This window comes from Rhinolophus sinicus, chromosome 8, assembly GCF_057876585.1.
Source record: "Rhinolophus sinicus isolate RSI-liver-muscle chromosome 8, RSI-T2T, whole genome shotgun sequence".
Lineage (NCBI taxonomy): Eukaryota > Metazoa > Chordata > Mammalia > Chiroptera > Rhinolophidae > Rhinolophus > Rhinolophus sinicus.
Window position 1 is genome coordinate 3,213,972 of NC_142508.1, and position 552,241 is coordinate 3,766,212.

The following is a 552,241-nucleotide window of genomic DNA, read 5'->3' on the forward strand; positions in this document are numbered from 1 at the left end:
ACCCTTTCACAGGAAACTGCTACACGTGAGTCCTGGAAGATGCTCTAGCAAATTCATCGAACGTGGGGCCAGGGTTGTGGGAACCTCTGACTCACAGCCGGTCGGTCAGAAGTGCTGGTGACAACCTGGCCTTGCAGCTGGCATCTGGCCGGTGGGGGGGAGGTCCTGTGGGACTGAGCCTTTAAGCCGGCGGGATCTGATGCTTTGTCAGGGACACACTGTCAGGGAGACACTGTGTGAACTGAGCTGAGGGGCAGGACACCCGCTCGTGTCTGAGACGCGCTCGGTGTGGGAACAGCTGCACGCATTTGGTGACGGAATCAAGTGTTGTGAGCAGAAAAGGAGCCCACAGGAGAGGTAGACTGGGCTTTCCTAACGCGGCTTGTTTCTCCTTATGGGATCGGACCGCGCTCCTCTTCTGCTGCCCGTTTGGGGAGGACTCACTTTTCCTGAAGTTTGAGGGCTGGTCGGACAGCTGGTCTAACTCCACAAAGCTCCCTTTTCTAACGCACGCGCGCACCGTCCTGCTACGACGTGCCTGGCTTTGCGTCCCTCCTCTTAGCCGAGCTTTACCTTTCTTTCTGTTCTCCTGTCCTGCTCAGTGTGTATTCCGTTCCCAGCAGTTGGTGCCCAGCCTGGGGCCCTGACACCTGGAGGTAAGTGAGCTTCGAGAGTCCTGAGGAGCTGGAGTGGGAGGTTCACACCACGTGTCCTGTCAAACCCTGTTGCCAATTTCGGGTCCTTACTCTTGGGTCAGCCCCCATCACCACACGCTCTGGTGTTGCTTCCTTCACTTTCTGCCGCACGTGTCAATCACACTGGTCTTAATGGCTGTTAGTTTCCCCGACCCACCCTGTCTTTGAGACTGGGAGGTCACTGTCACCTGGTTGCTCTGTAACTGGCACCCTTGGGTTCAGTCTGGCTGTCTGGTTGCCCAGCTTATACTGGGTACTGCCTGGGGCAAGATGAGACTGCTGCTGCTGCCGCCTCCTCTGCCACTTCCTCAGAACCAGGTCAGTCTTTTACTTTTTCCATTTTAATGGGTGTGAGGTGGTATGTGAAAGTGGTTTTCATTTGCATTTCCCTGATGACTGACATTGAACACCTTTTCAAATGCTGCACCATTTGTACATGTTTGGGTCTATTGAAGTGTTTCGTCCATTTTAAAAATTGGGTTGTCTTTTTATTGAATTTTAAGCACTGTTTATACACACTGGATACAAGTCTGTGACTTAACATTTGTTTTCATTTTCTCAATGATGTCTTGAGCAGAAGATTTTACTTTTGTTGAAGTTTAATTCATTCACCTTTTTTGACTAGTTTTTTTAATGAGTTAAGAAATCTTTGCCTAAAGTCATGGGGGTATTCTCCTTTGTTTTCCTGTTTAGATCTATGACCCATCTTGTTGAATAATTTTTGTATATGGTATAAGGTTTCACTTTTGTCTGTAGGGATATGAAGTTCTTCTAGCACCATTTGTTACAAAGATTGAGTTGTACTGGTTCCTCTGCTGAAAATCAATTGCATGTAATCTGTGTATATATATGTATGTGTATATATGGGGCGGTCTATTTCTGTTCCTCCAGTCTATTCATTATCCATAAGCCATTATCACAGTCTTATATTTGTGCAAGTTCTCCACTTTATTCTTTTCAGAATTATTTTGGCTACTCAGTTGTATGCATTTCCATGTAAATTTGAAAATAAGATGGTCAGGTACAAAAAGCCTACTGGGATTTTGGTGAAGGACAGCATTCAATCTGTAGATCAAATTGTGGATAATTAACATCCTAACAATATTGAGTTTCCTAATCCATGATATAATACAGCTCTCCATTTATTTAGGTTGTCTTTCCTTTCTCTCAGCAATGTTTTGTACTTTTCATTATTCATATTTTTGATGCTATTGTAAATTGCAATACCATTATTTTCCATTTTGAATTGTTTGTCGCTACTAAAGTACATTCAGTTTTGTATTGACCTGTATTTTGTGCTCCTGATAGTAAGGGGGTTGGTGGATCTAGAGATAGTTTTGAAAACTCACTGTGATTTTCTACATTATGGATCACAGTCTTCAGATAAAGCCAGTTTTACTTCTTCCTTTCCAATGCACATGCCTCTTATTTCTTTTGTGTGTTTTTTTTGCCAAATGCATTGGCTAAGGCCTTCACTACAAATGCTGAACGGAAATGGTAAGTACAGGCATCCTTGCCTCTTTTTGCTTATCTAGTCTCTTTTTTTCATGAGACTCATTTTTCTTAGATGGCCTTTATCAAGTTGATGAATTTTCCTTCCATTCCTAGTTTGCTGAGTTTTTACCATAAATGTGTGTTGAATTTTGTCAAATGTTTTTTTCTGCAAGATCGTAAGCTTTTTCTCCTGTGTTAACATCATAAACTATACATTGATTGATTCTGTAATGTTAAAGCAACTTTGCATTCCTGGGACCAAACCCACTTTTCTCACCAGGTATCGTCCTTTTTATATATTGCTGTGTTTGATTTGCTAATGTGTTTATAAGGCATCTTCTATATTCATGAAGAATATGGGTCTATAGTTTTCTGGTGTATTACTTTTAAAACTGCTCATAATATCAAAATTTCACAGTTTTCCAGAGAGGTTGTGTATTGGCATAGTTTTTCCCTCTAATGTTTGATAGAATTCACTAGTGTGCCTGGAGTTTTCTTTGTGGGAAGATTTTTAAAACTACAAATTCAATTTGTTTAACAGGTAGGGGGCCATTTAGGTTATCTAATTCTTCAGAGAAGTTGGGTTATTTGCTTCTTCCGAGGAATCTGTCCATTTTATTTACTGGCGTGAAGTTGGTCAGACTCCCTTATCCTTTTGGTAAAAACAGGATTTATTTTTTAGAGCGGTTTCAGGTTCACAGCAAAATTGAGTGCAAAGTGCAGAACGTACTCAAAGGTCCCCACCTTCAGTGTCCTGTGTTGCTGATGCACCTGTGACATCCTCATCCAAAGTCACATTCTACAGGTTTGACGAATGTATGATGACATCCGTGTGCCGTCATGACGTCACACACACCAGGTCCACTGCCCTAATTGTCCCGTCGGCTCTGCCTAGTTATCTCTGCCTCCCTCTGCCTCCGGCAACCACACTGATCTTTCACTGTCTCCTTGGTTTGGCCTTTTCTAGATTGTCATATAGTTGACATCAGACAGGCAGTAGATTTTGAGACTGGCTTCTTTCACCAATTAATATGCATTGACGTTTCCTCCATGTGTGTCTGTGGCTCAGGAGTTCACTTCCTTTGAACACTAATATTCAGCTTATCCCTCAGCTACTGAAGGACATCTTGATTGCTTCCAGGTTTTGGCAATTAGGAATAAAGCTGCTAGAAACAAGGTATTTGTGTGGGCATACGTTTTCAGCTCCTTTGGGTAAATACCAAGAAGCGTGATTGTTGGATCCTCTGGCAAGAGTATGCTAGTTTTGTGAGAAACCGCCAAACTGCCTTCCAACGTCGCTGTGGCATTGTGCACTCCCACCAGCAGTGACTGAGAGTTCCTGTGGCTGCTTACTCTTTTTAACATTTGTAGAACCTCTATTAAGGTTGCCACTCTTTTTACTGATGTTGGTAATTTGTGTCTTTTTAAAAAAAACAAAAACAAAAATTTGGTTTTATCGACATTCTTAATCCAGTTTTTTGGTTTCATTAAGTTTCTCTATTTTTGTTTTTCATTTGTTTCTGTTCTAACATTTAATATCTCTTCTGCTTCTTTGCTCTTCTATAACTTGCTTTTCTTTTTCTATTAAGATGGAAGCTAGGTCAGTGATTTCAAATTTTTAATCCTTTTCTAATATAGGTGCTTAGGACTATAAAGTTTCCAAGTACCAAGTTAGCTCACACCTATAACTTTGATATGCTATATTTTCTAAGTAGCCTTTTGATTTCTTCTTTGACCCACAGCGTATTGGGAAGTGTGTTACTGGTAGATTTTCCTTCCAGGTTCTTTCTGTTACTGATTTCTAATATAATTTTCATGAGTTGAATTTGTATAAATTATTGAGACTTGTTTAATACTCATAATCTACCTTGATAAATGTTTCATGTGTACCGGGAAAGAATGACTGTGTTCTTGTTGGGTGGAGTGGTCCATAAATGTTAATTATGTCACGATGGCTGACAGTATGGCTCATTTTCTGTAGCTCACTGATTTCGATTTTTCTGTCTACTTGTTTTATCTATTATTGAGAGGTGTGCTGAAATCTATTATAATTGTAGATAATGTCTACTGGCCTTTCTGATAGAACAGTCTGGGTGACATGGATTTTGAAGTTATTAGGTATATAAATGTTAGGAATTCTTTACTCTTGATGAATGGACCCCTTTATTGTTACAAAAACAACCTTTACCCCTGGTAACATTTTTTGCTCTGAAATCCCCTTTGACTAATAGTAATATAGCTACTTCAGATGTCTTTGAATCAGTGTTCAATATGCATCTATTTCCCATCTATTTTTAACTTGTGTCTTCATATTTAAAGTGAGGCAGCATATATAGTTGGATCTTAGCATTTTTATTCAGTCTAACAATCTCTGCCTTCTAACTGGGGCATTTAGGTTTAATCAAATTACATTTAATGTGATTACTGACTTTATTGGGTTTAAATCTACCATCTCGCTGCTTTTTGTTTTCTATTATGTACCGTCTGGTCTTTGAAGTTGAATGACTGCTTAAAAGTTTAGAATATAGATACAAGATGTTCTCCAACATGTTTCTAATCTGTTACTTAAACTGTTCTGTAGTTCAGGATAAAATAACTGAGAAAGTACCCTATAACACGAGACCGTCTCTGAGATGTAATAATGATAGGAAAAAACCCTCACTTTGTCTTTAGGCGTTTAGTATATACAGATGATTCCTAAATTTATCTCTCTGAGATGTGTTTTGAGATCTTGACCTCTATTTAACAACTCTCCCTGGATGTTTCACGGGCAGCTTTAACATCAAATATCCAAGTTCTTGTACCTTCAGCTTCAAACTCATATGATTCAAACTAAGAAGCTGACACTTCGCTCCGGGGCAGCAGCTGAATGTCTTACCGTGTGTCACATCCGGGGATCACATCTGTGGGACAGCTCAGACATGAGGCCCCAATACCAAAGAAAGGTGAATAATTAAAAGGATCCTTTATTTTAAACGAAGATAGTACCATAAATCATCCAAATAATTTAGAATAGTTAACTGCCTCTTAAATATGAGCTACATGATGCCTCCTGAAGTTAAAAGTAATCTGGATTCAATCAGTTTGTCTGTCTATGAAATCTTCTAAGAAAGGAAATCATAACAAGTTCCTGATCAGATACACGCCATTAGAGGATTAAAAAGCATAAATAAATTTGAATAGACCTAGCAATTTCCAGGGTTTTATCCTTCTGTATAAACCTGACTCTTTATATTAAAACTGTATTCTGGTCTCTTACCATAAGCAAGAAATTCCTTAACAGCAGCTCAGAAATGACCTTAATGTCTTGGTGAAACATACTTCTTCACCTCCTGAGGCTCAGTCGGTGCTCCACACTCGAGTACATCTGCTGCCTCGCGTCTGCTCATCTTCTCAGGCACCTGTCTCCACAGGACAAGCGTGATGAATCACTGTTCCAGCCTGGCATCCACCTTAACCTTCCAGATGCCACTGCTGGGAGGAGGAGCCATCACAGATCGCCATAGCAACGTAGCCTTTGTGACTCAATGGATCAGCCACTCTCAGGCACTGTCCAACTGACACCTGGTACAGCCGATTATTCTTCTGGAAAATAAAAATAAAAAGAGGTAGCAAGAAAAAAAATGCCACCAGTTGTGTGCTTCAACTTATAAAACACTTACTGTCAGAATATGGTAAAGAAGATATCGCAATCCCGAAGAGATGTGGAACATTTAAGACTCCTTACGGGATGCTACAAACTCACAACGACCTTCCCCACGGGAGAAATGGGTCCCCCTGCCAGGCCCCCTCACTCACGCCCATCATCAGGCAGCAAGCTTCTCACCCCAAAGGTCCACTGCTGGGACCCGCCGGATCCGTGGCACTTCATGAGCCGTGGGGGGTCTGAGGAGCGCGTTTCTGACATATCCAGGCAAAGCAGATTACTTAAAACCAACTCGTGCTCTTCGTTATAAATCCAGACCTAAGGAAGAAAGCAAAGATCATAACCCTAAGTCCCAGCCACAGCAATCACATCAGACAAAACTGTCATCATTTCCAGATGACATGATACAGAAAACCCGAAAGACTCCAAAAAGACTATTAGACTAAGTTACTTCAGTAAAGTTGTCAGATATAGAATTAATATACAGAAGTCTGTTGTTTCTACACACCAACAACAAATGAGCAGAAGGAAATTAAGAAAATCCCTTTTATAACTGCATCAAAAAGAATAAAATACATAGGAATAAATTTAACCAGAGGTGAAAGAACTGTACTCTGAAAACTATAAGACACTGAAGAAAGATACTGAACAAAATACAAATAAATGGAAAGCTATACCTTGCTCATGGGTTAGAAGGATTAATATTGTTAAAATACCCTTACCACCTAAAGTAATAAACTGATTCAGTACAATCCTTATTAAAAAATACCAATGGCCTTCTCAAAATTAGAACTAATCCTAAAACTGATACGGAACCACAAAAGACCACAAATAGCCAAAGAGATCTTAAGGTCTATACAATAAAGCTGTAATAAGCAAAACAGCATGGTACTGGCGTAACAACAGACACATAGATCAATGGAATAGAACACAGAGCGCAAATAAATCGTCAGTTATTCTGTCAATCTATGACGAAGAATATATAATGGGAAAAGGATAGTCTTTTCAATAAGAGCTGTTGGCAAAACTGGACAAATATGAGCCAAAAAATGAAACTGGACCACTTTCTTATATCACACACAAAAATAAACCCAAAATGGATTAAAGACTTAAATGTTAGACCTGAAACCGTAAAACTCCTAGAAGAAAACGGGCACTAAACTCTTTGACAGTGTCCTAAAGAGTATCTTTTTGGATATGTCTCCTTGAGTAAGGGAAACGAAGGAAAAAACAAATGAAACTAATCAAACTAAAAAGGTTTTGCACAACAAAACGAGAAGACAGCCTGCTGAATGGGAGAACATATTTGCAAATGATAACCTCCAACAAAGGGTCAATATCCAAAATATATAAAGAACTTAACATCCCCAAAAAGTCCAATTTAAAAATGGGCAGAGGACCGGAACAGACATTTCTGCAAAGTCAGGACATACAGACGACCAACAGACATATGAAAAGATGCTCAATGTCACTAATGATCAGGGAAATGCAAATTAAAATCACAGTGAGGTATCACCTCACACCGGTTAGAAAGGCTATCTCATCAACAAGACAAATAGTAACAAGTGTTGGGGAGAGTGTGGAGAAAAGGGAACCCTCACACACTGGTGGGAATGTAAATTGGTGCAGCCACTATGGAAAACAGTATGGAGGTTTCTTAAAAAATTAAAAATAGAACTACCATATGATCCAGCAATCTCACTTCTGGGTATTTATCCAAAGAAAACAAAAACACTCATACACGCACCCGTGTTCACTGTAGCATGTCTAGTAATAGTCAAGATATGGAAACAACCTAGATGTCCACCAAGAGAGGACTGGATAAAGATGATGTGTATACATACAATGGAATATTATTCAGCCATAAAAAAGTGACACCTTCCCATTTGCAAAAACATGGATGGACTTAGAGGGTATTATGCTCAGTGAAGTCAGAGAAAGACAGATACCATATGATCTCACTAATATGTGGAATCTAAAAAACAAATGAATAAACAGACCTCAGAAAATTGAAAAATAAAACAATGCATTTTTTGTTTGTTTAAAATGAGTATTATCAATTATATCTGAGGTTTGAAGGATAACTTAAAAAAATAGAGTCTGAGAAAAATATTTTTCATTCCAGTGTTTTCTTAATGTTGCCCCCAAATGTCAACAGAAAGTTTTTACACAATTAGCTCCATAACTTAAAATGATAAGACATCTTAAAATGTAAGATACACCTGAATCGCAGAAATGGCAGAACACACACAAGTAAATGGGCATCTCAGAATCAATGAAACAGGCTACTTTTGAGGTTAGTCGTTCTCAGACTGACGTCGGCTTCTGTGTTCTTAAAAAGTATTGAAGACTCCGAGAGGTTCTGTTTCTATGAACTATATCGATTGACATTTACCATAGTAGAAGTTAAAATTCAGAAATTTAAAACCTTTGGTTACTTAACAATAACAAACTCATTACTTATTAACATAAATAACATGCTTTGAACAAAAACAAAAAAATTTAGTGAAAACAGTGACACTGCTGTTATAGATACAGAGAACAGCTGACAGTTGCCAAGGTTGAGGGGGTGGGGGATCGGGAAAAGCAGCACTTCCTTTGCCATTTCTAACATTCACACAGCTTTCAATTCATTCTATGTAATTGGAAAGTACAAATAATGCTCTAAACAATGATCAGAGGTAGGAAAACTATATGGAGGAGACAAAAGTATAATAGTTGTGTTAGCTCTCTAAAATCATCCGTAAAAGAAAAGTCCGATTAAAACCTGGCTGTCCGCCCCTCCCCGTTCAGAGTTTTCTGCTAAGCTGAAATGATTGCTAGAACAGGAAGGGGTCATGCTCTAGGCTTATTTCTAGCCACTTACTATTAGGTTGGTACAAAAGTAATTGTGTTTTTTGCAATTATTTTTTAACCTTTTAAACGGTAATTACTTTTGCACCAGCCTAATAGTTGGCACTGTGAAAGAACCTTGAAGGATACCCTCTGGACTGCCCGTGAGCAGAGGTGTCACTCACCTGAGTAGGGTCACTGTAGTCACATGCCTTCAGCACCACGAGGCTTCCCTTCTGACTTGGGCGGCCCTGGGCCACCAGGCACTTGCCAGTCTGCAGGTGACAGAGCTGTAAAAGAGAACACTCGTGAAACCCATCATGCAAGACGGACCAGTGTCAGAACACCCTGAGGAATGCGGGGAAAGGTTTTGGATGAAATGTGACAATGTTATTCCAGAGGTAGAATTCCAGAGGTCATAAAAGGCAAGCATTTTTTATTACTAAATTTTAAATACCTAAGAGCATCACGTCAGATGTCAAGGTTATAAGCAATTTTAACAACATAGGCAGGCAGTGTTACATAGAAATTCTACCTAAAGATTCAAGTTTACTAAGCTACTATGGGGAAGGAAAAAAATCGAACTATCACATCTGCACTAAAGAACCTTAACATGAAATTGAAGCAGTAAGAACAATAGGTATAAAGCTAATGGCACATAATTAAATGTAGCATACATACTAAACGAGATAAATACAGATTGTAAATGCCACAGGAATTCTAAAAGTGAGATACATCAAAGCTTGAGTACCTAGTCTGAGTAAAAGGATTAGTGTAAGTAGTAGAGATTAGGTGTGCAAGGCAAAACTACTAGTGGTAAGGGATCAACTGTATGGAACACACGCCGGTAACTATAAGAGAAAACACCTAATAACATGTTCATGATTTTTTTAACCTTATAAGCTAGAACAGGAAGGGGTCATGCTCTAGGCTTAATTCTAGCCACTTACTATTAGGTTGGTGCAAAAGTAATTGTGGTTTTTGCAATTATTTTTTAACCTTTTAAACCGTAATTACTTTTGCACCAGCCTAATAGTTGGCACTGTGAAAGAACCTTGAGCACTGCCTTCTTTGTAACACACAAGAAAAGTGGGCAACAATTATAATGTCTACACTTAACTTTCAGAAATTCAGGAAAAAGGTATGATTTTCTGGCTAGGTCCCTAAAATTTTAAGTGTGATTATAAAACTGAAAATACTTTATCAGAAACTAAAGGGAGCAGCTACAGAAATGTGGCTGAGCAGTGGGTTTTCTGCTAAGCTGCAATGATTGCTCAGAACTTTGGATGTGAAATCTCACCTTACACCGGCACTTACACCCTGCCAGCTTTCACTTCCTGTCTGTGGTAGGGCCCCAGAGCTGAGGCCACACAGTACACGGCTGCCCTAATTTCTCCTTTTGTTTTCCTTATTGGACAGGTCTCTGCCAAATGAATTTTACACTTATACTGCCTTTATTTGTATATTCTTATTTGTATCTGTCCTCTCGGAAGGTAGCATATAACTAGCTCTCTTTTAACACTGGTAGGTAAAGGAACTGAATTAACATTAATAGCAAAGATACCACAATATTCATAAAAAGAATAGAATGGAAGGCAAGCTAAAGCCTATCATTGAATATTTTATCATTAAATATTCTGGTAAGTCTACATTATCATACAACTTTTAATGAAATACTTTGATGAGATTACTTCCTTACCCTTCCACGTTGAAGGACTTTGGGGCGTTTTGGCCCTCTATTGATAAAAATGGGTTGCTGGGGTTTGGCATTGGGCCCAGATATCTGCATCTCTGGGTAAATATTATCCAAATACCATTTAAATGATTTACAACCCAACTTCTTCCTCAATTCAACACGCTCACTGATATTTCCATAGCTTCTGGTCCTCAGGTCAGGTCGTAAGGAAAAATACTGCTCCTGAATTTAAAAAAGAAAATTGAAAAATAAGACAACGCGTTTTTTGTTTGTTTAAAATGAGTGTTATCAATTATATCTGAGGTCTGAAGGATAACTTAAAAAAATAGATTATGAGAAAAATATTTTTCATTCCAGTGTTTTCTTAATGTTGCCCCCAAATGTCAACAGAAAGTTTTTACACAATTAGCTCCATAACTTAAAATGATAAGACATCTTAAAATGTAAGATACACCTGAATCGCAGAAATGGCAGAACACACACAAGTAAATGGGCATCTCAGAATCAATGAAACAGGCTACTTTTGAGGTTAGTCGTTCTCAGACTGACGTCGGCTTCTGTGTTCTTAAAAAGTATTGAAGACTCCGAGAGGTTCTGTTTCTATGAGCTATATCGATTGACATTTACCATAGTAGAAGTTAAAATTCAGAAATTTAAAACCTTTGGTTACTTAAAAATAACAAACTCATTACTTATTAACATAAATAACATGCTTTGAACAAAAACAAAAAAATTTAGTGAAAACAGTGACACTGCTTTATGCAAATCTTTTCAATGTCTGGCTAAAAAGTTGGCTGAACTCTCATATCTGCAGTTAACCTGTTATTATGTTTTTAGGTTAAGTATTTTTTAAAAAGAGTTTGCGGAAATCTGTATTTTAAAATGAAAGGAATATTTTAGTAACTGTTTCAGATAATTATGGCTGTTCTTTTTTGATACTGCATTACAACTCAATAACTTTTAAAGGTTAGTTGCAATGTAGAACATGAAAGCATATCACTGAGCTTTTGTGGTGCTGGGCTATCTTGCTCTTTGAATGGATCTTTTACCCATACGAGATTTTTATAACTTCATGCATTAGACGTTGGGAAAATACTAGCCCACTGGGTTGTGAAGTTCCTCCTGATATTAACAAATTTCACTATAAATATCCAAAAAATTACATTCATACATATGACTACCAATCTCATTAGAAAAGTTTTTAAGCACCGGGAAGCTATCAAATTCATGGTTGAGGATATAAGTTTTCCAAAATTCTAATTTTCACCTGAAAGTTTGAATTTTATCATTTGCAACAACTACTACAAGTTGTTTTCCTTGAAGTGAAAGTTTCAGTTCATTTTTGAGAAAACGTTTGCCTGCTCCCCAACTATGAATCACCATGGTTTGTGAGTCGTTCATAAAGAGCCTTCTATGGAGGAGAGGGGCTCGAGTTCAGCTACAGCTGCGCAAATGGCTGTCCTGGAAACATCAGTCTTCAGCTTCCTGTGTGCTTGATAGGAATACTGACACAGAACACTGAGAGACAAGGTGAGATCTAATACAATTATTTTCACTACTTCGCCAATGCCATTCTTAGAGGAAACTGGCCTTCTTAAAGTTCTGAAAGAACTGGCAGTGAAGAATCCAATTTGGTGCCGATGCCTCGATTGCTGCTAAGGCGGCAGCCATTTGCACCATCAGTGTAATGTGACCATGGTGAAACGGCAAACGCTCTGTTGACCTGACTGCAAACAGCTTTCCCCGCCAGGCCTGAAAGCGTGCCCTGTGGACCCCTTTTTGAGAGCTGCTGTATTAGGCAGTGGTGAGGCGAAGATGCTTAGCATGGCGTTGGACCTCAGAGGAGCTCACAGTCCAGTGGAGGGAGGAGATAAACAGTTGTGCAGGAAAAGTGTGACAGTCCCGACTTTCACTGCCCAGACCCAGTCGCCCCATCCTCTTTATTCCTATAACACGAGGTATGTACTCTTCCACTTGCATTTACCTCAGAGTTAAAAATTACTGTGCACTCCCTCAGGCATCTTGGTAGCCCCCCAAACCTAACCCAGCCTGGTATATAGGACGTGCTCAATACCTGCTTGTTTAAAAAAATTAACTGTACAGAAATGTTCACAACAGCGTTTTTCATAATAGTCAAGAAGTGGAAACAACCCATATGTCCATCAAATCATCACTGGATAAATAAAACGAGATATTTTCACACAATGGAATATTACTTGACAGTAAAAACAAAGTACTGATACATGGTATATAATATGGATGAACCTGAAAACATCATTATAAATGAAAGATGGTCACAAAGGACCACATACTGTGAGATTCCATTTGTATAAAATGTCCAGAGTAGGCAAATCTATAAAGTGAGGAAGCAGATTACTAGTTGTCTACTAGACCTGGGAGAGGTAAGGGGCTGTGATGGCTGAAGGATGCAGTTTCTTTCTGGGGCTGATAAAATGTTCTAAAAATGGCTTGTAATATACCTCAATAAAGCTGTCACAAAGGAAGCATCATGGCAAGTTGCATTGAACAAAGAATACTTGTGCGAAGTCCGACAGCAGAGGCTGGGGTTCGGTCACAGTGGAGCCTGGTTCTGAAGTTACAGGAGAGGGGCCAGAGGGAATAAAGAAACTGAAGAGAAACGGAACCTCGTCTAAGGTTAGCTGTCTCACCTCTTACAGAGTGGTCATTGGAACATTAAAAGAAGAGTGAGAGCAAAAACTGAGTGAAACACTGGGTGAAGAGGAAAGAGAGGAAAGAAACCGAAGGAGATGGTTACCCAAGCAGAGATATGCAAGCGTGACAAGCAAGCAAAGCCATCCCTGAAGGAACGATGGACACCCGCTCCTCCCCCTGAGTGAGAAACGGAAGCTCACCTTATACTCATCCAGCCACACGTGTGCCAGCCGCAGGGAGTTGTGTGTCATGGTGTCCTGGCCCTCAGGAGAACCATAGGGTCGTCTTTTGCGAAAAATGTGTCCCACTCTAGAGCAAGGGATGATGAAGAGTCTGCCTCCACACATCCAGATCTGGTCAGGAGCGAAATAGGGATTAATAGTCGCCTCACCATGCTATGAAATCAGTGTATGAATTTTCATGAAATTATCCTTTATTAAACAGGTGTTGGTGAGACTTTGCAAGATGTTTTATTAGATATTGCTACTCAAATACACAGAGGGTTTATTTTTACAGATTATCTGTCTTTATGATTAAAAAGAAACTGAATTCTAAACAATATTCTTTTGCTACCATGTGTCCAGTCACACTTATCATACATCAGTTTTACCAGATCAAGAAACTTGAACTTCAAGACTTAGGGACAAGGAACGAGTATTAATTGTTCCTTTAATTTCATTTTTACAGACACTTTGTTATAAAATGTATACACACACTTTTTAAGAAAAATTTTATAAAATATACAGAATTACTCCAAGAGTCAAAAGACCGTAGCTCTGGTCTCAGTTTTCCCCTTGACTGTGAGTTACTTTATACAGTTAATTGTTGTGGGACTCGACCACCTTGTCTACAAAATAAAACTAAACTTCACTAGTCCTTTCAATTTTAAAATTCTTAAGATTATATAGGAAAAAACTGCCTTTGAAAAACACTGTCATCAATACATTTGTAAAAATACGAAATGACAGATGCACAAAGTATAGTGTTAGTGTCTGAACAGGGATTCTGCTGTCGAGACCAGGAGGTGTGTGTGTGGGGGGTGGATTCTGTCTGCTTTCTGCCTTTTCCAGAGACTGTCTTATCGTCGTCACGGCTCCCGGAGCCACACATCCCACCCAGGCTGTCATTCCAACCTTAGCAACTGCATACAGAGATTAGGAAAGTGAAATTCTTCCTCAGGTTGGAGGTACCTGTACATATAAAGGATTCAGTAAGCTACATATGCGGTGATGACAGAATTGATCATAGTATAAACTGGGCTACTTCTGAAAGTGAAATGGGGAACTATTCATAATTTCTCCAGGGGAAAAAGATAGTCTCAGGCAATAAGGGAAATCTGACCACCCCCAACTATATATAGGGGAAGAACAAAACTCTAGATTAAATAAATGTCTTCTGAATTTATACCCAACCATTAAGTACAACTATCCCTTTTGAATTCTCATAAAATAGAGGGCGCCAAAAAAAGCATACACACTATAAGAAAGGAAAAAACTATTAAAAGTGTAATACTCAGTATATCCCAATAACAAAAGATGAATACACGTCACGTGTATACATTTTTTTTGGCACACCCCAGTATATACAGGGCTTCGTATCCATCCATGTCATAGGTTATTATAAAGTAGCATTCATTAAGGACAATATCTTAATAAAGATAATCAAAGAGAATTTACAGAAAATACAGGATCATGGATGAAAATTATATTCCACTACACAAATAATTAAACATGCAAAAAAATAAAATTACCCGAAATGATATTTCTAAGTTTTCTCCTCCCCAGATATCCATGCCACTGTCATACTGCCCAAGTTCATTGAAATAGTTTCTATTCATGGCGAACAATCCTCCAGCCATTGTAGGTGACCTACAAAAGGAAAAAATTAGAGAGTCAATTCTGTACAAGTATCTGCAGTTTTGGTTTTTAAAAATTCTGTCCAGCTGTGGAACATTACTCATAAAAACTAGATTCACTATTATGAAACATACTTCATCTAATATCAGGGAATGAGCTGGGTCACAAAACTGCATTTTCTAGATATAGATACCTGGCAAACAAAGGCTACTTTTTTAAGTACCAAAAGTACTTTTATTATAACTATTGCTGACAGACATCTACCTGAAATGAATTAATCTTTTGACAGTTTCAAAGAGCCATTGGGATACAAACTGGACTTCAGAGCCTGCCAAGGTGAGACCAGTAGCGCTCAAATAGGTTGGTTCTGTCTCCAAGCAAGCATCTCGTTAACCTGTGGAAACCTTTTTAACTGTCACAACTGGGTGTGTGTGTTGGGTGTGCTACTGCATTTGACGGGTTGAGGCCAGGTGTGCTGCTAAATGAAGAATTTCTCAGGCCCCAGTGTCCACACTGCCCAGAAGGAGAAACCCTGTGTGTGTGAGTGAGAGCGTCTGAAGCTGACGGGCCCCGCACAGAGCCATGTCCAGCTCCCCAGCATCTCCCTTCCTGACAGTGGATTAGGTGGTCCAAGCTGCCTGCCACAAGTGAAACAAAATTCTCTCTGTAAGAAGAAAACATCATCCCAGGCATGAATATACGTCTAATTTTTCATACAGTGTCTGGGACTAAATGAAAATAAGCAAACAAGTAACCAAGAAGATAAATCGCATGAAAGAGAAACAATCTACAACAGAAACAGATGTGCAGAGATGTCAAATAATGGAGCTATCCAAGCAGAGACTTTAAAATAACTTCAGTATGTTCAAACATAAAAGACAAGGTTGAGAAGTTGGCAGATAATTACATACTATCAAAAATGCAACCAAATTTATGCATATCTGAAAAACACTCTGACAAAGACAGAAAGGAAACTGAAGCAGCCAATGAAAGAGATAAGCTTCAAGGAAACAAAAATAAGACTGATGCTAATTTCTCACCAGAAACAGAAGCCAGAAGGGTCCTGAAAGAATGTATCTGCCGATCTAGAACTGTGTATCGAGTGAAATTATTCAAAACAGTGGTGAAACAACATTTACAGAAAAAGACAGGAGAAGTCACCAAAAGGTCCAACCAAAAGAAATACTTAAGTGTGATCTTTAGTCAGAATAAACATAACTTCAAATGGAAGTCTGCAGATGCAAAAGAAAGAGTAACACTAAGAGGAAATGTGTGGGTAAACCTAAATGAGTAACGGTTACGTCTTGTGTGATTCAAACAGTGTACATACACTCACGTGTGTATTTCAGCACTGTAACTTGAGGGCCTAACAGGACTATGGATATCTGAGACACTAGCATTGTCTGCAGAAAGCACCAATTTATACTACATTTTGGTACGTTAAGGCTGTATGTTGTAGTCTCTCGGGTAACCCCCTAAAAGAACAGTGCATAAGGATGTATAACTTCTAATAATGGTGCGGCCCTGCTGGAACAGAATAATAATAAGTAGAAACTCAGGCCAAAGAAGGCAAAAGAAGAGAAAAAAATATATTAGGTTGGTGCAAACATAACTGCAGTTTCAAAGGTTAAAAATCATTGCAAAACTGCAGTTACTTTTGCCCCAACCTAATAGAACAGATAAAACAAACAGAAAGCAAATGGTACCACTGTAGTCAGTTTTTCATACTGGTTTCAAAACAAAACAAGTGCAACTTTGTGCTGCTTACAAAGGGACACATCTAAATTTAAGACCATAGGAAGACGGACAGCAAAGGGAGGAGAAGTTACATGTAATGCGAATACTGATCAAAATCAAGATGAGCAGCCATATTACTATCAGATCATAAAGCAGAAGTCTCACTATTCTGCAACTATAGCATAAAAGACAACTCATAACGATAAGAGGCTTCATTCACCAGAGATTTAAGAATTCTAAACTTTCGTGCATCTATTAACAGCCTCAAAATACCAGGGGTACCAAAAAAATGTACACATTTCAAGAGATGTTATCTATGTATTACTTTTCAAAGGTGAACTGAATTACATAGCAATGTGTCGCATGACATGCAACTCAAAAGATGGCATTAATCAAAGGAATGCTGGTGTCATTCATTGTATTACAATTTTAATAGTTTTTTCCTTTCTTAAAATGTATATACATTTTTTTGGCACCCTCTGTATATGAAGAAAATACATAAAGAACTACCAGGAAAAACAAATGTACAGCTGTAGTGGGAAACTATATACCATTTTCAGTAACTGACAGAAATACGAATAAAAATATGGAATATTTCAGTAACACAATAAATCTGACCAAACTGATACAGAATCCCATCTTTAACAAATGGAGAAAATACAAATTTTCCAGGCATGCAAGTATTTACAAAAATTAACCATATGCTATACTATAAAGCTCATCAATTTCCATAGAATTAAAATCATGTTTTCTGACCACAGTGTAATTAAGCCAGGAATAAATAGCTATAAAATCTCTATTTGTCAAGAAAATAATAAATGGATTGCTATGTAACCTGAGTCAGAAAAGAGATCACATTGAAAATATTTATAATAGAGACTATGGATGAGAACTGAAGTAATGCACACACCGTGACTCAGTAACCGTGCTACCTAGGAGGGATCCATCCTAAAAATCCTGATTGTAGAAAAAGCTCAGGTATCAATTGTTCTTCACAGCACCATGCAAACTAGCAGAGAACTGAAGGTAAAAATGACCGATGCGATACACGACCCTGCCTGCCTGCCTCAGCTACACATCTTTGAGGGATGGACAATTTCTTACTCATAAACCTTCCCGTAGGACTTGGCAGAGCGCACAAAATCCATAAGCACTCAAGAATTTTCATGGACAAGCAAGCCAACACTTCTGCTTTTTGCAAAGAAGGAATTATCGTTGAAACTTTTTTTCCCTACAGAAGTACTGGCGAGAATCTTTCAGATTCATGGGCGAAATCTTACTTTATTGGTGCAGTAGCTCCTTCCGGCCCTCCGAGCTCAGGAAGCGGCACGAGGTCCCATTTGAAGTGCAGCCCCCAGTTGAATCCCCCCCGCACCACCGGGGACGAGCTGTAGGCCAGCGTGTCCGCACTGATGATATCGATCACGGGGCACACGACCGTCCGCCGGTCCTCCCGGATGGCAGCCAGCAAGGGCTGCAGCCACATCACGTTCACCTCACAGTGGCTGTCCAGGAACACCAGCACTTCCCCTGCGGAGGAGGCAAGCAGCGGTGCTTTCAGGGCTCGTCGCCACCCCCTGCACACCTACGGCCCCAGCTGCTGGTGGAGCTGGGGCTTCATCTTTAGACGCTGGCTTCCCCCCTCCTTCCTCGCGAGCCCACAGGGAACGGAAGCAGTGAGCGACACCTGAGGCCCTTCTCAGTGTGCAGTCAGACGCACACTGAATTCAAGGCTTATGATTTTCCTTTACAATTCTACTCGAACAAAGACGTGCTGGCCGGGCCGTGCTGCGTTACAGAAGGCAGGGGGATAGAGAAAATCGTGGGTATTGGTGGGGAATGGCAATATCATGCCGCTTGAAACATTGAGCTGTTACAATATATTATTACAGAGAGTTTATTTTTTCAGGTAACAATCATTTCATTTTCCCCCCATTACGATCTGCGGATCCTTGTTCACATACTGAGCCAGTGTGCGGGAAGGCACTCCCAGGCTCAGCATGACCACGCAGCATCGTACTTCATTTAGTTAAAACTGGCTTTACGTGAAGAAAGTTAACACTTTTAGAGTGAAGAAAAGCTATGAAAACATCTCCTCCTTACTGGAACCATGACTGAAGTGACTTCACTTGAGAATAGACAGTGGACAAACCACTGTGCCCTGCTGTATGAAGTGACACCGGGGAGCTGCACGCTCTCCAGCCTCACAAGGTGCTGCACAGACACCGGGCCTGACCGCCTCCCCGGCAGCGCTGCAGGACGTGCCTGCCCGAGGTGTGTTTGCTGTCATTAACTGAGAGAGTGCAGCTGGGCCTTCAAATAAGTCACGTGAAATCAGCAGTGATGCATTTCCTGGTAAATTGTTAGAATAGTAGTAGTAACGCTATCTGATGATGAGCTTCTAGTTTGTCAACTGCTTAGAATAACCATGAAGTTACAAAAACCCTCATTTCCATTCATATTTATCAAGAGGAGTTAAAAAATGCAAGATAAAATCTTTATATTTATTTTGCTAACAAGGTTGGGGGAATTAAAAAGGAAAGGTGGAAAATGAAAGAAAAAGAAATGCATGCGCGGCAGTTGCGTGCTGAACCAAAGGAGCAGGAGCTGCACCATCACCATGACGACGGGCACACGCTTCCCTCTCTCCTGGAAGAACTGATGTGCCAGGGCAATAACCCAGAACTGCAGCCACGTTTCTGAGGCGCCAAGGAAAATACAGGCACGCTCTCAATGCTCTAACGCAGGGAAATGTATACTAAATTCAGAATTATTTCGATTACCATCACTGTAATAAAAATATCGACACACAACTGGCCACTGTCACTGCACCACACTCCATCCTGGCTGTCCAAAGAATTACCAAGGAGAATCTGAACTATCTGTAAAGTTTCTCAAGAGTTGGGCATATTGTTTGTATATGCTCCTCAATCGTAAGAGTGCTCTTCAATCACAATTCCTGGCTAAGGGACTTCCCCATTTCTGACTGGGAATAAAGTAATGGTTTAATTATTGGGCTGCGAGGGTGGCGGTTATATTTCATGTCATTATCTGACTGAACTGGCAGCTGTACCTAAATCAATTACCTTCCTGACTTTTTTTTGCCATATCCATGCATTACGTGCAGCATTGTATTTTTAAACAAATTCATTTAAATTTATTTTAAAAGGAAAATTTTTTTATAAAGATCATAAATGAAAATCAGGACCTCCAACTTTACATGGCGGTAACAATAAAAATTTGGTGGAATCAATATAATGTAACTGAAGACTAACCAGATATATTTTCAGAACATTCTGAATTTGATACCTGATTTTTCTTTTTAAAAGAGGAGATCAGTATAAGCTGGAAAGGTTTTAAAGATTTGGTAGTGCCAATGGGGACTTTCTCCTTGATGGAATCAGAAGGAGTAAGAGGAACTTTAAAGAGAATACCTTTACAGGTATGTAAGTGAATTTTTAATACTGTATCCATTTACCCAACTAAAACCACGATGCATGTCACCAGTGGTACACGTTCGTACATGAAGTATTTCTGGCATAATTCAAATCAGTTTGGGTACATATAGTTTAAATTCTGAATTTAAAAAATGACGGAAGTTCAGTTGCATTTTGGTTTTGACTCTTCCGCTCATGTGAGTGAATAATATAAACCTATGTGCGGGGAGCCATTAACAGGGGCCATGAGGACAACAGGCCAGTGAGGACTCCAGAGCTCACGTCTGTGGACTCTGCTTTGCAGCAGCAGGGCTGCAGCTGTGAAAAGGCCTTCCCCAAACCGAACAAGCCTCACATCTCTCCTGCTGGCCTGCCCGTTTCAAACACCACTTCCCACGACCTCCACAGAATCAGTACAGGCTCCAAGGACAGAGCCCTCAGCACTCAACACCTGCCCAGAAAACCCAGCGGGAAGTTCTACCTGTGGCGTGGGCTGCTCCAATCATTCTTCCTCGAATCAGTCCCTCCCGCTTTGTATTTCTTATTACTTTAATTTTTCCAGGGAGGAGTTTTTGGGCAAATTCATCTAGTTCTCCTTTCAAATCATCTGAAAATAAAGAGTCCCATAATTATTCACACCACGTGAGGCACATACAAAGGACATTTTATAGCTACTCTAAAGTTGTATCTGGCATTTGCAACAACAAATTATCAAGTAAATATTATAGAATCTTCTAGTGCTTTATTTTAAAAGAGGGCCGTAGGTTATCATGTGAGAGAAAAAAAGGCAAGAAATGAAGGGTAAGAGTTTGAATCTAGCCAGGAGGAAATCATTACCTTACAGACTGATTTGTATTTCAGTAGCAACAAGCATGATGCTTTGCATAAACAATGTTTGAAATGAACATCTTGAGTGAATGAATGTTCAGCTGGCTGCGTATAAATCAGACTTAAAACAAAGAAAATGGGATATAAATGTCTTTTGTTTCAAAGTAATTTATCAAGTGTTACTCCAGTTCAGAATAAGTGAGAAACAACTTCTGTTGCTCCTACCAAAAATATAATAGCAGCAGTAAGCATGTCCTTGTATTAGTTTAGCACCTTCCAAGGGCACTAAATATTTTTTATAAATTTTATCTCATTTACCTTTATGCTTCATAATAACTTCAAAGATCATATAAAAAGTAATTCAATAGTTAGTATATAAACCATTGTAAATTATCACGAATTTTCCCTTTTAGATAAAATATACACAAAGTGAAAACCAAAACCAAGTTGACCAAAAAACAAACAAAAAAACCCAGCACCATAAATTCTAGAATCTAGTATTTAGCCAAACTTTTGTTTGGCCCAGACTCAAATTCTTAATTTTTTTTTTTAACCATACATTGTTGAAATTATGTTTTCTATTAACGTTTCTAAATTTTCTCCTGTGACGTTTTAATATTTACCAGCATTTGAGGATTTTACTCCCACTGGTCCCAGTATATATTTCCTCACTTTGTATATTTAAGTACTGGTATAACAATGCTTTTGTTGATACAAGAGGTGCTAATAAACACCTGAGTCGTGGAAAAACATGACTGGCATACAATGCATCAGCGTATCTCTGCAGCTTACTGTAATGAAAAGAGCAGAGGGCTTGGAGCTATGTGGACCCGGCGTCTAATTTCAGCTCTAGCATTGAACAACTACGGAATCTTGAGCATATTACTATTTCCTCTGTGACATGGGGATACAACCTATCGCACGTGGTTGAGAAGAGCTGAATGAGGAGCACAGATAAAAAGCTCTCTGTTCCCACATGTGCACGTGAACTCACGCTTAGGACGTCTATGTCGAATTAAAGAAAGGTGTATAAAATATGTACCGAGTCACACAGATGGCATCCGAGAGCACCTAAAAGCTATCAGAATGTAATCCACTTTTAACTGGGGACAGGCCAGTGTTAACAGATTTACTAGATAAACATAAGCCAAGGAATTATGCCAAGTGAGAAAAGCTGATCTCAAAAGATCACATACTATATGATTCTGTGCCTATAACATTCCTGAAATGACAAAATCACAGAGAATAGGTTTGCCAGAGATTATGGATGGTGGGTGTGACTACAAAGGGGTAGGATGAGGGAGACCTTGGGGGTGATGGAGCAAGGTCTGTAAGCTGATTGCATAGGTGGCTACAGGAATCTACTCACACGACAGTGACACAGAACTGTACACATACTCTGTACCAAGTCCAGCCCCTGCTTTCATACTGTACTGTAATTGTGTAAGATGTAATTATGTAAACCAATGGAGAAAACTGGGTGAAGGGGTACATGGGACCTCTTTGTAACTTACTGTGAATCTGTAGTTATTTCGAAATAAGATTGTTATTTTAAAAGCTAATAAGCCAAGGGAAACATTTCCAGAGCCAAATGTGGGTAGCCCTGTGAACCCTTTGTAGTCTGTTCCATTTGTGAACAGATTACAAAGGTAATGCAGTTTCTTCAAAACGACTCTATGAGCGGTGGCCAGGCATTTGTTTGTGGCTGGCTCCTCTGCAGTTGCATGTGTCTGGGTCCCCTCACGCACTACGTGCTGAGCGGTCAGCTGTGCGGCTGCTGTCAGTACAAAGAACCTGACCCCTCACGGGCAGTTACACAGCCCTTACCGAAGTCACTGTCATCGTCCACGAGGAGGATTTCATGGAGCAGCCGGGCCGGCGTGCGGTCCAGGACACTCTGTACGGTGCGCTGCAGAGCGGATAGGGCTTCGTTGTAGAAACAAATAACCACACTAGCGACCGGCAGGTCCATCGGGTATGTCTTGTCTTTACATCTGTAAAGATGAACACAAGGAAAATTCCCACATTTTCAAAGGCTCAAATGTTTTAAGTTATTATTCACTAAACGTTAATTGCTACCTTGTTCAGCCTCTTCCTTACATTATAATTTTTTTAAAAAGCATTTAAGAAAACGATGTGGTTTCTTACTCAAGAGTTTTTTCAGGTCCACATTTTAAAAACTTGAATTTTTTTCTTTTTTGGTACATAGGTTACATAAAATCACTGCAAGTTTTTCAATGCAACCTTAGTATGCTGGCGTTCCCCTTCTCCTCATGAGGTTTCCAGAGGAAATAACAAATATAAAATTTGTATTTGAAAATGTTATTTTTTGCCCAATAATAGAAATTGATTGGAGTAAACTATCATATATAGATCAAGATGATGGAGGCGCTTCCACGCAACTACTAGGTGGCGTTACACAACAACAACACAAAACCACGGCTGTGAAGACTAAATGCAGACGTCCCTGTTCCCCTGCGTGGTAGACAGCGCCTTCCGAGGGGGGCCCGCCTACCCTCCAGCCAAACTGAACTGTTCTGGCCCCAATGACAAACCACCCAGCTTCATGCCTCGATCTGGTCCCTACTTCCCTGCATCACTGCTGAGTGCTCACCCTCTGTGAAGCCTTCCCTGGCCACTCTGGTTTGGGGGCCCCCACTTCACCCTCATTCTAATGCTACTACAATTACTTGTTTCCTTATTTACCTCCCCTGTTAGACTCTAAGCCCTGTGAACCCAGAAATGTCTTATTCTGTATTTCCAGGGCCTACTACACTGTCTCGCAAACGGAAGGTGCTCAAGAAAGTCTGTGAAATGACTGATGGACCAACCATATGAATGAAAAGCCTTTTGAAGAAACAAAAATAATGAAAACAAAAAAGTGAGAAGATGAGTAAAATTCTTCATTGATTTTAATCCTTTCCACCTTGAATCTAATAAACATTTAAAACAAACCTATGCTCAGAAGGCTATTTAATGTTATGCTGTTAGCACCTCCCTCCTTTCCCCCACAATTTTAAATTTTAAAAGACAGCAAACTCTAGAACTTTGTTCGTACCACCTCAGATCACATGGCTTCACGTGTAACAAGAGTGGAAATCGGCCCTAAGTTTTCTAGCATCCTGAATAATACACCTAACTGAAAGTGTCAGCGCCACCCTCATGACTTGCTATACGGGTATGAAAGCACCGTGTTACTAAAACTATTAGCAGAAAGCAATAAGGAGCGTACGCTGCGTTCCTTGTGTCGGGCACGTCTCTGTGGGAGCCCAAGCGGTTGCTAATAAGCATATTGAAGGCATGCTTCTGATACCCCAAGTCTCTCAACTCCTGATCACGTTCATTAAAAATCATACCTGCAAGAGAGTGAAGTTACAGTCAGTGCATTAAGTCTGCAAAGCATTACTGCAATTACTGTTATGATACTGTGATCTTCAGAAAAGCTGGACTTTAACCTCAACCACATAATTGCCATGTTTCTCAAATCCGGGCTGTCTCCATTTTCAAAAAAATAAACTCAAGTTAAAGCCAACCTTTTATCAGTTCAGCTGAAAAGGCAAGTGTACCTTAACTATAAATGACACCTTCTCATAGTCAGAATCTTAAGAATATTTTCAAGGGAAGAATTTACCTCTGACCAAGAAAAGACTTGATGAGGTTTTTTCCATAAAAGCAATAATTATAGAACCCATATAGACATCAACAGGTCCAAAGTACAGACAAGATTTTATATAAACCCACCCTCCAAAAAAGACTTGCTAAATCTTTCTATAATGTCATTGGTTCCAGACTAAATCTGCATCGCACCAAGGACATCCTGCACAGAGCTAATCGAATGCCTGCAACCTACACTCCTGGCTGTGGCATTCTGGCCGAAATCCCACCTTTACCTAGAACGATGTCCTTTTGCTTTCTCCCTCCCATGTCAAGCCCTTGGACTCTCCTGAAAGAATGATTCCCTTGCAACAGCACTTCCCAAAGTCTGGTCATGGAAAACTAATTCCACTGGATATTAATAAATGGTAAAAAGAAAAAAAATTTCATGGTCAAATAATTCAGGGAAACACTGGGTTTTAAAAGTAGAATCGGTTTTTGTTTGTTTTTTAATGGCAGGACACCTCTGATCCTTTACAGTGGTGACTTTCGTGGCTACCCAGGCGTGCGGGGATGGGCTCCGGAACACAGCGTTCCCCTCATTTACCTGAGCACACGACCGCATCCTCAGATCCACTCTGGGAAACACTACCTCTTCATCTGCATTCTCTCTGCTACTTGTAAAGCTGGACTACATCCTTTTTAAATTCTATTAGCATTTTACACGAGAATGGAAACTCCATGAGAACAGAGACTTTGGTTAGGTTTAAAACGAAATAAAACTGCTTGATACCCAGCACGTAGCAGCGCCTTGCACAAATCAGATTCTCAAAAAACACTCCTGGACTCAACAAGTTTCAAAAGAGGATTATCTGGTACTGAATACAGAAGAAATTATTTCTAATATAGACCTCTTGGTAAAAAATTATTCCATATTAAAAAATCATTTTATGTCCATCAACAGATGAATAGATAAGAAAATGTGATATATATATATATACACACACAATGGAATATCATTCAGCCATAATAAAGAAGGAAACCCTGCCATTTTTGACAACGTAGATGAATCTTGAGGGCATTATCCCAAGTGAAATCAGAGGAAGAAAATACTGTCACACTGTGTATGGAACAGATTTGTGGCTGCCAGAGGTGGGAAGGGGGATGGAGGCAAACTGGGTAAAATTCATCTAAAGGTACAGCTTTCCAGTTACACAAGAAAGTCTGGGATGTGATGTCCAGCCTGGCGACTAGTTAAGAGCACCGTATCATGCACGTGTATCTGAAAATTGCTGAGAGGAGATGTTAGGAGTTCTCACACACATATATGGAATCATATGCTGTACACCTAAAGCAATATAACGTTATGTCAATTATAGCAATACAATTGGGGGTTAAAAGATCACTTCAGCTTAGTTTTCTCCCTCCCCTGCACAAATAAAATTACAGCCAAATTTCAATTAATTAACATGCCAGAGGAGCTGTTTCAATTAATTTTATAATTAACTGTAGATTAAATCAGAACATCTACGTTTAATTTTAAATTTGTTGATCTTTCTAAAAAGTACTTTTGTATGGGTTCTTTTCCAATTGTTTAATGATAACACCCTATTCAGAAATATACTTTTAACTATTACTACCATACTAATTTATATGAATTCCTTCTAAACTTTTCTTTGTAAGAAATCTAGTGGGTTGTTTTTTTTTCTTTCATTTTTGGACTATGGTAAAATGTACAGACATAAAATTTACCATCCTTGGCACTCAGTACATTCGCCACGGTGTACAACCAGCCCGACTGCCCAGCTGCAGGGTACTGCCACCCAGAAGGAAACCTGTGCCCGTTCGTTCACGCGGTCACACCCCATTCCTCCCTCTTCCAGCCCCATAACCGTTAATCTGCTTTCTGTCTCTTTGAATTGGCCTATTCTGGACATTTTGTATGAAATGAATCACACAATATTTGACCTTTTGTGTCCTGCTTCCTTCACTTACATTGTTTTCAAGATTCACCCATGTTGTAGCATAGATCATAACTTCATTCCTTTTTATGCCTGAGCAATGTTCCATTGTACAGAGAGACCACATTTGATTTGTCCTTTCATACCAGTCGATGGACATTTGGGTTGTCTCCTCCTTTTGTCTATTGAGAATAATGCTGCTATGATAATGTGTATACAATTTTTTGTTTGAACACCTATTTGCAGTTCTTTTGGGTATATACCCAGGAGTGGGATTGCTAGGTCGAATGGTAAGTCTGTGTTTATTTACTGAGGAACCAAATGTTTCCACAGTGGCTGTACCATTTCACATTCATACCAGCAATGTATGAGCTTTCCAAGTTCTCCACATCCTCACCAATACCTGTTATTTTCCTTTTTAAAAAAATTATAACCACCCTATTGAGTGTAAAATGGCATCTCACTGGATTTGGTTTGCATTTCTGTAATGACTAATTATGTTGAACATCTTTTCATGTGTTTATTGGCTATCTTCTTTGGAGAAATGTTTATCAAATCCTTTTCCCATTTTTAAATTGGGCTATTTATTCGTGTTTTTATCGTTGAGTTGTAAGAGTTCTTTACATATTCTGGATAACGGACCTCTGTTGATATGGCTTGCCAACATTTTCTCCCATTCTGTGGGTTGTCTTTTTTCACTTTCTTGGTAGTGTTCTTTGATGTACAAAAGTTTTAAATTTATTTTTTCTTTTATTGCTTGTATTTTTAGTGTCATATCTAAGAAACCATTGTCAAATCATGAAGGTTTATCCCTGTGATTTCTTCTAAGGGTTTTATGATATTAACTCTTACATTTAGGTTTTTGGCCACTTTGAATTAATTTTTCTGTATGATCGGAGGGAAGGGTCCAACTTCATTCCTTTGCATGTGGGTATCTAGTTGTCCCAGCGCCATTTGCTGAATAGACTATTCTTTCCCATTAAATGATCTTGGCACCCTTTTTGAAAGTCAATTGAGCACAGAGGTCATAGGGCTTATTTCGGGACTGTCAGTCTATCCACTGATCTGTCCTTAGGCCAGTATCACACTGTTCTGATTCCTTGTAACTTGGCAGGAAGTCCCAACATCAGGAAGTGACTCCTTTTTGTTCTTTTCTAAGGTTGTTTTGGCTCTTCAGAGCCCCTTGCAATTTGTGGACCAAAAAAAGGGGGTTCTACAGAAAGTAACCTCACAGAGCGATCAGCTCATCAGTTCTAACTGGGCCGGTCACGGTGGGTCGTCACGTCCCAGGCATGTAACTTCTTTACTAAAAGGCTTATTTTTGCCTTAAGCAGCCCTTCCATTGGTTTTGTGCATCTAGGGTACACACCTTTGAAGTGCCCCCTTTCAGACCCCCAAGAGAGCACATAATCTTATTAACTATTCTGTAACCCATCCCCGAGTTGCTCCAGCCTTCGCTCCAGCCTTCACGTAATCTTTCTTACATTCCCTCCTTTCTAATTCATAAGAGGAACTGCCAGCTGTTACTCTCAGAAGTATTTTCTCCCTCTGTTGACATCTTGCCTCCGGGTGTCTTCCTCTTTTTGGCTCATATAAAGTTTTATAAAAATTCTCTACAGGTTTGGACATTTCTGATGTCAACAAATTCCGTATTAATTTTAGAATCAGCTTTTCCATCTTTTCAATAAAGGCCATGGGGATTTTGATAAAGTTTGCATTCAATCTGTGGATTGCTTTGGGTAGTACTCATATCTGAACAGTAGTTAGTATTCCAATCTATAAACCTAGGATGTTTTTCCATTTATTTAGGTCTACCTTTTATTTTTTTCAGCAGTGTTTTGTAGTTTTCAGTGTATAAATCTTGCACCTCCTTGGTTAAACTTATTCCTAAGTTTTTTTTGGGTTTTTTTGGCAGTATTGTAAATGGAACTGTTCTCTTAATTTTATTTCCAGACTATTCATTACTAGCGGTTTTTGTGTGTTGATCTTGTACCCTGCAACTTTGCTGAATTCATTTATTAGCTATAACAGGATTTTTGGGTATTTTTGTGTGTGTCTTTTAGAAAGAATTTAGTTGTTCAGTTAGGCAATATGAGTTTGTCACTTTTAGCTACAATTCTCTCACTACTTCTTTCGAAGGCAAATACAAAGTCCATTCAAAATGGTAAATCCAATATTCCTTCTTCATAAAAAAGTTTTCCCAAAATAACTGAATAAAAACTGGAAAATTTCCCATTAATGTTCTTAAAATGTCTCAATAGCTATTTGAAAAAGATTAGAAGGTGTACTTTATGAAAACTGAAGTATTAGCTTCTGTTCCTTATACTATAATTTTGCTTTTGACTTCATGCATTAGAAAACCATTAAGTCCTAGAAACTGATTTTATTTCTGTGAAGCGAGGATCAAATGAAAAAAAGTTTTAATATTTCCTTTATATTCTATGGATCTTTCAATCTCTCAAAATCTCTTACTATATGCTTTTACTTCCACATTACTTATTATTTGGTGTTTCCATGACAAGATCAAAGTTATTTTTTCTTAATTTTAAAGAAAACCAATGTGGACGAAAAAGGGGCCTCAGACTAAGCCTGACAAGCTCAGGAGAGGCCAGCATGGTGGGCCCTACAAACTCAGAGCCCTAAAGTAACCGCACAGGATGGTCTGAACACAAAAACTAAAAGCAGATCACGGCAGGTAGTCACGTCCTGGGCCTGTAGCTTCCTTGACAAAGGTCAGTCTATATCTTAAGTGAGCCTGAGCCTGTCATCTTTTTGCATCTGAGATAACATACCCTTGGAATGTCAGAGTCATCTCCTTTTCCAGACCCCCGAGGGCACACCCACTGCACCAGAGCAGGAGATCCCAGAACCCCTCATTGTTATCTTGTTCCCTGAATACCATCTCTTAAGTGTTGTAAATGTTAATTATTAACTGTCCTGTGCCCACCAATGTAAAAGAAGTATGTGTCTCTCCCTTTCACTTTTTATCTAGTCCCAGATTTTCCCCACTTTGTTTTCTCCTGCCCCCTTAATCTACACCAATGGATTTATGTCTCCTCCTTTGATTCTAATGTATAAAATAAGCTGTAAAACTGCCATTCTCTGGAGCATTTCCTCAATTTATTGTGATTTTGCATCCTGGCAATTGTGGTCATTTTGGCTCAAACAAACTCATAAAAATTCCCTACAGGTTTGGATGTTTTTTACGTGAATACCAAAATGGCTCACTTATCCCTTAAAGTTTGCTAAAACCAGTATCCTAGAATTGTAATATTCAAAGACACATACAGTAGATTCTTGTTACCAAATTGAACAGAATATAATTTCTGAAGAAAAAGTCCCCATTTTATAAACGCCTACATTTAGTAAACATATTCCAGCACCTCAATAATCTTATAAGTAGAAATATTAGCTATAAGTAATCTCAACTTATTTCTACACCCAGTGGTTTATGTTGTTTTAATTAACTGTGACTTTCAATATATGTTAGAGTCAAGTGCTCTTTCAACCATTTCTTTCTCTTATTAAACAATGACAGCAATTAAAATTTCCCCGATAGGTTCCACTGTCTTTCCAGCCACTTAGTTTTCATTGTTTTTCTACTCTGGACCTTAGTAGTTTCTCCCAAATCCTCATAAAATACTAAAGTCAGAATTGGACATACTACAACGTAACTCTCCACCGAGTCTGCAAAAATTACAAAGACCTCAGCTAAGTCATGAATGAAATAAATCAGTGGGGAAAAATGACACATTTCTAATCTCATGATTAGATTTAAAGAATAATTAAACGATTTAAAGAATAAAGTTAAACTTCCAATGATTAAATATCTTGACATGCTGCTAGCAAAACGTAAGTACACTTACCCAATTCAGAAGAGAATTTCAAGTTGCCTTTTTCTGTATCTTCGACATGATTATCTATCACATCATCAATTTTGTTTGCTTTGAACTGTAATTCTAATATTCGACTTGGACCTCGAGTGAAACGGGGATAGAATTTTTTGGGGAATGGTCCATGGGGCCCAGACCCCTTGATGGGCACATTCTTAAGCGGCTGAGTCACTTCACTGAAGTTGAAATAAACAAAAAGCAAAACTGTCCAGGTAGCAGATGTAAAAAGGCATCCATAACAAAAATATCGAACTGTGATGCTTCCCATTATAGACCTAGCATAGCTGAAGGGCCATTTTCAGTTTCCTGAAAGAGAAGGACAGATGTATCAGACACTTCAGGACACCTGGAAACCATCCACCAAGTTCACAGTCACTATTTCCCAAACCACCACGTTGCATCTATTTACTCAGGACCCCTCGATCTACTGTTAACAAGGATTAAGAAAGAAGACGTACGGATAGCACTGAATTAAAAATGAAAGGGTTCAATAATTAAAACCACCGGCCAAGGCGTTAGTGCTCAGAAAACCAATGGCAGCAAAACAGCTGACTTATTCATTTACCCATGTTAATGGATACTTCTTCACCTTTGTTCTGGATTGCTTTCAGTTTGGTAAATTTTTTCAGGTTCTAACTTTTAATGTGGAAAATACAAGTACTACATGTGTCATGCTGGTACACCTAAGGTCCCTTCCAATTGTAAAATTATAAGACTCTCTTAACCCAAGGATCTTAAAATATGTTATGAAAATAAGCAACTTAAAAAAATAGCTGCTTAAGGAATAGCAAACAGTACGAAGCAAAAAGACTTTATTGTGTAGATGCTGAATTCATTATTTATTCGCACAGATTAACTTTTCAGCAGTTGGTTTTGTTTGGATGTTTTAATTTCTTAAGCAGTTAAGAGCTGTTACTTTATTAAATAACAGGCATCTGATTGCTTTGCACTTTCTTCAGATTTAGGTGTTAACTTCTTGACCTGTCTGAAAACTGAGTGCCTTTGTTGCTTCTGAAGATGGTTGTGATTAATTATATAAATGACCTGATTTTGTACGTTTCTCCTGTTTTTATAGGTTCCTTAATTTAGTACAATGATTCACTACATAAAAAATATTCTCTAAAGAATCTCATAATATGGCTTGAGGAAAATAACAATATTTACCTGATAGGGCTATTGAGATTAATAGTGTAATACATTTTTCAGTCCAGAAACAAGGCCTCTTGCTATGGAGCGCTCGTGGAGAGGATGAGCCAGGGGTGTTCTGTGAAGAATCTGAACAGAGCTGCCCAGATCCTTCAGATGAGGTCAAGAGGAGACTCTAGCTTTCGTTTTGCCCTCATGTGCTGGGAGCCAAGACTGAACCTAAGATCATGCAGTGGCAAAAATGGAAAGTAATCTCCTGTTTTTTTTCAAGTCCTTTCTTTATTTGTGCAATTGGACAGTGAGAGCCTGCTGTTTTCTTGTACCTTTTCTTCTAATAAGTTTGGCTATTGTTCTACCTGGTTCTGTGACTGGTTTGAACTGAGGTATGTATGATCTCCTTACATACATAGCATTACGGTAGTGCTCGGCTCAAACAGGATAACAATACATTTGTTTAGAAATTGCCAGCATTTTGCAAGCATACCGATAGCTGTATTAGTGATTTTTTTTTCATTAATTTCAACAAATAGTTATTGTTTGCTATGTGCCAGGTTTTGTTAAAAGCTCAGAGGATACTGCAGGAAATAGAACAGACAGAAGCTCTTGCTCTGATGAAACTTACATTCTAGTAGTGGAAGATGGACGAGGAATAATACACGTAACGGATAAGGAATTACGTGGTATGTAAGAAGGGGTAAGCTGCACGCAGTGGGGAGCATGTGCTGGTGTTTGGTGGTTGAGGTGCAGTTTTAAATAGGGAAGTGTAGGTGGAGCCTTACTGAGAAGGTGCTATTTGAGCACAGACTCAGCAGAGTCTAGCTGGTATGAAAGTATTGTAGGCAGAGGAAAGAACCGATGCATAATTCCGAAGTAGGAGTACGAGTGACACATAAGTGACTAACAAGTAGTGATATGGCTCCTTGTCTTGTTCCTATTTTCCAAAAAATGATTTTCTCATTTTGCCATTGAGGATCATTTTTGCTGTTAAGATTTTTGAAGATGTTCTTTGTCAGGTTAAGGATTTCCTTATTCCTAGTTTGCTAAGAATCGTGTTGAATTTTAATAAATTCTTTATCTCTACTAATCAAAGTATATATTTCCCTTAATTTTTTTTAAGGTAGTGGATTATAGTAGTAGGTTTTCAAATATTGAACCAGTCTTGTATTCTTGAAGCAAATACAACTTGTTTGTGATGCATTTGTTTTTGTTTTTTTCCCTTTCCCCTTCTTCCACCCCGCCCCCCCCCCCCCCCCCAATCCGTTCAAGCCTCTGTTTCTCAGTCTAGTTGTGTAGGACACAGCTCCCTGGCCCATGCTGGTGTTATGAGCCTGAGGCAGTCGGTCGCCAGCCCGCAGCAGCCCAAGCCGATCTCCGGCTGCTCACGGCTGCCCAGCTCTAGGGAAAGTTGTTCACAGTCTTAGCTGTAGAGGGCACAGCTCACTGGCCCATGTGGGAATCGAACCGGCGACCTTGGAGTGTTAGGAGCACCGCGCTCCAACCCCCTGAGCCACTGGGCCAGCCCCATGATGTATTTGGTTTTTAAAATGCTGGTTTCAGTTTTAATGTTTTCTTTAAGATTTCTGTAATCTCTCTGAGCTTGTCTTTAATATTTCTTCCGTATGCTGTCCTTGTTTTGATATCAGGGTGATAATAGTCTCAGAAAGTGAAGAGAATGTTTCCTCTTTTTCTGTTCTTTGGAGGCAGTCATATAACCTAGAAATCATCTGTTCCTCAAATGGTTGATAGGACTCACTTGTAAAATCATCTAGAAAATGTTTTTGCAATGATTTAATATTCAAAAGGATTATAAAGCCATCCAGGTTTCCTGATTTTCTGATTAGTGTTGTGCATTCATATTCTAGGATTTTATCCATTTCACCTAAGTTTACGAACAATACTTTTATTATTAAGCTACATCTATATTTAGGCCCCCTTTTTCTTTTTCAGTATTATTTCTGCTTTCTTTTTCTTGATTAGTCTTACCCGTGCTTTGTTAATTTTACTGATCTTTTAAAGAACCAATTTTATGCTTTTGTTATTTTGTTTCATCTTCATTTTCTATTAATTCTGAGAAGTTGTTATTGTTTCCTTCTTTTGTTGGGTTTATTCAGTTATTTTTTTTCTAAATTCATAGTTTGTGGTTTGTATTTTCTAGTACTAGCATGCTAGGCTATAAATTTGGTGTTGGAGGTTTTGAAAAGTAGTTATTTTTGAATGTTATAGTGATCTGTAACTTCAATACAGAAGGCTGAAAGACTTTAAAAAGGAGGGTCAAAGCAAACTTTTAAAGTTAGTTAATATAAAACAACTAGTGAACAAATTCTTTCAATCATAAACTTGAATAGTTAAGCCAAAACTTCAGCAGTTAGATAGCACTGTAATATATTTTTCAAAAGGTAAATTACTGAAAGGCTAATAAGCTAAGTCCATGTGTTTTCAGTGAAATAAAGCAGTATGGTTTTATGCTTTCTTTAGTCTTGGTCTGGTAGTTGCTCAGGGACAGGTGCCTTGTAACCTGAGAGTCAGGGTTTTGCCAGGGAGGTTCAGAAGAAAAATGAGAGAGGTAGATTCAATGTGGTGATCAGAATGACAGACCACAGATCTAAGCCAGGCGAGGAGAAACTGAGGATGTGGATAAAAAAATATGGACGAGCCAGTGGATCAGAAGCCCTGGTGTGGCTGAGCAATCGCTAGTTATGTTACCAGAGAGAGTGCGCAGCAAAGACTGAATGCTGTAGCTGGAAAATGAGGTGCCAGCACTCAGACTGTGAAGCACAGTTAATGGTCGCAGAAGAATCCTATCCAGATACGTGCACTGGATCTATCCCAATAAATAATTTGCCTATAGTACACACATACCTCAAAACCAAAATTATTATTGCTACTGTTATTTCAAAAATGCTTTGAGGCACACTACTTAGGTCACAAAAATCTAGTATCTCATGTGATCTCACTCAATTAAAATTCCAACATCATTATCAGATTAGAGTGATGGGTATTTCTCAATAGCACAATAGTTTCAGCTAAGAAGACCCATTTTTAGATGCTTTCATGGTCATCTTCTATTAACAATGCAGTATACACCAGCTACAAAATTATGCTCCATAAAGTAGTTAAATTATGTAAAGTTCACCAAAACAGTGTTTGTTATGCAATGTCACTACAGAGACTTTAAATCATTCCCTTCCTTAATCTTCCAGTCATAGCCTATTAAATGTACTAAACAATCCAACATTTTTCTTCTGAAAATCATTCAATAACCCTAAAGAAAAGACTCATACTTAAAACACAGTAGGAGCTTTATATGCCAGATACCCTGCAAGGTGCTGGGGATTAGTATTTTAAGCTCTGCTATCATGCTAAAAAAAAAAATCAGAAAATACAGAGGAGCAAAAAGTTAAAAACTAAAAACCATCTGAAATCCCACCAATATTAATCTTTTACTATAAATTCTACTAGTTATGTTTAATCTCTCTGCATTAACTATAAAATGTTATGCTGCTATTGGCAATTATCAAAAAATAAATTTAGTAGACTGAGACACATTATAGATCATTTTCTGGTTAATTTTCTTATTCAGAACATTTTCTACAAAGAATATTTATTTCTTTAATAATCAAGGTAAAAACTTTCTTAGGAAAAAACTTCCTAATTTAAGAATATAAGAAATTTGGAGGATTAAATATGTTAAGGCTTTGAATAAAATATGAGGCCTTTTATTTTAATCTCAGAAGGGGATTTTAGCACATTAGAAGGAAATAATATTTTAATTCCATTAATTTGTGAAAAATTTAAGAATAAAATTTGAACACTGAACAACTATTCAACTAATGAGACAATTCTATTTAACTAAACAAGACAGCTTTCATTTTCCTTTAGTACAAAAGAGTTTTCATAATATTTGATTAAGTTTAAAATGTCTGTCTTTAAATGTTAAGTATTTACCTTTCAGTAGTTTCTGGCTATTTTCTCGTCAGTGCTCTCTGTTCCAAATTGTCAACCAGCACACATTTGTTAGCTTTTTCCATAAGACACATTCGGATTTCAACTCAGCTACAGTCATGTGAGTGCAAGTACTGATTTCCCATAATGTCCTTCATAAATACGCCTGTGAAATTACCAGGTGATGACAACACAAAAATACACACCATTCTTTCTCCTTCCTTATCTACCCTGTAAAACTAGAAAAAAACATGCCACCGACGTATTTCATAATTGCAAATAAGAGATTATTGAATTAGGAAAGGTTCAGAGCAAATTCCAGACATCATATGCTCCCTGGGAATAACCCTTTGACACACCTCTGCTATTTATGAATCTCCTCTCTGTAAGAAAAACCTAAGAACAGAAACACCTGTAGTGTCTATATTTTACATCTCAAATGCAGAGGTAAACTACGTGGTAATGTTGATGGGAGAAAGAAGCACATTTAATTAAACACTAAAGAAAAGGAAACTAAAAGGACAGACAACATGACAAAGCACCTAAAATAACCAAACTTTGGACACCTACTTGGTCAGAGAATATGGGCTGGTAGAGACTGACCATTATTCTTTAATACCCTCTCTGACCAACCGACCAGGTAGAAAGTTAAGACCTGGAGAAGCCAATGAAGAGAAAATGACCATGGTCCCATAAGAGCCTGCACAATAAACATTTACTTCATGGAATCATTACATTCAAGATATTTCTAACTATACATTCTACTATATATATTTAACCTGCTTTATTAAGATCTGTTATATTTTAATAATTTCTGACCCCATGTGTCCACTCAAGATTGCCAGGCATGCTCAGCAAATGCCCTGACTGCAGCTGTCTTTTTCTCAGTTCCAACAAAACAGCCCATATTGTGTCAACACAGGGGTCAAAAAATCAAATGTATTCAGAAGTCAAACAGATAAGTAAGGAAAGAGAGAGGACAAACAAGAGTGGTGGCATGTCCCCCACCGAAATAAGTTCAAATTCCAAAACTGCAAAAGCTGTTGACCAACCAGCCAGCCTCGACGGCAACTCCTGACAGACGTGCCTCAAAGCAACAGTACGTCACCACTTACAACCCAAAGCCATGAAAACTATTATCTCTTCTCTCCTTCTGCCCATAAAAGGGGGATTAAATCCGAAGTCCATCAGATGAGATGAAGTAAGTGAGTAAGAAAGAAGAAAGTGTTCTGAGCTACCCAAATAACTGAGCAACTGGAATGGCTTTAAGCACAGCCAGTAGGAACAAGCACCGGTATGTGACCCACCGTCAGCCTGGCCGTCTGCAGCCAGCGTGGTCCTAAGGCCCAAAGAAATACCGGCAGTGCTGCCTACTCTTAAACCATGGCTTCTGGGTATTTTGTTCTGCTAGTACGTCATGAGTTTCTCGGGGGCATACGGCGCTGACCAAGTAGCTTCCGTACATTAGTCAAGTATGCAAATTAAGACTAACAACAACAACAAAAGAACAAAATACTAGTCCAAGGTGTAAAACAGAGGGAAAGAACAGGGCTTATCTTTTTTCCTCTTGATTTCACAGAAAGTAAGTAACTTTATGGACACACAGCTAACCGGGGAGAAGCTGAGATCTGAATCCCAGTCATCTGAGGTCAGACCTAAGTCCTTAACCATTTCGTTCCATTACCTGGCAAGGAAGAGACCGATGACTTCCTGTTTGCCATTCTTTAAAAAATGAGAAGTCATCCAGTGATTTTTTTAAAAAACATAAATTTATGTTTCCCACAAGACTAAAGATATGAGAAATCGTCCCGTCAGGGTTCCCTGGAACGACCACATGTCCAGGTCTCCAGAATTATTACTCGCTCCCCCTTGAACTCTTAAAAGGGTGTTTGCACCCTAGGGGTATTGCCATTCCTGAGTAAGTCTTCCTTACCAATTGTCCAGGGGAGACGGAACAGGAAGTAAACGTGACCATGACTGAAGGGTGCTAGTGAGGAGGAACTGTCCCCTAAATGCCCGAAATTCCTGCCTTATAGAATCATTCCTGTAGATCTGGAAAAGCTATCTTATTATTTTTCCCTATGTCAATGGACTTCAATCCAAATAGGAGTTGTATTTTTTTTTCCATTCAAAATCTTTGGAACGCCAGCACATAAATTATATAAAGGTGACACACCACCATGTAATTCTTCATGGTAGGAAAACACTTAGCTGCAGAATACTGAAAATCACTCAAATTAAGAAAAAAGAGAGAGAGATGGAGGAGGGGGGAGGGAAGGATGGGAAGCAGGCAAGTGGGAAGGAAACAAGCAAATTCACGATAAGAAAAATGAACCACAGGCTATTATTTAGAAGTGGAAAACCTTTTAAAAAACCCTTTCCTGCTTAGGATCTATTATTTTGTGGCTCACTTTTCAAAATTCTCCGCCATTGTATCTTCACATATTCCTTCTACTGCTCCATTCTCCCTCTCTCCTTCTAGGATTCCAATCAAATATATGTCCTTTCTCAGTATAGCTTCTGTATTTCTTACACTCTTCAGTGCTTTCCATCCTTTTTCTCTCTCATAATCCATTCAGAGAAGTTCCTTCTGATCTTTCAGTTCATTACTTTCTAATCTGCTATTAATCAACTGAATACTTAATTTCTTTGTTACACTTTTTAGATCTACTATTTAGTTGGTTCTTTTTCACATCTGTCTCTTTATGTAACTTCCAGCTCCTTGTTGAAATGTTCAGCTTTTCTGTCCATGAACACAGTAAACATGATTTTATAGTCTGTCTACTTAAATGCCTGCTTCTATCATCTGTTATCTGTGTTGGTTCTTGTTCACGTTGTCTCCTGGCATGCGTGGTGACATGGATTGGATTGGATTTGAAAAATCATCTCAGGAATAACTTGAGTCTTAAGATGATGGTCTACTCCTCCGTTAGCTGCCTGGGGGCCAGGAATCAGAGATCACCTTAATGCAATCTCAGCATCTGAGATTTGCAAACTCCCCGAAATGATTCCGTGGGACTCTAGTTCAGGCAGAGGCCGGCGTACTCCCAGCATACTTGCATTCCAGGCTGCTGCCTTTTAAGATTCCAATATTAACCATGGTTGGTTCACCAAGATTCTCACCCAAGGCAACGCCTAGATTCCAGCTTCCGTTCCCCCACCCTGTGAGACTATCAGCCACACTGCTCAGCCACTCAGCTGCTTCACCAGAATAGCAAATACCCAGGGCAGGAGTGGCCCCCAGCAAGATGTTCACTTCTCCGGAGTTCTGTAATCTCCTAAATGTTAGCCCCAGAATTCTTTAGTATCTTGTATATTCTCATGCTTTTCAGGAGCATCAACTGGCCTGAACTAGGTTACTCAGGCTGCCAGTATCAGAGGCATAAGGCCAGGGTTAGGTTCTAAACTGTTGCTTTTGTATTTCAATGTCACCAGGCTAGGTATTGCCAAAAAGAGACAATCAGCAAACAATAATGTAACAGAATATAGGCCTTTTTCAGAAAACTTTAATAATGCAATTACCACCTCAAGAGGTGAAGAAAGCTGACAAACCTAATCGCTCTGAGAACTGGCGGATTTCTAGCCTAGCTCATCCTTTTCACTCAAGCTACAGGAAACCAACATCGCAGACGGTCGTGTAGACATCCTCTTGAGCCTCAGCACTTCCAACTGCCAGGACCTGCATCTCTGGCCTCTGGAGCCCATCTGCCCACATGGAGGGCATGCCCACAAGAATGGGGCAGTGTATACCTCCTTGAGACAGCCCACAACAACAGACTGGTAGAAATACCCTGCTCCCTCATACCCTCGCCCAGCCCCAGGGTAACTCTGACACCTGTATTCTACGCTGTCTCCCAGAGTTCCCCAGCAGGATTAAGCTTTAGTTGCCCACAGTGGAATCTGGCTTGAAAACATACCTTTTACTAGCTGACTTCCCTGCCTCTCTCACCTCCTCATTCCTCTACTGGTATGTTCTGGGCTTACCTCAAAAGTAAAAAACTTGGATTTGAATTTCTATTTCAGGATTTGCTTCTGGAGGAACCCAAACTAATAAAATCAGGTTTCAGCAGAAAAAAGACAACTTCACAAATTCTTACATGTACTAATTTCATATTTCTAAATTAAAAAATGTATTTTTTATTAGTTGCAAGTGTACAAAGCAATGTACTAGTTAGATATTTAAACCCCTCATAAAGTGATAACCCACCCCCAAGCTACTACCCCTCTGACATCTTATGTAGCTGTTACAATACCATCAACTCTCTTCCCTATGCTGAACTCCACATCCCATGACTACATATACCTATGTATTTAGTTATAGTTGACACAATATTACTCTACTTCAGCTTCAGGTGTACAGCACATTGGTCAGGCATCTACACTGTCTATGACGTGATCCCCCTGATAAGTCCAGTGCCCATCTGGCACCTTATGTGATCTTTACAACATTGTTGATTATATTCCCCATACTGTATTAGCTACCAATTTATATTTCTTAATGCCTTCACCTTTTTCACCTTGACCCCTACCCATTCCCATCTATCACCCTGACAAATCTAGTACCTATCTGGCACCATACCTAGTTATTACAATATTATTGACTATATTCCTATATTTCTTATACCCTACATCCCTATGACTACTGTATAACAACCAATTTGTTTTTCTTAATCCCTCCCCTTTCACCCATCATTAACCCCTTCCCATCTTAAAGAAATCCCTCTAAGAGTCCTTGAAATACTGGTTTGGTGGTGATAAAGTCCTTAAGTGTTTTCTTGGCTGAGAAGCTCCTTATCTGTCCTTCAATTCTAAATGACAGCCTTGCTGCGTACAGCAATCTTTGTAGTATGTCGTAGCTTTTCATCACTTGGAATATTTCCTGCCAATCCCTCTGCCTGCAAAGTTTCTGTTGAAAAATCAGTTGACAGTCTTATGGGGGCTCCTTTGTAGGTAACTAACTGCTTTTCTCTTGCTGCTTTTAAGATTCTTTGTCTTTAACCTTTGGCATTTTAATGATGATGTGTCTTGGTGTGGGCCTCTTTGGGTTCATCTTATTTGGGACTCTGTGCTTCCTGGGCTTGTATGTCCATTTCCTTCACCAAGTTAGGGAAGTTTTCTGTCATTATTTCTTCAAATAGGTTTTCAATTCCTTGCTCTGCCTCTTCTCCTTCTGATACCCCTATAATGTGAATGTTGGTATACTTGATATTGTCCCAGAGGCCGCTTAAACTCTCAATTTTTTGGATTCTTTTTTCTTTTTGCTGTTCTGGTTGGGTATTTTCTGCTACCTTATCTTCTACATCGCTGATTGGATCCTCTGCTTCATCTAATCTGTTGATTCCCTGTAATATGTTCTTCATTTCCATTATTGTATCCTTTATTTTTGACTGGTTCTTTTTCAGGGTTTCCATCTCCATTTTTATGCTTCCTATCTCTCTGTTGAAGTTCTCCCTGAGATCACTGAGCATTCTTATAACCAGTGTTTGGAACTCTGTGTCTGATAGATTGTTTATCTCTGTTTCGCTTTGTTCTTTTTCTGGAGCTTTGTCCTGTTGTTTCATTTGGGACATGTTTCTTTGTCCTCCCATTTTGGCTGCCTCCCTATGTTTGTTTTCATGTATTAGGTAGGGCTGCTATGTCTTCCGGTCTTAGTAGAGTGGGCTTATGTAGTAGGTGTGCTGTGGGGTTCAGTGGTGCAGCCATGTGCTCCAGGTGTGTCCCTTGTGTGGGCTGTGTGTGCCCTCCTGTTGTAGTTGAGCCTTGGTTGATAACTGCACATCAGTGGGAAGGACTGACCTTTGGGCTCACTGGTTGTGAGGACTGGCCTTGACTACAGTGGAAGGGTTGTTGTTCAGGGGCTGATCCTACAGAGCAGGATCTGCCTCAGCAGGGCTCAGGTGCCTGCCCAGTCTGCCACTTGGGTGTGTCATACTTGGAGGTGACTGGATGATGCTCCAGCTCATTTTGAAGTTGGCCACTGTGGGCTCCAGCCCCAGGACCACTTTGGAGGGGATCTGCTGTAGGTCTACTTCAGCTCGTGCCCCACCCAGGGCCACCTGGAAGGAGCCACAAAGAAATCCGCAGATGGTTGCCTTCCATTCTGTGCTTGGAAGCACTTTGAGAGGCCAAGCCACGAACCAAGGCCAGCTGCCACTAGTGCCGAGCTTAGGGCTCCTCAGTGACAAGTACAAGACACGCTCAAGCCAGTTGCTGCTTGTCTCGGTTCCACGAACCTTTGAGAGACCCTAGGAAGTCTGCAGCATGAGCTAAGGCAGGCAGTTTGTATGAAAAAGGCACTGGAAGCAGTTTGGGTGTGTGTGTGTAAGTTGGGTGGGACGAGGTCTCGAATAGCCAGGCATGGCAAACTAAGGTGGAGACTCAGACATGGCCCTGCCTGTGTCCATACGCTGGGAAGGGGGAGGGCTCAACAAAGAAACAGTGGCCTCTGCCAGCTCCTCCATCCAGGAGAAAGCCGCCTCTCCAGCCCCCGTGCCAAGCCAGACAACTCAGTTCCCCACCATATGTCCCTACTACGTCTCCATTGGTTGCCCCAGAGCTGGAGCTCAGAGTGAGCGATTCCATTGGTGGTAAGTCCGCGCGCAGTCCCTTTAAGAGGAGTGCCTCAGAGCACAGCCACCTCCATCTTATTCAGTCACAATCTCCGCTGATTTTCACAGCCAGAAATTATGGGGATTTCTCGTCCCAGCATTGGAACCCTGGGCTGGGGTGGGGCTGGGACCTCTCACTCCTCTGGGGGATGCGGGATACCCCCACAGCTGAAATATCCCTGCAGATCTTTAATGGTGACAGTGGGAGTGGGACCAGCCCCTTCCGCATCTCTGCCCTTCCTACCAGTCTGGACATGGCTTCTTGTTGAAGGGCGCATTCTTAGTTGAAGGGCTTCAGTTCAGCAAGATTTTAGGTGATTCTTAATAATGGTTGTTTTCTGGATTAGTTGTAATTTTGATGTGGTTGTGAGAGAAGGTAAACACACTGTTTACCTAGTGCACCATCGTGGTATGGTCCAAACACATGGTTTTTAAATATTTAGATACAGAAGTCAATATAAATCTCAGAACACAAACATATTACTGGCTCTGTTTATTGAGAGTGCCTAAAAGCAACGATGTGGTTTTTTAAATACCATGTTCCACTAGAAGGAACTAGAGCTCCTTGGAGGATTGGCTGATTCCAGGGTTGGAGCATCTTGCTGTGCAAATAAGTCTAAACAGGAAATTTCACAAAGATAGAGCTCTTATGGCTCTTGTTGACTATAAAGTACAAAATAACACCTACAAAAAGCTTTTCTGAAGAGTCGCACGATATTTTTATACTTGCAAGAAAAATATATTTCAAAGCGAAAAGCTTCTCTAAGGAAAGCCAAAGCTATCAGGAAATGTAACTTGAAATCATTATTAACAGGTAATTAAAATGAAATCTCAAATTTAGCCTACCTAATCAAATCTAGATGCAGTACGGGAGTCCTGCCATCTAGTTCACGCGAGATGGTAAAATCTAGGTCATAAAATCTAAGTTAAAAAAAGACTGGGACTTGCGCTCAGGATGGCAGAATAGGTAAACCCTGTGCCCACAACTACGCCAGAGTTACAACCAAATTACAGAACCACCACCCTTGAAGACCACCTGAGGGCGAGCTGAACAGAATTCCTATAAGTAAGCTTATAAAGAAGCCACATCGAGACTGGTAGGAGGGGCAGAGACATGAAATGGGCAGGTCCCACACCCACAGTGTGGCAATTCAGCATCGGGAGGGATAGCTCAGCTGCAGAGATCCCACCTGAGGAGCGAGGGGTCCCAGCCCCACTCTGGGCTCCCCAACCCAGGGCATCAGTGCCAGGGGGAGGAGTCCCCATAACATCTGGCTAGAAACCAACAGGGATTGTGTCAGAGAAAGACAAGGGGCTTCCAAATACTGAGGCGCTTCTCTTAAAAGGACTGCGCACACTCCCTCACAAACCCACTCGCTCTAAGCTCCAGTGAAGGGGCAGCAGCTTAAAAAGTACCAGGGACATACTGGGAGGACATAAATTGACTAACTTCAGGACAAGGGCTGGAGCAGCAGCAGTCAGAGCGACTTTCTAAAGGGACGAAGTGCTGCCAAGTGCCACCGTTTCCTTGAAGTTTTCTCCCACCCAGCCAACCTGGTGTACATGGGCACCAAATCTGAGCTGTCCATTAACCTAGCTCATACCATTCACTCCATCCAGGTGATTCCCTGACACCCCACCCCACCCAACTCTCCCACCTGGCTGCAGACTTTCCCCAAATCTCTTAAAGGTCCACTAACCCCAAAAAAGCAGTAGTCGACCTCAGTGTGCCCGGTAGATCTTGCTACGCAGCCCCATGACCCATACAAGTGGCAACCAGTCTCAACTGGCGTTGTAATTCCCATCAGGTGGCCCCAAATCTAGCATAAGCAGTGGCCAATCCTGGCCTGAATGTAGCTTCATCTAAGTGACCACATGCCTGGCACAAGTGGTGGCTGGCCTCAGCTCATATCGTGGTGCCCACCAAAGGGTCCCAAGCCCGGCATAAGTGGGAGCCAGGCTCAGTTCGCAGCATAGCCTCTCCCAAGTGCCTGTAAACCCAGCACAAGTAGCAACAAACTGCAAATCACTGTAGCACCTACCAACAGGCTCCAAACCCAGCACAAGAGGCAGCTGACCTTGGCTTGCACCAGAGCCCCCCTCAAGAGACTCCAGAAGCAACACATCCGGTGACCTGCTTCAGACCACACCAGAGCACCACCCAACCAGCTCCACAAACACCACACCTCAAGGGCAGACTCAGCTAGCACCAGAGCTCCACTAAAGTGACTCCTGCTCCATGTGGTCAGCCCCTGCACAAAAGCCCTCTCACAGTCAGTCAGCCTGATAAGGGATCAATCCAACAAGAGCATATAACTCTTGTAAACATGTATGCAGCCAACATCGGAGCACCTATGGACATAAAGGGAAAGACATACAGTAGTACTGGGGGACTGTAACATCCCATGGACATCAATGGATGGATCATCCAGACGGAACATCCATAAGGAAAGTGGCTTTAAATGACACATTAGAGCAGATGGATTTAATTGACATGTTTAGAGCATTGTACTCAAAAGCAACAGAATATATATGCTTTTCAATTGCATGTGGAACATTTTCCAGGGTAGACCACATGTTAGGACGCAAAACAAGTATCAGTAAATTTAAGATCAAAATGGTATCAAGCATCTTCTCTGATCACAACGGTATGAAACTAGAAATCAATTACAGGAATAAAACCAAAAACACAAACACATGGGAGCTAAAGAACTCGCTACTAAACAATGAATGGGTTAACAACAAGATCAAGGAATAAATCAAAATATACCTAGAGACAAATGAAAATGAAACAACCTAAAAATCTGTAGGACACAGCCAAAGTAGTTTTAAGAGAGAAATTCATAGCAATACAGGCCTACCTCAACAAACAAGAAAAATCTTAGACTATCTAACCTCACACCTACAAGAACTAGAAAAAGAACAAACAAAGCCCAAAGTGAATAGAAGAAAGGAAATTATAAAGGTCAGAGCGGAAATAAATGAAATAGTCTAAAAACACAATAGAAAAGATCAATGAAACCAAGAGCTGGTTCTTTGAAAAGATAAACAAAATTGACAAACTTTTAGCCGCACTCATCAAAAAAAGAGAAAAAGGGCCCAAATAAAATCAGAAATGAAAAAGAAGTGACAACTGACACCACAGAAATACAAAGGGTTATAAGAAAACACTACAAAGAATTATAGGCCAACAAACTGGACAACCTGGAAGAAATGAATAAATTCCTAGAAACATACAATCTTCCAAGATGGAATCAGGATGAAACAAAAAATCTGAACTGACCAATAACTACTAACAAAATCAAATCAATAATCAAAAAAATCCAACAAACAAAAGCCTTAGACCAAATGGCTTCACAGGTGAATTTCACCTAACAATTCAAGAAGAATATCGATCCTTATCAAATTATTCCAAAAAACTGAAGAGGTGAGAAGGTTCCCAAACTCATTTTTATGAGGCCATCATTACCCTGATACCAAAACCAAACAAAGACACTACAAAAAAATGTATAGGCCAATATCCCTGATGAACATAGATGCAAAAATCCTGAACAACATATTAGCAAACCAAATTCAGCAAAACAGTAAAAAGATCATATACTATGATCAAGTGGGATATATTCCTGGGATGCAAGGTTGGTTCAATATCCACAATTCAATTAACACGCTACACTACAGAAACAAAATGAAGGATAAAAATCACATGATTACATCAACAGATACAGAAAAAGCATTTGACAAAATCCAGCATCCTTTTATGATAAAAACTTCCAGCAACGTGGAGATAGAGGGTACAGACCTCAACATAATAAAGGCCACATACGACAAGCCCACAGCTAACATCATACTCAATGGTAAAAAGCTGAAAGTTTTAAGATCAGGAACAAGACAAGTATGTCCAGTTTCACCACTTTTATTCAACACAGTAATGGAAGCGCTAGTCACAGCAATCAGACAAGAAAAAGAAAGGAAAGGCATCCAAATTGGAAAGGAAGAAATAAAACTGTCATTATTTGCAGATGACATTATATAGAAAGAACCCTATTTGATAGTCACCAAACTGACAACATAGGCTGGAGAGCAAGTTCTCAAATCAACAGTTCTGTAGTTCCTTTCATGCATTTGAACTTAAACAGGGGACAAGGAAGATTATAGGAAGCTGGGAGAAAGGGGGCAGTGAGGATTGGATTACAGGATAGTTATGACTATTTGCTCCCTTGAGGGTGATTATGTCTTGGAAGGAGGGATCTGAAAAGAGGCATTTCAAAGGCATTTTAACCTAGAGGCACAGAAACAATGGGCGGGGCTGCTTAGGCCAAGATGATAAGCCTTGGAAGTTTATGACCTGATCACCCTGTGCGGTTACTTTCCATAGGACCCCCTTTCTTCCCCTTGTCCACACTTCGTAAGGTATGTAAATATCTAATCACTGTATTGTATGCCTGAAACTAATATAATAACGTATGTCAACTTTAACTGAAAAATAAGTTTTAAAAAGTTAAATTTAAAAAAAGAATAGAGGTGACTTCTGCTTAGAAGCCCACTCCCATCCTTACAACTAGAAAAGCTTGGGAAACTGAAAATTAGTGACACTTTTAGATCCACTGAAGAAGTGCAGTTACAGGGCGAACTGCCACGTAAAACCTGGAGACACACAGGTGAGATCTGCTTACCTGTAGCAAAAGCTGCTGGACCCACGAGAGTTAGAAACTCCAGGGATGCAGTCTTGGGAGAAGGGCGCACTGTGTGGGGTTCACCTCCAGGAACCCCACCAGGTCCTCAAGGTGAAGGTAAAGATCCCACAAAGATCCCCTGGTGACTCTGGCAGGGAGAAGAGTAGTCATTGTGAAACCTGCCCACAGCCTTCTCCATAACAATGGTTGGGGAAGGACACGCCTCCCACTCCTGCCCCTTCTGCCCTCCCAGTCTAACCTAGGGCGTAAAACAATAATCAACAAAGGTCAAGGCTTATAGGAAATAGGATGGGAAGTGCAGCTACGGAAGGGAATCGGTTGCAGGGGGAAACAGCTATACCACTTGTTCAGGACACAGGCTCACACTTAAGCAGAAGATTACAGAACTCTTACCCTCCCTCACGCTTTACCACCAACAGGGCTCCAAATACCATAAAGGTGGGTTATAGCTGAAAGAGCTGCAGGACACAGACTCTCTCTGGGGAAGAGTACTGTAATTAGAAAACCCCAAAGTCCAGTGGGAAGATAAAAACAAGGGCACCAGAAGAATGTGAAGTCTCTGGCACCTGAGGCTCCATTAAACATAGGCAAACCTCTATCAGTCCCAATTACCTGATACAACATGTCAGGCTTTCAATAACAACAACAAAATACAAAGCATAGCAAAAGGCAAGAGAAAATATAGTTCGAAAATACAGTCTGCAATCGTTAGAACCGGACTCAGATGACACTGGTTTAGGTATTTTCAGACAGGGATTTTTATAGCCATAATTAATATGTTAAGAGCTCTAATGGAAGAAGAGAAAACATGCAAGACCAGATTGATAATGTAAACACTGAGACGGAAACTTGAATTAAAAATGAATCAAAAGGAAGTGACGAAAATCAAGAACGCTGTAACAGCCGTGAAAACTGCCTTCCGCGGGCTCATCAGTAGACTGCACACAGCCGAAGAAGCAGTAAGCTTGAATACAGGTCAACAGACGTGTCCCAAACTGAAATGCAGAGAGCAAAAAGAATGGAAAAAAACAGAAGATCCAAGAATTATGGGACACTTTCAACAAGTATAACATGCACATTAATGTATTATCAGAAGAGAGAGAAAAGGAAGCAGAAGAAATACTTGAAGTAATAATGGCCATGAACTTTCCAAAATTAATGACAGACCCCAGGAAGCTGAGAGAACACCAAACAGATTAAATACCCTACAAAACCCTACCTAGGTATACCGTATTCAGAAAAATCAAAAGACAGACAAAATACTGAAAGAAACCACAGGGAGGGAAAAACACCTCATTTACAGAGAAAAAAAAGAAGAGTGAAATATTTAAAGTACGAAAGAAAAAAATCCACTACATTATAAGTGTATATCCATTGATACTATCCTGCAAAAGAGAAGGACAAATAAAGACTTCCTCAGACAAACAGAAATTGAGGAATTCATTGTCAGCTGACTGCCCTGCAAGGGGAGAAAAAAGACCATCAGAGAGGAAATAAATGAAATGACAATAAAAATCTTTTCTCTCTTATTTTCACTGATCTAAAAAAACAACTATTTAAGTAATAGAGTAACAATGTGTTGGATCGTAACATGCTGGTAAGTGGATGAGTAACAGTAATGTCACAAGGATGGGAAGGAGAAATTGGGGCTACTTTATTAGTAAGGTACCTGTACAACACGTCAAGCAACATACAGTTAAGGCAGACTCAGGTTAGTTTACAATGTATATTGAAAACTCCAGAGCTACCACCAAATTTTTTTAAAAAGGTATGTAATTGATAATGCTATGTGGTAGGCAGAAAAATGGTCCCCCAGGAATATCCACATCCTAATCCCAAGAATTAAGGGAGGAGGTGGAATTAGGGTCGCTAATCACCTGACCTTAAAACACAGAGATTATCCTAGACTATCTGGATGGGCCCAATGTAATCAGAGTCCTGAAATGTGGACGAGAAAGGCAGCAGAGAAGATCAAATGATGCAATGTGAAAGGAACTTGACCCACTATTGCTGGCTTTGAGGGTGGAGGAAGAGCGCCACGAGTAGGATTTTCCCCTAGAGCCTCCAGAAAGGCACACAGCCCTGCCAACATCCTGAGTTTAGCCCCTGACACCCATTTCAAACTTCTAACTTCTCTCCAGAACCCTAAGATAATAAATTATGTTGTTTCACAACACTAAGTTTGTGTTATTTTGTAACAGTATAGCAAACAAATAAATACTAAGAGAGGAGATAAAGTTGAATCATATAAAATGGCCAATTAAAAAGAAACAATGGAAAAAAGGAATGAATACAAAACAGTTACAAACATGGAAGATATTAATCCAACTATATCAATAATCACTTCAGATGTGAATGGTGTCAACACAACAAACAAAAGAGAGAGATTGTCACAGTGGACAGAACAACACAACATCCAACATGTAGACATATTTGTTATCTACAAGCAACTAACTTTAAATATAAAGACTAAGATACATTCAAAGTAAAGGGATCAAAAAGTATACCATGCTAACACTAACCAAAAGAAAGCTGGAATAATTATATTAATTTCAAACAAAGCAGACTTTGTCTGATAATCGGGGATAAAGAGGGTCATTAAGTGTTAAGAGGTAATTCTCCAAGAAAATGTAACAATGCTGAACACGTATGCACCTCAGGAGAAAGTATCAAAATACATGAAGCAAAAACTGTGAAAAATGAAAAAAGAGACAAATCGACTATTACAGCTGGAGACTTCAACGACACTGTTAGTAACTGATCGCTCAAGCACACAGAAAATCAATAAGGAAACATGACCTGAACAGTATTATCAATCAACTTGGTCTGATATTTATAGAAAACTCCATCCAACAACAGCTGAATATGTAATACATTCTTCTCTAGCCCACACTCACCTATGTGGACCACATTCTGGGCCACAAAAATACACTTTAATAGACTTAAAACATTAGAAATCATATAAAGTCTGTTCTTAGACATAATGAAATTAAACCAGAAATCAATAACAGAAAACTAAACAAAACAAAACCAAAAAAAAAAACACCCCTCAGATATCTAGAAATTAAAGTCTCAAGAGAAATTTATTTTGAACTAAATGAAAATGTAACATCGAAATGTGTGGGATGCAGCAAAAGCAGAACTTGAAGAGAAATGTACAGCATTAAGTGACTATATTAGAAAAGAAGAAAGACCTGAAACCAATAACCTAAGCTTCCACCTTAGGAAACCAGAGAAAGAAGAGCAATTTAGGGCTCAGGCTACCAGAAGGAAATGAATTCCACTCCTCGGTGCACACCCCAAAGAACAGACACTCACACACAAACATGTAAACTCATAGTCATAGCAGCATTATTCACAGCAGCCAAAAGGCAGAAACAACCGTGTCCATCAACAGATAAGTGATAAACAAATTGTGATACAGAGTATTATTCAGCCATAAAAAGACGTGAAGTCTCATATATGCTATAAGACGAGGGGACCTTGACCATGAAGTAAATGAGCCAGACACAAAAGGGCAAATAGTGTGTGATTCCACTTCCACGAGGAATCTAGACCAGGCAAATTCATAAAAGGGGAAGAGGAAACGGGGCGTTACTGCTGAATGGTTACAGTTTCTATTTGGGATGATGAAAAACTTGGAAATCATGGTGATGGTGACACAATACTATAAATTTACTTAACTGTACACTCAAAATGGTTAAAATGTATAAACTTCATGTGTATTTTATCACAATTTTTTGAAGTAAAAAAAAACAAAAAACCTCAAGTTGCAAGGAACAGCAAAAGAAAATGTCATGAGAAGATGTGAAAAGCGCGGACTCCTCTTCCATGACATTTAACATGAGACGCCCAATACGTTCATATTGAAGGCAGGTTTTCTGATTTCAATTTTTCTGAAAGCAGAGAAGATCTCAACATATGGTATTTCTAGGTAAAAGGGAAAACTTGAGTGGAATAAAAAAAAAAAAAAAAAGAAAGTCTAGCCTAAAACTGATTTGGGGAGGAGAGCGGCAGCACAGTATCTTGTCGGTGCACAGTAGTATGAAAAGCATATTCAAAGGTGTAATTTCGTTTTATATTTGGAAAACCAACCGTTTTCATAATACAGAGGTAAGCAGGAATGCTGAGCCAAATCTTTAATGATAGAAAACCAAAGTTAATCCATCCTGAGTACATTAATATTCCTCAAAGGGCGAAGTCTATCGGAATTGGAGGGTGGGGACTTGACATTCTTCTATTTATCCAAACAGCATCAATTTTAAGAATGTGGAAAATTATACAAGGCAGATAACCCAATTTCAACACGTATATTGCAAAAGAAACGAAAAGGGAAGCAAGAGACTCATCAACCAAATGCCATGTGTGGCTCTGGTTCAAGTCCTGATTGGCATAAACCAGCTGTTATTTAAAAAAAAAAAAAAATTTTTTTTTTTAATTTTTTTTTTTTAGACTCACAGGGAAATGTGACCACTGCCTGAACACTGTGGAAACTGAGGCTTGTGGGGGGGCATCACTCGGTCCTCTCTCGTTTTCATGTGTGAAGTTTCCCACCATCACGTCTGGGACCCGACAGCGATGGAGCCGCACGCGCGGCCCCGGCCCCGGCCCGACTCCCGCCCACTCCGCGCCGCCCGCAGCCCCCCGCCCGCCCGCAGCGAAGGGCTCCAGCCCCACCGGAAGTTCCTCGGGGCGGGCGCCCAGGTCTCCGGCGTCTCCTCGGTCAGCACCGCGGCCCGAAGCACCGAGATCGGGCGTCCAGACGCCGGGCCTGCTGCTCTGCCCCGCGGAGGCGCGGGCCGCCCGCCCGCCCGGCGCAGCCTCAGCCCCGGGGCCTCGCGCAGGGGCCGCGCGCGCCGCAGACGCTCGCCCGGGGCGCTGCGGGGAGGGGACGGTGGCCGCGCGGGGTCAGGCGCCGCGGGCCGCGCGCTACTCACCCGGACGCGGGCGAGGCGGGATCCCGGCCTTCCGGGACTCGGACTGCGGCATCTTCCCTCCCGCCACAGCCCCGGTCCGAGCCGCACCAGCTCCCGCGGCCCGAGCTGCCCGAGAGCCAGCGCGGCACGGGGAGCGGCGGCGGCCACGGGCGCCCAGGCCCCGGGGGGCTCGCCCACTGCCCGCGCCGCAGCGTCGGCCGGAGGCTGAGCGCCGCCGAGACCACGTGACGCCCCCCGCTCCCCCTCCCCTCCCCCGCGCGCCGCGGGTGACGTCACCGTGCGCAGGTGGCGCTGCGACCCCTCTGTGGTCCCATCGGTCTCCAGGCCTCCCGTGGGGGCCTGGCCCCTGGGGTCTGTCACGGGTGGCCTTCGGGTTTTCTCCTGTTATAAAAAGCCTCATGGAAGACAAATGTCCTGAAACATACGAAAAGATGTTCAACATCACTTAAGCTGTAAGAAACGTCGGTCAAAATGTACACGTGACGATAAACCTTTCAGAGAAGCTGTGCAGAAGCCTCCCGCGTAGGTGCTTGAGTGCAAAGTGTAGCCCTCCCGTGGAGCGACAGCGTGACGCCACGTCAGTGTCACCAGGCGGCTGCTAGACACGCTGTAGCTTAAACCGCACACCAGCCGGACCGACTGCATCTTACCGAGACCTCCAAGCTGCTCACACAACACAAAGGACACTGAAATGCCCTTTGCAGTGCAGCATTGTGCTTCAACGCAGGCTTTTTGAGGCTGGGCTGATTGCAAGGCTCGTTGAAGAGCTGTGCTAGTTTGTCCCTAGATACAGTCAGCCAGATGAAATACAGACCTGGAATCTGAATTTCAAACAAAATATAGTTTGCTATAAATATGTGCCATGGAAGTACGTATTGTTTATCCAAAATTGAAATTTAACAGGCGTCCTGTATTTTTCACTTGCTAAATCTTGCAACCCTCACCCCAAATTCTAACGTTAGTGTTCTCGTCTATGAAATGGGGATAACAATAGGATCTATTTCAGAAAGTTGTGTGGATGAAATGAGATAATCCGTGCAGAGTAGGTACCACGGGGTATGAAACAATGAGAGCTCAATAAGTGTAAATTCTTAATTCTTTCATACAGATGTGTCTTAGGGTAAATTCCTAGAAGTAGGCTTTCGTTACAGAGCTCCCAGGCTTAATTTTAAGCTTTGTGTGAGCATTTGATCATACCCAAAACGGTGTTTTATGACGAGCCTTGAGCATGTTAGCTAGCTCCAGAACACAAATCAGATTTTTAAACTTCCATATAAAAACAAAATACTGGCACCTACAAGCAACTATAGATTTCCTTCCAATCACACCGAATAGTTGGATGTTGATTCTGATTCGTTTTCTATCCCTGAATCAACTGAAACAATATCCAAGAGGAGAATGTTTAAACAACAAGCTACATCATTCCTAAGATTCATCCATGTGATCTACTACCTGAAACTAAATTATTACAAAACTGAGAGTTAATATTAGGCCCAGGGCTCTAAGGAAAAGAACGTTGCTTTTTCTTTCCACAAAGCTGATATTTACAACACCCTCCTTTATGCTTACACACACATAGATATACACATACACAGAGGGTGCCAAAAAAAAAATGCACACACATTTTAAGACAGGAAAACTGTATGAAAATTGTAATACTCAATATGTACCAATAACAAAAGATGAACGCAAGTCATGTTTGACTTCTGCAATTACAAGAGGTGATCAAAGTGGCTACCATCAGCATCCAGACACTTCTTATTAAGGCGAACTACTGCTTGAGCAACGTTGACTAAAGTGTCCACTTGTATACATTTTTTTGGCACCCCTGGTATACAAACGTAACTTATGTTCATCGTTTGTTATCGGCATATGTTGAGTATTACAATTTTAATACAGTTTTCCTTTCTTAAAATGTGTATACATTTTTGTGGCACTTTCTGTATATATATTCTCAAATTTCAAAACTATAAAAAGTTGTTACTTCAAGAAGATACTCTATGTTTATACTACTATAATTATTTTTTCCTTCTACCACAAAATTTCTATTTCGTATTTTACTCTGATTTTAATAGATCCACGGGTTTCTTATAATCAAGTTTTATTAATTTCTAGAAGCAACTAAGGTATAAATATGGGCCAAGAATATGTAATCATAATGTGGTGCTTATTTTGTGCAGCCAGACTGACCATTTCAAGGTGCAGTCAAGTTACTCTGGCCATCTGCAATACATGAGCACAGGTTTTTCCCATGTCTTTCTAGCAACAGACTTTATAGAGTATTTTGCTAAATACATAGGAATAAAGAGATCATAAACTGGTCTTTTTTTCTTTACATCGTATATGTTATCTCAAAGAATACAAGCTCCATGGAGGGAGGGACGTTTGCCTGCTCTGTCTGTTGCACTGCAACTCCTAGGAGGGTACCTGGCCCATGACCACTCACTTGTCGATGTAATGAGCGTAATAGATGAGTCAAGTTGTTTCTTGCTGTAAAAACTAGCTTATGTTTTCTCCAGCACAGACTATGTTTAGTGATCCTATCCTGAGTCTCCCCTACTCCTTTTTACTCCTTTCAGTGTGTTCTTTCACTCAGTTTCTCATTCCCTTTGTCTTTGTGAATTACATATATTTCACTTTCCCAGCCATCTGTACCCGGGTGAACACAAGAGCCATCCCTGTAACCCGAAAGACGTACTTAGACATCTGGGGGTGTGCTCACATGGGATAGGGATGGAATCTAGCTGCTGCTTCCCCGACCCCAGCTAAACAGTTCTCAAGTCAGAACACAGATTATCAATGAGGCACTAACGCAAGAAGTGTCAGGAGAGCTGTAGGCCAGAGTCATGGGAGGAGACAGACATGAAAAAGAGAAACTCAGAAGCAGGGAAGAGGGAATATCTCCAAGTGTCATAAAGGTGGACAGGGACAAATGGGGATTCTGGCCTGGTGAGCTGGACCAGGACATCCAGGCAAGTGGATTGGACATCAGAAGCTCAGGAACCCAGCCAAACAAGGTGTCAATGCCAGAATCTACACTGGCAGCAGGAAAGGAGTTCAGTACAGTTGAGTGGAAGTTGGTATGTACCAACCAAGGCTCTCTAAGAACGTCTTTCTGAGAAGACCAACGGGGCCAGGTCGCCTGTCGGGAGTAGGGATGGAGTTGGCAAAGGCTCCAAGAGTGGGGCAGCCCCTATGGTCTCCGAGGACCAAGTGAGTTTGGCAAACAATTGGAGATAATTGTATGCTGGAGTCTTCACTGTGTGACAGTGACATTTCTAATGTTCAAGGTCTTGCCACCCCAGAAATGTAGTGGCAAATGAGTAACAAAGGACTAAGAGCTATCATGAAAGGAGGAAAGAAAACGCACTCCTGTTGTAGACTACTTTGGTTGTATTTCTTAGTGCATTTCACAGAATTTCATGATGTTCCAAACTTGTACTTTTCTTTATGTTGAAGGAGCAGAGGACTTTTTAACCCTTTATAAATGAAGATGATTTGTTTTCCTTTCAGCTGCTGTTCTTAGAGTCCTCCAATTCTGGGAAGACAGTCTCCAAATACCACTGAAATGACTTGCAACCCAACTGTTTCCTTAATTCAACACGCTCACTAATGTTTCCATAGGGAATAGATCTCAGACGAGGTCTTCGTAAAAAAACCTGCTCCTAAATGGAAATAAAGAGTTTCATTACACCAAACAAATCTTAGCTAATAAAATCAGAACATAGATTAATAACATAGCAGTATACATTTTCATCATCTGAACTTAAAAAGAAAAACCCAGCCTTTCCGGTTTCCTCTGTATAGGGAGACACATCCGACCTGGGACTCACCGCGCACATATCCACAGCCTGTGCCGTGGTGGACCACAGCACAGGTGGTGTAGAGGGGAGGGAAAGGTTGGGCCCTGCCTCTCAGGAGCCCAAGAAGCACAGCCACCTATTTCAGTATATCCCTTCTCCTACTCTCTCAATGATACTCAAGGACAAAAACCTTCGCTCCCCCCGTCCCAGTCAGTACTTTCATGGTCTCAGAAATGGGGCATGCTGTGGTAGCTACGGACAAATTGATTCTGGAGGAAGACAGCCTGGGTTTAAATTCCGGCTCTGCTACTTATGAACTAGTATGTAACTTTGGACCTTACCCTCATGATGTTGTCAGGTCTGAACACTTTAATACATGTAAAGCCCTTGGGAGATGAAGGCTGGCACATAGTAGGTGGCATGTCAGTGTCAGCCATTATTGTCACTACACCCGGTTAGTCTTTCAGGTGCTCTGATGGAAGGAAGCCCCAAGTATGAGTATCTAATGGACTCAATCTGCCCCATATTAAAAGCGGTATTGTAAGTAGACCGATCCCTCCTTGAAAGCAGAACCCTTGTATTTTCGTGTGTGTATTCCTAGTGCCTAGCATCTACCGTGTTTCCCCCAAAATAAGACCTAGCTGGACAATCAGCTCTAATGCATCTTTTGGAGCAAAAAATTAATATAAGACCCGGTCTTATTTTACTAAAGACTGGGTATAATATAATATAATGTAACATATATAATATATATAATAGCGGGTGTTATATTATAGAATTGTATTAATTTTTGCTCCAAAAGATGCATTAGAGCTGATTGTCTGACGAGGTCTTATTTTCAGGGAAACGCGGTAGGTGGCTGCGTAGAAATTACTCACTAAGGGTTTCACTCACATTACCCAGATTACTAAAGAAATTGAGTATTACTCCTTTTGTAATGTAAAAAACATTTTTAAAGTATTCACTGAAGACCAGAACATGTGATATCACAGAGAGTCTTCCACATTCCACCCATGTATCTAAAAGGGGGTCTTGTTGGGGTTACTGTCCATAGTCGTTGTGCATGGATTCTGGATGGATAGCTTTGAAATTAAAATGGAACCACAACTGCGTGTTCTCTGTATATGCAGCCTTTTAGGTCCCAGTAATGGGCTTAAACCTTGAGGCAATGCACAAAGGAAGGGGCATGGCTTTGGTATAGAAATCTTGGACTGTTGGTAGAAAACAAGGAGTGGGGGTTCTTGCATGGTCCTCAAACTGCCAGCAGCCACATCACTTGGGAACTTAGGTGGAGGAGTGACTCTAAAGAGTTGCCCGTGGGCATGGGAGCTGGGAGAGAGGCATTTGCTTCAGAGGGGCAATCCTTGAGGGGGGGACAGGGGGAATAGATCCAGGAAGAAAAAAAAAGTCTACTGTGTTGGTTTATTTACTTCTGAGAAACTTGAGTTTCCCTAGAAATGAAAAGTATGGTGCAAGTGTAGCAGAGGGAACTTGTTGAAAATAGAGTCTGGAGATGGGTGGACAAGAAAATAGAGTCTGGAGATGGGTTGAACGGGTGCTACTAATTGAAGGAAAACAGAGGCAAGAACAAAAACTGCTATCTGGAAAGGCGGCAGAAGACTTCTGTAGAGGAGGCCCCCCTCTGTACGCCCTCTCAGCTTTCCAGACCAGAAACATGTGCTTTACCTTGTATTCACCCAGCCAAACATGCACCAGTCTGAGGTTGTTATATGTCACAGCTCTGGTAACTCCGGTTCGGTTTACGATGTGTTCCTTATTAATATGTCCAACTCGAGAGCAGGGCAATATGAAGAGTTGGCCTCCACACATCCAGATCTAAACATAAGAAAAACAGAAAACATTAATGTATGTTTGCTTGTAATCGGCAACTGTGAATTTTTTGAAAGAAATACAATAGCTAACATTTATTAAGTTTCTTATTTCATTCAATCCTCACAATAACCCTAAAATGTAGCTAATGTGATTGTCCCCATTTTACAGATGAAGAAACTAATACATAGACTGATGAAGAAGCTGGCCCAGTGACACAGAGCTGGTAAGTGGCGGAGCACAAGATTCAAACTCAGGAAATATGGTCCTATAGCTAACTCTGAATTCTAAGTGATTCTGCCTCTCTCATACATGACCAATTCTGGTGCTAATTATGTGTGAAGAGGGGCAAGATATTTTGTCTTAAAATATTCTCGAACAATATTCTGAGAGTCACATTTGCTGAAGCAATTAAGTATTGTTGGATGGAAGCAAGTCACGAGAAATTCTGCCCATAGCTGAATTAAATCATTCATCTTTTTTGTACTTAACACCCTTTCTAATACTTGTTTTTAAGGCTTTTTTATTACATAAAAGTAAAATATGACAACCGAAAAACTGCCTAATGTAGAAAAGCACACAGAAAAACATAAAAATTACGTTTCGTCCTACTACTTTATTAATGTTAATTCAGGTACATATGACGGGGAGAAAGGAAAGCAGACAGAGACCAGGGATGATTAAAAGTAAAACTGACCAGATTCACTGAGGGAGAGTGGAGACCAAGCAAGTATTCAGCAGGGGTGTCAGGGCTGGGCAGGTAAGTAATGGAGAGCACGTCATCCACCATAGAGGGAACATGGGAGGGGGAGGGGGCTAGAGGGAGTAGACATTAGGTCTGTTTTTGAAATGTTGGGTTTAGCATATCTATGGGACAGTCGAATGAAGGTAACCTGTAAGCAACTGGACGCACACAGAGCAGTGCATGTCACACATAATGAGAACTATGTGAATAAATGAAACACATTTTTAGCCTTGATATCTTAACTTCAATGCCACTTCAGTAGGGGAGCCATCTAAGACATGTCTTCCCCAAAGACAAGGCTAGTTTTCCCTTTTATACGGCCTCATAGTATTCCTTACTTCTCCTTCGTTACATTTATCAAAAATAAAATTAAACAAATAATCTCACCCTACCCCAATAGAATGGAAGCCTCATGGCATTAGACACCACTATTGCATTGTGTGCTGCTGTATTTTAACAACCGGCACAGTGCTTGTACATAATAGGCTCTGAATAAATAGTGCTGAATGAATGAGTGATTGAATGAATGTTTCTTCTTCTAAATGCCCAGCATGTGGCACAGCCTGATGCAGAAGGTGCTCCTTAAACGATGGCCACATTGCACCTAAGTAGAACTCTCAAGAGAGTCCTAAATTGAAACTTTAGATTTGGGTATTGTCACCATACAGGTAGGTGTCAGTTACAGCCATGGGAGTTGATGCAGGTCTGCTATGGAAAACACTAGTAAGGGTGTGGCACAGGCTCTGGCCCATCCAAACAGAGATGCTACCACAGGTCCTGGTGGCCCCGCCCTGCCAGGTGCTTTCCCTTTAGTTGCTGGGTCATGGGAATGCCCTGACACCTTGGAGAAGGCAGGGGCGGTTAGGCTGTAGGTGAGAGGTACTCAGTTGGCTCAGAGTAGAGCTTCTTCTTGCCACATAAGGAAATCTTGGACTATATTAACCACCACCATGGCTGTGAGCACATGGGGTGAGAAGAGAGGGTTGACAAGAAGAACAATCTTGGGAACACCCGTGTTTAAGAAATGTGCAGAAGAAGAAACTCCTGTGAAAGAAACTGAGTGCCACCAAGGGGAAGGAGAACCAGAAATGTCCTAAAAATCCAAGAAAACTTCTGGCAAGGGCTGTTTGCCAGTGACAAATGCTGCAGTAACCTCAAGTCTATGGAAGACCAAAAGCCACCCATTAAGGACATCAGTATGAAACTGGTGACAGTTCCCGGAATGATGTCACAGGATGCTGAAAGCCCCCAGGACGGTGATTTACGAAAATGAAGAGGAAATGAGACATGAAGACGTATACGTATATAGGTGTGTATACCATAATGATTTCTAGTTTCATCAGTGTTGTAGCAAGAATCTCAGGATGTAAGACTAAGGAGACAACTGAGCCCTCCTGCGTCCTCCCATTTGACAGACGGAGCAACTGAGACCTGAGATAGTCCGTATGTTTAGTGGCATCCAGGTCTCCTACCTCCTAATCCTGTGTTATTTCCACCACACTTCAAGAACCAAGACAATCAGCATAAGACAACAATTCCACAAATAGGTCAAGTTATTATATTAACTTGGATGCCATACATTAGAAATAACATTACGGTAAGAAAATCAGGTATTTTATTAAATGTTTTCAATTTTTGCAAGAAGCCCCATAAATCGTGTATTTCATGTGACACCAGAATGATACCAGATACTCATGTAGAAAAATGGCGTAATTGCCACTGCAGATTACGTGAGTTAAAGTTAGATTTCACTCCCTATGTACAAAGGTAACTATGTAAAAAAAAAAAAAAAAATCTGAATTACCCTTAGCGAAAGTTCCAAATTTTCCCCTCCCCAGAAGTTCATGTCTTTGTCATACTGTCCAAGCTCATTAAAATAATGCCGTTTCATAGCAAAAATTCCTCCAGCCATTGCAGGGGACCTAAAAAGGAAGGGCACATAAATATCAAATTGATTCCATAGATTCAGTCATTATGGATTTTTGCCAAAATTAAATTGAGTATCAGTGATAACACAGTTAAAAACTAGAGAACAACCATATTAACCAATACCAAAATTATCGTAACATTTAAGTAAGTCAAATTACTAAATTAAAAGCGTAACTATCTAAAAGTAGGCCATAACTTTTGCTTCTTATGTCAGCAATATACATCACGTCAAATGATGTCAGCAACATATATTAACTGTTGTCTTGGTCAGAGAGGAAATCGTCTTCAGGATGTGAGTTGCCCATGGGGATGACGATTGAATTGAGTAGTGATGTTTCGAGATCCCCCCTTTCTAAGGGCATTAAGTAACTTGTAATATTTCCTCCTGGGAAAACGAGCATGTTACAAAACATCTCTTTTTGTCCACCAGTAGCAGGGCCCAATAATACCAAACTAAATAGTCTGAAAACAATTCTATGTTCATTCATTCATTTGTTCCAAACAGTATCTATTAAGCATCTCTAATGTGTTAGGGATAAATTAGGAAGTAGGGACGCCAAGTGGAGGAGGTTGCAATGGTCCCAGAGAAAGATGATGGAATCTTGGATAAGGATATAGCAATGAAGGTGGTCGGATGTGGTCACGTTTTTTATATATGCTGAAGACAGAGCCTGCAGATTTGCTTACGGGTGGGCTGTGGGATACTGAAGGAAGAGAAGAGGCAAGGCTAACACCCACATTTTTGGCCTGGGTACCTGAAAGATGGAGTGTCCATGCACTGAGATAGGGACCGCTGTGGGCAGAGCAGGGCTCTGGTGGGAAGATTCGGTTCTGCACATATTTGAGATGTCTAGTCAGCATGGAGATGCCAGTAGGCAGGTGGAGAGCTGAGTCTGGCATCCTGAGAGAGGTCAGGGATGGAGACATAAATATGGGAGCCGTCGACAGAAGGAGGATGAGATTCACTCTGTGAGAACGGGAGATGGAGAAGAGGACCAATGGCTGAGACTTGGGCACTTCGATAGTAAGAGACCGGACAGAAGAGGCAGAATCAGCAAAGGATGGGAAGGAGCAACTGCTGAAGTAGGAGGAAGACCAGGAGACAGTGGTGGTCTGGAGGCCAAGGGAAGAGAGAGAGCAGCAGCAGCCAGCACTGCAGACGGACCGAGTGAGATGAGGACAGAGCTGTCCACTGGATTTTACAGTGGGAAGGCCATTAACAAGCTTGGCGGGAGGCAAAGCCTGATTAAAGTGAGTTGAAGAGACAAGAGTTAACAAAAGCAAAACTCAAGGACTTGCTAGGCTGCAGTGTTAGAAAAGTTACTCATGTGGTTTGTGAAACCAAGAAGTTAATACCCTGTTTCCCTGAAAATAAGACCCAGCTGGACAATCAGCTCTAATGCGTCTTTTGGAGCAAAAATTAATATAAGATTGGGTATAATATAATATAATATAATATAATATAATACAATACCAGCTCTTATATAAGACTGGGTCTTATATAATTAATATAATATAATATAATTATAATATAATATAATACTGGGTCTTATATTAATTTTTGCTCCAAAAGACGCATTACAGCTGACTGTCCGGCTAGTAAAAGAAGAGAAGGGAGCGCGGTGTCAAAAGTTGCCAGTAAATGTGGAAAGTGACCTGGAGGAAGTCCCTTCAGAAATAGCCTCATAAATGCAGTTAAAAGTCACAATATTTAAATTGTTCTCACATTGACACATACAGTTTCCAAAACGAATAATCTAAGAAAGTCACGTTCACCTCGACCTATAAAATTAAAGATGGAAGCCCTTGGATAAACATTTTATAAATGAATTTGGCAAAGACATCTACTTTTTCTGGACTATCCACAGTGTTGGCACTTCCACTGAGCAGCACACAACTTGCTCCTGAGAACCAAGTCCACATTCTAAAGACGAGCATGTGAGAGAACATAGAGGTGTGGAGAACTGGGGTGAGATGCTCATTTTCAATGGAAGAAACTCGGGACCTACCAAATTCTAGTGTTACAGACTTGTAGAAACAAGATAAATAACAATATGTCATTAAACCCAAGCACGTAAAGGAATAATCTCTGACAGCTTTCTTCCATACGCTATTTCCCCAAAACCAGAAGAAATCTCACCGGATGGGTCTAGTGGGGCCTTCTAGTCCTTCCACCTCATAAGGGAAAACAGTATCCCATTTAAATTGTAGATTCCAGTTGAAAGTACCTCTCACAAGAGGAGAGGGCTGGTATTCCAGGGTCCTGGAGTCAATGACATCTATCACAGGACACACCACCATTCTGTGGTCCTCCCGGATGGCAGCCAGCAAGGGCTCCAGCCACACTTTGTTCACTTCGCAGTGGCTGTCCAGGAACACGAGAACGTCCCCTGGGGAAGCAAGAACACGGATGAAATATCTGACAACCCAAATCAAAGTTCAACACAACTACTTTGTCAAGCATTTAACAACTATATGCTTGGCTCTCGAGATGCTTTCAGTCCCATTGGGGGAGACGAGAAACACATACTTTATTTTGTACCAAAAATGTGGGCCAGCGTGTGCTAAAAATGTTCAGAAAGAGTCAGTGAGCTGTGGTGTAGAGAGTGGGTTTAGGGAAGAGTCTAAAAAAGCAGGTGGAACTGAGTTAGCCTTCAATTAAAAAATATTTTAGCTTGCTTTGATCGATCAACTCAATTTAGCAAATATTTACTGTGAGGATCTCTTCTTTGGCACTGATTTTTGGTGCTCGGGATGTAAAGATGCATAATTATTTTTGCTTTTGAGTTCAAGCTTTAATGAGGGTCTCTTCTACTTAGAGAACATGGGGTGAAATGGCCTGGCCAAAATAAAGAGTATGTGTCTGGTACTGACCGGTGCTGGCTAGACTCCAGGAAAGGGGTCCTCTTGCACCCTGTGATAGGACCGTTCATTGGTGCAGTCTCTTTTTAGGACAAGTTAGCAGTACGAAGCAAAATTTTAAATACGAACTTCCCTTTTGCCCAGCAATTCCACTTTTAGCAATTTGTCCCATAGGCACAAGCATACATTTGCACAAAGATATATGTACAAGAATTGCCAGTGCAGCATTTTTTTTCTTTTTTAGGAACAGTAAAAAATAAAAATCAACTGAAAAATAGCTAAACAAATTATGGCAATCCATCCATGGACTCCCCATGGAATACCACACTATGATTAAAAACTAACCTGAGTGTTAAATACTGTCACCGGAAAAGTTCCGAAACATTAAAATTAAATTAAAAGAGTGAGTCTCAGGACAATATAGACAGTGTGATTCTGTATATTTAAAAATCCTTAAAGCTATGTACGCGTGTGCCTGTGTGTTGAATGCATAAAACCAGAGGTCTATAAAACACTGTGTTTTCATGCTGTGTCGGGGGCTTGTGTTGTGTTTGCGACAATGAACATGTATTGTCTGTGTCTCAATCAGTCAGGCCAATATAGAAAAAGACAATCTGATTTTGCTTTTATTTGGCTTTCTGCTCAATAAGGGATCCCTGCTAAGGACCTGAGTTTCTCACTGGATTGCAATAGGGCTTGATGAAATACCCTTGGACGTTACCCATCGCCTTTGGTTCCAGTGTAATATTCTGCCAACAACCTCTAACCTTCAGGTGCCAGGAAGCTTGATAGCTGGCCCCCTCGGGACTAGTCCCCCAGCAGTGTTGACCACTCAGGGCTCGTTCCAGGTAATGGCCCCTCCCCACGGCCAGGGCTGTCCTCATCCATGTCTGGTCCCCTTACCTGGACGTGGGACCTCTCTGCACCGCTCTGGGTGGCAGCCCAGGGAGTGTGTTGCTCAGAGCTCCGTTCCAGAGGACTTTCTGTGAGGAGCGGGTCTGACAGCTTCCAAATCTTTGGGATCTACTGCAGTGTTCACACCAAAGCCTTGTTCTCCCCAGGGGGCTCCCAGCCAATGAGTAAGCAGTGTGTGTGTGTGCTGTGGTGCAGGGCAGAGGGGAGCTAGAACTGGCACGTTGGGGCCCAATGCAGGATTCCTTGAACAGGTGATCTTTGCTTGGGGTTCCCCACTAGCCCGGCTGAGCCTCTGTGAAGCTCTTTCAACCCCAAAATCCTTCCTTCCCTCTCTCCCTTCCCAGCTGTCAGGCCAGAAGCTTCCGATCCACACTTCTCCCTCTCCCCTTTCTCCTTCACAGACATTTCTCTCTGTAACTTCTCATTCTGTCTTGAGCTCACAGGCCCTGACCTGACGCCCATCCTGGCTTGAGTCTCCTGTAGGATCAGCTGTACCCCCACCCCCCCATTAAGGTTTGCTTTCCTCACATCTTGACAAGCGTGGTTCCCACCAGCACCCCAGTGGGTTCCATGCGTGTACAACTCCATCTCAGAGTTTGTATCTGGGGGAGCTCAGCCTGTACCAGGGGGCTGACATTATGGCCCCTGCAAAAGAATATCTTCTATCTGAAATCACAAATTGACACTTTGAAGCAGACTACTTCCAGAGTCAGATTAAAGACCCATACAGCTGAAATACGTTTCCGCTCTGTTTACGCCAGTGCAGACAGGGAGGGTCTCCACGAGGATTATTTCTGCAGCAGCAGAAAGATCTCTGTGACCTAAACACTGGGTCGTGTCCCAAAAGCAATGTTCATACCTGAAGCACGAGATGCTCCAATCAGCCTCGCTCGAATCAGTCCCTCTCTCTTGTTGGTTCTGATTAATTTAATCTTTCCCCGAAAAATTTCTAGGTGATAGTCTAGTTTTTCTTTCAAATCATCTGGAAAAAAAAAAAATGACTCAACACTTGACAACTTATAAACTATAATTACAGAAATTTAAAAAGTTTATCACAATTTCAATTGATTCCTCAAAACCAGGCTAATCCACAGAAGTTCCAACTTTGAAAGAAACTTTTATCCCACGAAAGGGAGAGAAAGAAAAATGAACCTAACTAAATATTCTATGTTTCTAGTGAAATATTTCTATTTTAATAAGTCACTTAAAATTTTAGTAGAAAAAGCATTAAGCTCTGGCGCTTCGGAGCAATCGGACTTTCTTACTAAAAAGTGTGCTTCTAACTTGGTAGTAAACTCTTAGACAAGTTGTCAAACCCCTGAGTCTCTGTTTCCTCATCAGTGAGACAGGAGATCCACCGTACTCTTTGCCCTGCTGTAATGAGAGGAAGAAATGCATCACTGGGCACCCAGCCTGGTACCTAACAGCCACTCAATATTTGGAGGTTAATACAATGATGACAAAGGAGGCCGGGCTCGGGTCAGGTTGACACAGACGCCTCAGAGTCTAATTTCTTAAGTCCTAGGAATCTGGATCAGGAGGTGAAGGTCATGACGACCTTGGCAAAGGAGGGATCTCCTTCCTCGTCTTTAAAAAGAATGCCAGGGCTCCGGCTCAGAGGCACTTGCAGGACGGGCGCAGCAGCTCCGCTCAGAGGTCTGCAGACGCCTCTCTGACATCTAGGACACAGGAAATCGGGGAGCCAGCGTGAGGAGGAAGCAGACATTCTGGCAGCGGTAATCTCTGACATCAAGTGGAGTTGGCTTGTAGAAGGGTGGGTGGAGCAGGTCAGCTCTGGACATGCCTCTCATGTAACTCAGTGGGGAGAGATCCCTGGGGTCCCGTCCCCTGCTCCCCAAGCTGGGGGGTCCATTGGCAGTGCCTACTGGTGTCAGCTGGCAACGACAAGCTATAGCTGAAAAACTTCTCCGACAGCCCACACGAAATCATCGTACATTAATCGCAGGGACGTGTTCATCCTGAGCTCCATCAGAACACAGCACACCCCGTTGCCTGCATTTTCTGTGGCGAGGTTCTGCGAGAGTCAAAGACCAGGCTCCTTGGCGGGTGGTCACATCACCACAGACCAGGTGCGCGTGGACCAGGGAGGAGGAGGAGCAGTGTCCAGCCTGGCAGCACACCTCCGTCTCGGTCGTCAGCAGGGATTCCCCGGAAGAACGTATGAGCAGCTCGGCAGGCAGCTCTGAACTCACGGTTCTGGAAGGTTGCGGGAGGTGTCGTGTGGTCATCCTGGGACTGTGTCCCCAGGGCACGACCCCTGTCCTTCCGGGTCAGAAGGTAGAACTCCATAGTCTAGCAGGAGAACACACCCTGACCCCTGCTCATGGCTGTACAGGGGACATCTCGCCCGACATGTGGCCAGATGTGTTTGTCCCTGCTACTGATCAGATGAAGAATCTGACCACCTCTCCACATTCCGTCTCGTGCACAAGACTAGAAGTAAACAGCACTGTACCCCTCTGACATGGGTGGCTCCCATAGAAGTAATGTCATGTAGGATAGTGCCTGGCCAACGTGGGCAATTCCTAAATGCAGCTGACATCAGCTTGAGGTACATTCCACCCTTGAGTTGACGCATCTAGACTTTCTTCCCCTTTCTGTGCTTCCTACCATTTTTCCTCCCCTTTGCCGTTTCCACCCCTCAATGGGTCAGGCTCACGGTGGATGAGGTACACTTTCAGGTAGGATACCTACGCGATGTCTGATTGCACCCACGGGAAATGGACCTGCAGGAATCTGCAGACTCCAAACATCTTTTCACTAATCGAGGTCCTCTTGGCTTGCTTCAGGTTTGTAAATAAGTCGTAAAACATACCACTAATTTCAAATGCTAAGCATAGTTCATCAGATTTTGTGCTAATACCACAAATCTCTAAGCCAGTCAGCATGGAGAGATAAGTACTTAACTGCAGTTGGTCTGATTAGAATTGTTCCACGTGAAGTAACTGGGTCACGTCTTTTCCCTGCATTAAGCCTGTGATAGCCCCCCGTTTTCTCCAGATAAAACTTAAACAATGCCCTTCACAAGTGGTTGCCTTCTCCTATCTGGTTTTCTGCCCACGCCCTCCTCCACGACGCTATAATCATACAGAAACTACACAAAATACAGAGCTATTCCAAGCTCACCATGTTTTCTCTTGCCTCTGGGCCTTTGCAGTGCTATTTCCTCTGCCTGAAACACTTTTTTCTCCCTCTCCATTTAGGTAACTCCAACTCACCCTTCAGATCTCAGCTTAGATGTCACTTCTTCCTGAGCGTCATCGATCGTCTCTGAAGACCAGGTTGGTGCCCCTACATTTACCTCGTGGAAGCACTAACCACCCCATTAGCCCAGCACCATGCGATGGGGACCAGTCGTACGTCCCCACCTGTGTAGCACAATGCCTGCCTCCACGCCCCCCAACAACTGGTCTTCCTATAAAATAACTCACGCACCATGAGAGAGAGCACTGCCTTCTAAGGACATTAGACAGATGGTTCGTGTTCCATCTTACCAAATTCGCTCATGTCATCAACCAAAATAATTTCTTCAAGGATACGGTGTGGCGTGAGCATCATGACACTGGACACTGTTCGAAACAAGGCATTAAATTCCTCATTGTGGAAACAAATGATAATGCTGGCAGTCGGTAGTCTGGCTGGGTAATGTTTTTTACGACACCTGCAGGCATCAATAAGAGGGGGAAAAAAATGATTCATCTAAATGCCTGAGAGGTTTTGGGATCTGGTTTCAAACTATATTACAAAGCTATTGTCATCAAAACAGTATGGTATTGGCATAAAAACAGATACGTGGATCAATGAAACCGAAGAGAAAGCCCAGAAATAAACCTATGCCTATATGGTTAATTAATTTACCATAAAGGAGCCAAGAATATACAGTGGGGAGAGGACAGTCTCTTCTATAAAAGGCGTTGGGAAAACTGGACAGCCACATGCAAAAGAATAAAACTGGACCTTGAAGGCATTGTGCTAAGTGAAATAAATCAGATAGAAAAAGACAAATATGCATGACCTTATTTACATGTGGAATCGAAACAAAAACAAAAACAACTGCCCCCCCTTCCCCAGAAAAACCAAGCTTATATACACACAGAACAGATTGGTGGTTGTCATAGGCAGGAGGTGGGTGAAATGGATGAAAGGGGGTCCAGTTATAAGACAAAAAAGTCATGGGGATGTAATGTACAGCATGCTGACTAGTTAATAATACTGTGTGTATATTTGAAAGTTGCTAGGAGAGTAGAGTTTGAAAGTTCTCATCACAAGAAAAAAAATTTTTTGGTAACTATGTAACGTGGTAGATGTTAACTAGATTTGTTATGGTGATTATTTTACAATATATACTAATAGCAAAGCATTATCTTGTACACTCAAACTAATATAATGTTACATGCCCATTATATCTCAATACAAAAAAACTAGGAACATACATTTTATTCCTGGTATCTGGCACATGCCTCTCGTTGCCCAAACTTTTACTGATAACAACATTAAATCCATATTTCAAAAATCCATGAACAACTTCTAGGTCTGTATAGTTAAAATCCTTATCTGTAAGAAAAAATAATTAGAGTCATATAAGTTTTGGCTTACTACCACCTCTTTGATAAAGAGGTGATGTTTTTAACTGTACCTATTAAAACTTATTTCTGTGAAAAACAGAAAGCAATCTGAAACAAATACAGCAAACTGTATTTAAAAATTGTTAAATTTAGGTGGTGAATACAACAGGCCTATTTTATTATTTTCTGTATATAGTATGTAAAATACCCCATAATTTACAAATTGAATTGCTCTGACCCTTCCAAATATGCAATTTATGTCCTATTTTCCCCTTACAATGGCTAACGAAGAAAATCAAAATACTTACTTAATTTTAAAAGTGGCCTCTGTTCTTTAGTTTCATCTTTGTGGGGCCTTTGAACTCTCACATGTGATGTTGGTGTTTTCCTTGAGCCACGGCTAATGTGCTGTTGCAGTTTTTCATCAAGGAGAGCTGAGTTAACCTCCCGGGTTTGCTCCTGCCATTTGCTCACCTGATTATAGTGAAAACATAGAAATAACAGAGCGGTGCAGATCCCAAACGTCAAGGATCCACAGAAGAAACATTGAATTCCGACATTTCTCATCGTAAACCTAGCATTTTCGAGGGTCCATTTTTCAATTCCCTAAATCAGAACGGTTGAAGAGACATTCTGTTAGATACTTCAATGGCTTGTAGATTATCTACGTGGCTTCAAATTTAATTTTCAGGGATTTTTAAAAATAATTTTAATTTTTCAATTATAGTTAACATACAATATTATATTAGTTTCAGATGTACAACATAGTGACTAGACATTTATATGACGTATGAAATGATTACCCCAATATATCTGTTGTCCATCTAATTCCTTACGTGGTGATTCTAATATTATTCACTATATTCCCTATGCTATACTTGACATCCCCATGATAATTTTGTAACTACCAATTTGTACTTCTTAATCCCTTCCCCCCATTCACCCAGCCCCTCTCCCATCTGGCAACCATCAAAATGTTCTATTTCTGGGTTTATTTCTGTTTTGTTTGTCCGTTTATTTTGTTTTTTAGATTCCACATATAAGTGAGATCATATGGTATTTGTCTTTGTCTGTCTGACTTATTTCACTTAGCATAATACCCTCTAGTTGTTCCATCTATGTTGTTGCAAATGGCAAGATTTCATTCCTTTCTATGGCTGTGTCACATTCCATTGTATATATGGAGCACTTCTTTGTCCATTCATCTATTGATGGACACTTAGATCACCTCCACATCTTGGCTATTGCAAATAATATGGCAATGAACATACAGGTGCATATGTCTTTTTGACAATTTTCAGTTTTAAATACAGAATCGTTTTGATATCAGTGCTTAGCATATACTTTGATAAGATAAAGTTTTTTTCTATCATCAAAAACTCTAAAACCGATATTCGTAAGATTACCTAACATCAAAATACGTAACATGCTTATAAAACATACACTGTCATTTAAAGTCACTGGCCCATTAGTCCTGAGCATGTAGCTAAAGAAAATAATGTGAAAGAAGGTTTACTCATTCCTCATGCATACTCAATCCATCTTGGAGTGAGAGTACAGGTCTCTATTAAAATATCTTATTTGTCACCAATCAAAATTAAATATATATAAAAACATACACTATCGTAAGCTGGAAAGAAAGTGGGCAGTGAAAACGGTGCTTCCTCACTGGTGGGATTGGGAAATGGTACAACCATTCTGACGCTATCTAGTTCAGCTGAATTTATACATATACCCTGAAGAGATTCTTATGAACTATGCACAAGAATGTTTTTTGAAGTAATATTTCTAACAGAAACCAGATAGAACTTAAATTTCCCTCAACAGGAGAATCCATAAAGCAAGGCTATTCATTCAACAGTGGAAATGAACCAACTGGACCTACAGGTATTAATATTGTAACATCTGAAAAAACCAATGTTGCACAAAAAAAGAAAACAGGGTGTGATGCTACTTATATACATTTGGAAAACATGCAAAAGCACTGCAGTTGTTTATGGATACACCGTATGCAGCAAATGCTGGGAAAAAACCTGTGTGTGCAAATGTACACAAATTTCCGATAGTGATTCCTTCCAGGAGACGAGGGGGTTGGGGAGAAGAAAAAAGAGCGCCTACAGAGTTCCTAATGCTTATTTTTTAAAAAGCTGTGAAGCGAATGTGGCGAAACGATGAGTTTTGGTAAAGCTTGATGATGTGTACGCAGGGTTCCTATCTTTCTCTATATTTCCCTTATGTTGGAAATATTTCATAATTTATCAAAAAAGAAGAAAGCCTTGAGAGGCTTCCTTTCAAGATGATAGATGGAATACATGTGTCTCTCTCTTCTCCCTCCCGATTCAACCATGAATAAAACTAAAGCTAAAAGCCCGCATGGGGAAAAAAGTGGCAGAGGGAACATCGATGTATGTGATTTCAGCACACATTTGGAAGACAGACGCTGTTGGACGTGTGATAACGATTTGGGAGGACAGGAAGACGGAAGTCACAGCTCCAAGTGTGCGCTGAGAGGACTTGGAGAAACAAACGGGGGAGCAGACCCCAGAGAGCAGCTCAGGGCCGGGAGCTACAGGCATGTCAGGGGACTCATGCGGGAGCTTTGGGAAAGGCCCCAAATGGAGCTGTAGAAGCTTAGCCTCTGCGGAAGGAAGCTTGGGCTGACATCAAGGGGGCCCCTCAGTTGTGGAATGTTTGTGTCACACAGCCCTCTTTCTGCCTCACACATAGGATCCTGGCAGCGAGGTTGTTCTACCTGAGACAGGAGATGGAGAATTAGTCCAGGAGAAGAAGATCTCCAGATACTGAAATATGGGAGTGGCCAGCAGAACAGTGAATCCCATGTGTCACCTTGAAGACAGCGTACCTGCAGCCCAGATCAGACAAACATCCAGAGACACCTGGTTAGTGTGTCACTTTGCAATTATAGTGGAATGCTGTTATAGACTGAATGGTGTCCCCCAAATATCATACGTTGAAGTACTCACTCTCAGTGTGACTGTATTTGGAGATCGTCTTTAAAGAGGTGACAGTTTAAACAAGGTCAGATGGGTGGGCCCTAATCCAGTCTGACTAGTGTCCTTCTAGAAGACGTGAAGAGATCGCAGGGGAGCAGGCACAGAGGACAGGCTGTGTGAGGACACAGTGAAAAGGTGGCCATCTGCAAGCCAACGGGAGGTGGTGTTGGGAGTGAGACTCTAAAGTGAAAGTTGGGGGTGGCGTCACTGCCCAGCTGGCCGGTCCTGAGGACCCCAATGCTGGTGGAAAGGCAGGGTTCTGAAAGCCTCTGGCATGCTGTAGCAGTGTACGAGTTAAAGCATCACTGGTGGTGACCTGGGATGGAATACTGGTGGAAAGGAATGTTCTGGTTGGCGCATTTGAGAGAAGGGGCAGGGAGTAGTAATTATAAATACCATGGAATCAGATGGCTGTTGCTGGATGCTATGAAAGCATTTGAGAAAGGCAATGAAAGGCTGAGGGTGATTAGTCACTAATATAAGGTAAGATATCAGGCAGGGGGGCTCCTGAGCAGCATATGAAGGGACTGGTCCTATAACCAAAGGACAGAGAAGACTGAGAGTCCTGCCCAGTGCTTGGGGACAAGGGGGCAAGGCTGATGTCTCAACCCCAGCCAGTCTTCCATCCTGGGGAGGAGAGTCTGAGACTCAAGATGTGATGTCTGGGTGGGGACAAGTCCGAAACACTAGGTACACAGGGACCCTCCGGGCCTATGAAATGGCCCCCTCGTCCTGTCAGCAGCCAGCTCTCCACCTCTGCTTGAGGACAATGGAGACTCCTCTGCTTTGCAAGACAACAGATACACTCCCTCAAGGTGACCCCCTTCGAACTGGGGGAAATGGGCAGATGAAAACAGAATGTAGACGTTTTCACTTAAATGACCACCACATCTTCCTGTTAAAGGTCTAAATTTTGAGACGCTTTTGTTTTAACTTTCTCCAAAAACCAAAAGTAATTAGAAACTAGTTACAAGAGAATATGGGTGAGGGGAGGCAACCAAACTTAATATACAGAATACACACAGGAATTCATTTAACAGTATTATTATTATGAAAAATAAACCCATATTCTCTACAGGGATTCTACTATATTAAGAAAATGTGGGGGAAATGCTCCTTAAATGTGAACACTTATAAAAAATATACCCCCTAATTTTCTTATTTTATCAATATATGTCTTCTTATATGACATTTTTCTAAAGCAGAGTTCCCCAGTTCTCTGGAATAGGCACATCATCTACCACCTGCCCCCATATCCAGCCCCACTCCCCCACAAAACACAGAAAACCTCTCTTACCAAACGACAGATCTAGGAGCTTTGTGATTGACTTTTCAACTCTGTCTCCTCAGGAGGAAATCATGTTCAATTATTTTCTTCCCTAAAATATGCTGAATTCACAGGCTAGAAAAATACAGAATTCATGAAGCATTATTTCAATGATGATTTGTATCTATTGCCAATGAATGTCTCAATGAATTAAAAAAACAACAACCAAGCATTAATTTAAAAAATTCCTGTAAGGAAGAGAATGCTGCTAATAATTACTGAGACGCACGGGCATATGTGCATACACACGCACCCACTGAGAAACCAAAACCCTAAACTAACTCTGGATATAGTCATGGAGCTTGGTTAACAATGTGAGTCTTCAGAGGCAGGAAAACGTCACCATACTTTAGATGACACCACAAGTAATTGTTCTGTAAATTGTATTTGTAACCCCTCGGTTTTGTAGGACAATCTTAAAAAACGATCTCCATACAAGATCTATGACTTTCTGATACCATGAAGGGCTTGTTTCTACTTAACGTTTTTGGAGTAACTAATACGTTCACTTGGTATAAATTTTAAGAAGCACAAGGGGATATATAACGAAAACTGGCCCTGATTTTCAAGAACCAAAAAGCCATTATGCTGCTCAGTCCGCCTCCACATGTGGCATACATAACCCAGCCTAGCAGCCAGAACCCTTAAAAACAACCGGACCTTCTCCATCCTAATCGCCAGAGATTTAGGTTAATCCTCATTCAAGATTCAGTGATTTGACGTGCAGCTTCCACTGAGGCCAGAAGGAAGAGGCCTCCCCCATCGTGGTTCCCACTCCCAGCACCCTGAGCTCACCCTCCTACCACTCTGACAGTTGCACTGGCTGCTTGGTAGTCAGTGTATTTTCCCAGCCGAGTCACAGGCAGAGTTAGGCAGGAGTGCGCGCTGAATGATCTCAAAGATGGAATTTTTGTTCGGAGTGGCTGCCTTTATGGTGCCTGGATTCTGAGCAAACACTTGACTGTGCTGGGCTGCTCTGCCCCCATGGCAGTGCTCAAAACGCATCATCAGGGTGCCTCACAAAGCCCCGTGACATCACACAGGGTGGCCCAGCCGCAGAGGCCCCTGCCTGGATGCTCCAATCAGCAGCTGGAATTTGGCACTTCCAAAGTTCATAGTCCTTGGAGAAAGTCTTGGGGAATCCTCAGGCCCCAGCTGAGACACAGGAAAAGCCTCGTATTGGGTGAGTGGAAATCCTAGCCTTCCCTAGGCTAGGCCTCATGTTAGCGCCTTGAAATAAACTTAAGAAAAAGAAGAGGCTTTCAGCACACCACAGCTGGCTTCATGATGAGCCAAAGGGTTATTTGGCTCTTTTAATGTTTTGCTCTTTAATATATTACTCAACAGTTAGACATTAGCAGATGAGTTCAGCCAAATGCTTGTGAAATTTCCTCTTTCTTAACATGTTTGGGCAGAGTCGACCCCCTCACCCCCCCACCCCCCTGAGGAGGTTGGCTCAGTGCTTTGCCAGGGACCAGACGTTTGCTTCCAAGTGTGTGAGAGGCAAGGGGCGGGGCCTAGGGGCGGGCCTAGGGGCGGGCCTAGGGGCAGGGTGGGGCCTTTGATACCATTCCTGGGGCAGATAAGATGGGCAATAATGATCTCCCACATAACTCTGAGTCTCCTTTGGAAAGGCTCGAAGGGAAGGGCTTTCTTTGTCCTTTTAAAATATTAATATTAAAAAGAAAGCTTTTATTCATAATAGCCCTCCCCTGGAAACAACCCACAGGTCATCAACAGTAGAAGGGATGAATTGTGGTCATTTGTATAATTGCATGCAAAACAGCAGCACAGTGACAGAACCACAGCCACACGCAACAACCTGGAAGAATCTCACAGACAGAATATGGAGCGATGGAAGCCAGACACAGGGGGTTCTAGTTCTATGTCTACAAAGCTCAAGAGGACCCAAAATTAATCTACAGTGATAGGAGTCAGCAGGGAGGTTACCTTGAGGTGGGGTGGGGGGTGCTTGTTCCTGAGAGAGGCCAAGCGTGAGGCTTTCAGAATGGTCTAGATCGTCTCAATCTGGGCGAATTCACAAACATTCACCAGGCCATTATTCATTGCAGGTTTGTGCACGTCAGTGTATGTATGTATGTTTTGTCCTCAAAAACTAAAGGAGAAAGAAAAAAAGTGAGCAGCACAATATTTTGGACGAAAGGACATAGAAGACATGGGTGCTGCCCAGCAGTTGGTTGAGGGTTACCAGGGAGATAAAGTCATTCATGTGAGAAATTAGGGGGAGACGCAAGATCGAAAGCTATAGCCTGATGTCAAGGAAAGAACAGTAGACCCAGAGTCCAGGGGCACAGCTGCCAGAATCTATTCATAAGGGGAGAGGATACTGTCACAAAACAAAGCAAAAGGTATAAAACGAAGTCACAATGCAAGGCAGGTAGCTGGCAGGAGCTGAAGGGAGGAGGTGAGAAGGAGTAAGATAAAACCTGTGGGCAGCAGGGAAAGCGGAGAGAGTAAGGTGCACGTGAACCCATGCAGGTCAGTTCCGTGGAAAGTTCCTGGAACTTTTCCTGTGGCCAAAAGGAAATTAGGAGGCTGAAACAGTCCGTGCTTTCTCTCAAATTAGTAGGCGCAGTTCATCCTAGTCAATTCCAATTAAACAACTACAAAGAGGAACAAAGCAGCCTTAGGCTTTATTCTCAGGTTGAGAAGGAAAAGAAAAACACGGATGGGGAAGGCACAAAAGATTTGTGAAAACTTCAAACTGAGAGCCAGGAAGACCATGTTCTTTCTGGTCCTGTGTCTCCTGAGGGGAAAAAAGCGAATGCTTAAAACGAGGGGCAGAGATGCAGAAATAGGGAACGCAAATTAAAAGAAAACAGGCAACAAAAATATGAGTATACATTTGCCAATTACTGCAAGCCATGCTGAGCCTTTGGGAGGTGGTCAGGTCCTGGAGGGCAGGCCCCACTCTCGGCCACCTCTGTGTTTCATGATACTGTACCTGACATGCTAGGTGCTAGCAGACATTCACTAGATTAATTCCCCAATAATCATAACATTTAAGACACAACAAAGGAATTGGTGAGTAACGCCAAAATGTGACTATCTTTTTTTGGGGGGAAAGGAATTAAAAATGAATGAAGTGACCTTAGTCTCAGGTCTGTCTGGTTCCCTCCAACCAGCCCAACTGGACTCATTTATCCACAAACTCCATTCTGTCATTCTGTGCTCCAGGGAGAAAGACCTATAGGAAGACCTTTCCCGTATAACACACTGATCTCTAAGTTCCTCCATGTGTTATTGGTTAATCTTGCCGACCTGTGCTCTTCCTTATCTTAAAAACCCCTCAGAAGAATCCAGTCCCCCATCCACTCTGGTTCCGAACCATCCACACCATCCATTTAGGTCACTTCAGATCTGATCATGTCAGGTGGTCGTTTCCCCCCAATAACCGTGTAGTGAGATTTTCCCCATGGAAGTGGGCGGTCATCTTAGGAAACTCACTAGCAGGGTTTTCAATGGAGAGGTTCCCATTAGAAATTAATGACTTGCTGTCTTAAAATGTGGGGGATTATAGTGGGCCCAGGGCTGGGGGTGTGCGGTGGGTGAGGACGGAGAACCTCCCCTTGGCTAATATCTAAGGAGGACCATCTTATTTGACCAACAATATGCTGACTGCTTCTATTCTAAACCGGTGTTTTATTAGACTCAAGCTTAGTTACTCACAATAATAGTGATTTAATGAGAAATCGTCGATTTGGAGACTTTTGATGTTGGTAGCTTGCTTGCATGCCAAATACTAATCTTTTCAGGCAGCATATTCCCAATTGCTAAAAGGTGGAAGTAACCCACGGGCCCATCAATGGACGAGTGGGTAAGCAACATGTGGTGTCTGCACACAATGGAATTACTATTCAGCCCTGAAAAAGCAAAGGCATTCTGACACATCCTACAACATGGATGAATCCGGAAGACATTAGTCTAAGGAAAGTAAGCCAGTCACAAACAGGCAAATTCTATATGATGCCACTTACACGAGATATTTAGAGTAGGCAAAATCATAGAGAAAGAAAGGAGAATGGTGTTTGCCAGGGGCTGGGGCAGTGGGAGGGGAGAATGGGGAGTTATTGCTCAGTTTTGCAAGATGACAAACGAGAGTTCTGGAGATGGATGGAGGTGATGGTTGCCCAACATTATGAATGTACTTTATACCCCCTGAACTGTACACTTAAAAATGGTTAAGATGATATATTTTATGTTATGTGTATTTTATCATTTAAAACACTGGGGAGGGGGGGAAGCACATAAGGTGACTTATATCCTTTAACTCATGCTAAGGAAACGTCCCCCCTCATCCTCTGTTTCGACGTGCTTTTTAACAAGTGGTTTCACTTCCATACCCACACTTTTTGCTTCTTGTCAACTTCCTGTGCCGCGTTACTGTCACTTCTGGTTTCTTTGACTGCTCTGTCCTGGATGTCATCTTCTCTTTAAGTAAACAGTCACAACTCTAATACATAGCCTACATATTTTTGTCTTAGTAAAAACTGAAGCAAACAATCACCCTACCATGTTTTCCCTGAAAATAAGACCTAGCCGGACCATCAGCTCTAATGCGTCTTTTGGAGCAAAAATTAATATAAGACCCGGTCTTATATAATATAACATAACATAACACAACATAACATAACACCAGGTCTTTTATTAAATTTTGCTCCAAAAGACACATTAGAGCTGACTGGCCGGCTAGGTCTTATTTTCGGGGAAACACGGTAGCATTTTTCTCCTTTAAGTCAAGCAAATGTCCTGCATTCAATGTCAGGCTCTGTTGGTTTTCTGATGACTTAACTCCTTCTCTTTACTGAAAAATAAAAGGGGGGACGTTTTATTAGAAAATGTACAGAACCACGTGCCCAGAGGATTCGGTCAAATGTACACAGACGGCAGCGGGAGCAAATCGTACCTCCTCTGGGGGCTGAGCACAGGGCAGCTGGCGAATACGATTCCCTTTTCCTCCTCTTTTCTCCCGCCCGACACGCATTCCTGGTGTTCTTCTGTCTCCAGTCAGAGGCACACGCCGCCGTCTCTCGTTTCTGTGCTCTTCTGCACCCTTTCATCCACTGCACGCTATTCGGGTCAGCTATTCCACGTGGAGGACGAAGCAGGCTTAGGCTGCTGGGCTCATCACATGAGCACCGAATCCCAGGAACTGAAAGGAAAACTAACATGTGCCCTGAAAGCTAAAGTGTCCCAATGCCGTGCTGCTAACGGCGAAGTCTTTTTCTCTTAGGTCTCCAGACGTCTTGAATTTCCGTTTTTCTTACTCTCTTCCCACCTCCTGTTCCTTCATCCTTTTTCCTTGTCTATGCATTAGCGTGAACTGTGCTCTTTCGTAGGTACAGTGACTGGCACATCTTAACACGTGACATGGCTTATCCTTTTTTCTTCTTCTTCTCCCTCTCGGCCCTCAGCAGCCTGGGTAATCGGCTCTTGGGGCGGGGGTGTCTTCCATCCCCGTGTGTCCCGTGGTACGGGTCACAAAGGATGTCTCCAGCACAGCTCGGGGTCAGACAGGTGAGCCGGTGTCAAGGTCAATGCACTGCTTCTTGTCTCCGTGGCCTCAGGCAGACTCCTGCGCCTCTCGGATCCCTGTAAACGCCAATGCAGCGTCCTCAGAAGGTTTTGTTGTCTTTATTAAGCAAGAATTCATGCCAAGGTGTGTAGCCGGGTGCTGCCACCTGCCTGCCCCCTGGGAAGGCAGAAGACAGAGGAGTACTCAGAGCTTGGGGGGACAGTGGGATGCAAAGGAGTGCAGTCCTTTTTGTGAGCGATGAGGCCCACCAGCAATGTCGAAGACACCAAACCTAATATACAAGAAGGCAAGTCTGTAGAAGAATGTTCCGTGCAGCCTTGTTTGTTGTGAGGAAAATTCAAAACCACCTAAATGGCCCAGGATAAGAGGCGTGGGAAGTATTATTCTGTGTTCGTCCAGTCAACAGAATACGGAAGAGAAAAACGAATGAATCGGAGCTACAAGGATAAACTTCAACAGTGTAACATTGAGGGAGAAAAGCAGATCACACAAGAAGACATCCAGTGTCATTAACAGCTTCATAAAGTTTTAAAAAATGCAAAACGATAGTTTGTGTCGTACTGACACACATATACTTAGAGCAGTACAGAAATACGTACGGAAATAACAAACACAACTGCAGAATAATGGTTACCTTGGGGAGGGAGCGTGTGCAGAAAGGGAGAGCAGGTAGGGTCCCTCAACTGTTTTTTATTTTTTAAAGAGCTAAAGTAAATATGGGGCAAAATGTTAAGAGTTGATAAAGCTGGTGTGTGACCCTGCGCTTATTTTTATGTTATTCTCTGTTTACTTTTTATATTGTAATATTTCAAAATTAAAAACAATTAAAGGTCCTGTTCAACTCACAGGACTCACAGGAATCAATTCCTTATAATCTGTAAGATTCGTCATATCTATTAAAAACAATTGGTGTGATTTATTTCATAGATGGTCCACAAGAGGGAGATCTAGAACAATTCAGCCCCAGGTGCATAAACATATAGACTCCTAAAGACGAAGGGCACTTTGGGAAGCTTTGCAGGTGGCTCCTGTCTGCCCTCTATCAAAGGCAGGGCGTTTTCGACAGGTTCTGAAATCTGCAGAATGACCACTGATGGTAAAGAAGACACATCCCAGGATGCAGTGATAAACTGAACAGTGTTAAAAAAAAATGCCACCTGATGAATTGTTTGCAGAGTAAAGAACACATGGCAGCAAGAGGAACACAGATTAGTAGAGTGCAGGCAAACATGGGGATGCGAACAGTGTCCTCTGGAACCCTGGGCCAGGTGCTGGGGGTCTATTCCCCTGGAACAGCACAGAAAACCAGCAACGCCTGTTGTGTTTCCACGGAACACCAAGAAATACGGAAATAGCTCTTCCTATCACCGTAACCAGAAACAATCTAACTGGTGATAAGCATGGCTGTCTTATGGCTGCAATTTACCGCAGAAGCAGCCCCCCAAAGATTTAAACTTTGCACGCTTTTCATGAGCATCTCTGCGACTTTTTTTTTCTTCATTTTTTAAAATCAGGTGCCAAGGGAAATGGGTGAATGCTGGAAATGACATATTGTGCAATTTCAGTGATGCAGACATAATTCAGGTTTCTTATTATTGCTTTCACGTCGTCTTCACGGAAAAATATGCAAATTGCGAGGAAACCTCAGTTTGCTCAGTGACACAGTCAGCCATCGGACTTTACTTGCTGCCAACCTTTACTCACTTATTAGGGCGCCACTGCTTATTTCTCAGGAGCTCATGGAAAATAAGACAGCCCGTCCCTGCAGCAAGTCGCTGTCCTGATAAGTCAGGGAAGTGAAGCCTTATGGATGAAAATGGCTTTCAACAGCAAAAGGGAGTTTCTGCTTACTGATCATAAAATAACAGGACTCCACTATGATTTACCCCAACTCTTGTGTGTCGGGGGACAAGTCTGCATGTGAGGACTCAGGGAGAACCAGGAAAGGGGCTCTCATCAGACACCAAATCTGCCAGCACCTTGATCTTGGACTTGCAGCCCCCAGAACGGTGAGAAATAACTGTGTGTTGTTTATAAGCCATGCTGTCTATGGTTTCTGTTCTAGCATCCCGAATGGACTAAGGCAAGGTGAGCTTTACCTGTCACACTGCTTGAGTAGCCCTGGCTGAGTGGCGTCAGGCGTCCCAGGTCACCTTCTCTTTTGCCCAGACCTTCAGGACATGGAACAGTCAACCTCCATGGAGGGAGAATAGCTGTGTGAGGCAAAGGGACCAGTTAAACGGTGGAGACCCTCCACCCCACTCCCCTGCACAAGCAAAGCCAGCTGCATCTTCCCGGGGTCCTTCAGAGCACAATTGCCTCTCTCACCAGGAAGGGTCACCTTCCCAGGGGCTCAGAGCCTACAAGAAGCTCCAGAACACCAAGGCAAGGAAGCCTCCACACTGACGAGTGAAGGCACCACAGAGCTCAAAACACAAGAGGCTCTCACGGCAGTGGGTTCAGCCTGTCTTCTGCCTTTACTTTCCTGGCTGCCAGTTTAGTCTCAGCAGGTGGAGAATGAATGGAGAGTGACTCCTATCTGGTCGGGGTGCTGGTGATCAGATCGGTCTATCTTTCATGATTCGACAGCTCCCAAGATCTTTCCGTCAGAAGCATGTGTTCAAGAGATTAGCCTCAAAGGAGCTGTCAAGCCACCAGGAGTTTTGACAAAGCCAAGTAAGAGTCACTCCATATATGAAGCTCTTAGCCCGGGCTGAGTGCCTTGCTAAGCACTCTTAATAGATCACCACCACCACCACCACCACCCCCACACACACACTTAACAATGTTTAAAGTGTCTACTGCTATTTACAAACCATCCCAGCTCTCAGTGGCTTAAAACAACAGCCATTCAGTTAGCTGCATAACTCTGTGGGTTGGCTAGACTTGGGTATTCTGCTGCACGTGTCCACTGAGGCTGCAGCCATCCGGGGCTGGCCTGCCCTGGAGCGTCAGGATGGGGCCCTGGGGGACAGCGGGAAGACTGGGCTGAGCTGGGATGCTGGGGTGGCTGGGCCTGTCCCTCCTCTCCACGTAGCGTCTTCACATGGGTTTGCCAGTGAGCGGCCAGACTTCCACTCCGTGGGAGCCGGTAAAGGGTACATGAGACTCTGTATTTTTACTGCTTCCTAAGTGACTAGAATTATTTAAAAGTGAAAATATATCTTCTGTAGTTATTTTCTAATTGTGAACATTAATTCATGATTATAATACTCAGGACTTAGCTGGGGTCAAGCCACAGACACAAAGTCAAGTTGACTTATGCTAAGCAGGGGGTAATTACAAGGCAGTCGGGCTGCGTGTCAGGGATCTCGATACCAGGTCTTCGGACAGGGATAGAAATGAGGTCTGCAAGGACTTTGCGGTCCAGGGCTGTCTCCTGTCCTACTTCTCTCTTTAATCCCCATTCCTTTGCCCCCAGGACAGCATTCTGGAAACCGCATCTGGTCAGCCCAGCTGGTCTTTGTTCTCCGCTCCAGCCCAGTCATTTGAGTCGCTTGGTACAAACATAGGTATTGGGTCCCTCCTTGTGCTTAGACATGGTTCTCAGGGAAAACGAGGCATCATGATGGTTCGCAGATGCCCCCAAAGATGACTATGATAGAAAACGAGCAAAACACACGAGAACAACACCTAGCATGACCCACAAGCCCACAAACCAGTTGGCATCCACGACTTAGGCCATTTGAGATGGATCATGGCCATTTACAAGGGTGTGGGCAGGAAACGGGGGGATGGTGAGGAACCTTGGAGTTGATAACTGCAAGGTACGCACCTTTATTCCCTAGGTCTGAAGAGGTGCAGGGCAGCAGTTTCCGGAACCTGCAGGAACTGAGCTGTGGTGGTGGGGATCCAGCCAGGCAGAGGCCACCGGGCAGGCAGAGTGTTAGGGGGGCTCAGTCATGTCTCCTCTCTCCTCCCTCCATCCAATTGCCTTCCACTCTTGGAAGCCAACCAGAAGCCAGCGGTCAAGAGGCCCCCACAGGTCAGCCTCCAGGGCACAGGGCAGGTGCGGAAAGGTGGAGAGACAGTCTGCTCATCAGATAACCTCCGGCAGAATTTGGTTTATAAAACACATCACTGCTATCAGACCTCAGATTCAGTTTCGCAGGCGGCCTTCTTCATGGGGCATCATTGTCTTGTGGACATTCTTTTTCACACCTCCAGAAACATTATTGTAAACGTCTGACTGACGAACGGTCTAGTATCTGGCGGTGACAATGAGCTACCCTCTTATTCAGCATTGGAGTTGTTTTCAGTGCTTCACCCTGGCGCCCTTAGGTGCTTGGCAATGGGTCTGTTGCAGAAGCCCCTGCCTCCTTACCACTTTGCAGGGTGACGTTTGGCCTTCTGTCCACCTGCCTCCTAGACCGTGACCTCTGTGAGTTCCTTCCTCTCTGAAGGCCCAGCTCCTAACACAGAGCAGTTCTCTCTACAGAGCCGCTGGGCAAAGCAATGCAGGAATGACAAGCCAGCAAAATGAATCCCGCAGAACGTTGTGAATTCCTCCCATCTTTCTGAGTGCCCAGGATGCTGCTGAGGAATGTGCCAGTCCGTGCCATCCCAGCTTGGTGACGAGGCCGCCAGCTACACAGCAAAAGCCACACGGGCTTCAAAAGCCCACAGGTGGGTTTGACTGTTGCCTCCCATCTGTCCATTTCTAAGAGCAAGTCACACTATCTCTGCGTCTCAGGTCTCTCTTTGTAAAATGTGGACTCTAGGGTTTCTGATGGGGTTTTATGGAGTGTCTCTAATCCTTGCAAGCCTGTAAGTATTGACCTCTCTTTCTCAGTAGCCATTACTACCTGAGAATTTGTTAGGCAATTGCAGAGAAGTAGAAGGAAAGAGAGAAATGGGGGGAAAAAAAAAGTTATGCCAAGTTCTTGATCAAGGGAAGTCTAAGATTGCAATGGAAAAAAACCAAATGGACAGAGTCACCTGAAGGGACAGGGGAGTGGCACTGCGACTGAAGACTCCCCTTTGCCAACACAAACACGTTTGTCACTTTCACCTCTAATTTCTACAAATACTTTATTGTTCAACATTTAACAAATCCACCTCTTGGAAAAGCCTTGATTCACCTGAGGAAATCTTATCCAGTGAAATGTTTTTATATTGCAAGCTCAACGATCAAATAAAACGAGTGAAAATTTGCTCCCGGCTTAAAAGTTAATAGTTGGCAAGGCCTCAGGAAGTTTCAGCTGGGGAGCAAATTCTCACTGGTCTTCTTAGGACAATTACGGGATTATTGGGACCCCTGTTTCTGTTAACTATTTCCTTCTGTTAACATCTGACTCCTCCATTCCGACTCGCATTCCCACCTCAAATTGCATTTCGAACGTTTGGAGGGTTGGTCTATTTCCAGTTGGCTCTTCCTCCAAGTAAGCTGAGGTGCTTCCTGGCCCTTCCTGCCTGGCCAGCACACAACTCTACCTTTTGTCCCCCCAGTTCTGGGAGACTGCTGGCAGCTTTGCTGTGCCTCCTTGCAGCTGCTCTGCTTGGTTTCTGGGCCTCTTACACCAGGGTCATTAAGGTTTACAGGAGCCATGAAGCCTGGATGGCAGACCAGCGTGTCGGGCTCACCTCCCTATGGACGCCTTTCTCTGGGTTCTTGGCCCCTCAAGTCCTGGCAATGAGTGTTGGCTTTCTTTCCTTTGGCGGGGGTGGGGGACAGAAATCAAGTCCGGCATATTTTTCTCTTGCACGAATACAATTCCCAATAGATTTCTGCACGTTGCCGAGGCCTCCCGGTTCCTTTACCTTCTTAGCTCCACCCACTCACAGAACCAAACACTGCAGCACCTCTGAAACCTCATCCTCAAAGACGCCAAGCACCGCCTTTTATCCTCATAGCTCACTTGCTCTGTCCCCTCCACCCTCCCTCACAGCCCCCATAAGCTTACTTCCTGCCCCATCAAGCCTAGATTTCACTATAACACATCTCTCCTGAGCCACTGCTACCCGGGATTACATAGCACTCTGTTCCATTTTATTGAAGGTAGCAGGGTCTACAGCAAACATACACACGTAGATAGCAGCTGCTGGACCAGGAAACCTTGGATTCTATAAAAACGTGGTTTTTCTAAACGTCCTTCTGTTTTTCAAAGCACAGAGAAAATCTGCCTCTGCTTTCCTGCACGGGGAGGTTGCAAAACCAAATGAGACTCTGTGAACTGTCTCAGATACTTAGAACAACAGGATGTACTTTCGGTCCCAGCACAGTATCACCAAAGATGCCAGGATCACGAAAACCACTTTCTAGAACAGAACACTATGGCAACCATAATTTGATTTCAGCCGGAAGGCCGTGGGCACCTCATCAGCTGGTGAGTGCAGGGCATTCTTTTGTGTTGAGCAAGACGTGTGGCGGGTGACAGGGCCTCAGGGACGTCGGAAGGGCTTCAGAGTCCTGTACTCCGGCCATGCGCCTTCCGCTGTCCATGCTCAAATATTGGGATATGCACATTACACATCCCTCTTCCTCAACAACTCCTTTTTCTTTCTTTTTTTTTTGGTAAAAGTTTCCCTTTGTCCCTGCCTTTCATTTCACACGGCTGTTCTTCTCTCTGCCGCACCTCTGCACTTCTGATGTTGTCTCTTAAACTGGTCCCCTGCCTGCAATCTGCTCCTTCCGTGCATGCTGTCTGTTCCCCCCAGATTGATATTCCTCAGTGATGCTTGGCGTGCGCCTCCCCTGCTCCACAACGTTCCACAGCTTCCCATTACATAACGAGTAAAAACCCAAACTGCCTAGGGAGGAGCAGAATCGGGGAATCAGGTTGCCTTTCCTGCTTTCCCATTTCCTGTCTCTCCATCTTGGACACCTTCCTACCTTTACGCACCTGCTTTCTCTGTGTTGCCGTTTCTCCCCTCCTCTCAATGGCCCTTCCCAACCACACTTAGGTGATAAACAGTGCGATCGGAACTTCCAGACCCAACTAGTAATAACCACTTCTAGTCTCAGCTCTGAAAGCACCTAAATCCCTACTCTCCTTTGACAGGCAGGCAGGCACTGCCGTGTGTGTGTGTGTGTGTGTGTGTGTGTGTGTGTGTGTGTGTGTGTGTAAAGGCATACAGGGAGAAGCTTACATGAAGATGGAGGATTGGGGTGATGTGTCTACAAGCCAAAGGGTGCCAAAGACTGCCGGCAAAGCACCAGAGGCTGGGACGGAGAGGAAGGGTTCCCCTAGAGGTTTCAGAGGGAGCACAGCCCTGCTGACATGTTGATTTTGGATCTCTAGGCTTCACAACCATGAGATAATACATTTCTGTTTTAAGCCACTCAGTGGTACTTTGTTAGAGCAGCCTCAGGAAACAAGTACAGAGGAGTACAGGGGAGCACAAGTTAATGCATCGCCACTCCCCCCAGTCATGACTAAAAACCCAAAAATGACTAAGATACTAGTAACTGGTTAGAGGGAAACTTGATTTGGACTTTGAAGAAGAGGTGAAAATCAGGGAAATGGGTTTTCAGGCCAGAACAACAGGTGTGCTTTAGGGAGCAGAGGTAACGAGGCTGGGCAGCCAGGGAGGGGTCTCGAGTGCTGGAGGCCTTTACGTGGGTTTGGGAACTGGGAAAGCAAAGCAGGTTTTAAAGCTGGTAACTGCTATAGCAAGAGCAGTTTTTAAACAAAATGTAGTGGGGAAAACAATAAGGGCTCTGACATTAGAACCAGGTCCAAATGCTGGCTTCCCCACGCACTAGCTGTGTGACTTAAAGCAAATTAGTGAACCTCTCTGGGAATTAAGTTTTCTCAGGCCATAACAAAGAGATAGCTGGAGAATTCCGGGGGGATGTAAAGCAGTGGAAGCAGCCTCGTCTTTGGATCTCCCCAAATCCCCAAGGGAAAACAGACAGAGCAACTAGACAGAACAAACAAAAACCCATTCACAACATTTAGCAGGTAAAATCAGGTGTCAAAGCATCTCACAAACTCCAAAAGAGCAGGTGAGACAGACCACCACAGACACAAGAGCTGACCTGCCGGGTCTTAGCACCTGTGAGGGAGAACGCAGGGAAGTGACAAGCATCCAGCCTTAGGTAGAACCCGGCAGGCCAGTTTGTGGACAGTGGCTAAAACTAGGGGAGATGTCCCCATTTAAAGCGAGAGCAAACATGAGGGGCCTGCAGTAAAACCTCAAAGGACTGGATCAGTCCAACTTTATGAATTCTTGAAACTGGCCCCCCAAGTCTCCCTTTCCGGATAGGGCCCTCCATTAAGGAGAAACTGCCTGGAATAAAAATGAGATTGAGGAAAACAGGAATCACAGGAGAACACAGAACGTCCCGATAACTGCACCAAGCCAGTACATGTCATTAAGCAAGCTGCTACATGAAAACAACAGAAGGATCGACTATGTAAAAAAAAAAAAAAGAAAAGAAAGCTGTTAGAACCAAGCCTTCTTATAAAACTCCAGAAAAACTAACTTCAAATAAAAATTAACAGCAGAAAAATACCAAGATCAAATCGCACACAAAGCGACTGTTTAGAAAAAGAAGAAAAGGGTGAGACTATCATCCACACCAACAACGGACACACATACGCTGTGACTGTCATGGTGATGACCTTTCGGGAGCCTGGAGCAGACGCGGCTTTAAAAACAACTATGCAACCTCCTCACCTGCGACACAGCGGATGCCCACCTCCGGCGTTAGAATTCCTTAAAGGTTTGAGTCCTGTTCCCATTTTTACTCATTTGATTATGAAACGTTGTTTCCTCCCTGAGCCCTTTGGCTGAACACGGAGCCAATGTCCAGTCTTCCATCTTTGACCTAACAACCTGAGGTCCTGTCTTCAACCCTCCGTCCCTGTGACACTGGTCGGGTCAGGAGGCAATTCAGGACAGCAAAGATGAGCCAGGGACTGTTGACTGTTGGTGACAGTGCCACAAGGCAATCGAAAACTGGGAGGTGGGAGGCCAGAAGAAAACAAAGCACTGCGGGGGTTTCATTTTTACCATAATTAAACTCAAGTATAGCTTCAGGAGTCAACTCAGTTAAAAAGTCAAGTAGTTTAAAGACTTAAAAATTGGACAAAGACTTATTTAAAAACAAACAAAAAAAAGGTGTCTTCTCCCAACTTCCTCTAGAGAGGACCTGCTCGCAATTGTTTTTTAACTGATTCTTTGCCCATCTATCTCTGTGGGCTTTTCAAGGTGAAGAGCCCCTCCATTTTATAACTGATCCAGTTCACGACGTTTGATATTCAGTGACTGTTGAAAGAGAAAAGAATCTGGTGCCACCGCCTTTTAAAGTTCTAAATGTCCTATTAGCAAAGTCCTCAGTTGTCAGTTATCTAAATGATGGCCGTTTGTGACTCAAAGCTTTCATAGCAGGTTTCCTGGGAACAGATCTGAAATGTTCGAGGCAATTTCTGGGAAATGTGTATTTAAAATTCTTCCTGAAAATGTTGCCTTTCTGCAGACTTATAATACTGCCTGCTGTAGTATTGCCTCTGTGAGCCTGTCTTTGGAATACAGCACTATAGGTAAATGGGTTGGCATGCAGCATAGGGGCACAGACCCGTCCCCCCCACACATGTTCTGCATCCTCTGACACACGTTCCTCCCACTGCAGGTTCAGGCGCCTTCAAATGCACACCCTTCCAGGCGGCAGTGATGCTGCTCGCACAGAGCCAGGAATGCCTTTTCCAGCGGTCCTTTCCGCAGAGTAATTTCAATGGATGAGAAGAGTGTGAGTTCCCGCCAGGATGTCTGTGGTGTCTTCCTGGGACCCAAGGGTGTCTCGTGTCCTTTCTCTCCTTCCCAACCCATAACCCACCGTGGAAGGAACTAGAGAAGCAGCGTTAACCTGAGAAAGCAGTTTAATGATAGCAGCCCGTGTAACCTTCTCAACCACGTTATTAGATAGATTATACTCACATAATTGTCCGTGATTTAAATGTCATAGTCATCACCCATTACACGAGCATGTGGGGTTCCACTGTCCTGCATGTTTCCTCTGGTCCCACTGCGGCGCCTTTTATATTATTACACCATGTGACATGTAGAGTCTGCTAAAGAAATCTCCCCCTCATGACACATCCCCCCCACTCCAAAAAATTACCATTAACCGCTTTTCTCCTGTATTTATTCTTCTGGAGCAACTTTAAAAGTACACATTCTGATTTTTAAAAATCGTGTGTGTGTGTGGGGGGTGGTGGTGGTGACAGGACACAATTCTCCTCACTTTATATAGGACTTTGGGTGGGAATGGTGGTTTCACTGCATGAAGTCCTCCCTCCCCAAAATGTGACCCCCCCCCATTCATTCCAGTTTTCCTCAAGTCTCACACCGAGGTTTTGTCCTGTGTTTGATGGAGGAGCCGCACGTTAACGTTTGTGCGTCACATCTTTCTTCCCCTTTCGTTTTCCAGCGGGCTGGTGTTGGTACATAAGAAAAGTATTGCGTTCTGAGGGTTTTATTTTCCAACCTTTTTATAGAATTACCAGATCTGTGCCTTTTTCAGTCGATTTTAATTTGTTTCCTCGGTAGGTGATTATGTCAACAAGCAAATTCTTGTGTCCTTGTCAATACTTATCATTCTTGGTCCTCTCAGGATTTAATGCGACAACCTCTCTCGTATCAATGACTTCATTAGGTATTTTGTATTACGTGAAGGAAATGACATTTGAATACTGGTTTACGATGGGTAGTTTTCATACAGGGAAGAACTGACTTTTGTTCAGATGACGACGCTAGCCAGGCTTCGGGAACAGGTCACACTGAGCGAGTGGAGCATGGCACGCCGTGTGTCACAGATCTGGTATCAGCGCAGGAGGGGGACTGACGGCTCCCGGGAATTCCCCTTAGTTCAGGGAGACAACAGGACAGCGCATTTGAAGTGAGATTATTCCAGACAACCCAGGACTGGTCCAGGTGGCACTAATGGCATGCCCCCCATTTGCGGTGGGATCTGCCGTCGCTTCGGGGCTGCCCTAGTTGAAGGGACGGCATTTCCCAGGCTCCCTTCAGGGCTGACCCGGCCAACGGAGGTGCTGGAAGAGAAGTAGAGGGCTGGAGGAACGAGGAGACCAGAGTGTTTCACCCCTCTTTCTCTGTCTTCTGGGGTGTCCCTGGAACAAGCCGCACCACCTCCTTGGCTCCACCCCCCTGTACATCCTTCTCAGATGGCCAGGGGATAGTCAGATGGCCCTGGTTTGGGGGCTTTCGGTAGAACTACCCCAAACCACCTCTCCTCCTATTAGACCCTCAGCCCTCCCGGGTCCTGACTTAAACAGCTGCTGTGAACTCATTCGTCCTCTCCCAAGCTCCACAAACCCACGAGGTCGGCCTGGTGTGTGGGCCGGCTTTAGCTGTGCCTTTTTGTGGAGCATTTGGCCTAGGGAGTGGTGTCACGGGCCCTGGAGAGAGCCAATGGGTCGATCCTTGTGAAAGAAGACATGTTGATGAATATGGCGGTCCCTTAAATGCTTCCTTTCTCAGCAGCTTAACCACTATGTTGGAATCAAAGCCAAGTCCAGTTTTTCTCTGGCTATCCGTCCATTCTTCCGCAGTCCCTGACACTGCTTGAGTCTTGCAGGCCCCTCCTCTTCCTCTCCATTCAGCTGGAGGAAAATTACCCACTATTGTGGTTAAGAGGTTGGGTTTAAACCCAGTGCTGCCACCTACTGTGTGGCCTTGGGCAAGTTACTTAACCTCTCTGTGCCTTAGTTGTGTCATCTGTAAAATGGGATTAATAACAGCACCAACGCTTCCCAGGTTTAAATCTCTCCCTGACTCTTACTACCCACCAGATCAAATCGAGTTCCTTGGTAGGGAGCCCAGTTCCCCGTCTCCCCACCTCTGCTGTGTTTGGAGCACCTGCTGTTTCTGTGCTAGCCACTGTCACATTCGACCTCACGTCTCAGCACAGATTTGCAAGGCAGCATTGTGGTCGCTGTATACAGATGAGAAAAGGAAGGTTAGATGGTTAAGCAACTTGCCCGAAACATCCCCAGAGAACGGGAGAGCTGGGTCAGCCCCATGTCTGCAGGGCCTCCAGCTCCTTCCTCCCAACCTGCCCCTGACATCTCCTCATGCTTATTGCAGTTTCCAGAATGTTCCATGGTGATTCATCCCTAGTTTCTTGGCCTGTATGTTCTCCTCCCCAGGGCATTTAGAGCATTATAAGTCAATGCAGCAAAGACAAGGGGTGTGGATATAAGGCAGGAGGGGGAGTAGACAGGAAGCGGGGGAGTGATGGAGGGACTGGATCTAAGCTGCACTTGAGGGGTTTTTGAGCAGGGATGTAAATATGTCCCCTTCCTGAAGGGGGTGCTGTGGCTTTCCACTTGGGATCCTGACACCAAAACCTGGGGTTTCACCATTTCAGGCTCAGGTGGAAAAGTGTACACAGCATGTCTGCATCTCATAGACCTAAACTCAGCTTAACCTGAAACAGAGCTGTTGTCACAGTGATGCATCCTCACCGGGGTGCGACTGGAAATGGGGACAACGGCTCAATCACGGACCATCAATCGGCACATCTTTTGTTTCTTTCCCTAAAACGCTTTCCCTTCAAGCCAGGTGCATCCCTGAGAAAACGCAGGAGTCCAACCCTCCATGTAAATCACTATCTTCTTGACTGGGGACACAGGAAGAATTGGGAAGAATGTGCTACCAACGGTGGCTGATGACAAGGGCCTGACGATGTTCTGCAGCTCCCAGACAACCCGGCAGCCTGCACGCCTGCCCCACGGAGCTCCACTCCAAATCCCTGTTTCACACCCCAACTTCCTGCCTTGGGTCTCACTTCTCCAGGGTTTGTCCCTTACTCAGTGTGCTGAAGGAATAGTTGCCAAGGTTTCACAAGTCTTTGATTTATCCCAACTACAATAATAATTTGCTGTGAGCTTTCACGAGTGAGATGCATAGCCTTTGGGTGAGCGACGGCAAAGGATCACTGTTGTTTTGAGACTAGACCATGGGGCGGGGGGTAGAACTAGAAACCAGCTATCAGAAGACAGATGATCCAGTTTGGACCAGACTGACATTCAGGAGGTGGCACGAAGTGGGTGTTCTGGATATAACAGCAGGGTCCCCTGGATTTGCTGATGGGACTGGAATTGTGGATGAAGAAAGCAATCAAAGACAAGTCAGTTACTGGCTTGGGTAACAGGAAGGCTGGCAAGGCCGGGGGCGGGGGAGGACAGCGTGGGAGAAGCTTTGGGTGGGGGTGGAAGGGCAGGATTACAGTGTGGGGTGCGTTCAGCTTGAGACCTGAGCCTATGAGAGTTGTGAGGTCACACAGGTGTTTGGAGAGGCGAGTCTGGAGTTCATGGAAAGAGGTCCAGACCAGAGACATCATCTTGGGACTCCTTGGGCAACAGATGATTCTAAAGCCACAAGCCTGGATGAGTCCAGCGAGGGAGGGAGTGCACCCAGGGGAGAGAGGAGGCCCAGAACAGACCTCTGGGCCACCAACAGGAAGAGACCAGGAAGAACCAGCTATGGAGACTGAGAAAAACAGCCAGCAAGGGAGAAGGAGCCGCAGTGAGGAGGCAGCAAGGGAAGGCAGTGCTGCGGGGAAGGAGGAGAGAGCAGCTCATCAATCAATGTTGCTGGGAGGTGAGTCAGAGGGAGACTAGGGACCGGCCAGTGGTTCAGTGATGGCAGCGCAGCATTCCAGTGGAGGGCTGGCTCGAAGGCCAATGGGAAGAGGGTCTAGAGAGAAAAATCACAGGACAATGGAGAGACGGGAGGCCAGACGTTCTCTGCAGGACCTTGGCTGTTACGGGGAGTGGAGACGTGCGCAGCAGCCGGAGGGGCCGTGGGCTGGGGACTGGTGGGCGCTGTCCATCCCTGAAAGTGTCTTGGTCACGGCTGCACGTTAGACTCTCTGGGCAGCTTTAGGTGTCCGGGGAGCTGGGTAGAACTGCAGGCCAATGAAGTCTGAGTCTTTGGGGACAGGGCCCTGTTGTTTTTTTCTTTTTTAAAGCTCACCAGGGGATTCCAACATGCCACCAAGATTAAGAACCAATGCATAAGAGAAAGAAACACGATGGAGCAGGAAGGAGGGGGAATAATTGCCTGAGGAGAGGAGAGGGCTGGTACCTGGTGAAAAGAAGGGAGCATCTTTCAATGGCAGCATGCAGTTTCCATCTGTTAAGGGGCATGAGAGTAGTCTGTGGGTGTCACTGCTGGAAGGGGGCCGTGGCAGCGTGGGGCCTGGTGGAAGTTCCTTTCTGACTGTCCCTTTGTCGGAGAACTAGGACAAAAGGTTATCAGCTGGGACTGAGAGCAGGGGGCAATGTTGGAGGCTTAAGGAGGAGGGGAGAGTTTGAAATGGTCATCTAGGGGAGAAGACGAGAGGTTTCTGGAAGTCTCCTGTTGCCCAGAAACCTGAGGCTTGTGGGCAGTAAGTTAAAGTGAGACCACAGAGCCTGGCCTGGCCACCTTCTCCCTGCAGCTCCACGTTCTGGGCACTTGCTTTGGGGCCTGCAGACCTGGTTGAAGTCCTGGCTCTGCCACTTGTTGCTGTGTGACCTTGACCACATTATTTAATGTCCCCGAGTCACAATGTCTTTAGCTGTAAAATAATGACAATCTCTCCCTCCGAAGAACGTGATAACGGCTAGAGGTGGACTAGGAGCATCTTACATAACAGCTGTCCCACGTAATAAATGTTAGCTCCTGTTACGACTGCTGATTATTTAGGGCCTGTCTGTATTCTACTGAAAGAGCCTGTCTTTTCTCCTCTTCGTGCGCTGGAGTCTATGCTTTCTTCTTATGTCTTCCAGAGAACATGGTCCAACGTGCTGGCTACACGGAAATTACATGGTCAGTAAATGCCTTTGGCTGAATAATTAACTACTTCATGAGCATTTGTCTTGGTATAAGTTACACGATCCTCTAAACAAGACGAGGGCAAACGCAAGGTACAAAAATCAGCCTGTTGCACCCGTGCTTTCTCCTCTGCGTTCCTCCCCATCTTAAACACGCTGATTCTGATCTTTCTCCTGAAGGGACTTGGGTCCTTCGTTCCACAGGCCTCTCGGATTTGTGGGACATACAGTGAGGATAAAAATACTATTTGGAGAGGGCTTCACGTTTTACAAACTGTTGTCACATATATTTCCTCCTTCAAACTTCAGAAGAAAGGGCCAGGGGAGGTGGGTGCCCACTGTCCAGGTGAAGAAGCTGACTTCGGAAGGTGCAGCCATCAGCGTTGGGATGGGAGGGAGGGACTCGAACCCAGGACCTGATGAGAGGAGAGGCCGAGGCTATGCGTTTGCTCACAGAGGCCGTGGCTAGCCACACCCAGCCCTGGCCCTAGTTAAACAGTCTTCTCTGATCGGGTTTCAGACACAGCTCTGGTTGGAACAGTTCCAGGTAGAAAGTTTGCTCTACTGGGGTCTCATGCCTTCCTTCTTGGAACCCACTCCCCAAAACCCTGTCCCTCAGGAGTCCCCAGTCCAAAGCCCATCATGCCTTTCAAATTCCTGTTCTACCCTTTCCACCTGGTCCTTAACTCGCATCCCATTTGCAGGCCTCTAACTCATTCCCCTGTCATTCGATAATCTAAAAGTCACTCTAGGAAGATGCTTATAAAATCAATAACCCTAAATCCACATCTGTATCTCCTCAGCAAAGGCTTGGTGCAGATGTTATGTACATAAAACGGAAAGGGGATGTGTGCTGGCAGCTCCTGCCCCACCGTCACCCCCACAACACACGGGGAGGATGAATTCAGATGGGCTTCCGCCCACACGGCTGGGAAGTCGGCTCACTGCCAGCCCCGTGGGAAGCAGTCATGCTCTCCTGCCTGGCAGTCCTGGGGGACGGGCTGTTCTCCAAGGCCCCCCTCCATAGCCACGCACCTTCTGGTGGGTGACAGGCAGGCACGGCACCCACATTTCTCTTGGCAGGAAAGACAGAGCAAAGTGCGCAGCTGTTTCGTCTCTGGTTCCCAAAACACTTCCCAGGAGAAAGGTCAGAGCAGCGGATCGCAAACTGGGCACGTGCACATGGCCTACTCCCAGCTGCCCAAGCACAGCCTGGGGACGGAGTCCAGGAAAGTCCCTGGGTCATTGTGAAGCAAGTGCCTGAGGGCCACTCCGTGAGACACTCTGCTCCCTCTCCAAGGAGTGAGGCCCTTGGCTGCCCCTGACCCTGCGGAACTTCGGAACAGCGCTTCTAGGAAATTCGCTCTCTGCAGTGACTGTCACCTCTGAGTGCTGGCCAGATGGACACCAGAGGGCCACAGGGCATGTGCCCGGAAATTATGGACTCTGCGATTTTCCAGAAGAATTCTGGGGCGCCAACAGCACTGACCATGCCACTGCTGTGCCCTCTGCTTTTGGGACTGACGTGGCAGAAAAGAAAGGAACTAACGTATACTCAGCATGTCCCAGGCGATGGTGCTTACACACCCCCAGGCGTTCTTAGCCCCTTGTTTCTGAAGTGGTCGGCCAACTTGCTTGTAGAAACACCACCAGCAAGTGGCAGAGGCAGGCCTGACTCCACAGCCTGCACTTCTCTAAATACTCGAGGACAGAAACCCCCAGTAGCCATAAAAAATAAACAAATAAAACAAACTATATTAAAAGGGGGGAGGGAATCCTGCATGGGAAGAAAAGGCAAGATAAAATCAAAAGACAAACAGACTGGGAAGAAATACTTGCAACCCCCAGCACTGACAAGGGGCCCATTTTTTCAATATGTAAAGAGCGACCTATAAATAAACAGAGAAAGACCTACCATCCAATAGGAGAATGGGGCAAAAGCACAAATAGCTAATTCACAGAAAGGTAACTGTAAAGGAAATACAAACGCACAAAAAGGTATTTATTCTCATTCCTAACAAAGAAAATGCACAGCAAAAATCCCAGGAGACACTATTTTCACCTAACAGACTGGCGAGTATCCAAAAGCTACAAGATGTGCTGTGTTGCTGAGGCCCAGACAGACAGGCAGGTGCACACAGTGGGTGGGTGTGCACATCCATTGCCTCTGACAAGAACAAGTCACCTGTCTATTGAAGTGTTCAGGGACCCACACTTTGCTCCAGCAACTCCGTATCTAAGCATGAGTCCTTCAGAGCTCTGCGAAATGTGAGACGATGGAAGCAAGAGCACTCCAACGCTGGAAGCCTTAGCCTAAACTCTCAGCTTAAATTTTCATCCGCAGGGGACCTTATGTAGGTGTAAGTAACAAATCATAAATCATCATAAATTAGGTGATGTTTCCACAATGGAATACTATGCAGCCATTCCCAAGAACAAAGCAGCTCTCCAGACACAGATGAGCAACCTACAGCACACTTCCATTTGTGGGCATGTCCACTTGGGCGCCACCCTCCCTCTCCTGCATGAGGCTTTCACACCTTCTCTCTCTCTCAAACCTCCCCCACGTCTTCCTCCATCAGCTGGCTGCACTGCTTGCCAGTCAGGAGGAAAGAACCCCCAGGCTCCTGGCCTGAGTCTGCATGTATCTTCTCCCATCACAAGGGACTGTCCCACGTCCCATCTAAGGCCGGCCACTTTATTGCCCATCTCACCCTTCTTGCCTACAAGCAAGGGCTTGCTGCCTGGCATGCATAAGAGCAGAGGCAAATGACCACACAAAACGTACTGACCACCATGCAGAACTCTCCAGACTGGCTGAGAAATCGGTCTCTAATGGGGAGTGGTTAAAATGACACATTGCTCTAGCTGTATCAGTTCTTGTGAACCAATTACATCAGTTTCTTAAACCTGCAAAGATAAAGAAAAGACCTGGAACTAACGATCCAGTCCAGATGTAGACTCTCCTTGAAGCTCCACTCAAAACAGCTGCTCTCCTTGCAACCCAGTCATGAGTTAGGGACCAGCATGAGCCCCCGAGTCTCGGCCATTGCTCTGTAACAGCTGTGAGCCCCCACTCTCTCACATCTGCACTACACACAGGCACCTTTGGTTTCTCAGAGAAACGTCTGCATCCATCCCCGTAAGATGCTGGGAACCCCTTGCATCGTACGGGAAGATGTACTCTCAGGCTGGTCAAAGAACAATGAACTTTGTGATTACGCTTTATTTTTTCACCTAGAGGGTGAAAAATCTACAATGAGTGGGGATAGGAGAAAACAAGGCAAGGCCCTTTGCTCAATGGTGCTATTGGGAGTGTGTGTTGCAATGATTAAAAATGACCTTACACAAGTCCACGCACAGAGTTTTACTTGGAACGTTTGTCTCTCCCCATTCTCTCCCAAGACCTCATGCAACTCTTACTTAGAGTTATACTTAGGAACATTTTACAAAACACCTTTGACTCACATGGCACAAGGAGGGTTGTGAAAAGCCACCTGTCCTTGAGAGCCTCCCTGCTCGGCCAGAGTCCTTGAACTGTGAGCTGGGTGTGTGCACCAAACGGGTATTGATTGATTACACATCACGGACAGACCCTGGCAAGGTCGTGCATGGCTTTAACTCTGGGTGTGGCTGGGCCCTTCTGGGAGGGACACACCTTCCCCCGAGAGTCAGGATGGTAACTGTGCCTGTGCTATGGGGTTGGAGGTCAACAGGTCTAAGCCTGTACACATCTGAAAATCTAGGACCCGACCTGGCACTCTGCCCTCCAAACGCTGCCAGTTCCAAGGGGTCGTAAATATATTTCTTTCTGGCGTCTTGTTGAAAAGCCCTAACTGGCATTCTAGAGGCCAGGTCTGCACCTCAGCTACATGAACAAATGGTGACAACAACGCGATATGGTCATGCTCAGATCTGCGCTGTGCTATATGAACTCTGGGGCCAGTGTAATTACCAAAGTAATTTTATTTGCTTGGGAAATTATTACAATTAATTTGCGTTATTTAATTATGTCCCAAACAGATGGGGGAGTGAGAGGCCAGCAATCAGCCCTGAGCCGTAGTCAGGTAAGAGTGGCATTCTGACTCCCTGGGGTTAATTTGTACCAGCGTGGTCAGTGTAATCTTCCAGCATGGTCAGAGCTCACACACCAAGACCTTTAGCCCAAGTCTGCAGCCCCGGGAGCCCGGGTCCTCAACCCCGAGGGGAGGTAATGGCAGATCACTAGGACAAGAGTCACACGGGAAACTCCATCATGCAAAACCTAAGACTCTTCTCAACGAATGGGGTTTCCATGACTACTCCCCTTACTCAAGGAAGGAGTACATTGCTGGGCGGCCTATTCTTTTATTTAGCAAACAGACACCTCCCCAAAGCACAGCGCTGGGTGGTCACTCAGATCCTACTCGCTGAATCTGTCGTTCTTCGAAACTGCTGAGTGTGTGTTTAGGGCAGAGCTGGTCAAGACACTGTGCTGTCCTCTAGAAATGGAATGGGAACAGCAGGTCTGTCCCTTGGGAGATTATTGCCAGAGTCACTTTTAGCTTAATCCAAAGTACTTCTTGGATTCCGTGATCTGAGTGGCCTTACGGTTAACGGATGTTATGTGTGAGACACCGATACAGACGTCACAGGTCCCCCAGAAAATCAACAGGGACCTGGGAAAGGGTTGTCAAGAGCTGTGCTGTCTGTCCTAGGGCTGCCTCCATCCCTCCCTTACGATGGCTACGACTGGCTCCGTGTGCGCCAGGGAGCAAAAGCTATCAGAGGTTACCTAATCGGTGCCCGAGCTTAGAGGAAAATAAAAACTGGAATGTGACTCTTAGCTTTGGTTTTCACGATTAGATAACACTCCTTTTGCTTGGTGTCCAATGAGTTATCAAGCATTTACGGAGTCCTCAGTCCAGACTTTGTTGTTTCATTTTTCCAAGAGTTGCTTTTTGCACAGAATTGAATCGTTGGTTTCCTGACTACATAGACCACTGTTCTCCCCCAATTCTATGTCTAAAGCAGAGACCAAGGCAGCTAGGATGTTGAACAGTTTGTCCAAGGTCACCCTAAAGAAGTTTCCTAAATAGTAGTGTTAGCCTTGTGCAGGGCTCTTAAAACAGGAGGGGACCCCATTTTAAAATGTCTTTCCAGGAGGTACAGTAAATTAAGACCAATGGATATAAGTTAAATGGATACCACGAATTCTCTAACAGCTAGGTCTCAGTTTCCCCTATCAGCAAAATCTGTATACTAGTTCTCCTAAGGGATTTTCATAGAAATTAGGTAAGATAATACGAACTACCTAAACTGGCATCTCACTATTATCAGCCTAGATAAATGATGCCCCAAATGGAGACATCTTTCATATGCCCCCTTCCCCTGAGAAGCACCGTCCTACATCTTTTGCTTGCTTGCTTGTTTTTCATCTTCAATTCATCATGCAATTTTTTTCTTTTTTTGAGAAGGAAGTCACAGGTCAAGGCCATTATATCAACACTGTTGCTGGGGCTTTGCCTCATTTAGCTACTGACTGAAATAATCGCGTGGGCCGCAGGCAGAGGCGAAAATGAAGTTCAGAGGGATAGTTCGGGTTGGAAAATATATGATCCATTTATTAATCTTTCAGAAAGAAAAGAATGGCTGCTAAGCTTCTTCTGGCACCATCGATAACAAACACCCATACTTCAGAAATATTAACATGTGGAACCAAAAAAAAAAAAAAAAAGGCTCTCAAAATGCAGGCAATGTGGTAAAATGTGTTTTGATTCAGGATCCCCAGGCATTAAAATCTGCACTCCAACAAAACCAACTCAGAGAACAAATTAATTTTATTCATGGATGATTGGGCATATTTACACAAATCAACTGACAAAAGTACATAGTTACAACAATTGCTGAACACTGCCCATCACCCAGGACAGGCCTCGGGCAAAGCATTTATAATAGTACGGGAAATAGCACATTGCTTTCCAGGTTCTGAATTCATCCCCAGACCACCCTTCCTACCTCTCCACCTTTCCTTTCAAAACCAATTCTCAACAGGTGGAGTGGTTTGCAGGCCTTGATGAATTCCCATCGTGACAGGGATTAAACTTTTAAGTTACAGAGATGAATCTTGAATGACAGTTGGGGAGTCATCTTGAGTGGGGACGGGTGGGCTCCATGAGTCCTTTAAACCCCATGGCACAGGCTACAGGCCTGCCCTTTTCTTCTCCTAACCAGGGTTTCCAGCATTTCTGTGGAATAATGCAGCCTCCTGTCTCCCCCACGGAGCGGGGTAGAAAAAGGTCAAAGCGAGAAACTGCACAGCGGGGGCGCCGGGATGCCCATCTGGGTTTTGAACCCAGGTGTGGCCCCTCCAGAGCATCGACCTGCTGTCAAACAGGCAGAGTGGGCCAGGACCGGGAGAATTTCCCAGACTGGCTTCCTTCCGGTCTGAAGAGCAGGGTCGGAGAAGGAAGACAAACCCACCTGAAATCCACCGCTACGAACCACAGAACCACCCAGACTGGAGGGGATTTCACACAAGATGATGGAACCTGGGTTGGAACGGAAAGCTGGAAAGATGGCTGAAGCAACGGACGCTTTCTGGCTGGGTGGGAGGCACCAGCTAAGGGGTGTCCCTGAAGCGGGCTAACCCCCTGTCCTCTGAGAGCCCTCTGCGAACTATCTCCTCACCGCCCTGTCCCCCGCCCCCCCCCCCGCGTTCCCAAAGCGACCCGCGTCGCGTTCTCCGGGTGGCCACCCGCTTTAGTGAATAGGGGGCGCAGCAGGGTTGACGTCAGCATGGAGGGCTTTCGAGTGACTTTTGGGGCCACTGTCCTCGGAGCCCTACCCAGCACTCAACCTGCCTCCAGCCGGGGCCAAGGTCTCGCCCTCCTGGGGGACCACACCGTCACCCCGGAGAACTCTCCACGGGCCCTCGGCAACGTTGCCAGAAGGGCAAGGAGGTGGTTCTCTTGGACTGTGGCAGCACGGGGGGGGGGGGGGGACCTCGCCCGGTGTCGAGCCCTTTCCCTCACCCATGTCTTTCTGCGGAACCCCGCGTTCGCCGGGGCGCCGGCTTGCGGCACGGCTCCCGGACACTTACCGCGGATCCACTGCGCAACTCCCGGGGAACCTGGCAAGAGCCGGGCGGGCTGCGCTGGGCTGGGTGGGGTGGGGCGTGAACGCCGCGGTACCGCAGCGACCCCGACAGCTCCACGCGCGCATTCAGGCGGCTCCCCGCGGTTCTCGCGCAGCACGTGCGGCCCAATGCGCATCCCACAGAAAGCCGGCGCTTCCGCCGCAGCCGGGTCTGCGGAGCACGGGGCGCGTGGGTGTGGCTCAGGGGCTCAGGCATAAACAGAGACACCCGGGGGACGACACGGGTCAGAAAGACGCTCAGCGTGAGCCGTGCGCCGGGGCGGCCGCAGGGGAGGGGCACCCCCGCCCCCGGCACGCGACGGTGCGTGGGGGGGCGCACAGCGGCGCGCCGTGCACTTCCTGTTCGGTGCACGCCGCCCTCCACAGCGCTGCGCTCCCTGGGCCTGCGTTCGTGCCGGCCGGGCCCCGCTGTCTCTTCTGGTCCCCGGGACCGCGGCGCGGCTGGGGACGGAGCAGCGCCAGCCCCCTCTCCTCCCAGGGCCGCGCGAGCCGCGCCAGAACTTGTGCTCGCAGCCGAGCCACAGCCCAACTGCGAAGAGGGCTCGCGTTTGCGCCTCCTCTTTCCCTCCTTCCTCTCTCCCTCCCTCCCTCGCTCCCGCCCGGGAGGACGGCCCCAGTTCCAGGCTCGGGCTGGTTTATTCTGCGGCCGAGGATTACATTTATATACAAACTGTGTCAGTCTCGCCAGAGTTTCCACTTCGGCACGGGCACAGGAGGCTTGTTTTCCAAATCCCTGTTCCTAATTGCACCTGCCTTGCAGATTACCTCTGGGAATCTGGGGGAGGAGCCGAGTGGGTGGAAAATGTTGCTTCGCTTTGCATAAGGAAGAAAACTTTGTCACCCCGCTGGAGACCTCTGCCACGCGTAACCCGGAGAGAGACGCCAGAACCAGGACAGCCAGTGGCTTTGATTGGCATCTAATGAGCACTTAAGAGGAAGAGGACACCAGCTCAGCGCTCACGCCGACCGCCATCCCTCACCGGTGGCGGGCGGCGGCCCGAGCTACCTGCTCCGCCCTCCCTCCCCGCGGAAGTCCCCACGCGGTGTCTTCAAGGGGGAAGGACCGTACTAAGGAGCGCGCGGCTGGAGGCCGACGGCAGGGGCCGGGCTAGGAAGGAGAGGACAGTATTCCAGGAACGAGTTCCCCGGAATTAACTTCTGGTTAAAGTTATGGGAAGCGCAGCCATGGACACCAAAAAGAAGAAAGATGTTTCCAGCCCCGGCGGGAGCAGCGGCAAGAAAAACCCCAGCCAGAAGAGGCGATCGCTGCGCGTGCACATTCCGGTGAGTACCCGCACCACAGTGCCCCGCTCCCGGCCCTCGCGTGGCTGCGGACCCGGCGCGGAAGGGGTTAACGCGGGCCGGCCCGCGCGCGCCGTGCGTGTGCCGCAGGGCCGAGCTGGGCCGCGGAACCCATGCTCCATTTCTCTTCTCATGGGCTTGCAGCCCGGGGCGAGACCGTCCACGCTGGGGGCGTGGGGGAAGGGGCGAGAGACGAGTGGCGCGCGCTCCGGCCAGGCCCGGCTGGTGGCGGGCTGGGCGTAGCCCCGGGTCCCGCCTGGTGCGGGTGCGGGGGGCGGTGCATAGTGTTGTTTTGTTGAAAAAGGACGGTGTGGACTGCACTCCGGAGAGGTGGAGCCGCGCGCGGCCGCGGGGGACGGAGGGGAGGGGCAGTGGGTGGGGACAGCGGGCGGGGGGGGGGGGCGGCTGCGTAGCTGCGCCCTGAAATGGACTTCTTTCCTCCCCAATTTCCCTCAGGGTGTGTCTGGGCCCGGGACGGGGGTTCCTCTGCAGCCGTTCCCTTTTCCAGCCTTTCCCCCAGCACGTTTCAGGCTTTGGGGGGCTCGGGGATCCCTAATGTGTGCAGGGCTGCCGTGCACTTCAGACCCGGCCACGCGGGCAGCCCGGGCCGGACTTTGGCGACATCGATCGGTCTGCGGCTTGACTTTGTTCAGCTGGAAGGAAGGAGGGCGGGATCGTGCCCTCCCCTCACCTGCGATTTGCCTGCTCAGGCAGCCCGCGGCTACTTGTCCTTACCTGGCTGCAGCCTAAGCTAGGCTCCCCGCGGGGGTTCAGTGGTGGGACGTGCGGCATAGCCCTTATCTTCATCCAAAGGAAACCCCCAGCTGGGTCACACTCCTGGCCTCCACCAACCAAGTAAATGTTTGTCCAGACACACGCACACAGGCAGACATACATATGCGCGCGCGGACACACACACACACACACACACCACAGTAGAGGGCTTCTTGGAGAAAGTGATTTTGTTCTCTCTTCAAATGACCAGTTTTGGGCACAGGGTGGGAGTGCTCAGTGAGCTGCCTCTGACACCTCATTAAAGTAACCCTTCCTGACAGCGAAGGGCGGAGCTGGGGCGGGGCGGCTGGCCCCTCACTCTCACTGTGATCCGCAGGTTCCTTGGTGTTTATTGAACACAGCCCCTGCTTTCCCGTCCATGTGCACATAACACTTGGGTGAGGAAGGGTAGAGGCCAGGGGCAGCGACCCCAGACATCTAATGGGTACTTGGGAGCAGCCTGATGTTGGGGCACTGTGGGCAGCCCTCCCTGGCAGGGGAAAGCTCCTGGAGCAGGTGACTGGACCCCTGGCTGTTGTGTGGCCACCAATGTGGTGACCCAATATGCAGGAATAAGCAAGCATTCCTTTGAATAAGCGTTCTATGTGAAAATGATGTATTCCTGTTTACCTTGCTAATGGGAGACGTTTTAACCCCATTTGTAAATGAAAAGTTAGACATCAGTACTACAGACGTCCTGAAAGCAGAGATCACTTGAGTCAGCTGTGTAACTAGCCACACATTGTCGCCCGCTTATCAGAGGTCATTCTTCTTTATCTACTTTACAGGGATGTTAAAATCATTCACAGGAAAGCTGTTAAAAATTTCAAGTGTTTCTTGTAAATGTATGGCTATTACGTCTACATCAGAGCACCCAATCAGAGAGAGAAACGGACACTGTCCAGTGTGCAGGCCATATTATGTGGAGGCTGATGGTGACACCGGTCCCAAATGTGGTGTGGAGTGTGTGTGTGGGGTGCAGTCGAGGCGTGGTGCTGGTGGCAATGCAGGACAAAATCCAGACCCGGAAAAGGACTGAGCGTCCAGGCTGTGAATGTGGAAAAGCCACGATACAGTTGGGCTACTCGGCCCACCCTTCCTGCTGTGAGGATTTTGGCTGCTTTAGACAACCGCCTTGGGCACGATCCAGCCCTGATCCAAAGTACTGTCCACTCAGTTATTCCACAGCACGTGTGTAGCACTCTGCTTGATAATGAGATTCAGGGGTGAATGGCGGGGGTCTGTCTCCAGCCTCACAGGGCTTGCATTGCAGGTGGGACCAGGGGGTGTCTCCTCATGGAACAGCTAGTAATTACCTGTTGATCATTATGCTGTTAATAATCTAGCTGGGGAAACACGGCATTCAAATAAATGCTGGCAGGTGGCCCAAGGCCGTAAGATGACCAGTGCAAGCAGAAGGGAGATATGACTGACAGCACACTGACTGTTCAGAGATGTTAGTCCCAGAGATGGTAGGCAGGACAGACATGCGTGAGAAGTCAGGGGTGCTTCCCCCAAGGAGTCAGGGAATGGCTGACTGCTTCCAGGTACAGTGAAGAGCCCCTTCTTGTGGATGAAAGGATTTAAGAATGAGGGTAATCAGCAATCGATTGAGGCCAGATCACGGCACACCTTGAAGTGGGATTGCCAGATTTCGCAAATGAAAGTAGTAAATGCCCAGTTAGAGTTTTAGATAAACAATGAGTAGCTTTTTTAGTATATGAATGTCCCATGCGCCATTCGGCATAAACTTATACTAAGAAACTATCCGTTGTTACCTGAAATCCCAATTTACCTGCGTTACCTGCATCACGTGGCTGCCCTACCTGGAAGGCAGTTCCAGGGAGTGAGGACTTCCCCCCGCAGGCACTGAGAAGCTGTGGAGACGCTGCTGATGCCCTGCCTGGGATGCCCACCCAGAGTTCACTGCAACCTTGCTGGGCAGCTCCGCGCCACACCACAGCTTTTCCCTGTGTCTTTCTCACTCCTGAAGGGATCGTCCTGGATGGTGGCAGGCTGGGCTGGGAGTGTTGGAGTCGGGATTATGCCCTGAGGGGCAACCCTCAGCCAAGGAGGGATGCAGGCCGACAGTTGTGATGGACAGTTGTGCTGTGTGTTCCTCAGGACACGTCCGAGGGTCCCCGCAGGGTCCCACCCAGTTGTCCTCACTGGTGGTCCATTCATCAGCGTGCCCTTGCTGACTGGCTTCCTTGCCTCACTTCCCCATACTCCCTGGGTGAAACTCTTGAACCCGAGTCGTCGTCTTACTCTCTGTTTTAGGGGGAATCTAAACTAAGAAGTAATTAGAGGTGATGCAGACCACGGTTCATGAGACTCAGCCTGGCAGCCGTGTGCGAGGTGGTGTCGTGGAAAGAGGGGCTAGTATCAGGGAAAATGATGCAAATGCCCCGGGGAAAATGACATCAGGGTTCGAGGGGCTGCACTGCAGTGACGGTTAGAGGGTGGTGTGAGACATTAGAGGGAATGTCACTGGGTGAGCCGCGGTGTCTGGTGAATGGCAGGGAGAAGGGAACTGGGTTGATCTTACGGCTTTGAGGTGCTGGGTGTAAGAAGCCGATCCTTGGGGGAAATGATGACTCAGTCAGCCACGGTGGACTTGAGCTGAGAGCGGCAAATGGAAGGGAAATCAATCTGCTTCCTCATCTCCCAGCACCACGTCATCACTGGGGCCCAAGAGAGTGCCGTTTCCAAGGACATTTGGGATTCTAAGGAGTGGCTCCTGAAGGACTGTGGCGTGCTGTGGGTGGAGTCGTTTGGTGGTATCCAGGCGTCTCCTGGGGCCTGTAGTTTCCAAGCAGCTTGTCTCTTTACTGAACTGGATTGAATCCCTCTTGGATATGCTGGGCCTCAGTCCATACCCCTGGGTCTGGTGCATAAACAGAACCCTGGTCCCCGGGGTTGGGGGACATTTCTGCAAACCTCCAGCCCAGGCTCTGACGGCCTTTTACCATCTCGCCCGCCTCTGTGCCTGACGCACCAGAATGGAGGGCTCCGTCTCAGGGGACACCCTTGGGCCTATGGGTAATGGAGACCTAGTGTGGATGACGCTGGAATGACTAAAGTGGTTGTAAGTTGAATTCGATTGAAAGGAGAATGGCCCCTAAGCCTAACGGAGGATGTAGCCTTGGTTGATTTTAGCATCTTTCTTAGGGAGCTTGGATCCGCTTTCCGGGAAAACCCTTTGGGACCTTGCAGGGACAAAAGAAGGTGTGTGAGAGAGAAGAAAGACTGACAGCTAATTCCTTTTGGGGTTGTGCTGGGCCTTTAAAAGTAGCAAGGTGGGTGGGTGTAGGGTTTAGAGTCCCGGTGAGTTGGCCCCTTGCCTTGGCTCCCTGCTCTTAGCCTTCATTGCTAACGAAAAGCAGCAATAATAATGAGGTGGTGGGAATGGCTTTAGAAACTAACTCAGAAGCCCGCTATGCTTGGCGTCCTGCCAGGACTTTGCCAGGGAAGCTATTGCTGGGGACAAGCCTGTTCTTTTCTCCTTTTTTGTCCGAGAAAAATCGGCATCCCCGTTAATGCCGAAATCCATATATTTCAGACATACTTTAATTGATCACTATTGGCCGGCATGTCATGGATCTTTGGAACTGTTCACGAGCCAATGACAGAGCAGGTGGCCAAGGGGGAAGGGGGCGCTTCAGAGAAAAGGACCCACGCACGCAGTATGCTGTGGGGACACTGAGCCAGTGGCCCTGTGTTTTCTGCTGACAGTAAATATCACTGCATCTATCCCAGGGCCTCTTGGGCATACCTTCACAATCCTTGGAGACAAACTAAAAATAGAGCCAAGAGCAGCTGACTGGTCACAGAAGGTTGTGGGGACATGAGTTGGCTTGGGCAGGCCTGTCGCAAGTGATGCCGCTTTCCTGGGGTGTTTCCAGAGGGAAGCTTCAAGCTGCTTGAGGCCCTGCACCCTGCACATTGGTGATGGGCCTGCACCAGTAGCCTGTCCCCAACCAGATCCTCTAGCTCGGGCTGTGCTAAAGGAGACACCGCGGCTCACCCAGTGACATTCCCTCAACGTGTGTGGGAATGGGTCCTGCCCCCAGGGCTAGAGGACCGAGTGACCACACTGCTCACTGCCCATCACACCTGGACTGAAGCTGCTGGGAAGGGAAAGGGGGTGCCCTGTGGCACAGCAAGCGGTGTCAGTTTTGACCTTGTCCTTGACCTTGGTCATTTTTCCTACCTGGAGCAAGATTTGTTGAGTTAGGGTTTCGGGAAGTAGTTTTCAAAGTGTGGTTCCTAGACCCACTTAAGTCACTTCAACCAGTGTTTGTTTAATACATAAAATCCTAAGTCTCAGCTCAGACCTACTGAATCAGAATCTGAGACGTGGACCCCTGGTTCTGCATTTCTGATAAGTTCTCCAGGTGATTCTTAGGTCTGTAGGAGTTTAAAAACAATTGGTTTTCAACTTCCCTGGTGTTAATACTGATCCATTTCTTCTTCTTCATGAGTCAGTCTTCCTTCTTTCCTTCTTATCCACTCATCTGTCCGTCCACCTGTGTATGTACCTATCTATCCATCCATCCATCCATCCATCCATCCATCCATCCATCCATCCATCCATCACTGGTACTTTATCAGCTGTCTGTGAGAAGACATATCCTTGGCTACTGACTGTTGAACAAAGATAGGATATTTCTGGCTTCCAAATAAAGACAAACTCCCAGCTCTGCCCCCAGCCGGGGTACCTCGGTGTGGGCCAGCCTGTTAGGCCACCTGGCCTGTTTTCTGGTTCAGCCCCTCGGTGGCTTGTGCATCGTGGCTGCCCTGAGCAGAGTATGATATCAGGAACCTCAGGAGTCAGTGAAGGAGCCCCCACAACTGTCTTGTGGCTCCAGGGTTTATAAACGAAGCCTGGATGCCCCTCTGTGGCTCACGGAGTCTGCATATGACGACTGGAGAGTGGGCTTCCGGAAGCCTGGGCATTGCATGCTGGCTGGATGCCAGTTAAGCACAGTCCACCGCTGCATCTGTGGGGGGGATGGGAGGTAGAAAGGGGGTGTGAGGACAGAACCCTGCAGAATGTGCACGGAGCTGCATGGAGCAGCTCTGAATACAGCGTAGTGGCCTGATGATAAATGGATCATTCTTTCCCCAAAAGGACAGCGCTCATACGAGGTAACAGACAGAAGTAGCAGCAGCCCCATGTACTTTGCGGGGTCCGTCTTGCGTCTTCCCACACATCACAGCCTTGTTGGGGTCCCTTTGCTTTGCAAGTCTCTTTCCCTGCCTGCTTTCTTTAAGCTGCCTTCTTCCAGTGGCACCAAGGCCCACTACGTCCTGTTGCTCATCTCCACTCAGGGCCGCACTTCAGACGGATCTGACCGCTAGCTTGACTAAAGAAAGAACTCGGAAGCATTTCTTCCTTTGCCAGTGTCGTCTCACCTGCTCAGACCTCATTCACATCCCTTGCGACTCCCTGTGTACCCTCTTCAAACCACTCAGGCAAATAACCGTGCTCTTAAATGATGCTGTTGCTCGGCTGCTTATTTTCTTTCACTGCCCTGTTTTCCTGTTTTGATTTATTTGGCTCGGTGCCAGTGACGTCCTGTCCCTGGGCGTCATTTCACTGTGATGGGGGCTGTTCCACTTACTGAGCAGGCAGCTGGCACGCCAAAGAGCTGGGTTAGAATCTGGCCCACTTTTCCCCCATTCACCTCCATCCACCCACCCCCCACATCCCTTTGACCCAGAGCAGTGAACACTCACGAAACGCTAGTGTCTCCCCCTTTTTGCAAGATGGTGGACCAACGAGTCTTGATAACCCCATGACACTGAACCAAATGTCAAAATGTTGTCGATGTCTTCCAAGACGTGGAACAAAGGCCACTGAAGTAAGCAGCCGAGGTGAAACAGTCTCTGATTTGCTTGGTTAATTGACTGTGACCTTGCTGTGAGGTGGGCAGAGGAGCCCATGGGAGTTAGGCTGTGTCTCTGAGCTTAACCACAGGGAATTCTTAGTGAGACCCCACTGTGCCATGTGCGCAGCTAGGCCCCAGGGACTGGTCGACTACGAAGCGGCCCTGTTTCCCTTCCAGTGAGAGAGGGTGTCTTACGCACGGCCGGTTTAGGCCTGCGTTGGAATGCTTACTCCTAATCACACTCATCTCTTCCTCTGTGTACTTTGAAAATAATTTGATCTCCATCCTTTCCTTCCTGTTGACAGGAAGCCCTTCTCTGCCAACTCACGGCTTGTCACAGACCAATCAGATACTATCCAGGTTTTGGGGCTTCTGCCAGGCCCTCTGTGTTTTGATATACTCTGACCTGGCACGAAGTTGCTGATGAATGTACAACAGAGACCAATTTGCTCTTGGAAACCCCAGGAGTCCAGCCTTTTTTCCACAAGGCAGAGGCCAGGGCCCCGCTGTGGGGAACCCTGCAGCTCTGCCAGCCTGTGGGAGCACAGCGGGGACTCACCCTTCATGCACAGCCTGGCATGACCTGCCTGTGTGCTGGGGGTGCAGCAGGAGGCAGGATGCAACAGGGCCAGGCGGGAATTTTAGAAAGTGGGGTACCAGCTTCTCAGTTTATAAAGAAATGGAGAGCCGAATTGCTGAGGGCTGCGTTTGTACTCAGGCAAGCTTAGCGCTGGGACTAGGAAACCACTGGCTCATTTATGTCTGTTTCCCAGGCACTGTGCTAGGTGTTGGGGTTGCAGAGACGAACAGGGTTATGGCTTGAATTGTGTCCCCAAGAAGATATGCTGACGTCCGCACCTCTGGGAACTGTGACTGTGGCCTTATTTGGAAACCCAGTCTTTGCAGATGTAATTCACCCAGTTAAAATGGGGTTAGGCCGGGCTCCTAATCCATACGATTGGTGTCCTTCTAAGAAGAGGAAATTTGGACATAGAGACACAGAGGGAAGACCATGTGACATGGAGGCAGAGATTGGAGTGATGTAGCCAGCAGCCCAGGGGCAGCTGGGGCCACCAGAAGCTGGAGGAGGCAAGGAGGACCCTCCCCAGGAGGTTTCAGAGGAAGCATGGCCCCCCGACAGCTTGATTTGGGGCTCTGGCCTTCAGAACTGGGAGAGAACACATTTCTGTTGTTTTAAGCCCCCGATCCTGGTTATAGCAGCCCCAATGTCCCTGCCTTCAAGGCACAGTTTGGGCGGCAGTCAAAAACCTACCGGCTACACTGTACCCCATGAGGGTGGGCCACGGTCTACACAGCCAGCATGCTTTCCACTGCCCACAGCTGGAGTCTGTATTTCCCCAAGATCCAGGTCTTTCCATGTGTCCTTCCCGGCCCCCACCCCCACACTGCTCCTTCCTGCTGGAAATCCCAGTGTGGTGGGGCTGGGGGTGGGGGGGCTGTGAGAAAACCGAGTGTGTGGTGGCTGGGGTGGCAGCTCCAGGCCCCAGCCCTGCTCTGCTTGTGCAGAATGCCTCCTCCGGCCCCGCTCATGGCCCAGGGATGGAGAGGTGCAGGGAGGGAGTGGCCGCCCAGCTTAGTCACCTCCTCAGCTTCCCGAAGACTATGAGGCAGCTTCCGGGCAGCTGTGTGTCCGCTGGGCTAACAGAAAACCTCCACCTGGTTCCAGCCGGCCTCCCAGCCGTGGAAACATGCACTGGGCCGTGGGCTTGAGGCTGTCATCACCCCGGGGCCATTCATGTCTGCAGCATGTTGCGTAATAAGGACCCCAGAGAGCTTTCTTCGTCCTCAAAATTCAGACACTGCTCAATGGGTATTTTGTTCGCAGTGGCGTTGACTGACCAATATTATCATCTGATGCCACCTGGGACGGCACGGTTGTCGTCAGATTTAGCTAATGTTGATGGAGCACTTGCCATGGGCCAGGTCTACTTTTATATAAGCCATCTCCCTTTACCTCTAAAATAACTCTGTGAAATAGTATTGCCATCGTTATCAGCGTTGTTACCCTTACCATAGAGAAAGAAGTGTAAGCCATTTAGGGCCCAACCTGCCAAGAAAACTCTCTGTTGTGTCTTGAAACTTTTAATTGGGTTTTTGGTGGCTCCGCTCGGCTCTGCCCCAACTCCAGGCTTTTGATGCCCAAGGACTGGTCCAGGCAGCATGGGGGTGGGAGGCAGGACTGCTGGGGAGGCAGACACCACCCACATGATGGGCACACGGAAGACAAAATACCTGGCCTGGCAAGTTGCCGTCCCACGGTTTGCCCTTGGGATTGACCAGGTCTCCAGATTCTTGGTTCCTTTTTAGGTGAAGGTCATTGAAGGCTCGTCTTTACCCATCTTGTCTCAAAATTAAATAATCCGCCTTCTATAATTTCACAGATCTTACTCTCTAGTTCCTTGTCATTTCTTTTGTGTGTGTGTGTTTTGTTTTTGTTTTTTTTGTTTTTTGTGTGTGTGTGTGTGTGTGTGCTTTAAGTCACTGAATGTTAGAATAAACATTAAACCAGGAATCGGGAAATCCTGTGTTGGCTCTTCTGTCAATAACTGCAGGGCAGCTTCTTACTGAGTCAGTGAACATTTACTGAAAGCCTGTTGTGTGCCAGGCACTGTGCCAGGCACTGTGCAAGGCTCAGAGGGTATATCTGCGACCAAGATGGGCATGTGCTGGCCCTCACAAGGCTTAGTTAGCATCTACAGAGGGCCCTTGGGCACGACTCCATGTCAGTTCGCTTTTGGTGCTATTGAAGCACCCCAAACATAGTGACTTAAAACAATAAACACTTAGTGTTTCTGAAATACGTATAGAGAATAACTAATCTGTGATCATTAATATCATACACAATAATCAATATTTAATGACATTACTACAGAATTGTATATTAATATATAATAATACATTAATGTATAATCTATTAATATGTTACTCAAACATAATATGTGATATTATATTAAGATCTCAATAAGTTAGTATATGATTAATGTTACTTAATAATATGTAATTAATAACTATTTAATTATGTGATATATGGTAACATTTTATGTAATATAGTTTATACATATGTATATGTCTGTGTACATATACTGGGAGTGCCAAAAAAATGTATACAAGTGGACACTTTGGTCAACGTTGCTCAAACAGTAGTTTGCTGTAATCAGAAGTGTCTGGACGCTGATGGTAACCACTTTGAGCACCTCTTGTCATTGCAGAAGTCATTTGTGACTTGTATTCATCTTTTGTTATCAGTAGATACTGAGTATTACCGTGTTTCCCCAAAAAGAAGACCTAACCGGAAAATAAGCCGTAGCATGATTTTTCAGGATGACATCCCCTGAACATAAGCCCTAATGCGTCTTTTGGAGCAAAAATTAATATAAGACCCGGTCTTATTTGGGGGGAAGCATGGTATAATTTTAATACAGTTTTCCTTTCTTAAAATGTTTATACGGAACATGTTTTTTGGCACCCTCTGTATATATATGAGGATTGCAGTCTGAGGTCTCCATTTGACTCTAGTGCCATGACCGTGGAAATGGATTTCCCAAGGACAGGTGGGCTTTGCAGGGCTGTGAGTGAGGGCTAGTGAAGAAGTGTGCAGGGGAGCTGTGGGCCCTGGTCCTCCCAAGGTGGGCATTTGAGAGTGTCACCCAACCTCCCAGCTCATCACTGAAGATGAGTGAGTATCAGAGGAGCTGCTTTGCCCCTGGGGAGAGGCCAGTCTCAGGAGGACAGAGAGGTTACTTTTCTCTTCAGCACTCTTCTTTGCTTGTTAAAGTGTATTTTGAGATTTCTGAAATGACCTTGGGGCACAGGTAATAGAATATTCTCGGCTCAAAGACAGGGAAATGCTGGGCAGCGGTACCAGACTGATCTAAGGGAGGTAATCAGCCAAGTGGCTTCCCCGCCAGGTGCAGACGTGGCCCAGTGTGTGTGTGGTGGCCCCTGGGTGGAGGCTGTGCCCTGGACCACTTTATAATGAGGATGCCGCGTCCAGAGTTTCAGTGACTTGCCGAAAGTCACGTGACTGACCAGTGACAAAGCAGAGAGGAAAACTCAGGGTGGGAAGAGAGGAGGCCCTTTCTGGCAGCAGTGGCTGCAGGTGAGGGAAGGCTTGTGGAGCCACAACTCCGTCTGCCTGGCCTGCCATGGTTCTCTGATAGTTGTTCCTCGTGTCAGGTCAGGAAACAATTCCAAAGCAGTTCTATTTCTCACTAGCCCAAAAGCAAGTGCTGTGGGCAGCGGTGAGCAAGCTTCACGTCCTCTTGGCACAAACCTAGACTCCAGGCTAGCACCGTCTGTCTGTCCTCCATCCATCTTCCTCCTTCTCTAGGTGTGGCAACATCAGGCCCAAGCAGACTTTAGTAGGCTTGGCACACAGGCCTAGAATTTATAATAAAATATGACTTAAGTCAAATGCACATGTTTGGTTATATTCCTCGTGCAATGATGACCAAATGACCTTTGTTACCTTCATCTAAACAGTGATTCTTAGCCAATAATTCTGTGCCTGAAGTTTTGATCCTTCAAGGGTGGGGGGAGAAAGAAATCCGGATTGGCTGGACGGAGATGTTGGCCTCAGCTGACCCTCTGGAACATTCAAGAACCGGGATGGACTTTCAGAGGTATCCCAGATTGGGGCAAGGAAGCCAGACTTTCTTCTCCTTACTTAGATTGTATGCTGCTTTGAGGGTAAGCTGCATCTATACCTTCTTGTGTCCCAGCCCCAGGGAAACCACCTCCCACGTGGCCAACCCTAACTGAGGTTGGTGACAAGGTGACAAGAGCAGAAGCCAGACAACATAGTGGGAAAGAAAAGAACGTGGAGTCTTTGAGAATCCAAGGGCTTCGTTAACTCTGTGAACTAATTCTGAAAATCTGAGTGAATCGATTTTTTGCAAATCTTATGGGAGCCAAATATGGCAACGAGAAAACTTTCAGACTAACCATTGGGCCCATCGGAGGGCATTTTTAGAAATATTATTATTAGTTGTGTTTTTCCTTCATCTCTTACCTGGGAACGTTATTTGGGCGTTTCACTCAGGCTAATTGACTCATAAGAGCGTCATAAATATGGCAGGAGGCATTTTATTTTTTATTTCTATTTGGCAGGAGGTATTTGAGATGGCATGATAATCTAAGGGAACCAGTCTGGCACCTAGACTGCCGTAAAGGGCGGAGCACAGGGGGCTGATTGGCTCACGGCCAGGCGTCAGCCCCTAGGCCTCACCACCTTCCAACCAGAGGGGGCGGGAAGCACCCACACTGTCCTTTGGACTCGATTCTTAGGAACAGAATCAGTTGTGCCAGCTGGGAAAACGTGATGGTTTTCATCAGCGCTGTAGAAGGGTGGTGCGAGGTAGGGACGTGAGTTTGGGTGTCACAGACTAGGGTTGCAATTCTAGTGCCACCATTTGGTCTCATGTCCTCTTGGGCATTTTACTGATGCTTTCTGAGCCCCACTTTCCTCCCCTGTAAATGTGGGTCGTCATTCCACCTCACAGGGCTTGGGGAGAAGGAAATGAGATACGTGGGTAAAAAGCAAGAAGGTGGTCCTCTGGGAATGTTGGTTCCCTCTGCCCTGTAAGGGGCCTGTAGGGATGACTGCCCTAAAACTTGAAGGCCAAGTCTTGGGGTGGGGCTGCTGAGAGTTGGGGTGGTGGGTATGGAAACTGAACCTGGCAGGCTCCACCTGGAAGCAAACCACTGTACCTGCAGGGCTCCTGGAGTCATGCCTGCCGCCACAGGCCTCCCCCTGGAAGCCCTCCTGGCTGACTCCTGGACAGTTCAAACTACTTCCTTTAGTCTTGTGGGTGAAAATCCGGAGAAGGGCTGAGTGCTGCGGTGCCTTACCTCCACCTTTGTTTTCTGTCTTTAGAGAATCACATGTTCATCGGGGTAACCATTTCACATCCTCTCCTGAGGGAATGACTTGTCTAGGTCTTTACTATGGCATCTGTGTTCCCCATTGTGCATGCACAGCTCAGGACAGGCCTTTTGTCACTGGGTCCCAAGGTGGCTTTCTTCAGCCTGGGCTATTGTCACAAGGGGCAGGAAGCCGAGCACCGGCCTCTGTCTCCTCTATCCCATCCTTTCCTGGGGACAGGAAAGAAAGGTCAGAGCGGTGCTGAAGGTAAGGGAGCGGTAGTGTCGGCCCTGTACAGCTCCATCTAGGTGGCACGGTTCCTGGGATTCTCAAGTTTAGCCTTGAAGGGAAAGAAACAGGAATGGCAGCTAATTTAAAAAAGCGAATATTCACTGCGCCAGCAGTCCCTGAGAGTGTATGTGCATCAGCTTACTTGAGCCATGTAAGTCAATGCTAGTCTCATCCCCACTCTCCAGATGGGAAAATCTTTGCAGCAGAGGCCAGGCTCCAAGCCCCAGCCATCTAGCACCTAACCTCCCACACCGAACCACTGTGCCCTACAAGCCTGATGGACATGCGTGGAAGGGATGAGGGTGTCTACCTCCAACCGTTGTTCTGGGCTGATTACACATGCATACATCTGCAGTCTTCTTTTGGACCTCCAGCTGCTGATGGGTCCACCTTGGGCAAAGCTGCTCGGCGGCAGGTGGACCCCCAGTGACAAGCTCTGTGTCCTCAGTGGTCTGCAGCCGGCAAGAGCAGAAGGGTCCCAGCACAAAGAAATGACTTTTCCCTCTAAACCCTTGCATCGTCTTTTGTATGATGCTATACTTGCCCTGCCCTCTCGGCCCAGCCCAGGCCCCGACACACCTTCGCACCCACACTTCTAACCACTCTTCACCCCCAGCAAACATTCTTTGACGCCATGATCAGTCCTCAGGCTGGCTGAGAATTGGTGGTTCTTAGGGTTTTTTTCTCATGTTGCTTTCCAAAAATTGTCCCGGTTAGTGTCTTCGGATCTCTGAGCGAGTACCACCTTTTCTATAAAGCTGAAAGAAATAGACTGACACTTAAGACCCTTGGCTGCAAACCAGCAGTTTCTCCTGGCGTCCATTTTCCTGTTTCTTCAGCCTTCCTGCCTTGTATCTGTTCTCATCCTTTGTTTTGTCTCTTTGCAGCTAGATTTCACCGAGCTTGAAAAACCTGCCTTTTGACCCAGTTCTCTTCCCTGTGGTTGCCACCCCAGCCAAGAGGCACTGGCATGGCGAGTCTCTGTGGGGAGGGGACGCTGCCCCTGGTGCTGGCGGCAGTCTGCTGCTTTCTCGGACCATTGGGCCACCTGTGAATGAAATTGTGAAATATATGTTGACTGGGCACTGTGTCAGGTACTTGGCAACATGACAGCCTTTTTCACAGATTTTGTCATTTTAACTCTTCATCCACTTGGCCTGGTTCATATTATTGTCCCCCCTTTTTGCAGTTGGGGAAACTGAGACTCAGGTAGACCGAAAGACTTGCTCAAGGGGCAAGGCCAGCATTCGAAACAGGTGTGGTTGTCTCCAAATTCCACGCTCTTTCCCCTGCAAGATTCTTCTCATCCCCCCGCACCGCCATCCGAGTCCTAATGGGATGGTGTGGGAGGTCCACCGGCCTGCCCAGCTGTGAACATTGTGGGATGCGTGTGGCCTGTCACGCGTGTGTGCTCCCGAGGACCCTTGCTCGGATTACACCCTGTGAAGATTGTGACGAGGGGCTGGGGCTTTGGGGACCTGGGTTTCCTGCCTCTCGAATCTCTGAGACAAGCTCATAGACATCCCTGAACCTAAGCGGCTTCATTTGTAAGCGAGCAATGAGAATTCCTACCTGAGGGCTGGCATGAGAATTAAGTGGCATCACATAAAGTGCCTGGCATGTAGCAAACTCAAATGAGCTGTAATTATTAAAAGGCGTCATCTTCTCCCGTTGTTGGCTACCATGTTGGAGAAGCCCCAAGAGCAAGATGCGTGGCCGTGTGTGCCAGGGTGTGGGACTCATAGCTTTGGCCTCGTGCCGGACCCGCCCTGTTGGTTTTTCTCCTGCCTGTAATGTACTTTATCTTACTGCATTGCAGCGTCCTTTTGGTGGTGAAGACAGGGTGAACATAAGTCCATCTCAGCAAACAAATCCCCTTGGTCCGTGTGTCGGCCAGGGGCGTGGAGCTGGGCCCTGTTCCCGGTGCTTTTTCTTTCTCCCTCACTTTTTCTTCCTTTTCTCCTGTCCCCGTTTCCTGATGGCGCATCCTGCATGCACCTGACCTCTCTGCTGTCTCCTTAGGTGCACGTCCCACTTCCCACAGCGCAGTGTGTGGTGGTGGGTGTGGACGGTGAGGTGTGGACGGTGAGGTGTGGTCGGTGGGGTGTGGACAGTATAGAATGTACTGGGTTCAGTTTTTCTGGAATTTGCAATGTGAATTGAGCTCCTTGAAGGTTCATTTTTAATGTGATTTTAGGGAAGTAGATGACGGTGGCCTGGGGACAGGAGGGCTCTTCCTTATCACCCAAGTCGGGTACGACATGGTGATGTCACGGAATGAGAAGTGAACTGGGGTAAAAACACGTGGATTTTGGCTTTGGGTTTGCGGCGAGTTACCCAAGTGTCCTCAGGCAGGTCGCCGGGCCTGGCCTTGGGGCCCCGGTTCTGGGTCTGTGACATGAGGGAGGGCCTGAATTCTGGGTGGTTTGGGGCAGGAAGCGTCATGGTTTAGTGGGAAGAGCCTGGCCTGGGGTGAGAAGGACTTGGTCCGAATCATACTTATCCCTTCTCATCTCTGTGTCCTGTTTCCTCAGCAGTGAAAAGCAGTTGGTAACATTAGGTTAAACCATCTGCAATGGCCAGTATTTCCCTATTTTCTTAACCTAAAAAATGATAATTGTATGGAGTGTGTCCTAATTAATATCTGACCTATCCACGAAAAAAAATTGTTGAAATTCTCATACAAAGAAAATGTTTCTAGGAACCATTTTTAAACAGCGAAGTTTCAAAAATGCAAATTATTCTCTTGCTAGCCTGTGATTTTGAGTTTTTCCCCTCTTGCTGAAACCAAGTGTTTCTCTTCCGTTTTCTGGGCTCTGGCTGCCTCCCTCCAGCTGAAGCCGTTCTCTTCCTTTTTGTCAAGACGCAGAACCTGGGGAACAGTGCAGGTCACCCATGGGCCTTGTCACCATCGCCACCTACTTTTCAAAACTTGAAGAGATAAAGTTGTTACATCAGATGTAACATCTGCAAGGGATGCACGAAAAAGTACCCTGGGACTGAGTCCAGAGACACTTGGTTTACACATGGAGGCAGCCGCCCCCGCCCCGCAGGGTGAAATTAAATTTCATTCAGAGCTGGAACAGATGGTCCAGGAGCCCCTGCCTTCCTGAGGTGCCTGCCCAGAGCGGTTAGGCCTGTGTGGGGGACGCGGGTCCCTCTGCCCAGCTGATGGATGCTGAATGAAAAAGAGGAGGCGCCCGGCCGTGGCTTTCTCAGAAGGGGGTTCAAGGTCTGCGCCGTTTTTCTCTCATTCTGGCCTTTGCCACATGCAATACCATCCTCACCTGCTCCCCACGATTTCTGTGGGGTGTGGTCACTTCTAAGGTGCTGGCAGGACTGTGGGAGCCCCACAACTCTGATGCACCCCATGACTGGCGATGGGGTGCTTCCCATGTGCCCTTGGCGGGCACTGGGCTGGGCACGGGCAGTGCATCAGGAAAGGACTCTCCTGCTCTCCTGGGCTTACATTCTGGAGATTCCCCCCGCGGGGCCTCCGGTCCCCACCAGTGTCTCTTAGGAGCTTCAGGTCGGTCTGACCGGCTCCTCAGAGTCTGCAGGCTTCGAGCAGGTGCTTGTGTTAGGAGCGACCGACCACTCATCATGGAGCAATGTGGACTGGCAATTTGCTTTGAGGCGGGCACCCTTTGACACACGGGGGGGGGGGGGGGGGGTGAGAGGGGAAAGGGGAGGTGCAGGAGACAGATGAGTCCTGATCTCCTTTTTTTTGGTCTGGCCCCCCATGGGGCTCACTGTAGGGAGGCTCCTTTGAGCTGCCTCGCTGGCTGTGTCTGCCACCCCCTGCCCTCCAGCTGAGGGGAGTGGAGGTGAGCCCCTCACCTGGGCAGAGGCAGGGAGCAGCCGTAGCTTTCCTTAGTGTCGAGGCCCCTGGGGACACTGAGGGGTCCAATTTGTGAGTGAGTCTCAGAAGTATTGGGCTGGAAGGTGTACTCCGTTTACAGAAGCTAATAATACAGAGCAAGACATTTGGACGGGAGGGTGGAGAGGAATCTGCCAAAAGGAAGCCTCCAGCCCTTTTGTCCAGAAGCATTCACCCTGGTCCTCCCGGCACAGGGGCTTCCCAGGGCCACAGCCCCAGGAATGCACCGCGAGCTGTGTCCTTTAGGGCCCCACAGAATGTCAAGGGTTAATGGTTAATGGTTTGACAGTGATGATGAAACCAAAAGCCTATAATTTTTGCTGATCAGGGGAATACGGAAATTTCCATTTGTAGCAGACTCTGGAGAGAAACATAACATCAGAAAAGCAGCTTGCCCACAGTCGAGCTGTCGTGATGCCTGTTTCCGAGCCCGGGACAGAGGCGGCAGCAGCAGCTGTCATTGGCAGAGGCCACGACAGTGAAGGGGTTCCAGAAAAGGGGAAGCTGCCTGTCAAAAGCAGAAGCGACTTTCTGGCCAGAGGCCTCAGACTCTCAAACGGGGAGAACTTGTTTTTAGTTAAATGCCCACAGGCGTTATGACAGCAGGAAAACTCACTCCCGCTCCGGAAAGTTGTGGGTTTGGCCTTTCACTGGGAGAGGCACCAATTTATTGTCATAACCAAGCTGAACTCCGGCATCTGCTAAGTTTCTTTGCTTCGTGTACGTTTTTCGATAGTTCCCTATGAAGCCATTAAAAATTTGTTAGATGATAGTTGTCTTGGAGGGGAGGGTGTAAGTCACCAACCTGTTTCTCAGAGAAGAAAAAGCATTTAGCAGAATGCCTGGCTGTCATTGCTGGAGAGTCGTGGAGTTGTTCTGGTGCCCACCACACTTCTCAGGATGGAAGCAGGTGGAGGTCATGACCTTGGAGGCCTGAGATCACGTGGTGGCAGCTCACTGGGGAGTTCTGATCCACTGCTGTCAGACTCCGCTTCCAGTCACTGTCAGCAGCTGTGAGGGAGGGATCAGACCTCGTGCATCTTCCCTTTTCTCCTGGGCACCAAAGTGGACACTGAGTGAGACGCATGGACCCAAACCCGTCATCCCTCTGTGGCCTGCTGGCTGAGGGCCCAGCGAGTGGGCAGTGCCAGGGCAGAGGGGGCATTTTTCCTGGACACGGGATAGGGGAGGCTGGTGGGTGTGAAGGAGCTCGGAATATTTATGGGTCTGGGAATGTGACCACCCAAGTTCAAGTCCAGGCTCAGGGTACCTCCGCTGACTGTGAGCTTCGGCTGGCTTACCCGGCAAGGCTGACTGTGTCTCTGAGCCTCAGTTTCCCACCATTTTGGTTATTCTGAGTCTGAGCACAGGGCAAGTGACCTTTTTGCCTACTGTGTGTGTCTTCCCTTCTAAGAGGAAATAATTTCGTGTTCACCCATCCCTTACTTTGCAATTTTAATAAACAGGCACATTTGATCCCTTCTTCCAGGAGAAACTCCTGGAAGGGTACTTTCAATTAAACAAGAAACTCGCTAGACGGGGAACCTGGCTTGTCCTGCACGTGCCTGGTTTACACCGACTGTCCCGGGGTCACGCTTGGAAGTGCTGGCATGGGCTGTCTGTGGCACGGTTTCCAGTACTGCCTCCTGCCCACCTCATTCTCCGGTCATCGAGCTGCCAGCGTCCAGGCCCCTCCGTGTGTGTTGATGGGGTTCTGATCCTGCCCTCTGCCCTCCAGAGCCCATGCTCCTCTGCCAGGTCCCCTACAGCCCAGCAGTGCCGCTTTGTGCGACAGTTGCATGTCCTCTGGAAAGTGGTAAAGTGCTGGAAAGTGGCAGACTGGAACACTCTCAGCAATAGTAGGGGTGAGGGTTGAATCGTGTCCCCAAAAATAGGTCCAAGTCCTAACCCCCGGTACCGGTGAATGTGGCCTCCTTTGGGAATGGGGTCACTGCAGATGGAATTGGCTAAGATGAGGTCACCCTGGAACAGGATGGGCCCCTGGTCCAATATGACTGTGTCCTTATAAGAAGAGGAAAGACACCGACACACAGAGAGGAGAAGGCCGTGAGGATGGAGGCAGGGATGGGAATAAGGAAGCCACAAACCAAGGCTTGCCGGCACCACCAGAAGCCGGAAAAGGCGAGGGAGGGTCCTCCCCGGCAGGTTTCCGAGGGAGCTCGAGCTATTGCTGCCTTGATTTTGGACTTTGAGCCTCCAGCCGCCCCCCGTTTGTAGTCCTCTGTTACAGCCTGCGCGAAGCAAATACAGCAGGTTTTGTGTGTGTGGGGTTTTTTTTTTACCCTCCCTCCTTTGCTGTCCTGTCCCTCTAGACAGAGACAAATAGAGACAGGGAGAAACTCCCTGAGGCATGGAGAGGTGTAACTATGAGCTTCCCCACCAGTCTTCTGGCATCTGACAGCTCCAGGACTCTCGCAGGTGGGAGGGGCCAAGTGCAAGGAAATTGGTGGTTGTCAGCCCTGCCTGAGCGCTCAGTGTGGGAGAGCTCCCGCCAGCCAGAAACTTTCTCCAAAGGCGCTTCATCAGGAAATCCTTTTCCTGAGCAGCTTGCGTCTCTGGGTCTGAGAGCGTGCCAGGGCAGCGGCGGAGGGGGGAGACGGTGCCCGTGCTTGCCCCCCCCAACACAGTTATAACTCTCGTTTCCACAATGCTCATAAACAACTTCCTAAACAGTAATTAATTTTTATTCAGAGCTCCCCGCAGACGCCATGGGGAAGAGGCCCCGTGGAGCCGGAGGTCTGGGCCAGGACCTGCCTGGGCCAGCTCTGTGCCCCGCCAGCCCCACTCCCTTCCTTCCTCACCTCCCACAGGACGTGAAGATCCTGTGAAGATCAAACGAGATGACCTGTGCACACTGAATTGGCACTTACTCTTTACAGTTACTTATTATCCCTCGTGTCGTGTTCTCATTTCGAGATAGATCAAAAAACATAAGGTGTGTTTGTCCAAGGTTTCCTCTGGTTGGTCACTGCACAAAAGCTGCATTGCTCAGCCTCGTCTTGGCGGTTTGGCTCCGCAGCCCAGGATGGGGTGTACAGTGAATCCCACTCGGCGTGGTCTAGGGGCCGCCGGGCGGCAGGCAGACGGAGGGCAGCTGGTGACAGGTTAACAAACGGCTCTGGAGAGAAATGCATTCCTGGTGGCCTTGCTGTGGTGTGTATACGCCTCCCCAAGGCAATGTCACCTTATGTCACTCAGAGCTGGAAAAAGATGCTCTCAATCCACTTCAGAAGGCTTTGTGAGCCACAGATGCCAGCATCAGAGGGGGGCACCTCCTTTTCTCTTGACCTGGACCCCCAGAGGAAGGAAGCATCAAGCGTGGAAGAAAGAGCCATTTAAAAAGACTCCCTGTGGCCAGGCCGGAGGACGTGCTCTGCTGGGAGCCCGGAGGAGGCCAGTACTGGGCCATTTGTGTTGATCAGATTAGCTCATTGACCTGCATCCTCAGAGAATCAGTGAGGCCCCGGGACAGGGATGGAGGTGGGAAGGACCAGCCCCTCAACAGAATCTGGGGAAAGCACTGAGTGGCCACTGTCCCATGAAGATGTGCTTGGGAAAAGGAGCAGAGCTGACATTGGGAGGAGAAGTCACGTAAAGATGGACTTGGCCTGAGTCACATCTCTCCCCACATGCGCCCCCGCCCCAGCCAGGTAGCGACACCTGACCCTTGGCCGGAGGGAAGTTCCCAGCAGCTCAGGGCCTCCTTTGGAGGCTTTGCCAAGGAGGGATCTGTCTGCCAGTCCCAGCTTGGTCACACAGTAAAGCTGGTGTCTGGTGTGTGTGTGTGGGGGGGGTTGCTGCCGTGTGTCCAGCATGACACTAGATGTCCAGGGGCCCCAGCTCAGGGCCATCGTCTTCCTGCAAGGTCCTGGGAGTTTCACGGGGAGAGTCCATACCCATTGCAAGCCGCTTTCTTCCCTCGCAGGCATCCCCCTGCAGGCACGGGCTTTGCACATGGCAGCCCTCTCCCCAGCCTTTCACCCCCACGCCCACTTGGTGATTTTACTGAGAATGATTTAGCAAGCGTGTGGGGGCCAAGCTCTGGAAAAGTGTAAACATCTAAAATATGGTAGAACATGTTATTTATTAGGTGATTAGAAGAGTGGGATTCATACTTAACTACATGTACACACACATGTGGGCATACACGTGCACGGACATATACATACATGCATGTGTGCATCCGTACATGGGCTGACATGTCGTCTCTCTCTTGTGTCCTAAGTTCCTTGCCCCTCAGGGAAAGAGAAGCAGCATTGTGGGACAGATAGGGTAGTCATTCACACCTGCACAATTTTAATCCTAAATACTGCTTTTTAACCTGAATCTATTCATAAGGGAAACATCCGAAGCCTAGCAAAAATGGAAAACCAAGGTGGCTCACCATAAACTGTAGAAACAGATAGGTACCATTGGGTAAACTGTTTCCGCCTGGGAGCCACCCGAAACCACCTGTGACCTCGGGGCGGGCTTCTCTCCAGAGACCCCTGCTGGGGTGACAGCAGCATTCTTTGCTCTGGTGGCCGTGTGGAGGCTCCTGGGAGAATACGGCCCCAGAATGAAGGGAGAAGGGCCCTGAGCAACAGACCCCCAAGGAGCAGGGAGCTTGGGGGTCCTGCCGTTGGGGTGTTGGAGGCACTCTGACCTCTCAGGTGGGTCCTTTTCCCCAGCACAGTGTCTTCGCAAATACCCCGCCCCCCACCATGATGTCTGGTAACTTGGCCTCCGCCTTCCTCTGTAAGGAAGGGCGGGGAGGCGGGCAGAAATCTAAGTGTCCCTCGCTGCCTCAGCTTTTTTGTTTCAGTCTCTCTCCCCGGTAAACCTTGGTAACCCAACCTTCCAGGGTCTCCCAGACAGTCGGCCTTGACTGTCCCTTCCGGGGAGCAGCTGCCAGGTGGGCCCGTCAACCTTGTGCCTCAAACCTGAGCATCACCTGGGGGGCGGGGCCCCACCCCTGAGGTCTGGTCTGTCTGGTCTCAGTGGGTAAGAGAACCTGTTTTTCTGACAAGCTCCCAGGTGGATACAGATAGTGCTGGTCCAGGAGCCACACCTGAGAGCCACGGGTGAGGCGTGTAAGCAGCGGTGGAGGCCTTGCTTCTGATCGGTTCATTGGCCCGGAGCCCACTTTCTCCTGAGTAATTTATTCCCCTGAGAAGGAAAGGATTCGTGCCTGGTCACGGCGGGCACCCAATGAGAAAAGAACAGAAGGTTATAGAGGAGGGGAGGCCCATTGCACCCCTGCCAGGGCCGGGCGCTGGGGGGTGAGGAGCAGTGGTGCTGCCAGGAAGGAGAATTGTGGGGTGAGGGTGCAGTTATAGCCGGGACCCGTGGGAAGGGCGCGACGTCTCTCCCAGCTCCCACGCGAGAGAGGGCCGTTCGCTCACAGTCACGCTGCCCGCGTGCCAGCTGCCATCCCAAGGGCTTTCCTTTCCAACACACCCTGATACTCTGGCTCCCTGTGCTGCAGCGGAGCTCAGATGACTCACCCAAGGTCACATACCTCGCAAACACCGAGTTCCCCTGCCAGGCCTCAGGCCTAGGCTGTCGGGCCCAAGAGGAAAGAGAGGCGTAGTCAATCCAAAATTTCACGAAATGAGACCGATTCGTATGCCCAACAGATATGTATTGAGCATTTACCCTGTGTCAGGCACTGTTTTCGAGGCTGCAGCTATCAGTTAACAAACCACCAGAAATCCCCAGCTCCTGGAGCTCACTTTAGGCCATGACCTATAGTAGAAATAACAATAACGCCTTATACTTACTTACATGGTGTGTACTCTGTGCACTCTGTTCTATTCTGTCCTGTTTCATGTTTTAGCTGGTGGAGGGTTTGGCCCACTCTAAGTAATTGTGTGATCAGCTAACGGAGAGCGGCTGGCATCTGAAAGCCCCTGCTCTGAGCGCCTCTCCTAGGTGGAAGGGTCTTCTTACTCTGCATCTAATCCCTGCTGCCTAGTCAGTCCCCCCCTCCTCCAAACCACAGGTCCCCTCTGACTTCCTCTAACTTCACGGACCGATAGGTGCCCAGAGCAAGGGAGGTGTTAGGGACCAGATCACCTCGTCCAGTCTTCCCATTTTACAGAGGAGTGAGTAGAGGTCCCCGCTAGGCCAGGGGAGCGGTCTCTGAGGTGCTGCCTTCACTCCCAGACCTGCAGTTTTCCCTTGGCCCCGTCACACCCCTTCTCTTCTCCATCCTACTGAGTGTAAGACCCGTGCTTCCCAAAACCTTAGAAAAGATGCAGGGGAATGGAATGAAGGCTTTCTGTGCTGGAGACTTCCTTGATGTCCCTCTGCCTGCACCCTCTTCCCTCAAACCCGACCAAGAGTCAAGAGGTCCAGGAGGAGGCCTCAGAATCTGAATTCCAATCTAAAGTCTTTCCAGAGACTGCGTCTGTGGCCAGATGTGGGGTCAAGGCCACAGAAGAGTGGTCGTGTGGCTCAGGGCTGCCCCCTCCACTGTCTACTCTGGTGGCCCCTACGAGCCTCCTGAGGTCTGGGTCTCCTATCTCCTCCTCGGGGCCCCTGGCCCAGCTGTGAGGGTGTTGGAACCTTCAGTCATGAGTCATCAACCGATGGGAGACTGAAGAGGGTGAATTTCCATCTGCTCTAAACACAAGAGAGACTCGGCCTGGGTCCAGATGTTTGAATGGGGTCCAAGCCTTCCTGACCTTGAAGCGGCTGATCCCAGTGAATTTATTTTTGTGATCTTGTTTGGTCATAAGCAACCTCAAGCTCCAGCCTCCGCTTCCTTGGGAGGCCCCACCCCAGTGTGGACAGAGAGGGGCTGCGTGATCCCCTGGAAGAAGGGGGAGAAACCCACTCATTCTCTTTGGAAGCACACTAGCAACAAAGCACTTCAACTTTGCTCCAGAAAGTATTAATTTTTTGGCGACATCGTTTATTAAACTTTTGGGAAAACAACAAGAGGGCAACACATTTGAAAAACTTAGCAACGGCTATAGCCACGTGACAGCTCGGCCTTTTCAACGTCCTAGTCCCGAGGAACGATGGGCCCAGCAGCTCCTTTGCGAAGCCACAGAACTGGACTGAGGTGTCTGCCCCGTAGAAGCTCCGAACTTACAAAATGAAATCCAGGCCTGCCGCTGGCTTCCACTTGCGTTTATGTGTCCACTGGGTGACGTATGCCAGGTTCCAGACACGTGGCCCGTCAGTTCCGCCGGTGTATGCTGCATGTGTGTGTGTGGCTTGCATCAAAACTTGTAGGTAACCCAGGCGTTGCACACTTACCTTCGTGCTCACGAGCCTGTGCAGGTATGAAGGCATATATTCCTGTGCGTGCGTGTGGACGTGGAAGTGTTTGCACATCTGTATGTACGTTTTTTAATGCCTGGTGTATTGGCTCATAAACCTGCACAGAGGCACCCAGACTTGTAAATCGAGATGGGGCCCGTTCAGCAGCCCCCTCAAGCACTGGAGCTCGCAGGGAACGCCACAGTTTACCTGTTCTCTGTCCTGAAGACATGTTTCCACCTGAATTCTGAGGATCAAGGAGTCACTTAGGACGGCAGTTGCGTATGGAGTGCTGTCCGTGAGCTTTACGCAGTGTCTGAGTGCGGGGAGGCTGGGTTTTATCTCCGTTCCTCCCCCAGCCCACCCAGCATTCTCCACCACGTGGCATCACCCCACACACCCTAAACTCCGCCTCCCCTCCGGGTTAAGGGGCCACGCGTATGGCTCTGACCTGAAATCTCTAAATCGCACATGAGTTTGCATTTACTTGGTACTTTGAGGAGCCTGAAGCTCGGAGAGGGTGGGCGCCTGGCATCCACGGAGTGGGGGAAGCCAAGTCTTCCTCTTGAGCCGCCCCCCTTCTTCCCCAAGTTCTCCAGGAATCCTGGGGCCCAGAGCTGCAGCGAGCACCCCGCACAGCTCCTGTGCTGTGGCTTCCTGGGCCACATGCTGTCACTGGAGAAGGAGCCGTGCGGGGATCTCCATGGAGGTCCAGCCACTCCCTGTTGAGTGTGACAGCCTAGGGCTCAGCACCCTGGGTCCTGGACAGAGCTCCAGCCAGGCCTGCCGGTCACATGCATCGCCTTCGCTCCCCAAGGGTCACAAGGTTTGAGGCAGAGGGTGTTGTACACCCTGATTCCCTTGTTGAAGGGACGAATCGTGCAGGGGAAGCATTTGGTCAACCACAAAGCGGGGTGACATACAAGATGTGAGTAAGGTGCGTCCAAAGCTTTTGGAATTGCAAATCCTACTGTTCTTACCCGTAAGAGGCACTGAGGACGAGTTTGTGGAATGAGAAGTGAGCAGTGGCACATGTGTGAACCGTCGTCATTTTCTAGTTGAGGAAACTGAGGCCCAAAGAGCTGGTGGCAAGGGATGCGTGCACAGGGCAGCATACAGCACCTTGCCTGCAGAAGGTGTGCGAGTTCCAACCTGGTGACTTCGCCGAGCTACACTGCCTCTCAATCAAATGTTGTTTGATTTCTTCTTTGTATTTTCTTTTTTTCTGGTCAGTCCCTGTAATTGGCTCGTGCCTGGAAAAAGTCGCTCCATATTTTATTCTTGAAAGAAATGTTTTTCTAGGTAGATTTTGGTCCAGTGATCGCTGGGAAGTGCGTGCATGTGTGTGTGGGGGGTGCATTTAAGCACCACATGTCCCTCTCCTGGACGATTAGGAAATGACCTGGTGAATGTATCTGGCGGCTGGAAGTCTGCACACTTGGCACCAAAAGGACCCGCTCTTTTGCTTGGTGACCTTGTGTCCAATTAAGTCCACTGGGACGTGTCCAGGAAAACTGTTTGCCCAAGACCAGGGTGCCAGCTTCAGGTTGTTAGAGCAGAGTGGATAAGAGGACAGACGGAGGCCAGCGGGGCCGAGCCTGGCAGACCAGCTGTGTTGCCCAAGTCCAGGGAACACCAGGCCCTTTGCAGTCTAGGAAACGGTGCCCTTGGACTTGTGCAATGTTGTGGCCCCACTTACCCCAGCCCAGGATACCACAGGGATGGGAGTGGGCCTTCAGCCTTCCTCTTCTGAGCCTGTGTCTAGTGTGTCACCATTGTTGCTTCTAGAAATAGAGGAACTGCCTGGAGGGACAGGGGAGAAAAGAAGAAATTCAAGTTACAGGATTTTCTACTCCTCGTACCCCGTTGGCCCACCGGCATTCCCAGAGCCCCAGCCTTGGCTGCCACCCCGTTCTTCCTAATTTCCAGACTAGCCAGGCCCCCTTCGAGTGTCTCTCTTGTCCCATCTTAGCTTTGCCAGGAGAAGCTGGCGGTGAGCACCCAGAAGCACCGTGTTGGTTTTGTTGCAAGGGGGGTGGGGAACCAGGAGGTTTACCTGAGCCCCCAGCCCTGCTTCTTTAGCCAGAAAAGAATTCTCCCCTTTCAGGCCCATGCAGGGGAACCCTCCAAAGGCAGGAGGATGAAGGGAAGTTAGCTGTAAGTAGTGATTAATAGACCATTAGCACCTTCAAGGGAAATGACAAAGGTGTTAACGTGTTTGAAAGCTCACTGCCTGGGAGGTGAGCCTCCAGAACCTTCTGAAGTCCCTGCTTCCTCTACCCCCCAAACGTTAGGATCACCCCCTTTCCAGCACGGTTTCTACTCTTTAAAACAATATTTATTTAACTATTGCTACACGTTCATTCCACATGGCGTACTTCTGTATTACAGTTGGCCATTTCTGTTTCTCTTGTGAGGCCCTGTAAAATGCTTTGGGGGAAACTAGTAGGGTACAGGTGACCCGTGGATGTCGGGAGTGTTGTCTGTGTTCCGTTGGCCACTCTCCCCGATGAGCCGCCAGTTTTCGTCTGTTTGTTTCTTGCATGATTATATTTTCCTGCCCACTCCCCCTTTCCCACCCCATCACCCCTGAATTGGCCCCAGTATGGAATTGAAGTCCATTTCAAAATATTTGTGATATTGTTTGAGGAAGTTTAACTTTTTGCTTTATTAAAAAAGAGCAGTTAACCTCTCACCCTAAATTTAAGGGCTTTGCTTTCTCTCCTCATTGGTCGGGGTGGAGAGCTGTTGTCCCGACACAGGCGTTTGTACGCAGCCCCAGCTGCTGTGTCGCGATGTCATACTTATGTCGCACAGTATGTCTTTCTTACCAGCGTTCCTGCAATGATGAAGAGACGGTCCTGAGGGGGGAGGCCCAGGACAGGGCTGGGCTCAAAGCAGAGTAGTTTCAAGTGGACTCAACACAAGTGAGCTCTGGCTGTGCTCAGTGAACCTCCTTCGGGGCGTCCTAGCAAACGGGCTGAGCTGGTCTTTGAACATTAGGAATCTTGCAGTTTCCACCCCCAGGGAGGACCCAGCACCGACACATTCTGAGTTTCCCTGGGTCCTATGGGACCTTGTCACCAGATTACCCGCAGAAAGTTGGACACCTGCCTGGAGACGCCCTGATTGGTTCTCAGGCGAGGTCTGTGCACTCTTGGGGGGTCAGGGTCTGGGAAGATGGCTTGGGTGCCACCTGCCTGTGCACCGAAGGCAGCTCTCGGGGTCGTCACCATCCCTGGCCAGTGGGTGCAGCTGAGCCTGTCAGCCTGCGAGCAGGTCGCGTCTCATACTGGCCTTGGGGTGGGTGGTGAAGTGCAGGGGAGGGTGCACGCACACAAAGGGAAGGAGAAATCGTGCTGTAGGAAGAGTGCAAAGATGCCTGGCTGAGGAAGGAGCTCACGGCACAGGCAGCTGTCACTGACGTTCATTTTCACTGGCTGTCACTGGTATAAAACAGAAAACGTGGGGCCTGGGGTGTTGACAGCACAACATACCCTGGGTCCTGCTGGTCTCCAATCTAGACGCGTCTGCGGGCAGCTCAGCGAGCGTGGGTCCTAGAGCAATGCCCTTGGTTTTGCCTGCAGACGCCCATCTCAGGAAGTCCTGCCTGAGGTGGGACGGCTGCCCTGTGTGGGACAGACGGACGCCCCACCTCCATCCTTCCCAGCCTGCCTTCCTCCCCAGCATCACCCCACGGGTGGCTCTCTACCCCGCTGCCCATCACAGTTACCAGGAGTTTTGGACACAAGGCCCATCTGCGTCCTGACCCAGACTAGACACAGTGCATGCTGGGCTCTGGGCTCAGGACACTGGCTCCAAGGCGGGACCCTCAGGGGCTGCAGGCAGGAGGAGCCAGGGGCTTGTTACCAGCACTTTCTGTATCCCGGAGGGGCACCGGCTCCAGCCTGTACAGACCCAGACCCGAAACGCCACTCCGCCACTTAGGAACTCTGCGACTCGGCCCCTCATCTGCAGAATCGGGCAGGGCGTCTCCCTCAGAGCAGTTGGGGTGAGGGCACCGTGCTGTAGCTCAGGAGCTGGCAGAGCACATGCCCAGAGTGGCAGCCCCCTCTTTTTTTTAATAGTTCCATTCCTGTGAAGCCCAAAGACTTCGCACAGCCCCATGGCAAGAAGCATCTCTCTGCTGGTTCATTTCCAATGCACTTGCTTGCTTTCTGGGTGTCTGTCCGCATGACAACCTTCCCTTATCTGCCGAGTGGTCAGTCTACACATACTCCCAGACATGAGGTGTCTGCAGCATCTACTCCTGGCCGACCTCCAGCCTCTGGACAGAAACTGCCACATAATTATGAGGTATTGTAGCTGCTGCTTTTGTGGACTGACGGATCTGGAATTAAATTTATTTTAGCTTCCACTGCTGGAGTCAGGACAGCTTGATCTCTCTCAGGAAGTCTTCAAGTGCTGCTTTTAATATTTTAGACAAGCCTCTGGCTCTTTAGATTGGCTTCTGCTCTTAGAACTGGGTGTTACTGTATTAAGTGCCTCAGGAGGGGTGCAAGAGGGACAGAGAAGCAAAAGTAAGAAGCACTTTCGAAGGGCACTCTGTTGTGGGTTGAACTGTGTTTCCCTAAAAGATATGCTGATGTCCTGACCCCCAGCACCTGAACATGTGGCCAATTTGGAAAGAGGGTCTTTGCAGATGTAACTAGGTGAGATGGGGTCACACTGGAGTAGAGCGGGCCCCTGATCCCATGTGACTGTCTCCTTATCAAAAGGGGAAGTTTGGGGACAGACACGCCGCAAACGGGGAACGCCATGCGAGGATCAAGGCAGGGATGGGGTGATGCTTCTACAAGCCAAGGAACGCCTGTAACTATCACCAGTGTGTTCCCACATCCCCCCCAGCCTAAGCAACCATGAAATGACTCTCTCTATAGGTTTCCCTGTTCTGGACTTGCATATAAACGGAATTGTGTAATATGTGGGCTCTTGTGCCTGGCCTCTTTCACTTACCATAATGGTTTCAAGGTTCAGTACTTCGTTCCTTTGTTATGGCTGCACCGTATTCTGTTGTATGAATAGACCTCATTTAGTTTATCCATTCGTCAGTGAAAAGGTGGGTTGTTTCCACCGTTGGCTCTTAGGAGCAATGCTATTATCAAGAGTCACATACAAGTGTCGGTGCAGCCATATGTTTTCATTTCTCTTGGGTTTATACCCAGGAATGGAATTGCTGCCCCTGCGGTAACTCTGTGTTTAACTTTTGAGGAACTGCCACCCAGTTTTCCCAACGGGCTCACCAATCTACTCTCCACCGGCAGTGTGTGAGGGTTCCAGCTTCACAGCCTCTCCAGCGCTTGTTGTCTGTCTGTTCATGTTAGCCATCCCAGTGGGCGTGGGGTGGTATCGTATTGTGGTTTGGATTTGCGTTTCCCTGGTGATTAATGGTGTCCCCCATCTTTTCATTGCTTTTTAGCCATTTGTAAATCTTCCTCGAAGAAATATCTATTCATATTCTTTGCCTGTTTTTAAATTGGGTTCTGATTTCTGTTGGCTGACGAGGAATGAAGACGGCCTTTGGCTTAAACAGGACTTTTCATGGCTATAGTCTCTGACATGTGCAATGTTAGGAGAACATTCTGCTGAATGAGTGGGTGAGAGGATACAGTGGTTCAAAATCAGGAGGCAAAATGGCAGACAGTGGTATATTTGGGACGTGGTGACCCTGGTATGTATGTTTAAGTTCACTTTAACACTTTTGTTTTCACCTATCGTGAGGAACTTTTTCTTGATAAACACAAACCCCAGGTTCTCTTCTTAGTCAATCACATGGGTACATTTTCACCTCGTTAATGAAACAAAGAGAGGGGAAGGGGAAGGTCGGAGGGCGTTTCCTCAGTTACTGAAGAGCTGGAAAACGGAAAGAGGAAACAGGTGAAGTTAGTTAGTGGAGCTGGAAGTGAGGAATGAGAGAAGGAGGGTGTGGAAGGGCACGGGAGGCTGAGGCGTGTGGGATTTCAGGGGGCTGGGGGGGATGGGGGGCTGTGGAAGAGGTCCCTCTACCGAGTAGGGTGCCCAGCTGTCTGGGTTTGCCTGAGACGCAGGGGCTTCTTGGAGCGTGAGACTTTCTGTTTTGAACTGGGACAGTCCTGGGCACAGTGGGACGAGTTGGTCACCCAAACCACTGGCCAAGGAACTACTGGTTGGTTAGTTACTAACTGTTGTTTGGAGGCAGTTGGGGGCAGGAAAGGGGAGTGAAGGAGTCCTAGGGTGGGACAGGAAGTTTGGCTTGGCAGCCATTAGTGACATGGATTTGAAGCTCCAGGGTGTGTAATTCTGGGGGGACCTTGACCTCACCCATTTGTTCTAAGGAAGCATCCACGAGCAAGTGCCTAATTGAGAGGGTAGGACTTGAAAGAAGGCAGGGGATGCTGAGGAGAACCACAGAGCAAAACAGGGCAGGAAGCCCCTGCTAAGACAGCAGGCTTTCTTTTAGCCTTTTAGACGAACGTACCCGTCCCCCTAAACCAGGGCTGCCTTGAAGGGCAGAGACTTTGCCCTTCCTCTGTGTGCTCCTGTCACTTGTGTGCCTGGGACACGACACGTGTCCAGTATGTGTTTGTTGAATTAAATCCAGGCGAGAGGAAGCACATTAGGTGTCTGGTGGAGACGCTAAGGTTATGGGTATTTTCAGCAAGATCGTCATAACGTGATTTGAAGATATCACTGCGGATACCAGACACACACACTCAAAGTGTGGATTTGCTGAATAAAAGCAAAGCATCCTGTTGTATCTGGGTTCGGGACTCACTCTCAGGGACCTTTCAAGCCAAACGTGATTCAAATAGAGCAAATAAGCCGAGGAAACCGCTTGTTTGCCCACAGTAAGTTATCCTGAGCTAATGTAGGGATGGGGAGAAAGAGGGGTCAGGAAAACAGTGTGTATCAGCCAGACTGTCGGGGGGTAGCAGTGACCCCACATCTCAACAGTGAGCAATGACAGGTTTGTTTCTCTCTCAGTCTGTGTATCCGTCGTGCGCAGCTGTGACTGGGTCCATGTCCTGTTTGTTGGGGGACCCAGCCCTTATCTGAGTCCTAGCGGTCAGAGGGACCCTTTATGGGCTCTCAGGCCACACCAGAGCTCTTAAAGGTTCCCCTGGGAAAAGCAAGCCACGTGGCCAGGCCTGACGTGGGCGGGGGCTGCGTGGGAACGCCACCGGGAGGCCGTCACACCAGCTACCGTGCATGAGTGTCTCCGGGCTCCACTGTCAGCCATGCCTGTGACACCCTACAGGTGTCACACAGCTTGGTGGTAACACAGCAGCACAATCCAAGCACAGCTATCTCCTCTCAGAATTCCAGTTTCGGGAGACAGGCAGCATGACACATAGCAGGGAAAGCAAAGTAAAGCAAAAATGCAGTCTGAGTTGGGACCTTTGACCTCAGCCGGTTACGAAACGTCTAGCTAACAAGCTGTCCAAGTCATAGAATGTTACAGATAATTCTAGACCAAGGGTAGTTGACTCCCCTGCCCTTGGATAACCAAAATCCAACTGATTGCTTCTCCGTTGACTTTAAATCAAAACCGGATTCCTGCTTAAAGGGGACGCTCCAACTTCTGACTTCCCATTTCCCTTCTCAAAGGCACCTGCTGTTTTGACCCTAAAAATCCCACCATGAACAACCGAGGGACCCCTTAAGCGTGTCATGTTCTCTCTGTGCGGGCTTCCCCATCTTTACAGTGAGGTGCTGGAGGCACCCAGTGTTCTTAATTTGGGTACATTTCAGTCACCCCATTCTCAGCCTGAGAGTCTGACCAGTAGTTCTCGAGGGGAGTCTGTGTGTGTAAAAGGTTCTCGTGTTCCCCCAGGCCAGGAGCGGACTTAGCCATAGGATTTTCACTTGATCTGCCTTCCGGCTCCCACCCGCCGGGGTGGCTCTGGGCCCCTGTCTGGCTCCGCCGTGGTGAACCACAGGATCAGAGTGAAGGAAGCCCAACAAGCAGACGGAGGGTGTCATTTCTTCCCGTCTCCCTACCCGGCCTCGGATGATGCTCAGTGTGACGCTTCCGGGGAGATGAGGCACCTGCTAGTCCACATTCCGTCTCCTCCGTTTGCTTTCTGGTCCCCAATCACACACGGTCTGTCCCCAAACACAGAGGGGTCTGTGCCCAGCACAGCTCTTGGCACATGGGGCGTGCTCACAAAAGGAGAGCAAATTTACCATCGTGGTGCGTATTATAGAGCTTCCCAGTGGCTTGCCTCTTCTCCGGGCTGTCCCCCCCGGTCTTGCAGCCCCTTTGCATCTTTCACATGTCCTAGTCTCAGTCATTAATGACTAATCTCTGCCTCCTCGGCAGGGCCAAGCAGGTGTGGAGAGGCAGCGTTGGGTCCCCTCACACGGCAGTCCGTGGTTCGTTCAGCATGTGTATCAATTAGCAAGTGGATGGTACGCTGCTTGGTCACCAACTTATGGATGGTTGGTGGTCAGGCTCCCGGGCAGCTCACCGTGGCTCCTTCCTAGAGAGGGTGGCGGAGCAGACGTCTCTGGAAATGAGAATGTACTTAGGACCTGACTCCGAGTAGAGGGGCAGCGGAGAGTGAGGAAGGGACCGGAAGAATCTAATCAAAACCGTAGTTATTAGTGTGCTGATGATTTAATTTACGGAACCCAGCACTGGGCTCCCTTGTGTAAAATTCTTTTTCATCAAGTCCTAGGAAGGCTCAGCCCTATGGGGAGTTCAGTGGAAGGGCCCACCAGGACCCTACCTGCCTCAGTATCCCCAACACCATCTCTCTATTAAATGAAAGCTTTAATGAGTGGTAGCTAGTCTCCAAGGCGTGAGGAGAGGACTCACAATGACTAAAACCAGTGAGGCCAGGCAGGCCTGCGCGTGTGTTGTCACTGAGTCCTCTCAGGTCCCGTGAGGCTGTCATTGGTCCCTTTACAGATGGGAGGAGTCTGGGTGAGTCTGGGTGAGAGCTAGAGAGTGGGGAACAGGTTCAAAGTCTGGTCGGAAAACCAGTGGGTTCTCCGCCCCCCCTCCCCCACCCCCTCCGGGTAGTACTGACTCATGTTTAAATAACTACGTTATATTCAGGTAAGAAGGTAAAGAAAAAAGCCTACATGGTGAGTGATTCCATTTATAAGTAGTGTTGAGAATGGGCAAATCCACAGACGGAAAAATCAGTGCTTGCCCAGGGCTGGGGAGAACTCAGGGGAACAGGTAGTGGCTGCTCGTAGGTACAGGGTTTCTTCTGGGGGTGATGGAAACGTTCAGAAATCGATTATGGTGATGGTCACGCGTCTCTGTGAATGTATCGTGTGCTTTAAATGGGTGAGTTGTTTGGCACATGGAGTCTGTCTTAATACAGCTGTTAAAAAAACAAAAGGAAAAAAAAAGCAAGCCTGTTAGTTTCCCGGGTCTGCCGTAGCAAAGTACCACAAACGGGGTGGCTTAGAAGAACAGAAATTTATTGTCTCACAGGTTTGGGGTCAACAGTCTGAAACGGAGGTGCTGGCAGGGCTGTGCTCCCCTGACGAGCTGGGCTCTGTTCCAGGCCTCTCTCCTTGCCATGTAGACGCCGTCTTATCCTGTGCCTCTTCCCTCTGCGTGTCAGTGTCTTTGTCTAAATGTCCCCTTTTTACAAGGACGCCAGTCACTTTGGATTGGGGCCCAGCCTAATGACCTCTGCAAAGAGCCTGTCTCCCCATAAGGTCATATTCTGAGGTGGTGGGGGTTAGGGCTTCAACATGTCTTTTTCTTTGGTGGTGGTGGGGGGTGGTGGTGTATCATTCCACCCACAACAGCAAGGAAGAGTGTAATACACACTGAGAGACTTCTTTCAAAATTGTCAAAATGTTTCCTAAGTTTCAGTGTTTATTCCATTTTACTCAACATGTAATCCCGTGAAGTAACAAACCTGGATTGAGGAACCTTCCTGTTCGTCCTGAGTTTCACAGGGAATGTCCCGCGGTGTGGGGACAGGCCAGCCTGTGCTCTGTCCTGTGTAGCCAGCTGGGCCTGGGGCTCCCGCTGTCCTGACTGCCGAGCTCAGGGAACAATCTGTGCAGCCGCTGTGGACGTGGGCACGGGAGGGAGCGGTGGGGGCTGCAGACCCCTTGCTGTGAGGGGTCCTAGGGACGCCTAGGTGTGGCCAGTGATGGCCCCACTCTTAGTGGCAGCCCAGTTTCCCCAAGCTGATCAATTACTGGAGGGTTGTTTTTGTTGTTGTTTTATCTTTATTTTTTTTTAAATCAGAGTTGAGAATTTTTCTGTTGTGGATTCCTTGTTCCATCCGCCCCCGGCAGCCATTTGTGGGAAAGAAGGGAGCCTTCTCTCCCGGGCTGGGGTTCCCATCCTACCAGGCCACTGTCCAGTCCCCTCAGCGCCTTCAGAGCGCCACCCGCCTACCAGCACCTCAGCCTCACGGCACCTGGAGAAACAGGTCCTGTCCATCCTTTCCTCAGGATGCCCCGTCGCCCATTGCCCACTACCTGACAAACTCTGACCCAGCCTGCAGCCCTCACCAGCCAGCTCAGCGCCAAGTGCCCCGTGTCTCGAGCCCCCGGACGCCTGTCTGTCCAGCCATCACCAGATGTGCTGAAGCTTAGCGCCCGTTTCCACAGTGGGGTCACAGTTTCTCCAGGCGGCACCTGGCTCTCACTGGCTGGCGGCTTCCCCAGCAGGGCTCAGGAAACGGGGGTCAGGGGGTTGATGAAAGGAGGTGGCAGCATTACCCGCACCCTTTCGCCAGCCCTCGTGCCCCTCCTGATGTGCCTCACTCCTGCGCCAGGGGTTCCTTGGGCATCACAGTTCTGCTCCAACCCCAGACCTGCCCCAGAAGTGATGCAGGTCTGTGTTTCTAGAGTTTTTTTGTTGTTTACCTTCCTCCATTTCCTACCTTGCCTTAAGGTTCCGAATCTCTGTGGCTCTCTCCCATGGCAATTGTCATAGCATGAGATGCCCAAATGGGGCTCCTTTAACACCCGGGTCACACATCCTTAAAATGGACTGCATTACTTCTCAGGTAGTTGGTTCCCATCAGCTCCCAGCCCCAATCACCTCCGTAAAACTCAGAGCTGACACGCGGCATGCAGTGTGTGCCAGGTAGTGTCGTTCTATATAGTTAGCACATAGTGGTGTATCTGTGTGTGTCTGTGTGTGTACACACATACGTACTGGTTTAATCCTGACAGCAGCCCGGTGGGTGGGGTACATACAGTTATTATCAACCCCATTTTACAGATGAGGAAACCGAGGCATAGAGAGGTTCAATGACTTGCCCAAGGTCACGGCGCTAGGAAATGGCAAAGCTGAAATTTGAACCTGCAGAAAAGTAGCCGCAGTTTACAAGGACAAGTGAAGACCTTTCTCCTTCGCAGCAGCTCAGGGAGATGAAGCCAGTTTGTCTGAGAGAAGACATGCTTCGGGGCGTTGTTACAGCAGACAATCTGGAGGAAAAAATTGTTTTGTGCACCAGTGTGATTTGTGTTGATTTCAATTAAGTCAGGAAGACTGGTTCGTGTTAAGCCACAGCCTGGGCTTCTGCCACCTGGGCAGCCCAGAGCCTTCTGTTCAGCAGTGCCTTTGAGGCGGTTTTAGGTCACACATGTTTAGAACTGGAGCACCTGTGAGACGAGCCACGCTCAGCCCATCAGCGTTCGGCTGTGGGTGAGCCAAGCCTGGCTTGTGGCTTAAAGGGAAGATAGTTGTTGTGAGTCTTCTAGAGCCTTCTAGAGAGTTCCAGGGCCTTTGGAGGAGCAAGTACTAGGTAGGGAGCCTTGCAAAATGCGAGGACCCTCCAGTACCTCTTTTTCTTAACCTGCTCCTGCTTCTCCCTCAAGCTCTCAGCCTCAGCCTCATTCCTCTCATGACGCTCTTTTTCACAGCTTTCTTCCCAAGCATCCACTTCCTTCTGGAAGCTTGTATGGTGTCTGGTGTCTGGACCACACCGAGTGCTGCTCCCACCCTCAGTCTGCTTGTTCCTTGTCTCCATGACTTCCCTCCAGCCCAGGACTGAAGTCCACGAGATTGGGGGGATCTCTGGCTTCTGTTTCTCCAGTGCCCCATAGTTGGGGGTTCCGTGAATATTCGTCGTTAGGAGAGGGACCACCAAGAGCTGGAGCGAGAGCTGAGGTCGCCGCGGAGAGGGAGCTTTGTGTTAACGGGGCAGCCCGTCTTGTCTTTAACTACAAATGAAAAGGGAAATGGGGGCTTCCCAAGTGCCAAACTATTCCTACTGAAGGGGAGCTCACTGGCCCCCTACGTGATGGGCTCCTATTTCTCCGTCTGATGAGCTTTCTCCTGGGTTGGCCATTGAACTTGGATGAGACGTTCAGATAGAGACTGTACAGTGTTCAAAATAGCATGTGCTCCCCCAGAGCTACGAAGGGGGCCCAAAAAGTGAACAGGATGGAAGCTTGAGGACCCCATGGCAGTAGGTGCGGGAGAGTCTTTGTGACTGGCCATGCTGGGAGTGGGCTCAGAGAAGACCCTGAGAGGAGCCGCGGCCCATGGAGGCTTGGACAGGCAAGTGCCCACGGGTGTGTGTGTCTTACATACCCCATCAGTGCTCCTCTGTGTGCATCCTCGTTTGGGCTGAATGGCACATGTGTCCCCCTCTGTCCTCTGCTCGCTGCACTGTGCACAGCCTGGGGCCATGTGGACTAGCCCAGCTAGCTTTCCAGGAGGCAGGGGCTAAGCTCTTCCTCATCAGGTGCAGGAGTCAAAATCAAGGGCACCTGGCCCTCTCGGCACCCAGCTGTGTGGCCTTGGTCAGGTCACTACCCAGTTGAATTTCACTTGATTCAAGAGCTTACATGCGTATTAGCTTATTTGATAGGATGGTGATAACTCCGTGGGTGGGCCAGCGACATGCTGCAAACACAGAGGCAGCAACACGTGCCTGTACGGTCCGAGCACGTGGCACTTCTTTGGGTGGAGGACCCTGTTCCCCATTCAGGGAGCGTGAGGCCTAGGAGGAGTCTCCACATGAAGGTCGTAAGACCTGCCAGAGTCCAGAGCTGGGCTGTGAAAAATGGAGAAACTGTCACCCTTTGGGCGAGTTAGTTTGGTTTTGGTTCCCTGCCATTAAAACCAGGGCACGAGACCTCAGTGATTCCAAGTGTCTGTGCCATCTAGGAGTTCCGCCGGGATGGAGGTATCTGGTGAGTGGGTGGGTGGAAAGCGAATCTAAGTCAGTCTGGCTGTTCAGCATTTGTCTCGGTACTTTGGTAAATATTGGTGGCTTCCAGTGCTAGAGGTGGATGAGGCCACATACCCCCACCCCGCCACCCGCGTTGGTACTGGGTGATAGGCTACAATAAAAGGAAATCTTAGCCCAGAGTTTGCCAACCCCCTACGGACACTTTTAGGCAGCAGATACAACCTTGTAGCTCAGAGGAAGTCTCTCTGCTGCCCTCGGCAGTCACTCTGAGCAGATCGCAAAGGTCTTCTTGGGACGGGAGCGGCCATCCCCAGAGGAGAGTTCACCCGCAGGCCCTCTGAGGCAGAGGAGGCAGGACCGTAAGGCATCCCTCCTGGCCTCCAGGGCTGCAGTGTGTGGTGGGGGTGCTGCCGGGCTGGCCGACGCTGCAGCTGGTTTATTCAGGGGTGCTGCAGCCTGTGCCGTCCTCCCGGGTCAGCAATTCCCTTGAACACCACTCATCTGGCCAGTGAGAAGCAGCCCTCATACTTCCTGAGCTGACGCACAAGCCATCTGGTATCGATTCAGTAAGGGTGTTTGAGGTGCCAGGTAGCCTCTTCGGCAGTTCACTTCCCAACTGGGATCTTGGAGAAGCTACCAGAGTGCCCCAGTGTATTGGGTAGAGTCAGTGGGCACAGAAATGCCGGCCTGGAGCTATTTGTAGGAATGGGTTCCGAAGTCAAGTATCGCGGCATTGACATCCCCGTACATCTCAGATGCTGCTCCCAGTGGATGGCCAAGCCAGTGCCATGCCAACACCACGCCATGCCCCCTCTTCCAGGCTGCCCAGCTTCCAAGTGAAATATGAGTGCCACCAGGAGAGCCAGGAGCCGGGCACTGAGCCCAGGGGACACCTCTTGTTTCAGTGTCTCAGCAGTTGTGCTGGCCCAGCCACAGGACTGAGCACAGGGACGGCATCGCCACCTACAAAAGGAGGGAGGATAAAGGCTTCCCCGAGCAGCTGCTCTCCGTCCACAAGTTTGCACGTGGGCCTGTGGGTCCCTTTGCTGTTAGGGCTATGGCTGCATTCCTGCAGTGGCGCCTCGTCACAGGGACCCGCTTGGCACACAGCATTTGATTTTGGGGATTGTGGCTGAAGATGAGGTGGGATTTGGCTGAGGTTTTGTGCTGGATTCCTGGGACGCTAAGAAATGTAACCCAGGTCTGTGACACAGGAGCCAGCGGGTAGAGGCACTTCCTCTTCCTCTTGTGTGACACGTGCTTCTAGGCTCCTATGTCACTGACACAGCTGAGGTAAAGCTGGGTCTAGTTTGCGATTGTCCTGCCACATTTCCCGCGTCATTTGCAGTTCTTTGAAGTTACTGCTTTGGTTTGCTGTGATTCACTGACACCACGAGGCAGGGCTCCATCAGAGTATACCTGACGTGCACACGTGGTTGGCATCTGACCCTCCCCCACTGCTGCAGAGGCGGTCTTTGTGCAAAACCTTCATTTGCATTTCAGATTTGCTTTGGGGTGGACCCCTGAAAAGGGAACGACCAACTTCTAGAGTATGAACATAGTCCTCTAATTCTTATTTATGCAGGTTCTCAGTAAGCCTGTGCCACAGGAAAGCCAGAAGATACAAATAAGCAAAAGTAAATTAATTAAAGTGGATGGGGGCGTGACCCTGTTAGAACAGTGAGGAATGAAGAAGCCAGGCTTTGGAGGGAAGGTACCTGTGATTGGGCCTGGCATTGCCACGGCTGTAACCTCAGTGACTTAGCCTCTCTGAGCTACAATTTCCTTATTGACAAGATAGATAGTATTTTACCCATGTCCTTGTTGTGCAGGTTGAGATAGCCTATGGAAGTGCCCAGCACTAAAAACACACTCAGAAAATCAGTTCCAGGACAGAGGCAGGGTCATCACCTACAGATGCCACGGAAGCCTCCTGGGGGTGGAGAGGGACCCAGGAGAACTCTGGGTAATAGCTCTGTGCAGGTCTGAGAGGTTGGAAGGTTGGATGGCTGTAGGCAGGCTCTCAAGGACCTGGCATACTGCCCTGAAGAGCTTGAGTTTGTCCTGTAGGTAGCACGGAGCTAGTGTTTTGATTTTGCTTTGTCTTTTTCAGTCTTGTGAGGATGCTGAGAATAATGCTCAAAAAGCAGGGTTCAGGAAGGTTGACGAGCAGGGGGAGTCAGAGGGATGTGCCACAGACAGGAATGTTCCCGAGATCTGCAGGCTGGGCCAACAATGGTTCCGCCTTTACTGACGTCTTCGATCTGCTGGTGCTTCTCCTTCAAAAGAGGTGACCTCCCTTCTCCAAGGAGAGCCAGAAGAGGAAGCATAAACCTAGGGTGCAGTGGAGATTTTGGAAGCGAGAGTAAATGCAGGGGAAAACAGTAACCGTATTTGTGGTTGGGAGTTTGCAAGCTGAAGCAGAGTTGTTTGTGCTGCTAAGTCTCAAACTGGAGATGCAGGATTGCTGGCAGTCAGACCTGCAAAAAAGCCCCTCACACCCCATCCGTCATTTCCAGGTGCTAGTTTCCTAATGTAGCAAACCTTTGAACACTTTGGATGGTGGAGCCCATTTCCCTGGCATTTCCAGCTATTCCAAGCCAAACTACTTAGGAGTTTTTTTCTTCAGGCTTGTTTGTATGCTTTGGAATAAAGCACACAGATAATAAAGCAAGCCCAGCTAACCCAGCAAGGCTCCAGAAACAGCAGGACAAAATATTGTGATTGGCTCGGTCTCTTGGGAACACCTGTACCTGTGCCCGGGGACTGGCTGCAGGATGATGGCCTTCACTCATCACTTCATGACACCTTCTTTTTGCTAAACCACGAATTTATGCTAGTACTGCCCTCCAGTTCCAGAGTAATTCCACACATCCCAAGCGCATGCTTATTTTTGCCCAAATGTTTGCCCATCCGTTATCCCCACAACAGCCCTGGGAGATGTACAGAGCCAGTGTTTTCACTCAGATTCTTTTCTCAGAGGAGCACCTGACATTCAGAGAGATGACTGAACTGGGCTATTCTCACAGAATGTTTGTGTTCAGGCCTGAAAGGACCTGAAGGGACCTCAGGTGACACATTGCTCATTCTGTAGATGACAAAACAGTGTTCCAGCTTAAGGTGACTTTGTCAGGTAATCAGCTGTGTGGAGCCAGAGCTGGGACCAGACCTCACCCTGTGCCCAGAGAGATCTTGCCACCATGCCATGCCTCTGCTGTCTCTGCTCTCAGAATGGACCCTTGGATGAACAGTGACTGCCCCTTTCTGTGCTGGGCTGAACGTCACCTTAAGAAAGCCACAGAATCCCAACCCCATTCCAAGTGTCCCAAAGACCAGACTCTTCCTCAGTTGCCTCTTTTGTCCATGACCCTTGGTGGACAGCCATGTGACAACGTCCTTTCGTCACCTCCATGAAGCCTTCCCGCATGCTTCATCCACGTCGTCTTTTCTACCTTTCATGTCCATCACCCCAACCGGAACCACAAATTTTCCAGCCAAATCATCTCATAGTATCAAAGAATAGATTCTTTAGAGAATCTGCCTCTGCTTGAACACCTTCAGCAACGGGTCACTCGTTGTGTTTCAAAGCAACTCTTCCATTGCTGAAGAGTTGAAGTCATTAGTACATTTTCTGTCATAGTGACCAGTGCAGGGTTCTGAAAAGGGGACCCTCATTTTCTCCTAACGACCCAAATCGATTTTCCTCCCAACCAGCTTGCACACCCCTTAAGGCAGTGTGTTAAGGGCTGACCCAGGATTTGGGAAGACACACAGACACCTGAATGACTGTCATGGGGGAAAGTGTGTTATAGCACAAACCTGGAAGCAGGAGGCCAGCAGGCCCTGCAGGACCCCATGGGGCGACTCAGGCGGCACAGGAGCTGAGGAAGATTGGGGGCGGGCCTTTACAGAGGTTCCCTCAGGAAGGACCGGATGAGGCAAGGTGTGCAGGCTTAGGACCGGTGAGTCTGAGTCATATCCGTGGGCTCTGGGTGCAGGGACTGTCCCTAGTTGTCTGATACCTGCCTGGAGGTGGTTAGGGCAGGGGGATAGGAGTCCAGGTGTGAGAACTGATAGAGGAGGTGAGGGGGTGTGGGCTCTGGATTGGTTGGTCTGCATGTGAAAGGAGGGTCCCAGGTAAGCAGCAGTTTACTACTGAGAGGGACTAGCTGATCTGGGAGGGGCAGTCCCTCCAGGGTCGGCAAGACCCCCCTCCCATGTCAAAGCTTCAGAATTCCAGAAAATAAGACATGGTTCATACGGGGGGGGGGGGGGGGGCATGTTGCCTTCCGAATGTTTGCAGGTTGTCTGGTCAGGCTTGGGGGACCAGGGTTTCAGAACTAGGGTTTTAATGGGTATTTCACAAGCAAAGCCTCTTGGAAGGGCCTTAGCCATCATTGTCACCAGAGAGAACCCTGCTTTCTCTGCATGCCAAGGGTAGGGGTCCCCCAGGGAGTCCAGGTTTCTGAAGCCACCATGTTGTTTTCCTCCAAAGGTAGCTGGCCTTTGCCTGAAGGGACATGGGGACAGTAGAGCACAGGGCTGTGGTGGCCAGAGGACCTCGAGCCCAAGTTCCATCACCTGCTTCATCATCGGCCTCTGCTGCCTTCATTCGCCCTGCTGCCTGTCTTTTTAAAAGACCTGACTCAGCCCTCCCTCCTGCTCACTTGCTTGTGGAGTAAGGAGGTGCCTCCCGAGCAGCCCCAGACACAGGTCGTAATGACAGTTTGCTGCAGCCCGTCACTGAGGGGACCTGCTGGCGCGCTGCCTGTGTTTGGAGCAGCACAGCAGCTCTAGCCAACAAGACTGTCGCCTGCGCTGGCTCAGGCCAGCTCGTGCTGTCTGCCGTCCGCTTGTTGCACGGCTTTGGGGACTGGGAACTCACGGAGCCTGGTCTCCATCTGTTGCAGGCGTGCAGCGGCAGCAGCTCGGAGAGCAGCCAAACCCTAAAAGTCGCCCGGGCTGGAGGGACTGGGAAAGCCCTCCTCCCATGGGCCTTTGGAGAGAGGCAGCAGGATTTTGCAGAGCTGGGAGTGCTGTGTGTCTCCCTGTCACCAGCACATTGCAGCCCTGCACTTCTGATTAGCGCCCGGCCAGAGGAGGCCTCTAGGACCACCTGGGGCTGAGTAAGCAGACCTTCCAGAGCTCGATTTCTGAATGCGTGGTGATTGTACATTTGCGTGTGCCGCTTTTCCCGTGTTGATGCTTTGTCTCCTCTGTATGCAAGACGGATGCTGAATTGCTGTGTGGTTCTGCTGCGGGGGGGGGGGGGCTCTTATGAAATTAAACACCCCCAGGAGGAACTAAATGTTCTGTACCTTGAAGCCGTGTGTTTTCTCCTTACGTAACTTTTCTTGGTGATTTAAAGAGAGTAACTCGTGCGGGTGGTATGTATGTGTGTGGGCGTGTTCATCTCTGTTCCTGCTCTGAGTCTTATCCCTCCTCCCCCACCAGCTACTGGGTGAGGTGAGGGGAGCCCCCCCCTTTGAACCTTTCAATCCTGGCTTCAAGTTCCCTCGCTGAAATCTTAGTGGAGATGATATTCCCTGCCTTTGCTCTCCCTTTCCCTGAGTGATCATTTATTACATTTGTCCCACTTGGAAAAGATAGGGGGTGAGGGGGCAGGGGACCTTTGGGCACAGTTTGACCACATACACAAGGCGTCTGGTCTCCTGTGGGAGGGGTGTGAGCTCCAGAAAGCATACTTGTTGCTTTCTAACTTCTGGGGAATACATTGAACAAACAGAGGATAGGAGGAGAGGGAGAAAGGCAGAAAGGGAAGGAAGAGGAGATGGGAGATGCCTCACCCGTGACTGAGGCTTGTTTCTCTGGTGGGGAGCGAGGGGTGGAGGCTGAGACCCGAAGCTGGAACTGTGGGGGAGTCTGCACAGCAATAAGGGGCTTAGCTGCCGGCTGGACGACACAGCCCGCTCAGCCCCACCTCGGCTGACACGGTGCTTTGAGCAAGCCATTTAGTTTGGGGTTTTATTTTGGGGGGTGGGGGTTGCCCTATAATCCCTGTCCCTAAGCCGGGGCGGCACTAGTTACCCGTGAAGAGAACTGCATCTTCGAGTCTGTGATTGGTGGTATTTGCTTCCTGGTGATTGGGAAGGACCTGCAGTGGGGATGGGGGTGTTCTAACAGAAGAAGAAGGCTTGATGCTGTGTTTCTGACTTTCGATGGAAGTGGGCGGAAAAGAGAATGTTAGACAGTGCGAGACTCATGGGGCAGTAGAGAATCAAGCACTGGACGATGGCAGGTTTTCAGCGCCCAATGACAGGCGACAGGGTGCCCTGGAGCAGTTGGGAGAGGGCTGTATGGCGGGGTGGGGGTTCCGTAGGCACCTCCCTGGGCCTGGGGACAACAGGACACAGAATGGTGCTGCCAAGAGGCTTACGTCTGAGTGCAGGGGAAACCCCAGAACATAAATGAAGGAGCTTTTTAGGTGCTGATAGGTGTGAGTAGATAAGAGAAGAGAAAGAGCAGAAGGGAGGGCAGTGGAAGGCTCAGCCCACAAAGCTTCCTCAGAATGTGAGAAACAAACGCAGCGAGAGAGAACCAGTGCCCGTGGGCTCTGGACCTCGGGGCTAGGCTGTCTTCCAACTCAGAACAGCCCAGTTCGCTCACTGACCCAGAGAGGCGGTAACTCGGCCACTTAAGTCCAGGCCTGCTCACCGTTTCAGCTGTTTCCCCAGTTTGCACAGAAACTTCAGGAGGCTAGATAGATCAAAGGTCCCCAGGCTTTTGGTGTTTGTTTCTTTAAGCTGACGTTTGACCTTTGAGACAGGTGTAAACTTTTTATAGAAGAGGAAACTGAAGGTTAATAAGTTCATTCAGTGAACATGCTTGAAAATCTAGGATCTCCAAGACACTTCGTCTTGCTGTACCTGAAGTCCCAGGGCTGAGCTGGGAAGGGAAGCAGGTGCCCTGCAGGGCTGAGGAAGCAAGAAATGGCAGACGAAGGACGCATGGGTGGGCCTCATCCCAGGCCTTGGGCTGCTCCTCAGGGCTGGACTGCAGGTTAGGATGAAAACCAGCTCTTTATTGCGCAGACTTAATGCCTACGTGCCAGGCGCTGGCCATTCCAGGGGAGGGAGACGCTTGGTCTCAGCTCCATGAACTGATGGTCAGGACAGTCAGGGATCCCTGGCATTGGAAGTGATCATTTCGGGATCTCATTTCAGCTCAGCTGTGAGCCAGTGGAATCCTTCCTGGATTTCCCCAACCCTCTCACTCGCACCTTCAAACTACAGACCTTTGTCTTCCTGTCACGTATCCCTCACTCCCATACAATGCGCACACACACGCCAGCCTTGCTCTATCCTTGTCTTGCATCCCCTCAAACTCAGCCCGTGGGCTCGTGCAGGTCAATGCCTCTACCTTCAGTTTTCTGCGGTGTTTGTATTAGGTTGTGTTCAGTTAGTTCGTGCAGATGGATTCAATTGATAACTCCCTGTGGTCAGCCAGGGTTTCCATTTCTTAGAAGGATTCGTCTCCAAATCGCCTTTTAAACGGCTGTCAGCTGTTTATGTTTTGGTAAATATGTGTTGCCTATGTTTTAGGCACCAGGCTCCATGCTTGACATTTTCGTGGATGTTAATTATTTTAATTTCCTTGACACCCCTGGGAGCTCTGCCTTATTTTACACATGAGGAAATGGAGGCTCTGTGACCTTGAATCACTTACCAGGTTGCGTAGCCAGTAAATGGCAAACTAGGGTTCAGATCAGGCCCTCTGAGTCTGAGAGCCCCTCCCACTGCCCCATACGGGCAGGTGGGCAACAGCTGGTATTGAAAACTTACATCTTAGCTGACATCATGGCAAGGTGGCTTAGCAAGGATTTGAAGCCAGACCTACAAGCCAGTGGGTCCTCAAAGGCTCCGTGCGTCCCCAACCTTTCCCGCCCCAAGGTCTCCGTATCATCACACCAGGAGTGGACAGTGCATGCCCGTGAATTCTGCATGCTCTCCAGCAATCCTGTGGTCTGCCTGGAACAAACCTCGCCCAGGAGCATGACAGGCAACAGGGTTCTAGGCTCAGTTACTGATGAGAAGGCTGCGATCCAGTCACAGGCACCTGAAACCCAGGGAGCCAGCGACGTCCCCGCTTTAGCCCCAGAGCCCCTGGGCCCTGGGCTTGGGTATCAGACTTGGGTTTGAAGCTGTGTCCTACTCTTTACCAGCTGGGAACCCGGGCAAATTGTTTCATCTTTCTGAGCCTGATAGTTCGCCTAACGCTGGTAACAGTGAGGCCTCACAGCGCTGGTGTGAAGACCAGTTGACCAAGGGCCAGTTGCCAGCACAGAACAGATGATCAGTGAACAGCACCCGGCTTCAGGTGAGCGGTCAGTTGTGCAATGCCCCAGCTGAGCCCAGCAGGACACCTCTCAAAGCAGTGCCTGGACTTGACGTAGCTTCCGATAGAGTTCTCTAGGTCTTGTCACCTTGGTTATTCGTCAGGAAATCAAGGTAGGAGGGCTTTGGGTTCTGTTGGGTTCCTATAGTTCCCTTTCTGCTGCAGTCCGGCCAGTTTTTTATCTGTCCTGGGCGATGGTCAAGTTCGGTCGCCATCCCACCAGCCCATCCCATGTGGAAAGCCTATCTCTCCCTCCGTCAGTCGTCTGTTATCTCAGTGTGGTTCCCCTGCTGAGACCCTCTTGAAGAGTCACAGGAGCCTGTTTGTATTCTCCCCCTTGGATCAAAAATCCCTTTCTTGATTTCTTTTAGCATCCTTCACCCTAGGCAGGGAGAAAGTAGAAGAAAAACAAAGCCAGACTCGGGTTTTTGTTTTGATTTTACTTTGCAGGCAAGCTATGTGGTGGCATTTTATTGTTTAATGTCTGTTTTTAAGCGAGTCTGCCATCTGCCTAGTAATAATGGCTTCAGCTCGTTAGTCAGCCGTGAGTTAGAGCTTCACTGTACAGATTCAGTAAATAAGAGAACAGACACCGGTGAGGCAGTGGGAGGAGGCGAGCCAGCCCACCGTCTGCAGGCTGCGCCACAATTACCCCACTGCAGTGATGGGGGACTGGCACCTGGGTGGGGGTTCCAGACAGCCCCAGGGGGTAGAGCAGAGCGCCGTGGAGTTGGGGGTCAGCGTTCTCTCCCCGCCCGGTCCTTTTTTTCTTTTGGGTCCAGGGCTCCAGTGGTTTGGGAGTTCCTGGGACAGGCTCTCCCTGCTTCTTGGAGATAAAACCAGACATGGAATCAGGAGTGGGAGAGAAATGAGACAAAGCACTGGGCCTCAGAAAACATTGTCCGGCTTTTTCTTTTCTTGTAACCCATACAGCTCATGTTTTTTGACCTTCCACACAGACATTCTCCTTGATTTGCAAGCTGCCTCGGCTAAGTCACGTTTTCATGACGGGAAGTAAAATTGGGGTGTTCTGAGAGTTCCAAGGTGAAGGGTGACCTGGGACAGCCTGTGTTCGGGAAAAGGTCATGAGGAAACAGACGGCTGGTGATCCTGTCTTAGTGTGGGGCAGTGCCCAGCCCTCCAACAAGTGGGGCCAACCAGCAGAATCTTCCATGAACCATACTGGGTGTGGGGCTCCCTCTCTCAGGAAGGAAACACGATAACAGAACAGGAGGTGTGATGGCTGAACACCTAAGGCTCCTTTTAGATGAGAGTGACACTGACCCTGAGGTCGCCATAGCTCTGGGGATCGTTGAGGTCCAGCCTCTCTAGTGCTGTAGACCAACCACTGCCACCAGACGGTAAATCCTGCCCACCCGTGCTTCTTATCCAAGGGAGACGTGTGAAAACACTTCTAGGCATATTTTCCCCAATAACGATCCGAAGGGTAATTTTTTATACTGACCCCAAAATGAAGTTGACCCTCGTCTTTTCACTGCCGTTGCCAGCACTGGGTCTTCCCTCCCCGGCTGTGGGAGGAAGTAGGTGGTTCTGAAGGTGAGTTTTCTGGATGGCGAACCGAACCTCCCCCAGTAAGAGGACAGGACAGACCAGCCCTCAGGTGAGCGCTCCTGTTTCAGAGTCAGGAGTGAGCGGAGAGTCTGGTGTGTCCTTAGAGGGTGTCTGCGTTTTAGCCATGAGCAGGGGTGATCTGCTTTGAAATCGAGTTGACGAAGATGAGAGTACCAGACGCTGGGGCGGGGTGGGGGTGGCTGCACAGCCCCTACAGAGCCCCCCCAACACCAGGCGGGGCAGCAGCACTCCTTGTGAGGGAGGCTGGTGTGACTCCCATGGTACCACGGCTTCCTGGAGACTCTGCTGCTGCTCCTGGGCTGGGCTTCGGCGGGTGCAGGTCTGTGCTGGGATTCTTGTGTGGAACAGATTTTCCACTCAGATTTGCAGAGCCCTCTGGCCCCTGGTGGGATTTGTCCTTCATGTCAGGCCAAGACCCCAGCCAGGCATTTACCCAGAGCCGCCAGGCCTGGCTCGGAGCTGGCAGCAGGCATCTGTCACTACCCACTCACTCTGAGTCATCCGCACTTATCTGCTCCAATCACAGAGGCTTCCAACACAAGTCCAGGGGACACTTAGAAAGAAGGATGGGTCTTGGAGGAGGAGAGGAGGGACGTGCTCCGGTCAGGCCTGGGGGTGGGGTAAGGGGCTTTGAGCTGCCAGCTTGGGGGCCTGGGAACCCCTTTCTTCTAGGTCTCTTGGTATAGTGTCAGGACACCCTTTCAGGCTTTGCCAAACTCTTGGTAGCCTCACTAACAGCCATCTGGCCACTCTCCCCAGGATGTCTCCTCCTTCTGGCTGCCTGGAGAGAGGGCGCTGGGCCGTCTCAGCAGCAGCTTCACCCCGAGGGGAGGGCGGTGCTTTCTGAGGCCTGCAGAGCTGGGGGGAGGCCGGAGGCTCAACTCCTGCCGCTTTGTTTTCTCTCTTCACCTCCCCTCTTCCTTTCCAAAGCCCTGCTTGGTAGACGAGACCCACTCCCCCACTGTCTGAAGCGTGGGGAGGGGAGGCTTCAGCCAGTGGACCAGCGCCCCAAGTGTTTTGAGTGTGGCCCACCCCACCTGCACAGTCTCCTGAGATTTGTTAAAATGTACGGTTCTGGGTCCCATCCAGATACCTCTGTGTGGGAACCTCCTGGGTTCTGAGCAGCGTCTTATATGTGCTGAGGACCAGCTTTGCAGAAAAGAAGACTCTTAGAGTGGATTGAGTTGGACTCAACCTTTCCCCCTCCTGCTCGTTTATCTAAAAAGAAGATTCTAGACCTTCCTCCTCAAGGTTCAACTAGACACCAACTTTAGCAGTTCCCGCCCCACCCCCAAATCAGCTCTCCCTAATTGCATTCATGGAAAAAGATAAGGAAATCGTTGTGCAATGGCAGAAAAAAAAAAAAAAATCCAAAGAGTATTTTTTTTAATAATCCCAAATGCCTAGGTACTTTGGTTACCAGAGTCCTGACAGAGCTGCCAGCTGCCTTATCTGGAATGCTAACTGTCAAAAACTAGAGTGCTGTAGCCTGCACTTAGCAGTGAAACAAACCGACATCACCCAGTCTCTGACACTGGAGGTACTTCAGGGTCTCAGCCCCTGCGGCCGTGGCAGCGTCTGGAATGCTGCAGAGTAAGGATGTCGGGTTGACGGAAAACGAGATAAGCTGACTGCGGGTGACGTTCTTCACCACGTTTAAATAGCCGCTGTGTTCCTGGTGCTCAGTGACCCCTCCACTTCCTACTTGGCTGCGGGGAAAGGGTGGTTGGTTCATAGAGAGGTGGTGGAGGACTGTGGCCTCAGCCCACGAGTGCCACCGGGCATCCCCTCCCCACTCCGAGGGCCTTTCCTGCAGTCTAGGGTCCCCACTCGGGTGCTCCCCCAACTGTCCCTACCCAAGCACTTATCTGTCTGACCATCTCCACCCCATCAAAGTTCTCTGTTCTATCTCGTAGGCCTGCAGGGTCCTCTTCTGAGATGAACTCCTCCAGAGTAATGAGCTAGTCAGAGAAGGGGGTCAGGGTGATGAGTTCTCCCTCCTGGTGCCCCCGTATATATTGCCTTGACCCAAATAAAGGGCCTCGGGATGGGCAGTTTAAGTACCTAGGTAGGTTTGTGCCACCTCACACTGTTGGTGGTTGACCTTTCTGAGAAGTTGGGCTTTTGGTGTCCAACACATTTTCCTCCTGGATGTGTAGCAACTGTGCATCTAAACTGAGTTCTGGAGGGCGAAATGCTGGCCTTTTGGATCCCAGGTAGAGGAAGAAGGGACATCTGTGCCCTATCTGATAGGTGTAACAGGTGCTTTGGCACCAGGAGGATGATCGAAAGCAGACAGTTCTGCTAGAGAATAGAGTATAACTGTCACCACAGCACAGCTGGTTCCTGAAAATGCTACTTCCACTGTGTGAAAAAGAAGATTCAACGTTCCAGGATTAATAACACAAATGTCTGTAGATTGCTTGTTTTTCTTTTTTCTCCCCTGTGGTATGGGGATGGGTGGTGGTTGACTGGTCACTTTTGGGTCGACTTATTGACATGTAGTCTGCACACAACAAAATCAGCAATTTTAAGCATACGATTCGATGGGTTGTGATGAATGTACGCAGTCATGCGACCATCGCCACAACCATGAAATAGCCACGTCCGTCACCCCAAAGGCCCCTGCTGTCCCTTTGCCTGCTCCACCCCCATCTTGAGATTGAGGGTGGGTCTGTGTCTTACCTGTGACTCCCCCCCACAATTCCAGACACATGGTGGCCACTTAATAGATGTTTAAGTGAATAAATACATCAGTGGATCTAACATTTTTTTTAAAAAAAACCCCAAGACTTCTTCTGGTCCTTCCCATTCATCCTAAGTTTTAAAAGATTGTGTCACATGTCTTTGTCAATAAATAATTCCTGCAGGGTGTAGTCATTGCTGATGCCGGCCACAGACAGTCAGTTACCAGAGTTGACGGCATTCCAGCTAAAAGCCGAGACGCGCCGTCCTCCTCGCTGAGGCGGTCGCGGGCAAGTGTGCGGTTTCCTTCCCACTTTTCGAGAGACTGAAAACACTGTAAAAGCCTCCATTGCTACTTTTGCTACCTCCCACCTGAGCCCACAAATCCCCGGCCTGCATCATCCCCTGCTTTGTTGTTGTTGTTGTTTTGGTAATAAACAGTGAAGTCAGCCCTTGAGCCATTTAGGAGCTCACCGGGAGAACACCCCCAAAGGCTTTCTTAGTTCCAGGGACTTTTCTTTGTCCCTAATGCGTCACCAAAGATTCAGAGTCCCTTCACCCTGCCTTGCTGATGTGCTCTTTTGCCAAAAGTCTGACTGCGTGATCTATTGGTGAGGCTATGGGGGAACCAGACCCAGTCCTACGCCGCAATCAGGAGAGCAGTCTTTTCCCACTTTCTAACACGCAGGGATCTCTGTTACATCGTATAGTCTGATCCATTGCTTGCTTACCCTTCACGTATCCAGGAGATCTTTTCTTTTCTGCAGCATATTCTTCTGGGGCACTCTAGTTTCACCAGTCTCCCCGGTGGAAGTCACAGGCTGACTTCCACAGGCAGCGGGAACTTTGTGCATCCTTCCTATTTCTAGGAGACCTTCCCAGAAGTATAATGACTGCTCAAAGGGCAGTGCATTTGTGATTTCTGATGGCTATTTCCACGTGCCCTCCTTAGGACTGGACCTGTGGGGTGGACCTGTGGTGTGGGGTTTCTTCTTCATGGACACGCTGGGCTCCCAGACGAGTTTAGAACAGTCTTCGGGAAGTGTCTGCTCCCCACGGAAGTTCTGGGAGGTTAGAGTCCACGCACTGGGTACAAGGATCTGGTTGTGGCCCTGGGGCCCCATGTTTTACGAGTAGGGGGGTGTCCCCAGGACCTCATTGGTGCAAAGGGCAGAGATGTGGTCCAGAGGCTTCCAGGACACTGGTGGTGACTTGAGTGAAAATGAAAGGGCTGGAGTTGCCAAGAGACAGACAATCCCCATCTCCAGCTCTGGGAATGTCCGCCCAGGACCTGGCCCTGAATCTTCTGTGCTTTTTCACCAAGAAATAAGGATCCCAAACCACTCCAGCGGGGAGCAGGTGAGAAATGCTGAGGACACACTCAGGGAGATGTTTCTTCCTAGCCGCCTCCTGGCCCAAAGGGAGATCCGTGGCCCGGGGACACGTCCTGCACACGAGGTCATCTCAGTGACCAGGGCCTCCTAAGAGATGAGGGCCTTTAACGCAGTAGCATGTGAGAAGCAGACATTTGTTTTCCTTCCTTGAAAAACAAGCCCTGTGTTTTGTACCTGACTCCCTGCCGTGGCAGCAGCTGATATAGAAGTTTCTGCCGTTCTGGTTTTGGCTTCCCATCCAGCATTTTTCTTCTCTCCCCTCCTTATATAATGAGCCCCTCCGGAAAGGACTGGATTTTGTTGGCAGCTAAAAAACAAATAACAAAAAAACCTAGTAAATTCCTTGTTTGGATTCATTAGTGCGTGGTTTGTGGCCTTGGGTCCCCACCAGAAACGCAGGTACCCCGTACCCCCTCGATGTCCCGCGGAGCCTTAGGACTCGTCCACCCCCTCCCGACGTTCTGAGGCTGCCTGGTGACTGCAGCCAGTGCTCGCTTCCCTCTGGAGCGAGGCAGCTACAGCCCTCAATACAGGGTCCACACTGGCCGGCTGGGCCTGAGAGAAGGGCCTGGCTTCCCAGACCTTCCCGGTCCTCTCGCTGCTTAAACCAGGGAGCTTCTCTCTGCTCATTTATCTTCTCTGCGTGTGGGCCAGGCCTCAGCCGGATCCCCTCAGCTCAGGGCCCTGAGTCTGCGTGTGTGCAGTGCACCGCCCCCCCCCTGCGTTCTGGAAGGACCAGAGCCATGGACACAGGATGAAGTGACCACTCCAGCTTCCGTCCCCAGGTAGACCGATAACCCCAGACCTAGGGGAGCTTCGGGCAGGCCCCGCAGCTAGCTTGTGGGCTCCCAGTGCGTTTCTGTACCTGAGAACTCTGATTGTCCACATGGAGCTGCCCAGTATGTGCCTGACATGGCCGTCAGCAGGCCATGGATGGAAGGGGAAGTGGGCAGATGCCATCACCTGGACCCGCTGGTCTCCACGTACCTGCTGTGTTAGGCTTTGTCAGGCAGCTCCCAGAGCCTCTCTGCAGAGCGCCCGCCAGCCTTCACTTGGCAGGAGGACACAGGTTACTGTGGTGACCTCAGCGCATCTCACTCTAATGGCCATGATCACAGGCGTGGAGGGTTCCTTGGAAGTAACAGATTCACTCAGGCCAACGAATGACAGAGAAGGGTGGTTCCGCACAAGAACTTAGTCACTGGAGGAAGGATGGAGGTATAGATTCCAACAGAAGTTAAGTGAGAGGATGGCCTCAGGGAATGGTTGCGCCTGACATTTACTGTGTGCCTGGTAGAGCCAGACCTATGCCAGGGGCTCCCATCTGCTCTGTGACTTGGGAAGATAAAGTTGTTTTCATCTTATGTAATAGAAACATAGACTAGAAGGTCAAAATCAGCTGGAAAGAGCAGGGTGTGCTGGAAAGAGAACTTGGCGAGAAGTTGTATGACCAGGATTCGGTTCTGGCTGGGTCATGAGTCCACCACGTGGCTTTGAGCAACTCGCTGAAATCTCTCTGGACATCCATTGCCCCGCCTGGAAGAGAAGGGGACTGATTTGGAGGGTTTCTGAGCTCTTTTCCCACTGTAACGCCCTGTGGCTGCATTATTTCCCTGGGTTCAGGCGTCAGGAGTCCAGGGGGCCGGCAGCAGGCCTGGGCCAGTTGGGTAGAGGTGCTGACAGGTACAACTCTGAGGGGCCCTGGGTGGTGGTGACTCACACTGCTGTTCTGAGTCCAGCAGTGGCCCGGGGGCTGCTGAGGTTGGCAGGAGCAGCAGTGTCCACTGCTCAGAGGGCCAGAGGGGGGACAGATCGGATGAGATGACAGGGGAGGAGAGAAATGCCCACCTCCCGATGACAGTGAAGGGATGTGATTCTCTGTCTCTTCACTCTGGGCATATTTCTGGGCACAAAGTACAAAGAGAGGCCAGAGGGCTTCAGCCAGGACAGAGGAAAACAGATGGTGCTCATCATCGTCCACTCTGGTGACATGGGGAAGGACAAAGGGTCATCTCCTCTCGGAAATCTACTGGTCCTGCTTCAAAGCTCATCCAGTGCAGAATTGTTCAGGCTCTTTTGTTCAGAACGCAGTAAGGCATACATTTTATTCTGGATTCGTGCGTACGTATGCAAATAACTGAAACGAGTTTTACGGAACAGTGAGATGCCTCCTTATCTTATTCTAGTTGATATTTCGATGGTTCACGAAATCGATTTCATGATCCACTGATGGGTGGGGACTGTTAGACTGAAAACTGTGGCCAAATGCTTCTGGAACAGCCAGTCCACCCCGGATGAAAGTGAGAGTGAACGGACAAAAATAAAGCACTTCTCTTAACCGTGCGTGGTGCGGGAAGCCCTGGCTTTTTAAGTCCTCAGTGTTGCTGTTTCCTTTGATCTCCTTGTACTGTTCAGTCTATGACGTGCTGGCGTAGAGGGGGTGGGTGACACAGCAAGCTGGGATGGAAGACTCCTTGGGCACCTGTAGAATGTGTTTGGGAAGAATCTTTGGCTATGTGGTGTTATAAATACGGACATCTGATATTCTGAAATTCTGAGCTGGAAACCACTGCGGACTTTGGCTCCTGGGCCGAGTCCCAGAGCCACATGGGTAGGTGGTTAGGAGCAGAAGGAGGTCTCTGAGCTCTACTCTTGCACAAGACCCTCCTGCATAGAGGAGGGTGTGTCTCAGAGCCAACCAACAGCCCTGTGACCTTATACAAATGTTCCCGGGGTGCCAATTTTATTCCAATTTGCGGTGTTCCCTCCTGTAGTTTGTCTTCAAACATAGACCAAAACCCACTTGATTTTTTACCCCATGGTGCCAGAGCTGCCTGGGGAGCAGTAGGCAGGGCCGGTGGGGAGGCCAGCTCTCGGGGGCCTCAGGTCTGACCGAGGGCCATTGGGGTCCGTGGGACAGACCCACAGAGGGATCAGCACTAAGGCTACCACAGCGTCTATTGGTGGTTTGGAATGTTATTTGTGGGTAAAAGAAACCCTCTCCAGAAACCCAGAGCTGGTCTTTTCAGACCCTGTCTTAAGGTTCGTCTTAGTAAGAATCATATCAGAGCTAAAAACAGCCTTGGAACTTAATGGCTGTCCCTCTCCTAGGGGACAGCTCACTGGCTCCATCTGACCTTGACTGCAGAAGGCCTACAGGCCCAAGATGTCCCATTTGAACAGCATGCCCTTATCGTAGGATCTTGCTGTTCGCCACACTCTGAGCTGTCAGCAGTCATTTGCACGTGGGTACGAATGAGCTTATTAGCACCTTCTCCAGAATCAGCCTTGTTTAGGGGAAAGATAGATTGTCATTGGAGTCCTGCCCTGTGTCTGGGACTGCAGAGGATGAGTCACTCAGGTGGCTATGACAAGGTCCTTGCTATCAACTGACCGCTGGCGCATGGAGGGAGAAGGGCGCTTAGTTACAACACATGTGACCCGATGCCTGGCGGAAACGCACACAGCACTCAGCCGACAAGTGACATCAAAACGACTCCCTCCACTTCCCAGGTGAGGCTCAGAGAGAGGCGGCGATAATATGAGGGTCGGACTTCTCTCAACCTGCTGTTCTCCTTTATGCAAATCCTCTCCCGACAGGACAAATAGGCCTGTTAGGGCTGTTTCCTGTTTTTCACTAAACTCTGCCGGAATGGACAAGTGTGCGTCTTTGTCCTCTGTCCAGCTATGTCCTGTGGGGATTTCTCGCAGCTCTTGGCTCTGCTGTATGTACAGAGACCCCCTGCCGACTGAGTGGGCCCACTCACCTGCCCAGGACAGCCTCCCGGACTCTCACCCAAGGTCAACACGCACCAGCTGTGGGTGAGGAGGTCTGGGGTTCTGTGTCAGTCAGGGCTCTGCAGAGAAACAGAACCAAGAGGAGAGAGCGAGATATCTTATACGTACCCGTAATATACGTACCGTGTTTCCCCGAAAATCAGACCTGGCCAGACCATCAGCTCTAATGTGTCTTTTGGAGTAAAAATTAATAGAAGACCCAGTCTTGTTTTACTATAAGACCGGGTCTTATATAATATAATATAAGACCAAGCATAATGTAATATAAAATATATAATATAATAAATATAATATAATATAATACCGGGTCTTATATTAATTTTTGCTCCAAAAGATACATTAGAACTGATTGTCCAGCTACGTCTTATTTTCAGGGAAACACAGTACTTTAATGTTAATGTATAATATTAATATATGTTTGTTATATATTAATATACATATATATGTATGTATATCCTTAATATACATATATATGTTATGTATATCCAGTTATTACACATTAATGCATTAGGTATACATAATATATAATTAGTATATAAACATGTGTTAAACAGTACATCTGCATATTAAGGGGTTCGTTTTAAGGAGTTGGCTCATGCATTTGTGGGTGCTGTCAAGTCCTCCGTTGAGAGTGCAGGCCAGCTGGCGGAAACTCGGGCGGGACTAGATGCTAAGGTCTCAGGGCACAATTTCTTCTTTTGGAAACCTGCATTTCTGCTCTAAGGCCTTTCGCTGACTGGGCAAAACCCACCCACGTTATGGAGGGCAGTCTCCTCCACTTAACGTCAATGGTTGTATTTGCCAAGCTCATCTCCACATATCTTCACAGCAGCCTCTGGGTTCATGTTTGATTAAATCATTGGTGCTGTAGCCTGGCCAAGTTGACACATAATTTAACTGTCACAGACTCGATGATGGGACTTGGTCAGTGGCGCCCAAGGCTCCCTGGTCTGTAACACGTCCCTCCTCCCATCACCTGACTTGGGCCTAAATACCACCTGTGGAGATTCGGGTTCCTCTGGATTGAGGCAGCGGCCTGCAACCCAGGCCATACCTGGGAAGGGAGCTGGAAAGCTGCCTGTGAGCGTCCTACGGGGAGATGGCTGCGGCAGACCATGTGACTTGGCTCTCACTTGTGTCTCCTGGGGCCTCCTTCCTCGCTGACTGTGAGCTCACCCAGACCCCCTGTCACCTCCACCCACCTCAGCTCCGCCCACTCCCTTTTCCTGGAGGAACTTGGGCTGGAAGATGAGGAGCTGGGTGGATTGAAGTTCCTAATGCTTAGTGGTTAGCAGAGGCTGGACTTGACCTGGCCTGGGAACACTTGCCTTTCAGAGGTCACTTTGGGGGCCTGAGCGAGGAGGGGATTGAGAAAAGGCCCTGGGAATGTGGATTGGGGGCCCCCTGGCATCGCAGAGCACAGGTCCCTCCGCGTCCTCAGCTGTGCTCCGGGACCCAGTGGGGACCTTCCAAGGTTCCGTCTAGCTCTGGTCGAGCAGAGGCTGCCCACGAGGCAGGGACGACCCTGCTGCCTTTGCACAAGAAGATGTGGGGTCTCCAGGGGCAGTAGCATTTGGTCACCCCTCTCTGGAATTACTGTGTCCGTCCTGACTGTGCCTGCCTTTCAACTCAGGGACGGGATAAAACCGCTGTCTGATTCTAAGGAGGGGCAGGAAGTGTCTGCAGACAGAGCCTTTTCCAGCTTCATTTCAGGCCTCGTCAGGCTGGTGTCCTGGTGACGTCCTGTGCCGTGTCCTGGGCCAGTGCTGTGTGTGGATTCACACTGTGTGTCCTCTGATCTGGTTTGCACAGCTGCCACTCTGTGACGCGCTTGTCGCCTCACTTTACAGATTGAAAACCTGAGGCCAAACCGACTGGCCTCCCACAGAGAGCTGAGGGGAGAATTGAGGCCTCCTGACCACTCTATAGCCACTTGACTTTGAGAAGAGAGTTTAATGTCTATTGCTAGCAAGCTAGCGAAGCCCCTGGGTAAGGAACTGGGGACAGCGGTGGGGGGCAGGGTGCAGGGACGGGAGTCCTGAGCCACTTGTGTGAATCAGTCAGGGCCACCAAGGGGAGGGAAAGTGGCCGCAGGAGTGAAAAGCAGTGTTTTTTCTTGTCGTTTTTGCATCAGGAAGTCTCTCAGACTGCAGTCAGAAAGCACGATGTCCTCTGTGGAGAGGAAAGAATTCTGAAATTTCTCCGAGCGTGCTTAGGCTTTCCCTCATTTGGCCCCTTTCCCTCCTCTGTTGACGAGTTCCAGTGGTTCAGGATTTGTTCCTTCTTTTTTTCTGAGGCGGTTCTATAACGTGAATGTCTTTCAAAGGCTCCAGTTGACCATAGCTCGAGTCACCACCCCCACGGTGGTACCAGGAATTGCCCGTTTGGCGGTGGGGAGGTTTTGTGCAAAGCCAGTCCATCTGGAGACACCTCATGTGTGCTTCCCGCCCGGCGCACCGGCCAAGGCCCTCAGCCTGAAAGGCCAACTTCAAGCCACAATCCCAACAGGTCAGGTACAGACGAGATTCAATTATGTGAGCAGCTCCCCTGTATTAGCGACGGGAGTAGGAGAGTCAGGAAGATGAGCGGGCCACAGAGAACCCGAGTGACCCATGGGTCTGAGGACGCCACTCGCGGCTTTTCTAGAATCACGCCGAGCATCCTCTAGGACACACCTGGCATCTGTACTGAGGTCCCAGCTGCTTAAGATTGAGAGACCTTAGAAATCAGTGGAGAAGCTAGAAGGTTAGCACATAAGAAGCAGATCAAGACACACGTGAAGTAGAAAGCCAGAAGTGAAGCTGTGTTATCACCTCATCCACGAAGCAGCACGAGGGACACGCAGGGCACACCCTCCTCCCTCCATTGGTGTCGCTTGGAGAGCAGTGGAGAGGATTTGGTGGTTTGAGAGCAGAGAAGAAAGTTATTTTTATGACTAATCATAGAAGAGAAGATGCGTTTTATTCTCAACGGAGCAGCACTCCTTTAAAATGCCCCAGATCCCACTTGCTGTTTAGTTCAACAGATAAAAACAGAGGAAGTGTGAGCTAAAAGGCATCTTCTGAAATTACCTAGTTATACCCTCTCATTGGACAGATAAAAGACTGAATTCAGACGTGCCCAAGGTCCTCCAGGGCTGACCTTGGCACTCAGCCTCCTGGCTCCATCTCTGTGAACCGGTCGTTTGGTCCGTGCAGAGGGACGCGGTACTCATATATGTCTCGATGGGACCCTTGCTCCGCTGTCCCAGGTAGCTTCAGATGTCACTGGCACTTGGTGTGCTCAGGTCTGCTCGGTGGGAGTGGAGAATGAAAACCTTGCTAGAAGTGTTCCTTCCTTGGTAGGAAGCAAACTGCTGGTAATTCCACAGGAATGTTCAGTCTTGTGACCCTGACATTGAAACCCCCTGACGGGCCCTCAGGTGCAGACCATGGGCCCCTGACATTGGCAGCCTTTCTGTTTGTCCTGCATTTGTGCTTTCGTCAGGCCTCTTTCTGGGGTCTCCCAGCTGCATCAACAAAGGAGTTTTGTAAGAGCATCTGATCAGTATGCCCTGGGCTCTTCTCTCAGGGCTGAAACATGAGTAAAACAGGCCCTTCCTGCAAGAATTCACAACTCAGTTGAAAGCAGTATAAAATCTATTATCTTATGAAAAAATGTTGGGATAAATGGCAGGGGAGCGGGGAAGCTGTAAAGAAGACCCCAAACTATGCAAAATGTAGGTATGTCAGAATGTGGAGCGATCGCATTGGGTGGTAGGTACGGGACACTTCGTGTCTTCGAACCATCGGCGTCTGAATTACTTCTAATTAAGAAGTAGACGTTCAAGAGAAAGTTGTATCATCAGCTGCTTTGGGAGTGAATCACTGAACATACGCTAATCCTCACCCATCCTTCCTTCCTTCCCCCTCAGGCCCCACTGGGCCCAGGATACTCGTGTTTCATGGAAGAACCTGTATCTTCACAGCCTCTGAGACCGAGTTGGCTTTTGTTACTAGTACTGAGCCACTTCAAGGGGATGCAGGAGTTTAACAGAAAGACTCTGAGCTGGGAGTGGGTGCACCTGGGTTATAGGGCCTGTGTGCTCCTGTCTGGTGGTCTGGCCTTGGGCAAGTGGCTTAACCTCTCTGACCCTCAGTATCTTCGTCTATAGACTGGGATGATAGCACTTGTCTTTCCTACTTGTATGGGCTGTTCTAAGGATCAAATGCAGCAACAATTGGAAGATCTAAGAGGGATATACCAATGACAGATGAATGACACTTCTGCTGTTGATACCTAACTTTTTTTTTTTTTTGGTAGATTTTTGGCTTTTCCCTGGATTTCTGAAGAGGCGTAGGGATGGGGTGAAAGGAGCTACTTTTAGAGTCAGCTCCCATCACAGGAATTTTCTTGCACCTGGGCTTTTCTCTTGTCCTGATGCTTTCTGGACAGGTGACGTCACCTGCCCAAATGTTGAAATTTACTTTCCCCAGAGTGTCTGATACTCCTCTCCAGAGCATGTAGCCAAGCTCTAAAACACAGTGTGTGCAGCTGATGACAAGCCCGGAGTATAAAGCTGTCTTTTGGCAGAAACCACAGCTTAAACGTCTCTTGGCCCCTGAACATTGCCCAGTGACATACCCGCCCAACGCCCAGGAAAGGCCTGACTGGCTGGCCAATGGGACAGGGACCGGTGGGGGTGGGGCAAGGAGTGGAGAAAGTAGTGAGAGAGTGTGGACCTCTGATGGGAGTTGACAGTGTAGAAACCCCACACACAGGGCAAGTTCTCAGGCTGGGCCTTCTGGAATCTCAGCCAAGCTGAGGTCAGGTCCCAGCTTTTGTACCTGCTAATGGTTCTGTGGCCATCGTGGCAGTTAGAGATTTTTGCACATGGGCCTCCAAGGTGTACGCTATTTCCTGGTGAGCTCTGGGAGATTAGCATCATGGAATGTGAGGTGGGGGCAAGACGTCCAGCAAAGCCCACCATGCGTGACCGAGCAAGCACAGTGCCAGGGAGAGGACATACAACAGTGGTCAGATGATTTGTATACTTTCCTCAACTCACACTGGCTGAGCACAGCTGCTTGGGACCACCGCAGGCAGCCTGGGACAGGAGCGGGACCAGCGTCCTTGGCTCAGCTCTTTCCAGACTGTTGACATGAGTCACTTCACTGCCGAGGGCTCTGTCCGTGGCTAGAGCGTGATGGTTCTTGGGGCTGTTAGGAGAGGAACAAATGAGTATTTGTGAAAATGCTTTGGCGTGTGGAAACTGCTGTGCTGAATAAACATTCGAGGGTCATGATTAGAGACCACAAAGGAATGTTCTCGTTAAAATGGGAGATAAGCCCCACACCTGGTTGCTTCTCACTCCCAGTGAACTGCAGCTGTGTGGGGCCTGCTCGTTGGCTGGCCCGTCAGAGCAGGCTGTGCAGCCCCCCGACGCATGGGGCCCGGGTAAGAGGGTGCCTTCCTCGTCCAGGAGTTCATCCAAACAACGTTTGCACACCTGCTGCGTGCTGGGCAAATGTGAGGCCGAGAATAGCGAGATGAATAGCTTGCCCGATAAATGGAATACAGCCCTGTAATAAAGGCTCGTCTGAAGTACTGTGGGAACGCAGATAAGACAGGAGTTGATTCTGTCAGAGGTGGGGCCCAGCCAGAGATAATGTCTGAATCGGGCTTTGCGTGACACATAGGAGTTCACTCTGTGAACCAGGATTTGGGGGCTAGGGGAGGAGGGCAGGAAGAGCAACACAGCACAGAGGAAGGAAGGGGCTTGGAGCATTTGGAGAATGGCAGCCAGGGCCAATGATTCATCCCAGGCTCTGTGCTGGAGGCTGGCACTGTCCTAGAGGGGCTGTTCTGGGAGCTGGTGGAGTGACCTTGAACTGGGGTGTGTGGGCAATTAAGACGGCATTCCAGACAGTGTCCACAGACACAGTCGTGTTTGGGAAAACCACAAAGGGCCTGCCTTGGCTGTTGCTGAAAGAAGGAGACAGGGTGCAGAACACATGAGAAGTAAGGCAGCAGAGGTCCGAAAGTCCCTGGGGCCTGGATGGGAGCCTGCAAGGCCTGGCCGAAAGCTCCTGACAATGGTTCATCCCACCAGTCACTGGGGGACGCCCGTGGCTCTGCACCTGGGTTGTCGGCTGAATCACACCATAGACCATCACTCATGTCCCCATTGAGACCCAGGCTCCTCGGGAGATTCTAATGGGCAACCAGGCCTGAGATGGGAGACGTAAACCAATACAAGAGAAGCCGGGTCTGCAATCTTCACACGTGAGAACCAGCGCGGTCCAGGTGACCGGGTATACGAGCCATTGCTAAGGCTACAGCAGAGCCCCTGGGGCTTTCGGGGAGGGGCCGACATCGTGAGGCTCACAGTTTTAGGGATCACTCTTTAAGCAGAAGTTTGGAACTGGCTTGAAACAGGGAGGCTGAAAGGCCTGGCTGATAATTAGGTAACTTGAGAGAGAGCTGGGCGAAAGAGGGTGCAGATCTGGAACCCAGCAGAGGAGCAAGGAGGGTGGAAGGGGTTAAAAGGAAGGATTGGTGCACAGAAAACTACAAAATGTGGCTGGAAGAAATGAAAGAAGACGCAAATAAGTGGGATGACCTTCTGTGTGCCTGGATAATACTGTTACGAGGCCAGCACGACCCAAAGCGACCTACAGATTTAGTGCAATCTCTATCAACGTCCCAACAGCGGTTTTGTTGGTAGGTTTGTTTGTTTGATTTGCAGAAATAGAAAAACCCATCCTACAATTCATATGGGATCTCAAGAGACCTCAAGTCGCCAAAACAATCTTGGGGAAAAAAGAAGAGAAAATATACAAATGGCCAACAAGCACTTGAAAAGATGCTCCCCCTCCCTGATCATTAGGGAAATGCAAATCACCTCACACCCATTAGGACGGCTCCTATGAAAACAAACAGAAGAGGGGAAAAAAAGAAACAGAAAATAACAAGTGATGGTAAGGATGTAGAAAAACTGGAATCCTTGTGTACTGTTGGTGGGAATGTAACCTGATGTGGAAAACAGTATGGTACTTCCTCAAAAACATTAAAAATAGAATTACCGTATGATTAGCTATTCCACTGCTAGATATATACCCGCCGCCCCCAAAATGAAAGCAGACTCTCAAAGAGATATTTGTGCACCAATTATATTAGTTTACTGGAGTTGCCGTAACAGAGCACCGCAGACGGGGTAGGTAAACAGCAGAAATTAATTTTCTCACAATTGTGGAGGCTAGAAGGTGTCGGCAAGGCTGGCTTCTTCTGAGGCCACTCTCCTTGGCTTGTGGATGGCTGGCTGTCTTTACACGGTGTTTCCCGTGTGTGTCTTATCCTGATTCCCTCTTGTAACAATACAGTAAGGGCCTGTTGGATTGGGCCCTGCCCGTATGACCTCATTTTAACTTAATTACTTCTTTAAAGACACTGTGTGTAAATACAGTCAGATTCTGAGGTGCTGGGGCTTAGAACTTCAACCTATGAATTTGGGGGCGAAAGGGGGTACACAATTCAGCCCCTAACATCTGTGTTCATAACAACAAAAGTCACAAGCGCCACAAGGTGGAAGCAACCCAAGTGTCTCGACAGATGAATAGATAAACAAAACGTGGTCCATCCATACAATGGAATATTATTCAGCCCTAAAAAGGAAGGCAATTCTGACAGGCTGCAGCGTGGATGAACCTTGAAGCCATTGTGCTAAATGAAATAAGCAAGTAATAAAAAAGGACAAATTCTATGTGATGCTACTTAATACGAGGGCCCTCGAGGAGTGAGCGGCATAGAGACAAAGTAGAATGGGGGCTGCCAGGGGCTGGGGGACAGGGCGAAGGGGGAGTTAGAGTTTAATGGGGTCACAGTTTCAGTATGGGGAGACGAGACGAGCGCTGCAGGTGGACGGTGGGATGGCGGCACGACAACGTGAATGCATCCAGCACGACTGACCTGTACACTTAGCCATTTTAAAACAGCTAAGATGGTGATTTTTATGTTACGTGAATTTCACCACAATAAACAGCAAAAAGGTTACAAAGGAAAGGGGAAGGACATGGGCAGGTTCTCCCAGTGCAGGACGCCCAGGAGTGGTTTCTGTCTGGGTGTGGAGACTCTCACCAGGCAGGAAGGAGGACCCGGCTGAATGAAGGTCACGTGATGCCATCCTCACAGACAAGGCGGGTTGTGGCCAGCTCCACCCCGCCCGTGCCACTCCTCCAGCCACTGTGCCATCTGATCATTTTGTCCCCCCTGCAAGCCCAATGCTCCCCTGACGAGGTCCCGATATTTCTCCCAGGAAGACACACATCCATGGATACTTCCTCGAGTTTCCACGTCGTGTCTTGAGCTGCAGTCCTATCCACCAGCCACCCCCCAAAGATGGGCCTTTTCCCTCCACATCTGCCCCCCTTCCCCTTCCTGCACCTTCATCCAGGCCTCCCTTCCCCGGGTGACAGGAGGCAGTGGCTTCCTGGTCCAGGAGGGAACATGGGGAGTGGTTAGGACCCTAGGGGGAGTAGGTCATCCCCTCCTTCTACCAGTTTGCCATCTGTGTCCCTCCCTCTAGGTTGGTATTCTGGGATGACTCAGGCAGGGGGAGGTGACACAGGTAGAGCCATGTGCAGCCCCTGGGTGAGGCCGACGGGCACGTGAGGGCCGCTGTCATTGACCACAGGCTCTGTTTCCATCCTAGGACCTGAGTTCCTTTGCCATGCCTCTCCTGGATGGAGATCTGGAGAGCTCAGAAAAGCATTCTCGGAAGGTAAGGCCATCTATTTCACAGACCACCCGAGGGGGCACCAAGGCAGGACTCTCGCAGTGAGAGTCCAAGACACACTTCTGTCTGTGCTCCCACCTGCATTCCCACCTGCACATACACCTGTGCTCCCACCTGCGTTCCCACCTGCACATGCACCTGTGCTTCCACCTGCGTTCCCACCTGCACATGCACCTGTGCTTCCACCTACGTTCCCACCTGCACATACACCTGTGTTCCCACCTACATTCCCACCTGCACATACACCTGTGCTCCCACCTGCGTTCCCACCTGCACATACACCTGTGCTCCCACCTCAAGTTACATTGACATAAGGCTGCCTTTTTGATGGCAGTGAGGTGACTACCTACCAAGAGTAATTCCCAGACTGCCTTGGAAGGGTCCCCCTTTTCACCTGCCACGTTTTACCCCTTCATCTTAGCAATCCCATTCACAGTGTAGACCCCCTGTAAGGGGAGCGTGGTGTAGACTCTCCTGATCGCCAGCCCTTTCTGAAGATGTGATGATGGGAGGTGGGAGGTGCTGCTGGCCCCTGACATGCAGAGAAGCGGTGAGAACAGGAGGATAAGGCGGGATCCCTGCAAGAGTCCCTGACAGCCCTGAGGAAGAGGCGCAGCTGGGAGCAGAGCAGAACAGAGGCAGTGGAGGATGTGCCCGCTCTGCCCCAGGAGCCTCAGTGGATTTAAGCTATTCCTCCCTGACCTCATGGGGACCCTAACCTACGGTACGTCCCTCTTTCCATAGACCCAGCCTCAGCCTTTGCTCAGCAGCTCTCCCTCCTCCCCAAGCAGAACTCACCGTGCAATGCACAGAGGACGTCTGTGGGATCAGCCTTGCAAACACCTCCCAAACAGTGTTCTCCCCCTCTGCCCTCAAACTTGACATTGGCCCTGTTCCTGGTGGCTCCCCCTCCCAACTGTGTGTGCTGCTCTCAGCGTGAGGGTAAAGGCCATGGGCCCCGAGGTCTCACTCCAAAAGCGTTGTGGCTTTTGCTCTGCCTCCAGCCAGCACCTTCTCCTAGCTTCGGGCTTGGTGGCACTCCGTGAGTGAGGGTGAGAGGCGACAAGAATGGCCCACGCTAAACACAGCTGACCGTGCCATTTCCTGGTTTCCCCTCAAACAGGGCTCTTACCCCACACGTGGCATCTTGCCATGATTTGGCCTTGCCTCCCTGACCTTCCACAAATTCCAAGGACCTGTTAGGACCCAGGTTGATCACGTGTGTGAAGTACTTACTACGTGCCAGGAACTGTGCCCGCTGCATCACTCACAGTATATCCCGTCCTCCTCACAGCCCTGTGAGAGCCTGATGTCCCCATTGGATAGATGAGGACACTGAAGCTTAAGTCACTTGTCACAGTTCTAGAAACTGAGCCGCGATTCGAAGTCCCGTCTCTGTCTCCAGAATCCCTGCTTGTACCACCCTGCTGGTGGGTGACGTCCCCACCACCCCCATGCCATTTCCATAAGCACACACTGCTCACCCCTCGAGGACCGTCTCCTTGTTAATTATTCTCAGGATTCGGAAACGCGTCAGAAAGCCTGAGTCCCATAGATAGGTGGCTTAGTGGCTCCACTGAATAGAGACAGAGAATTGAAATGCTTTTCCTGTTAAATGGTTAGAAAAACAAAAACTTGAACTTCCCTGTCAGGAGGTGGGCTTGAGTTATGTGGCTGTCATAGCCAGGCGTCTGTGCCTCAGAAGCCCAGTCAGTGAAGGGCTCAGCATGAAACCTGCCCTGGCACCTCCCTGTGGCGACGTAGCGGGGGGCGTCTCAGGGAGAGGTGGACTTGTGTTTGAGAGTCACTGAAGGTGGCCACTGGACAAGGGCAGCACATCCTTTAAAGAACCTCATGCCCAGTTTGGGGGCGCCCTCTGGTGGTAGAAGTACTCAAAGGGATCCTGGGTCCATGCAGGCACCCCAAGTGGACAGAGGCCCGAGTGGGCAAGGCTGCCTTGGGGCGTGTGCCCTCACCTACTTCTCAGCACACCTGTGGCCACCAGGGTCTCTGCGTGCTAGACAATTCCCCACCAGGCCTCGTCCTTGCCCCGTCAGTCCTGTGGACAGGTCATGAATGAAGTGAGCCTCAGTCTTTCCGCCTTGTTCGCTTTCTTCCTGACCTCTGTGAGCAACCCAGGGTCATTCCAATGCTAGGGCAGCCTGGAGGTGAAAAACACACCCCTTCCCAGTGCCGGGGCCCCTTGGGACAGACCCAGGTCCATGTGTTCAGATCACAGAGATTTGTGTTTCCTCCTTTGAAGAGGGGCAGGGAACACTGACTGTCCAGGGGTGGTCAGACCTGGGGAAGGACAAGTGTGAGGTCTTGAGAAGTAGGAGCCAGGAGACAGACCCGCAGATAAGCTAAAGGGGGCGGCTGCGTCGTCTCGAGCCATGTCTGCTGCCCTCCCGTCCTCCCCTCCATTCTAGGAAGCTGTTTCTAGAGAGTTGGACGGAGGTCGATAGATGGGCCGTCCTTGGCTCAGGTGCTTTCCCCAGGCCACTGGTGGCCAACTTCTGTTTGTGGAAGAGCTTAGGGCTGTCTCTCAGGCAGGGTGCCGTGGAGGAGCAACTTGGTGACCTTGGGAGGGAGACACGACAGTGATACGTCCGGGAAGGGCCGAGGTCTGAGTGCCGGAGCTGAGTCACCTCACCCATTTGTCTGTCTCTTTGCAGGTGGACAGCCCCTTCGGCTCAGGCAGTCCCTCCAAAGGCTTCTTCTCCAGAGGCCCCCAGCACCGGCCCTCCAGCCCCGTGTCAGCCCCCGTGAGGCCTAAGACCAGCCCCGGGTCTCCCAAAACCGTGTTCCCATTCTCCTACCAGGAGTCCCCACCGCGCTCCCCTCGTCGCATGAGCTTCAGTGGGTTCTTCCGCTCTTCGTCCAAAGAGTCTTCCCCCAGCTCCAACCCGTCTACCTCGCCCGGAGGCATCCGGTTCTTCTCCCGCTCCAGAAAAAGTAAGACACTGATGCTATTGTTTCAGGTGGGTGCCGGGCAGCGGGGCGCGTTCCTATGGCCACGTGGCCACGGTACCACCCACAGGTGGCTGTGAGTTGCCTGGGGCTGAGCGCATGTGTCTGTGTCTGTCCCCGGGAACACATCTCTCTCCAGAGCAACGTTGGTTTTCACCTGTCAGGTTCTCCCTACGCTAATCCATCTGGCGTGGCCTGGCCCCGGGCATGAGCTGTAAACTCCTGATACTCAGAGTATGGCTTGAAAGGGCAGCCACGTGGGGCACTGGCCTCCAACCTTCCCTGAGAAAAAGTAGCAGCGTGAAGCCGAGGCTCATGCCCTGCCCAGGCCGGGTGCCCAGCTGTTGCTCTAGTCCGCTCGGTGGCCCCGGTGGCTGTGGGACGGTACTGGGGGGATTTGCGTGCACCTGTCTCTGGCAGATCGACTCTTTCTGTTCTGGGCCCCAGGCAGCTCGGGTTGATTAGCTAGAGAAACAGAGGAAGGAAATGTATATTTAAGTGAGTTCTTTGCGCTCACGAGTATTTGTGACCTAAGTATAAAATAGTCTCAGTTGAAGCCTGTGGATCGTAGTTGGAAATACATGCACACAAAGCCAACTGTAATGTGGGTGGCGTTCGTTTTCTCCTTTCCTGTGTGGTCGTGCGTCTCTCTACTCTTTCCGGTTCTTCCTGAGGATGTAGAAAGTTCTTATTCGGGACGGCGGTGATTTGGGAAACAGACTTGCACTTGGGGCGTCGGAGGCTTGTGGGGGAGGGTCTTGCTTTATTTCCAGGCAACAGGACGTGCAGGATACAGCAACATGTGACCTGCAAGGCCAGGCCACAGACGGCGCTTTCAGCGTCTGTGATTTACAAGGAAAGGGCGGGGGTATCTCTTCTTTTCTTTAGTTTTTTTTTGGGAGGTGCGGAGTAATCCCCCTAAAGTCACCCCCATCATGAGTGGACCTAAATGTAAATGCATAAATGTCGCATGACAAAGCGGTTTTTGTGGCTGACGTCACCCCGTGACATGGAGTTATGAACTACATACATGAAGCCTGATAGGGCAGGCGTGTCCTAGCACCGATGGGTTGATGCTCTAGGGGTCACCCCGCTTCCTCGACAGGGGTTCTGGAATTCTCAAATACTCTGTCATCTACTGTCTCTAGGAGGAGCAGACGTCAGGCGAGCCCTACGTCAGGGCGTCCTGTTTCTCCAGACACTGGCACCGTGTCTGCGTTGCCTACAACAGAAAACTAGGTTTGCTGGGGCTGCCATCACAAAATACCCCTCACTGGGGAGCTGAAACAACAGAAATGTATTCTCTATTCTCTCACGTTTGGAGGCTCGAAGTCCAAAATGAGGGTGTCAGGTGGGCTGTGCTCCCTCTGGCTGTAGAGAAGAATGTCCCACGCCTTCCTCTGAGCTGCTGGTGTTGCTGGGTGACCCTTGGCTAGTAGGTGCCCCACTCCAGCCTCCGCCTCTGCCTGTCGTCACATGGTGTTCTCCTTCGTGTGTCTGTGCGGGTGTCTGCCCTGCGTGTAAGCACCACAGCAGCGTTGGACAAAGGGCTCCCCCGACTCCAGCATGAGCGCATTTTAATGAATTACACTTGTGACGACCCTATTTCCAAATAAGGTCACATCCTGAGGTTCCTAAAAAGACCTGAATTCAGAGGAGACCCTTCTTCAACCCAGTGCCCAGGTTCTGTAGGAAAAGCCAAGATCTATGACTCACGTCGCTGGGGGGCGGCTGTCGGGTGGTCAGTCTGAGAAGACCAGGGTTATATCATCTGTAATGCACACTAACCACAGCACGACCCCGCGTTCCCTGTGCGCGTTGCCGGCTGGAAATCTCAGAACCACATTTGTATGAGGGGCATTATGGGACGCCATTCTAATCTTAGTTCGGAATCCAGTTTTGGACCCGGCCTCCACTTTCACATCCCTTTATTTTAAAACAAGGAAGACAGTTTTTGGTAAGGAACGGTCAGGACTCAGAAAGTCTGGCTCTGGGGGGCTTGGCAGCAAGCGTTGACGGATCTTCCCATGCGGTCCAGAGAGTTCCTCTTACCTAGTCTGCACTCCTCGTTATGGGATGTCTGATGAGCCCACCTAGGATCTCGGAACCAGTCACACGGGGGCGGGGCAGCAGAAGCTCACAGGACCTAGACAGGGAGTTCCCAGAGAAGAGACCCAGTTGGCAACTGGAACGTTTCACTCCTGCTGCCCAGCCTGTGTGCACACACACACCTCCCATTTTTACAGAGATGCCCTCATGGAACTCGGTCCAATCACCCGACGCACAATTGTAAGTGTACGTGGTGCTTCCCCAGTGGGACGCCACCCAGCGTCGTGACCAGGCATCACAACTAAGGATGTCTCTGTAATGGATTGTTTCCTGAGTGCTCGGTCTTAAGGAAATGACCCTTTCTCCTTGAGTTCTGCATCCTGTCTTTCTGTCCTATGACTTATAACCTACATGATGAAGCAGAATTCAAAAGTGGGACAAGCTCCCCCCCAGGGGGCAGTGATATATACTCAAGCTTGAGAAACACCGTTACTTATTATGAGGGGGAAAGGAAGAGGGGAGGTAGAAATTATAAGCACAATCATTTTCAAAGGGGAACCAAGAGCGGAAAAGGCGATAATTCAATCTTCAGGCATTCCGGGAACCAGGAAGGGAATACAGGTGGAAGATATACTTCCAGCAAATACCAAGGCTGGATGGTGTTCTTTGCCCAGGGAAGAGAACCAAAGTTTTGTTCTAGAAGGATCTTCTCTCTTGGAGGGCCTGCTTGTATGGAGTGTCTGTGGTCTCTCACTAATATTTACCTGTGGCCGACTGGTCCAGTGGCATGTTGATTCAAGCTGTGTCTTGGGAGTTGTGGGGTTTTCACCGTACCCCTTCCAGCCCCACTGTATAGTGGCAAGCCCATGTGCTTTGGTGATCAGGGTCAGTCACCCCAACCAAAACAATAACCCACTTTTGTGCTTCTTCCCCTAATATAATGGTCAGCACACTGTAGCCCGGGGACAAAATCTGGCCTGCCACCTGTTTCTGGAAATAAAGCTTCATTGAAACACAGTCACGTCCATTTGTTTCTTTTGCCTACGGCTGCTTTCACACAGTGACAAAGACCATAAAACCCAGAAAGTCCACCATGTTTACCTTGTCTAGTAAGTCAAGAAGGCTTAAGAGGCTATGTGGCAGTAGAAGCTTCCAGAACAGTGAATCTTTATCTTTCAAAGATTGTTTTCTTCAACGTGATTTAGAATGAGCTTGGCTTTGGAGATGAGGAAAGGAAACCACGTGTCCGTATGTTCATAAACTACAAATGATAAAATTAAGGTGTCTTAAAAGGCAGTAACATTCCACAGTCAGCAAGACAGGGCCTCAAGAAGGGTTTTGTTTCATGTTACTAAACTTTGCTCCCTGATCATTGATAACAATTATAATGCTATAAATATTATACCTGATAATGACACAGAATCATAAATGCCTGCCATGTGCATTCTAATGGCAGCAAATGTGATGATTATTTTCATCTTCATTAAAAACTCTCTGAAGCAGTATTTTCACTGTTTTCATCAAAGTGGAAACTGAGGCGCAGAGAGGATAAGTCATTGAGCAAAGACCACACAGCTAGTAAGTGGCAAAACCAAGATTTGAACCCAGGGTGTCTAACTCCCAAATCTGCTTTTAACCCAGATGGGAAGACCCCACTTTTAAGGAGTGAATTTTAGGAACAGAAAGCCAATGGCTGGACCACTGGCTGGCCTTTTAAGGGAAAACAAAATAGAGGTGGTTCCTTGTTCATTCCTGGAAAAACACACTGTCCCCCAATATTCCCCAATAAAAATTTTTAAAAAAGAAAAGATTCCATTTAAAAAAAGAATTATTTCAGGCACTGTCAGGTAGATTAGAAAAACATACAATTTCATTTAATCCTTGTAATAACTGCTATGGGTTGAATGGTGTCCCTTAAAAAAGCTGTGTTGAAGTCCTAACCCCTGGTGTCTCTGAATGTGCTCTGATCTGGAAATCAAGCCATTGCAGGTGTAGTTAGTTGACATCAAGTCACACCAGAATGGGGATGGGGAGGCCTGACTCCATGTGACTGGTGTTTCATAAGAAGATGGTAATGTAGACAGAATAGCACGAATGTCTACCTACACGTAGGAAGAACATCTGTCCTGTGCAAAGGACAATAATTGTAGGGATTGGAGTGACACGTCTCCAAGCCAAGGAATGCCAGGGCGGTGCCAGCAACCACCCCAAGATGGAAGAGGCCAGGAAGGACTCCCCTAAAGCGTTCAGAGGGAGCCGTGCCCTGCCAGGCTCAGCAAACCTCAGGTGTTTTCTGGCTTTATGGCCAAGTGACCACTAGGAGGCGTGATAGCCCCACATTCTGAGCTTCATGCCCCGGAAACAGAGACAGGACGCACTGTCCCTGCCAGGTTTTTCCAGCTTGGGATGTTTGACTTCAAATGCACCTCCCAAACAGAAGAAAGCTGGTGTCACAGAGCAGACATGTCAGCCTCCCACCTGACCAGACCTTTTAAAAGTCTTACACTGACTACATTTGTTCCCTATGCCAGGCACGGGGGGGGGGGGGGGGGGGGGGGGTACAGCAACGAACAAGTGCATCCCTGGCCTTGTGGGATTCCATTCTCAGGAGGGGAGATAGTGAGAAACATGTATCATGTTGACAAAAATGCTGTGTGGGACCAAGAAAAGTAAGGGTGAAGGGGCAGGGTCGGAAGGGTGCTTTCTGCAGGGTCACAGGAAAGTCCTCTCTGATGTGGAAGCATTTGAGCTTGGATGGGATGGAGCCAGGGAGTGGCCAGGCGCGGGTGAGGGGTGGCGCAGGTGTCCTGAGCAGGGCCACCTCTGAGCCTTCCAGCAGAGGTCAGGGATGTGGTGCGACCTTACAGGCCAGCGCAGGATTCCACATTTTGTTATTGAATGATCCTGGAAGCCATCAGACAGTGTTGCTGAGGGAATTAGTCTGGCTGCTGTGCAGCAAGAGATGGTAGTGGGGGGACCCACGGGGGCCACTGGAATGAACTGGTGACCAATTATGATGGTCTCCTGCCTCTTTTGAGACCTCCTCGTGCCCCACCGGTCCAGGAAGCCTTACCTGATGATACTGGCCTGGAACAATCTGCCCAGCTCTGAAATATCACTGTTATTTTAAGCAGCTGCACAGTCTGTGTTCCCTCAGGATATGCTTCCGTTGCCTCTGTCCTGTGGAAAATCGTGTGTGGAGGGTTGCAGGTGCCTGCCTCGTATTCCCCCAAGCTCTCCTAGGCCCTCCCAGCGCCAGTCAGAGCCCAGGCCTCTGCGAGTCGCCCTTCCTGGGAAGAGCCCCAGGGTCTGGGCCACGAGGGCACCTACACGTGCACGTGTGTCTGGTTGAAGGAGGAAAAGCTGCTGGAACTGGCAAGGAAAGGGCGGCCTCTCATCACCGTTGTGAAAGGGACAACGCTATGTTGAGGACCCTCGAGGACCTTGTCTGCTTCCTCTTGTGGCCTCCTGGCTCCAAGAGCTGCGGTGGCCTCATCCTTTCCCTCCCCCCTCAGGCCAAATCCAACTTTCAGGGAAGGTTCTGGCAAAGGTATTCAAGCTAAGGTGTATGGAGTAGAAGTCAAAGGCTACATACTTGGGGGGTAGTTGACACAGTTGGTGTATTACCGAGAAGGAGTTTCTAGCATCAAAACCAGATGCATTGGATACTTGTTGGAAGCTGTCATTGTCTGCTCAGAATCCCTTGGCCATGCGGCGATGGCTCTGAGGGGCTGAGACAGGGTGGCATTTTGCCAGCTGGCCCCCCACTGAGCAAGAACTAGCATCTTGTCCTATGCGGGCAGCAGTCCACACACTGAGTAACTGCCCCATGGGGCTGTGGGACATTATCTTTGTCCTATAAAAAAAAAAAAAAAAAAAAAAAGCGTTGAAAATTGCTGACCTGGACAGCCACCTACTCTGATTACCCTGAGGGCGACTCTAGGTCACAGCCATGGTATCTGTAGGACAGGCAGGAAGGAAAAGGTGACAACAGCCCCTGGGACCCAGGGAGTGTGAAGGACACGTCTGGCATGGGGGCGTTGAAAGGAGGCCGGCAGCTGACTGATCACAGCAGGGGTCTGCCACGATTTTGACTGCAGCCCCCAGGAAGAGATAGAGTTTCTGTCATAACCCAGCACGTACACACACATGGGCGGCTGAAAGCCGTTTCTCACAGAACAATATTTGCCCTGGCCAGTGCATTGTTTTCAGTTCTACTCCCGTGTGTTTTAAAAGTGTGCTTTATCTGACTCACTCAGTGGGTATCTTGGCGGGGGGGGGGGGGGGGGGATGTGATCGCACTTAGGGAAATACCACCCTACGTGGTCATGAATAGCAGGATGGGGTTTGGAATGGCTGGAAGTGAATCAGGCCGGGAGCTTTTAGAGCACAGAGAACCAGGGGTGGAAGGAAGTGCTGGGGTTTTGCCAGAGATGTGGGATGTACACGTTGGAACTATATCTATGTTGAAGACCAGCTCACAGCCATGACCCAGGTCACGTGGACTTTGCCCACACCAGTAAATTTCATTTTCTGTTCTTCTTTAAATTAAGATACTAAGCTTCCCTGTAGGTGGTGGCACTCCTGGCGTGAGCTAGCTGCACCTACGTTCTTCAAGCCCAGCTCCCTGTCTGTGGCTCTGAATCACAGGATGTCATGAGAGCCGTTTGAAATTCGAATGAGCTTTCCAGAGAAGTGGATTTAACTTGCAAAACTTCTGGTCCTTTCACCCCATCTCTCTGCATTGGATCGCAGACAGCTTCTTCCTTTCTCTCTCAGCCACTTGAGTTTATTTTTCAAATAAGAGTCTGTTTTCCCATAAAACGACAAATGGTTTGTACTGTGTGGAAGGATGAACTCGGGCTTTTAAGATGTTAATTTCAAGCTTCTGAGTCTTGGCTTCTCGTGCCAAGGGCGCCCCATTGCCAGCAACCTCCCTGCCTCAGCTTGCCCACAGCCAACCAACACAGGAGCTTGACAGCCTGGGAGCATCCGTAGGCCTGGTTGCTTAAATATAGAGTGAGGTCAGACTGCAGTGGTCTTAGTGTCCAGCATTTGGGTCTGGCACTCAAGGCTGATTACTCTGCTGACACCTTCCCCATCTTCTCTTCAGGAGCCCATCCATTTACCTTAGATGTCAGGGTCCTACCGGCAGGTTGGAACTGATGAAATTTAATACTACATGGTTATAAAGGTGAGGGAGTAACCGAGAAGCCAGCCAGAGGTTAGTGGCACACCCTCTGTCTCCCAGGGTGGGAGAGGTGAAGGGAGGAGGGCAGCATGGAGGGAAGGCACGCAGAGGTGACCTGTTAGAAGCTGAAAGTTGGTCTGTCTGGCAGGATCGGGAGACGGGCTGCAGCCACAGCCAGAGGTGCTGCCCAAGGCACCTCTGTCCCCTTCGGCTGGAAGCCAGCTGAGCAGGGGGCCTGGGCATCGTGGCTGCAAGGTCCACTCCCGTGGGCTGTGCAGAGCAGCTCCCAGGGGTCATCCCCGCTCCGGAACTTCCTACAAGTCTGCATTGCCCCTCAGCTTTGTCCTGGGCCCCGTCCTGTCTCCTTCCTTTCCTAGTCTCACGTATTGACCACGGGCCTCCCCTAACACCCATCCTGCATGCCAGTTTCCAGCGCAGAGCCTGCCACCCCGGGGAACCTGCAACAGCTCTGCTTCTGGACAGCCACAGGTGCTCCTCGTGTCAGGTCTCTGCTCCAGCGTCGGGGTGTCAGAGTGGCCTTCAGGAAGGGAGGGGGGGGGGGAGGGAGGGGCGTGGATGAAGAAATGAATGAATGACCGAGGCAGAATTGAGCCAGGCCTGAGGACTGGTTGGCACTAGTTAGGTGCTGGGAAGGGAGACTATGAGATGGAGAGAAGGCAGCACCCAGCTCTCCCTTCCTTGGGTTTCCTCGCAGGAATTTGTACCAGTGGGTCTGTCCCCACATGTTGCCAGAATCCAGATTTATGTGAGTTCTACCCTCTGCCTGGCTATATAAGACTTTCCCTGGCTTGCCCTTGCTCCGTGGCACCGTGCCGAGGCTGAGAGCATGCCTGGCCGTCCTCAGGCCCCACCTCAGCCACCCTGGCTCCGCGGAAGCCAGGGCCCTGGGCCCTGCACTCACCAGCTGCGGCTGGAGCTTTCTGGATCGGGGCAGCTGGTGAGGTCTGAACCAGCGAGCTGAGCAGACTTCAGAAAAACGTGACTCATCTTGCCTGCCCACAAAAAAAGGAAAAGTATGCATGGCATCCAAGTTTCCTGAAAAGTTCAGCCAACACACTGCGGAGCTATGTGGCCTGGCACCCAGTGTGGTCCCCTGGGAGAGCGCCCTCTGGTGGTTACCATGCGGATGTCCTTGAGAGGATCCAACTTGGGCGCCAGCCTGGGCTGGGATGCAAGGTTATTATTATAAGGAACAGTTATTATTCTTTGGGAAAAGCCAAGGAAGAATTTCCAGAAGAATCTCCCCTCCCTCGTGAATCACAGAGTTCTCTAGGCCTCGAAGGCCCTGCCTGGGTGGTGATTCTACCACAGGACACAGTGAAAGGAGATGCTGACTAATACTGCCTTTTTGCCCTGACCATTTTATTTCTTAATTCCTTTTAAAAAATAACTTTGTACTTTGACAATTTCAAACTTACAGAAAAGTTGCAAAAATAGAACAAAGAATTCTCATATACCTTCCATCCAGATTCCCCAGTGTTAATATTTTACCACGTTTTCGCCTCACCTCCCTTCTGCTCTCTCTCAGTACATACATATTTATTTCTGTGTTAATATGAAATCTAAACCATCAAGAATAAGTTGCAGATGTCATGTCCTTTTACCCCTAAATCCTTCAGTGTGTATTGCATAAAAGCAAGGACATTCTCCTAACTACAATTTAATTATCCAAGTCAGGAAATTAGCAGTAATCCAGTAGTGGGAGCTAAGCCTCCGACTTCATTCACATTTCAGAAATTGTGTCAATGACATCATTTCGCTGAAATTGACAGTCCCTGGTCATTCGTTGCCTGTGGTTGTCCTCTCGTCTCACTCTCTCTTAAGCCTAAACAGCCCTGTTTCTTTCATGACCTCAACGTTTTTTTCAAAACTCCACAGGCCAGCTATTGTGTAGCCTGACCTTCACTGTGGGTCAGCCTGACATTTCCTCCTGATGAGGTTTTTCCTCCTGTTTGCTGGTCAGGCAGGAGGGCCACACGCCTGGTGGCCTGGCGTCACAGTGGGGAGCACGTGATGTCACTCCGAGCCATTCCTGGTGAGACTGACTGATCGTTTGGTTAAGGGAGGTGTCTGCCCCGGTAAAGTTCTCCACTCTAAAAAAGCTACTACGTTTCTCTTGGTAAGCAACAGATATTTGGTGGGGACCAACTCTGGTATTATGTAATCACCCCCTTGTAATTTTAATAAAACAGATACACCATATATTATTTATGTACTGTGTGTATCTGTGATTTATATATCAATAGGGTACGTTCTCCCTCCCCAAGAGCCAATTTTTACCCCCCTCAGGGGCAATATCACACACACCCCCAATAATGCTGCCTTAAACAGGAAGGAATTTGAGGTGAGAGGTGTCAGTGAGTGTAATAAATCTGATTAGTGTAGAATAAGGCCAATCTGAATTAGTGAACAATCTGAGTTGTGGAATATCTTTTTTTATATTTTGTCAGTCTCAGGAAATGAACCAGTCCCACAAGTTAATTTTCTAGACATTTGAAACTTAAGCCAGTAAGCATCCAAACATGCATCTTTCTAAGGGTTAGATGCGTTTGACACTTTGTGGTTTTCTTATTCAAAAGATACTAAGTCTAATTTCAGTCTTTGTAGATGCTTTAGGACCCTAACTAGAGCCTAAAGCATCAGTGTATCCAGCCATCACTGAGCTATGAAGACCCAGTTCAGGAGTAAAGGACTCGGACACCCTCTGCCCGAGTCTTGTTACACTTCCGTCCCCTTCTGTGCCAGCTGCGTGCTCTGCAGCAGTCGTCGCCTTGCCTGAGTAGCACCCACCCTCTCCCCCCATTGCAATTGCTGCTAAGAAACCAGTGTTCTTTGTGTTTGTTTAAAAAGAGTGAATTATTAGTAGGAAAGTCCCTTGGCGCCTTACTCAAGAAATAAAATGCTTGGGCTTAAGTGTTTTGGCTGATGAGCAGGGTTTTGTCTGATAACTTCTGAGAGCAGGAACTGCCCGTATGTGTGTAGTGCTTCTAGTGAAGTCCCAGTGCCAGTCAGGCCAGACCGGAGCTGTCAGTCACAGCACTGTCCCATGGAGTTGTCAGTCACAGCACTGTCCCATGGAGTTGTCAGTCACAGCACTGTCCCATGGAGCTGTCAGTCACAGCACTGTCCCATGGAGCTGTCAGTCACAGCACTGTCCAATGCAGAGGCCCAGGCAGCCAGCCCCCCAGTCAGCCACCGGCATCTGTAACTACAGCCTCGCTGCGCTTTTCCCTAAGATGTCTTTGAGACACATGGGGTCTGGTCTGCTGTAATGCTCTGCAGCTTACAGGGTAATTTTGCTGTCTTATCTCATTTGATTTCCTTAAAACCCCCGTGAAATGGGCTCAAGCTGTGTTATGACTTCTTTTATGGGAGAAACATGGAAGAATAAAGTAAATGGTTCAAAATCGCATGCCCGGTCAGTGAACCCAAATTGCTTTAAGGTGCTACGCTTGACCTGAGTACTTTAAATGGGCCTGTTGGTCACTGTGTGTTATGCTGTATCTCACTATTTGGAAGAAACAGGTCAAGGTCAAACTGCAGCTCAGACCTCATATTCTAAACTCGTGGTTTCCAAATGAAGGCAGTGCAGGAGCAGCTGGGGTCCCCCCCGAGGAGCCCCGGGTTCTGGGAGATGGAAATGTGTTTGGTGGCTGGGAGGTGAGGGCCTGGGTAGAACGCACGCCTGGTTTCTACTGAGCCTGCAAGTTCCTGCGGTCCTCACCCTGACCAGGACTTTCGCACACCCCTGTGTCACTTGGGCCTTTCCAGGGCACAAGTTAGAGAGCAAGCGAGCGAGCGAAGCAGGAAATGCAGAGGCTTGGCCTCTGGAATCTTTGGCTTCTGGTGTTAGAAAGCCATTGCCCTGTGGCCCTTGAGTCCACAGCTCACCCTCGGGACCCCTGTGAAAGCTGTTAGGTCCTCGTCAACTGTCTTTGGCACCTTCAGAGCCATCGGCCTGGCATAGAGACCCCTCAATCCCAGGGGCTGCAGGGCCCAGAGGAAGGGATTAAGTGAGGCCCCACTGAGCCCTTCCTAGGGGCCTGTAGAGCCCCTTTCAAATGTTAAGCATATTTAGGGATTTCTGGGTGCTGCACTCCAGCCTGCTAAAAATAATTACTGCCATGGTCTTTCACTTTTTCTGAACTTTTCTGTATTTTTAAAATTAAGCTTTCCCTGTTGCCGCTGGGTTTAGGCGTCGCTGGTATGAGCTTGCAAGTTGAGGTGTTTTGTCTTTGCCAAAAAAAAATCACCCTCTTGTCACTCAAAGAATCTCTAAGCTCCAGCTCCCAGGGGAACCAGGAGGCTGTGCGTGACCATGAGTGTGTTGAGTGACGTGGAAGAGGGGTCATGGGCGCCTGAGTCACGGGGAGTGGGGGTGGCCCTCTAGAGAGCCTCACAAACAGCTCTAGGGACAGGATGAGGAAGGCCCCGAGGAGGTGACGCAGGATCTCACTCAGAGTCAAGTGCCATGGTGACCTTTAGAACTTTCCATGAAATATGACACAGGATTTTGCAACCGGCAGGAGAGCTCTAGCAAATATGTGCTAACCGGCCCAGCTCTGGGTACCTACTGCCCTCTTACACAACGGGCTTGGGTTTGCCCCACAGCCTTGCAGGCATCTGGGTGCTTTTCAGGTACTGTCACGTGACCCTCCAAGGTTTCACAGTCACTGTTCAGTTGACATGTCTTCACGTGCTTTGTCAGCATCCCAGCAGAGAAGAGGCGAGGCAGCATACCTGCCCCTGGGTGGGGATTGGAGGACCCAGGATCTAACCCCACCTCTACTACCGGCCTCCCTCCCAGGGGACATTGGGCAAGTCCTTTTGCTTCCCTGAACCGCTCTATTTTTATTTCTTTAATTGAAATCAATGGCTGGCCTCCCTACCTCTCAGCATGGTAGAGAAGGAGCAAGGAAAGTGCTTTGGGAAAACTCTGTAAACATGGGACAAATGGCAGGCGTTGCCAAGTCACGATGCCCTGCTCGCTGCTGCTGTCTCCAGGCCTTGTCCCCCTGCAGCCCCCCGACACGAGGGCGTGGTGGAGGGCATGTGTGGATGTGGGCTGAGAAGCACCCGTCTTCTGAATGAACAAAGTGCATTCAGTGAGGACAGTGGGTACTGAGTGTCAGCTACTCTCTCACCCAGGCCGTCGGCAACCCTGTCACGGAGACTGTTAGCAGCTGCACGTGACACGATACCCAAAGTGGCTTCAAGGGTAAGGAAGGTTCTAGGCCTTGTCCAAGCTCTACTTCAGTATAATTGGCAATCCAGAGGTAGCTGGGCCCCGGAGGTTGCTCTGGGGGGTGTTCCATGCAGGCGTCTGCCCGAGGAGGAAGCACTTGTCTTGTGACCTGCAGGGCCGATGAAAACCCCTCGCTCTCAGGGTCTCTGCTGCTTCAGGAATGTGTCTGGTGCAGGGTGACAAGCAGAAGAAGAGAACCAGCCGTGGTGTCTGCCACAGAGAGATGACAAATCCTGGTTGAGGCTGCAACTGGAAGCTGAGCCAAAACCGCTGTTTGCTGAATCAGGCCAATGCCACCATCTCTTCTCGGAATATTCTGTTACCATCTCAGTGACAGAGCAGTGACCCTGACCTATCTAGGTTCTTTCCTTCACTCTGCTTCAGTTGCAATATCCTTGTTCCCTTCTATGAAGGCACCAACTGTCCCCACTCAGCGAGTTCACAGAATATAGCGCCCAGGGCTGGGCAGCAGCAGTGGGTTCTTTCCCACTGAGAGGACGAGTGCTTTCCCACTGCTGGGCTCAGCTACCTGGACGTGTCCTCAGGGAGGTGAGCAGGTCAGCTTGGCACAGACGCCTCACTCGGCTGGTCTGTGTTTGCAAGATGAACTGTGATGGGAATGAAGCTTTCGAACATGGCTCTTCTATCTTTTGCCTTTAACTCCTCAGCCTGGAGATCAAAAGTTACGAGTGAGGATAGAGACAGAAACATTCCCAATCACTCCAGTCCCCCGTGGTCCTGACTTCCTGCAGGAGTCAACCTGGGACATTGCCCAGGCTCCTGCCTTACTGTTGGTGAATTTCTCTGTGTATGTGTATGACAGAGCATGTTACGATGGGAAGGTGGGCATTTTGGAATCAGATAAATGAGGGTCAAGTCCCTGTTCTCCCAACTTGTTAGCTGTGCCATTCTGCTCAAGCTAGTTCTCTGACCTTCAGTTACTCATCTGTAAGTGAACTGGTATTAACACCTGCCCCACAGCTTTGTGGGAAGGATGAAATAAATAATAATTGTGAGGTGCCCAGTGCTCCAACTGGCCTACGGTAGGCACTCCACAAATGCGAGTTATTTTACTAATTAAAACACAGTTCTTAGAAGACAAGAATGTCTTCAAATTGTTCCTGACGTTAATCCCCTCCATCCACTGGCCTGGACACTGGATGGAGGCTTAATAACTGCCTGGTGAGTGAATGACCGCATAACCATCAGGCATGCCTGTGGTGCTGCTTATTTCCCGCACGAATTTAAACGGGTGCACTTTTTTCAGTCACTGCACCCCGAAATGCCATCTCGTTCTGCAGACACTGTCGTCTAACATGAGACTATTACATTGGCTGAGATACACACTTTTCCTTCTCCTTCTAATGAAATACACCCCTTTTTCTTACTGGAATTCTTGTTTAGTGTTCCTTTCCTAAAAAAGTTCTGCTTTGTTGTATGTTATTTTTAAATCAAAACATTTCAATTCCCGTTAGGAGCTGAATTGATTTTTTTTTTTTTTTAATGTAAATATGAAATCCCAAAACTCTTCTACTTAGTCTTTTTCAGAGTTTTAATCACAGTAAATTTGGGTTATCATATTTAACAACAGAGATAATCCCAAGTATTTTGGGGACCCAACTGCCGGTGGGTTTTTCGACTTGTTTCAGGAGGTCGGCTCTTCCACAAGTGCTATGTCGGCTTGGCCTGGCCTCTCTCCTTTTCTCATTCTTGCATCCTTGCTACAAATATTCCATCACTGACTCTATCCATCTGTCCTAGCAGGAAAGAAAAAGGCACACTGAACAACCATTAGAAGTTGAGACTTTGAGAAGGAGACTGAGTCATAATATGCTCACCTCTCGTCTTGGTTCATAGAAAGGGACCCTGAAGCCCAGAGAGGGAAGTAACTTCCTCAAGGTCGCAAACCTAGTTAGCAGATCCCGTAACCTCCCTCTAGTCTAGGGAAGATATCAGGGGAGAAACATGGGAAACGTTTTTCCTATCTTGTGTTTTTAAAAGTTTGTTTCTTGGTAGCAAAACACATACAAATTAAAAGCTTTTTGTTTCGTTTTATTAGGTCAGGGGTTGGGCTTAGAATTCTAGTCCTAGTTCTGCCGTTAGCTACAGGACATTGGACAAGTCACACACCCCTCCCAAGCCTCAGTTTCCCCATCGGGACTGGAAGGGGATTGGATCAGACCCTCTCTAAAAGCTTTCTGAGCTGTCATGCTACAGTTCTTAGCAAGACCAGGGCTCCAATTGTATGTTTGCTGAAGACCCTTCCAGTGAACTCCAGAGCCTCTCCTTATAGGTGGTCTTGCTTCTTTCGTTGCGAAGACCCATGAGCTGAAGTCGACTCAGGGATTTCCAGCCAGACTTGTGGCTTCTCCACAAGAAGCAGCCGGAGCCTTCTGACCCCGTGAAGCTCTGGAACACATGAATCAAAATAGTTGTGTGATGTCATGTCATAATGGGAATGTGCTCTGGCCAATTGGTGCCAAGGATTGTCTGTACACCGTGGTTTCCTTTTACAGTCTTTTTAAAGAGACGTCCGCAGACCCGCACATGACAGGCAGGGCTGTGCTGCGTTCGCCTATTTAGTCTTCCCTCCTTTTCTAATTTTAAGGAGGAAAAAAACCCTGGGGTGTCCGAGCTCGCGGCTGACCTTAACTACATAAACAAACCCACGGCGAGGTTGTGCCTGCGCTTCCGGCAGCTCCTTGCGTACTTAAGGCAGCGGGCTGCCCCAGCTGCTGCAGCCAGAGCTCTCTGCAGTGGCACTGCCGCCCTGCCTGTGCTGGGGCTGCTGGCCCCAAGAGTGACCCGTCCTGCGTTAGCGCCAGGGCCCCGGTGAGGACGCTGCCGGGCTCCCCACAGCTGCCAGCTGATGCCACACCTCTCCTGGCTCCCTGCCACCTGGGGCTGACACGGGTTCTGCGGGGCCTGCCTGGTATGTTCACCTGTTGCTGCTTTTGTGGCCACGGGTACTGATGAAGCGCTTCGGGAGTCTCAGAGGGAAGAAGAAACACAAGGAGTCAGACCGGAGCACGGAGAGGCGCCAGTCTGAGCCCCATGGCCTTTTTGGTAGGACGCTGCCTTTTGCCCCGTTCTCAGAAACCCCGGGGCGTGGGTGGGTGTGCGTGGCTGGGTGTGCGTGGGTGTGCGGATTCCTGAGCCAGAGTGAGGCGCAGCCTCTTCCTTTTAACTGTGGGTGTGATGGTTAGGCCGTAGTTCGCGGACAGGTGGATGTGGTTCCTTGGCGCAGCTCCCGTGAGCTGCCCTGCATCCCTTTCCCAGGAGCCCACCTGGCCTAAGGAGGTTAGAGATCAGTGAGATTGTCTTTCATTGAGGCCAAACCAGCAACTTGGGGGAAAGTAAGAATGGGTGGGAACTGTTGTTTTCGGCTGTTAAAAATGAAATGTGTGGGCGTCAGGGAAGCTGGTGCTGGGGCGTCAGGGAGAAGGGATTCTGCCACCACCTCCGCTCGGTGGCTGAGCAATCGGGCAGATCAGCATTAGTGTGGGAGGGACCAGCACCTGCCTGAATTGTGTCCCCTGGGGGAGAAGCTCGCTTTGTGGTCTCCCTGGCTTCTGGGACTTTCCACAGCCTCTGCGCGTGAAGGGGGCCGGGAACCACGTGGCTGAAACGGTGATGAAGCATCTGTGATGGAGATGCTTCCCGTGACCTGTGGGTTTGGGGTAGGCGTCGCCCGTGTGGTTGGAGTTAGGCAGTTGGACTCTGAAGCAGCCTTAGCTTCTTGGGGCCTGGAGATCTGTCCATGCCAATGAGATGGTAGCCGACATTTTGTTAGAATCGGAGAAGCGGGTCGCACTGCTGGTACGACATGGGACATTCCTAAGTGCCCCATTGGGACAACAGGCTTGCTCAGCCCAGGGGTGGTCAAGACGGGGAGCGCAAGGGGTGCGTTCAGTTGTATCCCTTGAGAGGAATGCAACATGCTAAGTGGCGAAATCATAATAATAATAATGCCTAGTGTGTGTGTTGTAAGGAAATAGTAGGCCAAACACCTGAGCAGTACCTGAGAACTGGGATAGTCAGATAAGACAAAGTAAATAGGAAACATGCCCACATCTCTGGGACATGCGATCTAGCCGGTTACTTCCGGACGGCCCCTGGTGGCCCTCGTGTGACGGAAGGGTGCAGCAGCTGTGGGAGGCAGGCAGTTTTCGGTCTTGTGGAACTGGAGAGTACGTTTAATCGGACGCAAAGGTGAACTTCCATAGGAACATGGTATGAGGATTCCCAGACGTCCTGGCTTGATCCCCAGACACGGCTTAAAAAGAAGACTCTCACTTTCAATAATGAAGTAATCGACACGCATTTACTCTAGAATTAAATCTGACCCTGCTATTTAACTGAAAGTCGGGTTCTGCTAATGGGGACAGGCAGGCCCTTTATTAACAGCCTCACATCTGCCAGACAGTGGTTTCTCCCCTGGTGTTTTCAATCTGGCTGTCATCCTGTCTCCTGCACTTCTGAGATCAAAAATAATTATTGCATGTCGACCAAGTTTGGGAAGTGCTCACATGCAAACTCCTCCAGCTCTGGCCACAGGGTCAGAAAAAATCAGGGCTCCCTCCAGAACCTTCCTCTGGGATTTGGGAAGCACTCTGAGGCCACTCGAGGTGGCCAGAGCCCAGGTGTCCAGGTGTGTCCTGATTTTCCTGTTGTCGGAGGAACCAGGGACAAAGCCAGGGGGAGGTGCTGGCCCTCAGATAGTGCCAGGCATACATAGCGCCAAGTGACGGAAAGACAGTCAGAGAACGGTCGACCGAGCATTTCCTCTCAGCTCCCTGACTATCTAACCCTTACACACCTTTCAAGACCCAGTTTAACCATCCCTCCCCCTAAAACCATCCCAACCGCCTGTTGTGGGATCTCCTGTCTTCTCAGTGGCAGGGACCATGTCCCTGAAGGAGCACCCTCCCCCCCGCCCCCCCCGCCCCCCCCCCCCCCCCGCCCCCGTCATTCTAACCCCAGCGCTTGCAGCAGCATCACAGGCTCGTACTACAGAGTTGCTTATTATGGAAAGGATAGAAAATAAGCCACTCCAAGGTTATTCCTGCTTCTCTGGTAAGGGCTGCTTCAAAGTTTTTGTTTTTGTTTAATTCCTTTTTGGCCACTCCCTCTTCTTCCCATAGTTATTCCTGTAGCCAAAATAATTTTAGAGGACGCCTCTTTTTCCCCCTAAGAAAGTTTTCACAAGGGTCGTGGAAATGTCTGCCTCTCACTTTATCCTCCTTTTCCCCCCGAATCAAGCGTGCTTAGGCACTGGGCACGGGTTCCTTTGTTGCTTCTGTGGCTGGTTCACTCTTTTCCAGGAACCACTTGCTGTCCCCTGTGCTCCAGTGAGGCAGGGCCGTTCCTCAGGGGACAAGGTGCTCTTTGCTTTCTGCAGTTCCTCAGGTGACACATCTCTGTTACACACACACACACACACACACACACACACACACACACACACGCCTTTCCCCACAGCATCTTGACCAGACAGAACAACCAACCAAGAGAATCATGGCAGACAGATCAGCAACTCCTAAATCCCTTAGTGATTGCCTGTGGGTGGCATTTTCGTTTGGCAATCCGCAGCTCTCAGTGGAATTTTGAACACTTGACGCCTTGGGATAAAATACCCTGGAAAGTTCTGATTCATGAAATGCTCATCTTTGTCAGCTCGTTTATCACCTGCCCAGCTCCCTTGCAAAGCTGAGGAAGCTGTACCCCTTCGGTTCTCACGCTCTGTGAGACAGACAGTGACAATTTTGACTTAAGCCTTTTCTTTCAGGCCTGTTTGGTCAACAGAGAGCCAGACTATGAAAAAGAGCATGTGGCAATCCCAATAAAAACGCAAAAGGAAGATTAGGAGACGATTATGCTGATCAGATAAAAGGGAATCGACAGTAGCCGCTTTTCTGCCCTCTGCAGGGGGTAAGGAAGTAACTATTTGGAGTCTTAAGGGATCCTCTGAGGGCCAGCGCTCTACAAGAAGTCAAGGGGTGTGTCAGGAAGCTGCCACTCTGTCCCTGTGACACCGGGGACCGGAACCAATAACGAGTCTTGGCTTGACAAGCCTCCCCTTCCTGTCCGCCCTCCTCAGGATGAACGGATAACCGCTTGTGGAACAAACCTCCAGATACACTTGTCACCCCAGCACTGCCTGTGCCAGCTCTCCTGTGCCCTGTTAGTGCAGGCGGAGCCCTCAGCCGCCTGTGGCACTGGGGGAAGCTTTAATGGCTCTTTGCCTCAAGCCGTAGGCAGAGCTGGAAGGGGATCCATTCTGTCCCCCTCGGCTCCCCTTGTCACCTCATCGTCTTCTGCTGCTTCTGACAGCCCACCTGCCCGCCTGGCTCCTGGAATCCCGATGGGCGGGCGTTGCCTCGAAAGACCAATCCCAATATTCATTCAGTCACTCATTCAAATATATGCATTTAGCTTTTTGTAATGGAAATTTCCAAGCAGATAGAAAAGTAGGGAGACCGGGGCCCACCTTCAGTGCCCACCAATGCTATATGCAGGTCCTACCAGCGTCTGAGCATTTACTCTGTGCCAGCACTGGGGACATAGCAGTGGGCATGACACCAGTCCACCCTCCCCAGGCGCACATCCGGTGAGGCAGACAACCGAGGTGGTGTTTTATTGTGGGGAAATACACAGGACATAAGATGTACCATCTTAACCATGTTTAAGTGCACAGTTCAGTGGCACTAAGGACACTCCCACTTGAGTTGTGCTTAAGTGTGAGTGTACTTAGTGCCACCGCCCAGCTCCTGAGTTTCCCATCATCCTCAACTGAAGTTCTGCACCCATCAAACAGCAGCTCCTATTTTGTCCTCCCCCCGGCTCCTGGCACCCACCCTGCTACTTCCTGCCTCTGTGAAATCACTGCTCGATGTACCTCCGACGAGCAGAATCACACAGTAGTTGGCCTTTGTTTCTGGCTTGTTCCATAGTCATTTGCGATGTCAGCCGGCGGTGAACACTGTGGAGGGAGAGGAAGGATGAGGGGTCAATAGCTGCTAGGGCTTAAGTGACAGGAGGGAGTCGGCCGCACGGATACCCGAGGCCGGGTCCTTCCAGGCAGATGGAGGCCCAGGCCTGAGGAGGGAGACCTGTGGGGTGTTCCAGAAACGCAAGAGGCCCATGTGGCTGGACAGCAGGAGGCAGAGCAGAGCGCTTGGTCGGGGACGAGGTGGGAAGGGCGGTGCAGCGGCCAGTTTATTCACCATCTTGTAGGCAAGGGGGCTCTGGAGGTTGTGCCTGTGTGAGAGGAAGCCCCTGGGGTCTTGAGAAGAGCTCTGATGGCTCTGAGGGCCCCAGTGTGGTGAGGGAGGTGCTAGGACCAGGCTGGGGCCCCAGCAACCTGTCCGCAGGTCCGGTTGGGCACGCCCAGACCCGCCGGCCCTGGCTCCCCTCCTCTCTGCTGAGTTTGTGCTCACACGGGACATGCCGTGTCTCATTTGCAAGGATGGGGCTTTATTGGGGCCTTTCAGGCTCTAATAGTGGTGGAGGCGTTTGGGATTAGACGGGAGCACGTTCATACTGCGCTCCAAGGAGCAGCACGTGAGCTAGGAACGCTGGTTTTGGCTGGACGTCAAACAAGGCCTGGCTCACGTCCGTCTGTGCGTGCGCCCCCTGAGCTGTGCAGGAATTGCTCATCGTCCCTCTGCCCCGTGTTCCTCTGTGGAGCTGTCATCCAACACTGTGTGGCGGCCCCTGGACGGGGGCCCCTCATAGGCAGCAGGTGGGAGGCGTGGCTTGGGCAGGGCTTCCTGGGAACATCTTAGTTAAGCGCTTCTGAGTCAGACTCTCCTGAGGACTCCCTGGGTCCTCAGCAAGTCCGGCCGTCAGCACCCAACAGGCAGGCAGGAGGCAGAGCGAGCGGCTCAGGGCGTGCATTTCCTCAGCCAGTTTGCTCACTGCTCGGTGCCTCAGTTTCCCTCCTGTGCACTGACACCGCTAGGGTTGAGGTGGGGATGGAAGGACACAGTGGCAGCTCGGGCTGTCCCTCTGGGTATCCCTTTGCTTTTCTCCCCTCAGCAGAGCAGATTAGAAAAATTCTAGCAACAAAGATCGAGTGATGATGGAGACAGTCCGTGAAGTAGGTGCTCGTGCACGGAGCGCTCCTGGGCTGTGAGAGGTGAGGCTGCGTGCACGAAGCGTGGTTTCAGGCACTGCTTTCCTCTGGGGGACCCGGGTTCTAAGCAGAGATCCCTGACACTGGCCAGTGATTCCAGGACCTCGGATGTCTGAAGGTGTCACAAGACAATAGAACAAGATTGCAGAGCCTTGTGGGATGAATAGAGAAATCAGGGAGAAGGAAGATTCGGGAAAGGGGAGGGATTTAGACATAGTGACGCTGGACAGTAATGGAGCAGCCCCCCTGTGGCTCAGCGATGGGGCTCTGGGCTGGAAAGCCTGGCTGGGGTCCGACAGCTGCTGCGGCTCTGTCATCCGGACCCTCCCAGATGGGACTGGCCCAGGCTGGGTCCAAATGCCCAGGAGCCTCGGCACCCAAGAAAGCGTCCGGTGGTGGGCTTCCCGTTTCTAGACGAGATCAAGAACTTGCACGGTGAATTCTGTCCTCAAGTACAAATTTGTCTTTAATGACGGAGAAGAGAAAACACGCGCGGTCGGACAGAGCCGCTGGGAACATTCCTGTACGTTTGTATGCAGTGCTGTTGGACACGTGCTACGACTGCTGGTAGTGAGGTGCACGTGTGCGCAGCCTCGGGAGGTGTTTCGGCGTCAGCGTGTGTACGTACGTGCACATGTCTCACCTCCCGGGCTAGTCTGTCTTTCCCCCATGCTTCCTCACCCAGCACAACCAACATCCTCCTGGCCAGCGTCCACGGCAGCACAGATGCAGGTGTTTTTCCTCACCTGGTACTTGAGGTGAAGCATCAATCCCCAAGAAGGCAGTGAAGGGCAGTGCCCAGCGCCCCACGTCCTGATTCGCTCCCCCACGAGCTAGGGCTCAGCCCGTTAGCTGCACACCCTGCAGACAGGACAGCAGGCGGGGACCCCAGTGGATCAGGGAGGAGCTCCGGTCTCTGAGGCGGCATTCTTCCTGGGCTCAGCATTTGGGATTTATTTATGACTGGGAACTATAGCAGGACCTGGTTTGTAACCACCAGCTGTCACTATAGCAACGCCTCACTTACACCAGCCTCTACACTAAAAATAGATCTCACCTTCATCCCTGGGATAGAAAAAAAATCAAAGAAAATCAAAGTGGGGGAGGGCTCGGTCGCTTAGCTGCAAGACCCCAGATGGATTTCGAGGTACAGGCATATAGCTGCTCAGGGCCTTTATAACTGCTTGTCCCCCCTCCCCCGTCCCTGAGAACAGAAAGGGCTGAAAGGCTGGCGTGGGATGGCCAACCTGCCATGTGCATTCTCGGAGCCCTGGGCGTGCTGAAGTCTCCTGTAAACCTGGGCCGTCTTCTTTATCGTCTGCACCACAGAATTTAATAATTATAAACAGCCTTATTTCATTTGGGCTTTATTTAGTTTCTTAATCTTTCATCATAATTTCATCTATGAGATTGTAAATATTTTTCAAGGTCAAGGACTTCGTTAGCAGGGTGGTATGAGAACTCAAAATCCTGTCGTGTGAAAAGGAGCTGACAGAATTGGAGATGCCGCCTGGCGCAGACGGGGGTCAGTTTGCGGAGGGGCCGGAACCCCCTCCAAATACTTGAAGGGCTGGGCTGCCCCCCTGAAGCAAGAGTTCCTTTGTCCTCTCTCTACTAGGAAGACAGAGCTCAACTCCACTTGCCCCGTGAAAAATATATGTATTGATTTTTAATGCATTTTATCGCGTTTTTAAAATCATAAAGTAACATAGTGTTTCAAAATGTTTGAAAGCTGCAAACGGTCCCCCATAATCAGAAACACCCACAGCACCCTGATATCTTTGTGGACCTGTAAAGAGTACAGAGTTCTGCAGGTGGCCGTTTTGGGAAAGGGGGGCCCCGCGTGGGCAGGGCTGAGCCCAGTGCTACGTGAAGCTGGCTCCGCTGTATCCACTGAGGGGGGTGGGGGTCCTCCAAAGGTGGCTGTGAAGACAGTGTGCCCCCCTGAGCACCCTGCCCGCACACAGTAAGCGCTCAGCAAAGTTAGTTATCACAGCTGAGGGTGAGTTTTTAAACATCTGGGAGGTTTACTGAGCTGCTCTCTGAGGTCCTGGCTCTGCAATTCAGGCTCAAATAAAACATAGACATGAGTGAGAATGAGAAATAAGCTTGACACATGGAGTGGTCGGAGCCGGTGGTGCAGGAAGTCGCCGCTGTGCACGGGCCAAGGGCAGGCAAGGGGCCCTGCCGTCCTGGGGTTTGGACCTTCCGAGGGAGCCCCTCGCTGCTGCCCTGGGACCCTCACTGCCTGTGAGCCACACACAGCACCCGTTAGGGATACGCCCACTCCCTTTTTTTTTTTTTTTTTTTTTTTGGCATTTTTTTTATTGTGGTAAAATATATATAACACGAAATTGAGCATTTTAATTGTTTTTAAGTATACACTTCAGTGGCATTAAATACATTCACCTTGTTCTGCAAACATCCCCACCATCCATCTCCAGAACGTTCTCATCTTCCCCAAACTGAAAAGCTCCCCATTAAACAGTAACTCCCCATTCTCCCCGCCCCCAGCCCCCTGCACCCACCATTCTACTTTCTGTCTCTATGAATCTGACTATTCTAGTACGTCACGGAAGTGGAATCATGCAGCAGTTGTCCTTCTGTGACTGGCTTCTTTCACTTTGCGTATTGTCCTAGGGCTTCATCCATGTGGGCCATGAATTTCCTTCCTTGTTAAGATGGAACAGTATTCCGTTGTCTGTAGCTACCACCTGTTACCCACTGCTGTGTGTAATGAGAAGTGCAGAGAGCCTGGGGGCTTCCTCCTGTGATTGCCAGCGTGTCGAGCCCTGCGGGGGCAGCCTCAGTGAGCACCGGCCACCACGTCTGGTTTTCTAAAGGTACAAGCTTCAGTTGTCATCTGGCAGCATCCTCTTACCTCACCCCTCCCAGAGGCCTGTGTGCCTCTCAAACCCTATGCACATCAGCACTTCACAGCTCAGTGCGATTAGCCTGTCACAGAGCGTGACACTGGGAGTGGTGAGAACCAGGGACTCTGCCTGAGGAGATGTGCAGGGGGCTGGGTACTGACGTGGCCTGCAGAGGTGGCCTGGGGCACAGGGTCCTTAGAAAGGCCCCGACAGAGGGCCCCAGAAGCCCGGGAAGGAGCCTGGAGGACTAGAAGTCATACCTGGCGTTCCTCGCAGGTGAGTGAGGACCAGCCCTGCCTTCTGAGTGTTCTGGGCAGGTTGTCCTGGCCCCGGGGCTCCTAGAGGCACAGCCTGTGAGAGAGTCACCTCCTTTCTTGGGTATGATGGGTAGGGGAGCAGGGCAGGGCTGCCTCACTGTGGACATGCTCACTCCTCGGCTCGCCCGAGGTTTAAGTTGGACTCTAAAGCCCAGAAAGGGCCCTGACAGGTGGTTTGGCTGAAACGTGGGCCCAAAGATGGCCTGCACCCACTGGAGTTGAAACGCCAGGCCTGCCTTGGGACACTACAGAGGAAGGTGTGCAAAGGCTCTGGGAGATTGGAATGTGAGCAGATGATTGCGTCAGACCTTCTCAAGCCGTTCCCCACCCCCACCCCTGGGAGGGTCCAGAGGACACACTTTTCACAAGACCTTGACAAATAGTTGGGAAGGAAAGCCTCAGCCTTGTTGAAGAGCTCTGGGGTCAGTCTTCTCTGTAGGCAGAAATGGCAGTGGGGCTGCTGCCACCCAATTGGAAACCATAAATGTGACAGGAATAGTTGGACCCAAGTGACAGGGGCTGAGTGGCAAAACTGAATCACCAAGGACAAGACGGGCATGGTTCCCACAAGGGACCACAAGGGAGCCAAAGCAGCAGTGAGAATCGTCTGACCTGTGGCATTCGCTGGTTGGTCGTGGTGTTCCTAGAAGTGAACTAAATTCTTACTTGATCTGTCTACGCAGTCAAGTGCTAGGTCACGTGAACAAAAGTCTAACTCAGACCATAAATACAGAGTCCTGGCTCCTCAGTCAATTCCCAGACTGGAGCCAGCATACAGGCCCAGACCCCTTGACTGAAGGGGAGGCCAGGTCCCCTCAAAGAGGGACCCTGATCCACCACCAAAAATGTATACTGTTGGTCTTTCTCCCAGCACTCCCCAAAGGGACCTACCATCTTTACCAGGGTGACTGCTCAGGGGAAAAGGTAATAATTAGACTTCAGAGATTACTGGACACTGACTAAACTACCCTAGTCCCAGGAGACCCCGAGTGTGGCTGTGGACCGCCCGTCCCGGCAGGAGCTCAGGGAGGGAGAAAGCCAGTGACTCCAGTGCAGACCTTCCCCAGCTCCCCTTAGGGGAGGGCACCAGCCTCCAAGGTCTACCAGCCTCTCCCAGTTACAGTCCTCGGTTTCTTTCCTTCCGGGAAGGGAGGAGGAGAAGGGAGGGGTAGGGAGGGGTGGGGCTGATAGAGGCTCAGAAGTGGGGGGCCGGTTAACAGGATTCCAAGGCCTTGGGGAAGGGAGCGATGTCATTTAGTCAGAACGTGCAGCGCCTGCATCTGTGGTGTGTGTTAGCAGCACGTCCATGATGAGGCAGTGCCGGGTGACAGGCCATCCTGTGAGCGGGGGCTGGTGTTGAGCTGTCGGCTGACAAGGGAAGGCAGAAGAAGTCCCTGGCTGGCACAGAGCCCGAGAGCGTCAGGGGCACTGGCTCCGCGTGTCCCACCAGGACCTTGCTGGTTTCAGAACAGATGGATTCTGCCTCCCGCTCCCTGCCTTCCTTTATCAAAACAAAGTCTTCTTCCCACGGGGACAGATAAGTCCCAGGAGCAGCGGCTGCAGAGGGAGAAGGTACAAGGGAATAAGAGATCCTCTTCCCGGAGCAAGTTTGGATGCCAGGGGGAGGAGAGGAACCCAAGGGCAGTGAGTCCTTGTGTCAGGGGAGGAAACAATTAGCGGGGTGAGGCAGAGGGTGAAGGAGGAATTTCCAAACAGTCCTACCACCTTCGGAGCCCCACCCAGCCTTGGCCATTCAGGCCCCACAGGCTGTGCGGAGGGAGTGTGGGGGAAGCATTTCTCTTTGCTGGAAGGGGACTCACGCACAGGGCATTCAGGGGCCCCTTTGAGCCACATCCCCAGGGATGATAGATCCTAGAGCGGGAAGAAGTCTAAAAGACCCTCATCCCAGCCTCCTGCTTTCACGTAGGTGAACCACCAGGCACCTGTCTTACAAGCGAGGCCCCCGGGGCTCAGATTAAGTGATTTGCATTGCACCCGGTAGCTGACTGTGCTAGAAGTTCACAGATCAACTTCAATCCCTAGAATAATACTGTTTCGTGTAAAGACATATGCCGTTGAGTACGTAATCCATCTGCATGTTAAAACATTCGAAATGGACAAAGTGAGACATTCTTCCATCCTGGACCCCAGGCTCCCAGGTTTCTGCCCAGAAACAGCAGTTCCTCATATCCTTTCAAAGATATTCTACGTGTTCTCAAGCTTTTTGTTGCACAAATGGTAGCATAGCATGTGGATTCTTCTACAACTTGCTTTTTCATAATCCTCTTAACTGTTTATGCCGGCAATCATTCTTCACGGCTGTATAGTACTCCATTGCATAGAGACTCCATTAATTACTGAACCGGTCCTCTATTGATGGAGCCATTCTCAGTCTTTTGCTGTAAAAAAAAATGTTACATTGCAACCAGTATTGTACATACGTTTTGTGCTTATGAACAGATCTGTGATATAAACTCCTAGGAGTGAAAATGTCGGGCCAAAGCGTCCGTGCATTTCCATTTTGGTAGCCGTTGTCAAGTGCCGTGCATGCTGTCACCTGCAGGGCAGCTCAGCTCTCCCACAGCCTCACCACACACACCGTGGTCAGAGCTTTTCGATCTTTGTCAGTCGTGATGGTTTCAGAACTGAGCTGTGACAGCCTTGGCGCTGCAATAGGTGCGACAACGTGGGCGTGAGGATGTTAATGCATTGTCTGTGACTCTCAGGGGATCCCAGCACAGCCGACTCTCCCAGGCCTGTGGTAGCTCCTTAGGCGACTGGGACACATCCACACCGGTGGCCTCCCGGATCCACCCAGCATCCCCCACCAAGGAGGCGGGGCACAATCCTGACTTTCACTGCCAGCCCCACAGGCCAGAAGCACCTAGAGCTGACGTACCCCCGGGCCGCACCACCAGACAATGCTAAAAAGAGAGATGATGCGAGTTCTTAACCACAAAGGGAGGGGCGGTGGCGGCAGGCCCACTTCAGAGCCAGTGAAGAAGCACTAGAGCATTTGGAAATGGAGAGAAGTCAGCTTTGGACTCCGTGTTCCCATTCAGCCTGCCGTCAGTTAGAGTTCTTACTCGCAGGCCCAGAAATCCGTTCTAGCTGGTTTAAGTGGACAAAAGGAAAAAATGCATTAAAGGATATTGAGTAGCTCGCAGAATCCCCAGGATGCAAAGACCCAGGCTGGTGTTCCCGAGAAGCGCCCGAAGTCACTTCCAGAGCAAGGACAGTGGACTTCCAGACACCGAGACACCAGGGGAACTGCCACGGCCATGGGCTGAATTGTGGCTCCTCCAAAAAAATCATATGTTGGAGCCCTAACCTCCAATGTGACAGTCTCCGGCTTGTAGAGGATAATTGAGGTTATGTGAGGATATAAGGTGGGGACCTAGTCCAATGGTGGCCTTATAAAAAGAGGAAAGTGAGGACACAGAGAGTAGGCAGCCACGGGCAAGCCAGGAACAGAGCTGTCACCACAGCCTGACAGACCACGCTGTTACCTCGAGCTTGGCCTTCCCGGCCCCTAGAACTGTGGGAAAATAAATCTCCGTTGTTTAAGCCACCCCGTCTGTGGCAATTTGTTACGGCAGCCCAAACACACTGAGATAGTACCCACCTCTGGCTCTGGGGCGTCCTGCTTTGCATTCCTGTGTGTAGCAGAAGCTGAGTCTGGCCCAGGACTTCCGTGAGTCAGTCTGGGTCCCATGGCGGCATGCCGTCACTCCGGGGTGGCTGGGATAGACAGTCTGGAGGGGACGCCCCACATCAGAGCGAGTATCTCCTACTCTAGAGGCCGAGCGTAGGGAAGATGCAAAGATGCAGGTGGGCCAAAGGAGTGGCAGACGTTCTCCCACCAGAGGGACTGTGAATTCGAGCGAGGTCCTAGCAAGGTCCTCACCCACGGGGTGACACGTCCTTGGTGAGTCACCGAGTCTCAGGATGGACCATCAGCTTTGTAGGCTCAAAAACCCCACCTTTTCCAGCATAGCTAAAACAGATCACTTTCCCAATGATTTCGTCGAAACTACCCAGATCTAAAGTTTTCCCATCTAAGTGGCACAGATAATGGGCACATATGGGGACTGGCGTGTGTACACCAGCACCTCTTGGCTTAGCAGCACAGGGAGCCAGACCCACGGCTGCCGCGTAGTCGAGAGTGACCTGGGACGGGTTTGGAGCCTGGCCACCCTTCCTCTGGACCCTGTGGGAAAGCATTTGGAGCTTCCTGTTTTGTGCCCGTGGATGACCATCCTTCCTCTGTTCTCTTCTCTTGGAGTTTCTCCAAAAAGTTTCTGCTGACTAAATTAGAGTAAAATATTGTTTCTGCCTCCCCTGCAGGTGACCCAGGTCACCTTGAGTGGAGTTATCGGTGTTTCCCAAATTCTTTAGCCATAGAATCACAGTCTCTTGGAAACTCTCATTGACGGCTAATTATGTCTTCTTTGTATGTGATTTTCAAAACTTGATTTTATAAGGGCAACCTCTTTCCTTCTTTTGTTCCCCCCAATTCTTATGGGGCGCATTTCTGCTCTCTGCGCTACTACTGCCAACACTCGTTTCTCTGAAAAGTTACTGGAGCTAAAAGTGTGACAGCTGTCTCTTCCCCCAGTACTCTGTGTTTTAGAATCTTTTCCTTAGAGGAATTTAAGCCGTTAACTGAAATAATTTTATTAATCCGTATGCTTTGTGAAATGAGTCTCTAAGGAGCTCCATAAGCTTGATTCATATGTCTAAGCCTCAGTTTCCACATCAACAGAATGGGGAAACACATCCCCATCTGCCATTGTAAATGATTATTATGTGCAAGACCGGGTTGGGCTCCATGGGTGACAGACAGGGCAGCGAGGTTTGTGACTGGCGGGCTCTGGTGGTTTGAGCCCTGATCTCATGAGACCAGGATGCAGATTCAGTCCCCGTCTGGAGAATGTGGGCTCGCTCTGCCAGGCATCTGTCTCTTCAATGAGTGCCCAGGGCCATGAATGGGGACAGAATGACATGGCATTATCACCAGACAGCGGTCTCTCTTCGTTCCCTTGGCAGTGTACTCACACGTCATAGGAAGCGTCCCCACACCCATCTCCTTTGATCGGAGTTGGCTTAATAAAGGAGCAGGGAATCTCGGGCTTAGTGCCATATCTGATTCAGGGGGCTGATGTCAAGATGGTATCCACGTAAGAAACGTCCAAACCTGTAGAGAATGCTTGTAAGAGTTCATTTGAGCCAAACTGACTACAGTTGCCAGGCAGCAAGATCGCAAATGCTCCGGGAAATGACAGTTTTCAGTTTCTTTTATGCATTTGGAATTAAGGAAGGGACAGGAGGAAGATGACGTGGAGGGTGGAGAAAGCGAGGTGGGGATTGGAGGACAAGAGGATGGGTTCTCTCGAGGTTGATCACCCTTGATAAGGAGGGCTCTGAAAAGAGGCATTTCAAAGGCACGGTAACCTATAGATGCAGAGAAACTGGACAGGGCCGCTAAGGCCGAGATAAACCTTTTACTGAAGACTGTCTATGCCTGGGGCGTGACGACCTGCTCAGTTAGGATTTGATGACCCGATCCCTGGTGAGGTTACTTTCGGTTAGACTTCTCACAGTGCCCCTGTGAACTCCAGTGTGTGTGTTGTTTTGTTCTCTGTTGGTTCGTGGCCCTGAACAGAAGCACAGATGGCTCTACCTTCGCCCCGAGAGATGGCAGGGCTCCTGGGTTGGGATGGGGCGCTCCCCGTGGGAGCCCCCACAGAATCTCCGATTTGGTGTATGTTTTCCTTAGGGCTGGAAGCAGGAGGTGAATGATAGCATTGGGTGTTCAGTGAGCATGGACTGTGTCAGCACTTTTCTTGTTTATTCCTCACAAGAAGCCTATAATGGCTGTACGTGGAGGGAGGCGTCCACTGAGAAAGCAAAAGAAACTTGTTCAGGTTACCCAGCTAGTAAATGGCACGGCAGGGACCCACGCCTGGAGTCCTACCCCCACCGTTGACCCCACGCTTCACTGTCTGTGAGAATCGTCTGGGGGAATGTAGGGGAAACATGCAGATTCTTAGATGTTACCCCCCAAATGGTGATATTCTTGGCCTGAGGTGGGGTCCAGGACTTTGTGTTTTTAATGAGATTTGTACATGATGTAGGCGTGAGACAGGCACACACTGTCTTCATGAGTTGATTGAAGCTGCGTGATAGGAAAATGCAGGTTCATGATTCTGTTCTTTCACGTGTGTTCAAATGCTACCATACTGAAAAGGAAAGACAAAAGGCAGTACTGCGTCACGCACATGTATGAGGCCTGGCTCTGTCCTTTTAAAAACTGTTGGGTCACAGCCTGGCTTGCCATCAAGGGTGTATCCTAGAAATCCAGAATTGAAGACTAAAGTCAGCCTCGGAGGGGAGGGAACAGAGCAAAAATAATAAAATCTGCACTTCCCTCCACTCCCAGAGACAGATTGGGGCATTCAGATTTGAATGCGAGCATACCGGACTTCTGAGCTGTCAGGCTCAGAATTCTTTCTTCGCTGACCTCCTGCCCTTCTGGGATTTCGCCACTGCACCTTCCTTCTCCATGTCCAACAGGTTCTGTTATCCTGCTTCCATAGAATTATGCAGCCACAGAAAAGAGAAATCGGAAACTGCTTTGGCTCCAAAGGAAGGCTCACCTACCAGGGTGAACAGTGTTGGTAGAGGGAACAGAGAGAACACCCCAAACCAGCTTGCACCCCTCTCCTTCATGACCTGGCTATTTTCCCCAAGGACACAAAGGTGCCCCATAAATATGATCTGCTTTGGGTGCTGGGAGTCTGCTAATAATACCCTGTACCCCAGTGAGTGATGGAAAAACACGAATGTAAGCGCAGTGGGTTTGCGTGACTGGAGCATTGCTCCTCTCTGAATCAGCAGGCGACGTGTACATCTCCATGAAAGATAAAGATTCAGGTAGACAGGGAACATCACATCTTCTCTCAGCACACGTGGCCCCGGGGAACTGAGCCCTGAGTTGTGACCCACCATCGACTCCCTCTTTCAGTGGCAGGAGCGTAATTTTGCCCTACTCCCCTCCTGCAGCTGGCAGCCCAGGAACTGTCTCCTGGTGAGGCCAGGGTTGGTTCTGGGGGGGGGGGGGGGGGTCAGCTCGTCAGAGCCAAGAAGAGCAGCTTGTTTTGTCTTGTCAGTGGGGGACAGGGGTCCTCTGTGCCCCAGTGGACCAGAATAAGAGACCTTGCAGGGCTACCCCTGTGGCAGCCATTCACAGACTTGTGGGCCTGAGAGCAGTCATTACTAGGGAATGAGAAAAGAGGTCCCACTGTGGCCACCTCTCCCTGGGGCCAGCATACAGGAGGTCCAGACTCAGGCGTGCAAACCCCTCTTGTTCATTCACAGCAGAGCTGGCAGAGCGTTGGGGGACGTCTGGGGGTCACACCAGGCTGCCCAGTTCCTGTTATGCCGCGTGACAGGCAGGCTGCAGGAGGAAGGCTGAATCCCAGGTGGCTAGTCACACCCTGACACTGGGTCTTCCAGCTGCTTATCACCTGAGAGGCAGCCCAGCCACCAGGTAGGGGGGAACGTCACCCCAGGAGCAGCAGCAGGAAGTCTGGAGGCTGCTACCAGGCTTGAGTCCCTTCAGGGAAGGTGGGGCCAGCCAGTGTCACTCCACCAACAGCTGGCCTGCGTCCTGTGTTCACTGGGTCACTGCCGGGCTGAGGCGAGGAAGAGTCCTGGGGTCTAAGGATTTCCAGAATGTCGCAGAGTCCACAGACAGGCCAGCAGCTCTTGCAGCTGATGTTTTAATCTCCTCTTGGTCACCCTCGTAGGTGTCCTGCATTTCTATTTAATCATTTCTAGTGACAGGTAACCGATTTGCTCACTCATTCATTCAACAGAGATTGATTATATATCTGCAGGTCACTTACCTTTCCTGTGCCTCAGTTTCTTCATCTGTAAAATGGAGGTAATAACATCTGCCTCATCAGTTTTGAGGACTAAATAAGTAGACTTAAGGTGTTTAAATATATTAACCCATTGAATATTAAACGCAAGTGTTTTCTGAAGTGCATATCCTAACGTGCTCAGTAATTATGAACTGGGCAATTGCTGTTAAAGGCTTTCTTTCTAAAAGGCTTTCTGAAATGCGAAGCAGCCACCGAGTCCCCCACATACCCAGTGTCACATATCCTGGTCCCCGGCGCCCAGAATTGAGGGTAGCTGTTGGCAGCTCCCATCTGGGGCACTCGGTTTAACTGGTGTAGCCCAAGGCCACCTGGCTGTCCAGTGGCCACACCATGCTGTTGGGTTGTGTGGAGCTGAGTTGCCTGCACCGCTGAGGACGTCCCTTACGTGCCATTACAAGCCGTCCCTGTCCTGTACTTGGCCAGTTAACAATAGGTGCTAACACCATTCTTTGCCAGGTTCTCTGGGTAACACTGGTGTAGAAAGAGGGAAGCATATTCAGCGGGAGCAGTGATTTCTTTTTAACTGGGCACCAGTCAGAACTAACTCTGTGCTGAGGTAGCAGATGCTGCTGCTGAATGTGACCTCAGGGCACCGTGAGCCCCTGGCCGCGGTCCTTCACCCAGCTGACTCAGCACCTGAAAATCCATCATTACAGAGGCACTTTGTTACCGGAGAGGGTTACAGAATTCAAACAACGTTTATGCTCCTTAGAAGAGATTTATATTCTCTGTCCTCCCTTTCCTGGACTCTCCCCAGTGACAGGAAGGTCTCAGGTTGACAGCGGGGGAGGGACAGGCAACAGAATGCCTTACTGAACAGTGTTTGCTGAGGGCAAGCGCAGACGCCAGTAGTTCCTAGAATTCTGAGTTCATTAGTTAGGTTGCTCTGAGTCCAGGGAAAGAAGGAGGGAGGGAGGGAGGGAGGGAGGGAGGGAGGGAGGGAGGGAGGGAGGGAGGGTGAGAGGGAGGGAGGGAGGGAGGGAGGGAGGGAGGGAGGGAGGGAAGGAGGGAGGGAGGAAGAGATCACCATCATACTTTCCCCTCACAATATTGAACAATAGCTGGCTACATGGAGAGTTTGAGGAGAAAAACAACTTGAGCTTTGGAGCCAGACAGTCCTGGGTTCAAGTGTAGCTCAGCTGAGTGATCTTGGGTTTCTTCCTACTTGGGTTTCCCCACCTTCCAGTGGCAGCAATACCGGGCCCTGTGACAGAAGGTGGCTAGTGTCACCTCGCTGAGGTCCTTCCGGTACCTCGTCCCTGCTCGCCCTTACCCCACCCTTTTGGGGTTGGGTGAGAGTTTTCTGGTTAAATATTGACCTGTTTGCTGGGGGGCACTTCCTGTGCCTTGGGCCCAGGGCTGCCTTTAGCCCGCTGGCCGCTGGGGGCCGCAGGTCTGCAGGCTCGGCTGGCCCGTTCAGAGCCCTCTGTGGACCTGGCCCAGCTCCCCCGCAGGCTGCTGTTGAACTTGGCTCTTGATCAGGCACTCAGTGCTTTGTGTGTCCTGTGTTTGCCGAAGCGGGGGAGCGGGACCACTTCAGGGGCGCCCCCCCCCCGCCCCCGTTCCTCTCACGGAGCTGAATGGCTGAATTAGGTGGGGCATCAGAAGGTTTAGAGAACTGGGTCACGTTCTCAGCCCCCCCACCCAGAAGAGAGACTTCTGCTGCTGAAGAGAGCTTTTGGCCTTTCAATTTCCATTCCTCTCCGCCAGAGGCAACCAATTGATCCCCTGAGCTTGGGAGATGCTAGAGAAGCTGACACAGGGGCTAGAGGGCAGGAGTGCGTTTCTCGGAAGGTCCCTCAGTGGCTTCTGTGGCCACTGGTTAGTAGAGGGAGGGCCCCTTGGAAATAGAGCAGCAGCTCCTGGGCAGCACTGCCCCGCAGCTCCATGCTGGTGCCACCAAGGACGTGAGACCCCAGGTCTCCAGCCTATCTGTCGGATACGTACACGCAGCTGTTAGTTCTCCGGCCAGCAAACTGCCGTGTGGCCTGGACGAAGGCTTCTCCGGTTTGGGAAGCATCTGAGAGGGAGGCACTGGGTTTTAGTGACATGACCCAGTTGTTACCCAGGGATGTGAGCGTGTCCTCTGACCAGGTACTAATCGTCCTGGGGTTTAAGGAAGTGAGGCTGGAGCTCCCCCACGTGTCCTGTAGGCAGACACCTTGGGGGTTGTGTATCCAATGCCCTGTTCTCCCACTCGTTGGCCTGGCTAGCTGGCTCCCCCGGAGCCAAGGGGCCTGGAACTGCAGTGGCCTCAAGGTCAGGTTTGAGAAGTAGAAGCAATTGCCAGAATGCGTTCTACAGGCTGCCTGTACTTGGCATTTGCTTAAGCTGCTGTGACAAAGACCTGGAGAAGCCCCGCGGGTGGGCATCTTTCTTTTGGATGCGTTCCTTGAGAGAAAGTCAGGAAGCCTTCAGCTGGTGACAGGAAAGCATAGACGTGGCCTGTGGAAGTAGGTGGGTGGTGGTGGCACACACGCCAGCCTCCCGTGACCCCGTGGTTGGGGATCGTGGTGTCTTCCGAGGACTCACCTTTGCGGTGCATCATTGTCCCTTGTGGGGAGATGCTCTGAGCCTTTCAGGACCCTTGTTCCGTGACCTGGGGAGACCAGTGAAGGTGGACCCCTTGAGAATCGGACCAGTTAAGGGCAGGAGGAAGAGGAGGGAGCGTGACTTCCTGGCCCAGGGCTGTGAGCAGGTTCTCCAGCACCGTCCTTCTAACTAGTCATTACCACCTACAGGGAAAGCTTGATGTCACCTTTGGTGGTCCAGGCCCGAGGGGCAGGAGAGGCCGGCGCTTAGGAGGCTGGACTCTGACTTCCCAGGCAGCAGAATGTGCGCTGACCGTAATTAGCCTTCTTTTCATGCTGACTCAGCAGCATCACTGTGTCTGGCTGTGACTGAGCTGCTGCTGGCTTGGGTGTCCTGCAGGCAGCCTCCCTCCAGTGTCCCCTGGGCCCCTCCGCTTTCTGCTTCGCATACACGGTGGCTGGGACACCAGCTACAACAGGCCAAGTGGCATTCTACGGCAAGAGCCAGTGTGCCTGCCACACAGGCCCCAGGGACTCCAACCGGGCCACGTGCCTTGTGACAGCATAGCCCTGCCCTTGTAGCTGTGATTGCAAAAGGGAAGGTGGCCCAGGGTGCAGCTGCTGCAGTCATGGCGGAGTCACTTCCTGTCCCTGGTACCAGGCCATTGTTAGTGGTTTGTCGTGCTCTGTGGGCTGTGTCCCCAGGGGTGGCCAAAGAAGGCTTCGGCGTTGAGGTCCTACTTGGCTTGGAGAAATGGGGCCCTGACAGCACTTGGTGGGCTTGAAGCGCCTCTTACCAGGGGCTCCCCTTGCCCAACGCAAACCCCTTTGGGCTGGTTTCCCTGTGACGAGGATCTGCTGTGTAAGTAGTTGGTATCGAAGCCCTCACTCCGAGGAAGCACGCACCTGTTCCAGACCTGCCTTCGGGAGACAAGCCAGGGCCACGTGCGTTGTCCTTTCGTCTTGACCCTGATAAGCAGGTCTCAGAAGACTCAGGCTGCAGGCTCGAAACGCTCCCCGCAGCAGCTCTGACCTCGGGAGTTAGAGGGCACGGTCGTGAAGCTGGTGTGCGGGAGTGGCAAGGAAAGGGCAGTAGGTAAGGTGGGGTTGGCCAGAAGGGCCCCTTCGAGGCCAGCCCTGGTCCCCGAGGCTCCTGGAAGTGGCATGATGCCCCCTGCGGGGTGCGCTAGAAGAGGCAGGCCTGTGGCTCTTGCTTTAGTGGGATGGGGACCCCAGAGCCTGGCACTTCGACAGAGACAGAAATTCATTTGAATCTTTGATGGCATCTCTAGGAGACGCTTAGGTTGCTGAGCTTTTGGACAAATGGGATTGTTTTCTTTCTGGGTCCTGGTGAAAACCAACACACCTGACTCTCACATCCCCTTCCCTGAAAAGTCCCAGTTTCTTTCACTGTTCCCCATAGCTGCTCAGTTGGCCAAACATGGCCGTGTCCCATGTCCCCTTACATAAGAAAGCGAATCAGGAGCTGCCTGACGGGCACGTGGCTCCTGAGTCACGCTCCCTGATAAGCTAGAGGAGGCGTCATCACAGCTGCCCCCGGTCCCTGCTGCACGGGGGCACGGCCTCGCCGGAGGATGGCACGGCACGAACAAGCCACAACGCCGTCCTGCGTGTGTTCCTAGCGTCTTATCACACACCCGTGTGTGCACGCAGACACAGCCCTGAGGAGTGTCTGTTGCAGGCAGTTCAGCTGGGGCAGGAGCCACCCCTGCCAGTCCCCAAGGCCAGCTTTATGTGGTGGATGAACGTCAGTGGACAGATGCTGGCTCTGTGTTCAGCCTGCTGGGGTGACCCTCTGTGGGGCTCCCCGACCAACTTCCCCGCAGGATTCTTATTAACTTCCACCTCGTGTGTGTGTGTGTGTGTGTGTGTGTGTGTGTGTGTGTGTGTACCCGATTGAGCGAGGGGAACAAACAACGATCCTTCCTTTTCTTGGTGCTGTTCAAAAGGCAGTGGGCTTCGCTCTTATCAGCAGGAATGAAAGAGACTCGGCAGCCTCGGCCGACTGATACCAGAGGGGTTTCCAAAGCAGTGTGATAACAGAACATTTCATCATGTACTTCAGACATCAGCACCTCTGTCCAGGGCCCAGGGAGCCGGAAGCTCAGCCCGGCTGCATTTACATTGTATCAGAACATTGAGAAATTCTCATTAAGCTGCTGCTATCAAAAATGCGTTCAGCCTTTGGCTGGTCAAGTCAGTGGTGTGTCTTACGGTAGCTAGACTCTGACACACCAAAGGAACCTCCTTCAGCTCAGGGTTGGTCCGAGGGGTTCAAAACCTGGTCCATCACTTCCCAGCCTTCCTCCCATTGTGCTGTGTGTCCCTAAGCAGGGTAACCTCCCCCGCACCCTGTAGGAGTTCCATGAATCCTTCAATGCCCCCCAAAGGGGGCTCCTCAGGGGACTTACCTTCTGTTCCTTATCTGAGCACTGCTTACACAGATGCGCTCACTTGTGCAAATGCATGCACTCGTGATGTGTGCACTTTTCGCTATTATGTTCCAATATCACTACACTCTGAAAGACCCAAGCAGCAGGAAGATGTGGGAGCAGGGGAGCGATCCGACTTCACTGCGGCAATGATACGGACAGGAGAGGTGGGGAACCCACCGGGCCTCGGGCCAGAGCTGAGAGCGGAATTGCTGCCATCCAGGCGGGAGACCCTAGTGGGCAGGAAACACCATTTATCTGCCCACTGGTAGAGTAAGTAGGAAACACACTGGAAAGCCAGCGGAGTTCTGCAAACAGAATTTCTTGCTTGGAGCAACTGCAGTCTCTCTGCAGCGCGTTATTCACTATGGTGGAGAAGGGCCACTTTTCTTTTTCTCTTCTTTGCCTCTGGCACCCACTGCTGAGTAGGTCAGAGAATGGGCAGTAGTGTTTAAGCAACAGGCAATGTGAGAGGCTGGAAGGGAGTGTGCGTGGTGGTGTCTCTCTGCCGGGCGTGTGTGCTGGACTCTGGAGAGCTTGGCTACAGGGAGGAAATGGTCCAGGCAGAGCTGAGGGACAGAGCTGAGCACACGCTGGGAGGCAAAGGTGTGCCATTGACAGATCAGCGTCCACTTTGCTTTGTTCTGGTTCTCAGGCTGGAACCCCCAGCTTCTGACCTCTGGGCTCGGGCCCTCCATCCCCCCACCCCCATCCCACTCCCCCAGTCAATTCCTCTGTCCTAGAGGGCGTGCCCCTCCGTCCTTCCCATGATCGTTAATTCAGGGTATCGGTCTTATTATCCAGCAATTTGGTTATTTTCACTTGAGGTTCTTGGGATTCTGAATGCCTCATCTTGAGGAATAAATTATTAACCGGTGAGCGTTAAACTTCAGCATTGCGCTTGTCTATGCGCAAAGTGGCTGTGATGTGGAGACAAACGAGAGGTAAGTTAAATGAGGAGATGGGGACACACCTGGCAAGGCTGCGGGAGTGGGCTTGTTCTGTGGATCTGGTGTTCAGGGTCCGTGTAGACCTGCATGGCAGCCGTCTGCTGTTGGCATTTACGAAGGCTCTGGCCTAAATGTCAAGGTGACTTTTCCCATGTCAGTGGGGAGAGCCTTTTAATTTCCCTTTGACAATGAGGGTGGGTCTCCCTTTTAAAGGACAGGAGCTAGGGATACAAGGAGAATATGGAAGACGAAACCGGGCCAGCCCAACAAAAGCTGGCTTTTTCTGAAAATCGGACTGTTCATCTTTGCGTCTTTCTTATAAAGGCGCACGACCGCGCGCCAGTGTCCAGAACTTGGTGCAGAGACGGAAGTGTTCTCCATCTGTGCTGCTGCGTAGGCCAGCCACTAGCCACGCGTGGCTGTTGAGCCCAGAAATGTGGACCGTGCAACTGTAGTCTTTCTAGGGCTGCTGGAACAAAGCACCACAAACTGGGGAGCTTAAATGACAGAAATTTCTCTCTCGCAGTTCTGGACGCTGGAAGTGTAACAGTTAGGCGTCAGAAGGTTAGCTCCAACTGGAGGCTCTGCTGGAGAAGCTGCTCCACGCCTCTCTCCCCCTTCGCGTGGGCGCTGGCCGTCCGTGGCTTGTGGAAGCATCACTCTGATCTCTGCTTCCGTCCTCATGTGGCTTCCTCCCCTGTGTGTGTGGCTGTGTTCCCATGTCCTCTTCTTCTAAGGACACCAGTCATGTTGGATTAGGGTCCCCCGATGACTTCATTTGAATTCGATCACTTCTGTAAAAACCCTATTTCCAAATAAAGTCACATTCACAAGTTTTTTTTGGCCGGGGGTTAGGATTTCAACATATCCTTTTGAGGGGCACAGTTCAACCCATGAGAGCAAGGAGGGACTGAAGTTTTCATTTGATTTAATTTTAAATATAAATAGACACACGTGGCTAGTGACTGGCTCCTGTGGAGGGACAGTTTGAATAATTCAGCATCTCTGTTCAGAGCTCCACTTGGCCTAGTGACAGCTCCCAGCCGAGCCAGTGTCACCTGCTTGCCAGTGAGGCTTCTTCCCTGGGCACCAGCCCCGAAGGGCGTGGAGGGGCCCGTGGGGGCACGACTAACCCCTGAGAGATGAGGGAGAAAAGGGCTGGCACTCTGATGTGCGCTTTTACCGGCACTTTATGACTTAGTTGGCACAGCAAGGCTGTCTCTTAATTCTTTGTGGTCTGGTCTGCATGAAACTCCGGGACCTCCTGTGGGACGCCTCTGCAGAGTCCCAGGCTGTATGCGTTCTGCGGAGATGTTTGGTCTCTAAATGGGCAGGACACATGCTGAGAACTGGCTGGGCTGGGCGCAGAGCTAGACTGTTCCTGAATGGCAGGACCGGGCGTGGAGAGCGAGGGACTGGGCCTGGATGCAGGAGAAAGCCGCCCTCAGGCCTCTCCTCGGGGTGCAGGCCCAGCAGGATCGTCCCAGGCTCCCCACAGAACCCAAGCAGCTGGCTCTCAGAGTGTGGGTCCCAGACCAACTCATACTTGGGGACTTAGGAATGCAGCCGGCAAACCCCCATCTCTGAGAGTGGGGTCCAGAAGCCGGCGGTGACCTGGTTCTTGCTCAAGTTCTGAACTGCTGGTGTGGAGCCCAGCTCTCCCTCTTGTGTGTGAGGGTCACTGGAGGACCCCGTTCAAGGGCAGGTTCAGGTTCTATGGCTGGGAGCTGGGGGTCTGCGTGTCCAACAAGCTCCTGGGGATGCTATGCTGCTGCTCCCCCACCCACACTGCAAGTCACCAGGGTCTAAAACAAGCTCCACAAGGGCTGGGGCTCCCCTCTTCGGCTCTCGGCCTCCAGCACCCAGAACAGAGCCTCGCAGAGTGTGCTTCATTCACTCAACGTAACGTATTTGGGTGCCGTGGAGGGAGCTGCTGAAAGCCACCTCCTCTTCCCTTTGTGGGGGAGGGACACATTTTGCGATGACTTATACGATGACCTCTTTCCTACTAAATGTTAAGAAAAAAAGCCTCGCTGCTCAGAACTGCATTGCAAGATTTCAGTAGGACTATTCCATTAATCTTGGATGCGGCCAAACATTGGCAGGGATAGCCGTCTCCGACGGAGGCGTACTGTTCTTGCAGTCTGAGGGCACTGATCTGTGGTGCGTCCCTGTCCCCCTCCACACCCTCTTGCTTCCCTACCCTTGTGTCCCCCCATTTATCTAATTCTAATCAGTCTCAAAGGCCCGCTTCTGCCAAGAACCACCACACACACCCACACACACACACACACACACACACACACACACGAACACCCAGCCTCTGCTGTGTACCAGGCTCTTTATTTTATCTGACTTTCATTTATATATGAACATCTTTTGTTTTTCCAAATAGGACTTATGCAAACTTAATCATTGCTTCCTTGCATTGTGGCTTAATGAGCTCATAGATTTCCTTCTGTCTCCTCAGCCCGTCCCACTGGCCCTTGTCCCAAGCACAGGACCTCGGCTCCGGCCTTTTCATATCCCCCTGCAAACACTTCTCTGTGCAGTGGGTGCCCAGTAAATGCTTATCGTCCCGTTGGTTGATTACGTCAAAGCAAAAGGACTCTGGAAGGCCCTTTTGCCGTTTCTTCACCAAAAAAGAAACATGTGCGGTGGGAAGGGCCCCTCCTTATACCCGTCTCACCCGGGGTGAATCTGTGGCACCCCCAGCTTCTGGGTCTCCCGCAGTGGTAACCCCAGCTCCTCTTTCTCAGCAGGGGGCTGAGACCGGAACCGCAGGCACCCCCGCAGCCGGGTGGCACTTCCCCAGGTCTACTGGGACCCAGTCGGCAGCAGTCACTGGGGAGGAAGGCGGCCTTCTGGGGGATTTAGTCACCAGGCCAGACCCCTGCCCAGAAACACGAACGGCAGCCGTGAACCAGGCCATCATGCTAGCCGTTAACTTGGTTTTTCAGGCTCTCCTACTGAAACACGGGTTAGCTGTCACGGCTCTCAAGGGAAAATAACAGGGAGCCTGCCAGAGTCACCGCAGCTGATGGTCCACTTTGTTGTAACCCCCCCAGGCCGCTGTTCTCCCACGAGGCTATCTTCATGCCCTGGCCCTCCCCACCGGGTGCACCCCCCAAGTGCCTGGACCTGTCTGGGTCCCACTGACCCAGATGTGATGGACCATCTGCCCAACTGCCTGCCTCGGTCCAAGACTCTACGAGGGCAGGGCCCAGGTTTTCATTTCTCAGAGAATCTGCGGCAGGTGAGCCAAGGGAGGGGCTGAGCCTCCAGGTGGCAGCCCCGGCTCGACAGAGGCCTGGAATGAACAGAGCTGTGGCCAGAGCTCTGGGGCTCTCTCCCCTCCCGGGGGAGGACTGGCCAGCATGAGACAAGCGATGCTGCCTCCTCCGTCTTCACTTTCCGTCATGGCTGCCCCTTCCAATCTGTTCCTTCCAGCTGTGTCCATTGTTACTGGCCTTGAAAGGAGAGGGGAGGTTTTCCCAGCCCGCCCCTCAGCTGGATCTTGAACCATTTTTTGAAGCTTTGATGATGGGTGGGAGGTTGCACCTTTCGTAACTGTGGGCAGTGGTTTCCTCTTAGCCATCTGATATTTTGGCAGGAAAAAGAGGTGATTGCTTTAGGTCCCAGGAGAGATGATGACATTCAGAGCTGGGTGACGGCAGTGCAGAAGACCCCGATTTGTCCCCCAAAGCTCCCCACTTTCCCACCTCCCCCCAGTCACCAGAGAAGCCACTTATTACATGTACGATGAAGTCCTGGAGCATGGCTGAGGGACCCTGCACTCTCTCCAACACTGCAGGTCGGCCCCAGGTGGGCTGTGGTTTTCTCTGAAGCACCACTAGGCTTCTCTGAGCCACACTCTTAATGGTAAAGAAGGAAGGAGAGGGGGGAGGGGAGGGGAGGAGGAAAACAAGGTATTTGGGAGCTGAAATAGAAGGAAGGCCTGCGGAGCTCCTGGCAGCCCTGGCAGGGGCTGGGGAGGAGACCCTTGTCTGAGGTCGCCCCCTGGGAAACCCCAGCAGCCGGCCACCCCGGGCTCTTGTGCCAGCAGCCAGCCTACACGCTTAGGCCCCTGAAGAGCTGGAGTAGTAAGTACACAGAGTGGGGTCTACCTTTTCCGCCAGAGGAAACCCAGACTGTTCTCACTATATTGCGGGTCTGGCAGGCGCAGTGCCTGTGGTCTCCACCTGTCTACACGGCACCAATCCCCTGTGGGCGTAGGGTGTCCTGCACGCTGGGCTAAGGGCTAGGCCAGTGCCCAGCCTTACTGCTTCTGCCCAGATCCTCATGAAGAAATGCAGCTTTCAGCACGCTTTGGGCGCGAAGGTATCCCTGCTACCTGGGGGAGGTAGCTGCACACGTGTTCAAATTCGATCTGCCCATTTCACTGATGGCTACACGGAGGCTCAGCTTATACATGAGCAGCCCTGGTGGGCGATAGAACTAGGAGTTTGCTACTGAAGTCCTTGCAGAATAAGTTGAAAGAGGACAGGGGCTGTGCTTCCTCCAGTGTGTCCGCAGCCCCTGGCCCAGTGTCCAGTTGCGTGCCAGGCCTCAAGGAGCCCATAGTAAACATGGTGTGAGCAGATCCACAGAACGGCCTGTCACAGACACCTGCTGTGAAGGGCTTATCCTTTGGGAGCCCCTCAAAGTAATTCATGCCGTGGCACTTGCCTCCTCTTCCCAAAGGAGCTCATCGTTATTTTCTACAGTGGCTTTCTTGGGGGAAGGAAGGCTAAAGAGCACTAAAGGTAGAAGTGGCCGGCTTTGTGATTCTGTGGTCACATCGGAGGGAGCAGGTTAAGCCGAGACGCGGACGAACAGGTGACCGTTGCTTTAATTTACACAACACAGAGTCATCAGACTGTGCCTAGCTACAGGCTCTGTGCCCAGGGGACACACCCCCACCCGCCTTCCTCCAGTTATGTCACCGCCAGCAGTCTCACCAGGTGTCATGTAAATGTCACATTACCCTTGGCAGGGCTTCCCAGCACGTCGGAAACTTGGCTTCAGGAAGGCCAGGAATGTGTGACACCTCCCTGGGCTCCCTCAGCACAAGCCTGGTGACCCGCTCAGGGTCCCGTGACCGTGGCCCTGCATCCCACACACGCCCAGAGCCCGGAAGAAGGGACGGGAAGTGACACGGGGACCAAGAGGGGCAGTGTTCCCTGGAGCAGTGTGTGCAGTGAACACCTAACTGTCTGTTCTATTTTGCGTTTTCATCAGCAATGGGTGAGAATGCCTGTTGCTCACCAGCACTTAGCATTGTCAGTTTTTAAATATTTCCAGCTAGGCTGACAGGTGTGGAGCGGTGTCTCCTTGTAGTTTTAATTTGCATTTCCCCCACAATTAATATGTTGAGCATCTTCTAATGTGCTTGTTATTGGTACATCTTCTTAGGTGACATACCTGGTTCATCTTCTGCCTGGTTTTTTTGTTGCTGTTGAATTATTTTCTTGTAGTGGAGTTTTGAGAGTTGTTTGTATAGTCTGGATACACGTCCTTTAGCACGTATGTGTCGTGTAAATATTTTCTCCCTATCACTTGTCGCGTTTCATTTTCTTAACAGTATCTTTTGAAGACCTTACGTTTCAAGTTCTGATGAAATCTGGTTTCTCCGTTTGTTCTTTTACGGGTGGTGCTGTTTGGGTACTCTGTTCACCGAAGGACTGCCATGTATGCTCTGTGAATACCCACCGGTCAGGGAGGGTGTGCCAGGCACCGGGTGTGCTGGGCACCTGGCAGTGAGTGAGGCTCCACGACTTGTGCTCCGTGCAGAACGCAGGACACGTAAAGAACCATCTCCCACACACTGTAATTTTATAAGGTTGGCCTGTGCCGGGCGCATACGAAGCAGGAATCATTAATGCTAGAAACCAGCACCGGCTTCACGAAAGATGAATGTACGCAACGATCGGTGCTGAAGCTGTTGAGTGACTCAGAAGGAAAACAGGAAGGAAGCCGCTCCCTAAGCGCACTATGCCGATAGCATTTCTCAGACGTGGTTCTGGAAGCCCCATGAGGGGAGACCAGAGAGAACATTAAATTATGTGGAGGCAGAGGGCACCCACTGGGCACCACTGAGTCCGGGGCTCTGCCCATCTTCCTCCCTCTTTGGTGTCCCATGTTGGGGGACCGTGACTCGGACCAGCCATCAGCATGTGGCAGCGATGCTGAGGGCGTGGAGCCTTTCAAGGGAAAACAGTGTGTAGACACGGGAGCCTCCATGCCCTGCAAGACTGATCAAGCCGGTGAGGTCTTTGGGAGGCGGCTTTCCAAACCCCAACATCATGCTAACATCTCCCAGCCCATAATACAAGCCCTAACAATGGTGGTTCTTGTGGGTCAGATGCTGGAAGGCAAGGAATGCTTGACTCCCCAGAAAGATGCTCCTAGTTCCAGAAAAATTCAGCTATGAGGTGTCATCGTTGCTTACGGCCTGAACTCCCAGAACTGTTGTTGTGTTGTTGTTTAGGGCAGAGACAAGCCCTGGGTTGAGATTCTGGGTTGTTTTTCAAAGGACACAGTATGTGTTTCCAACATGAGACGCTTCGTCCCCCTCTGCTCTTCCTTCCTTCTCCCTCCTCCGTGGAGAGACTGCCCATTAATCACTGTGGGCAGATGCCCAGGAGGGCTCACAGGCCCTTTCTGTGGGAGGGCAGCGAGGAGAGCTGAGCTCTGGCCCCATACAAACCCGGCCTGGGAGGCTTCCCTGCCAGGCCTCCCGGGCACGTCACAAGCAGAGGGCCTGGCGGGTGGTGTCAGGTGATGTGTTGAGTCAACAGACCCACAGGACAGCCCTGGTTGGAGTCCCGTGGCAGCTGGCTGCAGCCGGCACCCCAGGAAGGGAATACCCGGGACCAGCTGCCAGCTGCCACCTGGCCTGCGGGGACCCAGCAGGAAGGTGAGCGCCTGGCAGGGCTCACACACCCACAACGGCCTCCCCAGCCCTGCCTCCTCCTCCTGCTTCCAGAGTAGAGGTTGGGACACTGTGCTCCCAGGTCCACATGCCATCATGCCTGGTCCAACCGTGTATCCTGACCTGTCAGCTGCACAACTGAAAATGACCCAGGATGCAGCTCGGGGAAGGGACAGTGGCTCAGAGCCTTTCCCGGGTCACCCACAGGCCCTGCTCACTTGTTCTGAGTCCAGAGCATGGAGGCGGGAGCATCTGGGAGCCCCTCCAGGGAAAGGCCCGACAGCCCAGCTCCCAAATGACTGGGGCATCGAGCCCTGTGGGAGGGGCCCACAGTCTGGGGGGGTGGCAGTCAGAGAACTATCTATCTCAAGTTTCTGAGGGATTCAAAGTAGCGCACAGCACAGGAAGTATAGAAAAAACTCAAGGTACAATTGCAGAGTTTAGGAAGCAGGAGCTTCCCTGTGCCGGGGCCTTAGTTTGGGGTGCCCAGGACATCCTCTTGACTTGGCCATCTCCTCCATTTCCCAGCCCGTTTTCAGGCCCCATGTTCTGCTATTGTGGGTCCCTCAGTGTGGACACAGGTACTGTCAGCCACCGACGCCATGGGAGTCCAGCCACCGTGCGGGAATAAGGACTATGACAATGTTTGGAGAACCCTTGGGACTCAGATTCTTCAAACCTGGCTTTGAGAGATTTAGAATTGCCCTGAGGTTATTTCTGAAAGGGGGGGGGGGGGGGGGAGAGAGAGAGAGAGAGAGAGAGAGAGAGAGAGAGAGAGAAAGTTGTTTGTGTGTCCACACTTCATTTATTAATTTTATCAGATTATGAAAGGGTCCTGGGACGCACAAGTATTTAAGGATCGCATACTTCCCGGTTCTAGGGAATTTCCCCAGTGACTTGAAGAATAAGCAGGCAGTGGATGACCAGGAATTCCAAGAGGGGCTGGGGACAGAGCCATGTCCCAGGCACAGAGAGAGGAGGCCTGTGTGGCTTCCGTGGTGGACCCCCCTGTAGTCCTATCTCAGCAGAATTAACCCCGCATGTCCCCTCCAACCAGATTTGCAATTACATCATAGCCTTCCCTGTGTGCACTAGACAGGCTGGCCTTGCAGGAACAATTTGCCTAAACAATGCTGTGTTCTAAACAGGCTTCTCAGAGAGATCAAGGTTAGACAGACTTGTCTGAACTTGCATAGAAGTCTCGTCCTGACCTTAGAGCACATCTGAGCAGTGCAGGGCTGTTGGGGCAGAGGAATCGTGCCCATAAATATTCTGGCCCCACCTGTGGGCAGTGCGATAAAGCCTTCCCCTGCCCACCAGGCACCTCAGAAACTGCATGCCTTCCTACTGAGTTAGCGTCCTTCCCTGTGTCCTCTCAGGAAGTGACAGTCACCACGCTGACCCAGGAAGGAACCTAAAGTCCGCTCAGTCCCTCCTCCTCCCCCAAATCCAGCATGTCTGAGTCGTGGCTTGCCGCTATGCCCTCTACCCTGTGCAGCCTGCAGCCAGCAGGCTGTGCCCTGCCTGGGGGTGGCAAGGAGCCTAGGACAGGCCACCCAGAGCCTGTGTGCAGTGGTGGGGGCCCCAGACAGCCCCACCCTCCCACCTCTGACTCCTGGCACTGGCTGTCCCCTGTGAGAATGTGTGCTCTCACATATACTCATGGTTGTGACGTCCAGTCTGACACCTCCCCGGGCACAGGGATATCACCCAACTGGGGGGGGGCTGAAGACCCAAGTCATTGCTGTGTGTGGCCCAAATTCTGCTCCAGCTGTTGCCTTTCGTCCTGACACGACTTCTCGGTCTGCGGTTCTTCCACTGTAAAATGAAGTCATAGGACATTTGTCCACTAGGGTCACTCACTGGCTATGATTCCTTGGTGGGGGCTATCCGGATTCTGCCACACTCAGAGCAGAACTCATCTGTATAGCACCAGACGATGCCTGTTGCTTTTGTGGTTCCACAAAGACCTTAATCAGGAACAACTGGTCTGTAGTGGTTTCCCCTTCACTGGAGAATCCATAACAAATTACTTTACAGAAACCATTTTACATGGGAAATGGATTATTCTAGAATCTCTCCCTCTTGCTGCAAGGCAACTAAAGGCTTTTTCTCTCCTCTCTTCCCCAAGGATTGCCTCTGAGCTCCTACATCAAAAGACACATATGCTCTTATTTTCTGCGCTAGTCAAGTATGTAGGGTCACATTGGGGGTCCATGAAGCAGAGCTCGGGCCTCCAAAGGAGCATGAAGAGGGCACAGCCCTCCCAAGGCCAGGGCCACCCCAGAGGGCCACCCCAGAGCCTGGCACCACACCGCTAGGGCTGATTCAAAGTGAGCCCCTGCGAAATTCCTACTTCCTTTCCCCCACCACTGTTTTGTTTTGTTTTCTTTTGCCAGTGTACCCGTGCAAGCATCAGTATGCTAGAGCCAACGGTTTAGTGATGAGACACAGAGGACCTTACTTTTTTTAAATGCCTTTTTTTCCTTGTAGAAGAATAAGAACCTTAGAAAGTGTCCTAAAAGAAGTTGGTATTTTTTCCCCGTTTCTTTCACCTCCCCCCCGCCCCCACTCCGGTTCAAGCCGTTGTTTCTCAGTCTAGTTGTGTAGGACACAGCTCCCTGGCCCATGCTGGTGTTACGAGCTTTGCGCTCCCCCGGCTGAGGCAGTCGGTTGGCTGCTCACAGCAGCTCATGGCAGCTCTCGCCGGCTGCGGGCCCCTCACACTGGCCACCGGTAGCCCACAGGTGCTCACAGCAGCCCAGCTCCAGGGAGAGCTGTTGTTCACAATCTTAGCTATAGAGGGCGCAGCTCATTGGCTCATGTGGGAATCGAACCAGCGACCTTGGTGCATTAGGAGCACGGCGCTCCAACCACCTGAGCTACCGGGCCAGCCCAAAGTTGGTATTTTTAAATAGAAATTTTCCCCCCACTGCATTGCCATAATGCTGTGACTGCAATAATACTTGGGACATTCTCTGACATATTTTGAATAGTTTCAATTATCAAAGATTATAAAGCAGACTGTTAAGAAGAGTCCATAAGCAAAACTTGCAGCCCCCAAGCCTTACTCCAAGTCAATACATGACTTGATAGTAAGCCCTGGGGTGGCCAGAGCTGACTAACGCCATCAGATTGTGACGCCATCCAGGCCGGTCCTGAGACGAGAGTCAAGAAACTACCACTGAGACGAGGGGCCCTGGTGGGTGCGTGGGGTTGAGAAGGACACCTGTTCGGTGTCTTTCAGGAGAAGGGCAGTTCTGGAGCATTTGGAACAAAATCTCCAAGCAGCCAGCGGCAAAGGAGCAGGGGCCCTGGAGAGAGCTGGCCAGTGACTGTGTGAACCCTTGGTATCCAGGGGCGAGGCGTAAAGCAGGGACGAGCAGAGGTTCAGAAGGCAGAGGGAAAGCTGAGAAAGAAAAGGGTAAAAATTAAAGCAGTGAATTCCCGTTGAGAAAAGGCCTCATCAGCGAAACAGCGTGTGCTGGACACCACCCAGCCCCCGGTGGGGTGGGTGCATCCACTGCTTTGTGTATTGCCCAGGGATTTCTGTCCCTTCCAGTGTCCCTTTGTGGCCTGGTTCCTTAGCAGCAGGGACCGTGCCTCTCCCTGGCTGTGAGCTTTTGTTTGATGTACCCTCCCTGTGCCACCATCCCCCTATGAGCCACGTCACCATGCTTCCGATGTCAGAAATGTCACAAGCCCCCTCCGGTCTGAGGGTCTGACGAGCAGTAGTTGTTTGACAACCTGCATATAAGCAAACCCCTCATCCGGTGTGAATTGAAACTTTGCTCTTCTCACTCGTGCCTCTTAGGAACATAACGGTCGGTAAGGATGTTTTTGACCATCTGCATGAAAAAGGCTGGTGCTGCCCCAAGGGTGGTGTGAAGGGGGGTGTGTATGTGCACAGCTCAGAGCCATCTGGTCTACCTGGTTTATTTTGCCACAGCAAGGGGTTGACTTGCTCAAGGGCCAGGGCTCGTGGGGTCAACCAGGCCTGGAACGGGGGCTTCTGCTTCCCAGCCCACCACTGTCGGTCGGCAGCCCCTGCTCACTTTCCTCCAGTGGCTCTGCTGACCTCTCTCCTACCCCTTCTCTCTAGACGCAGCTCATGCCAGCAGAGCCTGGCCCTGTGAAGTCACCACTCCGGGCTCCCTGGTGTCTGGAGCCACTTGCCCGGTGCCTTGTGTGGCTGCCAGGAGCTGGTTCTGTTCCCTCACTGAGTCTATTCACTTGTCCTGGCTGCTGCCCGGAGAGAATCAAAGGCATTGTCCTGCTCAGAGGCGGACAGCGGCCCTGAACAAAGTCCTTAAGAAGCAAGTGAGGGAGGGAAGGGCTTCTCAGAAGAACAAAACGAGAAACCTGCCCGTCTTGCAGGGTGACTGCTGCCCCGGCCCAGCCTCGTTGGGGCAGATCTGTTTCACGCTCTGAAGTTGAGGCTCAGTGCTTTCCCCCAGTGCCTCTGGGAGCTCCCCCATCCTGCCAGTGTCGGGACTCCCTCCCCTTCTTCGAGCACCTCCTGCCTGGTGTTACACGCACTAGACTCTCAATGTGTATTGCGTGGTATTGTCGGCGTGCGTAGGTTTGGGATTGGGGTTGGTTTTGTCCCGTTTTCCCTAACCAGACGGAAAGGTGGGACTTGTCTGATTCGCCATAACATGCTCCCCCTCAACGGCTGTGCTTGGCCCAGCAGCTGGCGATCAGACACAGTTTTCCTGAAAGATGGAACCTACAATTGAGAAATAAAGCGGCCTACTTAAAGTAATCGGGGATTGGGTCTGCAGCGCCCTGTTTTCCTCTTTATTTGTGGATTGTGACATCAATATTTTTAAAAAACAAGTTTAGGAATATCCTTCTTACCTGTCCCACTTTCCTTTCATGAGACAGTCCCTCTCCCCCACGCTGGTAAAATGGCATGAATGGGGGTAAAAGTCACTTCTCTGTTGATGATGTCTTTATCTTTCTCACTGACACGAGAAAGAAATGCCATTGGAGGAAGTCCACCCAAGGCCACCCCATCACAGGAAGTCCACAAAGCCCCAAGCCCATCTTGTCTTCCTGTACCCCTTTCCCTTCCAGACACCCCTTCAAGCATCTAGTGCTTTCCAAGCTTGCTTGTGAAGCCCCACTTTCTGGAAGAGCAGTTCACACACCCAGAGTGTGATTTGCAGTCTCTATGTCCCTTCTCTCTTGGCAATACCCCAGTTTAATCATAGCAGACGAGTTTAGGATTTGGAGCCCAGACACTGTGACGCCTGCCGTTTACTCACGAAAGGACCTGGGAGAAGTAACTTCTTCAGTCATGTTTCCTCACCTGTAAAGTGGGGTGATAAACTGCGCCCCCGCCCCTCCCCTTGCCGGGTGGCTTTGAGGAACAAATGCAGCAAGAGTGTGTAAAGCATTTTGCAAACAACAGACATTCTGCGGGGTGGAGAAAACGTGGTTACTGCAAGACTATCTCTCTTAAAGTTATTTCGGGTATCAGTGAAAAGAAGGGGCATATTTTTGGTTCTAGGAAAGTTCTTTCCCTAAACTACACACTCATTCGTAATCCACACGTCATATTACCTGTCCCCTTCCCCACAACGTTTCTTTACCCTTTTTTTGGTCCACAAGACTGTTCTCCCCGCAAGAATCACCACTCCTTACGGAAGAGAGAGAGAGGAGACAGGAAGGCAGGTGGAAAGATGGAAGTGTCTTTTGAACATGGAAAGATTTCGGAGAGAAGGAGCAGCATTGAGGGGGCTGGCGAATCATTCCACTCCGCTAGAAACCAATTGTTCCCACCCCCAGGTGAAGCCCACTTCATCTCCTCCGCGTCCCAGACACTTCGGCACGGTTCTGTCTAGGCCCGTACGTGCTCTTGCCCTCGATCGGGTTGGGTTAGGACAGTGGCAGCCACCCGATAAGCAAACGCTGCAGTCTCTGTGTTAAAGAAGCCTCTTAGATGGCAAGCTGCTTAGTCACAGTCTCTTTAATCATTTACATCTGAGAAATTGATGTTCTGTACCCAAAGAACTGGCGAGGGGTTCCACCAGTGATGGATGTCCGTTACACGACGGCAGCTGGGCTTCATCCAGCCTCGCTCAGACAGAGAGTGAGTGTGCATAGAGATGAGGGGAGAGGGGGCCCATGCTCTGTAGAAGACAGGGAGCCCAGGAAGACCAGGCCCTGCCCTCTGAGCGCTTCTCTTAGTGTAGTGGGCATGGGAGGGGACAGACCTCCCGGAGGTCCCACAGGAGGCAGGAGGCACTTACATACGGTGTTAGCCAGCCTCTTGGCGCAAAAGCAGAACAGTGGCAGAAAAGAGTAATTTTCTGAATAGACGCTGCGTTCACATGATTTAAAAGGTGAAACATAGAAAAGGGTCTATGATGAAAGTCTTCCTGGCCAGTTATTTGTTCCCATCATCAGATACAGCCAGTGTTTCCAGAGTCTTCCAGAGACACTCTAGACATATGCAGACGGGCAGAATATCTGTGTATGTATATTCGTTCCCCCTTTTTGGAAACTATAAATGGCACCCTTCTACACAGATGGCTCTGCAGTTGGCTTTTTTCGCTTCCCATGCTCTCTCGGAGACGAGGAGGATGGGCTCTGCCGCGTTCCGGAAGCGGCTCGGGGCTGTCTGTGCGGATGTGCCATGATTTATTTAACCTCTTCCTATTAACGAGCATCTGTGTCTCTAGTCTCTGCTTTTCCAAGCCCCATGCTAGTAATGAATGACCCCATACCCTGGCCGTTTAGCAATTACACAAATGCGTCTGCGGAACAAGTTCCCAGAAGCGGAATTGTTTGTGACGAATGTGTGCATTTGTAGTTTCGACAGTTATTGCCAGAATGCCTCTGCTAAAGGTCCAGGTTTCCTCTGGGCCTCTGAAAAGTCCTGCGTGGGCGTGGTTCGAGCCAGAAAGTCTGGGCTGGGGCTGGGAGTCCAGTCACAGGCAAGGGGGAGGGATGCTTTAGAGGTGCCCTGTGTGAGGACACGGGTGTTTTTCTCTGTTGACTGAGGGGTGCTGAGACCACGGGGGCCGGCCCTCCCTTCACATGAAGAACGGAGGCCCCCAGACGGGCTGTGCTGGAGGGGCTCTCACAGGTTGGTAGGATGTGGTTGGTGGTGCAAGCTTTTCAGCCTAAACGCCCCACCCCCATCTGCTCTGTTTTGCTCTTCTGTTAGGGCTCCAGCCTCGCCCCCAAAAGCAGGGCGGGCCCTCCAAAAAGCACGTAGGATGGGGCTCTGCCTCCAGTGGCCAGGGGACAGTTGGGAGCACAGACCCTAACATTTCCTGCTCGACTGTGATGCTGGGAGCTAGCCCATTCTCGGCCACACTGTGAGAAGCCAGGCTGCTGTGTCTGCTGAGGACTCTGTCACTGGAAGAACCAGTGAAGGACATGCCACCAGGCTGGGGGCCTGAGGCCAGGGAGATGTTCGGCTCCACAAACACAACAGCGTGGGCGCTGCTTCTCCAGGTCCCAGCAAAGCCCTTGGAAAGGCTGGCACAGCCCTCTGAGCCTTGGCCGGCGTTCTCATTCCTCGCCCTTCTGTGGGCATCTCTGGGGAACGTTGGTGCCACAACCTGGGAGCTTGGCCTGGGGAAGGGCTGGGACCTGTGCCAGGCAGCCCATTTGGCGTCCTGCCTGCCAGACTGCGCCGTCCACCCCTCAGGAGCTGCTAAGCCATCAGCTTTCCTCCTGCTTGGGCCTCACTCTCCTCCTTCCCCACTCCTGTCATCCCCAGCCCCACCTCAGGGCAGGCCTTGCTCTCGGGACCTTTGAGAGAAAACTATTTCCAAAATGTTTGGGGCCTGAGTGTAGAGCCTTCTGTCTCCTGCTTTCGCCTGGAGGCCGGCCTGGGGCTTGGGAGCATGGAGTCTCACTTGGCATGGATGGCTTCTTGGGAAAAGGGGTTCCCTGGGACATGACACTCCTTTGACTGGTTGCTTCCAGAATTCCCACCAGGAAAGACAAACCCTCACACTCTCTGGGCACAGGGAGGGAGAGAAGATTCGAGCTAAGCTTGAGCCTTACCCGTTCCTTGCTCCCTCCTCTCTCCTTACCTGTTGGCTGGCCAGGCGTTTACCAAGCACCTTCCCCTGGCCAGACAGCCCTGGGTGCTATGGGGACCCAGAGGGTGTGGGCAGGATCCCTGCCCCAGAGACGTGCGTACTTGACATTTACAGCATGTCTTCATAACACACGTTCAGGGGAAGGAGGGCTCACGTGGCTGGGAGAGTCAGGACATGGGCAACCGGCTGACCTGACAGCCGGCTGGGAGGCCACTGGGGGAAGTGAGGCTGGGAGCAGAAGAGGGACACACCTGTGCTCAGGGACAGAGGACAGGAGCCTGGAGCGGAGCACGGCGAGGGAGACCCAGGCTACGGCTGGTAGCTGAGCAGCCTTCGTCCAGGTCAGAGGCAGCGAGTAGGGGGCCTTGGCCACGGCCAGCAGCACGTCCGCTTTGACTTGAGTGATTGGTTTAAATACCAAATTTAAAGTGAAACCTTTGTTTACTTACCTGTAAGATGGGAAGACCAGACCAATCTCTAGAGCCTGTGTCTCTTGGAAAACAAATCAACATCAGGCCAAAGTGTTGTACTGTTAGTTTCCTAGAGCTGTGTAACAAAGTACCACACACTGGGTGGCATAAAACAGCAGTTTCATCTCTCACGGTTCTGGAGGCTGGAAGTTGGAAACCGAGGTGCCCCCAGGACCGTGCTCCCTCTGAGACTCTGGGTCGAACCCTTCCTGGGCTCTTCTGGCTTCTGCCCGATGCCGGCAGCGCGTGGCACTCCTGGGCGTGTAGGTGTATCACCCCCATCTCTGCCTCAACCGTCACACGCCTTCTCCCTGCGTGTGTCTGTCTCTGTATCTTCTCCTCACATTGGGTTAAGGACCCACCCAACTCCTCATCTTAACTTGATGCCTTCAAATAGGGTCTTCAAAGACCATATTTCCAAATAAGGTCATGTTCACAGGTCCTGGGGGTTAGGACGCTGACATATCTCTTTGGATGACAGAATCCCACCCAGAACAATGATCTTATGGTGTCTGCTGTTCGTGAGGACCGCCTGCCCGAACCACGCCTCCTGCATTGCACAGCCTCCCCATCTGCTTTCCCCTAGTTCCTGTCCATCTGAATCTTCACTTGGCAAGGTCCCTTCCCAGTCCCGTCCCCCACCCCCCACATTCATCTTCATAGTGAATTCTCACTACTGCAAACTCAGTGACAATATTTAGGGGGCAGATTTTTGATAGTAATAGCTTGTCTCGTCTGGTCCTTAATGTATATCGTCACATGACGTCTGCAGTGTTGACTTCCGTCTCTGTTCAGTGCTCAAGGAACTTTCCAACATCTTATCTCAAGTAGTATGGTTTCCGCTCCGTGTGCTCTCGGCACCATGCTTTATAGGGGAGGAAAGGGGACAAAACAGTATTCGACTAAATGGAGGAAAACAGTGTCCGGTGTGTGCATGTATAAGAAGTCTTCCGAGCCAGGCAACTTCTGAACTGTTCGTGCACCCCTACTCCCAGCGAGGGGACCCTGTCCAAGACTCAAGTTGGATGACGAGGGACTTTCTGGACACCGCTGATACTAAGGGGTTAGAAATAGGTTTCTAAAAGCTTGCCCCCCAATATTTAGGATTTAATAATTTGATTCTTGCCACTTGAGATCTGGGGCCCTGGGAAGTGGGGGAGTCTCGCTGTGCCTCCCTCCACCTCAGCCAGCCTTCTGACAGCACTCTGTGGTTTCCTTCTCAGCCTCGGGCCTCTCTTCCTCCCCGTCCACGCCCACCCAAGTGACCAAGCAGCACACATTTCCTCTCGAATCCTACAAGCAAGAGCCTGAGCGACTGGAAAATCGCATCTATGCATCGTCTTCCCCTCCAGACACAGGCCAGAGGTTCTGCCCATCCTCCTTCCCGAGTTCAGCCAGGCCTCTGTCTGCATCACCGACACACTATGCGCTCTTCAAAACCGTAAGTCTGGGCCTTGTTCTGTGGGCGGGCCGCCAGGCATCGGGAGGGAAGGCAGCGTCTGATTGTGTTCAGCTGCAGCTGAGGCTGTGCGCTCCTGACATGTTTGGTCTATTTTATCATAAATCATAGGCTGAGGGGAAAAAGTGGGGAGGGCCCAGTAAGCAAATGGAATCCCATGAAAAATGGTAACATCTGGAACATGACCTGAAAAAGGTTTCTGTTCCCTCAGCTGCTTTTTTAAAAAAATCGGTCATTGAAAGCTTTGTTTGAGTTCATCTTGAGTGAGATACTAAAGTAACAAGTCATAAGCAAAGCAAAAAAAAAATGTTTTTAAAAAACAGAAATATGAGTCTAGAGTTTTAAGATTTAATGTTTGACATCATTTGTATTGGGACGCGTTCTTGAAAAGGTGAGCCTGTCACAGTGGTGCTGGTGGTGAAGCAGGTGTCTGTACCTTTGTGAGAAGCAGGATAAGTGGGTATGGATGCAGGAAACTGGCTCAGCTGCAGACTGAAGCCCTCCACACTCACACACAGTGGGCCTGCGGGGGGAGGTCCTGCCCCTCGTTGCCTGCCGGGCTCAGGTTAGGTGTCGCAGAATATCAGCATGCTGTCCCAGCAAGGACAGAAGAACCACATCACCAAGGTCTGTCTCTGTGGATGTCACAGTTTTATTCAGTTACTGTATTCACTTCCTGGGGCTGTTGTAGCATAAACTAGGGGGCTTAAAACAACAGGATGCCATTGTCTCACAGCTCTGGAAGCTGGAAGTCTGAAATCAAGGTGTTGGCAGGGCTGTGCTCCCTCTGAAGTCTCCAGGGGAGGGTTCTTCCTTGCCTCTTCCGGCTTCTGGTGGCTCCAGACTTTACTTAGCTTGTGGCAGCATCGGTCACTTTGATCTCTGCCTCCATCGTCACACAGCTGTCTTCCCTCTGCGTCTGTTTGTGTCCAGATTTTCCTCTTCTTATAAGGACACCTGTTATAGTGGATTAGGGCCCAACCTAATCCAGTATGACCTCATCTTAACTTGACGTCTGCAAAGACTTCATTTCCAAAGAAAGTCACATTCACAGGTATCAGAGGTTAGGACTTCAACAGAGCTTTGTGAGGCTGGAGGACACAATCCAACCACATCAATTGTTATTTTGGGGAGAAAGAAGATGTGCTTGTCCTGAGAGAACATACTGTTACCATCGTCCTTGTTCATTCAATGGTTGTTTCATTGGACGAGCAGAGTATTGTTTTAAGTGCTGAGGGAGGAAATGCAAGCTATTGTTTCTGCCTTCCAGGGCTTATAGTCTTACTGGGAGTAGAAGGACACTCAGATAAAAGTTAAGTAAAACACAGAAAGTAAGTTGGAGGGAATAAGGCGTGAAACAAACAGTCCGAATCGTGCTTTGTGCTGAGGACGATGAAGTCTGTGCAGTGGCACCAAGTGAGCTGAGCCCGAGTACTGGTAGGGTTTAAATAAGGGGAGCGCCTTGGAGAAAAGAGCATTAGCCGTGGCTTGGGGTGGGCATGAGTGTGACACGTAGCACACAGAAGGAAGGGGTTGTGGTGTAGGAGCAGTGGTCTGGGGCCTGCCTCTGAGCAGGTGGGAGCCTGGCAGCCCAAGATGAGACAGACAGGAGGTAGAAGATCCCCAGGACGGATGACAAGTTCAGACAGTGGTACCGGGCTTGGTCCCCAGGAGCTCTGAGCCCAGGAGAGGGCCGTCCCTGTTCTTGGATGTGAGTGAGAGAAGATCTACAGAGGCTTCTGTTTTCCTGGCACTTGTCAAAGAGACTTGGCGATAGAGATAAGGGGACGGAAAAGAATCCCAGAAGAGAACAAGACCAACCAAAGACTATCAAAAGTAGGAAGTCACTACCTCCCTAGGGCTAGAGGGACAATGACTGGAGGTGGCGTTACCAGAGCCCATCAGATGGGAGGTGGCACTGCATGTGGGGGCGGGGAGGGGAGTGGGGAGATGCCCCACTCGCCAGAGGTGCCATTTGTGGCACAGAGATAGAGACCCTGGCACCTCCTTCTCACCCTGCCCTCCAGCGTTGTGTCTAACCTACCCAGAGGCCAGTGGGCTAGGAGATGGGGACAGACAGACCTGTGGAAGCAGGGAATGGGGTGACCAGGGGAGGGAGCAGAGAGGGAAATGACCAGCAGAGAGGATTGAATGATATGACAGATGTAAAAGCCTCTAATTAGTAGCTTGTTCTCATTGACTAGTGACAATCCATGGAAGAGCCCCTTTTAGGAAGCGACACTGATTAGAAGAGAATGCAGTTATTTTGGCTGTAGGTCTCTTGACACGATGGTGACAGACACAGGGTTTTTCCCGGCTGGCAGAGGTTTCGTGCTTGGTACAAGCCCAGAGCTTTCCCCTAATTAAATAGAAGGGAATCCAGAGTGCGCTGGGTCCCTCGTCTTTCCCCATGATTAGTTCTTAGCTGTTTCTACTTCACACAAGTATGAGGCCATCCAGGGTGTGTCCTCCCAGGCTTTCTAAGGTGGTTCTGGGGCCAGAGAGGCGTGAACTCGGCTGTATCTATACTCAGCAGTGGACACGTGTGCTGGTCAGAGAGCCTAACAGTGAGTGTGACAGTACCATGACATTTCAACAGTGATCCAGACGTCATGAGTGGTTACACAAGATGTGGCCATTCCATACAATGCACTATTATCCAGCCTGAAAAAGGAAGGAAATCCTGGCATAGGCAACAATACGGGTGAACTTTGAGGACATTATGCCAAGTGACATACCAGTCATAAAAGGAAAACACTGTATGATTCTACTTACGTGAGTTCCCCAGAATCGTCAGATGCACAGACAGAAAGTAGAATGGTGGTGCCCAGGGCTGGGTGGGGAGGAGAGGGGAGTTGTCGTTTAAGGAGGACAGTTTCAGTTTCGCAAGATTACAAAGTTCTGGAGATGGACGGTGGTGGTGATTGAAAAAAAAATCAACGCACTTCATATCCCTGAATTGTCCTCTTAAAAATGGTTAGAATGGTAACTTTTATGTATATGTTGCCACAATTTAAAACAATGATCCAGTCAAGACTACAATGTTTATATCAAGTGAGCTTCAGAGAATCAGGATGAGCCCCCCCCCCCCCCCAGCTCAACACTTACACTTTGAAACGATGTTTCCAGATTGGAAGACAATGTTGCCACCGGCTACCTGAGTTAAGCAGCCTGGCCTTAATCCCGTTTGTAAATTTTATCACCCAAGGCCTCGGGGCTGCCTTTCCCCTGCAGCGGTGGTTTGGCCCAGGCCTCTTCCGCTTTCAGCAGCCCTTGGTAGCCGGGCTGGTGGTAGTTTCAAGGTTATAGAAAGTGTGTTTCTTTATCGTTGGATTGTGTTGAATGTCTTTGGGCTTGCTGGACTTCATTAATTTGGCTACCAGCCATAGAATCTTCATGGAGGAATGGGAGTTGCTTAAAGATTTCTGCCAGCCTAAAATTAGCAATCATGTATCTCTGCTTTTTGGAATAAAAAGACTATTTTTGTAAGCATTGACCACAAAGATCACTTTTATAAAATTCGTTCCCATGAATTTTATTCTAAAATTGGAAAGGGGATGAGCGTGATTAATTAGACTTCGGTAGACAGCTCTCGTTTTATCATTTATTTACTCAGCAAATAGTTATTACGCAACTGATATGCCATAAACTGTGCTAGGAAAGGGTGACAGGGTGACAAATGTTAGTCACTGTCGTGATGCAGGGACATTTGTTCTATTCACATCTTGATTAACAACACATTATCCATGGGAGAGTTTTGATACATAGCTAATAACTAATTGGACAACAGTAGGAGCTTTTGGGGGGGAGGGGTATACAGACAGGCAAGTGAGCAATAGAGTGTGGTAGAGGCTGCGTCGTTATTATGGGAGGAAACACCCAGTCCAGTTGTGGTGAGTGGAAGAGCCAACCCCAGAGAAAGGACGCGCATGTTTTTTTCAGCAGCAGAGAGCAGTCATCAGCTTTGCATTTTAGGATGGCCCCTCTGGCCAGCTGTGGAAATTAGACTGGGTAGCACGGGAGCTCAGACGAGATGCAGCGTGAAATGGTCCAGGTCTGGTGGAAAGGCCTGGACTAGTGTTGAAACGTAAAGACTGCTTAAGAGGTGGCAGTGAAAGGACTGTGGAATGCAGTGCTTAGTCAGTTGAGGGCGAAAGAGAGAATCCAAACGTCTCCTCGGGAAACTGGGTGGGTGGTGGTCGTCTTTGCTGAGCTGGGGCTCAAAGGAGGAAGGGGAGCCGGCTTTGTATGTGCGCACACGTGCGTGTGAGCACGTCTGTGGTGGGGGGGGAACGATAAGGTGCCCGCGGGACATTCAAGGGGGGGTGCCCAAAGAGCAGTTGGCTATGTGCGTCTGGAGCTAGAAATTAACGTTTGAACACCACCAGAATAAAAATGGGAGTTAACGCCTGATAGTAGGTAAAATCCAATGTGTGGCAGGTGAGGAGGAGAAAGCCCGAAAAACGTGAACATTCAAGGGGCAAACAAAGCAAATGGGTTCCGAATTGCCAGGAACGTTAGGCAGAAAACCAGGCAAACACGGAAGCAAAACTAATGCGTCTCATTGTGTTTCACGCATTTGAGGGGAGCGATTGGTGCATGAAACGCAGCAGACCGGCCATGACATGTAAGACCTGAGGTCACTGATAGCTTTGGCAGGAATCCTTCCAGTGGCAGGTCAAGAGCAGAAACCATGTCACGTGTGCTGAATGAGGAAGAGGTAAAGACGTGGAGATCTCTAATGTAGATAACTTTTTCAAGAATCCTGACATTGAAGGGGAGGAAACTGGAAGAATGGAGGTGATGGTTTCTTCCCTTAAGTGGGAATGGATTTAAACACTAAAGGGGAAAGAGTTAGTAGGAAGGGAGCAGTTAAAGATGAAAGAGGAAAAGCAAGCATTCGGTTCTGGTCTTGCCAAGGCAATCGGTGAGTTTCGTTAGGAGATGGCAGCACACGATGGAGGTGTTTTTCTTGGACCGATGGAAGAACCGTCTTCCACTGGTTGAAACCTTGATGCAAAGGTATTAGAATGATCAATCATTTTCCAATTTCCCTTCCATAGGAGTCATGCCCGGGCTCTCCCTCATTTTTCTTCTAGGAATTTCACTCTTGGCCTGTGTCTTGGGTGAGGGTCCCTAGAAACAGAGCCTGAGATGGGGTTTTGGGTACCTGTTTGTTTATTCATATGGAGCGCTCTTGGGAGAAAGCTCTAAGGTGCAAGGGAAGGGAAGAAGCAAAGCGAGGAGGTGGTGTCGGGTGAGAGCCAGCCTCAGCCTGATGGCGGGGGACCTCTGGAGTGGCCCCTGCAGCAGGATTTGCCCCACCTGGGCTTTTGTACCCTCATCCCAGTGAGTTACGGGATGTCCCAGGATGAGAGAAAGGCACCTCCAGCTGGGGTGACACCTGTCACCCAAGGACACTTCTGTAAGAAATGTCAAGATTTGCGCCATCGTGTAGCAGCCCCTGTAAGCTTGGCGTCCCACAGCCAGCGACAGGGAGCCCGGCATCCGCTGTAGCCATCTCCTCTTCGTCTGCCTGGTTGCTTCCTGTATCTAGTGGGATTGGGGGTTGTATCCGCTTTTCCATTGCTGTATAACAACCCTCCCCAAAACTTCAGACAACAACCGTTTATTTAGCTCACAGTTCTGTGGGTCAGCAGTGTGGTTTGGGCATTCTTCTGCTCTTGGCTGTGTTTCCTCATCTGTGGTCACTTACCAGGTCACTTGGGGACTGGCGGGACCAGAGTGGCCTCGGCCGGAACGGCTAGTCACTGTTCCATGTGGTCTGTCCTCCTCCCGCAGGCTAGCCTGGATCAGTGCTGTGACGGTAACGGAGTTAAGAGACATGGAAATGTGTCTATACAAGGCCTCGCCTCAGAAGTGGCTCACTCTGCCTCCTCACGTCTGAAATAGACTCTATTTCCTGTCCCCTAGAATCTGGGGTGGGCTTATGTCTTGCTTTGGCCAACAGAATGAAGGGGAAGTGACAGTCACATTGCAGAGGGCAGGGATACAGGGAGAGGTGGAGTGTGGGGGCCAGTTTGGAAATCTACCCCGTGTCTTATCACTTGAATTCGACAGCTGGGTCTGCACTTGAACACACAACAGACTAGAGTCCAGAGGTTCATTTATCCATATTTAAGGAGTCTAATTTAGATGGCTAACTTCTCTGAGAGTAACTTCCGGTAGACTGTCGGAGTCTGTGTTCCCTGAGAAACAGACTCTTGGAAAGCTTAGTGGGCAGAATGTTTGAGGACATGCTCTTAGGATGTGCACCTGGGAGAGAAGGGAAGGCAATGGGCTGGGCAGAGGAAGAAGGAACGATGCAGTACTGTCTCAGCAAAGCAAAGTCCTCAGCGGTCCCACAGGGCGCAGTACGCCGGGGCACCTCCTCGGAGTTGTCCCAAGTCGGGGCAAAGGAGCCAGGCCTCTGGACCCTCGCACCAGCCAGTCGTTAGATGACCGCTGTCCTGGAGGTGGGTTGGCCTTGGGCAAAGCTACTTTCTTCGGCCAAGAGCAATCCTGGCTAATAGTTGAGGGTCGTAGCTGGCAGATGCCCAACAGCTGGGGGGACGTCCTTCATTCCTGAAAGGAGATCTGAGTAGTTCATCCCAACCTCTAAGACATGGACTTGTTCTCTGTTTGTTCAGTTTATGATACCAAAACTCTGACAGATGGCAATCAGGACTACCATATTTTTTCTTATGACACATTTAGTATGTAACTGCACTGAAGAAAAGGATTCAAGATGGTTGATTGGGGCTGAATGAAAAAGGTTTCATTAGGGCCAGGGGGAGAGGAACTAAGGCCCCCAGCCAACAGCCATCACCAGCTTCCCAGTCGTGAGAGTGGACCATCGAAGTGGATCATCCAGCCCCCGTCAAGCCTTCAGATGAGACTGCAGCCCCAGCCAACCCGTGATTGAGAGACCTGGTCAGAGATCCCACACCAGGACCACCCAGCTGAACTGCTCATGAATTCCTGACCCACAAAAACCATAAGACATAACATATTAGTCTGCTAGAGCTGCCATAACAAAATGCCACAAATTGGGAGGCTTAAACAACAGACATTTATTTTGCACAGTTCTGGAGGCCGGAAGTTAAAAATGAAGGTGTTGGCAGGTTTGGTTTGTCCTGAAGCCTCTCTCCGGGGCTGCAGGGGGTTGCCTTCTGGCTGTGTCCTCATGTGGTCTTTCCTCCAGGCACACATACCCCTGGTGTCTCTTCCTCCTCTTAGGAGGCCACCAATCCTGTTGGCTTAGGGTCCCACCCTTAAGATCTCATTTAATCTAAGTAACTTTTTTGAAGGTCCTGTCTCCAAATATAGTCACGTTAGGGGTTAGGACTTCAATATATGAATTTGGGAGGGGGACACAGTTCAGTCTGTGGCAGATTGTAACTTGTTATTGTCTTAAGCTACTAAATTTTGGGGTGATTTGTCATGTATCAAAAGACAACTAATACTTATTTCATCATGTATGTGGAGCGGTAACATAATTCATTCATGAACTTTGTGTTTTTTGGGTTTTTTTTAATAAAAAAAGAAGAAGGAAAAACTATCTTGCCACTGAATCTATTTCCAAGATCCCTAGTTTTCCTAATATGAATATTTGGAAGGAAATCATTAACCAGTCTTTCAAGACTATTCTTTGGAATAATTACCTCTTTTTAAAGATAGGAAAGCACTTTAAAAATCTAAAAATATTGCAGATCACTTGACATTAAGCAGCACTTAAAGATTTTTATATGCAGTGCTTTGTTTTTGTATTTCCTGTCTCACCATTTTAAATATCAAGTTACAACCTAATAAGGTCTTCATGTGAAAACTGTCTGCCCAGAAATGGCAAACTAATGGTCCCATAGGCTGTTACTCATAACAGATTTGATCTTTTAAAAATAGTTTGGGGGGAAAAAAATTCACACTGGGTCCAGGAGTCGGAGCTACAGGGAGAGGTGACTCATACTGGGCTTGGCTATCATGCGAGCCCAGCATAGACAAGTGTTGCTTGTGTGTTGAAGAGACAGGCAGAGAAGAACTATTCTCCTCGCTGTCAAAAAAAAGGTATTATAATTGGCATCCTTCCTGTGTTCCTGCCCTGTTGGAATCCTGACTCGACGAGCAGAAAGAAGGCAGAGCCCAAATCAGATGGACGTCCTTGGCTGGGAGCTTGGCCTGTTCTCTGAGCCTGGGTCTTTTGGATTCTTGTTTATTCTGTTCCGCAGGGTAGCTGAGCGCCAAGTAAAGGATGGGGGATCTTTTTGCTTCAAGATTTTTCTTAACCCGACAAATGCCCTGCCTCTGTCACCTCCCAGGGACTCAGGAGGGAAATCATTCGTGTCATAGTCGTTTTCTAAGACCCTGCCATTTGTCTGGCACTGTACTATTCACTGGGTACTCAGCTGAGATCATTTCTGCCCTCCAAGAGTCTCCCCGCAGGAGGTAAATCCTTTAAACTCAGGGACTCCTGGGTCACAATTTAACAGACAGGATCTGCTTCTAAAGATCCACAGATCCCAGGGCCATGTACTTGGCATTGCCGTGATCACAGGGTATAAACGTGGGCCCCAAAAATGTACATTTCCACTAGTGAGTTATTTTGCTGTCTTGGTTGAGAGAGCCATCCCTTCGGCCATCATGACAGCGGCCACTTTAAGATTCATCTTGGACTTTTCCACCTTAGAGGAGCAAGCCTGCCTTCCACCCTGGGAGAGGCAGGGGTTGAGATAGTGGTGTCACATGGCGTTGGATATTCACTGGAGCTGATCACGGGTAACCTACAATAGTTCCTCTACTAGGAGGCGGAAGGCGTGGCGGTTATCTTTTCCCCTCACTTGGGCTGGCAGTGTGAAAGATGTCACCTAAATATGTAACAAGCTAAACGTATCTCTGCTCCAGAAACTGATGACCGATTTCTGTAAACTAGGGGCAGAAGCCAGCTCGCAGAGGGTCACTGAGTGGGTGTGAGATAACAAAGGAAGGACAGAGACTGTGGACAGCTTTATCAAGAAGTTTGGTGTGAAGAGGAGACGTGAGTCAGGGCTGTGGCAGAGGCGAGACCCGGAGGGCATTTCTTTTAAAAGATGGATGCGACATGAGCACGTGAACATACTGCTGAAAGAACTTACAAGTTCCAGAACCATCGACCCCTCTCTCTCCACGCCTCTGCTTCAGGAACATAGTGTTCACCTCACAGGACTGGGGTGGGGATCAAATGAGATAATCTGTGTAAAGTTACCCAAAACTCCATAACTAGCAACACTAAAGTCAAGATTTGAACCAAGGAGATTGGGCTCCAAGTCCACGTCCATGGCATGATTTCCGACCACCTCTGGAGAAGGCCGAGCTTGTCAGCCTATCCATCACACTGACCCCGCATCTGAGCTCATGTCCCCGATTCAGGGGTTGGCACGCTCTGACCCATGGGCCAACGCTGGCCCACCATCTGTGTTTGAAATTCAAGTTTCATTAAGACACAGCCACATTTGTTCATGTATGCAGCGTCTGTGGCTGCTTTCCTGCTACATGCAGAGGTGAGTAGTTGCAACAGAGACTGTGTGGCCTGCAAAGCCTAAAATATTCACTGTGTAGCCTTTATTCAGAAAAAAAATTGCCAGCCCCTGACTCATCTGTGCCCGAGCTTCCCTTTACTGCCATCCAGTGAATTGATAGGGCATCCCATGCACAGTGGCAGAATGAGACTAGTCCCCAGAAAGGCAAGAGACGAGTAGTAGGGCTTTGTCCTACTGAAGACGTGGAGCTAGTTCCACGGGGCAAACAGAACAAGGGAAATCAGTCACCAGTCCTACCCACACGAGGCCCAGGAATCAGACTGGCCAAAAAGATGGCAAAGCAGTCCATAGTCCTGTAAAGTTAGGATTGGAGGGTTAGTATTCTCTGCACCCTCAGAGCATTCTAAAATGATACAATCTACTTTTGGACTGGATTGAGGACGTTAGGAGGAACATAAGATTAAGGTGGAAGGGCCCTTATTCTCCCCCATAACCCCACTGCGTAAGGAAGGGGTGCCAATTAGATGTAAGCTGTACCGAGAGTGTCACAAATATTTTATTGCCTGCCCTGGCAGTGGCACAGAGGAGTTGATCAGACTTGCATTTTAACAGAACGATCAGTCTAGTGACAAGCTAGCAGTTGGAATTTATGGGGGAAAGACGGAGCAAGAAGACTAGTAAAGAAAGTAAACATGAGTCCTTTGAGAGATGACAAAAGGCTGGACTAAGGCCACAGAAGTAGGGGTGCAGAGGAAGCAGTTCATTAGAAACGTATATAAAAGATAAAATAGACTGGCCTTGGTGATGCCCAGACACATGGCACATGGGAGGACGACTCCTCAGTTTGTGGCATGAAAGGATGGATGGCAGGGTCATTACATTAGGAAGGCGAAGCAGATCTGGGGATGAAAGACAAATCCCACTTGGGGCACACTTTCTTTGATTCCTTTGGGACATCGAATACAGACATCGGGGCTGGGTAGGTGAGCCTAAAGGGCAGAAGCACAGATTGGGAAAATGATTCTCTCTGTCCATTTGATTTAACATATATTCAATCAAAGAAATCAAGGCCCTGAGCACCTTTACCTATATAATTGTAGGTGCAGGGGAGAAAACAAACATGGTTTGATCTTAATAAGGAACAATTCTTTACCAATACAGTTGTGTGAAAATGCATTGGGGGCAGGGCAGGGGTGGTGAACATTAGATAGTGGAAAAATTACTGTACCTACTCATGCATTCTAGTCAGGCTTGTCTTGATTTGCATTTAGATGGGAATTCCTTCAGCTTGGAATCAGGATTGTCCCCTAACTCATTGCACTTAGAAAAGCATTAACTTTAGCTCATGAATTGTCATTGGTACAACAGTGACACAAAACATAACTCCAGTGTTAATAGCGTCCCCTTAAGGACCCAGTAGAAATTAGTTGTTGGAACTGTGGAAAAGTTTAGAACAAGCCTCCTCTGGTGTTTCCCTGAGTGCTGAGTACATCACCTGTTTGTGAGTAGCCACCCAAATTCTCCAGCAGTGCTTTGGGGAAACCTGTTTCAAGAGGTTGTATGGGGTGACACATTTTTTCCACTATTTTTGAGGCTTGGCATGGAACCCTAAATCGTCGTTATTTTGGGTCTTGAGTAAGAATAACATCTGGTCATCTTGAGCATGGTTAGAGAAGAGGTATATTTTATTCAGAAAAAGAGACTTGGAAGCAGGTGGTTCTGAGGAACTACACAGGAAATTCTGATGAGTTCTACGTCTCCGCCATTGATTCCCTCTTCACACTGTATCAAAAGCAGATTAAAAGCCCATTGCTTGTAATGTGTTCATTCACAAGTTGGTAAGGCTGCTCAGTTGCCATGATTTACTCTAATTAAGACAGTCCATTTACCTTCCTTGCATTTAATTTTTAAAAATTAGATACATCGGAGAAGTGTTTGGTGAGCTGTTCCAAAAATAGCATTTTTCTAAGATGAGAAAGTCCTGGAGATAGGTTGCATAGCAGTATGCGTGCATTTAACACTACCGACCTGTGCACGTAAAATGGTTAAGAAGGTACATTATGTTAGGTGTATTTGTACAACAATTACTTTTTTTTTTTAAATCCTCTGATTATAAAAAGAAAAACACAAAGAAAAAAAAATCCCCTGCAATTCTACCTCTTTGAGATAGTTTTGGTGTGGAGTTTTTGTTTGTTTGTTTTTTCTTTTATGCGTTTTTTTTTAATTACCTAGCCTTGGTCATGCCTTTATACACAGATCTAAAAATAGACTTATACCAAATGTAGACTCTGGTGAAACTGCTTAGCAACTTAGCTTTTCACTTAATATTATAATCAGGCCCCTGTCTTCAATGTATATAGTATGGTTGTTCAGAAAATGTCATTTTAGAAGTCTCACTTTCATAAAATTTGGTGGTCACACTTATTAACTATTACTTTATCCTGTTCAAGTTATAAAGCACGCTGCTGGGTCTAGTAAACGACAGATACATAGAGCCTGGAGAGCTGCTGTACCATACCCAAGCCGCCAGGTAGAGGTCATATTGCTATGTAGTACAATTTCAATAGATTTACTCATTAGTGATGAAGTTCTTTTAAGAAACTGAGTATAAGAGACTTCCCTATCTGGAGGCCATTAAGGGTTTTCGAGCTTTTGGCCTGCCCAAGACTCAGCTGCCACTTGGAGGAGGAAAAGAAAGCGTTTTCCCTTCTTCAGATCTGTCCTTGCTCTGGACTTGAACCTGGCCTTTCAGTTTTATGCTGTCTGGCAATTAAAGATGGGTTTGGGGGATCCCCGAATACCAATTTATATGTTTCCTACCCATATTTAATGATACTAAATTGGGATGTAATACCAGTGTGGTTTATTCTTTTCCAGGATGTAAAAATGAATTGCAGAAATTGCTTTCCATTAGCTATGTTTGATGTATTCTAACACAACTAGTGGAAAATCCATATTTAATTCATTCAGAGTTGTTCTTGGTATGCCCCCCTAAGAGGCTATATCTAGCGCTCCGTGCTGAAATGATCAAAGAAATTATCTTCAAAGTAGAGGCCTGGTCTTAGTGGCTCAAGACGCTGTGGCCCTTCTTGCTCTCAGGACACGTGTCCTTAGATGGGGCTCTGTTGTCACTCTGCCTGCCTACTTATTCAATCTTATACACGGGCAATTAAAGAAAAAGTCTATTTCCCACAAGGCGTAAACTGCAGACTGCGTTTAACTTATGCATTAGGTTTGCGCGCATCCAGCCCTTACTTGTCTATACCAGAAATAACCTCGATGGGATGATTTTAACACGCTGTTCCCGATGCTCAGTGATACTAGCTGTAGATTAGTTAAAATCATCTTACAACATGTCCCTCCATCGTGTATTTGGAATAATCCTGTCGTACAGTGTTTCTGCATGTGTTCTCAGCCCACCACTGAATCAGATCAGGCACATTTGGTGGCAGATAATTTATGGGAATGACATTTTCTGTCTTAAAATGATCTCCAATGGATTTGGAGCGTGCTTAGGACAACAGTAGGTGCTCTGAGGTCTGTGGGACAAATGCATCCACTGTTCTTTGAGTAGAATATAGTTCATTATTCTTTCTTTACAAAAAAAAAAAAAATCAAGCATTCAGCACGTCTGATTTCTTACAGCAAATGCAGGTTCTTTGACTTCCTGTCCTCACAGCATGATACAGTCTCTTCTGCCTGGTTTGCAGAGGATGAAATTAGGGGCTCAATTAAAACCCACTTGTTGATGTCTGTTATGGGCCGGGCAAACACAATTTCAATTAATTCTCATGGCTGCCCCGCACACAAGACATTGTTATCTCCGTTTTGCAGGTTAAGTAAGAATCAAGGTTTGGAAAAATGAAGTCATCTGCTTGAGACTTTGGTGGAGACATTGTTCATAATGGAGGCCGACCTTTGAAACCCACGTGCTTTTCATTTTGTCCAGCAGCGGCCCCCCAGTAAGAGCAGCTATCATTTATGGGCACCTGGCCTGAACAGAGGAAGGTGCCAGGCACACAGCACACCCGGGCACAAGGCTCGGAGACCGACGTGCTGAGCACACAGCCAGCACGTGGCAGAGCCGCACTCAGAACCAGGACTAACAAGGGGAGAAGGGCCTGACCTCTGAGGTCAGAATACGCCTTATTCCCAGGGGCACTATTTGCTTTCTTCATTTTTTATTTTTTTTTCTATGCTCTGGTCACATGTTGTGACTTTGAGATGAGTCTTCGAACTCTTAATGAAAAGAAGTTAATAGCTGATGACACCCTTTTGAGATTTTTACAAACTCTGCTTGGCTTTTGAATTCTATGCCGTTACTTGAATCAAAGTACCGATCCAGTACAATCGAGTCACCTTGCCATCCTCCATCAGGGAACAACAAAAGACAAACTGTGGCTTTATTCACATGTGCTGTCCAAGGCACTGACCTCTATACTCAGACCATAGAAATGGATCCATCCTGCTGAGTGACATTAGTCCAACATGTCTGGTTGGACTAAGCTACCTGCATATAAAATAAACGATGGTCTTTCCCGTTGTCATGAAGAATCGTTTGTATTGTCATCCTTTGTAAACTTTTAGTTATTCCCAGTGTTGTTGTTTTTTTGACTCATCAGACAACACAGTTATATTTCTGTATGGCCGTGATAAACCATGTGGGCTTAAGATGTTTTAAACTTCACCACAACAGTATAGCACTGCTGAGATGTCAGGTTTAGACCGCGTTTTCAGTTGTCACAGTTTATTCACTGATAAAATTGCCTAAGGAAACAGCACATCAGCAGAAAAATGAAATGGCCTGAGCATGTATTTCCTAATTCCTATAATTTGGGCAACTCTCCTCATTAAATATGGGAATAATTTCATTTTTAAGAGTGAATTCAGCAACGGCAATAACATATCCCGAACTTCTCTGACTTTCCTCCTCCCCCCTCACTTGTGTCAGTTTCCTGTCTCTGGCACTTTCTCAGCTGTCAGACAGAGGACAGTAAAAGTTTGGGAGAAAAAGGATACATGCTGCAGATGCTGCAATGAATTCCTTTTCTTTCACTCTAGATCTAGCTTCTAAACCCTAAAATTCTGTACCCCTACCGAGTTCCCTCAGTTTCAGTCATTTTTATGCCACGGTGTTCTCCTGGCCACTCCCACTGAGCCTGTGTCACCTCATTTGTGAAGAGCTTTCCACCTGAAAGCATATTCTTCTGACAAGGACCTGATCTCGGTTGGGGAAGGGAGGGGAGAGGAAAGGTCCTGAGTTGCTGGGGATCGTAGAGCTTTTAAAAACAGTCTTATAATTGATTATTTTTTAAAAAAACAAACTTTTAAAACACGATTTAGGACGGCTGTAGGGAAACAGTGCTAATCAAGTTGTGTTCTTTTTAGGAGAATTATAAAACAGTGTAGAATGCTAAGACTCAGCCATGATTTTTGAAGCCTAGGCAATAGAAAGGTGTTGGCAAAAGCCTTTGATAAATAGCACATAATTTCAAGAAGCTTTTGAATGATATTTACAGCCACACTGTGAGGCTCTTGAGATCCTGTCAACTTTATTGGCTTTCTTTTGCTTCCATAAAGACGTCATTGCTGTATTTAAAGACTTCTTTTGATGCTTCTGTTTCTAATTATGACTCTAGTTTCTTTTCTAGTCATTTCCTAATCCACTGAAATACCAAGTCCAATGCGATACTTCTCAGACTTTCTCACTTAAATTTTACATTCATTGTAAAGACATGTTAAATATTCTCCCTGATTCCAGGCTCTCCCGTATCCATCCCCCTTTTCCACTCGACACAGATGTTAAAATCTTTTTATATTGCCAAAAACGGTTTAAGGAAATTTACATGACTTCTTCTATCCCACAATATGAAATCTAACTCCATTCCTTTTGTTCCTGGTGGTCTCTACCAGTCTTTCTTTAACTTCTCCACAAGAACACTCCTCTTTCAGATTAAGGCCGTCTGTCAGCTGTGTCCGTTCCTTGATTTCTTCAAAATCTGCTTCATTCTCTCTCCTAAAGGAAGCCCTCCTCCCAGACGCTTCCTTAGCTTTGGAATACACTGTGCAGTTGCTATAGTTTTCGGGGTTTTTTTTGTTTTTAACTTAAACTACTTTGTCCTTGTTTATAGTGTTACATACGCAGAAATACAGTTTCCACAATTAGAATATAACCTTCACCTAATTAGAATACCACCTCCTGAGGGCAGGGCCGTATCTGATATAATACCCAAGCATCACTCAGGATGTTTTTGGCTTCAAAGTAACAAGAAACCTCCAGCTCAAACTGGCTCGAAGGATAAAGACATCTGTTGTCTCTTCTAACAGGTCCAGAGTAGGACAGGCCCCAGGCAAGGTGAGATACAGGCCTGCTCAGTGATGTCACTAAGGACCCAAGTTCTTTTTCTCTCTCTCAGTTGCTGGCTTAGACAGCAGATGGCATATCCATGCGGTGGAATACGACTCAGCAGTAAAAATGAGCAAACTGCTGTTATCCTCAGCGACATGAATGGATTTCAAAATCATTATGCTAAGTGAAATAATCCAGGTGCCAAAGAGTGTGTACTGTATGATTCCATGTATTTAAATTCTAGCAAGTATCTATAGTAACAAAAAATAGGTCACTGGTTGCTCAAGACCTTGGAGGTAAGGAGGGAATGAACCACAAAGGGACGCAAGGAAATTGTTGGGGTGATAAAATAGTTTTTGTATCTTGATTGTAGTGGTGGTTTCATGTTGACTCATCAAATGGTACGCTTAAAATGGATAGTTTATTGCAGGTGAATTATATCACAATAAAAAAAAAGAAACCCTAAAAAATCTTTCTTAAAAGATTTACATTCTGAGGTACCCAGGTCCTACATCTGCGTGTAGTTGGCTCTGTGTTCATCTTAATCCATCCTGATGAGCCACATAACACCACAGATAGTGACTGAAGGTCACAGAATTCCCCAGAAGGAAGGGCAGAAGACATGATGAAAGTGTTTGCAGGTCCCTTTAATTTCACCTTGACTATTGTATTTCCTTTTGATTGCTGCATGTAGAAGAAAACAGAACAAAAATGGAAGTAGGCTGTCTCAGTCATTTCTGTAACTTTTCATCAATGTCTGGCCAGAGTTTCCAGAAATAAAGACATAAAAAGTGCTGAAAAAATGATGAACCATGGTCTGTTCTGGGAAGAGTTAATGACTAGGCCAGATGTAGGGGGAAAGGGTAGAGAACAGTGAAGAAATACTTCCTTGTGACTTTACATCACTTTTGTGTTGCTTTATCATAGAAATATACCACATTTCAAAGTTTATGGCTTGATGCATTAAGAACTGAAATAATCTTACTGAGCAATGCTTTTTTTTAATTTGCAAAGTACTGTGGGACAATAAGAGTTGTCAACATGATAGAATGTATTTAGCTCCCAGTAAGTCATGTTAAACACAAACCTAATAATAAAATACTTTGAGTAACAGAAAACTAATTTTGATTAACTTGTGAAAGGCAAGAGAAATATCTGTTTCACACCCTGATTAATGAGCTCCACAGAACCAGAATTTGAAGAGACACAGACAAACCCTGGGTATACGTAGGGTTCCTAATTCCTATCTTTGATGTGAATTTCTAGTCATACTGGATTTACTGACCCACCTACCATGGTTCCTGGCACATAGCAGATATTAAACATTTGCTAAACGACTGTCCTCAAAACCTTTATATTGTCTGCTTTTTGGAAGTTGGATGGTAATTTAATAGAAAGCATCTAGACAAAAAGGACTTTTTCGGTTTAGTCTGTTTTCTTTGTCTCTTATTTAATAACACTTTCTCTGAAACGGGTTTTCAGCTGACTTGTTGAACTGTAGAAATTGCTTGCCACGCTGAAAAGTTGCTGTGGAATAAATGCTTTTTAAAGGAAATCATTTTTTAAAAAAGTTAGGAAGAAAATAACTTCATTTAAAGCATCTGAAATTGTTATTTAGAGAAGTTTCTAACATGAACAAAATCTTTTCCCCAAACATACCGATTAAAATTGATCAGAAGAATTAATGGTGATGGTGTTAAATAGCTTATATTTTTGAGTTTTTATCAAATTCCAACATCACTTTAAAATATCAGTTGTCACTTAACAGAAACTAAACATGAGGGGGGTCAGCAAGAGCTAGTCTAGCAAAGCTCTCTGCCAGTATTTGACGCAGAGTGTCAACGACCTCTAGGCCTCGGAGAGGGTCTGTTACAACAAAAATGTTGGCTGCCATTATTTCTTAGTCACTTTCTTTTTTCCTCATCACGTTAGGTCCAACGCGCAAGGGAACGTGAGTAGAATCATTTCCAAATAGGAATGAGGCCCAGGAGAAGCATGAATAAATAGAATGAAACCATCTCTGAACCCCTTTGTGCTATTCAATCAACTGTTTACCCACCATGTTTTTTCATTGATTTGCTAATAACAAACAGTTCATTTCACTCGAATATTTTTCGAATGTCTACTATGTGTCAGGTACAGGTAACAGCAAGATGACCAAACAGAGCCATTCTTCCCCTTCAAAGAGTTTATGGCACTTAGGGGAGACAGAAAAGTAAGGCCCACCCTGGGTTAAGTGCCTTATGGAAGTGTGGGGGTAAGAGAAGCAATGAATCAGTGAGAAGCAGTGAGAAGAGATCACATCAGGGAGGGCTTCCTGGTGAGGAGTGAACCTTCTTCGTAAGACTCATTCTTAAAGGAATGAGTAGGAACCAGCCAAGTGGCAGGGGAAATAGGGAGGCCAAAATGCTCAGCTCCCTTAGTGCAGTGAGCAGGAACAATGCATAAAGCTCAGCTGTAGGAGACACAGAGTGAATTGGCAAGAGAAGGTGAGGAAATAACATGAGCAGGCCCTTTGCTCAGAGCTGTGGCGTTAGCCCCATATGCCTGGGGCTCCTGAGAGCCACAGAATGGTTCTACACAGGAGTCACCAGGAGTCTTTTTCAAAGGGCACTGGCTGCAGGGGAGAGAATAGACTAAAAACGGGCGACACAGGAGGAATTGGAGCTGACCCAGCCACCAAGCAGGAGAGGGCAGCAGCCTCACTAAGGAGCCATAGTGGAGATGGAGACCGTGGGGTAACCTCAAAGGACGCTAAGGTGACAAAGTGGAAGGAGCTGTTTCAGACACGTGAGTTTGAATTGTCCGCAGAGAATTGAACTGGAGATGACCAGTAGAGAGTCTTGAGTTCAGGAGAGCGGTCAGCCTGAGCTTGATGCTTGGGAGTGGTCCTCACAGAGGTGGAGGTGAAAGCTGGTTAGAGAGCCTCACTGGTGGCACGTCCCCATCCTATCTTTTCCCCCCACACAGAGGATGCCTTTGCAGAGCAGAACCAGAGCTCAAAGAACATGGCAAGGGAGACCTCAAAGCTGCAGGTTTCCATCCACTAAATTATTCAGCAGCTTCTTGTCCGGTGTTTAAAGTTGATTTATTTCTTGCATTAGCTATTTAAGATTTAAAAAAAAAAAGACCAAGTGCACTCATATCTGACCTCAGTGCATAAGGGAAAGCTTTTTTGGCAGTCATTTTATGCTTAAGTTTTTAGGCTGAAGTTTTCCCTTCTGACAGTCATTCAAAATACTGCATTTTGCTGTACCAGGGCACAATTACATAAGACACACCTTAATAATTTCACATTTTTCACCAACCAAAAAGTCACCCTTGTAATGGCTCCATGTTTTTCAGGCATTCCCTCACTAACATTCAACTCAGAGCCTTCTGCTTTCCACCCCACACCCACCTCCACATCACGGTCCAGTGAGTCCAAGCTGGCTGCAGAAGCCGATGGCGTGCAGGCAGAAATATTATGAATCAGCACATGGCCTGGCTAGGAAAACCTGGCACCTCTCGGCCTTGAAATGCCAACTGAGTTCTCGCGAGAGAGGAGAGACTCTCCTAAATGCAGCCCCTTCTCTCTGTACACAGCACCTTGCCCTGGCTCTTCCCCCTCGCCTCTCTTCTGGCTTCCTCTCCTGCCTGAAATAACTGAAATTAAGTCAGGCATATAAGTCTGTTGAATCTAAAAAAATATCACCATGAAAGGGCAACTGATGACCACTAACTTGAAATTATTTGCATTAAGTAATCCATCACTCGTTTGGCCCTGTCAGCCTTCATGTACACACCTACAGAGCTTTGCAGGCCCTCCAATTCCTGACACTGACCGGGTGTGTCATAGAGAAGTTTCACCTTCCCTTTTCTACTGTCTCGTGACTGTGCTCCTTTCTAAGAAGATACGAGCTGCCCCACTAAATAAAAACAACCTGTGGAAATAAATTCAGCATCACAGTATATTATATAGAAACATTTTTATTTTTGTAGATTCTTGTACACCCGTTATCAAGTGAAATAAAACCTAAGAGACTCACATTAATTTGTTTCCATTTCTGTTCTCTACCAACTTCTACAGTAATAGGTACAGGACTTTTTAGTCTGAGGACCAGGTTTGCATTTGACAGCCTGCAGAAATACATACTCCCAATTGCTGCCCATTTCTGCCTCCCAAAAACAACTCATCAGGATTATAGGTGAACTTGGTGGTGGTGCACCGAATAAACAGTAATTAGGGATTTCTTTTTTAAAGTTTATTAAAGTTACTGCAAGAAATTAAAATGCAAACTTTTCAAAAATTAAGATGATTGACACTTCCACTGTGTACCACCACACTTTTCAAAAATTAAAGTTTAAAAAAGTAAACAGCATTTAATTTAAAAAATATAAAGAAACATACAGAATAAGGATATAAAGAAAGAAAATATTTCTGTACAACTGTACAGTGTGTTTGAGTTTTAAGCTAGGTGTTATTACAAGAGTCAAAAAGTTTCTAAAAATTCATTAAGTAAAAAAGTTACAGTAAACAAAGGTTAATTTATTATTAAAGAAAGAAAAATATTATTTTATAAATTTAATGTCGCCTAAGAGTACAGTGTTTATAAAGTCTACAGCAGTGTGCAGTCACGTCCTTGACCTTGACTTTCACTCCCCACTCACTCACTGACTCACCCAGAGCAACTTCCAGTCCTGCATCTCCATTCATGGTACGTGCCTTCCCCGGGTGTGCCACTTTTATCTTTTATACTGTATTTTTACTGTACATTTTCTATATTTAGATACACAAGTACTTACCATTGTGTTATAATTGCCTACAGTATTCAGCACCATAACGGGCTGTACAGGCTTGTCACTAGGAGCAATAGGCTATCCCATATAGCCCATATGCCCATGGGATCCTCGAACATAGATGCCTCTCCATTTATTCAGGTATGAAGTAGGCTACCATCTAGGTTTGAGTAAGTGCACTCTGTGATGTTTGCACAACGATGAAATCACCTGACAACATATTTCTCAGAACATCTCCCATCATCCAGCGACTCGTGACTGTAGTTTGTTTAACCACTCACCCGTTGAATGACATCAGTTATTTCCAGTTTCAGTTATTACAAATGAAGCTGCTGTGAACATTTGTATACAGGTTTTCCTGTAAACATAGTTTTCATTTCCTTGGGATAAATCCGCTAGAGTGCAAGTGAAGTGTCATATGGCACTTGCATGTTTAGTTTTATAAGAAACTGTCAAATTATTTTCTAGGGAGGTGGTACGATTTTGCATCCCCACAGCAATGCAGAAGTGATTGGTTTTTCTGCATCCTCACCAGCATTTGATGTTGTCACTGTTTTTATTTTGGCCATTCTAATAGGTGTGTAGTAATCACTTATCGTGGTTTTGTTTCCCTAATGACTAATGATGTTGAAAATCTTTACATGTGCTTATTTACCATCTGTATATTTTTCAGGGAAATGTCTCTTCATATCTTTTGCCCATGTTCTAACTGGATTCTCTTTTCCTACTGTTGAGTTTTGAGAGTTCTTTACGTAGTCCAGATACTACATAGTTGTTCACTGATTATGTGGTTTGCAATTAGCTTGTCTCTATAGCCTGTCTTTTCACCCTCTTAAGAGAGTCTGTCACAGAGCAAACATTTTAATTTTAATCAGGTCCAATGTATTAACTTTTCCTTTTATGAATCATGCTTTTGATGTCGAGTTTAACTCTTTGCCTAGCAATAGGTCCCAAAGATATTATCCTATTTTTTCCTAAAATTTTCATGTCTTACATTTTATTTTTAAATCCAACATGAGCTCATTTTTGTATAAGGTGTGAAGCTTAACGTTGAAGTTTATTTTTTGCTTACCAATGTCTAGTTGCTGCAGCACCATTGCTTTTGCACTATTATCAAACATCAGTTTGATACACACGTTCACGTGGGTCTATTTCCAGATTCTGTTTCCATTGATCAGTGTGTCTATCCCTCTGCCAAAGGGGGGTTAGTCTTGATTACTGTAGTTCTAGAGTAAGCTTTAATATTGAATAGAGTGATTCTTCCCACTTCATTCTTCTTTTTCAAGATTGCTTTAGCCTGTCCCTTTCCATATAAAATTTAGAATAAGCTTGTCTTGTCGACAAAGAAAAAAAAAAAAAATCTTGTCGGGATTTTGATAGGAATTGCGTTAAACCTTAAGATCAATCTGGGGTGAACTGATATCTTTACTGTATTGAGTCTTCCAATCCTCGAACATGGGATGCCTCTCCATTTATTCAGGTCTTCTTTCATTTCATCCACATTTTGTAATTTTCAGTGTACAAATCTTATATGTTTCCTTAAGTGTATACCTAAGTATTTAATTTTCTTTGCAGTGATTGTAAATAGTATCGTTTTTAATATTAGTTTCCACATGTTTGTTTGTTAGTATATAAAATGTGATTGATTTTTGTGTGTTGCCCTTTTATCCTATGACCTTGCTCAACTCACTAGTTCCAGTTATGGGGTTTTTTTGTTGTTGTTGATTTGTCTTTGGATTTCTTGGGACTTTGTATGCAGACAATCATGAAAATAGGGATGGTTTTGTTTCTTTCTTTGCAATTTGTATGCCTTTTCTTTTTCTTGCCTTATTGCAGTGGCTGGAACTTCCAGCACTGTGTGGATTAAGGATAGTATGAAAGCAGACATCCTTGTCTTGTTCCTGAACTCAGAGGGAAAGCATTCAGTCTTTTGCTGCTAAGCATGACAGAGCTATAGGGTGTTTTTTTGGTTTTTTTATTTTTTTTATCACCAATCCTATTACAAAATTAGTTTTGTCTTTTTTCCTCCACCTGTCCTCCCACACTCCACCCTTTTTTAAAGAGAAGCTTAAGTGTTAGGGATTGGCCCAACTGAGATGACAGAGCAAAAATAAAGTGCAAAGGAGATTTCAGTACTTCCTCCTCCAGGCTAGGCTTGTAAGAGTGACAAAACCAAGTTCCTTTCAAGGGGTTGGGGCCCCTTTACAGACCTAATCAGAGCTAGAGAGCTAATCTCATTATCAGGGCCCTTGCATTCGGCAGTGAGCGAGGGGCCCCCTGCAGAAGGGGTAGAAATTGGCTGTCACATAGGAGAGCCTCACGGAGTGGGGTGCCTGTGCCCTCTCCGGCTGCCAGCCTCACTGCCTGCCAACCTGAGTTGGCAATAGAAGAGTCTCAGATACCCAGATCCTGGGCGACAGAGTGGCCAGGGCCAGGTTTAGATTTGTGTGAGCTTCTGGCAGCGGCTCACCCAAAGAAGAGAATCGGCTGTGAAGAGAGGAAGTGAATAAGAAGAGTTCCATGGCTGGGTTGGCTGGGTAAAAACTGCCGGCCACGAAGTGCAGGTACAATACGTGCGACCCATGAAACAGTCTTTTTTAATAGGGGGAGGATATGAGCAGTTAAATCTGAAATTAAAAAAAAAAAAAAAAAAAAGCCAACAGTCACCCCGTCCTGCGGTGCCATCTCCTCTGGGGTCCCGCAGGCTCGGGCCCCTCTCCCCGCGTCGCCCCGCCCCCCGCTCCCTACCCCCTCCCCCGGGCTGGCCGAGACCACACCTGCGCAGGTTAAACCTGCGGGAACGCGCTGGCCGTGGGCGGCAGGGAAGGTGAGTGGATGTGCGCGGCGGGATGGGAGGGCGAGGCGGGGAAGAGAAAACGGGCCTCCGCTAATGGCCGCTCCCGGGCCCTGCGGGGAGGGCCGCGGCCGGGTGGGGGCGCCTCGGCCGCTCTCGCGCGCGCCGGGCCCTGGCTCTCCGCGGTCCTCTTCCCACGCATCCTCCCCGCGGGTCGGTACCAAAGCCGCGGGCGGTGGGGGGCGCGCCGGACCGTTCCACTCGGGAGGGGCGCAGGTCAGGCCGCGGCCTGGGGCGGGGGCGGGCCCGGGCTGGGCCGCGCCGCGCGTTCCGTGCCGTCCCGTCCCGTCCCCCCGCCCCAGCCCCTCCTCCCGGCCGCACGGCGCGGAGCGAGGCCGCAGCGCTTGGCAGCCGCGGGCCGCCGGGCCCGCGCCCGCCCGCGTCCCCACCCCGGGCCCGCGCCCCCGCCCCGCCCCCCGCGTCCCCGCGTCCCCGCGCCCCCGCCCGCGCGGCCGGGGACGAGCGCCGCCGAGCGCATGCTGATCCCTGTCCTCCTCCTCCTCAGGCGGCGCTGGCGGCGGCCCCGGGACCCGCGGAAGCCGGCATGCTGGAGAAATTCGAGTTGGAAGAAGAAGGTGAGTGCCCGCAACGGGATGCGCGTCCGCGTCTACGCCCAGGCGCGGGCGCTGGACAGCGGGTCCCCACGCCCCGGAGGCCGCGGACCCCGCCGCCCGCCCGGCCCCGGCTGCCGAGCGGCCGGGGATGGAGGCGCGGGGCGGGCGGAGCGTGTCTGCAGTGGCCCGCGGGTGCCTCCCGAGGGGACACCGAGCGGGGTTCGGGTGAGCCCGGCCAGCGGGCCGTCAGCACGGATGGCTGCTCCTTTTGTCCTTTCCAGCCGAACTCGAATGAGAGCAAGGTGTCATGCAGTAGTAATTGGTGGTGGTGCCACCGTGCACGCAGAGGTAGCCCTCGAATGATGTTTATGGTCCATACCTGTAAATAACAAAAGTGTCCCCTTGTCTGTATTTGTGAAAATACCACCAGCAGGGTGTGCCTTCTTGTTTTAAAAGGGAAAGTTACATAGCAAAACCTGAAGCGGCTTAATGAATTGGTTTTGAGTTCAGGTGACCCTGTCACTCCATCATTGCTAGCTCCTCACTTGGGGTTTTGCTGTTTGTTTTGTTTTATCCCCTGCCCTGTTTTCTTTTTACTTACCTGGATCTTTTTTTTTTTTTTTTTGAAGCTGTTAAAATGTGAAGAATAGCTCGATTCTGGGCAAAATTAGTATTTAAAATGGAATGTGATGAGCTCAAAGTCAAAAAGGAACTTGGAATAAGATGCTTGACAATTTGAGGAATTTAAAAGACCTCCACATTATCTTGTATACTCGCATCATTTATTTAGTGACTTTTCTTTTTGCCAAGAGTATCAATAGAATAAAGCTCCTGAACAAAGAAGGTGCCATGTGGATAATGTGTGTTGTGCCAACTTTCAGACTTCTGTTCATTTACAGTCAGGCAATTACTTAATAAATAACATGCACAGCCAATATGGGAATGTTAACCTGATAGTATTAGGCCAGTACTTATGTTTATTTTATGCTTTAGATTCTCTGTGGCGGTTCACAAACAGCTAGAAAATAATGCATTCATAGTAATTATCATTAAAAGTCTGCATCTGTATTTATTAATAAGTAGTTAATGGTATATTTCAGAATTTTACTGGGATTTAATTTTGCATTTTATCCTACTGAGAAATAATCCAGTTTCTTAAATAAAATCCATCTCATTATTCCTCAGTTTTATTATATCGCAGGTCAAATTTTGGCCATTGTCCACAGGGCAATATGGTGTCCCCCGTTTCCGTTAAGACTGTGTCAAATCGTGAGGGTTTTTCTTTGTTTCCAATATTAGTAACTGAGAGTCCACTGCATTTAAACTTTTTGCAGATTCACAGGGGACAAGGGGAAAGTGGAGAGGATGCTGTTACAGAATAGGTATGGTTAAGATCATAGGCCCAGCCTCAAATCTTAGCTCCACTTCTCGTTTAGCTGTGTGACCTTGGACAAGTTACTTAACCTTTCTGTGTCTTTCCCCATTTATGAGATGGAGCTAACATCATGGTATTTTGAGGATTTTAAATTGAGATAATCTGTGCAGTGGTATTCCGTACAGTGTAAACCCATAGTAAGCACTCTGTAAACATTAGTAACTTATCTTTTGAGTGGCATTAACTACTGTACTGAATTCATAGACTTCTTAGGGCTTTCATTAATGAATACAAACGTAGAGATTCGTCTCAGCACGAGTTTGATGGGTTCTTTTCCTTGAGATTTATTAATTTAATTATGTTGCATTTCTCAGAGCAGATGTACAAGCCTTATTTCTTTTTCATTGTTTCTGCCAGTGGAATTAATGTAAAGTGTGAAACCTAAGTACCTAAGAAGAGGATCTTCCCATTTTCACTCCTCCATTTTTATCTATACTGCTGTCATCCCATTAAAGCATACCGAATTCCACAAATAACCCTGTCAAACATTTCTGGATTTTTAAGGAGGCAGGATGTAAGCTAAGCAGTGGCTTGGAAGCTGTTAGCCAAGATAGAAGAAGGAATAGTATTGGTGTGGTTGTCTAAAATGCTGCTTTGTGGGGTATTTTTTGTTTATTTTTAACTTTAGATTGCTTATGCATCCAAAATACGGGAAGAATTGAAGACGAAGCAGAATCATGCGTTTATTTGGGGGCGGGGGAGCCCTAACATAAGACATTGTATCTTTAAATATCCTGCAAACTGATGTGTTAGCAGTCTACATAATTGATAGCTGATGGGTAGATCCTCATTTAATCTTTAACCCTCCTTCTTATCCAGTTAATGTCATCATTTATGCATTGCAGGCAGGAGGCATTACTTAGAGATACAGTTGGTGTACATGGAAACACACGACTACTGATACTTTTGTTACTACGTGTTTTTCTATTTCCTAATAAATTATAACGGATGCTGTGTTTGTTAGAAGCAATTCGGAGGCACTAGTGAAGTTGGAGTACTCATCTAAAATGTCGTTTGCTGTGGGAAGAAAGAGCTGACCGCAGTCTCCCCTGCATTGTTCCGGTCTTTTGCCTGCGTTCTGACGCCAGCTGCCCACCCACTTTCTGCTGTCAACTCTTCTTGCTGCCACATGCTCACCAAGGGACCTTTCTGGAGTGTGCACTGATGGCATCACTATTTTATGGGAAAACCTTTACCATGTTCCTCTGTCTATATATAGGATAAGTGCATACACGTCTTCATCTGTGGTTCTCCCCCCTCCTCCTGGCCACACACGCCAGTGAGCGGAATGCTTTCTGAGTGTGAGAATCGCCCGAGATTTTTTGAAGAGGCAGATTCTAATTCTGTGGGTCTAGGATGGGACCTGAGAGTTTGCATTTCTCCCACACCCCCAGGTGCGTTGCTGCTGTTTCACAAGCCCCTCCCTGAAGAACAAAACTCTGTCGCATACTTTTCTGTGAGGGGCCCGCCTGTCTGTTTAGCTCGCCTATGCCACAGCAGCGAGGCAGAAAGCAGCCAGAGACCAGATCAGCCCCCGGCAGGACTGTGTTCCATAAACTTTATCTACAAAAACAGGCGGCATTGGGCCCACAGGCCGCCTTTGCCAGACCGCTGCTCTGTGTGTCCCTCACGGTCTCTGTGCCTTTAGCAGATAACAGTCATTTGAGGGTAAGACCTTCTCTTGCTCCCTTTCTCTGCCCTGCCAGTCGTACCAATATATCACAGCTCAACCCAAATCTCACCCTCTCTGAGGCTGGCCCCAAATCCCTTCTATACTTCTCTCACAATTCATCTTTCTCTTCCCAGTGCCAGATGTGGCTGGGGCACAGTAGGTGTTCGGCAGTGTTTCGGTATCTCAATGAAGACATTGTTTATACCTTAGTCCCCCCCTTATCCATGGGGGTGATGCATCCAAGGCCCCCAGTGGACGCCTGAAACCACGGATAGTACCAAACCCTGCATAGACTATGTTTTTCCCTACATGTATGTAGCTATTTCACTTAAAGGAAGCACTCTCCAGCTTCTCTTTGGCATATCCAAATCGCCAGCATCACCACTCTTTTGCTTTGGGGACATAATTACGTCAAATAAGGGTTACTCTGACGTCAGCACTGAGGTGCCATAATAGTCAATCTGATCTGATAACCGAGCGGGTTACTAAGTGATAAACAGGCAGGAGACCCTGGGCAGAGGGATGGTTCACGTCCCAGGCAGGACAGACCAGGGACAGCAACAGAGTTCATCACGCTGCTCAGAATGGCGCACAGTTTAAAACTTAGGAATCATTTAGTTCTGGAATTTTCCATTTAATATTTTTTCAGACTACGGTGTACCGTGGGCAACTGGAAGTACAGAAGGAGAAACAGCAGATAAGGGGGGACTACTGTAGTTACTTCATGGACGTGTTGGGAGGATTAAATGATTCCGTCTATGCAAAGTGATGAGAAGCGTGCCTCGCCCGTAGAAATCACTTTACGTGTTTGCTTTGCAAATTTTTTATTGTTACATCCGTCATATCTCTGTTTGGTTTTTATCAGAATTAACAGTCTTGAACTTACTTAATGGCAGGACCAAGCACAGTACTTTTAAGCACCTAAACACAACCATGAATGTTTTTTGAAGTCGATAAGTATTCAGCAGTTTATTCGTGATCAATAAATCTCTAATTCTGGGTCACCTTCAAGTGCCGTACAGCCTCTTGGAACTGTGTTGTCTCCTGCCTCCCCTTCGCCACGTCAGCCATCGCAGACTCTTCAGTGATTTTGGGCTTTCTGTCCCTAACTTGCTGTAATTGTCCCCCCTCCCCTTAGCTGTCTCGCCAGCTGACCTCCCTGTCTGCCCCCCCACTCCCACCGACTTGCTTCCTCCCCAGCATCCCTTCTGTTCCTTCTTCACCTGCCCAGTGTACTTTTCCAAAGTGTAATCCTTTCAGAACTTGTCTCCAAATTCATATTTATAGCAAGGCTGGTCAACCTCGTGCACGCTGATCAAAAATAGGTGAGAACGAGGGGCCTCTTTTTGTAGGAGGGAAGGCATCAGTCTTTAGTCAAGAATCTCGGCATTTTAGGCCCTGTTCTGCAATGAAGTAGCTCTGTCCTGGGATGATGCACCGTCTCTGGGGACTTTGTTCGTTCTGTTGTTGTCACCGTGGGTTTTCTCTGTAAAACAAGGCCCAGCACTTGGCAAACGTGTACTTTTCCTTCTGGCTCGAAAATAGGACCTAAAGCAACCAGCAACCACGCTACTATATAAACTAACAAAAAGAACCAAAGTCTGTGTTCACTGAAACTCATGTATTCTTAACTGGCTGACATTGCCCCAAAGTAAGCAAATTGGGACAAAAATCTTAGCTATGACAGTGGCTTGTGGCCCTCCAAAGGGCCACAGTACATGGACAGCTGTGCAGTACATCTGTGATTTGAAAGTGTCACGGGGACAGGACAGGCAGGGGACGTATAAAGAGGCTCAGGGAGATGGGTAACGCAGAAAAGGCTTGAAGCACTGACTTCCTTGGGGGAGAGGAATCTCATGGGTGTTTGTGGTAACCTGTTAAAGTATTCTGTCACTTAGCTTTCAGAGCCGCTGCTCAGTGAGGGCACTTACTGGCTGTCGGGTGAGGGGTACTGGCCTCGGTAGTGGACACGCTCAAGTGACAGGTTTGTGATGAAGCCCGGTGGGTCTGGCAGCATGAGAGCCCTGCTAATGTGTCATCCGCCCTCTGCCCTTCCCCTCTGAGTTTGCACACCCACCTTACACGAGACATGATTGTTTGTTGATGATACAAGTCACTATAATTTTATGAAATATATTTAAGTCAGTGTTTTCTTCTCTAGCTGGCCCCATACGTAAAAGCTTACCGTATTTACTAGACTGCAGGTGCACATTTTAATGTCTCTCGTGGCAAGATATAGCTTCACATTGATGGGGTCTTACCTTCAATGGGATGGAGTGGTTGTCTTATAGACCGAGCAGGTTTTGTCACCTGTCATGCAAAGAGCCCTGGCTACTTTAAACAAAAATGAGAGTGCAGAAGGGGACTTGGGGGTTTCTGAGAGTGGGACTTGTCCCCAGGCTTCACAAGTACCTGGAAAGTCAGCAGTCGCCAAGTCAGCACGTGGGTCATCGCCATGATGAGGCGTCCGCATCCCCTTCCCTCTCCAGGCCGACTCTGTCGGCCCCTTGCTGGGTGCTCTGCTCCAACCCCACCTGTCATCTGACCGATGGCTCAGACAACTGTGCCATGGCCAGGGCTGGTCCTGTCCTATAGCTCTGCGAGGGACAGACAAACCCTGAAAAGTTGTTACACCAGGGTCCCCGCGACTTTACATTTTACCTGTGAATTTTAAAGTGGGAAAACTGTTGGTACTACAAAGCACTTGGCATTTACTTGAAAAAAATGGAGGAATCCTTCTACCCTTTTCATATGATTCTAATGATGGCTGGCACCTGCTGAGCATATGGGGGCACTGAGTCGTTTACAGGTATCTCATCTAACCCCCAGAACAACCTTAAGAGGTAAATATTTTTATTTTCCCTATTGTATGGAAGAGGAAGTCAAGAAAGGAAGAGGTCGAATAAATGACCTCAGGGGACGCATCTGGGAACCGGGTTTCAAATACAGTCTTCCAGAGCTGGTGCTCGGAGCCGGCGTGCAGAACCGATGCGACGCGATCCTTTATTCAGAAACCCTCTCCATGTGTTCTCACCTCCTAGACATTCTTAAGCCCTTTCCGCCAGGCCGCCCAGGCTCACCAAGGTGGTGACCGATGGCTCCATTTTGCAAACTCCGGTGGACACCTCCCTGCCCTCTTAGTAACAGTCAGCAAAGATGAGTGTCCCCTGCCCCAGACGGCGCTCTGGTATTCTCCTCACACCCATCTGGCTTGTTGGTTTCCTTGGCGGGCGTTCCTCTTCTTTCTTTTTCCTGGTAACAGGCTGAGTGCGGTAATTTGCGTCCCATCCAATTGCTCTTGTTCCTTGAGCGTTAGGTATTGGACTTCCTCGTGGCTCTGTCAGAGGCCCACTCTCATGTACACCCTCCCCTTCGCCAGTCTTCTTCCCTTCCCTGGCTTTAGTTACCATGACACCTGTCACCCAGTGCTGTAGTCCCATGGATTTAGTTACCACGATGCTTTAATAACGGATGATGCCCGAGTAGGTATCTGCAGCCACATCTGTGCTGAGTATTCAGTTGCCGGCTCGGTGTCTCTGCCTGATTCATCTCGCGACCGCTCTGTTCTGCCCCTCCCCCCTCCTCTTTTTTTTTTAAAGCCAGCCTGATTCAGTGAGTGGCCCCATATCCTCCTAGCGGTTAGTTTGTCGCGAGAATGATGGTCAGCTCTGGCTCTCTTGCTCTCCCACGTCCAGGCCGTGACATCCTCTCGCTTTTGCTTCCTGAGTACTGCCTCTCTCTGTCACTTCTGCCCTTAGTCTAGGCCAGGCCACCACCATCTCTCTCTTGAACTAGTGAGGAGCGCGATGTGTCCCATCCTTCTACTCTGACCCCTCCCATCAGTCCCCCATACTGCCATGAAAGACACAAAAACATGTATCTAATCGTGTCGCTTCCATGCTTAAACGCCTTCAGTGTCTTTCCTTGCCTTTCGCTGGAGCCCAGATTTCTCGCCCTGTTCTCCGATGCACCTTCTCGCCCTTCCGTCTGCTGTCTCGTCACATGCCTCCAGCTCACTGGTCCTTAAGTTCCTCAAACTGCTGTGTTCCTCGGCGCCTCTGGGCTCCACACAAGCTGTTCCCTCCTCCCGGAGCGTACGTCCCCTTCCTCTTGGCCCTCAGTTCTCAGTGGAAATGCCACGTCCTCGGGGAAGCCCCAGACAGACGTCACTTACGGTCTCAGGATGCCCAGAGTTGAGGGGCTGTTAAGGAGAGACGCATTTACTCCTGTTTCTTTACCAGTGAACTGGAAGCTGTAGAAGGATGCCAGGTCTCGAAGATATTATGGTGACTAAGACTTAGCTTTCAGTAAGTATTTGGAGGGCATGTATGTATATGTTTTAGTAAAAGCGTTCATGTTCACTCTGGCACCTGGGCCTCGTGCACTTCAAGTGGTTAAGGTTCTTTCTTATAAAGAAATCAGGCATTTCTGTTTAAGGCAACCAGGCAACATTTTAAATTCCAAGGCACCAGTAGTGCATCGTCCCATGACAGCTGCTTCCCCAGCCACAGCGTCAGTGCCTGTGCCAGACTTTCCCCGGGTGGATACTGTATGTGCTATCCAGTTGGCAGCATGTCCCCATTCCTCAGAGTCAGCCTGCAGGAAAGATGGTGTTACTGCCACTTCACAAATGAAGAAATTCAGACGCAGAGTGATTAAATATTTGCTCGCGGTCCCAGGGAAGGTGGTGGCAGATCCACCCCGCCTCTCTTCTGTACTCACTCCTCTGGGAGCCTGGTTTACCTGGAATCCCCACTGGAGAAGACTGGCCAGCTACCTGACATACTTGAGGAAGGTACCTGAGTGAGGCCTGTGAGCTTATAGAGACGTCTTCTGTTGTTAGTGCTTTGCTCTGCAAAAAGTTTTTTTATATTTTGATTCGAAGTTGTAATTCTTCAGAGTGCTTCTGCGTATTAGAAGGGCGATATGTGCTGCATTAGAGAGCCAGAGGCCTACAGCGGAAAGACCCACTGTGTTGCTAAGCCCCAGAGATGTGCACACGTTTGCGGACATATGTTTAAGCTCTGGTCAGCTGGCCGTGTCAGTGTGAGTTACAATGCGTTTTGTCAGAATCTCAAACTGGAAGACGCAGTGGGCATTCGGGGGAGTGCCAGCCTTCAGTTCACCCGATTGGATGGATGTGGACTGAATGGGGCTCCACACTTGTGACTCAAGGTGGTTTGCTAAATACATTCATTTCTCTCTCTTCCTTCCTAAAATCCTACTGAAACAGCAGCTGTCAATGAAATCGAATGCAAAAGATGGTCTTGCTCAACAAAAACAAAAGCTTGGTTCGTGGAAAAAACCGGTAAAGTGGATAAACCTTTGCAAAGTCTGTTCAAGAAAAAAATGAGTGAAAACACAAAGCATTAGAAAGGGGGCTTAAAAAAAACAAAACAAAAAAACATAGAAAATAATTTAAATTTTTTTTTAAAAAGAAGAGGGGCTTCTTAATTATAAATGTAATTATAATTATAAATGAGTTTAGAAAATAACATTAAAAAGAAACATATATATCTCTCAAACTATACCAATAAATTTCAGTCTTTTTACTTTTGAATACATTTTATCAGCTTTTATTTTCCTGGTTAATTATCCCTTTGCTCAGTCACCATAAATTGATTGAATTGCACTTGAAATGGGTGAGCTGTATGGACGTGAAATACCTCAATGAAAGCTGTTTTTTGAAAAAAGTAATTCAAAGTCCTCACCCTCCCTTTGCCCCTTCCGACCTTCCGAAGAGGCCTGATGGTCAGCCTGCTGATGGGTGAGTTCTGTAAGACCTTCAAGAAACACTGCATGCCTCGGTTATTTGAATTATTTGGGGGCATAAGAGAGGATGGCATTTTCCCAGCTCGTTCTGTGAAGCTGGCTTGATCCCGACATCAAAACCAGGTGACAGCGCATGAAGAAGAAAACAAATGACTAACCTGGCATTTAAAATATGGGCCGAACTCCTACATAAACCTCAGCACAGTGAGCCGTGTACCGGGCTGTGAGCAAGCAAGGTTTGTCCCAGAGATGCAAGAAGACGGCACTTCACTACAAACCACCAAGCGTTTTAGGGCAGCAGATTAAAGGAGAGAAACCTCTGGGAGTCTCAGATATTGGCATAGGGATTGATAAAATTCAGCATGTGTTCCTTTAACAAATCCTCCGTAAGCTAGTAGGAGAGGAAACTTCTTCCAGTCGCTGAAAGCCACCTGCCCTAAGTGGTGGGGGCCAGTGCAGGGGAGCGCCTGGCTTCGTTCCAACGGTGTCCTTGCTTTCCTGACCTGCGCGGTGCTCTGCGTGGCTTGATCCCCATGAGCTTACCTGGGCCCTCACTGTTGCTGCAGCTCAGTAATTGGGTCTGTTTCCTGAATAAAAGAAAACATGGGCTACAGTAGATGCTTCAGTCATGTGGTTCCTAGAATTCATCGTGAAGCCATTTTAAAACTCTAATGAGGATCACGTAGAATTTCAAGGTCACTGTTTGTCTGTCTGACATTCCTTAGGCATGTAGGGCAGCTCATTGTGAACTACCTAACTGGGGAAACTGTGAGCCTGTACTTGCCTGCACTTTCCCTTCTTTCCTCGGAACTCTTTGCCCCCAGCCTGGAAGGGCATATGCATTTCCCTCTTCAGTGGATACTTCACCCTGAACACAAAACCAAATGCAAATAGCATGGAGAAGGGGAAAAGTCTAATGCTTTTCATTTATTCTACTATCTTATAAGTCCTGTAAAAGTAGATTGAAGCCTTAACTTTGTTAATATTCACGTTTCTAAGCACTTTAGAAAAATGTATGAGTTTAATCTTTCCATATACTTTTAACTTCTGTGTTCCCCTTTTTGGCTTATTTCTTGCTAATCTATTTTAAATGATTTTCTAAGAAGGAAAAGATACTGTATGAATATAGTCAAGTTGTGTGTCTAAACGTAGAATAAAGAATCAAAGATAAATGTTTAAATAACTGACATAGTGATAATCTTTTACACTTTTAAATTTAAAATTGGCATTTTGACGTTAAACCCTGTGACGAGCCTGCATTTTTCGTTTGCCACGGAGGACGTCAGCCATTGCGTTAGTGCTGAGTGCACACCAGCAGGAGCGGCGAGGAGCCAGCAGCTGCTCCCCTGTACACAGGCGTTCATTCTGGCAGGGCTCGGATGCACTGTCTCGGCGCAGAGGGGTTCACTGGGCCCTGGGCCCCGAGCCAGCAGAATGAATCCCGTGTCGAGCTGACGGTGTGGTGACATCATTAGAGAATCAGGGCAGTTCGCTGAAAGCCGCCTCTGTTGTTTCCTTTCACTTCTCTTGGTGAATCGGGTCCCTCTGTGGTCTGGGGAACACGGAGCAGCAAGCGTTGGGGGCCCTGCCTGCCACCTCACTCATCTCACTCTCCTTGTCTGTGTCCCTTCTTTAGTCTGCTCTTTCTTAGACTAATGAGCGAATGACAGTCTGGCCCCTTCGTCTTCATACACGGACGGCTGCAAGCGACAAAGAATCACACCATCTTAGAACATATTGTTTAACAGATCCTTTCCGAATTAAACTTCTGTGTAAATAGTTTCCAGAGAAAGTGATTTATGACGGGAGTGGTCATCTCTGAAATGTGACTTCGTCAAGGTATTTTGCTGTATTTTCAGGTTTTTAAAATACGTATACAGTAGTGTGAACATTCTAAGGTCTTCTGCAATTTTATTCAATTCAACTACATTTTCGTCCAAAAGAATTAGAAAATAGCTTCAATATAAAACACCTGCAAACATTTTTAAAGCTTTACATCAATGCTGTTCCTTTCATTTTTAAAAATTATATGGGACACTACCATGGTACATTATTTCTCTGACTAAAAACATCCATTTGCAATCCTTCAATCTTATAAAGGTATATAAATAAGTTTCTTTACTGATCATTAAATGTAGATTCACCAGTATTCTTTTAAACCTGTTTAGGTTGTTATTTTTCTCCCTGAGGTTAGAAATGTAATACAGTAATCTCGGATTCATACTTGGTCCTCTGCATTTTACGAATGTGTCTTTCAGTGACAGAGAACTGAGAAGGCAGGAGCTTATCCTAATATGGGTGAGGAACCTTCTGGGTGCCTGTCCACTGCCTCGCAAAGCCCCAGTCTGAAGGAAGGGCAGACCTCTACCTTTAGTACCAGGCGTACGACGACCCCCAAAATGAGCGACTCACAAACGCTAATGGGAACTTCAATACTGGAGCCATCACTTCTGACTTGAGGGCCGTAGGGAGGTGGTATGGGCCGAGATCCTGTAATTACTTCAGCAAAGACCTTTATTCCAAATAAGGTCTCTTTCTGACGTTGCAGGTGGACATGTCTTTTGGGGGGGCCGCTATTCAGCCCACTACAGAAAGGCAGATAGGGTTTCAGTGGGCCATGGTAGGATGGGAAGGCAGTGTTCTAGAAGAGAGAAGAGTGTGCACAAAGCAGGCACAGAACCACAAAGGGCACATTCCCAAAGTTGAACTTCCCAAAGTTCAAAAACTTCCCTTTGACAAGGAGGTATCAGTGTGATCCTAGAGTTAAGTTTCCCAGGAGATGTGGGCAGAAAGGTGGGTTAGAGATAGATTGCTAGAAACCTCCGGTGACAGCGATGTGGGTACTTGTATGTTGTGTACCATGTTCCCCCGAAAATAAGCCCTCGCCGGGCCATCAGCTCTAATGCGTCTTTTGGAGCAAAAATTAGTATAAGACCCGGTCTTATTTTACTATAAGACCCGGTCTTATATAATATAAGACCGAGTATAATATAATATAGTATAATATAATATAATACTGGGTCTTATATTAATGTTTGCTCCAAAAGACGCATTAGAGCTGATGGTCCAGCTAGGTCTTATTTTCGGGGAAACACGGTGGTAGTGAGGACTCGTCCGGAGTTACTGAGCAGAGGGTGGTACGTAATCAGATCTGCTTTTACAAAGAAAAATGCTTACTTCCACACTTGCCTATTTAGAGTGAATAATTGTATTGATATTTAGATCTTGCATTTTCAAATTGTTTTGTTAACCTTCACAAATTAAACACTTTAATATGTACTTTCTAATTCCCACTAATATTCTTTAGCAACTTCCTTGAACAATATGTTCGCTTAGCGTCGTATTGGAAGGGTGATAAGATTTACAGTCGTTGCACAGACAGCCAGCCTCCTTCGGTAGACCAGTAAGTCAAGGGCCAATATAAGACTCTGTAATTATGCCTCTATCCAGTCGTATATAAAATAACAAAGAATGGAACATTGTGATAATATCTTAACCTCAATTACCTTTTGAATAATGAGAGTTTGAACTTCTTGCCTTCTCAGGAATTTTAATAATGCATTCCAAACAACCTGCTATTGTTGAATGGTTTTGGGGTTTTTCTGTGTGTTTTTTTTGTTTGTTTTTTTGGTTTAACTCCAAATTCTTCTAGTTTACTATTTCAGTGCATTTTTTTCCTTCAAGTGCAATTTGAGACTTCATCATAATGTAAATAATACAAATGACGTTTCCTATAATCATCTTACACTGAATGTGGAGAAGCAGTAACATTTTATAATATTTTACTGTCTTTTTCTGCCTTAAAATGTTACCACTTTTGTTATTGATGTGGTTTTATTTCATCAATAATAATCTGTTCATACTGCAAACCAAAATAAATTTTGTTATCCTCTGTTTTACATAGTTAACATTTTGCATTTGCTTCATTTGGTCAAGCTTTTTACATTTTAAAAAAGTATTGTAAGTCCTCCTCAAGACCCATAGCCCCAGTCTCATCATGAGAAAACCCTGATCAGACCTTCCAAATGAAGGTTCCAGTTGAAGGCCGTCCTCCAAGGTACCTGCCCAGCCCTCCCCAGAACGACCCCAGCCATTCAAACAAAGGAAGGTCTAAGAAACCGCCACAGCCACGCGGAGCCTCAGGAGACACGGCTGAATGTAATGAGCTACCCTAGAGGGATAAAAACGAAGGAAATCTGAATAACGAAAGGACTTCTGTTAATAATTTGTTCATTATTATTTTACCGGTTCATTAATTGTTACAAATGTCCCATACCAATGTAAGACTGATGGAGGAAACACAGCTCTCAGCGTCATCGGGGCGCTGTGTGTGCTCAGGAAAGGACCCAGGGAGCCCCACTCCCTCACCGCCCTCACTGCCTGGGAAGCCACACAGAGGACCCCAGAGGGCCCAGCTCCCCACAAAGCCCTCGCTGACCTGGAGGCTGCGGGTGTGAGCAGGGAAGGCCGGGGAGGATGTGGGCAGAAGTGAAAGCCACACAGACTTGGAATGTGCTCCACACCCACACCCATCCATCGGCAAGGGACGCCCTGCTGGCCTGAGCACCACCCCTGACCAATCCTAACGGAGTGTGGGCTTGTGGCTCAAAGTCTAAAATAAACATCTTGAGTCCACACTGAGAGAGACAGACAGCTCTCCCGTGCAGAATTCCACGTGCCTTCTTTAGCTGCTGTGCCCTCAAGGAGGTGGCACGTAACTCCTGACCCGTTTAAGTGCACGCTGCGCGTACCTGTGACTTCCTTGCAAAGACTGCAGGGTGGAAGGCGGGGAAAGAGTGCAGGGGAGATACCTGGCAGCCATTTGCAGAGCAGGTGATCCAGGTGAGGAGTCCTGTTGACGGCAGGTCCCCTTGATCTGGTGGGATGACATGGCATTTACCTGACGGTCTTCCTCCCAAAACACAGAAGCCCAAGATTGAGATCATGAGAAGACATCGTACAGATCCAAATTGAGGGCCATTCTACAGAATCCCTGCCCAGGACTCCTCTACACTGTCAAGGTCATCGACACCGAGAAACTCACAGTCTGGGGGAGCCTAAGGAGCGTGGTGACTAAATGTGCGCTCCTGTGTGGGATCCTGGACCAGACACAGGACATTAGGGGAGACTAAGGAAATCGTAATGAACGATGAACTTCCGTCAGAATGTGTCAGTACTGGCTCGTTAGCTGTGACAAATGTGCCACAGTAACATCAGGCATTACCTTTAGGGGAAACCTGGGTGGGGTGTATAAGGAACTGTTTCGTCTGCACGGCTTTTCTGTAAATCTAAAGCTATTTAAACTAAAACGTTTATTTAAATATTTTTAAAACTCAACAGAAGAATTATGATGGTACCCTAAAAATATGTTTAACACAAAACTTAGGGTTTAAAACTCTGAAAGTTTGAGTATTTCTTTTCATAGTATTTTAAGATTTTGTTTCAGATATTCATAGGATATTAACATCTGTAATATGTGTGTTCCTTTTGTGAAAAGTCTTGATTTAATTCATGAACAAAATATATTTTGTTAAGGGTTCCTTCTGGGAGATGGATTATTACATTTTATTATCGTTTCCATCTTGAATTCATTCATTTGAACTTGAGTATATAGGTCTGTCCAGCAATTTGTAACATAAATAGTAGTTGGCTGCACTGGTCTTTGACCTTTGTGTTCGCACAAATCCCCCCACTGAATAGGCTACGAGGAAACCACACGGTGGGCAGCATGGCAGCCTCATCTTCAGCAATAGGAGAGCAGTGAGGGCAGAAATGGTTCAGAACTTCCTGCACAGCTATTGCCAGAGCTTTCTGTGTTTCTTTCCTGTCAAGACTCCCGTTTCCAGTAGATAAGTGTTTCATGGAAATGGAAGCGCAGGAACCTAAATGCCATCCTTCCCGGCGCCGACTGCTGCCTACGTTCATGCGTACGCCCCACCCTGGGCCGCAGTCGTGCTTGTGATGGTCTCATGACAGTCGGTGTCTCCTCCACTGGCTACGGAACCTGTGAGGGCGGCAGCACATTTTTCGTATCCCTGGGGACCCCAGCCTCGCACAGTGGAAGCTGTTGGTAGTGGATCCTGTCGATGCCTCGCCTACATCCAAGTTCTCTTATTTCACCATCTCTGCCAGAGGGCATTCCTTGGCACCCAGGCAGAAATGCCAGAGGTAGTGCCTCAGGATGACCACTAACCGAAGCGGGCAGGAGTGGTCGTGCTCAGCTAGTGACCGCCTGGGTGAGCTGGGATTTGGTCCATCTCCTGTTGCATTGCTTGTAGCCAGGTGACCTCATGCTCTGGCATCGTGGCAGTTTGGAGGGCAGAGACTGTGTCGGGCGTGTTCCCCTTTGTGTGTCGACACGGGACGGTGCTTGGTAGACAGCAACACCCCACACGCGTGCACGAGCAGATGAAGCAGCAGTTTTCCCGGTGAGCAGAGCGAGTCTAGGACATTGAAATCCCGCTGTGGTCACTTCCCATCTGACTTCAGGGCAGTTACTTAGCTTCTCCCAGCCACCGTTTGCTCATGTGGAAAGTCAGGAAATTCATCCATACCCTTCCAGGTTGTTCCCTAAATCAAAGGTGATTGGTTGTAATGCCTGGTGTCACAGCACAGACGTGCCTGGCCCACAGTCAGCCCTCAGTGTGCATGTGTCGTGGGTAGGTGGCCTTGAGGTTGGGTTGCAACTGGACAAGAAAAGGTAGAGAAGGATGCTTAGCTTAAAGCAGAATGAACAAGTTCAAGGACGTGAGAGTAAAGACAGTTAGGGAGCTTAGCAGGGAGCCAGTTGCCTGCACCTGAGAACAGGAAGTGGGGAAATAGGTTCCTGAGAAGCCAGACCACGGAGGTTCGTGGATGCCAGACTGGGAAGTCTGACTCGATTCCATGAGCAGGTCGGGAGATATTTGAGAAGGGAACTGTCCAGGAAGTGACTGGAGTGATGGGATTATGAATTATGGTTCCCCGACGAGCCATCGGAATTGAAAATAGAGATTTGGGAGCGGTTTGCATAGTTTATCATGAAATGGGCAAACCAGCCAGCATGTGCTGAGTACCACGTAGGAAACCAAAGAAGAACGAGGGAGGGCTGCTTTCCACAACCAAGGAACTTGGTCATTATCATGCTTTTAACACTTACTTTGTTAAGGACTTGATACAGTTACTTTTTTCTTCCCATGTATTTCCCAGGCCGTCTTAAGTCTCGCTAAATGGAGTTGTCAGAGTCGCTTGGAGATGTCGACGCTGAGCTGGGCCATGAGCACAGTCTGGAGTTGGGGCATCGCAGGCAGGGCCGTAGGACGATCGTCCTGGCTGAGAGCAGAGCTTTGGGGTCTGGAGGCCTCTGGGTTCAGATTCTGCTACCGCAGCTTCTCAGTCATGTCCTCGAGGTGTGGTCTAGTGAAGGAGGATGGAAGTGAGCCAAGAGGAGATGTGACAATGCTCCAGGCCGAGGAAACAGTCACTGAAGGCGGTGGAAGAAGAGAGCGGCGCATTTAGGAAGGGGGAGAGAAAGCTTGGTGCTGGAGGAAGTCCTGGGGAGTGGGGGGCACGCCTTTCAGGGCAGGGTCCCGTGGGCCACGTCAAGGATTTTGTCTTGTTTCCTGACGTAGTTAGAAGCCATTGAAGTGTTTTCAGCAGAGGTGTGACGCAATTCGATTCGTGTCTGGCGAAGCCATTCTGGATGCAATGTGGACAGCTGTTGAAGAGAACAAGGTTGGAAGCAAAGAGACCAGTTAGGAAGTTAGAGTGTTTATCAGATCTAGGGCAGTGGCCGTGGATGGAGGCAGAGAGAAATGGGTGGAAATTAAGAGATACTTGTGGTGTGAACTCAACCGCGCGTCGTGACAAATAGGTTAGGGCGAAGGACCCAGTGTGACAGCAGTGATGCCTAGATTTCTGCACCATTGGCAGATGGTGGTGCCACGCAGTTATAAATGTACTGTAAACCCTCACAATACATTGTCCCGTTTATCAGCTGTCAATCACCTTTTACAGATTTAAATGATAAGACATATTTGTCCACGTAGTTACCGTTTTCTGTGCACTTTGTCTCCTTATGTAGGTCCATATTTCTTTTTGACATTTATGTAAATGGTACCTTTATATAAAAATATTTTTAATTCCCAATTGTTCATTGCTAGTATATAGAAAAACAGTAGCATAGTTTTTGTTTTTTATTAACTTTTTTTTAGATCTGGAAACTTGTGCAGATTCTTTGGTATTTTCCGTGTAGAAAATCAAAGTCCGCAAATAAAGATAGCTTTGCTTTTTCCTTTTCAGTCTGCATGCTTTATTTTATCTTATTTTATTTTATTTTCCTTGCCTTATTGCACCAGCAAGCACCCCAGCATGGGGCTGAATAGAACTAGCGAGAGTGAACACCTGTGTCTTCTCACTCTTACCGGGAAAACATTCGTAGTTTCCATTACGTCTCTTCGCGGGTGGTTTTTCATACATACTCTTGAGCCAATCGAGGAAGTTCTGTATTATTACTAACATTTGCCTTTTTTCTTCCCTTTTTAGCAGAAGACTCAGAAAGTGGTGTTTACATGCGATTCATGAGGTCACACAAGTGTTATGACATTGTCCCAACCAGTTCAAAGCTTGTCGTCTTTGATACTACATTGCAAGTAAGTGTGCCCAGTGTCCGTGAATTTTTGGTATATACTTGGATGGCTACCTTATGAGGTGATGTAAACGCAGCAGCCCCAGCAGACATGCGTTGAGTGCCTTAACACGCAGGCTCTGTGCTGAGGGCGTCTGAATTCATCACGAGGCAGCCTTATGAGGAATGTGCTGTTACTATCCTTCTTCTCCAGATGAGGAAAGTCAAGTTCTAAAGAACTTAAGTCACAGCTTAATCCACAATTCCTAGAATTTAAGAACTTCATCCACAGAGCTGGTGAGTGATGGGGTCTGGAATGAGAACACAGGTCTGTCTGACGTGTGTTAGAGCCTAAGCTATGAACTGGGAAACTGCATTGCCTCCCTCAGTGTATCCTGATGCTTTTTATTTAGTAGAATATATAATAAGTTCATTTGAAAGCCCCAAATGTTCATATCTGTGTGTTTTATTGCTGGAGCAGTTTCTCTAGAAAAGAATCCTTTGAAGGTGATGGAGGGTGGCTGTGGTTATTACTTGATTTGAAACAATCTCCCTGTTAGTTTTGTCCCTGCGCCTGCCAGCACTTCCGGAGCCTCCGGTCTTGGGTCTTTGTGTCCGGGGAGAAATCAGGCTGCTTCTCCGACTCCTGACGCTCACCAGCCCTCCCCACACGAGGCTCTTCCTCTTTGTTTTTCATTAACTTCTCTGCATCTGCTTTTGGTCTAGATCTTCTAGTTCATTCTATTTCTATTTCACACTCCCCGTAGTTTGGGGATAAGTTCAAGAGGAGAAGTTGCCAGAAAAGTTTTTACTCTGCCATCCTTAAGCCTAACGAGCCACAATGAAAACTCCGAAAGTGTTATAACAAAGGACAAAACTCGGTACCGTGGGAGTAGAGGAGGGCAATTCAGCTTTGGAGCGATGTGGGCAGCTTTCGTTGTGGAGTTCAAGGTTAAAGGTGATAGGCTTTCATAGGTCGAGATGCAGGTTAGTCCAGTCGAAGCAGAGGCGCTCTGGGACATAGAGGGACTAAGGCATCTGTTGTGCTGCAGGGGTCGGGCCGAGGCAGGGCCTTGGTCCCCCCATCCCCAAGAAGCTGGACCCTTCTTTACACAGTGGCGAGCCACCAAAGGCAGGAAACATGCCATCAGGTATGGTTAAATCCAGTTGACAAGCTCTGATGCAACGATTTAGCAAGAAACCAAACTGGACAGCTTTAAAGAGCGGTTAGCTATTCGTTAGCATTAATTTTACAAGCCCAAGGATCAATTTCATTACTAAAAGTGAGGGTAAAATGACATAGAAAGCAGTGAAGCCTCAGAGGAACCGGATTCCCATTTTCTGGAACACCAATGGCAGCCAATGGTCAAAACGTCTTAGAGAAACTAAGAGCCTGCTTACTATTTTTAAAAAATTAAAAAGTTCCGTCCTATGTAAATATCACATTTGGTTTGTTTGAAAACCCTATTAAAAAGTAAATTTTAAAACTGTAACAGTGTGAGCAAATTGCGTATCAATTGAAAAGAAATATTCAGCTGTACCCGAGACCCCAAGTTTTCTCCTGCAGATTAGAACCAGACTATTCCAGTCCGCTTTCTCTCCTGTTTACTGGGTAATTGGTTAACACCCTGTGCCTTCGGTAATTGTGAAGGATTTTCTACTTATAGTTTTAAATTGCTCCTCAAGTAACTCCACGCTGGTGTTAAGAAAGCCAAGTAAAGTCTTCGTTATCACAAAGAAGGGGCAGCCAAACCACAAAAGCAGCAGGCAGGTTACTGAGCTGGGGGCGTTTAGAAACACACGCCATTAAGGAGTGTGAGTATATCTTGTCCACTGTGGAATATTCCATTAGATCTTTGGAGGGTGGAATCCGGACTCTCTCCATGATGTGTGGACATGTCAGCAGTGCGTGTGGGTAAAGTTGAAGCAGTAAATCTTTCTGTCTGCTTCTGGTCGGGTCAGCATAGCGTGGAAAATTAAAGCATTTACCTTTTCTTGGCTCTCAGTGCTGATTCCATGCTGAGTGTCTTCAAACACAAGCCCACTTAAGCCCCCCAGTCACCTGTGCGGCCCATTTTGTAACGCAGAATGTCGAGGCTCAGCGAGGGTCAGAACCTGAGCCCAGGAAAAGCCGAAAAGAAATAGGAGGTGGTTCACTTCACTCCGGGTGTTCTTAGTGTTTGCTTGTTTCCCATCTCTTGCCAAAGTGATGGCACTTTCGCCTTAAATTCTTACTGTTCTCTCCGCCGTTGGACTGCTTCCTGGGAGTTCCTCACTAGCTCCCTGCCACTGACCTGTTCAGCGCCGGCCGTGTATTTCTGCCCAAGAGTAACTGAAGTCAGCCTGCGGAGTCGGTTTCTAACATCCATGCAATGGCCTGTGCACCTGCCTGTGTACCTGGCACACAGCAAGGCTCCTTTCCTTTGTGCAGTGGTTACAGCGGCCTTGACCCTCACTCAGTAACTCAGCAGCGTTTACAGGCTGTAGAGCTTTTAGTAGAGATCAGCCCGAGCCCCTCTGTAGGGAGGCAGGACTTTTTTCTGTGTCTGAAAGAACAGTCATTACACGTGAATGTGAAAATTAACCCCCAGCTTACGTGGGTGATGCCTCAGTCAGATTGTTGATCCTTTGAACGTTAATGTCTTTTCCTCTGGCTGATTTTCTCTCTGCCTTTGATTTCTAGCATCTTGTCTGTGATGTGCTAGATGTGGTTTTCTTTCTATTTATCCTGCCTGGGACGTAGTTGATCCTTTTTGATGGATTCCAATTTTCTGTTGAAGCTCACCTATTTGACGATGATTTGAAGAATGCTCTCAGAAAAATGGCACAATTGCTGTGGAGCTCACTTCATGTCTTTTCTCTCAAGAATTGCAGCTCCTTGAGTCCTGCCTCTGCCACACACTCCAGTGCTTTCAAATAGCGATCTGTACGTTTCGTCCAACTTACGTAGTTTTCATCGTGGCCAAACTCGGAGCTCTCTGGAAGGGCTTTTCAACAGGCCTGGTCACTTAGCTTCATGAATGAGCCTGGTGACTGATTTGTATACTGGTCTTCTCTGCTAAAAGATGCCCTTACTCCCTTCCTATTCCGGCCAGTTTAGCAAAACAAGCTAATGAGTTTTAAAATCTGTTATTTGTGACTTCTCCCCCATATTCTTTCATCACGGTTTCGAGGACCACAGTCGGATTCCCGGAGCAGCACCCAGGTGGTAGTAGCAGCCCATCGGAACGGGCATGCCATCCCTGGATTCCATCGCGCTACCCAAAGAGTATGGATATTTTGGCAGTTCTTGACACAAGCTGTGGTTCAAACGCTAGGTCATCAATGTACAGTGCCACGTACTTACTGTTCCTCTCCCGTGTCATTGGCTCTGCTCGCCTCTCCCTCCCACTCCTCTGCTAGTTCACTCATCTTAGAGACAGACTCCCTGCTGCGCTCAGGCCAGGGCTGAGACAGTGCAGAAAATAATTAGTGGCCCTCTTTACCCACCAGGTACCTGCGTCAGTCATTCTAAATAAAGGCAGAAACAGGCACTGAATTATTAACCCTCATCTCATTTGAAGCTTCAGGTTCCTGTAATTTTCTCATTTCTTTTCATTATTAACAGGGGTTTTGGAATCTAGTGGGTGAGAAAAGCATCATTTTCTTTCTTAAAGAGAAAACTATAAAAATTGAAAGAACTACACTTTCACTGTCCCAGCTCCTTAAACTGGAAGTTTAAATTTTTTGCTTATTGCTCTTTGATCTTTTCCATTTAAACATATATTTTGTATAATTATAGTGTATAATTTTATAGTCTGTTTTTTACTGCTATAAACCATTTTTTTCCCTTCAACATAGTCTTCATAATTATATGGTATGATACTTTTTCCTCTTGGTGTACCAATATTTAACAAGTTTTCTTTTGTTGGGGCAGATATTTTTCCAGTTTTCAATATTAGAGGTGATACCACAATGAACATCTTTGATTCGGGAATCCTACTCCTCGGTTTTTAGTCTGAGTAAATAATTCAACAGAGAAAAAAGCAAGTGCCCAAACAGTGTGAATATTTTAGTGGTTCTTGAGATAAGCTGTGGCTTAAAAACTATCCTTACTGTATGGACGGGGCCACCAGTGGTTTTACAATGGCACTTGCATCAGGTGCTATAACTGAAAAATACGGGCTTATTGAGCAGCTATCAGCAGTGCTTTAAATTGGCTTTGATTTTCGTTTCTTTGGCTCCTAATAAAATTGAACCATTTTCCCTGTGTTCATGTGTTCTCTGTGTTTAGAGGATCATTTGCAGCACTGGGCTTTGGCTGTCAATAAATCCTCACCTCTGATGCCTTCTTCACCTGCCGTGGCTCCCAGAGGGTGGGTGCCCATCCTGGGGGTTCAGTGAGTGACTGTGTGTAAATGCCCTGAGCAGTGCCCGACCCGTAACCAGCACGTAGGCAATCTTTGTCTCTAAAAGATATAATAGTACACATTTGTTACATCTTTCATAACTTTTCTTTCTCAGCCTTGGGGAAATGAGAAAGCATGCTTGTTTGTCTTGTTATTGAACATATGAAAAAGACATTTTCATTTCAAATCATTTGATAGAACTTCAGTGTTTTCAAATGAACTAATAACCACATATAGAAGAAATTAAGTTCTGAAGTTTAATTCTTTTGTATGGTTTTAATTATTATAGAAAGTCTCTATACAAGACTCTTTAGATACAATAACAAAAAAAATGAAGTTAATTGTATTGTTTCAGTTTCAAAAAATAATGTAATCCCTATATGCCTTTAAATATAATACAAAAGCGTTTTTGTTAATGTTAATAAATTCAGTTATTTTTAGGTTATCAAACTTAGAAAACTTGAAGTTGACTGATTAGATTTGCCTGAATATTTTAGTTGAAGGTATATTTCCCCGCCCTGACTCACGGACTTTAAAAGTGTATGTTGTTTCTCTCGTTTGTCTTCAGGTTAAAAAGGCCTTCTTTGCCTTAGTAGCCAATGGTGTTCGAGCCGCGCCTCTGTGGGAGAGTAAAAAGCAGAGTTTTGTAGGTAAGCAGTGTGGCCCCGGACAAAAACCTGAACAGGGAAGCCTTCAAAGCAGGAAGCCTAAGGTATTTTAATCAGGGCAGTTGGAACTCAGCCTAGTAAACAAGTTTCCAAATTAAAGAACATGCTTGCTTTTATATCCAGGTAAGATAGGGCCGCTAGTAAACTTAAAAATACTTACGTACTTTTATTTTCTTTTTTCTATTTATTTATTGAATTTCTTTTGCTTCAGCACCTTACTGTCTCTGAAGGTTCCTGTGCCAGTTCCTGTGCCCAGGGAACGGGGCCCGAGGGGGAGGCTGTGGTCAGATATGTGTCTGTCGACCCCCTTTGCTCACGTTTACACACCCACCTGTGGTCCATCCCTGCTTCCCCATAGGTGAACACCTCTTGACAGGGCAAAAAACTGATGTAAATGTGATAGATACCTTTGCTAAATCGTTATTACTGTTAAAAAATCCTGTAACTTATAATGTCTAAACTCCATAGTCTCTCACCTTCTAAGTCATAGCAGACAATGGATGTCATCTGTCAGTGTGCGTCACGTGACTGTGAAATTACCAGCGTGTGGCTGCCCCCCCTTCCCCACCATTACAGTGTCCGCAGGGAAAGATTCACGTCTCCTTTATCTGTGTAGTCCTGGCATCTAACATGTAGATGGCCTTAGTACACAGTAACCGATAAAACCATTGTTGGTAGAATGCTTCTCAGGAAACAGTCCAAGTGCCCCCAGAAGGGTCGTGCCTCTGGAGCTTCTGGAATACTTCATCATATTTTAAAGTATTTTAAATTATTTATGTGTAGGTCTTTGGTGATGTTGTATAACAGTCATTAAGTTTTCTCTCATTAAATTGCCAAATGTTGTGATTAGTTCCCCTTATTATCAGGTTTAATTTCAGCTAAATTTGTGTTATCTTAGTTGGGTGTAGATAATTAACATATTAATAGTTTTAAATAATATATTACGCAGTGCTTGATACATATGCTTTAGAAGCTTTTCTAGAAAATACTCCAGGTTTGCCTGTCTTTTGAAATTTTTCTTTTATGTTTTCGTGGTTTCCTATTTAACACATAATTCTTTGTTCCAGGAATGCTAACAATTACAGATTTCATAAATATACTACATAGATACTATAAATCACCCATGGTAAGTGCCAGAAATCCTTATGTCAGTGATTGGAGCTGTGTAGTTCTGTGTGTATGCACAGGGGTTGTGTATGTATGTGTACACTTTAAGATGCTGTTCTTTTTCTTTTTTGGTAGAGGGGTGGAAGTGCTGGTGGTTGATTTTTCCCAGTCTGTAGAATGTGCAGGGAACCTCCGTGTAAATCAGTCATAGTATGTTTGAAGCTTAAAGAAGGTAGTCTCAGGAAAAATAAAAGGCACTAGCTTCCTTATTCAGCTTTCAGGAGCTCTCGGGTTAGTGGAAATCTATGTGCTTATTTATTGCCTAGATGTCCTGTCAGTCTCACTGAATTTAGGGTCTTGAACAGCGTCGTGGGCATGTTGTAGTGTTGCAGTGCGGCCCAGACCCGTGGATGAGGGTGGCCCCTCGCACCTCTCTTGCCCAGGTGGCTGTCACCACTGACGCCCTCACTATTTGAGCTGAGAATGCCACCGGGCTATGTCATGGGCCTGTTGATGGGAGTGCAGTGTGGTTTTAAAGAAGTAAGAAATTAAAAGTGAAGAAATTCAGTTTTGACATTTTTCTACCAGTTGAAAAAAAGACTGCCACTGGCTCATCTTAGTGGCGGATCTCCCTGGTGCAACTGTTTTTAAAAGAGCGTAGTTTGAAAACCATATGTGGTCTTTATCTCACAACCCTGATTTTCAGCATTCTACCAGCTTGCTGGGTTTTGGGTTTTGCTCTTTACTTTGGGGAGGGCGGCAGTTTGTGTTTGGTTTTTTGGCAAAAGTAGGGGAAGGAGAGAGTTGTATATTTTGTTTCTTTCACTAGTACTATTTTGGATATCTAAAAGCTAAAAGACAATCCAGTTAATACTGTTTTTACATCTAATGGTCAATATTGCCCAGTAATTAAATTCCTTCATAAAATGAGTTTCTTCATACGTCATACTCTTAAAAGGACATTTTACCAAAGACCTTGTAAGTATTCCGTATTTATTTCACGTGATATATCTGATTTCTGAAATACTACCAATGCAGGTGAATACTGGTTTTCCTTATAATGGTCATAGCTCTGCTTTGGACTAGCAAAATTAGCACAGAGTATGATTGTTAAGTGGTTAGGTTTTGATAAAATGCAGCTAAACCTCACATAACAAATGTCAGCAATAGTTCACTAAATCAAAATTTCTAAAATTCAGTTGTGTTTTAACATACAGTCTAATTTTTCTTAATACTTGAGGATACATGTTTTTTTTCTTCCATGTTTCACTTCATTTTCTGATTATGAACAGAAAAATGCTATTGTAAAAGCTATGGCTTGATTTCATTTTCTAAATATTTATCATTAGTATATAAAAACACAATTGATTGTGTTTTTATTCTGGACCTGATTCTATGGACTGATTTTTTTCTCCAGTTTATAGGTTACATTTTCCTTCTTCTTACAAATCTAATAATTTCTAATGGATGCTGGACATTGTCACTGTTGTGTAGCTGAATATCTGTACTATCTTCCATTAAAGAGTATTGCAGTTTGGGCAGGCGCTTAATCTGCTTGCAGGTCAGCTGGATCCTTTCGAGGTTTTGTGTTTTTAAGTTTTATTGAGATATAATTCATATTCCCTTTTTTTCACCCATTTAAAGCATGCAATTCATTGTCTTTTTTATAGTCACCCACTTATGCCGCCATCACCACAGTCAGTTGTAGAACATTCTCACTGTCCCTAAAGAAACCCCACACCCCCTACGCCCCATCACCTCCAACCCTAGGCACCCAGCAATCCCTGTCTATGTGTATAGATTTTCCTGTTCTGGACATCTCACGTAAGTGGAATCACGCACTCGGGGGTTCTTTGTGACTGGCTCCTTTAAGCTTCAGGAGGCCAGGCTTGCTTATTGCAGGTACCACCCCCCATACGTCCCCCTATAATGCAGGTGGATGGCGTCGTCAGTTTTTTAAAAGCTGCGTTGGGAGTGGGAGGCTGCAGAAGGGGTGGTGGCGAGCTCCAGTGTGTTGAATAGCAGGTACGTTATCTCATGTGTCCTCACAGAAGCTGAAGTTGGAGGGCCTTTGGAGCCAGTCGTTTAGGGAGGGACACAGATTCAGAGAGGCTGAGTAATTTGTCAATAGCAACTAAGAAGCGGTAAGGCTGGTGTTGAGATTTGAAACAGCTGAAGGCGCCAAACTGACTTTGTATGACACCAGGCCATCTAACCTCCCAGGCATTTTTCCCTTTCTACCTCTGTAAAGACTGGGTGATACATATGGTCCAGACACCAAGTGATCCAACAACTTAATTTTAGCACATGATCTAACCAATTGCCCTTTCAAAATTAGAGATGATACAAACCTTCCGTATCCTCAAAAAGAAGGAATGAGTGTGTATGTCCGTGTGTGTTTTAAAATTTAAGTATCAGAAATTTTCAAATTAATGAAAATACAATATTATACTGGTTTATTATGTCTTAAATGTATAAAACATTTATCTTGAAAGGTATTTGTTTATATTGCCAATATTTCTGAATTATCTTGATTGTTTCCATCTGATGAATTATGGGACTCAGCAGCAGTTATGAAATCATTTCTTATATTGTATTAACATTTGTAAATGAGGATTTTTTTCTTATCTTTAGGTACAGATTTATGAATTAGAGGAACATAAAATTGAAACATGGAGGGGTAAGTACTGTTGGGTGTTTAAAATCTTTTAATAGAAGAAAAAAAGTTCTACTTAGTGTGTTAAAATATGTTTTAATATCACAGATCCTTTTCTCTGCTTAATGATAAACTACATTAATTAAAACACTTATTTGTACCTTAGTTTTGATAGCATGCCATCCTAGTGTACATAGTATCTGTCCTCTCTGTTTAATAGAAATGTACAGAGAAGCTGTAGCGAGTCTTTATACCAAGGGTAAGCTAAGCAGCACCCAGGTTTCTGCCGGGGCCTCCCCCGCAAAGCCACCATTCACTACCAAGTATTACTCCCTCAAAATGTGCCTTTGTATAGAAAACGCACCAAAGCAATGCCTAAGATTGACAAAAGCAAAGACCTATTCTTACGTAAACTTAATAATTATTTCTTTACAAATTATGGAGAAACACGGGACAAGTGAATCCTAAACTAGATGATTTGCATCAGATAACAGGAAAACAGCTTCAAAGTCGCTTTCTTTTGTTTGTAACCCTGAAGTGCACCCTTTATAATCGTAACACCCTTTTCTGACATGGAGCCACTTTTTAAATTCTGATTTCACGATTGTGAAATTGTTCTGTCTTAATGAGACCTGTCGTGCTGGATTGGTAGAGAGGGGACCAAGGACACGAGCAGAAAGGCACAGATACAGGCGTGGGATAAGAAGGGCTGAGGCGGGAGCCTGCGTAGGTGTTCAGGGAAAAGCCTGGATAGAAGTGGACGGACCAACTGAAGGCAAATTTTGAATTTAAAATTGAAATTTAGATTTGTACCTCCCACAATCTGCTTGGTATGGTGAGCAACCTTTGTGGCTGGCTGTGGAATCTGAACATCGGTTAGAATTCCCTAAAGACCAGGGCTCTTTCAATTTCATATGGTTTGATGGCTTTATTGATTCCTAAGCATAGTAAGTTGACACGGGGTCCATATCTTAGCACTGCCTTTTATGAAGTGAACATATAACTTAATACCCAGACAGATACTTCTGGTCAAATTCTACTGTATAAGTAACGGTGGATTAAGTATATTTACATTTCGACATTGCATGGCTATTCAGTAGTAATAATAAGCTCAGCACACCCTTGAATGCCGTGTGTATAGAAACCTCAGCAATTATAGTTGATCTTTACAAAGATAATTTCCACATACTAGAAAGATTCCTCAAGATGCAGTAGATTTTGAGCATTAGTTTGGTAAAATAAAACTAAAGAACAAAGTCTGTTACAAGTTTTGTTTTATTGTTTAACTTACAAAAATTGGTTTTAAAGGATTTTATAAAGACTTCATCTCTTGAAGGTGATGGTAACTTGGTAGAATTCTAGTGACCTCTGCTGGTATTGCTTTTTTAAATCAGATTTCTTCACTTTTCTTCTGATTTTTACATTTCTTGTCATACTGTTTCATTTTTCCACAGAGGCAACATCCTGAAAACAGTTTGGTAGTTGTTTAAAATAGCCATAACTATAACACAGTAGTTTTCAGTATATTAAATTTGATTTGGGTCTTTAATCCTTTTAATTATCAATAACTTGAAGGGTATTATAATTTATGTAATAACTGCAAACAGCAAATGTGTTACTAATTGCATATTTTCTTTCTATAAATACAGAGCTTTATTTACAAGAAACATTTAAGCCTTTAGTGAATATATCTCCAGATGCAAGGTAAACTTGTAAAGTTTTTCTGTTTTGCAAACATTCATTCATTCAGGTTCATTTCCCTTGTTATCATGTTTGATTGATTTTTTTTAACATAGATAAGAGCCAGCCTCCTTAATTCCAAATATTAAACTCGATGAATCGAGAGACAATAGAAATCACAGCCATTCTTGGGGCAAAGGATGGATAATGGACTAGGACGATGGTCGTACTGAGTAGCTTTGAGACCCAGACCACTTGCAGCAGAAAGCATCCAGGGAGCTTGTTAATACTGCAGATTCCTGGCTCTTCCCCCGACCTGTTAAATCAGTCTTTGGAGGACAGTGCCCGGGAATGTGCAGTAAAACAACTCCCCCAGTGGTTCTGACATACACTGAAGTAGGAAGATCAGTCTCTGTTAGACACTGGTCCAGAGGCAGTCAAAAGGATGGCTGCCCTCTCAGAAGCCATACGTTTTGTTCTTCTAGCAGCCCTACATTTTGATCCACGCTTTCTGAAAGGCTCTGGTACATTTCCAGAGTTGTATGAAAGCGTTCTTAAAACTCTAGAGCACTAGCGAGAAAAGTGAAATCCTGATTTTTATTATTTTATCTCCAAGTCCCAACAGACAGACCCACCATGCCGCCTGGTTGGCGGTCACAGGAGAGGCCGGAGTGCCCGGAAGTGAGCTGGCCGAGCAGGGAAGCAGCCAGCAGGCTGTGCCATCAGCGGCCAGTCCACCACAAGGCTAGCTTTCCCCCCGGCAATAGTAGCTTCTGTCATTTGTCAACTAAAAACATTAAACGCGCTACTGAAAAACTGCCAAAGTTTTGTAGCTCACACTTGTATGTGAGATTCATTAACGTAGATGGTGGAAAAAAATTCAGAAAAATGTACTGAGATCTCTGATTAAAACTTTTCCAAAATACTGTTTTAAAAGTCAACCAACCTTTATTATTGTAACATAAAAACACTGAAAATGCTTTTAAAGCAGGGGTGGTCCAGAGTTATCTCGTTTTTCTCTAAAGCCTCCTAACAACTTTAATGGCTTTTCCCGCAGCCTCTTCGACGCTGTATACTCGTTGATCAAAAATAAAATCCACAGATTGCCAGTTATTGACCCGCTCAGTGGGAATGCACTTTACATACTTACCCACAAAAGAATCCTCAAGTTCCTCCAGCTTTTTGTAAGTAGTAGTCAGTGTTTGTAAATACACGGTTGCATCTACTTTAATTTACTTCGTGTAAATTGGTTCCTGTTTCCTTTGGTAGTAGAAGAAATGATTAGTTTTGAGTCTCTACTTCTAAACTTCAGTTTCTTGACTTACTATTTGAATTGTACATTCTCAGAGTGGATTCCAATTAAAAAGCAATCACCTTTCAGTGCCAGTATCAAATTAGTAAAAAACACTTGGCATTCTCAATTTAAATTGGAATCTTTTATCACCTAAAATAGGGGAAATAAAGCAATTTGCAAGTCAGTCTAATTAAGGAACTGCTATACAAGATAAATTGAGCCCAATATTTATAGCAAATTCCTCATGATGCTTTATCGGTATCATGGTTTTGGAAACATATATTGAAAAAGTACTGTCCTCAGAGTTAACTTCTTATTAACTGCAGCAGTAAGAGGAAAACCCAAAGCAAATAAAATTTTGGCGAGAGACTACTACCATGTTGATCCAAATTAGGGCTATATTTTCTGTAGGTTGTCTCAACTGCGTTTGAAATGAGATGGCTGCCTAATCATCCAAAGTTTAGACCCTCTTTGGTTGGCCTTGTGTTAAAGGAAGGACCAGACTGTTTACAAGAGGGCTTTACCTTTTTTCCCCTTTTGATTACGTGCACTCGATTTGAGGTTATAAGTAATTGGTCAACTGGGACCAGTAGGAGACTTCATTCATGGTTCAGAAGAGATCATTTGAAGAGTCTTTTGTAAAAACTACAATTTAATAGACATGAAAAGTCGACATCCAATTACTTCCCATTTCCTTCTCCGCAGCTTCAAATAAAGAAATAGACTGGCATTCTGGTGACGCTAGCAGCCAAAGCTCCTCGTCCTAGAGCACTGCCATTTCTGCTGGACAGTCGCTCAGAGGGCTTAGTTACTGGGAGCAATCACCTGTCCATCAAACAGTCCTATATTGTAATAGTCAATGTGTAAAAATAATACTCTTCATGAATAAGTAAGTGCTAAGAAAGAAGATAGGAAGGAGAAGAGTAATTTATAGAACAGCATGAAGTTTGGTAAAGGGACAGTCTAGGGAAGAAGAATTAGGGACATATCGATATTGTTGGTCAGGCTTCACATCTGTCATGCACAGGCGCTTGGTCTGTTATGGGCTACAAATGTAGTTGCCATGGTACTGAGGTTTAATGCCCGGAGCGGGGCTGGGCTCTTAATGCAGTTAAGGGGCCTTAGAGTAATCACTGTAAAATAATATTAATCACGAGAGCTCAATACTATTGAGCATTTTACAATACATCGAGCACTGTCCTAAGACTTCACGATAAATGTAATTCTCACCACCACCCTCTCAGGTATGTATTTTTATTAATCCATTTTATAAGTGATGAGACTAAGCGAAGTTGAGTAACTGCCACGTCACTGCTGGTGGTGGTGGTGGTGGTGCAGCGTCTGAGCCAGCAGCCCTGTCAGGTGGCGTGTTAGCTCCTCTGTGCAGGGGCGCCTGGCTCAGAGGGCTAAATACACCCCAAGTCTCCCAGATGCTGAGTGGTTGGGTTCCAGCCCATTTCCACACCACGCTGCTGCAGAAGAGGAGAGACAGTTTGAGACAGGCCTCTGGTGTTTTTCTCTTCTATAAAACGTCGGGGAGGTGGCTTCTGCTGGTACTGTCTTATATTTGGGCCAACATGGTAGTTAGAATCATGCTATTAGAATATTCAGCTAGAGGTTTTCAGATCAAAACACAGAATTTTAAAGAAATTTCAATCTGATTTTTACTGGATTGTGAAATCATTTTCTGAGAAAAAGTAGCATTACGCTTGGAGACATGTGACAGTGGCCTAAGTGAAAAGTATGGATTGGAACGGGTTATCCAGCACCCAGATGGCCCCGATGACCTAATAGGTCTCTTTTTTTTCTCTAAACTTCTAGGAGTCTCATGATTTGAATGTTGATGAACTCTTTGACTTGAACATTTTGTTTCTTCTAATTGTTCATCTTTTCCTGATAATTATAAGGTACACCAGGAGGATGGAATCAACTGTACCCTTTATAAAAGGTGGATTTTTGAAACCATAGACCTTATTTTGTTTTAGTCAAACATGATCCTAGACTTCTCTCTTCTGACTTATCCCTCCTCCTTTAAAACAGCCTGTGGGGGGGAAAAAAGTTAACTTTTAAAGATTTTTTTTAACTGTTTAGTTGGCTTGTCCTTTATTCTTAGTAGACAAAAATTGGAGTCCTCCAAAGGAGAATTCAGATGTGGAGGTGGGATGGTGTGAGGCCTAGCTTGGCAGCTCAGACAGCCACCGTCGCACACTTGGGTTGGAAATGTGTGGCTTCTTAAAAAATACTGCCTAACAATGAGCCACAAGACCAGGAATTTAACATGAATAATTAAGAATAAAGGCTTCTCGGTGGCTTCTGGGTCTTCATTTCCAAATAGATGTGTTGTACCCTTCTGCCCTCTTTTTCAGTAGGTGAAGAGAAAGGGAAAACATTGCAGTGTTAGACCTTTGCAACATTTTACTAAGTAGTGAAATGTAATAGACACATAAACTGGTTTGAACAAAAGACAATTCTTACGTGTCATGTTTTCATATGAATTCAGACATCCAGGTAGATGGTTAGGAAAGACCAACTTTAATCTGTTGCGCATAGCTTTTCATTCAAGTGTGGACGTATGAACAGGGACAGGTCCATGTGGGCTCTAGAGCATGTGTGTCGTCCTCCGTTTAGATGTGTGACATGCCAAAGCCTGCCTTCATGAAGCAGAATCTGGACGTGCTGGGAATCGGGACCTACCACAACATCGCCTTCATCCACCCGGACACGCCCATCATCAAAGCCCTGAGCGTGTTTGTGGAGAGACGAGTGTCCGCCTTGCCTGTTGTGGACGAGTCAGGTCTGTGTGTGGCCGTAAACAGGGTAAAGTTGCTGCTAAATGACCTAGCACATGAGGGGGTGGGGGGGAGAATGAGCTCAGCACCACGGAGCCCTCAGGATAGTAAGAATTGTAAAGGGCTTATTTTCTCATTTTCTATTAAGATATGATTGCATGTCCATTTCAAAATAGACAAGCTTATGTCATTCCTAGTGATTTCCTAGCTAAGATTGACTTTAAATGTTTTTTGTTTCTAAGACATTATCCTAACATGTATTTTCATTTTTAGGAAAAGTTGTAGATATTTATTCCAAGTTTGATGTAATTGTAAGTATTTTTAATTTTGTTAAACCTGTCATCTAGAATGCCTTTAACATTTGTTAAATAGTCTGGGTTTTTTTGCTTTTTTCTAATGGAATGATTTCTAGCTCTTTCGAGTATGAGGATCTTATAGGCTCCCCATAGATAACTGTACCTTTAATATTCATTGGTTTAGTGATGAATTATAGATTCGTAGCATTTTATATTTAAACGGTCATATTTCTATGTAGGAGACATTATTTATTCCACTAACAAGCATGTGTTTGGTGCACACATGAACTTGTAGATACTGGTCACATACATCCCATTGTTTGATGATTGGGGATAACTGTTCTAGAGAAGACAGCAAATTTATTAAATAGAGTTATATAAAGTCCTAGTTTTTAATCCCTGGTTGAAATCTACTAGGTTGATTTTGGTGCCGTATCTTCCCACTCAATGCTTTTTTTCCCATTCATTTTAAATGCACTTCCTTAGAGTTCTACATTATTTCTAAGAAAGGGAGCTGAAACTCTGATAGCCCCCCATGTGCACACCATTTTTTGCCATAGTATTGACCCCTGCATGAAGTATTGTTTTATAGCTGTCTCAAACCCTTTTGTTTCATCCTATTCTGCCTAACATAATAGACACCAAAAAAAAAACCAAAAAAAAAACACCTGGCTTATTGGAATTTGGTTGAGTGGGACCTGCTAAGTAGATGCATCAGAACCTGAGGGGCCCCTAGGGGGAGTCCGCAGATGCAGCTTCCCCAGCCCCACGGCACTTCTCACCCTGTGGTAGTCAGTCCGCCTCTCAAAAGACTTGATTCGTTGAGGTATAGAGCCTTGTAGGGTAAGAATGGGGGCGTCTTTGACAGCACATGCAGCCAGAACTTAGCAAGGTTGCTTCATGATTAATGTACACCTTGTGAGCTTTAATCATCATTGATAAGATAATGGCATGTGATAAAGCTGGGATGGCGGTACTAAATTAAGATTAATATTAATGTGCTTAAAAATCAGGTTGCTTTAAACTTACGAATTTTGGTCATTAATATGAATGGAAATGAAAGGATATATAATTGATTCTGTTACTTTATTACAGAACCTTGCTGCTGAAAAAACATACAATAACCTAGATATCACAGTGACCCAGGCGCTTCAGCACCGTTCACAGTATTTCGAGGGTGTTGTGAAGTGCAGTAAGCTGGACATCCTGGAGACCATTGTGGACAGAATAGTAAGAGCTGAGGTGAGATGGTTGCACCAGAGCCCCGCCCCCCATGCCCCAGCCCCCCACGCCCCTGTACCCCCCACACATCCCTGCCTTACTGCAACAAGTGCAAACTAGGGATGGTGCCTCAGGAATTTTGAATCACAGGGACGGCCCCTGGGGCCGCCTTCAAGTTCAGTGGCAGGTGTAGTTTCCCTGTTCCGGAACCTGGCACGTCACTTGGCACATAGTAGGTCATCTATAATTGATCACTGAATGGAATTGAATTTCTAAGTCCTGCTGTCATACTTGAATCAAATAAACTGGTAAAAATACATTCATGGTTTAAACCATACATAGTTGAGGAAACAAAAGTCCCAAGAGTGTTAGGTCCTGCTAGGGTATCTATGAGGTTAATGTTAAAAACCCCTCTCTCTCTCCCGATTTAGATGGATAGTAAATGTCTAGTAACTTCGTCTACTAACCCTCGGCACTTGTGTCCTCTTAGACTTACTGCCTGTCGGATTTTTGAGCATACTTTGCCTAACACTTTAAATAAAAGATGCATGAGATAATTTTATAGCATATCTAATTCAGTATACCCATTCCCCAAGTCATTTTTTTCCTTTCTTATTAGACAGGGAGAGGGATAGTATCCTGCTCAGCACTCTTCAGTACTAAAGGATGCAACTGTGTTCCTTCTGGAGCAACAACTAATAGGCAAAATCAATTCATAATGATGAGTCTGCTTTATGCTTTGTATTATAAATGCAAGAATACAGTCCAAGGAGAAAAATACCTGATTATTTTTTAGGGTAATAACAGGCAACCTTAACTTGCTTTCTGAAAGTTATATGTGTAGTAGTGGGTTGCATCAGGCGCCATCATGATAGAAACCCACCCTGTTTACCATGTCTGTTCAAGAGTCCCTCCCTGCCCCGTCCTCTTCTGAGGTGATTTCCCCGGCGTCAGCTGTCACAGCTTTTAATGTCTTTCACTAGCATCTCTTGGTGTTAATATACATGCATATACATAGAAAAGAGGCTAGAAAAACACACACCACTCTGCTGCCAGCGGCTGTCTCTGGGTGACGGAGTTCTGATGGTGCCAAAGCTCCTCCGTGTTGTTAAGCTCTTGTGTGAGCTCGTATTCCTGTCACGTAGAAGGAAAAGTAACTGGCTGGTCAGTTCATCTGGTGAACAATAGAAATTTCATTGCAATATGAAATAGGTTATTGAGGAAAATAAAGATGGAATTGAACAGTTTTCTCAAGTTATGCATCTTGATGGTTTTCCTCATTAAAATAATTTCTTTCACCAGGTGACTTCTCACTGGGCGACAAAGACCAGTTTTTAGCTTCTATGGCTCTTGCTAGGAGAAGGGTATGGAGTATCAGCTGTGATTCAGTTTGTTTATATGCCATAAATGTCACACAAGCTTTTAGATACCGCAGACAAGGAACAGTCATAAAATTTAGACTCAGCAACAGATGACAAGAAAATATTTTTGGTAGTCACCTCTATCTGGTAATTAATTCTCCAGATGAAAGGGTTTTTCCTTAACCTTCAGTAGTTCAAAACTTAATAACAAAATGTGTCTCTTACAGATTCTAAAGCATGCTCTGTCCTAGATGTAAACTGTCATTTTAATTTATAATTATAGTTAATAAGTAATTGTTATGTCACAGGATTATTGAAGAACCCAGTCTTTTTAGAGACGTATGTTGATTAGCATGAGAAAGATGACAAAGTGATTTTTTTAACCTAAAGCAAGCGATGATGTCAAAAGCAGCATCAGCAGGGTCTCACTCCGGAGAAAACCCAGAGCGGTCCAAGATGGCGGCGTGTGAGGGGACGCTGAACTTGCCCCTCCCACCAGCACACCGAAATATATCCCTGTACATAGAGCAGTTACTCCTGAGTGACAACTGAGGGCTGACTGAACAGCTTCTGAGCAGCAAACGAGGGAAAGGGACTGAATGGAGAGGGCGGGGACACTGCAGGAGCTCTCCCGCAGTGCCAGTGAGCACCACTGGTCACATCCCCTCACCTCAACAGGACAGGCAGGAGGTCTGTCGGGAGCTCCGGCCTCTCTGCAAGGTCACTGCAGCACGTTCCCAGCCACACTGCCCAGAGCCCATTTTGGCTCCGAAGAAAGGGAGCAAGCAGGATCCACAGGGCATCACCACACACACCTGGTCTCCCTGCCCAGCGCTGCTCCAGCCTGACAGGCCAGCGCCCCAGGTATAAATTGGTGTAGCAACTATGGAAAACAATATGGAGGTTCCTCAAAAAAATTAATAGAATTGCCCACCTGGCTCCAAGCAGCTTGCCCGAACCACTGGCGCACACAGCCTACGCAGAGGTTGCTTCTACACAGGCCACTTTTTTAAGACTGAGAGAGAGCTATTTTGTCTAATTCATGTAATCAAACATAGAAAGTCAAACAAAATGAAAAGACAGAATGTCTTAAATGAGGAAAGAAGAAAAATCCCCAGGGGAAAAAAATACCCTAAAGAAATGGAGATAAATCATTAGCGTGATAAAGAATTCAAAGAAACCGCCATAAGTCCTAAGGATGCTCAGGGTGGAATAGAAGAAACCAGGGAAGAACTTCAACAAAGGCTTGGTGTAGTAAAGAACTAAGCAGAACTGAAGAATACAATAACAAATGGAAAACATACAGGAACTCAGCCGCAGACTCGCGAATACAGAAGAATGATCAGGGACCTGGAAGACGGACTAATGGACGTCTTAGTCGAGCAATCAGAACAGCAAAAAGAAAACAGAATTTTAAAAAATGAGGATAATTTAAGGAGTCTCTAGCACAACATCAAGCATACAAACATTCACATTGCTGGGATCCCAGAAGAAGAAAGAGAAAGGTACATAAACTTGATTTGAAGAAGTAATGGCTGAAAACTTTCTTTACCTAGGAAAGGAAGCGGACATCCAGGTCCAGAAAGCACAGTTTTCCAAATAAGATGAACCCAGAGACCCACACCACTACATACTGTAATTAAAATGGCAAAAATTCAAAATAAAGAGACAATTTTTAAGGCAGCAAAGAAGAAAACCACTGGTTACTATGACAAAGGAAACCCCATAAGGCTATCAGCTGATTTATCAGTGGCAGCTTCAGAGGCCAGAGGGAGTGATAGGGCATCTTTAAAGTGATGAAAGAAAGGAGTGTACAACCCAGAATAATTTACCTGGCACAGTTATCATTCAGAATTGAAAGAGATAGTTTGCTTGGACAAGCAAAAGCTACAGGAGTTTATCATCATTACAAGAAATATTAAAGGAACAATGCATTAACAAGAGTATTCATCACGACCAAGTGGGGTTCATCCCTGGGGCACAAGGATGGTTCAACATCCGCAAATCCATCAATGTGATCCATCACATAAACAAAATAAAGGACAAAAATCATATGATTATATCAATTGATGCAGAAAAAGGATTTGACAAGATACAACATCCATTTATGATTAAAACACTTAATAAAATAGGTATAGAAGGAAAATAACATAATAAAGGCCATATATGACAAGCCCTCTGCTAATCTCATAATTAATGGTGAAAAACTGAAGCCCTTTGCTCTACGTTCAGGAACACGACAGGGCTGTCCCCTATCACCTCTGCTTTTCAACATAGTGTTGGAAGTCCTCGCCAGAGCAATCAGGCAAGAGAAAGAAATAAGAGGCATCCAAATTGGGAATGAAGAAGTTACATTATCACTCTTTGCAGATGACATTATGCTATATATAGAAAACCCTAAAGACCCCACCAAAAAGCTATTAGAAACAATCAACGAATACAGTAAAGTTGCTGGCTACAAAATCAACGTACAAATGTCCATTGCTTTCCTATATACTAACAATGAAATCTCAGAAAAAGAAATACAAAAAAACAATTCATTTTGCAATTACAGCAAAAAGAATAAAATACCTAGGAATAAACTTAACCAAGGATGTGAAAGACTTATATGCTGAAAACTATAAGACATTTTTGAAAGAAATTGAAGAAGACACAAAGAAATGGAAAGAAATTCTGTGCTCAAAGATTGGAAGAATCAACATAGTTAAAATGGCCATATTACCGAAAGCAATATACAAATTTAATGCAATCCCTATCAAAATCCCAATGGCATTTTTTAAAGAAATAGAACAGAAATATTAAAGTCTTTTTTAAGCAGAAAAGGAAAGTCCATAACCAGAAATAAAACAACATCTCAAAGGAAGAATATCTCACAGGTACAGGCAAATAGTAACTAGAGCAATTCAGACATTTAAAAGCTACTACAAAGGTTAAGGACTTAAATGTAAGACCGGGAACCATGAAACTTCTAGAAGAAATCATTGGCAGTAAAATCTTTGACATTGGTCTTAGTGATCTTTTTTTTTTTTTTTTTTGATACGTCTGCTTCGGCAAGGCAATTGCAAAAGAAAAAATACGTGGGACCACATCAAACTAAAAACTTTCTGCACAGCAAAGGAAACCATCAACAAAATGAATGGACAACCTGAATGGGAGAAGCTATTGGCCAATAATACATCCAACAACAGGTTAATATGCAAAATTTATAAAGAACTCGTACAACTTAACACTAAAAAAACAAACAATGCAATTTAAAAATGGGCAGAGGACCTAAATAGACATTTCTTCAAAGAGGACATATAGATGGCCAATAGACATACGAAAAGATGTTCAACGTCACTAATCATTAGAGAAATGCACATAAAACTACAATGAGATATCTCACACCTGTCAGAATGGCCATCATCAAAAAATCAACAAGTGTAGGTGAGGATGTGGAGAAAAGGGAACCCTCATACATTGTTGGTGGGATTGCAAATTGGTGCAGCCACTATGGAAAACAGTATGGAGGGTCCTCAAAAAAATTCAAAATAGAACTACCTTATGATCCAGCAATTCCACATCTGGGTATTTATCCTAATCCAAAACACTAATTTGAAAAGATACGTGCACTCCCATGTTCGTTCAAGCATTATTTACAATAGCCAAGATAAGGAAGCAATCTAAGTGTCTATCAATAAGATGAATGGATAAAGATGTATGCGTGTATACAATGGAATATTATTCAGCAATTAAAAAATTGAAATCTTGCCATTTGCTAAACATAGATGGACCTAGACGATATTACACTAAGTAAAATAAATCAGAAACACAAATACGGTATGATTTTACTCGCATGTGGAATCTGAAAAACAGACAAATGAATAAACTAAACAGAAACATTCATAGAGGACAAGCTGATGATGGTCGCTGAAGGGGAGTAGGGTAGGGGACTCGGTGGAAAAAAAAAGAACAAAATATAAAAACCATTTCCCCCTTTCCATGTCCTTCCTATGCCCTCCATTGTGTTTGCCCTCCGAGGTAATTGACTGGAAGCAAGTTCTAAAGCTTTAAATCCGTGAAGCGTGCGGCTTTCTCATTCCTGTCCTGCTTTAAGGATGCTTTGGTATAGTAATACCTCAAAACATTCACTCATTTATAAAAGACTTTCGAGTAAAAAGAGATGTGAATATAATCCATTTCACTTTATGATGGTTCATTTCTCCTTTGAATATTGTTATTAATATATAACTTAATAGAGAACTTCATAGAGAAAAGACAGGATTAAAAAATAAAAAACACTGTAAGGGCAGTAACCTATTACTTAGTTTCAGTGCTCATTTGACCTTCTTTCCCATGTAAAACAGTATCTGATACTTATCAGAAACGGATACTTTTAAAAATTTAAAGCTGTTTAAGAGAATATACATTTACATTGTACTTCATGTTTTGAGTTGTGTCTTTCACATACTAGCATTTGAAACTTGAAGACTCACCAGGACAGGGCTGGCTAGTTTTTCTTAAGAGTCCAGCAAATCAACATTGTTTCAACATTAGAGCCAAAGACCTTTATAGGGTTCTGTACGCTGTGACTTTCTCTCATTTGTGGGATGGATTCATTCTATAGTATATGAAAGAGAGTTTTTTCTAATACGGGTTGTAAAACTTTTTGTGTAAACTTTCTCATATGGCCCACTTTTCTCTCGTTTGCAGGTCCATCGGCTGGTGGTGGTAAATGAAGCAGACAGTATCGTGGGTATTATTTCCCTGTCCGATATCTTGCAAGCTCTGATCCTCACACCCCCAGGTAGGGTGGCCAGCTTCTGACCTTCACCTTCTCACCTTCACCACACCGAGTTAGACCTGCAGAGCACAGCAGGCAGCTGTTTCCCCACCTCCCACTTACTAGTCCTGGCTTTCTGTGTATCCTCTGAAAACCATGTGCATTTTCTTTGTGGTTTTAAAGTTCTCCCCTCCTACGGGGTGAGAGAGAAAAGTTTATGGGAAGTGTTCTGACTTAGGCGTATCAGTGCCCTGACAATCGAGAATTCACTGCCTTGTGCATCGTAGCCTTTTCCATTAAAAAGCTGAGATCTCTTCAGTTTTGCTATATTTTTAGGACTAACTGGAAAACAGGAGGGAAATTCTTTGGGTTCTAACTATTGAAACCTTCATCTACCCTTTAAAAAGAAAATAAGCTTTCTAGTGTTTTAAGGATACAAAACAAAAGACCTAAACACAAACTTTTTCATTGACAGTATATGGAAATTACATTAACTACCGAATAGTGATGGCTGACCTCATTTTCTGCCAGATTCACTCTGAGCGCAGAGGGGAGGAGGGGACCTGGGGAAGGCGGAGCTGGGGTTTCCTCCGTATCACACGGTTAATAGTGGGCTGGGCTGAAGGGGTCCTAAAACCACCAGCCCTCCCTTCCTTTCTCCTTTCCCCTCCTCCTCTCCCCACCCCCATTAAGTACAAACAATGCAGCCTTGGGCCGCACAGACCACAGCCAAGACCGAGGCCCAGATGGCAGGCTGAGTGACAGACGGGAGAGCGAGTGACGTGCCCTTGGAAATTAAGCATTAAAGTGTGCGCGCACGACAGGATTAATTTTCTCGCGTTCAGAAATCAGACCAGCTAAGAGTAGTTTTAATATTGACCTGTACCTAAGGAAGCCCCGTCTCTGGTGAGAAAGCATCCCATTAGCTGAGAACACGAACGGCCTGCCTGCAGTGGAGCCAGAGCAGCCGCCGCAGCAAGGACCTGTTAGAAATGGACATTGAGGGGTCCACCCTACATCTTCTGAATCAGAAACTACACGTGGCCCTGGTGCAGCCACTTTAAAACTTCAGATGTTAGAGAACTTGAAACACACGTCATGTTTAGAATGATGAAATGTTATAAAAGCCGAGGTGAATGTCAGGTTGTTCACAGCCATAGACGGGGCCTCATCCAAACACCTCTGAGCAGGAGAATCACCAGGTTACTTATGTCCGGCCAGGGGATGCTACAGGCATTGACCATGGACGCACATTGACAGTGGCCGACCTCACCGCGGCGTCGAGCAGGAGCAACCCGGAGGGATCACGTTTACAGCCAACCAGGCACGTTAGGAAGAGGCCTGCTCTCTGGGCAGACTCACCCCCACGGTCACCTAATCTGGCACCTTCAGGAAATGACACCCCTTTTCAGGAAGCTGGCCCTGAACCAAGGCACAGTTTGCCCAGTGGGGTTGGGCTCACTTCAGCTGGTCTGTCCTTGCCCCCAGGATGCTCTGTGCATCGCAGACTCAGTGCACAAGTCAAGTTCTCTAGCCTCGCTGTGACTTCGTGTTGCAAACCATAAGAACGTTGGGCTGGATAAGTTGAAACTTCCATCCAGATTTGATATTTCAGCAAATCAGTCGTCAGCGCCGCTCGGCAGGCAGGAACCTGTTGCGCCGCTAGCACCTGAAGTGTCTGTTACCGGAGGTGATGTCATAAAGATAGGGTTACACTGTGTGCGAAACGCTCTTCGTTTGGGAAAGTGCTCCATGCTCCGAATGACTGGGTAACTAGTGAACACTAGGAAAGCTCTCTTGGCACGCAGGGACCGCACGTCCCATCGGCAGCTCCTTCTGACTGCACTGGGCACGAGAGCTGGCCTGGTACGAGCATCAAGCGGGGGAGTCCAGCCCGGAGAGCCCGGCCAGGTACTCACACTGTCCAAATGAACCTGAGCGTCTACACATGCAATCAGTGCGTAAGCAGTGATGGTGGCAGCGACAATTTTGTAGCCCCTTTTTTCAAAAGTCTGTGTCCTCTGGTATCTGATGAGAAATAGGGCAGAAGCTGCTGTGATGAGAAAAATGGTAGCAGTCCCTACCAACCCATTTTAAAATATCCTGGCCAGACAGGAGTAGGTGTTACATGCGATTATCCTGAAACACGTTCTGATGCTTCTTTTTACACTTTTACAAGTATGTGCAATGGGAATACTTTGCACCTTCAATGAAACGTGAATACATTTCTTTTAAAATATTTTAGCAGAACCCTTCTCTTTCCCAAATTAAATCCTGCGTATTTAGAATTACAGTATATAATACAGATTCAAAGCATGCTGCAGTCATGGTAGGTGTGGCTGGGGGGCTCGGATCCCACCTCTCCATCCCCACCAGCCTCTGGAGCGTCCTACTGAGGCACTGCCAGGTATGTAGAAACCACCGAGGTGGAGAACCACTGCTGCTGTCAGGGAGGGCATGCAGCAGAGTTTTACGGTGCTCTGAAACTTTTCATTTTCCCTCTGACAGGTGCCAAACAAAAGGAGCCGGAAACGGAATGACCGCTGTGAACGGACAAGCCCTTGTAGAAGAACTTGAACCAAGATTCTGGGTCACGCTTTGCCTCCTGAACACTGACCACAACAGAAGAGAGGAAAATGGCTAAGAATGTATATCAGGCTTTAGTGATGGGTGTTTCTTCCAGTGATGTGGAAACTAAGCATAAAAAAAGGAAAGACTGTATGTGTGTGAAGATTCGGGCTTGCATTAAAAGACTGTTTTCAGACCTTTGTCTGAAAGTTTTCGAATGCTGTATGTCATTTAAGTGCACTGTATCCTGAAATGTTTGATCATTTTTCATTTCAAAGAATTCACTGGTATGTAACAGGTAATGTGACATAAGGCGAGTGTGTGGCATATTCAGATCTAGTGCCTTATGTCAGAACTCAGCGCTGTGTCATCACTACTGCCCATCGCAGCGGGAGCGTGGACTTGTATGAACGGACACTGAGCTAGCGTGTGAACGTCTTTGAATCTTTACCAAATCAGTTTGTTTTCATTAGATTCGTTGAACAGCTGTAATTTGAAGATAAATAATTACTTTTTAAAACTTTAATGACAGTTTTATGTCTAAGTGTTCTGAACTGTCGTGTAAACGAGACTGCTTTACAAAAGCTTTATTTATTTTTACTTTCATGCAATTTTTTTACACATCTTTTGGTGGGTAAATGTCACCATGCCCATTAATAAACCATGGGTTGTTATTTTTAAATGGCAAATTTCTCATTATTTAAGTGTGGATCTGGAAAGGGTGTGACTTCTAAAATAGCCGCTGTTGGGATTTCAAAGCGGAAGTTTCTAAAGCACGTGTGGAAGCCGCTCTGCTGGACCGCGAACGGGCAGCGGTTGGAGGAAACAAAGTGCCGGGGAGATGTCTATTTTTTTCTTGTGTACTGAAATGTAAAATCATGGTGTCTGTATGACTGCTGATGCAATCGTTTGTCTAAATCTTATTGTGGCATATACAGTATTGTCATACAGTTGAAGAGAAACAATGTTTCCTAATGTAAGTGCTCTGAAAATGTTGACACTGTATATATGAGTATAGTTTGGTTTTTTGTTTTGGGGTTTGTTTTTTCAGATTGAAAAATTAAAATAAATCTTACTGTCTACCATTTTGTTAAAGAAGTTCTTTAAAATACCATGCATTTCAGCATATATTAAAATTCCTCATGCAGTTTCCCACTTAGATATTTCTCTCCAAATAAAGGAGAACATGAATTCTCATATCCTTTGCTCCATTATCAGAAAAAAACCTTAATGATTTGATTACTAAATTTTCTATTAAACAGAACATATTTCATTAAAAATTGCCATGTAGATTTCCTTGTGCTTAGATGTCATTTTTTTCAATTCTTATTAGGTCAAATATGACAGCATATATATATATATATATATATATATATATATATATATATATATATATGTATATATATGTATATATATGTATATATATGTATATATGTACACATATATGTATGTATGTGTATGTATACACACACACACACACACACACTGAGGGTGCCAAAAAAAATGTCTACAAGTGGACACTTTGGTCAGCATTGCTCAAGCAGTAGTTCGCCATAATCAGAAGTGTCTGGACGCTGATGGTAACCACTTTGAGCACCTCTTGTCATTGCAGAAGTTACACGTGACTTGTATTCATCTTTTGTTCTCAGTATATATTGAGTATTACAATTTTAATACAGTTTTCCTTTCTTAAAATGTGTATACACTTTTTTGGCACCCTCTTATTAAATTACAGACATAATTTAATTCATGTCTAAAGATTGTATTAATCTAATGACCTTTATTTAATATTAGCTGGCAAGTTACTCATGAGCGTCTACATCTCAGCAAACACCGAGATAAAGCTACACTCCTAATCAGGGTGGAATATTTCAGTTCTGAATGTATGTATTGCTAAGCTAAGTTCTGTAAGGTAATCCATTTCTCACCCAGGGCACAAAGCTTATTCCCAAAATTCTCCTGTTTCACTGTTAACTATTTGCAGATGACGTGATTCAATATATATAGAAACCCTACAGACTCCACCAAAAGAACTTTTAGAAACAATAAATACAGTAAGTTGCAGGGTGCAAAATTAAAAATTATATACTAACAAATAGAGAAATGAAGAAAACTCCCATTTATAATTAACAAAAAGAATAAAATACCTCAATAAACTTAACAAAGGAGATGAAAGACCTGTACACTGAAAACTACAAGACATTGTTGAAAGAAATTGAAGAAGACACGAAAGGAAAGATATTCCATGTTCATGAATTGGAAGAATTAACATTATTAAAATACCTATATTACCTAAAGCAATATACAGATTTTATGTAATCCTTATCAAAATCTCAATGGTATTTCTCACAGAAATAGTACAAAAATCCTCAGATTTGTATGGTACCACAGCAGACCCTGAATAGCAAAGTAATCCTGAGAAAAAAAGAACAAAGCCAGAGGTCTCACACTCTGACTTCAAACTATACCGTGTTTCCCCAAAAATAAGACCTAACCAGAAAATAAGCCCTAACATGATTTTTCAGGATGACATCCCCTGAACATAAGCCCTAATGCGTCTTTTGGAGCAAAAATTAATATAAGACCTGGTCTTATTTTTGGGGAAACATGATACTACAAAGCTACAGTAATCAAAACAGTATAGTATTGGCAGAAAAACACAGACAAATGGAACAGAATTAAGATCCCAGAAATAAACCCACACATATATGGGCAATTAATTTTCAACAAAGGGGCCAAAAACATACACTCAAGAAAGGAAAGTCTCTTCAATAAATAGTGTTGGGAAAACTGGAAAACCACATGAAAATAATGAAACTAGACTGACACCATACACAAAAATTAACTCAAAAATGGATTGAAGACTTGAATGTAAAACCCAAAACAATAGGATACATAGAAGAAAACATGGGCACTAAACTTATGGACCTTGGTCTCAAAGAGGTTTTTGTGAACTTGACCCCAAAGGCCAGGGAAATAAAAGCAAAAATAAATGAATGGGAGTACATCAAACTCAAAAGCTGCACAGCAAAAGAAACCTTCAATAAAACAAAAAGGCAACTGAACGAATGGGAGAAGATATTTTCAAACAATATCTCTGATAAGGGGCTAATATCCAAAATATGTAAAGAACTCATACAACTCGACAACAAAAAAACCCCAAGTAAAAAATGGGCAGAGGACCTGAAGAGACACTTCGCAAGAAGACATACAAATGGCCAACAGATATATGAAAAGAGACTCAACTTCACTAGCTATTAGGGAAATGCAAATCAAAACCACAATAGGATACCACCTCACACCTGCCAGAATGCTATTATCAATAAGACAAGAAATGACAAGTGCGGGAGAGGATGTGGAGAAAAGGGAACCTTTGTACACTGCTGGTGGGAACGTAAATTGGTGCAGCCGCTATGGAAAACAGTATGGAAGTTCCTCAAGAAGTTAAGCTGCCACATGACTCAGCAATTCCTCTTCTGGGTATCTACCCCAAAAATTTAAAAACATTTATTTATAAAGATATCTGTACCTCCATGTTCATTGCAGCATTATTTACAATAGCAAAGACATGAAAACAACCTAAGTGTCCTTTGATGGATGAATCGATAAAGATGTGGTACGTATACACAGTGGAATACTATTCAGCCATAAAAAAGATGAAATATTGCCGTTTGCAACAACATGGATGGATCTTGAGAGTATCATGCTAAATGAAGTAAGTCAGAAAAGGACAAAAACCAAATGATTTCACTCAAGTGGGATATAAAACAGAAAGCAAATCAACAACAACAAAATACAAACAAACGAGAAAACAGGCTCATAGATACAGACAACAGTATGGTGGTTTCCAGAGGGGTAACAGGATGCAGGGAGGACGAAGAGAGTAAAGGGGGTCAAATATATGGTGACAGGAGACTAGACTTAGGGGGGTGAGTACACACTAGATTAGACAGATGTCATAAAGTTATACACCTGAAATTTATATAACGTTATTAACTAAAGTTACCCCAATAAATTTAAAAAATAAAAATATTTTAAATGTAAAAAAATTGTCCTTTTTGAATATTTTTACTGTTTACTATATAGCAACTGAAGGACAAATTTTCTTGAACTATAGGCAGCTGGCTAATTTTATGCTTTCATTAAAAACTGTATGCTCATGGAAAGAAATTAACAGCCAAAATTTCTTGTACACAATAAATTAAAGCTGGCTTCTTTCTTATAGTTTATCTGGGCACATCACCATTTTTTCTTTTTTTGTTTTTACATCCAATCCATTTTGTAAGTTTCCTGTTTGACCCCGACCTTGGTCCTGCTGACATCCAACCAACAAAGGAGCTTAGACCAAGCCTGGCTCTGACTAGTCCAGGGAAGACTTCCGTACAGCATGCTGAGGCCAGACCACTTTCTTCCTCCAGCCAAGAGCTGCCTCTGAGGCTTTTCATTGGTTCTTCTCCAGCTGGCTGTTCCTCTCTTCTGTTAACAAGTAAAATCAACTGTAGTTGGTTTTCTTTTCTTCTGGTTGGTTTTCTTTTTCTCCTTCAAGGTCAAGCAGTAAGAGCCTTCCCAGCTTTAGAAGTTGCAGGATGGAAACCTCTTAGTTCAGTGAAGCATCTGACACACCTTTCATCTTTGTGTTTTGGTTGACTTCCTTTAATTTCAAAAGATTCATGTAGTTAATCTTTCCTCCATCAAAATCAAAGAAAAGTTGGCCTTTCCTTGGAAATGAAAACTTTAACGAAAACCACATTAAGGAACAAGTGACAAGACAGGAACTACTATTATGAAAGACTTAAGGGAAAAGTAAAATATCAGAATAATTTGAAAACACGGTTGAAAGTTTAGTATCAAATCATATACTGTATGTCACACTGAGGACAGAATCAGACATTTAATCCAATCCAAAGAGGGAAGGCAAGGGAAAGGGACAGATGACAGGCTGAGCCCACCTGTTAGCTCACCCGGCCCTCAGCTGGCCTTCACGGCACAGGAAGTAGGGTAGCTTGTCCGAGACTATAGATTTTAAGAGGGGGTACTTCAGAACTAAAGGCATTGCCTTGGTGAGAGACCGTTTTTGGAATAAAACACCACTCAATGTTTCTTTTTTCATGATTGAAGATACAAATATATCTTGCTAAAGACTGGGAGTCTGAGCCAATTGTGTCTTGTCCTGGGGCAAATAAACACGATACTTCATGGTGAAATGTGGAGTGCTTCCCCTGTAAGATCAAGGACAAGACAAAGGTATCTGCTCTCATCACTTCTCTTCAGCATCACAGTGCAATAAGGCAAGAAAACTATATAAAAAGCATCCAAAATGAAAAGAAGTAAATATTACATGATTATGTAGAAAAGCCAATGGAATCCACACACAAAAAAAACTAAAAGTGATAAGTGAGTTTTGCTGATTTTAAGGATACAAAAATCAATTGTATTTCTAGCAGCAAGCAATCAAAAATTAAAAAAACAAAACTTAAATCCCATTTGGAACAGCATCAAAATATATGTATAGCCTGTACACTGAAAAGTACTAAATATTGCTGAGAGAAATTAATGAAGACCTACATAAATGGGGTAATTAATATATTTGCTCATGGGTCTGAAGACTTGATGTTGCTAAAATATAAATCCTCCTAAAGTCGATTTATAAATTCAAAACAGTGCCCGTCAAAATCCCAGCATGTTATTTTGTAGAAAATGACAAGCAGATTCTAAAATTCGTACGAAAATGCAACAGGATAGTCCATGACTCGGTAAGTACTGAAGGAGATGATGAGCCTGGGGCTCAATGTACCAATCTCTTCACTTTTTATACATGCTTGAAATTGAAGAGAAAAAAAAAACGTTGCAGAAAAATTTGTAACGTCTTCCAAAACATCTGTTTTGGATGTTTAGTTGTTACAGGATACTTATTATATCATGAGCTAATATCAAGGTCTAATGACATGTAGTCATCATTAATGCTAGTGGATGCGAATCCATGTTTTAAATACTCTTGTTAATTTTTACATTTTTGTAAAAATTTTTGCCACGTTTAGATTATCGGGTTTACCTTTAATGTAGCTGATAAAGAGCTCATTCAAGGAAGAGGTGAGGGCTCTCCCATTTTTCTTAATGTGTGCTCATATTGTGTTTTTATTCTCATCATTAATTCATGGTTTCTTTGAAGGAATCTTCTAAGACCAATGACCATTTTGTTAGATTTAATTTAGTTTAACAGAACTTACGTAGTAGATTCTGTAATTCCCCAGAACCAGATGCATGAAAAGCAATACATTATAATATTCTGAGCACAAAACAGTGAGGGCACTACTGCCAACCCCTCCCTGTTGTGGAAGTGCCACCCAGGATACCTCTTAGACCAGTCATGACCTGGCACCATCTGTCTAGTCATACAGGCTATGAGGGTGCCATGGTCAGTCCATACATTACATATTAGTAAAGCTCAATTCTTTATTTTTAAAATAAAAATGTTTTAAAAATAGAAGTTCTATTTTTTTTCTGCACACCAATGAAAGAAATTCCAACACTGAGACAACCCTTCACACAGGAGGAGGAACCAATAGCGAACATGTCCCTCACCGGTAATTACATCCTTCGGTGGCCATGAACACTGTGACTAAATGCCACATCTAAGGCACATCCGCAGAACGTAGGTAACCCAAGCCTCACTGGCATGAGCCATCCCTTGTTTTATTGTAAGGAATTGGCCACTTGCGTCTTCCTGAGCATCCCCCACGTGCTGTCATCGCGCAGGCTTTGGCACAGGAGTTCTGCTCCAGCCATGTGACCCTCAGAAGACTTCCTCTGCTGGGCATGGCAGCCCCTCTGCTGGCGAAAGCTGCTATCAGGTGCACTGGGGCTTGGGGGCTTGCATTTCTTCCACAGCCCAGCAGAAACTAGACTCGAACTTTTAATGAAACTTTATTGAGAATTTTATAGTTGATGTGTTAGTTTTCTAGGGCTGCTGTAACAACATACCACAGACTGGTGGCTTAAAATAAAACAAATTTATTCTGGAGGCCAGAAGTCCCAAATCAAGGTGTCAGCAAGGCCACGCTCCCTCTGAAGTCTCCAGGGGCGGATCCTCGTCACCTCCTCCAGCTTCTGTGAGCCAAGGCATTCCTTGGCTTGTGGCAGCATCACTCCCATCTCTCATCACGGGGCTGTCTCCCCTGTGTCTGTATGCCTGTGTCTCTTCTCTTTTGAGGACACCAGTCATACTGGATTAGGGGCCCCTCTACTCCAGTATGGTCTCAACGAATTACCTCTGCAACAGGCCTATGCCCAAATAAGATCACATTCTGAGAGGGTTAGGACTTCGACATATCTTTTTTTTTTGGGGGTGGGGGGCACATTCAACCCCTAACAGTTGAGAACAATTTACAACTACTGCATCAGCCTGGACCTGTCCTCAGAGCTCCTTCCTGAGGGAACCTCCTCCGCCATGCATGTCCTGCCTACGTAGACTTAGGCTGGCTGACCTCACGCCCCTCTCCTGGGAGCACTCCATGCAACTCCACACCACAGGTTTGGGCCAGACTGATTCCTGGCTTCAGAGAGGAGGAGATTCTTTCATCCCAGTGTTACGTCGGGATTTGCCTTCCCCAGGATGTCCTCATACTAGGATGCTGAGGCAGGCCTACTAAGGACCTGCCGAGGAAACCAGGACCCCCCTCCACAAGAGCAGGATCTGTCCTCTGGACTCCGACAAGATGACCACACAATGAAACGACCTTGGCCTGTATCCCCAAACCTGCACTGTTTGATTTGAACAATCCCCACGTGAGACATAACAGACCAGTCTGGTTTGGCTAATCCAAGAATAAGATGAGTCTGGTTCTTTTCCATTCATCCTCTAACAAACACTTAAAAAACTAAACACTTTCATGTCTACTTTCATTTAGGGGTACTCTTTCCCATGTAAAAAAGGTAAAATAATTTCACAAATGTCCTTTCAGGAAAAAACAAGCATTCTTTCTCAATGGTAGGGGAAAAAGGAAGTTTTGTATATTACCCCTGGGAATTAAAAAACTATGTTGGAATTAGAAATCAGATGTCATTGGACTTGTTAATGCTCACAGCAAGTTAAATGACCCTATGATAGTGGACAGTTCCAGCTTCAAATAACTTCCATTAACGTCCTCATCAACCAAGGCAGGCGGTTTAGGCCAGCGGGAGCTTCCGGCCCATCTGCAGGTTTAGTATGAACTCTTCACGCGAGCGATGATGGTAATGAGCTGAACCAATCATGTCCTCTCTCTGGAATTTAAATGGAAGAGACGGAGTTCTTGGTTCCCAGGGAAACAGAAGGCAGTAGAAGAAAACACAGAAGTTAGCATGCAGAGTTCACAAGACAGAGCAGCCCTGAATAGAAAGAAGCAAAAGTTCCAGCTGCTTAAAAGGTTAACAAGTGAGCTCATCAGTGGAACTATTTTGCATTTAGAAGCAAGTCCACTTCTCCCACCCATGTTCCTGTTAAGATTTGGCTGCAATCAGTTACTTCTATGTGAATTCATACCATCAATTCCAATTATGTTAGGTAATCTGAGTCATTTCTTAAACCGAATTCTCCCCATTCTGGAATAAAGGAATCTTCCAACCTCCTGGGTCTGACTAACCTTAAAGGGCTTTAAGACAATTGGAACATTTCTTAAATGAATTTGGGCTGGACAACTGCACTTCTTGGCCTGGATTCCTAACATTCCTAGACTAAGGCAGTGCATTCAAACTTTTTGAGGCAACCTCAGTAAGAAATAGATTTTACCATGGGACTCAGTACACAATACACGTATATTACATCTGTAAATATATATCCACACAACAAAAACGTCATACAATACTTACTGTAGGCAACATACTATTTTCCATTCTGTTCTATTGAAAAACAAAAGAAAAGAAAAAAGAAGGTAACACCCACTAAGCTGATTTCACAACCCACCAGGGAGTCGAGTACTATCAGTTCAAAATACTGTGGTTGAGGATATCCAAACCCACAGGATAAAAATGATACATTTCCCTGGAGAGTCCATTTTTAGACCTGAAGTTTTTACATATTTCAACTAATTATAGAGTAGAATGCAAAAATCCATTGAGATAAAACACAGAATTTCAAAGGCATTTCTCACAGCTGGATGCCTGGAGCTTCAATCTGTAGACAGCCCCCTCCCTGCAAGGAAAAAATGCAGATGCCCCTTCTCCCAGGAGCACGTGGGCGGGGCAGAGAAGGATCAGCCTTAAGGCCAGTGTGCTAACTCAACAGGCGTATTTATGGGACAGTCACCTCTAAATCTTCATACCCAGGAATCCAATCTTGCCGCTCGGCGTCCTGGGGTTCCTTCTCTGTGTTCACTGGAAAAGGCAAAAAGCCAAGCGTGACCAGCAAGTTGTCCCACTCAACAGCTCAACACTGTCCAACAGCCGGAGGACAACAGGGGACATTCGTACGAGTAGCAGGGTATCTGCTTTGTTAGCAATCGCCAAGGGCAAGACTATCTACCACGCTGGAAGTCTCCCAACTGTCCTCACTTCCCAGGCCTGGCTTTCCCCTTCATTTTCCATGACGGTGGCCCCGGGCTGCTGTCCCTGCACTCAACATTGGTGCCCCGCCAAGGGCTCTTCACCAGCACCAGGAAAAAGGGGTTGTCAGTGCGCCTTTTGTGGAAAAGACTGCAGCGTCCGGAGAAGTCAGCCCACACCGGGAGAGCGAGCCCGGTGGCCCGGAATCGCCGTCGGAATGACGGTTCTGGAACGTTCTCAGCCAACAACAGCTAGTGTTTTAAGTTTGTCCACTGAGGTGTGCCGCGTCGACACGTGGCAGGGTTGAGACCGGAGCTGGGGACACGCACACATTTTGAATGAAATGAAAAGCATTTTGAATTAATGCACTGTCCATTCTTCTCACGGCCCCTCACCTTGGATGACGTTTAGTCACCACGTACACCTCCAAACCCAGACTTAAACGCCATTAGCTCAAAGGGGCCTTAAAAAAACCCAGCCAACCCACGGGCCGGGAGGTAGCAGCCACGTGCCTCCCGTCTCTCGCCTTTTAACGGCTCGGTGGGAGCGAGTCCACCAACCGCTCGTCGTTTCGCCAATCACCGCGCCCCCCACAGCTTGCCCCGCCTCTCAACCTGCTCTAACCAATCACTGGGAAGCTAGCTTCTCTCCGCTCCCGCCCGCCCCCCACCCCTGCGACTTCCGAAGCCTTCAAACCTCACTGGCGCACAACCGCGCGGTCGCAGCCTGATTTTATTTTTAGCTCCAGGGCGAGCAGCCCCGCCCTCAGGCTCCGCCTCCTCGCCACCCCCAATGGGAAACGGAGTTTCCGTCGCGTCATCGCGCGGGCGGGCGAAAGTTGTCCAATAAACATTCGAGGAGAACTGGCGTAATTAAAAAGCGGCGGAAGACGGAGGGAGGGTCATGACGCAGCGAGTTTCAGTCGTGACATTTCCGGGGGTATCTCGACGTCGCCCTTTTCTCCCTTTAAAGTAAAACGTTGTCCGACGCACCCCTGTGCTTTTCTGGGGCGGGGGCGGCCGCCGCGGTTGGGGCGGGGACGCTGACGCGAGTCGCTGGGGACCCGGCGGCGGCCGGAGGTCACGTGGGCGTGTTTGGGGGCGGGCCCACGCGGCGGTTCCGGGCGGTTGGGCGCGCGAGCTGGGAGCCGAGGCAGCCGCGCCCGCCCGCGCCCGCCCGCCGGCCCCGCCCCTGGATGCCGCTCTGCCCCGGCGCGGCCGCCGCCGATCGCAGCATAGGAGCCGCCGCCGCCGCCGCAGTTGATGTGGTTGGCCCGGGCCTGAGGAGGCCGCCAAGATGCCGCAGTCCAAGTCCCGGAAGATCGCGATCTTGGGCTACCGGTCCGTGGGTGAGTGGCGGGCGCCGCGCGGCCTCCTTGCGCCCGAGCCCGGCCTCGCCTAGGCGCCGGGACGCGGCGGACCCGGCCAAGTTTGGGGCCGGCGCGGCCATGTGGCGGCCGCGCGTTTCGTAACCAGCCGCCCGCCGCCGCCACCTCCATTTTGAGCGGCGCCGGCGGCGAGGCCGGGCCCCGCGGGGCGGCCGGGACGCGGGGAGGACGTGTCTGGGGAGGCCGCGGACGCAGGGGAGTCACAGGTCCGTGCGGGCCCGGGTGGCGCTGGCGGGGTCCGCCGCCCTCCCGCAGCTGCCACAGGGCACCCCCGAGGGAGAAGTCGCACCTGTCTCGCCGCCTCTTCGCGGCTTGCTGCCGTGCTCGCTGCTAGCCGCCTTTCCGCCGCAAATTAAATCAAGTCCGTGGGATTTTAACAAAGGGAACGTCACCTCGGCTTTTTTCTGTCTATGAAGTTAAACGTTTTAAAGAAAACCAGGGGCCTTAAGGACGTTTGGCGACGGAGAGCAAGTTTCCTATCGAAGAAACCCTCCAAGAGCCCCCTTCGGTAGCCCCCGGGTGCTGCCCCGACCAAAGTAGGAAAGCAGGGGGAAAACATTTCTGATCTCTCGCTGTCCTATTTTTTTTTTTTTTTTTTTGGTTGAAAATAAGGTCAAGTACTTGTAACCGAGCTGTTGAAGTAATTCAGAAGTTTGTTGTTGTGGGTTCCCCCCCCCAAAAAAAAAAAAAAAAAAAGGTTGACATATTTAAAACTGTTCCCGGCAGTCGCCTTTTTACCGAACTGAGGTGGTCTGTGGTTGGGGTGGGGGGTGGACCGCGTGCCCAAAAAAAAAAGAGTCAGAGAACAAGAACCGTTGAACTTCACCGTGCTTCAGGGTGAGGCTTTATTGTCTTTGACAGCCAGCAGCCTGGGGAAATTGCATTTATGTTTTCAAGTTTTTAAGGAGTAGCTGGTCCAAGGAAAATGTGCACGAGAGTGTAGTGGGGGGAAGGAGGTGAAAGCGAGGGTTGGAGTCTATGGTGATTGCACCGGGTGGTAACTATACCTGCTGTAGGAAAGCTTGTAACTGCCCACAGCTCATTGGATGAACTCCCCGACTGCGCTTTCTGTTCTCTTCCTCCCCCCATTTTCCACCGTGGGTTCCAGGGTCTGTGCTCTTTGACCAAGATCAGCTCCAGCATGCTTACTCATCCTTTTATCATCTCTCGCTGTCAAAGTGCTTTGGGATGGGGGCATGCATCCCAAAGCACTTTGACAGAGAGCCATAGGGGGTTCCAGGAGTCATAGGGATGACTGTTGTATGATGCAGCGCCAAATCATGGGTCTGTGTGGGGGAAGAATAGGTGACAGCCTTACCAGCGGCAGCCAAAAGGACCCATGCATCAAAGTGAGGCTTTTACAGTCACGAATAGTGCACTCCCGAAATGTCCATATGGAACCCCGCATTCCTCCATTGTTGGCAGCCTGAATCACCCAGCCTTTGCTTCTGTGTTCTCCTTACTTCCTCCTCCTCTGCATTTTGAAGAGTGGGACTGTGACATGTCTAATCAGATACAGAGTGCCCACTAAATGAAGATAGCAGTCTCTGAATAATCAAGTTACAGGTGACATGTACCTGGGCTACCAGATTTCAACTCGAGAATGTCCCAAAGATCCTGACTTATTCACACCTTGAAATTCTTGAGGTGGTGATTCTGCTCTTCAGTAAGCAAGTCTAGTGTTTTACCACTCTTTTGCTACAGAAGTTCCTTATGTTCAATTGGAATCCTTCTGTTTTCCTTCTCATAATCCCCTTCCTAAAGACCCAGATGTGACAGGTCACCGGTTAGTCTTCTCTTCACAAACGTTTATTTTAAACTGTTTATTTTAACAAACAGGCTGTTAAAATACTGTGCTAAATTAGCGTCCGGTGGGACACAACGTGTTCTAGTCCCTATTTTCTGTGCCCTCAATATGTCCTGTTACTATATCCTACTCCATTTTCTCCATATTTATTTTCAAGTGTAGTGAGGATTAAAGTAAAAGGTATTTTGGAAAGATTAAATTACTCCCAGTTTTTGCATTTGATTTTAAAGTTCTTAACCTTTGTTCTGAGTCAGGATACTTTGGAGTTTGTGGGGTCTTTTGTTTTGCCAGCAAGGAAAAAGAAAGTGGTCCCCTGATTCCGTGCACTGGCCAGTCTTCGGAGAATTATTCAGTGTGCAGACCTCTTGGAGGTGACTGATGTGTTTGCTTGCAAATGTTGCTGTACTAGAGAAAACTGAGCATATTTGTTTCTAGGTTGTGTTATTTTGTGATGCTAATTTGTTGTGTCATATTGACTGGGAGTAGAAGTGATAGCTAAAAGGCATAGCTAGAAACCATGCCTTTCTTAGAATGTTCTCCTTTTTTTTAATTTTTCTTTTTTTTTTTTTAAGTTTACGTTCAGGTAAAAACTACTAATGCTATGATTGTTTTACTACTTGACTTTCAAATTTTGTGGTTTTTTTTTAAACACTGACAAAACTTCCAGTAAGGAAAATAAAATTCTCAGGTAATTTATACAACTCTTCTTTTCCTGAAGTACTTTTTCCTGTTGTTTACCATGTGACGCTTTTAAGGACACGTCACCAAAACGCAAGCTGGCTTTCAGGGAGTGCTTTGTATTAATTGTTGTAGTGGTGGCCAAATGTACCAGCTCCCTTACATCCATTGTTTCTGATACAAACAAGTATTCCCATGAGAGAGGATAACTAAACTTAATCAAGTTAAAGTTGTAGTGTGGGGTAACTATCTTCAAATAAAATCTGGTGCATCTTTCATTGGAATCTTCTACAGAGGCTGTGATAATCTAGTTAACCACTAGAGCATAATCAAAGGTTGTTTGCCATATATCAGCCTCTGAGGTTAACAAGAGAAATGGGATCACAGGAATGTGAAAGATCGTGAGAGAGAAAAATGAAACTGTGTGGTTTGATAAAAGGCAATTCAGCAGAAGTAATTCAAATTATTACCTTGTCAAATGTTTTATGTAGTAAGGAAGATGCATCCTTTGATTGGGTACTTCATAGGGAAAGATGTCATTAAATTTGTTATAAATAGCATATCCAATTGTATTCTGATTTACTATTTTTAAATTGTTCTTTTCTGATACACTTAATTGGAAAAATTGAAAGGTCAAACATTGTTTGCCGTGTGTAAAATCTATTAGTATGTGAAATTGTGTGTTCTGGCACTTAATAGCATTTTGAAGTTGTGTACTCGTGGGTGGGGGGAGTCCTGTAGTGACCACTTTTTGTTGAAGCTTGAAATTAACTTTTTTTCAGTGTCATTCATTGTTCTGTACAAGAGAATAATCAGAGCTTGCATTTGTGATTATGACTTTCCAGGGCCAATTGTTATTTGAATGTCCATGTGGGTTACATCTGCCCATATTTACCTTCGTTACCCACAAAAGAAACTGCCTGTTAGCAGTCATTCCCATCTTCCCCTTACCTCGGCCCCTGGCATCTACTGATCCTTTGATTTCTATGAATTGACCTATTCTGGACATTTTATATAAATGGAGTCATACATGCATGGTCTTTTATGACTGGCATCTTTCATTTGACAAATATTTTCAGGTCTCATCCATGCTGTAGCATATATCAGTAATTCATTTTTCTTGCCAAAGAATATTCCATTATTTGAAATATACACATTTTATTTATACACTCATCAATTGATGGGCATGTGGGTTGTTTCTACATTTTGGCTGTTATGAATAATGCTGTTATGAACATTCCTGTACAAAGTTTTGTGTAGACATGTTTTCACTTGGGTATATTTTAGGAGTGGAATTGCTGGGTAATATGGTAACTTTATGTTTAACATTTTGAGGAACTGCCAGACTGTTTATCCAAAGCAGCTGGACCATTTTACATTTCCATCAACAGTTGAAATTGGTTTCAATTTCACCAGCACTTGTAATTGTCTTTTTTATTCTATCAATCATAATGGATGCAAAGTAGTATCATACATGATTTACAAATATTTTGTATTCTGTGGGTTATCTTTTCACTTTTTTGATGATGTCCTTTAAAGCAAAAGGTTTTAAATTTTGACAAAGTCTAATTTAGTTTTTCTTTTGTCATTTTTGCTTTTCGTATCTAAGAAACCATTGCCTAGTCCAAGGCCATGTAGATTTACTACTGTGTTTTCTTCTAAATGTCTTATACTTTTAGCTCTTACATTTGGGTCTAAGATATATTCAGAATTAATTTTTGTATATGGTGGGAGATAGGAGTACAAATTCATTCTTTTGCATGTGGATATCAAGTTGTCCCAACCCATTTTGTTAAAACTGTTCTTTCCTCATTGAATTATCTGACATCCTTGTGTCAGATAAGTGACCATAAATGTAAGTGTTTTTTTCTGGACTCTATTTCTTTGATCTATGTCTGTCCAATGCCATTATCACTCCATTTTGATTACTGTAGTTTTGTAGTAAGTTTCAAAACAGGGAAGTGTGAGTCCTCTAACTTTATTCTTTTTCAAGATTGTTTTGGCTTTTCTGAGTCCCTTGCATTTCCATATGCATTAAACTTCCTAAAGGACTCTTATCAATTTCTGCAAAAAAGCAACTGTGATTTTGATAGAATGTTTTACAGTTTTGCAAGTACCTTTAAAAGTCTGGTTTTAAAAACAGCTGAATTCTCCTATCTGCTTCTGAATTCATTCCATTGCAATGTGATACTCTAATGAAGTATATGACGGAAAATCCAGCTTTGCACAGGTACATAGTTGGGAAAGGGAGGAGTATTTTAATGGCTTTCTCAGATAATTGTGGATATTCTTTGATACTCACCTAAACTGCCAGAGGTGGTGAGTTTCTTAGAGGTTAGTTGTAGTATGCAATCTGAAATCATGTGGATGAATTTTTCTGTTCTGTTTCATTGGACTCTGTTGGTTTATTTTGCACTTTGAATGAATCTACCCATGCCTGATTTTATAACATACATTGGTCATTTGGAAAATATTGGTTCACTATTATATGTAGCTCCTTCCACATTTTGACACATTTCAACACAGTGTTTTTTAAATCACTTTTTTAATATCACCACCAGTCTCCTCAGAAAAATCTAGATAATGGGAAGCTGTTAAGCTCACCATAAGTGATGCAAGTTTTCCAAAATCCTGATTTCCTTTCGAGAGTTTGATTTTATTGTTAGCAAAGTGCTAGCAGTTATACTTGGAGTGACAGTCTCATTTCTTTCATTTTCAAGAAAAAGTCTGCCAAATACCCACATTTGAAATAATGATCTTTTGTTGGTAAAAATGGTGTTCCATGATAAAAGTGGCTATTTCAGATCACTTCTCAGACAATTGCACATGTGCTTTACTTTGAGACAGCCATCACGCTTCCGTATGCGTGCGTCCCGCTTTGTCATGCAGAATATTAAAAAGACATGTTCTTAAGGGGCGAGATTTAGTCAAATTTTACTGCTTCTTCAAGGACACTGTTAAGTGAAATTTATTTTTTTTGGTAATGTAAGTACATGATAGTGAAGAATACAGTGACTTTCCCCTACAGTTTGTAACCACTCTCTTGATTCCTGCTAAGGGTACCTAGCCAGAAGTTTTACCCGCCATTGCTTTTGCACCATTAGTACAAGTATGAACGTAGTGACAAAGGCAGATCATATTTTTGCTTTTTTATGAAAATAGTTTTGATCTCATGAGCCTCCTGAAAAGGTCTCAAGGACCCCCAGAGTTTCACAGATTACACTTTGAGAACCATTGAACTGTGGGTACAGTATCTTGCTAGACAGCTGCTCAGTGTTCCGCAGAGTTGAATCGAGAGTAGCTTTATCCTAGATGCTGTTCAAGGGAATGTGGAGAGCACAGGCTTCTGGGAGAGGCCCTGCAGCGTGGGAAGAGTCAGGGATAGGAGGCGGGGGTGGCCAGAACATCCTGAGGTGGTAGGAAAGGCAGTCAGGAGCTGGCTTTCCCAGGCACATTAGGGATCATTCCTTCTGAGCAGTAAGTGACTAAAGCCTGGGGAGACTTAGGATATCTCAGTGCCAGTTGACTTGACCTCTGATCGTGGTGCAATTTGGGGTGTGTTGTTTTTTTGACCTAATAAGGGCGAGGCTACCAAAGAGTAATAAAAATTGCCAAGGGTGGCAACGTACCAGGACCTATATACCACTAGTAACGTGGCTTTCAAATATAGCTCTCAGGATAAAAGGAAAAACAGCAACTTTATCACAAAATGAGAAACAGTCATCTCTGCCTGTGGTTATGAAAGCAGAAATGCACACCACTTTCCTTAGTTTAGGGTCTGCAATAAGGAGTTAGTCACTTCAGTATTGTTCATGAGGAGATGAGTTATTTGAATAAATCAGAACTGAACTTGGACATGATTGTGTAAGTGAAAGCATTATGAAATCTTTAGTGATCACATTTGAGAGAACCTTTATTCTTGTGTCTAGTTTATCATGAAGTACCAAATTAAGTCTTACCAGTTGCTAGAGTACTCGCTGTCTGAAACTGGGAACTGTCAGAAAGCAAACTGCTCGGTACCTTTTACATGAATTGCATGATTGATTTAGAAATATAACTTAATATCTCAAACAGAAAGGTCCTGGAATACTGTTTTAGTATTTTACTATCCTTAAATGTATATCGGGCTTCTGATGAAAAAGTTTTATGTAGGACATCTGAATTTGAAGTCTAAATTGGTGTTAGTTTAGAGCAGAAGTGCTAGAAACCTTGTATTGCTCTCTGTGGACAAGTGGAAGTAGGGTGATTTAAGGATCCTGATAAAATTAACTCCTCCGTGTCCTTGGTTCGTTGGTGGTGGAACTGTAATATAATTGAGTTCCCCCTTACCTCCCTGTTCCCCCTCCATTTATCTTGTTGTGCTTGCTTGTGTGCTTGCAGAAGGATTCTTTGGGGACTTTTGAAACAGAAATTGGTATTTTAACAAGACCTGTGACCCTGCTTTTTGCAAGATTAAAAGTTGGATGTTAACTCCTTGATGGCATGATAAAGAATTTGTGAGCATGGAGACAAAGATGCTGGCTTTTATAGTTAACATAGTTCTATGAAATGGAAATGCTTTTCTAAGATTTGTAAGTCTTAGATGGAAATGATTTTTAGATATTTTGCTTTTTTCCAAATTTAAATCAGTCACTTTGGGAGTTTTTTAATTTTTTTCTTGTGACTTTAATTATTATGAATAAGCAAGTATGAGCCCCTTCAGTACAAGGACACTGAAAAAATCCCGTTCTCGGACCCGTGTAGGTGAGGCCCAGCTTCTCAGCTAGGTTGGTCTTACCAAGCACCAATATTTCTGCCTGAGCAGGAATTCGTCATTTGGAAATTATTTCAAATACAGAAACAAATAAAAAACGTGTTTGTCATGGCTGTTGAGGAGAGAAACTGGCATTTAAAACCAGCCAATCAGACTTCAGTTTCCAATCAGGCATGTAAGTACCTTCAAAGTCACGTCTACATGAGAATGTCCAAACCTGTAAGAGAGTGTTTATTTGAGACAGACAGAGTACACCTGGAAGCAGGCTCTCAACAGACTGAGAAAATGCTTCCCATTTGGAATTTATTTTAGAGAGAATGTTTTAAAATATAGGTTCCTTTTATTCTTGTTCATGACTTGGATGAGTGACTGAATAAAAACATAAATGGCAAGATTCAACCACGGTGGCCAACATCAAGACAGAGGAGGCTTGGCAAACTGGACAGCACACCGAGGTAAAATATGACAGTCCACGGCGTGAGTGGGAGTGGGAACACACTATGGAATTTCCACTCTGCCTACTAGGAAGTAACTACATGAGGTCTGGTGCGTTTCCGACCCAGCTTGTATGGCCCTGGGCACAGCAGGGGCAGGAGTACATGGCGCTGAGATATGAGAGCGTCACTGAGGTGGCTCCTGGAGGAGAGGAGGACCACGACACGCAAGCCACAGATGTGAAAAGGCTTCTCTTTACGTGTAAAAAACTGTGTGTATAGGTTGAAAGACCTGGATTAATTTTCTGGGCCTTTTCATTGGCCTTGTTCTCACTGTGAACTCTGACCCACTGGGAGAGCGTTCCCTCCAGTCTGGGTGTCACATGGTAGGGAGCATTGCTGAGAGTCGTGGTTCTTCGCTTGGATTTCCTGAGCTTGCCCTGAGATTGCGTGTGTGTTGTTCTGGGGAGAGTCCGGGGCTTGGATCATCCATCCACCCAGAGGAGTTCAGTGCCCTCCAAAAATTGAATGGCTGAAATGACTGGTTGAAGGAGCACAGTTTGTGGCTTGTGTCACATGTTCAAATAGACGTGCGTTAAGTGTTTGAAGAAACAAGTCCCTGCTGTGTACCAGCTACTGTGTGTTTCGTGGCACAGACTATTGCAGGCCTGATCCCTGCCCTCGGGGAGCTTCAGCCTAGTGAGGGAGCCACACTGCTGCTGGTTTTAAAGCACTCCCAGTGGGGTGCGCGTGGGTTCTGAGTAGGTAGTATTAGTGTGCCTGTTGCGCAGATGAGGAAGCTGAGCTACAGAAAGTTTAAATGATTTGCCCAAGGTCAGTTATTCAGTGTCTGCGCCGGGATTTGAACTTACGCTGTGGCTCCAGAGCCAGCACTCCTTAACCAGCTGCTACACACATTATAGTTTAAATACAGCTGGGAGAAATGCTTTGAGAGGAATTCTCCAAGGGAGAGCTAATGGAACCATGGGTGGGGGTGGGAGAACTGTCCCTAGAGAACTGTCATGAAAGCTGGAGTTGGCCAGGCAGTGGGTGGGGCGCACAGGGGCAGGAGAAGAAGGGCCGAGCCTTCCAGTAGAAAGGAGCTGCGTGCAGGGCTCCAAGGCCTGAGAAAGAGCTTGGCCTTGGGAGGAGGAAAGAGGAGCCGTGTCCGGACTGGTGAATGGGGGAGAAGACTCAGCTGGGAGTGGCCAGGCGGCCGCATGGGACTTCTCTGGGTGCCCAGTGTCTACCAAGAACAGCCTGTGGGCCCTGTTGAAAGTTTTAGACGTTTCCCTAGAAATAGTGGAAAGTCACTGAAGGGTTTGAAGCAACGAGTAAAATGATCTTCTGCACCAGGAGTGGCCAACTTTTTCTGTGAAAGGCTAGATAGTAAACATCGCAGGCTTTGTAGGCCACGTGGCCTCTGTCACAACTACTCACTTCTGCCTTTTGTAACACAGCAGTCATAGACAATACGTAAACAAGCGGACATGGCCGTGGGCCAGTAACACTTCATTTATGGACACTGACATTTGAATTTAATTTCATTTTCAAGTGGCATGCAATATTATTGATTCTTTTTCAAACATTTAAAGATGTGAAAAACATTCTTAGTTCATAGGCTGTACACAAACAGACCATGGGCCCAGTCTGGCCCCTGGTCTGTAGTTTGCTGTTCCCGTTTTATCTCCTCAAGGAGACCACTCCCACTGCTCTGTGGAGTGGATGGGGACAGTCCAGGAATGGAAGGGGGAATGAAGTTCACCATCAAGGTGTCATGGACGAGTGTAGTGCAGGTGAAATGAAGAGACAGATTGGAGATGTCATGAGAGAAAGAATCAGTAAGACTTTGTGATGTGGGAGAAGGTAAGGGTACCTTCAGGTGGTTAGCTGAGTGCCTGAGTGGGCAGTGGTGCCACTGGCTAAAATGAGAAATGGCAGACGAGGGACGGGGTTTGGGGGTGGACTGGACTCATTGCATACCTGCCGGGTCCAACACTTGCCTTGTCTTCCGGCTATAGAGGCCTCAGGGATCCACCCCATTCTGGTGGTCAGCTGTGTCTCCGTGGGGGCATTGAACTTGGGTTAGTGGAACTGTAAGTAACAGAGCCTTTTCTGGAGAGTGCAGTCACGTTCATGGTCAAGCATGGAGCAGCCGACAGCTGCAGCGACCATGAGATCTTTCTGTAGCGCTGAGAGCAAAAGAGTGAAGGGACATCCGCCACGATACCGCCTTGGATTTTCAAAGATACTAGGTTGGTGCAAAAGGAATCGCGGCTTAAAATGCAAAAACCACAATTACTTTTGCACCAACCTAATAGTTAAATATTTCAGAGGCACCATTAACAAAGCACATGGAATGCAGTAAACCAATAGAAAAACTAAGTGTTTCTTGGTTCTGAGAAACTAAGAATAGTTTATAACTATTTCTGGAGGAGGGTTTAGAGGAGACCAGGAGGGAATGGATCTTGAGTACAAGGGGCTAGAATAGCTTTTGTGGGAAGAGGGGTGTGATGACATCTTCCTTTGACCGTTGTGATGATGTAAAGAGGGCCAGACAGACGGCTGCATTGCATAACCCGGGGATGCAAGGAGGTGTCCACAAGGGCAAGTGGAAGATAGAGGTGGTCACAGCAGGTCGACCCCCAGGTTAGGGACCATCCCTTAGTCATGGCTGCGTCTTAGTGCCCTATGAAGTGTTGTGTGATCTGAGCTGCTGGAAGGAACTGGAGGATTTGGGAACACCCTGGAGGCTGGAGGAAATAGGTGATTTCGGGTGATGGGTTAAGTTTGAACTTGTTACCTGAGGGCAGTGGTTCTTAAACGAGTGTGCAGCGAATGGGTGGGTGAGGGGTTGTTAATATTCCCATCCTGTGGGTCTGGCTGGGACTCAAGGATGTGAATGTGTAGTGAGTGACCGTGTGATGTCGCTGGGATGCTTTCCTGCTGTGGGAGGAAAAGGAGCAATGACAGGGGATCCCTAACGAGATTTGGGGGGGGCGTGCACACCTTCGCTTGAGAATGGTCACCAACCCACTTGGTTGTGGGACTTTTCTGCAGCAGAGCTCACCAGGCTCAACAAAGAAAAGGACTAGAAAGATCACAGGATTTATCGGGGAGCCCAGAGAAAGGAAATTGGAGGGTTCTGACAAAAGACGAGTGGACAGTGACTTATGTTGGAACTTAAACTTATACGGAAGAAGCAGTGGAGATGGCGATTCAGGGCATGATGTTTAAAGTACTCTATTTCTAAGCTTTTTTACTGTAACCTGTAGTAAAAAATACATCCTACTTTGTGACCCAGTCATAAATGTGTCTATAACTGAAACAAAAAAGTCTCGTGACACCTTTATTACTTACATTCCATTCTGGTGTTCCTATTTTATAAAAAACAGTGTTGGTCCTAGTTCAGTGTGTTGATTTCATGACCTGGTGGGTTCCAAGCCCTGATTAGAAGCCATTGCTTCCAGAGATGGTCTGGAGGAGGTGCTGGGAGTCAGGAAGTGGGGCCCTTGGTCCATGGGAGGTACAGGTGTTGGAGGTGGAGTCGTCTGGGTGGTAACGAGTGTCATGGCGCGCTCCTGAGGTGGGTCTCTGACGTGGCGTGGAGCTGGTTAACGGAGGCAAGGCCAGTGACTGGGGAGCATCCATTTACCAGGACATACGTGAGGTCGAGAATCTGAGATGAAAATGAAAGCAGTCTAGGAATGGGTTGTGTCCCGGATACATTACAGGGTCCTAAGTGGACCCTTCTGCCGAATGACTTGGTGGATTAGGGGCTGGATTATGTCCCGGTGAACAAGGAACATGTCAGCTGTTCCAGAGATTGTGGGTTTGAAGTGGGGACGGGGAGAGTAATACACAAGTAGTTATTTTTTTTTTTTTTTTTTTTTTTAGGAGAAGCATGAAAACTAGTTCAAAATTCATCTGAAAACTGTTATAGTGTTTTGTGTAAGCAGTACCATTTTGCAGAAATCATGAAGTGTGCGATTCAATCAACAATTTTGAAAGGTTGTCTTCTGTAGTGAAAATACTGGATTTAAAAATTTGCTGTGCCATTATATCATTGCAAAAATATATGCAACAGTACTATTTTTACCCGGTGAAGTTTAGGTGAAACTTTCTAAAAATAATTAAGATTTTTAAAGTTAGGGTAGTTTTTAGTTTGCAGGAAGAAGAGTATATGGAAGTTAATGTGAAATGCTGGGTTGATTGTTTTCAAACCTTTCATAATAATGTGTTATGTCATCCAGTGAGTGATTTATGTCTCTGTATGTTGATAAACACACACCTGGGTATGTGCTGCTGTCAGTTTAGTTCAGGTCATTCCTGTATTATTGTGATGCAACATTTTTCCAGGAACTGACCTGGAGTTTGAGATTCTCCTCCAGTTGCACATATTTATGAGCCGTCTGAGAGCATGATCATTGCTAAAATAACCAGTGTTCCAGAATCTGAATTTGACAAGGACAGAGGCCAAAATTTGTAAATGTATGAGGTTATTGGGGAAACTTAAAAGGTGATCAAGTGCAGAATATAATTTGCTCTAGATCAACAAGGCCTTTTGTAGCTGCGAGCAGACAGCATGGAAAACTTGACCAAAAGAGCTGAATTACTTGCTTTAGAGGACAAGGACGTCCCTTAAAGCCACAAATTACTAGACCCAGAACTGAGAACACCATGCACAGTGGAATTTATTTACTAAGATTAATTATCATGGAGTGCTGACTTGTAAAGATTTCAACACTAGTAATCTAGTAATACTAATTTTAATGGGAACAGCAGAGAACCACTGTGTCATGTCAGCAAATGTAGCCTTCCCGTCCCTTCTTAATTTAAATAATTAATGACCTCCCCCAAGGGGAGAGTCCAGTGCAGGGGAGGCCCTGGGGAGAGGAAGCTTTTCTTCAGTCCTGCTTCTGCTAATGCATAAGCCCTTTCTCCCAGGACCATCTGCTTGAGAAATCCAGCTTGCTCCCTGAGGACTGGGGTTTTTAATTCTGGTGTCCCAGTTACTCACGAAGACGATAGTTTTGCTGTCAACCTCCATCATGATTTGGGTTGGACTACGTTGTCTGCTCTTGCCAGAACGATGACTTATGTTTTCAAGTTAAGTGTGACTTTAGCCTGTCAACTGGTGTATGTCCTTTGTGATACAAATGAGGAACTCTCCATTGGATGTGTCCCAGTAATTGTATTTTTTAAATGTGATCCACTTGTCCGCCGTAATATCTCTTTCTGTCTTATTTAATGTGTATAATTTTCTTTTCAATTTGGTTGTGGTTTCCTAACTTTCACCTCCTGAGGCTATTGTCACCCTCCCTCTGCCCCTGCAGGTAGGGCTGTGGAGACAGCCCTACCTGCTGCCAATGAAGAGAACCAAATAATAGTGATTCCTACTGGTTTCCCTCAGCTTTGGAGGAGTTTTCACATGTATCATACATAACGGCTTTCTTTCCTATTTTAATCCAGTTCTACTTCCAAAAAAGTTAGAAAAATTTTTAAATTCCTTCCTTCCCTTTTTCCTTTGTATTCTTACCCGTTTATCTTCAGGGGAAAAAAATGATCTCTTTCTTCTTCCCTTCTTTCCATTTGTAAGGCAGAAAACCCACTTACCCTACATAAGGGTATCAAAAGCCCACCAGAGTGCCTGGAAGTATTCTTGAGAAGCCCTAAAAAAGGTTCTTTCTTTTTAATCAAACTTCTTTTGCGTCAAGCAATAACATTCAACGTAAAGAATTTTCTTATTCTGTAACATTTTTCAGTTTTGCTAACATATTACAAAAGAGGGTTTTTTTACTTGCTATTTACATTTCATAAAACAGTTGTGCTATATTCTGAGCTAAATGCTCCTTTATGAGCTAGCTTACATAACATGGTTTCTTTTGAACACAATTCATTTGAAATGTGTGCAGTTCCTGGACAACTACCGTATCCCGATGCCACAGGCAGGCCCGTGCTTGGGTACCAGAAAATACTAAATAATTGTTTCTTAATTTCTGTTGAACTATGTTTCCTAGTCACATGTATAAAAGTGAGATCTTTTGTAAGATCTGAATGTATGATTGAGCCCTTTGGAGGTCTGAGTTTTAATTCATTTGTCCAGAAACTCAAGTGTCTGCAGGGTCTCCATAGACTAATTAATGAATTAAGATAATTTCAGATAACTGCAAGCGCTCAAAAGAAAGAAAACAGGATGGTGTGATAGAGTGACTGACGTGAGGGATGGGTGCCACCTTAATGGGATAGTTTTAGTGAAGGCTTCTCTGAAGAGACGTTTGAGCTCAGACCAGAATGATGACAAAAATGAGTCAGACCTTCAGGATCTGGAGATGCCAGAACAAAGGTGCTAAGGCGGTAGGAACGTGGCAGGGACAGAGGGACGTGACAGGAGCCTAGGGAGGGGCTGAGTAGGGGGAAGTGGTAGCAGACAGGTTAGGGAGGTGGGCAGAGCAGGGGCTGGCCAGGAGGGCCTGCCATCAGGGGCCACGGTTTGGAGCAGGACAGGAGCGTGTAGTTGCCAGAAGCTCTTGTAGTCTGCTTTGTAGAGAGTGATTTCAGTGTTCAGTAATTCTAGAGACATTCCTGAGGAGCCTGCCAACCTGGGGGTGTTCTAGTTGTCTCCCAGCAGCTCCCACTCTAAGCCAGCTTTTTCATGAATAAATGTCTCAGTACATGGGGGCTGCGTGTGGCGTGAACACGTTGTGCCCCCGTGAACTGCGTCTCCGCGCTGTGGAGGAAGGCAGGCAGAACTGAAAGCCCAGCACTTAGCGAACCCCGCTCTTGGCTCTTCCGGCAGGACCTTTGAGATGGAAGTTGATAGGACAGCATATGGAGGGTGTGTTTAATAATGCTCTGAGGACAGACGGGCGAGAGAAGGAAGGGCTTGGGGGAGTTAGGGAGGAACCACTTCCTGTTTCCTGGTGAGAACATAATCTGGACTTTGTGCTCACACTGTTTCTCCACAAGGAAGCCTGTTCTAAAGTCCCCCGGTCGAAATTTAGGTAACACATAGCCGGGGCGAGTTGGTGCTTTGTTAGCATGCAGGCTCAGTTATTACTGGTGATTGTTGTGGACTCCAGACCGTTTCTTAATTGTCTCCTGTGTGCCAGACACTCCTAGGCCTTTGATCTGAATGATTAGGACGAGATCTCTACCTTCAAAGAGCTTTTAAATAAAGACTTGGTCATTTTTTTTCAGATGACCCTCTGTAAAAGCTGTACCTGGTAACACTTGTAATAGCCATTAGGAAAGCGCCCAAAGAAACTAATCATGTTTTATTAATTTCCATATTAAAATTAATGGCCAGATTTCAAGGACACTAGAGGAAATCAGCTTAGCTTAGACCTTATTTAAGAGTTTAACAGCATATGTAATGTGCTTGTTGGTCTGTAATGTTTGTTAATGTCACAAAAGTATTTACTTCATAATAGCTTAATTGCCTAAGTGCTAATTAAAGGAATGTTTTCTGATCTCAGTACCTTCACTTTCTTCATGTTTTATTTTGTTTTTTGTAAGAGTAATTTTATTTTTATTTTTATTGGGGACTATTGGGGAACAGTGTGTTTTTCCAGGACCCATCAGCTCCAAGTCAGGCCGTTGTTTTCACTCTAGTTGTGGAGGGCACAACTCACTGGCCTATGTGGGAATCGAACTGGCGACCTTGGTATTATGAGCTCGCACTCACCAACTGAGCCGACCGGCCGCCCTAAAATTAATTTTTTTACCTTGCTATGCTACTATGTACTGAGCTGTTGATTTCTTTTATAGGGAAATCCTCATTGACAATTCAGTTTGTTGAAGGCCAATTTGTTGACTCCTACGATCCAACCATAGAGAACAGTAAGTATTGTTTTCAAGAATTTATAAACTGAGAAGCCTGCCTGTTGCATACAAACAGCCATTGTGTGTTGCCGGAGGCTTTGGTTGCAGGGGTATTCCATTAAACATATAGATCTCCAACTCGGATCTAAAGAAGCTTCCAAAAACTTTGCCCACTGTACAGTGAATCACTTTTTATTCCTTGTCCAGTGTAGAAATCGTTATTCAATTCCACGGGAATCCAGAGTCCTCATTTTCCAGGCTTTGCTTTAGGAAGATAGAAGTAGTTTGTTTCCCCTCAACAGTAGCCTTTCTTAGGGATTCTAAGCTTGAACAGAAAGGATGGAGACGCTCCTGATCGTTTGTATCCCACTCTCGTGCTGCCACAAGCCGCCCCAGTGCCTTCCAGTTCGAGAGCCTTCGAGAAGGCTGTGGAGACGTGAGTGGTCATGGGGTTGGAGAGAGCGGTTGCAGCATTAAAACAAAGCCTGTTGGCCCTTCAGGCCATGCGCAGGACAAAGCACTGAAGACCAGAGCAGCCACGACTTTTATCTTGTCCAGTTTCAGTGGTTTCAGAATCTTCCTGACAGATTCTAGGGCCCTGAGCCAAGTCTCAATTCTAGGGCTAGTGGATGAGAATCTGAAATAGTTCCAGCCGGGGAAGTTCTTGGGAGCTGGTCTTGTTTCAGGCCATCTTAACAATCCCAGGTAGCTTGGAACCAGTCTTCTCAGCTTCTTGACACCTCGGACTTGTCACTAGGAGCATACACATTTAAACATGGGCGTCATGCACACCTGATTGGCATATTAGACATGAAGCCGCCTTAACAGCCAGGCTCACAAACTTGAACAGCTAGATTCGCAGACTTCACCAGCCCAGAGCTTGCGAGAGAGACTTCAAAAGAGGCTCTTGACGGGGGGTTGACAGACTACAGCCCGCAGGCCAAATAGGTTTTTGCATTTTTTAATATTTGAAACAAGTCAAAAGAAGAATAATGTTTGTGACATGTGAACATTATATGAAATTCAAATTTCAGCATCTATAAATAAAGTTTTATTGGAATACAGCCATGCTCATTCATGTACATACTGTCTATGGCTGCTTTTTCTCTACAATAGCAGAGTTGGTGAATAGAGACCATATGGCCCACAAAGCTTAAAATACTATCTGGCCCTCTGGCTAAAAATACTCAGCTGTCCTGTGTGTCCCAATGTGTGGGTGGCAGGGAAGGTACCTGACAGCGTGTCTGTGTCCTGTCTTCTTCCTTTGTTGGGGTGTCAGTTCACTAAGGTCGAGGATTGCAGTCTCCAGCACCAAGAGCAATGCTGGTGGTGATAACGGGCACTCGAGAAATAGCTCTGGAATGAATGAATGAACGAACGGTGTTTAGTTTCGATAATCTTTTCATAATAATGAGCCATACTTCATAACCACAGTTACCTAGTTCTAATCGAAGGTTGCTGTTTTCTTGCTCGCCATCATTTTTAATATCATTTTCATTGAGTCTAAACTGTACTTTTTGATCTTATCAAAGGTATCTGAGGCAGGTTTTCACACAGGTACCACATGACTGCCTCCTGGCCGCCAGGGATTGAAAGCATAGTCACGCACGGCACCTCCCAAGTTCAGGGAAGTTGTGGTGTGAAAAAAAAATGCAGTAGAATTTTTTCTTGGAATTGATGAAATGGGTTCTATTGGGTATTCCCTATCTTGAAACAATCTGATTTAGTTTTCATCTGCTTTAACTATTTCCTTAAGTGATAATTTCCAGAAAAGAAATGATGTCAAGTGTGGCAGTTGGCTTGAGTAGTCTGGTCTGATTTTCACTCTCCTATCCTAGCACCCCTGCTGGACTTGGAAAAGTTTGATGCTAGTACGCTTCTCCTGGATTGCTTCCCTTCCGGCGCCCTGTCTTTCCCCAGGGAGCTCATCGTTCTGCTAAGATCTCCTCTCTGCCCTCCTTGTCGCTTGCAGTTTTCTCCCATAACTGTCATCTGTCTGTTTTTGTTTTTCCTTTTGGCTGTGGGACAAAGTGGGCAGAAGTGCACATAGATTCTGATGCCCAGTTTTGATTGAGTCGAATGGGCAGCCAGGACATTTGAGGACTCCTCGTGAGCCAAGATGCTGGGACAGCGTGCAGAAATCTCTTCCGTTTAGTTGTCAGGGTTCCAGATGGTTCCTTGTAATAGTCAGTTACTATTAATAGTTCTTTCCTCTTTTGTCTATATTTGTTTGAAGTCTGCCTCCTCAGAATTCTGAATTGTCTTTTCCGGAAGTTTTTTGAGTCTGATTTTTTTTCCCCCCTTAGTAGGGAAAAGTTGTGACAAATTGCTTGAATCCTTAAGCTAAATGGGAATGATGGCTTCACACAGCACATCTGTTCCATTACGGTTTTATCTGTCAATAAGATTGTTAATTTTTTTATGGTAAAAAATGTAGCATTTCAGTGAATATTAGCTCTTTGTACTCTGACACCAGACTTCCTATAAATTAATGAAAAGTTTTGTGCTTTTGATTCATTCTAGAAATCAAACTTCATGTAATACATTTCACTTTTTCACAGAACAGACTGTCCACAAATAGAACACTCAGATTACTTTGATCAGATATGAATTATTGCTTGAGTTCAGTTTCTTTGAAAACATTCATTATTTACCCAATCTTGATTTTAGTCAGCCAGTGTTTTTTGGTTAAATAATGGAAGTAGGGAAGCATCTGTAAACTCAGAGATCTCTCCTGCTCTGTGAAATGTGAGGAGATTATTAGGGACTCTGCTTACTTGGTTGTCATTATTCAAGCTTTAGTGGTCTAAAGTGAATTCCTTTTTTATTTAGCTAACATGTGACTTCCTTTTCCCCTGTAGCTTTCACAAAATTGATCACAGTAAATGGACAAGAATATCACCTTCAACTCGTAGACACAGCCGGGCAGGTGAGTATCTCTAGGGGCTCAGACTCTCCATCATGCAGCAGCTGCCACGGTCCTGGCTCTGGCTTTGATGCTAAAGCACAGCAGCAGCAAGACCGAGAAAACCTCAGATGATTTATGTGTGACTGACTATCGATAGGCCGTGTACTTTACCTTTTTTAAAACATTTGTAGCAGTTTTTCAAATAATTACTTTGGTTTTCTGCTTTAGAATTGTTTTAACTATATCCATAACATTGTGAAGGTTTATGTTTATTACAGGAGAGTGGTTTTTCTGTTTTCTAAGCTTGAATTCTCTATCAGAGACTCGTGTTAGTGCCTTTTCTCCCTTTGTAGTATGTGTTCGCCTTCCTTAAGAACAAAAGTACATTTTTTCTCGGGGAAAAGCGTGAGAAAAGTATGGGGCAGAAACGAGTTGGTGTATAGTATTATTACATATGATTACAAGATTAAGAGGTTTCTATTTGATTTACTAGACAGTAGGTAATTGTCAAGGGCTAAGTAACCCAAAAAAAGAGATTCTTCAGTTAATGTGACAGTGATTTGGGGAATGGATCACTAGGGGAATTGACTGGAAGCAAAGGGTAAAAAAAATTAAGAACTTGAAGGGAACAAAGAAACCCCTTTTGACAGCTTAATTTCCCCATTACCATAGCGCCCAGTCCAACTGTTACTAAAAGCCATTCCATTAAGCTGATTTATTTCAGTTCAGTGGAAGATGGGGAGTGGAAAGAAGCTGCAGTGCCAGTTTCTAACACCTCACCTCACCTTACATCTTATGAGCAACAAAGGCCCAGGCTGGCAGGAGGGTGAGTGTATTTTAGTTTGGTTGGCCATGTTAAATGGAGGCCTTTTCTGGAACTTGGGAAAATTGGGATAGGCCTATCTTGGTTTGGAATGAACTCCCTCTGCTTTGTTTTGAAGTGAACCTGGAAGGAAAGTGTAACCCCTAGTGAAGCAAGAAAATAGCTGTATTGAGTCGTCATAGCACTGGAGAAACCCTGGAATTCCCCGTTCTGGAAGCTTCAAATAAAGTCAATCAAATGTGTATGCCCGAGGGCTATGACAAGTAACTCTCATTCACGCTACACACTCCTACCTGGTGGTGGACATAATAGGGTTTCATCATCAGACCTCAGGATGGTCTCCTTAGAGCAGAGCCAGACTAGGATTTCACTCCACCCCGTTACCTGTCCATTGACAGGATGGGAGTTTGGAGCCTGTTGGAACAAGGGGCGCAAGAGAAGTCTCCACAGGGGGTTGATGACACGGAGGACGCAACTTATCTTGGAAATTAGTGTGGAAGGGTCTCTAGAGTAAGACCCGGTGTGGGATTCTTAGGGTTTGTAGCTCATAGTTAAGGTGACTATGTAATTTATTGCCTAAAACAAGACACTTCTAAGAGTGAAGGGTCACTGGTGTAATTATGCTGGGACAGCAGGTATAAATTGAGAGTGTCCTGGGCAAAGAAATATGGCCACAGCATTTATAGTGGGACTCGGAATTATCAAGATTTCAGTTTGCTTTTATGTCTTTTTTTCGAGTTTTCATTAAGCTCATGGAAGGTGGGAGTGAGGATGTAAATTGATGATAAATCACTTCCATGTGGTTACCATAGAAACACATTTCATAGTAGTCCAAGAGAACCAATACTTCATAGTTATTTGGAGTTTGGGTTCTGCACTCCAATGCCTGGGTTTGAATCCTTGCTTTTCTTACTAACCCAGTGACCCTGAGAAAGTTAATGAACTTCTCTGCCTCAGATTTTTGTCTGTTAAATGGTGATAATTTTGTGTGCCTTCACGAGATTGTTTCGTGGTTTAGAATAGATTTGTGAGCTTAAAGAGAATTTGATCCTTATTTGTAGATCTTTGGTGGCCTAGCATTGCAACTCGATATTAACAACTTGAGTGGAGAAATGCAGGTGTCTGTTAAACTTGGAGTAGAGCTGTCCTTGAAAACATTTCTCTGGCGAGAACATTTCTTTATATTGACCCTCCTGATCAGAGTAAAAGGTGTGTTCCTCTGAGGTTCTGTTTTGCTCTAAAGCATAAATGTACACTTGACCAGCACATGCCTGTACCTGCTTTAATGATACAGGAATACAAAGAATGACCCCAAGAAGAGCAGAGATCTCAGGGAGTGGGTGTATAGTGGGAGATCGGCTGGAACGAGGTCTGTTACTATCTCCGCTTGGCTTGCTCCTTTGGATTCTGCTACTGCCAGATAAGAATGTTTAGAGAATTTTTGTACAACATACATCCAGATTTAGCCACTTTGAATAATTTGTTCTCATGCTAGCTAGTAGATCCCAGTTGGGAGACCGGAAAATAAAAGGTTATGCTAGTACTTACCACTCATGGCAGTGACACAGGCCTTCTTTCTGCTGCAGTCCCGCCCTCGTTCTGTAGAAACTGGTTGGGATGACACAAACGCTTACTGCTCCAAGATTTGTTTTTAAATTGGATTCATATGGGCTGGCTCTGGGGTTAAGACAGCTAGTAGGAGAGAAAGGTGATTAAGGGGCAGATTCTTTAAAAGTAATCTAATTTTGTTCACTAGCTTGCAGATTTTAGGAGTAAAAATGCACATAATAAATTGCTGTATAGCAATATATGACAGGAAGTCCTGTTTACTTAGTTTATGTTCTAGCCGATAGAATTGCCCAGCTAGGGATGATGATGAACATAGTTAAATACAAGTTGATTATTTTTAGTTTGTCTGAAATATTTTGTTTTGGTCTAATTTCAATAGACTTAATGACAAGTGAGTCAATGACAATCGATGTTATGTCAAATTCCCCTTTTAAAAAAAAGTATTAAGCTTGTTTTTTTAAAATAGTGATAAATGCATGTTACAAAAATAACGTAGCACAAAAGAGTAAATAGCAAAACTTAAATCTTTCCCATTCTAGCTACCTTAGCTCCACCCCCATAACAGCAACCTGTCAAATCAGTTTCGAGTATATGCTTCCAAGATATTTTATACATGAACATGCAAAGGGAGTTTTAAGTCATTTTTTTACACAAAAAGTAACATAGCTCTGTATCTCCATCTTGGAGATTATTCCATATGAGTACATATGGCCTCTTTTTTTCTCCCCAGGGCTGCAGAGTATCCCGTTGTTCGGCTCTACCGTAATTTAACTTGACGTACAGTTAGGTTGTTTCCAGCCTTGCTCCCACCAGTGGTGCTGCCGTCAATACCTTGTGTCATTTTAGACAGATGGTATGATGTAAGAGGATGCCTGGTGGACTTGCTGGGTCATAGGGTCACCGTTTACATGCTCCCGGCGGTGAATCAGAGTGCCTGCTTCCGTAACCCTCGCCGACATCCATCGGCTAGGGAAAAATAGGATCTCAGCATTATTTTAACAAGTATTTTTCTTATTAGGAAGGAGTTCCATCATATTTGCCCATGTTGGAGGGTATTTGTCTTTCTTTTTCTGTTATTTATCCTGTTTATTCATGTACTTTGCTGTTGAGTCTCTGCTTACTGATTTGAGAGACCCCTTAATATGTGAAGAAAATTAGTGTTTTGTATATGATATGCAAGGTTTCATTTTCAGTTTGTTTTCATTCATGGTTTTGTTTCAAAGGTTTTCAAACAAAAGAACTTTTTCATTTTTTTTTTTTAAATTCTCACATCTACTGTGCACGTAGTTTCAATTTCCATCTTTAAGTCTTTGATTCCTCCGGAATACATTTTCACTGAGGTGTGAGTTAGAGATCCAGCTTAGCCATTTACCCCCAGATGGCTCTGCGTTTGTTCACTATACATTTTGTTGAGGGTTACTTTTTATCCTTACTGATTTGAAATGCCAATATTATCATATCCCTAAGTCCCATATGTGTTTGGGTCTGTAGAGTTTTAATTCCTGAAGCTTTATGGTTTCCACCCACCTGCCTCCACAGTTGCTATTCTTTGTCAGAAATTATGCTTCTATCCAGGATTGTGTTACATTTATATATTAATTTAGGGTTAATTAATGGGTGTCCTCTGACGATTCTGCAAGTTCCTGCTGGAGACTGGCATTCTGTTCTGTTTAAGTTTTATCTCTTGGGAGTATTTTAACCTTTTCTTCAGATGAATCATATATTTTTATTTTGTTTGGTTTATTCCTAGGCAGTTTGTCCTTTGTGGTTGCTGCTGCAGCTGAGAATCTTTTTCCTCCATTATACTTTCTAACCAAGTTGTTTTTTGCACCATGCTTCTTAAATATGATTACTCTTTATTTCCACATCTTCCCTTCAGGGAAAAGGTAATTTGAACTTTGGATCCACTGTAGCTGAGCTGGTGACTAAAATCATTTGGAATTTTGTTTTTAATCTGGGTAGAAAGATCTGTCGTTCCATTAACAATTTGTTTTTAAAAAATCAACACTAAAATGGATTCAACTTAATGGAAGTTACACTAATAATGAAAACAAACAAAGGTTTTATTTTGCACTTGTAGTAAGCTCTCTGATGTAGAAATGCTATTTTCTGATTAATGACCACTATTTATGATATCAAATAGTTGATAGTAAAACTTAATTTTTGTTTTTAAAAGACACATTACCATAGGGCAATAACTCAAGGTCATCGTGAGCGTTGGATGTAACCACATTGTGGAATTGCGAAGTTAACAGTCTCGTGATCTAATAGTGGCTGGCCTTGATTTTTCATAATAGCGCCTGGGATATGTGGTATACTGACAATTATATTTCGACTGAGGATGAAATGTTTGTACCAGACAGTGGTGTGCATTAATGAAAGCTGCATTGACATTAGAACCTCATGTATGCTTTAATAATTCTGTATCTAATGCAGTTTCATAAAGCTTTATGAAACCGGATACTAATACTGTGGTTCCCTAAAAATAAGACCTAGCCGGACAATCAGCTCTAATGCGTCTTTTGGAGCAAAAATTAATATAAGACCCGGTATTATATTACATTATGTCATATCATATCATATATTAATTATATTCCTGGTCTTACAGTAAAATAAGACCAGGTCTTATATTAATTTTTGCTCCAAAAGACGCATTAGAGCTGATTGTCCGGCTAGGTCTTATTTTCGGGGAAACACGGTATGCGGCTGCATAACGTGTGCCTTTGTTTTTAATTCCTGAAGTGGTTCAATAAATAACTCGTAACTCATTTGATGCTCAAAGTCTGGGCCCCCACTCCGATTGAGTGTCGTGCCTTGATTCCCTTCTCCTCTTGCCCCACTGATGACCAGTAGTTGGTGTTCAGGCCATTGTGACTCACATGCAGAAAACAGGGCAGGTGGTAATAACAGTAACTTGACATATGAAAACAGATTTATGGAAGAAACCAGGAGCACTTGTCAATTTTCTGTGAGGTCTGAGAGATTCTGGACTTTGCGTGCATACAAGAAACGTAGTCGTGCTTCTCCCTTAAAATGAGAACACAGAACCTGTCGTCTTTTCAGTCCTTCCATCCTCTTCTCCCAGGATTTGTGAGTCATTAGCCTTCCCCAAAATTCTTAGAATAGCCAGAGTCATTTTTTAAAATTACCTTAAAGCACATTATCACCCTCACCCCAGCCAGTCATAAGTAAATCTTGAGTGTGTAGGCTATGTTTCTAGAATAATATTGTAATCCACTTTTTGCTTACTTTGATTTTTTTTGACGAGGTAATATGTGAAAAACTTGGGGTAAAGAGTGCTCGTTATGCCATATGATGATTTTTTTTCTTCCACAGGATGAATATTCCATCTTTCCTCAGACATACTCCATAGATATTAATGGTTATATTCTTGTGTATTCTGTTACATCAATCAAAAGGTAAGATCTTGCTTCTTGCTTGAGTTTATTTGCTATGTAGAGGAAGCATTAATCCTTATAAAGGGTCGTGCTGGAATTGGTAGTAGTAACAGACTTAATTATTAAGCTAAATGTTTTTTAGTAATTGTTTTGTGGCGCCAACAGATTGTTTAGGGATGAAAATTATCCTGATAGATGTTCTGTTACACTGATGGAATAAAAGCTCTGTTTCCTACCTAAAGCTGCCTAGATTGACCGTGACTGAACACAGTATGAGCTTTTCTGCTAATTGAAATAGAAAATACATAACTTGATTCCCTTTTGGTGTGTTTTCACCATATTAATGTGGAACACGGTGACTGGTAGGCGCTCTCGTTGAGGAACTTTCTACAGACGATCACTCAGAGATTAAAATTTGTGTTTATGTGGTTTGTCAGGTCAGTGTTAGACTTTTACCATTTACATGTCATACATATTTCATTTCGAATATTCTCAATAAGGGTTACTGAGTGTTAAATACATGTACATGTGAAATGTTGCTAGGAAAAAAATAAAGGAATTTTGTGTTCAGTTCATTTTATATTAAAATGGTGAGTCTGACATTTTCTATTTTTCCCCACAATAAACATTACATAGCAAACATTTAAAAACATCAACGATAAGATGGATGTCTTAATTTCATCCTTTTTCTTTTATAGTTTCGAAGTGATTAAAGTTATCCACGGCAAATTGTTGGATATGGTGGGGAAAGTGCAGTAAGTAGTAATATTTTATCTCTTGTTAGATATACTCATTATAACAGTACCATCTAAGCAATAAAATCTGGCACTGACTAGTTTACTTTGGCTTTCTTGTTTTTTCTCTTATATTAACAGAATACCTATTATGTTGGTTGGGAATAAGAAAGACCTACATATGGAAAGGTATGTAGCTTTTAAATAATTGCTGATTTATAAAATCAAGTATACGGTGATTTATTCACTGAAGTTCCAGGTTTAGTTATTGTTTTTAGGGTAAGAATATTTTTAGCTATAGCGTATCTGTGTTCCTTCCCACTGTAGCACATACAGATACAGCATAGCTGTATAGCAGTGATTGTGCTTAGAAGCAAAACTGCAGTGTAATCTCACCTGCCTTGAAAAATGTTTCCTCTAGAAAAAAGAGAGAAAACACTACAGAAAATTAGGTTCTTCCATCACTTTGTGTAAAGCAGACTCTTTAAAAGACAATGGTTCATTTATTCAACATTTTTGAGTCCTGGGGGTTAGGATTAGAGTGATGAAGAAAGCGGGCAAGTTCCCATCCCCTCGAATCCTAATTCTAGAGAGAAGACTCCGGCAGGTAGTGCACAGCAGTCAAACTGCAGGCCCTGCCACCATTGCTCTGTTCTTGGGTGCTTCCAGCCTTGCTGGAAAACATGGGCGTCCTGGAGAACAGTCGTGCCTGTGAGCTGTCGGGCCTTGCTGGAGCACAGGCAGTCTGCGAGGCGCGGTCTGTTCTGTTCCCCAGCTCGGGCATAAGCACAGTGCTCCTCTGGGTCACACTCTGGCAGGAGGAAAGACGCGAGGAAAATGAGGCCTGTTGCATAAGTATTGATGTTTTATAGAATCAAGAGCAAGGCTCTTTAATTAGAATTTTCTTTTTCCTTTAGGGTGATCAGTTACGAAGAAGGGAAAGCATTAGCAGAATCTTGGAATGCAGCTTTTTTGGAATCTTCTGCTAAAGAAAATCAGGTTCGTAGTTTTTAAAGCTCATTCGCACTGCGTCCCATCCCGCGCAGGCGCATTCCTCTTAGTCAGCATTTCAGTGCCAATTTGATCACTTCTGTTTAATCTTGATCCTTCCCTCATTTCTGTTATCAATCTCTCGGTTGCTTTAGGAGATACTATTTATGTTTTAATTCAGTCAGTGTTCTACTTACGATGGGACCTGGAGTATTTGTGGGATACACAGAAATCAATAGTAAAAGAAATACTACCTTTGGGAACATATATTGTCATTTTTGTTTTATACTAAAGGCTGGTTCGGAAATGAGTCCCGATGTAGAAAAGAGACAAGAAAGGTCTTAAATCACTGTGGCAATTATTTTGTACCCACGCTTCCCCTCGTTTTCTGTAGGATGCAGCTGAGTTAGATGCATATGCTGTTTTTAACACAGGCTATTAAGACCTGTTTTACAGACATTTCTGACCAATTTCAGCCCTGCAGATGTTCCTTTAAAGGTGTATCCGAGGGAGGACTATTCTGTGTCAGAGGCTCCACATAGCGATTCTTTCCTTTCGTGGCTTTATTCAGACCTACAGCGCCCAAGCTTGTCTCCTGCCTCCATTTTCTCACCAGTGTATTTCTCTTTGTTGCCGTTAATTGTCTAAAGCTACAGATCAGATGCTGTCACCCTCTACTAAGAAATTGTCAATGTGTTGCCATTGCCTGTAGAGCAAGGCTCAAAGCCCTTAGCGTGTTCACGATTTGTACTTACCTAGTTTATTCTCTCCCCACATCCCTGTACTTTTCAGTCACGCCAAACTACCGTGTTTCCCTGAAAATAAGACCCAGCCGGACAATCAGCTCTAATGTGTCTTTTGGAGCAAAAATTAATATAAGACGTGGTCTTATTTCACTATAATATAAGACCGGGTGTGGCTTTCTCTCTAGTTTACGTCGTGCTTTACTAGAGCTGAAGGTTTTAGTATGCTTCTGGACAGGTTTACTCTTTAATCTTTTAGTTTCCTGCAGAAGGTAGTGTACTGCTTTTTGAATACCCAGAGAAAAGATGAATTGTGCTGGAGCCTTAAGCCAGACAAGCTCAAAGATCAAATGTTCCCACCACTCCTTGTATGGGTCTGCTCTAGGGTTATCAGATCAACAAATACCTTATTAGAAAGGAAATGAACCCTTTAGTAAAGGCAAAAAGATTTCTGTTCCCAAATTAGTAAATACAATAGAGATACGCACATCCGTGGGACGCTGCAGTCCTGATTAAATCCCTTAGCGCATGACTGGATCGTTCTCCACTCCTGGCCGTCTCGTTATGCCCTGCTCACGTCATCATTGAACATGCAGGCGACAGTCAGGGGCCCCTAAGCCGAGTGAGCCATTCTAATGAGCCATTCTAATCCCCAGCGGCAGAGGTGTAAGTGATTCTAAGCCACATGCATGCGCAAATGCTTACGACCACTGGTCTGTTGAGGAAGAATTTGTGTAGGTAGTAGAACAGACACACACACACTCTAGCGGTCACGCGATCAGACCAGTTTGTGTGAGCTCAAAATTTGTATTGATGAATTTTCACATATCGCCTGTTTGTAATTTGTATTACTTACCAAAAATCCAATATTTTAAAATAAACTGTCCTAAGCAGAGTTCAGTTTCCTTGATAACAGTGCATGGTACTAAAAATGACCCAGTCCGTGAGAATACTGTACTTGACTACTGCTGAACTGTGGGGTGTTTGCAGTTTGGGTTTATTTACTGTGGAGGCCTTCGGCTGTGTGTCAGCAGTTTGATGAAAGAGAATATACTTTGGCAGAGTCAGGTCACACAAATAATCAGGGAGACTTCTAAGATTGATCTAGAAATCCAGATTCCAGGCACACTGTATTTTCTTAGTAAGAGTTTAGCATGTATCTTTCCAAACATCTTTCCAGGCATTATTTTTAGGATGAGATAAATAACAACTTGTTTGTATAACCAAGGGAAAAGAGGGGTGTTGATAATGGAGGAAGACAGAAGGAGACTTGCTGAAGCCTGCGACCTTCACTAGAGAGGAGGGCAGGGCTCAGGCCTGGTGTTAGCTTGGTTAGGGTTTTCTTTCCTACCAGCTGGAAAGGGAGCAGGGTACATGGGTCTGTATGTGGCTTGAAAGACGCAAGACTCGAAGGTGGCATATTTCATCTCACGGCATAAGAGTCAACACAGAATTTGAAGGAAGTAGAGGAAAGGGTCCGAAGGAGGGGCGTGAGGAGCGCGGGGAGCCCTGCCTGCCTTTGGCCCTATAGAACAGGGGGTAGAAGAGGGAGCGTGGCCCTCGGAGGGGCTGCAGGGGAGCAGAGTCCTGAGGGAGAGGAGCGCCAGCAGGTGAAGGGGAGTTTGGCTGATCCTGGACCCTAAAAATCCAGAGGCACCGTGGGAGGGAGGGGAGGACTGGAGTGGGACCATCGCAGGTGGCGGACGGGGCCTGGGGACAAGGGCTTGCTGTGCTGACTGATGGAAACAGGACCAAAGGCGTGATAGGAGTTAAGCTCTGGTGGTGTCAAGTCAGGGTGAGGAGGGAAGGCCGGGGCTCCTGCACTCCTGGGGCGGCCGCGTCGCCTTCACACCTGAAGAAGGGGCATGGCAGCGGACACGTAGCCCTGCCAGCGGTGAGAGTGCTTCTCAGCGTCCACTGCACAGCTGACAGTCACTGGGTTGCTCTTCTTTTTTCAGACTGCTGTGGATGTTTTTAGAAGGATAATTTTGGAGGCAGAAAAAATTGATGGGGCCGCTTCACAAGGGAAGTCTTCCTGCTCAGTGATGTAATTCCACTGCAGGACCTGAGGACACGGACCTGTCCTACCTGAAGATGCAAACTGCCCGTTATCCTTGAAGATAAACTCTGCTTCGTTTTTCTTCTGTTAACCTGAAAGATTTCATTTGGGTCAGAGCTTTTTCCCATCCCTTCTTTCAGATTATGTTAAACTCTGACTCTGTCCACATGAGTTCACTTCCACTTTCAAATTTTAAGCAATCATATTTTCAATTTATATATTGTATTTCTTAATATTATGACCAAGAATTTTATCGGCATTAATTTTTTCAGAGTAGTTTGTTGTTTAAAATAATGTAATCATCAAAATGATACATACTGTTACACTACTGTTAACTAGGCTTCCATATATCAGTGTTTATTTCATTGTGTTAAATGTATACTTGTAAATAAAATAGCTGCAAACCTTAATCCCTTGGGCTACTCAGTGTGGCTTTTAAAGAAGAAACGCTTGTCCTGCCCAGGGTTTCTCTCCTGGTTGGGTTCCAGGAACTGGTGGAGTAGGTAACGCGGGCAGAGGCCAGTGGAGCCGTCGGGCCCACTGGACAGCAGTGATGGTTGGGGTAAGTGCCAGAATTGGGGTGGATCTCTGTCCATTAAAGCTGAGTGGCCTTGGGGGTCTGAGGGCGCCGTTCCCAGGAATGACGGCTCCCTGCATCCTCAAAGGCCCTGTCTTGGCTGGAATGCTTCATGCAAGTAGGGCTGCGGCGGTTACTCTGCAGAACCTTCTCGTCACCCTCTGGCTTATTTATTTGGCTGCTTGAAGAAAAGGAGACATTGAGAAACACGTATTATGTCTCCTTGTGCTTAGCGTGGTGTCTGTCCATGGCAGACAGGATTTGATCTAGAAAATAGGTTTCCCTGCCGCCATCCCCAAACCTCCAGTAGTGTAAGAGGTAGGGGACATTGCCCACTGAGTGTCCTGTGCAGGGGCTTCGCGACCCTTCAGACCAGCGCACGTACCTCCTGCTCTGCAAGGACCTAAGGGTCATGGTGGCCGCTGCTGTGACCGGAAGGCAGAGTGCAGGTTGTGTGGTTTTTAAATGATGCGCTTTCCCACTTAGAATTTCCCACGGCCAGTTCTAACGTTTAGGAAATGTTACTGTATTAAAAAATATGGTTTTGCTTTGTAACGGATTTTTTAATGAAAAATTAATGTTTTTAGAATATGCCATTATTTTGGATCATTTAAGTATTTTTGTCTTATCGTTCCAGGATGAAATTTGAGCCTTAGAAGACCTCCACCAAATACTCACCTTTTAAATAAAAATAAGTTTTGACCATATAGTGTCATTACTTATTAACAGGGTTTCTTCTTAGGCCCAATATTACGTGTCAGTACTCAGCGTACGGGACCGCATTACCTCCAGGTCCAGTTCATCCAGTCAGCCTGTTGCATCTGAAAAGTTACTTCTGTGTAAATGCAAACTTGCAGCAGTGTATCCATACTGGAAACAGTTCACTCTCAGCGTGGGCCTTTCAAGCCTGGCCCGGGTCTCCTGTTTGGAGGGGGCGTGGGATTCCTTTCCAGGGTGCACTTCACCCATTCACTCACATTCTCTGAGCACCTGCTGTGTGCTAGACACTGTTCTAAGTGCCGTGAACACAACAGAAATCTTCACCCTGGCAGAGCTGGCGTCTGACCTTGACTTCGAAGACACCCCAGGGTGGGTACAGTCCTGCTCCGCAATGCGGTGGTCCCGTTGCTTGAACTGAGCTCGTCACAGGTTCCAAGTGTAGAGCTGTGGCTCTGGACTTGGAGTGATGGGAGCTTGTTACCCTAGGGAGGGACAGGAGGTGGTGGGTCGGACCAGAAAACATGCTTGGACCTGCCAGGTGTGGCTTAACTTTGTTATGACTGTATTTCAGCACTTCCAAGACGTTTTTTGCACTTAAATGTTTCTGAAGTCGAAATGAGTCTTACAGTCAGAGCTGCAGCCTGTGTCACCAGGTCACTGGTGGCACTCCCGCCAGAATTGTGCATTGCCAGTATACTCATCACCAAATCCAGGTGCTACTTTTTGGTTTCTTGACCTTTCAATGACATTGCAGCTGGCTACCTGTCTTTGGAAGTCTGTTTCCGTGACACCACATTTTCCTGGTTTCCAACCAGCTCTGTCGCTGTGTTAATCTCTCTCTGCTTCCTTTTCTGTTAACCTCTGAATAGACCCCTTTTCCTATTCACACCCTCTTCCTTGATTTCACCCAGTCACATAACTTTCACTAGCATGTTACCTGAAGACCAAAATTTATATCTTCCACCCTGACCTCTGTAGGATTTTCCAAGAACTACCAGATGGGACAAATAATGACAGTTCTGAGCATGGGGCTTTGAAAGCCCTCCAACCACATCTTGACCCTTCCAGGGGCTCCTGAGGAAGGTCTGACGGCAGGACAAGTGGAAATGCCGCAGAGCTCACTGCTGAGAAGCAGCCAATTTTCTAAATGCTCCCCACGTTGTGGCAAGGCTTTCATTTCGAGTCGTGAAAATGTTCATTGTTTTGGACAGTTTTTGCCAATGTTGTCACTGGGTTCGCAGAGCTCCTGACTGCTGTGTCCTGACGGTGTCACCAGGCCTGCTCTGTAGCTCCTCACCTGTTGGATGGGTGAGCAGATGAGCCTCACGATGGGGCCGCATCCTGGACAGGCTCCTTTGAACTTCACCCACGTGGGGTGCAGTGTGGTTGAAGTTACCCACCGTTCACACAGTGCATCCCACGGGGGACGGCCTTTACTTCCTGAGTCCACCTCTATGGGCTCAACACTGAAGGGTGCTGGGTGCCCCCTGCCATTGTTAGTGCAAACTGCCTCGGACTCAGTTATCAGGACTGGTTATCAGAATATGCCGCTGCCTTCTAGATTATCGTCTAAATGGAAACCGGTTTAACAATTCTTGGAGCGGTGTGGACTCCCAAGAAAATGTCTGGCTCCCAAGGTCTGGGCCCCATCGGAGAAGTGTGCATGCAGCTGCCTCTCTCCCTGTGCCCCGGCCTCACCGGCACTGCCTGCGGCGTTCCCAGGAGGAGTGCATGTTTGTAGAAGGCCTTCGGCTGCCATGGTTACTCCAGCGGACCAAGACCACTGTGCATATTAACAGAGGCTGCCACTAAGGCTATACCAGCAGGAAACCAGAAAGCATTCCTCAGAAAATTCCAGAGCCATGCTATCTCCTTCACCTCCCCCAAGAGGGGAAAGTTATGTTAAGCAAAAGTTTCAAAAACGTTTACGTTGAGCAAAATTTTTTGTTAGCCATCCTTATTAGCTTTCCTACAATAACCAGAGGAAGTCTGTTCTGGAGTTAGAACCGAAAAAAAGCTGAGCATGAACTTAGCATCCCTATTTTCAGAGGAGGGACCTGCGTTCCAGAGGAATCTCCCAACTCTTAGTCCGTTGTTGTTTGCACTGCACCATGTGTTAACAGCCCATGAGCCTGACACCCACAAGTAACCCCGAATAAAGGAAGCATCAGAGTAAGACATGAGCCTAGCAGCTGTACTCCCAATTTTGCAGCTAATGGGTGTCTTTGGGCAACTCCCTTAACTCTGCTCTTCATTCCTGCATCTACCGTGTTTCTCCAAAAAGAAGACCTAGCTGGACAATCCGCTCTAATGTGTCTTTTGGAGCAAAAATTAATATGTCTTAGTATAATATAATACTGGGTCTTATATTAATTTTTGCTCCAAAAGATGCATTAGAGCTCATTGTCCAGCTAGGTCTTATTTTCAGGGAAACATGGTATGAAACTTCCCTTTCCAGGGATTGTTGTAATGGCCAGAAGTATGAAAACCTTGGCCGTTCTGCAAAGCCCTGTAAAATGCAGTCAGTCCTGCAGATACGGCCCTGACCCGGACATCCAGCCTGAGGTCTTTCTCCTGATGTCCGGGTCTCCACTGCTTTCTGGAGCTCCCTGAGCTCCCACAGTTGTGTATCTCCAGCTGGCTGCTCTAGAGGTTGCAATCTTGTAACCTGAAAGGTCTTCCATTTTTCTTGTTTAAGGTTTTTATTAAAAATATAGCTACATAAAATACATGAGTTTCAGGGGTATACCATAGTTGTTCAACATTTATAGACCTAAAGAAGTGACCATGATGATAGGTCCAGCAACCATCTGACACTGTACCACGCCATCACAATATTATTGACTATATTTCCCCATGCTATGGACTACATCACCGTGACTTGTTTTCTACCTGAAAATTGGTACCACTTTTGCCCTTTACCTCCCTCCTCCCTAATTTTTCAATTACAGTTGATATACAATATTATTTTGTATTAATTTCAGGTGTGCAGCATAGTAGTTAAGACATTTCCATAAGAAGTGACCCCTGATTAATCTAGTACCCACATGTCACTATACATAGTTACTACGATACAGTTGACTGTATTCCCTGTGCTTTACATCCCCATGACTAGTTTGTAACTACCAATTTGTACTTCTTAATCCCTTCATCTTTTTCACCCTGCCCCCAAACCCTTCCCATATATCGCCCCAATAAATCTAGTTCCCATCTGACACCATACATAGTTATTACAACATCATTGACTATTTTCCTTATGCTATACCCTACATCCCCATCCACTGTGTAACAACCACTTTGTACTTAATCCCTTCCCATTTCTTCACCCACACCTCCAATCCCCCTCACATCTGGCAACCATCGAAATGTTCTCTGTGAGTTTGTTTCTGATTTGTTTATTTTTTTAGATTTCACATATAAGTGAAATCACATTCCGTCTGTCTTTATCTGACATATTCCACTCAGCACAGTACCTCCCAGGTCCATCCATACCACTGCAGATGGCAAGAACCCATCCCCTTACATGGCCGAGTAATATTCCATCGTATATATGTACCACCTCCTCTTTATCCATTCATCCATCCACAGACACCCAGACTGCCTCCACATCTTGGCCATTGTAAACAATGCTACAATGAGCATATGGATGGATACATCCCCTTGAAGTAGCATTTTGGGTAAAAACCCAGAAGTGGGATTACTGTGTCCTTCTTTGCCTCTTGTTATATAGCCTTTGTTTTAAAGTCGATTTTATCTGGTATAAGTATGGCTACCACAGTTTAGTTTTGTTTTGTTTTTTCTTTTCATTTTCATGAAATCTTTTTACATCTCTTTTTGTCTGTGTGTGTATCTTTCAATCTGAAGTGATTCTCTTGTAGGCAGCATATGTAGGGATTTTGTTTCCTTATCCATTCAGCCCTCCTGTCTTTTGATTGGAGCATTTAATCCATTTACATGGAAAGTTATTGTAGATAGATATGTAGCTATTGCCATTTTATTCATACTTTTTATTCCCCCCACCCTCCATCTTAAAGAAGTCCCTTTAACATTTCATGTAATAAAGGTTTTGGTGGTGATGAACTCCTGTAGCTTTTTCTTGTCTGGAAAGCTCTTTACCTGTCCTTCGATTCTACATGATAGCTTTGCTGGGTAGAATAGTCTTGGTTGCAGAGCCTCACTTTTCATCACATTGAATATTTCCCGCCAATCCCTTCTGGCCTGCAAAGTTTATGTTGAGAAATCAGCTGGCAATCTTATGGGAGCTCCCTTATAAGTTAATAGTTGCCTTTTTCTTGCTGCTTTTATAATTCTCTCTTTGTCTTTAACCTTTGCCATTTAAATGATGTGTCTTGGTGTGGGCCTGTTTGGGTTTATCTTGTTCAGGACTCTGTGCTTCCTGGGTTTGTATATCTATTTCCTTTGCAAGGTTAGGAAAGTTTTCAGTCATTGTTTCTTCAAATAGGTTCTCAATCCCTTGCTCCCTCTCTTCTCCTTCTGGTACCCCTCTGATGCGAATGTTGTTACACTTGATGTCATCCCAAGATCTCTTAAACTATCCTCATTTTGGGGGGGGTTCTTTTTGCTCTTCTGATTGGGTGTTTTCTGCTACCTTGTCTTCCAAATTGCTGATTTGATCCTCTGCTTCATCTAATCTGATTCCTTCTAGTGCATTCTTCATTTCAGTTATTGTATTCTTCACTTCCGACTGGTTCTTTTTATAGTTTCACTGTCCTTTTTTATGCTTGCTATCTCTGTGTTGAATTTCTCACTGCGTTCCTTGAGTAAACCATTGTTTTCAACTCTTTATCCAGTTAGATTTCTTGCCTCCATTTCATTTGATTCTTTTCTGGAGTATTCTCATGTTCTTTTAATGTGGGATGCATTACTTTGTTTCCTCATTTTGGCTGCCTCTCTGTGTTTGCTTCTGTGTATCAGGTACACCTGCTATGTCTCCCAGTCTTGACCAAGTGGCATTATGTAGTAGTTGCCATGTGGGGCCCTGGTACAGTCTCCCTGGTCACCTGCTCTGGGTGCTCCAAGAGTATCCCTTGTGTAGGTTGTGTGTGCCCTCCTGTTATAGGTGAGTCGTGATTGCTATTGGCATGTCAGTAAGTGGGATTGACACTCTGGCTGATTTGCTGTGGGATTTGGCATGTCCACAGCTTACAGACTCCTGTGGGGTGGGGGGTGGGGCATATCCCAGTGAGTGGGATTCCCCCCAGAGGGTTCTGGTGCCTGTTAAGACCCCTCTTTGTATATGCATTTGTGGAGCTAATTGGGCAGTGCTCTGCTGTGGTCTGAAGGCAACCTCCAAGTATGTTGGTTCTGGGGCCTCTTGGGAGGGGCTCCAGGGCAGGCCCAGGTCACCCACTGCCTGTGACCAGCTGGGGAGTACCTGGTAAGAGCTACAAAGTGATCTGCGATTTTTTGATGCCTGTGCTAAAATTAGAGGCACGTGGAACAGGCCACGCTGATAACCAAGGACATCTGCCACCAGTACCGGGTCTGGGTTAGCTCCACAAAGAGCCAGGACACCCCAAAGTGTCCTGCTGCCACTTGCTGGCTCCCTTAAAGTTCAGCCACTGATAAAGATCATGTGGTATGTGAGTTGGGTGATGCAGGGTGTCAGAGAGTCACTAGAGTGGGAAGAGTTGTGGTCACCAGGTTAATCCAGATTCTGGTTTGGTGCCAGTGCTGAGCGTGGAGCTACTCAGTAAGTCTCAGAGCACACCGGAAGCTAGTTGTTGCCCGCCTAGGGCCCGCGGACTCTGCCAGTTTTCAAAGAAGTGCAATGCAAGAGTGCAATGCATGCGGGGCTGGCTGCTCAGGAGAAAGTGCCTCTGGCTTTGGGGGTGTTGGGTGGGAAGGGATCCCAGTGAATCAGCAGGACAGAGCTCCAGAGCTCACCCTAACCAATGAGATTCAGGTTTGGCCAGAAGTGTAGGGGGCGGGCTCAACACATTCAGGATGGCGCCCGCCTGCTGGCTGTATGGGCAGAGGACCTCACAGGGAAAACGCTGGCTGTCCTCCAGCCCTGGCCTCAAAGCCACACACCTCAGTCTGCTCCTCATATGCTTCTGACGTCCCGAGTCACCGCCCCACCGCTGGAGCCCAAGGTGAGTGCCTGCGAGCGAGTGAGTCTGTGCGCGGCTGTTTAAGAGGATACCTGGGTTTCCTGCAGCCTTCAGTCCCTCCCGGATTGTTGGAATCCCCAGTTTTCACAGCCAGATGTTGTGGGGGCTTCTCTTCCCAGGACCAGTATTCTGAGCAGGAGGGCCTGCAGTAGTGTGGCGTCCTTCACTCCTCCAGGGGAACCTCCGCGACCGAGGTGTCCCTCCCGATATTAAACCTCCACACACGGTTTTGGGATCAGCTGGTTTGCATCTCCATCCCTCCTACCCGTCTCGACGTGGCTTTTTCTCTGTGTCCTTAGTTATAAAGCTTCTGTTTATTCAGATTTAAGATGGTTGTCCAGGCTGATTGTTCTGGAATTTAGTTGTAATCTTAATGTGTTCTTGGAAAGGAGGAAGCACAATATTTTTCTGCTTCTCCACTTTGGATCTCTCCTAGCGGGTCTTCCATGTTTTCTGCCCTCGCCTTCCGAGATTCCTTCTCAGGTTTTGGGTTCAGGGCTGTCTGAAAGTTGGGGCCTCCCTAGGAAGGGGAGGTTATCCTGACACTGTTGGGTATCTTCCTGTGGGGTACTCTGCATGGTAACCCTCTCAAGGAAGGTGGGAAGGGTCAGAGATGGCGTAATGTGCCACCCCAGTGTCCTGGACCTCAGGTACAGCGTACGTGCTACACAATTCCTGGAAAGAAGATTTGAGGGCCCGATGTGGGGAGGTCCTTTTTCTGTTCCCACGGACTCCAGCTCTGTGGGGCTATTGAGCTGCATCTTTCTCTCAGGCTTCCCGGCCCTGTGAGCGCCAGAGCGAAAGCTTGTCCTACGATCCTCAGCTGATGGGTGACTGGCCACCAACAGTTCACATCTTACCGTGAGGGCACTATTAGCATCTGGCCAGTGGGATCAGACACCCTCTCGTTTAGAGAGATGTCCAGCCCTGTATTCACCCTGTGCCAGCTGTCAGTTTGGAGGGGGGCACTGGGCCCCACACTAGTCATGGGCTCTGGAAATGGCCAATCCAAGAAACTAAGAATTGTTTCAACCGGTGGTCCAAGCCAAACTGGGAAAAGGTCTTTACAATGTGTACACCTGGCAAAGGAACAGATGACAGGTGTACACACACATGGAACAGATAACAGGTTAACACATAAAAGCAAAGGAACAGATAACAAGTTAACACACACACACACACACATCAATAAGGAACGACTCAGAAAACACGGGCAAAGGATCTAAACAGCAGTTTACAGCAGAGCAAAGACAATGGACAGTGTATGGACAGATGCTGAGCAGCTAGACACAAATCCACCTCGGGTGCCTCAGTGGGTTAGTAGTGCCCTTTGGAAAGGTCCCTGAGGATTCCCGTGGGGTTGAAGGTGAGCCCAGGCTTCACCCAGCAATTTCACTCAAACCCCAAAGGGGCCGGGAGTAGCCCCTGGGGGGCATTTGGAAATTTGAGGGTGTTTCCCTTTGTCAGAATGATGGAGGGCAGGTCTTTACTGGACAGGCCCAGGGACACAATGTCCTGCAAATTGCAGCGAGGGACCATCCCACAGCTTCACCCATAAACATACAGTGTCCTTTGCTTGGCTTTAATATGTACTGAAGTTTCTAGTATGGGAACTTTCGTACGTTTAGCTCAATTTTGCTATGAACCTAACACTGCTCTAGGAAACAGAGACCACAAAAAACCAAAATAGTTAAGAAGCTTAATTTTCATGGTTGAAAATAAGGGAAGAGACTTCCGCTCCGTTTTCTTCCAGAATTTCTTTCTCTGTCCTTTTCACTTGTATGTACACCTTTTTAATGGCTCAATAGGCTTCTCCCCAGTCTAACAACTGGGGACTGTTTCCTCCAGGAGCTGAGAGCCATCTTTTTGAAAGGAATAATCAGGGAAGGTAACACCCCACCTCTCAGTGTCCTGGGAGGAGAGGCGCTTAACTTTAGCTGTCACCTTACGCAGAATTGCACGACCCGTCTCCCAGAATAAAGACTCACGAAAATCAGCCCTTTTGTCTTGAGAACGTGTATGTGATGAGTTGCCCCTCCCTGACTGTACCTGGGCTGAGATCTCTTTAGCAGTTTGCCTGTGGTGCAGTCACATTCTGGTTTAAGGCTTATTCAGTAATACCACGATTTGCTTTCTCTTCTACCTTTATGGACAGGCTTTCTGGGTTGGTTGGTTTCGTTTTTAATTCTGTTTCCCCAAAAGGCCTGTGTCCAGAGACAAATGTTGGAATGTGTGGTTGGGCAAGTGTGGATGCCCTGGGAGCTGCAGTCTGGCCAGGCCCCCTGGGAGGCCTGTCCTCGGGTGCCAGGGTAACATGCAGGTCTCAGGGAGTGTCCTGTTTTCCTTAGACAGCCTTCAGAGCAGGGGCGAGGTCACTCCTGTGCCCCAAGAATTGCATGACCTCCTTTGCCTGTACCTGAAGTGTTTCATCTGCAAAATGGTGATAAAAATATACTTTCCTGAGAGCAGCTCAGACTGTTCCCCACCGTCTCCCTTCCTTCCCCCCCACCAGGACCCACTGCCTTCTGTGAAAACCCCTGGGGGCGTCCTCACCGGCCACAGTGACCTCCGTGAGTGCCGGGCAGACCCCAGGCAGGGACTCAGAGCACTGTGGGTTCGATCCCACCTGCTGGGGGGCCTCCTCGCAGGCTTACACGCCAGACAGCACTAACACGCCAGCCAAGCAAATCTTTTGTCTGGGGGTGCTGACCCAGCGGGGCGCCGCCGGCTGTATGTGGGGGCCAGCGCATGGGATGGGTGGGCCTCCATGACGCAGTCCTCTGGGAAGGTGACGTAGGTCCCCAGACATACCCTCCCATCGCCTTCTGTTCTCAGAATGAGGGGGGCGGGGATGACTGCTTGATGCTCCCTTTGCGACTGACAAACCCGAGCAAAGTTGACCAAATTTCTTAAAACCATTGGCCTGGCCCTGGCGGAGGGCCTCTGTGCTGTGGGAAGGTACCTTCCCCTGACTCGTCCAGCACTGGCTGGGGGCCCCTCTCTCCCCTGTGGCCTGAGGAACCGCTTGCTGTCAGCAGAGGGAAGGGAAGTCATGCTCTGGCTCTCTCGGCTCCCACACCCGCACGCATCCCTGTGGCCTCACCAACTCCAGGCGCCCGGAGGGCAGTGCCACCGTGGGTGCTGTGCTCACAACGACAACAGTTACTGGCTCCCAGTAACGTCGCTTGCCCAGGGCCCTGCTCAGAGCATAATTCAAAGAATTATTGGAGGGTTGGAATTTTCGGTTCCTCAGCAGAAAGTAGTTTTGGGGTTGATATGGTTCCTGTTGCTTAGTTCGGGGACAAGTGTCACGTCGCCATAGGACACAGTCTGAACTGACCGCTGGGTTGGTAAACCTCCAGCTCCGACACACGCCTGTCACCCAAAGGAATGACCTCGTAAGCAAAGGGACGTGTCACATTGAAAAAGCCATTCTGAGCCGTGAATCCTGGGCCAGGCCCTAACTCGGCACCACGGGTTCCGTCTCCAGTGGAGCGGCCGATCCCAGAACCTGACTTTCTGTACACTCAGTGCTGGCTTGTGGTGAAGCGTCTTTTGAAACCATTTCCTGGATGTTATGTTTCATCAATAAACAAAAATTAAGTTTAAAAAGTGCCGTAGGAGTTTGGGAAGCGTCTGTTTTCAGTTGGGCCCCTGGACCAACAGTAGGTCCCAGTCCCCATGTACGTTCTGGAATGTGCTCAACGTGTGCTCCTGGCATGGGGCGGGCTGGGCGCGGGGTTTGAGCCCAGCCCACCACCCATGCGTTCCTTCACCCAGTCAGCAGGGTTGAGTACCTACTGCAGGCAGCAGGTCTGGGCGTCAGTGGCCCAGGAGTCAGGGTTCAGTGGAGGGTGTTGGGCCCCAGGTGTCTGCTCCCAAACTAACGGAGAGAAGGCTATGACCCTGCACCCTCCAAGCCTTTCCAAATCACTCTGTACTGGGCGGGAGCTGGAAGTCTTTGGGGACTGTGCAACTTCCAGGGCCGGGGCTTGATGAAGTGGGTGAACTCCATCCGTGTGGAGAGCGGAGCCTGGGTCTACTTCCACCACCCTGACTTCCGGGCCAGCAGTTCGTCCTGCAGCATGGCGACCACCCCAACTTCCGCTGGAATGGCCACAAGAACCACATGGGCTGCTGTCGGCCTGTGGGAATGGTGAGTGGGCCGCTCTACCTGGTGCTTCCTGCTAGAGTGACTGAGAGGCAGACCTGGTCAGACATGGGGCAGATAGGGAGCGTGGCCTTCCCAGTGTTAAGATCTGACGGGGCTATGGGATCGTTAAGATGGAGAGATGTCACACAGAACCTGCCACTCCTGTGTGGCGGGGGATGGGATGGGCACCCAGCCGGCAAGCCCCTGGACATTTTATTGCCTGTATTTTCAGACACATATTACACAACCACTTTAAATTTCTGATCTCAAAATCTTGCTGAATTTTCCACATCAAATGCTGTTGGAAATACTAGAAGTTTGGTTTTGCAACCAGATGGGGGAGCACTTGGCTATAAAGTAAGGCTGACTTGGGCCTGGTGTATCCACCCAGGCAGGTCATCTAGTAGCATTTTTCAGGACCCTTCGATGCTCAATCGTGGAAAAGCTGATGGAAGCAGCTCTGTCACTGGCCGGTCAGCAGGAATTTGGGAGCAGGAGCTAACAGGTGGCCGCCATCACACAGTATGGCCCCGTGTGTGTAGGGGGAGCAAATGAGGGTGTCGTTCCCCATGGCAAAGGACGGTGTATGTCTAGTTGTCCTCTCAGTGGGATTTGAGGACCCAGCGTCCCCCCATTCTTCTCCCAAGTCAAAGTGAGTTCCAGACGGTTGGGTGGGAAATGGCTCATTCCTGATCCGTGTGTCTGCAGGGGACCCTTCCCTGCATGTGGGGCCAGGGGTGCTAGTGAACTCCTGAGGAACCCCGGGGAAGGGGCCTCCTGGATGGGGCCCCCTCTCTTTTCTACAGAAGTGGCAAAACCAGCTGGCCTTTGCCACCTCACATTGTAAGAGTGCTTTCTTAGTGTTTCCTCCAGGCCATGGACATTTGGAAAAAAGAATTAACATGGTGGCCCTGGATCTTAGTGCTATTTATATGAGAAGCACCCTAGGTAGCTTTGATTATTGTTCTCCTAAGAGCTGTCCTTGGGGCCCCTGCTGGCTTCAGAGCCAGTCAGGAGCTGGCGGGAGTTGGCCCACTTATGTCTTTTGGAAACACAGGGCATCTTATAGGGAGATCTATGTCCTCATCCCAGGGAGCCTGCAAGCTTTTCAGCAAACGAGATCTCTGTATTTGTTTTTGACTTCTGGCTTCATGTTTTAATAAAAGGTTCTATTTCAGTTTGCAAAATATTATCATGTGAAGGCTGCCTGTGGCTGTGGCCTGGGGAGGGGGGTGGCAGGTGTTAGGGACAGAGTGACATGACTGTGTGGCTGGGGCAGGAGTCCCCATCCCAAGTCCAGGAGGGAGCCCGATACCCCTGGCCCTGGTCAGAGCATAGCCACTCTCCCCCACTCTGCGGTTGGGCTGGTTCAGGGGTGCTGCAGCTTTTTGAAGTAACAGGCCCCTTTCATCCAGCCAAATCTCATGTGCGAGAAACAGCAGACGTGCTGGGTTGGAGTGCGCATATTGGGGTGGGGGCACTCACAGCCCCCAGCCCAGGAACTCCGGTGCCTGGAGCCCCAGGTGATTCTGAATTCCGGTTGGTTGCGGGGAGGGAGACTCAGTGCTGTTGGCCTTCTTTCTTTCCTCCACCCTCCCGGGGCCTGCAGCATGGGGCATTTCTGCCTAATATGCTTCGAGGGCTGCAGTTTCACTGGCCAGTGCTTGGAGTTTAAGGACGACGGTCCCTCCCTTCAGAGTTGGGGCTGGGCCAAGAACTGTGTCAACGCCATCAAGGTGTATGGGGATGGAGCGTGAGTGGCCACATAGCGTGGTCGCTGACCACAGATGGGCTCTGCACAGCAGATGTGGGGAGGATGCAGGGTGGGTCAGACCCCAGCAGGTGGGGAGCCTGTCCCCTGCCCTGGTCGGACAGTGAGGTGGCTTCCTCTGTGGCGCAGCAAGGCCACAGTGAGGGGACACAGGGCCCAGAGGTACCACTGAGGGTACGAGGCACTTCACATGCTGACAGGTCTCTGATCTGACTGATCCTATGGACTGTTTTTGCTTCTCTTGAGCCAAGTAAACCTCCCTGATTTCCTGGGTGCCCTTCACCTGCAGCCCAGCCTCCCAGGTGGCAAAGGGTGGGCATGTTTTCTCCTGCCCCCACCCAGGGCCGGGCCCTCCGAGGTGTTCCATACACTGCTCTGTGCCTTGTCTGCCATCTCTGCTCTCAGGGTTGTTAGCCGCTGCCCAGGGGCTCAGAGATGTGGAAGCTGCAGCTGGGAGGAAGGAAGGGCCCCCTGGGCTGGCTCCTCTGAGAAGCTGCCTTCACACACCAGTTTCCCACTGGAAGCGGTGTCCCTGGGGGGGCAGGAACCTGTGTGTGGACTGACATTGGAATCTCCAGGGCTTAAAACAGTGCTAGGCATACACTAGGAAATGAACAGTAATTGGTCCCCATTCTGTTACAGGCAACCTGTCAAGTGCCGGCTGCTGTGTGTCCAGACCACCCTTTCTGAGAGCAGGAAAGAGAAAGAGAGAGAGGGATTCCCTCCTGGTCCTTGCAGACTGGTCAGTTTAAAATGTTGGCTTCCACTGAGCACCCTGGTACCCATGTCACACCCAGCGCTGACCCTAGCACACAGGACAATGAAAAGATAGTGGGTTAGGGGGGTGGAAATAAGCCAAGAGCAGGGCTGGGGGCCACCGGTGTTCCCCAAAGTGAAAGGATGGCCTTGCGTGGGGAGCGGGATGGTGGGGGGCTGGTGTGGGGACCCTGAGCGGCGCAGCCCCCATCACCTGACCTCCTGCACCCGCCCCAGGTGGGTCCTGTGCGAGGAGCCCAACTACCGTGGCCGCATGTCCCTGGTGGAGGAGCGGGGGCCCTTCCGCAGCTTCTCCTCCTGGGTGGCCCACAGCACACATCCAGCATCCAGTCTCTCTGCAGGTTGTCAGCTTGCTAGGCCAGAGCCAGGAGAGGCCCGGGAGAGGGCCAAGCCCTTCCTGCCCGTGGGACTGGGGACCATGGGGAATAAACGTCACCAAAGTGGAGAGTGAACTGGCCTGAGTGACTTCTCTGCCCCTTCCTGATGGCAGGGCAGCCCGCGGGGGGTGACCCAGGCCCTGGGCAGAGGCTGGCAGGACTCCCCAGGACAGGTGGCCCCAGGGACCCAGAGGGTGGTGGAGGATACTGTGAGGCACCCACTGGGGTAAGATTAGGGCTCGAGGGGACCTGAAGGTCATGGAGTCCAACCCTTTCATTTTACACGTGAAAAGCCCATACCCTGAGTTGGAGGGACCACCTAGGGCCCCAGAACAAGCTCCTGGGGGAGCCAGGATAGAGCCAGGGTGCTTCTTCTGGCCCCTGGCCATCCCATCCCAGTTAGGGGAGAAGGGGAGAGAAGTGATGGGAGGAGTGAGGTATGTGTGTGGGGCGTCTGTAGCTAAGGGGGGTCTGCAGCTGTGCCTCGCCCTGGCTCAGCAACTCGGGGCTGCCAGGCCACCTCCTCCACTCCAAGCCGTTAGCCTGACCCCCACTTAGTGTGTCTTGGCCTTGGGGTTTATATGACTTGGTCCCTCTCAAAGGATGGGCTTGCTCCCAGGTACACTGGCCTCTTACATCCTACAAGGAGAGACAAATTAGGGGAGGCAGCGCTTGGAAGCTGAGGGAGGCTATTTCGGGAAAAAGTAGGCTCCATGGGAATGGAGGGGAGGGGGCTTGGAAGGAGCTCAGAGCCTCTGCTCCAGCCCCCACCCGCTCACAGGGCTAGGGAGACCCTTCACACCCGTGGGGGCTTCCCGGGGACTTGTCTGTGGCCTGGGCCCTCTTTGGGACACTGGGTCCATCCTGTTGGGAGTGGACACTGGCCCGGGGGCACAGAAGGAGGAAGGAGCCTATTCTGGAGACGGGGGGATTTCTGGGAATAGCAGGTGCTTGCCTTGTGCCTCCGTTTCCCCAGCTGTACAGCGGGATAACAATAGCACCCCCTCCGAAAGATCAAATGAGAACTGCTGATGAAGGAAGCCCTCCGTGGGTCCAAGGAGCGCAGTCCAGCACCCAGCAGCCAGGGGAGGGGCCAGGCCTCGTCTGTGCATTCCAGAGGTTCCTCCTGAGGAAGTCCCCCTGCTCCCAGCACTGAGCAATAGTGGCAGCTCATTAAGTGGGGATTTAATGCTTCACTGATAGGCTTGTAGTGCAGGGTGACCTCCCCGTCACCCCAGCCCCCTGCTCCCTAATCTGTCAGTAAATCTGCGTTTCCTCGGAAAGAAGGACAGAGATTCCCACCAGAACGCTTGTGGGCAGGCTTGTAAGCATCTGAAGTCGGTCCAGGGGGTCGGAGGACCCAGGGCCAGCGCCTTTTGAAGAGTCACATGCTTCACATACTTGTCCCTGCTCTGTGGTTTGGAGAGCTGGGGCTTTCGTAGCCGTCCGTCCTGTCCTCAGCCCTCAGTCCCCCGCCTGCCCGCTGGCCCCCTGCTGACCAGGGGCCGGCATGTGGTGTTTATGAGGCCCAGTGTGACCACAGGAAACACATTCCCTTTGAAGCCCCTGGGAGGGGAGGGCAGCTGAGGGCTGACCCAGGAGTGTTCTGTCCCCCGTCCCCTCCCCCAGCCTCCCTGCCTGCTCCCTGCAGGTGAGCCCAGCTGGCTCCCTGTGCCCCCGGGGGCTCCCCACACTCTCTGCTGAAGGCCTCCTGTCTCTATCCTCACCCCACCAGGACAAATCCCGTCAGAGGCCTACATACCTTTGTTCCCCTCAAGAAACCACACGGAGTTTCAATACAAACCTGTTGTATGAGACTTTTCACAATCTAGCTTCAGAGCTTCAGTTTGGGAAGATGAGAAAATTCTGGAGATGATGGTGGTGATGGTTGCACAGCGGAGTAAGCGTGCTCAGGTCACTGGAGAGTCCTTCAGACGGTAAATCTCATGTTCTGTATATTTTACCGCAAAGAAGACGAAACACGAGCTCCTCGTGGCTGGGGTGCTGGCGGCTGTGGGAGATAATTTGGGGATGAAGATCTTCCCAGATCCTGCAGGACCCTATGGGTCTTACCTGCCCGCACCTCCCCTTCCCTGAGCCATCTGTCACCTTCTTATTGATCTCCTGTTGAGGCTGTGCCGGCGACAGCAAAGGAAACTGAAAGTGCCCAGGGGGATGTCCTCCTGCACGGTGGCTCAGCTGGGTGAGGACGCGGCTGAATCCCGATTTCCTGAGCCCCAGCCCCTGTTCAGCCACACAGGTGTCTGGGAGCCGTCCTGTGACCCTGGACGGAGTGGCTTGCATTGCACGGTGTGAAGCCTGGATCTATAAAATGGTCATCTTTCTAAACAGCCCCTTGGCCTCCCTGCCGCCTACGGCTAACCCCTCTTTGGAATCAGCCATTGAAAACATCCAGCAGTGGGGGTGGCCGGTTAGCTCAGGTGGTTAGAGCGTGGTGCTGATAACACCAAGGTTGCCGGTTCGATCCCCGCAGGAGTCACTCTGAGCTGCGCACTCATTTAAAAAAGAAGAAGAAAGAAAATATCTTGCAGAGTCCAGCTGATTCGGTTCCTTGACGTGGGCTCTGCCTAAGAGGGGCTGGCGGGTCCCTGGAAGGGCCTGCAGGTTTGGAGAAGGCCGTGCTGGAAGCTGAGAGCAGCCCCGTGCTCCACCAGCATGTGTGGGGGAGCAGGCTGAGCAGTGGGCAGTGATAACCCTGCCTGTGGTCCATGCCAACCTGGGACCCCCAGGACTGAGCCCCCTGAGTAGGGGGCAGGGGTGAGGAGCTTCCCACCATGAGGGAAAGTCCATGTGCAACCGGAGGGAGTTGGGATTGTGTAGGACTGGTCGGGTTGGGGACCAGTCAGGGGCGTGGGCAGGAAGACTGAACCACACACCCTGCCAGACCCCCCAACACCCACAATTTAGAGCTAACCTGCTTGTCTCCTGGGGCCCTTTCCCATGGAAGACTGGGGAAGCTGCCCCTGGGCGCCAGGCATAGGGAGCTGGGCCCAGACGACCCAGCAAGCCACAGGAATGGGCACTTCCCACGAATAAGCCTGCTGGCCGGAAACCCTTTCCCAGGAGCCTCCAGAGATGGCAGCAGCCCTCCACACAGAGAGGGTGCACTCAAGTGCCACTTTACATGTCATGGAGGGGCTGGATGTCAACGCCATCTTACTCAAAAAGCAGGATAGAAAAGGTACATGAAGAGATCTTTGAAAAAGGTAGAAGAAACAAAAGGTGAAGTTGAGGTGAGGGTAGCATCTACAATACTACCCACAGAGCACAGTCCTGATTCTTTGCTAGCGTGGGGCTCGAGATTGGGCCAAAGCAAGCAGGGGTCAGTTCCATGACGCCGAGTCCAAAAGATAAAAAGAAACCATGGTCCCAGGAGGAGCACAGCAATTCCTGGGACTCAGGCCAGAAGGAGAAGTCTTCCAGGGACCCATGGTGACTTTCACGAGCTGCATCCCTCCTGCAAAGAAAATAACAAGCTTCCTAGGATTTTTGCTAATAACACCCCACAGGGCTAGGCCAATGGCACAAGGCCAGGGTAAACTTTCCCGTGGGGGAGATTTGAACATCCCTTGTTTACACAGGAACATTTAGCTAATTCTAAGGAATCTAATTGGGCTATTCAACCCCGGGCCTGGCCATACTTGCTCATCAGTAAATACAAATAACAACAACACAGCTACCACTTATTGAATAATTACTGTGTCCAAAACACTGCCCTCAACCATGTTTACAGATAATGAGGTGGGTTGGTTACTCTCTCTTACAGTCGAAGAAAAAGACTTAAAGAGGTTATTGTATAACCTTGAATGCCACTTGAAGTGTGGCTCCTTGTGGGAGAAAAATGGGAAAGGGTTCCAGAGGGAAGAGATTTGGGTGGAAAGACGAGGCGCCTTGGCTGTTTAGATTAGAGAGGGAGGGGGGAGGGTGTCTGGTGGCTGCAGCAGCACATCCAAGTTCATCCGTGTCTTCAGTGCCATCCAGTGATAACCCGTCAGGAGGGCAGGACTCGGATTGTGGTTCCTAGTGGACAAGATACCGAGGCGCTGAGAGGTGAAGGCGTTCGCTTGTGGGCACACGTCGGGTCTCCGTTGTGCAGTCCAGCCCTCATCCAAGACCGGGGGCTGCCTTTGTCTACCCAGAATCCCTTCCCTGGGGGAACTGCCTTTGGGAGCGGGGCAGTGCATGTGTGGTTCACGTGGGGGTGGTCCCTGGAAGGCAGGGGCACTGCTGGAACTGTGACCATAGAGGGTGACTGTGTGTGATTCCTGGACAGCCAAAGGACAGACTGCAGTGGGTGACGTGCTGAGTCCACTGGGGTGGCTGTGATGCTGATGAGGTCGTCACAAGGGCCAGCTCCCAACCAAATGCAACGCACCGTAGAGCCATGAAATTCTCTCTCCTTGGAAATTAAATCTGGCGCCAAGTCACACCAGGAGAGAGGGCTGACGGAGCCAAGGAAACTCACAGCATCCTAGACACAAATTCCACAAGTTCTGGCTGCTGAGACCCCCCAGCATTTCCCTAGTTCTTATCCTTCTTTAAACCTGGACATTTGTCTCTTCCTTCACTTGATACCCTTCCCAAGAATCCCCTTTCCCTGCTTAAACTCACTAAACTCAGTTTCTTTCGCAGCAACCAAAGATCCCGACTGACACCCCGCCCCCTCACCCCACCCTTTCTGCTCCCAGCAAAATAAAGGCAGGTGTAGAGAGTGGCTTCCCTTTGGAAGGACGCTAAACGCATGTAAATTACCCTTTGTAGGATTAACAAGCTCCATAGGAATTAAACTTGGCTTCAGAATCCTCTCCGAGAGCAAGCAAATGCATCATTTTGTGGGCAGCTGGAAATCTTCTGGAATGAGTGAAAACAGATGCTGCTAAACCAGGCTCCCTCATGGTCCCGCCTGGCCACGCACGCACGCACACGTGTGCACACGAGCATGCATGCACACACACACATTCTAACCAGGACGCCTTACTGTGCTGGGGCAGAAGAAAACCTGCTCCTAAGAGGAGAGAAGCCCACGTGCAGAGTGTCTGCGATCTCTGATGGGATGGGAGCGCATCCGGCATGAAGAGACTGGTTATCACCTCGCATATGTCCGTCCGCAGAGAAACACGCTTAGGGTGGTGCCCATATCCCTCATCTTATTATTCAGGAAAAGGCACTCTCGCCAGCCCTTTGCCCAAGATCTCTCTCTCTAGGAAGTTTCAGTGGGATTGGAGAAGAAAGACCAGAAAGCTTCTGCATCTCAGGCACAGAGGGGAGGCCTGCTCCCTTCCCGCCACTGCGTCCGTGTCCTTTGGTGGAGTCCTCATGTGGACTTGGGTCATAACAGAACTGAAATCTGCCACTCGCTGGGGGAGTTACGTCATCTACTTACCCTCTCTAGGCCTCAATTTCCTCATCAGTAAAACCAGGAAGATAATACGTAGCTTGAAAAGTTGTCATGGAAGCTAAAAGTTATTGCACAATGTGGTCAGCAGAGTGCCTGCCTTGGAATTGTCACTTGATTATAGTGAAATAATATAAAAATTCCAATAGCATAGGAATCTTTGTTTGTTAAGTGTTTGGGGGGGACAAAATACCGTGTTTCCCCGAAAATAAGACCAGGTCTTATATTAATTTTTGCTCCAAAAGACGCGTTAGGGCTTATGTAAAGGGGATGTCATCCTCAAAAATCATGCTAAGGCTTATTTTCCAGTTAGGTCTTACTTTCGGAGAAACACGGTGTGCAGAAAAGGTTCTATCAGCCTCATCCGTTGTCACTACCAGCGCGAGGTGGTGAATACAGAGACCTGGTTTTGCCTCACCGTGATCTGTTGCAGGCAGGATGCCAGTGAAAATGTGAATGGTGGGTTAGTTTCAGGTAATTACCTACAAGAAAAATTGAAGAGTTGGCCTGAAACTGTAAACCAAAGATGGCTGCTGCCTGCACAGCAAAAAGTCAGGAGGCTTGGAAGGTCCCTCTGCCCCATATTTTCCTCCCTCTGCTTCGCAAAGGCTGAAATCTGGAATGTAGGGGGAAAGCTTTTTTTGTTGTTCCCTTAACGGCAAATGGAAACTCAGTAATTTAGAAGGGATCAGACCAGGACCCTGACAGGGGAGACGGACACCCTGTAGCAGCAGCCAGAGGGAGTTCCCTGCAGGCCACTTGGCCAATAAGATGGAGAGGATGTTTGGGTTGTTTCCAGTTTGTGACTATTGGCAATAAAACTGTTACGAAAATTCATGTGTAAGTCTTCATATGGACATATGCTTTCATTTCTCTTGGGTAAAGAGGAATGGATGAGTCATATGGTAGGTGTGTTTAACTCTTTAAGAGACCGCCAAACTTTTCCAAAGTGCTTGTGCCATTTTTATATTCGCATCAGATGTATATGAAAGTTCCAACAGCTCCATATTCTTGCCAACAAGAATTCTTGGACCAGGGCTGGCCCGGTGGCTCAGGCGGTTAGAGCTCCATGCTCCTAACTCCGAAGGCTGCCGGTTCGATTCCCACATGGGCCAGTGGGCTCTCAACCACAAGGTTGCTGGTTCAATTCCTCGAGTCCCGCAAGGGATGGTGGGCAGCACCCCCTGCAACTAAGATTGAACAGGATACCTTAGCTGAGCTGCCGCTGAGTTCCCAGATGGCTCAGTTGGTTGGAGCGCATCCTCTCAACCACAAAGGTTGCCAGTTCGATTCCTCGATTCCCGCAAGGGATGGTGGGCTGCGCCCCCTGCAACTAGCAACAGCAACTGAACCTGGAGCTGAGCTGCGCCCTCCACAACTAAGATTGAAAGGACAACTTGAAGCTGAACGGCACCCTCCACAACTAAGACTGAAGGGACAACAACTTGAAGCTGAACGGCACCCTCCACAACTAAGATTGAAAGAACAACTTGACTTGGAAAAAAGTCCTGGAAGTACACACGGTTCCCCAATAAAGTCCTGTTCCCCTTCCCCAATAAAATCTTTTTTAAAAAATGGAATTATTATTCCTAATTATAAAAAAAAAAAAAAAAAAAAAGAATTCTTGGACCTATCCAACTTGTTCTTGTTAGCCATTCTAATAGGTGTGTCTGGTATCTCCTTGTGGTTTTAATTTGCATTTCCCCAATGGCTGGCGAGGTTAGGCACCGTTTCATGTGCTGATCAGTTGTTTGCAGATCTTTGAAGAAATGTCTATTCAGATCTTTTGCCCATTTTCAAGCTGGGCTATTTGTCTTTTTATTGTTAAGTTGTAAGAGATTTGTGGTTTTTAAAAGTATATTCTGGATACTAAACCCTTATCAGTGATATGATTTGCAAATATTTTCTCCCATGCTGTGGACTTGAGTTTTCATTTTCTTGATAGCGAACTTTGAAGCATAAAAGTTTTTAATTTTGATGAAGTCCAATTTTTCCTTTTATAGTTTGTTGACTTATGCTTTAGGTGTCATATCTAAGAAATTAGTTCCTAACCCAAGGTCATGAAAATGTACACCTATGTTTTCTTCTAAGAGTTTTATAGTTTTAGCTCTTACATTTAGGTCTTGATCCATTTTGAGTTCATTTTGTATGTGGTGTGAGGTACAGAGTCCAAATTCATTCTTTTGCATGTGCTGTCCAGTTGTGCCAGCTGCATTTTTTGATAAGATTGTTCTTTTGAATTGTGTTGGCACCTTTGTAGAAAATGAATTGACTATAGATATATACGTGTTTCTGGGCTCTTAGTTCTATTCCATTGGTCTATATTTCTATCCTTGTGCCGTGCATTGGTTGATTTTTGAATGTTAAACCAACCTTGAATTCCTGGGATAAATCTCACTTGTTCAATTTTTAAAATAGATATGGGGCTATTCAGATCATATATTCCTTTTTATTTTATTTTTTATTTTTGACATTCAATATTATTTTATATTAGTTTTCAGTGTACAACATAGTGGTTAGACATTTATATAACTTACGCAGTGATACCCCCCGATTAGTCTAGTACCCACCTGGCACTGTACACAGTTGTTGCAATATCACTGACTATATTCTCTGTGCTCTACTTTACAATTATATATTTTCTTTGATGGAGCTTGTGTCTTTTGTGTTTCCTATGCTTGGGTTTGGTGAGTTCCTTGGATCTGTGGACTTCTAATTGTCATCAAATTTTGAAACTTTCAGCCATTACTTCTTCAAATATTTTTCTCTTTCCTTTCTCTCCTCTTTTTGAAGGACTCTAATTACTCCTGTATTAGGCTACTTGAAGTTGTCCCACAGCTCACTTCTCCTCTTTCATTTTTAAAATTTCTTTTTTCTGTTTTTCATTTTTGATAGTTTCTACTGCCATGTCTCCAAGTTTACTAATGTTTTATTCAGTCATGCCCAGTCTGCTGGGTTGTCATTGTTGTTTAATTTCAGACATTGTTTTCATCTCTGAAGTCCAGTTGGGACTCTGATATCTTTCATGCTCCTACATCACCTTTTGAGCTCATAGAATACCTGTTTTCATGTCCTCGCTGCATTCGTCTGAGCCCCTTGTGGGGTTGGGCAGTTACCTCTATTTCTTTTCCCACTTTGAGTAGTTTTCTTATATGCATGTGTTGATCAGTCTCCAGCTGCATACGGGAGAGGGACCTTCTATAGATCTCCAGGGGTCTCTCCTCTGTGGTACTCTATGCTGCCATCTCTAGCCACTTTATTCCTCCTGGATGCTCAGCTCTTTCTGTAACTCAAGGAGTCCACTGGGCTCCATCTGGGTTCCCCCTTCCTGCTCTGTGGTCTGGAAATGCTCTCAGGGCAGTGAGCTGGGCCAGTGGCAGGGCCACCTCATTTTTCCTGTCTCCCAGGAATTATTGTCCTTCACTGCCTGACATCCATTGTCTTGAAAACTATTGCTTCATATATTTTGTGTGTTATTTTGGTTGTTTCAGGTAGGAGGCAGAGGGTAAATCTAATCTCTATGACTCCATCTTGGCCAGAGGTGGAAGTCCAAGCTTATAAATTCTAAAAGCTGTTTAAAAACTGCCTTCCCTTTGTCTAGTTAGCCTCTGACATTTCTCTGAAGCTGCCAGGAAGTCTGTAGAGGAGATAAAGTGAAAACTTGGGGAGATGGGATGTTTACCAGCTGGTTTTCGTACTACAGAACAGCCGGGTCTTTACTATAAAGGCCTGGTCAGACACCCAGGAAAGGCCCAGACATTCCAGACCCTAATGTCTTACGGGGTGACTTATGAGGCCCATATGCATATCCAGACTCTCCACTTCACTCTGGGCCAGTCTCTCAGCAGCAAGTCCCTTGTTCAAAGGACCTAACTCCTGACTTCAGAGGCCAGCAGCTAGAGGCAGTGGCCAGTACAAAGATTTTCTTGGCACGAGAGGGAGATTTTGTTTTCTAAGCTTGCTTCCTTTTTAATCTTAAACCAGATTGGAAGGACAGTGACCCCTTGGAGCGACTGAATGTCATCTTGATAGTGAGGGGATGTGGGGAATATGGCCGACTTGGGCCCAGGACTCCAGCTCAGCCTGACTCTGGACCCTCACTCAGGGACTAGGGGACTCTCTCTGGTGTCCAATGCTGGTTCCATCCCTCCCTGGGCCCTGGCAACACTAACAACATGGGACACGTGTTTATACAGGGACCTAAGGGTATATGGCCATGTACTATTCTCCCAACAATAATTTTAAGTCTCTGATAATTGTCCTCCAAACATGAATAACAGTCGTAATAACACTGAAGCTTCTTACAGCCTCCTTTTGTGAATGGTACAATCTGTCCTCTGCTTGTACGTGTTCAAATACAGCACCGTGAACATTGCTTAGGGTCCTCCCTTCCGCCCTGCACACATCCAGTTTCTGACGTCCGCCTCCAGAATATAGCGCCACTTTCTGCCTTCCCCTCTCCTACTGGATCACTGTAACTCCCTCCTGCCTCCTTTCAACCCACCTCCACCAGTGTCTTCCGGTGAGCCCAAATCCCACTGTACCCCACCCCAACCGTTCCGTGACACTCACTGCATACAAAGTAAGGTCCTGCTCTTTAAGCTGAGCTGCAAACTGATTCACGAGTTTGGGTTTCTCGCGTTAGGCCACTTGGAAAATAAATGTCCAAACGCCCTGTGGGACCCCACTATGGGGTTTTCTTTGAAGTCTGGACAGGGTCAACCATTGGGAGACGGTACGGCCTTGTAATGAGGTCTGGCTTTCCAAAGCCACTCTGCTCCCCTGCCCCGCCCCCCACACACAATCATAAATCCCATCGAGGTTTGCCCCACTAGCTTCTCGAAAGAGCCCTAGAGGGAAATTCTGTTGCCTTTAGGACCTGGAGGATCCGAGTTGGAGGTCACCCGCCCCTCCACCCCACACCCCCTCCCCCCGCAGCAGCGTCAGGAACTGCCCTAATGGGAACCACTAGACAGAAGCTCACGGTTGGGGGTTTCTGTAGAGACCTCGGTGGACAGTACTAGACATGGGGGGGTGGGAGAGTGGGGTGGGGGGGAGCTGAAAGGTATAGGCGTGGTGGGCGGGGCTCCACGCCCCCAGCACACGAGACCCGCTGGAGATGGCGTCTTGGACGGGCGGGCCGCTCAAGGGGGTGACCCACACCTCTCCCGAAAGCCCCACAGCCCTCTCCGCCTGGGCTTGCATTCTGCCCCCGCCTCTAACCCCTCCACACCCTCCCCCGCGGACTTTAGAATTCGGGGGGTGCGGGTGATTTCCCAGCAAGGGTAGACTGGGGCTCTTTCCAACAAGGGGAGCGCCCCCCAGGCTGCCGAGCATTCTTAGAGCTGGGAGCGTGGTAGGAGCCGACTCGCCCGATGGAGGCGCGCAGCTGCCGGCTCAGCGAGTTCCTGGGTGTGCGCGTCTCCCCTACCCGGACCCTCCGTCCGCCTCTTCCTCCCGTGTCCCGGCTTTTGATCTCTGCGGGCTTGGCAGAGGGTGGGAGCCCAGAGCCTCAGACAGCAGCTGGGAGGGTCGCACGCACAGCCGGTGCCCCCGTGCTGAGGCCGTGGCCAAAGTCGGCCCCGCGGGACCGGGAGCTGCGGGAGCGCGGGGTAGGGGCTGGAGCGCAGGCCCGAGGAGTGGGAGGGGACAGGTTGAGGGGTGGTCTCTGAGGAGGAGCCAGGCTGCACTGTATTGTTCGGCATTCCACCGCCCCAAGCGCGTGTTGCTGGCCTGGAAGGGCGCGCGCGGGGCGCTGGGCGCTCGGCTTTCCGGGTTCCCCCACCATCGGCGCCCCGCAAAGAGATACAGGCTTCCCAGCGCTCCCCGAGACGTCTCTGCCTGGCTCGCCTGGGCCCCAGAGGGAGGGGCCTGCTCAGGTGGGGTGCGGGTCTCCCGAGGGGCATGGGGAAGGGAGGCCCTCTGCACCGGGGGGCTGGGACTGCCCCATCAGAGGAGAGGGGATCCCAAGTGGGCCGCTCCCTCTGGGTCAGCGGTCTAGGAGGTCTTGTGGGCGGCGCGGGAGCCAGGGTCCCCCATCTCACCCCGCCACGCCCGGTGTCCCTGCAGGAGCCTGGTGCCCCGCCCCCTGCGATGGCCGCGGGACGCAGCCCCAGGGATTGCGGATGCTGGGGTGCTCCTCCTTAGCGGGCGCAGCCCCTTCCTCACCCACCGCGGGGCCGGCAGAATGGGGGGCGGCGGGTCGGCCCTGAGGGTCTGCGCCGAGCACCGCGGGGGCATCAACTGGCTCAGTCTGAGCCCGGATGGGCAGCGCCTGCTGACGGGCAGCGAGGACGGCACGGCCCGGCTCTGGAGCACCGCGGACGGCCAGTGCTGCGCCCTCCTCCAAGGTAGACCTGCCGCGCCGTGCCTTCCGCCGCTCTCACTCTGTCTTCTCCGCCTCCTCGCCTGCCTGCCTCAGACCTCGGTTCTTCCGCTCGCAGACCCCCATACCCAAAGTCCAGCCCCCACCCACCCCACGGCACTCGTGGAAGGGCGCCCGCCTGGGTCCAGCATCCAACCAATCCGGTGCACACGGGCTGGGGGGTGCTAGGTGGGGTCGGGTGGGGGCGCAGAGCAGGCTGAGATCCGGGTCAGTGGGCTGAGGGGCGCCCTCTGCGGGGAGCGAAGATCATTTGTTAAACCGCTGCGTGAAATCATTTCCATTACAACAGTTTTGCCAACAGAAAGAAATCGCACCCATACCCCCCGCAGCTCAGCAGCGCCTTGCCTGGTCTCTCACTGGCCGGGTCACCTTTGGCTGCACACGGCTCTTGAGAACATTAGGGTAGCAACCAGGCCTTGTTAAGTGCCGGCGGTACTGAGCACGGCCGTGTGCCCTGCTCACACTACTGGGTAACTGAGGCACAGAGTTAAGTAACTTGCCAGGGTCACAGACAGTGGGGGATAGAGTTGAAGTTTGACCCCCTACCCCACCCCCCTGCCCTGCTCTGTGCTGTCTCATTTCATCTGCAATTTGACATATTTGGACACTGGATGAAACAGCAGGAGTGCTGTAAAAGTTTTACAAATACATATCGGTTTATATTCGCGTTCCTAGTCATCGGAGGTGGATCTATTTCTTACCCTGGGTCCCTGTCATGTATCAAGTCTCTGGCTTGGGCTCCCAGCTGTCTGAACCCTGTCGGTGGGGGTGGTGGCAGTGGTGACCTTACAGGGGATGAAGGGAGCTGCAGAGAGTAGGCTAGAGAAGAGGAGGGGTGTCTGGAGGGACAGACAGAAGCCTTGCCAGGGACAACAGAGGGAAAGGCACAACTTTTCATGCTGAGTAGAAGGTGGTTCGAGCTTGACGCGGCCTGCTCCAGCACACCTGTTACTGCAGACCCTGGATCCCTAGCACTGAGACACTTCTCCTTTATGTGGAAGGACACTTTGACTTTGAACTTGCAGCAAGACCAAGGGTGTGTGGGCAGGCAGGCAGGGAGGGCCTTGGCAGGAGCCCGGGAGGCTCAGCATGTTCTTTGAACACAATAACTGCATCTTATCTGCACTCTTCATCCCTTCGAAAATATTTTTAGTTTGGCTTTTTTGCTTATTCTGCACAATTCCAACAGCTCGAGGCCAAGGCACTGTGGTCCCTGGAGACATAATGAGCCCTCCCTACCCCACACCCTCCCTCCCTCATGCCCTCCCTCATCCATCCCCATGGTTGAGAGAGGACTTGACCCCAAAACCCTTGGGGCAGTGGAGCCCTATGTCTGGTCTGTGGATAACGGTCAGGGACCCACTCTGCAGCCCCCAGCACCCCTCTGTTGATGGGGCTTTGAGCCAGAACTCACTTGGCTTGTGTTTTCAGATGCCGGGTGAGTGGGTGAGTGCTTGGTGCACAGAGGAAGGGGCTCATCCACTCGGGAGCCTTGATCCCAAGGGCACCTCAGCCAGCTCAGGGCCAGCTTCAGAGATGAGGTTCTTTTTCATAGAAAAAGTTCATTATCACTTCTTAAGTCTTTGTTTATGTGGTTATATTTTTATTGACTCACAATCAACGTACATATTCTTTTTCTTTTTTTTTCACTTCCATGTGTCATAAAAGGGGTCCCACATCTCCTGGTCTTCAGCATCCATGGTTTAATAGCTTCAGTTTCCTTGAGTAGAGGTGTCCTGGTGTACTAGCATGTCTCAGCGTTTTTCTTGGCCGAATTCTCACTTACGCTTGGCGCTGTGCCTTCCTGCTGTCGAGATGATGTTGAGATGGGAGGATGCAGCCTGAATGGGGGTGCTGCCCTGAAGTAGCCTATCCAGGGGGCCTGGGCTAGCGCCCCACCGCCCGGGGTCTGTGCAGGACTGCAGGACGTGAGTTGTGCGGGGCCAGCTCAGAGGCCCCCGCCCGCCCTCGGGACACCCTGGCTGCCTGCCAGCAGCCGGAGGCAGCCGGAGGCTCCTTCTTACAGTGCCCAGCCCTCCCGCCGACAGAAATGCTCTCAGGCAAAGCTTGTTGACAATCTTAACATATTTTATAAACTCTTTGGGGTTGGCAAAAAGCTGGGCTGTGTTTTGCCAAACACAGTTAGCCCTCAACTTTTAAACTGACGTGTGTTTTAAGGGAAACATAATCTGCAACTTCTTCGAGTGTTTATTTAATTCGCACAAACGTTGTTTTCTTAGAGGCTTGGTATATGCTATCCAAAAAGACCGGAAAACATTTCTTTCTTAGTCTTTTTTTTTTTTAATTGTTTCTTAGAACACAGGAAGTTGAATTCTTACAAGAGTAACTAGGCTGAAACTCAGGGTCAAAAAAAAAAAAGTGTGAATTTGTTTGAAACTTCCGAGGAGATTCTAAGTTCTGAGCCCAGACAGCTAAATGAAACTTTACAATTCGATCGAAATCCTTAATGTCATAAATATTTCTCCCAAATGTGTGGATATTTGAATCCATCTGTTCTTATCAGTGAAATGGCTCATTGGTCTAACATTCCTTTGATTCTGTTGATTCTCTGGTCCCTGAATCCCCCTCAAATAGACTCACCTTCAATGTGCTGTTGAAAGTTGTTGTCTGAGGTGGAGGACAAGCCCTGCTAGGATGGGGACCCCGAAGTCTCCTGGGGCTGCTGAATAATACCTGAGATACAAACTGTCGTCCCATGACGAGGGCGCTGTTTAAAATATCTGACAACTGCACCTACAAGAGGGACGACCAGCTGCATGAGGCCGAGGACAACTCTGGTGGCCCTCCCTCCGTCCTAGCTGTCTCTGCCTCACCCTCTGTCTCTGCCAAACACCTACATTCTGGCTGTAGGGGCCCCTCCTGCTTTGTGAGTACCGGCTCCTCTCCCCGATGCTCTCCCCCCACCAGCACCACGTGGACGCTTGCTCTGTGGCAACACACAGGCTTCTGCTCCCTTGCCCCCCGACACGCTCTGTCCTGCAGTGTCACACTCCCTGATGATCTTTGTTGCGTGGGCTCCTCACTTTCAAGGCAGGAAATGTGTCTTAATCATCTCTGTCTGCATCTGGATTTGTTTCCTATGACTGCTATGACCTGGGTGCCTCAGAACAACAGAAGTTTATTCTCGCACAGTTCTGGAGACCAGACGTCCAAAATCAGTGTCCCTGGAACGAAACTGAGGTGTTAGCAGGGCTGCGCTCCCTCCGAAACCTGTCGGGGAGAATCGGCCGCCTCTTCCAGCTGTTGGTGGCTGCTGTCACTCCTGCGCTTGTGGCCACATCATACTGTCTTCAGAGCCAACACCCTCAAGTCTCTTTCTGCTCTGTCCTCACATCTCCCTCTGTCTCCTTCTGATGAGGACACTTGCGGTTCCATTTGGGGCCCATCCTGATAATCCAGGATCATCTCTCCATCTCAAGATCTGCCAATGCCTCTTTTTCCAAGTAAGGTAACATTTCTAGGTTCCAAGACTTAGGACCTGACATCGCTGGGGCCATTATTCAGACTACCACAGTGTTTCTCCCCAAACAGCTGACACCTACTTTTACTCAGTCTGTGCAACAGCCCCCACAAAACAGGCATTGTTCCTTTGCCATGTCAAGGAAATCGAGGCACCTCTGGAGAGATGAAATAACTTGCCAACTGGCAGACAGTCGCAGAAGCGGAGCCCAGGCTTTGGGCTCTGAAGACCACGTCCTTGGCCTCTGGACTTGCCTCCGTAACACTGGGTTTGTCGAATGGTTGAGTGAACACAAGTAGCTGAAAAGTTTGAAGACTGAAAGGTGATGATGATGAGGAAGGGGGAGGGAAGGAGAGCAGGGAGGAAGAAGAGTGGAAGGTGAGGGAATAAAAGGATTGGGGGGCAGGGTGAGTGCCCCCTGAGTTGTTCCTGGCACCCCACAGTTCCTGAGACTCTACCAGACGTAACTTGTCATTTCAAAGGGCTTGTCGATTCTGGACTTATCTGAAACCCTCGCTGTCCCCTGCTTTCTTCCCTTCTTCCCGGAAGAAAACCTCGAGCTGGCATGCCCTGGTAGGCTCACGCCTTCCCTCATCTACAGGACATGAAAGCTACGTGACCTTCTGCCAGCTGGAGAATGAGGCTGCCTTCACGTGCAGCGCTGACTGCACCATCAGGAAGTGGGATGTGCTGACCGGGCAGTGCCTGCAGGTGTTCCGAGGACACACATCCATTGTGAACAGGTCAGCGTGACCTGGGGCCCTGGGCTGCCAGGCAGGGAGGACTCAGCTCCTTGTCATGGTACCTGTCCATGCAGGGGTGGGTGGAGGTGTAGATGGCAGTGACCGAGCACATCTTGAGTCTGGGCTTCCTTCTGTGGGTGGTGGAAGCCCAGAAGCCGAGCCTCTGCGTGGGGTGCCTGTTATTCCTGGGGGGCTCTCCTGGCCTTTCACTGTCCCTCCTGAAGCAGGCGGCCTTGGATACTCCAGCCCATGATTTCCTCTGAGAGCATTTTGTGCTTTCCGTCACCTGGGCTCATTGAGCGTGCAAGACACCAGCCAAAGGTCTCCTGTGACAGCCCGCCAGGCAATCCCGCGTGGTCTGAGCCCTGACCTTTCCCCTCTTGCCACCAGGATCCTGGTCGCCAACAACCAGCTCTTCAGCGGCTCCTATGACCGGACAGCTCGCGCCTGGAGTGTGGACAAAGGACAGGTGTCCCGGGAGTTCCGGGGCCACCGCAACTGTGTGCTGACTCTAGCCTACTCTGCCCCCTGGGACCTCCCCGGGGCTCCCTTTGAGGAGGAGGCTGCGTCGGGGGGCCTCCTGGTAACGGGCAGCACCGATGGCATGGCGAAGGTGTGGCAGGTGGCCAGTGGCTGCTGCCACCAGACGCTGCGGGGCCACACGGGCGCCGTGCTGTGCCTTGTGCTGCACACGCCCAGCCACACGGCCTTCACTGGCAGCACCGACACCACCATCCGCGCCTGGGACATCCTGAGTGGGGAGCAGCTGCGGGTGTTCCGAGAGCACCAGGGACCCGTCATCTGTCTCGAGGTGAGACCACCTGGCCCCGTGTACTAGTCACTCGGGCTGCATAACCACCTATGCCGACGGGGTGGCTTGAACACAGACATTGGTTGTCCCCCAGCTCTAGAGGCTGCAAGTCCAAGATCAAGGTGTCCACTGGTTTCCTCCGCAGCCTCTCTCCTTGGCTGTTCGATAGCCATTGCCTCCTGTGTCCTCACGTGGCCTTCCCCCTGCATCCACGTTTCCTCTTAGGAGGACACGGGTCATGCTGGGTTTGCAGTAACCTACCGACCTGACCCTTGCAGTTGTAATCACTGTGCCGGCGAACACCGGCCGGCCATGCTCTTCCAGTGTCGAGTGGCATATGGGTTATATCTGTGACAGCCCTGGAGGGGCTGGCACCATCCCCACCTAGGGGTGAAGCAGCTGCGGGGAAGAGTCTGTGACTTGGTCCAGGGCAAAGGACGATCAGATGGCCTGCTTGCCTGCCTGACCCCACACTCTGCGGAGAAGGGAGGGGCAGCAGGATGTTGGGAGCCAGAGTGGCAGTTGGGTGGGACCCACAGGCGGGGGTGTTTGTGGCCCCTGTGCGGCCAGCGATACCAATGTCCAGCGCCGACCTTCCCTCTCCGCCCCCTCCCCAGCTCGTGAACCAGCACGTGTATTCAGGCAGCGCAGACAGGACGGCCAAGTGCTGGCTGATGGACACAGGGGAGCGCGTGCGCACATTCACGGCCCACAGACGCAGCGTGAGCACCCTAAAGTACCACGCGGGCACCTGTAAGTGGCCCCGGCCCTCCCCACACCGCCCCAGCTTGCTGCACCCGCTTTGCCACTGCCTGTCCCCGTCACGCCTCTCCCCCCACCGAATCTTCCCTGGTCAGGGCCGCTCTGCTTCTCCTTCGAGGTCCCCATGAGCCTCAGCTGCCATTCAGGATGGTCAGTACTGAAAGGCAGCGGCCATTCCCAGGTAACAGTGGTCTGAATGGGATCGCGGTTTGTTTTTCTCTCAGACAGAAGAATTGCAGGGGCTGTCAGTCTAGGCTGGAATGGGTGGCTCCATGAAGTTATGAGGCACCCAGGTCCCTCCTGTCACTTTGCTTCATCATCCTCAGCACATATCCTCCATGTTTAAGGGGCCTCGTGGTTCAGGATAGCTGCTGGAGCTGGCGTGTCATGTGTCAGGCTGGCAGGGAGAAGAGGGAAGGGCGAAAGGACGCGTCTCCTAGCTGAGGAGGCCCCTGTCAAGAGCTTTCCTGGAAGCTCCACCCAAAGACTTCTGCATAAATCTCTTTGACCTCTTCCTGCGAGAGGCTGAGGAATGAAATCTCTTATCGGGGGACACTGCTCCCAAGACTAATCAGGGTTCTTTTGTACAGAAAAAAGAGCAGAATGGCTTACCGGGTAGGCAACAAGCTGTCTATGCCATGGGTCTCACATTGTCACACATCTGGCTTTGTCGAACTGACTTGCCATGCGTTCACACTCCAGGCACACGCAGAAGACAAATCCTGTTCCGGGGAAGCAACCGCCCCAAGCACACCACACAGGCATGGGAGGGGGCTCCCAGGTGCCTGAAGATCTGTTTCTCAATGCGGTCCCCAATGTTACGATTTGCTATCAGTCCCTCCAGCACACACTGTTTACACACACACACACCAGCAGAAAGCCCCAGAGCTGAGCCTAAGTCGTCTTCCTAGCACTGGGGTGAGGGAAGAGTCACACTGCAAACTTCCAGTGACTTCGCAGTACAGGTGTTAGATGAAGACAGAATGGGGATCTCTGAAAATAGAACTTGAGATGCCCTTGGGTTTAGGTGTCTGACAAGGAAACATTATTTTTTCCTTCTTCCTGTATCCAAACCCGTAAGTGTGATTATGGCTCCACTCCCGAGTCCGGGACCCCTAATTTAAAAAGAATGTTGCCTAGAGCGCCTCCCCTTGGCAGCAGCTGGGATGGAAGCTGCTGCTGTATCCAACCCTGCTGTCCCACCTGCTCCCCACTGTTAAGGAACTTGGTCCTTGGTCTTTGCCAGCAAGCTGCAGGATGGTTAGACTTAATTCCTGACCCTCTTCCCACCCGCCGGATGTTCAGCAGCTACACTGAGTTGGTGGGAGGGGAAGGCAGGAAAGGAGCTGAAGACCCAGAAATGAAATTTCCCTCAGGGCCACATTTACAGGTGGCTGTAACAGAAAGGCTCTCAATAGGCAGGTGACACATGACGTGGAGTAGGAAGGGAGCCCCCTGGGGGTACTTGCTGTGGCATGCTCCAGCTCAGGCTGTGGGTGGGTGTAGCAGATGCTGTGGGTACCACGTTCAGAGGTGCTTCTTGCTATAGCACCTGAAGTCCTCTGCCTGAGGGCCTGTTCCTGTGAGGAGCGCTGGGAATTGACACCGAGAGAGGCCCTCGGCCAGTGACTCATGGAGTTTCTGGATAATTAGCCCAGCATCCTTGCCCCCGGGTGGGACAACTGAGACGTGGTCTGCACCTTCTCCCAAGGCCCCAGCAGTCACCTGCTCACCAGCACACCTGTATGGGCATCCTTTTTTCCTGTTTCTCTCCCCGCTTCTGGGAAGGCCCTGCCAGATGAACTATTTGCACTGAGCCCTAGTGTCAGGGTCAGCTGGGACAACCAGGCCAGCTGCTAGTGTACCAGGTCAGTGTTCTCAGTGTGGTCCCTGGCCAGCAGCAGCAGCAGCATCTGGAACAGGTAGAAATGCAGGTTCTCAGGCCCCACCCCAGACCTCCTACGTCAGAAGCTCAGGTGGGCCCAGCAGTCTGCCTCTTGACAAGCCCTGCCCATGATTCGATTCGGACACACATGGGGGTTGGGAACACTCCTACGAAATTACAATGTAGGAAACCGGGCTCCCCGGGCCAGAGGTTGGGCAGGGGCACTCTTGTGGGCCCCACGGGCCTGGACTCTGGGGGGCCCAGTTCATTGCTGGGGTGGGGGGGATCTGGCTGATCCTTGCTCCGGAGGCTGCTCAGATGGCGGGGGAGGGGTGATACCCCTGAGGCAGGGGCTTCAGAGCTGCCGGTAACACCCGGCTGCCACCAAAAGGCCTGAGTGGGAACCTAGGGCCAGATGGTGCTCAGCAGACAGAAACACCTGGAAGGGCAGCGCAGGCCGATTGGAGGCCCGAGAAAGGCCCAGCAGGCCCCCCGCAGTCACCCTGACTCACAGAAATGTAGTAAAGATAACGAAGGCGCCGCCTCCTTCCTTTCAAGGGGCTTCCTCTATTCCCCACTTGAACCTAATGACATCCCTGTAAGGCGGGCGGATGGGGCCTGGAGAGGGTCCAGGTGAATCGGCCCGCCCTGCCCCTGCCCTGCGGCGTCCTGGAGACGTGGAGGGCTCTCGGGCGGGAGGCCCAGTGGCGCGTGTGTCCACAGTGTTCACCGGCAGCGGGGACGCCCGCGCGCGCGCCTTCGACGCCCAGTCCGGAGCGCTGCAGAGGGTGTTCCGCGGCCACGCCTTTATCATTAACTGCATCCAGGTAGGCGCTCTCGCTGGCTGTCCCCTGGGCCCCGCGGCTTGATGGCTGAGTGGGGATGCACCCCCCTGTCCCGGAGGCAGTGGGGGCCGAGGGAGGGAGGGAGGGACGGCTGGCCGGTCCCCACGCCCCCAGCACTCCACCACAGGCAGAACTTCCTCCCTGAAGCCGAGGTCCTCTGGGCTGAGCTGTCTCTCCCCGCCCGCCCTGCCCGCCCCCATCCGTCGGCCTTGGTAGTTGACGTTCACGCCGATGCCCCGGCATGCAGAGGCGTCGCTGCGAGCAGAGCAGGGCCTGTGCGTGGTTGATCTCGTAACTGCAGGGACAGTGGCTGTGACGCGCTCGGGCGGGGGGGGGGGGGTAGCTGAGAGCCCCACGCCCCGCGTCCGCAGGTGCACGGCCAGGTGCTGTACACGGCCTCGCACGATGGCGCGCTGCGCCTCTGGGACGTGCGCGGGCTCCCGCCGCCGCGCCCCACCGCGCCCCAGCGCAGCCTCTCCCGCCTCTTCAGCAACAAGGTGGGCTGCGCCGCCCCCGCGCCCCTGCAGCCGACCTGAGCCCGCCGCCACCCACCCGCCCAGGGACTCACGGAGGGAGCGCGCCCGCCCCCCGGTGGCGGGAGGGGACGAGGCGGCCAAGCGACGGTTTTGCTTTTCCTTCGTGTTCGTGGACACTTGAAGCCCTCCCCGGGTCCTCTGTGAGCCGGCCCATGCGGGGAGACCGTGCTCGCTCCCGGGGAGCCCGACCCCAACCCCTTCAGCCCGAGGCCCCGGCAGAGTGGCCCACCCGGGACCTTCCGAACTCAGGGTCCCCAGCCTACAGTTCCGAGCGCCCAATATCCCCGGAAGCCAAACCTTTCCTGCTGAGAGGAAACGGATGTTTCTTCAAAAACCCACTGAGCCGCAAATGGTCATTATTTTGGCAAATTGTCTTTCGGAAGACACTTGTATAGAGCCGAAATACACGTGCGTAAAAGTGTACAGGAATATATCGTCTTTTGTTCTGCAAACTGAGTCTCAGCGTCCGTTCAGAGGGAGGAGGGGGCGCCAGGAACCGGGGGCCTCACACACCTGCCCTTCCTCGTGAGTGAAATTAGGGGCTGCGGCGTGATGATTCCTCCAGTGTCACTCATGTGGGGAGTGGCCGTGGAAGAAGCCAAGAAGCAAGGAACGGGCTCTCTGCTTGTCTACGTGACAGCAGGGACCTGTCACCCCTGCTTCGGAGCTCCCATTTCTGCATGAATCCGGAAGGGCCCCTTCTCTCAGATCTGGAGTAGAAAGGCCAGGGCAGTAGCTCCCTGGCGCCATGCACAGGAGCCAGCTCTGCGGGGACATAGACACAGGATGGGCTTAACGGGGAGTGGGGCACAGGTTCTGGAGAGGACCCCAGGGAAGCCGCCCCAGCAGCCCCTCTCATCACCACATGGGGGCGCGCTTCCAGCCCTTGGCTGGTGCCCACTTAGTGCATCCACGGCACCCTCGGTGCCAGGCCCTGGCTGGCCCCTGATGTAGGAAGAGAAGCTACAGAAAACAGTCTGCCCTTGCGAGCTCAGCATCTCGCCAGGGACAAGCTTCCCCACGCAGAGGCAGGCCTTGATGCAGAGAAATGGCCTCCCCATTGTCTTAATGCAAAGGGCGTTTCATTAGGAAGATGCACTGCCGGACAGGCCTCACCTGCTCCCGGAGTGCCCAGGCCCAGGCCTGACGAACAAGTACAGTATTGGCATGAAGGGTGGAAGGAAGGGGTGCATACTTTTGTGATGTGCTCTAGACCACACCCCCAAATCCTGGGAGCCCAGGGGCCTCCCTAGGAAAACCGGCTTGCTGGCGGGGAGCTCGCAGACGCTGCATCACTCCCTACTGTTCGGGTGGAACTCGGAGGACACAATCCAGGTGCAGAGCTGGTGCCGCCTGCCCTGTCTGGGAGCACTCACTTCCTAGCAGTTCTTCTCCAGGGCCCGCCCGCCCCAAGGGGGCTTCCCAGGAGGAGAAGCTCCTCTCAGGGACGGCACGCTGAGCATCCTGTTTCCGCCCCTTCTCAGCATGTTTTGCTGACAGGCAGCTTGAGTAGGGAGTCGCTGGGGACGCTAACAGCTGACGCTGCATTCCTGCCTCACCAGCTCTTGCTCATCTGTCATCTTAGATTCCCCTATCGTAGCCACGCACAAGAGAGGATAAAACACACACGCTACTGCACGTCCAGGAAAACAGCCACTGGGTGCGGATCGTAAAGCGGGGGCTGCTCCATTTGTTTCTCCAGCCTGCCTCCCCTGGAGAAAGAGTAGGAAATGAAAAACTGGAAAAATTTTGCATTTATACAGCATAGCATTTGGGAAATTATTTCAGCCACACAGAGGCCTTTGCTAGATGTGGAGGATTTAAAGACGACCAGCCAACCAGATGTTTATTTGCCTTTGAAAGCATATTCTTGCCTTTGATATATCCAGTTGGATAGCAGGACAACAAGTACTTAAAGGACACATGGACAGGAAAATACGGACAGGACATGGCAGTGTCACCAGAAAAAACAGCAGACAGAATTTCGAAAGAAAAGTGATGGGCATCAGATCTGATGGGTGCGGCACCTTCCGGCCACAGCCTCCTCTCAACCCCGGCCATCTTACATCTGTGCTGCCCCCCGAAGGCCCCAGTACGCTGCCACCCAAAGCTAGACCCCTGCCCGCCTTTCAGAGTGCGCTGCAGTTGGATTCAGCAATCCTTCCAAATCCTCCTCCTCCTCCCCCAACACACTCCCTCTGGTGGCTCTAGAACAGCCTGTGACCCCATGAATATGGCACACTGGGCCTGTCCTACCCCCACTCCTACCTCATTCGTCCCAGGTCTGGAATGTCCCCTTCCCCCCTCTATCCCAGGACAGCCCCTCCAAGGTCCACGTCCTCTGTGACTTTCCTAGCCTCAGCATGCTCTTCCCACTTAACAGCATTTTCATCACAGAAGTCCTTTGCGTCCTCTCTTGCCTTCCAAAGCAGGCAGCACCACTTGGTCACCACCTGTGCCGTTTCACACAACCAGCAAGAGGCAGCGCCAGGGTCAGAGCCTGTCTCCCAGCTCATGGAGGCGGCAGCCCTGCAAAACAGTGTATGCCCAAAACTGTCCCTAACTCAAGGGCTGGCTACTCTGCATCTCTTCACAAGACAATGGAGCCAAGTCAGAGACCTGCTGGCATGGCTGCTTCCCTAACCTTTTCGGTGATCATTAAAAGTCACTTGGAAAGCTAGAGGCTACGTCTGGCCCAAACCCAGGACAGTAACTCGCTAGCCAAAAGCTGCAATTCAGGCCCAAATCTGACACGTCAGACACGGTCCCAAAGGAGGCCAAGCAACCGTGTCATCACGCCTCTCATTACCCGCACCCCCACTTTAGTCTTCCTCCCCACCGTCAGCCCCAGCCCTGCTTTTTACATTCATCTTTTTATAACAGGCATTGATGTTTTGATTTCCTCACAGAACTCAGTGGAAGCAAATGTCTCAAATCTAAATGACATTCTAGACCACCCAGGCATTTTCAATACTCAGAACAGTTTAGTTTGAGTAACTTGTCACAAAATTAGGCTCACAATTTCTGAATATATTTTCCACCTTTTATTTCCGTCTGTATTACCCATTTTAAAAAGAATGATAAGAAAAAACTTCCACCCGTTCCAAGTGGACTGCTGTCCAAGCTTTATGAAAACAGAGAAAAAGTCAAAGCATTTCCGCCAACCCCTGGACAGAACGTGGCAGTGACCCATCTGCCCTCAGTCACAGGAGCTTCCAGCGACTTCTGGAAGTGCAGGAAGTGTCTTGAAAACATATCTACGCACTTGATTCAGTCAGTGCCTGGCTGCTGCCAGCTGTGTCCTGGCGCTGGGATGGGTTTTCATTTCATATACGAGTCCATCAAGAGGAATGCAGGGCGCAGTAAGCGTGGTTCCTTAGCCAGTAAAAGGCTAAGGACACACCTTTAGAAATAGTCTTCTGTAATCCAGAGATACCAAAAACCCTCACAAAACCTGCAGAAAATATACCTTAATCTCTTGGGAGATATCCTAGCCAGCAGTGAGTTTAGTATGACAGCACAGCAGCTGAAAAGGCTAATTAAAAATAAGTTGCTTCTGTTAGCGTTTAAGACTTTCTCCTTTAATAAAAGATTTTATTTTTGTAAAGGAGAATTTCGAAGACATATAAATTCTGAATTTCAAGTGCATATTTTACTAAACTAAGAGCAGAAAACATTGGTTTCAGGCTGACGGCGTCTGGCACAACTGTAGCCCATGCCTCCTCTTTACGCCCCCAAAGCACCTGGAATGGTTGTAGATTCAAAGGACATTCAGGGCGGGCAGTGAGGGGGAAGCAGGAAGGCAGAGCTGCATCATGGGAAGAAGGCAAAGATCAGCAGTGGGCTCAGGAGGGCAGGCGAGCCAGGCAAGAGGAAGAGGAGGCAGACAGGAGGCTTCTCTCAGGGCCACCCTATGCTTCAGTCGGTCCCCTTACTGGGTGGGAAGAAACCAAGCAGTGAGGACTGCAGGAGTCGCAGGCAAGCAGCCGGGGAAGGGCAGACCAGGCCAGACAGTCCTTCCCCAAATCAGATGGAGGGACCAGCACCCCGGCCCCCACCCCAAGTCTCCTCTAACCTTATACGTCCCTGTCCCCTGCCCGCCCCTCCTACACCAGGTACAAAGGACTCCGGAGCAAAATCAGATAAAAAGTAAGAAGAAAAAGAAGAGCTGTAATACACTTTGCATAATGATAGAATTTATAAGCAGAAACTTAGTACTTATTTCTGTTCACTATTTAGTTTTTCTTTCTTGCTGACTTTGTATTTTCTATGTAGGATAAGTACTTCGCAATCATAATTTCCTCATCTTCCAGAGTTGAGTCGAGATAATCTTCCTCGTGTTCTGGAATATCCTCCAATATTTCATTGACTGCCTCTGTCTCCATATCTTCATCTGTCGAGGCACTCGAGGTACCTGCAATAAGGTCACACAGTAACACGTGAGTTAAGGCAAAAGAAAAGCGGAGAACCCATGGCAAGGAGGGCACTGACCCCGTCAGCCTCAGCTACACCTTCCCTGCGCGTGGAGCCGCCGGCAGCACGACACCCATGCCCGTGTGTCCCCAGGTCCCTTCCCGCCTGTCAGCTTCCCGTTCAGCAGAACATGGCTCTCAGCTGGTCTTCAGAGCCCGCAGACCTACCTGCAGAATCGGAAGGGGACGTGGATGGGGTTGAGGACGAGTCTTCCGCCGCGAGCTGCAGGTCAGAAGGGAGACTGCCTCCATTGAGAGCCAGGGTCTGCGCTGCCAGCTGGACGTTGCCCCTGAACACTCTGAGGGCAGCGGTGGCAGCTCCCGTGTCGAAGCCCATGTACACCAGCTGGGGGAGAACACAGGGAGGTGGCGGCACTGCCGACGCAGCTCGACTACACGGGGCTGACACACGTGCAGTACGCCTGCGGCGAACACAGCCATACCTTCCAGGACATACGTTTATAAAACCCACGGCACGCATATACCATGGGCCATCCTTCCCACGCCCCTCTCGGGCACCAATGTGTGCAGAAGCGACCTGGAAAGGACTGAGAGGGACTCACACCAAATGCGTCAGTGCCCAGTCATCTGAGAATGGTGACAGCCTGGCGGGCTGACAGCAAAGTGCCATACGAATGTGGTTACCAGTATCATTACAACGAGCCAGGCACGCTACTGTGCAGGGGGGCAAACGTGGGCAGTTGCTACAGTGACACCCTTTTAGGTCACAGGCAAAGAAACGGGCTGGCGGAAACGAGCTGTGTATCAACTGGGATATGTACACAAGAGGAGAAAAGCCTGCAGAAAGAACTTCCGGTTGCTTTCTTATTTTTCCTACTCTCACAGGAAATACTTCCTGCTCTCCTTCCACCCACCACAACTGCCATGTCCTTGGCTGGCCCCTAGGGCAGGCCTATGTCACACCAAGAGCCCCTGGAGCCAAGGACTCAGCCCTGTCCTGCTGCCAACCTGTGACCCCACCCATCCCACCTGAGGCCGGACAGGTAGAGGGAGCGCAGATGATTCACTTACTTGGTCAATATTTTCCTGGGAAGGACTTTCTTGATGATGGTTGGTTTCAGGATCGGAATTATTGAGCCACCACCTCTGAGGATTACTGAGAAGAGTCTAAAAACACAGGAATACCCTTCACTCATCACTAACACCTGCTCGCTTACGCACACTGAGCATCTGTCGTGTGCTAGGCAGACACGCTGCAGACCACAAACATGGAGGGCACCACGGTAATCCTGCAAAGGGCACCTCACCCAGGCGGGGCTGGGAGGGCTGGTGTTCAAACACGGCTGCCTGCCAAGGTAGGAATGAGGTGGGCCAGCAATCTGTCTGTCACTGGGTTCGAGAACAAGACAGTGCTGACCCTTAGAGCCCAACCAGGAATGAGGGGCCCGCAGAAGCAGGCTCCGTGCACCAAGGAAGGACACTGCAGCGTACATGGAGACGTGGAGGAGGTGGTGCCTGGGCCGGAGTCAGGGCAGTTGGGCAGGTGAGGGGTCCGTGGGGATGCCTTACCTTCAGTGCCTCATCCAGGTTCCCCCTGGCCTGATGGAGGGCGTGCTTGGCTGCGTACGTGGAGTAGCCCATTGTTTTCAAAACGTTTATGCTCTCCAGGCGGCGTTTTCTCTTCTCTTGTTCCTCTTTCTTTATTTGGGCCAATTCCTGTAGGAAAACAGCAAAGTCTCATTGAGTTGGGGATTGAGATTTTGTAGAAAACCTTCTCAATGTATGCTCTGTAGGATTCGTGGGGTTGCCAGTCTAAGTGAAAAACAAAATGAGAGGTGGCCGTCTGCCTATCTCAGCCCGTGGCGCTGCTCCCGGGGTGGGCACGCGGGAGTCAGGGGCCTCCATCCAGGACCAGAACAGGCCACTGAGATACAGTGAGGTCACTGCTCAGTCCCAGAGAGGTGCACAGACCCCCTTCTAGGCAGGGCCTAGGAGAGCTTCCCACATGGGTGGGAGGGCTGCTCAGCCTTTGATGAGTCACCTGGGGTCTTGGTAAAAGGTGGATTCTGAATGCGGGGGGTGGGGGGGCTCCTGAGCGATGCCAGAGCTGCTAATCCCCCACCACACTCTGGGTAAATACAGATGTAAGGAATGATGAGGATTGTTTTTCAAACAGACATCTCATTTGAAAATACCAGCTTTCCAAATGCTGCTAAAATCTTACTAACGATCAAGTAACAACACAGTGAGGAGGACAGTATCAGCAACGTCTGCTTTTTATTCGTACTGAACTGGAGAACGTAAAATGAAACACACAGAACTGGCCTTTCCGAGCCTTTGTCTACGGCTGAGGTTTACAGCTAGAAAGGACCTGTGACATAACCTACACCAGCTTCATGTTTTAGAGAGAAGAAAATGGTTCCACTTCTCAGTATCAACTCATTACCTCTCTCTGGACCTCAGCTCCTTGACTGTAAAATTAGCACATTAGACACATAACGTTCCTTCCAAACTCCAAAATTCTAAAGTTTTTTTTTATACTGTACTTATTTCTAATTATTTTAAATGATTATAAATTCTGTGCCTTTTCCTAATATAATGTTGATTGTTTCTATGATTTGACTCATGTCTAGGCAAGAATAGCATCTCAAACCATAACAAGGGCCCCCTGGGAAAACATGGCCCCCTTTAAAATGGTTTCCAGAAATACCCTCCGTTAAAAGTGAAAACGAGAAAGAGAGAAGACCACTTGGCTAACTGTCCTTAAGAGCTACCTGGCACCACAGCAGGAAATTCAGAAAGTGCACTGTCTGAAAATTAATGCAGTTAAAACAGACAAGCTCCGCCTGATTTCCCAGTGGGAAGTGACAGTGATACCTACTGCAGAATTATCTCTTCTGCTCTTTCGTATCTGCGAGCTAAGGCACTTCGTAAATAAGTTTGCTATGGCCTCAAGTTTCACACCTACTCAAAGGCACAGGCGGTGACCCAGTGTCACCGAGACCACGTTAAGGTACCTCTCTGCGGTGGGTAATGTGGGCGGCTGCGTGGTCCACGTTCCCGTCACAGGCCCTGAGGCCCAGCCGGGCTTCCTGGTCAGTGAACCCCAACTGCAACAAACTGCGAACTTTTGATGGATCAATACATAGCTCTGTAAAGAGCCGATGTGCCTACAGACGGGAAGAAATAGAAGAGTCATGTAACCATAGAAACAGTAAAGCTTCCCACAAAGCTAAGCCTGCAGGACATTAGACGGATGTGAATTAGGGTATGTCAGGTTTTCAATAACAACTCTGTGAGTGGTTATCAACTAGCCTATGCAGACAGACAGCACTCTGCCCCACGACTTACACGTCACGTAACATGATCAAACAGGCTGAGTAGTGTGAGACGGCTGGTGCCCATGCTTTCCTCCTCCTTTGTAATAAATCCCCTAAATTTCTCACCCTCCCTTGCAGCAGGGGGTAGGCACCGGGTTGAGTCTAGGTCAGTGGCACATAGCAGACCTGAGGGGCACAACTTCTGCTCATCTCTAGAGAGACTTATCCTGGACTCTTGTCCCCTCTGCTGGCCAGAAGGGACACTTCCAGGAGTAACTTTAGATGCCAAACCAGCACTGCCCTGGAGTACCCACCCCCAGACGGCTAGATGAGAGACAGGGGGGCTTCTAGCCAACTAAAATCCCACCTTTTTGAGGTTCCCTTATTATGGCCTCTCCCCTAACAAATACAAATGTGTTTATGGTGTATGTGAGGGAGGGGGATGGGAAACAGACGCGTGTTCCTCGCAAGTCACACACTACTGAGTTTACGAAATACTTAACTTCTGGGGATTAAAAAAAAAAAGTGAAAATGGTTACAACTCTGAGTGTTCACTTTCTTACCTTGTTGAGATATTCACAAGCCTCTTCACCATTCCCACTATGATAATTTCGGATGCCTTGAAGCAAGTAAAGTCTTAAAAACAGTACCTTCTCTTTCCCACAATTTCCCTAAAATTATTGGGGGGAAAAAAGGATAAAACTGTTATTTCTAATTACAGGTGAACAATACTCACATTTGTAATTCCCTTTGTCTCCATAGGGGCACAATGTAATTACTAAAACGTTTATATCTTTCCTACCCGTGATGTAAAAGTAAAGCGCCCAGAGGACAGGAACATCCCGTCCCATAGGAAGAAATGGTGGCAGAACACCTGTCACCAGACACCCAGGGCAGTGGCCCTTCTGGTACAAATGCAAACACAAGGGAAGTATGCAAACACCAAAACCAGGACTACCTCACGCTCCCCTGTCACTCCCAAGCAGAATTCTGATCACATGTGGAAATTACCCAAGAAGAACCCTTATTCAGATCACAGCACTTGAGCTCACTCAAGTGAACCGTTACTCTTCAAAGTGTTTATTTGCTGCATTTACACTTTTCATTAGCCTCTGAGCAGTCACCTGCCCTCTCACGCAGGGTGATCAGTGGGATTCTCTGACCAGGTAACTGTGTTCTCCAGGACTGAACGCTGCATAGACCAAAGCCATAGCCAGATTTGTGAAATTTAACAATCCTGTTAAAAATACAGCTTACAAAGAACACACTGCATACAACTCAAATCACTCTTTGGCAACAGTCTAAATAACAGGAATAAACTCAAATTTTAGACGGGGGCTCAATCATACCTAAAACAAATTACAGTAACATACTTTTATGTCGACCAGCCTCTGATGATTTTCTCCATAACATTTTTTAAAGCATTTCTGTGCCGAGTTTAATTTTTTTTCTGCATCGTCAAGGCATTCCAGTTGTCCCAATTGGAAGTAACACCATACTGTGTCCAGTTGGAGCACCGCATAGTTATCCACTGTATCCAGTAGCTCTGTGCCACACTCACTAGCAAAGAGGAAGGAAACAACATCGCTGAACAATGGCCAAAAAACTTATTTGTGAATTACTGGAACTCTTCTCTAGTTTTTGGTGTATTTCCAAAGACTGAGTGCTCTAAAACAGAGATCCTAATGTTTATGAAGGGAGCGATATTTATTATCTGAATCCTTCCAATGGGAAGAAGAGAAGTTAGGACTCAGGAATAGCAGCTTCGCACACACCAGCGCCACCACCACCACCGCCAACTCCCGTTATGCTGGGAACAAGTTTGGCCTCCCTGGGTTCCTAGCTCCATCTCCTCAACTGAGGGAGACCATGCAGGGTTTCTCCTCCCTGCAAGTAGCCAGAAGTGAACTGAAACCATCACAGGGTTCCATTGTTTGTTTTCCCACCTCAGGGATCACTGTCTAGCATTGCCAGAAAACTAATGTTTTCAGACATTTTGCCCAGTTTTTTAGGTGTTTCAGATGGGAGGGTAAATCTAGCCCATTATTTCATCTTGGCCAACAGCAGAACTCCCATTTCTCATTTTATTTTATTTTATTTTAATTAGTTTCAGGTGTACAAAACAATATAACAGACATTTACACCCCTCACAAAGTGATAAACCCTCTCCCCCATCTACTACCCCTCTGACATCGTATACAGCCGTTACATTTCCACTGTCTCTATTCCTTATGCTGTGCTCCACATCCTATGACCATATATATATATATATATATATATACACACACACACACACACACACACATATATAAATTGTAGTTGACATTCATTATTACTCAGCTTCAGGTGTACAGCGCAGTGGTCAGGCATCTACACCATCCATGAAGTTGTCTCCCTAATAGGACATGTGCCCATCTGACACGCTACAAAATCTTTACAACATTATTGATTGCATTCCCCAAATCATCTTTCATATCCCCGTGGCAATACTGTAGTTACCAATTTGTGCTTTCTAATCCTCTCCCCTTCTCCCTCATCCCCAACCACCTCCCATCTAGCAACCCTCTGTTTTTCTTTATATCTCTGAGACTATTTCTGATTAGTTTGCTCATTTATTTTATTCTTTAGATGCCACATATAAGTGAGATCATATGGTATTTGCCTTTCTCCATCTGACTTAGAAGAATGTTCTCTAAGTCCATCCATATCGATGCATATGGTAAGATTTCATTCTTTTTTTATGGCCGAGTTATACTCCATTGTATAAATGTACCACAGCTTTTTAATCCAATCACCTACCGATGGGCAGTTCGGTTCTTTCCATGTCTTGGCTATTGTGAATAGTGCTGCAATAAACATAGGCATGCATATATATGTTCGAATTAGTGTTTTGGATTTCTCTGGATAGATACCTAAGAGTGGAATTGCTGGGTCATAAGGTAGTTCCATTTCCAGTTTTTTGAGATACCTCCATACTGATTTCCATAGTGGCTGCACCAATCTGCAATCCCACCCAGTGCACAAGGGTTCCCTTTTCTCCACATCCGCGCCAGCACTTGTTGCTTGTTGATTTATTGATAATAGCCATTTTGACCGGGGTGAGATGGTATCTCATTGAGCTTTTTATTTGCATTTCTCTAATTATTAGTGAGGTTCAGCATTTTTTCATGATTGTTGGCCATCTGTATGTCTTCTTTAGAAAAATACCTCATGTCCTCTGCCCATTTTTTAATTGGGTTGTTTGTTTTTTGGTGTTGAGTTGAATGAGTTTTTAATAAATTTTGGATATTAACCTCTTATCAGATATATCATTGACAAATATCTTCTCCCATTCAGTAGGTTGCCTTTTTGTTTTATTGATGGTTTCCTTTGCTGTGAAAAAACTTTTAGTTTGATATAATCCCATGTTTATTTTTTTCTTACTTCCCTTGTCCGATATATCAGTAAAAATATTACTAAGTGTATTGTCTGCAAATTTACTTCCTATATTTTCTTCTAAGAGTTTTATGGTTTCAGATCTTACATTTAAATCTTTAATCCATTTTGAATTTATTGTATACGGTATAAGGAGGTGGTCCGGCTTCATTTTTTTGCATATGTCTGTCCAGATTTCCCATATTGAATAGTCTGTATTTACGCCTATGTAAATTCTCACTTCCACTGTCGTAGATTAAGTGACGATATAGGTATGGATTTATTTCTGGGCTCTCTATTCTGTTCCATTGATCTATGTGACTGTTTTTATGCCAGTACCATACTGTTTTGATTATTATAGCCTTGTAGTATGGTTTGATGTCAGGTATCGTGATACCTCCCACTTTGTTTTATTTCTCAAGATTGCCATGGCTATTGAGGGTCTTTTATGGTTCCATATAAATTTTAGGATTTTATGTTCTATTTCTGTGAAAAACGTCATTGGTAGTTTGATAGGAATTGCATTTTTTCTTTTTTTCTTTTTTCTTTTTGGTAAAATTCACCTGTAAAGCCATCTGGTCCAGGGCTTTTGTTTGTTGGGAGCTTGCTCATTACGGATTCAATTCCTGGTGATAGTCAGTCTATTCAGATTTTCTGTTTCTTCTTCAGTTAGCCTTGGAAGGTTGTATGCTTCTAGAAAATTATCCATTTCTTCCAGATTGTCTAATTTGTTGGTGTATAGTTGCTCGTAGTATTTTCTCAAAATTTTTTGTATTTCTATGGTGTCTGTTGTCAGTTCTCTTTCATTTCTGATTTTTTTTCATCTCTCTCTTTTTTTTGATGAGTCTGGCTAAAGGGTTGTCAATTTTGTTTATCTTTTCAAGAAACCAGCTCTTCCTTTCATTGATCTTTTGTATTGTTGTGGGGTTTTTTGGTTTCTATTTCAATATTTCCGCTTTGATCGTTATTATTTCCTTCCCTGTATTCCTTTTGGGCTTATTTTGCGGTTCTTTTTCCAGTTCCCTTAGGTGTAAGGATAGACTGTTAATTTGAGATTTTTCTTGTTTCTTTAGGTAGGCCTGCATTGTTCTGAATTTCCCTCTCATGACTGCTTTCACTGCATCCCATAGATTTTGGGTCATTGTGTTTTCATTTTTGTTTCTCTCGAGGTACTTTTGATTTCTTCTTTGATCTCATTGTTGACCCATTCATTCTTTAGTAACATGTTATTCAGCCTCCATGTATTTGTGTTTTCCAGGTTTTTTTCCTTGTAATTGATTTCTAATTTCATAGTACTGTGGTCAAAGAAGACATTTGATACGATTTCAATTTTCTTAAATTTATTGAAACTTGTTTTGTGGCTTAACATGTGGTCTACCTTGGAAAATGTTCCATGTGCACTAGAGAAGAATGTACATTCTGCAGCTTTGGGCTGTGTACAATTTTTTTGGCACCGTGTGTGTATGTGTATGTTTGTATGTATACATGTATATTTATAAATGTTATAATGAATTCCCATATACTCATAATCCATCTTTACTTAGCAAGACATGTTTGATCTTGATTCGCCTGTATGTGTCTATCTCAATCTTTTTACCCTGACCAAATGCTTGAAATTACTTTCAGGTCTCAGAGAACCTCTGAATAAAAATAACTATATTTTCAGTTCATAGTATGTTAACATGTTCAGTAAGTAGTAGATATAATAATCCAATAATAATTGTCAGTGCCTTTTTAAGTAATGAATTACTTTTTCTCTGAAGGTCTGTTTATTTGGGCCAACTATTAGCATAATTTTTGTGAGTTCCCCCTCTTCATAAAGGAGATGAATTCTAATCACGTAGCTAGAAGAAACTTCAGTCCTGTTTCCTTTCCCATTTGGTGTTTTTCCTATCTTCTTATCTTCCTATATTCCCCTTGGGGGGAATATAATTTCTATCAAATTCTATAATTTGATAGAATTTGCTAACAATTCTATCAAAACTTGCTATTATACATATTGAGATATGGTATGTAATATGACCAAGAGTAGTTTCTTTCCGTATTTAAAACGAGAAACGGTCATCTGAGGGGTCAACCCTCACACAACATCAAATGTGTTACAAATCCATGAGTTCATATATTGATACTTAAAAAAAAAAGGAAAGGAACCTCACTGGTGATGTTATCTTTGGGGGAATGCTAGGGAAAGAACTCATTTATTCTGAAAATAAGGAGAAAGAAGCGAGCATTTTATTCCGTCTTTCAGTACAAATTATACCTTAGCATAACCAAATAGCTAATGAGGAAAAATATTTCTTTTCAGAAGAATTCTGTTAACAAATGCAAAAGGGATAATAAGGTATCACACCATTTTTACAGCCCCAATAAAACAATGGATTTGGGGAATGATCTTCAACATTGACACCAAAACCATGAGGTGAAAAGCTGGAGGGGTGGGGGTGGGGAGCCCTGTATAATAGATAGTTCAGGCTGACAACAACACCTCACAAAAACAAACGTGATATCCCACATGCTTGTAGTAAAAAAGTATATGTTTACAGGAAAGAGAGATCAATTAGAAACACAAAGGGAAGAAATAATTTACAAATTGGGCTACATCTAACTACTCTTTCACAATTATCTTGGGTGAAAACCTGAAGTCTGCGGTATATGGGGGTTAGAAGGGTGCTGTGTACAATTTGGGGCCATCTCCCTTAAAACGTGTTCACCAAGTACAAAAGTACCTACCAGAAATATTTGTCAGCATCCAACAGACATGGCAAGGCTAGTTCATATTTTTTTCTTTTCAGGAAAGCTCTGCCCTTCTCATGATATCCCATGGCTAACATGAGGGCCTAAGCGGAAAAAGAATTTTTTTTAATCACTTTGAAATATAATAAAACAAATTATATTAAAAGCATACTAAGCCTAAAGAAATCAAAGTTTAAAAAAAAGATCACAACTAAACTTAAAAGCCAAAATTAAGAAAAATATAGTTAAAGCTTTCTTTCATTTAAACATTGAAAGCAAGCACTCAATCAATGTGGCTGATTGGTCATAACCAGTACCTGTCCGTTTGTTTCCATCAGTTTATTGTAGCATGCTCTGACCTAGATCTATTTCTAGTATTCTCTAAGATGAAACATAAAAAAGCAGCAGTAATCCATATGTTCTTTTTAAAAGGAGCATTCATTTTACTTTCCATTCTTAATCAAGTTTCTTCTGAAGTATCTGTCAACCCTAGTATTCCCCAATTTTTAAAAGTTATCCAAAATTTTTTAAGTTCATTAATATTTTTAGATTTGAATTTTTGTATAATTCCATCATGTAAAGGTTTTCCAAAAAGATCTGGATGATATCATTTAATAAAAGAGAGCAGTGGGCAAGTAATTCCAATATTAAAACATAAATAATATCAATCCACTGATAGTTACAAAGTTACCTTATTCACTTTAATCCTTAATTTTAACAGAATAATACATATAGTGAAACCTACTCAAAATTGTCCTTTAAAGACAGAAAAATTAAAATTAACTTGACCCCCAGTCATGAGAGCTTTTCATTTGAAGAAGCTACTGGACTCCAGCTCAGAGACTGATCTCAGGGTCTAAGCTGCAGAGTTCAGATTTTCCAAGGTAAAATCGCCTCCCACCTGTTCCAAATTCTAGAACAGGGAAAGGGGAATGGGGAGACAGGAGAGATAGCAAATCACCTGTCATACGTTCTCCAGCCCCCCACTATGATTCATCTCTTGGGGGACATGGCCCACACCAAAAAGCCACTGCCAGAGGAAGCCACTCATGCTGAAGGCAGTGTCACACCACCCGGGAATGTTCCAAGTCGCTGCTACAGGAGAGTGAGGTCATGCCGTTTTGTACTACTGCCTTGAAATCACAGGGTGAGCCCACACACTGTACAGTTACATTCTCTGTGTTAGGAGCTGCAGACAGAAAACTGTTTCTAACCCTTTGCAACATTCTAAGATAAAATAGCTAGAAAACTACCTCTCTTCTGACAGCAAATCAAAGAACAAGCCATCAATTTCTTAGTACTTACTTTTTTTTCTGACGGAGGAATGTTGATTGATCTGCCTGTCTGGTTAGCTATGTCTAAGTATGGTGTGGTTACTGGGTCTACCACCATCTCAGCTGCAAGATGACCAAAAGAAACTCCATTAATTCAATGTTAAAAAGCAGTGACAGTGACATTTCCCATGTTAGACGATTGGGAAGAAAAGCCAGTGAAAAATGTGATATCCCCACCATCGGGTAATATCCCCACCAGGGGTGATACCCCATCACGGGGGGATACCCCACCATGAGTGATACCCCCACCATGGGTGATACCCCCACCATGGGTGATACCCCCACCATGGGTGATACCCCCACCATGGGTGATACCCTACCACGGGGTGATTCGCTGCCACCTTGAAGTACTTGAGGGAGGTGAAAAGCCAAAAGCTCCGTGTACCTCTCTCTGCCAGAATCTCGAGTCCTCTCCTAGTCCTCTCAATTGTTTGTTCTTCTAGTCTGGCTTCATTTTGCTTTTCTTCTTCAACCTGGACGTTCCTTCTTGCATCTTCTTCAGAGTGTTTTAGTTCCAGCACCATAGCTTTCACATTGTGTGTCACTCCTTGTTCCTCAAGTGATTTCCCTGTAAAAATCAGAAATGTGTGCTGTAAAGAGAGCCATTAAATGTACTGGTAACAGGCCATTCTCAATGTTAAACGGAATTCTTAAACCTGCATTAGTACTTGCAAATCACCAGGCCACAAGAATACGCTTACACCTGCTCGTGCAACTGTTACTGTGAAGCCAAGGATAACATCACCCAGAGGAAACAGAGCTGACGAAATCCACCCTTTCCAATTTTCTTTCTTCTCATCATAAAGCCAAATCGAAGCAATAAATATTTGAGAATCTAGGACAGGGAGAGGACTGTGCTAGGTAAGGTAAGAGGAAAACGAGGAAGCAAAATACGTGAGTTTTCCTCCGCTCTAGTTGGAGAAATAATAAACCCAATTCACAGGCCTGGGCGAGCAGCCGTAGTGCCCGGCGCACTGGGAGAGCTCATGGGCTGCAGCGGGTCAGAGCCAAGACCTTGACTTCTACCCCTTTGTACCTGGAGGCCCCGAGGAAACTACTTATCTTCTAGGACTCAGTTTCCTCATACATAAAATGGAAATAAAGATAAGGGCGGAAATCGATGAAACAATGAAAGGGAATATTAACAAAATCAAAAGCTGGCTCCATGAAAAAGATTAACCAAATATACAAACACAACAGAAATTAAGTCAAAGATGCAAACAAATCAGCACCAAAATGAAAAAGGGTATATACAGATGCAAACAGATTTTAAAATAACAAAATATTATGAATTATACATATATAAATTTGAACACATTTCAAGAAAACACTTTTTTTTTTTTTTTTTTGAGAAACTTGACAACTATTCTAACATTTACATAGAAAAATAAAGATCCACTGATGGCCAAGTCACCTTAATAGATGTGAGCCAAGGGGGAGAACTCATCTTACCAGATTTTAAAACTACAACAAAACGACAGTAAGAAAAACTATCGGTGAAGATGGTCAAAAGGCACAAACTTCCAGTTGTAAGACAAATACGTCCTGGGGATATGACGTATAGTACAGTGACTCTCATTAACAGTACTGCAACGTATACTAGGAAGTTGCTAAGAAAATAAATCTTAAAAGGTCTCATCACAACACAAAAAAATTTTGTAACTATGTTAACTAGTCTTATTATGATGGTGATTTCACAATATATGTAAATATCAAATCACGATGTTGTACGCCTGAAACTAATATAATGTTATATGTCAATTATATCTCAATTAAAAAACAACTCTACGGTTCTGGCCCAGGAATAAACCTACACGTAAATGGAAAGAATATATAAATCATAAAGGGGGCACGAGATATCAGTGTGGAAAGAATAAGTTTAGAAGGGGTATCGGAAGGACAATCGAGCTGGATACTTCGCCTTATACATAAAGGGGGACTTGGGACAGATTAAAGACCTCATACAGAGGACGCTCATACCAGAAAACACAGGAGACTCCCTGTGGCCCTCGGGTGAGGAAAAGAACTTCTTAAAACACACACAGTAAGGTGAAAAACTGATGGATTTGATAACAAGATCAGATTTCTGCCCAATGAAGGCTACCACAAACAGGATTAACTGGGATGAAAGGACAGACAGTGAAAGGATACTATGACATCTAAAATAGACCATGGGAAATGGCTAGCAGGGATGCTGGAAAGGAAGACGGGCTAGGCTGTGAAGGCAGCGTTACATCAAGCTAGGATCTGAACTTGATTCTCTCGGCCACAGGAAGCCACTGGGCAGCGATCAGACGACAGTGCCTGAACTGCTGCCGGAAGCAACTGGTCTCCCACGTCCACTCCGCCTCCTTCAAACCCATGCCCTACTGCAGCCAAAGTGACCTTTCAACACAGACCTACCGTGCGTCCCTTCCTGATACCACTGGCTGCCCAGTTCTCTTAGGAAACACTCTAACACTGAACACGGCTCAGAGGCCAGCGTTTCTCAGCAGCGGCACTACTGACATCGTGGGCTGCTTGAGTCTTTGTTGTGGCAGCTGCTCCGTGCCTTGTAGGATGTCCAGAAGCATCCCTGGGCTTCTCACCAACTAAGGGACAACAGCACAACCTCTTCTCCCCCCTGCCACCAGGTCATGACCGCCAACAATGTCTCTAGACATTGCCAAGTGTCTTCTAGGTGGTGATTTTGCTACCCCCTTTCCCGTGTGACCTCTGCCTTAAACAGAGCTGCCCTCCCTCACCGTCCACACTCGGCCACCCTGGACCTTTCTCAGTTCTTTAAATTTCCATCACGGGCTCCACCATGAGGCTCTCTCAGTCTGGAATACTCCCCACCACAGTCTTCCCGTCCTCACTCAGCTTTAGCTCATCTCCCTCAGGGAGAATGTTCTGGAACCCCAATCTTCCTCTCAGGACACCTACACTTCCATTCTGTAACCTTCTGTCAGACTGATAGTGTCTTTCTTCCCTACTAGCACAGAACAGACAGATATTTATTAAAAAAGTTTTTCTGCTTTACGTTTTTATTTTAATAAACTCTAAAATAATTGTTTTTGGATTATACATGCAATAAAATCACTAGAAATTTGTGAATAGAGAAAGAGTGAGAAAAAAAGTCGCTAAGTCATTATTTCTTGATTTTAAAATGCTGCATAGTTTGCCATAACATACCTAGTTGAAGTTGTTTCTTATTTATGACAATTTTGATGTAATTTTCTTGAAATCCAAAGGTTTCAGCTATTCTGTAAAATAAACCAGTGAAAACTGTAGGTAATCAAATCTTATTTTCCAGTAAGACTTTAATCATGATAGCTATTTTATACGTTTTACTCAGAAACATGCACTATTTCAATTTATTGACTTACAAACGTCACTGCACGATAAAGCCAGCTTACAAGATGGTTACTTGAAACTGCACAAGAGATAATGTTCCTTTTCAAGCTGTTTTACTACTTGTTTCCTCATCAAGTGGAGAGCACTGGTGTGGCATATATCCATTTGAACAGGTGAGCCCTAGCTGCATGTCAGGAAAAAGTCCATTCCCTATCTTCCACGGTCTCCTTGGAGGAACCCATAGTAGGTGGCTGTTCCACACAATCTCCTGCTCATGCGTGTTGAATGAATGATGCCTCCTGAATCCACCCCTAACAGCCCCGATGTAGCCCAAAGAAGAAAGTGAGAAAAATCAGCTTCAGAAACCTGGGCTTGGCTAGCCCTGGAGGTGCTGAAAACACTTGCCATTCAAAAATATACCAGTGGATGGAATAACCAACCAGGACTCAAAAGTTAGAATTTCACTGGTATGTGACAGGCAGGTATTTTTTCCTTTTGCAGATCGGCCAACTGCCTGAAACCGGCTCAAACACTTTGCTGGGCATCCCAGCAAGCTGTTAATGCACTGAGGAAGCAAGTTCAAAGCTAATGACGTGGTGAACACCAGGCTGTCTCCTATTTCTATCACTCATTCATTAATTCAAACATGTATCAAGTACCTGTTAGGTGGTGGACTCTGAGTTCCCACCAAAAATTCTAAATCACTGGTACTGGTTGCAAAATCATAATTTGTGACAATGACTCAAGTTGTGCCAGGACAGGAAGAAGTGTGGTGCCAGTCTCGAGTTCTCACTTGCCCTTAACTACCAGTGTGAGCCTGAGTAAGTCCTGAAGCCTCAAAGCCTCAATTTCCCCTTCCCTAAAGTGAGGAGAATAACACCTGCCCTCTGTCTCCTCAAGGCTGGCCACAGGATCCAACGAGCCGATGGAACAAGGCCAGGGGCACCGGGCACACAGGTACTTACTTAGACCTCAGTTCTTTGCCAGTAACGTGCAATCGGGTCTCCAACAGGGTTTTCCTATCCTATTCAAAAATAAGACAAAGAAAGTAACTTCAGACTGTAGCTTTAAAAGAAAAAAAATCTTAATTTATTCAATCACATCTCTAAGTTAACTAAGCATTAGAACCTATGTAAATTTGAGAAAATTACTCACTTTTCTTCGCTGTGGAGGTAGAAATACCTCAATCGTGGCAATTCCTGTCGTCTTAAAATTTTCATTTCCTGTGCCACGCTCGATTGCTTTGCAACGTATTTCTTCTATTATCTTTTCTACTTCATTTTCACAACATTCTAGCTTGTCCGAGTACTTCTTAGCGAGGTCCTATGAAGAAATATCAGCAAACACTGATCAATGTAGTGCCAACTCAAAAAAAGCTGGGGGTGGCAAAATACAGAACAGTCCATGCAGGACTCTAAGGCAAAAACTGATGACAGGTGGTCGCCCCTATTACAGTGAAATCCAGACTGGTTTGACATCTTAATAGGTATAGAGGTTAGAGAGGATCCAGGGAAAAATAAAAACAAAAAAAGGATAGGAAAATAGACCCAACAGAAAAAGTGAAAATAACTGGGATTATTCTAGGGGGGCAAAGAAAGGTGGGCTATCGCTTATGTGATTGCAATATATAAAAAATTACTTTAAGGAATGGCAAACTGAACAACTCCACTGGAGGGAAAAAAAAAACCAGAAAATATTTCTACAGGTTTGGACGTTCTTACGTCGACACCAAGGATACATAACACTGCTAATTATTTATGTCTTAAAAGAAAAATACCTTCAATGCCAAACTAACGTCTTTATTTTCATCTGTATATGGAGGTTTCCAAAGTTGAATTCTGTCTTCCCTTAAAAACCGCTTCAGTTTTGCTTGGAGATACTTCTTTTGCTCCATGCTTGAAAGCAAAACAACACAACATGAGAACCCACACCACGTTTTCAAAGTGTCTTACAACTGCCTAATACGTTGATGTGTTTTGTAGAGTAAGCAGAGGTCCCCTACACTCTTCCCACTCCAGTTTAATCTCAATTACTTTTAGATTAGGTTTTAACTAGCTCTAGATGTCTCTAAAATATATACTGGGGGGTGCCAAAAAAATGTATACAAGTGGACACTTTGGTCAACGTTGCTCAAGCAGTAGTTCACCGTAGTCAGAAGTGTCTGGACGCTGATGGTAACCACTTTGAGCACCTCTTGTAATTGCAGAAGTCAAACGTGACTTGTATTCATTTTTCGTTATCGGTACATATTGAGTATTAGAAGTTTAACAGTGTTTTCCTTTCTTAAAATGTGTATACGTTTTTTTGGCACCCTCTGTGTATAGCAAACATACTGAAATATATATTATATATTCAATTATATATTGTATATTACATTAAAATATGTATTTCAAAGTTGCTAATATGTAGCAAGGTTATCACACTTTTCTATTTCTTAATCTATTATTCTATGATCTAAGAGAAAAGATAAAATAAGAGAAAGATGAATTCCTAAAGTAGTGAACTTTTATAAGAAACAACACAGAGCTTATAAAGTCTCTTATCTTTTGGCTAGTTTAACATGAAACAAAAGACTAACTATCCTGGTAGGAAAATATAAAGAAAAGTTAGTTGAGCCGTGAACTATCAATAACAAATATTCCCTATACCTGAATGTTTTTGATTAGTATTGACAATACTAGAAAAGTATTGCGTGATATTTATGACAACAGCACAACAGCAGATCTATAACAGATTGGTTGGCTCATCATTTTACAGCTGAGAAAACCCAGGCCCCAGGTTTGTAAAATGCCTCCGACGAGGTCACAAAATTAGGCAGCACCACACTAGCACTGGGACGGCTGCCTACAACGTCAGACTCTGCATTCTGTCACAAAATCCCTTGCTGCTTCTCTGTCCTGTGTGTATGTAACTGCTCTCACCCAAAGAAACACCTGCCAGCATCAGAGCTGGCTACGCAGCCCTCAGTAGCAGAGCAATTCAAAGGGGTGGGCGAGGCTGCCCGGGGTATGAAACAGCTGAAAGGGGTAGTGCAGCCTAACCAGGCAAGCGGTAAGAAAAGTAAAAAGTTATTAGATCCTGAAGGATGAAGACACATTCTATAGAGTGAAAAATATATGAGTTAAGGTCACCTAGATAAGTAAATTTCTTTTTTCTCTTCAGGGCCTGTCATCCACACTCCCCCAAACCCAATCACCTGATTTTTTAATCAAGTTTGAAAACTTAAGTGTATTCCAGAAATAAGTATTTTAAAAGACAGTTCTAATCTATTTTATATCAGTTTGAGAGAGAAAGAGGATAATCAGGACAGGGAGGAGGAAAGGAAGAAATAAATACATTGAAGGAAGGGGTTGTGTGCAAACAGGCGACCTACAAAAGAACCCCAGACTTTCAGCACTCACGAACTGCTTCTCACACAGAAAAATGTATTAGTCCTGATGGGTATTAGCTTCTCAAACACACATCACTTACACGACCACCACGCAAAGTTAATTCCCTACTCATAAATCTTCAGAAATTCTGAATAAAATATCATGGGGGTGCGGGGGGCATTTCACCGGCCGCTTACTGGAGCAAAGCTTTGGAAGGCTCAATGCACAGCCCTCTGCCATCGCCTCCAAGAAACTACCTACAGAAGGCCCAGAGGTTTCATACCCGGAGTGTGTCCCTCACTCCACCACCGGCAAATATTAATAACTAGCAAGGAGGCTCTACCGGCTGCACCACTTGATGTTTAACCAAAGCTGAAACCACTATCGTGAAACTTACAAAACTCCAGTCAGAGATAACACGGTAATTGAACACACAGATTTTTAAATCAAATCAAAAGGTAAAAAAGGTTTAGAAGATCAGTTTTCGGTTTTAACTGGAGAAAAGAAAGTGTCGTGCGTGCCATACGATGTTCCACATACAGCCCCCCAAAAAAGCAGAAATCCACTAACTACTGCTCCAAACTGAAAGTGAAACGTTATAAACCATAAACCGCGCGTGGAAATTTTTCAGTTTCACTTTTGTAATAAATTGATCTACGCAACCTTTACCCAGAGCACCTCAAGCATGTATATTCAAAACACATTAAATTTGTTCTCAGGCGGAGGAAAAGGTTCTTGTATTAACAAATAAGAGTCAGGGAAGGTGAGAAATACAGAATCAGATCGTCGAGGTCGGAGAAAGTCAACCGTGTTCTCTCATTCAATAGCAAAGAAAATCAGGCTTTGACTGTAAATAAACCCCAAAGGGAACATGTGGAATAACTGCGTTATGATTCAAGCTTTTGTTTGGCTGATTAATTTTAATGTATACATATGTTTCTCCCGCTCGAAAACAGCATTTTTTTAAATACCTCTCCACCCCCGCCCAGCCCAGCCCAAACCTAGGGCCCCGCGAACCGCCGGCGCGTCCCGAAGCCCCAACCTGCAACCCCCGGTCCCGGTCCCGGTCCCGGTCCCGGTCCTGTCCCTGTCCCTGTCCCTGTTCCTGTCCCTGTTCCTGTCCCTGCCGGGCCTCCGCGCAGGGCGCCCACCACCCGCCGCTGCGGCAGCACCTGATTCGGGCGGGGGAGGCGTCGCGATCGCGGCAGGGAGGGGGGTCGCCGAGCCGCGCCGCTGAGACCCCGAGTCCAGGACTGGACGCTTGGCCGCTGTCGCCTCACCTCGCCACCACAGTGCCCGCCGCGACCCGCCGAGTGCCCGGATGCGGCAGCGGCTGCCGTTCGTTTTCATTCCGGGTGAGGCTGGCCCCGCCCCGCCCCGCCCCCGCGCGACCGGGAAGAAGGCTTGTGGGCGGGGCTAATACGGGGGCGGTCCTTGGGCTGGGGTCCTGGGCTGGCTGTGGGCGGGGCTAAGACAGAGCGCAGGTTGTGGGCGGGGCGAGGGTGGGGCGGGGCCAGGGCGAGGACCTGCCTGGGTTGGAGGAGGTGGAGACCTTGGGAGCCGGGGCTGTGTCGCCGCGGAACCGCTGGCCAGGCCCAGTTTGCCCGCCTTCAGAGGAAATTGAGTCAGGCTTCGTTTCTCTAAAAGCCTTGAAAGAGGCCAGAGCACGTTGCAGGAAGACCCAGAGGTTGGGTTTGGACCTCCTGCAGCAGGGTCCCGCCCCCTCACCCGCCCCTCTGTCTAAGCCGGACCAAATGGGTTGTCCCCCCTAAACCTCCGGGTTTTATCCCCCCTCCATCACCCACCATCGCCGCCTCTCAGGGTGAAGTTTGGTGACTTCACCCGAACTTCCCTGCTCCTGGCCCTGAGCTTCGCTGCCGGATGCCGGCCCTGCAAATCCATCACACTCTCAACAAGATCGATGGAGATCCGAAGCGGTACTTCGGAAGCGCTCTGCCCTGTGCTGTGGTAAATACAAATAAACCTGTGGTCCGGGCTGTGTCCGTGTGTCCAGTGGAGGAAAATAGACAGTATGCAGAACAACTAAGTGCAATTTGAGAAGTGCTCTGAGATCAGGGCCACAGCCCAGGTGGTTGAGCACAGGTTCTGGCAGAACTCTCTTTGAGAGATGATGGTTAGATCGGCCTCGGGAAGGTGGACTGGGAATGGAAGCCAGAAAGAGTCCGTCTCAGACCCCAGAAAGTTTGCTGGGATGAGGCTGTTAGCCCATCCTTGGACCTGCTCTAGGACTGTCCTGGGGTGCAACCTGAGGGCATAGGTTGTGCACGCAGGCAGAGTGTTATCTCCACGGGGCGCTGTGGATAAAGTCTCGGGTCAGGGTCTGTCCCTCTCACTACACCGGGACAACACCCAGAATACGATTAGCCCCAGCAGTACATTTCCAAACATGGACATATTGAGTCTAGAAAAGCACTGGGGGGCCCTACAGCAGATAGTCTGAACCAGGCTTTGCATACCCCCTGACACCCTCCACCAGGAGAGGGGAGGCAGGACCCCTCCTCCTAGTGCCTTTCCATTCTCTGATGGAAAGCCTTAGGCGGAATGTACACCTAAATCCATATTAAGGAAGAGAAATGTGTTACCAAACATGCCGTGTCTGCCAGTGTTCCCTGCCCATCCCGGAAAGGACTCCACACACACTGCACAGAAATTTCAGTTCCCTGTTCCTCATCTGGTGACTTGCAGGCATTGCCCACTGGCCTACTAGTGCCTACAAAGCTGGTAGATTTCTGTCTTTCCAAATAAGAGTCTGTCTCAATAGGCTCCTTTGGGTACATAAACACATAACCTTTGAAATGAAAAATCTTTATCTTGGGCCAAATCAACTTCTTAGTCAAGGCAAAAGGCAAATAAATGGCCAAATGGGGGAAATTATTGTCAATTCACATCAAAGACAGATAGCTTTGGTATATAAAGAGCTCTTACAATTAGATAAGAGACCAAAATAGAAAACTGGACAAAGGGTATGAAAATATGATTCCCTGAAAAGGAAATATGGTTCACAAATATATGAAAAATTACTTAACCTCACTCATAATGAGATAAATATAAATTAAAATTACACCAGATACCACTTTTTACCTATCAGACTGGAAAAAAATTGATAACACGCTATGATGGCAAGGTTGTGTGGAAATAGGTACTCATAAATTCCTGGTGGAACGACAAATTGGTACAACACCTGGGAGGGATATCTGGCAGGATCTATCAAAATCGAAATGCATATTCTCTTTGACCCAATAATTCAACTTCAGCCTTCTGCATTTTATTAATCTGCCTTCTTTCTGTGGTTCCTATGACTGACATTTAGTGGCTTCAACTAGTTACTTGAGGTGAAGAATTCTTCCCAATTCGTGCTTGTGTGTTTGTTGCTATAGTATAGGTTTTGTGGAATCAAGGAACTCCTGAGTCAAATCAGAAAATCCTTAAACAACCTTTGCATGACGGTGAAGCTTAATGCTGAATGTCATCAATTCTTAGTAGAAAAGTGAAACGTAACAGGAAGCTCTGGCTTTTCAGCCTTATTTATGGTTGCTTTGATCAGAACAGTGGACCTGCAGGGTGGGGCGTTGTGTGGTAAACTAATTTTTTAGAAATGAGGGGTATGGATTTAAAAAGAAAAGAAGTTCATTCTTGACGTCCCTATTTGTAAATGGGAATTTCTGGGTAGTGGTTATAAACTGGAATTTTGGGGGAATTTGAATGATGACTCACACTTTCAGTCTGACAGGCTTTCAATTTCACTGATAACCATATTTGGAGACGCAGTCATTTTATTCGGCATCTTGGCTGCGCTAGGAGAACATGGCAGGAACAGAGAAAACAAGCAGGTAGAGAGGGAAATTTGTTTCCCCTGATGGGAAATATGTAATTTCAATCACCCTTGAATATGATATTAGCTGATGGAAGTTATGAAAAGGTCAGATGAGAGAGTTACTCAGATTTCCAGGAAATGTGGGCGGGGAGATTAGATCTCTGGTACTATCAGAAGGGGCTTGCTCTGCTCACCTATGACTCAGGTAGAATCTTTCTGGAAACAGGTAGTCCTCAAGTTCTGCGTCCTGGTTTTGAATCTCTGACATATTCTGGTCCCAAAGATTTAACTCAAGTACCTCCATTCATCTGTCTCTCAGTAGATGGGTAGGTGATGTGCTGACTCTGAAAAGATAAAGAAATGAGGAAAGAGATGATGAAATAAATCAAACCATGGTATCAATACTATTGAATTAAGTTCAGGATAATTTGTGTCTTATTGTTTAACCCATTTTCAATGTTAAAAAATTTTTTATATACAATATTCATTTTGTAATTTTAAGTTTAAGGGTGAATGAAAAGTAAGGTGAACACGGAGGCAAGAAAGTCACTAATCATTGCTGTAGGCTTGTGGTTTTAGAACCTTCTGCTAGAAGGTACTAGAATAATTTACTTTTTTAAAACTTAATTCCAGAAAATTATAAATCACGTATTATGCATGACAATTAAAAGATAAAATCAGATATCTCCACTATCTCTGTTTTCTAAATAAAACGTATTGCCTAAAACCTAAAAAGAGTGCAGCATACACTGTTCGTGTGGTGTGAAGTGTTTCTTCCCAAACTGAAGGAACAAACTCACAGTGGAGGTGGGCCACAGACTAATGGCATAAATACTCATGGAAGACGATATTAATGCCATAGGAACCCCACATAACAACGGAAGGACAGTAAGAATCGATCATATTGCCAGCTGATAGATCATTGAAAATAGTTACAAAAGATGGATCACTGTGTGGCATATAACTCAAGGATTCAAACAATTTTGTGACCTTGCTTTAAAAAAACCCCTTCCACTAATCTATGTGAAAAAGTTTCTTAGTACCAGTATCTGTAACAAAAAAAGAAGGAAACAGAATTGATGTTAAGTATATGTCTTATTCCAGCAGAGAGAGAAATAAACTGATTGGAAAATAAAAACAATGCCATTCACCTCATTAAGAGATGGATTTCCAATAAAATTTTACTTTTTTTACATTTAACAATTATTTATCAAGACTGGCAACATATTTATATTGCTTTAATTAAATATACATTACTAATAATGGCAATTATAACCCTAACCAGAAGAAACTTTTCAGTACTTAGAGACTTTTGGTCATAGGATATAAAATTTCCTTAAATTTCAATTTATATTTTTGTTGAGAAGTATGATAAGAATAATCCATAAAAGACTTCCAAACATAACATATATTAGGATAAAATTAGGTGAGGGAAGTGGATGGTAAGACAAGTTTATGAAGAGAAAGGAATGGTTAAAGAAGAACTTATTTATGTGTTTTTAAATGGTGTGTATCAAATTGCTATGGTATTTAGGTATCACTGAATACAAAGAGTCACCTAACAGGTTTTTTTTTAAATTATATCAATATTTGCAATAACCTGGAGTTGCATCCTTTGCAGCCATTTAAATGTGTGAGGAAAAGTTTTAGGTGAAAAATAGAATATTGTGAGGGGTACAGGGTTGTTCAAAACTTTGAAGACACCTCCCCAACCTTCAAAATCATACTGACTTTAGGGCTCCCTCTGGTGGTGAGAGTCGGAATTTGTGTGGGTCAGAGCTCAAGAGAAGTATCTAGCAAGAACGCTGTGCCTTGTTCTGCAAGCCACACCCTTCCTGGCGTATTTCCTGGGGCCTTCACTATAAAACTTGAGACGAGTAGGGTTCAGTATACCTGTTCATACTGGACTATCGTGTTCTATCTCCACCTTGGCTCCCCTTCTCTCAAAGCAGGCAGAGATTTCACTCCTCCATCCAAGCCCAGAATCAACCAGGAGGGCAAAGAGCAGGACAGAATAGTACCCTACACACCTCACCAAGCGGGATCCTTGGTCATACCCTGTTTCCCCAAAAATAAGACCTAGCTGGACAATCAGCTCTAACGAGTCTTTTGGAGCAAAAATTAATATAAGACCTGATGTTATATTATATTATGTTTTATATTATATTAGACCCGGTCTTATAGTAAAATAAGACCAGATCTTATATTAATTTTTGCTCCAAAAGACGCATTAGAGCTGATTGTCCAGCTAAGTCTTATTTTCGGGGAAACACAGTAGTTGCCTTTCTCTTGCTGCTTTTAGGATTCTTTGTCTTTAACCTTTGCCATTTTAATTATAATGTGTCTTGGTGTGGACCTGTTTGGGTTCATCTTGTTTGGGACTCTATGCTTCCTGGGCTTGTATGTTTATTTCCTTCACCAGGTTAGGAAAAGTTTTTAGTCATTATTTCTTCAAAAGGTTCTCAATCCCTTGCTTTCTCTCTTCTCCTTCTGGTACCCCTATAATGCGAATGTTGTTACCATGATGTTGTCCCAGAGGTCTCTGAAACTATCCTCATTTTCTTGGATTTTTTTTCTTTTTGCTGCTTTGATTGGGTGTTTTCTGCTACCTTGTCTTCCAAATCACTGATTCAATCCTCTGCTTCCTCTAGTCCACTGGTGATTCTGTCTAGTGCATTCCTCATTTCACTTACTGTATTCTTCACTTCTGACTGGTTCTTTTTTTGTGGTTTGTGTGTCCTTTTTTTTACGCTCGCTATCTCTTTGTTGAAGTTCTCACTACGTTCCTTAAACATCCTTGAACATCGAACCCGAACTCGAACTCGAACCCTCGAACCCGAACCCGAACCCGAACTTGAACCCGAACCCACGAACTCGAACCCAAACTCGAACCCTCGAACTCGAACCTGAACTCGAACTCAAACTCGAACCCTCGAACTAGAACCCGAACTCGAACCCGAACTCAAACCCAAACCCGAACTCTAACCCGAACCCTCAAACTCGAACTCGAACTCGAACCCGAACCCGAACTCAAACTCGAACCCTCGAACTCGAACTCGAACCCGAACCCGAACTCGAACTCGAACCCTCGAACTCGAACTCGAACCCGAACCCGAACCCGAACTCGAACCCGAACCCGAACTCAAACTCGAACCCTCGAACTCGAACTCAAACCCGAACCCGAACTCGAACTCGAACCCTCGAACTCGAACTCGAACTGAAACCCGCACCCGAACCCGAACCCGAACCCGAACCCGAACTCGAACCCTCGAACCCGATCCCGAACCCTCGAACCCGAACCCGAACCCGAACTCTGTATCTGATAGGTTTCTTGCCTCCATATCATTTGGTTCTTTTCCTGGAGGTTTCTCCTGTTCTTTCATTTGGGATGTATTTCTTTGTTTCCTCATTTTGGCTGCCTCTCTGTTTGCTTCTACGTATCAGGTAGATCTGCTACGTCTACCTGAGGAGAGGAGTGGATAGATGGGTGCCTGACTCAGCCACACACACTCACACACACACACACACACACACACACACACACACACGGAAGGTGGAAAGAGCACTGGACTTAAACATGACATCACGTGGTCTTACTCCTCAGAGTCTCGAAGGCCTGCCCCACCACGGGCCTGGTTTGCCCCGCACGCTGTTCTCAAATTAGATTGGATGAGCTCTCTGAGTTCCACAAGCTTTAACCCTAGCTCTGCCCTCAAGGAGTTTGTTGAATAGTAAAGGAGGCTAGAGACATATCTCAATTCATGCAATCATTCATTGGATGCTGCTAGGCCTTCAAGCTATATATATATAAATATGACATGCCTCGTCCCTCTAGGAGTTTACAGTCCAAACAACAGCACAAAATAGGACATAGCCAATGTGCTGTGAAATAATTCTCTGCACGTTCAAGGAAAACAAGACACATTTGTGTGAAGCTGGTGGAATTTTAGGTAAATAAAAATAGACAGTGGCCTGGTCTTAGTGCCAAATGAGCGTACATATAAAAAAGTGCCTGTGACATAATAAAAAAATATCTATTTGGTGTCTGCCCCCATTTTCTGGTACCCAGCTCCTAAAGTCGTGGACTACCTGGAGTGATGTGTCCTTTTGTATGCCAATGAGATGGCTGGCAGCTGGGGCTCCTGGCGAACCTCAGGAGGGGGCTGGCTGCCAGGGCCAGCCCGGAGACACAAAGCAGGACCAGGAAGGGTGCAAAATGAATCTGGGGGTAGGGTTGTGGGGACCCAAAGGGGAAAACCAGCCCCACAGGGTGTGGCAGTAAGTGTGACCCCTGAGATGTGGAACGGCAAATGCTTTGATGAGCAGGGTTTGCACCAGCAGCTGAGGCATTGCCCATCTATGGCAATCGTTGGCCAAGGTCCTCAGAGCACTGAAGTGCAGTGACAACCCCTCTGTAGCTCGTTTCCTATGGGAACCTCAGCACATGGATCCCTGTGGACCCCGCCGAGCCATGGCCTTCAGGGGGCTCGAGGGCACCTGGCCTTCTGGCTGCCTTCATGATGGCTGCACCCACACATCTCATGGGAGGTGCGCAGAATACTAAAAAATTTAAATGCTGCAATCAGGACTCTGAAAGTAATGTAGCTGGAATTATTGAGAGACATTTACAAGTTAAATAGCCTAAAAGGCTGCAAATGCAAATGACATTAAATTAACAGGGACTTGGGTAACACAAGAGTGACACGTCCTTTCTCAAAAAGAAAGTGGTTAGAGATCAAATCACAAGCCAGGATACCCTCCATGAGGCCAGCAGAGGCCTTCGTTTCACAGGTGGTAGCCGGAGTAGTGGTCGCTACTGAGGCTCTCATCACTGCTGCAGGACGGAACTAGATGGAGACCCAAGCTTTCCAGACCCTGGGCTGGGCGCACTCTTCCACCAGCAAGTAGTTTGCGTCGAATCTTGGCTGAGCCAGCCCCTGTTGGCTCTCCCAATGCCCTTGGGCTGGGGCCCCATGGTGTGAGAGGACGGCTGAGAGCTACTGTCCCATGTGCCGTCCGTGAACTAGGGGACTAGACCCCAGTCTCATGATGCTACTGGTGGCTGGGCTGGGCAACACCCATGGCAGGCCGACAGACAGACAGACAGACAGATAGAGACTAGCCTGGCAGGTGGGAGGCAGAAAGCGGGTGATGATTTGGGCAATACATTAGGGCCACAAACTTGAATGGCCTAAATAGCAGAGATTTATTGTCTCGAGGTTCTGGAGACCAGCAGTGTGAGATGAAGTGTTGGCAGCGCCATGCTCCCTCTTAGCTTCTGCTGGTTCCTTGGCTGTGGCAGCAGAGCTCCAGTCACCTCATGGCATTCGTCCTGTGTGTGTCCGTCTTCTGCCCTACTTCCCCCTTCTTAAAGGACACCTGCCACATCGGATTAAGGCCACCCTAATGACCTCATCCTAACCGAATCGTCTGCAAGGGCCTCATTTCCAAATAAGGCCACATTCACAGCGTCTTCTGAGGGGACCAGTTCAACCTATGACAGGCAGTGACTCTACACAATGTGTTTGGTAAGTTCTGTGTGTGTGTGTGTGACACTGTACCAGCCACTGAGGGGCTATGGCCCCTGCCTTCAAGGAGCTACACCTTGCTACCAGCCACCTTCATGCAAAACTGAGCGCCTGAGTCATTCTGAACTGAACCCACGTTTTATTTGGCTCCAGTTCTCTCTGGGAGCTGACTGTTCACCACGTGCTACTCAAGGCTCACCGGTAAGGGTTGTCCTGAGAACCCTGACCTGGGGAATACAGTGGTGACCATGCCAGTGGACATAACTGCCGTTAGCGCTGGAATCCTCAACGTGAGCTTAAAACGCAGATCCTGAAGTCCAATGTGGCCCACTGTCCCCTTCTCCCCCAGTGGGTCACCCATGAGGCCACCGAGGACGAGCCTCTAATGTGAGCACAGGAAAGGGAACGCCCTCGGAGAGCAGGGGAGTGGTCCTGAGACCTGGGTTCTAAAGCCAGCTCTGTCACCGATGAGCAGCATGACCCTGGGCAAATCCCACCCTGTGTGGTCTCTGCTCGGGGGCTGGGTGGCTCTAAGCCCCCTCCCAGTGCTGAGATTCCGACTCTGGGGGGAGGGCAGTGTGGGTGGTGGAGAATCCTCACAGGGCGCCTTACAGGCAAGACCCATTGCCCTGCAGTTCCCGAGAGGAACCTTTACCTGCTTCTCAATCCTCACCTAGCAGCGTGAATATAAGTATATACAGCGTTATATAGGAGTCTAACTATATGACTTTAAACTGTAATGTTGGTAAAATTGCAAAAAGTGACACCCTAAAGAGTTGTTTGGCTGTGCCGTGTGAGTGGGCTGGGCCTGTCTGGCACCCTCAGGAGGTCCTCTAGCAAGCAGGGCAGCTGGAACCCCTCCCCCCATCACCCCGTGTGGCCTGCAATTCACACCCAGGAAATGCGGCCTCCTCCAAGGAGTGAGGAGTGAGGGTCAGAGGAGGACCCTGGGAGGGCATGGCTGGGCTGCGGTGCTGAACGGGCCAGGGCAGCACTGGGTGGTCCCGAGCCTGGCGTGGCCTGGGGCCCGGCTCGGGTTTGCAGCACCTGTTTTGCCCCGCGGGTGCTCCCCACAGCCTGTGTAGCATCACAGGGTGTCGGCCCCGCGATGGCCGCCAGGTGGCACCAGAGCCCGCGCCAGCTTGCAGCCTGCGGGGCGCCCCAGGTCGAAGTCGGAGGGACTCAGGCAAGTCTGTAGGTATGGATCTCCCGCCCCCGCCTCGGCATCTCCAGCCCCCGCCTCGGCATCTCCAGGGCAAAATTTTTTTAAAGGAAAACTTCAAATATATACAAAAGCAAGCCGAACAGTGTAAGGAAAAAGCTAATCCAGTTTCTCCTATTCCTCCACCCATGCCCCACCCCCGGTTATTTCTAAAAGCAAACACCAGACATCCCAACATTTCATCTCAGTTGGTAACTCTATTAAATAAGGACGCTTAAAAAAAAAAGCACAGTCGCAACGTCATCACCACAAACGTCGAACAAATGCAGATCGTGGATCAGAAATCCCAGGCGTTGGGGGAGGGGCTGGAATCTGCAGGCTCAGGTACAGAGCCAGCAGGAGCTCCACACAGCATGGACCTCGCTCCCTCTTCCCCAGCCTCTTCCCAGCCTCTGGCCCACATGGTGGGAAACCGGAACCCTGGGCACCTGAGAAAGCTGCTTCCAGCCCAGCCACCGGGGGAGACACTGAGCCAGTCAGAACTCCGAGCCCAGGATCTGTCAACTATGGCCAATTGGGTCACATTGTAGTAAAAGCCACACGACCCGGTGACTGTCAGGATGGAAGGAGAAAGTGGGGATGGCTGGGCAGGACCACCTCCTATCCTCCTGAGGCAGCTTCTCTTCCCCCACCCAAAGGGGCACAGTCTACTTTTAGTAAATGAGGAAACTGAGGCTTAGGGAAGTGGACTAGTTTCCTTTGGCTTTGTAACTAACACATTCTCCCAAACTTGGTGACTTAGAACAATGGAAACTTGTTCCAGAGACCAGAGGTCTGAAATCAAGGTGTCAGCAGGGTCATGCTCCCCCCAGAGGCTCCAGGGGATGGTCCATCCCTTACTTCCTCCAGCTTCCGGTGGCGGCGCCTTCTGTGTATGGGTCATTTCCCTCTGCCTCTTTCTATAAGGACATTTGTGATTACATTTAAGGCCACCCAGATGAATCAGGGTGATGTGTTCAATGGGCCTTAACGTCATCACATCTGCAAAGACCCTTTTCCAAATAAGGTCACATTTACAGGTTTCCCTGATCAGGACCTGATATCTTTGATGGCCATCACCAGCCCCCCAGGAGGAGCTAAGTAACCTGCTCAATGTCACACAGCTGCTTAAGTGGGAAAGTTGATGTCGGAAGCTTGGTCTGCCAGCCTCTTAAATACGTTGATTAAAACCCCAGGCTCTTAATCAATGTATTCTTATTCCCTTGTGCTCCAGAAGTCCCTATTCCAGGGGCCACATCAGATCACTGTGTCCCTTCCTCTGGCTCTGGTCATCAAGCCAGTGGTCACATGAGCTGAGGGATGCTGAGAAAGCTTCCGTGCTGGTAGACATGTCCCCTCCTAGCCTGTCCCTCAGGAATCCTTCTGAGAGCACTCCTGCTGAGAGCTCAGGGTACCTGCAGGAACTACCTGTGGAGCAAAGGAAGCCATTGTCACATCCATTCACTTGTTCCTTCAGACCACAGCTGTTTCTCATCACCTATCTGGTTTCCTCACTGACTGAGTGGAAGGAGGAGTAAGGGATCACAGTGTACACCCCAGGGTCAGAGGAGGCAGGGCTGTCCATATGGCCACTCTCCCGCCCTGACTGGGCCAGGCTTAGGCCAGCTCTGGGCCTGCTGCCTGCTGCCGCCCCCACTAGTGTCCTGGCTGCCTGCTCTCCCTCGGCGGGCCTCTTCAATGACCCCACCACCACCACACAGACCCTCATGTCAGGACCAGGCCATCTCTCCTCACTTTCAAAACTAGCCACCTGTCCCATCGGAAGGGCTCATTCTGTGCGGAGCTATTCCACCAAGTTAATAGCTGGTGACACTGGGAGAGGAGGAGGGTGGGGGCAAGAGGGTGGTACTGTCTAAACAGACTTTTCTCCACCCAAAGGAGTGAAGCTCCAGCACTGACCTCCAGGCACCAGGACCCAGGTCATGGGAGGAAGCCTCTCAAGCCCTGTGATCCAGATGGTTCCACTTCTCCCCCAGGTCACTGAACAAAGCCTTCCTCAGCTCAAAATACCCACCCACCACGCCCTTCCTTGCAGCACCAGGAGTCCCTGGTTAAGGACTAAGCATCCCAGGAAGGGCATCACCCACTCACCTGCACTGGAAGCCCTTCACGAGGAGGGGCATGGGAATACCAAAGGCATTAAGTAAGCAAGTTGGGGTAAAGAGGCCACAGTGCGTCCTCTGAGTAGCCAGGGGTATGCGGGTGCGCTGTGGAAGGTCCTGAAAATAGAAACACAGGTGCTGAAAGGGACTGAGGGAAAAACTGAGCGTTTCTTCCCAGGGCTCAGCCAGAGTGAGTTTCCATCCAGTTAATGTCAACATGTTTTAAAAGCAGCATTGTTCACAGTGGCCAAAAGGTGGAAGCAACCCAATTGTCCGTAGACAGGTGAATGGATCAACAAAATGTGGTCTACATATATATGTACATTGTATATGTGCACGTGCTGTGGAATCTTATTCAGCCTTAAAAGGAGGGACGTTTTGACACCTGCTACAACGTGGATGAACCTCGAGGGCGTTATGCTAAATGAGATAAGCCAGTCACAAAATGGCTAGATGCTCTGTGATTCCACTGAGGGACTCAGAGTAGTCAAATTCATCGAGACAGCCCACGCAGTGACCAGAACTCTCTTATCCGGCCGCATGTCCAGAAAGCACTTCTCTTGGCTGCTAGGGACCCAAATTGGGACATGAGTGTGCGAGCCATAAAGGTCTGGGGCGTCAGTCAAGAGCCTGACCCTGAACCAGGAGTGGAACTGAAGCCCCCCCCCCAAGTGTGCGTGTGCGTGTGTGTGTGTTTGTGTGTGTGTACGCGCGTGTGCGCGCCCCTGGAGTAATGTCTGTGGTCACATAGAATGCTCTGACGGTCTGCGTGAATCTGTGGGCAGTAGGTGTATCTACAGACCTAAGGCACATCTATGCACAGGCTGAGGATCACAATGGGCCTGGCCAGGGCGCTGTACCGTGCTCCAGCGTGGGGATCTCACGTTCGGATGGATGGGGAGACGCTGCCTGCTCTGATCCCTAACTCATGATTAAGCTCCTCGCTCTTTGCAGACGCTCCCTGCGCCTCCCCCGCTCAGGGCTGCAGCGGCGCAGGCGCCGGGCCGAGCCGAGCGCCGAGCGGGGAACAAGCAGCGCGCTCCGGGCCGGGGTCCCGGGGGAGCAGGTGAGCGACCCGCGTCGCAGAGCCCCTAAGGCCCTTGCAGGAGACGCCTCCCGGCCGCTCTGCGCCGGCGCCTCCGCCTTCCCTGCCTGGCAGTACCAGTCTTGCCTCTATTGGCATCACCCTTCCTTCCCCTGCCTGGCATCCTTCCTCCCCCCTGCCTGGTTTCTCTTCTCCTACCGCCTGCCTGGCATCCCTTCTCCATGCCTGGCATCCTTCTTCCCTCCTGTCTGGCATCTCCCCCTCCTCACCCTGGCATCTCCCCCCTTATCCCTTGCCTGGCACCTTCCCCTTACCTGGCACCCCCCTTCTTCCCTCCTGGCATCTTCCTCCCCTCCTCCTTTCCTGATATCTTCCCCTACTCCTGACTCTTCCTCCCCTGCCTGGCACCCACCCCCACCAGCCTGGCACCTTCCTCCTGCCCCCTGTCGTGCACCGCTTTCCCGACTGGCAAACTCCCACCCACCCTCCTCTCTGATACTTGCCCCCCCATCCCTGCCTGGTACCTTTCCTTCCTTCCCCTACCTGGTACCTTGCCATGCTCCCTCCACCTGCATTTCCCTCCTTCCCTTTGCCTGGCACCCTCCTGCCTGGCACCTTCCTCTCCTCCCTTGTGTCTGGCACCTTCCCGCCTCCATGACTGCCTTGCACCCACTCCTCCTCCCCTCTTGCCTAGCACTTTCCCATTCTTTTCTTGCCTGGCATCCTCGCCCTCCTGCCCACCCCCTGGCACCTCCCCTCCTGCCTGGCACCTCCCCTCCCCCTCCCTAGCACCTCCCCTCCTGCCTGGCACCTCCCCTCCTTCCCCCTGTCTGGCACCTCCCCTCCTCCCATCCTGCCTGGCACCTCCCCTCCCCCTCCCTGGCAGGTTCCTCCTCCCCCCTGTCTGGCACTGCCCTGTCTCCACTTGGCATTGTACTGCCTGGACACCTCTCCCGTCCAGGTTGCCCCTCTGTCTCCCGCCTTCCTGCAGGGCCCCTCCCCCAATCTGGGCTGGTAGTTTCTTCCCTACTGGCATCTTCTTCCTCATTGCCTCCCTGTCCTCCTCGCCCTTTTGAGAGTCACCACCAGCACCTACACGTGACCCTGAGCCACTCAAGGCCCCCACGCCCCATCCCATACCTACAGCACTGCCCTCTCCTCATCCCCCAAATCCCACCGTCTGCCCAGGGTCTTCAGCTCTGACTGCAGCCCACAGCCCCCGGGGGTGGATGCAGGAAGGCTGTGCACACAGGGAAGGGAACATGCTGATTTTCCCTGAGTGCTACCCCTAAAATTCCCTCGGGATGAAGTCATCCAGGTCCCATCCTGGCCTGATGGTCATGCCCTTCCCCTCCCATGCCCAGCTCTCTTGCCCACCTATTACCCAGTCCCCAGAACTTGCCCCCCTGCCAGGGCTTGGGCCCTGCCTGGTTCTCTGCTCTGTCCTAGCTCCATCCTGCAGGACTGGGTCTCTGACTGCTTCCTGCACTCACTCTGCTCCCACCTTCAGCCCTTCCTGTACCAACCAGCCCAGGTGGGCCCTCACCTGAAGCCGCAGCCGTGGTCTCTTCCTGCACACCTGTCCTCCTCAGATCTCCCCATCAGGGAGTTGGCCCACACGGTGGCCCCTCAGGTGTCTTCATCAGCCTCCAGAGGCCCTCTGTGAACGTGCCCGTGGGGCTCCTGGTCTGGCCTGCCCCTCCCATTGCCCTCTCCTTTCAGATCCTCCTCAGAATGGCGCTTGGTGCTGCTGGCACGGTGGGCTCTGGGCCCGGGCACCGAGGGGGTACTGGATGACTCCCCTGCTGCAGGACCCTGCCACCTATGACTCCAGGCCTTCAGCACCCACCCGCCGTGGTACAGGTAGGCACTGCCTCCCCTGCCAGCCCAGGAGCAGGAGCCCTGGGGTCCCACTGAGAATTGTTGGCTATTGGTCTCTGGTCGCACCCCATGGCCCCCTCTCAGCACTTGTGCCCTCAGCCAGACCCCTGGCAGTGCCTCTTCTCAGCCCTCCCGTAGCTGGGGCCTCTGCCCAGACCCTGCTGACACTTCTCCACCTTGCGCTCCCTCTGGCTGTGTGCCCTCAGCTCCTGGCATCCCTGGGTCCTGTCTCTCAAAGCCAGCCAAGTCAGGGACAAATGTTGGCTCAGGTGAAAAAGGTCTGGGGCTCTGGCTTGTTCTACTTCCTTCCCCTCGTGGCACCCAGACACACACCTCCTCCCCCTCCCCACGCGTGTGTGCAGGGACACACACACTCCCGTGTGCACACATGCTCTCTGCTAGCTGATGCCTGGCACAACGTGGGCTCTAGAAACCTAACCCCAAACAGCCTGTGGCAAACCTCAAAGCCTCCCAGGACCCAGACAGGGGTTTGTTCTTGGCAGGAGGGGTGGTGGTGGCAGCCTGTCGTGGTCGCATGGCCTCTGGTGGGAGCCAGCCTTGCGCTCACGAGGCAGGCCTGGAACTCAGAGGTGCCCTCAGGCCCACTACACGCCAACTGGACCCTCCTCAGCTTCCCCCTGGCAGAGTGAGCGGAGGGTGGCCTAGCTAGTCCCCTATCAGTCCCCCAGGTCCAAAAGGAAGTGCTGAGGCACTGGGTGGAAAGGCCACCTCCCCGAGAGCGCCATTCATCTGCTGGAAGGGGTTGGCACTGGGGCTGAAGCCTGTGGGTCTGTTCTGTGTTCTGCCTGCCCAGCCCCATCTGTCACTGTGGTGGCCTCACCTGTGGGAGTCCCCAGGCAGCAGGCCGGGTGCATGGGACCCAGGCCCTGCCCTCAAGGCCCGAAGTCCAGCAGGGGGAGCGGAGCCAGGCTGTCCCCCAGGAAGTGCCACAGGGGATAATGCAGGCCTCAGGCTCTGAGGAGGGAGCCGGGGAAGCCCTTGATGTGCAATTTGAGGCGGTCCTTCCGAGGACAGGAGAGTGGGGCCAGCTGGTGGCAGGGTCAAGGGGTGGGCGAATGAGAGTCCCTTTCTCAGCTTCTCCTCCCTCAGAAGCAGTGGTGGGGCTCACTCTCCTGTTGGGGCTGCTCTGACGGCCAGGACAGCCCCGCCCCTGTACCTGGGCTGTGCCCAGGGCAAAATGGTGGGGCACTGGCTGCTGGGGAACCTGGCTGGCCCAGTGGAAGGAGCAGCACCAGGTGGCAGCGACACCGCTGGTCACCTTCGAAACAAAGGTAGTCAGGCAGAAAAGTCAAAGCCCCCAGACAGAGTTCCCCCCACTGCCCCATAACCTAGCCCCCACCTTAGGTTAAGTATACTGTTCTTTGGCTTGTGGGGTTTGGTTTTTCAATGCGGAATCCTAAGGAAAAGGTGTGAGCTGGTGTATCAAACACAGTCTTTCTGGGTGGCTCTAAAGTTCTGGGGTGTCTGAGGGTGCAGGCCAGGTCCAGTGGTGGGGCTGATGGGGGGCAGCTGAGCTCCCTGGTAGGCACTCCAGGACCCACCTGGTGAGTCCTCGTAAATTGCGGCTGATTTGGGGTGCACTGAGCTAAACCCTACGGGGTTCCTTGGCAGTAGTAGGTGGGTACCTCCGAGTGACACCTGGTCCCCGAATGGTCCTAGTCACATGGTGAATCAAGGATTCATCTGGGATTCCTGGGGAGTCAGGAGCCCCAACCTCCTCATATGATGGTGGTGAGAGGTGAGGTGCTGGGGGAAGTTTCTGGCAGTTTATTTTGGAGTCACAGTAACATAAATTGGCTTTCATTCAGCGTGTGTAGTCGCAGGCAGGCGTGGAGCCGGCTTTGACGCTTGGCGGCTTGGGCATGTGCTGTCATCTGGGTGCTGACAAGCCCCCTGATAACATCTAGACCAGGAGCTGCTTTGCCCCTCCCTGTTCCCTCCAGTGCTCTGTGGCGGGTTTATAAGTGAGAGCTCATTGTTAAGTGGCGGAGGTAATGAGCTGGAGGTATCACCTGGAGGAGGTGTCAGGGGAGGAGGCTGCAGGCAGACACACGTGATGAGCAAATGGCCCTCAGCTTTGACTGGCTTCTGAGCCTCTTAAATTACTGCGCCAGAGGGGTCAGCCTGCTTCTGGTGGGCGCTCAGCTGAGGGACACTCTGTGAGGGTCTGGCTGTGTCCCCGAGTGTCCTGGGGAGGCATGTGCAGAGCTTCAGTAACTCGTAAGAACCCTACGAGAGAGGAGTTGCTCACTTCAGCCCAGCCCACCTCTTGATTTGCTTCCCAAGCTGTGAAACAGATTTCTTGTGAACGAAACGAAACGTCCAGGAAAGTTGAGAGTACGTCTCATGAGCGTGTGCTGCACTCATGTCCTTACCGGAATTTCCATGCTTGGGTCCTTCCCGTGTTAACCTTCTTTCCAGACCAAAGAGCATCTGGGCTGTGAGAGAGGGGAGAGGAGTAGAGAGAAGATGAAGGAAGATGTGTTTTTGCTCCACGTCATTCCAAGAAGGGTTGGAGGTACTTTGCAAAGACACGTACAGTGAGGAAATCAGGACACTGGGAATACAGGAGGGGAAATCTGTGTAGCCACGGCGAGGTTAGTGTATAACCTCGGGGGACCCTGGGGCCCTCCCACAGTGGGGAACATGAGTAATTATGTCCCAGACAACAAAAATCAAACCATTTGCTCAGAGACACTGATTTCTGACCCTGAGACCCGGGAAGTCTCTCCTGTGTAGTGACGTAAAGGGACACTGGATGACAAAGTTAAACAATGTCCTCACAACACCACAACTGTTTCCTAGGGTAAGGCAAGGCCCAGCACAGAGCTGGGCAGCCATAGAAACATTGCCGGTGATTGTGTCCAATCCACAGATAAAATTTAGAACAACTAGAGGAATGTATTGCTGGCCTTCAGGAAATACTCTCTATGTTACTATTTGCAACCATGTTTTTGATTAATATCAGGAAGCAGGAAGGTTTGTTTCAAATTGGGAATCCCTGGGGTAAGGGTGATACCCTCATAAGAAAATAAAGACCTCAATCAGCCAGTATGCCCAACAGGTGAGTTTGGGTTCAGGGAGGGACCCATCACACGCCTTACCCCCCAGGTCCTGAATCTGCTAAGAAATAGGCACCGATGGCAGGGATTTATCAGCGTACCACAGGGAAAGCTGAACTGAAGAAAGGCTTGAACCTGAGGCCCAGATGCAGGAGGCAGACCCTATGTCCTGACCTGTGGAGCCTGTGGTGCCTGGAAACAGGAGGCGCTGAGCTTCCTCCTGTAAGCAGACTTGCTGAAAAGGGAAGGGCAGGTCTCGGGGATGACCCTGACTTCCACTTCTCCCCTCCCAGGAGATGAACTTGTCCAGTGGGTGTCAGACCCTCACTACCTTATCAGACAAAGCCCCACACAAGGGGAAGGGGGTGGGGAGAGGAGGCACAGGATTATTCCAGAGTCTTCTTTCCAGGGGAATAGAGTAGACGCTTTCTTGTGAACACATGAACACACAAGACCACATCCTCTCTGCTGTGGGGGTGGAGCTCGCCACGTTGCTGCCAGTGACATCAAGTCCAGCCCTGGGAGTGGCCTTTACGTTACCCCTTCTCTCTCCATTGGAACAATCACCTCATCCTTTTATTTGATTTTGTTTCCTAGACCCAAACCACGGTGGCCCTCCAAGAGACAAAGCAGTCAGCTCTTTATACAGGCCCCCACCATTCCCCTTGTATCTGTAGCACTGAGGCTCAAGGTCAAAGGCTAATTGTCATCTTTCTCAAAGCCCGAGCCTCTCATTTACATTAATTGCTGGCCCCCTAGGATCATTAGAGTTTGTGGCCCCTAAAATAGGGAACAAGGGGTGAAATGGAGAGTTCTTGCTGCTTCAAAAAGGCAGCCCTTCCTGAGCTCCATCTGACTATTCCAAGGTTTTGGTAGGCGTATGTTGCCAGATTTCCTGTTTCTTAAGAGATTCTGGAAATCTGGGTTTTTATGTATAATCTCCCGATTTTTAAGGTTTCTTTTTGGTTTGTTTTGCTTTTTAAGAGTGTTTAAGATGCAGCCAGGGCTAAGCAAAAGCTGTCCGCCTTGCCCGGTTTGTAACGTCTGCCTTGAACTTTCCACACCCCATCACCAGTCCTGTCTTCTATCCTCATGCCCAACATGCGAAATCAGCATTTCTCACCTCAAGATCTCAAGGGCCCCAGGCATCAGCGGGCCTCATCTGAGGAACATCTAAGAGCCGCTGTCACTTTAGGTAGTCTCTTGTCATCAGTGAATTGTAAACAAAATTTGAAGAATCTTGTCAAAACTTGAGGGCCGCTCGTAGGTATTGGTCAGGGATCCCATTTGAGACGCACTGCTCATTAACCCTCAGTGAAGCGCTGCTGATGGGAAGGGCCGGGGGCTGCTGTGGGACCCCCTCTCAACTTGTCCGTATTTAAACCGCAGGCAGTGGCCCCACCTGCGACGTTAGTTCACTGTCTGCTTCTGAGTCAATCATTCACTTTGTCTTCCTCATCTTTAAAATGGGTACAATCGTATCCATTTAACTTCCTGGGGTGTTGAAAGAACTAGATTACACAATGCACGTTGAACTGTTTTGTAGGCGAGGAAGCTCGGTAAAGATGTATGTGTTCATTTGGAGGTGATTGACACAGTCTCTCCCAATATGTTGACCAGGGCACGTAAATGTGTACTGGATGCAGGCGTGTGCTGGTCAATATTCAACGACTGGCTCCTGACAGGCTAGAAAGGGGGTGCTGAGCTCTGATTTGTATCGTTTGCCAATTCCTGTGGTGTAAATACTCCCCTACTGTGGCTGATTTAAAACGACCAACATGACTACTCATGTTCCTTTGATGGAGTAAATTTGCTGCCAGTTGAAGAGTAAGTGCAAAGGGTGTAGATTGTCTGGAGAGGGGCCTTGGTCCTGGTGCCTGTGCTTTTTCAATACCTTCAGCAGAGACTTGGATGAAGAGAGAAGGTCATGCTCACTGGATGTATGAATGACGCCCGGCTGGAAAGCACGGTAAATATAGTGGATAACGGAATTGAGATTCCAAAGCTCTCAAGCCAGAATAATGGGCTAATGCTTACACGATGACTGTTAACAGGAATAAATACAAATGTCTGTTCTTGAGTCCAGAAAGGCAACTTGACAAGTATGGGATGGGGAGAAAGCTTTTTGGCACAATTGAAGTAAAAGAGAATTGAGGTTTTAATGGACAGTGAGTTCAATACAGGTTCAAAGTGGGAAGGGTGGTTACTAAAGACTGGTCCATCGATGACAGTGGTGACTGTTCAGCCCTCTGTGACTTAAAGAGAATTTTCGTGTGTCCTCTCATCATGATTTCACTGTTGACAATAACCCAGTGGGACGATGGTATGACCATGTTAAAGGTGAGACCGAGGGGTCTCAGGGGGGTTGACGTGATGGCACCGTTGTCCTGTCCGTAGGAGGTGGGATGAACACTCGAACTCAGGCCTTCGGGTTCTGCCCTGTGTCATGCTAACAGAGCACATCATTCTGAGAGTCACGCTTTCAGTGACTTCAGGCAAACCCAAGGATGTGGGGGCACTCTGGGGTGGGGCACAGACTGGCACAGCAGGTCACCTGGGGACCAGCATCGGAACAGTGAAGAGCAGTGTCGGGGTGGGGGGGGGTGCGTGTGCTCGGGCGGCCAGAGCCAACTGCCGCTGATGGGCGGCTTAAACAACAGCAGCACAGGTTCTCACGGTTCTAGAGGCTGGAAGTCCAAGGTCAAGGTGTGAGCTGGGTGGGTTCCTTCTAGGGGCTGTGAGGGAGGGCCGGCTCCAGGCCTGTCTGCCTGGCTCATGGACGGCCATCTTTTGTGTCTTCCCTCTGTGTATGTCTGACTCTGTGTCCCAATCGCCCCTATTCTATAAGGACACCAGTCATATTGGATTAGAGTCACCTTAACGACCTCATCTTAACTTGATGACCTCTGGAAAGACCATGTCTCCAAATTAGGTCATATTCTCAGGTGCTGGGGGTTAGGATTCCAACACATGAATGAGGGGGTGCTAAGGGGACACAGTTCAACCCATAACAGGGAGACTGTGATCGCTACCTTCAGTATTTGGAGTCGCGTCATATGGAGGACATAGCAGATGAGCTCTAGGTGGCCAGAACCTCCAGGAGGTGACCCTGGGTCATCTCCACCACAGGAAGAACTGGGGGACAGTTTGGTCCCTGCCACTGTGGAATCCCTTGGGCCCCGGGCCTCTGGAGCACAGGCCCCTCGCCTGGCTCTAGCTTTCCTCGTGGGAATGTGCGGAGCCAGAGAGAAGCCGCCTTCCTTTCTGTGCCACGGATGTCCCACATTCAGTGGGTCACTGGTACATGTGGCGGCCAGCCCATGGTGGCCCTGCAGCCAGCTCCCTGGAACTCTCGGCACAGCTGCAGCTGTTGGCTTCTCCACCACTGCCAGCTGTGCCAGCTGTGCCAGCAAGGCCCCAGCCCTCCGATCAGGTAGCTGTTAGGCGTGACTGCCCCCTCCCCCATAGGACTTACCCTTCTCACCCAGGCGCTGGGCTGGGCTCCCCTGGTCTGCAGGCTTCACTGTGAGAGGCTTTCTTACAAAGCTCGGGGATGGAAGCACTGCTCCTTCACTCCCCCCAACCTCATGCCAGAGCTGCGGCCATTCTGGGGCGGGAGCCGCCATGAGCTTCTTGCATCTCCCACCCTGTCGAGGCCTCCAGCCCCACCTCTCCCTATCTGCTCCTCAGACTCACTGAGTCCTGAGGGCTGAGGCTGTGTCTGGCATGGGAATCAGCAGCACGTCACAAGGCTGTCACCTCGTAGGTGCTCACTAACCATGGGAAGGGGACGGCAGAGGGGGGAGGGCACAGGTGCAGGGAGGAGGTCCTGCTCTTCCCTCAGATGCGTCCATCTGCAGCTCCCGAACCTCAGCCTCCCCAGGCCACCCAGTGGCCTCACGAATCCTTAGATGTACGTCCAGTTGATTTGCTGCTTGTGGCTCCTGGATGTCTCCTTACCCTCCTTAGGCCAGCTTGAGTTCTTCAGACCTGTGGCCACCAAGTGGCACCAGGAAGGCGGGAGAACACGGCCCTGGGGCTACCCCGGCACCCTGCCTGCTTATGGCCTTGTAAGCACATGTTCCCAAAGGAAGCAGCACTTCAGGTGGGAGGGCAGGGAGCAGGTTGCTGTGGTCATGTGTGTGTTTCCTACCCAGGAGTTACATGGACACACGTGTGTGTCTATCCAGGAGAAGCCACTGAACCTCCCACTGCTCCACGCACAGGAGCTAGGGACTAATTCCAAGTTTAATGAGGATTCTACCCTGTTTCCCCGAAAATGAGACCTAGCCAGACCATTCGCTCTAATGCGTCTTTTGGAGCAAAAATTAATATAAGACCCAGTATTGTATTATAGTAAAATAAGACTGGGTCTTATATTAATTTTTGCTCCAAAAGACGCATTAGAGCTGATTGTCCGACTAGGTCTTATTTTCGGGGAAACACGGTATTTGGGGGGCTAAAGGGTAATTCTTACACAGGACCTAAAGGAACCTGCTCGAATGTACTGAAATTGATTTTAGACACCTTAATAGCAAATTTTCTAGAATTTGTATTCCCAATGTTTGAAACAATCTGCTTGGAGATTTTTTTGGGGGTATATTTTAAAAAATAATTGAGGGTAAATCAGCTTAAATGTACAGGCCTCCGGGGATCTTGATGTCCTTCTGTAAAAGGCAGGTGTAGGGGCCTGTGTGTGCGTGTAACTATTTCAGTCTGGCAGGCGTTACGCAAGGGGATGTTAGGGAGGCAGCTTGGGATAAAGGAGAAAACCCGGGACCTTGAATTGGGAGACTGGTTTGCAGTCGCAGCCCTACTCCGTGACAGCACAGGGACTGCTGGCGAGTCACATGGCTTCTCCATGCCTCCTTTTGCTTATCTTCAGAATGGGAAGCCTCCCCGCTACCTGGTAGGGTCTCTGTCAGGATTAGGCCGTGACTATGGTGAAAGTGCTTGTCAACAGTAAAGTTCTATACAAAGCTAAGATGTTGCTATTGTTATTAATCCTGCGATAACATGAGCACAGATTGTAACACCAGCCAGCATTTGGAAGCGTGCTAGAAATCCCCAGTTGACTTGGCGTGGGCTCTCCCTCCCTCTGAGATATCACGGTCTCTACCAGGTGCCGGATGCTTGGGATTTATCCCTGAAAAGACATAAAGAGTCTTTTTGAAGCTTACATTCGAATGGGAACAGAGGAGTTAAACACTAACATAGTAAGTAAGTAAATTATATAGAATGATGGAAGGTGTGCAGCGCTGTGGGGAAATGAAGCAGAATAAGCGAGATAAGGTGTATGGAGGGGACGGAGGGCTGCAGTTTTAATAGAGTGGACAGAGTTTGCCCCTTTGAGAAGGAGACATTTGAACAAGACTTTAGGGCCCTAGCCATGCATAGGTGGTACACGGGTGTTCCAAAGACGGAACAGAAGGCCCAAAGCCCCCAGGATGGCGAGTGCCTGGAGTTTCTGAGGAAGCACTAGGAGGCCAGAGGCTGGGCAAGAGACAAGAGTGAGGGAGTGGCAGGAACTGAGGCCACAGAGGGAGCAGGTGGTGGTGAGGGGACTGGGTCCTGGGACCCGCGGGACCTTGGCCCTTACTTGGAATAAGATGGGGGGCCTTGGGAGGGTTTCAAGCAGCGAAATAATGTGATCTGACTCCCCTTTTTAAAGGACCGCTCTGGTTGCCATGTTGAGAATAAACTGCTGGGGGCAGGTCAGACGCGAGCTAGTTCATATTTACCAATTGCACCAGGGTCGTAGCTGTGCGAGGTGAGAAGCGGTTGGATTCTGGATCCAGAGGCAACAGGACTTGCCTTCAGATTGGATGTGGGACGCGAGAGAAAGGCAGGATTCTAGGGTCATTCCGAGGTTGTGGGCCTGAGCAATCGGAAGGCGGGTGAGGATGGTGAGAAGGAGAGGCCACATTTGAGGCAGAAGAGCAGGAGTTTTGTTGTGGGCGTATGAAGTTGGAGCCATCGAAGCAAGATCCAGGTGGAAATGCTGAGTAGACAGTTGGATATAGGAGTCTAAGGACTGGGAGAGAGGGTTGCGCTGGAGGAAAACTTTGGGAGCTGTCAACATAGAGATGGTATTTAAAGCTCTGAGACTGGATGACAGATGAAGTTGCCAACCAGGTGATTGTGGAGCAGTGAAGAGGACCAAGGACCGAGCGCCAAGGTGCCCCAACACTGAGCGGAAAGAAGAGCTGGACAGCCCAGGAGGTGAGAAGGGGCAGCAAAGGACCCAAGAGGAAAGCCCAGAAAGGGAAAGGTCCTACCGCCAAGGGAAGAGAGTATGTCCGAAAGGAGAGAGTGGTCAACTGTGTCAAACGCTGCAGCTGTTTAAGCGAGATGATACCTCAGCACTGATGATGGCATTCGGCAATGTGGGCGGAACTCACTGGTGGCCGTGACAGGAGCATTTCCAGTCTGGCAGCGGGGGGTTGTGCCCCTAAAGGAATTGGGATTTCGGGGGAAGCGAAGGCAGTGAATGGAGACAAGTATTTTGAGAAGTTTAGTTGCAACTGGGCCATAACCGATGGGATAGCAGATGGGGGGCAATGATGGGACTTTGTGTGCTCACAGGAGGAATCCAGTAGCGAGGGGAAAGCTGGCCGTTGGATGGTGAGGGAGAGGGTTGCTGGAGCAAAGTCCTTGAGGGCGGGGGAGGTGACGGGAGGCAGGACACAAGAGGATGGGCTGTGGACCAGCGCACAGATAACTCAGCTGTAGGAACATGGGAGAGCTGCTGCGAGGCAGGAGGAGGTGGTAGGAGTCTCTGGAAGGTCATTGGACGCTTCCCTTTTCTCAGTGAACCGAGAAGCAAGGGCACCAGTTGGGAGTGAGGAGGGGAAGGAGTTGGAAGTTGGAGGAGGAAGACGTGGAAAACTCAAGTGGAAGAGGGCAGCGGAAAGAGAGGAAGGCCAGGCAGTTGAAGTCTGTGCTCCTGAAGCGCCAGTGAGACCAGGTCAGGACGACTGTGTCTTTCTCCTGCCACATTCAGGCGCTGGGTGCAGGCAAGGAGTTGGTGAAGCTGGATGTAACTCTTAAGTAAGAGAGTCCAGAATATATGCAGGGGAGGTTAACATGGTAACTTTCGTGTTATGTCTATGTTACCATGGCTTAAAAAGAGAGTGTGTAGTTGTGATGAGGGGTACAGGTCAAAGAAAGAGGTTCCAGTGGAGTCCCAGTCTTTAGGGGGTCAAGGCACTGGACAGAGTGAGCTGTAAGGAAAGGAGGTAGTGGTCAAAGAATGGGGTGCATTAGACTGATATTGAGGGTGGGGGCTGCAGTTGCTGGAATGACAAGGTCCAAGAGATGTGGTGGAGGGCTGGGGGGGGGGGGGGGGGAGGATCACCGCAGGAGAGATCCCAGGGAACCAAGACCGTGAGAATCCTGAGAAGCAGCAGGAAGTAGATAGGAGTCGTGCTGGCGGAGTGACAGTGAGCCAGGAGCTGGAACCCTCAAGAAATAAAGGTACTGTGTATATGGGTAAGATGCAAAGCCACCTGCCAGGGCAAGGAGGGGTCCTACCCCACCTCAAGGCCAGTGGTAGGGGGGCTCTGGGAAAATCATCCTTGGGGGTGGAGCATAGCTTCTGTTGCAAGAAAGCCATAGCGATGTTCACAGAAGTGGCCACATGGATTGGGAGTTTTACTTATGATAGACACACAGAGGGTTCAGGTCGGGGGAGGTGAGAGAAGCAGAGGGGGACCTGGAGTCTGTGCAGCTGACAGTGCAGGAGTTGAGGGGAGTCTGGGCTTTCTATCGCACCTGACACAGTCATGAAAGAAGGGCATGTGACAGTCAGGCAGGTGCACCAAGGCAGAGGTGGCAGAGAGGCAGCTTGTGAGGTTAGGAGAAGAGAGGGCAGGGCTCCCTGGGCCCTGTCGGTGAAGGGGAGAAAGTGCGTTTCAGATCCCGTGACTGAGCAGGGCTCATCCTTGACTCTGGTTGGAGTTGAAGACATCTGGGAGGCCAGGTCTCTGTGTTGTTTCCCTGGATGTATTATCTATACGGTCCACTGCCAGCTGCCCTTTGGTTTAATTTCCCCAAAAAATGTCTTCAAGGAAATGCAGAGGAATTCTTTTCTCTATTCAGTTTTCTTCCCTCAGCTGATATCCCAGACCTCACAATGTAGGGGTTGGCAGAAATCCCTCTGACCACCTGGTCAGAGCAGTAGCTGAGGCCTCAGAGGCTTCCCAGGTGAAGGGCAGGACGTGAGCCACCAGGAGACTGAAGTAGAGCCAAAGGCCCTCCCAGCTCAGGGAGGGCAAGGGAGCCAGCGCCCAGGCTCGAGGCCTGGCAAGGGGGGACAGCACCCTGTCCTTCCCCTGGCACTGGCAGCCAAGGCCCTTCGGGCCTTCCGGAGGTCAGCAGTAAAGCAGCAGCATCTCATTTCACAGATGAAGACACAGCACATGGGCAGGAGGTAGCATTCCTAGGACCATGTAACAGGCCATGAGCAGAGCTTGATGCTCTCACGAAGCCGTGCGGCTGCCCCTGAAGCTCCCCAGGCAGTGAACACAGTGAGAACTGGACCAGTGTCTGTTCCCATCCTTGCCAAAATGGGGACCAGGCCAGTGTGGCTCCTTTTGGCACACAGCCACAAGCTGTTGGGCGTGAACTGCTACAAGAGTCTACCTAATGAATGGCGGCCATGAGGGGAGTGGCGAAAACTGGCTGTGAATCTAAAATGTGCCTAACCCCTAGGCCTGCGCATGCTCAGGGCCCCAGAGCCCCAACTCCTCTCTCCTCCCATGACTGGCAGTTACAGCATCCTCTGTTTGCACTTACTGTGTGTGAGGTGGGTGTGAGGGGCGGGGGGGGGGGGTCATAGAGTCCCCATTAGACTGAAGAAACCCACCCAAGCAAAGAAGGTTTCCAACTACCCTTTATCCTGCACCTGCTTACTGTGCAGGCCCCTGGGGGCCACAAGGGGGCCCTGCTCACGGGAGGCTGACAGCATTGGACGTATGTGTGACAAGGGACCAGGCTTCACCTTGGGTTCGCAGCACCCCCTGACTGGGCGTGGGCCTGCTTCTCTGTGTCTGCCTCCCTCTCCTTCCTGTCCGTCTGCCTTGGTTCCTGTCTCTGTCTTATGGACCCCTTGGATTTCAGGGCAGGAAGGCCCTTCTTTTACTCCTGAGGAAACTAAGGGACAGGGAGGGACAGCGACTTGCCCAAGGTCACACAACTATTTTGGTGTCCTATTTTTCCTTTGTTTTTCACTTCTTTCTATCATACGTGTTTCTCTTGTGTGTTTGCAAAACTGACACAGAAAGGCGAAGTCTCACAGAGTAATAGACAGCCCCCTCCATAGTAGCAGAGGGTCCTGGACGCAGAAACATTCTCCCACAAAGAGGAAGAGGCCCAGTGCTGCTCTGGCCTGGGAAGTGAGGCGTGGGGTGGAGGAGGTCTGTGCCACCAAGCCTCTGGTCTGTTCTGCCAATGTCCTTTCTGCTGGCTGGAGGAAGCCCCTCACTAGAGGTGGGGGTTAAGGGACAGACTCCCCTCCAGTCATCTCTGGGGGCTGGGCCTGGCCCCACTGGCTAGCCAGGGTTCCCTGGTGTCCCAGGACTTGGGCTAGACAGGTAGGCTGGGGCAGCGCCGCCTCTGGGCCCCCTGGCTTGCCCTGGGGTTTAGTGATCAGAGGGGAAAATGGGGGCTGTCTTTAGGCATGGGCCAGAACACTGAAATCAGGGGTCCTTAGCCTGAGAGCTTCCCTCTCCCTCTCTCTCCCTTTCTCTCTCTTTCTCTCTCTCTCTCTCTCTCAACACACACACAAACACACACGCCAATCCATGAAGGTAATTCCATTTCTCCAAGGAAAGCTTTCTTGCTGGGAATAGAGGAAAAACCGGGCAGTGCAGAGGTCTCTCCCTTCAGTTGGCTTTCCTTTGTTCCTCCCCTGCCTTCCTCCCTCTCCCCTTCCCAGCTTCCCTCTCTCCTCCTAGCTTCCTTCTTCCATTCTCTCCTCTTACTCCCCTCCTCCTCCTCCCCCGAGCAGGGTCCCCGTAATAGGACATCCACAGAAGGTGGGGAGGGTGAGACTCCGGGTTCCGGCCCCAGCCTCAGTGACCATCTTCCCGCAGGGAAAGAGTTAAGTCTCCTCGCTGCATCCCTCCCTCCTCCGCCTCCCCCTGCCACTCCGAGTCCTGCAGCTAGGCCCTGGGCTGACCTTCACCGGGAGGGAGGCCGCAGTGCGCATGCCCGGCCCGGTTACTGCCCGGCTCCCACCGCTGCCGGGGCCCGGGCGGGCCTGGGCGAGGGAGGGCGGCCGCGGGCCGGGACGTGCCCCCGGCGCTTGGCGCGGTGCGGGGGGGCCGCCGAGCCTGTCCCGCCGGCCGCGGAGCATCTCTCCCTGCGCGGGGAGCGGCGCTTTGCCATTTGGTGCCGGTGGTGCTTCGGCGAGGGAAGGAGAGATGGGGGGACGGCAGGGGGGACTCCGGCTCCGGGCCGCCTGGCGGCCGCCCTCCACCCAGACACGCACATGGCCTGGCCGGAGCGCGCCCTGGGCCAGGTCGGCCGAGGCTAAGGGGACTGGGAGTAAGGCCCCCTGCCCGCTGGAATGGGGCATACCCTGGGCCTCCTTCCCACCCGGCAGGAGCCGGTGGCGTGGCACTGCTGAGCGCCGTATGGGAGCTGAGCCGTTGGGGATCCTGGCCTTTGTGAGGTGGGAGTCCTGGCCGGATACCCACACTCACGCCTCTGCTTTCTAGCCTGAAAGCTCCCCCATGACCACACCCCTGAGGTTGCCCCTGTAAAGTCGGCATGCAAACGTGACTGCAGGCGGGTGCCTTGTGAGTCTGGCCTTGTGAGTGGGATGTGGAGTTGGTTAAAGTGTGCCCGTGAGTGCCGAGCCCGGTGGCTCCTGTCCCCTGGTGTTTGCATTGGGGGGAGGGGCGGGGCATGTATGCATTAGGTGCTGCATAAGGATGTCTCCCAGGGGGTGGCTGCAGGGGAGGCTCTGGTTCTGGGAGGGGGGGTGTCTCAGGAGGGGGTTATCTACAGACTTGAGTGATTCTCACCAGCTCCTGGTTTCACCATAGCCCTTGGTCTACCCCCCTTCTGCAAACTCTACCACCAACACCACCTCCCTCACAAATGCTGGGGCCTCCCACCCTCAAACTGACCAGCTACCCAAGCTGGGGTGCCCATCTGTCTCCTCTGCTGTCTTCTTTTTCCAAAAGGCCTATCCAAGAGTTGAGACCTCTGTGCTTTACACAAAGCTAGAGGGGTCTACCCCTGCCCCAGTCCTCTAGAACCTCCAAGGCCTGTAGTTTCACATGTCCATGTGAGAAGCACCCACAGGGGGTGGGGGTGCCCGTGGTGACTCCCACCTTCAGGTAAGTGGCAGAGTATGAGCTCCATCCACTGGCCCACTGAGCTGTGGGTGGTTGCAAGTATTAGCAGACCTTTGGTCATGTGGACTCCCTGTGTTCAGGCATGAGGGGTGAGTGGGATGTAAAGGCCAGTCCCTGACCTCAGGGGGCCACAGCCTATTTGGGAAACCAGACCTACCACACATGAAGCACAAAGCATATCAGACATGAGTCAGCCCAGTGCCGATTTATGGCTCCGGATAGGTGGCAACCGGCATTCAGAGAAGAGAAAGATCTGTGCACACAAGAGGGACCAGGGAAGGCTTTCTGGAGGAGGCCTGAGCTGAGTTTTAAAGGATGAATATGATCTGGGCAGGTAGATGGGCAGTAGAGGGCATTCCAGGCAAAAGAATATCCGGAGCAGAGGCTTAGAAATGGGAATAAGTGAGGAGTTTTGTTTTGGAGATTAGTGGACAGACTGGAGAGATTACCTCCCCAGGTTGCCAGCAGTCACAGCCACCTTCATGGCTTATGCCAACCACCCAACCATCCTCAGCGCCACTCCAGTGCCCAGCCTTTGTGTGTGTGGGTCTGGGCTAATGCCCAGGTAGAAATTTGGTAGAAAGGGGATCTCTAGGTCCCCTGCTAAGGGGCGGGAGGGGGGTAGAGGAGGGGCACCCTGGACCACATGCCCTCTCTGGCCTTCCAGAGGACTGCTTGAGGGCCCTTCCATGGCCAGGGAGCACACCAGGGCCCATGGGGAACCGGGGTGCAGGCAGAAGAGCCTCCCCAGGCAGAACACTGCCTCAATTCTTAGTCCTGACCTCTGAAGGCATTTTGAAGGGCTGAGGGCAAGGACCCCCAGTGCAATGCTGGGTCTTTTGGGCCTATCCTCAAATAAGTTTTCCAACAAATTACCCCTGGCATTGCCCCCCCACCACCACCTGGATTCTGACAGTGCAGCCCCAGGAGGCCTATAAATTTGACCTATGGTTGTCCCAGAAGGAGGAGAGAGGGGTGTGGTCTTCAGGGGCATGGGCGGGACCAGGGCTCCAAGCTTGGGGATCTCAGGACTTGCCCCTCCTGTTTCCTGTCTTTCCTTAACCCTGGACTCCCAGCTACCTCCACATCGCCTTTCTGGGGCTCCCTCACACCCCCGCCCCTATCCCAGTTCTCTTTGCGGTCTTGAGGCTGGCCCCACTATCCCCAGCAGCCCCAGCTCCTCTGGGTCTCCCACCCCACACCCCATTTCAAAGCCATCAGGCCCAGCTTGCCTCATTCTGTCCACCCATCCACCTAAGCACCCACCCCAGCTCCTTGCCTTCCCCCACATTTTTCTCTTCCTGTTCTCATGAGCCTGATCTACCTCCCTCTTTCCAAAGTACATACCCTATTGCCCTCACTTTCTCACATAGAGACAAAGACTCACAGACCCAGAAATAGACTCACACGGAGCTGGAAGACACGCACCCACACGCGCGCACCCGGGGCTCCCGTGGAGGGAGGCACACAGAGAAGGCGTTTGTCTGTGCACGCACGTAAACATCCACACCCACAGCCACCGCCGTGCCCACACAAGGATGCAGACACACTCGGCCGGCGAGACAAGGGCGCACACATCTGTGGATGCAGGGGGACACCGCCTCCCCGGCACACCCACCACTGCCGCCGGGTGGGAGGAAGGCCTCGTCCCAGCTCCGGCTCCCCCCATTTCTTCCAGCGAATGTTTCCCTACTTGGCCTGCCAGGTCTCTGGGGAAAGGGCCTCAGAAATGCAGCAGGAGCCACTTGGGGGAAAGTTGGAACTGACTGTTCCCTGCCTGGCCCTGCCGGCGGATTCCCTAACCGAGAAACTATTTGTGGCAAGAGCCGGGTGGCCGGCGAGCCCCCTGCCACCTCCCCTCGCGTCCCCTCCCCGCACCGCCTCCCGCGGCCCTCGGGCGGCCTCGGCTGCAGTGCCGCTGCCCAGCGCCCAGGAGCCGGCTTGCCGGCGTGCCTTGCGGCTTATCTGCGCTGTTTGGACAGCGAGGGTTGGAAAGGCAGGCTTTTTGTCCCCGCCGAGTCAACAGGCAGACCCCGGGCCGCCGGACTATTTCTGTCTTATCAGTGCAGGAATGCGGCAGCCGCGGCGGCGGCGGCGGCGTGGGCCGTGGGCCGTCGGGGCAGCCCTGACGGGGCCCCCTCCCCACTCCGCTCGAGTAGAAGTGTGAGAGAGCCCAGCAGGACTCAGAGGGGAGAGTTGGAGGAAAAAAAAAGGCAGAAAAGGGAAAGAAAGAGGAAGAGAGAGAGAGAGTGAGAGGAGCCGCTGAGCCCACCCCGATGGCCGCGGACGAAGTTGCCGGAGGGGCGCGCAAAGCCACGAAAAGCAAACTTTTTGAGTTTCTGGTCCATGGGGTGGTGAGTGGGGGAAAGTTAGCGGGGGAGGGTGAGCGAGCTGGCTCGGGCTGAATGGAGGGATGATCGGGAGGGGCCGGGAGGGGGCTCCCGTTCTTCCACCTCGCTAGCGAGGGCACCACGTCCCGCGGCCCAGCCCCGGGACTGTGCCGGCGCCCTGGCACCCGAACACGTCGTCAGGCGGCCGGCAGGGGATGGGTGCCCTGGCGGGGAAGGGAGGCGTTCGCATGGGCTCTTGTCAGGGGCTGTGGGTGGGACTTGGGGACTGTCCCCCCCAAGTGGGGGGGTCCCATCTGTACCAGTCGTGTTTTCTTCGGTTCTTTCCCTTGTGGGCCCAGGTGTTGACCCTGCCAGGGGGTGGGGGTGGGGGACATGGCATGGGCTGGGCTGTCTGTTCATCGTTGGGAGAGTGTCTCTCTCTGTGTGTCGGGAGCAAGGAGCAGGTGACCCCTGGAGGCACTGAGAGCAAGAAGCTCTCTGGCTGAACAACCTCTACATCCAGTCAGGAAGGCTCGGGGGCTTTGCTGATGGCCTCTGACATCAGGGTCAGAGAGAGGCTCTCTGTAGGGACAGACCCCAACGTAAGAGGTCTGAGGATCCCCTTGGTGGACTGACTCAGCCACCAAAACTGCTGTCCTTAATGCCTCAAAGGTGTGAAGGAAGGACTGGAGTCAGGGACGTGAGGCCTAGGACCAAAGGGGAAGCACTGTCCAGGACTCGCTGAGGGCCTGGGCGGCAGCTGGGCCAGGTTGGAGGGGAGTGGGAGAAGCAGGGACGCTAGGATTTGGGATGGGTGCTGGGGTTGGCATAGTGGAAGCAGTCAGGTTTCCTATGGCCAAATTTGGTTGTGACCCCAAGGAAGGCACATTCTCGGTGAGGGAGGTCAGAATCCCTTGCATCCTGGCCCTTCATTGAGGGTGGCCCTGGTAGCTGCCACAGCTCCCTGGGGCCTCTTCAGCAGATCCGCGAGTATCACTGGCCTTGATATATCATACAGCAGCTGATAAGGAAAATGGGCTTATTTGGGGTGGCCTGTTCTCCAGCTCTGAGGATCTTTGGAGTAATTTCCCAGGGGTGTCTGTGTTGGTCAGCTGAGTGACCAGTCCTAACTTTGCTGCTTGGGTGGGATTCCCTTTAAAAAGGCCCATCTAGGAAGGAGAGAGGCTGTCCACATGAATTTTTTATTTGGCCAACTTCGAGCTTCAATTCTTGGGTGGCTGTGGGCCTCACTGCCCACTCCCAGGGCCCCATCTATGCCAGTGGGAATGATGGGACCTGAGCTCCATTCTGGGCCACCACCCTAGAGGTGTGAGTGACAGGGTCAGGTGGGCGGGGGGTGGAAGACACATGGACAGGCAAGTTTCACTGTGGGAGAGATGGACAGAGACAGCTGGCGGGCTGGGGGTTAGGGTCAGACAAACTGTAGGGCAGGAAGGAGAGTTGGCAGAAGGGATTCACTGGGCTCAGGGTCAGGGCTCCTCCTTACGTCTGGGGGCAGCTGCAATCCTAGGGGTCAAGTGGTAGTGTTTAAATGATAGCGGGGACACAGGGTCTGCATCCCTCGCCCCCTAATCTCCTTGCTGCTCTCCCTATCCCGGTCTCCATCCTAGCCACCCTCCACTTTAAAGCCACTCAGGCCCTCCCCTATCCCTTCTTCTAGAATTTGGACAAGTGGGGTTTAAAAAGTCTGTGGAACACTTCACTTGATGCATTTGCATCTCATCTGCATCCATCTGAGCACCTGGGTAGTGTCAAGGGAATACACCTGCCTCATCTCCTCTCCATGACCCCCTTTGAACCCTGACTTGTGACCTCATTGGTGTGGGGTGGGAAGTAGAGGAGGTCTGTGGATGGCACCATCTCTGGTGAACCAGGTGGACAGGAAGGGAGGGATGGATCTAAGAGGAAATGCAGCTGCTTTTGACCTACCCAAGTCCTCTGGGCAGTTCACCTCCAGGTGCCCCCCCCCCGCCCCTCCTCTGAATCAGAGAGTCTTGGTGGGGTTTGACCTCAGCCCCTCAGATTGTCTTCAGCCCCACCTCCAGCCTCTACCTTGGGAGCAAATTATGGGAGTGAGCCGAGTCAGCGAAGCCCCTGGGTGTGCAGGCTTAGAATCAGCCAAAGCAGGTAGGGGTTGGGGCTGAGAGTTCAAAAGTAGGTGCCCAGAGAGAAGAGTGGGGTGCGATGGGGAGGGAGAATGCAAGGCAGGGCGGCCCAGGAAGTGGACTGGGAAGCAGGGAATGGGAAGAGGAGCTCAGGAGTCCCAGCTGGAGCTCAGCCCCAACCTAGGTGAAGTAGCAGACAGCAGAAAGCCCTGGCTTCTCAGGAACCAGCCGCTCAGGGCTGCCTTTGCCAGGAGCTGCGTGACCTTGGCTAGGTCGCTTTTCTCCTTGAGCCACGGTTGCCTCATCTGTCAAGTGGGATGGAAGGACCTGCTTAATCTGTCTTGCAGAGGAGCGTGTGAATGTGCACATCCTTTGAAAAGGTTGAAAGGAGCCATTAATATTCATTTTCGCGGTACCTTCCGCAAATCCGACGCTGGCAATGCCCTGTGCAATTGCCTGGCTTCAGTTAGCTTCCTGCAGCGAGACGCAAAGCCCCTCCGCCAAAGCCGCGCGGTTCCGGCGCCCCCACCCTTCCCACCCCTCGCTCACGCCGGCGGCATCAGGGTCACCAGCCGGGGTTTTGGGGTGGGGGAGACGCGGCTCACCGCGCTTGGAGCGGGGCCCTGGTCTGACCCGCGGGCTCCTGTTTCTGCTTCACCCCCGCCCCCCACCCCCTCGCCTCAGCGCCCCGGGATGCCGTCTGGAGCCCGGATGCCCCACCAGGGGGCGCCCATGGGCCCCCCGGGCTCCCCGTACATGGGCAGCCCCGCCGTGCGACCCGGCCTGGCCCCCGCGGGCATGGAGCCCGCCCGCAAGCGAGCAGCGCCCCCGCCCGGCCAGAGCCAGGCCCAGAGCCAGGGCCAGCCGGTGCCCACCGCCCCCGCGCGGAGCCGCAGGTGAGTGGGACCCAGCGCGGAGGGGGCGGGCCGCAAGACCCGCAGGGACCCGGTGGGCGAGGAGCGGGATTGGCAGAGGCGAGGAGGAATGAGCAGCGAGGAATGAGTCGTCCTGGGTGGGATACCCTCCTGGGAGGTGGACTGAGGGGGCACTGCTCTGCTTTCTTTGTGTGCCCACCATAGACAGGCCGCGGCCGTCGCGTCCTTCTCCTTGTCACCTGCTCGACCCTCTCTCTACCCCTTGTTCCCAGGTTCTGGGTGACGCTTCAGTCTTTGGGGTGGGTGGACTGGCAGAAGAGCTGAGGGCAGAGCTTTGGGACTGTGTTTCTCAAAGTGTGGTTGTCGGCTGCACCCTCCCCAGGATCCCCTGGCTTGACTGTTTCAAAGCCCCACTCCAGATCTTGGACATTTGAATCACTGACCAGGGGGGTGGAGCCTGGGAATTTGCCCTACGTGGGGGTGTGTGTGATGTCTGTGCTCAGTCCTGCTTTCAGGTGATTCTTAGGCACTCAAAGATTAAAGAGCTGTCATGATCTGCTCGGCTCAGGTCGGCCCCCAAGCCACCAGGGACCAGCCCATTTCCTTATGGGAACCAACTGGTGGTACCCCCAAAACCCCTGCTGGTGCCTGACAAAAGACATGCCCCTTTGGGTTTCACTACTTAGCCAAACATACATGCTTCCCTTTGCACACCAGATGGGGTCCTATAAAAAGTGTAATATGGATTGTACCTCATTATTAAGTATTTTTTTTACACATCAAGGAAAGTCCCGTTTATAAGAATACTATGAATTCTTTTACAAAGTGAATCGTGCTGTTATACAGTAAACAAGTCACTGATTTATCTTGTATAAATGGAGAGTGTCGCATAGATAATTTACTCAAAACAAATCAGACCTTTAATGAAAGCTGCTTGCCTAGCCTTGGATTTTTGGACAGGGAGGGGCAGTGGTTGAGAACACCACATGGGGGCAGTATAGAGCCATCCTCTAGGCTGGGTTCTAATCTCAATTCACCAAGGATTTTCTGGGGTGCTTTTGGGAGTCAGAAGCAGCTACAAGGTCAGGAAGAGTCCAAATCCAGCCCATGGTCACGTCCCACAGGAGAGCATCCATACACACTCTCTGGGTCCCTGTGGGTGTCTCTCTGGGCCCTGTTGGCAGGTGGGCCAAGGTAGAGTACCCTACGTGTGAGCATCTCCTCCCAAGCCCCAGGTAGCAGTGGTACAATCCTCACCAACTTCACACTGTCACCTCCTGCTCCAGGGGTCGGAGTGGGCCAGGGTCAGCTTCCCTCCCTCTGAGCTCAGGCCACCTTAGGTGGTGCGCCCCTGCTCCGCACAGGAAAGTCCTCAGAAGCCATCCTCCTTCCTTTGCCTGTCCTCCCTCCTCCCCAGCTTTCCCAACACTTGGCAGCTCCACCGCCCCCATCCCCTCTTAAATCTACATGTCTCTGGCCCTGACGATGTGGTGGGGCAGAAGGGGGCTCCCAGGCCAGAGAAAGGACGGGGTCACCTCTGCTCTCTGCGACAGGACAGAGCACCAATGCCACACACCACTGGCATAGCCCCTTGGGTGGGCAGACTAGCCGGCTGTGGGAACCCCAGCCAGGCGGGGGGGAGATGTTGGGATAATTTAGCAGGTGGCCTCGTTACTCCCAGATCTGTCGCCATGGTAACCTGGTTTTTTCTTTAAAAAATGTACAGTGCCAAGAGGAGGAAGATGGCTGACAAAATCCTCCCTCAAAGGGTGAGTGCCTTTCACAGCAGCCCCCAGCCCCCCCCACCCCTTGCTGCTCTGCTCTCCTCTCCCCCCACCCCTCCCACCCTGGTCACCAGCCCTCCCCCCTCAGGAAGAGAGCTTCAGTGGAACAGTCACTTTCACTTTTTGTTTAAAAAGCCAATTAAGAAGTGAGGCTCCTCAGGTCAGAGGGAGGGGGTGGGGTGGCAGGAAGGAGTGGAGCCATAAAGGGGGGAGCATCCTGGGCCTGGGGAGCTGTGCACTGAACTACTGCGGTCTGAAGATACCCTGAGTGGAGTGGGGGGGTAGCACGATTGAGACATCAGTTGCTGTGACTGGGTGAGGTGCCACGTAAAGGCGAGCAACCACATAGCCTGTCTCAGGGACCCCAAGGTCCTCACCACTTCGCAGACACCCAAGGGAAGCCCAGAGGCTGTGTGACAGGGAAAGGACAAGATGAGGTGAAGCCTCAGAGTTCGCTGGACTCCATGGCAGCTCCAGCCTTCCCTAGTGATGAAATGGATGGGTCTCTCTAGAGGGAGAAGCAATGTTTATCCCTACACGTCGAGGTGGCTACTGCTGAGTCAGAATCCTGGGGAGAGGTCCCATTCTCACAAAATCCCAGCACCTGGCCAGCTCCCTTCCACGTCTGTGTACCCTGGGGTCACATGACACGCACACATTCCACCTGCAAGATTGGTTGAGCCCCTGGTTCCCTGCCTCGCTCCGCCTCTTCCAGATCCGGGAGCTGGTCCCCGAGTCCCAGGCTTACATGGACCTCCTGGCGTTTGAGAGGAAACTGGATCAAACCATCATGCGGAAGCGGGTGGACATCCAGGAGGCTCTGAAGAGGCCAATGAAGGTGCCTTGATTTGGGGCTCTGTGTCCTGTTCCCAGAATGGAGAAGCGGGGTTGCCCTGGGGAGGCGGGGGCATCCATTGTTCACTCTGTGGGACACTCTATTTCGACAGCAAAAGCGGAAGCTGCGTCTTTATATCTCCAATACCTTTAACCCTGCAAAGCCGGATGCTGAGGATTCTGATGGCAGCATCGCTTCCTGGGAGCTGCGGGTGGAGGGGAAGCTCCTGGATGACGTACGTCCTGGCCCAGGTCTCTCCAGGTGTCCTGGGGTGGGTATGGGGCTGAGCTGAGGACAGAGCTAGACGTTTGCAGAGAGGGTCAAGGAGTCAGCCCTGGCCAGGGCTGAGTGACCTAGAGAGACATCTGTGTGGAGGCCTGCTGCTCTACCCGACCAGCCCCACCCACGCCCTGCTCATCTGCCCCCACGGTCCCTGTTCTGCCCCCACGGTCCCTGTTCCTCTCCCACAGCCTAGCAAGCAGAAGCGAAAGTTCTCTTCCTTCTTCAAGAGTTTGGTTATTGAGCTGGACAAAGACCTCTATGGGCCTGACAACCACCTCGTGGAGGTAAGACCCAGACCCCTCTGGCCCTGGAATCGCCGCCCATCCACAGGCCCCGGTCCCTGAAGAATCTAGACCACAGTCCCACCAGCTGCCCAGATTTGGATCAGGGACCCCCCTAGAGCCCCAGGCCCCACCAGCCCAGATGGGCCTGTGAGGTGACCCAGCTCTTTTGCCCTGGACAGTGGCACCGGACGCCTACCACCCAGGAGACAGACGGGTTCCAGGTGAAGAGGCCAGGGGACCTGAGTGTGCGCTGCACGCTGCTCCTCATGCTGGACTATCAGGTCCGAGCCAGCCCACCCCTACACACGAGACCCTCGGCCCCCCACACCCTTTCTCTTAGGGCGGGACCAGGCCTCCCAGGAACGTATCCCAGGAGACCCCATTCTCCTCCCTACCCCCCTTTTCCAGAAGCATGTTTACAAGGAGCCCCCATCCCGGTCCCACGCTGCCTGGCCCTGAGCTCTTTCCACTCCCTTTCTCATTTTCATGGTCACCTTTTCCCAGCCTCCCCAGTTCAAACTGGATCCCCGCCTGGCCCGGCTGCTAGGGTTGCACACACAGAGTCGCTCCGCCATCGTCCAGGCCCTGTGGCAGTATGTGAAGACGAACAGGCTGCAGGACTCGCATGACAAAGAATACATCAATGGGGACAAATATTTCCAGCAGGTAGCCGGAACGTAGTGACCAGGGGCGTGGGGAGCAGGCAGAGTTACCAGTAGGGGACGTGCCTCTACTAAGGTAACACCACCCCTACCTTCTAGATTCCCAGGTATCAAAAACAGTACATAGTTACGGTCTCAGAGCCAGAGACCAGGGTCCTAGGCCAGGCCCTAGCATGACGCAGCTCTGTGTGGCAGCCCGTCCATTTTAGCCACCCCAGGTTAGGAAGATCTATACTCTCCAAGGCCAATAGCTTTGGGAATGTAATATTCTTGGCACTTGGAGTTGGATCCCCAGGTTCTAATCCTGGGTCTTGACTCCGGGTGAGTTCCTTAGCTATTTTGAGCCTTGTTCCATCTTTGCAATGGGGTGACAACACCTGTCCCATCTAACCCACTGGGCAGGTAGGGAAATCAAATTGTTGTGAAAGGGATTTGACAAACATTCTACCAAAGCAGAGATTACTGTTAATACACTTTAAATAAGTACAGCAGATAAACCCAAGGAGTAGAAAGAACAGCCTGTTTATTGAGCACTTACCACGTGCCAGGCATTGTTTCAAGCACTTGATGTGTATTGATTCATTGACTTCTCACCACAACCTTGGGAGAGGAGTACTGGTGCTATCCCCATTTTAGAGATGAAGAAACTGAGGTCTGAGTCATTAAGTACCTTGCTCAGGTTGCATAGTAAGTGCTGGAAGCAGGATTTATACCTAAGCAGGACAACCCAGGGCCCTGTTCTTAACTGACCTGCCGCCACCCTAGTCCCCGCCCTGTGAGCACTGAGGAATTAGACTTGCTCCTGGCTTCTTGTGGTCTTTCCAGAAGGAAGGATCTACAACTGCATTTATGTTCTTTTCAAGCACAGAAGAGTGCTCTCTCTCTCTCCCTCTCTCGCTCTCGCTCTCTCTCCAGATTTTTGATTGTCCCCGCCTGAAGTTTTCTGAGATTCCTCAGCGCCTCACAGCCCTGCTATTGCCCCCTGACCCAATTGTCATCAACCATGTGATCAGGTGAGGCCCCCAACTTGCTCCTAAGACCAGGGAATCATTGTGTCCTGCCCTCCCAGACCCTCCCATCCCTGTGCCCCCTCCCTCCCCCTGCATCTGCCCTGGGGCCCTTGGCCTGTGTGGGGGCAGGTGAACACCAAGGGCCGGACTTCCTGGCAGCGTGGACCCGTCGGACCAGAAGAAGACGGCGTGTTATGACATTGACGTGGAGGTGGAGGAGCCACTGAAGGGGCAGATGAGCAGCTTCCTCCTGTCCACAGCCAACCAGCAGGAGATCAGCGCCCTGGACAGTAAGGTGGGGCCAGAGCCCAGAGCTGGAGTGAGACTTTAAGCCAGAAACGACAAAGCACAGACAGAACAGACAGGAGCATGGGCCAATGGAGAGATGAAGGACGGGGCTCTTCCCTCCTTCCCGGGGACTGCAGAGGCAGGGGGAGCAGGGGACCCAAGGGGCTGCCCTTCAAAGGCACAGCAACAACCCTCCCCATGTGCCCCCCTCCGCCCTTCCCTTCTTCTCCCACATCACCACAAACAGGTGAAAGCGTCTCTTTCTACCTGTAGATCCATGAGACGATTGAGTCCATAAACCAGCTCAAGATCCAGAGGGACTTCATGCTAAGCTTCTCCAGGGACCCCAAAGGCTATATCCAAGACCTGCTCCGCTCCCAGAGCCGGGACCTCAAGGTGAAGGGGACTCGGGGAGCACTGGATGGAAGACAAGCATATCGGGAAGACAGTAAACGTTGTACGCGGGGCTGGAGGGGGTCCAGGCTCAGGCTGACCCCACTGCTCCCTCCCAGGTGATGACAGACGTGGCAGGTAACCCCGAGGAGGAGCGCCGGGCTGAGTTCTACCACCAGCCCTGGTCCCAGGAGGCTGTCAGCCGCTACTTCTACTGCAAGGTGTGGAGGGGCTCGTGCACCTCAGGCCCCCACCTCTCAGTCCGAGAGAAACCATGGCCCTCACCTGGTGGGAGCCCTCCCTGCTCCCAGATGCTGTTCCGGGTCAGGCAGGGGGAGGGCCAGGTGGTGGGAGTCGTGCTGTCACTCGCCAGCAACACTAACCCTGCTCCTGCTCTCACTTCTTTAAAGATCCAGCAGCGCAGGCAGGAGCTGGAGCAGTCGCTGGTGGTACGTAACACCTAGGAGCCTTGGGAAGGAGCAGTGGGCCTGGGCCCATGCCTGTGCCCTGGGGCTCGGCCGTCACCCCTCTGCCACCTGCCTGCCTGCCTGCCTGCCTGCCTTCAGGCGAGGCGGGGAACTGGATTAAAGGTCATTCATCTGATAGCAGCCGTGTGGTCATTGGCAAGTGGGAAGGAGGAGGAAGGGGAAGGCACTGGGTCCCCCTGGGAAAACTCCCCAGCCCCCTCCCTCAGCTTCTTCTTCTCACTCGTTTTCCCTAGACCTAAGAACACTTTGGCAGAAGACACTTTTAATAACATTTTCTTATTAAAAAAATACAGCAACAAGCTCTCCATCTGTCCATCCATCTTGCCTCGCCCTCCCGGGGCTGAGGCCGAAAAGGGAAGTGTGCACGGTGCAGGCCCCGGGGGGCTAGGTGCTGTTGGCCTGCTCCTGCTCAAACAGCGCCATGGCCAGCTGGGCGCGGCCCCCCAGCCCCTCCAGGTTGCTGAGGCGGCAGCGGTGGTAGAGTTCCTCGCTGAGCCGAGGGCTGCAGTCCCGCAGGGAGAACTTCTGCACCAGCCCTGGCTCCACGGCCCGGAAGAGGTGGAGCCCTGAGAACCGGAGGAACACATCCATCACCTCCAGCCCCTCCAGGGCTTCCTCCTCTTCCTGGCCTGCCAGTTCAGCAGCCAGCCGGGCACGGGCCGCCAGGTAGTCGGCGTTGTAGAAGCAGCCCTCCGCAGACGCATGGCGGTCAAACCTGCCTCCCACAGGAGCCCCCCGGGAAGGGTCAGCACCAGGAGGGGATGGGGGGTCAGGGCCAGCTCCCGGGGGCCCTGGAGGAGACCTCTGTGGTGCCAGCGCGGGGTTGAACTCCTGGAAGTGGACTGGAAAGAAGGCCTGCCAGCCGGAGATGGCATTCATGCGGCAGCGGTTCAGGACTTCGGGGCCCGGCCGCGTCCACACGGTGGTGAGAAAGAAAAGCGTGTCCACCGGGTGCTTCTTCGAGACCACGTCCATGAGCCGCACCTGGGAAGGCGCCTCTGCTCGCACAGCGAGCCAGGCCAGCCTCGTCCCAGGGTACCGTCGCTCCAACTCAGCCGCTGCGGCCTTCACCCCAAGAAATGGGTCCAGGGCCCCTCGGCCACCTTCCCGCGGCCCATAGACCAGCAACAGGGTGAGCAACGCGTGCTCTCGTGGTTCCAGAACGCTGGCCGCAAAGGCCTCGAGGAAAGCAGGGGCCACGGCGGCTTCGGCCACCAGGAGCGGCAGCACCAGCTGCACGCGGGTGGCCTCAGTGACATAGGGCATCGGCAGGATTTCTACCCGACTCAGGGGCCGCAGCAAGCTGACCCTGCGAGCCAGGGCCCGCCGGTGCCCACGCTGCGTGACGGCCTCCAGCAGCAGGTCCAGCGTGTACTCCATGCCCCGCGCTGGGTCGAAGCGCCGGTAGCCGTTGAGCAGCCTCTGCTTCTGGAAGCGCAGGCGGGGCTCATAGCGCCGATTCAGCTGTTCCACGGCCGTCTCCACAGCGTCGCCCACATCTGCCCGGCTAGCCCCTTGCAGTGGGCACTTGGGGGCCCCGTCTGCGCAGGAGAAGGTGTGCTGCTCTGTGAAGTAGTCCCAGCCAAGCACCTCAAAACGAGAGTGCGGTGTGAACGGGGCCGGGAGCCCCACGGGCCAGCTGAGCCCTGCCTCTCCCTCAGGGGTCAGCAGGGTCAGGTTCCGGATCTGAGCCTAGGGGGCGAGGGACGCACAGTAAGTGCCCATCTAAGTAGCCAGGACCCAGCCTGTCCTGGGCTCTGAGCTCTGGCCTGACTCTGCTACCCCTCAGCTAATCCTGTACTTGACATCCTGTGTGAACCGCGGTAAGCATCTGAAATGAATCACGCCCACTTCACACCAGTGCAGAGGAGGACGAGGGGGGCATGTGCTGTGGTGTGTGCACACCAAATACAAAGCTCGGCAGCCTCTCTCTCCCACACCCAAAGCACTGCCATCCTCCTCAGAACGGGACCTTTGCTTTCACCTGTACTCCACCTCTCACGACCTCTACAATCAACTAGGCAATTCTACCCTTGGGTTTCTTAAGGACAGTACTAGGAGTTCAGGGACTTTTGGGTTTTTGCCTCCTGGGTGGAAGGAGCTACTGAAGAGGAGCTACAACTATTCTAAGCAGTGTGCCAGGCCCCGGGCTCACAGTGCTCCTGCAGACCCTGTTCACTGCATCCACGTTGTGCCAGGAGCTTCTCATGATTCACCTGGACCCCAAGAGCCCCTTCTCCCTGGAGCTGTCAGTCTAGGTAAGGTCAGCCTCCCTCAGCCGGCTGCCTGCTCACCTGCAGCTGTTCTATTTCGCTGTACGCCCTCTCCAGCTCCAGGGCGCTGAAGCGCTTGTGTAGCCGATACATGAGGGTCCCCTCAGAGACAGGGTGCACGGCGAAGGCATTCAGGAAGGCCGGGCTCCCCTCCTTCTCGGGGTCTCTATTCTTGGCCAGTTCAAAGGAGCGATACTGCTGCCCCTAGAGGAACCAATCACACAAATCAATGCCCCACGTGGAGAGCTGTCCGTCTCAACCACCCGACCAAACTCAGCATTCAGCCCCATGACTGCTGCTGCCTGGAAGGGAGGAGGGAGCAGGAGCTCGCTCCCATGTCCCCTCAACCTTGGCCTTACTCTCACGTGACACTGGAGTTTCGGAAAGAGAATGCCCTCTTCCCCAAAGAACCCAACTGTTTCTCGGGGGAATGAAAGCCCCGAGCCAGCAAATACTCCCCAAACGCCCGTTTCATCCCCTCTGATTCAGTCCCAAAGACAGGGGGGCTTTCTCTAGAACAGTCTCAGATCCTTCATGACTGTGAGTGTGTCATGGGAGGGGGTGGAGGATGAGGGGCTATTGGGGGGAGGACAGGTGAATAGGGGGCACCTTTCTCTCGTGTTCACAGGGTCCCTGACAAGATTCCACTTTTGACAGCCCCAGGGTCTAAAAACAGCCCAAGGGGAGCAGGGGAGCCAGAGGAGCATCTAGTGGCTGGAAAGGGCAGAACAGCGGGCTGCTAGGAAGGGGCCCACGGATCCCAGCCTGAAGACCAATCCCTCCGTCCTACTAACTCGTCAGGGACCGGGACTGACTTCACAGGGCTGTTACCTGGTGCTGTGAGACACAGCCGATCCCCAGAGAGTCAATGAGGCAGCGGCCAAGCCACTCGTCAGGACGGGCGCTGAGAATGTCTCCTCGGCAGCCATCCAGGTGTGGCCGCAATCGCAGCAGGAGACTCCGTGACAACAGGTAGCCGAAGCCCCCGTGGCAGTACCGGGCCTGCTCGCCGGCACCAATGAACTCCTCTGCCCGGCCCAGGTACAGGTCTTGGTTGATGCTGAGGTGGCCGGCAAGGGCTGCCAGGCGCGGGGCCTGCACATACGTGTCGTCCTGCATGATGAAGAACCAGTCGTAGTCTCCTCCGAAGTGGGAGTGAAGATGGCGCAGGGTCTCTGACATGAGCCAGGCTGGCCGCTCGTCCCCGTGTGACACCACCTGCATCCCTGCCGGAACCCGGGCTCCTCGCTGCCCGGTGAAGTAGAGTAACCGAGGGAAGTGGTGGGCCACTGTGCGGTTCACGGCCACGGCCAGAGTGGACAGTGTGGCCCGGGAAGTAAGGACAGCCACCAGCAACCGCTCACGAGAGCCCAGCTCTGTCTGGATGTACCGAGTCCTGTGGAGAGAACGTGTGCCAGGGGTCACCTCCCTCACCTTTAGGAACCCAGCCCGTCCAGCATGTACACCCTCCAATGAATGAGTTGGGGGTGAGAAAAGAGAAAGGAAAGGCGTCCTTATCGATACTCATTAGCTCTTGGAGTGACCATCCTCTGAGTAGCCGACACTGGAATTCATTTTTTTTTTTGGGGGGGGGGCGTCTCGTAAGGACGGAATGGATGGGTTAGATGCAATTCCTGTCCTATTCAAGAATCTCCAACACTAATTTAATAGCAATGGGTGAGACGGTCTTAGACTCGGGAGGAGAGAAAAAATTGGAACAAATCATGATGGACAATAAGGCAAAGCATTGCTCCAAGGAGCCGGACACGGATCGCCAGCGAAGGCAGAGACGAGGCCTTCGAGCAGCCCTAAACTGGGCTCTGGGCCTGGGCTACACACACACACAGCTCTCACCTGAGCACCTTCTTGTAGGGCTTGCTGGGATCCCTGTAGTAGGGGACAATCCGGGGTCTGAAATCTTCATCACTTTGGTCCAGCCGAGTTCTTGAGTCCTGTGGCCCTCCTGCTTCCCCCACAGCCTCTACGCAGGGATCTTCTCCCTCACCCTGGATCCAGGACACCCGCAAGAGGCTCAGGCTGCATCCCAGAGACAGCCCGAGGATGAGGGGCAGTGCTGGCCGCAGCAGAGCCAGCAGGGAGCTCAGGCGCATGTTGGTAGGCCCTCCCGTGTGTGTGCCCCGAGGGCACAGCTTCCAGGATCAATCAGGCCAGTCGTTGGACTATAGTTTTAAGCAGGGAACCTGGGCTCAAGGAGGCCAGCACCAGAGCAAGGCGTGGTTGCTTCCCGGCCTGGCATCCCCAGGAAGCTGGACTGTCCCTTCACAATCCTGTCTGCCTGGTCTTCAGTTGTTGAGATGCCAGATCCAGCCCTCAGTCCGAATGGTAATAAACATTAGAATCAATTTCACCCACTAATGGATTATGGTCAGTCTTCCAGTAGAAAAGGGAGAAAACAAAACTCAATCCTGCCAAACCTAATGCAAAAAGGACTACACACATCTGTAGACTGGCTCTACGTCAAGAGCTATCAGCACGGGATCCAGAAGGGGTGGAGGGCAAAGCACATGCTCTATCCGAGCAGGGGCCCAACTAGAGGAGCCTGCCCAGGTAGACCTTTCCCAAGAGCGCCTGGCTGGGCACGTTCTCACTCCGTTTACTGAAGGAGCTGGTGACTGGCTACCGAAGGCCGGCACCTGGGAAGGGATCAGGGCCTTTCTACTCCACTCCCGAGGGGTAAGGAAACACGGCTAGAGTAACCCGTTCTCCCGGTCAGGAGTGGTCAGGAGCCCCTGGCATGGCACACAGACGTTCTGCCCACCAGAAGGAGCTGGCAGGTATGGTGACTCAGCACTGAGAGCCTCTCAGAGGAGCGCCACGGCTGATGGAGCCAGTTTTGCCCCGCATTCTCCTCCCAATCCCACCTGCTGAGAGGTTGGTGCTGCCCACCTCCCTCTGAGAGGAGACAAGAGGGAAGCAAATGACTCTGGCTGTGTAAGAGCGATTGGGTGTCTGGTTTTACCAGGGCCCAGGTACCCAAACCAAACCGGGAGGAGGAGAAGCAGCCAGAGGCGACGCAGGGATCCTCGGAAGCAAAACGGACGCTCAGCTATGTGACCGTCGCCAGGCCTGGCGCCCCTGCTCTGCCTTCAGCGACCCAAGACCAATTCTAGCCCTGGAAGGAAGGCTCAAAGAGACTTTTAGCCGTTGATCTCAAAACAGAAATAAAACGGGCTGCGTCACGGAGTTGTCGAGAAGGGGTGGGGGGAAGGGGTGTCGCGGCTGGGGGAGGAGGGCAAAGACGCCGTGCTCGGGCCCTGGGGGGGGGGCAGCAGCCCCGCCTGTGCCAGCGGGCAAGGGACAAGCAGGGCCACCCCGAGGCCCGCACACGGAGGCCCCCGCAGCAGGGCCAGGGACAGACTGATAAAAAGATGAGACCGACGCGACCGGCGACGCGACCGACACCGTTCCGGGGCTCGGGGGCGAAGGCGTGGGGGTGGGGCCTGATCCTGTGGGCGCGAGCGGCACCCCTGTCGCCCCTCGCAAGGGGCAGGGCGGGGAAGGGGGAACAGACCCCAGTGCTCGGCCGAGGCGCCCGCTCCGCAGTTGCAGCGGCTGCCACCTCACAGCCCGGCCAGCGCCTTCCTCTTCCGCTCGCTGTCAGTCCCCGTCTCTATGGTGACCGCATCCGGCCGCTCGTTCAGCCGCCGCTCTCTCTATGGTTGCCCCGCCCCTTCTCTGCACCGCCCCCCAGGCACAGGATGACGTGGAGGGCCCCCGCCAGCCACCCGCCACCTCCGGGATGAGCATGCATTCCACAGACGCCAATCCAAATGGACCCTGAGGTGCCCCGAACCTTCCACCCCAGCTTCCATCTGCCCTGGAAAAATAACACCCTCCCCCACAATGATCACGCTTCTGCCTCCTGTCCGACTTCTCCCAATGGGCTTCGAAACCCCGTCATCCACTGAGTTATTTCAGAACTGTTGTTGTTTGCCGACTAAATAAATTCCTGGCCTTCGTCGTGAGCACTGATGGTGGCCGAAGTGGGCAAGGGCACTGACCGCAGGGAGCTGAGAGTGGACAGACAGCCATTCAAGTCACACTGACATAGCAAAACTATAAACTTAGGTAGAAATTCCAAACTGTCATAAATACCGTTGCAGAAAAGCAAGGGCTCCAGTGGGAAAATATGACAGGAAGAATTAGACTGGGAAATTGGGAACGCTGAGATCCAAAGTTTCAGTAAGTTACCCAGACAAAAAGGGAAGAGTTTTCCAGGTAAAGAGCAGAGCAGAGAAGGCCCTGAAAGACGGAAGAGATTGGCTTAGAGAAGAAGGGGGAAGGCTAGGGCAGCTAGGGCCTGGTGAGAGAGGGGGAAACAGCCTAGGGGAGGCAGGCAGGGCCTTCTGACCACTGTAGTGGTCTCCCAACCGGATGGCATGTCCCTAGGGGGCAATTTAGAAGTGTACCTGGGGCAATTGTGTTGTCAAATGGTTGAGGGGAGGAGCCAAGAACGCAAGATATCTTGCATGTTGTAAGATAGTATCACACAAAACGGCCCAGGTGTTGGAGCTCCGTGTTCCTGACTCCGAAGGCTGCCGGTTCGATTCCCACATGGGCCAGTGGGCTCTCAACCACAAGGTTGCCGGTTTAACTTCCGCAAGGGAAGGTGGGCTGCGCCCCCTGCAACTGGCAACAACAACTGGACCTGGAGCTGAGCTGCGGCCTCCACAGCTAAGACTAAAAGGACAACAACTTGACTTGGAAAAAAGTCCTGGAAGTAAGTACACACTGTTCCCCAATAAAGTCCTGTTCCCCTTCCCCAATAAAATCTTTAAAAAAAGATAGTATCACACAAGAAAGAATTGTCTGTCTCACAGGGCTTTCAAATGTCCTGAACATTCATGTAAGGGGAAAAAACAGTGATAATTACTGATCCTTGAGCCTGTGTTTTATATATAAAAATGATGTGATTTTGCAGGATGGTAATATGTGCTGAGGTTTCAAGGACTGTAACTATCACGTAAATGGAAGGAAGATTGTACTCTGTTTTGTTCAGGAATTTACTATGAGTTACCATTTTGGAGAACTATATCATGGGTAGCAATGTCACTCATGGTGTTCCGTCTTCATTTGTACTGTCACATTCAAGGTGATCCCACCTATAGGAATAAGCATCTAATTATGTTTTCCAGCAGACTGAAATAACATTTTATTAGAAAGGATTTCCTTTTCTTTCTTCTGTTATGGTTAGGACACTACAATTTTTTGAAGTTTTTGTGTGTAGTTAGGTTATGTCGTCTATGAACTTTATTTCAAAACAGTAAAGGGGGTGTCACAAAAAATGTTTGTTATTAAAAGGGAGCATTGGAGCTGGTGGAGTTAAGAACCACCATTCTAGGAAATATGTGAGCTAGAACTCACCAGCACTGTTATCCTTTTCTGTGTTTGGGTCTTATCCTCAGTTAGACTGCAATTTGAGCTCCTCTCAGCAACTGGTGCAAAGAAAGAATGACTTGTTAGAAGAGACTCTGAGAAGAAGAGTAGGGACACTCACCTGGAGTTTGGAAGATACAGGTTCCAGACCAGCATTGTCCAATAAAAATACAATGTGAGCCACCAATGTCAGCCATATATGTAATTTTAAATTTTCTGGTAGCCAAATTTTTTAAAAAACAGAAACGTGTAAAATTAACTGTAGTAATTTTTATTATATTATTAAATATATCCAAAATATTATTTCAACATGTAATCAATATACAAAATTGAGATATTTTACATTTCTTTTTCCCCCCACAGCTTTGAAATCTGATACAGATTTTATGCATATCTCAATTTGGACTAGCCACATGTTAAATACTCCATAGCCACATGTGGCAGGAGGCTACCACACTGAATAGCACAGTTCCAGACCCTTCTCAGTTAATAAGTTTCTAGGTAATTCTGAATGAGACATTTCCTTCCATGAGTCTCAGTTGCTTCATATTTGAATGAAGTATCTAGACCAAATGTCTTGATTTTTCATATTTATCCAGCCCTTTTCTCCTCTCTACCCACATCTCTCTCCCTCTCATTTCCCCATTTCTCCTTCTCTCATCCCCAGGTCTGTTCCCTGCAAGATATCCAAATCGTGGGTGGGAACGGCAGAACTTCTAAGTGGCCAACAAGTTTTCTAAGCCACACTTGCTGTGCTGAGGGAAGACTGCCCAGCAACTGTTGATTCATGGGAAATCCTGGACACGATTGGTTGTTATGCAGGTGACTTCAGAGAAGTAACTGGTTGTAGTTTTCTCTTGCCATCCTGAGCCATTTTACAGAGCTGGAGTTCTGTAACCAGAAAATTCCAGCCTCATAGCCTGGCACTGTCTCCTACCAGCAGTATTGTTTTATTATAGCTCTGTGCCTTTGTTTCCAATCTGTAAAATGGTAATAAGACCCACCTCAGCGTTTGGTGGGGAGATTAAATGGGATTGCATAAACGAAAGAGCATAATAAATGTTAGTTCTCTGTAACCTGTATCCTGCCTGTAACCACACATTTTAATAAGGCTGCGAGAGAGAGGCATATTGCAGACAGTTCTCCCAGGAGGCTAGGTGCCTGGAAGAGAGATTTTATGTGATCCACACCACTTATATCTTCTTTGCTTCATAAAAAAAGGCTTTGCAGTCAACCATTGTCCATATTCTTTACCTAAAACAATGCTTTTGCCCAGAGTAGATGCTTAATACTTGTTAAATGTATTAAAGAAATATCTAGCGCATACTTAGGCCAGGATTCTACTAGTAGCAGAGAAGAAGGAAGCCTAACAGAACTCTGGCTAAGTAATAATTAGCAAATTAACAAGAATTGAACTCTATTTTTCTAGCAGTCATATTATGTAAGTACTACCGTCATTCCCATTTTACAGATGGGAATGTGTATTTTGAGGAGAGTGTGTATTTTGCCAGAGGTCACACACTGTAAACGGTAGTGCTGGGGTTTGAATGCAGGCGGTCTGCCCCCGGAGTTCACACTGTTCGTTATGCCATGTCAAGCGAGGTCCCCGCCTAGCAACTCCAGCACCATGAAGACGTCACTTTTAAGGCACTTATCACCCAAATGTCATGGTCCGTTTACTTTGTGAAGGTTCCTTAACTGTGAGCGCCCTAAAGTCAGGGACTGGCTTGTCACCACTGCAACTCCAGCATCTAGCTCTAAGCCTGACACGCAGTGGGTTCTTAATTGGTGGAGGGTATTCTAGCAAAAGGTATGCTCAGAGGCGTGAAGGTGTGAAATAGTGAATTACTTGAAATACCAGTAGTTAGATTCTACTGGAGCATCAAGTTTGAGGAAGAAAACTAGTTCTGTGGAGGGAGGAATGAGCTTATTTTTTAAAAGCGTCAAGAGGGCCACTTTTGGACAATGTGCTCAGAGGGAATAAGAGTGTCCTTTGCTTCCCTCCAGCCGTGTCACTGATGGGAGGCACCGTTGGTCAGGCGCCTGGAAAAGTAACCGAGATCACAAAGGGCCTGCCTTGTATTTGAGGCTATGAATTTGAGATTTACAATGTAGGCAATGCGGAGTCTACGGCAGATTTTAAACAGTGAGATTCAAAGGAAAAGTAACGGGCAACGTCTCATGGCAAACGGATGATACAGGTACACTAAGAAAAGGGGTCTTATGTTTTACTTCAGGGTTTTCCCACCAAACTTACATGGGTTCGATGGAAACCTAACAATTCTGGAGCAGGTTGGCTACGCGGTCAAGGTTTGGGAACAACGTTTGGCACCTCTAAAAGTTTGCTTACTCTGGACCAGTCTCTAAAATCTCGGTTTCATGAAACGGGGACGCCTTTCTTTCATGGAAGTATTCTGTTCCTCGCATCTTCCCAGCCGCGTCACTCTTCCTTCTCCCCTCCCCCCTCCTCTCTGCCCATTGTTTCTATCCATTCCCGCCTGATGAATGCTGGGAGGTGTAGTCGCTCGCCTTGCTACCTGAGCCGGTGGGGCGGCCCCATCAACTCGGTATCATAATTCAACAGAGGCGGGGTAAAGCCTGGAAGGCCCAGCCCACTTATCCGAGGAGCAATCTGGGATTTGCAGTTTCCAGTGCCCGAAGGGGTCCTGCTGGTAGAGGGCTCTTGGACTCTAATCCACCCAGACTCGCGCGCCCTGATGACGTCACAGGACCCGCGAGGCCCCTGGGATACGTCGTAGTTCTGGAGGAGCGATCTCAGCCTTGTCCGCCACGACTCGAGGACCACACTTCCCAGGAGTCTGCAGGGCGGCGCGCCAAGAGCCGCGCGAAGCCGTGATTGGCTGGTGAGCCGGCCGCACGCGGAGGAGCCCAAGAAGCAGCTCTGTTGCGACAGTGGCCGAGCGGCGAGGCCCAGTGAGTTGGGGGAAGGGGCCCTGGGGGGAGGGTGCCGGCCAGTGAGGGGGAGGGAGGACGAGAAGAGGGGGAAGGAACGGGGTCAGGATGGATGGAGGAGGCTTCGAGGGAGGAGAAAAGGCCAACGGGAAGAAGCGGACGGGCGGGGGCTGGGGTCGGTTCGGGGGCTGGCGAGTGAGGAGACCCGAGGGAACTCGCTGGGGGGAGGACGAGTGTGTCCCGGGAGGAAGCTGGGCCCGACGGCTAGGAGGTACGGAGGGGCCCGACGGAGAGGAGGCCCGAGGCGGGCGGGAGGAGGCAGCCCGGCGAAGGAGGCGGCCGGCCGGAGCGCTGAGCGCCAAGTTGGGGGAAACCGGAGACGGGACCTCTGCGGAGGAGCGGAACCCGGCCCCCAACTGGCGGGCCCGAAAGGAGGAGCGTTTCCAGAGTGCAGCTGGCCGTGGAGATGGGTGGACAAAGCCCCAAGGAAGAGACGTTAAGATTAGAAGAGCGGCCGAGGATCAGAATTGGCTTGAGAGACCCCGACCAAGTTGGGAGCGACCAGGCAGGGGCGGAGCTGGTTCTCCGAGGCTCGATAGGAAAATTCCTGTGAGGGATGGAGCAGGGCCCAGGCACTGCCCCGTAAGTTTAGCATTTGGAGTGTTTGCCTTCCTTCAGGCTCCCTGAGAGAACAGTAACCTGCCCCTGTGGTTCATCGCCATGCCCTCTGACCTGGCCAAGAAGAAGGCAGCCAAAAAGAAGGAAGCTGCCAAAGCACGACAGCGGCCCAGGAAGGGACATGAAGAAAACGGAGATGCTGTCACGGAACCACAGGTGGCAGAGGAGAAAACTGATGAAGTCAATGGACAGGAGACCACAGGTGAATTGAGGGAGAGGTGGGTTCCTGGGATGGTTGCTACGACCTCAATAAGGACGCCTTATGGGGGGGCCCTGGAGACTGTATCTGGCGCCATGAAACTTTTCATGAACCAAAACAGTAGAGTTGGGGCTTGTGGCATCCTGTGATTGTTCAAGGGAACGACACAGGGTTCTCACATACCCAGTGGCATGCAGACGTGAGAGTTGTGCTACCTTGTTGCTCTGTCACTGGACTGTGAGGAGGAGGTCAGTTTCCTGTCCCTTTCTCAGTTTTCATTTCTACACACGGCGGTCAGTGTGCCAGGCCTTTGCCACATTATACCCTTGGCCTCCCATAACAATAAGCGGAACTTACCAATTGTTTTGTGGGTTTTTCCCCTGGGAAAAAGATGTCTTTTTCTGTTATTTACATTTTGGGAAATAGTTATCGAGCTCTTCTCAAATGCTAGACTCTGTGCTACATATTGAAGTACTGTAAACACAGTCTGTTCTCTGGTAACTTACAGTCTGGATGGAGAATCATGATAGTGTGTGATAAAGAATATTCCAGGCTCTTGGAAGTCTATTTCCAGCCTTCTTTTTTGCCCGCTGAAAACTCCCTAAACAGGCCTTCCGCTCCACCACATTTTGGTCCTTTTACACACTAAGTTCTAATACCACAATTTTTGTACTAGTTACAGCTGACATTTTTCTCAGGGCACAACTCAAGATAACAAAGCCTTTCCCAATCAAACCTGACCTCGGTTATTTCTATTTATCATACCCCTGTGCCGTCTTATAATGTTACATTTTTACCTTTGTGTCTTCTGTTTATTCATCTAAATTGTTTAGTCTTTGAGTGCAGGGACCAATGTCTTAGGTGATACTTTTTGCAGATAGAGACACTAAGTAAATGTCTGAAAGCAAAGAAGTGTTACTAATGCAAGTTATGACAGACAGACAGGAGTTCAGAAAAGGGGGAGTTAAAAGTGATTGAGAGAAGAGAATTGGGTGGTAGGAATTGTTTGCAAAATAAGAATTATGGGAGAAAGCTGGTGCATTAAAGTCAGGCCGTGGGGGGAGTTTTATTCCTGGCCAGAGTAATGGAGGCATGAGAAGTTAAGAACGATGGAAGTGAGAGTGGAGTCTGTCTTTACAGCCCTCTTCTCAAACTTTTTCTTTTCTGTCCCCAGAAGTGGATGTGCTGACCAAGGAGCTAGAGGACTTTGAGATGAAAAAGGCTGCTGCTCGAGCTGTCACTGGCGTCCTCGCCTCTCACCCCAACAGCACCGACGTCCACATTATCAACCTCTCCCTCACCTTCCATGGTCAAGAGCTGCTCAGTGACACCAAACTGGAGTTAAACTCAGGCCGTCGTTACGGCCTCATTGGCTTAAATGGAATTGGTGAGGCCCTTCGAAGGCGAGGTGGGAGGTATCTCTTCTTGGCTCACCTGTCACTCAGCAAGTATTTACTTAGCACCAGCTATGTACGAAGCAAGGAGTTGACAATATGGGTGGGAGAGCAGATATGCCCAGGGAAAAGGAACAGAGCAGTATGTGGTGTGTACCACGTGAGTAGGTACAGACAGTAGGTGCCGGAGAAGTGGGCAGGAGGGGTGGGGTGGCAGTGTGAACAGACTTCACAGAGGAGACGTGGGACAAGAAATGGAGAAAATGCGTTTTAAGAATGGGGCTGTGTGTAGAGGGGAATAGCAGGATCTGAATGAATGAAAGGAAAGAAGATACTCAAAAAAAATGGTGAGGTCGTGGTTTAGCTGGGGTGGAGGAACTGGGAGGGCTGCCCTGCAAAGCCGTGCTGAGTGTCCTCTGCCCGTTCTCGGCCTGCCTCTCAGGAAAGTCCATGCTGCTGTCTGCTATTGGGAAACGCGAGGTGCCCATTCCTGAGCACATTGACATCTACCACCTGACTCGGGAGATGCCCCCGAGTGACAAGACGCCCTTGCAGTGTGTGATGGAGGTCGACACAGAGCGGGCCATGCTGGAGAGGGAGGCTGAGCGGCTGGCTCACGAGGACGGTAGGGCTCCAGGCCCAGGGGGTGGGGTTGGCCTTCCCCCCAGGAAGGCCCAGGGAGCCTCACAGCCATGCACTGCCCACAGCGGAATGTGAGAAGCTCATGGAGCTGTACGAGCGTCTGGAGGAGCTGGACGCCGACAAGGCGGAGATGAGGGCCTCCCGGATCTTGCACGGACTGGGTTTCACACCTGCCATGCAGCGCAAGAAATTAAAAGACTTCAGTGGGGGCTGGAGGATGAGGGTTGCCCTTGCCAGGTGAGTCCCTCCCTCCTTCACCTTCTGTAGCTCCCCATGTCAGGCTTGAGTGCTCACTCCAGTGGAATTGTTTCGAACGGGGTTTTGTGATCAGTAAGTGCCAAACAGGATGCAGATAGCCATGGACGTGGAGTGGGTGGTATGCGTGGGTTGCGGAGTGTACCTCCTGACTGGTCATCGTTGGGTTCCTGGCAGGGTTTAGGAATCCTAGGACCAGCCCTGGGTAAGACGGTGGAATGAATAGGTCTGTTTTCTTCTTTCCTCCTGACTCCCCTTGCACCCTTTTTTTGTGCATCAGTCCTTCTGAGTTTTGCTGTATAAAGATGAAATGTCAAACAGCTATTAAGATATCTGGTCCCCTCACCCTCCTGTGACTTGGACCCAAAGAGAGTTTCCATAACTACCATTCCTCCAGCAGTCCCCCCAGAAAGTCCCCAGGTAAACAGGTGGCTCCTCCTCCCCCAGGTGCACGGGTGAGCCTTGACACTGCTTCAGTAGGCCTGCCTGTGTGCACCTTTGAACAGGAGCACGGTGGTTCCGTGTGCTAGCAAGGAGGAGCCGCCTCAAGTTCGCTTAGAGAGCTTTTCAAAATGCAGATTTCCTAGCCTGCCCTTCAGATCCAGGCAATTACAATGTCAGTGTTTGGTGTCCAGAAATCTTATTTTTAAAGAGCTCCACAGATGTAGGAACCAGTGCTATCCTCTTGCTTCTCCTGTCTTAAGATTCCATCTAAGAAAAGAACATTCTTTGGCTTCCTTGCTAGAGTACGGCAGCCCTGCCAAATAGGTCGAACATGAATAGTTTTTGCTGTAGCCATTTATTTCTTCTCTACCCTTTTGTCTTCCTGGTGGGCCGTAGCCTCAGTGTAGAGGACTTGCAGACTCGTAAGGACTTTCACAGCCTCATCTCCAAACAACATCGTCCATCTGCTTCTCAGCCCCGCTTTCTGCTCTTTAATCTGCACTCTTCCCCTCTGGTTTCTGTCCCGGCTGTCCCCTTCCTTCTGAGGTGTAGAACCTGGAGGAGATTGCAGGACTCAGGCCAGGCCTGGCCAGCACTACGAGTAGCAGGCAAGGCCGTCCCCTTCCGTGGAGCACCCGTTAGGCTGAGGTGGCTTTGTCTCCTTTCCGTCCTGCAGAGCCCTCTTCATTCGGCCCTTCATGCTGCTCCTGGATGAGCCCACCAACCACCTGGACCTGGACGCTTGTGTGTGGTTGGAAGAAGAGCTCAAGACGTAAGGGGGCGGCTCTGGGCCTTGGGAGTGGGCAGGTCCTCAAGGGGGAGTGGGGCAGAGTCCCGAGGAAGTGGACACCCAGAAACCGCACTGATATTAGAGCAGTGAGCACATGACTGGTGAGGCGAGCGTGAAGGCCACGGTGACAGAGCGGCGCGCGTCTTTAGCTGGCCGGCCTCGGTGTTGGTTTTTGTTTCGTCTGAAATGTGTGGGCTGTTTTCTGTTTCTATTAAAGACTGTTTCTCTAACGGTATTTATAAACATCACGTAAAGGGGAAGTCCTGTAAGATCATGTAGTGACAAAGGACAAAGAGCCTCTATGGCAATGGTCGTTCTATGGCTAAAGAGCTGCAGAACCACGACTGTTGTACTAACTCGGAAAGAAGGCTTTTGCTGGTCTCTGCCATGACTTGGTACCTTCTTTCAAAAAGAAGAGCATGGCGGTTTTGACTGTGCCTGTTCCAGTGCTTCCCACCCACAGTTCTAGGTCCTCATAGGTGTGTTTGTAGACATACACTTCTGTTTTTAGCATCGCTGTTACTACCGTCTCCATTCCACTGAAAATGGGAACAGGAGATGGAGGAAAGTGAGACTGTGTCACCACACTTGGAAAGGCATCAGAGTCTCCTTACAGGCAGACGGGGCACTGGCGGCTGAGGCGCTGGCTAAGAGCAGGGATTGGCCTGGGAATCTCAAGGGTGCTCGGGTGCAAGGATGGGACAGGAGGAGGGTTTCCGGGGTCTGACTCCGAGCTCAGCTGCTGTGAACCGGCCCCGGCTTTGAGCGCCGCCCTGACTGGCTCTTTGGCTTCGCAGTTTTAAGCGTATCCTGGTGCTCGTCTCCCACTCCCAGGACTTCCTGAACGGCGTCTGCACCAACATCATCCACATGCACAACAAGAAACTGAAATACTACACGGTGAGTGGCCAGCGTCTCCACGGTGACCGCGTGCTCCCCGGCTGCCTGACGCCTCCTGCAGAACAGCCAGACTTAGCCGCCCTTTCCTGCCTATTGCTGTAAAAAGATGTGGACGAGGAGTCCTGGAGCCTGTTTTCTTTGAATCCCAAAGTAGTTGCTTTCAGGCCGTAAGCCACGGATCGGCAGCCTGTGCACGTGGGGGGTACTTGCCTTATGGCAAAGAGGATCAGTCTTCATGGTACCCAGGCGGGCCCTGCGCCCTCTGCCTTCCTCAGTGGCTGCTTAACGTTGCTTCCTGACAACCAGCGTATTTACCTCTCCTCCCACGAGGAACGGGAGGCAGGATCTCGGCAGCCTCCTTTTGTGCCTTGCCTTTCATAGTCTGCATTTCAAAAAATGTATCAAATGAAAAATGAAAAATAGAAGTCTTCTTCGCTCATAATTATGCTTGCCACAGGAGTATTAATAGTTTCTTGCATAGCCTTCCAGAATTTCCCGTGTTCTTGCAAGCATTTACAGAAAATTTCCTATATATGTATTACAATTGTAATCTTAGTCGTTTTCTTCTATAGGTTGCTTTTAAAATTTAGTATATCTTGGACTCCTTTCCGTATGAGTATATATAAATCAACCTCATTCATTTTAGTGGCTGCATGGCGTTTCGTTGTGTGGCCATCCTGTACCTTACTTGTCAGACCCTGTTTAATATTTTGCTGATGGAAAATAACGTCAGTCCAATTGGGCAGGGTTTGCAGGTCCTAAATCTGATTGGTCGCGTGTCTTCCCTCCTAGGGGCAGTTACTGTCATCTGCACCGGGCTTCAGTTTCTAGGGGTGGGATGTAGTAGGGGGAGGGGAGCGGGGAAAGCTGTGAGCCTCGTGATGGCTTGTGACAGTGGTTCTCAGGGCTCCTGTCACTGCTGGGGGTGTCTTCTGGCTCACGTGAGGATTTGATCTGGAGCCTGCTCTGCCTAAGCCAACAGGGAGAGGCACACAATTCGAAAGACTTCCGATCCCAGGCTAGGGTTTGCGTCTTTAATGCACTTCCTGTTTCCCGACTGCACAGTCGTTAGCCCGGGCCCAGTCAGATGTCACCCCGCAGGTGAGAGGCAGGACGAGGCGCAGGCTGCCCGCCTCACCTGGCCCCTTCCCTGCAGGGTAACTACGATCAGTACGTGAAGACCCGGCTGGAGCTGGAGGAGAACCAAATGAAGAGGTTTCACTGGGAGCAAGATCAGATCGCGCACATGAAGGTGGGGCGCTTGGCGAGCCGAGGTCACGTTCTCCTGGGGCGCTGGATGAGGGTTTGGGAGCTTGGGGGGCCGGGGTAGGTCGGGAGGAAGTGATGTTTGAGATGAGTCGTTCGGCGCTTGCGCGTCCTCCAGTGCCCCTCGGTCTCTTGCAGAACTACATTGCTAGATTTGGCCATGGCAGTGCTAAGCTGGCCCGGCAGGCCCAGAGCAAGGAGAAGACGCTACAGAAAATGATGGCATCAGGACTGACGGAGAGGGTCGTGAGCGACAAGGTGGGGTCTGCCGGGTGGCATCAGGGGGCCTCCAGTGAGGGGATTCAGGAAAGCCCTAACGTGGTAAATGCCCTCTCGATTCTAGACACTGTCGTTTTATTTCCCACCGTGTGGTAAGATCCCGCCTCCCGTCATTATGGTGCAGAACGTGAGCTTCAAGTACACAAAAGATGGGGTGAGTCCCGTGCTGGGGTGGGGACCCGGGTGCTGAGCCCACCTGCTAAGTCGTGGGGGAGGGAGCGGCCTCAGGGTGGCAGCTGGGCCCTTGTCCAGGCCTCACAGTGGCCCCTCCTCGAGTCCTTGGAAGGAGAAGTGCTCCGTGGGGCTGGTGTCTGCGCCGGAGCTGCGTCCTCCGCTGGGGACTGGGGGTCTGCGAGCTGGGTCTGCCGGCAGATGGACCGGCACCCTGACCCGTGTCCATCGCTCTCTCCCTCACTCCCACAGCCTTGCATCTACAACAATCTAGAATTTGGTATCGATCTGGACACGCGCGTGGCTCTGGTGGGGCCCAACGGAGCAGGAAAGTCCACTCTCCTGAAGCTGCTGACTGGGGAGGTACGGTGCCCGTGGGGCTGCCCCGGCCGGGGCGCGGCTGAGGGCTGGGAGGTGGCCAGGCCACTGCGCTGGCGGGGCGCGAGTGCCCTGGTGGTGCGCGAGGGGTTGTCCCTGCAGTGCTGAAATGTGGCCTGTTAGGAAGAGGGGGAGTCTGCGTGTGTGACCGAGAGAGAGACAATACCTGCGTGTGTCTCAGCCTTTCTGTGTTCTCAGTCGGAGCTCTTCAGGAACGTCTGTGCATTTAGAGGCACATTTTTATTTTAGAAAATGTACTACGTCCCCGTGCTCGTTATATGTGTAGTGTGTTCTCTGGTGCACATTTAGTGACCGCCGAGGAGATGTGCTGAGAGCATGTGTCAGTACATCGGCCTCAATGTGTGTCAAGGGCCAGGGGAGCAGTTTGTGAGGTGACGTGTAGGTTCTGTTTAGGAAGTTGTGTGCGTCTTGTTCAGTGTGAACAGACGCTTGTGTCCCTGCTCTGTCTATTTTTTTGTGTGTGTGCTTATCTTTTCATTTCCTCTTCTTTTCTTTCTAGCTGCTGCCCACAGACGGGATGATCCGAAAACACTCTCATGTCAAAATAGGGCGTTACCATCAGGTACAGGCCTGGGCTCGAGGTGGGCGTGGTCCCCGGGGCGTGGGCAGGTGGCTGCGTGTGACCAAGTGGGTTCCTACCTGCTTCTCGTGGAATCTAGAGCAGGGGCCTGGGTATGGGGTAGAGAGTTCCTCGGCAGGTCACCCAGCGGGGTTCCTTTTGAAACGGGGCGCACGTCACACCTGCTGGGCTCCTTTTTCCTGTAGCACTTACAAGAGCAGCTGGATTTAGACCTGTCGCCTCTGGAGTACATGATGAAGTGCTACCCAGAGATCAAGGAGAAGGAAGAAATGAGGAAGATCATTGGGCGATACGGTCTCACTGGGAAACAGCAGGTCAGCGGAGGGGTGTGGGGGAAGAAGCCCAGAGAACGGGCGCCTGGCTGGGTGGTCAGAGGACCCTGCTGTCCTGGCCACCTGGGTTTAGAAGCTGTTCTGAAAGTCTCCTCGCCTGGCTCTAGCCCCTGAGACAGCCTGCTGCCTTTCCTTTGCCCTGGGTTGTTGTGTGTTAGAGCATTTAGGTCTCTTCAAGGGCAGAGCAGGGACAGCCTGCCAGTCTCTGACATGCCTTTGTCCCCAGACTAGCAGGACGAGCCATAGTGCTCGGAGGTGAGAGAAATTAAACCTAGAAAACAAGTTTGTGGATTCGGATCTGGAGTGAGGGTCCTCTGGATTGCTCTGATTCATTAAGATTGAAGTGCTGAGAGAGCGCGAGAGGTGTGGCCTCGGTCATGGCCAGGGTTTCCGGCTTCCAGATGTATCCATCCTCGGGCCCCGAGAGGCTGATGGCTGCGTCACCATCTTGCTGTGTGATCTGGGGTCTTCCTGACCCCACTTGTAAAATGGCGGAGCCGGGGGAAATGTTACATACATGGCACCGAGTTACGTACATGGTGCGGTTCCTCGCAGGTGAGCCCAATCCGGAACCTGTCCGATGGGCAGAAGTGCCGCGTGTGCCTGGCCTGGCTGGCCTGGCAGAACCCCCACATGCTCTTCCTGGATGAGCCCACCAATCACCTGGACATCGAGACCATCGACGCCCTGGCAGACGCCATCAATGAGTTTGAGGGCGGTATGATGCTGGTCAGCCATGACTTCAGACTCATCCAGCAGGTGAGGCTCCTGGCCGGGCCGGGAGGCCGAGCGGGGCAGGTAGGAGAAGGCTGCGTGGGACAGTTGTGGCCGTGGGGGCACTTAACACGTGTGTCTGCTGGGTTTGGAAAAGGGCGCAGCATAGACCAGACCTCTGGCAAACTTAGAAGGCCTTAATAGAAGTACTTCAGTGTTTCAGTGGCTCTTTGGGGGTGTTAGCCTACTGGCCATGGTTGGCCCTAATCGGAGAGGATGTGAGGTAGAGAACAGGGTGCTTTTGCTACTGTCCCAAGATTCTACATCCTAGAAATGGTATTGGACTAAGGAAGGTTTTGATTAGACAGAGGGCTACCCCCAGTCTCTGGTGAAAAAGCTGCCCGTCATTTCTCTGAAGCTTTGGGGAAGATGGGGTGGAGCTGAGAGGGAAGGCTCTGCACGGATCTAGCCCCTGCTGGGGAACTGGAAATGGGAGTGACACAGCAGGTCCCGCTTGGGGGGCGCCAGGCCTGTGGTGACAGTACCTGTGGCTTCAGCCATTGCAGAGAACGGCGAGGTAGTGAGTGAGACTAGCCGTGAGCTGCATCCGGGGCTGTGAGGGGCCTGGGAGAGGCTGTGGAGGTTTCTTCCTGGAATTCCCTGAGCACAGCCTTCTGGGCAGTGATGGGGAGAGTGCTGACCAGGGTTGTTAAAGCAAGGATTTGCTTTCTAGGTTGCGCAAGAAATCTGGGTCTGTGAGAAGCAGACAATCACCAAGTGGCCTGGGGACATCCTGGCCTACAAGGAGCACCTCAAGTCCAAGCTAGTGGGCGAGGAGCCCCCGCTCACCAGGAGGACCCACAATGTGTGAGCCCGGGGGCCGCACTCCTGCATTGCTGCAATTCCGCTCCCCAGCCCCTGCCCTGCCCCCACCGGCCTTAGCTGCACTCTGTGACCCTCTCTACAGCTGGACAGTACCTGTCCGTTCCCTGTCCTTCCAGTTACTTTCGTCCATGTCTGGACTCAGCAGGCTGTGCCCTCCAGCCCCATGCTGGTTCCTGACCCCGAGTGATGCAGCCAGAGGTACCTGAGGGTCAGCCCAAGGGCCCGCACCCTGCTTGGCCTGTAAAGGAGCTGAGGATCCTGGTTCTCTGGGATTTGGTGATGTGGGAGGGATACCCCCAGCCCACCGGCCCCATTCCTTTCTGCTTCTGGTTTGGAGCTCTGGATCAGGGCCTGCGTCCTGATCGGTTTTTAATTAATTATTTAACTGTAACTTTTAGACCTGCGTGACATCTGCAAAGTGTCCAATAAAGAAAGAAGAAGCCGTGGTCCCTGCCTTCCTTCTCGGCTCTCTGGGCCTTTTGCTCCCCTTCTCCCTGCAGTGCCAACATTCATCTCCCCTCAGCAAGAGCTGGGGCGGGAGTCGTTGGGACAGAGGTGGCCTGAAGACTAGTCCCCAGGTCCTGGGAGAACTTTCCATCCCTTTTGCGGATTTGAAATTGTGCCTTTTCATAGGCCAGTGGTGCACAAACGTTAATTTGCCTCAGAATCGTGGAGAGCTCGTTGGCCCACGGGTAGCTAGGTCTTGCCTCTGTTTCTAGTTCAGCCGGTCTGGACCAAGGCCAAGAATCAGCTTTCTAACAAGTTCTGCGGTGATGCTGATGCTGCTGGCCTGGGCGCCCCATTTGAGAACCAGTCTCTTGGCACATGTTTTTCCGAGTGCTGTGAGGTTCTGTCACAGCACTTGGGACGCTTGTTAAAAATGCAGCTTCCTGGGCCCCAGACCTACGCCTTCCATTGGGTGAGATAGCAGAGGTGCAAAAATGGTGGGGAGGCTGCCCTTTCACACCGAAGTCTGTGAAGCTCTGCTTCTGGCGTGATGCAGGGAGTGCTGGTACTTACCTGTCCACGGCCTTGGCGACAGTGCTTCCAGCCCAGGGCTCTGCACAGCCCGTCTTCCGCCTTTGCGCCACCAGTGGCCATCCCTCCCCACACGGATGCCTCACTCCACCTCTGAAACCTCAGCAGAGCAGCCATCCTTGTGGGAAAACGTACACAGCCATCATTTTCCAGTGCTCATTGTAGTAATTCATGACTAAACAAAAGTCCCAGGTGCTGTGTAAACCCTCAAGGAGCTCGTGATCTAATGGGAAAGCCAAGACTAGAGAACAAGGTGGCATAAATCAGAAGCTAAATTGTGGCTTAGGTGGTCGGAGCCACAGGAGGATTTGGAAGGGAGGGACGTTTCCCCGAAAGGCGGGGCTGGTGCTATAACGTGAAAGATGAGCAGGATCTTCTCAGGTGGCCAAGAGCAGGACGGTGAGCATCGGGTGGGAGCTGGGGCTGAGCCTGAGACGCCGATGCCACCTGCGGGGTAGGACTCCTACCCGCCCGCGATCCTGGCTTTGCTGCTCTGTGCCCTCAATGGGGTCAGGAGCACAATGGCCTCAGCGTAGTTGGCCTCAGCCTGTTGGAGAACCAGAGACTTGGTTTGGGGAGGAAAGGTATTGAGAGCTGTGGGGATCATGAGAATGAGGTAAACGGGAGCTCCTGCTACCTCAGCCCAGGGGCTGCTGGGCTGGTAAGAAGTCCTGTTAAAATCGGTTGGGTCCGCGTGTAGTGTCCCTGAGGTGCTAGTGGGTGGGCGGGCTTCAGAACTGGGGTGGAAGTAGGAGGCTCGTTGGCTGGTCTGTCCCAAAAAACCCATCTCAAAAATTGTGAGGATGCTTAAAAAGCCCACAAAATACGTATTGCTGTAAATGCCTTATTTTGGATTAAGAATTGCCCTCCTGGTCCTCTTAAAACAAATCTTAGCATGTAAGACGCGGCAGGATGTTGGGAAGCGAGAGCAGGGGTTAGTGTGGGGTGATTGCTCAGGTTTGCCTTCGCCCACTGACAGCTGGTGCTTGTCTGCTGCTCTTCCCACCTCTTCCCGATTCCGAAAACCCGTCTTTCCCCCCAGCCTATGCTTTTCATGTTGCTCCAGATTTCTTTAATCATGGCATTCAAGGAGCTGCAAACGCGCTCACCCATAGGCGCAAAGTGAGACACCTCACTCCATTTCACGGCAGCGTTTTGCTTCCCTGAGTTGGCAGCTAACTTCCACAGGGACCCTACATCTGCTGTTACGGAAGCATCCAGTGTTTCTCCCCTCTGGCTCCTCCAGTCCTCCGAACACCCCCCACCCCTGCAGCGCCCCCAGTTGTGGTTTCCGGGTGCCGAGTCGGCTCAGCGTCCATCCAAGCCTCACTGCACCCTGACACGTTGACTCCACTCGGATTCACACCGTTGATCTCCCGCCCTTCCCGATTACACTGCCCTCCTCCCCAATTGTACCCGTTCTACGAAACCAGCTTGTTTCCGAAGCCTCTGGCTACTGTAGCCCTCCTCACTGAGTGTCCCCACCACACACATGCCCTTTCACTCTTCCCTGATTGTTTCATGTGAACCAGTCCTGTCTCTTCGGCTGTACTGCAGGGCTGGGGGGGCGGAGGCAACGGGGAGTGTGTGGAGCCCGTGTCCTTTCCAACTTCCCAGTACTGAGCCATGCGGAGCCCCGTGGGTGCTGGGTGATTGCGTGGCGAGGTTTGTTGGTGTGGACTAACAAGTGTGTGATACACTGGAAGATGGTCGCGTGGGGCTGGGGGCTGGTGGAAGGTTTCTTGTTCAGAGACAGAAAGCACCAAGGGAGAGGAGAGAGCAATTAGTCTCTTTCAAGATTAGTGCAGAGCGCGTTCTGGTTAGGGTTGGGCCAGCCCCGCCCCTCCGTCCCAGGTGCTGGGCCCCAGCCCCACCTGGCCAGCTGCTGCAACTTCATAAGAGTAGCCCCAAGGGTGGGAGGCAGCTGCAAGGAGGAGCATGAGCACGGAGCATGGACAGCAGCAGCCGTCGGGGAGCCGCAGGGGCCGTGGCTCCGGCGACAAGAAGCCCCGGAAGCATAGCCGGCGCAAAGAAACCTACTCAATGTACATCTACAAGGTGCTGAAGCAGGTGAGAGTGGAGAATGTACCCGCCTGGGGCGGGTGATGCTCTGAGTCGGGACTCGGGGTCGTCCTGGCACGGTGGCGAGTGGCCTCACACAGGCCACAGTCCTACTTGGTCTCGGAGGTTCCTACCCCTCTTAGTAGGTGTTGTGCACCTGTGATGGGCAGGGGGCGTGGAAAGCATGCTCCCGCCACCGTCCAGAAGCTTGCAGGGCCTTTGGACAGACAAGACGATTATGTGGAATGCTCGGTGGGGCATGATTACTAGGGAAGGCCGTACAGTCGGCTGGTGGTGATGAGATGCCACCAGATCATGGTGCAAACGAGAAGAGCTGGTTAGCGATGGCTCGGGCCAGGAACAAGTCCTGGGAACTAGAGTCTTGGGGAAGACCTTCCAGACAGGTGGTGCGCTGTCTCCGAGGGGCTGCGGGGCTGCTCTACCTTAGAGATGAGAAACCTGACGTCCATATAGACTCAGGGCTGCTGAGTCACATGGCCTGACAGCCGCAGAGGTCAGGCTCCCCCAGCCCTGGCTGAGCCCCTTGAACATTTCCTGCTGGTCCCACCCCCTAGCCCACAGGTGCCCTCTATTCAGGCAGCCTACCAGTGTGCCTATGAGAAGCCCCTACTCCTGGGACTTGCACACTGACAGTCTGAGGCATCAATGGGTACCCAACCACCAGTGTGTCTGGAGCATCAAAGACAACCCTGCCTGTAAAGCCACTGCCCTGCTCAGCAGAGCCGGGGCCACGGAGAGGCAGGGTAGCTGTGTAGCCTGCCCAGCTCTCTCCAATCTGCCTAAGATGCTTACCCCTCCATTAGATTGGCTCCCAGAGGTGGAGCCTGTCTCCAGTCTGAATCCCATTAGCAGTTTTAGTGACCTGGCAAGCTGGTCTGTGGGAATGCGTGGTGGGGTGGAGTGGATTGGCCGAAAGGGCAGCACCAGAGGACAGACTCCAGTGTCCTGAATAAAATGGGGTGAGCAGGTATTTGTGAGCCCTGCGGCTTAGCCTCACTTTGGGGCTCAAAAATGGTGAGGGAAGGGTTGGAGCAGGACTGGCCCTGCAGACAGCTGCTGACCAGGTCACCCACACACTGCAAAACCCTGTCAGGGGGCGGGGATGCAGGTGTGGGGAGCCACTGTTTCACCCCGCAACCCTGAGGAGAAGGGGAAGTGATGACAACACAAGGGGTTCAGGCTAAACCAACCTTGTACAGGCTCAGATTCCCTGCGCTCAGTGGTGACCGGAGGCGTCTAGTTTTGTCTCCACCATTGGCTTGATGTGTATCATTGGGGAGTCACTTACCTCCCACTTTGCCGAGAAACAATGTCTGCTTCCATTTTGGGATTATTTTCGGGTCCCTACCATTTATTTTACTAGAGATCACCAAGCTTATGACAGGAGGGGAAACTGAGGCCGAGGAACATGACTTATTTGAGGCGATAGAGTGATTCAAGATCCCGCCACAGAACAAAGTCTCCTAACTCCTAGTCTGGTGCTGAGACTGTGTCTTACGAGTGTGACTCTGGCAAGTAATTTGGTAACAATCTACCAGGTTAAGTGCGCACCTCCAGGAATAACCTTCCTGATGCTTGTACAAATGTTCAGAGATGTATATTTACTGTAACACACTCTAACAGCAAGAAAGCAGACAAAGCCCCGAAATGCCCATTTAGAGGACTGGTGACAGAAACTGATTCTTCCACTCTATGGGACACTACGCACATGCATTCAATAAGAAAAGCACGGTGCTGTGTAACTGATTCCGTTTGTCAAAGACAGGCGTCCACATGTGCTTACACAGGAACTCGATCGCATTACTGCTTGCGGTGGGGAGAAACTTTTTCTTTTTAACTTGGCTACAGTAGTATGAAAATGTATTCCTCTTGCCATGTCTCTCGGACTCTGGGAAGAGGCTGACGAGGCGGCCTTCCAGGACTGCCTCCAGCTTCCTGCCTCCCCAACTTGGGGCCAGGACCGCGGCCTCAGGCAGAGCCTCCGCGTTAACAGAGCGGTCCTGCCTTTTCTCCAGGTGCACCCCGACATCGGCATCTCCTCGAAGGCCATGAGCATCATGAATTCATTTGTGAACGATGTGTTTGAGCGACTGGCCAGCGAGGCCGCCCGGCTGGCCCAGTACTCGGGCCGAACCACACTGACGTCCCGAGAAGTCCAGACAGCCGTGCGTCTACTGCTGCCCGGAGAGCTGGCCAAGCATGCTGTGTCTGAGGGCACCAAGGCCGTCACCAAGTACACCAGCTCCAAGTGACCCAGGGCCTAACTTAAATAAAGGGTGAACCACTCCCGCGCACTGTGGTGATTTGAAAAGTGGACATTGTGAAGTTGAGGTGAGTTGGGGCAAGGGCATATCATCACTTTTAATGGCCACCAAGATGGAATAAGAACACTTATTCATACTTTTAAAAAACTGCTTTCTAGGTGTACCCCACGAGCGACGCATGGTAAATGTTCTAATTGGTAGTGAGCTGAGGTAGGACTTGGGGCTGGATTAGAATCCTGGATATGCTGCCAGCTGTTTCCATCACACGCTCTCTGGGGCTGAAATTCCCCCTCTATGTTACTCTTCAGGACATGGTTTTGGGGATGCTATTTCTGGAAAACTGTCATTTTTGTCCTGTGTTGGGCATAGGGGCTGTGCAGGGCTATCCTTCAAGATACAAAAATGGAATGGATCCCAATAGGCTCCCGGGATCTATAAGATGTCTTTATTTTCCCCTAATATTTTCTTCTCCTTCATTTCAGAACAAATTGGTGGGAATGTTTCTGAGACTCCTAACTTTTTTTCCCCATTTTTTTTTTTTACTCTCTAACCCACAGAAAAAAATTGCAAAAAAGTGCAGTGACCACTTGTACGTCCCTTACCTAGATTCACCACTTAACATTTGACCCCTTGGCTTTTTCTCTCTCACTCAGCCTCTGCTCTAGCTTGTGGGCATGTGACCCATAAAGGCTCTGGAGGGTGGGGGGAAGGGGTGGGACTTAGTGAATTAGTGCAAAATCCTCTGTGTTCTCTTTGTAACTGGATACACTCAGCTTGTCGCTTTGGACTCTGTGCTGAGGTTTCCCCGCCATATCAGCTGCCACTGCTTTGCCGTCCTACCAACTCCACACGCATTTTCTCACACGAAGAGCTCCACACCGCAGTGCTCTGACCTGAGAACTAATTTTCCACACGTGGGTCCCACAGCTAGAAGGGGGCCCCCTGAGCCTCCACGCTTCCCAACGCCCACTATTTGTCCTACCTTGCTACTCAAGGGGCGATTCAGAGAGCAGCAGTGTCGACACGCCTGGGAGCTTGTTGGGAATGCAGAGTCTCGGGCCCACCTCATTTTGACAAGATCCTCGGGTAACTCGCATTGAGAACTGAGAACATTGACACCTAAGAACTCATCTCTTGCTCTTCCTCACTGCTGCCTCCCTTCCCCCCCTTTCCTTTGCCCTGTGCCTTAGATATGTATTTATTCCTAAGCCCCTACTTAACACTGGGCTGAAAAGGTCACCCTCAGCTGACCAGAGTCAGGAGGTAATGTTTTGTATTTTCCTGAGAAAAGTCTTCTGAGCCTCCAGGACAGCCATGTACCAGAGCAGAGGGTGCTGGGTCTGAATCCAGGAATATATGGTTCCTCCAGCTGAGAAGTGTATTTGGAGTAGTTGATGCCTTTGGGACTAATATTCACCCAGAGCCTCAGTTACAGGGTGACTTCAAATAGGGACCATTCTTTATTTGATCCTCACAAGAAAACTGAGGACCAGAGCTGACCCCACACTCTGCACTAACCTTCCAAGGCTTGCTGCCCTCCCGCTAGTACGTCCTCTGCGATAATAAGTGTCCCCAATCCTGAACCCGCAGCCACCTCCCCTCACAGCCTTAGAACATTGAGACAATGGAACAGAACTGGGTTGTTCTGGCTTTGGGGGTGGAGTCAGGGTGGGACCACAGAGATTCTGTGGATTCCACGATCAGCTCACAGAGGGCAGCGTGAGGAGCGGCACGATGTCTGAGGGGTGAGTGAGGGGCCGGAGTGGAGACCCCAGGGCTGGAAGAGCAAAGTGCTTCCCCAGTGCTTTCAGGCTGGGGCCTCTGGGTGGGGAGAAGGCCTGGGGGGGTGGGGTTCCGTGCTGGGCAGGGCCTGGCTGGGCCCCAGACTCACACAGCCACCTTGGCAGCTCCCGCGAGTCAGCGTTTGCTCTTCAGACTTCCCTTGGATTATTAATTCCAAAACCAAGGCTCTGCCCTGGGGAAGGGACTCTTCTCTGCACTTGTCCCTCACCCCACTTCTGCCCACCATCCTAGACCATTGCAGCATCTCTGGGCTGTACCCGTGCGCTGGAGGGACCAACTGTCTGCTGACTCCTAAGGCCTCTTCCTTACAGGGAGCCCTACGGGCCACGTCCATTCTTCATTCTCCTTGCTTCATTCCCCCAGTGACCCCAGTCTCACACCTCCAAGCCCCAGTGTGCTCACTGTAACTCCCCTCTCACTTCACTGAGCTCCGCTCGGGAGCCATGAGTAACCTTCCCCTCACACCTTCTGGAACCCCGCAAGTTCGCACTCCTCCAAAGGCCCCGCGGAACCCCTCCCACCGTCCCCACTCCTCCGAGGCTCAGAGCGCGGTGCTCGCTGCCTCCTCTCCAGAGCTTACCAGCGCCTCTGGGACGCCTCCCACGCCACCCTGCAAGAGCTGCTGGACCGGGAGCAGCCCCTGCTGGAGCCGGTGCCCAAGCGGGACCGGCAGGCCTTCCAGCACAGGCTCTCGTCGCTCTACCTGCGCTACCTGGGGCTGCTGCGCCGGTTCGACACCCTGTACGACCGCATGGTGCAGCCGCAGAAGAGACGGCTGCTGCGCCGCCTGCTGGACAGCGTGGCGGGCCGCGTGCTGGAGCTCAAGGAGGAGCTGGTACGCGCGGACCTGTGCGAGACCCACTGCCTGGACCGCGTGCTGCAGGACCTCACGCTCACCCCGGTGCGCAGGCCCCGCGCGGAGCCCCGTCCACGCCAGCGGGGCGTGGGGAAGGAGGTGGACTTCACTTCCTTTGGGCACCCCTGGCGTTGGGACAGCAGCAAAGGAAGGAGGGCAAGCAGATCAGATCCGGGGATGAGGTTTGGTCTCTGAAGGGCTTCAGGAACTGAGGTGGGAGGTGGGGTCCGGGAGGTGCATGCAAGTAGTTGGAGATCGTTAGAGTCAGGCTGGAGGCCCAGCGTGGCTGGGCGGACCCGGGGACACAAGGGATTGGTGAAGAGTCCTCGAGCGCTTGCTCCTCCAAGTGTGGTCCGTGGACCAGCTTCAGCAACACCTAGGAGCCTGCAGAATCTCCGGCTGCACTGCAAACCTACTAACCTGCGCCTGCATTTTAACAAGACCCTCCGGGGATCTGTCAGCACCAACAGTGTACCGCTAGTCGGCCCCCAAGGTCATGGTTCACTGCTCCACATCCAAGGCAGTCTCAGAGTTTCCCGACTAGCTGCGTCCCACTCAGCTGTGCACCTGAAAAAACAAACAGATTCTCTGGGCCCTGCCATTCTGACGTGGGAGTATGGGGAGGGCCTAGGAGTCTGAGTTTTAAGAGCTGTCTAGTTGATTCTCATGCACAGCCAGATTTGGGATCACTGCTCATTAGCTACCATGATCCTCCAGAATTCAACTCTGGCCACGTGGTCGGGGCAAGGGAGAGAGGCATGACTGTCAAGGGGATGGTAAAGCAGAACTCTCCCTCCCCAGGGCTCTAGGATGGAGGAAAACAGTGCCAGGGTCTGTGTGTGCAGCTGAAAATGGTCATGGATTGGCTAGATGGCCCGGCATTTGATTCCTGACCCTCTTTCCCCCATATTGCCCCGAAGGCAGACCTGGAGGTGCCCATCCCCAGGTACTTCCTGCTGGAGCAGTCCAGTGTTCTGAGGGAGCAGAGGCTGCGGGTGGCGCAGCTCCTGTCCAGAATGGGGTCAGTGTCCTTAGAGCCGGTAAGTCAAGGGGACCCCTCCCATACGCCTCTCAGACGCCTGCCCCCGGAATAGAGGTGCCTCCCTCTATGGGATGCAGAGAGGCCCTGCCCTGCCCTGTGCCACTCGCAGAGTGAACTTTGGGTAATCCCTGGTCTCCTTCAAGGCTGCTCTTGTGTCTAACACCAAGATGGAGGGATAGTTCTTGGGTACCTATGTACCCTGGGAGGGCCATGTCCCCAGCCTGTCCTTTGGTGGCTGATCTCCCGGCTGCCCGCATGGATGCAAGCCCTCCCTCATCTTCTTCTGCTCCTTTGTTTGTGCTCTGGCCAGGACTTTCCAGCAATGCACCGCACTGATGCCATAATCCTATTGCAAACGGCCGAGCGGGCCAGGCAAGGCCAGCTCCGAGCCACCATCATGCGAGAGATTCGGAAAGAGGAGGAGCGGGATCGGAAGATGAGGGAGGACGGGTGGCACACGTTCAATCAAAACCAAGCGGCTATCACCATACAGAAGGTAACCCTACAGTGCCCAGGAAGAAGGTCAGGGTAATCACCTCCTCCAGGAAGCCTGCCTGGCTCAGCAATGGATGACAAGAGGTGCAGGATCTCTATCCCCAAAAGGACTTGAAGTGGGAGACCATAAAAACCCCAGAAACAGATGGATCATTAAAACTAGGGGAGAAAGATCCGTAATAAGGGAACAGAACAAAATAGATGATCATTCCATTAACTCTTAAGACTGTTAAAAATGAGTAACTGAAATGTATGCAGGGCCTCTTGGCACCTGAGGCAAAATGAACATGATGAGAACTGACGTGATCCAGTGTGTGGGCCCGACCTCTCATTATTGTCCAAGGGGCTGCTAACACAGCCCCACCGGGCAGTAGTGGTTACCAGCTTGACAAGCCTGGAAGGGCCCTAGGAAAATTTCAAGCAAAGTGGCAGAAAGGGGCCACTTTGCTCCTGCAGCCATCACCACTCCTGGGGCTCACTGGCCCTGCTCTGTCACAGGAAGTCACTTGGCACCTGTTCTTTCCAGAAGCAGGCCCAGAATGGCTGGTGTGGGGCTGGGTCTCTCCATCTGGTATCGGTCTCCTCTGCCATGCCATCTTCTCTCTCTCAAGTCCCAGTGCCTCAGAAACTTCTGTCTGCCAGCCCAATAGAAGAAAGTTAGAACCACTTTCTACCCCAAAGTAGAAGCTAACCAACCAACAAACGTCAACCCTGAGGAAAGATACCCTCTCCAAATGGGATAGATTTGATTATTGATCAGCACACAGAGTGTCCCAATCTGAGCCCTGCATTTGGGTGACTAAACCAATGTCCCACTGCCCCATGGAGGAGGAGGTTCTTGCCTGCAGGGCTCGCTAAAGCAAGTCTTTTGAGAGGAGGGTCGGCCCCAAAAACAGAGCCCCGGTTCTCCCTGGGAACCAGTCTTCCAGTTCTCCAGTAAGGGCTAACCAAGGGCCAGGAAGGGCGCTGAATTAAAGCACTTAGTTATCATGGGCCTGCTAGTCCCAGGGACAGGAAGGCAAGCCAGGACAGGAGCTGGCTCCTTGAGGCGACCTTAGGGAGTGGAACCTGCCCGGCAGGTACTGGCCCGCCTCCCTCTGTCCACTGCCCTCCACTGTCTGGCACAGGGCTGTCCACAGGCCTGAGAGTGACTGGCGAGCTGAGAGAAGAGCCCTGGGCAGGAGTCAGGAATCCTGGCCCCAGTCAGCTCTGCAGTGACAGGCATTGGGCCTAGGAGAGGCCGTGACCCATCACCAGCGTTGGTTTCCTTGTGTCACAGATGTAGGACTGAATTAGGGGAGCTCCACAGTCCCTACAGCACTGATGACTATGTCCCTGGGTGGAATCAAGTATTTATTCCAAGTGCTATGGGAATTCTGAGACGTGAGAGCGGCGAGTGCTTCTTGGAGAAGGTGGTGCCTGAACTCTAATCGGTGCCTCAAAAGACACCGCAGAGCTGGGCAGCTTGGGAGTGTTTCCGTTCCACCCTGTTCCCGGCTGCTCCTGCTCAGGGGGCAGTTGCCCACCAGCTGCCCTCCTGGAGGTGCCTCCCCAGCGCTCCCCCCCCACTTCCACCCAAACCTCCCCTGGCCGGACCTTCAGAGACAGTGACTCCCTGGGGCTGAGCCTGAAAGCCACGTCCCCTCAGAAATGCAGTGTGGGGAGTGTCTGGGCCCGTGTGTCCCCCCCAGGTGTGGAGAGGTTACCTACAGAGGAAACGCACTCAGCAAGACCGGCAAATGGAGATGGAATTCATCGGCATGGTGAGTCCCTCCTGGCCCAGGCGGCCCGGGGCTGGCCAGTGCCTGGGGCCGCCCCCTCATCTTTTCCCTCTGTGCCCCACCCCAGAGCCCAGCCCTGTCCAGCCCCTCACTGCCCACCACTCAGGACTGTGGTGGGCATGATGCAGGGAGGCAGGCTGGCACCAGGGGACCCTGAGGGATGCTTCAGGGTTTGGTTGAGAAAGAGGGGGCAGGACCGAAGGCTACTGCCAAGCCACGCCCCTTCCCATCCCTCCCGCTCCTAGAGCCCTGAGAAGGATCTCAAGTGTTAAGTGCAGGGTGAGGGATGGTAGCACGAGCATCCTGGGCCCCACATCTGTGCCCCGGGCTGGAGGAGAGGCTGTATGGGTGGGCCCAGCAGTGGGAGGAGGTTCAGGCCAGGGGGAGGGGAGGCTCTTACAGCCTCCGGGAGAACCACAGGGCTGGGGCAAGTTGGGATGGGGCAACCCATCACACCAGAGCATTTTGGGGGCCATGGGCTCCCCATTTGCTCTGGGGGCCCCAGACTCACTTCGGCCCTGCGTTCAGGGGTCAGGGAGTAGTGTGAACAACACGAGGAGTGTGCGTGTGCATGTGGGGGAGTGTGGGTGGTAAGAGGGGCAGACGGGGGTGGGGGTGGGGGTGCGCAGGAGGTGAAAAGGCCCGCTCATTCCCTGAATCTGTCTGTCCTCTGCTCTCCGATCCTTCCTTCATCCAGCTGGTCTCCACTGACTTAGGAATGGAAGGGCGACAGGGATGAGGGACATGACCCCTGGCAGGGGCTTTGCAGTGGGCAGAGCCCATGGAGGCCTGGCTGATAAAGGGGATTGGGGAGGGGACTGAGGGCGGGCAAAGGATTGGAGACCAGGGCTGGGATGGCTACTCTAGGAGCCTTGGGGACATCAGAATGAGAGAGGGGCCAGGGGTCTTACCTGAGAGTGGGTGTTGGGAGGCTGGAGCTGGACGCTAGGAGGCCAGCGGTGGGCCTTGGCGGGGAGGGGCAGGGGCGCCTGGCATGGCAGTGGGTGAGGAATGAGCCTGGCCTCCCGGCCCATCAACAGTGTGAGCTCAGCGTTTTCAGTAATTGTCTCTGTGCGGAGTGATATTTAAAATACATTTGGGAGCCAATGAGGCGGGAAAGTGGCTGCTAGCACCGCTGCCAACACGGGAGCGGGGCGGGGGTGTGGGTGGGGGCTGGGGCCGGAGGCTCACAGGGGAGGGTGTGCTGAGGGAGCGAGCAGGGGGGCCAGCCCGGATGCATCTAGCAAACTCATTATCAGAGTAATTTACACAGACGAGTTTCGGCTCCAAACACAATTTCTCCTGATGTAGGCATGCCCGTTGTTCCGTGTGGGTGTGTATGCGAGGCCTCGTGTGCGCCGTGTGTTGGAAATGAGTGGGGGGCAGGTGTGCGTGCCTGAGGCCGGGTCCCACTTCCCCACTCCCACTCCTGAGTGCCTCAGCCTCCTCCCGACTTCCCCAGCTCCCCTCGCGCAGGCACGTGGAATCCTTGGACACCGCGTCCCAGGCCTGCCCCACGGAGGACGCCGCCAGGCTCCGCCAGATGGAGAAAGAGGAGGCATTCCAGGTGGCGCTGGTGAAGACCCGAGACTCACTCAAAGACATCGAGGGGCCCGTCATGAAGGAGCAAATGAAGGAGCAGATCCGACAGTGGTTTATTGAGTGCCAGTCAGTGTCCCAGCCTCGGAGGACTCAGCCCTCCACCCCTTTCCGTCCTTACCTGTGTCCTCACACCTCCTCTCCTCTGATCCAGAATGTACCCTTTTCTCCACTCACCCCATCCCCCCGACACACTGCTAACACATTCGGTTTAAACGTGGGGCCCCCGACCTGTAGGACCATCTCCACACATGACTTCCCGTCTCCCCAGATGGAAGAGAAAACGGCAGAATAAGATGGAAAGAGAATCCAGGAATGTCCCCTGACTCATCTGTCCTTTCTGTTCTGAAACTATGTTTCTTCCCTCTCCCCCTCAATCTCCCTGGTCCTATATCTTTGCCCGTATTTCTCTCTCTCTCTCCATCTATCCATCCACCCACCCACCCTCTACCCACCCCTCCAGCTACCCACCCATCCATCCATCTGTCTGTCCACCCACATGTCCATCTCTCTGACCATCTTATGTTCACTTAGTGCCCTTACTGGCCGGTTCCCTGATTATCCAGATGAGTCTTCAGGTGGATCCTACCTGATCTTTGCAGACAAGACTCCAGAACAGGTACCCTGGAGGTGGAGGCAGGAGACTTTCTGTGGCTGATGGAGTCTGAGGTTGCAGAGTACTGAGTATAAGCTGAGGATGGCAGTGGGTGGAGGCAGGGGTGTTGGAAGAAGTACATGTAGTTAGCAAGACTTGGGCGGGAGGAGGGTACCTGTGTCTGGAGAAGGCATCCTTGGCCAGGGAGAGGAACTGTCTGGTGACACTATTGTGGCTGCAGAAGCTTGTGGGCCAGGAAAGAGCGGCAGCTCTGATTGGAACACTCCGTCACTGGTGCCCCTCTTCCTGGCCCCCAGTGAAATCTCTGGACGTTCAGCCATCTGGACCTACCAGTTCCCCTAGGCTCTGGGGACCCTCACTCTACCCCAGCCACATGCCCTGGGTTCTCTGGTTTCTGTAAAATCCCCTTGATCTTCATTTCAATGTCTCTTATCCTGGATCACAGGTGAAAATGGAACTGGACATGCAAAACCAGGAGAGCAAAAAAAAGAACCAAGAGAAAAATAAGGAAAAAGAAAAGGAGAAAAAAGAAAAGAAGAAGAAGAAAGGGAAGGAAAAAAAGACCAGGATAGAGGTAAGGCAGCTCCTGGACGTGAGGACCAAGTGGGCAGAGACAGCAAAGTCTGAGGGGATTCTGGTGGGAAGGCTGGTCTGGGTGAGAACTGGGGTCAGAGTTTATGATTGACGGAGGTAAGGGGTCGAAGTCAAAGGATGTTTCTATTCTAGGAAGAAGACACAATGCTGAAAGTGTTGCCATCCAAATTTATACCCATGATTCATGCTGGACATGAGGAGTATAACAGTAAGAGGGGAGAAGCCTGGGAAGGTGTCCAGGCCTTGTGGGGCCTTAGGGGGACATTCGGTCCTGGGGAAAGTGGACATCTACCACGTAGATCATGAGGTGGCAATGTGGGTGTGTAGCCCAAAGGAAAATGCCGAAGGGGAAGGGGGTGGGAGGCGTTACGGGCTTGGGTCTGAATCCTGCAGTCACAGGCTTTGGGATCAGGCCTCTTTCTGTGGTCTGGGGAGAAGCAGTGGCAGGCAGCCAGGTGAGGAAAGGGGGACCAGCCTGGGTGAGGCTCTTGGCCCATGTGCGTGAGCAGGTGTGTGAGTACACCTGGGACTCTGACCTCCACTTGTCTGTCCATCTCTCCGCACTCAGATCTGTGGAAGAACCCATATGACAGCGTACACCCTGGTCAGAGTTTTGACCCTGAGACCCTCCGGGTGGCGAAGAGGAAGGAAGTGGAGCAGGAGCTCCGGATACAGGTGGGCGTACTGGCTCAGAGCTTCGCTGCAGAGCCCCTCTTCCCACCAGGGCCTCCAGCTGCTTCCGGCTCTGTCCTCGCTCCTCACGTCCCCAGTCTGTCCATTCCCTACCGCATTCTCTAGGCACTGCCTTCCCTATGTGGTCCATCCTGGTCCATCTCGGTCCCCACTGTCCTCTGCCCCGCCCGCATCCCTCTTTCCCCCCGGGTGGAGATGTGGCCTGGAGGTGAGGGAATAGAAGGTGCTCTGAGCCGAGGTCACACCCCCCATCATCTCACCAACGCTTAGAAGAGCTCCTGCGAAGTGTCCCGCCCCGGTGCCAGGTACCTTAGAAACATTAGATCACGTGACCTTGTCAACAACCCCTGAGGTACACACGGTGATTTTCCTGATGTTAAACAGGAGAAAACTGACACTAAGAGGCCGTGCAATTACTCAGGGTCACACAGAGTCTAAAGGGTGGGTCTGGGGCTTCAAATGAAAGCTGGTTGACTCCATCCTGGGGGCTTCTCCCCACAACGCTGCCAGTTGAGAGCAAAGCTCATGCAGAGCAGGGTGTGGATTAAGATTGGGCATGGACGGGGGCAGGGACCAGGGAGAAACACCACGACTGAGGGTTCTAAAAGAACACCTGGGCAGGTAGGTGGCCACCTGCTGCCTTCCCTGGGCTCGGCTGGCTCCGCCCAGAGGCTCCTGTCCTCTTCTCCACCCCCCGTTTGTCCCCACCTCTCCCACCTAACCTCCCCAGCCCCTGGCTGCCCCACTGCTCTCTCTGCTGTCTCCCTAGGTGGATGAGCTGATGCGTCAAGAGCTAAAGAACCTGCGCCTGGCTGTGGGCAGGGAGGTCGGGAGACCCTTGAAATTTCCAAAGGTAAGATGAGGGGCTTGGACTGGGACCGGAGAGGGTACACAGTGGGCGAGGTGCGGAACAGACGGCAATTTCCTATGTGCTTGTTTCCAACCAGAAAAATACTGAGAAGAAAGCTGGGAAGAAGAAGGAAAAAGATCTGACATCAGACAGGTAGTAGACCTTCCACCTCATGGTGGGCAGTGGAGCAAGCCCTGACCCAGGACAGATCCGGCTGCTAGTCCTGGCTCTGTTGCTGTGTGACCTTGGGAAAGTCACTTAACCTCTCTGACTCCCTGTCCTCATTAACCAAGCACCTCCCCTGCCAAACTCACAAGATAGCTGTGAGGATCAAATAGAGACATAAGAAAGTGGATTGAAAATGGTGATGCAGAATAAGATGTGAGTGGAGTGTTGTTCTAAACGCTCCCTGGTCTCTGTTCCTCCTCCAATCAGCTCTGCCCCCTCCAGAGCCATCTCCCCCTGGCCTTCCCACTTTGAGGTGTTGGAGAACTTGTCAGTGGTCCCTTTCTACTCACTCCTCTGGGGAAGCGAGTCATGCACATATTGACGTTAGCTGCTTTAACAGCCACCCCTCCTAGAGCGTGTAACACCTTAAATGTGGTTTCTAGGAAGAGGGCAATATGTCACCCAAATGACTGGGTTTCTGGTGGTGGAACTTTGGGCCGTGAGCAGGCTGAGGAAAGTTGTATCTCAGAGGGCGCTGGCCCTTCTCACACCCTCTTGACCCACAGAGCACCTGCTGTGGGCAGAATGCGTCCTGGACCAGTGGGTTGGCACCGCGCCTCCTGACGCTGGCTGTCCAGTGGCACTATTGATATTTTTACCCACAGGGTGTTGGGCAGGAGGGCTCCTGAACCCCCTTTCCTCATGCCTGTGGCGCTCATCTCTGTCTCCATATCCTCTTGTCCTCGGGGGTCCCCTGCACCATCTTCTGCCAGGTCCGTGGACTCTCTGTTTGAAGAGCTCATTACCTTGGACCTTCTAAAGAAGAGCGAGACCGTGGCATTGAAAGACTATGTGGGTGAGACCCCCCCCCACCCCAGCGTAGGCTCCCAGGCTGAGGCACGGTGCCAAGGCCCCCGGCCACAGCCTTCCTGGTGGCCGAGTGACACCCTCTGGAGTGAACCTTCTCCTGTGTGGCTCTCTTTCCTGGCCCGGCCAAATGGGTCCCACTCACCAGGTGGCCATCTGTCCCCCAGGTGACTGCCTCTATCTTGGATCCACTCTGAGTTTGGCCAAGAAGCTGCCCATGCCTTCCCTGTTTGACATACGACAGAACATGGCCTTGTATGGGGTCCTTCGGCTCGGTGAGACTCCCTGTGGGAGAGAAGCCTGGGAGACTGAGGCGGGCATGTCCCCGGTGCCAGGGACCAGTGGTGGACTCTTCCAGTCCCTTACTCAATCCCAAGTGACGTCTCGTCTCTGTCCCATTCCCAGAAGACTGGGATCTTTCTGAAGCGGTTGGTCCCATGCCCTTTAATTGCACCCCTTCTCGATGCAGGGGTGCAAACAGGTGGCATGGGAAACGGAAAGGGCAGTGGAAGGGGCAGAGAGCTCCCTCCTGACACCCATGTATAGTTGTTGTGATTGCTGAGCCATTGGGAGGTCTCTAGGCTTCCCCTGTCGCCTTGCTTTCCTGGGGACTGCTCAGGTGTCGGGAAAACAGTGCAGCCAGGCTCTGAACCTCATCCGACCCAGCCCCCGGCCTTTGGCCTCGCCTTACACAGCGTCCCACCCCGGTTCCCCTGCCGGCCCACTGTCTGCCTCTGGGCCCTGCTTCCTCTCTCAGGCTCCTCAGATATACACTCCATGGCTCCCCTCATCCGCTCCATCCTCCTGGTGGGCCCCTCCGGCATGGGGAAGAAGATGCTGGTCAAGGCTGTGTGCACAGAAACCGGTGCCAACCTGTTCGATCTGTCGCCTGGCAACCTGCAGGGCAAATACCCTGGCAAGACCGGGGTGCAGATGATAGTGCATATAGTATTTAAGGTTTGGCATTTCTAGTTCTCAGACTGCGACAACAGAGCAGGGTGGGCTTTATGCTCAGCAGGTCACCCATCTGCCTAGTTGGTGTGACTTCAGGAGCTGGGAGGTCCTCACCAAGCCCTGCTAAGAGCTTGTGGACACCTGGAGCCCCAGTGATGGGGGAGGTGGGTGGAAGTGGGGAGGAAAAACAAGGCTGAAGATGCAGCTGGCCTCCCGCACTCCTCAGGGAGGGGAGGGACGCTGTTCACATGGGTGCGATGGGTGTGCAAAAGGGCTGGCAGGTGAGGTGGGCAGGAAGTGGGGAGTAGAGGTGTAGCTCCGAGGCTGCCACTGCCCGAGGCCGGCCCTGACCCTGGCTTGGACCAGATGGGGAGGGGGGTGAGCCTTGCCCACGGATGTCTAACGTCAGATTTCTATTCTCTGACCTGCCCAGGTGGCTCGACTCCTGCAGCCGTCTGTGATCTGGATTGGGAATGCTGAGAAGAATTTTTATAAGACGGTCCCAACAGAAGAGCAGGAGGTGAGGGAGTGTGGCCGTGCAGCATGAGCCCGTGGCGAGCCACGCCACACCTCACCCACTGCTGCAGTCTGCCTCTCAGGCTGGGCAGGGACCCCGAGAACCTGGAAACCCATCTGATAAGTCTCGGTGTCCTGAGCCCACCAACCCTCCCTCCCCAGAGCAGATGGACCCAAAGCGAATAAAAAACGACCTCACCAAGGCCCTGCGACTGCTGAGTCCTGGAGACCGCGTGCTGCTAATAGGAACCACGGAGCGGCCCCAGCTGGCCGAGATGAAGGGGCTGTGCCAGACCTACGAGCGGGTCATCTTCATGCCACGGCCTGATTACGCGTCTCGCTACGGTGAGGCCCCGGGATGCAGGGACAGGCCGGGGAAGGGGTGCAGGGACCACCGCTGCCAAAGCCTCCCCACCCCCCACCACTGCTCTGAGCAGTACCACCACGGCCAGATGCTCTGGAAGGGCAGCGACACAAATGGCCCAGTGCCCTGGGTGCTGGCCTGGTTCTGTGGACACAGGCAGGCCGCCTAAGTCCTTGGTGCCTCATTTCCTTGCGTTGAGTGGGGGCGGGTGACCCTACTTTCCTGGAGGAGTGGTGATGCTGAACCTAGAGACACTCGCTCTCCAGAAGCACACGGCTCGTTTCAGGCACAGGTGGCGGCATCCACTGCCTCTCCCCGCCTCACGTCTTCCCCCAAACCTGCAGTGCTCTGGAAGCGGATGCTGGAGGCCCAGGGGGTCCAGGTGACCCAGAGCCTGGACATCAGTGCCCTGGCCAAGGTGTCCGAAGGCTACACAGCTGGCCCCATTCTCAAAGCCATCCAGTCGGTGCTGACCGAGCAGCGGCTCCTACGGCTGGCCAGGCGGCCCCTGGTGGCCTCAGAGTTCCTGGGTCATCTGGCGAAGCTGGAGCCAGTGTACGAGGAGGAGGAGGAGTCCCTGAGGGTGAGGCTGGGGGTGGGGGAGCCAAGGGGGAGGGCCGTGGGCCCGCCCCAACCAGGGAGTCAGCCCTCTGAAGCCCCAGCTGCCCAGCACACCGTGGCCCCCTCTCTCTGCTGCCCCATGGAGATCGTTCAGCCTGGAGGGCACCAAGAGGTCACAGGGAAGGACATGTAGGCAGGACCAGCCCACCTGGTTTCCTTGAGGGTGGGAGCCTGAAGGCCTCACCTGTGTATTGGGAGCCCTTGGTTGCTTCTGGCACCAGCTGCCACTCACTTCCCCACCTTGAGTCAGTGGCCACCCCCAGGGTGGAGGGATGGCTGCAGGGGGGAGTGGGACACACTTGCCCCTGACAGTGGCTGACACTGGAGCCTGGAGCATATGATGCGAGCAATAGGAACCATGGCTCTAGCAGGATACTGGCCGGGGGAGGAGAAAAGGCTACTGAGGACACAGAGCCATAAAAATGGGAGGCAGAGCCCAGGGCCACGTCCCCTCCTCTTCCTCTGACCCAGGACTGGTACTTCAGCACCCCGCTGGGCAAGAAAATGATGAAATTTATGAAGGACCAGGAGGCCCAGGAGGCCAGGCTGGTGAAGGAGAAGAAAAAACGGAAGTGACAGATGAGGCTGAGCGCCCGAAAGTTGCAGAGGGACTGGGCGGCCCTCCATGGGCAAAGGGGCCAGAGAGCAGAGGCATAAACGCCCAGATGGCTTGGGGACCAGCTCTCTTCGTTCATCTCTGTGCTTCTGCCCCTTGTGCTGTGTCCCCTGCCCGTGCCCAGCCTCCACCTCTCACCCCACCCCTCCCAGACCTCTGACCCCCCCACACCCCGTTTCTTCATCTCCTGTCATGCTCCTGTCCCGGCTCCCCACTCCCTTTCCTCCTTGATGTATGTAAGGGAGGAAAGTAGGAAGAGAGGCGAGAGGGAGAGAGGAGAATGGGAGAAGGAAGGTCTCAGTAAATAGAGAAAAGGGGGAAAGCAGGAGTCTGGAGGTCCCGCGCATTTGGCACTGACGCGTGTGGTCTGCATACTCCTTTCCTGCGTCTGCGCCCCCTGCCCTCATCTGTAAAGTGAGGAGAGGTTGGACCAGCCAATCTCCAAGGTCCCTTCTATGCTGGGGTTGGATTATTCCTGCAAAGGTGTCTGGGAGTCAGGGAGGTGGTGGGGTGGGGAGGAGAAAGGGTGTGAGGAGATGGTGGCATTTGTGGCTGGAGCAGGGGTTGTTAGTAGACTCATTGCCTTCTCTGAGTGGGCTTCACCTCTTTCCTCTGGAGATGGCCTCCCCTCCAACTGACCAAACTCTGCCCTCCATCCTTTAACCCGAGCCTGGCCCCAGGGGGCTGAGTGGGACGCAGCTCTTGTCCCTGGATGGATGTCCATCTGTGGGTCCCCCGTGTGGGGAGAGAAGAGCTGGGTGGGGGGCTGGAGTCAGGAAACTGGGAGCAGGGACAACCGTGTTGCCACCAAGGGCTGGGGGCCCTGGGGTTTTCCCAGAAGACGCAAAGCGTATGTGAGTAAAGGTAAGGTGTGTTTCGCAGGCCATAAAGGTGGTGAGAACCAGGTATGGGGAGACCACGGGGGCGGAGCAAGCCCAGAGCTGCTCCTGGGCAGCTGGGGCTTAGCTGAGCCCAGTGGCGGGTTTGAGTTTTTTTCTGCCTTTTTTCATGTTATCTCCCCAAATGAAAGTAGTCTTATTATCCAGATGTGCCTCCATGGGTAGAGTCTCTTCTTCCTTCCCATTTTCTAGCTGAGAAGCCCCCTAACCATGGCAGGTACAGGGGACACCCAGGGAGATGGGGGTCAGCCTCCAGGATGGGGGGCTGAGGATTCTATTGCTGCCTTGGGGAGCTGTATTCCCCTGGGTAGAGTCTGTCTTCCTAAGAACCCCTGGAGGGGATTCCTCATGGAGGAGGCCTTCTCCTTAGGTTTGGGAGGGTAAAGGTGTGGGGCTAATTGGGACATCTGGGAGGATAGGAACAATTCTAGGCGCCCCCCTGCCCTCCCCCTGGGATCAGAGCACAGGCTGCTGAGGCCTCTTAGTGGAGTAAAGGGATGAAAAAGACTGAGGAGTGGCAGCTGGAGAGCCCCAGCCCACGCACTTCTAGTCCCTGCTCTGCAACAAGTGGTCACACCTGCGCAATCACAGCCCAGCCCTGGGCTCAGTTTCCTTTTGCCTGTGAAGTTGTGATTGGTGCCACCATCTGGGTGGTCCCTCAACCCTGCTGCGGACCACTGGGGGGGGGGTAAAGCTCTGGGCCGAGGGCTCCATGTTCCCTCAGTCTGCAGGCTCCTCCCTAGTTCCCAGCGCCAGCCTGAGGGCTCGTTCCCTGGGAATGACAGCGAGGGCAGTCAGGGCTATTTACGGCTTGGCTCTCCCGCCCCTCCCACCCTGGGCCTTGCTAGGGCCCAGCACCCACATGCTGGCATTGCCCTGAGTCCTGCTTCTTTGGCTCTCCCTCCCTGAAACTGGCCATGCCAGGGAGAAGGCGCTCCCTTCCCCACTTGGGACACCGTCTGGGGTGCTTCCCCGCGGCCCCTGCCTGCCGAGTCTGGGGGCCTCAGCGCTGCCCAGCCTGGGAGCCCCCCCGGGCGTCACCACTGCTGTGCCGTGACATGGCCCTGCAGAATGCCCTGTACACTGGGGACCTGGCGAGGCTGCTGGAGCTGTTCCCCCCGCACAGCTCAGCCGACCTGCTGCTGGAGAGCCGGGCGGCCGAGGCTCGCTGGAGCAGCCAGCAAAGGGGTAAGGGGCAGTGGGCGGGGGGCTGGGGGGGCTGAGGACCAGCTGGCTGCATCAGGCACAAAATGATGCGGAAGGAAGTGCTTGAGGAAAAGAAGACGCCCCTGGCAGCTTCTCCCTCACCCCAAAGCTTGCTTAAACCTTGGCCCGGGAGCAAAGTCATGTGGAGCTCAGAATAGCTCCTGGGAACCTCGTGGCCGGATCCGGCTCAGCTCGGGCTCCACTCAGGGACGCAGACACCCTCTCCCTCCGTCTGTCTGTGTCCCTCCTTCTTTTTCTCTCTCTGCTTTTGGCCCCCACCTCTCCTCTCTCCCACCCCCCTTCCCACATGCTCACACTCTGCCGTCATGAGCTGGTCTCCAAAAGAGTGCAGGGGGCAGGAAGAACCCCTGGATGATAGACATGCCCTCTGTGCCAGGCTGGTGGAGGGGCCCAGCAGAGGGCCTGCAGAGCACCCGGAGTCCGGCCCGGGACCCATCGTCGCCTGCACGGCCTCGGGACCTGCCCTGGCGTTGTGGCAGGCAGTACTGGCCGGGGACGAGGGCTCTGTCTCCCGTATCCTCGCCGACTCCAGCACAGGCCTGGCACCAGATTCCATCTTTGACACCAGCGACCCAGAGCGATGGAGGGACTTTCGCTTCAACATCCGAGCTCTGAGTACGGGCCAGGGGCCCTGGGTTCTGCGTGGGAGAGGGGAGGCTGCGATGGAGCTCTGGGCTCCCTCGTCCCAGCCTCTGCCCACCTCCCCGATTGCCTGGCAGCGCTCTGCCTCCCTCAGGGTCTGAGGCCCATGTCCCCTCTCTCCCTAGGACTCTGGTCTCTGTCATACGAAGAGGAGCTGACCACCCCCCTGCACGTGGCAGCCAGCCGGGGCCACACAGAAGTTCTGCGTCTGCTGCTGCGGCGGCGGGCCAAGCCAGACAGTGCCCCCGAGGGCCGCACCGCCCTGCACGAGGCCTGCGCGGCCGGCCACGCTGCCTGTGTCCACGTGCTGCTGACGGCAGGAGCTGACCCCAACATCCCTGACCAGCATGGGAAACGCCCCTTGCACCTCTGCCGAGGGGCTGGCACCCTTGAGTGAGTGATCGTCACCTTCACCTCCGTTCCACTCATAGGGGAGACAAACAGATGAGCTCAGGAAGGCAGGGGCTGGCAGGCTGCTGGGCTGCGTGGAGGAGTCAGGGCTCACATAGGGTGTCAGGATGCAATTGCTCCCCAACCACCCAACCAACGGCCTCGGGAACTTGGGAATGACCCTGACTTGGGACCGTTTCTGCTTTCCTAGCAGTGGAGGAGGGATGTGACAGGGGCCAGCTGCGTGGCCTGCATTGGGGAGTTTTCTGGGTCCATTATGAGGATGTTTGAATATTTTCTCAGCTTATCCTATGTTCCAGGCAGTGTGCTGAGTATACCACCAACGAAGGCACAGTCCTGCCCTCAGCGACTGGCTGTGCAGTGATCCAGGTCGGCTTTACAGAAAGCGGCCCCCACTTAGGGCCTGCAGGGGTCCCTGTGGGCAGGTCTGGTTCTTCACTTGGCAGGTCTGGCATTTCCTGATTAGTAGGCACCTCAGACAAATGGGCTCCAGGGCTGAGTCCAACTAACCCAGCTCACAATACACTGATGGAGATACCGAAATGTGACAACATATTATTTACTATAGGGAACATTTCTTTACAGTGAGCGACCCAAGTAATTATGCCCTATATATAGGGAACCTTGGAGGATGAGTCCTCACAATTTTTTGATGAGCATGGAATCCCTCAAAGGGAGCCTTGGAAAATCTATAACCTAACTGCACATACAATGGAGGCTTTCTCTCTACTGACTGCGCACCTGCCAAATTTCACACCTTGCCCCTGGATGGTACCAAATTTTCGGTCCTTGTGTCCTTCTTTCATAGACCTTCTGCCACCTGTTAACCTTGTCAGCTTTCAGAGAACTCCACTGACTTAACATATTGTGGTTGAAGATGTGTTTGTCTTATACCAGCGTGATCCAATAGAAATATGATGAACCATGTAGGTAATTTAAAATATTCTAGTAGCCTTATCACAAAATGAAAAAATAATAGGCAAAACTAATTTTTTTAAACAGTGATGAAATACACGTAGCATAAAATTTACTATCTTGACCATTTCTAAGTAGCTCATACGAATGGAATCAAACAGTGTTTGTCCTTTTGTGACTGGCTTATATCACTTAACATACTGTCCTCCGGGTTCATTCACACTGTAGCATCTGTCAGAATTTCCTTCGTTTTTAAAGGCTGCATAATATTCCATTGTATGTGGATTTATCCATTCATCTGTTGATGGACACTTAGTTTGCTTCCATGTTTTGGTTATTATGAGAAATGCTGCTGTGAACATGGGTGGATAAATATCTGTGAAACAGACGAAATGAATTTTAATAATATACTTAATACAGTAGATCTGAAATGTTATCATTTCAACATGGAATCCTTACAAAAAACGATAAAGTTTACATCCTTGTTTTGTACCACGTCTTCACACTGGTGTGTACTCTACACGTAGAGCGTGTCTCAGTTAGGATAAGCCGTACCACAGTGCTCGGTAGCCAGATGTGGCCGGTGGCTACTGCACTGGACAGCGCAAGCCTCTATACAGGCCCACATTTTAGTGCTGGCCATGTCCCAGCCCGGCCTCTGTGGCGTCACACCCAGTGACGAGCCTTCCTTCCTGTCTCGCGTAAGCAAATGTATATTTACAATTATTATGGAGATTTCAGAAACATGGGAATGTGGGCAGGATAATATAACAAGCTTCCACACGATCCGTCAGCATCTGTACCGCCCACGCCCCCACCAGATGCTGCCGTTGGGAGACCTTATAACAGCTTCTCAGGCATTTTTGTGTCACGTGCTGCGCATGCCAACATCATCTAAGCCTAGGTCTCAGCCATCATCCTCATTTGACAGATGAGGAAAGTGGAGCTCGCCAAACCCTTAGCCTTCGATTTTGCACATTCTTACAGGTGTACACACCTTCCGTGGGGCCGGCGTGGGGCAAATCTGGCCAAACTGGATTTTGTGGGTCTTTGTCCCATTGCTCTCATTTCCATTCGTGCCCACAGCCAGTCCCCACTCTCCACTTCCGCCTCCAGTCCCTCCAACTGCCCTGCTGCCCCTGGACCCTAAGGCCAGCGCCCCCCCCCCCAGCCCCTGCTAGCTGTGTGAATGTGGGTGACAGCGTCACACCCTCAGGGCCTTGGTTCCTCATCTGAACTGGCCGTAGGAATGCTATGAGCCTAAAACAAGTGAGCGTGTAAGGCCGTCAGGAGGCGTCTGTTCTAAGTGCCTAATGGCAGATCGGGACTTCTCCTGCCACCAAGGTTTTAGTGCACTATTCCTGCAGAGAGTATGTGGCCTTGAGAAGAGGGCATTGCTGACCCTGCAGAATGCAGACAGAACCAGGAACCACCCAAAGCTCCTCCGTGTTTGCTTTGCTCAGAATGGCGGGAAGGCGGGGGGAAGATCTGCACCCCACCTTCCTCCCCACCACCGTCTCGCCCTCACTAGGTGTGCAAAGCTACTCCTGAGGTTTGGGGCAAAAGTGGATGGTCGGTCCGAGGAGGAAGAGGAGACCCCTTTGCATGTGGCCGCTCGGCTCGGCCACGTGGAGCTGGCAGACCTCCTTCTGAGACACGGGGCCTGCCCCGATGCCCGGGATGCTGAAGGCTGGACTCCGCTGCTGGTTGCCTGTGACACCCGCTGCACATCCCCTGCTGACGCCGAAGCCACCACAGCACGCTGCCTCCAGCTGTGCCGCTTGCTGCTCTCAGCTGGCGCCAACCCTGACACTGCCGATCAGGACAAGCGGCGGCCCCTGCACCTGGCCTGTCGCCGCGGCCACGCGGCGGTTGTGGAGCTGCTCCTGTCCTACGGTGTCAGTGTCAACCTCATGGACTACGGGGGACACACGGCCCTGCACTGTGCCCTGCAGGGCCCGCCCGCGGCCCTGGCCCAGAGCCCGGAGTGTGCAGTGCGGGCTCTGCTCAACCACGGCGCCGTCCGAGTCTGGCCTGGGGCCCTCCCCAAGGTACAGGGCTGGGGGCAGAGGGAGGGCAGAGAGCAGCAGCCGGAGGGGTGTGTGTGTGTGTGTCCCCATGTGTACACATGCTCACATTCATGCACGTGGATGCATGGGTGCGTGCACACGTGTGTACATGTGTGCTGAAGGTGCATGGATGGCAGGGGGGCCAGAATATAAAGGATCGGACGAACCTTGAAGGAGGAGACAGGATTGATGGGGGCAGAAGCAGTTTCTTCGTTAGGAAGTGAGCTGATGAAAGAAGCATTTAGGAAGCTCCCCCTGGCAGCAGATCCATCAGTGAGACACTCGGGGTACAGGAGAGGCTCCCCTAGGGCAGTGACGAGCCCAGGTCATGAGGTCCAAGGCTTTCTGACCATTGCAGATGGACGTATCCTGGTTTCCGAGAGCTTAGCAGGACACACACCACCCAGTCCAGCCCCTGCTTTCTTGGCACCTGAGAAAAAGACTTTTGCTGTCCATTTCCAGTCTGTATCTTATTTTATGTTAATTTCCCCAAAGGGGGTTCAACTGCTAGACCTGTGTTACTGAAGCCCTGCAGGGGGCCCTGCTCATCCTGTGTTGTGTCTGGAGGGGCTGTATGATGTCATGGAGGGCACTGGGCCTGGGGCAGGAAACCAGTTCTCTGAGGAGTTGGGTCAGGACCAATATGGCCGTGGACAGGTCCCCCACCCTACCTCCCAGCTTGCCCCACTTCCCCCACCCCATCCTGGATGCTCTCCAGCTGTTCCCGCCTCTCCCCTTCACTCGCAAACCTAGAAGCATCTGTCTAGATTCCTAAGCAAGACCAAATAATTAAACAGCCCGAGAGTTCGGCAGATTGGTCTCCCCTTTGGGAAAATACAAGAAAATCAACAATTAACACTAATTAATCTCCTATTAACACCAGATAATTAGGAGACGAGCAATTCCCTGTAATCTGATGGCGGCTCTGACAGCTAATGATGTCCCCATAGTCAGGACAGGGTGGGAGGAGGAGGCGCCGGCAAATGGCTTTCTGGGGACCTCACCGCCCGCCTCTCTGGCCCCATTCCTCCGAGGGAGCCATCACAGCAAAGTGCCCCATTCACCCCTTCACCCAGGCGAGTGCCGGTCAAAACATGCAGGAAGGAGTCCACAGCCCTTTCCCATGACGGGCAGCTGTCCCAGGCTTGGCTGGGGTGCCTGTCCTCCAGTGAGGGGCTCCTCCCTACAAGGAGGCCTCCATGGCCCATCTGGGACCACGGCCAGCTCCTGTTCTCCATATCGGACTGGGCCTTCAGGAGGCCTGGCTTTGACGTTTGCCCAAGTGACTATAGGCAAATCACTGGAATTCGTTGAACCCAAGTCCCCTGCATGTGATACAGCCTGGACCTAACAGTGATGCAAAGCTGTGGGACCATAGTGGGTAACCAGCAGGAGCCAGCATAGCTGACTACACCTGATGCTGTTCGAGGGTGTGTGGCCTATTCCATGGGTTCCCTCAGTCCTCCCAACGACCTCTGAGGTAGGTGGTGACTAAGAGTGCAGGCTCTGGAGCCAGGCACACTCCCTGTGTGACCCTCAGCAAGTTGCTTAATCTCTCTGGGCCTCAGTTTCCTCATCTGTAAAATAGGGACATAACAGCATGCGTGTGTCTCAAGGTTAGTGTGGGGACTAAATGACTTCACACATAGAAAGCCCTTTGGATGGGGACTAACCTGGAGTTAGTACTCAATACCTGTTAGGTGGTGGTGGGTGAAAGTTCAGTGATGTATGTGAAAGCACTTGGAAAGCTGTTAGGCGTCATCCAGTGTAGGAGAGATGCAGGTTTGAATAGCTCCAGGAGGCTTCCTGGGAGCCTTGTACAGGCAGACGGCAGAGCAGAGTGGCGTGGTAGCTAAGGCTAAGAACCACATCACCGGGCTTACATTGCTTGAACTACAACTTGGGCAAGTTACTTAACTTCTCTGTGCCTCAGTTTCTCTTGTCTGTAAAATGGGGATAATAATAGTTTTCACCTTGTAGGGACAGGACTAAGAGAGTTAACACAGGAGAAGTGCGAAGGAAATTATCTGGCATAGATTATGCATAATAGAAATGTTGGCTGTCATATTGGTTTCCTGTCACAGCCATAACAAAGTACCACAAACTGGGTGGCGTAAGACAATAGAAATGTCTTCCCTCACAGTTCTGGAGGCTGGAAATTTGAAATCCAGGTGCTGGAAGGGTTGGTTCCTTCTGGAGGTTCTGAGGGAGAATCTGTTCCGTGCCGGTCTCCCAGCTTCTGCAGGTTGCCCATAACCCTTGGTGTTCCTTGGCAGGTAGGTGCATCGCTCCCATTTCTGTCTCCGCTGTCACAGGCTGTTCTCCCAGCTCGTGTGTCTGCATCTGTTTTCTCTTCTTATAAAGATAACAGTCATATTGGATTAGAACCCACCCTAAATGAGCTCACTTTAACTTGACATCTGCAAAGACCCTATTTCTGAATAGGTCACATTTATAGGTATGAGGGTTAGGACATCAACATATCTTTTTGTGCTGTCTGGTCCTCCTATGTGGACGGACTGGGGCCTGCGGGGTACAGTAACCTTGGGGACGCTGACGCAGCTCTGTCTCCTCCAGGTGCTGGAGCGCTGGTGCACGTCCCCGCGAACCATTGAGGTCCTGATAAACACGTACAGTGTCGTGCAGCTTCCTGAGGAGGCCATGGGCCTGGTGCCTCCCGAGACTCTGCAGGTTAGATTGCAGGACACAACCACTCAGCCTGCCCAAAGAGAGTCCCGCCTCCTGAAAGGCAGCCCTGTCAATCGCCCCACTTTGCCCCACAGAAATGACCCAGAGACCCTCTCATGTCCCAGAAGAAAACACAGAGCGAGCACCCAAACACACTCCCTATGCCTAAGAGGCTCCTGAAGACACCCACTGGCCACCAGCCTCCCCCTGTGGGGGGAGTGGGTGCCACTTGCCCAAGGCTGTCCTGCTGAGCCGCGCATTCTGTCCCCAGAAGCACAGCCGTTTCTACTCGTCCCTCTTTGCCTTGGTGAGGCAGCCCCGGTCGCTGCAGCACTTGACTCGTTGTATGCTCCGTGCTCACCTGGAGGGCTGCCTACCCCACGCCCTGCCCCGCCTCCCCCTGCCACCCCGCCTGCTGCGTTACCTGCAGCTGGACTTCGAGGACGTGCTCTACTAGGTGAGTCCTGGGTTCTGTGGACAGTCCCGCAGGGTTTTTTTTTCCAGAGGGAGGCGAGAGAAGAGTTGAGGGCAGGGCCCTGGCCAGAACCAGCCAGCTCCCCAGATCCCCCCTGAATACTCACCTCTCCTTCCAGATGTCCACTGTCATTTGAGAGGCTGAAAGCAGACGCTCCAGGCCCCAGGGCACCAGCCCTCTTCTCACAGTGCCCCGAACCAAGGACTGAATTGAACCAACTGGAGCAGAGGTGGCCCTCTCAGCAGGCGGTCCATCTCGACTGGCAGAGTGGATGCTGCCATTCCCACCAGGGAGAGGCAGGCGGACCCATGTTTGATGGACAGAGAGCTAGGACTCATGACAAGTGATGCACTCCTCTCGGGGGCCTCCTGAGGTCCCCTCCAGCCCATCCAAACCCTGCATGAGCATTAAAGTCTCCAGACCTGTGTTGTTTAGTAGTACTGTTTCCGAAAGACCTGCCTCTGAACTGGCCCACTCACAGGGTCGCCCCTGGATCTGCCCTATGGTGTCAGCTGTGTCACCTTCCCACTTGGTTGTTCACCAGCGGTTGAGGGATCCCAGGCAGGTCCCTGCCCCTCTGGCCCATGATATGGCAACATGGCTGCCAGGTGATAGTGTCAGAAAAGGCCTAAAGGACAGCCGGCCAGTGGTTGGCTTGGGTAGGGCAGAGCCTCAGTGGATGAATCAGAGCAGACAGTTAGGACAGGACAGAGCCAGGAGGAGAGGTGAGGGGCAGAAAAGCCAACGGGAAGGTGGGTGCAAGCATGGAGGGGAGAGAGTGGAACACCCAGGTTTAGAAAAACAAAACTCAAAAACAAGTCTCCATATTGCCTGAGCTGTAGGTCGGGGAGCCCCGGATGTACACCTGGTTCCTGCCCCTCTTGTGGCGGCAGGAGCTAAGCTGAGAGTTATGCCCCTGGGCTCTAGTCCTGGCTTTTCCATTAATTGGTGGAACATAAGTCTCTTCCCCTCTCTGGGCTCGTTTCTGCATCTGTAAAACAAGCCAGGAGGGAGTCCCTGAGGGTCTTTGCAGTACTAGGCTTTTGAGAACTCGCAGGGAGCCCCAGCAGCCGGGAACCAGCTTAACACAGGAGCCCCAGAGCAGCCAATCAAATGTACTACAATGCGTGACGACAAGGGTTGCTGGGCAGATTTCCTAGGGCCCCGGAGTGTGCACGCGCTGGAGTTCACGACTTTCCCGCCAAGCGCTGGGAGCGAGAGATGGGGGGCGAGGACCATGCGAGGCGACGGGGGCGGGGCCGAGACTACAAGAAGCCCCGCAGGGCGTCAGAGTGAGCAGCTGAGCAGACGCGGGGCGCAGGCGAGTGGGCCCGGCATCCCACCTGGCCTCACCTGCCTTGGGATGACCCACCTGGTTTGGGCTTCCAGGCGCAAGGACCGGACCGCCTGACGGGAGGGAGGGTCGGCGCCCAGAGCCCAGGCTCAGGCCCACAAGCGGTCGGGCTGACAGGCCCTGGCCCTCAGCTGTGGAGCGTCCTCTCGGGCCCCACCTCCGGGGCACGTGGGCGCAGGTTGAGACGGTCAGGAGGCAGTTTCCGCGGGGCGTCGGTGAGTTCCGCTCAAGAGAGCGCGGGGCCTGGGAGATCGCCCCGCGTCCGCTCGCTCGCTGAGCGAGGCTTCGTCGGCGCAGGCGCTGGGCGCGCAAAGGCCTGGCTCCCAGTCCCTCCATGGGGGCCGCTGAGCGGAGCGCGGGAAGGGGCGCAGTGAGACGCCCCCTGGAGGAACTCCCACGGCGCTGACAGGGAGTGACTGGGAGCTGTTCGGGATTGGGGGACAGGGAAGCCTCCTCCTTGAGGAGGTGACATTTCCGCTGAGGCCTGAATGGCAAGGAGGACCCCGCCGTGTGAGTGCGTGGGGGAAGAGCTGGGCAGCGACGTGAGCTGATTTCGGTTTCAAAAGATCGCTCTGGCTGCTGAGTGGCTGGCGCGCGGGAGGACCGGAGAATCCAGGAGCATAGGGTGGCTCCTGCAGGGGTCCAGGCAGAGGTGGCGAAGCAGTGGGGGACACCTATGGGAGCTGACCATGGAGTGGACGTGGGGGGCTGAAGGACGCCCAGTCCAGGATGACTCCCAGTGTGTTGGCTGACAACGAGCTGGCTGGTGGTGCTAGTTACTAAGGTGGGGCAGATGAGAAAGGGGCAGGGGGCAGGGGAAATCAGAAGTTCAATTTGGGAGCTATGCAGTGGCAGCTGACTATGGGACAGCTCAAAGAGGCTGTGTTGCAAGGTCTATGAATCTGGCATTCAGGGACAAGGGCAGGTCTGGGTATGTCACCGTGGGATTGTTGGATTGTGAAAGATGTGTAAAGCTCTGTCCTAAGAGAATCCTGACTCTCAAGGCGATGACTTTTCTGAGTTCTGTTTATGCATTTTGATGGAAACTCTGTGGAATCCCATCCACATTGTTTTCTGCTTCCTGAGACCCAGGTTTTAGGCACTGGGTGTACATACACCCGTTCCTGCCCTCAGTGAATTTTCCATCTAGTCTGAAAAATAAGTGTGAATAATTAGTTCAAACGCAAGGGGCAATGAAGGTTATGAAAAAGACATGTGGCAGCAGGAGCGGAGGGTGTGAAGAAGAAGGCAGGCAATAGGACAGGCACCTAGGAAGACTTCACTGAAGGTGGGTGCCTCTCCCAAAGTGATAAGAAGGGGTAAGGATTTCTGACCATATCTGGAGACCTTTTAAGGAGGGAGGGGCCAAGGGAAGGAAGGCGGTTTGGAGTGGTCAGTGTAAGGGCCTGCTGCCCGACTTCACTTGTTCTCCCCTTCGCGGGCCAGTGTTAGGAAGGTCCTTTCTGGGATCAGATACCCAGACACACTTGCAAGCCAGGGAGCGTCCTCCCCTGCCTCCCGGCTGCGGGTCCCGCGGGCCCAGAACCTCTCCCCGGTAATTGCTTTCCGTAATGTGTTTGCTCCAAACCAATTTCACGCCTCCGTGAGGACTCCGCCCTGCACTGGAGGCGCGGACCTCCCCACCACCAACCTATCCGCGTGTAACATGTGCGCACACACAAACGGCACACATTGAACGCAACAGATACACAGGGTTCAAGTACCTGAACACAGCAAACATACATGAACCTACACACGTGATGCTAGATTTTAAGACTCTCGTGTACAACCCCGGCGCCCAATCCGCGCTCACAGTTGAGTACCCAGCAGCGCCCCGCGGCCGGTCCTCGGACGGCTCACCTGGTCCTGTTCCTTTGCCCTCCGCGCGTCTCCCTGACTAACGCGAGGGGGCGCTGACGTACTCCGCACCGCTCTTGCGGTGATGCAGTTGCGCTTTGCTGCCACCAGAGGGTGCCCGCGGACAGAGCCCGACGCTGCCCACTGTCAGTGGACTTTCTTCCGCCAAGGAGTGAGGCGGAGGTATAGCGCTACTAGCTTTGACTTTAGAATACTTTGTTCTTTCTTCGCATCCTAGGAGCTGGTTCCCAATCCATGAAGGGGAGGCCAGATGATGGGGTTCAACACAGGCACACACAGAGAGGGCAGGGTCAAAAGAAAATTCCCCTGTAGGAGCACTTCCCCAATAGGTGGAGTAACGAGTGTGGGCCAATCAGAGTACGTGGACAATTAAAGAAGCAATTTTAGAATCCCATTTTAGACAGCGAGGGGAGGCACTTGCCCACAATGGACCCGTTCGGGATTCAGTAGGAGAAACACAGTTGTCCCTTGGTTAAGAAAGTAGCCACCTCCGTTCAGATTTAACAGCGACAGCTTCTGTCCTTGGTACTGATGGGAGAGTAAGAAGTAGTTTTTGGCGAGCCACGAGTTTGGGGGAATTTCCATTGTTGACCACCCTGCTTTTCTTGCTCCATTTAATGTAGGAAGAACTCATTTTGAGAGGTGTCCCTCGTATTCACTTGATCCTTGCACCAGCTCTTTGACTGAGCCGAGTAGATATTGTATTAACCGCTGTCTCTCATAGATGGAGAAGTTAAGGCAAAGAGGGGCCAAGGTCACACGGCCCAGTGAGGGGTCAGAACAGGAATTTAACTCCAGGTCTTTTTACTGTAGCCAACGCTTTTTCCATTTACCGTGTGGCCTCAGTTCCACGGTTCATGAAAGCGCAGGGAAAGGAGATGGGCTGCTTCAGTTGCCACCATGTATATGAGGGCTTTTATCCTAGTTTAGCTGTGGAATGTCAAGGCCTATGAGAAGTCACACTTCATGACTCCAGCGTGACAAGGGAACAGATAGAAGATATAAATGGATTATAAAATACAGTATCTAACAAACGCACACCACACCAGGGCAAAACGAAGTCCTGGGGTCTCACTTTCCTCATTTCAGAGTTGGTGGCCCACTGAGATTTGTTGGCCACAAGCTTTATGCCTGTGCTCTCTGGCACAGAGGATTCCACTTTCCTGAGTGTAGTTCTGGGCAATAAGTTCTTGGCTTAAGCTAGGTGACATACATCTTCAAGATCAGAGGGTCTTTAACCTTGAGTCCTTGACAATGCGTGATCCATTCTGTCCCACCAGAGAGTGACAGCCTTTCAAAGTGGCCTTTTAATGAAGGGACTGGTGGGAGGGAGATGTTTCAATATATATACCCTTTGAGCTTTTGGAATTTTGTGCTATCTGATTTTATTACCTATGCAAAAAAAGGGAAAAAAAAGAATGCAATTCCTTTTAAAAACGGCTGTTCCTTCATGCTTTACTTGATTGGTGCTGTTACTGCTCATACAGCTTCAATTTCAGTGATTGTAGCCCAAAGTTCCCTCAATAATTTATCAAGTCAATAAGGCTCTATTGTGTATCCAACACTGTAAAGCCATCAAATCAACTACTGACTTCTTTCTTGTTTTAAATACAATACGCTTTGAAGTCTGGTCTCCATATTGGTACCGCGAAGTGCTTGGTTAATTTAACAAAGGGTTGTGAAAGCTATCTTTAGCAGAATGTACAAGGATTATCCTCGCACTTTAGTAGTGAGTTTGGGTTCCCAGACCTAGGTTAAGCCACCTCTTTTTTTTTACCCCTGTCGATGTCTTCCCACCAGACTCTCTCTCAGAAGTTTCACTGAGTTTAATGTAGAGCCCAAGATAGACCAGGACGGCACGGAAACCACACTCTTCTCGCTTTACCTCTCTGAGGCATTGTCAGTCAAGCATAACCAATGAAAACTCCCTACTTGGGTCCCACCCTCTTCTGTCCCTCTGTGGTGAGTGTCTTTCAGGGTGCGTGAGCCTGACCTTAATGGTGTTCGCTAGGCCAATACAGCACTCCTGCTTTGAACAAATGTCACTGAGATCCAGAGTTCCCTCCTGCCCTCCTCTGTCTCGGCTCGGAAACGCTGAGACTCTTTGGCATAGATTTTCCTCCTCACCTCAGCCAAATCCTCCTCCTAAACTTGTCTGGCTTGCTACTGTTAATTTTGACTAGCTTGGCTGTCCCTGGCCCCACTTGAATAACAGTTTCCCAGTGACCAGATGTCCCCCATGTTAGTGGACCAGGCTTGAAACTCTATGTCCTGAAGCTCGGGTCACTCTTCTTCTGTTGAGTTGCCTGTCTTGTCTTTCTTGCCCACTGACCTGAGACTCCTATCAAGCAAAAGTGCCCATGACTTTTGCCTCTAGATTGACAACTGTACTGCTGGGAATCGGAAGGAGGGGGAGGGTAAAAGGCGCCACCATTTCAGCGTCTGAGAATGAGGGGGGTGAGCAGAGTCATCGGCAATTAGCGGATAATTAGCGCTGCTGACCCTTGGGGCTCGTCAGCTCTCCTGGGGCCAGCCCCCAGCAATCAGCCAAGGCAGGTCGAGAGTGTCAGGCCCGGGAATGAATAGGGCTCATCAGCAGCGCTGGAGCTGGGGAGCCAATCAGGGAAATTAATAGCAGAAGAGAGGGAGAGAGAGAGCGAGGGAGGGAGACAGATAGACAGACAAGAGATACAGACATAGGTGAGAAATGGGGGGGGGTAGAATAAGCACGGGATAGGGGATAAGCCATAGGAATAGGGACAGAAAGGAGGGCAAGGCAGGGAAGAGCAGGAGGAAGGGAAAGGATGGGAGAAAGATGGAGGGGGAAGGTGAGAGGAATGGTAAGTACTTGGCATAGTGTGGGCCCTGGAGGAAATTACCCAGGAGGCCAGAGTGAGGGATTAGGGACCCCGGAGACCAAAGAGGGAATGAGGATGAAGGGGCAGAGCCCATGTCACGGGAGCCCAGCGCAGTGTGACTGGGGCTGGGAAGAAATGACCAAGAGGGAAAAGGGCCCCAGTACGAGTGGCCCTGAGCCTCTTGCCGTCCGTGCCTCGCGGCCGGAGCGGGCACCGAGGTCCTGTCCCGCCTCAGCCTCTGGGCTTACTCTTGACGCCGCCAAGTCCTTCGGCCCAGGAGCGGGGCGGGGGCGGCAGGGGCGGGGAGACACGTGGGGACACTGGCTCCGGGTCCGCAGAGGGCGGCGGCCCCGGGCGCTGTGGTCGGGCCCGTCCCTCCCGGTTCGCCCTCTTTGCCCGCCGCCCGGCGCCCCGTGCACGCCCTGGCCAACTGGGCAAAGTGGGGGGCGGGCGGGCTGGCGGGAGGGGCACCGGCCCAACAGCTGCAGCCGCCTTCTCCCCGGCCGCAAAGTTTCACAAAGCGGCGTGTCCGGCCTCATCAATCTCCATTAATAATAGTTGGTTGGGCCGCGGGGGGCGGGCGGGGTCCCGGGCCGGCCGGCAGGGCCGCTGGGAACGGGCTCTGCGGAGGGAGCGAGAGCCGGGCACGGCGGCGGCGGGCGGAGGGAGGAAGTGAAGCGTAATTTGAGGAAGATGGATGAGTCCGGAGGGCGACACCCCCAGCCCGCCCGCTCGCCCGCCCCCTCCCTCCTTATGAGAGAGAGGGAGCGCGGCGCCGGAGCCACACTGCGCCGAGCCCGCGCCCCGCCGCCACCTCGGCCCGGGAGCCCAGGAGCGAGCCCTGCGTGTCCGCGCGGGGCGCCCGAGCCGCGGGGCGCACGGCGGCGCCCGGAGGGGAGTGCCCCGGGGCGGCCGCAGCTCCGGGCACGATGCAGAGAGCCGGAGGCGGGGGCGCCCCCGGGGGGAGCGGCGGGGGCAGCGGGGGGGGCCCGGGCACTGCCTTCTCCATCGACTCCCTGATCGGGCCGCCGCCGCCGCGCTCCGGCCACTTGCTGTACACCGGCTACCCCATGTTCATGCCCTACCGGCCGCTAGTGCTGCCACAGGCGCTGGCCCCCGCGCCGCTGTCGGCCGGCCTCCCACCCCTCGCCCCGCTGGCCTCCTTTGCCGGCCGCCTTACCAACACCTTCTGCGCGGGGCTGGGCCAGGCCGTGCCCTCGATGGTGGCGCTGACCACTGCACTGCCCAGCTTCGCCGAGCCACCCGACGCCTTCTACGGGCCCCCGGAACTCGCTGCTGCCGCCGCTGCCACTGCTGCCCGAAACCACCCTGAGCCGGGCGGCCGACGCCCAGAGGGCGGGCTGGAAGCCGACGAGCTGCTGCCCGCCCGGGAGAAAGTGGCAGAAGCCCCACCGGCCCCGCAGCCGCACTTCTCAGAGACTTTCCCAAGTCTGCCGGGTAAGTGCTGGGGCCGACCGGGGCGTTGGGCGGGAGGCTTGTTACCCGGAAACCCCAGACGGCAGCCTGCTCGGAATGTCGGCACGTGCCCGGAGCCCTGGAATCCCAGGCCCGCAGATGGTGGGTTCTGCGGAACCATCGCCAACTCCGTTTCGGACACGGCACCTCTAGATCCCAGAGCCGTGCCCTGCTCGGCCTCCAGAGCTCGTGAAACCTCACCGAGGATCTCTCGGTGCTCCCTCCCAAATCTGTGCCTGTCCTCCCAGCATTCTAGTCCTGGAGTCTCTGCTCTCCTGGGTCTCCTTTCCAGAATCCCTTCATTTTTCTCATCTGCGGGGAACAGAGAAGCTCCAAGTGTGGGATTCCTGGGGAGAGCAGCAAGACCCCAGTCTGAGGTTACATTGGGGCAGCTGTCAATTCAGTACAGGGAGGGCACGTTCTGGCTTCTGAGGGGAAGGTCGTTTTGACCCTAAATGGGCTCTGTGAGTCCAGGGGCAAAGAGAGCATCTGAAAGCTGAGGTAATCCTATTGGTGCCATGTCTTCATCTTACTCAGAGAGGTCACTTCTGAATTGGCAGGTTTAGAGCTAAGCCTTACAGAACTGAGCAGCGAGTCGTGGGCCTAGGGAAACTGTAGCTGTCAGGGGTCCTAGCACCTGCTGGACCAGGGCTGACTGGAGGCCAAGAGAGAGGCTAAAGGCAGGGGTGGGTGGGATTGGGTGTGGCCCAAAGGCCTGGAGTCAGGAATTCAGCTAAGATTCTGGAACCAGTGAGATTCGGCTAAGAGCTAGTTCAGGAACCCTGTGTCCTCCATGGGGGAATGCCCTCTCACTAGAGGCAGGATGGCTTCCCTATTTATTGGTCCTTAACCCCCGGAAGCCAGAAAAGCTTTTGCCTATCCAGGAGCAGATCCAGGTGTGCTGACATACAAAGCATATACAATTTGGTGGCCCCTAGTTAAAAATAGGGGCTTCATGCAAGGGTGGGGTTCTTGAAGCTTAGACTTCTTTAGCATCAGGATGGACCTGCCTCTGCTTAACTGTTCGTTGCATCCAGCTTAGCCGGTGGACGTGACCCCACCTGCTGACTCTAGCAGAGACTGGGAGGCGATGGCGATAGTCTTTTTGTCCTCGGCCAGGAGAGGGCAATTCCCAATGATAGGTTTCCTGGGCCCTTCCTTGAAATTGACCAAAGGGCTAATCACTCTTCCAGACCCCAAGGGCTGTTATAGAGCCCGTCTTCCTCTCCTTTTCCCCTTTAGTCCCAGGCATTTTGGCTTTGGGCATTCAGCTGTTGTTGTTTTTCCCGTACTGATTGGACCAGGAGGACCAAGCAACTAAAGTGTGAGCAGCATCTCCTAAGGAGGATCAAAAGGAAATGATAGAGCAGCTGGAAGGTGGGAGGAAACGTCCACGAGATAAAAAGGCCAGAGTGGGAGGGGGAAGGGAGAGCAGCCAGCAGGATGCTCAGAACAAGAAAGGATCAGAAGGATTTTTGGAATAGGATAGTCCTACGGCAGAAAAGAGCGTAAGGCAGGCCATCAGAGGGATGGCTTTGGAGGCAACAGATGCTAGAGGAAGGCGCAGACACACCTGGGAACGAGATGAGCTGAGGGAGAGGAGAGAGACACCCCAGCAGAAGGGAACTGAAGGGGGAATATGCCCAAACAATGGCAGGACAAGCAACTTGTCCTATTCTTGCAGGTTCCCCTCAGTTTTGATTTTTACCCATTTGTAAAATGGGGGCTCTTCTGAAGCAGGTAGAATAGTGGCTGTAAAACAAGACATTGAGAGAGAGGGAAAGTAATAAGTGGAGGAAAAGAACAGAAGAAAGATATTGAGGAAATAAGAATAAAGAAAGGCACTAACACGTGAGCTGTATATCCAGATTATCCAAAGAGAGAATGTGAGAGAGGACTGTCTATTGGAAGATGTATGTACAAGGGATTTTTAACCTGGGCCATATGAAAAGGGAACCATATCTCTGAATCAGAAATGTGTGTGTGTGTGTGTGTGTGTGTGTAAGAGTTCTGTCTTGAGAGAACTGGGAGGGAGCTGAATAAATATACTAGTAGGAAACGGAAAACTTTCAACACTAAGAGTAATTTTTAAAAAGGTTTTTCAATACTGAGAGTGATGTGAAACTGGAATTTATATATAGAGAATGATGAAGGAAAAATCATCATCTGAGGAAAATGTTGGATGCAAAAAAAAAAAAGACTTAATAGTTGGAGTAAAGACAAGGAATTTCTTTGCTAAGAATGGTGGGAAGGAGACCTTCTAAAGAGGAAGAATGGTGAGCGGTGCTGGAGTGAAGATAATCATTCATATTGGGAAGAGATACACATAAAAGGTTTATCGTGGGGCTTCTAGTGCAGAGCAGTACAGAGAGATTTGAGAAGAAACATTCCAAGAGCATAATGAGTGAGAGATCTTATCTGTGACTGCTACTTATCGCTCTCAGGACAAACTCTCCAACTCTTCCTCACTGTGCCATTCATGCCCACTTACCTCCCGAGTCTTGATTTTCCCCTTAAAAGAAAAGGCAATTCCAGAAATGTGGGACATAAAATCAGTTTGGGGAGTGATGACACAGGGTCCATGCTGAAAATGGTGGAAAAAAACGAACACTCCATTTTGAAAATGTCTTAGAGTATTTAGCATGAAATAAGAGACTTCTCTGCTCAGATAATCGGATTGAAACCTTAACATTAGAAGAGTAGGAGAAAGAAAGCTATCTTTCAAATGACAGAAGAGGAATTGCTGTCCTGGTGTGAATGGGTGACATTGATCTGAAATTATTAATTTACATTAGTTTAGTGTTTTACAGTTACTAGCCCCTTTAAATGAAATTATAGTGAAGATAGGCCAATTTGGAGGGTGATACGTGAAGTTCTTTTTCTTGGGAATCGTAAGGACTATTTTTTTTTTAAATTTTGCTGAGCGTTAAGGCAGATACCACCCTACTAGAATTGATGAAGAAGAAAACAGAACTTTATTATGATTTGATTGCAGGGGTAGAAGCTATATTAGGCACAAAGAAATACTATGAACAGAAATAACGGGGTGGAAAAGGCAATGAGAATAGTAGATTGAAAAATCTATGTTTCAAGTGTGAGGAGCATTGAGTATAATCAGGGAAGGAATCTCAGTAGGAGCGGTGAAAGAGAAAAGAATTTTGAATTAGTAGGGAAGATTTAAAAGTATGAATGAACAGAAAAGTCCAGAGTAGTGCTGTCTAGCAAGGATTTATGTAATTAAATCCTAGGGGTTAGCTCAGTTGCTTAGAGCGTGGTGCTATTAACACCAAGGTTACCGGTTTGATCCCCTCATGGGCCACTGTGAGCTGTGCCCTCGTCAAAAACAACAACAACAACAACAACAAAACCCATATAAAAAGTAAATAAAAACAGTTGAAATTAATATTTTATTTAACCCGATGTGTCCAAAATGTTATTTCAGCATTAATCAATATAAAAACGTTTAATGAGATGTTTTATATCCTCTTTTCATGCTAAGTCTTTGAAATCCCGTGTGTATTTGACACTTCCAGCACAACTCAATTCAGACTAGCCATTTTTGACACAGTCAATGTATTGACCAGTGGTGACCACATGCAACCTAACAACTCTAGGGAGTTATAAGAACAGAATAATGTGAAAGTGATGGGGGAAAGGAGCTTTGAGGAAAAAAGAGGTAGTGGGTAGTGACGTTCTCGATGTTAGGAATAATGGAGAGAAGAGAGTCGTGAGCTCTAAATGGCAGGAAAAAAAGAGAATTCTGCCTTGAGTGGGATGGGCAGAGAGGGTCTTCCGTGTGAAGGTGCAAGCTCTGACTGAGTAACTGAAGCTAACTTGACGCTGTGGAGATATGGTGCAAATACACATCACACAGACAGTGGGTTAAGGGGATGCTCTGTGCTGGGGGGACGATGAAAAGAGCTGTCTGTTTGGAGAACTGCAGAAGAAAACTTTACATCGGGGGTATCTAGAGCAGTGATTCATTCAGGGAGAAAAGAGTTGGATTGCCTGGACACAAGTACTTAAGAAGTGAGGGATGGTAGATACTCCATATATAATTGTTGGATGGATGATAAAAATATAGTGAGAGATTGATATGAAAGATAATGCCAGTTGAGTGTGGTGTAGAAAACACTTGTAGTTGAGATGATCCAGAGAAGAGACCATGATGGGACAGACCTCAGAGAAGGCAGTGTAGTGAACTTTATCTTTAAAAACTAAGCAGAAAAAGATTTGCCAATTTCTGAATAGAGATTGGCAACAATAATGGAAATCATGCCAGAAGACCAGGGAAACTTACTAGGAGCATGATATTTGAATGCTGATTGCTGTAAGCAATTGTAGCTAGAGACCCTTTGAGATGACCATCAGTGAATTTCTGAATAGGTATCTATTATGACTGTCAAGATATATTTACTCATGAGAGAAACACAGGAAATGATTATGTGATGTGGAATCAGAGTTCTGTGATTAGAAACAGGAGGGAGATTTTCCTTGGAAGTGGGGTGTATTTTCAAAAAAAATGTTGAGGACGAGCATACAGTGAGAGTGATTGCTCCACCGACATTTAAAGAAAGGCAAATATTGCATTAACTTAATGTGAGGGAAGCAACATTTATCTAGGAGGCATGACACATGGGTTCCAGTCTCATCTTTAGGGTTCAGGTCACTCATTAGCCAGGCAATTGTGTCAAGTCGCTTAGTTCAATTCAGGGAACATGTACTGTGTGCCTCTTATGGGCTTAGTATGTTCAGGACACTCTGGGAGAGTCAAAGCTTTATAACTTCTCTAGGCTTCACTTTCCTCATCAGTAACATAAAAGTTTTGGTTCAGATGATTTTTAATGTTCCTTTCAGTTCCACAGAATAAAAGCTTATTTTTGTAGCCTTCGTGTTTAAAGTAGGGTTCTTAATATGGACTCCACGAACCTCTTGTGAGGGAACCTGTTAATTAAGGGTGGGGAAAAATTACATCTTTATTAATGTCTAACTAAAATTTAGCACTTCCTTTAATTATAAATGTAGGCCAGAAACCACTGTAGTTTCAGTCATACCTGAGATTTTTGTCGCCAATTGAAATCACAGATATTTTCATATACATTTCTAGTCTTTGCAGGCATCTTTTTATTTAATGAATTAATAAAGAAGCATATATGATTATAGCACAAATGCATTTTAAATGTTTGATAACTGTATGTTTACACAATTGGCCTCTAATATAATCCTATGTGTTTTAAGTTACACAAGTAAAAGCATTCTAGGTTTTATCAACCTGCCAAGGAGTTCATGGCTTGGAAAAGGTTAAAAATCCCTGGTTGAGAGAGGGAGAGAGAGAGAGGGCTCAGAAATGACAAGGGGAAACTTTGATTAGGATTGGAATGGGATACTGAGATGCCCTGTACCACAGTGGAGGTAACACCCAAGCAGTGGGAGAGAGAAGGGCCCTCTGCAGTGACATATGTAAATACGGAGATGTATATTATAAATAATCAGGGTTATTCGTAGCATCACGGGCATGGACAGTCTGTACTGGGAATAATGGAAGAGAGGCAGTAATTGGAATGAGGAGGGGGAAATACTTCGTTGGAAAGAAGGAAGAACACAATACGAGCAGGGCTTTGCCTGGAGAGTGATGTTACAGTGGGAAGCTACAGGCAAGAAAGAATTTTGCCTTAAAAGTAATGGGGAAAGAAGAACCTTTGCAGGGAAACTGGGAATTAGGAAATGGAAATGAGAGAAGTAATGGAGTGGATGTTCAAAAAGAGAACAAGGTTGACATAGGGATGATAAAGAGAGTGGTGGGAGAGAACTTTCATGTAGAGGGAGTGGGGAGATGCCCCCTGTGCTGAGGTGGAGAGAAGACAGACCAGTGGAAAGGACAGAGCTGTGTCTGCAGGTGGGATGCGCAGCTGCAGAGGCCATGATGGAGTCGAAAGAGGTGTGGAGTAGGGGTCAGAAAGAAGAGGTTAGGGTATTTCATTGGAAATATGATCACGCTGGGGGAAAGTTATCAGCTTTGAGTCACGTGAGAGAAATGTTGATGTGCCTAATAGGGAGAAGAGATGCTTCAATTTGGTGTGAGAGAAGATGACCTACTCAGGTGGAATTAAGTTGTGGGAGGCAGAGAGAGCCCAGCACTGCAATGAAGCAGCGTCTTCAACCCCGTCTCCTCATGGGAGGGAAAGGAATCATCTAAGTGACGACACACACACACAAAATCTGTATTAGAAGTGGGGAGACTGGCGGGCAGAGACAAGGGTTCTGAGGTAAAAGCACGTGTGAAAAATGAGAACAGGAGAAACAGGCTACTGGTTCTGAACTGGGGGTAATGGGAGATGGGTTTCTTGACTGGATTCTGGCGGAAATGGTATTATAATAGAAGTAATGGCAAAGATGGAACTGAATTGGGAGCCATGGGGAGAGAAGTGAGGCAGCGATATACTGGGAGGAGAGAGGAGATGAAATTACCCTGAGCGTGAAGGCACAAAGCGCTCTGCGCTGGAATGGATGCTAAGTGTTCTATACATTATATGCAGATACTAGAAGTGTGGAACGGAGTGGTCTTGGCCAAATCACATCTCTGTCTTACCTCCCTCCTCGGTAAAATTAGGGCTTTGAGTTAGATGATCTGTAAGGTTGCTTCTAGCTCTACAATTCTGTTTTTATCTATAAGGATACCCTTATTCAGGAATTGTTTCCTTTAAAAAAAAAACAAGCATCTGGAGCATAGGGATTGGGGCAAATTCTACACTTTTCAGTGCTGAGTTGTCGCAGTAGCTGACAAGGAAGAGGGAGGCTGGGATATGTACATCTTGAGGAAACCAGGGCTGAGCTTTAAGGCTTTGTCATTGCAGATCAGGGCCATGTTACCTGCGCTATGGCTGTGTACAGCCCTCAGAAGAAATGAGAGAGAAAAACACTTGAGAAAGGTGGGAGTAGCTCTTCTCCAGGCCCAAAAGATTGAGGATCAATTGTAACTGATTTTACCTGGCAAGGAAGAAAGCAATGCCCGTGAGGGAGGGAGAAAAAGAAAGGGTGCGTTGTAGAATCAGTTCCTGTGTGGAATCATTCCTGGCCTTTTATATTATTTGTCCAATAGGTACAGTATTTATGATAGGGTGACATTAGAATTCAGCCTCTTTTTCATTCAGTGTTAACAAAGAGATGTGGTGTCGTGCAGAGGAACGAGCACGGGCTTTGAATACAGATCTTGGCACCAGCCACCCTTTCTTGTGACCTACCATGAAATACTAACCTCTGAAGTCTCAGTTTCCTCACCAGTAAAATAGGGGCAACGATACTTACCTCACAGAATTAAGGATGAAATCAGGAGATATTTGTCCAGCATCCTAAAGTACTAGGTGTGAAAGAAATGATCCATGTTCTCCTTGCTCTGGAAATGGATGGAGAGCTTCCCTGGGAATTAAGTTGGGGAAGACATCTTCCCTAGGAATTGTGTAGGGTAGGTGACACTCTCTCTACTGATAAGCACGATATTTCTGGGAATAATAGAAAGAGCGCTGTATTCTGAGAACTGTTCACACGGAAACTGCCAGGAGAGAACATTGTATGAATCTAATGGGGGAAGAGTAAACGTTTGCGTTTGGCTCTTTCTCCGTCCTTTCAGCCTCCCTGTCTGACATTTAGCATCCTCTGTAGACCTAAGGCTGCCCAAAGCCCTGCCCTGTCCCCCGGGGGCCTGTTCCTCCTTTCTCTCCATTAAAAAAAAAATTACCTCTCCTTTTTTCTTCATCGAAATTCCTATCCCTACATATGTCTGATCTCAATGTGTTAGGAGCAAAGCCATTGGATTAAAATAATTCACACTCAGATGGATGAAGGAGATTTTTTAAAGTCCAAATGAATTTCAAGCTGTTGGAGTTTTAGGTGCTGTTGTTACGAATAATTTCAGGCAATGTGGAAACATGATTTTGGATGGGAGAGTTGTGGGAGTAGGGTGGGGAGGCTTGCTTCCCCTGGAGTCATGAGATCATTGTCACTTCTAGTTAGAGCATTGTATGGCGTCAGAGCTCTTTCCATTACTAGTGACAGTAGCTCAATTCTGATTTGCGCTAAAATGGGACAGTTATTGATTCACATGACTACGAGGAATACAAACAGTGTTGTTAGATCTTTTTTTCTTACTCTCAACCTGGCTTCTCTGTGTCTTCACCTCATTGTCTCCTTAGGAGGCAGGTGGCACAAGCACAGGCAGCTCTTCGTTTTTAAAACCCCAGGTTGGGACCCCAGTGAATTCTAGCACATATAATATCCTAGGATGACTGATTAAGCAGCTTGAGTCAGGTCCCCAGGGAGGTGGGATGTTTGGATTGGTCAGATGCAGGTCCCATGCCTGCATGTCATGAAGGTGGAGAAACGTGACTGACAATCCCAGTGCCTAAAGGAAGGGGGCACTGGGCGGACAGAAACCAACTCCAAACAGATCCCTCACTCAACCAGAAAGAAGGACAAAAGCATACCTTTAGCTCCCTTTTAGTATGAGGAAGGAAAGCCTTCTCCCGGACTAGGTACGTAGTCCTAGGAGTGACAGAAGAAATACCAGGAGTGAGGCTCTGAAAAAAGAGCTCTCTAATGAGGAAGGGAGAGAGAGAGGAAGACCGCAGAAAATTGCTGTTTCTCAACCAGGCTGATTCATGAACAAGAAAGAGCTGTACTTGACGGGTGAGGGAGACAGTTGCAAACTAGACGCTAGAGAAAATTGATAGTAAAACAAAGCTGTTTCCATAGTTTGGCAATATTATTTTTCAAATGTGAAAATGCGTTTCTAAATAGAAGGAATGTTGACTGGTAAGATTACATTATACAAACCAATAATGACAGGAAAAAAAGAATATGAGAAAGAGCTGGTGGGAATTTTGCTTTGGGAAATGAGAGGAATAGCCTGTTAAAGGACCGAGGTGAAATTTGGTGAGTGCGGCCTCTCCTACAGCAATTTGAAGACTCTTCTCTGAGAATGTTGAGGGGAAGGTAGTAATCGGGCTGGAGCTCTGTGGTGATAAGTGAAAGTGGTGAGGTCTAAACTAAAACTGGATTTGGTAGGAAGGTTATTTATCTGATGAGGCATCGGGGAAAGGACTTTGTATTTCGAGTGGGAGGAGAAAAGAAGCTAAAAGGATAAAACGGCAAAGGATAAAACAGCATTGATTATTTAGGAGACCAAGTTTCTAGGCCTGGCCCTGTCCCTCACTGTACGACTTAGGAAAATCATTTAATCTTTCCGAAACTCAGTATCTTCAGCTGAAAATGAGGTTCCTAGTCTCCCAGTACTACTACTAATAAATAGATCTACTCCAACTTGAGTGAGAAGATCACATAATGCATGTGGAAGTGTTTGGGGAAAGCTGACGCTTATAGCGGCAACGAGCTCTGAGCTTGGACTGCTGGGAAAATTGCCCGCAATTTGTTCTGAAGGTGGGAGAGGCTCTGGATGACAGTGGTGGAGAGAACAGTCTCACGTCGACCTGGAGTCAAGTATGCCAAAGAGTCATGGGACGAATAGAGAAAGTGAAAATGAATGTTCCTTCTTGTTCCTAAAATGATAGGACGGAGCAATAGCATCACGGAGGCATGAAAGTCATGGGGATGAGTGAAAAGCCAACTGAAAGTCAGCTCGTTGCTGTGGATGATGGGAGAAAGCACTGTCTCTGAGAAGAACAGAGAAATCCTTCTGTGCTGGGCATGAGGGTTGATGAGGAGTTAGAAATGAGAGGGGTGGCAAATGTACCTCTTTTTTATTTTTTGAGGGATGACCTGGGTTTCTTCCCACCTTTTGACACCTCCCCCACCAAAAAAAAAAGAAAATTGGTTCTGTATGTAGGAAGCTGAGTCATTGACCTGATGAGGAGAATCAGGAGACTCTGTGTCCTGAGAGTGGCTGGGGGCTGTGAAGGCAGTTTGTCTTGAAGTGGAAGGAAGGGAAGTGAGAACTGAGTGGAATGCGGGGGAGACTTCTCTTCCGTGCAGAATAAAGACTATTGATTTTATATCAACTAGAACAGAGCAGGGTGGATGAGGGACAGCACAGGAACTCGTACGTTCCCATAGCTGGGATCTAACATGGTTTTCTACTCCCAGGGTGCTTTTCTGCACCAGAACTCCAGCCCACCATCCTTGGTGACCACAGCTAGGGGACACCCCCTCCAGATGGCACGAGCCTGGTGCTGTTGATTCTTTCTACTGGAAAATACCTGCCATGGATTCTTTGGCCCTTGATTTCTTCTCCAGCCTGACTGGACCCATTACCAAGATGGGGCTTCTCTGTATCTGTGGAGCTGCTTCCCTTCCTCTTGGAAGGCAGGCCCCCTGTGAGCACGTCCCCGGAGCCTCAGCGCGGCTCTTCTGAGTGGGGTTAACGCCCTGGCACGGCCTTTATGAATACTTGTGGCTCAAACCTTGTGATTTCTGGTACTTAGGGTAATAGTACCCACCGGAAGAATTCACAATGAACTCTGAATATTTCCTAATAACCAGTCTGCCCCATAGTTACCCCCCTGGGCAGACACCACACTTTTTTCACTGACTCTCGACTTGCCCACAGGGAACAAGTTGAAAACTTAATCTACTCTTCTGTTACTTGTAATAACATGTTCATACACAAAGGACAGAACCTTTGGATCTGTTTGGCTTACCTACCAAACACAGTCAAATCATTTCCAATTAAAAATTTTCCTTTTGCTGAAATTATTCTCATCAGAATCATTATTTCCCATGTAAAATTTTTGATGAAGTCTTAGTTTGTTGATCAAGTTTTTTGTTCCTATCAACCAGTTAGGGCATCTATAATTAGAAATGTACTTTTAGTGACATGGTATCTACCAAGCCCAATTATTCTAAATCAAATTTTGCAAACAGAAATTTTATCAAAAAGATTTGCTTCTGTCCATTTTTAGTCAATAACACACTTTTTTATGTGCAACTTTTGTTTTATTTTGTTTAATATTCATTACAAATCAGATAAAATAGTTTGCATTTATTTCTTAGCTAATTCAAGAGAAAATAGTCAGCTGTTTCAGGATTGCTATATTGTAAAGGATTGGTTGTAAAGGATTGTATTGCTCATTCAGTTCTTCTGAATGTTCTTCTATCACTTTGCGTATTGTATTGCATTCTTACGTACTCCACTGTTGGTGGAGCAGAGTAAATGGCAGGGCCAAAATGTTTTGCTTTGCTCCAAATGGATCAATGTTTGGGTAAAAAAGGTAGGGGGGAGGGGTTCAAAATCAAAAAAGCTTTTTGCTCTCTTTTTTCTTCTTGATTTGTTCCCCTGTTTTCTCTCTCTCATCTCTAAACTTTTTAGATCTTTCAATTCCTCTGTCATTTAAATCTTCTGCCACTATGTCTACCCTCCTTCTCTCCTGCCTCACGCCTCTGTCTGCCTGCTTTCCTTCTCTCTCCCACTCCTCCTCGGTCTCATTCACTGTCCCATACTCTCAGGGAGCTGTATTTTCCCCTCTGGGTTGCTTTCTTCTTTGTCCCACCCCCATCTCCTTCCAAGAGTTGCTTATCAGAGCCCTCAGTGTCATGATTATAAAGGCGCAGAGAGAAACTCTTGTCCCTGCCTCTCAGCATCCCACTGGGATCAAGTAACCACGAGAGGTTGTGAACCTGTGCTTCTCGCCTGGCTTTAAAAGCAGCACTGAGGGTGGCCCGCTTATGTGGCCTTGATTTTATGGGATCTGTCTGAAGACAGAGGGATGGATGATGTGATCTCAGGGGGGCCCTGCCAGATCAAGGAACCTGGGAGCCTCATCTCAATCATCATCAATTTAGATTTATTGGCCAGCCCTCGGGTACCCCAAGCTGTGCTCGATGAGTTCATCCTTCAAGCCCTAAAATCCCGTTGCTGCCTTTTTAGCAGCTGTTTAAAATATTGTAATATTGGTCCAAGTTTTCCCAAGATTCTGTTTTTTCTGTGATTATTTACTACAAACCATGTTTTAAAAGTTAAAAGTTAGAGGATGTAGTAATAATGTTGGCGATTGTCCTTCATTTTTTTAGCATAAGACCCTGTAGATTCCCATTCCATGTGGGTTCCTCTGCAGCTACTGTGAGACCAGAGGGCATCCTGAAAAGTGGGCAGGATACTCATGGAGAGAATGTCTCATGGGCACCGGAGCTGGGATGGGGCGGGATATAGGTAGGGAATATCTTAAGAGAAGCTTGGGAAAGGAAGGAGAGAGAGAGAGAGAGAGAGAGAGAGAGAGAGAGAGAGAGAGAGAGAGGGAGAGAGAGAGAGAGAGAAAGAGAGAGAGAGAGCGAGCTTGGGAATAGTTTTAGTCAGCAAATATCTATTGAGTGCCTACTCTGTGCAGGTAATTTTCTAGATGCTGAAGATACAGCAGTGAAAAACTATATCAAAAATCCCTACCTTCATGGAGTTTATATTCTAATAAGAAGAGAGGGAGAGCGCCAATAAAATGAATAAACAAAGTTGGTGACATGTATTTTAGCAATAAACAAAGCAGAGGTGGGGAGTACTGAGAATTTTAATTTTAAAAGAGTGATAAAGACCTTTACTTTAGGGAATGAGCCGGTGCCGAACTCTAGGTGAAGGGTACGTATAATATTCCAGAGAAGAACCTGGGGAAGGGGGTGAGGGCGGAAGCAGGAAAAGCAGTTTGGAGGAAATGTCAGTGCACCAGGGGAGAGGTGACTTGGAGTATTTGGATGCACAGGAGCTGGTGAGAAGAGGTCAGAGTCTGCGTGTATTTTACAGGCAGCAGCACTCACGACCAGTACCCGCTGGTGGATTGGGCCTGGGCTGTAAGAGAGCGAAGGTTTGAACAACACGGAGGATGGAGTTGCCTGAGATGGGAAAGAGCTGGTGTGGGGCTGGGGCAAGAGCTGGCTTGGGAGAAAGATGGCGAGTTCAGTCTGCGACATGTTGAGTTTGCATTCTGTGGACATGGAAACTAGCGTGAGGAAGAGCCCTGACACATGAAGGAGGAAACCTAGGCTGAGTCTTGCAGGAACTAAAAAGGATTTGGCCGGGGATGAGGCAGGAAGGAAGCAGGGTGGTGAGAGGCGTGTCCTGAGGAGCGCATTCTCAGAGCACAGGAAGCCGGCAGCTGGGAAGGAGACAAGGAAGGCCAGTTGCTGCTGAAAACAGTATAGGAGGCGGGGTGCGCTGAACTGGGGTGGGCCGCGTGGGTTTGGAGAAGGTTACATAAAGAGTGAAGCGCTACAGGGAGAAAAGGGGCTGGGGGGTAAAAATACTTTTGAGGGGTGAAGAAGCAGACCGAGATCGAGGTGGGATCTGGACATGGACCGAGGGTTCTGGCCTCTAAGGGAAATGTCCCCGTGGCTCTGGAGGGAAAGGCATCGGGGCGTCAGTGAGGGTAAAGGGCCAGCCCTAGGCAGGGGGAGGGGGTTGGCTGTCGCTGGTCCCGGAGGCCCTGCTGGCGCTCAGGCAGATGGGGGTGGGGTTAGAGGTCAGCTCTGCGTGCTGGAAGGTGCTCTAGCCACGTATCCACGTGCGCACCCCTTTTCTCTTATACAGCGTTTCACCGTTCCCGGAAGTGATTTTGTTTTGGGTTGTATTCTCAGTCACGGGATGCTCGTGAGCGTGCATGTGAGATGTGGAGAGTGTAAATGCACTCCCACATTTGTGAAGTCCTGCCCACCTTTACTCAGTGAACTCGATGGGTAAGGAGCTAGTCAGTTTATGGATTATCCATTTTCTCTTGTTCTCGTTCCTGTTGGTTGGTTTTCTTTCGACTTTTTGCTGTTTGACTTATCGGTCCTTTGGGCAGAAAACAAGAGATTTTGCGAAATTCAAACACTGAAAACATTTGTAGTGCATTATTTGCAGATCTGGCAAAAACATCAGTGGGTTAAGAATAAACCCAATGGTTGAATTAAATTTTAGCATTACGTACGGGCTAACATGTTTGTATGGCTGTGATTACACATAGTCAGTGACCTAAATGAGACTTGCTGTTTTACCCTCTGTATTTTTCCTTGCCGCAGTTCTGTTTCTTCCCATATTCCCTCCGTGTTCCCAGCTCACATCAAGCTCAGGGTCCTCAGGATTCTGAACTTGAGCAGAAAGCAGCTGTGCTGCTGCTCAGCAATCTTGACTAAGAGAGGGGAGGTGGAAAAGCGATGACGTCATTCTAAAATAAGGAGAAAGACTGAAAGAGGCTTCGGGGGGCTAAGTAATTGGAAGAAACATCGGGCCATGTGGCTGCGAGGGGTCCCCATTCTGGGCTGGATGATCTGGTTAAGGACAATTGGGAAGGGGGTGCAGTAAGGAAACCTTCTGACTCCTAGATTCGTGGATAACATTTCTTGGACCCAGATTTTGGGAGTAGGGGTGGGGAATCAGATGACCCTCAAGTTCCCATCTGGAAATGAGATTCTATGATTCTAGATCTAAGTGAGGGAAGGAGGGGAGACAGAACAGAGGTCCACACGTAGCTCTCCCCACTGGGCTGGATGAGGCTTCCTAGGAGAATAAAAGACCAACAGCCCCCCTGGGCCCCTCTAGCCTGCGAAGGTAGATTGTCCTACGTCGCCCACTCCTGCTGACCTGACCCCTGAACCCAGACCAGCACCTGAAAGGCTCCTAAGCCACGTCCTCGGCTTCATTCTGGGCCGAGGCTGCGTGGTCTGGGTTCGCAGAAACCCCGGCGGTGTGAGTAGGCAGAACGAGGTGCAGGTGGTGGGAATGCTGAGGGGACAGCCCTGGGGATTACGTTCCTCTGACAGACATGCCTGCCCGCCCCCACTTTGCTGTAGTGAAATCTGTGCTGGTTAATTCCTTTCTTCCCATTTCTGTCTTCCCTGAACCTCTTCCCCACCCCTCATCCTGGATGTGCCGTCCGTGTCTGCCCCCCTCTCCATCTCACCCCCTCCACGTCTGTCTCTCTTCCTGCTGTCCGTCCGGCCACGGTTCCACGGTTCCACGTGCCTCCTTCAACCTGTCTGCCTTTCCCTGCCTTCTTGGTCTTCGCTCCCCAGAGGGGAAGGCGTACAGCTCAGACGAGGAGAAGCTGGAGGCACCCGCGAGAGACCCGGCGGGCAGCGAACAGGAGGAAGAGGGCTCGGGTGGTGACAGTGAGGACGACGGTTTCCTGGACAGCTCTGCAGGGGGCCCAGGGGTGCTCCTGGGACCGAAACCGAAACTCAAGGGGAGCCTGGGGGCTGGCACTGAGGACACAGCCCCAGTGGCAGCAGGAGTCACAGCTCCTGGGGGCAAAAGCAGGCGCCGCCGCACGGCTTTTACCAGCGAGCAGCTCTTGGAACTGGAGAAAGAGTTTCACTGCAAGAAATACCTGAGCTTGACCGAGCGCTCGCAGATCGCCCACGCGCTCAAGCTCAGCGAGGTGCAGGTCAAGATCTGGTTTCAGAATCGGAGGGCCAAGTGGAAGCGCATCAAAGCTGGCAACGTGAGCAGCCGTTCTGGGGAGCCCGTCAGAAACCCCAAGATTGTGGTGCCCATACCGGTGCACGTGAACCGGTTTGCCGTGCGGAGCCAGCACCAACAGATGGAACAGGGGGCCCGGCCCTGACGCGCCTCCCCAGGACTGTGCTGCTCTGAGACTGGGTGGCAGTTCTGCAGAGCGGAGGGGTCCCCGCTGTGACTCTGCCCGGGCAGGGGCTCAGATGGCGATGGACTTAGCTCCAGGGCTGCTCTCCTGGCCACCTGAGGTGTGAGCACGTGGCCCTGAGCCTGTACCAGAGACCCTCAGGACCAGGGCGTCAGGGTGCCAGGGGCTCGGATTCCCGTTGGGACTGAGGGGGACTCCTGGGGACGGGGTGGGTTCTAAAATGCCTAGGGCCTGAAAGGTTCCTGGAATCACTTCTGACGGGTGGGAGGAACCCAGGGCGATGCCTCGCCACGCGGATCACAGCTCCTTATTTATTTTGTGTAAAGTTTGTATATATCGATCCATCAGCCTCTGTCTGTCTGTCTGCACCCCTGAGAGGGACTGGGAAAGTGGTGTTTCCTCCATCCAGCCAGAGTTGAGTTTCGTTTTACTGCCCCCGCGTGGGTACTGTCTTGTCTGTCTATAGTACAAGGACATGCAAAGAAACGAAAGGGACGGTCACTCACCTCCTTAGGAGCTCCTCGGGACACACCATCTCCTCCCACGTAACCTACCTCCGTGTCATCCTTTCCCACTGAGACCTCATGCTCCTAACTGCACTTTCCTTGACCCATTAAACAGGCGAGCTTCCTCTTTCTTCTCTTTGGAAACGCTGGCAGCCTTCAGGACAGAGGTGTCACTCCCTTCTAGTATTACAGCGGAATGACGTCTGTCGTGACCCTCGTTTAGCTGGGGTATGTCCAGGCCCCGCCTAACTAGGTAGCGGTTACCAGTCTTGCCACTGACGGGCGGACCGGGGACCTCACCCTCATCCGCTGGGACGGCAGTCATCTTTTTCTACACAGAGGACACAGCAGCTTAGTCTCTCCCTGTCCCTCTGGTATTCCAGACATGAGGGTCTGGAGGAAACGACCCATTTGCACTGCTGTTTCTTATGGCATTAATTACGGTCTCTCCTTCTCCCCATCACAGCCTTTACAAAGCTCGGGATACCAAACCCTCTTCTGTTAGAAAACGAGACTGGGTGAGAAGGCCCACTGCAAAGTGGACGAGGTAGGAAAGACTGATGGTTCTGGAATGGTATGTAGTACGGGGGAAGCTATGGAGCTAGGAATTTGGAGCTTTGGGGTTGCAACTCTATGAGCAAATTAAGGAACATTCGTGGCCCCTAACTTAGGAAGTTCTCACCCTTCAACAGGTACAGGGGTTTCCCCTAGGTTTTCTTTCTAGAATAACTAAGGGATAGAGGAAAAAGCCGGGGCTCTGGATTCTGCCCCAGCTTGGCAAGGTGATGGGTATCAAGGTGACTCTTCTGCCACCTGGACCCTACTCCTCCCCGCTCCTCAAAAGCAAAGCCGAGGCATGAGCCCCGAGAGAGGTGCCGCCCTACTAAGCACTTACCCTGCGGCGTCCTCAGAACCTCCTGTGCGTTGACTCAGGGACCTCTCTGTCCATCTGGCTGTGTGGGCTCGTTCCCAGACTCAGCAAGGGGGACAGTGCTCATGCCCGTTCTTTGGGTGAACTTTGGCAAGTACATGGCAGGGCAGGAGGTTACTGCCATGATAGACTATTGCAGAATATAAGGAGACTAGCTGGAAAAGTTTTTTGGGGGTGGGGGTGTGAGTGGGGAAGAAGCTTCCAGAGCTCCCATCAGGGTTCATTGCCAGCATTGCTGACAAACTCAACTACACCCCAGCAGGAGGGCTGAAAGAAACACATGTGGAAGGCTGAGGGGAGACCCTCTGGGCCTCAGACCAACTGAGAGGGGAGAGAATCCCAGAGTACAGACAGAGAAAAAGAGAAGACAGGGACAGAGAAGTAGAGATGGGGCATTTTGGGAAAGGCAGAGATCTAAAGGGGCAGACAAGGCCGCACACAGTCTGCTTTATTGGCTCATTACACGCACACGAAATATGTACACACACATAAATAGTCCAATGTACACATTTACACGGGGCTCACAGATCACCCCATCTCTCTCATCCAGCACCCCCAACCTGTGCCCTGGTGGCTCCACTTTAGGATGAAGGTTTGCAGGGGGCTGGCACTAGAGGGTCGGAATCTGGAGGAGGGAGAGGTCCTGCTCCCCTCTCCTCACAGGTACCTCCAAAGGGTCCTGTCCCTTCTCAATGGCACCGTAGGGCAGGAGGCTAAATACCTCTACACCGTCTGCTGCGGTTCAAATCCCAGACATCTCTGATCGTCTCCCCCACTTAGCTCTTCTCCTCACGGACTCTCCGTTTTCTTCTCCTTCCTCCTTTCTGCATGTGCCTGCTGCTCGTTCTGTGTCTCTGTTTCCCCAGTGCCTGGAGGGAGGGTGGTCCCCAGGCTACGCAGTCCTTCGGGCCCGTCTGCCTGGGCCTTAGAGGAGGCTAGGACTTCGGTGCAGCTCGGCAGAGGTGTTGGAGCCGTTGGCAGGCTCTCTGTTGGGGGCAGGTGTCAGGCCACAGCCCTCCCCAGGGCAGCCGTGCTGGATCAAGATGTCTGCGCACTCCTGGCTGCCGGCCCGGCGCGCGTAGGCCAGTGGGGTCAGGCCCCGGGCATCCCGGCTCCTCACGTCCACCCCGTACTGCAGGAGAGAGCACATGTTCACAGTTGGCACGACGTGGCGGGAAAGGGGGGTTCTTGGGGACACAAAGGGGACGAGGAGGCCCGCGTGGGGGAGCGGAGCCCCGGCTCACCCAGATGAGCAGCTGCGTGAAGACCACGTTGGCCATGGCGCTGGAGAGGTGCAGCGCCGTGCGCCCGTCGCCGTCCCCGTAGGTCTCGTTCACCTCCTCCTTGGACCCGTGCGCCAGCAGCGTCACCAGCAGCCGGAGGTCGTCCTCCACCACGGCCCGGAGCAGCTGCTGCCCCAGCGGCACGTCTGAGCTGGGCAGCGGGGCCAGGAAGAGCTTCTGTTCGTACTTGGCCCGTATCCAGCGCTCTTTCTCCTCTCTGCAGTCACAGGTCCATCGAGGCACGAGCCGCAGAAGGGCCCAAGGGCGAGGGCCAGGGAGGGAGGGCGAGCAATGCCACGAACATCCCAAAGGGAATGAGGAGGAAATAGGGAGAGATCGTCAGAGCTGAGGAGCCTCAGAAATCAAGGGCATACGGAGGGGCAGTGGGCAATGCAAGGGGTGTGGAGGAAGCTGAAAGGAAGGAACCCCTGGGGGCAGCAGGGATGGGGGAGGCCGAGAGGGCAGGAAGATTCCAGGCAGGGCTGTGTGGCAGCTTATCTGGCCCTGCTAGAACAAAGCGGGTGGGAGCCTGCACTGGGGGCCCACGCACCACCCTATCTACCACCCATTCTCCCCATCTCGGAGCTCAGACTGGGGCCTTCGCACCACAGAGCAGATAGGGCCCCGCGCATGCGCCTCCTGCTGGCCCCCTGACCTGCTGATAACGACTGAGAAAGGGCCTGTTGTTGTGAGGCGCCTGAGTGACAGGCCAAGAGGGGGAGGGGAACCCCAAGGGGCCAACTGCCAAGCAGAGCAACGGCCAGTCTTAACCCTTCTGGCACTGTCACAGCCACTCGGCACCATCCCCGGTTCCCCATGCAGGAGCACCATGTCCCCTCCCTGTCTGGCCAGCTTCACGGTCCCGTCCACTCACCTGCAGGCGTCGGGCCCTGGCTTTGCATAGCCATCCAGGGCCCCCTCCCAGACACTATTGGCCAGGGCATTGCCCATGGCCGTCATGACAGCCAGCAGCTCAGGTGGCCAGTCGTCCAGGTCGAGGGAACGGACGCGGGACAGGTGAGCTCCCAGATGCCGGTGGGTCCCCGAGCACTCGATGCACATCAGGGCGCCCAGGTTCAGGCTGGCCCAGTCGGGGTCTAGGTGAGGAGAGAAGCACGATGGGGCCCGCGCAGCCAGTGCGTCCACGGCAGAGCCCTCCCTGCCCTCCCCCTGGGCCCCCCGGAAGCCTCCTGCTGCACCTTCTCTGCCCGCCACCCGGCTCTGGCACTCACTGGGGGCGTCGCAGTCGATGCAGAAGCTGTTGCCACGTACGGTGCGGACGGCCTGCACAGCCAGAGCTGTGTTCTGGTTCCCCAGTCGAGTCTGCCACGCGGGAGAGAAAAGGGTGGCTAGTCAGTCACAAGGCCACCTCCGGGACCCACCCCACTCGGGCCTCCGTGCCCACCTTGTCCTTGGCACTGCGGCAGGCCTGCAGGCTGGCGAGGATCTGGGCCTGCACGCTCTGTACCCACAGCTCCCGCTCCTCTGCCGTCGACGCCTCGAAGTGCCACGTCTGTCCCGTGAGGGACACCACCACGAATTCAAACGACTCCTCTGCCTCTGTGGGGTCGGGAGCAGTTAGCACCATCACCAAAGCGTGCCACCCAGAGACATGCCATCACCACAAGTCCACTCAGTGCCCTGCTTTCCTGGCACTCCTCCTCCTCCCTGGCCCCGGCCTCAAGGACCACGCCTCCAGGGCAACTTGCAAGGGGGCTGGGGAAGGGGGGCAGGGAGCAAACTTGCAAGAGTGTGTGGAGCCTCCAGCCTCCATCCCTGACCACCTGTGGAGCCTGGGTGACAAAAGATGGAGGTGCAAGGTTTTGGCATCAATGGCACCGGCAGGAATGGGTCTAGAAATCAGAGGACTGCTTCCTGGAGAAAGAAGACCTGAGTATCTGGAGAATCATGTGACTGGGTGCTAGGAGGCAATGCTGGGAAAGGGTGGGGGAGGCGGGTGTGGGCACCATCCGTACATGTCAGCTGCAGCCGCCTCATTTTGCAGCTCATTAAACCCAATATTCCTGACGCCGTCAGCGTGGGGCTCCTGGGAGCCGGGCCCCTCCCCCACTACCCTGGCATAGAAGGGCAAGTGCATGGGGAGAGAGAGGTTTTCTCCACGAACTAGGGTGTGTGAGCAGATAGGGACCTGGGGACATCTGCAGTGACAAGCACGTGGGCTGGACTGTGACCCCACGCCCTGCTCCGCAGGCCCCCAGAAGACAGCCACCTGCAGCTCATTCCCAGCAGCCACGCCCCATGGCTGAGCAGTTCTTAACAAGCCGTGTGAATGTGTCACGGGGCGGAGGGACAGCTCAGGTACCTGTGGGAGGCCCAAGGCAGAGCAGCCTCTCACCTCAGTGACACTGAGGTCCCCTGAAGTCCCCCTGAGGCCTCCTGCTCTAAGGGTCCCCTTAACAGACCTGCCTTCCCAGAGAAAGAAAGCTGGCTCCCTTTCTTTCCCCAGGCCCTACCGTTCCACATCACCTTGCTCTCAACACAGCCTTCGAACTACGTCATCTCCATGATTTGGGGCTCAGTTCCCTGGGCCAGGGGCACCCTGTGCCATAAACACTGAAGCATCACCATATCACAGGTTGCCTGGGAAAGGTGGCTCTTTCCCACAGAGGTGGTCTCTGCCCACCTACCCACACCCCTAACCCTGACAAGCAGCAGAAATGAGAAACTAGGCGTCAGTATGTCACTTATTTAGGACCCGGGAGACTCCACCACTGAGCAGAGGGACACTTTGAAGATACTTCTCAGAAAACCAGAGAAGCAGCGCTGACCTGCCCATAAAGGATTATGCAAAAGGGCCTGTGGAAAAATGAGGAGCTGGAATCCCTTAGCCTACAGACCACTCAGGAGACTGCCCATCAGTACACACATGTTAAACACCTAGCATGTGCCCAGCACGCATTAAACTCCATGGGTGATACAAGAGACGCAGAAAACATAGGTCCTGCTTTTCCGCAAGTCTTAGAAGAGCTATTGTAGGAATAGCCTGCGGTCTTTTACCTTCTATAAGAATAAAAGAAGCTCATGTTTTAACAGAAAGGGTTTAAATTAGGCAAAAGAAAGCTTTCCTAAGATACCAGGTCTAGATTACCAAAAGAAGTTGTGGAACTACTTTTACTGGGAATTGTTACTAGCAAGTGCTTAATCTACCACAGAAAAGGGTGTTACTTTTAGGGAACTATCCCCAAGTCCCACTGCCCACCTCCTGGGCCCCGGTTTCCCTCTGGGTCCCCCTAACCTTCAGCAGCACTGCTGGGGCCATCTGGTCGGGGGGTCCCGGTGCTCTTTTTCCTCCGGTGCTTCTTCCGGTTGGAGTGGGGAGATGGGGGAGGCTCCAGCTTGGGGCTGGAGCTGAGCACCTCAGCTGGGCCACTGGCTGGTGAGGGGAGAGTCGGAGAATTGTGGGCAGCAGGGAGGGTGGGGACAGGGCACCAGTCCTGCCTAGTGCCCGTGGCTGCACCACCCTGAAGTACCGCTGGGCCACCCTGGGAGAGCCAGACTTACACCCTCTCCGGGGGAGGCCTACGCGGCCAGTCCCAACCCCAAAGCCTCCCCAGCCTGGGTGGAAAAGGTGGGGAGAGGAGAGTGTAGGAAAATCAGGCAGAGGCGGATAAAGGCGAGGAGGAAAGGTTGCCTTCTGCAGCCTGGAGGGGTGGAAGGCGGCCCAGGGAACTCACAGGGGGCTGAAGCCCCAGCATCTCCGCACCAAATTTATCCTCAATCACACTCCCCGCTCCTCACAATTAATAGCAGAATTAGAAACAATCAGGGAGCTGCCTAATTACTGTCAATTAGAGCGCGCTAATCAAGCTCCCGTCTCCCACACCCCGCCCGGCGCTCACCACTAAATGTCAAACTTCATTAGAGGCAGACACGCTCCCTCCCTCCCTGCCTTCCTCCTAACAGACTCAACAGTGGGGCCCCACCAAGGCCAGCACCAGCCTGGGGATGGTGACCCAGGAAGGGCCCTCGCTCCCCTTCTCAGGCCCTGCACTCACTGCCCGGGAGCTTGCACTTGGGTCAGGAGCTGGGAGGGCCCAGGGCTTCCCTATGGTCCCAGCGCAGGCGCAGGCTGGGGGGTCGCTTCTACAGATGGGCAGCCTGGCTGGGTAAGGCCTTCAGGAGGCAAATCAGGGAGAAGACTTAATGGGCCTCCAGCCCCGCGGGAAGCGGGATGAGGGGGCAGGTTTGCAGGCAGCCACCTCCTACCTCCTGGTACCCTGGGGTCTCCTCCCACTTACACCCTCACTTAGGAAAGGAGGGCAGAGCTGCATCCATTTCCCTCTTAGCCTTCAGAACTGCTGCCGGAATCTGTGGCTGAACAGTTAGGATATGAATGAGAGAGAGGAGAGGGGGAGAGGGAGGGTGGAGGAAGAGAGAGAGGGAAGGTACTCGCTCAAGAGGCAGGAAGAAGAAATAAGGCGTTGAGATGCGAGTAAGGTACAAAAATGGACAAAGGGGTCAGAAAATGAAGAACAGCCAAGGAAAGAGGGTGGGATGGAGAGGGAAGATGGGGTTTTCAACCACCGAGACAGGTGGGGCCTCAGCCTTTCGGGGTGGGAACACTACCTTTCCAGACTACTCCCTGGATCCTGTCTGCGGGGACCCCCTCTGCCTGCAGCCAGTTGCTGCCTTCAGAGCGTGTTTAAAGCCCCCAGCCTCCGACCTCCCCACTCAGCCCCGCTTCCCTGTCCCCCTGTGGTGAGGCTGATGAGCTGGCTGCACAGGGGGCTGATGGGGATGCCAGAGCCACCAGCATCACTGCTGGCGGCTGCGGAGAAGCTGCAGAGGGCGGGTCTCCAGCGCCAGCCTTTGGCGAGGGCCTGGGGGCCAGGGAGAGCCAAGGGGTAAATGGGCAGGAAGCAGAGGCTGGAGGGGATTAGAGCCCCAAGGGCTCCACTGGGCCCCTCCCCCTGGCCTGGGCCAGATCCCATCACACCCTTGCAGGTGCAGATGCAGCAGGGCTGCCTTCCTCAGTCCCTTAATGGGTCCTGCATACCTGGGGGCAGGGCAGCGGCCTCACTCCACTGGTCGGCGCTGGAAACAGAGCAGGAGCGCTGATGGAACCCCTCAGGGCGTGGGCCAGCCCAGGCTGGGCTGCTGGTCAAGTGGGGGGCACCTGGGGGGGAAGGGTCAGACTGGGAGGGGAGGCTGGGGCAAGGGTACACATAGGCTTTCCTGAAAATACCGTTTCCCCGAAAATAAGACATAGCCGGACAATCAGCTCTGATGCATCTTTTGGAGCAAAAATTAATATAAGACCTGGCATTGCATTATATTATATTATATTTTATTATATTATGTTATATGATATGATATATATTATATATATTATATTATATTATATTATATTATATTATATTATATTATATTATTATATAAGACCCGGTCTTATAGTAAAATAAGACCGGGTCTTAAGTTTTGCTCCAAAAGACGCATCAGAGCTGATTGTCCCGCTAGGTTCTATTTTCGGGGAAACACGGTAGGGCTGTGGGCACAGCTTTTGAGAAACTGCAACAGAGGCTAACCAGAAATGAGAGGAGCCTGGGTCCCAGGTGCCAGGCCAGTCCTAATGGAGAACCAGAGGCCTCACACAGGCTCTCCACGCCTCAGGAGGCAGCCAGTTCCAGACTTCGGACCCCTCCTCGGCCCGTGAACATAAAGGTGCACAACTCTGTCCCCTCCCTGGGATCTTGGAGCTGGATGTGTGAGGGGAGGGGTAGTGACACCCCCTGCACAGCAGTGCCCCTCATCTGGCCATTATCGCCAGCCCCCTTCCCCTCCTGGTCACGGCCCTGTACCCTAGATTCTAATCCACAGATGCTATTTGCTTTGCCTCAGCTTTGCTGCCATTCTGACGAGAAATAAGTGTATCAAATTCAAGTAATTATGTCTAATTAGTATTAGTAATTATCCTGTTGGGCTGGAGAAAATTAATCTTTGGTTTCCCATCAGGGAAGAATGGCAGAGCCAAGGGGAATGGAAGGCTCCAGGCGTGCCCAGGCCCAGGCAGGCAGGGCCATGTGTGCCCTCAGAATTCTCTCCCTCCTCACCAGGCACTAGTCACTTGTGGAGAGCTCATGGAACAGCCACGGGGCTGCCCTCTCAGGGCCAGCACGGAGGCCAGAAGGCCACGGCGGTGGGAGGTGAGGGCAGGTGGGTCCTACCCGAGGAGTTTGGACTGAAAGCCAGGACCTGGCCAGGTGCTGGAGGTCAGTAAGGAGTCAGAGACAGGCCTGCAAGCTGGACAAAGCCGGAGAGCAAGCAACACATTGAGGGCTCAAGCCAGCCCTGCGAGCACACGCGTGGGTTTTCTGGAAGCCTAGGGATGGGAAGCTGTGAGCTGAAGCCACTAGAAGGTAAAGGAACAGGCCGGACATCCCCGACGCTCTGGGGACAGCACGACACTGAAAGGCGGAGGGCAAGTTTTGTGTTTCTCTTGTATTTGTCATAACACCCAAGGCAGGACCAGGCACACAGTAGGTGCTTATTAATATACGTGGGGCGGAGACTGCAGCCAGTCTGTTTCCAGTCTCCTCAAGGCAGGATGCTGATGCTTCCTCTTCAGAAACCTGCCCCCCACCACCTCCCGCTCTGGCCTAACAGGCCCCTGCAAACATAGCTTTTCTTGGAGTCAGGACACCTTCTGGGGGGCGGGGGGGGGGGGCAGCTCAGTTCCTAACCTCTCAGACACCTCGCTTCTCCCCCACTCCTGCTGCCATCCCCTCCTGGGTTCTAAATCTTATTCCCCCTCATTCCTAGCCCCACCCAAAAATCGCAAGCCCAACTTTGTCCCCCAACCCAAAACCCCAAGGGAGGAAAAGTGCTCTCCCTTTTCTTTGTTAATTCTCCCCTCATTACGCCTGCAATCCCACAATCAATGTGCACTGTAATTGTCGAATTTGATGCTAATGATTAATGAATTAAACATGGAGCCATCAATTAGTCCTCGGAGGATAATTCTGCATAAAGCAGCGGATAATGTAATTACAGTAACAAAGATAATGAGATGTTAACATCGCCCGGTGAGCAGGAGACATGTGTGTGTGCATGAGGTCGGTGTCGGCGTGTGGCGGAGGGGACCGGGCTGGGGTGAACGCCGGTGCGTGTTCTGGGGACGTCGCTGAGGGTGTGTGGGTGCTGCGTCCCCCTTCTCTGTGGGCCGCTTCTGCTCCCCAGGTGAAGGCTTCAGGGCCCGGCAATGTGACTAGACAGTGTCTTATTATTTCTCTCCTTTAGTAACAGCCCAGCTTTCCTCTTGCTACCCACCTTCAAGGAAATGTTTCCCTCCAGGACCCTTACCCTTTCTCCTCCTCTGGCATGCAAGGAACCTCACGCCAGACAGGAGTCTGCCACTCGCTGCCTGGGGGAGCTCCCAGGGCCCTGGTGGGTCCCCAGGCCCCTCCCCTGCGTGCCAGCACTTTGCAGCCACCCTGACCTGCCCTCGGGCAGAGCCCCGGGGCCTGCACCCTGCAGGTCTCTGCAATCCAGCCAGGAGCCAGACCCCTCCCGCAGCACAGCCGCACGGAGGCCACGGGCACCCCTCCCCGATGCAGGGGTGGTCTTTCTTGCCTTAGTTTCCTTCCTTCCTTCCTCCCCTTCAGACACCAGAGCTCTCCCTTCGCCCAACTCAGAGCTCACGGTGGCTGAGGACAGCAGAGCCTCTCCATCAGGCACACTTAGGTTCAAACCCCCGCTCTACCCCTTCCTGGGGGCTTTACAAACAACTTGTTACGCCTCTCTGAGCCCTTGTTTCCTCACCCATAATATGGGGACGACCATCCCCACAAGGTTGGGATACAGGGCCTGCTGTGGGGCAGACCTCCTGTGCCTGGCACATGTCGCTCAGCGGGTCCCAGTGCCCCAGGCCCGGCATGCCTCATGGCAGGTGCTCAGGGCCCTCCTCAGGCAGGAGCACACTCAGGGGGCCGTGGTCCAGCCTACCTTCCTGAACCCCACATTTCTCTATCAGAATTTTGAGTGAGGCAGTTCTTCGGGGCCTGTCCCATCCATCCTAGGGTCGCCTGCTCACAGAATGTCTGCAGCAGCCTGCTCCCATGTGACAAGCAGAAGCACCCCTACATCTCCACCTGCCCGGGGAAGGCAGCACACCTGTGCCACGAAGCGCTAAGCCCGGGGCAGACAGTGGGCAGGACATTGTCTGGGGCAGCTGTTTCTGGGCCAGATGAAAACAAGACCCAATTATCTAGGACAACATGGGGTTACTGAGGACTTGGGAAGAAGGGCCCAGAAGCCACGCTATGTCTGGGGCAGGGCACTGGGCATGGGAGGGTCAGCCCTCCAGAGAGCAATGTGGCTTCGGCGCCAAGGGCCAAGGGAGTGCACAGAGCCAAGGCCGGGAAGGAGCGCAGTGCCTGCCTTTCACCTGGACCCAGTATCGTCTGGAAAGGTAACCACTGGCCAAGGCAGAGCTGCCACCTCAAGTTCACACGCTCAGGCTCTGGCTCTTCTCCCCAGACTGCTGGGCCTCCAGCTTCTCTCTGAATTCCGTCCTCCCTGAGCAGAGGTGCTACCTCTCACTGCAGACTGAGGACGTCTGCCAGGAGGACCCCGGGCAGCTCTGTCCCCCTTCAGCCCCCACCCCATCCCCACACAGCAAGCTGGGCAGAGATGCTGGCCACGCATGGCAGAGGTCCTGTGCCCTCCGTCACCTGCCTCAGCTCCAGATGTGGAGGAGAGATGGTCCCAGGACCACGGATACCACCTGTCAGCACGAGGCCACCTGGCCCCATTCTGATCTCCGAATCCCCTTCCGGGCTGTACCTCGGCTTCTACCTCTAACTACATGAGGGCAGCATTTTGGCAAATGCGTTTAGCTGAGCTGCTCCTGCAGCACAATGGCGGGTGGCAGGCATGTTTAATGCCCTGAGGACCCAGCCGAGAAGGAGCGAAGCCCCTTCATGCCTCTCCCAGGCCCCCATCGCAGCACCCACCCTCATTCTTCCAGAAAAGGAAGATGCTGGCCACCCCCCACCTCAGCAGCCACCTCACCTGCGCCCCCACCCAGCTGTGTGTTACTCCGCTCCAAGGCCAGCCCGTTGGCCCGGGGGCTGGTGCCTGGGGCTGTGGCAGGCGTGGCTCGGGGCAGGCGCTTCCCTGGCACCTTCACGGTGGTCCGCAGAAGGTCGATCTCCTTGCCGTGGATGTTCTGCATGTAATCCTAAGGGCCGCATGGGTGAGACAGACGGACAGTCGTCAGGACAGCTCCCCGTTGGGCAGCGCTGGTCTCCAGCACTAACCCTCCCGACTCTAGGTCTCCCCGCTGTGCTGCCCGGGAGCGCGAGGAGGCCAAGCCCAAGCGTAAAGAGCAGGCCTGTGAGGCCGACAGAATACCTCCAAGTCCAGCTTTCGCATGCAGCTCTGGGGCGGGGGGGGGGGGGGGGGGGCGGTCAGCCAGGAGGGGTCAGAGTCAGGGGCGAGAGAAGGGCCTGGAGCAGAGCTGAAGCTCGGGCTTCCGTTAGGGAAGACGGCTCAGGAGGCAAAGAATTGGACCAAGATGGAATTTAGGGAGAGGAACTGACAGACTCCACAGGATGCGGACGCCTGGGTTCCCCGGGCCCTGGGTGGCTGGCCACTGAACACCAGCCCAGGAGTCTGCAGAAGCTCCTACCACCACTTGGGGCATCGAGAACTTTTACAGCCTGAAACAGTTTCCAGTCCTTAGAACAGTGCCTGACACAAATACGTGTTGAAGCCTTTGACTGTTCTTAGGAATTATGAGGCCCAGGGCTTCACAGGTCGTAGGGGGATCCCTCCATCAGCAGTGACAGTAACGACCGTTATCGTCATCACATCTCCTGCCCATTCGGGCGCCGGATAGTCACTGCACCGCAGCTGTATCGTCTATATAATCGTCACACCATCCAGGAGGAAGGTGTCACTATACCCACTTTACAGAGCAACAAACTGAGGCTCACAAAGGTTAATGTGCCCACAGTCGCACAAACAGAAGGCGGCGCCAGACTGAAGCCCAGGCTTTTCCACTTCCCAAGGCTGTGCACGAAGGGCCGACTTCCTCCCACCCTGCCCTCCAGTCAGCACCTGGAGGGCCCGGAAGTAGAGCAGTGGGTGAGTGGGTGAGTGGGTGAGTGGGTGGGTGGGGGGACCCAGAGTGGAGCCGCTCAGTGCTTTGATACCACCATCCCCGCTGTTGGCACCTCGGCCTGGGCGCCTCATAGTGGAGTGACCACAGGGTGGGGGGGGGCCACTGCAGAGCAGAGCGCTGTCCCTGCCCCGAGGCTTCCGCCAGGCCCCACTGCTTCTGGTCTCTCCTTCCAGACTGCTGACTCCTGTCCCCCCACCCCCCGCCCCCACACCGGGGACTCCCTGAGAGCAGAAGCTGGGGGGTGGCACTGATGACACTTTGCACAGAATCCCACTGATCGGACTCGGCATCATCTCCTCTTCCCTCACGAGCACCTGTGGGACACCTGGTGCCCAGACAGCACCCCTGGGCGCACAGCACCGTCTCGGATGCGGCCTTCATGTCCTGACACAGCCCAGCCCTCCTACTTCACCCACTCTGGGGCGTCTCGCCGCCCAGCCTGGGGAGGAGCAGCCCCCAGAAGCACGTGTCCAAGCATGTGTCCCCTCCCTACAGCTGTGGGTGGCGTCCGTGCCCTCCTGCCACCACCCAGTCCTCTGAGGGGCAGCGCCGGATACATGGCCTCAGGCACACCTTGCTCTGAGGGTGTTTGCTTCACGTCTCAGAACGTCACCGAGCAACGTCACCGAGAGGTCACTGAGCAGTCTCCACCCGCTCCGCTGACAGCTTCACACCCCAACACGGCTGTCCCCTGCCCTAAGCCTCACCATGGTGGCTGGAAAAGAAACCACCCCAGGAGCCCCTTTCCTGCCACCCCAGTACCCACTCTAGCCGTCCCTTCCCAAGCAAACTCGGCCCACCACCGGCCCTCTGTCCTGCTGTCAGCCTGGGACCCAGTGTGTGATTGCACTCTCGGCCCGCCCCACGCCAAGCCTCTCCGAGCACCCGGCTCCTGCACATACCTATCCTGCGTCCCTCCACACAACCTGCTCCAGACAACTGTCAACAGCCGGCTGGGCCGAAGCCACAGCTGCAGTCCCTCTCCTGGGGGTGGGGCTTGGGCTGCTCTAGTTCACAAGGAGGTCACAGCAGCTGCAACAGTTTTCAGGCCCCACGACAGCCCTGGATGCCTGGGCTGGGACATGGCAAGAGAAGCTGACCCCATGCCAACAACAAGCGCTGCACAGAGGGACTCCGTTCAGGGCCAAGGAGCCAGACGCCAGACAGAAGGGGAAAGGACGGTCGTGCTGGCATCTCTGACCGCGTGGACAGGCAGTCTCCGCTCCCTCGCGGTGCCAGGCCAGCTCCAGGCCTGAGCGGAGAGATGGAACCCAGCCCAAGGAGAGTGCGGCGACGAGCTCAGGAGCAGCAGCAGGACAGGAGTGTCAGGGGCAGAGCAGCGTTTCCCTCCGTCAGCAGAACGGGGAGCGCGGCAGTGGCAGTGGTGGCGGCTGCTCAGGAGAGCGGTCACCACGGCTGCCTTTATTACCCACCATCAAACAGCAATTTCTTCCCCAGCCTCCTCACTAATTACCCAGCCAGCGTTCTCATCTCGTTTTATTACTGGAATTAACAACGAGTTCAGAGCGTGGAAAGCTATTAAGATGTGTGATTAAGCCACATTCAATTAGTTTCTACAAACAATTTAATTGATGTTGCAGATAGAATTAACAGAAGGTGATTGTGTGAATGGCTCCGCTGGCTGCAAAATGGGGGAGGCTGTGACGGGCTCTCTTGGGCCAGGCAGGATCGGGCGCGAGGCCCGAGGCTTGCCCACCAGCCATGCAGACCGGCCTCCATCAGCAGGTGAGTCACCAGCACTGCTGCCCTCGGGGCTCAGGAAAGCCGTCCAGGGGGACGGGAGCCGGGCTAGGCCGACAGTTCTGCGTGTGCCTCTGCACGGCGCCCTGCCAGGGCGGCTCACAGGGAGGCAGGGGGCCTGCTCACGCTGGCAGCTAAGCTTGCTCAGGTGGGGAAAGACGGCAACGGGGAGGTGGAGGCAGGTAAGCCAGCAACAGGAGTATAGCGGCACACCAAGGAAGGAAATCAAGGAGCGAGAGGGGTGGCGGGAGAGAAGCAGCTCTGTGCAGAGCAAACTCAGGTCGGTTCACAAAGCCGCCCGCTGCGACCCTTGGGACCTGGCTTTCGCTCACGTTACCACACAGTTCTGAGTCTGATTCACGTCTCCTGAATGAGACGAGAAGCACCTACAGGGCACGATGTCACCGTCTGCATGTGCCAGTTCCTCCTGGCATGCGGTGTGGGAGGAGCACATGCATTTTGACCCCAGAGCCGAAGGGCAGCCAGTGAAGACGTGACAGACGGGGAGTCCAGGCTCTCAAAGGAGCCTCTCGCTCAGTCTCGTCACGAGAGCCGGAGCCGGGGCCTGGTGTGCTGGGCCAGCAGAGCCAGCTCGTAGGCTCACCTTGCAAGAAAGCAAGGACGGGGGGCGGCCGGTTCGCTCAGTTGGTTAGAGCGCGGTGCTAATAACACCAAGGTTGCCGGTTCAAGCCCCGCATGGGCCACTGTGAGCTGTGCCCTCCTTAAAAAAAAAAAAAGAAAAAGAAAAAGAAAGCAAGGACGGACTGGCCTGGAGCCCCTGCCACTGCAATCCTGTCCCAGGCCTCAGAACACTAAGCTACACACAGTTCAACAAGCGCGGTGCTAGGGGGACGGGGGAGCTCAGACACCCACCCTGACCCACCTTAAGCGACAGTAAGTCTGGGCAACATTTGCCTTGATTCGAACCGTCCAGCGACTTTCTCAGGTGCTCTTTGCACATGCACAAAACTCTGGGTAATGTTTAGAGTCAAAGTCACGGGTCTAAGTCTTAGCTCAGCCACTGGCTGGGTGACTTTGATGACCCAACGAAGCCCACGAGCCTGGGCTCTGCAGTCCAGGTGTAAAAGCAGCACTCCCTTGGGCCTCTCCCGCTCTTCCTGCACCCAAACCCAACACTGCACCCCACGCGACCCTCTCCTCCGTGTCCCAGACCCCACCATCACCCCTCCTCTCACCCTGGGGCCTGGGGACAGGAGAGGGGACAGAGCGCAGTGCCCAGCTCGGGCAGCACAAAGCAGAAGGAACAGGGAAGAACACAGCAAAGGGGAAAGGCTAAGGCCCCCTGCACACAGGTGAGGGGACCTGGATGCTTCAGACGAGCCAGTTCCCAGCCCAGCAGGCAGGACCGTGCCTAAGCAGAGAGCACACGCATCCTGCCTGAGTGGGGGGACAAGCAGCCCAGTTAGGAGGCACCAGTGTGGGCTCCACCTCAGCCTGGGCGCGGCAGCCCCTCGGCTGGCAAATACCGTGGTTCTGCTCTTTCTGGTACTGACTCTGCACCCACAGGCGGTGCCTTGGTGTCACTGCTTTTCCTAGTGACCCTGCAGCCTCTGCTGGTGTCATCTACTCAGCAGTGGGAACAGGTCTGAGTGCGAGAAGAGACAGGAGCAGGCAGAGGATGGCGCTGAGCGTTTGTACGAAATATCTGAGGTCCCCTGGGTGTGGCCCCTCTTCTAACGCTGTCCCCCAGTACCCTGGAACCGGCTCGCGCCCTGTGGAGTCAGGGAGACTAGGAGCCAACAGTCTAACTAGGGCCATGCCCTGGGCCAAGGGGAAACGCCAGTGCCCGAGGAATCAGACACGGGCCAGGCTGGGCTCTGGCAGGACTGGAAAGGGACTGCCGCTGGCTGTCCCCAAGCCAGGCCTCTGAGTGTCTCAGTAGGGCTGTCCGGGCGGTGCCTGACCAGCCTACAGCCGGAACCAGCCAGAACCTTGGAGCTCGGGTCGGGCCCCCCTGACACCTTGTACAGAGTCAAAGGCAGGCAAGGGACCCTGAGGCAGGCCCTGGGCCTCTGGGCCGGGGGTGGGGCCAGCCCACGTGCTGTGCTTGAGGGGCTTCACAGGAGAACTCATTAGCCCCACAGTGGGGTGGTGACAGAGATGGATTCTGGTGACAGCTGTGTGCTGGAGCCACGCAGTGAGGGGAGGGGGAAGAAGGAAGGGTGGGGGGAGCCACTCTACAATCACTGCAAACCCCCACCCCGGGCCATAGGCCATACACCCCCAAACCCCTCTACTCACAAACAACGCCACCTCACTCTGCTCCTCCCAGGAGGACCTGTCCAAGGCCCCAGGCAGTTCTCCAAAGCCCTGGCTTCACCTCTTGCTCTCCATCATCCCCGGCCCAGGAGCCCAGGGCTCCCCCACGGGTGTGGCTCCTTAGAGACAACTGGCTGGCAACACTGGTACCCAACTGGCTGGCAACTTTAGCAATTCTGCACAGATGGGCCCAATCAGCTCTTGAAACAAGGAGAATGTAGGGTGCAGAACCTGACTGCCCATACCAGCTTAACCTGGGTGATCACCCCCAGGGGAGAGTTTTCTCCAATGCGCTTGGCCACAGCTCAGAGCTCTAGTGTAAGCCTTCGGCCCAGGCTGAGGCTTGGGGTCTATGCAGTTCCCAAGCCACCAAAGTGAGGTCCTTTCTCAACTCCAGGGAGAGTCTTGAGCTGAGACTCTTAGGTCTGCTTCCCTTCCATCTGAGAGTCAGGCCCTCCACGCTCTGCTCCTATCCACCTGCCCCCAGCCGCCCCCAGGGCCAGCCCTCCCCCAGACTCACGTGCAAGCTGGGGTGGTAAGTGAGCAGCCCGTTGTCACACAGTGTCACGTACTTCTTCTTCCACTCCTTGTTCAGGGACTTGCCACTCCGCTTCAACAGGATGCCCTGAGGACAGAGGCCAAATCAGAGACAGGAGCCAGCCCCCGGGGGCCACCTCTCCGGGAGGGGGGTGTCTTCCCTTCCCAGGCTGTGGAGCTGTTTCAGCAACAACAGGACGTGGGGTACAGATGGCCTCCTAGCAGGGGTGGTCCTGCCTGGACCTCTCCAGTGGCACAGAGCCCTTTGGAGGGCCCTGGCCTTCTGCCCTCTGTGGAGGCCCCAGAATAGGGCAGAAAGCCCCTAGCTGTCCCCAGAATGCCCGAACCCCCAAGACAGGCAGCGGGAACACCCAGATATAGAACCCAGCAACCAGATTCCCCTCGTAAGCAGATAAAGCACCCCGAGTACGGAGGTCAGATGAGCGTGGGGATGGATAAGAGCTCATGAGAGCAGGTACTTGTGTGTTTTGTTCACACTTAGCACTGTGACAATGCCTGGAACACAGCCGATGCCCAGGAAACATCTGTGGATGGGTTGGGAGAAGCCAACCTAGGCTGTGCAGCTGTCAGAGACCCTGAAAGTGGGCCGAGGAAACGCAGCCATACCCAGAGGCAGCCTTTGCTGCCTTCCGCTAATGACAACCCCTGAAGATGCCCTTACCCGCCTCTGGTCTCTCCCTGGAAGAACAGTCTGCAGGAGAGAGAGGGGAGGGACAGGAGCTGGGGTGGGGAGAGGACAAGGCCTGCCATGAATGTACATGCGGCAGATTCCCCAAAACCAGCATCACCCCGCAGGCCGTGCTCCCCACAGATGCCTGCCCCCCCTATACACACAGGGGGACAGCCACACAGAACCACAAACTAGGGACCAAGCGAGGACAAGTCAGGATCAGCATTGGTCGGGAGAGTGGGAAAGCACCCTGAATCCATACCAACGGGTGTCAAAGAGGAAGAACTTCAAGAGAGAGATGGACCCAGTGATGGGCCCAGTAAGCTTGTCCCTTAGGAAGGGAGGGCCCTGCCCTCAGACAAGCAGGAAAGTCGGGGTTAAGAGATTCAGGTGTGATGATCTCACTTTGATGAGGAATCTAACAGAATAAATGAACAAACTAAACAGAAACAGACTCACAAACAGAGTACAAACTGATGGTTGCCAGACGGGAAGGGGTTGGAGGGCTGGGTGACATAGGTGAAGGCATTAGGAAATACAAATTGCCAGTTACAATAACAATCACGGGGATGTAAAGTACAGGACAGGGAATACAGTCGGTGATATTGTAATAACTATGTATGGTGTCAGATGGGTACTTGACTTATTTGGCAGGGGGGGACACTTCATAAATTACGTGGATGTCTCACCACTGTGCTGTACACCTGAAACTTATACAATATTGAATGTCAACTGTAATTGAAAAGTAAATTGTTAAAAAAAAAATTCGGGGTATGAGAAAGCGGGCAATCTCTCCGGCATCAACTGGTGGTGGTGGGGGAGTGAGCCCCAATTCCATTCCACCTGCCCCCGGAGTTCTGCCAAATACAAGTCTCAGCCTGGAGGGATTGCAAACAGGTGATGTGGGATGTCCTGCCTGATCTCTCCTCCAAGGAGGGAGGCAGGTGGACGACGGCTCTACTCCCAGTCCCTATTTTTCCACCTTCCTTCCGTCCGTCCTCCCTCCCTCTTCCCTTCCTCCTTCCACCCTCCTCCTGCAGCCCCCATGTGAGACTGGAGGTGGAGGACCTGCCATCTGAGGACACAGCCTGCTCAGTCTGGGGGACCCCCGTCCTCACAGGTGCTTCCTAAGACAAGTGCTGTTAACGGGACCCTCACTCCAGAGAGGGGTGGCTGGACCATGCAGCCTGTGAGGGGCCTAGGTGACCTGCTTCTGGGAGTGACATCCACCCCCTCACAGGCCAGGGAACAGTACCTCAGGCCCCCTCCCCTGGCTGCAGCTTCCAAGTCTCATTCCCACTCCCTCCCGGAGAGTGGTGTGGAGGCCTGGCTGCCACCCTACAGCTCCTCAGGTCACTCCCTCCTTTTCCATGCCCGCCCGCCTTTCCTGGGACAGACCACACTGCCTTCTCAAACCCTCCACACCCAAACCCTGCCCTCCCTCCTGGGTGCAGGCTCTGCTCCCCCTTCTAACACCAACTAGCCCTTAGCAACAGACAAGTCGTATCACTCACTGCCTGGGCCTCAGTTTCCTCAACAGGTAGGGAGTGTGGACTCACTTACGGAGGCCCTCCCTCCTCCGAGCAGGAGCCCACCAGTCACCAGGGGGCGGGCGCGGAGGGAAGCCCTTTCCTACAAGAACTCTCGCCCCTCTTCACGTGGGCCTCCCAGGGAGGAGGCGGCGGTAATGAGCTCGTTAGCCGGCAGGCCGGGCGGGTGTGGGCGGAGCGCAGGGCTGGGCGGAGAGAAGCCAGTGCAGCTGGCCCGGGGATCGACCTGCCGCCCACTCCCCTCCCCGCGCCCCTCGCCTCCCGGCCCGATCCGCCGCAGCGCCAGGCCGGCCCAGCACAAAGCTGGGCCAGCAGGGCCTGCCTGCCCCAAGCCCCGGTTCCCGCGCACGTCGTGCGTCCCACGGAGAGAGAAGGAGCTCCAGGGGTTCCCGCTCCCTCCCCGGCCGGCCCGGCTGCGCACGGCGGAGCAGGAAGCAATCTGGGGCGGAATGGGAGCGGTGCGGAGGCGACAGCCCCCAGAGGACCCGTTCCCGCCGCCGCCTCCCTCCCAGCTCCGCCAGCCGGCTTAATTGCGGAGTCCGGATTGATTGGGAATGCAAATGGCAACTGAAATGCAATCTCCACTCCCAGCAGGAGCAGGGGGGAGGGGAAGGAAGGCGTCGGGAGAACGGGACACCAGGCGGAGAAAGACCGGCCCTGGGCACAGGGAAGTGTTGGGGGTGGGACGCAAGGAACGGCCACCGGGCTGGGAGAGGCCCCCAGCCCAACAACAGGCAGGCCCCCAAACTGCCTTGTGTGATGGGCAGCACATCAGCACCAGCGGCGCTACCTGCCTCTGGCCAGCAGGGCGGCCCAGGGCCCTGGTGGCCTGTGCAGCATCCGTCCTACTAAGCGACCCTGAGGTTTAGGGACCTGTAACACCCATGCGACCTAGCTGATGCCCCCACGGGACCAGAGCCCCAGGTGCTGCTTCATGGAGACAGGGCTTCCGTTCCCACCCCACAGCTCCTGTTCCCCACATGTGGAGTCTTCAGGGAACAGATAGGTCAGCCCCACCTCTACGCCAGGCTGGACCAGGCATTGGGCCTACCTTTATCTCATAGCAAAGCCTGGGGAAAGTGTTCTCACTATTTATTAACCATGCACACACTCAAGATGCACATGTCCGTCCCCCTCCCACCCCCCCTGCAGAGAGTGACAGTCCTGTGTGAGCACATTCCCATCACCTGGCAGAGATCTCCTAGCGGGCGCTCTGTTTACACAGTCTCAGAGACAAGCGATCACACCGTCAATAGGTTTGTGGGGGCCGGTTGTGCACCCACACACACAAAGGGACAGGGAGGAGGCAAGCACTCACCCAACAGAGCCGTCCCTGCCAGATGTGAGCACAGTGACATCTCAAGGGAGGGCTGAAGCAGAAACACAGGATGCATACCCACGCAGTGGCCCCAGGCCCCTGACACATTCCCCGGGCTCTCCATTCTAAATGGACCTTCACTGCGGGCTCAGAACCCAATCTTAACACATGAATTCTGGTCACACTGCCCAGGGGCACCAAAAGCCCCTGATTGGAGGGCCAACCCTGACCACAGGACCTGGCCAACTGGAGCTCTCATGCTCTGCCTACACCACTCTCCTCTGTGGTCAAAACCTGACAACATGGCCCCTGGAGACATGGCATCTCTAACCCCTGGCTCCCAAGGTCTTTGCCAAGCCAGCATCCTGTGGGTACAGCAGACTGACAGCCAGGTGGGCACCTCAGCCTGCAGGCTCTTGCTGGAGCTCCTGAGGGACAGCTCCTCGACTGACCCCCATCCGCCCAGCAGTTCCAGGGCCCTGCCCCGCCATCTTTGCACAAAGGCACCCTCCATCCTTCAATGTCCTTTCCAGCACTGGGACCCACAATAGGTCTGGAAGGATCCAAGTTTCTGGCAGCCCAGCCCTGCCAGGCAGTGACTCAGAAAGGTGTTGGGGAAGACTAGGAGGTAGCACCTCAACTAAGTTTTTTCCTTTACAAATAAACGGAAGCCCCCATGGATAATAAGACTATGCCACAGAACCTAGGGGAAAACCAGCCCTCAGTATGCCCTTCAATGCATACACCTCGGGGTACTGTTTTGTGAATTCTCTTCCTTTTCTGGGAGAAGAAAAGGTAGGCCGGAGAGCCCAGACTCAGCCCTCTGGCGGCGACAGCGGGTCTCCCCCTCCGCGTAGCCCAACACCAGAACTACCAGCCGGAGAGCAATTGAGGACGGCAGGTGGCTCTCTGCTGCCCTCCGGTGGTGGTGAGGAGGTACAGGCAGAGCCCCGTGAACAGGCTGCTCCAGCCACAGGCCCAGACCTCGGTAAACGCTCAAGCCACTCTTCCCAAAGGTTGGCCCTTAGAAGGAGCTCAGGCCTGGCAGGAGGCGTGCTTGCCTTTTACACTGTCTCCCCTGTCACAGAGGCCTGGTAAAGAACCATCCTCTAGCGTTTCCTGGGCCTTCGCTCCTCTCTAGTTGCAGCGGAAGGGAGTGCTAACCTGTTTGATGGGGATGGCCCGGCCACTCCCGATACTGTCCACCTTGCACTCGGCGGCCTTTTTCTCCCGGTCCAAGTCGGCACCCTTTCGAGACTGGAAGAGAAAAGAACAGGCGTGTTAAAGGGGACCAGGGTCGGCGGGGAACAGCTGCCCACCTGGTATCCCCAGCCCTCCCGCCCTCCCTCCGCCTGGGCAGGCCCTAGCAGTGGGGCGGGGCCGGGGCGGCGGGACCGGGAAGGAACTGAGACCACGAGTATTCCAATGGGTTTATTCTTACACACGGCACCATACAGAGCAGCACAGGTCACTGAGCCGGGCCCGCCCCTTACAAAAGAGCAAGGACACGAAATACCGAGAGCGCGAGAGGCGCGCAGCCCAGGGGGCTGGGGCGTAAGAGAAGGGAAGGGGCGAGGAGAGGTGGACAGTTGGACTGAGGGATAGCCGGGAGCACAGGGCACGACAACCGGGGAAAACAAAGTCCAGAAGTGAGCGGGCAATGGCCCGTCTGCGGCACAGACACCACACGGCACGTTGCACCGAGCTCGTCGGCCTGGCCCGAGGGGCACAGTGGATGGAGAGAGAGAGGAGAGAGGCCAGAAGAGGCCCTGCGCCCCTGCCAGGCTCCTGGGGCAGAGCCCGCCCCAAAGCGGATCCTAGGAAACGGGGAGGCCAAGAGAGGAGAAAGGCAAGCGCGCGGCGGTGGCTGGCGTCCAGAGCCGAGCAGGAACGCAGAAGTCCATGCAGGAAGGAGCAGAGGAGGGGAGGGGCGGGAAAGCTCCCCCCAGGAGCAGCTGGGCGGGGCCGGGCGCTCGGACGCCCCGCCCCTCTGGGCGTGTTGCGCTGGCCCGGCTTGGGCGTGGGGCGGGGCCGAGCTCCCTTCTTCTCCATGCAGCGAGCCTGGCGCAGCGCGTCCAGCCGGGCCTGGTCCCCGGCAGCCCCCAGCCGCGGGCTCCAGCTTCCTAGCCTTCCCTGGGGGTGGGGGTTAGTTACAAAGGTTCCTGTGGGTCTCTGGAGTGGGGAGCACGGCGGCCGCTTCTCATCTGAGAGCAGTCCCAGGGCCCGGCCCGCCTCCGGCCCCGCACAGGGGACAATGTCCAGAGGTGCTGTGTGTCACCACCTGGTCTTCTAATTTGGAAGGAGTTGGAAAGGCCTTTTTGTTGATGAAAAGTTGGAAACAGTGGCACATATCTGCAAATATCGAAAGAATAAAGATTTTGGCAAGTTATACTCAAGCCCCGCGTAAGTTGGTCAGCACTGGTGAGGGCAGAGACCCAGGCGCCTGGGGAGAGGCGGCAGCGGTGTGAAGAGAAGGAGGAAAAGGAGGAGGAGGAGAAGGAGGTGGCCCGGCTGCCGGCTGTCCGTCTTCGGCCCCACGTCCCTCTTGTCCTCCCAGGCTGCCAGGAGCCAGGGCACAGGGAGGGGACCAAGGACTGCAGCAGTGGGCAGTGGAGCCACAGCAGCAGGGAGAACTGGGGCCCAGGCCGCCACCTGCAGCTCCACCATCAGCACTGGCCCCGGGCCTCTCCTGGGCGCCACAGCCTCTGCCCCTTTGGCCCAGGAAGGAGGAAGGTGGATGGGGCGGCTGCCACCGGGTCTCCGGACAGAAGAGCCGGTTGGGGACAGAGGGTGCAGCCTGCACCAGCCAGACTGGTGAGCCAAGAGGCCCCCAACCACCAGAGGATTCCCCAGGAGCCCAGAGGGGCACACCCCATGGCAGGAAACAGGGCAAGAGTGGCAACAAAACAAGTACATGAAGTCATGGGGGAGACGGGGGATGTCAATGGCCATGTCCAGCAGGAGGGTCACAAGGCCACCAGCCACAGAGCAGGCGTGGCTCTGCTGGGGAGGACGATGAGGTAGAGGGGGTGGCCCCAACAGCGACGATGAGGGGGAGGGCCCGAGATGCACCCCTAGAGACGGACACGTCTGGAGGCCACCTTCGGGGACAATGGCGCAAGTGAAGTCACCATGGAAATAATGGAAAGAAAAAATAAGGTCGCCACCATGAAGATGGAGAGAATGGGAGGGCCCGCAGGAGGATGGGAGGCGGAGGCAGCAGTGTAGCAGGCAGCAGAGGGCACGGGGCAGGGAGCGCCGCGGCGAGGAGGCCGTGAGCTGGGCATGGGCGGCGGATGGGGGAGGATCGCGTGCCCTGGGAATAGCAGGACTAGCAGCAGAGGAAGGTGGGAGGTTAAGAGTGGTGTTGTGGGAGCAGGTGACTGAGGCAGGGTGCCAGGGAGCAGGTGCCGAGGGCACAGATGGCGGTCACCAAAAACACAGGCACCCAAGGGCTCTACAGCGTCAGCAGCAGCAGCAGTGGCAGCAGATGTGGGCACAAGCAGGCAGCCCAAGGCCCTGCGAGTCTCAATGGGCGTGAACAGAAACAAGAAGCTTCGAGTCTACGCAGGGTCAGGGCTGGGAGTGCAAGGCGTGGCAGCAGCTGTCAGCAGAAAGAGGGTCGTCAGCATGGGTGGGGAGGGGGCGCGTGGCAGGCACGGGATGGAAGCAGGCAAACCAGGCACAAGTGTGCTGGGCGGGCGGAGGTGAGAATGAATGCGCGAGGCCTGGGAGCACTGGGTCTGCTGGGCAGGGCTCCGGAGAGCCTGGCGGGGGCCTGGCCTGGCAGGCAGGACACAAGGCCAGGCGGAGAGACCAGCCCTGATGCTGAGAAAGAGGCACACTGAGTGACGCAGCAGGACAGGGCGATCTCCTGTGAATCCACACGGCAGCTCACCCACCTGTATCTGACCCAAGATCCCGGAATGGTCCAGCCAAGTCCCAGCTGGAGGGGGAGCGTGTGGGGGTGGGCACTGTGTGTCAGATGCTGGGTGTGGACAACCAGCAAGCTCAGGGTCCCTAAGAGCTCAGGGGCCGGGCCCCGAGCAGTGAGAGGCATGTGGGACCCCGGGTGTGAGGTCTGCAGAGAGGGGAGAGAGAACTGACCTGGGGTCGGAGGCAGGGTACTGAGGCACAGAGGCCTGGGGAAGATGCCTAGGGCTTTGCAAGACCATCCGCAGCGGTGGGGGGAGGCGTGGGGTAACGTGGATGGGAGGCCTGTGCCCTGGCTCCTGCTCTAGCAGCCGGCCCCTCAGTGCACAGCCACAGGAGGCAGGCTGTCCGGGGAGTGAGCCGACACCTGCAAAGGTCCCTCAAGCCGGCCAAGAAGCCCGAAGGGGTCGGGAGAGAGGATGGGCATGTACGACGGGACAGGCAGGTGTGTGTGGATGTGCTGAGGGCGGCCTGCTGTGGCCTCAGAGGAACAGTCTGGAAGAGGATAGGTGTGGATGAGGGCTCTGGCAGGGACCTACAGAGCTGTGTCTGTGTGAGGAAGAACGGCAGGGGGCTCCTCCCTGATTCCGTGGCTGCTGCCTCCTCCCCTCCTAGCCGGGCCCTACCTGTTGGGTGGAGGCAGCGGGGCAGGTGGGAGGGGCGGGGCACGGGCACATACCGTGAAGATGTTGGAACGCCGCTTGGACTGCTTGCGGATGGGTGTGGGGGTGGAGGAGGCCGCGATGGTCTCGATGCGCAGCTCCCGCTGGCTGATGCTGGGGGTGGAGGGGACTGAGGATGAGTAGTCGCTGAAGGCGCTGCTGCCGCCATTCGTGGCCTAAGGACAGAGAGGGCTGCTGAGGTGGCTCTGGGGTGGGGTGCAGGGGCAGGTGGCAGGTGGGAGCCGGGAAGCCCTGCAGTGTGGGGGGCCTGGCCTGGGGCTCAGGGCGCAACAGAGGTGGCACTAACTCCTAAAGGCGGTACTGAGGGGAGAGGAGGCCTGGCCTGGAGGCCAGCAAGGACCAGTCGTCACTGCACTAGGCTGCCAACTGTGCCAACCAGGAGCTAAGTCAGAGGCAGAGGCTAGCAGGTCAGAATCAGTGACAGAGGCCGGAAGTGAATGTGGAGTCTTGGCTCACAGGTGGGTCTGGCTCGAGGTAGCAGGTCGCCCTGGAGGAGCTCCCCAAAATCGGTGACATATATGAAGGACGTGGGGCTCAGGCCAGGGAGGATGAGGTTTGCTTGGGGCAGTGTGTGTGATGGGAGAGGCACGCAGCGGAGCCATGGCTGAGCGGGAATGCAGCTCAGACTGCTGTCAGAGCACATGGCAGAGAAGGAAGAGGGCAGGACAGGAAGGGAAGATGGAAAGGGTGACAGGATGGGGACAGGAAGTGTACAGCAGTGTCCACCCCAAGGCTCAGGAACGGGCATAGTACAAGCCCTGCTCCCTAACTGCCCCCACGCCGGTCCCTGAGTATAGAATGTGTCCGCCCTGGCAGCCATCCTAAGTGCACAAAAGGAGCAGAGTACCCGGACTGAGCCCCTCGGCTGCCAGGGCCCCTCCCTGGGTAGGGCCCATGTGTCCTGAATTCTGTCGGCTGAGGAGGAGATAGTGAGGAAAGACCAATGTCCTCCTTTTTCCCAAGGGGACACTTTCGGGGGGAAGCCCGGCTACCTTCTAAAGCGCTAAAGGGAGGAGTGTGGAAAAGCAACCAGGCTGTCAGCAGGAAGCGGCAGGAGTAAAGCAGCAGCTGCTGGACAGCTCCAGCCCGCACAGCTGTGATGGCCCAGCGCTTTCCACAGAGCAGGGAATGGAGTGGGAAATGCTCTTACGGAAGGATGCTCTGACGCACATGCCAAGGGCCAGAAAATCACCTGGCAGCAGGCCAGAAGTGGACAGGTACCCAGGTGGTATTATGGGAGGGACCCTGGCAGGACTGCCTCAGAAGTACTCTCAATATCCCCCAGGGCATGAAAGCCATTGGTCCCTCTGGGGCAAGCACTGCCCTCTAAACGCAAACACTGCCAGAAGGCCAACAGTGGCAGGGGCGGGGCCGCACATGCTTCCTGGTTTTGTCAGGGCTGGTCCCCAGCAGGCCTACAAGTGTACCCGTGTGCCTCTGAGTCTGCCCCCGGGAGGCAGCTCCTGAAACAGCTCTAACAGTGCCGACTAGAGTGAACATTCAGTTGCCTCAGCTGGAGTGCTGCTGGGTGAGAGGGTGGCGAGCAGGGATGGGACACTAGCACGATGAGGCCAGGCCAGCCATGCAGGTGGCATGAGCTGGTGCTTATAAACCATCCGCAAGGCAGGAGACTAGCCGAGGTGGGGACACGCAGGCAGACAGACAGTACAGAGAGGGAGGGCCACAGCGGGCAAACACGGGGAGGGGGAGGTGAGCAGTACCTGGTTGATGTGCACGGCCGGGATGGAGGCAGCGGACACGGCCGAGTGGCTGGGCGAGTTGGGCAGTGACTTGCAGGGCCCTATGGCCAGCTGCTGCTTCTTCCGCAAGGCCACTACCTTCTGGGCCACTGCAGGGGACAGCAGAGTCAATTACCCCTCTGGGGAGAAGGGAGAAGCCCAGCTTAGAGCCGCCCCCCAGAGCACACAGCCCCACTGGCCAGAGGGCCCTCCTGAGCCCGCTCTGGGGGAGCCATCCCACCTGGTACCCGAGTTACCGTCCTGGAAGACGCGCTCCACGTTGAGTCCATAGGTCGCACATGTCTCGTAGTAGGTGCAGCGCTTCAAGTCTGTGGACAGCTTGCGGGCCCTGCTGTCATCAATAACCCGGGGGTTTGCGGCACTGATGGCGTCTGTGGACGTGGGAGGGTGAGGGTTTACTCAGCCTGCCTACAAGCTGGGGCTGCTGGGGGGTGGGCACTTGGTTAGAGGGTGGGTGGCAAAGAGGCTGGGGCAGCAGATGACACGGAGCATGAGAACACGGCATCTGGGCCTTGTTCCAGCTCTGCCACCGGCTCACTGAGTGGAAATGAGCCAGCCATTCAGTTTATTCCTCTAAAAACACAGACACGATCGTCACACAAAGGGCAGGATTTAGCTGGGAAAGACCCAGTATGGAGCAAGGAGGACGTGCCCGTTCTGGGGCCACAAGAGAAGGACTTGGTCAGCCCTTGGGGTGGGAGCTGGGCGTTCTACCCCCTGCCCGCCTGGGGACCCAGCCCTGTAGGCCTGCTCACCCTGCGTGCCCACCAGCACCATGGGCACCTCGCTGGCATTGCGGAAGCTGCAAAGCCGCAGGAAGTAGTTGTACACTGTCTGGAAGCTGATTTCATCCTCCAGGCTGAACACAAACACCACTGCGTCCACCCAGGCAGCAAACTAGGGGGGACCGAGCAGAATTACCAGCCTCACCTGGTCACCGGCGAACTCCATACCCCTCCCCACACACGCAAGGGACCAGGGCTGGGCGGGAGCCTCACCTGGAGTTCAGGGGGGCCTCCTTCGTCCCGGATCAGCAGCAGGTAACTCTGGCCATCCACCACAATTTCCTTCTTAAACCGACCCCCTAGGACAAAGCGCATAGTCACGCCCAAGGGCCAAGCAGAAAGAAACCCACAGCTTCCAGCAGAGGCGACAGAAAGACTGAGAAGGGTGAGGGACTCACAACGGCCCTACACAGACAAAAGGGAGAGGGCCATGTGGCCAATCTGTAACGCTCACCTTCGGGGGACTCCTCCTGGACATAGGTCCCCGTCAGATAGCGGTGCACCAGGGCCGACTTCCCACTGGACAGGTTCCCCACAATGCCCTGTGGGAGAGGAAGGGGTGAGCAGTGGGCAAAGGGCGCAGGGGAAGAGACAGGGCAAGAAAGGCAAACAGCATGATAGAGAAGGGACAGTGCTGAGGGCAGGAAAGAGGGCCAGGAGGACGGGCTGCAGGGAGAGGCATGGTGGGGAGAAGGGGGGACCGGAAGTGGGGGAGCAATGCCCAGGGCTACCACTCGGAGCTCGAGCCCACCCAACCCCAGGGCTGCCTCACTCACCACTTTAAGTTCCGGCACCGAGCGGCTCAGCGTCCACTCCTGGCTGTTCACAAAGGAGTCTGCAGGAGAGAAGGCCACCTGTCAGGGTGGGGGTGGCATACACACCTGTGCTATCTGCTACCAGCTCTCTCCTACGCTGCCCCTTCCTAGGCCAAGGCCAGGGGACACTGCTATCCAGATGGGACCCCAACCCTTACCATAGGTCCGTGCCTAGGGAGCAGCAGGAAAGTGGAACAGACTGATGACAGTCGCATGGAGGGGCCTGAGGGGTATGGGCAAGGTCCCCTGCACCTGGGTCCCTCCCTCCTCCTCTTACTGCTCCACCAGCAGCTCCCACCTTGAGCCGCACCCAGCCTGGAGCCCCTGGGGCCCAGACACCAGACCCAGGTGAGAGGCCGCTGCAGCAGGTCTCAGCCCAGACCCAAGCCGGGCTGGGCACTTGGCGGCTGGGCAAGGGGGCCAGCCTCCTGCAGCGAGTAGGAACAGCTCCCCCATACAGGGTGGGGCCACCCACTACATTCCTTGCCTGGGTGAAGAGGGAGGAGCCCTTACCTGGCCCTGTTCTGTGATAGGCAGGTTGAATGGGGAGCTATCTGCCCCACCCAACTGGCCCTTCTCCCTGGCTACTCCTCCTAGTGGTGGAGGCCACCACCCTTTCTTCCCCAGAGACCCGCCTCCTGGGCTCCCTCCTCTTCAGTCCATCTCCACCTGGCACTGGCACCTCCTGAGAGAGGGGAGCCTCATGCTGCTACGCAGAGCCCCCCAAGGGCCGACTCCATCTTCCTTATCTTCTAGGTTGGAATGGTCAGTCTGCAACCACTCTAGATGGCTCTGGCCTGAGCCACGCTTGCTTCCCCGCCCCAGGCCGCATCAAAGAGCTGTTATGATGACCGGGTCCACAAGCTGCCCCTAAACGCATTCACAGAGGCAGCTAGAAGGGGCACAAGCCCTACCTGGGAGCTAGAAGTGTTCTAGCTCCGCCTAGAGGCAGCTGACTCTATTGAGTCTCAGCTCCCTGAGCCTCAGTTCTGCCGGTGCCAAAAGCCAGGAACGGGCCCTTCAGACCTGACCTGCTATGTCACCACTCTGTGGGCCAGCACTAGTGCCCAGAATGCCTACAAGTCCTCCTCTGCCGCGCCACCTTGCTGGATCGTCATCGAACCCAGAGCTGGCGGGGCGCTGACCTCGCTTGGACACCCTGGCTGTCTCCAGCCGCAACGGCACGCCCCCCTCTCCCAGGTAGGTTCAAGGCTTCCCATCCACTCTCAACGCGGACTCCTTCCAGAGAGGACCCGCGGCAGGGCTCTTCCCCTTACCGCTGGGTGAGCCCAGGAGCCCGGGGTGCACGGCCGCCCGGCGGCTCCACAGGGGCTCGGTGGGCGCGGGCTCCCTCCGGCGGAAGCGGCTGGTGAGCAACTTCCAGAGGCCGGCGGCAGAGCGGGGGCGGCCGGAGTCGGGCACCGCGCGCGGGGTCTCGGTGCCCAGCAGCAGGTCGCGGCGGCTGGGAAAAGCGCCTAAGGAGCTGGCGTCGCCATCGCTGCGGGTGCGCGCGCGGGGCAGCAGCCCGGACTCGGCGCGCCGGATCTCCTGGCCCCGGCGTAGGCGGAAGCTGAAGCTCTTCCTCAGGGCCGACAGGCCACGCCGGGGACCGGGGCCGATGCGCCCGCCGCTGCCGCGGAGCACCTGCCAGCGCTGGCTGCTCCACAGCGAGGAGCCCCGCAGGAAGCCGGCGCTGCCCGCACGGCCCAGCCCGGCGCCCGCGCCCTCGGCCTCGGCCAGCTCCAGACGGTTCACCTCCAGGAACGTCATGCTGGTGGGCCGTGGCCGCGGCGCCTGGGTCCCGCGCGATCGGCTGCGCCGGGTCGGTGCGGGGCTGGGCGGCGGGCTGGGCGCGGCCGGGCCGGGGGGCTCTGGCGGCGCGGGTCCAGGGTCCGGCGGGCGCCCGTCGGCGGGGCCGCGGCGGCCGAGGCGCGAGCGCAGGAGGCCGAGCAGCAGGCTGCGGGCGCCGGTGGGCGGCGGCCCCTGGCTGCTTGAGCACACACTCCGCGGCCGTGACGGCTGCTCGTGCGCGGCGCATAGGGCGGCCTGCAGGGCGGGGGCGGCGCGGCCTGCCGGGGCGCCGTGCAGGTCCAGCGAGTCGCAGACGCTGAGGGTGCGGCGGCAGGCAGTGGGCCGCTCCCAGCTGTAGCTGTCCCCCGGCTGCCAGCCCCGCTCCATGGTCAGGGCCCGCGGGCGTGGGCCAGACCCATGGCGAGGGGCGCGGGGCGGGGCCCGGGCCGCGGCCGGGGCACACGGACCTCCGGCCTCTAGGCACCTGGCGTCGGCCGACTGAGTCGCTCACCTCCTCCGCTGCGCAGCGGCAAGCCCAGACCTGGAGAGGCCAGGAGCCAGCCCAGCAAGGAGAGAGAGGCAGCAAGCCCGGCCTGGAACACCCCGGAACGGCGGCAGCCAGCCTGCTGGGGCAGCCCCCGGAGTCCTTAGAAAACAGGAAATTCCTGCCCAGGGCTCCTCCTCGGATTGGGACAGGTAGGTGAGGAGCTGTCATTAAGAGCAGGCCAAATAAATAACAGTCCTCAGCACACCACACACTGGGCCCGTTTTGAACAGAAGTGGGCTGACCCTTTGCTCTTTCTCCAAAGATCCAGAAGGTAATAAATACACCAGGGCCAGAATTAATAAAAGGGTAAATTAGTAGTCAGAAGGCAAGTCATATGCCCTCTTTGGGCCTCAGTCTCCTCATCTGTAAAATGGGGAGTCTGAGAAGACGATCGTATCTTAGTTTTCGGCTCAGACATTCTGAGGCTAGAAAAGGCAAGTCGGCTGTTCTGTTCATAACTGAGGCTGTCTTCTTCCTTGGCGATTATAAAATCGTCTGGACCGGGTTAAGTGTCGTCCTGCCTAAAGGCAGTGGAAAGTCAAAAACCTCTGGACCTGGACCATACAGTTCTGGACAAAGGACTTACTTCTGAGTCCCTGAGGTCTCTGGGCTCCTGCCGCTCCTGGGTCTCACCTCCTGTCCAGAGGTTGTCCAGAGGTTGTGCAGAGCTAAAGCATTAGCTTGCAGTACTAGCTGGAGCACTGATGTCCTTTGAATTTCATGAGTGTGGGCTGCAGCAGCAGACACTCAGACGCGGGGCTCTCCCCCGTCCTCCCCCCAAGGCCCTGGAGATGAGCCAATTTACCGTAACCCACAAGGACCCCAAGCAGATCAGGAGGAACCAGTTTAGGTAGTGGCGAGGATGAGGGGGCTTGCATTTCCTTTAACGAGATAATACTCCCAGGTTTTCTCCACCCCCAGAGTCCAACCCAATTCCCAACTTCCCTCTCAACTTTAGAATTCCAGGGCCCTGGTCAGAAGCAAAGTACAAGATAAAAGTGGCACATTCCAGAGGGGGCTGGAGTGGGGGAATGCCTGAGGAAGGCAGGGCCTCTCCATCCTAGGTGCTCCCGCAGAAAAGAGCTGGAGACTGCCAAGTCCCGGGCTGGATCACCCAGAGAGGCCCTAGGGTGAATTCATATTCTCCCGGGACTAGTTATTAACAGTAATGAGGGCGGCTTCTTCCACTCTGGGTGCACAGTCCCCACATAATAGATGGTTCAGCCGAAGGGCCTTTCCCAGGATCCTTCAGGCATGGAGACAAGAACACGACCCAGGAATCCTGACTCACATTTCCAAGTTTAAGACTCCTACACTCAACTTCCCTATCTGCATGTCTCTGTCTGTCACACACACACACACACACACACACACACACACACACACGGAATTTCCCCTTCCGAAAAGAATAAGGCTACTCATTGCAAACTGCCCCCCAAGCAAACGAAAATGCAAGCACAGGACCTCAGCCTGGGAGCCACCTGGGGACCGAGGAGGTGCTTTCAAACCAACTGGCTCTCCTGGTGAGAGAGGAGCAGGATGGACTAGGAGGGAAAAGGCGGGCGCGCGCGCACACACACGGGCTCAGGGAAGGTGGGCAGCAGTGCCTGGTCCCAGAGGTGAAAGGACAGCTCACGTTCTCAGAGGACACACCAGCTCCCAGCTCCCACTGCGCCTGTAGAATAAGCTCAGGCAAAATGGTCAATTCCCAAACCTGAACAGCTTCCTCTTCCTCACTGGGCTGCCGCCTTCCTATCCCTTCTTCCCAGAAACCGTTCCTGACCCAAAGAAACGAGGCAGAGCAGGGCACCTGCCTACACATGAAAGTCCCAGGGCATCAAGGCAGTCAAAGGCCCCAGAAAGGAGAGTGGCGCGGGCACACATCTCTCCTCATTGGCCTCATCCCCAGTCAGGGACGAGGTCTCCGTGACAAGATTCTGCTCCAAAGAGAAGCGGCAAACACAGCTCCACTCAGCACAGCCCCATGGAAATGAGGGCAGCCCCACAAAAGCTCCAGGCTGGGACCACAGAAATTCCATAAAATTAGCCCTCGTTTCAGCTTTCTGTTTACCTGGTCATCAGAAACACCAGGCCAACCCTGTCACTAGGGAGTGAGAGTGACCATGGAAGTTTCTAAGGGAATTAAAGATGCCATGTCTCGCAATGCCAGCAGTGAGCATTTTGGGTAAGGATGGACACACGCTTCCCAAGGAGTAACGTGTAGAAATTGAGCACCTCACAGCTCGGCTGCTCTGAGGACCAGGAAATCAGAAGGAGAAGTAGTAGCTGACTGGCCGCACCCACAGCAGGGCGAGCGGGACCAGCTACACACACCAGCCCGAGCCTCAGATGGTCTGCCCCGGGTGTGCAATCACGTGTCTGGGGACAGCGGGGATACACTACTGACCTGCATCCGGGTAGCCAGGGTGAAGGAGAAAGACCTGGTGGTGTGACATGCAAGGCACTGCAGAAACAGAACGCTGGGCCTGAGCAAGGGGAAAGGGCGGCCTTCGGCCCAGGGATCCCACATCCCACCCAATCTGTACCTCATCTCCAGTTACATATTTGCTGGGTGATTGGCTGATAAGTGTGGAGATGTGCCCAGCAGAGGCCATGCAACCCACAGGGAGCCTGCGGATGGCCTGCTCAGAGATGGGAAGGGCTACCTTCCTGCTGAAACCAAGGGTGTCTGTGGGCGGCTCAGGGAAAGAATGGCTTTAGCTTCTTCCCACAGCCCCCGCAGTCCCAGAGCCACAAAGCCCCCAAAGTCACAGGGACTCCTCTTGCCCACAAGGTGGCAGCAAAACATCTTCCTGCAGCCCTGGCTGCCCGGGCAGCAAGAAGCAGGGGACTCCCGCAGCAGCATGTGCAGGTCTCCAGTCTGAGAAGAGGGGAGACTCAGGGCTGTCCACCCTGCCCCCGCCTGCCCGAAGCCTCCCCAACAACCTGCCACTCGTACTGGAGGCCGGCAAGACTCCTGACTCTTTACAAGTATGGGGCTGTCCACCGAGACCTCGATGCAGCAGCAGTTCCATCCTCAAACCACTCAGCCCTCATGTTCTCCACCCTAACTAATAGCACAGCCACCTCAACTTCTCCCACCGCCGGAGCACAGCCCAAGACAAGCCGCCATCCTCCCCGGCTAAATCCCCACTTGCCAATCCAGAAGTGACCTGGGCACTTCCCAGCCACCGCCTCCCAGTGGCTTCCCACTTGATGCAGAATGTGGTCTTCTAATGCCCAATGCCCCACGTGCCTCTTTGAGCTCATCTCCTGTAACTAACTGTCCCCACTCCCCACCTCCCTCAGCCACACAGCTTAGGGCCCCTCTGCTTGCTTGTGCTTCTGCTCATCCAGCTCCCCTCCCCTCCCCAGCTGAGTGCCCAACTGCTCTCCATCACAGTGGTCACATAACAGTCATTCTTCTCGGGTATTTTTCTGGTGCGTTTAACGCTCCCCCGCGAGAACTCAGCCAGGCATGTAGGAGGTGTATGATGATTCTGTGAGTGAATGAATGAATGAATGAATGAATGTCTTTGCTAAGCATGAACTGTGCACCCAGGCTTCTGTTCTCCATGTGGGGAGGGAGGGAGGCACGCTTATAAGATGGTCCCTGGCTGGGACAGTCTGTTGAGGGGATAAATCACAGGAAAAATCATCCACACAGACCCCAAGTCGAGAGGCGGACAAAGAAAATTTATACCGGTGTTAGCTCTCTTCAAATCAGACATCTAGCTGGACACTTTAGCAGTTCCATGTCCATTCAGGCCTGTTCACTACTGGTCCCTCCATCTCTTCCCCAAGAGACCTCAGAGTTGGACCTCAGAGTTCTTGCACCCATGTGGGTCACAACTTCTCTGAAAATCTGATGAAAGCTGCTATGGGCTGAATTGTGTCACCCAACATTCATATTTTGAAGTCCTAAACTCCCCCCCCACCCCATCCCTTAGAATGTGGCCTTATTGGGAAATAGGTTGGTTGTACATGTAATTAGCTGAGCTCGCCCTGGAATAGGATGGGCCCCTAATCCCATATGATTGGTGTCCTTATAAAAAAGGGAAATTTGGACACAGTCAGTCACACAGAGGGAAGGCAATGTGAAGAGACGCAGGAAGACGGTTGTCCACAAGCCATGGAGAGAGGCCTGGAACAGATGTGAGCACCTGATTTCAGACCGCCAGCCTCCAGCGCTGCGGGAGAACATATTTCCCTTGTTTTAAGCCCCCCAGTTTGTGGCACTATGTTACAGCAGCTCCAGGAAACATGCAGAAGCTACATACACAAGGGGGCAGGCCCCAGGGGCCCAGCAGGTATGACTACACAGAAACCAGCCCCCCCAATCTCCAAGTCCCCCTCCCCCCAGGACTGCTCAGAGGAGCCAGAGAATTCTGCCCCCATCTCCCAAGTCCAGAGCATCAGAAAGCTCCCTCCTCCCTATGGAAAAGCTGAGGGGATCAAAGGGGCCGGCAGGTGGACAAAGGGAGGAAATCTAAACCAATCTCTGAGGAACAGCGTCATCCCAGCCCGGAAATGACCTTCTAGCACCAAACTAGCTACTCAATATAGTGTCATTTTTCTTTCCGTGTACAAACTCTGTGCTCGGCATTATAGTGGACAGGACAAAGCCCTCCCCTGGAAGACTCAGTCCCTCTTTGCGACCCCACTGGCCTCCTGACCTTGTGCCACCTTGCCACTTCTAACACCCTGAGTGGGACCCAGACACACGGGACCCAGACACATGGCTCAGACCGGGAAATACCCAAGGGGCCATCTCACGACCAGGGGCCCTGCACACACCATCCTCTACGGGAAAGTCCGCTGCTTTTCAACTGCTCCTCCAAGAGGAAAAGGGAACCAGCGCGTGTGTATCTTCCCTGTGACCAGAAGGGCGGGGTGCAGACTGCAACTGCCACCTCACAGAGGGGAACTGGACTCAGACTGTAAAAGAGTGGATGCTCCCTAATGGCACTTTGCCTTTTCACCCCAATCTTGACAAGTTTCCTGCATTTCATACGTTTTTAAGTGTTCCTTCCTTCAAAACTGAATACACGTTCAGCTAAAAATCTGCTTCTTCCAGCCCAACGGGCTACTAAAATGTCTTCAATTTATGAACCTTCATTCCTTATCAGCAGTACCAGCACTCTAATTTACTTTCATCTTATTCTTACAAAAGTAAAACAGTTGAATCGAGGGAAGATGCAATAAAGTATTCAAATAATTGTACCAATTTTGTTCTGAGATGGAGGAGCAGCAGAAACGGAGCTGCTACTGCCAGGTGGACCCCCACGCAGAGCACAGACGTGCAAGTTCAGGATCTCAAGAAAAAGGGGGCAGAGGGTTGTGCACATAATTTAAAAAAAAAAAGACTCGGGTGGCTTGAGAGTCTAATGGACAAAAGTTTAAAAGTATCTGAATTCCCAGTACAGATTTTGAAAGTGGGACAGGTAACTTCCCCAGGGGGTGGGGGCCTATATTGAGTCCGAGCCCACCCACTGCCCCCAGAATCCAACACACAGGCCCAGGCCCGGGGAACCCTTGGGATGGGCCCCAGCTCAAAGGAAGCCACAGGGCCAGGGCTAGGTTGACAACAGCAGTGCCTGGATGTGGAGGCTGCCTCCCTCCACCCTGGCCAGCTCAGCGGCAGTCCGCAGTCGTAAGTCAACCCTCAGCTCATGCCAGCTGTCCCCAGAAAGCCCCAAGGAGTCTCTCAAACCTGGTGACCCCCCCCGGTAACATCCCAGCTCATCTTGTCTCTGCTGTCGAAGCTAATATCTAATCTGCTCTCACTTGTCCAGGGCTCTCGGGCACGCACAGGATGACAGACACCTGACCCTGCCGCCCAGCGCCACCTCTGGTGCCCCATACAACCAAGGCAGTGGCCACATGGGACACCACTCGTCACCTGATGATGACAGCCGCTTATAGAACACAATAGGCTGCACTCCGGGCACTGTACACATTGACCCATTTAACCCTCACAAGAACCCGTTGAGAAAGCTACTGTTGATCTCCGCATTTTACAGATGGGGACTCTGAGGCACAGATGCCAAGTAACTTGCCTCAGGTCACCAGCTAGGAAGTGGCAGAAGCTGGCATTCCAGCCCAGGCCATCCGGCTGGCCCTGAGCCCTTGGGCCTCCCTGGCCTGGCGAGCTGTCTGCTGACACAGGACCAAATTCAACCCACATTTCATCTTACAGGCACTCCCGGCTTAGCTTCCCTTCCTCCTGCCCTGGTGCCCACATCGAGGTGGCCCAGTTAGCCTTCCTGGCAGGGGCCTTCACCCTTCTTCCAAATAAACTCCTGCCCTACTCCCATTCTCCCAGCGCTGGCTCAGGACGAGAAGCTGAAGCACACAGATCTGGGGCTACTCTCCCAGGGATCTGTGGCACTTACAAAGGAGTGATTACCTCTGACGGCAAAAGGGGACCAATTGGGGCCTAGTGAGATTTTGGCAGAGCCACAGAGCAGCCAGGGCAGGCCTGTGGTCAAGGAGAAGAGGAGTGGGTAAGTCAGACCACTCTCTTGAACTGCAGATACAAAGGGCGGGGGTGGCGCAGGGCCACAGGGCCACCCCAGAGGCACAATTTCCTGCTAACCACCACCGTGTGTTCCGGGCCCACTGGTTCTCGCCCATCACAGAACGACTGAGGCTTTCATCTTAATTCTACTCTCATCTGCCTCTAGCCTGATGACTGCTGCCTGGGCCAGCCCATCAGCTCTCAGGCCTGGGCCCCAGGGCTACGCCATCACTGTAAACCAGCATCAGGTAACCCTGGAGACCACATGGGGCCCCAGGAGGACATGACGGAAGGCGCTCTGGGGCTGACAGTGGCCGTCCCCTCGCTGGGCCGCCAGGCCTTCAGCTGGGAGACAGGAAGGGCCAGGAGATCTCTAGGACCTTGGCAGAGCTGTGGGCTCTGCGAACTTAGAGGCCAGAGTCAGAACTGACCAGGACGCCCCTGGCAGGACCCCTCCCGGAGAGCAAGGAGACCGAGCAGCAGTTGCGTGTGGCCAGTGTCAGGGCTGCCAGTCGTAGCTGGCTAATGACAGGCAGTGGCAGAGGTGGCGGGCTCCCGGGTAACCTCGTAACGGTTTGTAAACGGCCTGTCCACTGCCTCACAACCCCAGCAGACAAGTCTACTCACCCTCTCCCCTGCCCGCACCTCCTGTGTGCCCTCTTTATAGCCCACCGGGCAGAAGGCCTGGCTCACTCACGCCCACCTCCTCCCTGAAGCCTCCAGCCCCCTCCCCAGCCCTGCTGAGCCCACAAGGTGCAGGGTAGGGCGGCCTCGGAATGAACCAGGTAGGAAGCTGTGTGGGGCTGTGCGAAAGGAGCAGGCAGGAAGCTATATGCAAAAGGCCCGCAGAATTACAGGACAGGAGAGAGAGGAGCAATAGATTCAACTGCAGAAAATAAAAAAATCCTTTACAATGAAAAATTGTCAAAACTCTAATGGAAATACAATTAAAGGGAAATCAACACCTGGAAAAACAAAGTATGTCAGTGGGTTAACCATCACTCATCGTTAATACTGGCAGACCTCGTTTTACGGCACTTCGCAGATACTGCATTTTATCGGCATCGAGGCAAGACCCTCCACCAGCAAAAAGACCATGACTCGCTGAAGGCTCAGAGGATGGTTAGCAATTTTTAGCAATAAAGTATTTTTAATTAAGGTACATACTTTTTAAAAGACATAATGCTACTGCATGCTTAACAGAATACCGCAGAGCATAAACATAACTTTAATATGCACCGGGCAACCAAACAACTCGTGTGACTCGCTTTATTTCGAGAATTGGAGATGTGGTGGTCGTCTCCTTAAGACCACTGCCAGCAGGGCCCGATGGGACACCATAGGCGGTACCCCTGTCAAAGGGGTTAGCCTGGAGCTCGAGCCCCTAGACCTCACTTCAGGTGGTGGGCAGGGCAGGGGATGGACGGACAAGTTCAATAATGCCCAGCAGCAGCAGCCTCTGAATCCAGGGCACCCAACCTTTTACAACAAATGTGGCCTGGACTCTTCAAGAGTCTGTGTCACGGGGAAAATCACCACGACGGATCCTGGTCCATCCTGATCCATCCAGATCGGGAAAAACAAAAAGGTTATACAAGACGTTGTGGGGGAGACTGAGGAAATGTGGTGACAGGTGAGCTATCAAATGTTAGAGAATCCTTGTTAATTTTCATAGGTGTAATACTGGTCTTATGTCATGTAGAAGAATGTCCGTTCTTAGGCAATGCCTGCTGAAGTGCTCACGGGGGAGATGCCACCATGTCACCATGCCTACAGCTACTGACCATTATCACCACCAGAAAAATGTGTGTGTGAGAGGAAGGGGGCAGAGCGAGAGGGCGAAAAAGCAAACAGGGTAAGACATTCACGAAGAGCCCTTCAAGGTAGTCATTTTTCAAAATAAAAAGCTGGGGGGAAACCTGTCAGTCCTTTCCTCTATAAATTCTGGGCTTCCTATCTGGTTTAAGAGGGTCCCGCTTATCCCAACATGAGACAATACTCTTCTCATTTCCTCCTGTATTTTTAAACATTTTATCTTTTCCGTGGTGCAATAGCACATGGCAGCTCGGAGCACAGGCTCTGAGACCAGACTTTCTGGGTTCGGGTCCTGCCTCTGCCATTATTAGTGAAATGTTGGGCAATTCCTTTACATCTCCGTGCCTCAGCTTCCTCATCTGCAAAAATGGGGTGATAACACGGACCCGAGTTACGCGCAGGCGTGTAGGGCAGAAAGCGGCACCCAGGAGCACCAACAGAAGTTCCTCCTTTCAGTACCATTCTGAGATTCCAAATCTGATCCCGCCGCCCTTAGCTCAAAACCCTGCAACTCCCTGTCACCCGCAGCAAGAGCTGTCAATCTTGCGACATTTGCCGCACAAACACAAAGTGCTAGAGTGTGGGGTGGCACGTTTGAAGAGCTCAGAAACACACTACGCCAGCAATTTCCATAATGAAACCACTACTCCAGGAAAGCAGTGTCTCGCAGCGCCTATCGAAGCAGCCAGCTTGCCAGAGCGTCCACACGGCTGGGTCACTGTGTAGGAACAGTACTACAACCCTGGGCTCCTGACGTGCTCTTTCGAAAAACACCATGCTTCTTCAGTGCCCACCCAGCGTGACTCAGCCCAGCCCCTGCTCAGGGCAAGGGGCCACACTTCTGGGCCCTCACACATGGCCCACTCCCGGCTCAGCTGCCTCAGGCAGTAGTGGATCTCTAGCCCCACTTGTCACAGAAGTACATTTGACCCTTGATCAAGTTTGGGGGACACTGTGGGAAGAAAGCTACGGCATGCTAAGTGGGGCAAGCCCAGGAGTGACCACTCTCCCAGAATCTGAATTTAGAAGGGCCTCGCCTTCCTCCAGCCGTACCCCTAGCCCACAGCCGGTCACTCAGCTCCCTCCGTCTGGACTGCACCCAGCCCACCTCACTTTCAAGATGCGAGGGCTGGGGCATCCCAGCCCCTCACTCTGAGGACAGATTTTCTTTTACCACCACCAGGAAATCTCAGTGTCTTTCCGTCACATCTTAGAGAAGAAGACCCCACACTCCGGGGATGGCCCACAGCCGCCACTCAGCCCTGGATGGGTCTATACTAAGCTGTTTGGACTTGGCTCAGGACCTCACGGCTTGCTCCCACCCCACACAGAGAAGGCGCCTCGGGGCGGGGACGGCTTCCTCCCCTGGAGGAGGAAAGGCCTCTTACCCACCATCACCCTATCACTCCGCCCCAGCGACGGGGGTCACACAGCCCGGGCCAGTTACTGGCTCCTCACCCATGTCCACCTTCCTGGGGGCCTGGCAGAGGGAAGGCCACTTCCACACTTCCCAGGGAAGCTTGCTCACCAGACAGGTAGCTGGTTTTTAAGACCTGAGCCAGCTGACCTGTCAGAAGCAGGAGCCAAAAAGCAGGACACCCATGTTTTCAGTGACCGGCCAGCTCTGACCCAGCTCTGACCCCTTGAGGAGGAATGGGAACTCCGAGAGGGAGGACAGAGAACGTGGCGCACTGCCACCCTCTCCGATCACCTCAGCGCGGCCACTCAACAAGCGCCAGCAGCTGGGCCCAAGCCAGAGAGCCCGCCCATCTCAAAGACTCAAGCAGGAGGCACCTCCCACCCTCCAGCCAGAGAGAAGACACAGGCTCTGAAAGACAGTATCTGGCCTCCCCTGCCGACCCACGGCACCTGTGCAGGCCCCAAAGCTCCTCCTCAGGCACCTGCAGCCACCTGCTGCCTACTCCTTGGGTCCAGCGGGGGCCCTCCTGGCTAGGAGGGGGCCCTATGACAGCACTGTGGCCCTAGAGCAGGACAGACCAGCATGATATGGATGGGGGGCTCCCTGAGTGACCTCCTATACCCAACAGGGTTCCTGGGCTGGTCACTGGTGAAGCATCACCTGCCAGGCCGGTACTGAGCTGGGGCTCAGGGCTCAGCGTCCAAAGGGGAAGCAGTGAGCAAAGCAGACACCAGCTCGTGACAAACGCTGGCCAGGGGAAGAGCACCGACTGCTCCAGGCCCCATGAAGGACCAGGCTAAGGAAGGCTGGTGAAGGGGGCAGCCAATGGACCACGGCTTTAGACCAGAAAGCTTCCAGCGCTGGAGCTGGACGGAACCAAGCTTAGATCCCAGCTTGCCGGTGCCTCGGGGAGACACTCTTCTCACAGGTAAAGGGCACTCACGTCACCTGGAGGGGCTCAGGGCCCACAGGACACCACCGGCAGGGAGATGGGGACCCAGGAAGATAGGAAGGTCTATTCACGTTCAGAACAGCGCATATCTCCCAACAGCGACAGGGCTGGGGAAGGAGAGCTCTACCAGACGTGCTCTGGGTTGGCTGGAGGGAACTCAAGACATCCCATCCAAGATGTCACAAAGGACACGCTAGAGGCAGAGGGCTGCCTGGACCAGCCCACCTGCAGGTTCCCTGCTGCCGCCCTGAACAAAGGTTACCACGAGGGGGTTGCTAAAAGGTACCAGCATTTGTTGCTGCCATAGAAGGGGATGGTCCTGCTGGGCAGACAGGCCCACAGTTATCTCATCTCCAGGCAGGGGGAGGACAGGCGCAAGACCTGATTTCCCCGCAGGGAAGTGGGCTGAGAGCCGGTGCAAGACCAGACATGGGCTGCTGGCTAAGGGGCTGTCTTCTGTGCCGCATGGTTTCCAATATTACGCACATGTTCACAAACTTCCCATACTTCTGTTCATGTATGTATGACTTAGCACGAATTCAACACAACACACAAAACACAAAAACTTACAAAAACAGCCCCTGCCTAAAATGCCAGGATGGGGTGTGGGGAATATTGTGACATTTGCTGGTGACATGTAGCATCGTGGCACCCCTGCTGGGGGTCATGGCGGGGGTGGGGGGAGGTGGCTAGCAGGGTCACCCAGCCCACCTCTCCTTGGAGCTGGAAGGAGACCACCAGGATGCAGAAAGGCCTGGGGGCCTAACCAGACCCTGCTCCAAAACAGTGACCTTGAATCCTGGGGGTCATGTCTACCCTCTCTCGCAGTGAAGGGAGGGCGGAGCTCGCCCTCCTCCATCTGCACTGTCTGGGCTGTAGAATCAGCACCCTATTCCTGCAACCACCTGCACCTCACAAGCCAGTACTTTATTTGATCGGGGTGCAACACTGCTGGGGAGAAGGCCACTAGTCCTCTGACTGCTGTTCACACTGGTCTGCCCAGCAACAGGCTGGCAGGCGGGCACATCCACTTGTGAGCTCGCAGGCCAATCCCACAGTAGATAGAAGAGCCGGGGGGACCTGATGGCTCCTTTCCCTGCCTGTCTTTCTTCTCCTCACGCTCATGGAGAATTATTCTCCAGGCAGGAGAGCAAAGAGGGGAGGGGACATAGGTAGGGCAGGAGCAGCCACGTGAGATGAAACCACCAAACCAAAGGGACATGACACACTGAGGCCTGGGACCAACTCACCAGTAACCAAGACCCGGACTGACAGGGGCCCACGACACAGCCCCCCAGACATGGATACTTTCGCTGATCTTCCTGCAAGAGCAGAGCCTGGGCTCGCTCCCACCTTCTCTCTTGGAGCAAAATGGCGTGAGTTGTGGTTCCCAAACTGGGAGCGTGGGAACCCGCTGACACGAGCAAGTTTTGTGGCTGGCCTTCACACCAGTAGTTGTATTAGGTTGGTGCAAAAATAATTGCGGTTTAAAAGCTTAAAAACAACTGCAGTTACTTTTGAGCCAACCTAATACTTCCAGGTTGTAAGAAAATCCACAGTAACAGACAGCTACTGTGAATTCGGTGACAGTTTTTAATGGGTTTCTCTGCCATCAATCACCACGGCCTTAGCAGGCTCTCAATAAATGCGTGCGTGTATGTGTGTGCGTGTGTCTTGCCCGAGTTCTCACAGCCAGTCAGTGGCAGAAGAGGAACGAGAACCTAGGAATCCTGACACCTGTCAGAGAGCTGCCAGATGGGGGGAGATGAACCCCGGGGCCTTTCGTGAATCTGTGACTCTCTGGTTCCTTCTCCCGACAAGGCGTTTTCCACAAAACCCCACCTTTGTTGTGAAATGCCAGTAACCTCAAAGTGATCACATAGTAGCTGACAGCAGATATATGGAGAATGGGAAACGGTCCGGAAAGGCACACATCCGACAGCCAAAATAGGTACCCCTTGCGGGGGGGGGGAAGGCAGGGTACACACATTTCTCCTACTTCCTTCCACATTTCAATCTGTTAACAACAAGCATGCATTATTGTTGTCATTTAAACACGTACTTAAAATTTAACAACGTTTAAATACTTTGAAGTATTTCTTGATCAAGCACCTATCTACTATCCGTATTATCCATGTCCTCACGGAAGGGAAATGCACGTTCAAGGGCCACCGTCCAGCTGGGGACTCGAGACATCAGAAGACAGAGCAGAGAAGAAGAGCCTTAAGTTGCCCATAAGTTATATTCTAAACGTTTCCAAAGGTTAAACTCAAGGTCAAAAGCATCCCTGAGAGGCACCTTAGAAGGACTGACTGGGGTCTGGCGGGGCCCCCCAAAGCTCATTTGTCCATCCATAAAGGGGAAAAGCGCGAGCTGGAGCCGGAAAACCAGGTGAAGCCCCTGGTTCTCTGGGGAAGGCCGCCGGCTAAGTCCTAGGCTCTCTCGTTTGCAAAGTGGAGATGAGACTTGCACACCTCGAAAAGAGCCTGTGGGAAAATAAACGGTACGCTGCAGTGCCGCAAAGGCCTGTGACAATCTCCAGCGGGCAAGCCCAGGAATGCTAATCGGTGAAATACTGCACAGCGCAGCGTCTCCATCCTCAGAGCAGGTGGCCCAGGTCACGTCCCTTCCCCACTCTCACACCCGCATGCTGAGCTCCATGCCCCAGAATCAGCTGCCTGCCCCTGACCCCTTGGCCTGCACGGTGGAAGCCAGCCAGGGGTCAGGGAGAATGCAGTTTGCAGTTATCTGCATATTAAAAAGAGAGTAAGAGCAAGCCAGAGGGTCCAGGTGGGTGCTCAGGTGATGCTGAATAGCGAGCCTGGAGCTCTAAGGGCCCTCTCGGCCTCCCCTAGACTTCAGCTCCCCCCACTTTGCAAGAACACCTTTACTTCCCCTCCTCCTGAGGTTCTGAGGCAGAGCCGGGCTGACAGCTGGCAGGGAGGGCGCCGCCCGTGGACACTACACTACGAGCTCACTAATCCTCCCACTTGCTCACCCTCTGATCCACCCGGCAGGCATGCTGCACACAGAGCACGTGTCCCCCCAGTGCAAAGCACACATCGCCCCTGCTTGAACCCTCCCATGACAGCCCGTCTCCTGCAGGATTCAAGTGCCATCTGAACGGTCTCCTGGAACTTGGCGAGGTGTAAATGAATGATGAAGGATAAAGCACTAAAACTCCTGAGCCAGGATCCTCCTGCCCGTCCCCTGTGGACTCAATGCCCCAGCCTGCTGCTCCTTCAGTGCCACGCTAAGGTGTCACCCTCCCCTGTCATCTTCGCAAACCTGTTCCCTCTCCTGGACCCCCATGCCCGGCACTCACTTTCAGTTAAAGAAATAAATGGTAAAGTTAAGTGGTAGGTGCTACTAGCCATGAGGTACTCAGCAACAAGCACTGTCTTATTTGTGGGGTGTTGCCCACCTGGCAGTGAATGAGGACTGAAGTGGTTGGTGGGGGGGGGTGTCCTCACTGCAGCCTGAGGTCAGGTTGGGGTCGGGCTTCCATCCCTGTCCTCTGACCTTGAGGAAAGGGTCTTGCTGAGTCTTCCTTAGTCTCTAACCTTTGCCCTGAGTTTTTAAAACTCTGGGTTTATTCCTGCCACTCCCAAGCCCCCTGTGGCACCTCCTACAGGCTGATCCATTCACCTCTAGGGTTCAGAGTGCCGGCATATACCTTCCTCTCCCCTTCTCCCCTTCCTTCCTGCCTTCCACTGTCCTGATACAACTGGGCCACACAGTAGGAGCTAAATAAATGCATCTAGAACAAACGCGGCCCTCCCTGGCCACTAGCCCCACAGGACATCCTCTTTTTCAGAATTCCTAGAGCTCTTTTGCACAAAGTCCTAACTAGGCAACCAGCCTGCTACCAGGCACTCATCCCCTAAACCAGCTAATTCCCGGGGAAGTGCTCATCGCAGAGCCCACAGGTGAGTAATTATCACCGTGTTGGGGGATCCCCACTCCGAGGAACAGGCAGAAGGGACAATTAGCTCAGGAGAGAGCCTCCCTGTCTCTCTGTCTACAGTTCTCTCTGCGTCTCAGCGCTCTTGCCAGATCTAGTCACGGACACACAGGGGATCCACTCTGAAAGCCTGGGAATGCTTTCTAGGAAGTGTGGGTGCTGAGTCCCACTGAGCCCCCAGCCGAACAGGCCCACCCACAGCCAGTGTCCCCCTCTCTCTCTAGCCTAGATGTGAACCCACAGCAAAAGCTCTGCAGAATGTTACCCAGCCCTGAGCCCATGGAGACAGGAAGAAAGTGCCTGCACGTGTGCATGAAGAACGAGGTGAGGGTAAGACCAAGCCAGCGTGCCACCAGAAAGCTCACAGGGACTGCACTGTTTAAAAAGACCCCAGGGGAAAAGGAAGGGGGCAGGAACAAGTCACCCAGTTGACAAAGCCTGGTTCCTGGGCACAGCCGTGGCCACAGTCCACTTCCAGCCCTCCCTCCCTGGGGCCCTGCTTGGCCCCCTCAGGCAGACCTCCTCAGGGGTGCACATCTTCTCAGGGACAAGTCTGCCTTTCCAGGCCACCTGCTGGGACCCCAAAGGCTGCTTCTCCCAACAGCTCACCCAGCTCCTGCTCACTTGGCCCAGCTCCCTGACTTCCGGGTGCTCAGGCTGTCCCCCATCTGGCCTGAGGCCCGGTTCCTCTGCCACCTTCTTTCTAAGACACAACAGGAGACCCAAGCAAGTAGCACGAGTCCTGAGAGCTTCGCTCCCTGCACGCTCCTGCCTGAGGCCCCACATAAACCCTGGACGATCAGCTTGGATCCCTGTGTTCTCTGAGCCTCAGTTTCCCCACCAGGGAGGTAAGAGGGGCTCAGAGGCTCTGCACGCGGTGAGCCTTCCTTCCTCCCACCCCGCATCGCAGCTCCTGGTTATGCTTCTTTCTTTCTTTAGGACCCCAGGGTAGACATGTTTTCTCCTTCCTTGGTCTTTGGTAGGAAAAGGAACTTTGAAAACGGTCTGCCTTCCCTCAAACCCTGTCCTGAAACCCCGGACAGCTGAATGTTACTCGGCTTCCTCTTGCCCTGGCCATGGGGTCAGAGGTGACTGAAAGGAGCAAGGAGAGGACAAGAGGGCAAGGTGTCACCGTGCCTCCTGAGGCCCAGATGGATCCTGACGTCTCCCAGGTCACCTTCAGAGCTGGGGCACATACACCTTTCACTTGAGTATTACCGGAATGAGGCGGAGGCTTATTACACACCAGGAGAATGTCATCCCTTCCCACTAAGCCGCATCCCTAGTAAACACAGGATCGGGCCTCCCAGGCGATGAGTGTGTTTATGTAACAGCCGCAACCCAGGTCTGCTGGGTCCTGGCAGTGGGGGCTCAGTCAGACTCACCGTGAGCACGGAATCGCCTGGGAGGCTGCTCCCCTCCCTCCGCCAAGAAGGAAGGTGGGGCCGCTGCTTTGCAGGACAGCAGCAATATGGTTTGGCAGATGGAGAGAGAAAGGATATAGGGCAGAAACTGGAGAAGGGAGTTTTCTGGGTTGTTTTTTTTTTTTCCTTCTTTTGATGCCTGCCTACAGCAGAAAAGCTGGGGCGACAGAAGTGGGAAAGCAAGGGTGAGGTGGGTAATAAAAATGGGCTCCAGGAGAGAGGTTGGAAAAAAAGGGGGAGAAAGAAGAAAGAGGTGGGAGGCCTTGCCAAGAAAGAACAGGGAAGCAGGGATCAGGAAGGATGTGTGAGGAGCAGCTGGGCCTGGTGACAATGAGACATCAGGTCCCAGGATTCACGAGGGTGCTACCAAGATCCCAGGCTAAGGAGACGGAACATGGGGTACGTCCAAACCGCAGTGGGGAAGTTGGTCACAGGGGAAGGCTCTAAGAGCGGCCCTGCCTGTCGTGTTGAATTTAAGATCAGGGTGAACACCGGTGCGCCCAGCGATCATGGCCTTCACACCCCAGAAGATGCCTGGCCAGAGATGCCCTGCGCTGTGATGGGGCGAGAGGGTAACCACCGATTAAGGAAGCCGGATTCCTGCCTCTCCTTGCTCTGGAAAGAGCTCTGTGCTGCAGATGTCTTCCCTCACCCCTACTGTGGCTGTCCCATCAAGTCTCTTCACTAAAAGGGGCATGGGTGGGGTGGGGTGGGAGATCTTGGAGCTGATCAGGAACTTCCTCCAAAGAGCAGTGAAGCTGCAGGGAATGGCGGCTCTCCTGGCCCCACCCCCTTCAGCTCTAGGAGGAAAAATTGGTCATCTCTCTTTGGGGCCCCAGGCTCACACAAATGCCACCTCCAGGTCCCCAGCCATAATGGTGATTCAGGCCATTTACTCAGATCCATGTTAATGAGTTATTTCTGTCACCTAATTAGTTCACAATGAACTCAGCCTTGAGAGGAAAGAGACAAGAGAGGGGTTGGGGAAGGACAAAAGGAAGGCAGACTGGGATGTCACAACAAAAGGGCAAGACCCCATCTCCAATGGGGTCTTCTACTCCCAACAGACGCAATGCTTCTTCCCCAGCTATGAGGATCTCTTAAAGCAGAATGCGGGTGTTCGGGTAAAGGGGCCCCCAGAACCTCACACGGGATGAACTGTGAGGCCCAAGTAGTAGACAGGTCCCTGCTCACAATTCCACGTCATCAGCAAAACGCCTCGCACTCTCCCTGCATTTCCACTCGGGCCAAACCCACCACCTGCTGGTGGGCGTCCCCCTTCAAATGGAACTGGAGGAGGAAGCAGATGGCCCAGGGTGAGGCCCATCTGCCCACTGGGCACTCAAAGGTCACCATGCCACTGGGGTGCCGCGGGTGGTGCTGGCCCTCACACCAGGGGTCGTGGGGCATCTGCCAGCAGTGTGCACCCACTTCCTCTGCCCCTAGATAGCTGAAGTCCAAGGTCCAAGAGCCTAGAAAAAGGAGCGCAGGGAAGTGCAGTGGCCAGGGGTTCCGGCCCCTGATGCCCCACGTCATGTCCCTGGAAGTCGGTCAGCGCCCCATAGTCCCGCGCCGGCCTCCGGAGAGGCTCCCTGGAAAGCAGCGGCGGGTGCCCAGCGCACGCGTGGATGGACCCGCCGGCACCTCCCACGCGGTCGCGGCGCCGGATCCCCTGGCCAGGCCGGGCCTGCGGGGCCTAGGCAGCGTGCGGGATGTGCGTCGGGAGAGGGCGCCGCCGCGAGCGCCACCCTTCGGGGCCCGCGGGCGCTGGGCCCGGGAAGTCTGCCATCCACTAACGGGAGGCTCCGATCCCCGCCCCGCCGCGGGACACAGCCCTGCCAGCAGCTGAGACGCCTCTCCGGCAGCTGCCCCACCTCCCGGCCCTCCGAGGCCCTCCGGCGCGCCCACCCTCCCCGGCCACGCCTGACCAGATCTAGCCAACCCCCCGCCCCCCACCGCACCTCTGCGGCTCCGAGCACACCCGTCCCCAGAGCGACACCACCCTCGAACCCTGGAGCACCAAGAGCAGAAAACGTGTCCCCCGGCACGAGACAGGCCCTCAGCCCAAAAGTGTCCCCAGACGAGATACGGCGAAGCCTGGACGCCGGCTCTGCAGTGCCTGGCGTTCAGCAAGCCGCATGGCCCGGACCTCGGGCGCGCGAGGACCCCCGATGGGGAGAGCGCGGCAGGCCGGGCCCGCAGAGCCCCCGGCCGGCTCCCGCAACCCCCGGTTCCGCTCACCCTCGATGGAGATGACGTGCTCCCGGATCTGGTTCTGCAACGCCAAGTCCTCAATGCGCTCGATCAGGTCGTAGATGGCGTAGATATTGGGATGCACGGACTCGAAGCGCTGGATCTCCGCCCGGATGGCCGCCGAGTTGGAGAGCGCGAACTGCTGGGGGGGCCCGCCGGCCAGCTGCTGCGAGGGGCCACCGCCGCCCCCGGCCCCCGGCCCCGCGCCGCCGAACTGCCCGCCGCCCCCCGCGCCGCCGCCGCCGCTGCCGCCCCCCGGCGCCGCCAGGCTCGGCTGCTGCTGCGGGCTCTGCCCCCCGCCCGCCTGGAAGTTCATGGCTCCGGAGCCGCGGGGCCCAAGGCGGGCCCGGCCGGGGCCCGGGGCGGCGCAGCGGCGGCGGCGGCGGGCGGGCGCGCGGGGCTGGCGGGGCTGGGACTACAGAGCCGGCGGCGCGGGGCTAGTGCATGGGGCCTGGGACCCAGGGCCGGTGGCCGAGGTCGGAAGGCGCCGCCGCGCACGCTGTAGCCGCCGCTGCTGCTGGGCGCTTCCCGGCGCCGCAATCCCGCTGCCTCGGAACAGCCTCCAGCGGCAACAACAACGGGACCGGGAGCGCGCGTCCCGGGCCCTCCCCCCGCGTCATGCGCACGCACCGCCGCCCCCGCCGGCTCCGACACAAGCAGCCCGAGCCCCCCTCCCCGCCGCCCCCGCCCCTCCTGCGCGCCGGCCCCAGCGCCCCCGCCCCTTGCTCGCTGGCTCTGCAGCCTCCACCCCCCCAGCCGCGCGCTACAGCCCCGGCTTCCCGGCCCCTCCCACCTAGCCTAGGCCCTTCCGCCTCCCGCCACCCCCCCACCCACACCCACCGCTGGGGCCACCGCTCGTAGGGGACAGCTGCCCTGGCTTCTTCCAACCCCGGCTGTCACTTTCGCCTCCCTGCGCTAGTCTGGGTGGGGTGTCCGATCTCTGGGCAGTGCCCGAAAAGTGCCCTGCGCCTGAGGGTGCTGAGGAACGCGGCTGATTGGCCGAAAAGGGCCGCCAGCCCAGGCCCAGCTGCGCCTCCTTTAGTTCGTCCTGCCTTCAGTGCGCCACAGGCTCCCTTGTCCTCCGGCCCGAGGTCATCTCTGGAGACCACCCCGTCCCCGAGGTTCTCTCTCTAGCCCTGCCCTGGACTCTTCACTAACGGTGCAGCACAGAGGCTGGAAATCCGGGTCCCTGGCTACTTATTTTCAGTTCTCCCTGAGAGCGTCATTGGTGGGGCTCTTGGAAATGATACTTGAACAACAACTTACCTCCTCCTGTCTACCGGTCTCTCCTTAAAGAACCCTCTACCGAACTGGGGAGGGTTCGCTGACCACCGTGGGACCCCACAGGTACACAGAAGAAAGAGGGAGGAATCAAATATTACGTCTTCTTCCCCCAACTCACCCCATTCAAGAGACACCAGAGCCCACATGACTGTCTTAATTTTTTTTGTCTTCACCCCTTTGCCCAGCCTATGTTCCTGTCCACTCCTTCTGGGGCCAGGGACCTCCCTTCACTGTCCCAGTTCTCTGCACTTCGACTGCCAAAGCTGTCTGCAGTTCTGCTAGCCACCCCCATTGCCAAACTCTCCTAAAACCCACAAGAGGTGGCATGTGCAGGGCACTGACCCAGCCAATCAGACTGCCAGGGCTGCCCCCCCCCCCCCAGCACAGTTGACACATGTCATCCTTTTTACACACACTTCTACTTCCCAGGCCAAGCTAGGTCTTTTCCCAGCATAAAGTTGCCCCCCACTTGGCCACCCACATAACTCTGCCCCAGTACCAACCCAGTCACCGTTCCTAAGTTTCTTGCACCTACCGAAGAACCCATTGCAAGCTAATCAACACCAGTGGCCTTCCAGCTCCGGAAAGATCTGGGATCTGTCTACCTGTTTGACTTTAAGGATGTCTTAAACCCTCTTTGGGCTTCATCTGCAAAATACAGTGGTTGAACAGAACAACTAACTCGGATGTAATTCTGATGTAAAGCAATGTCTAACATCTTGTTTACATGCCTAATTAGAATTGACAGCAAGAAGTTGCACCAGGTACCTCCCAGGAGAGTTGCTGGGGAAAGAGCTTCTCAAATGTGTAGCCCCAGCAGCCATTGCACACCTGCTGTAGCACTGGTGGGCTGTCTACATGTCTGTTTCCTCTATCTGAGAAGCCCCATGAGGGCAGGGACAGGGTCTGATTCACCACTGTATTCCCAGCATCTTATACAATGCCTGGCACATAGTATACATTTAATGCATGTTTCTAGAATAAATCAATGAATGGGAGAAAGGAACCAGATATGT

At 49.7% G+C, this 552,241-nt stretch overlaps 15 protein-coding genes and 2 long non-coding RNA genes across 52 annotated transcripts; 10 read left to right on the plus strand and 7 right to left on the minus strand.

The window, feature by feature from the left end:
* Nucleotides 1–5,135: 5,135 nt before the first annotated feature.
* Nucleotides 5,136–52,078, minus strand: GALNT11 (polypeptide N-acetylgalactosaminyltransferase 11). 12 transcript variants are annotated; one of them, XM_074315089.2, is made up of 15 exons: nucleotides 51,410–51,587; nucleotides 46,712–46,859; nucleotides 35,434–35,596; nucleotides 31,507–31,707; nucleotides 30,316–30,648; nucleotides 24,127–24,250; nucleotides 22,722–22,888; nucleotides 20,548–20,673; nucleotides 17,910–18,159; nucleotides 14,787–14,904; nucleotides 13,237–13,389; nucleotides 10,367–10,585; nucleotides 8,853–8,957; nucleotides 6,016–6,153; nucleotides 5,136–5,774 (listed from the first exon to the last, which is right to left on the minus strand). In XM_074315089.2, the coding sequence occupies exons 5-15, from the start codon at nucleotides 30,608–30,610 to the stop codon at nucleotides 5,643–5,645; spliced, it is 1,827 nt and encodes a 608-aa protein (XP_074171190.2). In that variant the 5' UTR covers nucleotides 30,611–30,648; nucleotides 31,507–31,707; nucleotides 35,434–35,596; nucleotides 46,712–46,859; nucleotides 51,410–51,587; the 3' UTR covers nucleotides 5,136–5,642. The 12 variants fall into 12 exon arrangements, with proteins under 12 accessions (XP_074171190.2, XP_074171188.2, XP_074171184.2 ...); XM_074315087.2 differs by lacking the exons at nucleotides 35,434–35,596; nucleotides 51,410–51,587 and adding an exon at nucleotides 51,670–51,894; XM_074315083.2 differs by lacking the exons at nucleotides 31,507–31,707; nucleotides 51,410–51,587 and adding an exon at nucleotides 51,670–51,894.
* Nucleotides 52,079–55,044: 2,966 nt separating this feature from the next.
* On the minus strand, nucleotides 55,045–101,133 carry GALNTL5 (polypeptide N-acetylgalactosaminyltransferase like 5). Its single transcript, XM_088800402.1, has 10 exons — nucleotides 101,122–101,133; nucleotides 100,105–100,689; nucleotides 68,648–68,813; nucleotides 68,208–68,328; nucleotides 67,269–67,435; nucleotides 64,613–64,735; nucleotides 62,117–62,366; nucleotides 59,852–59,969; nucleotides 57,159–57,308; nucleotides 55,045–55,334 (listed from the first exon to the last, which is right to left on the minus strand). Exons 1-10 carry the CDS (start codon nucleotides 101,131–101,133, stop codon nucleotides 55,179–55,181), a joined length of 1,848 nt encoding a protein of 615 aa, XP_088656528.1. The 3' UTR covers nucleotides 55,045–55,178.
* Nucleotides 100,643–290,210, plus strand: PRKAG2 (protein kinase AMP-activated non-catalytic subunit gamma 2). 9 transcript variants are annotated; one of them, XM_019712806.3, is made up of 16 exons: nucleotides 100,643–101,444; nucleotides 165,105–165,173; nucleotides 167,864–168,143; nucleotides 222,568–222,785; nucleotides 246,803–246,872; nucleotides 264,254–264,360; nucleotides 269,292–269,373; nucleotides 270,459–270,517; nucleotides 273,133–273,178; nucleotides 274,804–274,858; nucleotides 275,892–276,018; nucleotides 278,757–278,922; nucleotides 279,191–279,228; nucleotides 280,309–280,455; nucleotides 286,488–286,581; nucleotides 289,066–290,210. In XM_019712806.3, exons 1-16 carry the CDS (start codon nucleotides 101,331–101,333, stop codon nucleotides 289,095–289,097), a joined length of 1,704 nt encoding a protein of 567 aa, XP_019568365.1. In that variant the 5' UTR covers nucleotides 100,643–101,330; the 3' UTR covers nucleotides 289,098–290,210. The 9 variants fall into 9 exon arrangements, with proteins under 9 accessions (XP_019568365.1, XP_019568366.1, XP_019568367.1 ...); XM_019712807.3 differs by having other exon boundaries at nucleotides 264,257–264,360; XM_019712808.3 differs by lacking the exon at nucleotides 100,643–101,444 and adding an exon at nucleotides 143,301–143,716.
* A 5,910-nt stretch (nucleotides 290,211–296,120) lies between these two features.
* LOC109435171 (uncharacterized) lies at nucleotides 296,121–299,503 on the minus strand. The gene is made up of 2 exons (XR_012490295.2): nucleotides 297,973–299,503; nucleotides 296,121–297,415 (listed from the first exon to the last, which is right to left on the minus strand). It is a non-coding gene; the product is annotated as an uncharacterized LOC109435171 (long non-coding RNA).
* Nucleotides 299,504–299,575: 72 nt separating this feature from the next.
* On the plus strand, nucleotides 299,576–329,161 carry RHEB (Ras homolog, mTORC1 binding). Its single transcript, XM_074315111.2, has 8 exons — nucleotides 299,576–299,992; nucleotides 315,474–315,545; nucleotides 318,389–318,456; nucleotides 324,164–324,246; nucleotides 324,924–324,980; nucleotides 325,101–325,148; nucleotides 325,877–325,958; nucleotides 328,651–329,161. The coding sequence occupies exons 1-8, from the start codon at nucleotides 299,941–299,943 to the stop codon at nucleotides 328,741–328,743; spliced, it is 555 nt and encodes a 184-aa protein (XP_074171212.1). The 5' UTR covers nucleotides 299,576–299,940; the 3' UTR covers nucleotides 328,744–329,161.
* Nucleotides 329,162–339,177: 10,016 nt separating this feature from the next.
* Nucleotides 339,178–343,334, plus strand: CRYGN (crystallin gamma N). Its single transcript, XM_019712778.3, is given in 6 exon segments — nucleotides 339,178–340,152; nucleotides 340,155–340,241; nucleotides 340,244–340,338; nucleotides 341,945–341,949; nucleotides 341,951–342,088; nucleotides 343,100–343,334. Coding segments are annotated over 6 exon segments (849 nt in total). The 5' UTR covers nucleotides 339,178–339,863.
* Nucleotides 343,335–354,181: 10,847 nt separating this feature from the next.
* On the plus strand, nucleotides 354,182–364,547 carry WDR86 (WD repeat domain 86). Of its 3 annotated transcripts, none has more exons than XM_019712836.3 (7): nucleotides 354,182–354,288; nucleotides 354,746–355,026; nucleotides 359,144–359,285; nucleotides 359,676–360,096; nucleotides 360,714–360,849; nucleotides 363,467–363,570; nucleotides 363,960–364,268. In XM_019712836.3, exons 2-7 carry the CDS (start codon nucleotides 354,864–354,866, stop codon nucleotides 364,122–364,124), a joined length of 1,131 nt encoding a protein of 376 aa, XP_019568395.2. In that variant the 5' UTR covers nucleotides 354,182–354,288; nucleotides 354,746–354,863; the 3' UTR covers nucleotides 364,125–364,268. The 3 variants fall into 3 exon arrangements, with proteins under 3 accessions (XP_019568395.2, XP_019568394.2, XP_019568398.2); XM_019712835.3 differs by lacking the exon at nucleotides 354,182–354,288 and adding an exon at nucleotides 354,403–354,555 and having other exon boundaries at nucleotides 363,960–364,547; XM_019712839.3 differs by lacking the exons at nucleotides 354,182–354,288; nucleotides 363,960–364,268 and adding an exon at nucleotides 354,423–354,555 and having other exon boundaries at nucleotides 363,302–363,489.
* A 2,606-nt stretch (nucleotides 364,548–367,153) lies between these two features.
* On the minus strand, nucleotides 367,154–387,465 carry NUB1 (negative regulator of ubiquitin like proteins 1). 3 transcript variants are annotated; one of them, XM_074315112.2, is made up of 15 exons: nucleotides 387,346–387,465; nucleotides 384,472–384,589; nucleotides 383,850–384,017; nucleotides 383,660–383,718; nucleotides 382,533–382,603; nucleotides 379,744–379,926; nucleotides 379,330–379,421; nucleotides 378,022–378,128; nucleotides 373,251–373,437; nucleotides 372,441–372,548; nucleotides 371,575–371,727; nucleotides 370,127–370,273; nucleotides 369,629–369,724; nucleotides 368,765–368,942; nucleotides 367,154–368,538 (listed from the first exon to the last, which is right to left on the minus strand). In XM_074315112.2, the coding sequence occupies exons 2-15, from the start codon at nucleotides 384,586–384,588 to the stop codon at nucleotides 368,360–368,362; spliced, it is 1,845 nt and encodes a 614-aa protein (XP_074171213.1). In that variant the 5' UTR covers nucleotide 384,589; nucleotides 387,346–387,465; the 3' UTR covers nucleotides 367,154–368,359. The 3 variants fall into 3 exon arrangements, with proteins under 3 accessions (XP_074171213.1, XP_019568386.2, XP_088655922.1); XM_019712827.3 differs by having other exon boundaries at nucleotides 387,238–387,437; XM_088799796.1 differs by having other exon boundaries at nucleotides 367,717–368,538; nucleotides 384,472–384,582; nucleotides 387,332–387,430.
* A 12,227-nt stretch (nucleotides 387,466–399,692) lies between these two features.
* SMARCD3 (SWI/SNF related BAF chromatin remodeling complex subunit D3) lies at nucleotides 399,693–427,599 on the plus strand. Of its 2 annotated transcripts, XM_074315115.2 has the most exons (14): nucleotides 399,693–399,818; nucleotides 401,520–401,660; nucleotides 421,268–421,479; nucleotides 423,185–423,227; nucleotides 423,958–424,080; nucleotides 424,190–424,312; nucleotides 424,548–424,643; nucleotides 424,823–424,924; nucleotides 425,148–425,309; nucleotides 426,221–426,318; nucleotides 426,475–426,610; nucleotides 426,877–426,999; nucleotides 427,116–427,217; nucleotides 427,407–427,599. In XM_074315115.2, exons 2-14 carry the CDS (start codon nucleotides 401,622–401,624, stop codon nucleotides 427,458–427,460), a joined length of 1,413 nt encoding a protein of 470 aa, XP_074171216.1. In that variant the 5' UTR covers nucleotides 399,693–399,818; nucleotides 401,520–401,621; the 3' UTR covers nucleotides 427,461–427,599. The 2 variants fall into 2 exon arrangements, with proteins under 2 accessions (XP_074171216.1, XP_074171215.1); XM_074315114.2 differs by lacking the exons at nucleotides 399,693–399,818; nucleotides 401,520–401,660 and adding an exon at nucleotides 418,297–418,481.
* CHPF2 (chondroitin polymerizing factor 2) lies at nucleotides 425,812–433,392 on the minus strand. Of its 2 annotated transcripts, XM_019712820.3 has the most exons (5): nucleotides 431,612–433,392; nucleotides 430,589–431,153; nucleotides 429,779–429,961; nucleotides 426,871–429,176; nucleotides 425,812–426,598 (listed from the first exon to the last, which is right to left on the minus strand). In XM_019712820.3, the coding sequence occupies exons 1-4, from the start codon at nucleotides 431,866–431,868 to the stop codon at nucleotides 427,869–427,871; spliced, it is 2,313 nt and encodes a 770-aa protein (XP_019568379.1). In that variant the 5' UTR covers nucleotides 431,869–433,392; the 3' UTR covers nucleotides 425,812–426,598; nucleotides 426,871–427,868. The 2 variants fall into 2 exon arrangements, with proteins under 2 accessions (XP_019568379.1, XP_074171214.1); XM_074315113.2 differs by lacking the exon at nucleotides 425,812–426,598 and having other exon boundaries at nucleotides 427,728–429,074; nucleotides 431,612–433,364.
* Nucleotides 433,393–437,957: 4,565 nt separating this feature from the next.
* On the plus strand, nucleotides 437,958–448,441 carry ABCF2 (ATP binding cassette subfamily F member 2). Its single transcript, XM_019712834.3, has 15 exons — nucleotides 437,958–438,088; nucleotides 438,746–438,947; nucleotides 440,119–440,331; nucleotides 440,781–440,963; nucleotides 441,046–441,217; nucleotides 442,356–442,451; nucleotides 443,267–443,369; nucleotides 444,526–444,621; nucleotides 444,774–444,893; nucleotides 444,979–445,068; nucleotides 445,338–445,448; nucleotides 445,984–446,046; nucleotides 446,250–446,378; nucleotides 446,952–447,155; nucleotides 447,844–448,441. The coding sequence occupies exons 2-15, from the start codon at nucleotides 438,788–438,790 to the stop codon at nucleotides 447,979–447,981; spliced, it is 1,878 nt and encodes a 625-aa protein (XP_019568393.1). The 5' UTR covers nucleotides 437,958–438,088; nucleotides 438,746–438,787; the 3' UTR covers nucleotides 447,982–448,441.
* A 2,413-nt stretch (nucleotides 448,442–450,854) lies between these two features.
* On the plus strand, nucleotides 450,855–453,367 carry H2BK1 (H2B.K variant histone 1). The gene is made up of 2 exons (XM_019712833.2): nucleotides 450,855–451,103; nucleotides 453,131–453,367. The coding sequence occupies exons 1-2, from the start codon at nucleotides 450,972–450,974 to the stop codon at nucleotides 453,365–453,367; spliced, it is 369 nt and encodes a 122-aa protein (XP_019568392.1). The 5' UTR covers nucleotides 450,855–450,971.
* Nucleotides 453,368–455,113: 1,746 nt separating this feature from the next.
* Nucleotides 455,114–467,774, plus strand: DRC11L (dynein regulatory complex subunit 11 like). The gene is made up of 19 exons (XM_019712788.3): nucleotides 455,114–455,124; nucleotides 455,756–456,083; nucleotides 456,959–457,078; nucleotides 457,391–457,576; nucleotides 459,267–459,338; nucleotides 460,819–461,024; nucleotides 461,490–461,574; nucleotides 462,017–462,145; nucleotides 462,298–462,373; nucleotides 462,734–462,840; nucleotides 463,628–463,711; nucleotides 463,806–463,861; nucleotides 464,650–464,732; nucleotides 464,911–465,018; nucleotides 465,501–465,700; nucleotides 466,131–466,217; nucleotides 466,381–466,558; nucleotides 466,922–467,160; nucleotides 467,670–467,774. The coding sequence occupies exons 1-19, from the start codon at nucleotides 455,114–455,116 to the stop codon at nucleotides 467,772–467,774; spliced, it is 2,460 nt and encodes an 819-aa protein (XP_019568347.3).
* Nucleotides 467,775–469,558: 1,784 nt separating this feature from the next.
* On the plus strand, nucleotides 469,559–477,566 carry ASB10 (ankyrin repeat and SOCS box containing 10). Of its 2 annotated transcripts, none has more exons than XM_019712775.3 (6): nucleotides 469,559–469,901; nucleotides 470,708–470,975; nucleotides 473,440–473,959; nucleotides 476,555–476,668; nucleotides 476,937–477,122; nucleotides 477,259–477,566. In XM_019712775.3, the coding sequence occupies exons 1-5, from the start codon at nucleotides 469,631–469,633 to the stop codon at nucleotides 477,120–477,122; spliced, it is 1,359 nt and encodes a 452-aa protein (XP_019568334.3). In that variant the 5' UTR covers nucleotides 469,559–469,630; the 3' UTR covers nucleotides 477,259–477,566. The 2 variants fall into 2 exon arrangements, with proteins under 2 accessions (XP_019568334.3, XP_019568332.3); XM_019712773.3 differs by lacking the exon at nucleotides 469,559–469,901 and adding an exon at nucleotides 470,038–470,555.
* Nucleotides 473,970–479,243, minus strand: LOC141567554 (uncharacterized). The gene is made up of 5 exons (XR_016021880.1): nucleotides 478,513–479,243; nucleotides 477,247–478,131; nucleotides 477,090–477,136; nucleotides 476,521–476,662; nucleotides 473,970–476,327 (listed from the first exon to the last, which is right to left on the minus strand). It is a non-coding gene; the product is annotated as an uncharacterized LOC141567554 (long non-coding RNA).
* Nucleotides 479,244–483,942: 4,699 nt separating this feature from the next.
* GBX1 (gastrulation brain homeobox 1) lies at nucleotides 483,943–500,387 on the plus strand. The gene is made up of 2 exons (XM_074315127.2): nucleotides 483,943–484,688; nucleotides 499,689–500,387. Exons 1-2 carry the CDS (start codon nucleotides 484,160–484,162, stop codon nucleotides 500,237–500,239), a joined length of 1,080 nt encoding a protein of 359 aa, XP_074171228.2. The 5' UTR covers nucleotides 483,943–484,159; the 3' UTR covers nucleotides 500,240–500,387.
* Nucleotides 500,388–502,146: 1,759 nt separating this feature from the next.
* AGAP3 (ArfGAP with GTPase domain, ankyrin repeat and PH domain 3) lies at nucleotides 502,147–550,398 on the minus strand. Of its 10 annotated transcripts, none has more exons than XM_088799797.1 (18): nucleotides 549,930–550,398; nucleotides 529,217–529,275; nucleotides 528,895–528,982; nucleotides 528,654–528,739; nucleotides 528,411–528,552; nucleotides 527,892–528,026; nucleotides 527,617–527,744; nucleotides 525,892–526,050; nucleotides 522,444–522,536; nucleotides 517,704–517,808; nucleotides 512,029–512,197; nucleotides 508,016–508,135; nucleotides 506,255–506,392; nucleotides 504,404–504,558; nucleotides 504,231–504,321; nucleotides 503,873–504,095; nucleotides 502,960–503,215; nucleotides 502,147–502,847 (listed from the first exon to the last, which is right to left on the minus strand). In XM_088799797.1, the coding sequence occupies exons 1-18, from the start codon at nucleotides 550,255–550,257 to the stop codon at nucleotides 502,641–502,643; spliced, it is 2,682 nt and encodes an 893-aa protein (XP_088655923.1). In that variant the 5' UTR covers nucleotides 550,258–550,398; the 3' UTR covers nucleotides 502,147–502,640. The 10 variants fall into 10 exon arrangements, with proteins under 10 accessions (XP_088655923.1, XP_019568374.3, XP_088655925.1 ...); XM_019712815.3 differs by lacking the exon at nucleotides 549,930–550,398 and adding an exon at nucleotides 530,533–531,542; XM_088799798.1 differs by lacking the exon at nucleotides 508,016–508,135 and having other exon boundaries at nucleotides 502,505–502,847.
* Between the last annotated feature and the right edge of the window lie 1,843 nt (nucleotides 550,399–552,241).

Coding starts and splice junctions, on each gene's coding strand:
- GALNT11 (XM_074315093.2), bottom strand. CDS start 30,610: ATGGGAAGCATCACAGTTCGATATTTTTGTTATGGATGCCTTTTTACA. Junction 24,251..30,315: donor GAAATTCTCTTCTGAATTGG/GTAAGTGTACTT, acceptor ACTCTCTTGCAG/GTATGATTTTTAATGAACGT. Junction 18,160..20,547: donor TGGAGCAGCCCACGCCACAG/GTAGAACTTCCC, acceptor CCTCCTCCGCAG/GGGAAGTGCTGGTGTTCCTG.
- GALNTL5 (XM_088800402.1), bottom strand. Junction 68,814..100,104: donor AGTTGCGCAGTGGATCCGCG/GTAAGTGTCCGG, acceptor CACTATAATCAG/GTGAGCAAATGGCAGGAGCA. Junction 57,309..59,851: donor ATTTGGAACTTTCGCTAAGG/GTAATTCAGATT, acceptor TCTTATGTTTAG/ATCTGGATGTGTGGAGGCCA.
- PRKAG2 (XM_019712806.3), top strand. CDS start 101,331: ATGGGAAGCGCAGCCATGGACACCAAAAAGAAGAAAGATGTTTCCAGC. Junction 273,179..274,803: donor TAAAATTGAAACATGGAGGG/GTAAGTACTGTT, acceptor CTATAAATACAG/AGCTTTATTTACAAGAAACA. Junction 279,229..280,308: donor ATTCCAAGTTTGATGTAATT/GTAAGTATTTTT, acceptor ACTTTATTACAG/AACCTTGCTGCTGAAAAAAC.
- RHEB (XM_074315111.2), top strand. CDS start 299,941: ATGCCGCAGTCCAAGTCCCGGAAGATCGCGATCTTGGGCTACCGGTCC. Junction 324,247..324,923: donor TCTGTTACATCAATCAAAAG/GTAAGATCTTGC, acceptor TTTCTTTTATAG/TTTCGAAGTGATTAAAGTTA. Junction 325,959..328,650: donor CTTCTGCTAAAGAAAATCAG/GTTCGTAGTTTT, acceptor TTCTTTTTTCAG/ACTGCTGTGGATGTTTTTAG.
- WDR86 (XM_019712836.3), top strand. CDS start 354,864: ATGGGGGGCGGCGGGTCGGCCCTGAGGGTCTGCGCCGAGCACCGCGGG. Junction 360,850..363,466: donor AAAGTACCACGCGGGCACCT/GTAAGTGGCCCC, acceptor GTGTGTCCACAG/TGTTCACCGGCAGCGGGGAC. Junction 363,571..363,959: donor TTATCATTAACTGCATCCAG/GTAGGCGCTCTC, acceptor CCGCGTCCGCAG/GTGCACGGCCAGGTGCTGTA.
- NUB1 (XM_088799796.1), bottom strand. CDS start 387,415: ATGAAAACGAACGGCAGCCGCTGCCGCATCCGGGCACTCGGCGGGTCG. Junction 383,719..383,849: donor TACCTCCACAGCGAAGAAAA/GTGAGTAATTTT, acceptor ATTTTTGAATAG/GATAGGAAAACCCTGTTGGA. Junction 373,438..378,021: donor GATGCTGACAAATATTTCTG/GTAGGTACTTTT, acceptor CCTCTTTGCTAG/TGAGTGTGGCACAGAGCTAC.
- SMARCD3 (XM_074315114.2), top strand. CDS start 418,404: ATGGCCGCGGACGAAGTTGCCGGAGGGGCGCGCAAAGCCACGAAAAGC. Junction 424,313..424,547: donor AGGGGAAGCTCCTGGATGAC/GTACGTCCTGGC, acceptor CCTCTCCCACAG/CCTAGCAAGCAGAAGCGAAA. Junction 424,644..424,822: donor CTGACAACCACCTCGTGGAG/GTAAGACCCAGA, acceptor TGCCCTGGACAG/TGGCACCGGACGCCTACCAC.
- CHPF2 (XM_019712820.3), bottom strand. CDS start 431,868: ATGCGCCTGAGCTCCCTGCTGGCTCTGCTGCGGCCAGCACTGCCCCTC. Junction 431,154..431,611: donor CCCTACAAGAAGGTGCTCAG/GTGAGAGCTGTG, acceptor TTCTCTCCACAG/GACTCGGTACATCCAGACAG. Junction 429,962..430,588: donor GCTGTGTCTCACAGCACCAG/GTAACAGCCCTG, acceptor TGGTTCCTCTAG/GGGCAGCAGTATCGCTCCTT.
- ABCF2 (XM_019712834.3), top strand. CDS start 438,788: ATGCCCTCTGACCTGGCCAAGAAGAAGGCAGCCAAAAAGAAGGAAGCT. Junction 442,452..443,266: donor TTGGAAGAAGAGCTCAAGAC/GTAAGGGGGCGG, acceptor TTGGCTTCGCAG/TTTTAAGCGTATCCTGGTGC. Junction 445,069..445,337: donor TCAAGTACACAAAAGATGGG/GTGAGTCCCGTG, acceptor TCACTCCCACAG/CCTTGCATCTACAACAATCT.
- H2BK1 (XM_019712833.2), top strand. CDS start 450,972: ATGAGCACGGAGCATGGACAGCAGCAGCCGTCGGGGAGCCGCAGGGGC. Junction 451,104..453,130: donor TCTACAAGGTGCTGAAGCAG/GTGAGAGTGGAG, acceptor CCTTTTCTCCAG/GTGCACCCCGACATCGGCAT.
- DRC11L (XM_019712788.3), top strand. Junction 462,841..463,627: donor AGCAGGAGCTCCGGATACAG/GTGGGCGTACTG, acceptor CTGTCTCCCTAG/GTGGATGAGCTGATGCGTCA. Junction 464,733..464,910: donor GGCATTGAAAGACTATGTGG/GTGAGACCCCCC, acceptor TCTGTCCCCCAG/GTGACTGCCTCTATCTTGGA.
- ASB10 (XM_019712773.3), top strand. CDS start 470,246: ATGAGCTGGTCTCCAAAAGAGTGCAGGGGGCAGGAAGAACCCCTGGAT. Junction 470,976..473,439: donor CGAGGGGCTGGCACCCTTGA/GTGAGTGATCGT, acceptor CGCCCTCACTAG/GTGTGCAAAGCTACTCCTGA. Junction 476,669..476,936: donor TGCCTCCCGAGACTCTGCAG/GTTAGATTGCAG, acceptor TTCTGTCCCCAG/AAGCACAGCCGTTTCTACTC.
- GBX1 (XM_074315127.2), top strand. CDS start 484,160: ATGCAGAGAGCCGGAGGCGGGGGCGCCCCCGGGGGGAGCGGCGGGGGC. Junction 484,689..499,688: donor GACTTTCCCAAGTCTGCCGG/GTAAGTGCTGGG, acceptor TTCGCTCCCCAG/AGGGGAAGGCGTACAGCTCA.
- AGAP3 (XM_019712815.3), bottom strand. CDS start 531,433: ATGGAGCGGGGCTGGCAGCCGGGGGACAGCTACAGCTGGGAGCGGCCC. Junction 529,276..530,532: donor GCTCCTGGGCTCACCCAGCG/GTAAGGGGAAGA, acceptor TCTCTCCTGCAG/ACTCCTTTGTGAACAGCCAG. Junction 527,745..527,891: donor GGAGCGCGTCTTCCAGGACG/GTAACTCGGGTA, acceptor TGTCCCCTGCAG/TGGCCCAGAAGGTAGTGGCC.